General features: G+C 38.6%; 16 protein-coding genes and 1 long non-coding RNA gene across 32 annotated transcripts in view; 9 read left to right on the plus strand and 8 right to left on the minus strand.

Moving 5' to 3' along the window:
* The window catches only part of lrmda (leucine rich melanocyte differentiation associated), a 442410-nt gene extending 439732 nt beyond the window's left edge, over positions 1–2678 (minus strand). The window contains exons 1-2 of the mRNA XM_051651345.1: positions 2399–2678; positions 41–141 (exon numbers count right to left, since the gene is read on the minus strand). Of these exons, the coding sequence (XP_051507305.1) occupies positions 41–141; positions 2399–2440 (143 nt within the window). The 5' untranslated portion in view covers positions 2441–2678. The remainder of the gene's footprint in view (positions 1–40; positions 142–2398) is intronic.
* A 2796-nt stretch (positions 2679–5474) lies between these two features.
* znf503 (zinc finger protein 503) lies at positions 5475–9790 on the plus strand. The gene is made up of 2 exons (XM_051651320.1): positions 5475–7472; positions 7930–9790. Exons 1-2 carry the CDS (start codon positions 7218–7220, stop codon positions 9340–9342), a joined length of 1668 nt encoding a protein of 555 aa, XP_051507280.1. The 5' UTR covers positions 5475–7217; the 3' UTR covers positions 9343–9790.
* A 50850-nt stretch (positions 9791–60640) lies between these two features.
* Positions 60641–68866, plus strand: LOC127413857 (uncharacterized). The gene is made up of 3 exons (XR_007892705.1): positions 60641–60707; positions 65529–65565; positions 68821–68866. It is a non-coding gene; the product is annotated as an uncharacterized LOC127413857 (long non-coding RNA).
* A 51307-nt stretch (positions 68867–120173) lies between these two features.
* On the plus strand, positions 120174–124528 carry comtd1 (catechol-O-methyltransferase domain containing 1). Its single transcript, XM_051651344.1, has 7 exons — positions 120174–120316; positions 120598–120710; positions 122168–122273; positions 122367–122485; positions 123096–123150; positions 123264–123397; positions 123661–124528. The coding sequence occupies exons 1-7, from the start codon at positions 120280–120282 to the stop codon at positions 123811–123813; spliced, it is 717 nt and encodes a 238-aa protein (XP_051507304.1). The 5' UTR covers positions 120174–120279; the 3' UTR covers positions 123814–124528.
* Positions 124529–124696: 168 nt separating this feature from the next.
* ifit8 (interferon-induced protein with tetratricopeptide repeats 8) lies at positions 124697–127761 on the plus strand. Of its 2 annotated transcripts, XM_051651331.1 has the most exons (3): positions 124697–125241; positions 125512–125549; positions 125667–127761. In XM_051651331.1, the coding sequence occupies exon 3, from the start codon at positions 125670–125672 to the stop codon at positions 126969–126971; it is 1302 nt and encodes a 433-aa protein (XP_051507291.1). In that variant the 5' UTR covers positions 124697–125241; positions 125512–125549; positions 125667–125669; the 3' UTR covers positions 126972–127761. The 2 variants fall into 2 exon arrangements, with proteins under 2 accessions (XP_051507291.1, XP_051507292.1); XM_051651332.1 differs by lacking the exon at positions 125512–125549.
* Positions 127762–128147: 386 nt separating this feature from the next.
* Positions 128148–134201, plus strand: LOC127413834 (neurofilament light polypeptide). Its single transcript, XM_051651299.1, has 3 exons — positions 128148–129827; positions 130078–130202; positions 132124–134201. The coding sequence occupies exons 1-3, from the start codon at positions 128832–128834 to the stop codon at positions 133769–133771; spliced, it is 2769 nt and encodes a 922-aa protein (XP_051507259.1). The 5' UTR covers positions 128148–128831; the 3' UTR covers positions 133772–134201.
* A 5200-nt stretch (positions 134202–139401) lies between these two features.
* vdac2 (voltage-dependent anion channel 2) lies at positions 139402–150102 on the minus strand. The gene is made up of 9 exons (XM_051651343.1): positions 149954–150102; positions 148054–148126; positions 147901–147950; positions 144474–144626; positions 144330–144382; positions 142918–143145; positions 141031–141181; positions 140674–140731; positions 139402–140344 (listed from the first exon to the last, which is right to left on the minus strand). The coding sequence occupies exons 2-9, from the start codon at positions 148118–148120 to the stop codon at positions 140253–140255; spliced, it is 852 nt and encodes a 283-aa protein (XP_051507303.1). The 5' UTR covers positions 148121–148126; positions 149954–150102; the 3' UTR covers positions 139402–140252.
* A 12886-nt stretch (positions 150103–162988) lies between these two features.
* marchf8 (membrane-associated ring finger (C3HC4) 8) lies at positions 162989–309791 on the minus strand. Its single transcript, XM_051651318.1, has 9 exons — positions 309346–309791; positions 279453–279635; positions 200060–200110; positions 192242–192321; positions 189761–190591; positions 177950–178130; positions 173735–173870; positions 169627–169641; positions 162989–165819 (listed from the first exon to the last, which is right to left on the minus strand). The coding sequence occupies exons 2-9, from the start codon at positions 279546–279548 to the stop codon at positions 165515–165517; spliced, it is 1695 nt and encodes a 564-aa protein (XP_051507278.1). The 5' UTR covers positions 279549–279635; positions 309346–309791; the 3' UTR covers positions 162989–165514.
* A 2314-nt stretch (positions 309792–312105) lies between these two features.
* Positions 312106–334881, minus strand: LOC127413836 (AN1-type zinc finger protein 4-like). 3 transcript variants are annotated; one of them, XM_051651305.1, is made up of 11 exons: positions 334632–334766; positions 332685–332986; positions 326530–326605; positions 325549–325616; positions 322480–322669; positions 321283–321433; positions 319419–320363; positions 319239–319289; positions 317344–317389; positions 314628–314751; positions 312106–313118 (listed from the first exon to the last, which is right to left on the minus strand). In XM_051651305.1, exons 2-11 carry the CDS (start codon positions 332866–332868, stop codon positions 312983–312985), a joined length of 1971 nt encoding a protein of 656 aa, XP_051507265.1. In that variant the 5' UTR covers positions 332869–332986; positions 334632–334766; the 3' UTR covers positions 312106–312982. The 3 variants fall into 3 exon arrangements, with proteins under 3 accessions (XP_051507265.1, XP_051507264.1, XP_051507263.1); XM_051651304.1 differs by having other exon boundaries at positions 319239–320363; positions 334739–334881; XM_051651303.1 differs by having other exon boundaries at positions 319239–320363.
* Positions 334882–334980: 99 nt separating this feature from the next.
* Positions 334981–355560, minus strand: washc2c (WASH complex subunit 2C). 6 transcript variants are annotated; one of them, XR_007892703.1, is made up of 33 exons: positions 355370–355535; positions 354566–354730; positions 354267–354431; positions 353320–353388; positions 353037–353210; positions 352824–352917; positions 352655–352716; positions 352427–352480; positions 348405–348509; positions 348196–348280; positions 348007–348072; positions 347634–347755; positions 347458–347524; positions 346990–347040; positions 346703–346882; positions 346422–346591; positions 346235–346345; positions 346055–346153; positions 343323–343418; positions 343129–343230; positions 342732–342904; positions 342503–342617; positions 341014–341217; positions 340696–340902; positions 340482–340604; positions 339942–340043; positions 339711–339779; positions 339451–339507; positions 338740–338958; positions 337542–338153; positions 336235–336409; positions 335868–336078; positions 334981–335122 (listed from the first exon to the last, which is right to left on the minus strand). XR_007892703.1 is itself a non-coding variant. In XM_051651284.1 (32 exons), the coding sequence occupies exons 2-32, from the start codon at positions 354692–354694 to the stop codon at positions 335930–335932; spliced, it is 4206 nt and encodes a 1401-aa protein (XP_051507244.1). In that variant the 5' UTR covers positions 354695–354730; positions 355418–355560; the 3' UTR covers positions 335468–335929. The 6 variants fall into 6 exon arrangements, 5 of the variants coding, with proteins under 5 accessions (XP_051507244.1, XP_051507243.1, XP_051507245.1 ...); XM_051651284.1 differs by lacking the exon at positions 334981–335122 and having other exon boundaries at positions 335468–336078; positions 355418–355560; XM_051651283.1 differs by lacking the exon at positions 334981–335122 and having other exon boundaries at positions 335468–336078.
* Positions 355561–360380: 4820 nt separating this feature from the next.
* alox5a (arachidonate 5-lipoxygenase a) lies at positions 360381–382078 on the minus strand. The gene is made up of 14 exons (XM_051651306.1): positions 381848–382078; positions 380673–380871; positions 380499–380580; positions 378862–378984; positions 377604–377710; positions 377143–377315; positions 376301–376447; positions 375095–375298; positions 374865–374951; positions 373830–374008; positions 373557–373678; positions 372861–372961; positions 372586–372756; positions 360381–361234 (listed from the first exon to the last, which is right to left on the minus strand). Exons 1-14 carry the CDS (start codon positions 381995–381997, stop codon positions 361055–361057), a joined length of 2025 nt encoding a protein of 674 aa, XP_051507266.1. The 5' UTR covers positions 381998–382078; the 3' UTR covers positions 360381–361054.
* A 1236-nt stretch (positions 382079–383314) lies between these two features.
* On the minus strand, positions 383315–390849 carry slc25a16 (solute carrier family 25 member 16). Of its 5 annotated transcripts, XM_051651995.1 has the most exons (11): positions 390738–390849; positions 390533–390646; positions 388758–388897; positions 388399–388491; positions 388148–388281; positions 387363–387426; positions 387163–387284; positions 386366–386432; positions 386110–386272; positions 385361–385429; positions 383315–385132 (listed from the first exon to the last, which is right to left on the minus strand). In XM_051651995.1, the coding sequence occupies exons 3-11, from the start codon at positions 388852–388854 to the stop codon at positions 384976–384978; spliced, it is 966 nt and encodes a 321-aa protein (XP_051507955.1). In that variant the 5' UTR covers positions 388855–388897; positions 390533–390646; positions 390738–390849; the 3' UTR covers positions 383315–384975. The 5 variants fall into 5 exon arrangements, with proteins under 5 accessions (XP_051507955.1, XP_051507956.1, XP_051507958.1 ...); XM_051651996.1 differs by having other exon boundaries at positions 388758–390646; XM_051651998.1 differs by lacking the exon at positions 390533–390646 and having other exon boundaries at positions 390738–390848.
* A 451-nt stretch (positions 390850–391300) lies between these two features.
* On the plus strand, positions 391301–465913 carry tet1 (tet methylcytosine dioxygenase 1). Of its 3 annotated transcripts, none has more exons than XM_051651650.1 (12): positions 391301–391670; positions 395064–396614; positions 440897–440947; positions 450906–452979; positions 453382–453472; positions 456133–456226; positions 456707–456915; positions 457345–457495; positions 459274–459363; positions 459511–459648; positions 459839–460151; positions 461242–465913. In XM_051651650.1, the coding sequence occupies exons 2-12, from the start codon at positions 395211–395213 to the stop codon at positions 462297–462299; spliced, it is 5673 nt and encodes a 1890-aa protein (XP_051507610.1). In that variant the 5' UTR covers positions 391301–391670; positions 395064–395210; the 3' UTR covers positions 462300–465913. The 3 variants fall into 3 exon arrangements, with proteins under 3 accessions (XP_051507610.1, XP_051507611.1, XP_051507612.1); XM_051651651.1 differs by having other exon boundaries at positions 391301–391488; XM_051651652.1 differs by lacking the exons at positions 391301–391670; positions 395064–396614 and adding an exon at positions 440445–440759.
* Positions 465914–469286: 3373 nt separating this feature from the next.
* LOC127414189 (eukaryotic translation initiation factor 4E-like) lies at positions 469287–485906 on the plus strand. Its single transcript, XM_051652003.1, has 7 exons — positions 469287–469349; positions 470382–470473; positions 473975–474070; positions 474226–474289; positions 482752–482865; positions 483031–483170; positions 484466–485906. Exons 1-7 carry the CDS (start codon positions 469332–469334, stop codon positions 484578–484580), a joined length of 639 nt encoding a protein of 212 aa, XP_051507963.1. The 5' UTR covers positions 469287–469331; the 3' UTR covers positions 484581–485906.
* Positions 485907–487862: 1956 nt separating this feature from the next.
* LOC127414093 (transmembrane protein 150A-like) lies at positions 487863–495726 on the minus strand. The gene is made up of 7 exons (XM_051651833.1): positions 495415–495726; positions 494528–494575; positions 494355–494426; positions 494192–494259; positions 493803–493933; positions 493081–493258; positions 487863–489924 (listed from the first exon to the last, which is right to left on the minus strand). Exons 1-7 carry the CDS (start codon positions 495477–495479, stop codon positions 489740–489742), a joined length of 747 nt encoding a protein of 248 aa, XP_051507793.1. The 5' UTR covers positions 495480–495726; the 3' UTR covers positions 487863–489739.
* Positions 495727–504380: 8654 nt separating this feature from the next.
* On the plus strand, positions 504381–512806 carry zgc:110319 (uncharacterized protein LOC796111 homolog). The gene is made up of 8 exons (XM_051650957.1): positions 504381–504464; positions 505269–505363; positions 506397–506532; positions 506843–506909; positions 507005–507116; positions 507223–507286; positions 511794–511968; positions 512118–512806. Exons 1-8 carry the CDS (start codon positions 504397–504399, stop codon positions 512187–512189), a joined length of 789 nt encoding a protein of 262 aa, XP_051506917.1. The 5' UTR covers positions 504381–504396; the 3' UTR covers positions 512190–512806.
* Positions 512807–524641: 11835 nt separating this feature from the next.
* Positions 524642–564813, plus strand: LOC127413652 (cell division cycle and apoptosis regulator protein 1-like). Of its 2 annotated transcripts, none has more exons than XM_051650946.1 (26): positions 524642–524708; positions 528234–528391; positions 528619–528785; positions 530239–530385; positions 531448–531480; positions 531628–531824; positions 533097–533223; positions 533565–533678; positions 535704–535896; positions 535975–536116; positions 538351–538506; positions 538721–538946; positions 539146–539259; positions 543630–543796; positions 544549–544759; positions 545841–545921; positions 555346–555534; positions 555617–555808; positions 556205–556423; positions 556567–556705; positions 558090–558178; positions 558285–558431; positions 559431–559554; positions 559658–559843; positions 561713–561918; positions 562023–564813. In XM_051650946.1, exons 2-26 carry the CDS (start codon positions 528280–528282, stop codon positions 562071–562073), a joined length of 3729 nt encoding a protein of 1242 aa, XP_051506906.1. In that variant the 5' UTR covers positions 524642–524708; positions 528234–528279; the 3' UTR covers positions 562074–564813. The 2 variants fall into 2 exon arrangements, with proteins under 2 accessions (XP_051506906.1, XP_051506905.1); XM_051650945.1 differs by having other exon boundaries at positions 524654–524708; positions 528132–528391.
* The last annotated feature ends 5139 nt before the right edge of the window (positions 564814–569952 follow it).

A 569952-nucleotide genomic window follows, 5' to 3' on the forward strand; every position in this document is an offset into this window, starting at 1 on the left:
GTCTGTTAAGAGTTACACTCAGACACAAACAGTAACTTACCTTAAACAATTGAAGCTGAGATCTAATCTTCTTGCCAAATCTCCATATTTCCCTCCAAGAAAATCTGGAATATCTTCCCAATCATGCCCAATGCAGGAAACCTGCATCAAGGCATCAGACACACACAACATTTTCTACTGTCAAGTATGTCTGTCTAATATATATATATATATACACATACACACACACACACACACACACACAGTATATATAGTATAAATGTGTTGTACATACAGTTGAAGTCTGAAGTTTACATACACCTTAGCCAAATACATTTAAACTCAGTTTTTCACAATTCCTGACATTTAATCGTTGAAAACATTTCCTGTCTTAGGTCAGTTAGGATCACTACTTTATTTTAAGAATGTGAAATGTCAGAATAATAGTAGAGAGAATTATTTATTTCAGCTTTTATTTATTTCATCACATTCTCAGTGGGTCAGAAATGTACATACACTTTATTACTATTTGGTAGCATTAACTTTAAATTGTTTAACTTGGGTCAAACATTTTGGGTAGCCTACCACAAGCTTCTCACAATAAGTTGCTGGAATTTTGGCCCATTCCTCCAGACAGAACTGGTGTAACTGAGTCTGGGTTGCAGGCCTCCTTGCTCGCACACGCTTTTTCAGTTCTGCCCACAAATGTTCTATTGGATTGAGATCAGAGCTTTGTGATGGCCACTACAATACCTTGACTTTGTTGTCCTTAAGCCATTTTGCCACAAATTTGGAGGTATGCTTGGGGTCATTGTCCATTTGGAAGACTCATTTGTGACCAAGCTTTAACTTCCTGGCTGATGTCTTGAGATGTTGCTTCAAAATATCCACATCATTTTCCTTCCTCATGATGCCATCTATTCTGTGAAGTGCACCAGTCCCTCCTGCAGCAAAGCACCCCCACAACGTGATGATGCCACCCCCATGCTTCACGGTTGGGATGGTGTTCTTCAGCTTGCAAGCCTCACCCATTTTCCTCCAAACCTAACGATGGTCATTGTGGCCAAACGGTTCAATTTTTGTTTCATCAAACTAATATCTTTGTCCCCATGTGCATTTGCAAACTGTAGTCTGGCTTTTTTATGGTGGTTTTGGAGCAGTGGCTTCTTCCTCGCTGAGCAGCCTTTCAGGTCATGTCGATATAGGACTAGTTTTTACTGTGGATATAGATACTTGTCTACCTGTTTCCTCCAGCATCTTCACAAGGTCCTTTGCCGTTGTTCTGGGATTGATTTGCACTTTTCGCACTAAACTACGTTCATCTCTAGGAGACAGAATGTGTCTCCTTCCTGAGTGGTATGATGGCTGCGTGGTCCCATGGTGTTTATACTTGCGTACTATTGTTTGTACAGATAAACGTGGTACCTTCAGGCATTTGGAAATTGCTCCTAAGGATGAACCAGACTTGTGGAGGTCCATAATTTGTTTCTGAGGTCTTGGCTGATTTCTTTCGGTTTTCCCATGATGTCAAGCAAAGAAGCACTGAGTTTGAAGGTAGGCCTTAAAATACACCCACAGGTACACCTCCAATTCAGTACACCTCCTATCAAAAGCTAACTGGCTAATTGTCTAAATGCTTGACATCATTTTCTGGAATTTTCCAAGCTGCTTAAAGACACAGTTAACTTTGTGTATGTAAAATTCTGACCCACTGGAATTGTGATGTAGTCAATTAAAAGTGAAACAATATGTCTGTAAACAATTGTTGGGAAATGTACTCATGTCATGCACACAGCAAATGTCCTAAACGACTTGCCAAATCTATAGTTTGCTAATATGAAATCTGTGGAGTGGTTAAAAATTTCGTTTTAATGACTTCAACCTAAGTGTATGTAAACTTTTGACTTCAACTCTATACACACATATGCATCTGTACATAAAGCAGCATATATCTTTTGTGTGTGTGTGTGTGTGTGTGTGTGTGTGTATCTCTCTCTCTCTCTCTCTATATAGGCTAAATATTACTAGTTATTATTAACATTATTAAAATGGCCTGATTTGATGGGGAGACAACAGATACGGTATGTGCTTGCTTGTCATGAAGACGTTCACCTGCCCCATGAACATGTTATGAGACTAATACCTCATTGCAAGATAACATGTGAATTAAACCACTCTTATTACGTTAATCAGTAACTATTTAAGTAATTCATATTGGAAACAAAATGATGTTTTTTTTATTTTTGAGTTGTCTCGTGACACAGAAGACAGCATCAGTTTCAAAAACACGCTACCTCGCCATATGACTTTGCATTTGACTTGACAAATTCAAACAACCGTACACTTCGGGGCGTTTGGTTTCTACTGCATAAATCCACAATATAGGTCAAAGGAAAACTTGGTAGTTTATGTCACTTACCTGACTTCCATTCACTACAACCATTGACTCGTTGTATGCCATTGTAGCCAAATGACAGTTCGCAAAAAACAAAATCAAGCAATGAAGGGCGACAACCACAAATCCCCAGTATGTTCTGCTCCTGGGACTGAAATGTTTGCTTTGTTTTTTAAATGTACTTTTAAACTAGACTCCGTGTGAACTTAACGTTTCTAATTTACTTCTTCCGCATGCTCGTGTCAGCTGATCTTGGGACGGAAGCACGCGCCACTGTTGAACTGCTCAAAGCTGTTTCAGTTTGATATGTGCTGAAGCCTAGTTTTCCTGAAGATGTGTTGCATTGAAAATGGTGGTGATTGTCATTACTGTTTGCAATATGGACAGCTTTCTTAAAAAAAAAAAAAAAAAAAAAAACAACAACAACAACAACAATAAGCAACAGTTTTATTACTGGATTATGGAGAAACAGTATGGTGTTAAAATGGTAAACAACAACGTAGCCTATAAGAATTCATGAATCATATTTTGCCCAATTGTGGGCTCTGTCGCGTCATATAGCTTTGCATTCGTGTGTTAATATAATCGTTTAAGCTCAAACAACACGTTAAAGCTTTATGGATGTGGTGCTACAGAATGACTACATATAGCCTACAGAAAGAGACGCGCCAGCGTTTCTTAGAAGGCTCTATGACGTCATAGTGGATCCTCCCACAGGCGGAAGTTTTGGACGCGCAGACAGTGCACTGCGAGACAAGTGGAGGTTTCTTGTAGTGGTCGAGCGCAAATACAAGAACATAGTGTTACTAGTCCTGAAATATGCTTCTTAAGACGCCAGTGGAAAATCAAAATATATGGTCGTCATCTTTAGAAAATAAAAGGACTGTGCTTGTAAAATTATTTGTTTTTACCTGTCGCGTGACATTGGAGCGCGTGTGTGTAAATTCAGGTAAAGTGGTTTGTTGTGGTCTCTTGCTAAACGTAATGATAGAAACTGCTTTGTAATGCACGTTTAAGGGTTGTAAGAACTGTGTTTCTTTCTTTTGGTTGCGTTTTCTATGTTTAAAAAGAAAGAAAGCGGGCTACAGAAGGCGCTTCAGCACTGAACTAGCTACACCCGCACCAGACGCAGGATAACTTGTTTCCATTTTTAAAGCACTGAAGTTGCCTGAATTGTCGCATTATGATTGTATAAGTCTTTCCTAAACACCAGAAGAAAAGAAAAAAGATTGCATATATATATATATAGTCTTTTTAGGCACAGGTTTTGTGTTGCATGCATTTACTGGAATGCGTTACACATCTGTCTGCATCCTTTCAAGTTTATTTGTAACTTAATAGAGAAACAATCAGTGTGTAAGGCAAGTGTTATTGTTGATTTTGGTAAATCGAAATGTGCGTTCTTCAACTTTGACCACAGAAAATGTACTATCAGCACAAGAACAAGGGTTTCTGGCTGTTTAGGGGCGCTATATATTTTGTAACTGCATGGCTAAATGTAGGCTAGTCGAAGAGAGTCATTCATTAAGATATAAAATATATGAAAATACAAACTAAACGTCACATTTAAATGTTATGAATTATGACCCTCCAAATTGCATCCTCATTTAAGAGTAGCCTAATACCAAGTGTTTGGCTCAGAAGCTCATTCGTCATGCAGACAATAAAAAAAAAAAATTTGCCCGATGCTGGAAATTTAAGGTTACCCTTCCCTTCTCTGCCCTAATATAACTCACGCATTTTGTCACGCACTGACACATCTTTGCATACTGACGAGTGATTGTCTATAGCTTGGTTACAATGGCCGATATCGCAGGCAAGTTCAGCACTATAGTGTGTCTTTGAATATGTGTTGTAGCTGTTTTAGAAAATGAATAGGCCTAACACAGCACAGTCTTCCACGATTTGTAAAAACGTTTGAACCATTATGTAATGTTCATGTAATGTAAAAATCAAGAAAGAAAAACATGCTCTTTTTTTTTTTTAATTGAAGCCAAACTGCCTAAGTTCATCCGAGCACGAACTATTTGTTGTGGCTGAATAATACAACATTTCTACATTTGAGAACACGTTAACTTGTTAACCACAATTTGAAAAAGCCAAGAGCATCCAATTGGCTAATTATTGAAGACCGTGTGTGTGTGTGTGTGTGTGTGTGTGTGTGTGTGTGTGTGAGAGAGAGAGAGAGAGAGAGAGAGAGAGAGAGAGAGAGGTAAATAATTGCCTCCCGAGTTCAAATAGGCCACGTTTATATGACAATAAAATAGTTTACATTTAATTTTAAAAGTTAGGATGTATATAGATTGAGCGATTTCATTTATGGTTCCATGTTTGTTGCAATTTAAATTAAGTTTATTAAATAAAAACACGTTCAAGAATTTAATTGTGAAGTATAAGAGGCAACCGCAAAAAAAGCAAAAGCAGCTTTATTGTTTCTCATACGTCATGGTTATCTACTACTTCAATGTGTCTTAGATAGTCCTGCAAAATATTATTTAAAAAAAATACAAATCACGCTGATGACTGTCCACTCCAGGTTTTCTTTCTTTCTCCAAGATGACCTGTCAAGCGGATTACCGCAGAAAGAGATTAATGTTGGAGGCGGGTTGCAATAATAATCGTTTTGTTTGATGTGACAACTTTGATAGGCGTTGATTTACTTACAAACTGATAGGCTTTTAATTGAGCGCCTCCATCCAGTGAGGGATGAAAGGCGAAGCGCATTGAAAAGCTGCCCGATTGCCCCGGAGCCTCAATACTGATTAACCGTCTCAGTGGTGAATAGTTCAAGGCATTTTAAACTTCTTTTCTCAAAGGTCTGACAGACCATTTCTCTTTCTTTTATGTCTTTTCGTATTGTCAAAAAAAATGAATAATTTTATTGTGTGTAAATAAAGCTGAGTTGACGTGAATGGACAAAAACTGTCTGGACAGTTTTTTATTATTATTATTATTTTATCCTCTTGTCTCTTTAACACTTCGACTCCGAGTGAGTTAAAGTTGTGTTGGTGTATGCCTGAGGCAATGTGTAGTGATACTAGTGAGTGAGCAAAAAACATATAATGTCCGGGGGAAAAAAAACCTGAAACTGTATGTGGGGGGAAAAAATGAAAATTTAATTTCAAACAACTAAGATGTACACCCGTCTGAAACTTGACCTCAGCATTTTTAAGACGGCTCTTACCAGCTGCTTATCAAGTCACAACGATTTTCCTTCTGTTAAATTTATTACCTAAGGAAAATGTACGTTTGAAAATAATACATGAAATAAATAAAAACAATTATACAAATACATCATTTTAAAATATGACAACAGGTAATGTACTGCAACATATCACAGTTGCGTTGGTTAACTGCCCAAACATATAGGCCAACGCCTTTATTATATTGGCATATATAAACTTCTGAATAATACTTCAATATTTTGCTTATACAAATACAACGTCTTGAATATTTTAACTCTTAAGTTATAAGAGGTAAAATAATTGTATGGTTGATTCATATTTAAAAAAAAAACTTGAAGACTAGATTTAAAAAAAAAAAAAAAAAAAGGATTTCACTTTAGGCTATTCCTAAATGAAGGCTAAATGACCAGTGGTTCATTTTCTCTATTTCTCCATCAAGTCAAAATAAACACGGGAAAATGTTATTGTCTTGCCGCAGGTCTTAAACCAAAACCTTTCCAAACTGAATAAAACAAGGAGACTATGCCCCTGAAATTAAGTGACTCTTCTCCAGGATGCTTCTTTTGCCCTTTTCTCTGTCACTCCCGGCAAATAATCAGCTTCAAAAGCTGACGTGAAGTAAGAAAAAGGATTGACAGCGACTGACAAACAACTGATTGATTGCGGTGGAGCGGAATTGACAGTTGACGGAGGGGTGGGGATCGAAATAGAAGGGCTGTGTATATTATATTGAAAACATGTGACATTCACATCCCTCCATCACTGCATTGGTCTGCTCTTGTCAACGCTTGTCTGATTGGGGAATTCAAACACTACAAGTTGATCTTCTGTTTAGGGTTTGATGTTTCCACTCGCGTGTGGCAGCATATAAGAAGAAAAAACAAAAAAACAAACTTGGAAGCAAGAACCCAGATCAAATTTCACTCGAAACAATAGGTTAGGTCGATCCTAAAATATCCCCATATATAGAAACGTATAATAATAATAATAATAATAAAGCGGAATCTTGAAAATGTAAACGTTTCCATTCTGATTGTTCATGGTTTTCTTCGTCCTTAGGAAATTTGAGGCTTGATATAAAGGAGTAGCAATGACACAAAGAAGAAATATATTAGAAAGACCTTTTTCTCCATAAGTTAGCATACATCTGATAAAAGGTGATAAATCCAAGGCGATCTGCTCAAGAAACTGAATAACGACCGGTTTAAATGTACTTTTTCACAGAGGCTGCGGCGTGCACGACAACCTACGTATTGAGCAAAATCTCCTCCCCCAAATGTCAAAACAGAGGCGCTTGCAGGAGGAGGAACGTCACATCCCCTTGACCCTCCAATCACCTCGGGGTCCCATTTGATTGGAAGGCGGCAAGGGCTTTAATCTCGGACTAATTCAGCTGCTTTTGAAGTGAACATTTCTACCAGTTCTTGGTTTGGGAGAACAAGCGCGCGGACCTACGGGAAGAGACAGAGCGCGCGCTATGCCTGTGGTTTCAGACGCGGCTCCGGATCTGCGATAACCTCGCGCTCGGCTCCAGCCCTCATAACTGAACGGATTATACTATTTATCTTTATTTGTGCTATTTAAAAGAAGATTACTAAACAATTATTATTTATGAATCTGATAAATGAAATACCAACAAAATACACGAGAATTGGGTCATGATCACATCGCCCTCTGCTTCAAGAAATAGTGGTGATACTGATCTAGTGTGGGAACGCAGCAGCAGCTCTCGGAATAACAACTCCGCGGTCGTCAGCAAGCCTTTTCTTCATTCCGTCCCTCCGTCGGACCCTTTACGGCAAGCGAACCGACTTCCCATAAAGATTTTGAAAATGCTTACTGCACGCGCAGGGCACATTTTACACCCTGAATACCTTCAGCCCCTACCATCCACCCCGGTTAGTCCAATTGAGGTAAGTTGGAAATGTCTTGCTTTTTAACCTATTGATATATATTATTATTATTATTATTATTATTATTATTATTATTATTATTATTATTATTATTATTATATTATTTTTCGGAGAAATTACGGGACATTACAGGAATCTTGGATTGGAAGATACATTTAATGAAATCTTATTACAGAGTATTCTAATTTGTCCAAGATCCATTTTTGACTCAATAAACAGAAATATATAGCCTATGATTGGAAATGTGTTCTTGGCATAGCATATCTACCATTTCAGCCCGTTTTATGCGCGATGCGCAGATGGTGGAATCGCGTGTTATTTAAAAACGTCCAATTAGAAACCATTAATCGTTTACTGAAATGTGTTTATTTGTTAGGTATTTTGGAAAATATGTGCTCATTGTTGCGCTTGCATACATTTGAGGAATCTAAGTCTCTTTTTTTATCTGACTTCGCAGCTCGATGCCAAGAAAAGTCCACTGGCTCTTCTTGCGCAAACATGCTCTCAGATCGGTAAACCGGACCCTCCACCCTCCTCCAAACTCTCCTCGGTGACATCAAACGGATCTAACGAAAAAGAGTCCAAATCTGGTCCTTTAAAGCTGAGTGACATCGGCGTGGAAGACAAATCCAGCTTCAAGCCCTACTCCAAACCCTCGGATAAGAAGGACTCGTCATCTGGGATGTCGAACGGAGAGAAGTCTGGTTTCCGTGTGCCTAGCGCCACCTGCCAGCCGTTCACTCCCAGAACAGGCAGCCCGAATTCCAGCACTTCTGCTTCCCCGATGCCGTCAGATGGGAAGGGAGAGAGGGATGAAAAGAAAGAGTCTGATTGTAATAAAAATTGCAACGCAGATGGATCTGCCCCTACCAGCGTCAGTCACAGCAGGATAAGCGTGAGCTGTGCGGGAATTAACGTGGAGGTCAACCAGCACCAGGAGACCACATCTGGATCAAAACCCACGACGTCGGAGTCATCGTCTGTAACCTCTTCTTCCTCAGCCTCCGTCCTGGGGTCAGGACTTGTAGCCCCCGTTTCTCCATACAAACCTGGCCAGACAGTTTTTCCTTTACCTCCAGCTGGCATGACGTACCCTGGAAGTTTAGCTGGGGCCTACGCCGGCTATCCCCAACACTTTCTGTCCCACGGTGGAAGTCTGGTTAACGCACAGCTCGCCAGCTCATTAGGCTGCAGTAAAGCTGGATCAAGCCCCTTAGCCGGGGCATCTCCTCCATCCATAATGTCCGCTAGCCTTTGTAGAGACCCATACTGCTTGAGTTACCACTGTGCCAGCCACTTGGCCAGTGCAGCCGGGGCTTCCTGCACACACGACTCGGCAGCTCTGAAGTCCGGATATCCTCTCATGTACCCGACACACCCTTTGCACGGTGTTCACTCCTCGCCGCCATCTTTTGGTGGACACCCTTTGTATCCCTACGGCTTCATGCTGCCCAACGACCCTCTTCCACATGTCTGTAACTGGGTGTCAGCTAATGGACCTTGTGACAAGCGTTTCTCATCCTCCGAAGAACTTCTTAACCACCTGCGGACGCACACAGCTTTCACCGGGACCGAGAAGTTGATATCGGGTTATCCAAGTTCATCGTCATTAGCGAGTGCTGCCGCTGCAGCCATGGCGTGCCATATGCACATGCCACCCTCAGGAGCCCCTGGGAGCCCCGGGACACTGGCACTTAGGAGCCCGCATCACGCGTTAGGACTAAGCAGCCGCTATCACCCGTATTCGAAGAGCCCGTTGCCTACTCCCGGCGCGCCGGTTCCGGTACCCGCAGCCACCGGTCCTTATTATTCTCCCTATGCACTGTACGGTCAAAGACTCACCACAGCATCAGCGCTTGGATACCAGTAAAAAATGGTCTTTCTTCAAATTTTTAGATTATAAAGATTCAAATATAAAGACTTTTATATCATCGCGCCACTTGAAGGACTGGATCCGTGGACTCAGTGTATTTATTTATGTCAGCTTAAAGCGGGCAATAATACAAATGAAAATATTTGAGCAACTCAAAAGTGCATTACATTTGAAAAAACTCTGTAGATAACGAGAACACACATGTTAGAATACTAATAAAATAGGGGTCTTCAGTTGGATGTTGATTTGGAATTGCTATGATTGTATTGTTCCATATTATTTAATGTCTCATTGAAAAGAAAATAATTTACATGCATGTTTGTTTCTTAAATCGCAAATTGTCCACATGATTTGAAAATGCCGTTATTTTTCAGGTGTACACCACGGAGAGAGAATTGGTATTTTTTGTATGTATTCTGAAAAATAAGAAACAATTCTGTTCCATATTTCTGTCTTCAGTATTTATTTATTTATTTTATTTTTACTAAAACACCACCAAGGTAAATATATATATATATATATATATATATATATATATATAAAGTTTAATTGATAGTTTAATTTACTTGATTGTTTCATTTGAATTCAAATCAAGTTATTGCCACAAAATCAAAATCATCATCAGTTTTATAATTCTATTAAATTATTGAAATACAAAAAGCAATCACTTAAATTACAAATTTCGTCGGTGTCTGAGAGATTTTTATTACTTTTTTTTTTTTTTTTTTTTTTTTAATGATTGGCCCAGCAGGTTGAAAGTTTGGTATAATGATCCTCATCAATGACGCAAAACACGTTAAAAATGATTTTTATTGCTTGTTCATTGAACTTTATAAATAAAATGAATAGTTTAATTTTATGCAACAGCGTTAAATGAATTAAGTGGAGAAATATATATATATATATATATATATATATATATATATATATATATATATATATATATATATATATATATAATTTATTTTTTATTTTTTTATTTTTTTATTTATTTTGTAAGATAAATGTTCTCAGCACAACTTTGGCGTAAATGACACCACCGGTATTCTCTTTCTTATTCTAAAACAAATTAATTTGACCATACTGCTGTCAGTCCATCATCTCACTATCTCTATATTAGAATACAAATAGCTCTGTTGAATTCTGAACGTGCATCGCTTGTGGTTGTGTTGAACAAGGTTGAATATTGTAATGCTAGGCTCGTTTATAGCAAGTTAAAAATAACTGCAACCGTCAATGGCTTATTGTGGGCAATGACATATGTCCGAGACAAGGTGAAGTAGGCGAAATTACGACTGCTTTCTTAGGAAAATGAGGAAAAATTTCAATTTTCTATGAATGACCATGGCATTTTTTAGCTTTTTTAATTTGTGCCATTGCACATGCAGCAATGTAAAAGCATTTGCTACAGATTACCTGTTTGGAGGTTCAATTGTGTTTAATGTGAATCAGCAAGAAATGCAATTTCCAATATTTCTGCATCTATTGCATTATCAGCTTTCCGGGTTAACCACGGACACTTAAATAGCCCAAGACTTTAATTAATATTTTATTACAGTGAGCCATTACAAACATTGTCATTATAAGTTCAGATTTGTGAATTATATATTTATATAATGATGTAGCCTAATTATTAATGAGACACTACAGTAAAAAAAAAAAAAAAAAAAAAACAACAACAACGCAGGCCTATCTATCTATCTATCTATCTATCTATCTGTCTGTCTGTCTGTCTGTCTGTCTGTCTGTGCGTGTGCTCACCAAATAATTTCCCAAACAAAAAACGCACTTAAACTGTAATGTTTATATTAAAAATATATATTTCTAACCACGATTAGGCTACAATTAGCTAGTAACCTAAAAATAAAAAAATAAAAATAAATACATAAATAAAACCTAGATCTTATATCGAATGTTTTTGCTTTCCAAAAATGTAGAATGCTCTATAAAATATTTCCAATAAATAAACAATGCAGTCCACGTGTGAAGCAGTAAAACGCCTAATTATTTATGATACGCATAAAAATGTTTTATAAAATGCTAAAGAAAACGAATATGAAGTGATTTGCTCACGAGAGGAATTTCAACAACAATAATAATAATAATAATAATAATAATTGGAGGCTATTTCCTCCTTCACCAATACGGACGCCTCCTTAATATGACTAAATAAAAACCATATTCTTTTTGTCTAACTGGTAAACTTTGTAATAATAATTTGGAAATTTGGCAAACTACGCACTCAACGAATGAGGCAATAAACTTGCTTTGTGACTTAACTAACTTAATTAATTAATTAATTTCATAGGCCTTCACATAATTTAATTGCAAGTATAACTGCAATATCAAGCAGGCTACAAATCGTCTCGCAATATTTTCGGTGTAACTTTTACATGAATTGTTAACTGTTGATGAACTAGACAGCGCGAAACAAACTGTCCATCATAAAGTCGGCAAAGCTTCTAGAGTTTTTACAGTTGGAACAGTTTTTCAGGTCAGATGAGAACTGTTTGGCCTGTTTATTAATTGTTTTTAAAAATTGATGTAGGCGTATTTAATTATTTCTTTTTGGAACGATTAACCCCGAATAGGCATGTCAAAAAATATCATATAAATAAATGAACTGCATGAGTTTTATGAACTAACGCACAAACTATTGTCACGAGATTAATTAATGACTGTATTTACAATCCTAAAGCAGATCATTAAAGATGGAAAACTTCACCCGCCCAAAAATGTCATACAAGCGGAGGGACTACACTATGTTCTTGAGGCCCACACAAGCTTTAAACTGATGTAATGACAGTGAAAGAGAGTAATTTCCATTTTTACCCACATCATGGTGGCTGTGAGGAGGCCCCCGATGGAAAGCCATTCATCATGTGCCCCTCCTCCCGGGCCTGTCACCAGAGCAGCTAGTAGGCACATGTGTGCATACATTAGCCTTCTTACACTGCTGTTCTCTGTAGCTAAGGAGTATAAAGAGGAACAGAACTCCACTGCCTGGTATAAAGCATGACTTACGCCACTGATCAGCCCTGCAATGAGCATGTTTAGGGTGATGAAGTGAATACCTTCCACAGTGGTTTTGTGTAAGGTGCCAGGCAACCATAATCTGGAAAAAAGTTGGATTGGAATGTCAGATTAACCTGTGACAACAAGGGCTTGTTATATGAGATGAATCCACAGCCTCATTTGTGGAGGAAAATCATTTCATAGATCAGCATTATGCTATATGATTTTTTAGAAAACAGAGCAGTGCATTAAATAATTATCATTGAAACAGTGCTTAATGTTTTCATGTGTACAGTGCATGGCCACACCCCAAGTTTCATGCCAGAGGTGCTAAAAACTAATTGCATTGGTATAGAGATGCATGGCTGATTTATGGGCCACGCCAAGGAGGCTGCGCCAAGGTATCCTGACACACAAGGCCTTGCTGCTCTGAATCTACCCTTTTACTGGAACTGCTATAAACCCTCTCACTATTGAGAGCCGGACTTCAGCAGACACCTGGATTGCCACCACTGATTTGAACTTCACTCTCTCATTAAATAGCACAAAATTACTACTGACACCAATGTAATTACTAGGCGTGTGATAAAATAAACAGACATGCTGTAGTCTGACATGCCAATTCTATCCTTAGAGCAACAGCTGTGTAAATATGTGAGTGCCATGCAAAAGCTAAACTTCAAGTCATAAGTCAGAGACAATTATCTCCCTCTCTCACGAGAGTGGCTTGATTTATGGGATTAGGATAATGACACGAAAACCTTTTTAGCTGCAATACAGAGAACTATCATTAGAATCTCTCATATGAGTTTAATTCATGTTCTACCAGTCTTGCAATCAGACTTCTCACTTTTAAATCAAGTTTTTGACCATTTAAAGAACACCAGCAAAAGTACAACTTTTTTATTGCTCCCATAAACTTCTTCACCAAAAGGTGTTTTGCTACGACCCATAGCAGCTATCTTAAGCAGTGATTTTATGTTGACACAGGATGTGGAAATGACCACAGCTTTTGTGATTGCAGTAATGAAGCCATAAACCAAATAGCATGAAATGAAGCAGGAGCTCAGTGATTTAATCAGCTCATAAACAGATCCACTGCATCAAGCAAATGACGTTATTACCCATCTGAAGTAAATCTTGCTAATCTCCAGAGATAAAATCAACATCATCAATTGTCGCATGTCATATTCATCAATGCTAAATCGTCCCCTTTTGACAGATTAATCCAGTCCACGGCTCCCAGAGAGAGTGGTAATGGAGACCCAGGCAAACAATTCACTCATTGAACACGGCAGGCTCCTAGTACGTTCAGCGTTTACACGCACATTCTCTCCCTCATTGATTTACAAATTCAAAGTGCTCATCAAGGTGAGATAGGCCCGAAGAAAAATGGCTTCCGTGACAGTTTGTCATTCAAAGAGCCTGCTATGTGAGGCACCTTCTTGTGCTTTAAGTGCCTAATTGAGGTCATTTACGGCAACTCTTGGGGCTCTGCTATCATATCTCAATGCCTGTTTCATTTGCACATTTTGGGGTTTTGACAAAGAATATTTTATGGAAATGAGACCATTCTCTGAGAGTACTTAATGGCTCTTTTCATAAAGAGCCCAGTGATGGCTCTGATGTCTGTCTATGTTAATAAGAGATTTTTAAGTTGGGCTTTGGCAAGTGAGACCTTGTGCTTGCATTTGAAATGATCTGTGTCTCCATGTTTTTAGTGTGGTTGACCAAACTTCTACAAGGTCACACTGCTTATTTGAGGCCAAGCATATTCTACAAATGTCAGGTTTAATCTTTTAATAATGTTGTCTGTGATTAAATGTTGGGTGATTATATTTCAAAGCATTGGCACTTTGATATTTTTGGTTGATATTTGGTAATATGACAAAAATAAAAATGTTCAAAATAAATGTTACAACTTGGAATTAAAATATCTGCATACTAGGTATACTACACCATGCTATTTCTCACAACAGTTTGGGAGACTGGAGTTGTTTGGGACACTTTTCATTCTTTTCATGAATATTTTACATGAACATCTCTGGTGGAACAAACGTAAAGAGACCTTAACTAGGTGCAAATGAAAGCTGAGTTAACCCTAAGTTCTGCATTTGTGCCAATCAACCCCATTACTAGTTTTCAGAGAAAAGCAAAACACAGAAAAACATACAGTTTATTTTAAACCAGGACAACAAAACTAAATGCACATTTGTCTTATATTATTAATATGAGTAATGATTATGCAATTAATATAATTATAGAAATATGACTATGATTAACACATACATGTAATTAATTTATGGACTAATGGTTTAATACATTTTTTAATTAATATGAAAACTAATTTATATAAATATATTCATACTGTATATCATATTAACTTGTATAAATATATAAATCTTATATTATCTTGCATAAATGTAAAACTTTTCAAATCACATAATTGATAGTAATTAATTGTATCAGTGGCTTGACTTGATATGTGTAATAATAATATGTGTTTGTGTGTGTGTGTGTGTGTGTGTGGGGAGGCATTAAGTTAAATGGTGTTTGTGAGGGTTATGAATTGTTATCTATTCTTTTTCTTTGTAGTCAATGTGCTAGCCTGTTCAAAAACAAAATGTGCCAACCAACCCCAAAATCATTGTGCCAACCAACCCCACTCACACACATCAACCCCACTCACACACATTAACCAGCTAACATGGCTTATCACAGGCAAATCCTATATCAAAATACAACTAACTAAAATCACTATTAAAAGAATAGTTAACCCAAAAATGAAAATTCTCTCATCATTTACTCATCCTCATGCCAAATATATATGAGTTTCTTTCTTCTGCAAAACACATATATGTTAAATATCTCAGCTCTGTAGGTCTACACAATGCACGTGAATGGTGGCCAGAACTTTGAAGCTCCAAAAAGCACATAAAAACAGCATAAAATTAATCCATATGACTCCAGTGGTTAAATCCATATCTTCTGAAGCGATATGATAGGTGTGGGTGAGAAACAGATCAATATTTAAGTCCTTTTTTTTACTATAAATCTCCACCTTTGACCATCCCCGACCAGCAGGTGGTGATATGAATGAAGAATGTGAATAGCAACAAAACAAAAGAAGAATGTGAAAGTGAAGACTTTATAGTAAAAAAGAACATAAATATTGATCTGTTTCTCACCCACACCTATTGTATCACTTCAAAAGATATGGATTTTTTTTTTAACAAATCGTTGTTTCCAGAAGCTCCTCTGATGTGAACTGTAGAGGCACTAGAGAGGCAGCTCAAACAGGAATGTAACAACACACAGTATCTGTTCTTTGCACTCATGCACGTTGTCATTCTTGAGAACACTTTTTTTAAGCACATTTCTGATTATAATAAAATTGCATGCCATGCTCTCTGTGGGGTTGTTAAAACATGTGCAAAGCGATGAAAGTTCATTTTCTTGAGCAGACACTGAATAATATTAGCAAGCACATTTCCATTCAGGATGGATGCCATGACAGACCTAATGATGGACTGTCAACAGGCCTCAATGGTGATGCTAATATCAGAGTTATGAGGAATGATCATTCTGATCCTCTTAGATATATGTGGAATTGAAATTTGAATGTGTAAGATTAAAGTGATTTCTGACAACTTTATCTAGTAAGCTGATTTCAGTTATTAAAGTATAACAAACAACAGTGTTTCTCTGGCAGTTTAGTTTCAGAATCTTGAACTTACTCAAGTTACACAGCTGTTGGATTCTAACATTTTGTGTAATCAAGGGAAACAGCCACTGCAATATTTGTAAGCTTATACATATCATAGATCTGGTGATAATGCCCTTACAGATCACACATTGCACAGAAATATTTGAGGATGCTGGCCATGATGATCATTGCACAGCTGAACTAATGGATCTGATCAAGAGACAAATGGGTCCAGACATGCAACAACACAGCCTCAGGAAATATGGTCCTTCACATCACTTTTATTGCTTTAATGCATTTCAGTGTTAACTGGGAAGTAGGAGCTCAAATTTACTCTTAGTCCTTCTTTGCTCTTGCCCTACAGACAAAGACGCAACTTTGAAGAAAATAACACATGGGCCACATTGGTGTTTTGCATGAAAATAAAGCAATTACCTGTTTGAAGAAGCATTGTATGATTAGAGGAAGACTAAGATGTGTTATTACTTATCTCATCTCTTGTAATATAATTGGAGAGCTCTGTGTGTGTGTGACTGCAGGGAAATGTTAATGCATTCTTTCCACAACACAATGAAAAGCAGTTACAATGCTTCCTGGGGGCACTGCATTATGCCTATTCAGAAAGGAGTATATTAAAGTACGACTTGTGTTTTGTAGGGAATAAGAAAGTGACACATGATACATAACTGCACTTCAAGGAACATGACTGGTAATTCATCAAAAGCCAAAGGTCTATCAATCATCAGCGTCCTGACAATGAAATCACGGTTTATGGTGGCTTTACCAAACTTAAAAGCGATCTGTTCTTAGCTAGACAAAACAGGACAATTCGCAGACGTTAATGTGTTCAACAACCATACAGAGTGAATTAGCATTGCATATTTTATAATTACTGAATAAATGAGTGGGTATTAAGAAATTGTCTAGCAATGGGATATTTCTACCCCAGCATGCTCCACTGACTATCTTCTTCTGATGGTTTATTACTCTCTGCTGTCTGGGGGCAAACACCTGTCTCCTCTTAAAGCAGTCTGCTTCTGACAGGCTGTGTGGAGCTTCTTCCTTTCGGCTCGGACACATCTGGTGGGAGATCACAACTCCAGCAGTGTCTCCATACACACATCCATCAGCCCACAGCCATACACTCACACACATAGGGATATGCTAAAAGGTCATACGCTCAACTTTCCATGGCAGAGAATTATTAAAACATGACAGACAAGTCATTGATTTCTGCAGTGAATATTATACAAATCTTCAAGATTAACATGAAAAAAGCAAAAAATTGTAATTTCAAGAAACAAATTAGTGTCCCTTTTTTATATAATTAGAGGCACAAATCCAATGTTTTTTGTTGTGAGTCACATATTTTGTTTAAATATATTAATATAAACTATAAATGTATATTAAATTAATATAATATTAAATTAATTAAATAAAATTAAAGGAACCATTTGATGACATTTGATGTGTTCAAAACAAGCTACAACCTTCTCAACTGTATCAAATAATTAAAAACATACAACAATGACATACCTATTTACATAATCTGTTGAATTTATATTTAATTAATTGTAGTAGCAAAACAATATATAGTATTAATTACTAACAAATGTAATTACCAAGATACAGAATATTGCTACATAGCTTGGTAATATATTATATATATCATATATTAATTTTAATATTAAGCTGCATTTTGAAACAGGTTAAGCACCTCCTCACTTACCATTTGATTAATAAAAAAGTTTTTTATTTTTATTTTTATTTTTTTTTGAATTACGTGCCCTGTTTTGTGCCACGTTTGTGGAAAGTGCCAAATGGACATTTAATAAGCCAAAAAGCAGTTATATAATCATGCAGGAAATCTGAAAACTGCACACAATGGTGCCTTTAATCACTAAATATGGCAGCTTTTTATGCTATCATTGGAGCACTTGAAAAATTACCTGAAGGGAGTACATGATATCTGGCCTCCATACATCATCCACATGTCTCCCTCACAGGGGGAGGCGCTGGAGCCTCCACCTGCTATGGTATCCTTGACCCTGATCACCCCTTGTACTTCAGCATGGCCAAGTGCTGGAACTCAGAGGATGTCTGTGTACCATGACCTCCCACAGATAACCGCCGCCTCTCTGAAGACTACAGCCACAATTCATAGCCACTCAATGCAGTCATCTGCAGCTGCATGCCATATGGAGCTGGGTCTGGAAGCTGCTATTGCTTGCTCAAGTGGGCTTATGTGGGCATATAAAACCTACAAGTAGTGAAAAGAATGTATTACAGAGGTATGTGTCTTTTGTGATTTATATTTTAATTTGAATGGATTTTATACTAGAATTGATGTTTACTGACTTTAAAGGAATGTTCCGGGTTCAATACAAGTTAAGCTCAGTCGACAGCATTTGTGGCATAATAAACACAGAAATTTATTTCGACTTGTCCGTCCTTTTCTTAAAAAAAAAAAAGCAAAAATCTGGGTTACAGTGAGACACTTACTGTACAATGGAAGTAAATGGGCCCAATCCATAAACATAAAAATACTTATGGTTTTAAAAGTACAGCCACAAAACGTAAACAATATGTGTGTTAACATGATTTTATTATGATAAAATCGCTTACTAACCTTTGCTATGTAAAGTTACATCCAATTTTACAACTTTGTTGCCATGATAACGTAACCATAAAAAACAAAATTATTAGCTTCACATTTCTGCCTTTAAACCCTCCAAAAATGTCCCTATTTACTTACATTATAAGTGCCTCACTATAACTTCAATTTCTTTGCTTTTTTTTAAGAAAAGGAGGGATGAGTCGAAATAATTTTTTGTGGTGTTCAACATTATGCCACAAATGCTGACAATTGAGCTCAACTTGTATTGAACTAGAAATATTCCTTTAAACTGAGAATTAAAGTAATAGTTCACCCCAAAATTAAGATTCTCTCATGATTTACTCACCCTCCTGGCATCCTAGATGTGTATGACTTTCTTCCTTCTGCACAGCACAAATTCTGTAGGTCCACACAATGCAAGTGAATGGGTGCCAAAATTTTGAAACTCCAAAACCCACATAAAGGGAGCATAAAAGTAATCCATCCAAAGACTCCAGAGGTTAAATCCATGTGTTCAGACATTATATGGTATGAAGGTGTGGGTTAGAGGTCTGCAACCTGACCCGGGCCCGACAGAACCCGAGAACCTGACGGGTTTCAGACCGGGTTTGGGTCAGTTTTTCAAGTAGGACTTCGGGTAGGGTTCAGGTTCGGGTTTGTAATTAATGAAAAAATAAACAGGCTTACTGAACTTGTTTCACGATTTAGGGGATGTTCACACCGAATGTGTTTTTGCATGCATCTGTTCTGTTTTCCCATTGTTTAACACATGCTGGACGAATATCTTTGACCTCGCTTTTTCTTCAGCGTCTCGCGCAGGACCGGCACTGTTTAAACACCATGTCAAGTTAAGAAGAACTTCACATTTTCAAAAATGCATGTTGAAACACCTGCGCTCTGTTTCATTCTTTGTGCTGTGTCTAGACTGTTTTCAGCGCAGATGTCACAAAGATTCAACAATCTGAACAAGTTCAGGCTGCATAGAGGGGACTGTTGCATTGTTTCAATTATTCCTGATTGTTCTGCACCAAGTGAAGTTTCAGCAAATAAACGGTAAGGCAATGTTTTTTCCCCTTCTGCTCTAGTGTACTGAGGGGCTGCTGTGCCTTGTTAAAACTGTGTATGTTTACTGTTTCAATATTGTTACGAATGTTGCCTATATGCTTACATAAAATACAGCCTATTGCAACAGTACTTGCTAGGAGAAGAAATTAGATAGTAAGCGGGTTCCGGTCGGGGTCTGGCTTAAAATCTGATGGCATTGTTTGGGCCATGTAGGGTCAGGTAACCACAAGGTCTCGGGTACGGGTCGGGTTCGGGTTTCATTTTAAGGCCCGTGCAGACCTCTAATGTGGGTGAGAAACAGATATTTAAGTAATTTTTTTGTCATAAATTCTCCTCCTTGACCTTTAGGGGGTGATATGCAAGAAGGATGTGAATCACCAAAAACAGAAGGAGAATGAGAAAGTGAAAGTAAAGTGGAAATTGACTGAGCAGGGAGGAGAATTTATAGTAAAAAGGGACTGAAATATCTATCTGTTTCTCACCCACACCTATCAAATCACTTCAGAATATATGGATCATCTGGAGTACTTTTATTTTGCCCATATGTGTATTTTGGAGCTTCAAAATTTTGGCACCCATTCATTTGCAGTGTATGGACCTACAGAGCTGAAATATTCTTCGATTGTGTTCAGCAGAAGAAAGGAAGTCATACACATTTGGGATGGCATGATGGTGAGTAAATAATGAGAGAATTAACCCTTTAAAGGAATAGTTAACCCCAAATTCTGTCATGCTTTACTTACGTCACGTTGATTCAGACATGTATATCTTCCTTTATTTTCTATGTAACACCAAAGGAGATGTTTGATAAATGATGACAGAATTTTAATTTTTATGTGAACTATCCCTTTACCTGTAGGAAATATGGATAATCTACACATAATCCTGAGCATGTGAGGGCATAATAGCTGCTCCTATAGGCACAGTCAGATTTCTTTTAGGCCTTTCCAAGGCACATAAGTATACCAGAGAGTTCCATCAATCTAATAAAGTAGGAAAAGAAGAAACATATATTTGTTAATTCAAATCTCATGAATCATTTTAATCTAGTTACACAGTCATGCGCTTTTTTCCCCAATTTTAAACCACGTCAATCTTACATCATCTGTCTAGAGTTATTATTTTGCATTTGCAGTGGTACAGATTTGAAAAATGTCCAAAGACAAATTCCTATTTTGACAAGCATCACATTTCCCCTATGGGTGGGTGGAAGAGATTGATGGGCTGTCACTCAAATGGAGCAGATGATGACAGGTTGTCGTGTTGAGGCGTTGACATGGTACGGGAATAAATCAGAGCAAATTATAAATGTAATATTTAAACACTTTCAATAAGAGAGAATAATATTCACGTAGTGTAATATTTGGTTCTGCCGCTTATAATTTAATATTTAATTTAATGCAAATTTAATGAGGCCTCTCCTGTGTTAATGTCACATATACTCTGGCTGTGCTTTAGTCTTCATCCACTTTGAGCAGAACAGATTTTTTCTTGAAAGTGCACATGACACCCTTTCAAGTTTCATTCCTACAAAGCCAAAATGTACAATGACATTTGCACCTTGTAATTAGGTCCAAGGCACAATGAAGCATGCCAATAACCTTTAGCAGAAAAGGCTTCCATTGAGAGTTGCGTGTAGCACTCCAAGGAAGATCATTCATAATTAGTCTTGATGAATTATTTGTGACAGAACAGTAAAATACAGCGAGGTTTTAGCTGGCCTCTGGCTTTTAGCATGTAATGCACTCAATGTTAACAGTGTGCACGCTTGCCCTGTATACATGTTTCGCTAAATATAAGTGATGGATGGGACAAGCTCTCTAATTTGCTACATTCCACTAAATAATTTACTAGTATGTGCTTTTCCAGAACCATGAATGTTTTCTGTTGAGTGCATTGGGTGTTAAAGTGTCCTGGAGGCAGGGCCAGGGTGAGGAGGTGGACTTCAGCCATGATTAATAATCTGCCCCGCACCTCGTAAACACAGTATGTATCACTAATTACAAAGACGCAAATCCAGACCTGCGTGCAAACTTTTCGTGCCGTGATCCAAAAGTAATAAGGTACGTCTGATGTGGCGTACAAACAGGCGCATAAAAATATATTTTTAAATATTTGATGCATGATTTACCTTCAGCGTTCACAAGGGAGCAGTATGATAAAATATTAATGGGGTTGTTTTCTGTGAATGTTTGTTTTTGTCAGTCAGTTCAAAGAAAAATACAGTCACTCCCAGTAGGACTCCACTCTTTGGTTGGTAAATAAAGCCATATAATATTCTGATGTCGTTAATACTATGTTTCGTTGGCATTGCCAATCAAAAGCCATTGTTGAATATCTTATGACACTTCTTCTGGGCAAATATTTAACCTCACTGGTATAGGGCTTGTGAAATGAGGAATTGCTTGTGGTAACATGCAAAGTGCATCACCAGATGATCATAAACACATTAGTCACCCCAAAGGCACACCTGCTAGACTGCTTTGGAGATTGGCCTGCTGTTGTTGTTGTTTTTTTTTCATCATGTTTGTCATAAGCAGTTTCTAAGTTGTCATTAGTTTCTAAGGTCAGTAAGACATACTTAAGATCAGGGACTAAAAATGGTTCAAGGAACGAAAACCGAATACGTTAGCAGAACGTAACCGAAAACCAGAACAAAGTGATTTTCAATTGTTCTGGAGTGAAAACGTAATTTTTTAATGCTGGTAACCGGTTATAATCGGTTAATTTCGTTCCGATCATTTTTTCATGGAACTAAACACCAAAGGGTTTATAACAGAACATTTTTGTAACTACACCACGTCATGCTGCCCGAAAAAAATTATACATGTGCTTTGATCCTGCATCACACATTTATTTGCCTAACTGCCCGTTGTGGATGTCGCATTCTGTGAATGAAGACCTTTTTAACAACTATGTACAAATACCACATATACATGCATAGCTAATCCAGATACAAGCAAAACATTATTAAAGATAAAAGTATATTTCTCAGTTGTTTCTCAAGTCTTCACTGAATTATTGTCTGATATGATGCAATAATACTGATTTAAGCAGCTCTGTAATACAAATTATACTTAACTATTAATTAACTGTATGCTTGTTATGATTTCTCTGCTGATAATTCCACCACACCAGAATTCATTTAATTGCTTTTTTTCCCGCTTATTTTGGTGAGGCAGTTGGCTTTTTTTGGGCTTGTTTTTCCAGACCAGGTTGCTTGTTTCTCTTGTGAGATCTGGCAACACTGCAATTTGTATTTCACCCAAGTGAGTAAGTAAATCTTTATTCATTTAGCACATATTTTAAAGTACTTTACAGAAGGCGTATGTACATAAATGTTCGCATACATGCAAATATATAGAAGGAAGAAAATAAAATGGACAGAGTGAGAGAAATAAAAGAAAAGAATATATAAAGTTGTAAAACTCAGTAAGGAGAGAAGAGAAACAATGTGCCAGAGGAAAACCCCCAAACAAGTGTAATTTAAAATACTTTTTACAGTAAAATTCAACTTTTTCCCATTCAACTTCACATAGCTCATCCACGAGAGAGTTCCACAGCTTGGGACAATAGTGACTAAAATATGACTAATACTTACTAGACATACTAAATATATGTCTATGTCTAGATAAATAATGAATAGATAGAGCAAATAATAAAAATGTGTACATTTCAAAGGTAGTGCACTGCATGTCATTTTGCTCCTCTAGTGTTGCTCAAACTGTGTCCAGGTAAGTATATAATTCTGAATGGCCACCACAGTGTTAAATCATGAATACACTAATTGTGTTGTATTTTCTACTAACACTAAAGAAGATTCATAACTAGAGTAGCGCTTACACTAAAACAGAACACTACTACTCAGAATGCAGATGGCACAATGAAAAAAAAAATTAAAAATAAATAAATATATATATATATACACACACACACACACACACACACACACTGGGGGCCTAAAGTTTGGAATAACGTTCAGATTTTGCTGTTGGAAGGAAATTGGTACTTTAATTCACCAAAGTGGCATTCAACTGATCACAAAGTATAGTCAGGACATTACTGATGTAAAAAACAGCACCAACACTATTTGAAAAAAGTCATTTTTGATCAAATCTAGACAGGCCCCATTTCCATCACTCCAACACCTTATCCTTGAGTAATCATGCTAAATTGCTAATTTGGTACAAGAAAATCACTTGCCATTATATCAAACACAGTTGAAAGCTATTTGGTTCGTTAAATGAAGCTTAACATTGTCTTTGTGTTTGTTTTTGAGTTGCCACAGTATACAATAGACTGGCATGTCTTAAGGTCAATATTAGGTCAAAAATGGCAAAACAAAAAGAAAAAAAAAGAAACAGCTTTCTCTAGAAACTCATCAGCCAATCATTGTTGTCAAGGCTATACAATGCTTGAAATTGCCAAAAAACTGACGATTTCATACAAAGGTGTACACTACAGTCTTCAAAGACAAAGGAAAACTGGCCCTAACAAGGACAGAAAAAGATGTGGGAGGCAAGAGGATAAGAGTATAAGTACATCAGAGTCTCTAGTTTGAGAAATAGACCCCTCACATGTCCTCAGTTGACAGCTTCATTGAATTCTACCCGCTCAACACCAGTTTCATGTACAACAGTAAAGAGAAGTCTCAGTGGTGCAGGCCTTATGGGAAGAATTGCAAAGAAAAAGCCACTTTTGAAACAGAAAATCAAAAAGAAAAGGTTAGAGTGGGCAAAGAAACATTGGACAACAGATAATTGGAAAAGAGTGTTATGGATCTTAACCCCATTGAGCTTTTGTGGGATCAGCTAGACTGTAAGGTGTGTGAGAAGTGCCTGACAAGACAGCCACATCTATGGCAAGTGCTACAGGAAGTGTGGGGTGAAATGTCACCTGAGTATCTGGACAAACTGACAGCTAGAATGCCAAGGATCTGCAAAGCTGTCATTGCTGCACATGGAGGATTTTCTGATGAGAACTCTTTGAAGTAGTTTAAGAAGTTCTGAACATTTTTTCAAATTGTAATAGTAATTTTTCATGTTATTAATGTCCTGACTATACATTATGATCAGTTGAATGCCACTTGAATGCCACTTTAGTGAATAAAAGTACCAATTTCTTTCTATAAGAGCAAAATCTGTACATTATTCCAAACCTTTGGCCGGCAGTGTGTGTGTGTGATATATATATATATATATATATATATATATATATATATATATATATATATATATATATATATATATACTGTTTATACATTGCATTTTAGTGATCAGAATAAAATGTGCTATGTAAGTCTAAATGTCAAAAGCCTGTAATTCTACACTGCAAATGCTTCTGCAGATGCCTGCAGCAAAATATTTCTCTCAAGCACTGCAGGTTATCAGTCAACATTTTCAGAATGCTTTTAGCTTGTAAACAGTAACTTACACACTGAGCAGTGCCTTTTCGAAGAGATCATAACTGATGTTGTCAAGATATAAACACACACTTCTGGTCTGTTATATTTTGCATACAAAATTCACAGTCGATAACACTCCTTCAACATTCCTGCACACTCAACCAGCTACTATAATAACCAACATCGCTGTCCTTAAAAAATCATACTGCATGTTTACTAAATATAGCACCAGTGTTGAGGATGGATAGTGGTAGCCTCCCAAAGTTATGTTGAAGCTTACTTACATTGGCTCTTTGAAAGGGAATGGAGCAAATAAGGGAGTTTTTCTGGTATGAAAGTAGCATTTACAAGCAGTCCTGCTGGGAGAAGGCCTCAAACAGTGGAGTTGTTAAACAGCCCCATCCACAGAGCACTAGATGCTCAGCACACTAGACAACCAGCACATACTTATGAAAGCTACATTAGCTTATCTAACACAATGGATTCAATGTCCAGCAACGTACCTGTCTATATTTTAAAAATCCTTTGAAATTTGGTTGTTGATGGACGGATGGATGGATGGACAGACAGACAGATTTGTACAAAATTACTTTGAACTCAAGTTGAACTTTTTTTTTTTTTTTTTTTTAAGATTTGGAAATGAGCACCACATCATTGACCCTGCTGCTGTTGTGTAAACAAGTGAAACCACACTAGCATACATTTAGGCAAAGTTCAATTATATAATGAAGGTAGATTGTAACTCAAAGCTTGGACTGTGTTTTCAGGACAAAGATATATATATATACTTGTATACATTTATAACCTTTAAAACATGTGACAACTTACAATGCTGTATTATAGGCTACTATATTATATATAGTATATAATATATACTCACAACATAGAATCATAGGGCTGAACTTAGTCCTTTGTATTTAGGTGCTGGTATTACTCTGGCAGGCATAAAGCTGGTGTTTCTTCTACATATTCCATTGTACCTGTGATGTATAACATTGTCACTGCATGCTAGAATAACATTACCCATGAATTACAACTACATAGTCTCATTTAACAAGTTACCAGTGTTTTCTATTGTAGCACATTTAGTCAGATTTAATAACATGACTATCCTTGATGAAGTTATCAAAAGCTAATCTATACACTTGTTTATCACTGGGTCATGGCGCAACCAGGAATACTTGCATTACATCTAGTTTTTCTAACATTGTAGCCAAGGGGTGTAATACATGTTTAATGATATGCAAACTATGGCATTGATGCATGCCTTTCATGTGTCCCGCTAAACGTTTTGCGCTAACAACTACAGCAAAACATTAATAAACGCAGTATGTTGTTTGCAGAAATCTGTGCGTGCTGCTGAACTATAATATTTTCGGTAGGACTTATATCAGATAGAACCCTGCAAGAGAATATTGAGTCACAAGTTAGCTGAAACCCCAATTACATCTGTGGAATAGAGCTTTAATTTCCTAATTCCTGTAATATTTTAACTTATGTGCACATACTTTGGTCCTCACCATGGAATGATATTTGCACAACCATATGACCCAGACTTCTGACTCCCCAAAGTCCACAAATTTAAAACACTGTTGTTCACCAAAACAGTTCAAGAAAATCATTTTCATGATTTAATTGCTCTCGCTTTCAAAAAGAGGATTTACTGAGAATTGGATCACAGGTTATTGGACGTGCGATGACAGCAAAAGAAAAACCGAGTATATATTGTCTGCTTTTACAGCCAGATTTCTGAAATAATTGTTCTGGGACAAGATGGTAATTTAGCAGTTATAAACCTGTCCTCCATATAAATTACCTAATCAAGAGATCCCGCCGGTTATATAAACTGCGGCAGTCATTCGTCTTCAATGGCCTGTATGTGCATATAAACCCTCAACATCGTCATATACTTCAGTGGAAAGAGGACCTGCATCACTGTTTACAGAGTTCAGGGGAAATGGATGACTTCTTGCATGCTCAATCAACTGTGAAATGTGCATTTAATCATCCCGAGAAAGCCCCTTGGTTTGTTTGTGTTGCAGCTGGGATTTACATTTCCAAACATCCCTCATATTAATCATTACTTCATCACTTCCCTTGTGAGACAAGGTGAATAAACTCCTTAGTGTGCCAGGACTGAATATGTGCTTAATCACACCCAGAAAGGGGGGAAAAAAACTTTAATTCACTTCACTCAGAGACCACTAGACTTATTAAAGACATGGGTCACCCAGTCTGTATTCATTCACAATTTTTCTTAAAGGGATAGTTCAACCAAAATTAAAAATGTTGTCATACTTTAATAAACTTCATTTTATTCCATGACTTTCTTTCTTCTGTGGAACACCAAAGGAGATGTTAGGCAGATGTTAGGCAGAATGTTCAGTCTCAGTCACCACTCACTTTTCATCTATGGAAAAAAGATGCAGTGAAAGTGAATGATGACTTGTGCTAACAATCTGCCTATCCAAGTCATAAAAATAGTACAAAATGTTGAGAGAAATAAACAAATCAGCAAACAGTTAACAAAAAAAAAAAACAAAACAAAAAAACCGTTTTGACCCTTAAAGGTGCACTCAGTTACTTATTCGTTTGTGCCATTTTGGACTTACAGTGACACCTAGTGGTCTGGATGCAGCATCATTCAAAATCAATAGTTTCACTATTTAGAAATTCACTATTCACCATTAGCCATGATTCAGTTAATCCAAGAGTGAAAGTGTCCAATAACAGGGTGGTCATTAAGATAAAGCAAGTAGTATTTGGCTGGTAATGTGATCTCAACATGGCAGCTCCAATGAGGGGACCCTCTTCATGTAGATTTAAACAGCTTTTATAAGGTTAGTGATATGACTGGACTCTTTATCTCATGTGAGTGCTCATGATTTTATACCTATGTTTAAAATTTACAATTCATTTCTTTTGGAGTAACCATCTCACCCAAATTTGTATTAGTTAATATAAGACTATTACATCTCCTTTTGTGTTCCACAGAAGAAAGAAAGACACACAGGTTTGGAACAAAATGAGGGTGAGTAACTGATGACAGAATTTTCATTTTTGGTGAACTATCCCTTTAAGGCAGATGTTTTTTGTAAGATCTTTTCATTTCTAATGGAAATATTCTAATGCAGGGAGGTCCACACTCTCTCTCTGGGGCTTGTGTAACTTGGACGTTACTCTCAGCAGACAAATGATGAATGATGTTTGAGAGAAACGCATGAAATGGGAGGCAGTGCTGGCAGTTTGTGTGAGTATACAGTGAGTGTTTGCTTTTATAAGAGGTGTGTGTGGGGGCCACATTTCCGCAGTGAAACTCCTCGCTGTGTTAGAATAAGTCGAACCCTCATATTAAAATGACAAGATGAAATTGAGTGATCCTTTACTAAGTGACACCTGCCCCAGAACGCCCGACAAAGAGTTTGAAATTTCACACCACAATGAGATCTTGAGTGATTTGCTCAAGGCACACCTTCTTTACATATTCCTCTCCAGCTTATTATACTGATATGCTGAACATATTGCCATCAACAATGAATCCTTCATAAGGGCGCAAAGTATAACTTTATCACCACGAATGAAGAACATGTTACATTTGCCACTTTAAACAAGATTAATGGGTCACTCGAGTATTTACATTTTCATACATTTTTATGACTGCAGTATGAAGTGAGCTTGATATATCGGTAACAAGATAAATGATTGCCACAGAGCTTCGGCAGCTTTGACTTTAAACAATCTTTCATTTGATGTCACTTCTTTACCTTTTGTTGCTCTTTGAAGTGCTCCAACAGGCAAAAACACTTCACGCCAGAGGGGCCAGTTGGCACAGAGGCTTTTAACAATACTTGATACACACCTTAGTCCCGGAATGACATTACATTTCAGCTCTGATTGGCAATTACATTATTAGTGTACCCACAGGAGCAGGTATTTATTTTTTTTTTTTTTCATTTTGCCCTCTCGGTCACACACTAAATTGGCAAAAGTCTATATTTATACACAAGCATGAAAAGCAGCTGAAAGGTTCTTTTTGCAGTTGCCAAGCCTGTTCATACTTTTTTCTCTTACCCCCTTTTTTGACAATGAAACATACATTTTGGTCCCATGTCTCAGCTGAGAGGAAAAACAGAGGCAGTGGCAGGAAATATTGCTGTCATAGAATGATCAGGAATGGTAAATGGAGCTGTCGGAACATTCAGTATGACAGGCCTGGGAAGGCTTGCCTCTCTCTCTTAATAGATTTACAACTCGTTCAGTAGGTAACTGTGGAAAATGTTCTGTCAATAAATTTATCAGGTAGATGGACACTTTTACCTATCTTGAGCCAAGATTAAAAATGTGCATATCAGGACTTTCGGGAATGGACTGGTTTGGATGTCCACGCCTTAACAGATAACACTTATAAACAATGAGAGCATTGGACCTTTTGGTCAACTGTGGACTGTCACTTGGGTAAATGACGCATGTTCGTGGTTGATGACGAATTGAAGGTGCACACAGTCATTTTTTTTTCTCATTAAAGAGACAGATTACCCAAAATTCTGTCATCATTTACTCACCCTTATGTTGTTCCAAACCCATGTGACTTTTATTTCTTCTGTGGAACACACATAGTACATTTTTAAAATGTCTTCCTTGGGTTTATTCACCATATATTGCAATTGAATAGGGCTGTCAAACTCATAAAAGGACTCTAAAAATAACTGATGTATTGTATTCCAAGTCTTCTGAAGCCATACAGTCACTTTGTGTAATGAACACAATGAAAATGAAGTTGTTATTCACTCTCAAATTAAACCAAATCATTAATAAAGTGCTGAAATCAAAAATAGCTCAATGAGTCACATGACCAAACGTCACGGCCAGACGTTTTCGATGTAGTCACCATATTTGATTTCAGTGCTTTATTAATGATTTTATTTGATAGTGAATAATGAGTTAAATTTTAGTTTGTAGCACAATATGACCATATGACTTCAGAAGACTTGGAATATAGTGCACGAGTCGTATTTATTACTTTTTATTGTGGTTTTATGGCAATTTTTTGTCTTTTATCGAGCTTGACAGTCACTATTCAATTGCATTAAATTGCAAAGAAACTCTGTGAAAACGTGGAGTGACATTAGTGTGTGTAAATAATGAAATGAGTTTTCATTTTGGGTGAACTATACTTTAAAATAAGTTTGTCCCATAAGGAAATTAGTACTTTTGAAAAATATATTCAAAATCATATACACTCACATGAGATGAGAATTCTGAATAGTGGAGGGGTGACAAACATACCAACTCACCGCAACTCTCTCTTTGATTTCCTGTCACGTGCAGCTCACCAAAATAAAAACAGGAGTACCACGTGTGCATAAATAATTGTAAAAGAGTTAGAAAGGGTATGTCCATATGCAGCTTTCAGTGAGTAAAGAAATTACGTTCAATAAAAACAGGCTGCTGTGGCTTCGCTTTCTGATTTCATTAGTCATTTTAGTGTGGAAAAACGCTTGGTGACAGAATCACTACGGATTACAAGCAGCGTTTGTGATAATATGCAGCAGAGTACGATGAAAAAGTTCAGATCAGCTTGACGTCTCGTCAGTTCTTCAGTAAAAGAAGAAGCTCATTGGTCACTTGAAGAGAACACAAGGGCCCGTCTCAGCGTCATGTTGGATATTGTTTTCCCATTGCTGGAACCATTAACTTAGCAGAGAATCCCGACGGTCAAGGGACTAATGATCTCCTGCTGGCAGATGCTAAAGCGTGTTTCGTTTCCCTCCGCCTGGCCGATGATTATACAAATTAAGCTCACATCTGTACATCAACTGAAAAATCGGCAAGTGTGGCACCGGCTTAAGCCCCCCTATTATTGGACACTTTTACTCACGGAATAATGTAATCATGGCTGACTGTGAATAGTGCATTTATACAATGGTATCAGTAACCAAAAACGTTTTGTTTGATACTGCATGCATACCACTAGGTATCAGTCACGTCCAGCATGGCTGCCACACTGATCATCACATCACATTGGTCACAAAATGTATCTGTGTACCTTTACAGTTATGCCCAGGATTATATTTGCTCCTCATCCCCTTCCCTAAATAAATACAACATAAGTATAGTAGGAAAATTTGGGCACAAGAGAAGGAAAGGTAGAGGAATGACTTGAGATCTGGCAGAATCGCTGCGCAGTATCACCGAGCTCTGGCTGCCTGCGTGAGGTGACATTTCACATTGAGCGCCATGCAGACAAATGTGCCCAAATGTGTGCGGGTGTGTGCATGTGTGTAAGCTTTGTTTAAGGGGTGAAGTCATCTTTTGTTGAGCAAGGTTTAGGGAAAGACCAACAGGGAGCTGAACAGTGGGCCCTTGTCTGTCAGCTCCATGACAAGGCCTTTCATTTCCAGCCTAATGGCCAAGAAAGCCAACACCAGGCCGTGCTCAAACCCTTCATGGAAAACAAAACTTTTGTTTCCAAATGTCTTGGACCGAGCTGACTGCTCCACGCTAGTATGATTAATGACTCGCAGCCGCATTGTGTGGAAGCTGCTAATTAACTGCAGACTGATTAAAGACATGTAAACTTTGCTGATAACCTGCATTTTCTCCCACTTTCTCAGTATCCCCCCACCCTCTCGCTCTCTCTTTCTCTTGCACAAACTTGGCATGTGGAAGCGCTTACTGCCAAAATTGTAAGAAACAGACCAAAGTTGAGTATGATGAATGGCGTCTCCAAAAGGCGTATACAGACTCTAATTTAGATCTATTTAGTGTATGACATATTGGCACGGCGCTCCTGCTTTCACTCTCCTCATGTTCTTGGTTTACAAGCTACATTTCACCACTGTTGTTTTAAATATATACATGCCATATTCATGAAGAGTCTTGCATATTGGCAATCGCAGCTCTTAAGATTATTTCTTTTTGAATTGTTCTTTTAGTTGCAGACATTAACATTTTATACATTTGTACAAGCCAGTAGCAGTCAGCCACAGAGCCTCAGAAATCCTCTATCACTCAAAGACTAAAAATGTGTCCAATGTGAGCAGAAGGCAGATTCAGACAGTGCCAGGACAGTATGTTTCTAAATATAAATGTTATCATGCACTGCTAGTTAGTGCCAAGGCATGACCAAGCCACATTCATCAGGTCCAAATGTCTAAAAGACTCGCTGGAATCCAGATTCCTGTCTGAGAGCCCCAGGAAGAGGCTATTTTGCTAACTCAAACTGATGGAGCAGAGACTAATATACTGCCAGCATCAATCCAGCCATGCCATGCTTTTGACCACAAGTGCTAGTGCTGAATATGTAATTCAGTCCCTTGGGATGTCTTCAGCGTAATAAGTTGTTGTCATATCCTTGATCTATACAGTGTAAATAATTTGATCAAGTATTGCCAAACACCACGTCAATGTCCCAGAGGTAAAACAGTCAATGTTTATTGCAGCTATTCCAGCATGGATTGGTCTTAACCCTAATGTTCCAATTTAATAGGTTGAGAAACATATTTAAAAAATATATTCAGGTTCAATATAAGTAAAGCTCAATTGATACCATTTTTGGCATAATGTTTATTACCACAAAAATGTATTTGGCTTGTCCCTCTTTTTCTTACAAAAAAAAATAAAAATAAATAATCTGGGTTTCAGTGAGGCACTTACAAAAAAATGTAATGGGGCCAATCTGTAAATGTTAAAATACTCACTGTTTCAAAAGTATAGCCACAAGACATAAACAATATGCATGTAAACATGATTTTAGTGTAATAAAATCGCATACTAACCATTTCTGTATAAAGTTATAGCCAATTTTACAACTTCTTAGCCATGGTGACGTAACGCTGAAAACCCTAAAACAACCATAAAAACTTTAACTTTATGTTGTAAATTCAAACAACAGAAGAATTAATGTAAGTGCTTATATAAAATTATAAGTTTCACATTTCTGCCTTTAAACCCCCCAAAATAGTCTCCATTCACTTCCACTGTAATTTACATTTTTGCTTTTTTTTTTAAAGGAGGGACAAGTTGAAATTGTTTTTGTTGCCACAAATACTGTAGGTTGAGCTTAACTTGTATTGAACCCAAAATATTCCTTTAACATTGAAATCAGGTTGATTCTTCAAAACTTGTCCTAATTTTATGAGAACTGATTGTAAACAACATATAAAGTTTTCCATAAAAAAAGGTAAATTACTTATGTTTGGGGTTAAGTGGGGACCACAGATACCCACTTAACAGGGGACGTTCCAACAACATTGGCTAAAGTTCTGTGAAGGTTAAGAACAAACATTCTTAAAATAATGTTTATGAAACATCCTTATGGTGTAAATAGCATATATATATATATATATATATATATATATATATATATATATATATATATAGTACACACACACACACATTCTATTTTTCACAAAAAAACATTTGTCTTAAAACGGTTATTTTATATATGCTGTTTTTAGTGTATCAGTAGGAAATATCAGTTTTAGATTTCAACATTCCCTTTGCAAATAGAATTGAATAGAAGAAGAACAAGGATTCCTACAACAGATAGTGTGGCCCACAGAGCCCGGATCTCAAAATCATCGGGTCAGTCTGGGATTAAATGAAGAGACAGAAGCAATTGAGACATATAGAAATAGATAGAAGAACTGTGGCAAATTCTCCAAGAAGCTTGGAACATATCTGCCAGAAAAACTGTCCAGGTGTGCCTAGAAGAATTGGTGCTGTTTTTTTATGTTTACTGGACTTTGTATAGGCTATTAAGTTAACACTTGATAAATGAAAGCTATTCATGGCATTATTTTTGAAGATATCCTCACTATGCAATGCATTTCAGCAGTGCCTAAAATGTTTGCACAATACTGTGTGTTTATATATTCTCTGATTGGTGTCAGTGTAAAATGGATTACTAAATTACCAATGGATTACTAAAATGGATTCCCATTTCTGTACAGTAAGTGTGGGCCCACTTTGTGTTCAAACATAAAGCCTAAATTATTCTGCCTACTGGGGTTTGATAAGGTCAGAGGAACTTATTAAAATACTTTGAAAGGATAATTAGAGGTTATTTGCAAAATAACTATTATTATTTTTACAAAAACATCATTGAGGTATCCCAAACCTATAAGCAGTAAAGTCAGTCTCAACATGAATGGTATGAGAAAAACAGCAAATTAGCATGACTAATTCTTGAACATTCTTGTAATAAATATTCCAATAGAACATGTGAGATTCTAGGACAGTTCTAATTGAATAAAGCATTGAAAAGTAACAATAATCTGAAGCATTTCTCTTACTATTTTTACTATGTGTGTGGGTGTGGTAAGTGTGCCTTGGGAATTTAATCACCTAACCTAATTTAGGCTAAGTGAAGAATGGCTGAAGAAATTCATTTGCGAGAATTTCCAAATCAAAGACACAAAGCCACACTGATAGCAAGCGAGGGAAAGGTGTAGTGTGACATGAGCTCTAACCACTCCCCGAGGGTACGTCAGTATTGATGGTCACATGATCAGCCTGGGATGGCACCTTCTTTCATCCCGTTTTATCACCCCTCCTTGCTGCTTCTATAATTAGGTTAGTTAACATACTGCTGTGTATGCAGTCATGTTGACTGGGAACTTAATCAAGTTACTATTGAATTCTGCTCTCCTAAAGCCCATGGTGACAGTTTTAGTTGCAGAGTTATAGCAGTGACCTCTAGATGGAAATTAGCTGCAGACACAAGTTTGTTCTTTTCTCCACTCCTGTGTGAAAATATTTAGCAAACTGTAGACAATTGTGAGAAATAGAAGGAAATTCCACGTACATATAAAACATTAAATATGCAGCAAGGGCACACAATGGTATGGCATGGGTAGTGTCGACTGGCAGTCCATTAGGCATGATAGACATTTCACTTACCTAAGTCAAATACAACAGTCTAGTATTCATTAATAGAAGGAGGGAGCCTCTGAATCAAACCTAGCATCTGGTTAAAACGACAGAATAATCTACAACTCATGATTAGGTCTAAGGAGTGGAATTTCACTTTAATCTTTCTCAGGGCTGGAAATTTCCATCTGCACTGTACAGCACATCATTTTTCTTCAAGACAAATGCGCTGTTTTTCATGTTCCAAAATTAGATCAGAAGAGAACGATTTATCATGTCATGGCCTGGGAAAGGAAACAAAGATCTGATTTTTCCTTGTCTTTCCCTCCTGACTCTGGCCCGTGGTATGCGCTCCATCTTTGCTTGCCTGCGCCATTGTGTTATGATTTTTCTCGTTGCCGCGACATCAAAGATAAGATATGTAGTGTGGCCGATTAATATGAAATTACAATGTGACTTCAATTAGCTGAGCTGCCTCATTCCTCTCTCCTTTGTGCCCCATGGCACCTAGCAGCAGATGGTGGCCTGTTTGTTTGTGACACCATAACCAAAACTAAACTTGGGGAAGCAAGCCACTGGGGCTGCAAATTAGTGCGACCACACAACTGTCAGGTGCTGGCCTCCATTGACAGTTGTAGCCCATTACAGGGACATTGATGTTTTCACGGTGTGACAAAAAGGAACCCTTTTTTTCTGTACCAGAAGAGCTGTCTGTCAGCTGGCTCTCAAGTCATAACAAATCACTAGCTCTCAGCTGAGGCTGAACACTCACCACGTCAGGGGAAGATAAATGACCTGCAGGCCTTTGAAGTGCTTTGGCAGTTCAGATGGGTCCACGGGGCTGACAGAGAAATATACACAACAGCGCAACCAATAATGAGAACATTAAACATTCCTGCCTCCTGACAGGCTGACAGAAAAGCCCAACCTGACATCAATCATCTACAGAGGCATAACCTTGACAATTAGTCTCTTCTCTGATACTAGGCCTAACCCTATGCACTGCCATAGCCTCACCTGGTATGATCTCGCCCATCTTTGGTCCAAGGACAAGATGTGGTGTGGTCTCCATTTTGTCTCCTTTTTTTTCTCCACCAAGTCAAGAGAGTAAAAACATAAGGGAAGTGATGTTTGGCTGGGCATACATACGCCTGTACAAAACTTGAAGCTGCATGGAATTCTCAATCATTTACATAACTTTGACATGTAGATAAGAAACATGGTCCTGTTAAACATACTTAACGGAATATTCCGGGTTCAATACAAGTTAAGCTCAATCGACAGAATTTGTGTCATAATATCGATTACCACAAAAATGTATTTTGACTTGTGTGATATTCCTGTTTTACCCACTCTGTATGGGACTCGAACCGGCATCTCCGGCATGGGAGGCGGGTGCGCTAACAAGAAAGCTAAAGCCTCTAGTGTCAGTTAACCCTTAATCCCTAAAACGACTGTAAAATTTACAATTTAAACAACTTTACAGCTCAAATAATGCATGAGTTTTAACAGAACAAGTCATTTATGCGCTTTTATAAAATCATAACCTTCACATTTCTACCTTTAAACCCTCCAAAAATTGTTAGTCCCTCTATCACCTCGATTTTTGCTTTTTTTTAAAGGAAAGGAGGGACAAGGCGAAAACAAATTTTTGCACTAATCAACATTATGCCACAAATGCTGTCAACTGAGCTTAATTTGTAGTGAACCTGGAACATTCCTTTAACATGTATTCTAGCATTACTGTGGCAGTAGCAAACCTCTGTACTCAAGGGGTCGATAGAGTAACCTTCAAATGTCTTGAGCATTAAACCGGATGTGTTATTATTAATTTAGCTAGCTATAAATATACTCAGGGTTGGGGAGTAACGGAATACATGTAACAGGATTAAGTTTTAAAATACAAAATATAAGTAACTGTATTCCACTACAGTTACAGTTTAAATCATTGGTAATTAGAATACAGTTACATTCAAAAAGTATTTTGATTACTGAAGAGATTACTTTGCATTTTATTGTCATTTGTTTCATTTAAAGTTTAGTCCTTTCAGATGGAAAACATTTATACATATAAATGATGCAATCCAAAGTGCATTTGAACAGCGGTGAAACACTTTCTTATGATGTGTTACATTCATATGAGCAGACAGAGAAGTAAGTTTGAAGTAAGTTTGGAGCAGAAGAAATAGAAATAAACCTTCTGTAAATTGTCAGCTTTACGCTAAGCTAAAATGCAGTTTCTAACCATTTTACATGCACATGTTACCAGACACGATCATATTTTTTTTATCAAGAAAATTCACGTTGGATCATAATTTCTTTTTTCTAGTAAGACCTTTGATATTAGGGCAAAAATCTTATTCTTGATAATACCTTTTTTATTGTTTTCATGTAAAAATATCTAAAAATCCTTAAAACAATATCAGTTTGATTTATATTGTTTTAGAAACAACACTGCAAAAGATATTTAGGTTTTTCAGAGAATGTATTTTTAACATGTTGTTTTACTGTACTGGCAAGTGGCTGCAAACAGATGAGTTGATGGAACAGTTTAATAAAACCCTGAAGAATATGATTTGTAAGATCGTACATGAGGATGCTAGAAATTGGGATTAGTGGCTCGAGTTTTTATAGTCAAAACAAGTGAAAAAATCTACCAGTGCTGAAGAAGTAATCCAAAGTATTTAGAATACGTTACTGACCTTGAGTAATCTAATGAAATACATTACAAATTACATTTTACAGCATGTATTCTGTAATCTGTAGTGGAATACATTTCAAAAGTAACACCTCCCAACCCTGAATATACTTAAGATCTGAGTTGTTCAGCAAGATTATCTTAAAACTGTTACTCCATCATGACAGTAGCTTGAAAGAGAAAACTGGCTATAGAAGAAGAGGAGTTAAGCTAATCTCCGCGATAGTGCCCCTTGTGACACCTTTGAAAATGATAATGCGTATTTGCATTGTGTTATGAATTGCGCTCTGACGCATTTTAGAATGCCAAAACAACGCATGAGATCAAGGCAAGGTAGCTAGAAGCATCTACGTTCACTAACTTGTGTTGAGTAAGTTTTATGTAGCCTAAAATATTAAGGAAAAAAAAGAAAAAGACCATTGTAACATTTTTGCAAAATGATATTATGTGGCTCCTTACACACATCGCGACAGTTCTGATGTGAAATGTCCACTGTGTTACACTAAAACACTGAGTTGTAAATCAACAAAACCTACCTCTCTACCCTAAACCTTAAACCTAAATCTAACCAATAGTGTTATAAAAAGCAAATGTGAGATGAAGAATATAGTTGGTTACGTATTGAAATGTTAAAACGTACCGTCTTAAAAGTCATGCACTATAATAAAAGTGTTTTCATGTCATAAGATAGCATTGTGAGAGGAACAGGGTGAAAACGTAAATGTTTATGAACTGATAGTCTCCTCTTTTACTTGTGATTTGTCTGATAGGGAATACAAGTAATTGTTTTTGTAGCGCCTCTAGTGTTCATTTCTCTAGGCAACTGCCATGATGCAGACAACAAGCCACGTAAAAATTCTAAAGGCCAAAGTATAATACAAAGTATTGCTGATCAGCACGGTCTGCGGCCACGCTGCTTGCACGCGGCCCAGAATTTCTCAACACAAAGACAAGTCCTCATCCGTGTGCAACATTGGCGCATGCGCCTGTTATTAGCTGTTCAAAGGATAATAAAGCAGTTGTAGTGCGCATGTGTCGAACGCGTTCGTATTCACTCGCGGTCAAATGGGTACACTTTGAAAGGCAATGTGGTCGACCAAGAGTGATCCGATCCAGAACGCAGAATCATTACGTGATGTTTAGGGGCGGGGTTATCGGAGATGGCTCATACCATAATAAAAGACCGGCATGGGAAAATAAATAATTTATATAATGGCATGAGAGTCTCCACAAGCGATTACACAGAAAACACACGGGAAAACAGAATCTCATTACAGAGTATTTCACAGACATAACTACATAAGTAAACAAAGCAGAATATACAGCTCTGCTCATGGATATCTGCTTTACTTTCTGCTACGTGCCTCAAACCAAACGTTGAATATCTTTAAAAGAGTTGATGTGACTAACCTGGCAAACTTGGGCAAATTCTGTAATTATTTAGTCCTCAAAAGTACTCATTGTATCGACACGTAACCTTGTGAACTCGACTCGTGCTTCCACCCGGCCCAGCGCAAACTAAGCTCTCGGAAATCCTGTAGAAGTCAGCCAATCAGATTTGGTCTGACTGGACTGAGAAAGCATTTCCAATATTGTGTGCTATAAGTGTCAGACGTTAGTACACAGATTGTGGGCATGCCGTCTGATGCTGAGACTAACCCGGGTCTAAAGCCTAACCCCATGCACGGCTGCACACCTAGTATGATCTTGCTTATCTTTGATCCTAAGTTTTTTTCTACACCACGTCAAGATCAACAAAAACATAAGGGTGTAAAAACATAAAAGGGACATAAAAAAACATAAGTGTGGTGATGTGGGTGTCTGGCTGTGCATGCATTCTACAGTATAAAGCTTTAAGCTGCATGGGATTGTCATCATAGCCTTGAGTGTAATTAAAAAATCTGATCTCCATAAGCTGTACATTTATCCTTATCCACCCCTCAAGCAATAAGGAATGAGACAAATATAAAGTCATTAGCCTGAGAAAATATGTGGATGTTTGAGCTCCAAAAATCATTGCAGTACCCTGCATACATTATAGATCTCAGATTATGGGCATTAATGATGCCCTTCAGGCATTTTGGAACCATGAAAATATTTCCATTTGAGACACCCCTCACACTTCTGTTCTAGTGACTCAAGGAGAGGGAGAGAGGGAGCAGCCCATGCTGCAAAACATAATTTGTCAAGGGCCCTAATAACGCCGGTTAACAAGACTACATGAATTCCAGTCTCAGCCCAATAGCTCATCTTAATCTGCCATTAAATCACATGTTTTCAATCAGAAGGGAGGTTCAGGAACATGCAGTCACTCTTTATGGAGATTATGCTAGCATAACATGTCAAAAGCCCTAAAAACAGCTTTAATGCATGTTATAATCACAGCCACGATGCATCTACACTTAGAAAAGGAGAGAAGGAAAAAAAACATGAATATTAAGTTTCTGGAAGTTTTGCTCAATGGAAAGTGCACTGCTAAATTTAACAAGTTCTTGCCATAAATCATGGAAAGTAATAAAATGAACCATAGTTTTAATCAGCTTACCTACTCAATGTGCAAAACTCAGAAGCCCATATTGTAAAAATATGTTGTTTTTTTTTCCAGGTCAGTTAATTACTGTATTAATGCCAGAGGCTGACAGCAGAAAGGCTTCCCTTGTAAGTAAACTGTCCAATGAAAATGGATTTTGACTTGACCTCAACTGCTTCCTTCCAAAAACGTCCAAAATGTCATTGCCTCCTATCACATTTATAACCAATCATTACCAGAGGTAAGATTTAAAGTCAATTAGCTTTCAGTATCACATTAGTGTATCATCAAACCTGCTTGTGATGTGGTTAATGCAACAAGTGAAGAGAGACTTTCACCAATTATGCCAAAATAACGATGAAATAAAAATGATTGGAGGATCTTTAAACACATAAAATACTGAATGGCAGGATCACATATAAATTGGACTCAGTGAAGGAGCGGAGAATTGGTTAGATGAAATGGGGCCCTCCATTCATTTATAAATGGTTGCACTGATCATAGTCTGTAGATGACACTGCATGATTTGTTCTGTTAATTTACTTTATTAACAAGTGTTGGGTTGGTAAATGGAAAGATTATAACACATTGTTAATCATCAAGACAATTTAAGATATCATGGAGAGATCATCTGTGTACCAGAGCATAATTATCAGCAAAAACATATGATAATAAAACATGAAAATCCAGTGCAATCTTTTATTGGTTTGATTTTTCAATAACGATTTACATATGAGCCTCCTCTGAAAAATTTTGTATGGACAGACCGCCACTTACAGTTACATTTACGCATTTGGCAGATGCTTTTATCCAAGGAACTTATGATGCATTTAAGTGTGTGTGTTCCCTGGCAATCGAACCCATGCCTAAGTAACATATTGCTTGATAAGCTACATTAATATAAATTCCTTTGGAAAAAGCTAGCCTAAAACATTTTAAATGTTGTATTTAAAAAGTGTGTAATTTCTGAACCAATTTTGTAATAAAATGAAATTGATAAAAGAATCAAGGTTTTCAAACAGATCCCAGAAAACTCCCCCTGTCTTCCACTGGTTATACAAACAGGTAGTCCCACCCTAAACTCATATCACTGGTCGAGCCAACAGAGAAAAGTTTTGATATCACCACAGTATTACACCTTTAGGTTTAATCAACCAACAAATGGCTTACTTATAATTAGGGATGGGCAATACAAATTATTTTCTTTTCGATGTGTTACCAAGTATCTAGGCCAATATCAATACCAATAGCAAAGTTCTTTCTGAGATTTTTTTTTATTTATTTTTTTTATTATTAGATTTTATTACCATTTTATATTATATTTTATTCTTATATTTGTAAGTCTAAACTGCAAATTATTAAACAGAACATTATCAATGTTTTAACAACTTATAATTTGCAGTAAAAAAGGTACTATAAGGTTACAATACTATAAATAAACTATATTACTATATTACTATAAATAAACCCCAAATGTCACACAAACCCATTAATACTTTTTGCATTTAGCTTCGTCATTTATAGTGTGAATTAACTGCAGATGATGCTTCTTTATTTTTCTGTCATTATCTCAGGCAAACACTACTCTTTTCATATATTTTTAATTAAGTTAATTTAATTTAACGTTTTTTCAACTTTTAAGTTCATGATTGGCATTAATTTTCATGAAAAATAGATAATAAAATCTCTAGTTTAATCAATCAACCCTCTCGACACAACATCAGTATCGGAAGTCATCTCTGCATATTAAAGGGATAGTTCACCCAAAAATGAAAATTCTATCATCATTTACTCACCCTTATGCCATCCCAGATGTGTGTGACTTTCTTTCATCTGCTGAACACAAATTAAGATTTTTAGAAAAATATTTCAGCTCTGTAGGTCCATACAATGCAAGTGAATGGGTGCCAAAATTTTGAAGCTCCAAAATCCACATAAGGGCAACAAAAGTACTCCAGATGACTCCAGTGTTTAAATGCATGTCTTCTGACGTGATATGATAGGAGTGGGTGAGAAACAGATCAATATTTAATTTTTTTTTTTTTTCCTATAAATTCTCCTCCCAGCTCAGTCAATCTCCACTTTACTTTCTTCTTGTGTTTTTGGTGATTCACATTCTTCATGCATATCACCCCCTACTGGGCAGGGAGGAGAATTTATGGTAGAAAATTACTTAAATATTGATCTGTTTCTCACCCACACCTATTATATCATGTCTGAACACATGGATTTAAGACATTGAGTCATACTGATTATGCTGGGATATGAGAAAGAATATTCATTTAAAAACTGTTCCACACATCATCCTTATAAATGCCCCAACTGCAGGGCCATAGCAAGGTCATATGGGCCCCATGACTATATATTGCTCTAGGCCCCTTTCCTATTAAAAAATACAGTTTAGAATTTGTTGTGGGGCCCCTTGGATCTTTGGGCCCCTAGAATCGTTACTACCTTTCACCCCACTAGCTACGGCCCTGCCCAACAGCAAACAGTTATTCCAACTATTCTTTGGAAATGACAACTCAGTGGACAGGGTTGGGTAATAACGGAATACATGTAATGGGATTACGTATTTAAAATACAAAATATAAGTAACTGTATTCCACTACAGTTTAAATCATTGGTAATTAGAATACAGTTACATTCAAAAAATATTTTGATTAATGAAGAGATTACTTTGCATTTTATTGTCATTTGTTTCATTTAATATTTAGTCCTTTCAGATGGAAAACATTTATACATATAAATGATGCGATCCAAAGTGCATTTGAACAGCGGTGAAACACTTTCTTATGATGTGTTACATTCATACGAGCAGACAGAGAAGTATGTTTGAAGTAAGTTTGGAGCAGAAGAAATAGAAATAAACCTTGTGCAAATTGTCAGCTTAACGCTAAACTAAAATGCAGTTTCTAACCATTTTACATGCACATTACCACACGATCATATCTTTTTATCAAGAAAATTCACGTTGGATCATAATTTCTTTTTTTCTAGTAAGACCTTTGATATTAGGGCAAAAATCTTATTCTTGATAATACCTTTTTTATTGTTTTCCTGTAAAAATCTCTAAAAAATCCTTAAAACAAGATGAATTTGATTTATCTTGTTTTAGAAACAACACTGCAAAAGATATTTAGGTTTTTCAGAGAATGTATTTTTAACATGTTTTTATAGCCAAAACAAGTGAAAAAATCTACCAGTGCTGAAGAAGTAATCCAAAGTATTTAGAATACGTTACTGACCTTGAGTAATCTAATGAAATACGTTACAAATTATATTTTACAACATGTATTCTGTAATCTGTAGTGGAATACATTTCAAAAGTAACCCTCCCAACCCTGTCAGTGGACAGCATTCCGGTTGCTTCATGCTTGTCTCTCTCTCTTGTTCTGGCACTAAGCAACACACGCGTAAATCAGCGGAGATACGCTGACCCCCGCTACGTGTCTCCTCTCAAGTTTCTGGCACTTGTGCAGAACGCTTTGCAGTATGCTTCGTTACAGCATGAAAAATTAGTTATGTGGAATGAAGACATTTCACCTTTGACTAGCACATTTGCAAAAAGGTATGTCAAGGATGTGAGGCGAGGGCTGTGGGCAACCTTTCAAGAGAGTATTTTTTACTTGCTTATTGGAGGAGCAATAAATATCAGGGCGACAGGACCTTCTCACTGTTACAAAGCCTACCTGCAACTGTGCTGGATAATTAGCAGCCTTGAAGATGATATATGACTTTCATTACCCTTTGGGACTGGGGAGACTAAATGAGGAAAGAGCTAATTGCCGTGCAAAGCAGTTTGGCATGAAGGAAAAAAAACGCAGGGCCAGGCTCCAGCCCAAAAAGGGCCCTGTTGTCGCTCTGATCCCCGACTTGCTTTTTCGCCTGCAGGAGTTCACTTGCTGTCCATAAATCATAGGCTGCTTACAGCTCAAACAGCCCTGAGTCATCAACATGCAATAAGCTGAGTGACAGACTCCATCTCCACTACATTAGGCCCCCACTTCAAACATAGTTGTTGCTCTCTCCCTCTCACTTCCATACTCATTCAAACCTCCCCCTTTCTTTCTCTCTTTATCTCAAACCCCATTTTGTATCCACTCTCATTCTCTTTCACTCTATCCCTTTATTTCTCTGTCCCCGGCTCCCTCCTCTTCTCTCCTCGTCTCTCTTTATCCTGCACTTAACTGTAAATAAAACCCAGGCAGGACAGGCTTGATTACAATGTAAAATAAAATCTGTTGATCACGTGACAGATAAAACTGCCAAGATGGAGAGCGACGGGGAAAAAATATTATTAAAAAAAAGGAGAGAAAAATGGAGCAGAGGTAAGAGGTATGAAAAGTGCTTCCAGGGCTTTCTTTGTCATGAGTGCCAATAGTAGTGGCTAATGCTTTAAATGGTAAGGTTAAGTATGCTGGCATCCAGAGCAGGGACAAAGCGCTACTCTCCCGCTGACATGTCAATTCAATTTAAGCAGCTCTGTGCTTGTCAGGGTGAAGGGGGGAGGGCTTGTAACCCCCTACACCGTGGGCCTTTCTTCAAGCCCAGTATCCTAGGTGAAAAATTCCTGATAGGATTTCAACAAAACATCTTGACATTGTACTTCCTCCCCTAAGCTTACCAGCTTCATAGTCCACTTCAATACAAGCAGTTACTTATCCATGAGTACAGCAAGTCGACTGTGGCTGTGCTTTTGTGATAGGGGAATGACTTGTTGCTGCCATATTTTGCTGCCGAGCCTGGCATTAACAGTCTATAGGTGGAGTATGATCAAAACAAATTGACTTTCTCCGGGCACGCTCACAAAAGCAGGCTCTCCTCACCACCAAATTATTCAACTCTCCGAGGGCAATACAAGGGGTCTTTGTGACAATGATAAAACTGCTTCCCTTCTCTGGATTTTCACTCTTGCTTCACTGTCTCTTCTCTCATCTCAGTTCCATTTCCAAGAGTGTCTCTCTGGGGTATGACAGTATTAACAAGCATTGCTCGAAAACTCACATTCCCAGCAGAGGCTGCGCAATGTGGAGATGCAGGTGTTTCTGGACAGCTTTAGAACATCTCTTGTGACTCCTGGAAAGCAGGGCTGTGTGGGTACGAGGGGCCTGTGGAACGCTTTAATATAGAAGAACTGCAGCAGGCCTGTGGAAGATCTGTCATGTTTAGCCCTGGGTAATACAAGACAGCGAGCATGTTTGGAATGAAGCAAAAGTTGAGGCTGAAAGTCTGAATTTATGAAATAGGATTAAACAAACCTAGAAGAATGGAACAGTTTGTCCATAGGAGTCATATTATCCAGATGTCATCTAATCAGTCAGATAAAATAATGCTTTTTTTGGACTTCATCAGATAATGGGTCTCGATTCATTAAGAGAGGGTCAAAAAACGATCTTGTAGCCATAAAGGTTCGGATCCAGCACATCATTGAGCAACTCTGTCATCCATTAATATAATTTAGTTCTATCCAAGCAAGAATCCAATGCCCATTGATATCACTTTGCATGCAGCATGCAGCATGCTCCTCTGAAAAAGATCTGACATATTACAAACGAAGCAAATGTTTTCTTTTGAAATGTGTCACTGTATGAACTCCAGCTCAAGTTCCATTTGTGGAGTTTTTGTTTGCTCATTTACTTTTGCTATTTGTGATGAGGAAACAGGAAGTGCGGTGGTTCTTAGTCCATGCTTGCACACTCAGCCAGTCCCCTCTGGAATAATAATCAGACTCCATTTTCTCTGCTCACTACCTATCACAGGCTCTGGTGCCTGTATTTACAGTAGGGCCGCTGTCAGCAGGTAGCCTCTTCTGTTTTGCACCAGAATCCACTACAGTGCCTGCATAAGGCTTAATGAACCAATTAAAGCTTTATTCATACTTAATTGAGAAAGAGAAGCACAATGCTTGCACAGTGTTAACATCTGACCTCAACAGCATTTTTGTGGTAAGTGTGTACCAAAATCTAGGGGTAGATTTAGGTAGAGATTATAGGGACATGTTCCTATCAACCTTTAGAAAATCGGAAATGTCCCGACCAACATTTGGGCAATTTTACAACACAGAAATTATTGTCCTGCCTCTTCTGAAGCAGCACATAAACAGTGTGCAAAAAGCCCAGCCAGCATTAAAATGATGGACAAGATGAAAATGAGTTTAAAAGAATAATTTGTTCAAATGAATAGAAAACTTTTATGTAAATATCATATTATATGTTACATATGGAAGGCCAAACAGGAAATGATTAAATAGTTAAATCATTATTTAAAATAAGATTTACAACATTTATATCCATCCTACCTATATATCTGGACTCATAATTATATATTAAGACTTATAAAAATATATTTATAATTCTAACTTTCAGTATTTATTTTAATGAATTACAGTCTACATAAAAAATTGTCAATTTGTCAGTTTTCTTAAGAAATTATTTTTTAATAAAATACAAAAACTGGCTTAAGTCTTTTTACAGAGAATAATAAAACTATACCCAAACCCACTCCAGAGCAATATAATCAGATTACATCATCTCATTGCAAATAAATAAATAAATAAATAAATACTTTTTGAATTTTTTTGTCTAATGTTCTGGTAAAAATATCTAAACATTCAAGAAAAAAAAAAAAAAAAGAAAAAAATCATTACTTGAGAAGCAGAATGACAAATGACAAATTTCTTGTTTTCAGAGCCATTCTTTTTTTTTTTTTTTTTTTTTTTATGACCCCATTGGCAAATAGGTTTTCTTGTTATAAGCATAAACATAATAAAATCTTATTTTAAGAATGTTTAGATGTTTTTATTGCAAAGGAAGATAATAATACACAGTAAGAAAATAATTTTTTGCAGTGCATTTATTTCAAGTACTTTGTGTAATGTGTTTTTCCATTGCATACAAACTAAATGAACTCACATATAACAGCATCGGCTTAAACAACTAAAAGAAAAGATAAATCAAAGAGTGTAGCCGAGCTGAACAGACCCCAGTGTTGCTACATCTCCCTCAAGGTGAGAATTGTTTTTGTTCTCACAATTCACGCAACATCTTTTGTCTTTCAGCTTTGAGGCCAAACATTAACTGAGCTGTGTCTCACGGTGTGCAACTGAGGGAGAGAACGAAAAGTGTGTGCGTTGTTCACAGGAGTCTAAGATTTGCTGCAGAAGTGTATAAAAACCCATCTGGCTCCCTTTAGACAGAAAACCTGGATAGGGTACTTCTCCTTGATACTTCCTGCCATTGATCAGAGGAAACAGGAAGTGCGGTGGTTCTTAGTCCACACTTGCACACTTAGCCAGTCCCCTCTGGAATAATAATGAGACTCCATTTTCTCTGCTCACTACCTATCACTCTGATTAATCCCAGTAGATCGGGCTCTGGTGCCTGTATTTACAGTGGGGCAGCTGCTGCGCTGGAGTCAGCAGGTAGCCTCTTCTGTTTTGCACCACAATCCACTACAGTGCCTGCATGAGGCTTAACAAACCAATAAAAGCTTTATTCATGCTTAATTGAGAAAGAGAAGCACAATGCTTGCACAGAGAGTAAACGTCTGACCTCAGCAGCATTTTTGTGGTATTTGTGTACCGAAATCTAGAGGTAGATTTAGGTAGGGATGATGGGGACATGTCCCTATCAACTTTTAGAAAATTGGAAATGTCTTGACCAACATTTGGGCAATTTTATCAGGCAGAAATTATTGTCCTACCTCCTACCTCTTCTGAAGCAGCGTATAAATGGTTTTGTCACATGGCACTTGTTGTTTTCTCAGTGCTGTTCAGGATGCATCAATCACAGTCGTTTATAAGATTTTTTTAAATCATTTTCTGGGCTCCTGATCACCCTGTCATGGTTTATTTTTCGACTACAACTGGCTGACTGTACATTATCCCTTATATATATATATATATATATATATATATATATACAGGTGCATCTCAATAAATTAGAATGTCGTGGAAAAGTTCATTTATTTCAGTAATTCAATTCAAATTGTGAAACTCGTGTATTAAATAAATTCAGTGCACACAGACTGAAGTAGTTTAAGTCTTTGGTTCTTTTAATTGTGATGATTTTGGCTCACATTTAACAAAAACCCACCAATTCACTATCTCAAAAAATTAGAATACATCATAAGACCAATAAAAAAAACATTTTTAGTGAATTGTTGGCCTTCTGGAAAGTATGTTCATTTACTGTGTATGTACTCAATACTTGGTAGGGGCTCCTTTTGCTTTAATTACTGCCTCAATTCGGCGTGGCATGGAGGTGATCAGTTTGTGGCACTGCTGAGGTGGTATGGAAGCCCAGGTTTCTTTAACAGTGGCCTTCAGCTCATCTGCATTTTTTGGTCTCTTGTTTCTCATTTTCCTCTTGACAATACCCCATAGATTCTCTATGGGGTTCAGGTCTGGTGAGTTTGCTGGCCAGTCAAGCACACCAACACCATGGTCATTTAACCAACTTTTGGTGCTTTTGGCAGTGTGGGCAAGTGCCAAATCCTGCTGGAAAATGAAATCAGCATCTTTAAAAAGCTGGTCAGCAGAAGGAAGCATGAAGTGCTCCAAAATTTCTTGGTAAACGGGTGCAGTGACTTTGGTTTTCAAAAAACACAATGGACCAACATCAGCAGATGACATTGCACCCCAAATCATCACAGACTGTGGAAACTTAACACTGGACTTCAAGCAACTTGGGCTATGAGCTTCTCCACCCTTCCTCCAGACTCTAGGACCTTGGTTTCCAAATGAAATACAAAACCTGCTCTCATCTGAAAAGAGGACTTTGGACCACTGGGCAACAGTCCAGTTCTTCTCCTTAGCCCAGGTAAGACGCCTCTGACGTTGTCTGTGGTTCAGGAGTGGCTTAACAAGAGGAATACGACAACTGTAGCCAAATTCCTTGACACGTCTGTGTGTGGTGGCTCTTGATGCCTTGACCCCAGCCTCAGTCCATTCCTTGTGAAGTTAACCCAAATTCTTGAATCGATTTTGCTTGACAATCCTCATAAGGCTGCGGTTCTCTCGGTTGGTTGTGCATCTTTTTCTTCCACACTTTTTCCTTCCACTCAACTTTCTGTTAACATGCTTGGATACAGCACTCTGTGAACAGCCAGCTTCTTTGGCAATGAATGTTTGTGGCTTACCCTCCTTGTGAAGGGTGTCAGTGATTGTTTTCTGGACAACTGTCAGATCAGCAGTCTTCCCCATGATTGTGTAGCCTAGTGAACCAAACTGAGAGACCATTTTGAAGGCTCAGGAAACTTTTGCAGGTGTTTTGAGTTGATTAGCTGATTGGCATGTCACCATATTCTAATTTTTTGAGATAGTGAATTGGTGGGTTTTTGTTAAATGTGAGCCACAATCATCACAATTAAAAGAACCAAAGACTTAAACTACTTCAGTCTGTGTGCATTGAATTTATTTAATACACGAGTTTCACAATTTGAGTTGAATTACTGAAATAAATGAACTTTTCCACGACATTCTAATTTATTGAGATGCACCTGTATGTCATCGTCCCTCTGAGGGCTGTCCTTCAGCCAGGCTCAGGACACGAGTGGGCAGGAGACAGAAGAGGCGCATAGTTAGTAAGCCTCATTTGGGCAGCGGGGTGGAATGAGGCACACCTGATGTATGAACAGCCTCGTCACTGCTGCCATATAAACGTAGAGCATGCCTCTTCTAAGGGAGCTGGCTTCTATTCTCCATGTGTGCACACACTGGCATCCTCGCAGGCCCAGGAGCAGAGCGGGGAGTGTTCGGCTGAGTTAAATGCGTCGGCAGACCCGCTCCTTGGGTTTTATTTTTTAATAAATGCCGCTCCAAGGCTTGACGCCACACCCACTGTATCTGTCTTTTGCTCACCCCGCTACAATATATATACAGTGTGTATATATATATATATATATATATATATATATATATATATATATATATATATATATATATATACAGTATATCATATATTATATGATATATATGGAACTAAATTATTGAGAGGTGTATCATACACAGAAATACAAACAAGTAAGATCATAAACATACTTTACACAAGCGAACACCGATGCGAGTGCTAGGCCAACACATTGCCAACGTGTGGTTTTGTTGAACATCCTTAACATGCATTTTGTTGTTGTGGCAGTAACAAACCTCAGCACTCAAGGGGATGATAGAGTTACCTTCTAAAGTTAATTGGATGTGTTATTATTCAGGTAAGTTGTTATAAACTTTACATTGACTTTACTTACTTGCTTAGCAACATTCTCTGAAAGACAGTTTACGTAGTAGAAGACCAAAAAGTAGATGTCCATAAGAGCGCCCCATGCAACAACGCTGAGAACACAATGAGTATTTGCATTGTGTTATGAATTGCGGTCTAACACATTTCACAAAAAAACAACACACGAAATCAAGTTTGAATCGCTTGAAGCATCTGCGTGTACTGTACATACTTGCTTAGAGCATGTTTCGGGCTTAAGGGGTTAGAGAGGGAAAAAACACATCAACAACAACAAAAAACAGTACTCCCTGTATATCAAAACTTTGTTGAACATATTATTCTCTGTTTGCAAAAATCTATGCTCGCTGTTGAAATAAAAGTGGTTGAGTTCAAAATGAAAGCTGACAGGCCACAATAAATCATGCTAAATCACAAATCAATAACAAATACCAGCTAAATTATGACTAATGGCATTGCAGTCATAAAGTAACACTGACACAACTCAGCAGGCCATTAATTTCATGGCAATGCAAAATAAACAGACACATTTCTTTTATGGCCCTAATAAATTTCCCTGGAAAACTCAAAGAACAGTCCATCTGCTTCCTATAATTTTTAATTTCCCTGTCTGTCCCATTCTTATTAGGTATTCCACTGAGATATTTGTTCATTTACCTCCTCCCATCTGCATTCAATTACTGTATTCCCAAACAAGCTTCCTATTTGTTTCTCTGCAGAACTGAGTAAAACACCCCCACCTGTATCTTAAGCAAACTTTATGCTTGTTTTATTATCTGTGAGGGGCCATGACTCATTTTGGCTCAACTGCATGCCGATGCTATAGTTGGACCGAAATCTGATTTTGATGTTTTTTGGCTTGGGTAGAAAACACCTGCACCTATTCTCTGGACTAATCTACTGGTAAATGGCTGAGCACATGTTCTGAGATCAGCGGGGACTCCAGCCCCGTCTTTATGACCCATTCCCCTGTTTGCTCATGGCTTCTGAACTCAGATCAGAGGACAATGGTGTGTTTGCTGTATTTTCTTTGTAAATCATATTTTCAACAAAAGGAGCCCCGCAGGGGCCATCTATCCCCCTTACAACACACTATTTTCTCGAAACAGACTGGATGAAGCAGTGCTAGTGGGGATAATTGCATTCCTTGGGCAATATTTATATGTTCAACCTAAGGTCCATACAGCCAGGCAATTTTGTTCTTTCAATAAAGCTTAAATGATTAGAATCACAGATTGCAATAACAGTTATATGACAGAATTGCATTACTAAAAAGGCCACTTAGAGGCATTATGTTGCAATGGAAATGCATTCACTCAAGCCTCAGTGAGAGAGAGAGAGAGCAATGCCCAAACTCACGCATGGCACTCTCGCATTCACGCGGCGTATTTCTTCCCACACTTGTGCAATCTCTACTCCTCGCCCTCAGGTCACCCAGGATCAAAATGACCCTGCTAGACATTTAATGATGGTTTAAAAAACATGATCTGACAACTGCTGCTCAGGAGAAATTGTCCTCTTTCCAACTGTGTGCATGCGAAGGGATGCTTTCCTGAAAGACAAAGACGTTGCCTTCAAGAGAGCTGCCATAACCGAGTACAAATCAATCACGTTCACACATGACAGTTCAAGTTGTTCTTATGTGTCACAGAACTGATAAGCGCAGAATCAGAATGTCATTTTAAGCAAGGGGACAATAATTTACACATGTTCCCATGCCAACTATTAATAACTGACTGCTTTTTGCAGAGCCAGGCAGCTAGTCATGCACTTCTTTTAAGGAGACAGAACATATTGTCATTGGTGTTTTCATAAATCCTGCCAAAAGGAATGTGGCATTAAACAGGGGAGAAAACAGAGCCCTGTGAGCTATTTATAGTGCTAACATATGACTGTAATTTCCTTTGCTTGATATGGGAAACAGCACTCTCGCTGCCTCACCTGAGTATTGCAGTAGCTAAACACATGATGGCAGCCATATTGAAATGAGCAAAGGGAAACAGAGCCCAGTGCTGAGTGAATTGCAGCTCTTAAAACTTTAAACACAATACCATGTTAAGTCACCCTCTATAAAGCTCATTAGAAGTGTCACCACCACATCTGATTTTTCAATTAATGTCACATTGACTTTTTATAAGTGGAAATATTGCACAAGTAGAAATGAATCAGGTCAGAGACAAGTCGCCTGCCAAACTGATGAAAGAGAGCAGCGAAGACGGGGATCACTTCTTGGGAGAATTTACAGTTTCCAAATACAGGGATATGGGAGAGGGCCAGAGCACAACTCGGCCTGACAGCTTGATTGACCTCTGTAACCAGAGACAGATCAGTCTGGTTTGTTTTCAAGCAGTAAATAAACTCCCTCAATCTTTCAGAGTGTGACACAGTGAGAGGCATGAAATATGATGCTCAATATTTCAAAAAAATATTCCAATAATAGCAGAAAAATATGGTTTTGCAATTATTAGCTGAAGAATAAGATGCTTTGACAAAGAAAAACAGAACAAGAGACATGATGCTGAAAAAAAACATTTTTACAAAATGTGTTTAACATGGCTCATTCTATGTATCACGGCAGGTTGTTGGTACAACCCCAATCCAAAAAACTTGGATTGGGGTTGTACCCCAGTATGAAAAATGGGGTACAACCCTATGAAAAATGCTAATAAAAACAAAAGGAGTGATTTGTAAATTATATTCTCCCTTTGCTATATTGACTATGCATTATATGATGTTTTACCTTGTGAATTTAATTGTTTTTTTATGTACTGTAATTTCAAATCAGTTGATTGGAACACACTGCCAAAAAGTTGAGACGGGTCAATTTAAGATTAATAACAATTTGACGAGTTGAAATAACAAGGCGATGTGAAACAGGAGATGTTAAACAGGTGAGGCAATCGTGTCATAGTATAAAAGGAACCTCCAAAAACAGCCTAGTTCTTCAAGAGCAAGGATCATTTGAGACTTGTCAATTTGCCAACAGATGCTTCAGCAAATAATCCAGCACTTTGAGAACAATGTTCCCCAAAGACAAATTGGAAGGATTTTGGGCATTTCACCCTCTACAGTGCACAATATAGTTAAAATATTCAAGGAATCTGGTAAAATTTCTGTGCGTAAAGGGCAAGACGAAAACCACTTCTGAATGCGTGTGATCTCTGATCCCTCAGACGTCACTGTCTTAAAAAGCATCATTCCTCTGTAATGGATATCATGAACATGGGCTTGGGATAACTTTAGTAAACCTTTGTTAGTCAACACCACTCACTGCTGCATCCACAGATGTAAGTTTAAACTTTACTATGCAAAGCAGAAGCCCTGCATAAACACTGTCCAGAAACACTGCCAACTTCTCTGGGCTCGGTCTCATCTTAGATGGAAAGTAGAACAGTGGAACTGTGTTTTTTGGTCCGAAGAGCCCATATTTCAAAAAGTTTTTGAAAAACACCGCCGTCGTGTTCTCCGTGTGTAACGAGTAAAATGCCCTCCTCCTCGTCACACCGTGCCAAAGAGGAAAAGGACCATCCATGCTGTTATTAGCATCAGGTCCAAATGCCAGTGTCTGTATGGGCCAGGGGTGTGTCAGTGCCCACGGCATGGGTAACTCGCACATCTGTGAGAACACCATGAATGCAGACAGATATGTACAAATTTTGGAGCAATATATACTGCCATCCAACACCGTCTTTTCCAGAGACGTTCCTGCATTTTTTCAGCAGGACAACTTCAAACCACATACTGCCGGATTTCAAGTGCATGGCTGTGTAAGCAGAGAGTGTGGGTGCTAGATTGGCCTGCCTGCAGTCCTGACCATCTCCAGTTGAAAATGTGTGGCGCATTATGAAGCACACCATACGGCATTGAAAACCCTGTACAATTGTGCAGCTAAAGACCTACATAATGGATGAATGGGGGAAAATTCCACTTTCTAAACTTAACAAACGTGTGTCTTCAGTGCCCAAATGCTTAATAAGTGTTATTAGAAGAAATGGTGATGTTTCACAGTGGAAAACACTTGATTGTCCCAACTTTTTTGGAGCATGTTGCAATCATCTGATTTGAAATTACTGTACATGTAAAAAAAAATAAAAAAATAAAAAATGAAATTCACAGATTAAAACATCATATAATGTAGTTTTAGTGCTTTCAATATAGCAAAGCGTGAATATAATTTACAAATCACTCGTTTTTGTTTTTATTAGCATTTTTCATACTGTCCCAACTTTTTCAGGATTGGGGTTGTGGATATACACTAGAGACGCAACAACAACGAGTTTTATTCCCTTTCACACAAATCATAAATAAATAAGCTGATTATTAGTTCATAAACACATATTTTTCACTATGTTCCTCACACAATACTGTCTTATGACATCAAAAAACTTTTACTATAGTGTATGAATTGAAAGGCGATTGTTGAATTAGCTCAGCTGATAGAGCATTGCACTAACAATGCGGAAGACTCGGGTACAAGTCCTGAAGAGGATGTGAGTTCACACATGAGCCAGAGGTGTCACAGAAGTACGACAAAATCATGTGGTTGCTTCTGCAGTTGTGTTTGTCACCTCACATTTGCTTTCATGACGCTACTGGTTTGGTTTAGGTGTAGGGTTTAGGGTTGAGGTTTCGGATTTGTTTATTCAAAAACTCCACAGAGCATTAACATTAAAAAACCTTATCTGCTTTTCATATAACACTTGCTTTTATGACACGATTGGTTAGGTTTAGGTTTAAGGTTTAGGCTAGGGAGGTAGGTTTTGTTCAAGTAAAACTTGATTAAAAAAAAACTGACACAAAAAAAAAGTGACTTTCACTTTCACATTTAGCCTCCTGGTTGGGGCTGGTCAAAGGTGGAGATTGATAGTAAAAAAAGGACTTAAATATTGATCTGTTTCTCACAGACACCTATCATATTACTTCAGAAGACATGGATTTAACAACTGGAGTTGCATGGATTACTTTTATGCTGCCTTTATGTACTTTTTAGAGCTTCAAAGGTCTGGTCACCATTCGCTTGCATTTTGAGGACCAACAGAGCTGAGATATTCTTCTAAAAATTTTAATTTCTGTTCTGCAGAAGAAATAAAGTCATAAACATCTGGGATGGCATTAGGCTGGGTAAATGATGAGAGAATTTTCATTTTTGGGCGAACTATTCCTTTAAGACCAGCAAACCATCTTAGTCTGGTTTAATTGGCTTATTTTGAGCTTGTTTTTCCAAACCAGGTTGCTTGTTTCTCTTGCGAGATCTGACAACACTGCAACTGGTGTTTCACCCACCCCTTACCATGGAGTACTGTCATTTTAAAAAGAACGTTATTAACCATTCTTTCATTTTGTTCTAACCGGTAACCATTTGGAAAGGAGCTTTTGAATTGGAACGAAAAAAAATACAGTTTTTATTCAGAATGAACCGAAATAAAAAACATTTAGTTTTTAGTCCCTGGTTGACATTAACATTAATCAAGATTAATAACTGTTATTTCATGTTAACTAATGTTAATGAATAAAACCTTATTGTAAAGTGTTACCGATTTTTTTTTCAGGTGGGCAGAAACAGCAGGAGAGGGCACGATTGCTTGTTTGAGCCATGGTTCTCACATTTCGTCTCATCGCTCTTGCTGTGTGCAGAATGGAGACAGATCTATTGTGATTGCAGTATCACCACTCACTAATAATTAATCAGTCTCGCAGTGGAGTGACACCCAATCCCCCTTTGGACCTCAGATCTGTCTGCTGCTGTTGAGAACTTGTTTGGCATGAGAACATGAAGGCCCACTACTATATTTGCATTTTCTGGAGCTCTTCACCTCAACATGCCAAACAAACACCCAGTCTGTGGTAGGAAAGACAAATACATAAGTTGTAATGTTGACTGTTCAAGCAGCAAATTATGTGTCTGTAAAAGTGAGTCGTGCACCTGCATGAATTTTCGACTTTTACTGGCTCACCGTGTTTGGTGTTCTGTTTAACATTTATTCAAAATAAATGTGGGTGGTTTATTGAGGAAGACAAGCTTTCATCAAGTGACCTGATGATCTAAGGGGAAAATAAGCAACCCTGTTGGGGGGCATAAGCCTAGTGACACACTGTATAAGCTACTTCGATATTTCTTAGTTTGTGGTCTAACCATCTCCTCAAAATACATTAGGCAATGAACTTGGTGAGGAGGCATGCCTTGGGCAGAGCTTGTCAACATCAGTGATCATCAAATATTTACTGTAGTAATTGATAGCTTGAGGACCATGAAGGAGTAATGCCTCTCAATTTTGCCTCCTTTGTTCTCTCTCCAATAAACTCCAAGAAAACCATGTCCATTCTTTTCTGTTCCAGCCAAACTTTAAACCAATAGGAACACCTTTAGCCTCGGCAGGGGTGCTAATCCAAGGCTCTGGCATTCCTCTCTGCTTCACAGGACACTCTCAGTGGTGTGGATGCTGTACTGTCAGAGGTACTTCATAATGGACTGAGCTCACATGTGGTCCATTCGTTTATCACAATCACTTTCAGCTCATTAAGAGTACTCTGAGTATGGGGCAAAGTGTTTTCCTGTTTGGGATAAGTCTATAAAGAGGCAACAGGGTCTGGATGAGATATAAAATGCTGAACTTGCTGGCAGTTTTTACAGAGTCCATTCTTTGGGCAGCCTCGCAGCTCAGTGGAAATAACACTGCTTTTGCTTGCAAAAAAAAGTTATAAATAAAGAAGATTTTTAATAACTTTCAATCTTGAAAAAACTTAAAACCCAACACAAAAAAAGTATCTTTAATGTTTAAGTTACTCTAAGGCAAAGAGTGAAATAAAAATAATGATTTCAATATTTCTTGTGTGAAAATTATTTCTTTCCATTTTTACAAAAAATAACGAAAATCATCTCTATTACGACCAACAATTTTTCAAGTTTTATCAAAGGTTATTTAGCCTACTTGTTTACCAAGGAGACAACATGAGCATTTTTGAGATGAAACATGTTAAGTGTGAAGAAAAAAGAAAAATCAAAGTAAACCACTTGTGAACAATATTTTTTATTGTGCATCATTTATAAATAAAGGTGGAATTTTGTCAAATGATGCGAAAAGGGTGAAAATATTATTTAATTGTGTGTATTTAAGATACTTTAAATCCTAGTTCTAAAATTAGCCTTAGCAATACAATCTTTTTATAAATGTTTTAATGTAATTTCCACTATAGAATGAAAGAGAATTGGAAATGTGGAGGAAATTAAATGAGGAAATGTTATGTTCATGACATTTATCACAAAAAAAGACAGATTTCACCTGTGATGCATGTACAATATCCACTGTTGGACATTGTTAGTAGACAATTGCAGTGTACAATAACTCACTTTAACCTCCTGAGACCCCCGTGTGACTGCTGTGTGCATTTTCTATTTCCCTTTTTGATTTGTAACTAGTAGCACCTAATAAACAAGCAAAAAAATAAAACATTCTAGAGCAAATTGTTATTTTCTAAAACTTGATGTCCACATTTTGTGGACAGGGGGACTAAAATGTGAAATTTTAAGTAGTACCAAGCTATAGAAAGTCAGTTTCTTTCCCCGTCAAATAGTTTGTGTCCAGGAGTGTTGGTTATTCATGTTTTTGAGATGTTACAGACATTACAGCTGATTTTCTATAAAGCTGAATAAATAATTCTGATCAAAAGTAATGGCCAGTATCATCAAATCACTGCCAACCATGTTAAAATAAAATTATACATTATAAATTCTGAATCTGTATACTGATTACCATTGTCCCATGTCTGCCAAACATGTTGAGTGGTCCAAACATCATCTGCAGCCTGAAACTGAACTTTTGGTTGGATTTTAGGAGTGAATGCACTTAGCTTCATAGAAAGCTATAGTATGTCCCCTTGCTCCCTTGCTCCCTATTTAGTGAATGACTTAACCTCCAGTGTGCTGTCTGTCTGCACTGGTCTCAGAACAGATAGAAATGCACCTTATTTTCATGCTAATTCCATATAAACCCAATGAAAGCAACATTTTTCAGCTTTTGCATGAATACAATTACAGTATTCTCAATGTAAAAATGCACAGTAAATATATAGGAATGCATTTACAGATATTAATGAATAGAACCATACTGTACAGTAAAAACAAAATAAAATATAGCAAAATGTATATTTAAATGAAGCGAAATGACCCACAGATGTGTTATAGTTGAAAATTGTTCAAATAACTAATGTTTTTTCAACTTTTGAGGGAAAATGGTCCCATTTTCCACATATGTGGACTTTGTGTTTATCAGCACGCTGGTGCGCAAAAAACGAATGGATTTTTAAAAGCGGCATATCAAACGAAAATCGAGACGCAACTCTTTACAACCAAACAGGTTTCTATCAAAAAACTGAAAGAGGTTTTTTACCAGAGGCACTTATATTGGTGCTGCGCCCGTAGTAACGCTTCCTGGAAATCAGCACCATGTTGTTGTGTCACATGATGCGGTGCACCAGAATTGTAACCCTTAAATGACAGAGTCTTGTGAACAGTATTCAGTCAATTTTAATTCATTTAAATTATGCGTTGCATATAACAAAGCCAAAATACAACGTCCACACATGTGGATGCGGGGTCGCACGAGGCTAATGTCTAATAAAGAACCCAAAAGTGTCATTAAAGTAGTCTATGCATCATAAACATGCAAGAACCAATAAAGTTTGCGATTATCATTAAATTATCTCATTTTGCAGAAGACAGAAAGTCATACAGGTTTGGAATGACATGAGGGTGAGTAAATGATCACAGAATTTTCATTTTTTGGTGAACTATCCTATTGAGGAAATGTTTTTCTGAAAACTCTTAAGGGCCAAAAAAGCTCATAGTTGAAGAATAGTAGACTTGTTTTCAAAATATGATACTTTGATAAATCAGTTAATCGTCACAATTCAGACCATGTATTGCTGCTGTATCTTGCCATTAAAACTGTATAAGGGTTCATTTGTAGAACATGCACGATATATTGCTTGGGTCTATTTATTGGCTCTCTAAATTTTCCTCTGAATTCTCATCCCTGACAAGTGTTTCTGTAAGGTGAGATGCTTTGAGTGAAACCCAATACATTTGTCAAGGGGGAAAATAAATGACAGGCCCTTATCCAGACAGTATGGATGTAAACAGAGCCATAAAATGCTAACATCTTCTTTTAAATTTATGTTTTCATTTATTGGGGTTTATTTTTTGCACCTCCAAAGGTTAAACACACTAATCTCTTATCTAAAGTATCAGTCAAAATAGCAATCGGTAAGCACCAGTTGACGTGAGAATTGAAAGAGCCCCGTGCATGTCTCTCGCTGGATCCGGTTGCCCATCTGCATGACTTGGACTGCCAATATGACAGCTCCACCTGCCCAGAGCGGATGGCCAGCTGGTCGAGAGTATGATTTACAGCCAGCGTAAACTTACTCAGCAGGATCTCCAACACATTTGTGCATTCACTCACACATAGAAGTGTTACATGATGCTAAAATCAGGGTGCACCGAGACCGAGGGACAGCAATAAATGTTTAGGGCCGTACTTATCACTTTTCAAAGGACAGTTCCTTGTCCATGTAAAAGATTCTGGAAATACTAGAGCAGATTTACGTAGTACTCAGGAGATTACACCTAACCTGAGTATCTGATCTATACTGCGATGTCAGTACTTTGCCTCTATATAAAAAAAGCAAATGACATGATAAACCCATCTGTACAACCTGATACCAGGCTGCTGTGGTTAATGCATGTTTTTTTTTTTTATGCTCACTTTGATTTTCATTTTTCAAGGTAAGGTTATTAATCTTTTGACAGGATGTAAAACCCTGCTTCTGGTAGGTTTTAAAGAGACTGTACCCTCTATTCCGTTTACAGGTACAAAGTCTTTGCTTTAAATATTAACAAAGCCACAAACCACACAAGATGAGTCAAGTATGAGGTCAGTTTTGTGATGAGATTGCTCTTATAAGGCTTTCTCTCTCTCTCTCTCTCTCTCTCTCTCTCTCTCTCTCTCTCTCTCTCTCTCTCTCCCTCTCACACACACACACACACACACACACTGTATGCAACACAATTGTGTTACTCATGCAGGAGTGAAATGCCTAGGTTAAGCTGTTGGCCTGACTTATGGTACCAATAAAGTTTTCTGATTTAGGGTGCACTAATGAAACAGCTCTGCGTCCTGTTGTGGGAGGGACAGTGTGTCACTGTGAAGGCTGTTTGGAGGTCAGTGAGCTTTTGCAAACCTTTTACTCTGACATACTCAAAGTGTTATCTGTTGGCAGAATAGGAGAGCCCAGGCTGGTTGTCAAATGGGGAAGTTGTCACAAGGTCTATATCTCAGTAACTACGAGGTCCAATTACACAAATGTGTGTTTTCTCTAGCAGTGGTTTTGTCGTTTTCAAACCCCTAGTTCAATTCAGTTAAATTATTTGAATCTTTATGAATTTCAAGCAATCCTCCAAACCAAAATTCAAACAGCACAATATTTTTGCTATAGTTGAGTAAACCAGTCAACACAATAAACCCACACTAGCATACATGTAGGTAAGGGTCCAGAAAATATTGAATGTAAGTTTAAAGCTGCACTAAAATTCCATTATTGAGCGAGTACCAATATTTATATTTTGAGCTATTAGGATGGATTTGGTGCAAAATCGCAGGCTTAAAGGAACAGTTCACCCAAAAATTATAATTCTCTCATCATTTATGCACTCTCATGCCATTCCAGATGCATATGACTTTCTTCCATAGAACAGAAACAAAGGTATTTAATGACAACACAAGTGAATTTTGAGCAAATTTTCAGTCTCCAAAAAGCACATAAACATTATCCATAAGACTCTAGTGGTTTAATCCGTGTGTTCTGTAGCGATCCAATCAACGGATGAGAAACAAACCAAAATATAACTCCTTTCTCAAAGTACATCTTGCCATTGCAGTCTCTAGGCACGATCATGACTGCAAGCTTGATTATACTTCCTAGTGCTTGACGCATGCACAGAGTGCTAGATGGCGCTATATGAAGTGTAATCGAGCTTGAAACCATGATCACTAATGAGACTGCTGATGTCAAGATTTATAGTAAAAAAATAAAAATAAATAATATATATTTTGGTCAGTTCTTCCCCAATATTGATTGGATTGCTTCAGAAGTCATGGATTTAACCACTGGAGTCTTATGGATTACCTTTATGCTACATTTATGTGCTTTTTGGAGACTGAAATTTGGTCACCCCTCACTTGCATTGTATGGACAATGAGACTCCATATCTCCATTAAAATATCTTCATTTGTGTTCTGCAGAAGAAAGAAAGTCATACAGATTTGAAACAACGTAAGCAGATAATGACTTCATCCCTTTAACTTTTAGCTATGTTCTCAGAAAACAACGGTTTCTTTACTTTTAATTCTGAAAAGCCTATAATGGGCTGTTTTTGCAACAACATACCAAATATAGTGAGAAAACATGCCCTGCTACAAAAGTTCAATGTGTGTTCAATGAACTGTATCTTTTTTTTCTTGGACAATAACGGTGGATCTGTTCAATAGCTTTTCTGTAGCCAAGACAAATATGCACTGGAGTAAAAAGTGTAACAACTAGCCCCTGTCTCTACTATTTAGTTCCCTTGTACTTCTGGCCAAGTTCTGAGGACTTGTCTTAGTCTTGCTACTAAGCATTTGTGCCTCTGTAAGTTAGCCAGACTGACGATATATACAGTAAATACTGTGTATCATCAGGCAGATTCTGTCCTGAGGTGTCGTGACTAGAAATTAGAAAATAAAACCAGCAGAGTGCTGTGCTGGCCTAGAAGAGCTGATGCATCAGAGACCTTCCATCTTCCTCAACACTTTTATTTTCCCCATTATGTCCCTGTTAATGAGTCGCTGAGAACACCAAAGCCAATATATTGGGGTAACGCATTCAAATAGCCGATATAATGAAATGGGGTTTATCGGGATGGGTGTCTGTTAATGCGTGGGCTCTTGATGCACTGTTGGGTTGGGGAAAGGTCTAGTTCTGGCATCGTTGTGGATTTTGGGTGATAAAATGAGGGCTGTGTACTCTCTAGGTACTTTTTCACGGGCTTTGTTAACTTTTAGATTGGAGTATATATGTAATGATTCCTTTTTAAAAAAAACACAGTAGACCTGACTTTAATTAACTCTAATATGCATTTATATTATTATTTTATATAAGTGCCAGGTTTCCTGCACACATCCATTACCAAAGCAAACTAAAGCTCTTTTAGTATATTTATTACCACACAAACTGGGTTTAAATGAATAAACTTAATGATGTAGGCTCCAAAAATGTGTTGTCCTTTATTTTCTGCGCAGAGAATCAATGTTATGCATTAGCAGTATAAATTAAGTAATACTTTACCTAGGCATGTTGCTGCCTTTGATACATTCTCTTAGTAAGATATATTCTCCTGGCTGAGCGCTCCCAAGGGCTCTTGGGGAAAGAATTATATAGTTCATTCTAATGAAAGAGCTTGTGGCTGGCAATGGCTTAAAAGATGCATTTGCACTGTGGAAAATGTATTGGGAAGATCTTGCCAAAACAGGATCATTCACCAGATACAGTAACTGTACAGTTATGTCATTGTCCTTTTGCATGAATATTTGTGTGTATATATATGAAAAAAGGTACTCAGAAAATGAGGAAAACCCCTTGGGATTATGAGAAAAGGTCAAAAAGTGTCTCGAGTACCAATTTACTCTCCTTTCAGTAATCATTAGTCTGTAATCTATAATCTGTAAACTATAATCTGAGTACGCACATTTACAAATGGAATGGAATCTGATTACAAGTACTTGATTTTTGTAATATGATTACATATTACTACCCAACATTGTCAGCACAATTGCAAGTGTGATTTTGCTTATAAATAACAGATCTATTGTATAAACATGAAGTTATTGTGTAATTTAGGTTTCAGGCTAAATTTGACCAGTTAGTTTTCTCTGCTAACGAAAATAATTCCAACACACAGACTGACAGCTGCAACGCCGCAAATACAGACAAGCACAGTAATATAAACAGTGATAAATCCCAGTGCTATTACACAAAATAACAGCACTCTTTTGGAAAGGCCCTTGTCCAATCAAATTACAAAATGTAAAATGTGGTCACTTGTAGTTGTTACATTAAGGGCATTTTGTGGTATTTTTATTTTCATTCTAGAGAACCAAAACTAACTGTTTTTTAAGTCAAGCATTCATAATTGATGAAAGAATGTAACAGCATTGAGCACAGTCCCAGTACAAAGTTTTTATCCATTACAACTGGACTGTTGGATATGGAACCAAACAATAACATGACCTTCACTTATAATCTGATGTACTATGCATTGCTTGGTACAAACATCCTCTGTCTTGTTCGGATTTACATTTTCTGAGAATCTCCTTCGGAGCAGATAGGGTGGAGAAAATTGCCTCATTCAGTTTGTGCATGCTTATAGTGATTGGTGGTCTCATCTGCTGAATCATTGCATTAGTATCTGCTTTCCAGATCTCCTGTGGCCCTACCTACACTCTCAGGCCAAAGAGCGCTCACTCGTAGCGAAGATAAACTGAGATTACCCCTCTCTGCCATTCCAAAAGTGCCATCTATCACCGGGGCCTCCATGTGACTTCAATTACATTAACAAGCTTAATGTTAGTGTTAAAACACAGTTAAGAACATGCCAGGGGCCATGGGTGAGGTAGAGCTCTGCCTATGACTAATGGATGACCTGTCACAAAAACACAAAGGAAAATTCCTTTCAGTCAGCTAGATATTTGTGAAGAGTTAAAATAACTTTTTCGCCTCTGTCTTAAGGTATAACCTCCGTAATCACTAATTGTGTGTTTTCTCTTGTGAACTTTAAGTTCGTCCCGACAGGTTATTTCAGCTCGTTATCGGGAAAGCATTTATCCACTTGGAATTATTACTCCACAAGGCCCTCCCACAGCAACATAAACACTAGTGAATCTTTGAGAGTTATGGTGAAGCCTTTCCTCATTAGATGGGCAATCAACTGGGGGAGAGCAAAGCCCAATTCCTGCCTTTATTGAGTGTAAAGAAGAGCCAGACTGACATTTACATCTTCTGGTTCTTCATGACTGGCTGGCTGGGAAATCACCCCATAGATCTCCCTTTTGAGGAGGGGTGCTGGAGCAAAAGACCAGATCCAATTTACTGCCTTGACTTATGAAACCTGCCTCATATTCACATCTCTGATAAAGAGGAGATAAGAATAATAAATTCAATTTTGATATTCGACCAAACGAAGTGAAATTAATCTTCTCTGCAAAAAATAAATAAATGAATAAATGAAATTGGAGTTTGGTAAAACCTGAGGTCCCAAGGGTCACCGGACTAGAACAAGTTGCAGATAACAAGTGAATCGGTAACACTTTAAAATAAGGTTTTTCCAAAAATCAACAACAGTATCATTATATCAATAATTGCTTGAAAAATACATTGTTCATTCTTAATTCATACTACCTAATGCATTTACTAGAGTTAACAAATACAACCTTATTGTAAAGTGTTACCAGTTAATCATCCCCAGGAGAACGTTCATTCATATGTTGCTGTTTATCCATAAGCCAAGTTTTATTGTTTATCCTGTGTAAACATTTGAGCAAGATTCATGGCAACTTTAAAGAGACATAATAAGGCGAGGAGACAGGCCACTCATATATAGATGAATGGGAGAAATCATAACGCTAAAAATGGCAGCTGTAGTCCCGCCTACATTTGTTCATGTGAGAACTTGCATTGTATAACACTAAAAACTCACATGAAGACGCGAGCCACTGTGAACAAGCTTCTCCCAAGCACTCATGAACGTGCAACGGGCATTACGATTTTCACTGAAAAATTTTGCGTTGTTTCTCACCAAAACTTATGCCTTCAGAGTACTTGTCATATGAAGCACAAGTCACATGGACAACTTTTATGATGCTTTTGGATGCTTTTTAATCTTTGAAGTGAGTACCTTTGTTATACATAGACCGGGATATGTAACACTTTTCCTTTTTATGTTCTGCAGATGTCAAGAAGTCATACAGCTTTAAAAAGACATGAAGGTGAGTAAATTATGACAGATTTCAATTTTTGGGTGAACTATTCCTTTTAAAAAGCCAATCGCCTGTTTGTTTTCTATTGACTGTGCATGTGCAGCTAGACCAACTTGAATTTTTTTTTTTTTTTTTTTTTGTGCATCATTTGAGCTAACAAAACACAATTCATGATACCATAGTCATAGATACCAAGTAAGGGTGCCAACACAATGGGGTGTCAATAAAAACACATAATACTGAAATCCTAAATGGATATAATCCTAAAGGGATATTATTTATGTATTATTTATGGGATTTTATTAATGTAGACACCAATGACTTCCAGTGACTTAATGGAATCTATCAGTAATTTTCAATGACTCCTCATATCTTCCATAACAATCAGCCAACCACTACAATTAACAAATAAAGGACTTAAAGGGTTAGTTCACCCAAAAATGTATATTCTCTCATTATTTACTCACCCTCCTGGCATCCCAGATGTGTATTACTTTCTTTCTTCTGCAGAACAGAAATTAAGATTTTTAGAAGAATATTTCAGCTCTTTAGGTCTTCACAATGGAAGTGAACGGGTGCCAAAATTTTGAAGCTCCAAAATTCACATAAAGGGAGCAAGTAATTCATATGACTCCAGTGATTAAATCCATATCTTCAAACGCAATATGATAGGTTTGGGTGAGAAACAGATCAATATATAAATCATTTTTTGTCATAAATTCTCCCCCCTGCCCAGTAGGGGGCGATATGCACAATGAATGTGAATCACCAAAAACAGAAGAAGAATGTGAAATTGAAACTGAAGTGAAGATTGACTGAGCAAGGAGGAGAATTTATAGTAAATAAAGACTGAAATATTGGTCTGTTTCTCACCCACATCTACAGTATCATATCGCTTCTGAAGATATTGATTTAACCACCAGGGTAGTCTGGAATAGTTTTATGTTGCCCTTATGTGGATTCTGGAGCTTAAAAATGTTGGCACCCATTCAGTTGCATTGTATGGACCTACAGATCTGAGATATTCTTCTAAAAATCTTCATTTGTGTTCTTCAGGTGAAAGAAAGTCATACACATCTTGGATGACATAAGGGTGAGTAAATGATGAGAGAATTTTCATTTTTGGGTGAACTAACCCTTTAAGTCCATTATTTGTTAATTGTAGTGGTTGGCTGATTGTTGTGGAAGAAATGAGGAGTCATTGAAAATTATTGACAGATTCCATTAAGTAACTGGAAGTCATTGGTGTCTACATTAATAAAAAACAAAAAAGAAATACAGTAATACAAATAAGGGCATGCATCCAGCATACATGAAACCAATAATACAAGTAAACAATTCTAATAAAATTCTAAATTAACTTTGTGCTCTATGGTTAAACATAATTTAGGAACAAGATGATAAAGAGACTGGGAAAAAAGGTCTTTAAAGGTCTTTAAAAGGTCACATTTTTTGAGACGTTAACAAATATGGACAGGCTCCAAATCACTGAAAACAATGAAAGCACTCATTTTGTTTATTGTTAAGGTGAAAGTGGTTATTTCTTTTGTTTTATTGAGCCATTTCGTTCTTCCGGTTTCAAAACAAAAGTTGAAGCAACGTCACAAAAATGAGGTAAATGCGTAAAGTCTGAGTTATGATTGGTAGGACAACACATATTTACGTCACTAGATTCTGAGCATTTTCCCACATTATTCATGTGAAGGAATGCTTACATCCAATCACAGTGCTGCCACATGCATGCATCTTCTCGCTGTACATCTGAACAGGATAACACGACGGCTTGTTCAAAAACAGAAGACAGTGATGAAAACCAAAAACTCGAAGTCATGTCAACTCTTTTTTTGATCTACTTTACATCAAGTTAAGGGATTTATGCCTACATGGTTTACCGGTGTTATGTCATCATGATAGTGGAGTTGAAATACAGGATAACTTTACACGGAGAAGGTTAGTAAGCAATTTTATCACACTAGAGCCATGTTAAAATGTATTATGCTTAAGTATTGTGGCTATACTTTTGAAAATGCAAGTTTACTGCATGCAACTTTTTTCTTTAGATTATTTTCTGTGGCAATCAACATTGTGCTTCAAATACTGTCAATACAGTTTTATTTGTATTAAACCCGAAACACTTCTTGTAATAAATATCTATGAATTAATTTAAATATCTCAAAGCAGTGCTGGTTTTGATGGTAATGTCTGCTCTGACTGCTGTTCTCACTTTCTGAAAAGTGTGAACAAAACATCTGAATCTTTTTGCAGATTTGCAAACGGTTCTATATCGTCTACACTCTTCACACTTTTGTCCCATGATTAATATACAGTCCCAAACTATTTTGTTTTAATCTACACTCATAATGTGAGGTTAAGCAGCCATCTCTGTTGTGTTTTTTTTGTTTTTTTTTTTTTTTGGAGATGGCTCTTGACCTCCTTCCTGTTTCCCTTTTCCCACCCACAATACCCACCCACATATTTACATATTTTCCCGGCCATTTCGAGAGTCATTTCTCAGTTATAGGTGTGAAAAATTGGGGCTCAACTAGGTCTTCTTGTCGTCTTGTCGTAAATCTTTTAACGACACAAATTTTAAGAGGAAAAGCCCCTGCAAGGACAAGAACTGACCAGCAGCACACAGAGCACTGCAAATGGAACTCTTAAAGGCGCACTCAGTAACTTTTTTGTTTGTGTTATCTTGGACTTAAACTCACACCTAGCGGTGTGGATACAGCATCATTTAAAACCAATAGTTTTTAGTTACCGATGCCATTGTAGAAATTCACTATTTACAGTCAGCCATGATTAATTCAATCCATGAGTGAAAGTGTCCAATAGCAGTGCGGTTACTGAGATTAAGTGAATAGTATTCAGCTGGTCATGTGATTCTAATATGACAGCCCCCATGAGGGGATTCTCTCCATGTACTGTAGAATAAAACAGCTTTTATAAGGTTACTGCTGTGACTGGAGTATTCATCTAATGTGATAGGTCATGATTTTATACAAGTTTCAAATTAAAATTAATTTCCTTAAGTAAAACTTTTTAATGAGGAAAAAATTCTGAGCGCACCTTTAAATTGTCCACAAAGGCAACTACTACAATTGGTAACACCTGGAGCTCCAGTAGGAGGAGCTAAAAGCAATGGGGATTGTGGTGATGTGGGCGTGGCCGTGCAACGTCTGTGGAGAGCGAGGCAGGGAGAGGAAGAGTGGTAAGGATTGACACCTGTGGGAAATTATCTCTAACAGCTGTTTTGCATTGCAGTGAAAACTGGAGAAGGATAAAAGGGCAATCCAGACCGCCAGAGAGGGGAGAAAGAGCTACGCTTGAAACGCCTCTGTGTGTGTGTGTGTGTGTGTGTGTGTGTGTGTGTGTGTGTGTGTGTGTGTGTGTGTGTGTGCACGCGCGTGTGCGCGTTTAAGTGTAAGTGCTGAAAAGCCACGTTGATTATTGTAAATAAACGAATTAATTGAGAAGAGAATACGCCGAGTCCCGCTTCCTCGTTCCTACAAATCCAGTGACTTGTTACAGGGATATTCTACAGAGTATGTAAATTAATGATAATCTTAACCAACAGTTTCCAACATTTTGTCCTTTTCTTATTCAAGCGGAAATAGCTGTAACTAGCACCCCAGAGATTTTTCCAATATGGCCGGCAAGTTAAGTGACATGCCATAAAGGGACTTGAACTTGCATGAACAACATTCTATGTCAGTGGGGTCTCTGAACTTTTCAGTGAGCTATTCTGAAATATTTTGCTGACTCTGCCAAGGCTTTAGCAAGATGCACTGCAGCCTGGACAATGTATGGACTCACTATACCAGGCCACTATGCATGGCATACATCAACAGATTAGCTCTTTTCATTCAACAGCATTTACACTTTATTCTTTGAGATGGAAGGTGGCATCCCAGTGCCTAACAATGTCACAGAGGAACTCTTCCCTTTAAAGTGTGTGCCCTAAATTGGCTTTGCAGCCATCATCCAATTAGGGCTGAAATATGGTAAGTGCCACAGCTATTATTGTGTACCAAAAGGGGTACAGAGAGACTGAAAGGCTGAAGTCAAGGAGTAGTTTTCAGCTGTATGGTTTGTTGATTTGTGCTTACACAGCAGAAAAAGTGCGCAATGATGAGGGATAGCACGGCACAGCCGCAGGATCATAAATAAATACTCTTAGGTGGATCTGTCTCTTGGGGACATATACTACACCTCTCGCAAATACAACAGAAAAGATCAGTGTCTCGCAGACAGAGTGGGCACAGGAAAATCAATGCATGGCTCAACAAAACCTATTCTTTAGCCCAACCACAGAACAAGGCCACAATGAACTATGAGGAATATTTGGCTGGATATAGCCTACCATAAGAAGAGTTAATAAACAAGATGCATGGCCTTTTTCAATGGGTTTGCCAGAAAAAATCAATGTTTTCAAAGCTACACTAAAACTGGCACTATGACAATGGGGTCCAACTGAGAGATCTTCAAGAAGCAAAAACATGATGGTGAATGATGTACATCTACACACTAGATAAAGCTCTGACAGAGCATTTGCCATATAGGAATGCATACAATTCGATTTGAGGGCATAGAAAGAGCCATGATAGTTTGAAATCACGTGGGAATACAGCATTTCAAACTTAATACAGTTAATTTCCAAAAGTACAATGGACCCGCATCTCCGATATTTTTATTGGTCAATGAATGCCTACATCAGATTGTGTTGCACATTAAAAAGTTGAACTCTTCTCAACGTTTGGTCGCATGACAGAGTGTTACTTTCGAAAACCCTTGCGTTTTCCCTCTCTGCACCATCCCCATTGAAACCATGGATTCTCATTTTTTTCTGGTTTTCTGATGTAAATGCTAGTGTGTAGGTGACTTGATTCCTTATTCCTATCCACATGAAGAATTTTGAACAGTCTGATCAGTCAATAAAGCTTTCATGAAGTAGTAAGGCTGTCCTCTGTGCATCAAAACCAAAAAGATGAATAGCAATCTGAAACAACCAATCAAAGTCAGGATCATCTGGATGAGGTGACTGCAGAAGGCAATGTCTGATTTATATCAAACGTTCACCAAATGGCATGGTAACTGCAGCCTCTGATAGCAGCTAAGGCTTCTAGTTTGATATAAGCTTTCAAACCTGTCAACTCGAAGATGTAGCACAGCTCAACTGACAGCAGGATTGATTTTCACGGCTCTTAAATGCAGCCTATGCAAGGAGAACCAAGGACACTCCCTTTTCTCAGGTAATGACAATCGTCTTTAAGAAATAATGGCCTTGATGACGCTTTTGAAAAGTTTCCAGGTTGCCTCCAATAATTAATTCTTGGTCGATGACAAGATGATAGATTCCATCCCTCTGAAATGACGCTGTTGCCACAATTTAATTGACGAGGAATGAATCCAGGAGGTTACAGAGGAGCAGGCTAAATTTCATGTGATCAGCAAGGTTTCAAACAATCATTGGCAAACTGATGTCTGCCACATATCTATAAGTCATTGTGTTTTATAGGCCATTAGGGATCTCTGGAGAAAGGCTGCATGGGGAGTATGGCTTTTTGTTGAAATTAAAATGTCAAAGAGAAAGAAATAGAACAAAACAGGGAATCTGTAATTAATTACATGGCCATAAAAACTCAATAATCAGGAGGCAGTTCCACTCTCTAGCACAGCAGTTTCTGATCACAGCAAACTGAAATAAAATACATTCATCTCCCTAAATTAGATTTTTAATCTGGAAAGCAATACACAGTGATACAGTACGGTTCTTCCCATGCAGACTGCAGGAGTTGTCTGAAAAAATGAACTGGACTAGTTCAATGTAGAAGATATTAACGACTATTGCACCTGAAGTTGTTGCCAAAAATCTGCTGCAATCACTGAAAATTGGTGAGCTTTACACATGAGATGAGCTCACAGCTCTCTAGAGCTTAAAGAAAATTTCAGCAAAGAAAAAGGCACATATATTATAGAATTTGAATGGTGACTTCCTCTAGGATGTACAGGGAATGATAGTGTATATCCTAAAGTGTGCTGTGCTGAGCGTGTTCAGCAAAAAGACGTTCTTCTAATTGCTTTTAATGATTTTCCAAATATATGCACACAGAGGATATCTATTGGACTCCTATAAGTATCGTTAATGTGAAAGAAGACACGGTGTTATGTGGCTTTCATTGACTTCTGTTCTGACTTTAGCAACACTCACTCTCTATGTGTCAAAGCAGAGGAGGTATGAGAACAGGTTCATCAGTATAGAAAAGCAAGGCCTGTATTGACTGAGCAAGATTTCTTGTTAGCAAAGGGCCACCTATTAAAAGCAACATGCAGATATAGTACAGAACACCTAAATATATTCCAACATTTGTTAATATATTCTTAGTATATTTATAGTATTATATATAGTATTATTGTTCAGAAGCGTGACAGTGGTTTAGCTGTTTTCAAAAGAGAGTAGATTTTCCAGTAACAAGCAATTGCTAAAATTCCAACGAATAGCAGTGTAACATCACAAAATACTAAGGGGCGAATTTACTAAACAGTTGCAGCACATTTGCTTGTGGGATTTCAGTGCAAAAACCTGCGTCTTATTCACAAACCACACAGAAACGTCATGGTTACTTGTGTAACCTCCGTTCCCTGATGGAGGGAACGAGACGTTGTGTCAATGTAATGACACTAGGGGTCACACTTGGGAGCCCGAGACACCTCTGGTCTTTGATAAAAGGCCAATGAAAATTGGCGAGTGGTATTTGCATGCCACTCCCCCGGACATACGGGTATAAAAGGAGCTGGTATGCAACCACTCATTCAGGTTTTATGCTGAGGAGCCGATATAAGGTCCGGCCATTTCAGCAGGTAGTTCAGCGTTGTGGCAGGAGGGACACAAAGTCTTGTTCCCTCCATCAGGGAATGGAGGTTACACAAGTAAACATGACGTTCCCTATCTGTCACTCACTCAACATTGTATCGATGTAGTGACACCAGGGGTTCCTATACGAAACGCCACAATTGGCTGAACTGTGTTACGTGAACTGGCGGTGTGTGGTGGGCAGACTACTGTGTGCCTCATAGCCAGCACACCAGGTCGACACGTAACCTCCCCCAACATAGTTATGAGTGTCGAACAGCCCTTTGGGGATAAGTCGGCTACCCAAGAGATAGAGACAGGCTTAACCCAGTCGTGGCCTCTTTTCCCCTTCTCTTTTTCCACCTCCTAAAAAAGAAGGGGGATTATCCGACTGGGCCGCCAGGTCTAGTCGGGGGGTGTCCCTCCCAAGGGGAAGACACCGCGGAGCCCACACCTCACCCAAAGAGAGGGGGGGTATTTAAGTGGAAGAATACATCACATGGTCTTTCCAACCACGTGGAGAGTCTTCAAGGTAGATCCTACCCAACGGGGGAGGAGTTACTACAAACATGGAGACTGGGGCAGAGGGGCTCTACCCAAGGAAGACGCAGTTTGCCAACAGGGAAACGAATTAGCAGAAGATATATATCGCATGGGGTTAGCCTTATAGGGAACCGCGACATGTGCAGCACCTACCCCAGAACAGGGCTCTTAGTTAGCATGTGTACTGGGCTGGCAGTGAGTCTCTCCAAAAATTCGACTGCCACAGGGCTCGGAGGAAGTCAACCAGGGAACATAGTTTGTGAACACTACTGGGAATTAATGGTGCACGTCTTCAGCTCAGAGGAGGTGAAAGGCGCTATGTGCAAGCGATACACCCGGCCAGCTATCCTTGGCTTATCCACTTGTATTGCGTGCCACTACCTGGGATGAAACCGGTTCCACCCAGAGGTTGTAGAACCTTGCAAAGGTGTTGGGTGTTGCCCAGCCTGCTGCTCTGCAAATGTCTGTTAGAGAGGCACTCCTGGCCAGGGCCCAGGAAGCCGCTACACCCCTGGTAGAATGGGCTCATAGCCCTACCAGGGGCGGCAAGTCCTGGGCGTGATATGCCATAGTTATGGCGTCAATGAACCAGTGGGCGATCCTCTGCTTGGAGACAGTGCTTCCTTTCCGCTGTGCACCAAAGTAGACAAAGAGCTGCTCAGAGATCCTAAAGCTCTGCGTGAGATCCAAATAGATGCGTAAAGCGTGCACCGGACACAGCAACAACAGGGCTGGGTCTGCCTCCTCCTAGGGCAGCGCTTGCAGGTTCACCACCTGGTCCCTAAAAGGGGTGGTGGGAACCTTGGGCACATATCATGTGAGAGCAACCCGGACCGAACTCCAGGCACGTTTCCCTGACAAAGAACGCTTGCAGGTCTCCTACCCTCTTGATGGAAGTGAGCGCAGTCAGGAGGGCAGTCTTCAAGGAGAGTGCCTTAAGCTCAGCTGACTGCAAAGGCTCAAAGGGGGCTCTCTGTAGACCCTGAAGAACTACAGAGAGGTCCCATGAGGGAACGAGGCATGGTCTGGAGGGATTCAGCCTCCTGGCGCCTCTTAGGAACCTGATGATCAGGTCGTGCTTCCCTAAGGACTTACCGTCAACTGCGTCGTGGTGTGCTGCTATGGCGGCAACGTACACCTTCAAGGTGGAAGGGGACAGCCTCCCTTCCAACCTCTCCTGCAGGAAGGAAAGCACTGATCGGACTGCGCATCTCTGGGGGTCTTCCCGTCGGGAAGAACACCACTTAGCGAACAGATGCCACTTAAAGGCATACAGGCGCCTCGTAGAGGGGGCCCTAGCCTGAGTGATTGTGTCTACCACCGCAGGTGCCAGAGGGTGCCCCGTCCCTGAGAAAGAAGGTCCTTCCTCAGGGGAATTAGCCAGGGGGGCTGTCGCGAGGAGCGTGAGGTCCGAGAACCATGTCTGGGTGGGCCAGTAGGGTGCTACCAGGACGACCTGCTCCTCGTCCTCCCTGACCTTTCACAGGGTCTGTGCAAGTAGGCTCATTGGGGGAAACGCATTTGCGCAGGCCAGGGGGCCAGCCGTGTGCCAGCGTGTCTATGCCGTGGGGAGCCTCGGTGAGGGCGTACCAGAGCGGGCAGTGGGAGGATTCTTGGGAGGCAAACAGGTCCACCTGTGCCTGTCTGAATGGACTCCAAATCAGCTGGACCACCTGAGGGTGGAGTCTCCACTCTCCCATGAGGGTAACCTGCCATGACAGCCTGTCCACTGTAGTGTTGAGGTTGCCCGGGATGTGAGTGGCTCACAGCGACTTGAAGTGCTGCTGACTCCAGAGGAGGAGACGGCGGGCGAGTTGTGACATACAACAAGAGCACAGACTGCCTTGGCGGTTGACATATGCTACCATTGCCAATTTGTCTGTCCGAACTAACACGTGCTTGCCCTGGATCAACGGCCGAAACCTCCGCAGGTCAAACAGTATTGCCAACAACTCGAGGCAGTTGATGTGCCAATGCAGTCGCGGGCTCGTCCACAGGCCGGCAGCTGCGTGCCCATTGCATAACAGTGCCCCAGCCCGTTTTGGAGGCATCTGTCGTGACCACGACGCGCCTGGAGACAAGTTCTAGAGGAACACCTGCCCGTAGAAACGAGAGGTCGTCCAAGGGCTGAAAAGATGGTGACAGACCAGCGTGATGACCACGTGATGTGTCCCGTGGCACCATGCCCATCTCAGGACTCGAGTCTGAAGCCAGTGCTGAAGCGATCTCATATGCATCAACCCGAGTGGGGTGGCTACCGCCGAGGATGCCATATGCCCCAGAAGCCTCTGAAAAAGTTTCAGTGGAACCGCTGTTTTCTGTTTGAACGCCTTCAAACAGGCCAGCACCGACTGGGTGCACTCATTCATGAGGTCCAGCTCCAAACCGAGAAAAGAGATGCTCTGAACCGGGAGGAGCTTGCTCTTTTCCCAGTTGACCCGAAGCCCTAGTCGGCTGAGGTGTGAGAGCACCAAGTCAGCATCTTGAACGGGAGTCTGTGTAAGGCCCGGTTCAGTACTCGCAGGTCCAAGATTGGCCGCAACCCACCGCCTTTTTCTGGTATGATGAAGTAGGGGCTGTAAAACCCCTTCTTCATCTCGGCTGGAGGAACAGGTTCTATCGCGCCCATCTGTAGGAGGGTAGCGATCTCCGCACATAAGGTAGCAGCATTTTCGTTCATGGTGAAGTGAATATCGCTGAACCTGGGTGGGCGCCTGGCAAACTGAATCACGTAGCCGAGACGGACAGTCCGGATCAGCCATCACGACGGATTGGAAAGCGCAAGCCATGCATCCAAGTTCCACACAACGGGGACCAAGGGGACAACGTCGTCAGATGTACCGGCAGATGGGGCCTTGCGGCGGGGCGGAGCTCGAGGTGCCACACCACATCGTGGCCGTGCTGAGTCTAGGGACATCGAAGCACTTACCTGGATCCTTGTGACCACCCCCGGAACAGCTTGGGACGGGGGAGGAAGAGGCCTGTCCTCGTAACCTGTGGAGACTGCCACATCGGGGGCGGCTGTGTGCCACAGCTGGGTGCTCAGGGGCGGAAAGACCACCGCTGGAGCGCCAATCCTGCAAGGCAAAACCCGTGGACAGTAGTCGTGATGACGACCGTGCACACTGGGCATGTGACCCAGGGAGGGAGGAAGGAAACCGCTCTTTTGCTGAACTGTTGGGTACCGCAGCCATTTGGGCATGCGGCGAAATCAAACAAAAAGGCAACAAAAGATTTTCCACCTGGCCCTCCACCGGGGGATGGAGTGGTCTTCTTACCAGCTCCAGGTGAGTGGGTTCCTTCGTCCTTGGGTCGCCTGTCTCAGGGGCGCTTTGACGACCTCTGTGGGTTCTTAGGCGCCGACTGTGAGACGGGTGGCGTCTGCTTCCTGCGGTGGGCTCCACGCGGGCTGGTGCAGTCACCACAGGGGGACGCCCTTGGCGACGAGCAGACAGGGTGCGGGACCTTGAGCCGCGCCGGGGCAGGATGTGCCAGATAGCCTCCGTCTGCTGCTTCACCGCCGAGAACTGCTGGGTAAAATCCTCAACGGTGTCTCCGAATAGGTCAGCCTGGGAAATGGGGGCAGCAAGAAACCGTGTCTTGTCGGCCTCACCCATCTCGACCAGGTTGAGGCAAAGGTGGCGCTCCTGGACCACTAATGTGGCCATCGTCCGCCCGAGAGACCGCGCCGTGACCTTCATCTTTTTTATCAAAGACCAGAGGTGTCTCAGGCTCCCAAGAGTGACCCCTAGTGTCACTACATTGACACAACGTCGAGTGAGTGACAGATAGGGAACTAGTTTAAACAGGTACAATCAACACTGATATAGCGTTAGATCTTGAGTATTTAAATTAAGGCATTGTCATTCCTTCCTGTGCAAACACGCCTCCTTTCTAAGTAAATTAGGCTCATTGACTGAATATAAGAAAATGGTTTGCACACTTACTTTCTGCTCTTGTATTTTGTAAGAAATAAACGTGGTAATTATAGATTGCACATTATTTACAAAACTCTGTGCTATTTGCCCAACTTAATTAACATTGCACTGTTACCGCCTGAGGAAAGCAGGCAGTAAAGTGAATTGTTTTGAAAAGAGATGTTTGTGTACATTTTCAATTGATCATGGCAGCAGCAATTAATCAGATAATGTACACTTTTGGAATTGATGATTGAAGTGTCTATATCACAGTAGTGGAGTGATGCTTTATAGTCCCAGAAGAGATTGGCAGACTGCGGTGTTCTGCTGCGTCCTCCACTCTACAGCGCTCAGAACCTGCCAGCAAGATCAGAATTAATTTTTTTTGTATTTAGCTACTCAGAAGAACTGTAGCTTTTATTGTAGCTAGCTTTTCAAAAGTGTTCCTTAACTGTAGTTTAATTACTTTAAAATATGAGTAGCTTGTAACTTGACAATATTCATGCTCAAAGAAGTTTCCTCAACACTGGCACAGTGTTTGGATTCAGAGGGTCTTTCCAAACCCCAGCCTTTATTATAACTGATAACAGTCAGTCAATTTGGCCTTTAAAACCAGAGTATGTCATGTTCACTCTATGGGGAATCCTTTATTCCATCCTCAGCTCTACAGCTTTGGTTCTGGTTTGGGCTAATGCTTTTAAAGTGAAGAGAGTGGCCTCCTGAGAGAGCAGAATACTCTGAGTTCTTTAGGAGGAGTGCTGGAAAGATTCAGTTCAGTACAAGGTCCTCTACGTACCCCACCATAAATATCCTGGGTGTAATACATCAAAAAATATCCGTCAGTAACGGGGGGTTGGTGGTGATAAAAAATGTGTGCCATCATCAAATGGAGAACCTACGCCATGAATTATGTTCTGTAATCTGCAAAAATTATTGCTGGCTAACCGCCCCTAATGAATCCAGCCAACGGATGGATTACAGTACCAGTGAAAGCATCCATTTTATCCGGTAGTGAAGCATGGCAATACCGATGTTACATAGTGAAAACAGGGAGGACTGCACACCTTTGCAATTGAGGTATTTGACGCATAATGTGTCCACTGACCTTTTTTCATTATCAAAAAATTTTATGGAAAGTGAGTATGACATGTTCTGTCACTGGTGCTGCAGGTATGAACGTTTTTTTATTTTATTTATTTTTTTGGTAAAGAGTCATATTTTTCCATTCCATTTTAATTTTACTTAATACATTTTATTGTGGGAGAGATTTAGTGATTTGGTTACAATTAATATTGTATTTTTGTTCAACTGAAATAATTGCATGTTTTATTTTTTTCACAAATTACTTTGAGATAAAATTAAAAAATAAATAAAAGTGTAATTGGTGAGCCCCCTGTTGAATACCCCTGTTATAGAAAAATTGGCAAAACACAGTTTGAAATAGTTTCAGATGGAGCATAGCATATTAAGCTGCAGGACATGTCAAGTACCCATTCAATGAACTCCTGATGAAAAGTGTGCATTAAGACAAAAATATGTCTGTGCTGATGTTAAGATGATGTTGTGTGGTGAAGGTGCTGATGTACAGTATGTGGCAATGAGAGGATGTTATTGATCAGCTAGATAACTGTAATAAATGGCAATCTTTCAATTAACATGTGAATCCTTCACTAATAAACAAAGACTACAGCCTCACACGTAACAATTGTGCATCAAATGACATATATATGAATTAACAACATTTCTCATAATGCTGCTGCTTCAGCTAAATTGAATATAGTATTTCATACTATTTATTGCCAGGGAGTAACAAAATTAGATATCGGATTTTACTATTTATTTTAAGTCCGTTCAACAGACACAGCTGATATTTGCCACTTCCAGTGTCAATGCAAATGTATTTCTGGTAAATATGCATGGAAATGTGCATTACTGAGCCCTGAATATATTGCGAAATTTCGAAGAATAATAGCTCTGTTTCGAAACCTGGTAAGCTGCCTCGCTGCCTACATAGGCAGCTCCCTTCTAAGGCAGCATCCTAACCGTCATGGAATCTTACAAGTGACCGATTTAGAATGCTTTACATTGGCAGCAATCTGCACAGGAGACAGGATTTGCAGTTGATTTCAATGGAGTCTGACATTAGCATGTTGCTAAGCTAACGGCATGACACTCTAATATTCATATAAATATATAACAAACACATATTGGGTAAAGTAATCCATTGTAATTAATATAAACTATTTTATTGATACATTTCAGTACTGAATGAAATATATATATATACCTTTTGGAACAGCCTTTGTGATCGGGAGCACATCTATGATGCTTTAAAATGCTGCCTCTGTAGGCATCTTGCATTTTGGAACAGAGCAAATGTGTTTTATTCTATTTTTTCTATACACTTGTCTTTTCTATTAAATAAAAAAAGAAAAATAAGTCCTAGCATTGTATCAAGCAATCTAACTCAATGTCCATTTGTTAGTGATGTCAACAAATCCAGGCCAGGCTAATGCACAGAGCGCTAACAGCTCTAAACTATCTTTCCTCATGCTGGACAGAGAAGCCCTTTAATTTGAGGAATGCGGCAGCGCTATATTTCACCCATTCCTGGTGTTTTGCATTATCTTGGTAAACATCCCAGGTACTAATCTGATATATTGTGAAGCAGCCTGTGCTCTATCCAGCTCACAGCGTGATCGATGAATTACTGGAAGATGAAATAGCGACTGAGATTTATGGCCTGCCAGCACATAGAATATGTATGATTATCTGCTGCACCCTGAAAGCTACTTCTTTTGAGTGATAAGCAGAGGGAGAGTGATCTGCCAAATGACTTCATCTCCCCGGTGGGAAAGGAAGAGCAGGGGCTGCAAACCGAGCTCGTTTGTATCGCGACTGTAGTCTTCAGCAGTTAGCAGTGGTGGCGGCGCTCTGTCCTGCAGATTGTTTATAGAGTTATGAATCTCATCTCCCACAGCCACACCAGCATTTTTCCTCTCCGAACAGCCATCATTGCAACTCCCTCTCTTGATGGCATTGCTAATTATGCAGAAACAAACTGTCGTCATTTCACTCTGGTGGATTGCAGTTCCACTCTTTATTTGTCTGAAATATTTTACTTCTGATTTGGTTATAATACCCATCGGTATTTCAAAGCATTTAAAATGTTTCCGCTCCTAATTGATCGATGGTGCGTCATTGTAAATCCCAAAACCTAGCCGAGTTTATTGATTTTATCCTACAGGAGCGCTTGTACCTCTCAGCATATGTCACCTTGCGCACTCATAGGCTTTACAGTGAGGGCATTATCATATGCACACTCTGCCCATTGTTAACTGCATCAGTGATTTAATGTGAGGCAGCATGACTTGCACGGCACCCAGGAGAGAACTTGATTTGGTGTGTGGCCCAATTTATATATTTACATGCTGGCCATAAATAACCTAAATACACCTCAGCGGATTGCTGAGAGTAATTGTTTATCCACTTCCTAGCGGACGTGCTTGACAATATTCTTGATGAACAACCAGCAGCCTTGTTTTAAAGGATTGCTTTGGCTGTAGTGGCTGTAGGATGGGGTGATGTGAGGCTCTGCTCGCATCACATGGGAATGCAAAAATAAAATGTTGCTGTGGTCTCTCATTTACTGCTATAGAAGCTGACCTTACTATAGTTTATTTCCACATTCCAAGACCAGAAATGTGAAAACTATCCATAGGCATTCAATTATGGCTTCTATCAACTTGAATGGGCAAGTTTTGACATCAAAACATTTAACTGACATGCACACAAAAAAATGTGTACATTGAAAAAAAAAAACACAGATAAAGGTGTAAACATGCATCGTGAAATTGGGATAATAGGCAAAAATGTAGGTGTGTTGGTGTTTTTTTCCTTAAAACATTTATATGACCATCCCCCACAAAAGAATATGATTCAAGGTGTTTACTTGATCTTACATTGAAATTGCCAGCTTCTTAAGCATTATCAGTGTAAGAAAGTGCATGTAAACACGCTAAATAAGGCAATTTTCTCTTTTTTTAATTGAAAGGCAGGAGCCCTATTCCTTCAGCTGTCATGCTGAGCATTTTGATTTCCACCATTCATTTTTCTACGCGTGGTCTGTCTCCCCCACTCTGGTGAAGCCTTGCAGTTTTCTATTACCAAGCAAGCAAAAAACACACTATTCACATGACATTGGCGGTTCTCCATAGGATATGCTATGTTAACTGTAGAAACAATAGTTTATTCTTATTAAATCTAATTAAAGATTACGCATGCTGTGAGCAAATGTGATATGTGTATCCTTATGGCACAGTAATACTAACCTGTTTGCACTAGTCAGACTGACTAAGGCACAAATCACAGTGGAAGTGGAGTGACAGGTAGCAGACGTTAGCCTCATTTCCTGTGCGTGGTGAGCACACGGTCATCTTGCTTTGCCAGACCAGGCTGCTTTTCACACTAGCTATGAATTATTAGGAGTTGATGGGAGTGACCAGGTGTCTGGAAAAGCAGGCCTCATGAACTATCGTCTCAATGATTAACATATACAATACTTTAAAATATACAATCACTAAACACATTATTAGGAACACTATGGTCCAAACAAAGTGCCCAGCGTGGTCTTCTACTGTTGTAGCCCATCTGCCTCAAGGTTTGATGTGTTGTCAGTACTTGAAGTGGGGCAGTACACAGTGGTATACAGTACCTGCACTTCTATAATTTACCGAGTACCGGCAGTTTTTCTTGCATACCACCACTTCTCAGAGTCTCCTGGTGTGATGTAATGTCTTTATTTAATGTAAGTCAGTGATTTGATGCGGTCCGCCAATCACTTTTATCTGACCTTCCACACAATTTTGATAAAATCACGGTAAACATCTGAACGCTCTCTGAGCAAAACTCAGTGGTGAGTTTAAGAAACACTCAACATGTGCAACAGCATTGGTGCTCCTCAAGCTATCCGTGGTCCCGTTCCAGAGGAGCGCACGTGTTTAAGCTTGTCTGGACATAGTTCAGTTACACTCTTCTCCAAAACAGGAACCAGCAAATTTTGGGTGAGCACATTTTGTCACATCTTATTCACTCAAATGTATTTATGCAAACTGCTTAGCTGCTGGGTGCAGTCAAAACTACAGACTTTAAAAAAAGCTGTTACAGAAGTGATGTCAGCTCATATGCATAACATTTTTTCACAAGAGAAAAAACGATGATGAAAACCGAACCTTCAAAGAAAATACATAGGAAAATGTATTTTTATTCTCCATTCTTTTCTGTAGTGCTCGTAAAAAGATTATGTGAATTGTCATTGAACTTGCCTATGCATATATCCTGACAGTGTTTTGTTCTACTTCGTTCTCAATCCCGAACATCATTAAATCAGTTTGTTCACTGTTTCTAATTATTATTATCTGCACAAGTATCTGGCTTCTGTGTGCAAATTAATGTGTGCAGGATAAGGAAGGCACATTTTGCCCTCATTTAATGGAAGGATAATAAAAATGTTAAAAAGGAAAAACAGACATAATGCTCTTTTTCTGTTTTAGGCTACATTTATTTTGTGTAAAAAGACAGTTCTACATTAGATTGCCATTGTTTTCTTGTGTGTGTTGATATTGACAAAGATTTTAGCTGATCTAAATATTCTTTCTCAGTTTTCATAAGCAATAACCCTACTTTGTATGTTTTTATGTTTTGTATGTTAAGTAAATCTAATCCAAATCTATTTGTTAGTTGAGGATGTAAGGTCATATTTGTTCTTCAGCCAGATCTTGAGAAGGAATTTATGGCCAGACCTTGAAAATGTTATTTAAATACCTCTTTTATCATAATTAAATACTATTTTAATGTAAATAAACACATAATTAACCATTTTGTTTTTACATGTTAGTTAAAATAAAAGTGTTAGGTAAGATAAATGGGGCAGCACGGTGGCTAAGTGGTTAGCACTGTCGCCTCATTGCAAGAAGGTCCTGGATTTGAGTCCCAGCTCAACTGGGCCTTTCTGTGTGGAGTTTGCATGTTCTCCCTGTGTTCACGTGGGTTTACTCAGGGTGCTCCGGTTTCCCCCACAAGTCCAAAAACACGCAGGTTAAGTGAATTGGAGACTTTAAATTGCCCCATAGGTGTGATTGAAAGTCCCCCAGCCACTGGGGGTTGCGTCAGGAAGGGCATCCAGCATAAAACCTGTGCCAAGTCCAATATGAGGATCACGGATGGTCTGCTGTGACGACCCCTAACAGGAGCAGCCAAAAGAAGGAAAGATAAATATGGATAAAAAAGTTTGACCACAGTTCAGTTCATAAATCCCCAAGATTATTTACTTATTTTTAAATAAACATATTGTGGCGAGCAGGGTGTGGCCAAGTGGCGTCTGGGCAGAGCGAGGCCTGGAAGATAACACAGTGGCAGACAGGGAGAAAGAGACACATGGAGCTGTTTATGTTATGTGTGACACTGAAAAGTGTTTACAATTAAATTTCACTGGAGTGTTCATCCGGTCCCTGCTTCCTCCTTTAAGAAAGTTAAAGAAACTGCCACATTGGTGCCGAAACCTGGGATCTGGAGGTAGGATGCACTGTCATGGAGTTGGCAGTGTGTTCGGAGGCTGGTGAGCCCGTCTTTCTCTCCTCTCGCTCCCCTCTCTCCACTCTCTCTTTCTCACTCTCCTCCAGACGTGGGTAGAGTAGCCAAAAACTGTACTCAAGTAAAAGTACAATTACTTCAAAAAAATAATTACTCAAGTAGAAGTAAAAGTACTAACATAAATAATTGAGTAAGAGTAAGAAAGTATCCAATTAAGAGTACTCAAGTAGTGAGTAACTCGTTACTTTCACAAATGGCATAATAGACGTTTACTCCCCTATATCCCATTACATATTACATATTGCACATTGAACATGTACTACAGAATTATTATTATTATTAATGGAAATTCTGTCATCATTCACCATCATGTTGTTCCAAACCCGTATGACTTTCTTCCATGCAACATAATAAGGAGATATTAGACAGAATGTTTGCCTGAGTCACTATTTACTTTCAGTGAATGTGTTTTTTTTCTCCATATTTTGAAAGTGAATGGTGACTCTAACATTCTGTCTAACATCTTTTGTGTTCCACAGAATACAAAGCATCACACTGGTTTGGAACAACATGAGGGTAGATAAATTATGACAGAATATTAAATTATGGCTGAGCTATCACTTTAAAGGGATTGTTCACCCAAAAATGAAAATTCTCTCATCATTTATTCACCCTCATGCCATCCCAGATGTGTATGACTTCCTTTCTTCTGTAGAACACAAATTAAGATTTTTAGAAGAATATTTTGTCTCTGTAGGCCAAAATGTTGATGCTCCAAAAAGCACATAAAAGCAGCATAAAAGTAATCCATAAGATTCCAGTGGTTAAATCAATGTCTTTAGAAGTGATATGACAGGTGTGAGTGAGAAACAGATTAATATTTGTCATTGTTTTTTTATTATTTGTCAAGCAGGGGGCGATATGCAGAGAAGAATGTGAATCACCAAAAACACAAGAAGAAGAATGTGAATGTGGTCTGTTTCTCTATTTCTCATCCACACCTATCACATCGCTTCTGAAGATATTGATTTAACCACTGGAGTCTTATGGATTACTTTTATGCTGATTTACATTTGTTTGTTTAGCTTTAAAATGTTGCCACCCATTCACTTGCATTGTATGGACCTTTAGAGCTGAGAAATTCGCCCCCTATCCACTTTCGAGTGTCCACTATTTTGTAGGAGTGTCTGAATTCTGAGTGAGCCACTCATTCATTACTTTTGTTCACTCATTCTTACCCACAATGCACTCTAATTTCAAGTGTACATTTGATGTACACTTAACAATGGTTAATTTCCCACAATCCACCATGGGGAAGACGTACGAGCTGGGAGTTTACTGCTTCCTTCACTCCTGCAATGTTTTATTTCATGCTGAATGTAGTAAATTACTTTTTGACAAATCATTACTTGATTAAAATAACATAATAACATATAGAGAGACAAAACATACAGAAACATTTTAAAATTTACTCTTTATTTGATCAAATGTGCTTACTCTTTATATTAACATACAGTATATATTAAAAATGACAAACAGAATGAAGGTTTATTGTATTAATATATTATTTAATAAGAACAAGTAAGGCCCAAGTATTTTAAAATTTCATATGTGACGTTGTTTCTGCGACAGCCCCAGAGCTCCGACACTCACGTCCGAATTCACTTATTTCGTTCACTTACTACCGAGACATAGTGCACTAACTGCCATTCACTGTATAGGAAATAGTGAATGAGTGAACGATTGCAGACACAGCCATTCTCTTTGCCATACGATCGCCTCGCGCCCGCACATCTCTCACGCGCGCGCTCCGCGCACCTCGCTGTGCACGCGCAGAAATGCTGTCTGTTCGCGCTCCAGTTGTCGATCACGCGAATGGCAGTGATTTACACTTAACTTGGACATGGATTTATACAGTTAATCAGCCCGAAGTAGCTGCGATAGTTTCCAGTACCCGCGCGAGGGCGCGGGGTAAATGTATTAATACTGCTTATGACATGCGGGACGCGGGACAAAGCGCACTGATATATTGCTGCACTGATTTAAAAATGTACACTTAAAAACTGATGTCATAAGAGCCCAGTTACAGAATCACCCTGAAAATTACCATCTCATTACACAGAAAATCCAGGGTTAGGATTAGAACCACAATTTACCTCAGCGTGCTGCCTTAAATTGGAGCTGTGATTTTAATCTTGAAATATCCGCTTGACTTGGTGTTAAATGAAGGCACTGCATGACGAAACTATTCTTTTTTCACTGTGTGGAGCGAAGAAAGTGTTTCACTTTGAAGAGTTTGATGCTGCAGCAGTGATTGAGTGACATTCTGTGACACCGGCTGTGTCTCGTTTGGAAGGCTGCATGCTAGGTAGGTCGCGTCCTTAGAAGGCTGCAGTATACCGAGTGTGCTCCTTTAAACAAATCTCGTTTAAACGAGACGGCCTTCATACGACAAGCGGAAACGGAACGTAACATGGTTGCTATGACAGCACGCCACTCTTTAATAAGTGCGAGCGCTTTGAGTGAGAAGGGAACAAAGTCCTTTTAGAAGGGAATGTATGAGGTACATTTTAGGAGAGTTGTAATGATGTAAAGAGAAAAGAAAATAGATTTTAAAGGTGTACTTTTAGTCTAATACTTTATTTTAATTATATATTAATATAATAATACATATTATATACTCTGCACCCATCTACTGAGGTACTTAAACTTGGGAATTAACATTCCTTGCGTTTGAACATCATATTTACGGGCAAATTGGCATATTGTTTTTTGACATTTCAGTTGAAGCAAAAATTGTGGGTTGTGAGTGCCCACGAAGGATACACCCCATTTATCCTCCAAATTCCCATGAAAGTTCGCATTCGAAGGCTGCATTCGAAGTGTCCTACTCGCTTTTCTGAAATGAGACAACCTCGATGATGTATCCAGCCGATAAATGCGACCTCCGGAGGATGCATCCTTCCAAACGAGACACAGCCATAGTGATGGGTCGTTCATGAAGGATTCGTTCATTTTGAACAAATCTTTTATGTGACTCAGAAGAATGAGTAGTCTCAGAGAGTGATTCATTCATTTTGTGTTGGCCGTGCATGTGCATTGCGCAACCTCAGTTCGTTTGTTACGTGAAAACCACATAGGCGCTGTACAGGAAACAGAAATGATTAGTTCACCTCTCGAGTCATCTGGTCCGAGTCATTCATTCTTTTGTCACGTAACAGCCGTATACGCTATGCAGTGACAAAAGAACGAACAACTCAGACAAGAAGATTCAATCCAGAGTTGAACTAATCATTCTGTTTCTCATAATTTGTCCTTGGCTTCATTATCAATTTTTCCTTATTGGGACTATAATCAAAGTTTGCGTAAGCAGACGTGTTGGGGGGGATTTGGCTATTGAAAATGTAACATTTTAATTTAATTCTGCTCAAATGAACGAAATGAACTAAATTACTTGAATAAAGATTCGTTCATTTTGCTGAAGGAGACTCAAAGATTCAAGTCAGTAAAATGATCCGATCCTCCCATAAGAAGACACCGTGACACCGGCTCAGCGTGCGCAGCTGTGTGAACTTCTGCTCTCGTAAAAGTTCCATTCAAAAATCTCTCAATAAATTACACATTCATTAAAATTAAACCCAGTAATGTTACAACAGTAACACCACCCACTGTAAAGAAGTAAAAGTAAAAAAAAATTCATTAGAAATGTTCTTGAGTGAGAGTACAAAGTACCCACTTTTAAACCTACTCTAAAAGTAAATTTTTTCCCAAAAAGTTACTCAAGTAAATGTAACGGAGTAAATGTAGTGCGTTACTACCCACCTCTGCTCTCCTCCCTCTCTCTCTCCCCTCATCCTGTTCCTACTCCCAGGCACACACAGGTCAAACCCAGAGGCCATCCTGCATCCAACACTCCCTCCCTAGAAATGGGGGAGGAAGCAAGTCGCAGGCCGGTTGACTCCCCGGCCTGAGATTGGCGATGGGGGTATGTGGCGAGCAGGGCGTGGCCAAGCGGCATCTGGGCAGATAAGTGGTGAAAGAATTCCATCTGTGTGCCACACCAGTCTCGTGTTCCAGTGAGGAGCGGCGGGATTATTTAAGGAGAGGAGACAGCAGCAGATGGGGAGAGAGAGACAAACAGATCTGTGTGCGTGTGTGTTATGGGTGAAACTGAAAAGTGTATAGTGTTTGTACAATTAACGTTTGTTGGAGTGTTCACCCGTTCCCCGCTTCCTCCTTTAAAAAAGTTAAAGAACCTGCCACAAATATGCCGTGAACAAAAATAGCCTCAGAGTATATTTAACAAGGAGAGTACCTGCACTTTTTTTCTTCCACTTCAAGTACTGCGTGTTGTGCATTCTGAGATGCTATCCAGCTCACTACAATTGAACAGAGCAGTTATCTGAGTTACCGCAACCTTTCTGTCAGCACGAATCAATCTGGCCATTCTCCGTTGACCTCTGTCATCAACAAGCCTTTTACTGCAGAACTGCAGCTCACTGGATGTTTTTTTGTTTTTGGTACCATTCTGTGTAAATTCTAGAGATCAACAGTTAAGAAATACTCAAACTAGCCCGTCTGACACCAAAAATCATGCCACGGTAAAAATCACTGAGATCACATTTTTTTCCCCATTCTGATGGTTGATGTGAACATTAACTGAAGCTCCTGACCCGTATCTGCATGATTTTATGCATTGCACTGCTGACACATGATTAGCTGATTAGATAATTGCATGAGAAAGTAGGTGTACAGGTGTTCCTAATTAAGTGCATGGTGAGTGTGTATATATATATATATATATATATATATATATATATATATCTACAGCATCGGCGTCGCCAGGTCATTTTTCCGGGGCTTCAGCCCGAATGTTTTGACTGTAGCCCCGAATGTCATTTTAAATGTAGGCTATGCAATAATATTGCTAAATTTTGTTTGAAGTTCATGTGAGGTGACCCCCCATAATGTCAATTTGTCACAATAACTCCAGTGAATATTTATCAGGGTTTATTTTTGAAAGTAATTTACAGGCAAATATTTTAAAGTTTTAGCTACAAAAAGCTATTGCACATTTCCACTGTTATTGCCCAAGAACACAAGTGGGGCATGTTGTCACATGATATGGGATAAGTTGTCACAATGGGAACCTGCCATTAAATAGTTTATTATAGACTGTTATAAAGAGTAAAATAATTATGAAATGCAAACAATACATGAAACAGTAAAAATAATCTAACATACAAAAATATCAAACCATTGATCTGATCAGCAGAAATCGCAATTAATTATTATTTTTAAATTTTTAACACAGGTTAGAGTCTAACAAAAAAAAATCCCTTTATATGAACTGATAAAAGTATTTTCTATTCTATTCTATTCTAAAACCTCAATTGCTCCAGCTAAAATGTGACAACTTTCGTACACATTTAAAATCTGCCTTCATTAAATAGTTGATTTTTGCCTTATGTATCCCAGTGTAATTCTGTTGTGTTCACTCAAGCTGCTTTGTGACAACTTCCCTGTTTGACAACTTGCCCCGCTCTCCCCTATATGACATTGAGAGTTTAGTAGCAGTCTGCAGTATTTGCCCAAAGTGGGACAAACAGTGCCAACAGGTTAAACATGGCATTGAGTTGGATGTTTCTGTGCCTCTCATTCCACCTCTCCTACCACTGATGTATTGCAGCTGCCTTACAGGAAGAGCTCCAGTAAAATGTCTGTACATGCCAAAATACGTTTTACAAGCAGTATCCTAATCAGCTAGCAGCCAGTGGCCCATAAATCCTGCCTGTGTCAGCTGAGCGCAGTCACCAGCGGGACTGAGGTAATGAATATGCAGCAGAGCCTATATCCCTGGCCAGTCCAGAGAGAGGCAGCACTGTCAGGGGTGTTGGAAAGCACAGGGAGGGACCATGTGACTGACTGCAGTCAGTATAAAGGATATGATGCAGTAATTTAGACCACAATTTTAATCCAACAAAGTGGATACATGCGTGTGTTTGCATATACCGCACACTATGCGGTACACATTTAATGGTAAATGTGTACACACCCTCCACAAGTATGTTGATACAGCCAGAGTCTCATTCAGTGCAGCTCCATAAAAAAATAAAATAAATAGGTGAATCTATCAGGTCCTCAAAATAAATAAATAAATAAATACATTTATAAAAATTACACACATTTTCCTCCATAACTCTAATTACAATAATGTGTCCAGACATTTAGTTTACCAAAAAATGAAAATTCTCTCATCATTTACTCACTCTCATGTCATCCCAGATGTGTTTGGCTTTCTTTCTTCTGCAGAACACAAATGAAGATTTTTAGAAGAATATTTCAGCTCTGTTGGTCCATATAATGCAAGTGAATGGTGATCACTTTGTAGCTCCAAATATCACACAAAAGAAACATAGAAGTAATCCATAAGACTCCAGTGGTTAAATCCATATCTTCTGAAGCAATATAAAAGGTGTGGGTGAGAAACAGATCAATAGTTAAGTCCTTTCTTTTACTCTAAATCTCCACTTTCACTTTCACATCTGAAAGTCACATGTGGTGCCGGTTTAGTTTAATTTTAGTTTAGTTTAATTTTAGTTTAGTTTTTAGTTGAATGTAAAAGTGGAGATTTAGTGTAAAAAAGGACTTAAATATTGTTCTGTTTCTCACCCACATCTTTATATCGCTTCTGAAAACATGGATTTAACCACTGGAGTCATATGGATTACTTTTATGTTTCCTTTATGTGATTTTTGGAGCTACAAAGGTCTGATCACAATTCACTTGCACTGTATGGACCTACAGAGCTGAAATATTCTTCTAAAAATCCTTGTTTTGTTTTTTAGTTTGTGTTCTGCAGAAGAAAGAAAGTCATACACACCTGGGATGGCATGAGGGTGAATAAACGGACGGGGCTACGGAAGTGATAATGTAAAGCAGGCGTTGATCTGTTGTTGTGGAGGCAGTGAAATGCAAATGTCTACCATGTGACATCACAATGTGGAGAAAGTAGCGTAGTTTCAACAAATGCTCTTTTTTAGCAGTGAGGAGGAATTTTTGAGTTCTTCTATGTTAAAAGATCAAGGACAATTTGATTCCTCATGTCATGACCCCTTTAAAGCTAAATATAATTTCTCCATTTTTTGTTTTGGGGTGAAATATGAACAGGACATGTTGTTGATAGCTTTTTGTGAGGTTCATCGATAAGATGATTTTTGAAGAAATACTTTTAGTATTTGTCTGTCCCGTATAAAGATGAAAATTTGGTGCACTAACCTCCAGCTTAGTTTGGTGACAGCAGAGCATGTTTGTGACATTGTTCATCTGCAGACAACATGGCTAATAGCACAGAGCCCTGAGCAGATCCAACAGCCGAGAGCAGAAGGCCAGAAGGGTATCAATCGATAAAGGAAATTATGCTTTGAAGTGAGTGCCCTTGAATCCCAAAATGACTTGGGTCCTTAGATAACATCTCAAAATTAGATAAAGGTGCCTTAAGGGGGGAAACGGGAAGACTGTGGTAATCTGTGGCAAATAGGGCTTTTTTTCTTTTGGAAATTTGTTTTGAACAGTTTAAAGTGGAGCGATATCTTGATGTGGGTTTTAATGAAATAATTCACTCTCTGTCTTTTTCAGGACATCCACACATGTGGTAGCTGCAGTTATTCCCATACAGCCTGTGCAAAGTGAGCAAATGGGTTAGGTATGTTCACAACCCAACTTCTCCGACTCACTTAAACACAAACAGTCTCTGTCCACTGGGTTTAACAGCCCCACAAATACATTCTTACTTTGTGTGATCACCAGCTTTAAACCAACAAACTACTGCAAGTTACTCTCACTAGTTCATAGAGTGGTAGCCTAGATTGTTTTTAGTAACAACACAATTCCAGTATGGCCAAAAATATTGAATGCTGCCTGTGGCATGCTGTGTATTAACAAAAGTAGATAATTGATAGATTTTTCTCTAAAAATAGATGGTTATTGCAGTCTTTATTTTATTTAACTATTATATAAAAAAGACTGCTGGAAGATCTGCATAGTAAGATGTTCATCTGTAAATTTGTTTCATGACATTAATGCACAGGTTGTGCACTCAATGCCAATATTCGGTACACTAGAAGGCAAGGAATTTTTATGCTGTTCAAATATTGACCATCAGATGGCAGCATTGAGGTCTCTGTCTCTTAGAGAACTTTCATTGTGACGCATGTGTTTTTAGATTTAAATGTTATAAGGGCAGGATATAAAAACTTAATACCTCATGCAATTTTGCTTCCCAAGTAAATGTTTCTTGTTTCAATGATATTTAGATATTTTTACCGGAAAACAATGATACATTAACTGTGCAAGGTGAAGGCAGGTTCAGTTACTGACGCACACTCCTTATGTTCTTCTGCCAAAGCCCTTAGAACAAGGTCAATATATCTTTTGTGCGCATAGCGTGTGTATGAGAGGGAGTGGATTACTGTTTTCCTCCAGAAGATAAGCTTCTGTCTGGACTCACACATGTGCTTCTCTCTGACAGTCGCAGGCTATGAGCAGGGCCGTGGCTTAGTGCTGGAGGCCCTTATTTACAGGACATTTGTTGCACTTGACATTTATCATTGCTTCAGGGCCGTGAACTTCATTCAAACAGCATTGAAGCATTCAATATGCAGGGCTTTGGGCCTCATCCTACTGGGGCATTATCACAAGTCTTTTCACGCTGAGATAAATCACTTCCACTGCGCCCACAGACAAAAGCACAGACGTTGGGGGTGGGAGCCACATCCTCGGGATAAGGGCAGACAGTCAAGGCTTCATCTTCTTTCTACCCTTGACTAATTGTTGTGTGCATTGATACAAATATCACTAACCATTACAGAGAGTTCTTTGTTATTGCGTTGATGCCGGAGGTACTTACACCGATCAACAGGACTGTTTCTAATGGGTGGGTAGCCAAATATGCCTCCTCTGTAATCAGATAACGTGAAGAAATATTACTGAAGTCAAATAAAATGAATGTTCCATAAAAATACAAGATAGATGATTTAAAGTTATTATTTATTACAAATTATTGCCCTTGTCGAACTACATTGTGTCTTTGTGAGCTTGATGGAATATTACGGGTTCAGTACAAGCTCAATCGACAGCATTTGTGGCATAATGTTGATTACTATGTCAATGTTGATTTTTCTTTAAAAACAAAAATCGAGGTTACAATGAGGCACTCAAAATGGAAGTGAATAAGGCACATTTCTGGAGGGTTTGATGGCAGAAATTTGAAGCTTATCATTTGATAAAAGCACTTACATTAATTCTTTTGTTAAAACTTGTGTATTATTTGAGCTGTTCCTTTGTTTGAATCATCGTTTACTGGGATTACAGGGTTTACAGTGTTATGTTATTATTCCAACAAAGTTGTAAGATTGGAAGCAATTTTATCACATTGAAATCATGCTAACATGCATATTATTTATGTCTTGTGGCTATTCTTTGAAACAGTGAGTATTTTAACATTAATATGTTGGCCCCATTAATTGTAAGTGCCTTATTGTTACCAATAAGCTGTTCCATATTGGGTTGGACTCCTTTCACCCTCAAACTACTTATATTTTTTTATATATCAAAATATTTCGAAATAAACGTATAAACTATATTGTTTATGTACTTATAATCAACAACATAAAATCAATTGTTTTATATATTTCCATTGTTTTATCAATTTCAGCATTCGCAGTGCTTTATGGGATTGTATTTCGTGTCCTTTTATAAAAAAAACAACAAAAAAAACTGGTAGGTTAGGTTCATGGCTTAGGAATATTTTATGAAGGATTTTATGAAAAGTCTATGGAAGAAATGAACGAGGAAAATACTACCAGAACCCAGACAGCTAAAAAAGTGTGTGTGCGGGGGGGCACTGTTGCGCTCTATTTGCTTTGAGCACACAGCCCATTTCCTGCTGTAGTCAGCCTCCAATTAGAAGCAAACTGCCACAATTCCATATGTGAATTATGATTATTGATTGGTGATCATCAACACGGAAGCTGTTTCCAATCTTCTTCTTCTGGCAATAAAATAACATCCAGCTGTATATTTCTTCCATTAACAGTGCAGAATGAATGTCAATTCAAGATACAGTTAAAAAAAAAAAAAAGAAAGAAAGAAAGAAAAAAAAAATGCTTTTTGGTTTATGCTTTTCCAGAGCAGATCACTATAATCCAAAACAGTTAAAAGGGAATGCAGGGACAGTGTATGATTAGAAACAACATCCAGGGTAGGAACAACCACACACACAGACACACACATACACATATAATGATGAACTAAGCTGATTACTAAATTAGCATGTCAGATGGAATGACATCCATTCTCTTTCCTAACCAATAAATCACTGATAGTGACTGACAGTAATTTGAAGACTGTACTAACAACTGCTTCAGAGAGCTAGAAGTCTTGAGATGACTTCAGCACTTACTGCATTTGATTCCATGCCTCAAAATCTGTGTGCGCGTATGCATACGTGCACATATATCAGTGAGTCTCCGCAGCCTTGGAGCGGGTGGTCTGGCTAGCTCTGTAGCCTGTGTCTAGACTCATCATGTAGATGTTGTGGATCTCTGCTGCTATTTTTGGAGCAGTGTGATGACAGCGTCAACTGTAATACTCTTCCGACTTCACAGTGAAAGGTCAGAGAAAATTAAAGGCTACATGACTGTGTAAGAAACCCCCTGTCTATAGACATTAGCCTCTAAGCCAGAGCCACTCAACCTGATGAAAGCTGCGCTGCACACAGAGGTCATTATTGCTTCAGCTCCAACACTTCATTAATTTAGCAGTCTCTACCAGGAAAGAGAAGAGAAGTTGCATTTTGGTCCCCAAAGTATGACGGTGTCATGCAAGATTTAAAGACTTTTTAAACTATGCCATATGTGTTGGGTTGCTACATGTTTTAATAAATGTGCAATTATTACCTTACTAAGAGTAATTGAAATTGCTAAGAGCAAATAAGATCTGTTCAGTCCATCTTCTATGCTTTTCCACTGAACAGGACTGTCTTTCAGCGTATTTTGTTAAAAGGTATCACTCCATAACATCTCTCTCACCGCGAGGTGGATGCTCTGTCAGGTGATAAGGCCAACAGGTCACTCAGCTTTTTATTTTCTTGACACCGCAGTTACCGTGTTCACCAGCCAAACAGAAAGATTACAAATTCCTCGATTAATTTGTTTGTCTCGGTTTTACATAAAGTATCAGAAAGAATGAAGACCGCTCACAATGTGTTCTGAGCAACTTCAAAGTAATCACACAGCACCCACAGCAGAAAATTCTATTAAAAAAGCAGTTCTTTAACAGTTCAGAAATTAGTAAGAACTTACATTTAAGAACTAAGTTAGTAAACAGAAAAAAGGGAGTTCTGTCTATCAAAGTGGGATAAGTGATTTGCTTACAATCGCTCTGAACTTTTCCATTTAATTTTTCATATTCCAATCCTAAATAAATAGACATCAGTATAATGAATAATGATCAACTTGACCCTGATTCATTCATCTTATCTGTTCTGTTGAAACTATAATTCAAAAATGTATGAATCATTTACCATGGTAACCATAGTTTCTGCCAAAATGTTATTTACTGCAATTAATATACAGGTGCATCTCAATAAATTAGAATGTCATGGAAAAGTTCATTTATTTCAGTAATTCAACTCAAATTGTGAAACTCGTGTATTAAATAAATTCAATGCACACAGACTGAAGTAGTTTAAGTCTTTGGTTCTTTTAATTGTGATGATTTTGGCTCACATTTAACAAAAACCCACCAATTCACTATCTCAAAAAATTAGAATATGGTGACATGCCAATCAGCTAATCAACTCAAAACACCTGCAAAGGTTTCCTGAGCCTTCAAAATGATCTCTCAGTTTGGTTCACTAGGCTACACAATCATGGGGAAGACTGCTGATCTGACAGTTGTCCAGAAGACAATCATTGACACCCTTCACAAGGAGGGTAAGCCACAAACATTCATTGCCAATTGGCTGTTCACAGAGTGCTGTATCCAAGCATGTTAACAGAAAGTTGAGTGGAAGGAAAAAGTGTGGAAGAAAAAGATGCACAACCAACCGAGAGAACCGCAGCCTTATGAGGATTGTCAAGCAAAATCGATTCAAGAATTTGGGTGAACTTCACAAGGAATGGACTGAGGCTGGGGTCAAGGCATCAAGAGCCACCACACACAGACGTGTCAAGGAATTTGGCTACAGTTGTTGTATTCCTCTTGTTAAGCCACTCCTGAACCACAGACAACGTCAGAGGCGTCTTACCTGGGCTAAGGAGAAGAACTGGACTGTTGCCCCGTGGTCCAAAGTCCTCTTTTCCGATGAGAGCAAGTTATGTATTTCATTTGGAAACCAAGGTCCTAGAGTCTGGAGGAAGGGTGGAGAAGCTCATAGCCCAAGTTGCTTGAAGTCCAGTGTTAAGTTTCCACAGTCTGTGATGATTTGGGGTGCAATGTCATCTGCTGGTGTTGGTCCATTGTGTTTTTTGAAAACCAAAGTCACTGCACCCGTTTACCAAGACATTTTGGAGCACTTCATGCTTCCTTCTGCTGACCAGCTTTTTAAAGATGCTGATTTCATTTTCCAGCAGGATTTGGCACCTGCCCACACTGCCAAAAGCACCAAAAGTTGGTTAAATGACCATGGTGTTGGTGTGCTTGACTGGCCAGCAAACTAACCAGACCTGAACCCCATAGAGAATCTATGGGGTATTGTCAAGAGGAAAATGAGAAACAAGAGACCAAAAAATGCAGATGAGCTGAAGGCCACTGTCAAAGAAACCTGGGCTTCCATACCACCTCAGCAGTGCCACAAACTGATCACCTCCATGCCACGCCAAATTGAGGCAGTAATTAAAGCAAAAGGAGCCCCTACCAAGTATTGAGTACATATACAGTAAATGAACATACTTTCCAGAAGACCAACAATTCACTAAAAATGTTTTTTTTATTGGTCTTATGATGTATTCTAATTTTTTGAGATAGTGAATTGGTGGGTTTTTGTTAAATGTGAGCCAAAATCATCACAATTAAAAGAACCAAAGACTTAAACTACTTCAGTCTGTGTGCATTGAATTTATTTAATACACAAGTTTCACAATTTGAGTTGAATTACTGAAATAAATGAACTTTTCCACGACATTCTAATTTATTGAGATGCACCTGTACTGCGTAAAAAGCTTTTAGAATCTTTCTATCTTTTCCTGACTAATATGTTGCCACCAGTTTTATGTATTGTTTTTTATAAATATATATTTATTTTATTTTATTAACCATAACTGCAGTACTACGATATTGTGGCAGAAACTATGGCTGCCATGGTACAAGTTTGTAGGGGTTGCAAAATATGATGCTTTCCATTTCAAACTGGATGTAAATGATTTTATCAGTTTCAACATCGATTTTTTTTCCCTTTATTTCTACAATTTGAGAATGTGTTTGTGTGCATTTTATTTGGTATGAATATTGCAAAGAAAAACCTATTTGACTCAACAAAATAATAAAAAACGATCTTACCTCGGTCTGCTATATGTTGTCATATTATTACTGAAGCTATAGCCGATTAGCCTGCTAGCATAACATGCTGCTAGCTGATTAGCCTTCTAGCTAACATGCTGCTAGCTGATTAGCCTTCAAGCTAACATGCTGTTAGATAATTAGCCTGCTACCATAACATGCCACTAAACTATTACACTACTAGCTTAGTACATAGCTAACAAATTAGCCTGCTAACCTAGCATTTACCCTATGCAAGTTTCTACACTACCAGACTATTTTGGTTCTGTAGATTCTAGATATCACAATACATACAGGATATTGTGATAATGCAGCCTTAGTTGGAGTCAGAAATATTGTAATTACGAGTTCCGAGCACATGAAATGACCAAGGGAAGTTTACCAGTGGGGAAACTCAGAATACTAGATGATACCTGAGTTGCTAAGTTGTGACATTGGAAGGGACATGTCCACATGAAAGGTAATGGAAAGCAATGATTCTGCCAAATTAATTCAATTTTAGTGCTTTATTTAAATAATGTAAATTTGTTAGGCTATATATGACAGATCGTGTAGTCAACTCATTTAAAGCTAATGTTGATTACCCCTTTGCTGTTTGTTTTATGCAAATTAATTAATAATTTGTTAGATACCATTTATTATTAACCATATAGGTGGTGTAAATATGATGCAGCTGTATCCACTTATGCTTACTCAACAAATAAAAGAGCTTTTGCGCCATTCATTGTGTATTTGCTTTTGTATCGTTCATTGTGTATTTCTTTGGCTTCTTCTGTAGTTTGTTTCCAACTTAAATGCATGACATGTCATAATAACGAATACCCAACTGCTTGGATGACTCCGTATGTTTTTGATCCGGCATTACAAACAGCTCACCTCTTTGGGTCCAAGGGGACAGGATTCTGCGGAAGGAAAGAATCTTGCATGACACCGGGCTTGTCATATTAATGTGATTTAAACACACCCTGGGTGAATTAATTAATTACAAAGCTGGCTTGGAATCAAAGGTAAATATGATTTAATTATATTCCAGGCCTCTTTGTTAAGAAGCCAACTGTCTAGTATTAAGTGGGAGTTGAGTGCTTGAGCTGCCTGGGGCCGCAAGTGATCTTAGTCCTGCTTACTTGAGCAGCAGAAACAGGAATTAGCAGGTACACGGAGACAGTTGGATAGCAGTTTCTCCCTGGTGAACATACTCTTGTGAGTGGCACATCACTGACAGTTCCAAATGCCAGACAACAGAGCTCTGTTTCTCTTTATTCTGTAGCCAGGAAAACACACGGACACCCTGTTGCCTGAAGACAATGAGCTCAACATGACAGTAGATGCAATAAACTAGCAGTGTGGGAGACGTGAAGTTAAAGTGACGTGTGATTTACAGTTACATGTACATGAACACTACTGATCACTGCGTTTGTCAGCACACTAATTCTGACTGAGGTCAGCATTGTGACAGCTATCATCAATATTTCAATGACTGCCCGGGCTTCCGTTTCCGACATCACTCTTCAATGTCTATTTATTTCAATGCTCCTCGTATTGATAATGGGGTTGTTTATGAAATGCAGGGCCTGCGGTATACTTCATCATTCTGTGCTTATTGGGACATGCCATCCATGCTGAATCTATAAGGGTCTTTAAAGATGGAAAATATGCCCCTATATTCTATGAAATCTCTATTTGCTGATCAAATTAATTTGGCTAAAGTCTCTATCACTATGTAAGGTCCAAAAATAAGGAACGAAAATACACTAGGGACAGTGGCGTGGGTTTCATTTAAAGGATTAGTTCACTCAAAATGAAAAATTCCTTATAATTTACTCACCCTCATGCTATCCCAGATGTGTATGACTTTATTTCTTCAGCAGAACACAAAGAATTTTATAAGAATATTTCAGCTCTGTAGGTCCATACAATGGAAGTGGATGGTGATCAGCACTTTAAAGCTCCAAAAAGCACAGACAGTCATAGTAAAAGTAATCCATATGACTCGAGTGTTAAATGAATGTCTTCTGAAGCGATACAGTCGCTTTGGGTGGGAAAAAAGATAAATATTTCAATCCATTTCACTATAATTGTTTACTGCCAAAACGCTTGCGTCACGCGAGAGTCTGCTTGTACTCTGTCCTCTTATGAACGCGCTTTGGAGAACGACCAGAAGTAAACAATCATAGGGAAAAAGGACTTAAATATCAATCTGTTTCTCACACAAAATGATTGTATCACTTTAAAATAAATTCATTTAACCACTAGAGTCGTATGGATTACTTTTACTACGACTGTCTGAGCTTTTTGGAGCTTTATATATACTGATCACCGTCCACTTGTATGGACCTATAAAGCTGAGATATTCTTCTAAAAATCTTAATTTGTGTTTTGCTGAAGAAAGAAAGTCATACGGCACATCTGGGATGTCATGAGGGTGAGTATATTATGAGAGAATTTTCATTTTTGGGTGAATTATTCCAGTAAACTTTGGGGGGCTCGTAAATGTTTATAGCCTTACACTTGATATTTTACTTTAAAGATGGATGGATGGATGGATGGATAGATAGATAGTGAACTCTAAATCTTGTGGACAATAGCTGTATGCATCTTTAAAATACCTGGAAATAGGACATACGGTAAAGCATTGAGCAAAACAGATCAGCAAATAAACTACTTGTTGTAGTAAATACAATTTTAATCATCTAAAATGAAGGGTAATTTAAAGCACATTTGCAAATGGCAAAATTGGGTGCTTTGTCATTTGGCCTCATTAAAATCGAAGCAGGCCCTCTCCACTCTGTAAACCTGAATTAAACCCAGCACTCAATAATTATAAAATACTGGATCCTTCTGGAGGTGAAAAATCAATAGACTAAGGACAAAGAACCTATGGCCATCACTTAATTCTCTTATCACACTGATTTAGTAGAGGAGGAGGATGTTAAAACTCTAAATCTTTATCTATGACTTAGAAGGTGCTTTATGGCAATTCTAACAGCAGTACTGAGACAGAATGTCTATACCTTCTGCAGGACACACAATTTATAGCTTTATTACCCTTTGTCTTAAAGAGCACAGAGACATTGCACGGCGGAAAGAGATAGCAGCTGGGATTGAAGGAGGGGAAAAAGAATTGGATGCCATCATGGCAAGAGACATATCTAGCCTCTATTTCGGGCCTCCCTTGTCCCCTCAAACCCCTAAACCTCACCCCATCCCATACCAAATGTAATGAGGAAGATTGAGGATTCTGATTTATCTGTGCAACGATCATATTTACCTTAGTGTACATACACAGAGCCAGAGGTCATGGAGAGGACTTCCACAGGAGGAGGCTGAAGCTCCTTTCTCTGTTGTATTTTTTTAACACTTGAGAGTCATGAGTTCCTGGAGCGAGCAGATGCTTCCTCATATTTTCTGGTTCTACTGACAACTGGTGTATTGTTTGGCTTGATAAGGGTACAGTGTTCCTGGTAATGGGAATTAGGGAGAGGCATAAGTCAGCAAGACGTGAGGTGCGACTGAATCAATAGATAATAGGAGATTCTCATGAATGTTAAAGGAGCCATTATTATTGGGGCCATTAAAAAGCTTAACCTGTTTGTCTTCCCAAAGCATGGCTGGTTCGACTTGGCGGGCAGCAAAATACTTTTTAATGTTATTGACAGGTGAGCCTATTTTGTGTCAAGTGTGAAGCCAAGCAGGAGTGACTGAACTGTCAGCTAAACACACAAGCATTCAAAAACTCATCTAACAGACGGTTTGGATATAATTAAGGATCTGTGGGAGTACGAAAGAGATGAATGTATTTCTCTCAGCCATTTGAGACAATGGGAGAGATGCACGTGCGTTTATATGTTGGAGCGCCGGTAATTGTCACGGGCAGTGCACGCGCGTGATATCCAGACGTCGTAACACTATCGGGGGTGTTGATCTATCTCTCTTGGGCCCCCCTCAATGGCTGGGCCCCTGAAAGCCCCTTTTAAACCCCTTATGGGTGGCCCTGAGCTGCATAAAGATTCTTTTAAAATTCTGCTTATATATTCCACTGAAAAATAGCAGCATATGGTTTAGGAAACAAGATGAAAGAGTAAAAAGAACAGAAGTCAAGTCAAGAAAGCCTGGGTCAACTTTTTGTAATGCACAATCGATTTAGGCAGAATGTTAGCCTCAGTCCCCACTCACCAGTTGCAAATTCTCAGGGCCAGCAAGCCTTCTCTATATAAAAATAAATAAATATTTTTCATCCTTTCATTCTCAATCATCTTTTTGCCTATGTATTTTAATTGCTTTCCACTCTTAATTAATCTACAAACAAATAGATAAAAATGAAAAGTTCATCCAGTCAGAATTTATTCCTTGATGCTTACAAGCAAAGTGTGACAGCTGTTTCACATATCACATGCCCAAAGCAGAGTGTGATTCTGAGCTCCACCCCGTCAGGCCTTCAGAATTTCCACAGAATCCCTCAACAGTGCAAGTGAATGAGCAATTAAAGTCAGACTGTCAGATTCATCAGCCAATCAGATTGATTTATTTGTTCTTGGTGGGTGTGATCTTTAGGATATGTCCCAGTCGAGGCCTTCTAGCTGGCCTTGAGTGACGCAATCACGTTTTAAGTGATGTATGTAATTTTAAAGCGAAGAGCGCGAGATCTGTCTGACGAGACGGCTGTCATCACTGCCGCTATCACCGTCGAGAAAGAGATCCTTATGGATTTACAAACCGGAGATGTTCTGCATGATCGTGTGATTGCTTAATTTATTAAACAGGAAAGGAGGACTGATTTTCACTTCAAGTAAATTGGAAAGTGCTTTTTGTATTGTATTTATTTTGTATTGTTATTTCTAAGTGTAAATTAGGCTGCTTGAGCATTCAGTGTCGGATCAAGTTTTGAAAAGTAGTACTGTGTTACATTCAACTTGGAAAGTCAGATTTTACAACTTCCAACTAGGAAAAGTGCAATGGAATGCATCTTTAAGTCAGGATTACAACTTGTAGGCTCGTGCAGAAATTCTCAACTCCGATTTCGCCGAGATGCAGGGGCATGATGTCACACAAACATGTTGACACTCAGGGAGATATACAAAGTAAGTGATAAACGTTCACTTTATTAAGTATTATCGATAGATGAGGTCGTTTCCACATTACATGATATTAAAGCTTGTTTAACAAACGCCTTCAGAAACATTATACATTATAATCTCTTTTGATAATCGTACACCTGAAGCACAAATGCTAGCACTGCAGCATTGTTTATGAGTTGGGTTGCTAGGAGACATCTCTAATGAGAGTCAAACACCTGCTAAGCTAACGGGAGCGTTGCAGTTCCGAATATCAGGGAATGGAATGCATTTATTGTTGGAATATCCCACATTCAACTTGAATGGAATGCAGCATAACCATGTACCCTGACGAAACGAAATTTATTGCAAGCAACATTTAAATCGCAAATATTATTAGATCGATTTTTCCAGGTATTATAGACCTCCTTGGTAGATTCATATGAAAAATTATGATTTTTGATGTTCATTTCACAAAACAGTCATGCTGCAGTTAAAATTAGGCTTGCTTGAGCATTAAGTGTCGTTTCAAGTTCTGGCTTTCGTGCGTGGACGTGTTTTTAAAATGTCAGTTGGTATTACTAGTTGACTGCCATGTAACGTATGACAGGCATACGCCGTCTTATTCATTGTGAAACTGTGTTTTCTTAATGGCATGAATCGCACTGAAGGCCTAGATTTAAAATACACGGCCCGCGTCTGCCATTCACTTTCATTGCATCTTCTTTCCGTACAATGAAAGAGCATGGTGACTAAGGCTAACATTCTGCCTTACATCTTCTTTTGTGTTCATGTAAAACATGACAGATTTTTTATTTTTAAGTGAACTTTCCCTTTAAGATTCACTGTACTGGAGTCCTGTAGTTTGAGAGGGTTCAGAAAAGTTTGCAAATGTCAAGCTAGTCCATACAGTGTGTGTAAATACAGTCTTGCACCCTTGAAATGATTGTCGCAGAGGCAAGTCATCAGTCATCAAGTCAGAGGCGAGTTCTTTACAAAATATGTGGCATTGTCTTACAGTTCTACAACTTAACTGCTCACTTCTGCAATGTCATAAAACAATGTGACTTCTCATGGCATGTTTCACATCTCAAAGCACTGAACTTGAGTGTTCTTAAAGGCACATGAAAAGAAATGCTTTTAAAAATCCAGAATGAGTTTAAATGAAGTTAAAAAATTAAGTACCAAAATGAAATTATAAAGACACAAATACAAAACTGTTCATATAAAAATATAAAATAATGCATTCAGGTTCCATGGTCATGACAACGGCAACCAAGACCTGACAGTAATGTTAATTTGAACCAGTGTAATCCAATGCTACTTGACTTAAGGAGGTTAACATTAGTGCATAATAGTGCTTTTTGAATTCCTTTCTGACATCCAACTCCATATGTTTGTGAAGCTCAGACTGTATAAAAAACTGTTTGTTTGGACGGACAGCGTAAAGGACAGCTTAGTTACACTGTGTTCCCTTCACTGCTGGAATATATTAGCTGCCATCTTCAGGGTGTTTGAAATAATTACTTACTAGGGCCATCTGACACTTTCAATGAATTAAATCAGCCCCTTAAGTTTTAAAGGCAAATGCATATTGCGGCTATCACTAATGTCTGCCCTGTCCCAGGAAAGAGATAATGTGTTAATGCAGCTTGGTAATCAGACACAGCAGTGCAGCACAGCTCACAGAGCAATGTGCTAATAAAGAAAACTACACAAATGAATTAAAGAATTAGCAGCGACACGTGTATCTTCACAATTAATAACTTCCACTCCATCAAGTGGTAATCTAATTATGAATTATGTATGTGTCTGCCATGAATCATTTATACACTTTATTAGCTAAATTGGAAAATAGAATCTGGGTTCATCATAATGATTTAAATTAATGTTTGCTCAATTCTGCAGAGTCAAATATCAAGAGGAGTTACTTGCCTAACACAAACTGATTTTGAGCCATGTTACTTATGCTGATAAAACAAATCTAATCATGATTCAATAATTAACAAATTATGTCTTGAGAGACTTTGTTTTTCCAGCAGTGACTCTGGGCAATAAAGCAGATTTCTCCAACAGATGCACTAATAAACCGTTGCATGCATCTACAGTAAAATACTTACAACTATCTAAGTTAGATTTTCTGTGTATATTACAGATGATTACATACAGTATTTGTACCAGTGGCGTGTGGTGGCCTTTTGAAATGAGAAGGCAGAGTGCCATCTCAGCGTTTGTTTTTTACAAGTCCAATATAAATTCCTATTTCAGTTCTAGTTGACATTTAAATAGCTTTCAGGTTAAACCCATACAAATCTGAAATCACAACATATGATATGAAAATGTAGGCCTGCATAAAAATATAATATAAAAAGTCACATATTTTGCTTATAAATGCAACAACATAATAACAAAATACTAAAAATGGCTGTTGTTCTATATGTCACATATATTTTCCTTAAATCAGTTTATTATCATCAATTTTTAATAGGCTATATACATATATGAAAAAGAAAAATTAATATTATATATGTTAATTGCCATATATCAGATTTCTGTTCGGGAAGGCATATGAAATACCTTTTAACTTACACTGTAAATAAGCATGAAATACTTATTTTTGTAAGTTGATATTAACACTATTTATTAAATTAAATAAAATCAAAGACTCATTAAGTGTATGCATTGTTTTATAATTATTATTTTTTCACTGCCTCAAAAACATTACCTACAAGAATACAACAACAAGCATATTTCATGTATATTTCATCTGTTCACCTATTATTTTTATAATCATCTTATTTTTGGATCAACCATCATCTACTCCTTGGTTCGTGATGGCACGTATCTGTACCTAAAAGCATGTCACTCACATACCATATTAGATTTCAAGTCATTTTAAGTTCATTTTGATTTGGATGTGACAAAACTGTGGTTGTCTGTGTCAGTTAGTTGTTTTCTGTGCAAACAGTTTCTGCACTTCCATCAGTTCGTCCCATTCATAGAGATCAGCAGAGACATGCTATGAGGAGGAGAGCATGAGAGGCGGGCACTATCCCATTGACTGATTGACAGCGTATTGAACGAATTACAGCTAATTGGAGCCAATGTCTCCCCTCACGTGACTTTTCGCATATATTCAGCAGTTACTTCTTACAACATCACTTTCTTTAATCCTTTAAGTTATCTTTAGAAGAAAAATAAAACAATTTATTACATAATTTATTCTTTCGCAGCTCTCGAGACTACTCTATTTTCGACAGCTTGCATACTGTGATACTTTTCACGCTATTTGCTGCACTTAAAACCAGACAGGCCAAATGTTAGATGGGAGATTAGCTTGATGACTCCACAGTAATCAAGTGAAAGTGTCAACTCAGAGGGTAGGAAGGCACAAGGCTAGGAATAGGACTTTAATATCCCAAACGCACACACATACACACAGCTCATCTTTCAAAGAGGAGGCCTGACAATTTCTACTTCATGAGGATTCATGGAGCCACCCTTTTCTCATTAGCTATATTAAGAGACCATCTAAAGGAGAAAGGTGATATTTCCCTTGTGTCCCCATCGCCTTTCAGCATCCTGCCGTCAGTCTGTGTTGGACTTTGTACAGTGAGAGATGTTAGTCTGGCTGAAATATAGAGCACTCAGTTGAGTTGGAGAACCGTTGCAGTCTTTAAAGGCCTGCAAACAGTGAGACATGCGCTGAAAGAAGCAGACAGGAGGTGCTAAATCTGAGGCTTCAGCTGCCTGCAATAACTCTTGGATGATAGGTGCATGTGGTTCTCAGATGACTAACACACTGTGCGTAAATCGATACATCGACTCAATGAGTAATTTGAAAATTTGGTACTAATTGTTTGATGGTTTAAATTCAGCCTTTGGCAGCTTGATGAAAGATATTAGTAGCCCTGTATACCTTTGCATAAATGTCTTTATATGAGAGGCCATATTACAAATAAATTTAGCCTTGTCTTAATTCCTGTGGGAATGTTAGCGTTTTCAACTTTGCGGATGTGGTGATGAGTAAAGAGAAGTGTTTTTTCCCCCCAAGTCTAATACCGCCTTCAAGTGGAGTCGGAAATATTGTAATTACGAGTTACTAACACATGAATGACCAAACAAAGTCATTTTACCTGTGTGTAACTCTTTATGATACCCGAGTAGCTGAGTTGCGGGCGCGTTGACATGAAAGAACGTGATTTTGCAAATTGGTTTTAATTTCAGTGCTTTATTTCAGTAATATTAAATTAATATATATGAGAAATCTTATAGTCAACTAATGTAAAGCTAATATGTCACCCTTCACGGTTTGGTTTATGCAAATAAATTTATGATTTGTTAAATAACCTGCATTAACATCATATAGATTGTGTAAGAGTGATGCAGATGTATTCAGTTACAGTATGCTAGTTCATTGTGCATTTGTTGTTTGGCTTCTTCCGTATTTTGTTTCCAACATGAATGCGTGACATGTAATAATGAATGCCCGACTCGGATGCAGGAGATTCCAAGGTGCACTTGAAGACACTTAAAGTCAAATCCCATATTAATGTGGTCCTTTGCCTCAGCAAACAGGCCTCATGCTATACACACAACACTTGTCTTAGCTTTAATTAATTTGTGAGTGATGTGGTGGGGGGCTGGTATCCGAGAGGGTGCAGTGTTGTGAGGGTTTGGAGAAGATGTCAACTGGAAGTAGATGATGAAACCTCACAACAATCAGAGAAATTCAGAGTTCCGCATTACAATATAACCAGGCCTGGGCCAGGTTACATCTTCCTAATTCTAAGCCTTCTCCCCATGGCAACACTCCCCAAAGATGGAGAATAATGACATGCCTTCATGTATTTGAATAATTCTATGTATAATGCACAAGTGTAAAATGATGCATAGCTGCAATCTCTGGTATAAATTGCCTTGAAGATTAGCGAGTCTAGAAGATCAACAGAGTGAACAAAGGTAATGTTATTGGTGTGCGCCGTCTGCAAATGGCCAACACCTTCAATTGTTGAGACATACACAGTGAATGCAAGTTATACACGATATTTATTAGTTATATAATAAGATTAACTATCTCTATCCACCAGGTACATATGTGAACATTTGGCCTGTAAAAAATAAAATATAAAAAATTACAAATGGTTAGCCTTCTTTTTTATCAGTATTTTCTGATTTCTTTTTGTTCTACAGAAAAGAAAAGAAAACAGCTAGAAACCATTACAGATCCAATAAGCTAGTTTTAGAAATTGTTCTTTTATCATCCACCATGTTATTATTAATTTTTATATTTATTATTATTTATTTTTTGTGATAATTCATGCAGAGTGAAAAAAACATTTGCAATATGTGCAATTGCCTTTTGTAATGTGACAGAGGAAGAGACAAGACATCTATGTGAGTGTGGTCAAAGTCTCTTTAAGGCAAGTCAGCTCATTTGGCAGCCATCTTGGCAACACCTCAGCAGCTACAGTATTTCCCAATCACTTTCTCCTAAAGCTAATTGATTTTTATCGACAGCTTATAAACATTTACTGATAGATCGTCACCTACTGTGAGCTTTGAGGTTGTTAATCGATGATATGCTTCTGTTGAAGCCATAAGTTTGTGTTATTTTTAACTTAATAAAAAAAAAATTGTGTTTAATAGTGACATTCCTGGTGAAGAACAACACTATCTATAATCCTGAAAGGCAAGATTCACTAATAAGAGAATCACCGCAAACAGCCATCCTCTCCCATGAAACATTGTGGATGACATATTCGAGTTGGTTTCCCCACACTCTCAAACTACTTTTATATTTGGATATACTGTATATAAATATTTTGCAATAAACCTAAACATATTGCTTCTATATATATAATCAGCTATATTAAATCAGTAGTTTTATATTTTAACATCATTTTTTATTTGATTACATCTTTCACAGTGTTTCATGGGATTGTAGCTTGTTCCCTAATAAAATACGTTAAGTACAGTACGTAGTGTACACAGTCTTGAACCTTGGTCTGTTTGTCCGATGTTACATTTTTTTTTTTTTTATTTCTTTGCTTTCAAATAAAAGTTTGTAATTTTGTTTTTCACCTCAGCGCTGGTTGATTTGGTTTATGGCTTAGAACTCTTTTATGAAGTACTTTATGAAATCCTTATGAAAACAAATGAATCGAGAAATACTTCTGAAACCCGTATTGCTAAAAATGTGGCTGTGCACTATTGGGCTCTATTGGCAAGTACAGCTACCTGCTTAAAAAGAAAAAGAACAAAATCTCTAAAACTTTTTGTCAAGATTGTTTCAATAACATTGGCTATATTTAAGAAATAGTTCACCCAAAAATACAAATTCTCTGATCATTTACTCACCCTCATGCCATCCCAAATGTTTATGAATTTCTCTCTTCTGCAGAACACAAATTATGATTTGTAGAAGAATATTTAAACTCTGTAGGTCCATAAAATGCAAGTGAATGGGTGCCAAAAGTTTGATGCTCCAAAAAGCACATAAAGGCAGCATGAAAGTAATCCATATGACTTAAGTGGTTAAATCCATGACTTAACAAGCGATATGATAAGTGTGGGTGAGAAACAGATTAATATTTAAGTCCTTTTTTGCTATAACTTTTCCTCCCTGCCCAGTAGTTGGCAATATGCATGAAGAATGTGAATCACCAAAAACACAAGAAGAAGAATTAGAAAGTGAAAGTTAAAGTGGAGCAGAATTTATAGTAAAAAAGGACTTAAATATTGATCTCTTTCTCACCCTCACCTATCACATCGCTTCTGAAGACATTTATTTAACCACTGGAGTCTTATGGATTATGTGATTTTTGGAGCTTCAGAATTTTGGCACCTATTCACTTGCATTGTATGGACCAAAAGAGCTGAAATATTCTTCTAAAAATCTTTATTTGAGTTCAGCAGAAGAAAGAAAGTCATACACATCTGGGATGGCATGAGAGTAAATGATGAGAGAAATTTTTATTTTTGGGTGAACTATTTCTTTAAATCAGCTATAAAATCAATGTTACAGTGTTATCATAAGTTCTGATTCTTTAGCTCACATAAATGGGCATGGATATTCTAGAGTAAAAAAAAAAAAAAAAAAAAAAACAGACAATGCCATCACAAAGGCGATTGATTCTTTTACCTTAACTGCCACAGCTGCCATATTGAGTGTTGCAAAGTTAGCAACAGGGCTAATGCTATGAAAATATTTAAAGGCACAACCCAGTTAAATCTCAAGAGCTCTGCTGTGGCGTGAGCTAACCTGCATCAACAAACACTGGAAATATAGCCAAAAAAAGCTTTTCTGCACATTATGTGTTTGTGCAACCTGTATAATAGAAAACATTTGCTTTGGAGTGTGCTTCTGAGCTGACAGCGCTATGATGTATTTGTTCTCTCTCTGGGCCTGTCATTTTAACATATGGCACTGAGATACCAATTGACAGTCCTCACTCAAACCCCAAGTTAAAAACAATCACTGTCATCCCAACAGTACACATGGCACATCCATCATTTCATAGCATCAGAAATGATTTAGATTGTCTCCATCACATTCTACATTTTTAGGAAAGAGTGGAAACAAAGAAAACTGGACATCATTTATTTAGATCATCAACACCATGCTTAAAGTTGGCCTACCTTAAAATAACACACACTGACACTTATGTACCATCAATAAGGCTGTGAACAATTATGATTTCTTGCTCCATCGTGAATAAAAGCTTGTCAGGTAGTGACAGCCTCACCTTGCCCCTCGTCCAGGGATGTCTCTTCCTTCTGCAGGGTTGAGAGAAGCAGAAATGGGAGCCACCACAAATTCAGACAGGAAGGCTGTCTTGCAGAAGCTGTCAGACAATGCCTTCTGATGCCATCGTCTCATCAGCAGGGCTGTCAGTCTCGCAGACTCTACTGAGCTCTGAGGAGAACCAACATGGGAATGTTGGTTCTCCTCAGAGCATATGGAGCAGGAAACAACAGACTGGCTCTCTAGAACCCTGAAAAGTGCTCAGGATTTGGATGGATGGTATTGATCCAGCTGTCTACTAACACAGTTTCTCTCCATTGCTCCACTTACTGTTTTGGACAACAAGGCAGTGCTAAAAGTCACACATGCACGTTTACACTTACACACACACACACACACACACACACACATTTATGTTTGGAATGGGTTACTAGCTTACTACTTACAGAATAGTGCCCAGTACACACTGTATGCTGCCTACTGTTTTTATGTTTTGATTTGTTTTGTTTTTTGCAAGTATAACATTAAACATTCCACAATAAATGTTTCAGACAGTAGCATGCTACACTGTTGTCATATTGCCTCATCACATTGCAAGTTAAATTCAGCAAGTGGTGTCCAGGTAGCATCTTGAAAATTAAAGGCTAGGCTAGGATATGCTTCGTTTTTCCACGTGCCATTACGTCTTACACATGGCCGAGACATCTAGCCTTACAAAGTATACTCTATTGACACATTCGATGCATATGCACTACGACTGCTTTGTGATACTCATAAGTACAGTCAACTCCAGGCTCTTGTGCAGACGACATGCACAGATGCATACAGGTGTTTGAGGTTATAAAACTGTGCTGCACGCAGACTGTGCCAAGATGTAGTGACATGCAGAAAACCGAAGCATACTTTAGCTTTAACACAATTATTTTGCAATTATACTCCCGATTTTGCATGAAAATATAATATCGTAGTCCGATTAAATGATGAGTCAAGAACAAGATGTTAAACATTGTGGCTGATAAGAACTCTGGTTTATTCATCAGACTACAAAGAGAGGGTTAAGACAAGTGCATTGCCTTGTGCAACATGGTCTCATAGAATTATACTACTATACCTACATTTTGCAAAATGATTTTTTACATGGCTTGTTGTATGTCTTGTGCCATTTTCCTGGCAAAATAAACACTAGAGGTGCTATGACAACAATGACTTTTATTTACTTTCACATAAATCACGAGTGAAATGGCAGATTATCTGTTCATAAACACTTCTCACTCTGTTCCTCACTCAGTTGCTGTCTTATGACATCAAAACACTTTTACATTTTAACATTTGCATTACATATTCAACTACATTTACAACCTTATTCAAGCAAGATTAAGTTGTGCAGTAACTTGACAAATAGAGCATTGCACTTGCTAATCGAAGGGACGGGGTATAAGTCCTGAAGAGCACGCAAGTTGATATGTGAGTCAAAAGCATCATAGAAGCACCACAAAATGACATGGTCGCTTCAGCAATTGCATTTTTCATCTCACATTTGCTTTTATTAAATTATCGGTTAGGTTTAGGTTGAAGGGTAGGGAGGTATGTTTTGTTGTTGATTTAAAACTCCATAAAGCATTAACCTTCAAAACCTCATCTGTTTGGGAGAACATTCAACTCGCTTTTAATGCCATACACAGGACGTTTCACCTCGAAACTGCCGCGATACATGTAATGAACCACGTACTGTAATTTTGCAGAAATGTCGGCACAGTTACATCTTTTTCATTCGATCAAGCTGGCATTGTGAGGTACCGTAATCCACACCATAAGTATAGTGCTGATTTTGGAAAATATAGTCCGAGTATTCTATGCGTATCGAATATTTGTATACTGAACACAGTGTGCATACTATGCAGGGGCAGACTGGGAAGAGAAATTGGCCCTGGATTTTACATGGAAACTGGCCCAAAACATTTTGAGCGTGGGGGGTGGGGTGGTTGGTGGGGGTGTCACTGTCCTTTTCTGCATATCGCAGCGCCGTTTTGCGGCCCTCTTCAGCCTGTCGCGGCCCGTTTGCACAACACGGCGGCCCGTTTCAGCTTATCGCAGCCCATTCGGCCCTGTTTCGACCCTGATACTATGTATACTACTGCAATGGTAAGAGTAATATATTTATATGCTATTTCAAACATAGCCCAACACTCATAGTGTGCATGTCATTTTAATAAGCGTATCATTTATTTTTTGTCTATTTTCATCTAGTAGACTTTTGGCTGTGGGTATGCATCCACCCTTCAGCAATCCCTATGCTAAGTACTTGAGAATCTGTCGTGTTTCTTTTTGTTCAGAGGCGGAGTGCTCCAAGTGCCAAGAACTTGTTTGTGCTGTGCTTGCCCTTGCTTGTCTATCAAGGAAACATATGGCCCCCCATATGTGGGGATATCAGAGGGGCCTATCAGAGCGATCATCTTCCTTTTGGAGTCTGCAGCTGGCTAAGGATCCTGCGTCAGAGAGAAGTGTGCCATCCTCTCTTTTGCCTGAACTATTAAATCTGTCGTGCACAAAACCAAATCATTTTTGCCTCTTGCATGCACACAATGCACGCAACTCAATTTGCAACTTTCATTTGATAACAACTCTCTCAGCGAAAGATTCACTTGTCCAGAGAACACTTTAAAGAGTGTTTTACAGAGTACGAACCATAAAACACAATAAAGGGAACATTGGTTCAAACAAATCTGAATTGTAATAACCTCAGGGTAAGATATGCAACTGCAGATAGAGTACTTGCCATAATGCATTGCATCAAGCCATTAGGGGCTTCAGTGTGATAGTAATATAGTCTTATAAACATACTACAAGAATCATGCAGCTAGTTTTATTTCCTTTCTCGGGGTTCCTAAGTGCTTAGGTAATATATTGCTTTCATAAGTGCATGCAAGCTTTTCTTTTGAAAATATGTCTCGATCCTTTGGGCAGCGTGATTAAGAATAAAATACTGGGTGCATTACTTCCAAATAAATTTAAGTAATGACATAAGCAAAAAGGTTTAGCGGTGGAATTTTTTTCGATGAGTTGTGGAGCGAGCTCTGACAGAAGGGATGAGCGGCAGAGGCATCCATTACTAGTACACCGTCCCCCTGGCACGCTAGCTAATGTATTACCTTTGGATTACTCTAATATCTGTCTGATGTATGTTTGCTGAGCAAAGCAGCAGCCCATGGGTAGGCCCTGAATGACACAACAGCTGCAGAAAGCCCGGCTCTTGGAGGAACCTCACAACCACCAGCCTCCCCCTTCCTGTCACTAAAGCCAGAGAAAAGTGCGAGGCGGGTGTAGTGGGCCAGAGGCGGCGGGTCCTTTGGAGCTCCTGGGACTCACTACAGCCTACAGGCCGAGGAGCCGAGGAGCCGATCAGTCAGCCAGCCATTCATCAGCTCAAATGAAGGCAGTAAAGTTGACTAGTGAGAATGCGGCTCAGCCTGGGGTTGGCAGACTGTTCCTCAGAGGAGAACTGCTGTGACACTAACCCTGTACAGACGCTCATAAACACATACTGTATTTGCCCCCCTCTGACATACGCAGACAAATATTTATTCTTCTTGATTCTTTCAAGAAGCATAAAAGAAAAATCACACCTCTCTCTTTCTTCCCAGAAAGCCAAAATAATCAATGCTCACCCAAGTGGGCTTGGCTGTGCTGACACGCAGGAATGCGAGCATGAATTGCTCCAGAGCTCGACTAAAGATAATAAGCGAGGAACGGTCCTGTTTTACAGCCATCAAGACTCATCCTATTTGACATGCATCCTGGTGTTTACAAAGTACCAGTAAAACCTCTAGCTATACACTTAACAGGGTGCAGTGCAAAACACAAGTTCTGAGACCAAATCCAGCCCCGCTTTTATGCGTGTCCCATTTCTTATTCACAGCGCTATTCTCAGTGTTAACACCTGTCAGCTGACTGACTTCGTGTTTCCCGTGGCTTATGAAAAAATCATGGCTATGTAGTTCAGAGTCAACAGTCCCATCAATATAAATTCACCATGGTCTTCATGGAACATTAAGCAGAATACTATTTCCTTACAAAGGGCCTCTGCCTCTCTGCTGCTGATATGAACAGCAAAATAGGTTTTATGGGGGGGGGGTTGGTTCCTTTGAAGAACATTTTCACTCATGTGCTCTAAATAGGCTATAAAGCATTTATTTCAAGCAATTCCTTTCACAAGTCCCCTATTATGTGTGTGTTACAAATGTAATGTATTACTCCAGTCATAAATCATAACCTTTACGACACAAGTCACTAAACACACTTCCCATGGTTTTCATTTATTTTCTTGAGTTAATATTTTCATACAACTAGGGGAAGAGAAAATCCTTTGAGATTAGTCCAACTTAACAGCACACAAAGTTAACATCATGATGGATATCATAATGAATAATAGATATAAAAAACAGACAATATCCTCCAGCCATTTCAAGCTGGTAATCAAGTTGATAAAATTGCGGCCTGCGCACAAGCACGATTGTGACATGACAAAGACCTGCAGTCATGCTCGCACAGAGTTTTTTGCGAGTCGTCAGACGTACTTAACCATAGAGACATGTTGGCATTCCCGCTCTGTTAGAGATAACTCAACAAGGCTGTTCATTGCTCCGCACTGAGAACAACCAAGGAATAGGAGGAGACAACGCTCCCATGAGTTTGACATGTCTTACACATCCGTTGTTATACACACGACCGGCTAACGTTTTTGTTTTACATAAGGCCGACTGGCTTTTGGGGTTTCCTCTGAAAGGAACTGAAAGTCAATTATCTACACCATTCCTCTCTGACATCATCGTGCTAATACAAGCTGTTCTTGACCTTATGCTCGTGTGTCTGGGGCTAATGAAAGTAAGGCGTCGCTTCATGATTGGATTAACTTCAGATGTGGCGAGTGTCTGGGAATATTACAGTGGAGGCTCTGTGATCTGCCCTCTTCTCCTCGTCTTCTTCTCCGTCATCTTTCTCCCCTGAACCCTTATCTCTCGCCCGGGGCACTTAAAGCCCACATTACACACACATACACTAGACCTGAAGAGAGATCTCTCTGGCACTCCCTCAGTAAGCTTCAACATGCACAGGCTTTATAATCGACTCAATTAAAAAGGTCCAATTGCCACCGCAAATTGATCCAAGTTATAACATTATCATTAGCACTTCAAGTATGGCAATTACAGGACATTCACAGGCAGAAGCAAGAATAATGGGGAAGCAAAATGAAGTGACTTTGTACAAAAGGACATCCATTTCAGACGCACTGGGTGGTGTAAATAGCCCTGGTGTCAGCAGTATATGGAGAAAAAGGAATTGAAGCTTCCCATCACATACATTAGCTGCTTTCTGCAAGGACAAGTCCTCCAAGACAGATGGGTGGAAGACTATTTTCTTTCAATGACTCAGATGCTTGTATGTGGATATTTTGCTAGTTATTTTATAATCAACCCTTCACAACCCCATCACATTTCCACCTTATTGGGCATTGTAAATCTAGCAAACTTTTTTAAATGCAAAATTTGTACATTATTTAGTGTACATTTATAACATTATACTTTGTATTGTATTACCCTGGAATTAGTTTTACAAATCTAATTACCACAGTTGTGACAAGGTTTCTAATACAACTTCTGAGGAAGTGACAGTAAATTTTTACTGCCATAATCCATCACAAACTTTCCTCTTTTGGGAAGTTTTAATGGTGGTTTTCTTTTGTAAACAAATATATATATATATATATATATTTGCTGTGATCTCCCATTCAACCCTATAGAAGTTTACCCTGCTATTGTTTACTTCTGCACTCCAAACCCGGATATGTGAGAAGGGTCCATTATTTTGAATACAACTTTTATGAAATTATATAAATTGAAACTACATGGAACATTTTTACTTTTAAAAATGTATTTGACACACTGGACCATTTAAAATGAACTAATGAAGGCAAAGCGTTATCAAAAATTTTGAGAACCTTAAACAAAATTACAGCAGCTGAAATATAAACTTTCCCTCATTCATTCAGACACATTTTTACCTACAATTACAAGGATTTTTTTTAGGTTACAAACTGGTAATTACAATATTATGCTATAAATGTGGTTTATGAGGACATTTCTAGTGTCCCCATAATTCAAATCGCTTAAAAAACATACTAACCGATGTTTTTTTGAAAATGTGAAATGCAGAAAGTTTTTTGTGAGGTTTAGGGTTAGGGGATAGAATCTATAGTTCATACTGTATAAAAATCATTATGTCTATGGAGAGTCCTCATAAGGATAGCCACACCAACATATGTGTGTGTGGGGGCGGGGGGGGGGGGGATTTGGGTGGTTTACCAGGACATTTTTTTAGGTTACAAACTGGTAATTACAAGGGTATTATGTTATAAATGTGGTTTATGAAACATTTCTAGTGTCCCCATAATTTAAATCACTTAAAAAACATACTAAATGATGTTTTATTGAAAATGTAAAAATGCAGAAAGTTTTTTGTGAGGATTAGGTTTATGGGTAGGGTTAGGGTTAGGGGATAGAATCTATAGTTCATATAGTATAAAAATCATTATGGAGAGTCCTCATAAGAATAGCTGCACCGACGTGTGTGTGTGTGTGTGTGTGTGTGTGTGTGTGTGTGCGCTGCACATACAGCACTATAGAGGCCTGACTTGCACAGGCAGGGAGATGTCAGCAGCGAGTGATATATGACAGAGCTCCAGCAGCCTTGCACTGCCACATAGAAGACCCGACAGGCTGGAAAGATGAGCCGTCCTCAAATGCGAAGGTTCTCTCACTAATTGTTTCTGAAAAAATGACATCTGTCTTTTTTTGCACCTTGCTTCAGGTGTCAGTGCCTTTCACATTAGAGGGCTTGCGATGGTGCGATTGCCCTGAAGCAGTTTGTTTGATGTTTTGAGGACTGTCATTGCCATATGTAACTCCATAGAAATTGAAATCTATTTATTTACATGCAAGGTTAATAAAAATAAGATGCCTAAGTGATTTGAAAGTCAAACAAATGCACCTGCCACTCATGTCTAATTTTATGCAGACCAGGTTTGGTACATTGTCACAATGGGATAAAGACACAAAGGCAGGCTTATATAAAATAAATGTACCAGCTTATCTCTGAGATACTGTACATAAGGCTTCATAAAGCTACCTGATACATTTTTAGTGGAATTTATTTGTACTATAGCTTTATTTTATTTTTTTCTAGAGAAATTTTTGTAAACAGAAACATGATTAAAAAAACAAAACAATTAAGAGCAGATATAAGACTTAAAAGATTAATTTTCTGTTGTTGTAATGTTAAATAATGTCAAATAACTAATTCTTCTCATTAAAATAAAATAAAAATTACATTTTTAATAATGCAACAGAGCAGGAAGTTTTTCCTTATTCATGTTTTATGCTTTCGTGTGCTTTCTGTTAGTAGCAAGGTACTGGAACTCTGTCTTGGTGATCACTATATTTCAGTGATCTTTCTACAGTGTCTTTTCAGGCAGACAATTGCAAACTGCAGTCTCAATGTGTCATTAAGTGGACAATGCTGCCACTTGCTGCAAGATAGCAAGAACAGCATTCTCTGCTTCTAAAAAGAATGCCCATGTTTATATTGCATGGATATGGCTTTGGATATAATATTATTACATATGATATGACATCAGTTTTATAATTAAAGATTTACTGTAGTTTTTAAATACATAAACACTATTTACTGCTACAACTTGTGATTCAGATCCATTTATTTTTGCAGTATATGCTCCAAGAGACTGAAATGTAGAGCTTTTCTCATGCTGCTGTGCAGAGATAAATAATAAAAAAATACTTGAAATGTGTATTTTTGTCCATATCAGGCACCCTTAAATGCAAATAAGAAAAAGCTGAAACTACTCCTGTGTTTTAGATTGATATTTTTTAAAAGTACAACAACTGTATTTATTTGTCACATTTGTTCACAACAAAGGCACAGCCTCCTGAATTATTTTGTTTCATATTAACAGTTTCATGTGTATTTTCCTGTCTTGTTTTGGTAGTGGGGACTAATTTTTTTCTTGTATTCCTAACCCGAGCCCTCTGAGTGGGTTTGGGAGCATATATCAAGGTGATGCACTGACAGCCAAAGGAAGAGCAAATACAGTCAGGGCTGGGACGAGGAAGAGAGGCACTTTCCAAAGACGGCAAGACGCATCCTTTCAGTCCTTAAACAGACACCTAAAGCAGCCGAGGGACCGGGCCCTGTCTGGTGAAAGTGTTGAAGAACAGTGGGTACTTGGCACAAGTAGCAGAAACAATTAGCATCACATAAGCTTCCCGGAGCAATGGGGGAGAAAGGATGTGAGAACATGGCATCTTATTTTCAGTGAGCGGACTTGAAACGCACACTTTATTTACAGGCATCTCTCCATGTCATTACGTGCCACAGCATAGCAAGATTCAAAGACGGCAGTCGTTATGCCCCACATTTCACTGCTGATGACTTATGTGTGGGCAGGGAGATTTGTTTGCATCCGTGCATACCTAATTATCGAATCGACAGAGGAAGTGCGCCTCCTCTGAGAGTGCCCCACCACCCAGTCACTGAATAGCATTGTGCACTGGTTTTCTCATTGTGAAACACACAAACACACATACAAACATATTTGAAATGCCAGTAACGAGATGAAGTCAACAAACTTACCATATGACACACTTACACTTTATTTGAGACTGATACCCGGAACTTCACTACTGTGTGTGGGAGGCAAAGTTCCACGGGCATGTTCATGCAAATTACTACAAAGACTGATCATTAAAATGCATTTCATTAAGTCTGGCAAAGTCATGAACGCAATAATGAAATGAATGAGTCTCTAAACTACATAGGCTAAAACAAAGCAGAGACAGATTCTCTGGAGGCCTATTTCTGTAAACATTTTGTCATCCACTTGAGAGTAGTATAATATACAGGTTTTAAACTTTTTGATGCCAAGGATTCCCTTGTGATGGACCCCCATTACTAAAATATAAAGGCATATATTTGAATGTACAAAAACCCTTTTATACAGTGTGAGAAAATAATTAAAGTATTAAATTAAATGTGAATCAAATTGAATTAAGTAACTGGCTTTTAGTGTCATTGTACTAAAGCTAAAAGAAATAATTAAAATATTGTATGGATTGATTATCTGTTTGAGAGGGCTGTCAATAACAGTGTCAAAGTAATAAGTTACTGTAATCGAATTACTTTTAAGTATAATAAAATTAGTGAACATTTTAAAATTACATTCTTAGACACTGTCTTTAAGTTAATTTGAAGTACATTTGGGTTACACTTGGTTTATATTTAAAAAATACTATTATTTACGTGAAATACATATAAAAATGAATTATTTTCATATGTACAGCTGTTTGCATTTTTTGACAGTTGTGTGGTGTGCACACGCTAACAGGTCATTGTAAGGGAGACAGTTTTGGTGCTGAGTGTATGACTTGTGTGCAACAATAAACAAAGAGTGAATATATAAGTTATCAAAGTTTTTTCACAGCGTTCACTTCACCCATGCCTTAGTAAATATGTGTCATTGAGTAATGTGCATGTGGTGCATGTATTTGGATGCCTATGTTGACACAGTATTGTCAACATAAGCTGTTACACAGTTGTCGATTGATTGCTTATCATTTGTTGTGTGGTTAAGCAAAGCCCAATCCCGGGATATCCACACTCATGAAATACTCTTTTGTTTTGAAAATTCATAATAATCAATATCATTATATTTATTTATTTATTTATTTGTCATTTTAATATAATCTTTCTCTCATAAATCCATATACATTTTTACCTAAACTTTGAATCTTGGTTTAAAAAAAAAAAAAAAAAGGTTATGAATGTATTTAATTTAGCCTACATAAGTCACATGCAAGAGCCACATAGATGCCTTAAAAGATATAGAGTCATTTTGCATAAGTATAAAGAATTTTTTGCTGTAATTTTTCCATTCAAAAAATATATCTGTGGCAGTAAATGGAATATAAAAAAAAGTGGGAAGAGCCCTTTTTAAGTCAGCCATGCATTCTGCAACTGAAAATATGTAATTGAAATGAATTTAAACAGCCTGAAAGCTTTTTGAATTGTCACAAAATCACAGCTCTTGCAAATGACATGTAATTCTCTGCTCTCCCTTGAAAACATTTTTCCATCATTCTCTTCAGATCTATAAAACGCTCTCTATTCAGTGAATTATCATGATATTCCTGGCACCCATTAAATAAAAATACTTTAAAACTTTGCTGCAATCAATAACTTGCACACAGCAGGACCTTTTTATCTTAGGAGGCCAAACAAACAAACCATGGACTTTCTCTCTCAAATAGTTGAAATAAAAGCCTCACTTGGACACATCACAATTTAATTTGTCTCTATTGTTTCTGTTGAATAATTCTGGCTCCTGAGAATAAGATGCTGTACATAGTTACTGTCTTGCTGACATTAACAGGTAGGTTTTTGACTGCTTCGATTATGACAGATATGTTCAGATGGGTAAATCTTGTGTGAAAGTAATTTCATTTATAAAATACAAATGTATGTGCATTGAAATACATTGCTTTACAAAGGCAGTGTTACTTGTCATTTTGGAGTGTTTCCTGTTTTGACCTGTTGCTAACACTGCTCCTTCTTGATTTAAGTAGGTTGTTTGGTTAGAAGTTGTAACCAAACATCGACTTAAAAATACACAATGTGCAATTGGAAATGCAATGGTTAATTTAATTTGTGTAGGAATATGCAGGTCTGCCCTTATTAGCAAGAGTCACAAAGGAGATGATCCTCTACTACAGTATGTAGTGAATAACTCTCTGAGGGAGCACCTAGTGCTAACCAAACTACGTCTGGTATGTATAAACACTACACATGTGCCACCTTTACATTATAATTAGCTTATTTTATTATTATTGTGAGAGTGAATACAGTATATTAACATGATTAATACTCCAGTGGGGTCCAAAAGTCTAAAAGCACTAGTGGAAAATGTTATAATTTACAGCCTGTTCTATTTTGCAGTCTTTTCTAATGTAATGCTTATTACATCACAAATTAAATTATCAGAATAATTGAAATTTTTAAGGAATTTCAGCATTTTTTTAGTATTTGGTATGTCCCCCTTTTGCTTTAAAGACTTGAGCTTGCATGGACTCCACAAATTTGTGCAAAACCTAATGATCCATGTTTTACAGCATGGTTTGAGAATGTTCTACAGAGCATCTTTTGTGTTTCAATGGAAGCAAGGAAATCAGACCTTTTGTACAAAGATGTTAACATGTTCAGTCTCACCCTCTTTTTTTTTTACACTGAATTAATATCAAATAATGTTGAATCGAAAAGGAATAGTTCACCCAAAAAAAGAAAATTCTCTCATCATTTACTCACCTTCATACCATCCCAGATTAATTTCTTTCTTCTGCTGAACTCAAATGAAGATTTTTAGAACAAGGTTCAATTGTAGGTTCCATTGTAGGTCCATACAATGCAAGTGAATGGTGACCAGTATTTGCAGCTCCAAAAATCACACAATGGCAGCATAAAAGTAATCCATACGACTCCAGTGGTTATATCCATGTCTTCAAAAGCTATATCATAGGAGTGGGTGAGAAACAGATCAATATTTAAGTTTTTTTTTTTTTTTACTATAAATGTCCACTTTCATCTTCACATTCTTCTTCTTTTGTTTTTTGGCAATGCACATTCTTCGTGTATATTGCCACCTACTGGGCAGGGAGGAACATTTATAGGGAAAAAATTGATTTAAATATTGATTTGTTTCTGAAAACATGGATTTAACCACTGGAGTCGCATGGATTAATTTTATGCTGACTTTATGTACTTTTTGGAGCTTCAAACTTTTGGTCACCAAACCATTCACTTCACATTGTTTGAACCTACAGACCTGAGATATTCTTCTAAAAATATTTGTTTGTGTTCAGCAGAAGAAATATAGTCACACATCTGGGATGACATGAGGGTGAGTAAATGGTGAGAGAATTTTCATTTTTAGTGAACTATTCTTTTAAACATATATATATATATATATATATATATATATATGCCTGTTTTTATTACCTGCTTTAAATGAGAAAAAAAAAAATGAGATATTCAATTTGGTCTTTGGCTTTTGGACCCGATTGCACATTTTACTATATTTTTGGGATGTTCTTTATGGACTTATATGTAGACTCACACTTCAACACTAGAGGTCAGCATATTCTCAAGCCTGATAAATAAGTAATAAAGAGAAGGGGGAAAATACTACACCTTTGGCCTTTGCTTTTCTCACCTGTATATTTCTCTTAAGAAAACTATGGAGGATTCCAAAAACTTAATGATGGTGGCACCTGAGCAAGCTCAGTTTATGGCTAATCTAGTGAAGCTGATACAAGCCAATAAAACTATTGAAATAGGTGAGTGGAAGCAGTACAATACATGAAATTATGTGTTCACATTTCACTGCTTTCTTAAAAAATACACATTTTGCTTGGGTTCATCTACTTTAGGTATGTACACAGGATACAATGCCTTAAATATGGCTCTGGTAATACCTGAGCATGGGCGTGTGGTGGCCTGTGAAATCAATGAGGAATATGTCAAAATAGCCAAGCCATTTTTTACAGAGGTATGCCAAAACAAAACATATTGCACCACATTTGTAACATTATTCTGTACATATGTCATTTATATTCATTTATATTTAATGAAGCTTAGTAGCTGCTGAGTTTTAATTCACAACTGAAAGAAGTTAGTTAGAGCATGTCACTGCCTCTCAGACAACTGTGTCTGTGAAGTTGCTCCTCCACAAATACACCTACATATGTCTCCGTTTTTACATTGATTACTGCCTGCCATTGTGAGAACATCAGTCATCAGTATAAAACCCAGTTGCCCAGTAGTGAGGGAAGAGAGATGCAGAAATGTCCATCAGACTCTGCAATGTGCTGATAGAGACAGATGTGGATGTCCATTTGGGTGCTGATATCGGCACAATTAGTAAATCCAAACTGCACAGTACTTTGTCATCAATTTTCTTTCTTTTTATTTTTTTTATTTTATTTTTATTTATTTATTTATTTATTTTTTCTAGTTCTGTAGCAACTATGGGCAAATAAATAAATAAATAAATAGCACCATATCAATATGCAGACTTAACATGTCTGAGAAATGCATGGTAAACACAGCAAGATTTGTTGTACATGACGGATGTACTGTGCAAAATCCTTTCATTTTAGGCCGGAGTGGAGGATAAAATTGATATCCGCATTAAACCTGCAGTTGAAACCTTGGGTAAAGATTAATTTTTATTGTTATCCATCACTTTTAATTAGTTAATATTTTTTATTTATAATCCATCACTTTAAGAAGAGCTAAAGAAATAAAACTTTGCTCTGTCTTCACAGATGAACTCTTAAATGCTGGTGAGGCTGAAACCTATGACTTTGTGTTCATTGATGCTGACAAAAAGAATTATGATACATACTTTGAAAAGTCTCTTCAGCTTGTTCGAAAGGGTGGCATAGTATCAATCGATAATGTAAGTATGATGTACACCCTTTTTAGTTTGCTTAGTTTGAGACAAGTCTGCTTGTAAATACATACTCAATGGATGTACAGTATATATATTACAACTACTACTATAGCTGTACATTTTCATTATGTACTTTTTTCATTAAGAATAAAATATAGCCTATGTGCTGGAAAAAAAAACTACATAATATTGTGATGAATAAAGCAAAAATATAAATAGGCCTGCCTTTCCTCATTTGCAGTCTGTAAGCTGGTTTCTCTGTTCTTTAGGTCCTCTGGGGTGGACGGGTCATTAACCCTGCAGAGGATGACCTGTCCTCACAGACCATTGACAAACTGAACAAAAAGTTACATAAAGATAACCGGATTGATCTCAGTATGCTCACTGTTGGAGATGGCCTGACCCTGGCTATCAAAAGATAATCTAGATCAGAAATGCCCAAACCAGGGCCCGTAGGCCAAAGTTGGCCTGTGATGACCATTGATTTGGCCCGCCTTGCCATATAGGACAATAATCAATCAAGCAAAAATCTGGGTTACAGTAAGGCACTTACAGTGGAAGTGAATGGGGCCGATTTATGAACGTTAAAACACTCACTTTTTCAAAAGTATAGTGACAAGACATAAACAATATGTGTGTTAACATGATTTTAGTGTGATAAAATCACTTACTAACCTTTTCTGTGCAAAATTATAGTCAATTTTACAACTTCGTTGTCATGACGATGTAATGTCAACAAACCCTAAAACCCTACAATGACTGTTAAAACAACTATTTAAACAACTTTACAGCTCAAATAATACATACAGTTTTAACAGAAGAATGAATGCAAGTGCTTTGATAAAATTATAAACTTTACATTCCTGCTTTTAAATCCTCCAAAAATTGGCCCCCACTTTTTTTGTAAGTGCCTCACTGTAACCTCAATTTTTGCTTTGCAAAGATTGCAGAGTAATGTTTTTTATATTATGAAATCATAAGGGAGGGGAACCAGGGCAACTTTTACAGAGGTTTGGCCACCTCTGATCTAGGTAATAGCCTACAGTAAAAGGTCTAAAGGAAAACAGATTTTTACATACTGAAAACGGACGTTTATCCTTTGCTCTGAATTAAAGTTGACTAAACTTTTCAACTGTATTGTCTGGTGTTAATAAAAACTTGAAAAATGAAATATGGCTTTTTAAAACCAAATATAGAGAATTCAATCCATCTCTACAGTAAAAGTAGACAATAGATACGGGCTTATTTCATAAGACTGAAACAAATAATCAGTATATCAAGTAGCTCTATATTTTGGCGTTGTAATTGCATTGCTAACTCGCAAATATTTTGTTAGCTGCTAACATGGCGTAGTTAATAAAAGCAGTGAAGCGTTATAAACTTTAGCCGCTAGATGACGACATTACACTTCCGTATAATGTGATGTCCTTTTCTAAGAATATTTACTTTATTCGACTATATTCAATGTTTATTTATTTGTCGATAATTGTTTTTCTCTACTCTCTTAAATCGCTTTTATTGATATTGAAAGTCCAGTTACAACGTAATTGTGCACTCCACACTTTGTATATGAGACTTGAATGGCTCATGGCCTTTTACAGCTTCATTTGGAATTAGTTTACCGGCATACACAAAGTGAAGCAGTATTGCTTTTTAATGTGATGTTGATTGACGTTGTACCTGTAGCCTACAGTTTCGTTTATCTTTATGTGGTGCAACAAGAGGAAAGTGAAACTTAAGATATTATCCAAATAAGGGAGGTGGAGTAACCGTACAAAATCCCGTTCTGTAAACATGTCAAGCCAGACAACATTTCGATTTCCACCAAAAGAGCTTGTGGTTAATAGAAGGTAAGACTTTTTATTAGTTTTAGAATGATCAAAATGCTTTATAAAAATTATACCAAAATAAAATATGCTGCTTTAAGCAATAGTAATACAAGTCATTTTACCACTAGTTTACAAAATAAATACTGTAATTAGCTTTATGGTAATAATGTAAATAAATGCCTTTGATCAAGAGGGATTTTGTTGTTGTTGTTGTTGTTGTTTAAAGGAAAATATGGCTTACATGCTTAATGGAAATTATATTTCAGTAAACATTTAATCGTGTGCCTGTAGGTCCTACTGTAAAACTGGTCAGATATACAGTAAGCAGAGTAAGCATCCAAAATAAACTAAATTCAATAAAACTGTGAAAGCAAATCGGCTGGAGTGTGTAAACATGTTTAAAAATAACTTAAAACTTCTTTCTGTTTTGTGCCTGAAACGATAAGGAAATGTCAGAGGAGGATCTTAAAAAATTGTCCTGCCACTTCACGTGGGACTTGCAAAAGGAGGATGCTGATCTTAATTTCCTTGAAGTGAAATTCTGTGAAAGGCTGACAATTAAATGCGAGTATGGAGAAAATTTGAAACATAGAGATTTAAATTTTTTTGCCTTCATCAAACATTTACAAGGGTTTAATGACAAGGCACTTAAGAATCTGGAACTAGCAAAAGAGGAACATCCAGGAAATGAACAGCATTTAATTGTGACATATGGAAACTTAGCCTGGGTGCACAGTCTCATGGGCAATGTGCTAGAAGCCAAAACCTGCACAGAGAAAGTGAATCAAATTCTCAAAGCTTTTCCCGCTCCATCTCCAACAGAGCTTCACAGAGAAGTTCAGAGCGAAAAAGCCTGGTCACTTCTTAAGTTTTCTAGAAAATCATACATCAGGGCCAAGGAGACTTTCCATGAAGCCCTGCAGAAAGAGCCAGATGACAAGGAATGGAACACAGGCTATGCCTTTTCTCTGTTCTGTCTGGAGGGACTGGAGATTGGCCAGTACAAGCGTCTTCGTTTCGAAGAGTCTGCTGCTGTAGTCCAGTTGAAGAAAGCTCTGATATTGGACCCAGACGATGCAATGATCCATGTATATCTGGGGCTCAAGTGCTACAAGAACCAAAGGAATGCTGAGGCATGGGAGTACATGACGAAAGCACTTACAATGGCTCCAGATAACCTCAGTGTTGTTTTGCGTGTTGCAAAATTCATGAAGAAAGAGCAGAGCTATGACAGGGCCCTGGAAGTGCTGCTGAGAATGCTAGAGAAAGCACCAGAGTCATCACGTTTACATCATGAGATTGCCAACAATTACCGCTGGAAAGCCATGCAGTTGGAAGACATCCACAATCCAGTGTTGCTGAGACTTTGCATTCAGCATTTAGAGAAGGGTGCCAGTTTAAATCCAGGGTTCATTTACCCACAGTTGGAGCTAGCTCTGAGGTATGCAGACATCAAACAATATGCTAAAGCAGAACAGAAGTTCCGTGAGCTTTTTGCTCTTGACCTAAAGCCAAATGATCTTCAAGCCTGGCATCGCAAGTATGGAGATTTCCAACTCTACAAGTTGGGCTCAGAGGCAGCTGCGGTTGAGCATTACAAACAAGGCATGATGCTGGGTCGAGTGTCCACTGAATGGATCAACTGCAGAAACAGACTGAAAAAAGTCCTATGGCATGACAGAAGAGACGCATACCAGATCCGGATGTACTTGGATTCCTTTAGCAGAGAGAATAATGGAGACACTGATTAAGAGACAACATTTCCTTCACCTTTCCTTGCTATGCAAGATGGTTTACTTTGAAATCTGAAGTTCCACTAATTATAATATCTATCCTCTCATGTAACAAAAATGCAACAATAATTGCACCTGAGCTGTCAGAGTTAAAGTAGTTCACTGAAGAAAAAAAAAAATAATCATACATTATTTTATATTTAGTTGAGTCATTATTAACACCTTTGTTCCAACCTGTATGCTTTCTTCCTCCTGTGGAACACAAAAAGAGATGTTAGACAGAATGTTAGACTCAGTCACCATTCACTTTCAATGTGTCCTTTTATTATCATGTAATGAAAGTGAATGGTGATAACATTCTGTCTAGCACCGGCAAAAGAAAGTGATATGGGTTTGCATTTGGAACAATATAGAGTACAGTAAATTATGACAAAGTTGTATTTTTTGGTGAACCGTCCCTTTAAATATATGAACGTTTTTGTATAATCAGATTTGTTTTAACAGCTACATAACCAATATTTTAAAAGCTTTATTAATGAATATGTTAAAATGCACATTAAATGACAAGTGGAAATTTAGTTTGAATATGTCTATTGTCAAATTAAAACAGGTGGGGCTTGTGTTGACATTGGCTGGTCATGTGGAAGCTGCACTGTTGGATTTAATCCAGCACTTCTCATGAGCTCACTGGCCACTCAGCTTGACTGAAAGTAAAAGTTGACTTTTGTATGTGTACATAATAGCATGAAGCATATTGTTCCGCCAATAAAATATGTGCAAATCTGACAGGAAGAACACTGTAATGGCGTAAAATCAATAACACCAACATAATTGTATTTATTTATTGATTTTTTTAAATCACATATGAGCTAAGGAAAACGTTTGCTTCTTCATTTAAGTGTGGCGTCTTCTCAAAGCCCTGATGTAAAATTTTGTTGAGGGTGCAGGAATGAGTAATATGAGTTGGGTTTTTTTTTTTTTTTTTTGTAAATTGCACATTACATAAAAATGAACAGTGAGCATTTCATTACAGAAATGCAAGAAAAGATAAAAAAGGCATAGATAGACAGACAGACAGACAGATAGATAGATAGATAGATAGATAGATAGATAGATGACATACAGACAGACAGATAGATAGATGTGTGTGTATATATATATATATATATATATATATACACACATCCTTCGATGGCAATTTTAACTCACAGGTTATTAAAGGAGAAAAATAAGAGCCTCCCAAAAGCTGGGACTCTTATTTCATTATTATGTGCACAAAGAACAGTTGGCACTGCTTTGGAGAAATACAGGAAAAGGGGAAATATATAATGTGTATTACATTAAAAAATAAATAAGTTATTCAAAATAATTAAAATAACAAATAATCAAAATTAACAGCATAATGGTATTCGTGCCATTATGAATGAGTTTAAGAGATTCAGGTAAAGAATCAAGAATTGTTTTTTTTAAATGTTATTTTTATTTTTATTTTTTTGCAGTGTAAATATTTACACTGCAAAACATTGGCTACAAAAATACAACATATTCAGCAGCATGGTTATTACTTGAAAAATTAACTCAGTTTATAAAAGGAGAAGACAAATGAGGTCTCGCATCATCCCAAACAGTGCGAGTCCGGAATCAGCGGATAAAGTGGAGTTCGGATGACGTCACAGTGGTTCCCTGGAGGTTCGCGGAAGAGTGAGTGCGCATGATGCTGAGCTGAACAGCTGATTCTGTGCATTTAAACAGCACGGACAGCTCCGTTCCGCAAACCTAGCATCTACTGCAGTATATAAAGGGCACAAGTCTTTTCCTAAACGCTGCAACAACAAAAAAACAAACAACAACAACAACAAAAAACGCATCAGCCTCGCGATGAAGCGACTTCTTCATTCACCTGCCAGGGCACGAGAAGAGTACCGGTATCAAACGGCACGTCCTTCATCACAACTGATCTCAAGGACTGCCGTTAGCCTGGGGTCCAAAACTGTACTGAGAGGTAATGAAACCCTTGAATTCGGTGCTAGAGCAGTCGATAGCTTAGATTTTTCACATAAACTCGCAGGTGGGATGCCTCTGAGGAAAGTGAGTGAGAAAGAATTACTGCAGGGACTCAATGACCGCTTCGCGGGTTTCATCGAGAAGGTGCGTCAACTGGAAAACCAAAACAGAACGCTCGAGAGAGAAATCGAGGCCAATAGATTCAAAGCCAATTCCTCTACCTCTCTGTCCAAAGAGTATGAATCAGAACTCAACGATCTGAGGCAGCAAGTTCACGAGATTGCACTTCAAAAGCATCAGATTGAGATCAATCGCCAGAATCTGGAGGACGAGTTCAACACTTTGAGAGAGAAGTGTGAGAGAGAAGCCTGTGGTCGAGTCGATGCTGAGGACAACATTTCAGTGCTGAAGAAATGCATCATCGATGCAAACTTAGCCAAGCAAGAGATGGACAGAAAAGCAAAAGCTCTGGAAGATGAAATCAGCTTCCTGAAGAAAAACCACAAGAGCGAGGTGGCAGAAATGATAGTCCAAATCCAGGAAGGTCATGTGACTGCAGAAATGAGTGATTTTAGTAGAAGCGATATTACTGCAGCTCTGAGAGACATCAGGATGCAATTTGAAGGTCACACCAACCCTGACATCCGATACGCTGAGGAGCGCTTTCGCACACAGCTCGCCAAACTGACCAAAGCTGCTGAGGTCAACAGAGAGGTCGTCATTGCAACTAAAGCAGAGATTAATGCACACAGGAGACAGCTTCAGTCCAAGAACATTGAGCTGGATTCTGTGAAAGGTGTGAGAGAGGCACTGGAGAGGCAGCTCTATGACCTCGAGCAACGACACAATGCTGAAATCCATCATTACCAGGTGAGCAACCGTGCACCTTCAAAAATATCATATCAGCAAAGCAGCTTTGAAATTCGACATACAACGAAACAAAAGAAAGGAACAATTCATCATTTTTGTGAACAGTTTTGTAATAATTTTGCTCTTTTACACACTGCTAATTCAAGAATTTATATCATGCATTCCCTAATATTCAGGACCAGTTCGTGGTACAGTATGTTTTCTTTTTTTAATGGATTTCCATGCTTACAGTATTTTATCTTTGGTACAGGACACAATCAGAGAGCTGGAATTCGAGCTGAAAAATGCCAAATGTGACATGAGCAGCCATCTCAGGGAGTACCAGGATCTTCTCAATGTAAAAATGGCCCTGGATGCTGAAATTTATTCTTACAGGTACTTGTTTGATTGAGTATACAATTGTAATGGACCGATAAATTTGTAAATTTTGAGATTATCATCACTGGGAGACAATTGTGGCCAACTGGCCAATTATCATAAATGCATGTTCACTTCTGTCCTTGTGATCAGTTCCAAAATCTACTGTCAGCCTTGTCGATGCATAATACATATTTTCTGTTTTCAGATATTTTGGGGTGAATTTGAAATATTGTGTAAAATAATAACATTTTATTGTTTTAATTCAGGACTTTTGTCTTTAATTAGGAATAGGCATTATCGAGTAATTTTGAAGTTGAGGAAACGAGTACTCAATTACTTGGAAATTAAAATGCACGTTAAAAATAACACACATGACACGTGTGAATCGTATATTTTGTTTTATTCACAAATGTTACTCAAAATAAGATAACAAACCATGCTTTTCTTTTGGGGAAAATTTAAATAAACAATATGCATTAACAAAAATGTTTAAAAATAACAGTAAAAAAACATTTTCACTCACCCAGAGCTTACATAGAAACCAATACTGAGCGCATTAGGGTAATGCACATATATAAACTCTTTATATGTGTCTATATGAAGGCTATCACATTTTTATCTTTTCGCATGTTATTATTCAGAAAAACAAGTGGTAAAAGTTGGCTTTTTTCCATCGACGACACATCCACAGCGCTTTCCACTTGGCTCAATTGTTACTGTGAGATTTGGTAAGAGATTAATTATAGTTCAGCACTGCTCACAGCAAGCAAATGCGTAAAGGAAAATTAATTTGCGATGTTCGAGTAATGTTTTAAATACTCAAGTACCTGGTGCTGAGCGAGTACTCGATTACTCGTGCACATCCCTATCTTAAATCTTATTTGTTATCATATATTCAGTTTATATCAGCATTATACTGGCCATCCTGCTGTCTAGATATCGGCATCAGCCATTAAAAACCCCCACCAGTGTTGGGTGTAATCTGATTACAAAGTGATTAGTTACTGTACAATAGTGTAACACATTACATTTTAAATTCTTTGAAAGATAGGTTACTTCCAATTTATTGTTAAAAGTTAAGAACTTTTAAGTACATTTGGTCATATTTCTCCTGTTCGCGCACATCTCCTCTCTTGACCTAGGAGAACTCGACTGGTCAAAGTGCGTTGATGATTGGTTAAAACGAATCATGGGTGTGATTTGGACATGGGTTTTTTATTTACAATTGCGCATGCCAGTTGAGGAGTTGTCACCTGGGTTACTATCATTAAAAATTGATAACTCTGAAGCCTGTCTCTCAGATTTTGTGCATAAGTACACTTTTTTATATGATTCACAACACAAACTCAACAAAGACAGCGTGGCTATGACAAATGTGTGGAAAGAGATTGCGGTTTAATGAAGTCAGATGCATTATTGGCATTGCTTCCATGACTAGAACATTTCATTAAACACTGTGACGTCACTTTCAACAAACAAATTTTAAAAAGACGCTGTGCTTTGTATAAATGCCGGCTTTGCACACATAGAGTGCTTTACTTCGTCCAGGAGAAAAAAAAGTTTGACTTCTTCCATAGTATAAATTAGGGAGAAGTCATTGTAAGGGAGAAACGCGTGGTGCTAAGTGTATGACTTGTGTGTGACAATTAACAAAGAAGAAAATACACATTATTTTTCATTTTGTTGATTGGAAAAACAAACTGTTCTGTGAAAGTGTTTTAGAAAGTAACTTAAAAGTAACATAATTAGTAATCCAATTACTTTTCAATGAAGCTAATAGTAATTTGTGGTGGATTACTTTTTTTGCTAAAGTTACCAATTCTATTATTATACAGTATTTTGTGTAAACAGTTTGACCGGTGAGCATAATACATTTGGAAGTTTTATTCTGGATTATATCTGAATTATTTTGTTGTTCTTCCATTTTATTCTATAGAAAACTTTTGGAGGGGGAAGAGTCAAGGTACTCTACAATCTCGGATGCACATATTTCAGTACCACATATTTACAGACAGTCACCCATCTATACTCTCCCTTGTGTCAAAAGGCAGGGGGGAGCAACTCGGAAAGCAGAGCCTCAGTACAAATTTGTTGAAGAGATCATTACAGAGACAACCAGAGAAGATGTGGAGATATCAGACACTGGGTCTGACAAGAGCAGGGAGGGGAGAGAAGGTGACAAACCAGACGAGGAGAGCAGTGAGAAAGATACACAAGGTGACATCACACAGGAGGATACTGAAGAACCGGCCATGGAGAACAGCAATGGAGATAGCCGTGAAACAGAGGCAGAGGAAAATGAAGACAATCCGACTGAAGGTGTCGGTGAAAGAGAGGAAGAGCCAGCTGAAAACACTGAGGTAAACAAAGATGCAGACACTGACTCTGAACCAACTCAAGACACAATTCCAGCAAAAACACTTGATGAAACAGATAAAGATGAGCAAATAGACACAAAGAGCATAGAGCTCAAAGACCAGCAGGATGGTTTAAAAGGAAAAGTACAAGATGCACCTGATGAGGAACATGTGAAGTACGATAAACCAGCTATAGAGGTAGATAAAGATGTCCCAAAATCAAAACTGTTAGAAAAGCAAGTAATGCCAGAGAAATCAGCTGAAACTGGTCCAAAAGACAAACCACCTCAGGAGCCACACGGCGGTCCTGAAATGACAATTCGAGAAAACACTAAGCCCAGTGAACAGGCCAATGAGGTATCTTCTCAAAAAAATGCAAAAACAGCAGAAAAAGAGAAAGAAACAGCGGCAGTGAAATCTGTAGAGGTGGATACTCCCACACCGGAACCACAGCCAGCACCTGAAAATGCTGAGATTGGAAAAAAGACTACTTCAGGAGAGGATACAAAGGAGGAATCAAAGAAGAGTAGAGATGAAAGTTCACCTAAAAAGGATATTTTGGACAATGTGAAGGTAGAAGCTCAAAAATCTGAGCAAGGGGATACCAACAATTTAACAGAGGCTGAAAAACATGTGGAGAAAAAGCAAGAGTCTCCAACAAAAAAAGAGGAAAAAGAACAAAAAACTGAGGAATCCGTGAAAAAGGAAGAAAGCAAAGCTGTTGGATTGGTAGACAGTGTGAAAACAGAAAAAGTAGAAAGTGCCAAGCCTAAAGAACCAGAAAAAACACAAGACCTTTCACAGGCTGCAGGAGAAAAATCTAAACCTGAAGAGTCAAAGAAACAGGAAGACACCACAAAAGATAGCAGTGTAGACAGTGTGAAAACCAGCAGAGGAGAAACAAAAGTCTCAGAAAAGACGGTTGATGAAACACAGAGTAATGAAGCCCCTAAATCCAAGGAAACCAAATCTGATGCAAAGCCAGAGCAAAAGGATCATAAAGAGAGCAAAGTGGAGATGTCTGAAAAAGCAGAAGGGGAAAGTGTAACAACCAAAGGCCCTCAAACTGACAGTGGAACCACCAAAGATGTAAAAAGTGAAGAAACTGTCTCAAAAGTTGACAGAGAATCAGACAGTGGCTTACATGAAGTGAAGGCTGTAAAATCTAAAACATCATCCAAAACAGAGGCAAAAGCACCAGAGACAGAGCAGGTTAAAAGGGAGTAGCAAGGAGGACTACATGAAAAGATGCAGATGAAAGAAAGTAAAGCCTTTAGTGTGGTGTAGAATCCTCAATAAAAGCCAGCAGAAAAAGATAAAGAGCAGAAAATATATTGGTAAAAAAATAAATAAATAAAAAAAAGCCCAGTGAGAAAATGCTTAAAAGAAAAGAGAATGAAAAATGTCAAAAATAAGCAACCTTCATGAATGTATTAAAAATTACTCACAACTGCATGACTATATATCTCAGTTGAGCACGAATTTTGGAAATTGCCCATTTAAGTCTGAATGTTTCTGATGCATGTGTACACTGTCATATACAGTAGGTGTACATAATGAATGTGTGAATATTGAGGAATGTACAAGAACAGATTTTTGTTTTATTATTATTTTGCTATATCCCTTGCTCTGATCAGCCATTTATTTAATATGTATTGAAACAATGCAGTTTACTGAATAAACATTATTTCAGCATATCAATCTGTTTCATAGTATATTAATTGAGCTTTTGCTAAACAGTTTTCGGTAACACTTTATAATAAGGTTGCATTCGTTAACTTAAGGTAATGCATTAGTTATCATGAACAAACAATGAACATTATAAGGTTGTGCTCAAAAGTTTGCATACCCTGGCAGAAATTGTGAAATTTTGGCATTGATTTTGAAAATATGACTGATCATGCAAATAAACTGTCTTTTATTTAAGGATAGTGATCATATGAAGCCATTTATTATCACATAGTTGTTTGGCTTCTTTTTAAATCATAATGGTAACAGAAATCACCCAAATGGCCCTGATTAAAAGTTTGCACAACCTTGAATGTTTGGCCTTGTTACAGACACACAAGGTGACACACACAGGTTTAAATGGCAATTAAAGGTTAATTTCCCACACCTGTGGCTTTTTAAATTGCAATTAGTGTCTGTGTATAAATAGTCAATGAGTTTGTTAGCTCTCATGTGGATGCACTGAGCAGGCTAGATACTGAGCCATGGGGAGCAGAAAAGAACTGCCAAAAGACCTGCGTAACAAGGTAATGGAAATTTATAAAGATGGAAAAGGATATAAAAAGATATCCAAAGCCTTGAAAATGCCAGTCAGTACTGTTCAATCACTTATTAAGAAGTGGAAAATTCGGGGATCTCTTGATACCAAGCCAAGGTCAGGTAGACCAAGAAAGATTTCAGCCACAACTGCCAGAAGAATTGTTCGGGATACAAAGAAAAACCCACAGGTAACCTCAGGAGAAATACAGGCTGCTCTGAAAAAAGACAGTGTGGTTGTTTCAAGGAGCACAATTGTTGATTGTTAGTTAATGTTGGTTCATAATGCATTAACAAATGTGAACAAATAAAACTTGATTTTAAATATTTATTAGTTGCAATTAACATTAAGCAAGATAACTAAATGCTGTAAAAGTATTGTTTTCAGTTGCCTACGCATCTGAGATCGTCAACCCATGCTTGTCACATGGCTTGTTGAGCGCGTTGCCACGGAGACATAGCACGTGTGGAGGCTTCACGCCATCCACCGCGGCAACCACACTCAACTCACCACGTGCCCCACCGAGAATGAACCACATTATGGTGATCATGAGGAGGTTACCCCATGTGACTCTACCCTCCCTAGCAACCGGGCCAATTTGGTTGCTTAGGAGACCTGGCTGGAGTCACTCAGCATGCCCTGAGATTCGAACTAGCAAACTCCAGGGGTGGTAGCCAGCATCTTTACCACTGAGCTACCCAGGCCCCCTCTTAAAACTAATTTCATATTAGCAAACTATAGTTTTGGCAAGTCATTTAGGACATCTAATTTGTGCATGACACAAGTAATTTTTCAAAAAAAATTTACAGACATTGTTTCACTTTTAATTTACTACATCACAATTCCAGTGGGCCAGAAGTTTACAGACACTAAGTTAACTGTGCCTTTAAGCAGCTTGGAAAACTCCAGAAAATTATGTCAAGCCTTTAGACAATTAGCTTCTGATAGGAGGTGTACTGAACTGGAGGTGTACCTGTGGATGTATTTTAAGGCCTACCTTCAAACTCAGTGCCTCTTTGCTTGACATCATGGAAAAATCAAAAGAAATCAGCCAAGACTTCAAAAAAAAATTGTGGACGTCCACAACTCTGGTTCATCCTTGGGAGCAATTTCCAAATGCCTGAAGGTACCACGTTCATCTGTACAAACAATAGTACGCAAGTATAAACACAATGGGACCACGCAGCCATCATACCGCTCAGGAAGGAGATGCATTCTGTCTCATAGAGATGAACGTAATTTGGTGTGAAAAGTGCAAATCAATATCAGAACAACAGCAAAGGACCTTGTGAAGATGCTGGAGGAAACAGGTAGACAAGTATCTATATCCACAGTAAAACGAGTCCTATATCGACATAACGAGTCCTGAAAGGCTGCTCAGCAAGGAAGAAGCCACTGCTCTAAAACTGCCATAAAAAAAGCCAGACTACAGTCTGCAAGTCCACATGGGGACAAAGATCGTACTTTTTGGAGAAATGTCCTCTGGTCTGATGAAACAAAAATTGAACTGTTTGGCCATAATGACCATTGTTATGTTTGGAGGAAAAAGGTTGAGGCTTGCAAGCCGAAGAACACCATCCCAGTCGTGAAGCATGGGAGTGGCAGCATCATGTTGTGGGGGTACTTTGCTGCAGGAGGGACTGGTGCACTTCACAAAATAGGTGGCATCATGAGGAAGGAAAATTATGTGGATATTTTGAAGCAACATCTCAAGACATCAGCCAGGAAGTTAAAGATCGGTTGCAAATGGGTCTTCCAAATGGACAATGACCACAAGCATCCCTCCACAGTTGTGGCAAAATAGCTTAAGGACAACAAAGACAAGGAATTGGAGTGGCCATCACAAAGCCCTGACCTCAATCTAAACTGAAAAAGTGTGTGCGAGCATGGAGGCCTACAATCCTGACTCAGTTATACCAGTTCGGTCTGGAGGAATGGGCCAAAATTCCAGCAATTTATTGTGAGAAGTTTGTGGTTGGCTACCCAAAACATTTGGATCCATGTACAAACAATTTAAAGGCAATGCTACCAAATACTAACAAAGTGTATGTAAAATTCTGACGCACTGGATATGTGATGAAAGAAATAAAAGCTTAAATAAATAATTCTCTCAACTATTATTCTGACATTTCACATTCTTAAAATAGTGATCCTCACTGACCTAAGACAGGAAATGTTTTCAACGATTAAATGTCAGAAATTGTGAAAAACTGAGTTTAAATGTATTTGGCTAAGGTGTATGTAAACTTCTGACTTTAACTGTATATATATATATATATATATACATATACACATACACACACACACACACACACAGTTGTGCTCAAAAGTTTGCATACCCTTGGAGAATTGGTAATAGATGTACCATTTTTAAAGAAAACATGAGTGAGCAGGCAAAACACATTTCTTTTAATTTTTATGGGATTCATATTCAACTGTAGGTTATAACAGAATGGCACAATCATAAAACAAAACATGGCAACAATGAAAAAAATGAAATGAACCCTGTTCAAAAGTCTGCATACCCTTATGTTTTAAATACTGTGTATTGCCCCCTTTAGCATCAATGACAGCGTGCAGTCTTTTGTAATAGTTGTCTACGAGGCCCCAAATTCTTGCAGGTGGCATAGCTGCTCATTCGTCTTGGCAAAATGCCTCCAGGTCATGCAAAGTCTTTGGTCGTCTTGCATGAACCGCATGTTTGAGATCTCCCCAGAGTGGCTCGATGATATTAAGGTCAGGAGACTGTGATGGCCACTCCAGAACCTTCACCTTTTTCTGCTGTAACCACTGGAGGGTCAACTTGGCCTTGTGCTTAGGGTCATTGTCATGCTGGAATGTCCAAGAGCGTCCCATGCGCAGCTTTCATGCAGAAGAATGCAAATTGTCTGCCAGTATTTTCTGATAACATGCTGCATTCGTCTTGCTATCAATTTTCACAAGATTCCCCGTGCCTTTAGAGCTCACACACCCCCAAAACACCAGTGAGCCACCACCATGCTTCACAGTGGGGATGGTATTCTTTTCACTATAAGCCTGGTTGACCCCTCTCCAAACATAGCGCTTATGGTTGTGACCATAAAGCTCTATTTTGGTCTCGTCACTCCAAATTACAGTGTGCCAGAAGCTGTGAGGTGTGTCAAGGTGTTGTTGGGCATATTGTAACCGGGCCATTTTGTGGCTTTGGCGCAGTAAAGGTTTCTTTCTGGCAACTCGACCATGCAACTCATTTTTGTTCAAGTATCGTCATATTGTGCTCCTTGAAACAACCAAACTGTCTTTTTCCAGAGCAGCCTCTATTTCTCCTGAGGTTACCTGTGGGTTTTTCCTTTGTATCCTGAACAATTCTTCTGGCAGTTAATCTTTCTTGGTCTACCTGACCTTGGCATCAAGAGATCCCCAAATTTTCCACTTCTTAATAAGTGATTGAACAGTACTGACTGGCATTTTCAAGGCTTTGGATATCTTTTTATATAGTTTTCCATCTTTATAAAGTTCCATTACCTTGTTACGCAGGTCTTTTGACAGTTCTTTTCTGCTCCCCATGGCTCAGTATCTAGCCTGCTCAGTGCATCCACATGAGAGCTAACAAACTCGTTGACTATTTATACACAGACACTAATTGAAATTTAAAAAGCCACAGGTGTGGGAAATTAACCTTTAATTGCCATTTAAACCTGTGTGTGTCACCTTGTGTGTCTGTAACAAGGCCAAACATTCAAGGGTATGTAAACTTTTGATCAGGGCCATTTGGGTGATTTCTGTTATCATTATGATTTAAAAAGGAGCCAAACAACTATGTGATAATAAATGGCTTCATATGATCACTATCCTTAAATAAATATGCATGATCAGTCATATTTTCAAAATCAATGCCAAAATTTCACAATTTCTGCCAGGGTATGCAAACTTTTGAGCACAACTGTGATATATATATATATATATATATATATATATATATATATATATATAAAAATCACACACACAGTGTATGTATATACTGTATATGTATGTTTGTGTACAGACACATATTATAAACATACATATACAGTATATACATACACTGTGTGTGTGTGATTTTATATATATATATATATATATATATATATTTAACAAGATGGAGGTTTAATGAGGAATAAGGTTTATTATTATTCACAAGATATTATTGCTGATGTGGTATGTTTCCATATAGTCCTATAGTTCCACATAGTATATACTGTATATTCCCTAATTTCTATTTAACCTAATCAAAGTACTACCAATATAAATTGCAGTGAGGATAAAATATGGATGAATATGATGAATGATAAAAGATTTAGATACAGTAAATCCCCACGAGGTTTCAGTGATTGTTTTAATTTCACCTCCAGAAGCTGCCGTTTTACTCTAGAACCAAGGTTTTTTAACCGTAGAATCCTCAGGCGCCAAAAAACAAAAATCAGCATGGATTTTTGCAGATAACTAATAGTTCCAAAAAGCAACTATCGGCACAGATTAATCGGTAAAACCTATATATCAGTCTACCTCTAGTTTTGGGTATGAGAAACCATTTGCTTTGCAGATTACACTTATATCAAGAAGTGTCTCATACTTGAGTTCAAATAGTTTATTGAAAAGTTCAAACATACACATAAGGACCTCTGAGGTTTTAAGTCAGGGTCATACCGCAACTCTGGGAGCAAAATGTATCGAACTCAAACCACACCCACACGACCAACTCATTCTGCTTTTTCTGCATGATCCAGCTAATCGTCTGTGCTGCAAATAAAAACAAAATGCCAGCCATGCCAGCTCACTTGCCTTTTTTATGGCAGACCTTCTCCCCATTAGGCTACCCAAAAACTGCTCAGTTCAAGGGCAGACTTCATGTACAACAATTACTCCTGGAGACTTTATGGCTGACAAAAGAAAATGAAACTGCTTAAGCTCATCCTTGTGTGCATGGAAAGAAACAATGGTATAACAGTATTTAAATAATAGCAGGTATAACCTTTAATATGGAGTTTTAAGTAGTTGCTTGAGTTGCATTCAGACGACTAAGGAATATCAGATACAATACAAATGATGAAATCAGAGACATAGTTTTGTCACAAACCCACCCCAAATCCACCACCATATTACTAAGTAGGGAACACAACAGGAAGCCACAGATGCCCTCTGTCCCAGAGAGTTTTTCCATTACTGTAGCAGTGCTGGAGACAGATGAAGAAAATAAATTTGTAGCTGACCCAATGTGAATGTCTATGAGACAACAACTACAATCAAAAAGGGCATTATGACCAGGAGGGGACAAAAATAAACACCATAAAAACGATTGTTTTGATGTAGCCTTGGAACGCATCCCAACCCATCCTGAATTCCCCTGCTGGTTGCTGTTGGAGTTAGATTTAAGGTCAGATTTCTCTGATATTCCCTTGTCTCTGATGTTAAGCAGGAGCAGGTTTAGGCCTCCAGCTCCAGGCCCAAACCCAGCTTGTGGCCACCAGAATTGATGCTCTTTCCATCAACCAGGGCTGACAGGGTCAACTTAATACCTGTAAAAAAACCAACAACAAAAGTTTAATCACTAAAGAGTTGTAAAAAGCCTTTAAGAAGCTTCTACCCACATAAATCCAAACACAATAGAAGTCTGCATAAAAACCATTTTAAAACAACTTATTTTATCAGTCTCCAAAGCTTTAAGTCATTTTGTGGGTGGACAGAAGGTATTTCTGGATACTAAAAACAAAATCCTGCCTTTCACTTACAAATGCTCATATGTTGGTGCATTTTAGCTAATCACCTGCACTGCAACATATACTTTATGCAATGATGAGGATGATAATAAGCAAGGGTATACATGAAAAACAAATCATCACTATACCTGGTCGCAGAGTCTGAGTATAACCAACACCAACAAGGCTGGTATTGTTCACTTTAGCCTGTTAAAAACAAGAGAGATAATTTTAGAAAATTGTGACACAGCATCTACTGTAAAATTCAGGTCATTCATGTGTTATTTTTAACCTGACTGGCTAAATACAGTAACAAAGTTACAACTTCTAAAAAAAAAAAAAAAAAAAAAAAAAAATAATAATTTGTACTTTTATGGAAAAACAATTAGTGAATTGTTTTATGGGTTAAGGCACAGAAACATACAGGTCTCCCCTTCAGAGACCATATTGTCTTTTGTGATTTACCGCGCTCTATAAAAGCAGTATGAGAGGGTTGGTTTACTCACACTGACGGAGGCATCCTTGTCCAGCTGGTATTTGGCGGCAATGCCGAAGCGTGTGCTGTTGTTGCCTGCTGTCCAGGCCAGATTCACTGCTGTCTCCAGCTTATCACTCACTTTCTGGTAGATGGAGCCACCAAACTCTGAGCCATCATTACTGCAGGGACAGCAGTAGCAAGTGAATTAATCATTCAAAAAAAGACCATTAACAAACCCTGTCCTTACAGCGCTTTAAAAAATAACCCACTTGCACATTAAAAGGTATTGCAAGCGATTTCAGCCGTTTTGCGAAACACCCACTCCAAAACCCCCTCTGGTCATGTCAGCCAAGCCGATGTCAGCAAACCCGAACCATTTTGATTCACAGGCACAAAGTATTTCTTATTGTATAATTTTTTGATTGGCTAAAAAGGTGTGGGCCGGCCCCCGACTCTTTTTCGCTCTTTAAAGGAATAATTTACCCAAAAATGAAGACGTTCTCATCATTTACTCACCCTCATGCCATCGCAGAATGTGTATGACTTTCTTTCTTTTACAGAACACAAATGACGATTTTTAGAAGTATATTTCTGCTCTGTTAGTCTATTCTATGCAAGTAAATGGTGGCTTTGAAGCTTTGAATCTGCAAAAAGCACATAAAGGCAGCATAAAAGTAATCCATAAGACTTCAGTGGTTAAATCTATATCTTCAGAAGTAATATGACAGGTGTGAGATAAATTTAAACAGATAAATATTTAAGTCCTTTTTTATCATCAATCTCCACCTTTGACCAGCCCCAACCAGTAGGTGGTGATATGCACGAAGAATGCGAATCGCCAAAAAACAAAAGAATATGAAAGTGAAAGTGGAGATTTATAGTGAAATAGGATTTAAATATTGATCTGTTTTGATCTGTTTCTCACCCACACACATCATATCGCTTCAGAAGACATGGATTTAACCACTGGAGTCATATGGATTACTTTTATGCTGCTTTTGTGTGCTTTTTGGAGATTCAAAGTTCTGGTCACCATTCATTTGCACTGCATGGACCTACAGAGCTGAAATATTCTTCTAAAAATCTTCATATGTATTTTGCACAAGAAAGTTATTCATAAACATCTGGGATGCCATGAGGGTGAGTAAATGATGAGAATTTTTGGCTGAACTATCCCTTTAATGAGCCTAGGGCTGTCACAGAAATCAGTGCAGTTTCTCAGTTCACTTATTTCAGTGACACTTGTCAGGTAGTAAGGACATTTTTTGCATAGAAATAAAAAAAAATTTTAAAAAATGTAAAAAAAAAAAATCATGTGTGTTCTGGGCGATTGGGCGGTCATCGATGTGGAGGATGGCCATATAGGGAACTGGGTTCTGACATGTGTGATGATCGCCAGGCAGGTTATTTTGAGGGGTTGGAGGTCAGCTGGTGCGCCCTCATATCCGGAGTGGTACAAGGAGGTGGGGAGGGTGGCAGCTTATGAGGAGGTGTCATCTGGAAGACGGGGTGGCTTGGATAAGTTTGTTCGGAAATGGGGCAGGTATTTGGAGTTTTTGGAGGGCTCTCGGGTGGGGTGTGGAGAGAGTAGTGTATTATAGTTTGTATGATTATTATGTGCGTGTATGTATGTGTGTATATATATGTATATGAATTTATGTTTGTATATGTATGTATATTGACCACAATGTATATTGTTTTTTTTGGGGGGGGGGGGGGTTGTGGGGTTTAAATATTGATTATATATATATATATATATATATATATGTTTACAAATCATTGTAAAAAAATTTAAATAAAAAAAAAATCCTGAAGACAAATTTTCCACTATTGTCAACACAACCCTACACTTGAATAAACCTTCAGGTACCAATCTCATGCATTTTGACTGATGTTATGATGCTTCAGGACTTACACGTTTGTGTGCAGCTGGAAGTCGCCAGTTTTGTAGCCGACAGCAAAGTTGTTCTGGGTCATCTTGGACTTTGCAGTGTCAAAGGACATCTGGTAGCCAGCGAGCCATCCCTCATAGCCGACCACCGCAACTCCGTGGATGGTTGGGCCAGCAAAGTCAAAGTCAACATCGCAGCCCAGGTTAACAAACTCACGTTTGTAAGCAGTCTTGACTTTTCCACTCTTTTTTCTGTTCATAACAGGGGAAAAAAAATCAATGTGATTTGATTTGTTTCAAAGTCAAACAAGGGAGGTATTTTGCACATAAGTGCATAAAACACTAAATTACATTTCGACTAGCAATTGACTAACATTCCAATGTGCAGAAATTTAAACTGTTTAGATTGCTAGAATAATTGCTCCATTAAAACAAGTGATATTATTTTGACAAATAATTCTGAAATCATCATGCAGTCCTCTTGGAAAGTATCTTTGGGAAATACCTGTTATTTTTCGCATCAAGACTGTTTTAGGAAAACGTCAGTCCATAAGAAACACATAACCTAATATATTCTTTTTGCGAAATATTTTATAAATAATAGGATGGGTTTTTAACAAAAAAAAAAAAAAAAAACACCTAACTGTTTAAACTGTAGCCCTTCAGACAAAACATTTATCCAATAACTTGCTTCCAAAATGACAAAAAAAAATTATGATCTGAATTTAAGACACAAACACACATGACAAAGTCTAAGAAGCAGATTCCATAGTGGATGACAAATTCTTTCACTGCATCTTAAACCGTAAGCCAAAGCTTTCTTTTAAATTAGCGATAAAATAGTAAAAGAACAATCTATTCTTAAAGACAGTCCATCTTTAAATAGACAGTTTCCATTGTTCACAGAAATACAATAGAACAGTATAAGTAGTCTAACCTCCCTTTGCAGCAGTTCTGGTGAAATATGATGGCCGAATAAACCTACACTGCTCCTGCTAAGAGACAGATACTGCTCTTCACCCCTCTGCTACATGATCAAACGCCCCTGTCATGAGCCACATGAACCTATACATTGGTGAATGCCATGTCGGCGTGACTGTCATCTGAGAGCAAAGACTATGACGCTTAGCCAAAGTGACACCAGACATGTGTTACTCTCCTGACTGATTCACACATCTCAGAACATGGGGACTACGTCATCAAGCTGTAACCTTGAGATATGCATTAATGTACGACAATACAACTGCAACTCTGTCCAAACACATGACATTTGTTTTGCTATTTAGAATCAGCCATGAGAGGCAACATTAAAACTTTCTGAACTCAACTTCGCAATGAGATAAATCTGTTTCAATTCAAATTTGAATCTTTTCTGACACCAAAGCTTGACTTAATCTGCAAAAATAATGAGCAAATGGACAACAAAAATAAATTACCCTGTGTTTGGTGAGAAGGTTGTGTCAAAGGTCAGCTTTAGTCCCTTTGCAATCTGAGAAAGTGTGACAAACAGCATTATTATTAATGATTAAAGAACCACACCTTGGCTCATCATCACTCAAAAATTTTAAGAGCATTCAGACCTGGTCTTCAATGGTGATCTCCGTGCCCAGGGTGTTGTCAGTATTCCACTTCTCTGTAAAAGTCAGACCATACTCAGACCTCTTGTATTTGGTTTCCAGGCTGCCCACCACTTTGCTGGTGTCAGTGTTGGAGGAACCAGTGGTCTTAAATTCCTATGGAACGACGGAAGAAATTTTTCAGATCATAGCAACATAATCCTGGATTAAATGATGAAATCAATTATCATATACAGTTGTGCTCTAAAGTTTACATACCCTTGGAGAATTGGTAATATATGTACCATTTTTAAAGAAAACATGAGTGAGCAGGCAAAACACATTTCTTTTATTTCTTATGGGATTCATATTCAACTGTAGGTTATAACAGAATGGCACAATCATAAAACAAAACATGGCAACAAAGAAAAAAATGAAATGACCCCTGTTCAAAAGTCTGCATACCCTTAGTTCTTAATACTGTGTATTGCCTCCTTTAGCATCAATGACAGCGTTCAGTCTTTTGTAATAGTTGTCTATGAGGCCCCAAATTCTTGTAGGTGGTATAGCTGCCCATTCGTCTTGGCAAAATGCCTCCAGGTCATGCAAATACTTTGGTTGTCTTGCATGAACTGCATGTTTGAGACCTCCCCAGAGTGGCTCGATGATATTAAGGTCAGGAGACTGTGATGGCCACTCCAGAACCTTCACCTTTTTCTGCTGTAACCACTGGAGGGTCAACTTGGCCTTGTGCTTAGGGTCATTGTCATGCTGGAATGTCCAAGAGCATCCCATGCACAGCTTTCGTGCAGAAGAATGCAAATTTTCTGCCAGTACTTTGATAACATGCTGCATTCATCTTGCCATCAATTTTCACAAGATTCCCCGTGCCTTTAGAGCTCACACACCCCCAAAACATCTGTGAGCCACCACCATGCTTCACAGTGGGGATGGTGTTCTTTTCACTATAGGCCTTGTTGATCCCTCATAGTGCTTAAGGTTGTGTAAACTTTTGATCAGGGCCATTTGGGTGATTTCTGTTATCATTATGATTTAAAAAGGAGCCAAACAACTATGTGATGATAAATGGCTTCATATGATCACTGTCCTTAAATAAAATTCAATGCCAAAATTTCACAATTTCTGCCAGGGGTATGCAAACATTTGAGCACAACTGTATATAAATTGATCTTACTCTAATATCTTTTGTTGACAGTGTTCAAACTTATATTCCAGTTAGGGACATCTTATCTATAACAGAGCTTTCCTTGCATGATGAACAATAGTTCCTAAGCATTTTATATTGCTCTACAGCTGTTATGAAACCTGTTATGTTATTTTTTTAAGGTCGACCAACAGTGGATTTTGCAGATTAATATTTGCCGATAACCAGTTAATCCGGCGATAGTTTTTTAAATCAATTCATAGAATGTTTAAAAAAAAAAAAAAAATCATCTTAGTCTTTCCTTACTATGACGGTCACAGACATAAATGCTACGGGCGTCCAAAATGAATAAATTCCCAGATGCAGTTAATTGTAGGGCTGCACAATTAAATGTATTTTAATCGCGATCACGATTTCTGCCTCTCACTGTTAATTAAGCATAACCGTGTGCAATATTAGTGAGCTAGCAAATAGAAATGATCGGCCAGGTAAAGTTGCAAATTGTTGCTCATTTTTATTAAAGGCTGTGTCTGGATAATAGACCAAACCACAAGCTCTTTCGTAGTATAGCTTCACCTCAACTGACCAATCACGTTCTCTTCAGAAGTTCGCCACTGACCAATCACTGTTTCACTTTCAAGCACACGCTGAAATACAGAACCGCAGATGTTTACGAGTATCGTGTGCACCGCACTGATCTGTAATACTAACTACATATTCTCGGAACACACGAGGATAATGATACAGTGTTATAGCGTTCTCAAAGCGGTTCTGTGCTCGATACACATGAAATGAATTCAATCTCGTTCTTTGATTATGTGCGTTATACAGAACAGCTGTGCTCCGAGTTCGGTTCGTGCATGTCGATAACATGCGCTGACAGCGATATACATAAGAGCTCCAGATTTACTTCAGTTGCACATTTGCGTAATTCCACATGTGTTTGGCCGTTACAAGTGTTTAAACAAATCTAAAGTAACCCATGGCACTGGGATTGTGTGAAGCGAGGAAGAGATAAGCGCATTTCACCATGTATGGAAGGAGCACAAAGCTGTCACTGGTAACACACAGACACAAAACACTGTCTTCCTTCAAAATAAAGGCTTGATCAAATAACTAGGCTTCCTACAAAATAAAGGCTTAAGACTGTATAGCAATTTTGCGTGCTCAATTATCACAGAAATCCATATTACTGTAGGATATGTGAATATAATAATGTTAAATAATTTAAAGAATGGATCTTAAGAGGATGCAAGTGTAAACATCTTACAGAGTAGGTTATTAGCAGTAAAGAATGGGCAAAACATGACTTAATTTTGGTCAAAGTGGATAATTTACTAGTTTGTAGTTCTAACAACTTGTTCAACATGAGAGCTACTGTTTAATGTAATTTTGTTTTTTCTTTTATAATTCATACAAGCAGTGGTAACAGTTTTCTTTTTCTTTTTTTTTAATTGTGCTGCCCTGTAATAAAAAAAAAACATTTCTTTTCAAATGACAACAATTGTGATTAAGATTGAGCAAAATAATCGTAATTATAATTTTCACCATTATCGTGCAGCCCTAGTTTATTGTTTAACTAAAATCCCACTAATAACCAGAAAAAATGCTGTACAAGTATACTTTACAATAAGGTTCCATTTGTTAACACTGGTTAACCATATTAATTAACACGAAACTAACAATGAACAATACTTTTACAGCATTTTTTTACATTTTGGTTAATGTTAATTTCAACACATAATAATTTTTTTTTATCAAAAGTTGAATTTGTTAACATTAATACACTATGAACAAACAACGAACAATTGCATTTTTATTAACTAACATTAACAAAGATTAACAGATGCTGTTAAAAATATTTAGTTCATTGTTCATGATACCTTATGCATTAACAAATGTTAACAAATGGAACCGTATTGTAAAGTTGATCTTAAAGAACACTTGATTATCTAATCAAAATAACAAAATATGCATTGATATTAATTGATATTTATATTGATATAAAGATCAAAATAATCTGACCCCTCATAGGGATTTGCTGTATCTAAATCTGTCATTGACAATATTCATCCATCTTTTTATTTCACTTCTAGAGGCTTCTGTTATACTGTAGAATCAAGCCAATCTAACTGTAGCTGATAACAGATAGTTCCAAAAAAACAAGTATCTGCACCAATATAGCAGTCTACCTCTAGACTAAACAGAGGATACACAGGAATTTACAAAACAGAAAAGCAGAGGTCATGCATGGTGTATTAAATATAACAAAAAGAGAAGTCTTACCACTCCACTGGCTGATTTTGTCTTGACATCAAGCTTCACCATACCAAAGCCTTTCAGAAAATAAACCAAGGGAAAATGATTACAACCAGGACTTCAAGCACAGATAATGGCCATTTCTCATATTCTGTAGTCTTGGATGATTAGATACGTTACCATATCCTTTGTTGAAGATGTCTTTGGCAGATTTGCCAAGATCAGCGTATGCTGGGGGAATGGCCATTTTTCTCTAAAAAAAGAAAGTTTATAGGAATAATTTAGTGGGTCATTTGTACTTTGGGGACCCAAAAATACCAATGTAGTTCTGCAGATTACAACAGAACTAGCTCAACATTTACAGTTACTGTAGATCTGAGCCATTTGATACAAATCAGTGGTACGTTTTTGGGTGGTTTACTGTATCTCTAGCTTTCCACAGATAATCTTAGTGAAGACAGTGTTGTACCAGTTTGATAAATGACCCAACCTGAATGCAGCTGCTCTGCTCTGACAGGGCGAGCTAATCTAAACTGAGAGCAGGCCACACCTAACTGAGTCACTGAATCAGGAAGTGATCACACAATCTACAAGAAAGGAACATGCATGCAAGTCAGCTTCAACAGGAATTATGTGAATACAACTGATGTGGCCTTATGGGGGTGTGGAGGTAAGGGGTGGAGTCAAGACACATTCTTAAAAGAGATAGTACACCCAAAAATGAAAATTCAGTTATCATTTGCTCACCTTCATGTTAAAATCTAAACCCATATGACTTTCATTTTTCCATGGAACACAAAAGGAGATAGAATGAATGTCTCACTCACAAATCATTTTCTACGTATGGGGAAAAAGATGCAATGAAAGTGAATGATGACTGAGACAGTGTTATTTTGCTTAAAGAATAGTTCACTCAAAAATTAAAATTCTCATCATTTACTCACCCTCATGTCATACCAGATGTGTATGACTTTCTTTCCTCTTAAGAACACAAAACAAAGACTTTTAGAAGAATATTTCAGCTCTGTTGGTCCTTACAATGCAACTGAATGGTGACCAGAGCTTTGAAGCTCAAAAAAGCACACAAAGGCAGCACAAAAGTAATCCATAAGACTCAATTAGAGCGCCTCAGAAGACGTGGATTGAACCACTGGAGTCGTTTGGATTACTTTTATGCTGCGTTTATGTGCTTTTTGGAGCTTCAAAGTTTTGGTCACAATTCACTTTTTGGACCTAACAGAGCTGAAATATTCTTCTAAAAATCTTTGTGTTCTGCAGAGAAAAGATACATCTGGGATGGCATGAGGGCGAGTAAATGATGAAAGAATTTTAAGCCGAATTATCACTATGACCTTTACAATTATGTCAACACACATGTAACAGGAATGTCTGTTTTCCATGCCTTTATTTCAGGAAATACGTAATCACAACAGTTACTGAAATATCACGGAAATCTTCTTTGAAAGCATAATCAAATTTTGATCATTTTGTAATGAAATCCTTTAAAGAATCAATATGGAAATCACCTCAAAAGTGAGAAGTATGGAAACATATTTCAAAGGACAAAATAAGGGCAAGGTTAAAATGGGAAGGCATATCTGCAATTACGCAGCCACAGGAAAACCGCATGGATGATGGTGGCACTACGCAAGACTTGAAGTGAAACTAGACAAAGACACAGCACGTACTATGAGCACTCGTGCACTGATATGGGTAAATAGATTAAATAGGAGTCTGATGCAGGACAGTAGGCTCTAGTACTGCGAGGTTGCACTCATGTCAGGCTGATCCCCACACTGTACACGAGCTCTCCGTGATACACTGATCTGTCAATTAAAGCTGCACCACAGATTAGACCACAAACCTGCTGTGCCTGGTTGTGTTGTCTTCGTGACACGCTACCAGTGGCAGATGATCTGTCTGCTCAGTCTTTCTGACTGTGACATGAGAACAGGCCGAGCTGTGGGTGATTCAGCTAACACAAGCTAATGTACTAGCCTGAAGTGGAAAGCACTAGAATTTTCGGTTCCAAACATCAACATACCGCAATAAATGATCCCTTTCACGTTGACTGACTTACCTGTTAAAAAGCTTGGCGTGAGTCTATTAAAGTAAGCCCGGTGAGCGTGTTCCCAACGCTGATGCAATGTGATGGGACTGGCCGGTTGGAGGGCGAACTGAAGGAGACTGTAATGTAACGCCAACCGTGTCGACAGCCTCCTGCTCAAGGACCCCAGAATGTCCCAATAGCGCCTGACGATAAAATGTAAAAGAAAAAAACACAGGCTATCTCTCGTTTGAAAAAAAAAAATAAAAAAAATGAAACGAGACAGCCTCGATGACGTATGCGGCCGACAAATGCGACCTCCGGAGGACGCAGCCTTCCAAACGAGACACAGCTACGGTCATGTCTGGAAGGTAAACGTCTGGCTGGGTAAGTCTCGCGAGAGTCGCCTGGGACGTTCATGCACAGTTTATTGTGTTTATTTGGAGTCCCACAGAAACCCAACACATACCCCTACCTCTAAATCTAACGCTAACCTTAACCAAAGACTATTTAGCCCGAGATGGACCACTGGTTAAACTAAATGGAAGAAACTGGAACGCCAAAAAAGGAAGTCCCGCCTTACAGGTAAAAGAGCTAATCACATTTTAGGTAAAGACATCACCTGTCAGTCAGTTCGAGAACGCGCATGCCACCTTCAGTGTGGAAACAAGCATTAATAGTACCCATTCTTAAACCAGGGAAAGACCCATCAGACCCTTCTAGCTACAGACCTGTTGCATTAACTTCCCATTTATGTAAAATCACGGAACGAATGGTCACAGAGAGATTAACATATCTCTTAGAAGTAAAGCTCTTTTGTCTCCCTATCAAAGTGGGTTCCGTAAGGGTTGGAATACAATGGACTCTGTATTGTGCTTAGAATCAGACATCAGGAAAGCACACACTCACAAGGAAGTAGAGATAGCTGTCTTCTTTGATGTGGAAAAAGCATATGACATGCTCTGGAAAGAAGGGTTACTTATTAAGTTAAAGTCATTAAGAATTGGCGGTAGAACATATAATTGGGTTCTGGACTTTTTGTTTGACAGGAAAATACAAGTGAGAGTAGGTGAAGAGTATTCCAAAGTATATACGGTGGAGAATGGAACTCCACAAGGTAGTGTATGTAGTCCGTTATTATTCAACATAATGATTAATTACATTTTCTCTCAGGTTGAACAAAGCATAGGAAAATCTTTGTATGCAGATGATGGGGCTTTGTGGTTTAGAGGCCGCAATATATCTTATGTCCATAAGAAAATACAAGCTGCAGTAGTTGAAGTGGAAAAATGGACAAATAAATGGGGATTCAAATTATCTGCAGCAAAAACTCAGGTAATTTGTTTCTCAAGGCGGCATAAAATCAAACCCATCTCCTTCAAATTGTATGAGCAACCTCTTGAGCAAGTAAAAGCTGTTAAGTTTCTTGGGGTTTGGTTTGATGAAAAGCTCACATGGAAAATTAATCTGGATAAGGTTGAGAATAAATGTAAAAAGGTCATCAACATACTTCGTTGTTTGTCAGGACAGGAATGGGGAGCAAGTAGCATCTCTGCAAAATATATGCTGGGCACTCCTGAGATCTGTCTTTGATTATGGATGTGTAGCTTACATGTCAGCTGCAAAGTCAAAAATCAAGAAACTAGATGTGTTACAAGCTCAGGCCCTGAGAATCTGTAGTAGATCATTCAAAACATCTCCAATATCAGCGATGCAGGTGGAAATGGGAGAAATGCCTTTAAGGATCAGAAGAGTGAAGTTAATGCTGGCATACTGGGTTAATCTCCAGGGACAATATGATACACATCCTGTTAAAAGTGTTTTAAAAGACTGCTGGGAACATAACGAGACACATTTTACAAGTTTTGGGTGGATAGATGATGCGAAGGCAGGAAACCTAGGGTTACACCAATTACAGTACAGCCACACAGTCTCAGTTTCTTCCATTCCTCCCTGGTTATTCCCCTTGCCAATTGTTGATCTCAATATACAGCAGGAATTGAAGGACAAATCTAAACAACTTCCAGTATGGTATATAGTCCAGAATTATTTTGAGAAGCATTTTTCAGTGTTTTTATTCACAGATGGCTCCAAAGATCCTGATACAGGGTGTGCAGGTGCAGCAGTATACATCCCAATGAGTGAGTCTTATATTAAGAAAAGGGTAACTGACCATTTGTCAGTATATGCCACAGAGCTATTGGCAATATTATTGGCCCTGCAGTGGATAGAGAAGGAAATATATAACACCGTCATTGCATCTGATAGCTACTCAGCACTTGCAAGCATAAGATCTGCATTGAGCAAAAAATTCTACTCAACTGTCAAAACATTACATCACGTGTTTGTTTACTCCAGTATGCTAGATTAATTTCCACTTGTAAAATAAACTCGATGGATCCCATTCATTTAGTTAGCCGTATGGCAAGAAAAGTTGAAGATGATTTAACTTCGTACTGACATAGCTCCTATTGGTACTGTAGTCACACCAACATCTTTGGATGAGCTATGCTAGCTCTTGTGATCTAACCTTAGCTGTTCTAAAAATGCTACAATAGTCTGGAGGTAGGACAGTGCTCATTGAACAAGTGGACATGTAGCGTTACAATGACATCTTTTAGGTGAGTAACTGCGCCACCACGAGGACCTACTAAGTAGTGGGAATTGGGCATTCCAAATTGGGAGAAAAGGGGATAAAATATATATATATATATATGTACTACTTAGCATCTGTCTGTCTCTTATTGATCTGAATATATTAAATATAATTTCCTATTTATTTAAGCATATAGCACAGGCCTTCATCACATGGTTATATATTTTGCCATACACCGTTCGTGCCATTGAAGAGATCGTAAGTCTATCCCTCACAGCCTTGTTTCCATTCCCATTAAAAATTAAAGATGTTGCTAGCGTGAATAAGGCCTATGCTGCTCTCTTGCTCTGTTTTGGTCTCAAAATTATCTTTGGAGGGTGGGGTTTGGAACGAGGGGGCATGGCTAATTCAACAGCTCAGTCATATGAAAGCTTCAGAACTAAAATCTCTTACAGCACCTTTAATTCTACCCATAAACCTAACCTTTTAGTAAAAGCAAATGCAACTCTCGTGAGTCTTCCCAGCCAGATAGTTACCGACACAACTGCACCTGCAGTATCTGTATTTCCACAAACATGCATGCACGCTTTTAGACATACGCTGACAACATACAATATATCCCATGACTCTATATGTACTAAAAGGAATTCTTTTATTTTTATAGAAAATAAAAACACATCAAAAAGTAAATTTGTATCAATGTAAATGCTTTTTCCTGCACTTGCATTTGCTTGAGAATAATTCTACAAATTTAATCAAATGTAGAACATTTTTTAACATATCACTTTACCTTGTTTTTTATAATTAGCCTATTGACAGTGGCCTAAACTACAAGAAAATAATGCCTTAATTACTATCAACAATATCTGTTGTAGGCTTTTATTTAAACCTACAGAATAACACTAATGGACTCTATGCACGGAACGTAGCCTACGTATTTCCGGTCAAATCTCAGGTGGTAGCAAACTACTCTTCTTAATAAAAGAAAGCGATTTTTTATTTATTTTTATTTTTTTACAACAAATGTGATTTTATTTAGTAAAAGTATAAAAATGATATCAGTAATGAACTCCAATAGTGTAAATACATTCGATTTAAGCTTGCAGAACGGCCGAGCACTGCTGTCCCGTTGTGTAAGGCTTCCTCAGTGTGCAAAGTATTTACATCCAGCGATTGTACAGTGATTTACAAGTAAGAAATACAACAACACATGCGATTAATGTCAAAGAGAGTACAAACAATCACCAGAAGATGATGTTAGGGACAGTCCGTTGCTCATCTGAGGTTTTAGCACCATCTGCAGTGCGACAAAACATCACTGAGTACTACACACAGTACTGATTTTATTGTAAATTATTACATTTCCCCTTAGTCAATGCATGAGATTACACACGAGTAAAGCATTACTGAGAAAGAAAAAACAACTCACAGTTGAGGATTTTTATTCATATAATCTGTAATATCACACCACAATATTCATAAATAAAAGTATTGACACAATAGCACAGTTGGTAAACCTTTACAATAAGGGTATTTGTTAACATAAGTTAAAAACATTAGGTAACATGAATTAACAATGAACAATAATTTTACAGAATGTATTAATCTTAGTTAATGCTAATTTCAAAATACTAACAGATTTTAAAAATCAAAAGTTGCATATGTTAACATTATTGAATGCACTATGAACTAACAATGAACAATTCTATTTTTATTAACTAATATTGACAAAGATGAATAAATACAATAAAAAATATAGTGTTAATTGTTTGATCATGTACACTCATGCATATTAACGAATGGAAAGTGTTAACACAATTTAATCAATATTTATTGTATCAAATTATTGCGTCATAAAGAGAGAGAGAGAGAGAGAATAAAAAGTTCACTTCTCATAAACATTTTGTCCATCATCAGTGCTCTCTTCAGTTCGACAGACCTCTGCACACGCACATTACAAATCTCAGTAAATTTTACTGAAAGTGAAAATTATATTATACTGCATAAAAAGATTACAATAAACTAATATTGACCACTGTTAGACAAATTGTATGGTTAAAGTAAGAGTCACTATGTTAAGAAATATATGATCGTTCACTCCAGCGTTTCCTGTGAAGCTAGAGTATTATAAATGGTCATATTATCCACTTTTTTCACAGGCAGCGAAATTACCCATTATGCTTAGCGTGTTCTTCCAATACTGATGCTACAGACTTATTAACTTATTCCCATTACCAAGCACTATAATTTACAACTAACAGCAGTCAAAAACGGAAGAACAGTCTGTGTTTACTTAACGTAAATCACTTTCTCACTAATGTCTGCGTATGGACATTATAGGTTTCGACGGCAATTCCGAACAGATGAATGGTGAAGTTACTGGACTCTAGCGCTCTGTGCTCGCGCGCGCGTGTGTGTGAAAGAGAGACACACAGACATACAGCACGCAGAGAGCGAGAGAAAGAATCCACGAATATGATGAGCTAGATTTCATGCGTTTCTTGTTGTGCACTTCAATATGAAAACAGCAAAATCCCGGACATTTAGGGAATCTAGAAGTCCGACCGGATGCTTTATTAAGGTTCGAAAAAGAGGACATGTCAGTGAAAAGGGGGTGTATGATCCATCATAGGTTCCATTTAAAAAAATATTCCGATTTATGGCATTATTTCTGCATTAACAAGTGCCGCCTTCTCACGCATTCTGCCGACAACAACTCTGTCTCTACCTCATTCACATACACTCACAGCGTGACACATGATATATGAACCTCGTAAAGATGATTAATAAAAATTAAAAAAAAACAACAACAAGGAGCTTGGTTTAAATATTTCTCATCTTTGTTATCTTCCAAAATGACGGACATCATTTGGAATTATCTGTAAAAAAATTAATTTTTTTTAAAGGCAAGTGACAGAGAATTAGTTTAATGCAACCTCTGCTTATTGCATCTGGCCTGACTCGAAATGTTTCAGCATTGGCAGCTTTTGTGGGGGTTTATTGTTGTGATTCATTTTACAGTAGTTTTTAAGCCACCTGTAGTTGTTATAACACCCTATAACAGGGCATATTCATCCAGAGCCTCCGCTGTTCGCAATCACCAGTAACGTTAGTCTAGCTAACTAAACCGGAAGTGCGGAGCATCCGAGAGGAAGTCTCTCGCTGTAATGGCGCCGCCCATGGAGAAGTCAGGAAAAAGGTGGATATTAACTTATAATATCACAGAGGGCTATACTTTATCTAGCAACATAATTCAAAACAATTACATGTGTAATACAGTCACAAACAGGGACCTTGCTGAGCCAGTGCTGGTCTATGGCATGTGAATATTCACCCTCATTGTGATCGAAATAACTTAACATACATGTTGTTATATCTCCTTCTTATTTTTACTGGATGGAGCAACAGCTCCATGTCTCAATGTGTGTTGGATATTGTCCAATGTCATCCGCAGAAACTCTTGTAAATAACGCCTGTGAAAAATAATTTACCCCCGTTGTCTCGTCATCGTTGAAAGAAATAGTTTCCGGCGCTGCGCCGGATGTAAGTGAGCCCCCTGAGGCAAAACGCGGAAGTGCATGCGCGTTCTCGAGCTGACAGAGAGGCAGTGTCTGTATCTAAAAGGTGATTGGCTCTTTTAAGCCAGGCATACACAGCGTGAGTTCTGACACTCAGGAGGTCGTGAGCCCCTGCACACGAGTCAGTTTATCTGATAATCGTACAGATGCAGTGGTACACGACACGACTTAATGGTCCTGGTGAATTCCGAAGCAATCGCACAAGATTTTGAGCTTTTTATCATTATAAGACATAAAACCAGTAGCTTGAGGACCAGTAGCTTGCTATATATACATATATATATATGTATATATATATGCATATATATATATATATATATATACACACACTGTATATGGATAATTATTACAAATGCTGTCCAACATTTGACAGATTTCATAACTGCATTCATAAATCATAACGACAGTGTTGCTGCCAGTACTGCATGATAATAAAGCGCACAGAATGAACGAGATTAAAAAGTGTGCAAAATTTGCGCAACGTTTCTGATGGTTGTACTTGGATTTAATCTAAGCGCAAATATGACGTTTAGTGCAGAATTCTGAGTTATTTTAGTGGAGTAGGCTACCTCAGAATATATATATGAACTATGGTCATATAGTATGGATTAATCCCTTCACGAACCCAGTTGGAAAGGAAGTTTATTTATAATGAAGCGCCTGTAACTTTGGGAACCCAATGGTCCGAATGCAGGCAGTTGTGTAAAGTGACAGGGAGCCCGTACTTAAAAAGAGGGGCATATATTTGGCCAATAAAATAGCAAGCGCTCTAGACAGAGAGGACTTGTGTTAGAGAGATGTTATGTCTGGGTTGTAAAACCTTGCGAATGTCTTTGAGAAGGCCATCCTGCTGCAAAACATATGTCTTGTAAGGACACACTGTTTGTCCATGCTCATGAAGAGGCCACGCCTCTAGTTGAGTGTACTTTAACACCAATTGGGCAATTCGCACCCTGCAACTTGTAAGCCAGTGTGACCGTATCAACCATCCAGTGAGAAAGTCTTTGCTTGGAGATGGACATTCCTTTCTTTCATCCTCCATAGCAGACAAAGAGATGGTCAGACAGTCTGAACTAGCGTGTGTGCTCAACGTATGTGTGTAGCGCTTGCAAGGGCATAACAAATGCAAGGACTGTTCCTCATCCGAATTAAATGGAGGAGGGAAAATGTCATGAAGGTGAACCACCTGCTTGCCTGACCCGCTCCAAACAGGATTCGAACTGGTGTCTCCGGCATGGGAGGTGGGCGTGCTAACGAGGAGGCTAAAGGCTACAGCCCTCTGAAGGGTGTGGTTATAATCTTAGGTGCATAGCCTTTTCTGGGTTTGACAGTGGTTTTGAAAGACCCAGACCAAACTCCAGACATGAACTGTCAACTGACAGTGCTTGCAAATCACCAACTTATATTACTGAGACCAAAGCCAGCAGTAATGCAGTCTTAAGAGAAAGCACATGCAATTCAACATAGTCCAGAGGCTCGAAGGAATGCCCCACAGGCATTCTTAGGAGCAAGTTAGGTCGCAAGTCGGGGGGTTCCCGTCAGTGCGAGGCTTGCGCTGAGGCAGCTGCCTTTATTTGGGCCACGGCTTGCGTGGTTTTACCAGCGGCTCGGCAGCGACATATGGCGGCGCTGAGGCAGCTGGTGTGGGGTTTTTAGCCGGGCGCTGGCCTGAGAAAGAGCGAGCCGGTTGTGATGAAGTACTGCTCCATTCGGCGTAAAATGTCACATAGCCTGAGTGTTGCTGAGTCATGACATAGCGCTCAGCAAATCTATTCACAGAGCCTCCGAAAAAGCCGGCTGAAAACACCGGAGCATCAAATAGATAGGCTTTTCCTGCGTCACACATTTCCATGAGGGTCAGCCAGATGTGACGATCCAAAAACACCAGGTTGCTCATTGACTTGCCAGTGACCTGTGTAGTGAATTTCATGGCTTGTAGCGCTAAGTCTGAAGCGGTGCGGAGCTCTTTGAAAGTCTCTGGATTGTAGCCTTGCTCATCCATTTCTCGTCCATTTGTTTGAGGAGCTTAGCTAGGAAAAGAGCACCATCATCGCGTGTAGTGCTGATCCAGTTTGACCCGCCGCTGAGTATGCTTTTCCAGCCAGTGCGGATGTTAGTGGACACGGCTTAAAAAGATGAATGGGGCGAGTTCCACGCCCTGCTACTTGCCGGGCAGAGATGTGCCACTACCGCATCTCCTTGTCAGTGGTGCGTGCACACTCCTCGCTCTCGCTGGTGGAAGGGGCGGCAGTGTCATCCACTGACCACTCGCCAGATGCAGCGAGAGACATATGATCATCCCCAGCATCAGAACCGCCGAACGTGACGAGGGCGCGTCGCTCTTATAAAGGGATGAAGCTCGTTACGCACATACTGTATCAGCATAGATGCAGCACATGGAGATTGAGGGGCTAGCGGGGCATGTGCCGGCACGTGGTCCACCTCAAATTCATCCTGCTAGACCTCGCGGCCCCATTGTGCCTCCTTGTGTGATCCCTCGGGAGTCACATAAGAGGTGGGTGGGCGCATGAGGCTGAATCGTCCCTCAAAACGAGGGCAATTCGCGAGCGAAGTGTCTTGAGACTCATGCCCTCACAGTGAGAGGGCAGTCTGTCTCTATGAGAGCTGTCTCTGCGTGAGCGCAGCCCAGACAGCTCTCATGCTGATCTGACGGCGGGATGTGTCCCTCGCATAAGAAAACGCTTATGGAACAACATCTTTAAAAAAAACGCGAACACGTAAGCGGCTCTTTTAGTTATATATATATATATATATATATATATATATATATATATATATATATATATATATATATATATATACATACATATACACAATAACACAATAGCTTATAAGGATACAAAACTCATGCTGAAGCACTGCAGGAAACTGGAAGCTGAAGCGGCCCATTCACCAGCGAAGCGTCAAGGCGGAGTAAATGTACACCGGAACACTGCAGGGGAGCGGAGAGTCTTCTCGTTGCCATGAAGATCCCGCCTGTTGACTCGTGTATGTCGACGGCGAAGTAGTAATGGGCTTCTAGACGAGAGGTGAATCGCTGTCATAAAAGTGTTTGCGTGCCCGCTTTTATACCGGACATCTTCATGCCTAAAAGGGCCGGGGCTTAAACACCATAGCCAATCCTGGTGTTATTGAAAAAAGGTTTCAACTAGGTCGTGTAGAAGGACACTCTCCATGCGTCAGCTTCCTGATGCAATGTCAAGTGTACTGAATCGTAAGGGAATCTTGTTTTAGCGCTGCAGTTGCTTGACAGGTGGAACTTTCAGACAAGAAGTCCTTGGTTTCACAAGACTCGTGCTTTGGGAGTTTCAAAATATCCCTCACATATCCACTATCATGTATATACAATTATAATATGGATGCTATATACCGGACAGTATCATTCCCCCCCCCCCCCCCCCCCCTTTTTCCATCAGAGTGATAAAGATTGTTTTCTAGCGCAACCTGTATGGCAAATTATTTGTTTGAAGAGCAGAGAACAGCATGGCTTTCTGTAGAATCCTTCCCAGTTATGTGGTCTTGAATAAAATGGGAAAAAACACAGTTTTAACACAACCATTTTCTCCAAATGTGTAAAAACTTCATGAACACTCAGTTTTCATTGATCATGTGAGTTGCAATACCTTCTACTGATTGGTCAACCTCACACACCTAACCAATACAAGCTGACAGCGCCCTAATTTTTTAGACAGTTTTAAAAATTAATGGGAGGTCGTGAGCTGCTCATAAGCCGCTCAGCTCCGCTTGGCTCCACTCGTAATTCCTCTCATATGACGCGAGCCGTGACCACAAGAGCACTAACGATTTCCATGCGATCTCTCCCAGCTGGAAAAAAATAGGTCTGGAGCTTGCGCGACAGCCGAAAATCGCACCGTGTACGCCCGCCTTTACCTGTAAGGCAGGACTTCCTTTTCTCCAGCTGTTGGCCGTAGGGCGTTCCAATTTCTCTCATTCATTTGAATACCAATGCTTCGTCTCGGGCTAAATAGTCTCTGTATGAAGTTATTTTGATGGTTTAAATTTAGAATTTAACAGTTAAGTGTTAAAAGTTAAAATTTAATTCTGAAAATGATACATCTATTTAAAATAGGAAACAAGGTCTGAGATTTGCCATTTACTCTGTAAAGTGTCCAATTTAGCCATAATTATCGGGTGACTCAATGCATAGGCCTCTTGGAGTCGCTATAGCATCTCTAAGGTTTTCCATGTCAGAAAAGGGTTGCACAGCTAATTTCAGCAAGTTTGTTGCAATTGTGTTCCATTTTTAATGTTGTGATATAGGCTACACATATTCCTCTTGCTTAAATTACTCATTTCTGTCATTTTGATGATAATCATTTTAATCAATCATTTAGGAATGGAAAGAGTATGGCACAGCAGTAAATCTGCCTAGAGCAGGCCATCATGGAAAAATAGGAGTTTTGTGAGACAGGCCACCAAGAGACCAATGAAAACCCTAAAGGAGGATTTATTTTTTATTTTTTTGAACATGCCAAATTAAGCCCTTGTGGTTTAGTGTTGTAAAACAAAAAAGCATGAAAACTTGCAAGGACGAGTACTTTTTATAACCACTGTAATTTTCAAATGACTAAAAATATTATAACATTCATTAAAGATTAATTCATTCACAGAATTAAGCATCTACTGTTATTTCCATCTTGTGTATTTTTCCTTCAAGTTACCATAAGACATTTTTGTGCAATTTGTTTTTTATAAGTATATTATTCATTTATTGTCATTTTTCAGAATCAGCTTTATTGCCAAGTATGCTTACACATACAAGGAATTTGTCTAAATTCTTGATGATAACATGCTTATAAAACTTCATAAGAATGCAGAAACGTGTTCAGATTTTATTTGAATTAATTTTAGGATGTGTTGGGAGAATAAAAAAAATAATGGCAATAATTCACACTTTAGTATCATGAGTTAACGTGGCAATTCGATATATCTATAAAAGAAAAGTAGAACCTTTATGAACATTTTATAGTTTTAACTTAAAATAACCTTAATTGTTACATTACCACACTTTATTATGCAGTGCTTACAAATCATGCTACCCAAAATCCATTACTTTGAGTCATGTCCAACCTGAAATGCTGCAAGGCAAATCTTAATATGATGGCATAATGTGATGACATCTAGAGAATTGTGTGCTTATTACTTTGTTGGAACAGTTTGGGGAGGGTCCTCTTCTGTTCCAGCATGACCCTGCGCACAACAAAAAAACAAAAAAACAAAACAAAAAAAAAAACTGGTGTGGAAGAACTTGACTGACCATCACAGACCTGAACTCCATTAAACTCCAGACTGCAAACCAGGCCCACATTGTCAACATCAGTGGAAGGCCTTTTGTTATAGTAGCAGAGCAAGTTATGCCTGGTTTTGAAATGAAACATTCAACTGTATAAATGTGGAGTGTGGTGTTGGGTGTCCATATATTTTTGTTCATATATGTATACAGTTTATGGAAGCAGCTTGACCCCTGTGGTTTTCCATAAGGGTTATTAATATTTTCCTTATGAACACAGTATCCAATATCCTTCATTAAATCAGCAATAACTGTGTAGTAAAAGGTTCTAATTTTCACATGCACATTTTTTCTGGTGCTAAATTTGACCCTGAAATACCACACATATCTGTTAAGATTACAGCTTTAAGGAGTAAATATGGATTGAAAATAAATCATGGCAGTTTCAAAATTATGCATTTATCAGCCAATGTGATGAGCCGATTCCATTGGTTAATTTTCCATCCTGGAAAAATCCAGAGATCTCACTTCAGAAAAACAAATTAATAAGTCAATGACAAGTAAACTCTACAGTTCATCCAAAAGTGAAAATTCTTTACTTGCTCTCATGTTGTTTCAAACTTCTGTCTTTGTTTCTTTGTTCTGTGAAACACAAAAGGAGATGTTAGGAAAAATGTTAGTCTCAGTCACCATCCACTTTCATTGTGCGGAAAATTGATGCATTGAAAGTGAATGGTGATGAGTCTAATATTCTGCCGTCTCCTTTAATGTTCTAGGAAGGAAAGAATGTCATACTGATTTAGAAGAACAAGAGGGTGAGTAAATGATTGAGTCAAGTTGAACCCAAGTAGACATTGGCTACTTTAAGATATCTTTTATTGCTCCACTCAGTCTCCCTTAAAAACACAGCACAAATGTAGCCACTCATATCTCAGCAAAGAAATTAAAATCATATGCATAAAGGCTGTAATACTGATCAACATACATCAAATTACAAAATTTTACATGTAAATTACAGCCTTTTCAGTTTCACAAAACCATGATTTATCCAATGAGAAAGCCACATTGTGAAAAGTTTAACTCCATAGATGTTACCCATTTTGAAAAGCAACACACTCTCAAGGCGAAATCGTCAGGATCCGTATGACTTTTCTAAATTTGGCTAATTCGTATGATATCGTGCGACTGCACTCGTTTTAATTCCTACGACTTTCACTACAGCCAATGACGTTGCTGGACATCGTTTCCATCTAATACTAATCTAGAAACAATTACTTGCTTCTGTCAAACACAACAGCTTCCTATCATATTTACACACTCTACTGATTGGTTAAGTTTAGGTAAGGACATAATATTAATAAGTATGTCCTTAATGCCTCGTGCACAGAACTCGCGCTTACTTCCACGTTAGACATCTGGGAATTTGCACGTGAAGTTGTACGTGTTTATGTGAACAACATCGTGCAAAACCATACGAAATAGCCAACTCTTAAATTATGTACGAATTTTCATGAGAAAAACCAAAACCAAAAAAACAGTTCTTTCAACATACACAGGCTGTTTTCAGAGCATTAATCACCCATTATTACAGTAATTAAAATTAAACACAAGGCTGGTAAAAATAATTTCTAAATGTACTTTATTTGGTTTTTTTATGCAAATGTGGAAAAAGATTAAGATCTTTAAAGAAACTATTTACTACTACAGAAAAATCACAGGATGAAGAAACAAACAACTGGGAGATGCAAGAAACAGTCATGTTATCCATGTTCAAGCCAATTCAGTAGTAATGCACTGCAGTTTTGTATACTGAACCATTTTATTAGGAGCCATGAGACAAAACAATACTATTACTGCACTTTAAAACATCCAAATCAATATGATGCAGTAACACCTAAAAAGATATTTTGGAAAATGCCAGCTTTGGAGAAGAATATGATGTAGAGATTTTCCAAATCATCCTCTATAAACAAAATAAGGTATCACAATTCAAACCAAATTGTGTAACTGTTAAGGTTTTCTCCACCACTATATGGTAAAAGGAGCCAGCTCCCATTGTTTTACAAATATGCAATCAAAGAAAACAGAAAAACTGGGTAAATGTATACAGTACACTGATTCTTATTCACTGCCTTACAACAGAATAAAATGTGACATCACCAAGCTTAGGGAATTTAAAATTAGTTGGTAAGGATTTATAAGTTGCCTATCAAACCACTTTCCCCCATGCAGAACCCCTTAATGACAGTACTTTTGTTCTACTCATATTTTCACGTCTCCAACACAATGAATTAATTTGGATGTTATGAAAGCTGACTGGGTTACATTAATGCTGGATTATTGGAAAAATGCATTCAATAAAAAAAATAAAAAAAAATAAATAAAAAAAAATGCTTGGTTGAACTCAGATTTACCTAAATAAAAAGTCATAAATTATCGGATTAAAAAAAAGAAATAAAAAAAATGCCATTTATGCCATTAACAAACTGAACACTGAACATATTTTATTGGTCAAACAGCACAAGGCCAATCAGAAAGGAGTTTTAAAATAATTCTCAGTGTGCATTGTCTGTGCAGTAGCTCTAGATGGCAGAAGAATTCTGTACCTTTTGAAAATTTCAGCTCACGAAAAATGTGAAATGAAAAAAATTCATCATACATAATTAAAAAGAAGCATAAATTGTGTCAATTATCATTGCCAGGGATATGTTAAGCACAGTTGCTTGTCAAGGTCACTAAAAAGGATCAATATGTTAAAATGAAGACCAAAACTAACATGGCTATTTTCCAACATTTAAAGCCATTGAAAAAAAAAGAAAAAAAAAAAAAGAAAATAAAAATACCCAATAAATTCAACCTGAAATGACACCCAGTGGAAATTTGCTGTGCTTGTTTAAGAAAAACCCAAGCAAACAACTGAACGTGTAAATATAGTGCTGCCAATTAATTTGTCATATTTTGAACATCATATGAACAATAAGTACATTATCCATTTCTGTTACTCAAGTTGTGATTTAAAAATCAACACATTTTATGCAGGAGCATCAGAAGGGGCAGATGACAAAATAAAAATAAAAAATGTCTCTAATAATTAATTTGTGGCAGAGGTCACAGCAAATTTGGAAAAAAAGGAAAAAGATTTAGGACAGAACATAATATGTTTAGAAAACACAACTTGCAAGTTTCCCACCAAAGGTCAGGTAAAATTCATAATTAAGCAAACCAATGAAGTTACATATAAAGTATCTTTCACACACAGAAACCATGACTGATTCATTACAAAGGTTTCATGATGCTACACTTTAATTTCATGACTGGTAGAAACTGAATTTCTTTACATTCTCAAAACCTTCAACATACTTCAGGCCTGATTTACTAAAGCAAATCTTAAGCAAATGCAAAAATCAGCAGCATAGACAGTGACTAGTCACCACATGGTATTGTTTTTGCACATGGTAACAATTGTAGCATTGCACAGATAACTTTAGTAAATCTAGCCCTTGATAGGATCAATCTATTAATTAGCCTTAATATTATTCAGGTTATTTAATAATCAACTGATTAAAAAAAACGCTATGGTACTTTTTATTTCACACTGACTAAATTCAGTAGATACTTTTTTTTCTGTAAAGTGGAATGATTACATAAGACATAAATGTTCCCTCATCGCTCCTTCAAATTCCTTTTTTGTTCCAAACAAAGGGATCTGTGGAGATATAAATGCAGCTATATAAAACGTGAGCTCTTGAAGTTCAAGTCTGTTTTAATGTCTTCTCCACATATAAAGGAATTGAATAATATTAAAACAGGGCTCTTTAGAACAGGGAAATAAAAAGTGCTTATGCTGTATGCGACACCATTAGAACCGGCGCAGACACTTCAGTACGCACACAGCTTGAATGGTGGATTTTAAATCTTGTACAACAGCAGTACAATGGCAGTAGTTGGAATGCTCCAAGATCTAGCGCACACGTAATTCATTATGGTTAGCCAACAACTTACAAGAATCAGACAAACGAACAAACAAACAGAAAATAACATCTAAACAACAAAATGAGTTCGATCTCAGTCCTTGTGCCCAGTGGTGTGTGGCTTCCCCATATGTCCTGGAGCGTGCCATGCGCCAGCTGGTCATGTGGGCCATATGATCACACGTGCAGTATCTCCATACAGTAGTCCTCTGTCTCTGTGTACTGGGAAGAGTTTGTGTCCGACTGCGCCGGCCCAAGTGCCTCTTTGTTCTCCAAGTTCGGCTCCAGAAGAGAGGGCTTATCAAAAACAGTATTTTTACAGGTCTCTGGGCGATTCTGCACATATATTACTCTGTTGTAAGCCTTGAGTCTCCTCCATAACTGGATGTAGACCTTGCATTGCACATACATGAACACCAGTCCACCAGTGAAGCCTATGGCCACCACCACCAGCTTGGTCCAAAAAGGCCATTCCAATATCCCTGTATAGTAAAAGAAAGGGCAAAAATAAATGTTACACCACTGTAAGTATAGCCATTTAAACTAATTTTCATACACCACTGCCTTTTGTAATATGAATATTTTACATCATAAACAGTACACATAAAACTGTTTACACACCTTTACTCCAGGATCAAACATATGCTTTTGCTAAAGCAAAGTCAGGCTGTAGCAACAGCATGTAAATTGCCTTATCATTGCAATTTTACATCATTGGCATATAAAGTGATTCTGGACTACAACATAATATCTAAAATATGTCAAGCACAACAACGAGCAAACACAGGAGAAGTTATAGCACTGGGATGCAAATACAGGCTGCTGGATAAGAGTCCTGATATCTCCATCCACTTTTCAGGTAGGATGGGTAAATATAAAGCACAACCTAATGGGGCAGCGATAGACATGGGGCTATGCTCTGGAACGTAAAAACAGCTTTTTCACCCTTGACCATTTTACCCAAAACATTACAATGACTACTCATTACTTGGCTGAGAAATTAACATAGCCAAATGACAGCCAATTTCGGAGTGAGACATGATAACACCAGCAACAGGAATTCCAAAGGAAATTCCAGTGAATTTTACAGGCACAGAGCATAATTTCTGTGCACATCTTTCACTGTAAATACAATCAGCCAACCTTTGAGTTGTTTACAGTCTCTTGTCTGTCTAGTAGAGCATTTCGAAATGTCAAAAAAGATCAAGTGTGAAGCCATGTGCGAAGTCTCTGAATGCTATGGTCTGCTCAAGCACAGGGCCTAGATCATAGAATACTGTACTGCTTTCGGACGCTCCGTATGTCAAGCCAGGATGCAGCTTTAGTCCACCTGACATATTTAGCAGAGGACAGAGAATGAGGTTAGTGCTACATAAGGATGTACCTGAATATCCAATATTGCTGGGACCAAATGTACATACAAGTCTCAGAATCTGGCATTGAGAAACCTGCAATGATCGGCCAATAATCTGAATAAGTTTACTCTCAATGTCTATGGTGGTTACGGCCCTGGTGCTGCAGATATGGGATGGTCCTTTATGATTTCTGTATACCAAGGTGGTTACTATGGTGGCTGTGAAGTGTAAAACAAAGCAACAAATCTAAAAACACAATGGCAAATCCACAGACAAAATAACAATTCAGGAACAAGAGCATATCAGAAAACACAACAGCGAATCTGGAAACAAAACAACAAGTTAGAAAACACAACAGCAATTCAGAAAACACAACAGCAATTCAGTTGAAACAGAAAGGGTAGGTTCCATAGCTTCTCACCTGTTTGGCTGTGTGAATGAGACCTAGTCCTTTTGTCAGGATTGGTTCACTGATTATATTAAAATCCATGCCAAAAAAAAAAAAAAAAAAAAAAAAAAAAATCACTGACTGAAAAACTCAATAATTTGGAGTGTTTTCTCTCGGGAAAACAGTAACAGGAAACTTTATAACACAGAAAGTAAAAACAGCGATCGAGAAAAGTTAGTTTTAGGTATGATGTTCATCTATGGTCTCATGGTTCGTCTAGTGCGTAAGGGACCGTCTTAAAGTCCATAAACTGTGCTAAAACATTGGTGGCGTTCAAGCGTTCATTCAACTTGCTTGTTCCAAGTAAAAAAAAAAACACTGTTACAAATAAAAATATTATAAAGGTTCTGATTGATATAAGATATAATTTTTACAATACAAAGTTTGTAGCTGGCTGCCAGTGGTGTAAATGACTAACTTACATTGTTTTTTTGTTTTTAAATAATTCAATGCTGTATATGTATAATTCCACATCCTGGGAAAATCTCACCTAGAGTAAGTCAGGATCATCCACAACATTAAAACCACCTACCTAATATTGTGTAGGCCCCCCTCGTGCTGCCAAAACAGCGCCAACTATTCTTCTCACCACAGATGTACAGAGCAGTTATCTGAGTTACCGTAGACTTTGTCAGTTCGAACCAGTCTGGCCATTCTCCGTTGAACTCTCTCATCAACAAGGCGTTTCCATCCACAGAACTGCCACTGACTGGATATTTTTTGTTTTTGGCACCATTCGGAGTAAATTCTAGAGACTGTTGTGTGTGAAAATCCCAGGAGATCAGCAGTTACAGAAATACTCAAACCAGCCCATCTGACACAAACAATCATGCCACGGTCTAAATCACTGAGATCAAATTTTTTCCCCATTCTGATGGTTGAAATGAACATTAACTGAAGCTCCTGAACAATATCTGCATGATTTTATGCACTGCACGATTTTATGCACTATACTGCTGCCACACGATTGGCTGATTTGATAATTGCATGGATGATTGTTGGTGCCAGATGGGCTGGTTTGAGAAATGTCTTGTTGATGAGAGAGGTCATCAGAGAATGGCCAGACTGGTTCGAACTGACAAAGTCTACGGTAACTCAGACAACCTCTCTGTACAATTGTGATGAGAAGAATATCATCTCGGAATGCTATTCAGAAATGCGGGTTGATGTTGTTTTGGTGGAACAAGGGGGACCTACACAATACTAGGCAGGTGGTTTTAATGTTGTGGCTGATCGTTGTAATAGCAGCCTTCTACAACCTTTACAATATGAAAATAATATCTTGGTAAAATTTCAGCATTTATTTCTAAAATAATTAAACACTGTACTCATAACTGGACATGCTGGCTTCAAATGTAGAAAGTGAGCCATCACGCCGGCAGTCTACTGCAACCCTTAGAATGTGAAAATGCTTTTTTAATAACAGTGTTTGTTATGTTCATATATGCAAGTCAATTGAATGAACGCTTGGATTTTTAGACACCATAGTGTCTGATGAACATCGTACCTAAAACTATCTTTTCCCACTCGCTGTTTTTACTCTCTGTGTTATAAAGTGTCCCATTACTGTTTTACTGTGTGACAAACCACTCACAATTCTCAGTAACTGAGCATTTGGAATGAATTTTCAGATTTTCCTGAGGAAAGGACTATGTATTCTCCACACAGCCAATCAGGTGAGAAGCTATGGAACCTCCCCTTTCTGTTTCGACTGAATTGCTGTTGTGTTTTCTGATTTGTTGTTGTGTTTTCTAACTTGTTTTGTTTCTGGATTTGGTGTTGTGTTTTCTGATTTGCAGTTGTGTTTTATGATTTGTTGTTGTGTTTCTGAATTGTTATTTTGTCTTTGGATTTGCCATTGTGTTTTTAGATTTGTTTTGCACTTCACGGCCACCGTAGGTTACAGGTGATTTTGCCTTTTCAAAATCAATGTCTTTACAATCTGCCCTGAATACATACAAAGTACAGGCCTGTTTGGACCATCTCATTCATTATATTGATAATTACACATTCGCCTGAACTCAATCAAAAGAGTAGTTTGCCATGTTTTTATCGAATTCCAAACAGGCACAAGACCATATCACAGTCCATTAAAATGGAACAGTCTGTTCTTTGTTCCATGCATTATCCGCGCAGTCACATGTACAATCTTGTTCTCTTTAATCTTTTTGTGCTTGAATATATCCAGAAACAGATTAAAGTGGTCAGACTGTGATAAGTGGCCATCAAGCCTGAAATTGCCTTAGTCTGGCATATTTACAACTGACAGTGTGGGGCAACCACACACATTGCATTTGGAACATGTTTGGGCTTTGAAGGCATTATTGCCTTTATTCAGGCTGTGACTGGCTTTAATGCTAGTGATCGTTGATGTAGAGTTTGGGAGAGAGAGGAGAACAGACAGACAGAGGTCTGGACCCTCAAAGAAACAACTACAGTTGGAAGAAAGAGTTAGAGGAAAGAATGGTAAATGTAAAAGTGTTTACCTGGTATTCTCCCGGCTGCATGGTTAAAAAGAGTTTGTTACTACAGTGCTATTGGCAAAAGGTGAAGCCACTGACAGGGGTTAGGGGTGTGAGGGATGGGAATATCTTAAAGGAACATTCCGAACTCAGCACAAACTAAGTACCACTGAAAATAATTTACTTTAGTACATCATTATTTTAAAAGCCAAAATTGCAGTTACAGAAACATTTATAATAGAAGTTAGAGCCAGCATTCCAGAGGGCTTGAAAGTCTTAATGTGAAGCTCTTATATTTGTTATAGCACTTAGGCTACAGTAGGGTACAATGGGGCTTAAAAGGCACACCTAATATATATATATATATATATATATATATATATATATATATATATATATATATATATATATATATATATATATATATCTATATATAGATATATCTATATATATATAATATATAGATATATCTATATATATATAATATATCGATATATCTATATATATATATATCGATATATCTATATATATATATATCTATATATATATCTATATATATATATATATATATATATATATATATATCTATCTATCGATATATATATATATATATATATATATATATATATATATATATATATATATATATATATATATATATATATATATATATATCCACCTTTAAAAAAAACAAATTTTTACAGAACCTTCTGTCATTATTTTCACACAAATTATGTTGCTCCATCAATATTCTCTCTCTCTCTTTATATATATATATATATAGATAGATAGATAGATATTAGAGAGAGAGAGAGAGTATTGATGGAGCAACATAATTTGTGTGAAAATAATGACAGAAGGTTCTGTAAAAATTTTTTTTTTTTTTTAAAGGTGGCGAGGAGTAAACAGGGTTTTACACTTGTGGTAAAAGGCCCCCAAGAGGTTTATAGTGATATTGTGTAGATACAGGGGCAAGAGTAATAGGGCAAAATTTGTCAACTAATGCAAATATTTTTTTGACAGCAAGATGCTTTTTTTGAGGAACAAATTATGATTTCAAGATCTCATTTAAAATAACCACTTCAGAAAAAGGTGCATCATTTCGTGTTAATTTCAATCACGTTTGACATTTCATAATCTCAAACATTATATAAACAAATTAATATCTATTGTTATTGGATCAGTCAATGTTAGCCCACTTTGAACATTTTGCATAACAAATCCATTCCCCCTATTGAAGAAAAACAATGTATTAAATGGGGGTCCTTTAGCATTTTTTTTTTTTTTTACCCCAAATGCTATACATTCACTTTTTGGACAGTTATTGAAAAACTTTTCTTTAATCACCTTGAACAAAACTGAAAATGCTAAGTATTTTCTCTCAAAATACATGTGATAATTTCAGGGATTTTCATTAGCTACATAAATTTGCAACAATTTGTTAAATATTAGATCAAATTACCTCTAAATCACTTTAGGCATGACACGCAATGAGGATGAGGAAATTTTTTTAGGAAAGTGCTGTGAGTGTTTTAGATGAAATTGAGTGTTTTGGGAGAAAATAAAAACAAATGTGCCTTATTATTCCAGGGGACCTTTAGCCCCGCTGTACCCCACATGAACAGTTCATTAAAACCCTGTCCAAAATTTCAGCTGAAAAACAGTTCAAGCATCCTCTTTGAGGCAGGAGTTCTTTTCTAGGTGGAAGAATTCCTGGTTATGAGTAACTGACGTAATTCCTGTGGGTAGAGTCTGCTCCATGAAAACAATGTTTTATAGATTACATCACATTCCTTTCTGGTATTATTGTTTTTTGCAAAAGTTATCGGCTGACCAGCTTTATGTGGTCATGACAACAAAGTTAAAAGATTGGATGATGGTGTGTTCACATCATTCAGAATTGTAAAATGCATTCATGTATTCGCAGAACTTGGAATTACAAGTTGTAAACTCGGAAATCTATAAAAGCGCCGACTTGACAGTGGTGAAGTAATGTCAAAAGAAAACAATTACATGGAGACCTCAGTTAAAGGTAGTGAACACACATTTCTGTTTGATATGCCATTTTATTAGGCCAACATTACCTGGAGCATTTTCTTTGTTCTTAAACATTTTTCAACAACATATGGAGTTGAAATAATGTATTGGGATTATTTTGCTGTTATCAACAACAAAGCTGTTGCCATGGAACTTCAGAGGCCCCAGGATGGCTCAGAGTAGAATCTTATAATTCCAATAGTTATGCTGCGTTCATGTTGTGTCAGAATTAGTCTCATGCAAACATTTACAACATTTTTGAAAATGTTTTAAACTTTGTATTTTACTACTTGGCCCCTACGTAGTTCCATTGTAAGTGCATACTTGTAACCTTAATTTTTGCTTTAAAACAAACAAACAAAAAAAACTATAACTAAATTATTTTCTGTAGTAATCAAAATTATGCCATAGATGCTGAGGATAGTGCTTAATTTGTACTGAACCCGAAACAAAAGAAAGCTACTGGAACCTCTGACTCTTTTGCCAGGCAAAATGTATCCTGAACACACATTGCAGCATGATATGACAAGAGATGAGGAAGACACAGCTAAGAAAGGTGGAAACATTCTCAACAGAACTACAGGTATTGAGTATATGTGTGCATGCACTGTGATTTGGTAGGTCTCTGACTCCGCTTAAGCCTTCACCATGCAAGATGAAAAAAGGCAATGGATGTAACTATGGTAACAGCGATCAAAGACCTCCCTACAGTTCTTGGGACAATGAAGCATGTGTGAATGGGCTCTTAATGGTAGGAGCAAATCAGTAAAGTGCTACTGTCAGAGACCCATCAGCATAAAGGTCGCGGTCAGCGATATTACTTAATAATTAATAATTAATAATAATTCCTTACATTAATATAGCTCTTTTCTAGGCACTCAAAGCACTTCACTTAGTATTGGGGAAATCTCCTCAACCACCACCAGTGTGCAGCATCCACCTGGATGATGCGACGGCAGCCATAGTGCGCCAGAACGCCCACCACACACCAGCCACTAGTGGAGAGGAGAGTAGAGTGATGTAGCCAATTCAGGGATGGAGATTATTAGGGGGCCATGATAGATAGGGCCAATGGGGGGAATTTGGCCAGGACACCGGGATTACACCCCTACTCTTTACGAGAAGTGCCCTAAGATTTTTAAATGACCACAGAGAGTCAGGACCTCACTTTAACGTCTCATACTTCAAAAGGACATGATCACTGATCTTGGGGTGCATATAAAGGGACGGTGTGTTTTAGTGGAGAACACACACTCACACTCCAGAACAAATCTGCTATAAAATCAAATCCATTGCCCTCTTTGATATTCTCTATGGAGGTCCCTGTTCCTTACAGCTCGCTGTAATAGTATCTATTAGATGGAGCTTGAGAGATGAACTGGGAGTAAATCACCTCTACCATGAGTGTACCAATGGTGCCATTCAAAATTCTGAGTTGATATTGAAAATCTGGGTTTCAAAATCGAATTTAAAACTGGAAAAAAATCTTTTTTTAGAATTGTGAAAATTTAAATCAAAGAAATAGGACCTGAAATTTGTTAGAAATATTTAAGATTCTGAACTATTTCTAGGTCACTAATCAAATAATGAATTTTGTTACATTGTACAAAAGCTCGTAACATGCTTTTTGGAACATTCTCAAATCATGCTGGAATAACATGGATCATCAGGTTTTGTACAAACTTTTGAAGTCCATGCCAGCTCGAGTGCATGCCGTCATTAAAGCAAAAGGAGCTTATACTAAATACAAAGTAATGATAATGTAATTTGGTATGAGGGAATAATTTTTTTTAAAATATGGAAATTATATTGGAAAAACAAAAAAAGACTTTTGAACGGCACTATATAACTGAAAAAAAAAAAAGGATAAATCATCTTGGTAGATAGGGGGCATGATGAAGAAATCACGATGTGCTTCGCTGACTAAGCCAGATGTTGGATGCAATCGTTCCAACAACAGAACAATCCAGTGGAAACATAAGGAGTGTTTTACGGTAAATGGTGGGGATGAGGCTGTAGGAATGTGGGCAGATGAAGAAGTGGGAGAGGGAAGATAGTGCTGGAATGGCTGAGGAGAGGGGTGGGTGGAGCTAACCTTGTTTGATCTCATCAGCTGTGCGGTCAATGAGGACGTAGAGCGACCACACAACACAGGTGATGGCGATGACGTGGAATGTGACAGAGCACATGATCTTTCTCCTCTCACTGGCTGTCATCTGAAGCTTCTCCCACTACACAAAAAGACAATAACACTTTAAAACAAAAAATATTTCCAACACATTTGATATTTTAAAAAAATAACTTTGATGACTTCAATTAATATAGCACTCTTTAGAGTCCAGTACAAACAAAATTGGTGACCTGGCCTTTCAGCCTAATAAATATTTCATGTGACTTATTGAGAGTGATCTCCAGGCTCTCTCTTTAGACATTCAGTGCAAGATGTCCCAGTGAACCCATTTTTCAACAAAAAAAACAAAGGAGGCAGGACTTTTATCCATCGGGAACTGTTGAATAGTGTCAAGTGGCTGTTATTCTTGAATTAGATAATATTATTTAATGAGTTAAATTTATATATTTATTAACAACCAGAATATATTATTCTTCTGCCAAATATTGTAATTCACAAGCCTACCTGCATGCAATTTATGGTTGCAAAACAACACAGCAAATTTGCACATTAATAGAGCGCACTCCCATGAAGCATTACAATTTACTCAATCAGAAATGACAGTACATTACAAAACTATTGACTATAGGTCATTGATTTAAGTAGGAAATACACTATTTGAATTTTACTGCAAAATATTAAAACATACAAATATATACAGGTTGATTGATAGTGTAGGGAGACATCATTTGCAATGATTCATGGGAGTAGATGGTCACTAGAGATTGACTGATATATCGGTTTAATTAATTGCCGCTGATAGTTGCTTTTTGGAACTATTGGTTACCGGCAAAAATCAACACGATCGTTTTTTGTTGTTGTTTTACATACCAGGATGTAGTCATGTGGTAGGCGGGGAGGGGTTGAAAAGTAAAAGGTCACAACGTCAGCCAAAAAGTTGTTTTCAGAGGTTGATCTGAGATGTTATTGCATTTTGATTAAAAAAAAATTGCGAACAAACATTTTTTATCTGCAATAATGTGCACTGATTAATAGTACACAACAAGACCAGGAGTGTGCATTACATAAATATGGTCAATTTTGTTTTTGTGTTAACTTTAAATTAGGGCTGTCAATCGATTACAATTCTTAATCGGATTAGTTTCATGATGTGCCGATTAATCTAATTAGTTGCATATATAAATATTTGCTGAGAAAGCCCCTCAAATAAAAATAATTTTATATATAATGATTAAATAATTATAAATGGCTATATTTTAATAATTATAAAAAGAATATATTTTATACAATAATAATTAAAATAATTAAAATGCACTGCATTATTGTGGCAGTCAAGTAAAGTATTGATAAGACAATACAAAAAGTGACTTTAGAAAGCAATATATTATTTATTTCCATATTATTGAACATAAGCCAATCATTGGCCTACAGTCCACAGAAACCCATTTTGCAATTGTCAGTCTTTTGAGATATATAATTTCACGTGTCAGGCGGACGCTTTTGGAGCGTCTCACTTTTCTTGCGTTGCGTCATAAAGAAAAACAAGTCTCGTGATCCCTGCAATTGGAATTGCGCTTCGTCCATCTTTGTTGTGCTGTCGCAAGTGTCAAGCAAGCCTGAGTAGTGCTGTCAACAGGGCTGAGAAACTACATTCTAATTTTTCACTGAAATATTTCCAATATTGTAATTGTATTCTAATTTAAAGACATTATTCCATGTAGGGGTAAAAATCTTCGAGACATCTGATTTTTAAATTGTCGTTGTCTCCTACGTACACAAAAGATTTAGCCAGTTTATATTCTCAAATCAAATGTAAAAAAAGAAAAGTTTCAGTTCTATGTTAACTTAGTGTTGCACGCAGTACCTATACCAGTGCCATAGTACTACCACAGACTCTAGCTTTATCATACCAGCAGTACCAGAGTGTTTTTCATTAAATACAGTTGAATGTACGTACCTAATGCTTATGCAGCGAGACGATGATAAGAGAGCAAGACAGTCACCACACAACCGACAAAGACCTCCATCTCAGAGGGGCCATTCACTCCTAAGGCGTCTGTCTTTTTCTACGTAATCATGCGCTAGACGGACGACTTTGACTGTTACGCCTTGTCTCGCTGTTTTTCAGCATCTCATGAAGAAACTATGCATTTTTTCAGACACTGTGTCAATTTAAAAGGAAATTCAGCATTTAAAACACATCGTGAGACACCTGTGTTCTGTTCTATTCGCTGCACTGCGTCTGTTTTAGTCCAAGAATGCAAGTCATTGTCAGTGCTTGGCACATATCCAATATTCGAATGCTCATTTTCGCATTTGAATGTGCATTTATTTTACATTCGACGTTGAATTTTTATTTGACAGCCCTAAGCCTGAGTGTGGTTTGTTCTCTGTACAGCTGAGCGTTGCCTATACAGCTGGAGTTTCGCTTACTGCCCCCTGCTGTACGGTTCGGGGACATGATTAATTGCGTACAATTCTTTAGCATGTTATTTTAATTAACATTTTAATTAATTTTAATTAACAGCCCTATTTTTAATGTAGTACATTTTAATTAATAAGCAGGCAAATAAAAATATGATAAAAGTTTGAGCTTGTCAGTTACTAGGGTAAATAGACTAAGACTTAGAGCTTTATGACCTTGTTTTTCTACACATTTATAAAAGTTGTTAAAGCCTAAAGCTCAAATAATTATCTTATAAAACTTGGCAGCTTGTTGGTAAAGAGCTTTTTTTTTATATAGGAACAGAAAAAACTCTGACAATAGGCATGAGAGACATCGAGTCTCACAAAGTTCAAACAGAGATCAACTGGAATGTTTAACATTTTGGATTTCTGTAGACATGACACCTCAGCTATTTTAGTTTTGAAAAATGTACCACTAGGTGACCCAATAATAGGTTCTGAGAAAAGATGACAACACTGAATCTGACAGACAAACCCACTGTGAATTAAATGGAATGCTAGGAAAATAATAATAAAATAAAAATAAACATGATACAAATCTCAGTTTATATGAGATTTGTATTCATATCAACACAACATAAGTGCCAGTTTACAAAGGTATTCATAACCTATTCAACAGAAATATGTGACAAAAAACAAATCAAGACAAAATAAAACCAACCCAGAAGAGTGTAACTGTTCATTTTCTGCTATGATTAAATAAACAGATGCCTGTCAATTGTCATACTGACCATAATGTGGTAGATTTTTATCTCGTTTCATATCGAGTAACTTGCAGAAAACTGGGAATAATGCTCTCTAAAAGCAGTCTGCTCATCTCCATGGTGACATAAAGGCTGTCCTAGAGATGTCCTATTTTAAGCTCCATTGGAGATGCACAGCATCAGAAATTTAATTAAAAGAGGAAGCAGTGGACTGAAGTGCCTGGACTTTCATCGTGTTCACATAACTCAAAAAAAAATTGATTAGAACAATTAATTATAAAAACTATTTGTTAGCTGCATGGACAAACTTGTTTTAATCATCACAAAAATCAGGCTACTTCATCTACACTAATCAACTACTGCATTTTTTTTTAAACTGTGGGTGATTTATGGTTACCAAATGCAGCAATTTTGAGCATTAATACAGCACAACAGTGACCACCTACTTACTGTACTGTATATGTGGAAATGAACAACTTATCCCATGAAACATTGCAATTTACAGAAACATTACTACAATACAAAACTATTCACTATAGGTCACTGATTGTAAGTATGAAATACCATACTGTACATTTTAAGTTTACAGAGAACATTTTTAGAGCTACTGTTATTTGAAAGTGTATGTACATCATTCACAATGATTTCTGGGAGTAGACTTCTCTGATTGGTCAATCTCTCCTCAGGATTATGGGTAGTGTAGTTCTTCATTGGGAATTTGGCACTTACTCTATATGGATTTAATTGCTACTGTTGCTTAACCTCAGAGCTCATGGTAAGGTAACTGATTTACAGTAACAGGTTTGTGTTTATCAGCTATTTTACATTGGCTTACTACGTCACAATGTAGAGATTGAAGTATTTTGTTTGACAAAACTTTGCGGAGGGCTTTTTATAGTGTGTTTGTTCCTTGGTTAAGAGTTTGAATAGTGCACATGTCATCATGAGCAGGCAGATGTGGTTATTTCTGGGTCTGTGAGTGTGTATGCATGCATGTAAGTAATATTACCTTGCGGAGTGGCTTGAGCTTGGTCTCCATGATGAAGTCATATTTGCAGAGCTCGCAGCATCGTGTGTCTGAGCTCTTGATCCACTGCTGCAGGCAGGACTGATGGACAAACCGCAAACTCCCAGTGCAGTGACAGGGTGTGATCAGTGGACTCTCATCATCCCCCTCACAGTGACAAATCCTACCATTTATTTACAGAGAGAGAGAGGGATAGATACTCTGTCATCCTCCTAAAACCACTGCAAAGCAATATTAGCCCACACATTTTTTTTTACGGTTATACTCAGGGTCCAAATTTAACACTTGCCATGTGCCAAATGCAAGTAAAAATGGACTTTGTCTATTAAGATGTTATAACGGTAGTTACTCGCCTGTTGACAATTTCATTAGGAACTGAAACAATACATGGTTTAAATCAAATTGTAAAAATGATCCTTGCTGATGTAAATGAGGCAAGTGAGCATTTAGGAACTCCACGTGTGGAATATTACTTGCTCGGTAAAACAAATATTAGTAACAAATCACAATGGCTTCATGTTTTTGAGACAGGTTCCCTTTCCCAGAGGTGGAGACTAGATTGTACTCTATGATGCTGCAAGTGACAATGACCTGCGCTGTTTGTTACTAACATGCATGAAAAAAAAAAAGTGTTATATAATCCCAATGTCACAGAGAATCTTTTTGTTTTTTTTCATGAAATTATGCAAAATAAATTTTATTGTCAGTAAGGAATATTTATGGCCGCTAAAGATTCTATATTCACTTAGGCGTGTCAAAAGGTTAATTTTGAAACCTGGTTATCCTACTGTACTCTCAATAGAAGCATTCAACCACCAAACTTTAAAAAACACCAGCTGGTGGAGAGGGAAAAGCTGTTTGTTACAGTTAGGAGGAAGGGGAGATGGGTTTGTGGAGGGTGCCCAGAGAAAGATAAGAGACACAGAGGAAAAAAGAGGGAGACAAAAAGAGAGGTGAAAATCCAAGGAACCAGTGGCATCAAAAGAAAAACATTCACATTTTTTCCCACATTTTTTAAAAGTGTGATAATGTTCTTGTCATTTACTCACCCTCATGCCATCCCAGAAGTGTATGACTTTCTTCTGCTGAACACAAATGAAGATTTTTAGAAGAATATTTCAGCTCTGTAGGTCCATACCTTGCAAGTGAATGGGCGCCAAACTTTTGAAGCTCTAAAATCCACATAAGGGCAAAATAAAAGTACTCCAAATAACTCTGGTGGTTAAATCCTTATCTTCTGAAGCGATACAATAGGTGCTGGTGAGAAACATCAATATTCAAGTCATTTTATTACTATAAACTGTTCTCCCTGCTCAGTCAATTTACACTTTACTTTCACTTTCTCATTCTCCTTCTGTTTTTGGTGATTCACATCCTTCATGCATAATACCCCATACTGGGCAGGGAGGAGAGTTTATGACAAAATATTGATCTGTTTCTCACCCACACCTATCATATTGTCTGAACACATGGATTTAACCACTGGAGTAATATGGATTACTTTTATGATCCCTTTATGTGGATTTTGGGGTCCCAAAATTTTGGCACCCATTCACTTGCATTGTGATGTCCTACAGAGCTGAAATATTATTCTAAATATCTTAATTTGTGTTCTGCAGAAGAAAGCAAGTCATGAGGGTGAGTAAATCATGAGAGAATTTTCATTTTGGGTGAACTATCCCTTTAAGGCAGGGGTCTTCAAACTTTTCCAGGCCAAGGACCCCATTAGTTGAAATAGAGATGGAGGGTTGTTATAATACATATATATAAACTGCAAGTCATATACTTATATTATTTTATTATTATATTTGTCTTTAATACATCTAATTTTTTTCACAAATTTTAGTTTGAGATTAATCAATAATTGATTTAATATACAATAATTTTGAGACCTGTATCCTGCTACGGACCACCAAAGGGTCAAAGGCCAACTGTTGAAGACCTCTGCATTGAGATGAATAGTACTTTGGATAATTATGTTTAAAATGATGTAAACTCACATGAGATGAAGAGATATATATATATATATATGTTATATATACAGCCTAGAAATAGCTGTTTTATTTGACATAATGTGGGTCGCTTCCTCATGGTGGACACCATTTTTAAATAACTTGACCAGTCAAACCGACTTTATCATCTCGGTAACCCTACAATTATCAGACACTATCTTTAGCGGAATAATTTAATAATTACTGAAAAATACAGCAACAATTAGGGTATTTCTGGCTATTTTTTAATGGGTATTTTCAGGTGACTGTATAAAGTCCAACACCACTGTTGTATCGGCATTACTCTGCATTGCTCTGATGTGCGCACATACACACACACTCGCATTTATGCATGTTAAGTCAATTTCTGACTCAGACCATGCTTAAGTTTAGAGGTCATAGAGCATAGAGAACAAACAACTGCAGACAAATATCAACATTCATATTATGAAGATGTCAGCGGCATTCTGCTGCTTCTCAAAGAGAATCGGAGATCAGTTCACAGCACACTAGAGCACCTCAGAGGACTGCTAGAAAATGTGCTGCAACTGGAGTTTGTTAAATACACAGAAAATGTGACTTAAATCTGCAGTGTGTAATTTCTGCACCACAAGCGGCACTAAACAGAATTGTAAAAGTAATGACTGTTTCAAACAGATTTCCCTAACACTCCCTGTCTTCCACTTTTCTGACAAATAGGTACCTCACCTCAAACTCACTCTTTTTGTCAATTCATATGTCAGTCAGACTGTATTTTCCTGTCTATGTGGGTGGTGCTTGCCCAGAATAAGCTGTAATGTGGACCAGACTTTATGCTGCAAGTCTGGCTTTGTGAGACTCTCTAAACCCTAACCTTGATGTTTATTGTTAGTGACAGAGCCACAATGTAAAATATAGCTGCAAGCAGCGATGACGGACCCAAGCACCATGGGTCCATTTCCACTCGGTGGCTATCGGAAAACAATGCATGAGGGACACAGCAACAAATCAACATTAATGTAAACTTGGACCCTAATCATACAATGAGTAATAGATATATACCACCATTCCAGTTTGACTACAACTTCACAAAATTTTCCAACAGCAGTTTCAAAACAATTTAAGCAATTTGGGTAAATGTAAGAGAACTTTTTCAAAGTCAGTTGTAAATGCCACACTTCCTGCTGCCAGTTGGTGGCACTATGACCGTAACCCACAATAGCCACATCCATGTGATTAGCCCTCAATAAAAAAAACATACAACTCAATTTTAATCTAAATCACACAATGCATGCAGAAGATATGAGAAATTTCCTGTTTTCCTATTTTTGCCATTAATTTAGTGAATCGCCATGGCAACACCGTTGGATATTTAAAAACCTGTTCGCAATTTATCATCTTTGATATCTTGGCATAATGTTGTCTAAATGTGGTGACAGTCTCATGAATCACCATTCAGAGAATCTATCTATCAGTTTTTATTTTTAAATTTTTTGCTATAATTTAATATAATTATTTATTGAAAATATGTAGATCTAAAGATTATATTGTAATGAAGTTATTTACCATTTTTATTTATCCATAAACCAGCTTTAAATTAAATTAACAAATGTAATTCATGGCTTTAGGTGTTAAGGTAGTCTAAGTTGATTTTAATATGAGCACAGAAGTCATTTAGGCTTGTAATTTCATTGCAATTCTGTTGTTGCATTTTTTTCTCTGTGCACTGTCAAAATAAATGAAGTACATTAACTTTGAGTCTGCATTCGTTATTCATATGCACAACTGTTTAAATAGCCTCTAAATTAATGTCCTCATTTGCCCTATATTAGGTTAGAATACTGCATGTTCACCCACAGAATAATTATTCAAAGCATAAATTACCAAATGGTTACTAACTAACAACTATTTGTCATGGTTCCGGCATTTGTGCTGGCTCATACTGTTGTTTGCTTTTCTCTCTCCCTCGTGTCTCACAGGTGGAGCCGGCACGCGATCAGTGTTTCCATGGGAACGGTGATTGATCTCGGGGAGATGCTGATCACAGCAATGATTTACTCGCCCGTTACCATCTGCTTCACTCCGATTGCACGCCCTACTTATTCCTTGTGTGTCACCTCGTTATTTGCCCGTTTATTGTTCACTGTGCTCTCATGTGTAGTTGGAGCATGCTCATGTATCTGTTGGTTGCCCCTCTGTAGAGGTGCGGTTACCTTCCTGCTTGCCGTTCTGTGCCCAGTTCATGTGGAGGAGGATTCCTCGGTCTCTGCCTGCATCTCGGGGACTATATCATCTGGGCTTTGATTCGCAACACACCAGCTCCAACGGGCTCTCTTCAGATTGTTCCTGACTTCCACAAAGCACACACTTATCATATGAACACACCCTTCACTAGCCCATTGCGGCTCGCTGGATTTCAGCCTTCTGCAGCCGGCGCCAGGTGCGCCTTATCTTGACATTGAGAAGTTTGTTAATAAAACTATGGAACCGTCACTCTGCTTTCGTGTCCTTTGTCCCCCCTGTGACACTACTGAACCACGACCTTGCCACAACATCGTCATGATGGACTGGCACCACTCCAAAGTTACATTGTGGCAACGAATACAGAAATGTCACTTTTCAGGTTGTCACAACATAATCAGTTACATTGCCACAACTAAAGTTTGGTCATCAAATTACGGTGTAGTTAGGAAATGGCCACGTAATTTGGCTAGCTGGCATTACAAAATGGCTGAAATTGCTGCTGATTTTCTCAAATTTTGCTATGCAATTTGCTGCATTTTTTGGGGTTGTTCTGCAGTGAAAACTCAAACCATCATTATATACCTATGTAATTGTATTAATTAAATTTTAAATGCAATTACATGTAAATATTTTAGTGCATAATAACTGAATATGCAGTTAGCAACCCAAAAAAAAGCATACATTTAAGTGAAAGCTGTGGATTCTGAAATACCCTTAATTATTTTTGTATTATAATTTTCTGCCTCAGAGAATGCAATAAAACTTGTCTAGGCCTTCAGTGCGATTCATGCCATTAAGAAAACACAGTTTCACAATGAATAAGACGGCGTATGCCATCATACATTACGTGGCAGTCAACTAATAATACCAACTGACATTTTAAAAACACGTCCACACACGAAAGCCAGAACCAAGGAGGTCCAATACCAAGAAAAAGCTCTCTAATAATATTTGCGATTTAAATTTTGCTTGCAATAAATTGTTTCGTCAGGGTACACGGTTACTTTTCAAAACTTGATCCGACACTGGATGCTCAAGCAGCCTAATTTACACTTAGAAAATTCCTGATGTTTCTATAACAATGCAAAAAGCACTTACCAATTTACTTGAAGTGAAAATGTGCAGTAACAAATAATAAAGAATAGGCAAGTGTGATCAAACTTTTCTACAGAGTTCTAGTCTTACACTGAGGGGCCGTTCACATTGAGCGTGTTTGCGTCCATCTGCGCTGTTTTATAAATTATTTCAATGTAAACGTGCGCTAGATAGACATCTTTGACGGCTTGTTTGTGTTTCTAGACGCCATGTAAAGTTAAAAAGAACGTAAACTGTTAAACGTCTCGAGTTGAGACAGATACGTTTTGCTCTTTGTGGCACTGCATATAATTTTAGTGCAAAAACAAACGCATTCAAGGATGTGAACAGCATGCAACATGATTTCAAACACTGCGCTGAAATTTCAAATAAATATTTTGAATATTAGCTAATACATAGGACTATGCAATTACACAAACACCATCAACACAAGTCGCGCCAGCTTCTTGCAGAATTAAAACTAATAAACGTATTCAGAGCTGAATACTGTGGCTGTTCACTTGTGAAAAAACGTGGAATAATTTCACGGCTCCCAAAAGCTATCTTGTTAAATACAAAGAAAGGAATCTGTTATGATGTTTCTTTTAACAGCACAAATCAGCACAAACGAATGACACCGGTTCAGAATGATTTGGAGTGATGTCACTGCTCCCGAAATGTTTCATGCTATTTCTAAGGAAGATAAATAAATAGTTACAGTGTTTCTTTTAACGACACAAATCAGCACAAATGAACGACTCACCGGTTCGGAGCGATTTGGACCACATGGGGTGGAGAGTGACATCATTGCTCCTGAATACAAGTTGTTGTTTCTTAGATACGGATGTTGTTATTTTGCTAGCCATCTTAAACGGATCTTTAACTTTATCTGCCGTTCTTTTGATAAACATAGTTAACTGGAAAGCGTAGTTACACATACTTAGACATACATAACAGACTGCGCATGTGCGAGAAGTTGACGAAAGAGGGATCCCTGGACTGAGAGTTGGAAATCATTCAACAATGGAGCTTTGCTGCCCTCTATTGGACATTTCTTGTAATTGCCACTCAGCACTGTGTTAGACATGTGGCATGACTTTCTAGTATTTTAGTATTTTTTTAGTATTTTATTTCAGTTGATATTTTTATTATATTTTTTAAATATAAAAAATAATATGTTTCTTAACAATAAACTTAAATTCAAGCATGCCAAATACCTCAAAACATGTGAATATACACAAAAAGGAATGATGACATTTATTGCATTGCCATGGCAACAATATTTAAGATATCAAGAATTGCACGTCTTGACATTATTCTAAATTTTTTTGAAGCAATTCAGGTTCATAATAGGGATATTTCAAAGTCTGTTAAAAGTGACACACTTCCTTCAGCCAGTTGGTGGCGCTACAACCGTGACCCACAATAGCCACATCAATGTGATCAGCCTGCAAGGACAAACATTTGGCTTAATTTTTATGTAAATCTCACCATGCACACAGAAGATATGAGACATTTCCTTCTTCCAATTTTTTGACATTATTTTATCGCTTCGCCATGGCACCACCATTCGATATATCAAAAATCCTTTCGCAATTTAGCATCATCAATGTCTTGGCATGATGTTGCCCACATTTGGTACCTGTAACATGAAATCTCTCTGAGGAGTATATCAAATTCCAGAGCATGCATTTTTCAAACAATCCAAAATGGCCAACTTCCTATTGGGCAGAGCTTATGACTGTCAGCACGAAAGTTGTCCGGCTTGATGAGATCTATATGTGTACAAAGTTTGGTGACCGTAGCTCAAAAGGGATGTGCTACAGAGCCCCCCGAATATGCCCATATTCTAGGTGGTGCTACGGAGCCCCCCCTTCATTCCGCCCCCCGCAACTTTGCCAAGCCCTAAGGGCCAATGACTCTGATGTGTGTGCAAACTTTCAAGAGTTTTCACGTATGTTATGTACCCCAAAAGTACCAAAAACCTTGAAAAGCGGAATAATAATAAGAATCTTTAGAAGAACAATAGGTCCTCGCACTTTCAGTGCTTGGGCCCTAATAAATGGCATTATGGCAACAGTACATGGCTCAGCCATTGTAATGGCTCTAACAATCATGCCTTCTGGCTCCATGATGCGGGCCCTCAAAATGTTAACTAGCTGCCGGGGCATAAGCACGAGGGAAGACTGCTTCCGTGTCAACGTTGAGAGGCTTTTCTGACTGAATGACCAGGATAATGACTATTTTCAGACACGTCTGATCCAGTCATGGCTCTTTAAGATTAGCAAATAGCACAGACAGAGAGGAGGAGCCGGTCACGTCTCCATCAGCTGATGGGCAGCCTATCTGAGCACAGTGTGTAATAACTTCACTGTGAGCTGAAGGGGCTTTAATGTACTCCTTTTGTTTATGATCACTTGCATATTACCTGACTGCAAAGTTCTGATTCAGTTTCCCCTCTCCCTCTCACTCTGCTTATTACAATCAAAATAGATTATGTCCATCACATACAGCTAGATTTAATTACATTATAATAGAAAGACTCAATCCAATTACCATATTTAATAAATTCTATCCGGTCTTTTCAGGAGGTTTGGCCCATGGCACATTCTGTGACCTGCTGTTCAAGAAGAGTGAAGTGATTTCATTAGACGAACATTTTACTATCTATAGCACACTCTGTATTAACTGTATTAAGGTATATACAGTAGCAGTTAAGATGACACTGTGAAATAAGGGTGACTTCAGTCCAAAACTGCAGAATAGTCATATATGGAAGCTTGACATTAATTTTGCAGTTATATGCATCCAATGACATTACACTTATTGCTTGTTCAATATACACCGATCAGCCACAACATTTAAACCACCTGCCTAATATTGTGTAGGTCCCACTCGTGCTGCCAAAACAGCACCAACCCGCATCTCAAAATAGCATTCTGAGATTATATTCTTCTCACCACAATTGTACAGAGTGGTTATCTGAGTTACCGTAGACTTTGTCAGTTCAAACCAGTCTGGCCATTCTCTGTTGACCTCATCAACAAGGCATTTCCGTCTGCAGAACTGCCGCTCACTGGTTGTTTTTGGCACCATTCAGAGTAAATTCTGGAATTTTTACACACAACAGTCTCTAGGAGATCAGCAGTTACAGAAATACTCAAACCAGCCCATCTGACACAAACAATCATGCAACGGTCAAAATCACTGAGGTCACATTTTTTCCCCATTCTGATGGTTGATGTGAACATTAACTGAAGCTCCTGACTTGTATCTGCATAATTTTATGCACTGCTGCCACACGATTGGCTGATTAGATAATCGCATGGATGATTGTTGGTGCCAGATGGGCTGGTTTGAGTATTTCTTTAACTGCTGGAGATTTTTTTTTTTTTTTTTTTTTTTTTTTTACACACAACAGTCTCTAGAATTTACTCAGAATGGTGCCAAAAACAAAAAACATCCAGTGAGCAGCAGTTCTGTGGACGGAAATGCCTTGTTTATGAGAGAGGTCAGCAGAGAATGGCCAGACTGGTTCGAACTGACAAAGTCTACGGTAACTCCGATAACTGCTCTGTACAATTGTGGCGAGAAGAATATAATCTCAGAATGCTATTCTGAGATGCGGGTTGGCACTTTTTTGGCGGCATGAGGGGGACCTACACAATACTAGTTGTGGCTGATCGGTGTACATGTTCTTTAATGGATCAATAATCTTTTTTTTTCCCTCTATAGAGTTTTGAGTGGCTATAACCAGATCTAGACAATCTGCAAAATATTTAATTAAAAACAAATAACACACAAGGGGTGGAGGATGAGTAGTGAATTAGCGTGTTCCAATTCTGTGGAAATCTGGCTATAAGGCTCTTTAAAAATGTAAACGCTATTGATGTTACATTACAGGTTATTCACATATTGGCTTCTTTGGGCCTCATTCACTAAGCGTGCATACCCACATATTTTGTGTGAAATCTGCACAAGAACGTTTTCACAAAGAAATCATGATTCATCAATCAAGTTTGCACTATATTGTATTCTAAATTTACGAAAAAAACAACTGAAACCACTCGTATGCAATAATCACATTCTCCATCTGCTTCGCTGACATCTTTCTCTACACATACAACTATACAGGTGCAGTGGTGCTGAATTCCCTTATATGGAGATGGTTTGGCCGTGGCTTATGCAAATGACTAACTTTGTGCATACAGTCCTTCATTAAAAATAGTGTGGATTCATTAACTTTAGAACGAGGGTAAGAACAAATTCATGTGCATACGCACCTGTGTGAATCGGGCAGAAATGTTTCGTGAAAACCTTTCCTGTGCGTAAAAGTATGCAATATGCTATCATTTTGTCTATGGAGGCTGTACGTTTTGAGTTCTAATTGGAAACCTTATATTTAAGAGTGTATGTTGATAATGTTCTCCTCAAAATGTAATTATAGGTATAAGACCAAAGAATGAAAACTAAATGCGATATGACCGGACAGAAACATAAATATATAGTTCCTGGAGCATTTTATTCCATTTATAGATGCCAAATAGTCCAATGGTTTTGTTCGTAAAAGATGCTTGCACACCCCGATGCAGCCATCACTTACGTGCTCTTTGTCCTAGGCAAGAATGCGTCCTTGGCATAGGTCACAGCTCAAGACACCTGAACATGCTTTTTGGCTGATGTCCAAGCCTGGCTATTCCTGTTTTAACGCTGTTTTAAACCAATAAGCTGTACTCACTGATCTGTAAATGTCAGCTATTTTAAAAGCACATGTGTTTTCAAAGCACCATGCAAGGGTGCTAATTCATGTGGGAAGAAACCTCACCTCACCCTTAAAGAGGATGTAAACAATTCATAATAATGACGATGTCTGGTGAAGCTCAGTAAGTGAATTCAGCTTAGAGATAAACAGCTTCTTGAGGTAGCTGCTTTCAAAACAAAAGATACTCTTTGTATATAAGCCATAATAACTGGGGACTTCATAGTGAACGTTACATTTATAAAGCGCTTTTCTGACACTACACTCAAAGCACTTCACATAGTGAACAGGGGACTCTCCTCAACCACCAAAAGTGTGCAGCATCCATCTGGATGATGCGATGGCAGCCATAGTGCGCCAGTATGCTCACCACACACAAGCTATTAGTGAAGGAGTGATTCAGCCAATTGAAGGATGGGGATTATTAGGAGGCCATGATTGATAAGGGTCAATGGGGGGAATTTGGCCAGGACACTGGGGTTACACCCCTACTTTTTACGAGAAGTGCCATGGGAATTTTAATGACCACAGAGAGTCAGGACCTCGGTTTCTCATCTGAAGGACGGTGCCTATTTTACAGTACAGTGTCCCCATCACTATACTGGGGCATCAGGACCCACACAAACGGCCCTGCTGGCCTCACTAACACCTCTTCCAACAGCAACAATAGTTTTCTCCAGGGGGTCTCCCATCCAGGTACTGACCAGGCTCAACCCAGCTTAGCTTTAGAGCGAGAACCAGTCTAAAGTTACAGGGTGGAAATTGACTTGAAAATTACTTCCGGAAATGTAAGATGTCAGAAAGGATTTAATTTGTGACAACCAAATAGTTATCATATATGTACTTGGACTTCAAAAGTAGTTTTTCTTCCCGAGTAACTAGGTTTGCTGTTGGCGAGCTTCAGCTCTAACTCAATTACATACCTCATAAGTTGCACTAATTGTTTCCTGGGGCATCTGAGTGACTCTGCAGGTGAATATCGATAATATTGCAGCTATTTCGCCTGGTCTCCAAACTCAGAGCTAGAGAGCCACAACCAAAACTGTAGTCAGATCTCAAGTCTCAATTCTGTCACACTAAACAAGACTGAAGCCCACCAATCAAAGAGATACCAAACATAGGGTGTTCAGTATCTTCTTCTGTTCTCTCATTCTCCATCTTCATCACATTGAGGAAATCTGTAAGGACTTTTTATGACAGTGCCTGTACATACATGGAAAAATCTCTGTTAGCATTCCCATTCATTTCAAAGGCAGTTGCTCAGCTGGTGCACACCTCCCCGGAAGTATGCAACTTAAATCCTGCCATATTTGCACACTGGCACTTTTTTATGAGTTGCAAAAAATAACTGTGTCCTAACAATGTGAATTGGCTGATGGTACCACAAGAATGTGTACAGTCCCAAACCCTTTTCAAGCAACTACCCTACTGGTGTGACATGAAAGGCAGCAGAGAGGGAAAAATAAGTCCATTTCAAGAACCCTCCAAAAATAGTCACTAGCAAAACATCTACTTAATGATATATATCTTGATAACTCCACCAATATATGAAGTATTATTCTTCATCGCTATTAGCAGAGGACTGGAAACTATCACACTGCTAATCTGGAACACAGCACACAAGCTCTAAGAGGAAGGAGAAACAGGGACTTATTGGAAATTAATATCCAGATGAAGGATGAATCATTCTAGAGGTGGAGCCCATAGGTAAGAGGAGCTGGGTGGGAGTGAGTAAGCCCCACCAACCTGCAGCAGTCCCCAGACAGGGAGTAGGGTGAGAGCGGCCCATTTTTCTCAGACACTGGAGAGGAGCATTGTTCCAGGTCGCTGTCTTCCTCGAGGGAGCAAAGTGGGGCCCTCAACCCATCTGCTTTTAGCTTCCACCTGGATGAGTCCTCCTTGAACACCTCATCATCTCCCATCTCTTCTAGACAACAGGACTCGCTGACCTCCAGCAGGGCACTAGGGGACTTTGCGATGTGCAACCTTGAGGCGTAGCTTCCCATCTCAGACACCTGCAAGCTTCCTGTGGTAGAGGAGTGGGCGAATGGGAAGATGAGACATAGGAAGTTGGAGCTTCTCTGGAGGTCTGATTGAGGAGGACCAGGGGGAGCCAAGCAGTGCTCAGGCCCTGGAGTGGAGATGTACTTGTAGTTGTTGAAGAAGGATGGAGGTTGAGATGGAAAGGGTGGAGGTAAGTTGGATTTTCCATTAAGGCCTTTGCTGTGGCCATCCTGCATATGTTGGTCTTTCTCTGCGCCCAGCTCCCCGTCTGAGCAAGTGCGGTCTATGAAGTGAAGACCACTACACAGGCTATCCATCTTTTGCCCCACATCATTCAGAGACTTGGAGAACTTGAGACTGCCTCCCTCTGGTTTCAGGTTGACTGATGGTTTGAGTACAGAGAGCCATTCAGTGCCAAACAAGGTCCTATTTTTGGGCTTGGTGGGAGAGTCCAGGCAGAGTGTCGTCATGGTGACACTTTGTGATGCTGAGCTTTTACCATTAGAGTTCAACAGCACTACAGTAGCCTGTAAGGGCTTCTGTGAGCCCACGTCCTGAGTGAGGTCATTATAACTGCATACCAGAGAAGAGGAGAGGGGTGGGACAGAAAGAGAGGTGCAGAAACAGAGATGGGAAGAGAGAAAACGGACATAAAGAGACATGCAACATGCATTAGAGCAGTAATTCCCAACCAAGGGTACTTGAGGGTCCAAGGGGGTACTTGGAAAATTTTGGTTTTGCTTTGTTAGTCCTACAGTATAAAAGAAATTACAACTTGAGAAAATATTAAGGCTTTTGATGGATGAAAGTAAGTAATCATGATTGTCACTTTTTTCAGTTTCAGGATAAACAAAATAATGGACACGTGAATCGTACATAAACCACTGTTATTAAAACTGCTGTGTTAAATGTGACAATTTACACAAGAATGGAATTACAAAGTGTTTCCAAAAAAAATAAAAATAAATACATTTCTGGTTTGCTGTTGATGAAGGGATACAAAACTGAATTTACTCACCCTCATGTCATTCTGATCTTTTTTTGTTTTTTTTGCAGAACACAAAATAATTAATTTTTTATGAATATTCCGGTCCGACTTTTCAGTGCAATTACTGTTGACTCACTTTAAAGCTTAAAACAATGGCCCAAGTAGGGGGGGGGCCTGGGTAGCTCAGTGGTAAAAGACGCTGGCTACCACCCCTGGAGTTCGCTAGTTCGAATCCCAGGGCATGCTGAGTGACTCCAGCCAGGTCACCTAAGCAACCGAAATTGGCCCGGGAGGGTAGAGTCACATGGGGTAACCTCCTCGTGGTCACCATAATGTGGTTTGTTCTCGGTGGGGCACGTGGTGAGTTGAGCGTGGATGCCGCAGTGGATGGCGTGAAGCCTTCACACACGCTATGTCTCTGTGGCAACATGCTCAACAAGCCACGTGATAAGATGTGCGGGTAGGCGGTCAGGCGGTCAGACGCGGAGGCAGCTGGAATTCATCCCCTGCCACCTGGATTGAGGCGAATCACTACGCGACCATGAGGACTTAAAAGCGCATTGGGAATTGGGTGAAAAAGGGGAAAAATCCAGACAAACAAAAAAACAAAAAATGGCCCAAGTATAACACAAAATAGTACATGTGAATTGTGCGTCATATTCCAAGTCTTCTGAAAGCATACAATGGCATAAAGTTTTGGTGAGATACATCACGAAATTTGAGTCATTTTTCAGTGAAGATCTTGACATCTGTTGTCAGTTCACAACAGAACATTCATTCAGATTTCTCCTTTTGTGTTCCACATGAGAAATTTAGTCATGCGGTTTTGGAACAACATAAGGGTGAGTAAATGATGACAGAATTAAACAAATTTTGTTGAACTATCCCCCCTTTCAGCTTCACTAATGGGATTATAGGGGGTATACAAGAACAAGACAAAGGTTGGGAAACACTGTATTAGAGAAAAAAAATGGAGACAGATTATAAAAAGAAAGGTGGGAGAAACCAGAGGAATATTAAAAAAAAATTGCAGAATAAAAATGGATGGCAGTGCTGGACCCACTGATGTTCAGTTTTAAAGAGACTAACAACCATGTCACTTAAGAGTTACAGTTTTCCACATTTTTTCTAGGTCTTTTCTTACTCTCCTCTTGTACCTGTCATAGAGATGGCTCACTTGACATGACCCTACTGCATGAGTACGTGAGCTCTGTTTCAGAGCAGGGCAAACCTACCTGCATATATCCTGGTTAGAGGGCGTCACTGAAGTCCTGGGGAAGCTACAGGGAGCATTTACAGAGGTCGGACTTCCTGCCTATACAAAAAAAGAAAAAGAAAAAAAAGAGAGGATGGTATTAAAATGGAAACATTACACATTAAAGGTGCTTTTCATTGTTAATACTTTCTCCTGTTCCAGTTTAATGTGCAGAGATAACTTTGGCCATTCATAGGTTGATTTCTCTGAAATCAAGCACTGCGGATCGGTCATTGCTGTTTGAGCAGCCCCAACAAACAGTAGCAACATTGGCTAAACCAGTGGCGTGAGTTTGGGGCAGGATAATCCGTTTGCCCAAACAACAGAAAACGGGGGGAGTGTTTAGAAAATCTGTATGGAAACAGTGATAATTATCTTATTTTTTTATTCCGTTTGGTGCTGCTAGTGGTGCACAAATGACACACATCATCTTTAAGGCCGAAACATACCCTACGCAAGTACATGAACATTCCAAAATGCATCAGACCGCAATTCATAACACTGACATTGCATTCTCAACGTTGCTGCACGGAGCGGTATAGCGGACATTGGTGTGAACCATTATACTTCTACGGTGAGTTTTCTCTTTCAAGCCTACTACTGTCATGGTGAAGCAACAGTTTAAACAATGTTGCTGAGCAAGTCAAGTCAAAATATATTTTTTTAACTCACCTGAAAAAAATAACATTCAGTTTAATGGCATAGGCTTTTGAAGGTACTCTACCGCCCCCTTGATTATTAAGGTTAGTTATCGCTACAGTAACGCAAGAACGCATGTTCAACCGGACCAATTGGCAAGCGCTTGCATTTGTGTATATGTACTTGCATAAAATGTGTTTCTGGTCTTAAGTTTGAATATTTTGTCTGAAAGACAAGCATAGACCATCTGTCAAAAGTTATACCTTTCACTGAAACTCATTGCCAGAAAAAAACTAATCTTACCTTGAATTTCTAATCAAGGGATCAGGGATTGTATTCACATTGTTTGATTCCATCATTTATGTCCCAGACTAATTACCTATCGATTCTATCTGTAACGAACAGAGAATTTATGGCCCGGAGCCTGACAGGGATCAATACAGGATGAAGTGTCCGGAACTGCCCTCCACAAAAACACACGCTTACAGGCTGACACGCAAACTCACACAAATTCACATCTTAAATGCATTATGCACTCATATACAGTGGGATCCAAAGTTCTAAAACCACCAGTGAAAATACTTCTATTTTGCATTATCATTTAATACATTTTTAAAAATTTGAATTATATTCTCAGCATATCAAATTTAAATGAATTTAAAAATGTCTTAGTATTTGGTATGTCTCACTTCTGCTTTAATGAGAGCATGCACTAGAGCTGGCAAGGACACAAGTTTGTGCAAAACCTAATGATCAATGTTATTCCAGCATGATTTGTGAATGTTCCAAAAAGCATACTGAATGCTTTAATGGAAACAAGGAAATCTGATATTTTGTACAAAGGGGTTAACATGGTCAGTATCATAATCTTATTTCATTAGTGACCTAGAAATAGAGCAAAATGTTAAATATTTCTTAATTCATTCATTTTACATGTTTAACATTTTTCAAACATAAAACTTTATTTCCAGGATTAAATTAGATTTTGAATCCCAAATTTTCAATGCGGTCTCAGACTTTTGGACCCCACTGTATATACACGCTGCATTCTGCTTGTGAAGACTACTTGGAAACTGATGATGTGGTAGGCACATTTTAGTACATTAAATGTGTTTAATGTGTGTAGCATTGCTGAGTTGTGAGTGATGACTGTGTGAATGTGATTAATGCCGAGTCACTCCAAAGTCATCCCAGTGAGTGAGATAAGGTGTCTTTTCAACCCTGACAGTGTGCACGTTTGTGAGGACTCCCTCTGAGTTGCGATACTGTTCACACACTCACAAAATCATGTGTGAATAAACAAACATCAAACCCCTGTCAGAACCACATACTAACCACTCAAAAATTGGACGGTGATAAATCTGACACGTCAACACACGATTAAAAATTCTAGAATTGGAGAACAGCCATGCGGTGATGGAATTTACATGTAAATACACTTCAAAGTGTAAATTCAATCCATCTGTCAGTAAACTTATGCACGTTTACAAAAACTGCTTGTTTGTGGATGACAGTGGCTTGTCTCTCAGGTGCACTTGGAATTATTCAGAGATAATGGAAAATCATTTGTTCTCACTTATGAAACTGCCACTGCCATTAGCAGACAACAACAACAACAACAACAACAAAAAACAAGGCCTATCACTGAAAGTGGCTTGTGAAGGTAGGCAGTACTGTATTTAAAGTCCTCCTGTTATATCTTCACAATTTTCTGTAATTACTTCAGAGCTCAAATCACTCCATCCTTAACAGATTCCATACAAATTTGATTTGAAGATACTTTCAAACTACTACCTTAGTTGTACCATCTCTTTTTGTTCTCTATAAAATGGAGGTATACACTACATGGACAAAAGTACATGCAAATCCCCTCGATTTGACGATTTGGCTATTTTAGCTACACACATTAATAACAGGTGCATAGGATCGAGCATACAGCCATCCAAAATCCTTAGACAAACATTTTTAGTATTTCAATGGAGTATTTTAGGACAATGCCCATGTGCACAAAAGCAAGTTCCATAAAGAAATGATTTATTGAGAGAACAACTTGACTGGCCTGCGCAAAGTCCAGAAATGAATCCCACTGAACACTTTTGGGATGAATTGGAACTAAAACTGTGATCCAGGCTCCATCACAGACATCAGTGTCTGACCTTACTGATGCTCATGTCTAAATGGGGGCCAACTTCCAACATCTAGTGCAAAGCCTTCCCAAAAAAGTAGAAGCCAGTGTAGCAGCAAAGGGAGGGCCAACTTCCTATTAATGTCAATGGTATTGAAAATAAAGCACATCTGGGTGTGTGGCGTTTGGGTTGTCCAGTCCACATACTTTTGGCCATGTAACATACCTTTTACAAAATTTAGGGTTAGAGTTACATTTTGAAGGTACGTCACAATGATAGCGATTAAATTGTTAGAGGTCATCAAACTGCTGGATATAATAGGTGTGCGTGAGAAACTGATCAAAATTTAAGTATTTTTTTACTCTAAATCTCCACTTTCACTTTTACATCTGAAAATCACATGTGGTGTGCCTTTTAAGTTTCACTTTCAGATGTGAAAGTGAAACTTAACAGGCACACCACATGTGATTTTCAGATGTAAAAGTTAAAGTGGAGATTTAGAGTAAAAAATGGACTTAAATATTGATCTATTTCTCACCCAGACCTATCATATCGCTTCCGAAGAATTTAAACACTGGAGTCATATGGATTACTTTTATGTTTCCTTTATATGATTTTTGGAGCTACAAAAGGTCTGATCACCATTCACCTGCACTTTATGGACCTACAGAGCTGAGAAATTTTTCTAAAAATCTTCATTTGTGTTCTGCAGAAAGAACATTGACATACACATCTGGGATGGCATGAGGGTGAGTAAATGATGAGAGAATTTTCATTTTTGGGTGAACCATCCTTTAAGGGGTTTAAGCCATTTTGTGTCATGCCTAAGAACATCCCTTGCCCTTGGTAAAATCACCGTAATGCATGGCCAATCTTAATTCAAATCTATTTTCATCTAGTTTTTGTTTCATAACAGTTTGCATATCCTGTAGAGTAGCTCAATCTGTCTCTGAGTTTATATACAACAGATGTATTGTGACTCAGTTAAGTATTATGGCTACAATCACTCCAGAATAGGATTAGAAAAGAGCATCAGTCACAACATTTTAGGATCTATCTGGGATCTAGAGCATAACAACTGTCACAAAGTGCTGTAAAAAAAAAAAAAAAAAAAGCTGCTTGACTCTCCAAAATAAACAATTTTCATCTCTTTTCCCTTTTTGCACACTTTTTCATGCATCAAGATGGAAAATATTATGTCTTTATAATGAACCAGAGACACAAACTTACAAGTAAATCTTTGTCAATTACGATGCAAGACTTTAGACTTCAATACAACTTCAGAAAACAGAGAAAAACAGAAAGAACACGAGTGAGAACAAGGAAGAGCGAGTAATCTCTTGCCTCCAGATCTGCTCAACAAGCCTCCATAACCTCTTCCATGCTCTCTCTCTCTCTCTGCAAAGCTATTGTAAAGTTTTTGTGTGCGCTGTTGGCATATGGAGGCTGAATTGCTTCTAGTAATGAGTGTTGTTCTGGGTGGCTGTCCTCTCTCCATGGCTCCAATCATCATACACAGTGCACAATGACCTTGCATCTCTAAAACTTGCCTTAGTCCCAGACATGAGTATGAGTGCACAAAGGGCCAAAAAAACTGAGATGAGCACAAGAGCACATTGTCGAGTCTCAAAAATAACACTGGACCACAGAAAGAAAGTCAATCCATTTTTATGTTCTTCTGGCCCTGAGAAAGTCCATGTAGAGACATAAGATCTCACTAAACAGCTCACTTAAACATACTGAACAGCATCAACAGCTAGCCTCTTCTGGCAGGTGCTGTTACAACATTATCCATTAGAAAATAGCCGTATATTCTGACCAAAGTTTTGCAAGCAAAATATTTACACATTATATACACAATAATTTTACTGTATTATAGTAGATGCTTCACCAGTGACTGATTTTGTTTTTTATTTTTAGGGCTGTTAAAAGTGTGAAATAGACTTTATGTGCTACCTTACCAACAGCCACTGAAGGAATGAAAGAGAATGCTGTGGCTTTCTCCAGGTATATTAGACCTCTATGGCCATTACCTACAAACTAATATGCACGTCCTTTTAGTTAGTTTGTTAAAAGGCACGTCAGGCAAAACAAAGTGGACTACTTCAAACAAGTCATTATATAATATGGTACTGTTGTACAGATTGCAAATTGGAGAGATTACAACAGTGATTTAACACATTATGGTAACTCAGGCAATAAAGGCTAGTTCAGGGCCTGTTAATGCATATAAGGAAATAAATAAGTACACACTCTAGTCTTTCCCCTAATAGCTTTATTGCATAACTGATAGATAACCCAAGTGGTGATGCAGTTCGTAAGAACCTCTGTTTCATAATGAGGTGGATTTAGGCAGCATGTGCTCTTTGGAATGACTCTTAAAAGCAATCAAAAGGAAATTAGGAAAAAGTTGTGTACAGAAACAGAATGATGAGCTGCACTAAATACAAAACCATTACAATAAGCAAGCTTTTGTTTTCTAAGCTGTTCAACCCTAACCAATTTGGGCAAACCATTAAAACTCTGCAGGTAATTGTTTGTACATTATCATCCACATAATTTGAGGCATATGTCTACAGAATGATTATGGAAATGAACACAGATGCTGCAGTGAGAATGGTCTGTCAGTCACTCACATGTGATAGTTGATGTGATGAGGCAGAGGAGTTCACAACAGATGTTCCCTAATGAATCAAAGGCTTTCCACCCTCACCAAGACTAAACAAAATTTAAGAATTTTAATTCCTACTTCCTTAAATTCACATTTAAATTACAATTCTGCATCTAGTTTAATACCTTAATTCAAATTCAAGAATTAAATTACAATTTAAAAGTAACTATCAATTCAATTTTGAATGGTTCAACACAAACATGCAAGCCCTTCCTGAAACACAGGTGAATAAAGAAGCCAAACTCTGAGTAAATTCAAAACAAAGGCTTAAAGAGATGGGAAAGAACCAAACAAGAGGATTTTGAGTAATAAAAGCAGGGACATGGACCACTTGAATGTGTTGTTTTGTTTGACTGCTTAATGCAGTTGGCAAAGGCAGAGTTGACAGGAATACCCCATGGACCACTATTAGGACCCTTTGTGTTTCACTGCAGTCAATGCCTCATCACGCTGAATGTGTGCATGTAGGACACTGAATAGATAACAACTGTAATGGGAACTCTCATATTATTTATTCTGGCATAGAAGAATTTGTTCTGGAATGATGAGACGTCGCTTTCCACTGGGGCTGAACGCGGATCACTCTGATGCTGCTCGCTGTATGTAAACAGTCAACTGAATGTGCTACAATGGGCTATGAATATAAATGAAGTCCAACTTTTCACTCAACTTGTCAAAGCACAGCAGCACTAAATGTTGACAACAATAAAGCTATGGGAATTGCTAGCAGTTCTCTTTTAATAATAACAGTGCTTTCTCATTACAATTTACAGTACACTACACATTACAGAAGTAAACCACTTTTGATGACATGCAGTTTGCAACTTTGCATGCTTCTGGTCATTTGCATTGTGGTCTGATGCATTTCTTATTGCAACGTGTCTCAGAATAAATTGCTTTTGGAGAGCAGCTCATTCTTTGCTTATCTTGATATGAATCCATAGCAAGTGCCAGTGAGTGAATGTGAAATTTTGATGGTATATCCAAAGGGGCAAATTTTAAAAACACAATGAAACTGGAGTCTTCTCCTGCTGAGTCATTACCTAGCTACAGTAGCAAACAGATGCCGTTAACACTCATGGTGGTAGTGACGTCAATGATGCAAACGTACCGTGGTCAGGACCCAAATAACACAATGACAAGAGAGACCTACGGGTGGCAGAAGGGCGACGGTGGAATTGAATTCTAGTCTGGACCAATCAATCAAAGTGTTAAAACCACTTAAAAATGCTTTTGAATGCTCTAGATAACCCAAAATTCTCAGTAACTGGATGGCTAAATTAGTGGAGTGTTTCACAGAGCAGGTGACCCTGGCATCTATTAGTGCATGTAAAGGGTTTATCTGTTAAGAGGCTCAATGTTACGCAGAAGTGCAGTAAATCTCCACTAAGAGGAAGAGATCCAGGTTAGAACGAAAGTGCCTGACAGACATGATCCCAGCATGAACTCACCTGCTACTATATTGTTCCACGAGTCCATGTCTTTAAAAAGTGAAATCAATGTGAATGCAGTGTAGGGTTTACTTTAATAGGGTGATAAAAAAAAAAAAAAAATGAGCAGGCCGAAACATTCTACGCAAGGACGATCTCACATTTACTAGTCGTTGCACTACGGAATATGTTCAAATGTAATTTATAATGCAGACCTAGTACATTTTGCATTCCAAGTGTTACTGAAAGGTGTGCTACAATAGGCGTTAGTGAACAAAACAGTCTTTAATATCCAATTTTCTGTAGCGCCAGCGCGTACAGCTCAAAATGGAACGCGGCACCAGTTTATTGTCGTCGAGATGGATGTGCCACAACGGACGCTAACAGTGTAGAGAGCAACATTGATTATAAAGGGGTTCTATTGCTTTTGATGCGTCACGACGCATCGGTCACGTCCAATGTAGACAGGGTGTTAGGGTTAGGTTAGTGTGGCCACGCCACAGTATGTTCAACAGGACTGTGCGTTTGCGTTGGCCAGGCAGTCATGTCAGCATTTGAGTACTTGTGTAAAGATGTTTTTGGCCTAAGGAATTTGGTTTTTATTAAAATGTTAGACAAATATACAGGTGTTCCTTTTACAAGCACAAAGCTTCACTGAACTGAGAAGTAAATAACAACAGTGAAAGTGTCTAGAAATGCATAAAATTATTATCTTAATTTTCTTCTCGCTTTTAGTCCAGACAAAATATGTCATGACCATCAATTTCCTTTGCATGGCAAAGTAAATAAATACAGTTTACTGTATATTGTTTAAAATTTCTTGCATGGAAATGGAATAAAAGATGAAAATGAAAGGTAGTTGCAGACCCCTAGAAAGCCAAGCCTTTCTCTCTCTGTCAGTCTCAGTAGAAAAGGAAACAAGATTTTCATACCTTTGAAATATTGCTGGACCTGCTTGCAGAATGACCAAGTGGTTTCTCATTCTGTGAAGAGAGAGGAAAGGGTAGAAAAAGTTAGAGAACAGTGCTTACAATTAAATTCAAAAGAAACAGAGAACAAGAGAGGGAAAAACTACTTTCAAGTACAAAGTCACCTGAAACTGACAGCTAAAAGTGTTTTAAAAACACTGCAACCCTCAATTGTGATTATCAGTGCACTCTAGAATCGTATGCACTCTGAAAGATGAAATACACCCACACAGAAAGAAATAATAAATTGTAAGCGATTTAACACGACTGCTTTAATTGAATGGTCTTTAAGATCGATACTTCTCAGCTGGTTAATTCCACCCTCAAGCATTGAGGAGAGATGTCTTTTTTCCTGCTGTAATATTATTTATAGGTCAGCTGTGACTGCAGTGTAAGAGGGTTGGTGTATTACCAGCATGTTCTACTTTGTGACACAGATCACAATTGCAATTTAAGCATGAATGCAAATCAAATGAAAGTGTGCAAGTACAGAGAAGAGTTAGTGGATAATTCAATTAATCTGGAGATATTTGACCATTTTGAGATTATCAACAGTGCCAAATAACCGGGTTTGCTTGTCCGATTAACAGAGGTTGTAGTTCCCCCTTGTGTCAGTTCCAAAATTTACCAACAGCCTTGACAATGGATAATAAAGTATGTCTGTTTTCAAAGTTGTTTAGTGAATGTTGAGTAAATATTGCCTTCAAAAATATGTCTTCATTTCAGCTATTTTTGCCCTCGCTTAATTGTATTTATTACATATCTATCAGCCCTTGTAATACCCATCCTGGTCAATCACAAGTATGTAGTAGGCATCTATATTTCTATTAACTCCCTTCTTCAATAGCTGAATTTCTGTGGCTAGACTCAAATCATTTGCAGCTGCTTTTAGTACAGATGAACTCAGGGCAAGCACACTATCCTTTGCAAATATGTTTTAACATCCCTGAAACACTTCGAAATGCATCTTTTCCCTGTCCATGTTAACAGCACTTAATGGCAACCTTTATTCAAGTATTATCTTTTTGTCACTGTTTGCCATCTTTGGCATATTTACAGTTCCAGGAATTCACTTAAAAATAGATTGCAAGTTTATTGGCATTTCATCTAGAAAAGGGGTTCAGTGAAACAGACTCTCTGAATGAAAATCCACATAAAAGGATCAATATCATATTCTTACTAGAGGTCGACTGGTATATATCGGATTTACTGATTAATCGAGCCGATAGTTGCATTTTTTAATTATTGGCTATCGGAAAAAAAATAAACTCAGTTTCTGATAGTTATTTTTGCTTTCATTTCTTCACAGCTGGCACTGGAGGCCTGTACAGTCTAAACTCCTTGTTTCTACAGTATAACAGCACCCTCTAGAGGTTAAATAAAAAACAATCACTGACCCCGCATGGAGTTTGTTGTGCAACGTGACTAGACTATTTATAGAGATGGATGCTTCAAGCAGGGGTTTAAAAGCCTAGGTATGTATACAATACACATTATTATTATTATTGTCATGGTACGATAAATCAGTCATTTAAGACAACCAATTGTGGTTTGATAATTAATGTTTATAACTAATCACTGCACCGGAGAATTGCTTTGCAGACATGGTCTGTTAGAGTCAAGGATGGAAACTGCTTACATTTCCTCTTAATAAACCGTTTTGAATAAAAAAAAAGTCACTTATGAATTTGTGCCGATCCATTGAGTTTTTTTCCCTGGGACTGAGGGGCGTTCAATTGATTCCAGTGAGATTATAAACATGAGCGCTCCGAAAAGGTTGTTTCAAAGTGAATTTATAAGTTAATTATCGGTAGCAAATCCATCATTAATTCCAACCTTTTATGAATATGCTGCCTGAGTTTTTGTTTTCGCTCATCCGTTCGTTTGCTTCAGAAGTTCAAGCGTGAGCACGATTCATTGTGTGAATGCACATGCACAGGAACAGTTTTACAATTTTCGTTTTATATTTTTTTGACTATAAAGTTACCCAAACTTTTCTCCCTTCTGACTAAATGAACTTCAGTCCAAACTTCCTAATTTTATGACGTAGTTATGTACAAAAAAAAACTTAAGAGCATGGTAAAATTTGTCAGAAATACATTTTGATGAGGGCACATTGTTATATAATACAATGTGTTCATGTGTTCATTCTATTCTAAAATTACCTTTAAAAAGATTTGAGTTGTACCCTTTTTCTCTCTCCCTTTCCTGTACATCATTTATAGATTTAATATGACAATAAAATATAATAAATATTGTCAGAAGCGATTAAGCATAAAGTCGCTATTTGGCTTTGTAAGGCAATGTTAAATGTTACTGCTGAACAAACACATTTGACCGGTAATATTTTAATTAATATTTTCATTAATTTCATATGGCTTTGAAGAAGGTACCAGTGTGGGAGAAATTTCTTAAAGTATCACCATGGAAAGTAATACTTAAAGTTCAGCACTATTTTACATTGAGTGGAAAGTTTTTATTCATATTGGAAATTTTATTATTTTGATTATTTTATCATATTATTTTACTATCGTCCAATGGGGGCCTGGGTAGCTCAGCGAGTACTGATGCTGACTACCACCCCTAGAGTCGTGAGTTCGAATCCCAGGGTGTGCTGAGTGACTCCAGTCAGGTCTCCTAAGCAACCAAGTTGGTCTGGTTGCTAGGGAGGGTAGAGTCACATGGGGTTACCTCCTCGTGGTTGTTATAATGTGGTTCTCGCACTTGGTGGGGTGCGTGAGGAGTTGTGCATGGATGCCGCAGAGAACAGCGTGAGCCTCCATACGCGCTACGTCTCCACAGTAACGTGCTCAACAAGCCACGTGATAAGATGCGCAGATTGACGGTCTCAGACATGGAGGCAACTGAGATTCTTCCTCCGCCACCCGGATTGAGGCGAGTCACTACGCCACTACGAGGACTTGGAGCGCATTGGGAATTGGGCATTCCAAACTGGGGAGAAAAGGAGTGAAAAAATAAACTATATCGTCTGATTGGTCTGTTTTCCCCACCTTAATTATCGGTATCGGCATTACCCACTATCGGTTGACCTCTTATTCTTACATAGCAGATCTTTTATATAAAGCCTCATTCTATTCCTCTTTCCTCCAAAAAAGGCTGTGTCTTAAGTGGTCTCCTAGGGCCATAAAGAAAAAGTAGCCTATATCTTTGCGCAAAAAAAAAAAAAAAAAAAAAAGGAGGTCTGCCAACCATGTCTTGCATGTCCCGAGTCAGTCTCTTTGTCCTCAAACTGATGGAGACAGAAACAAAAGTGGTTAAATCCATGTCTTCTGAAGTGATATGATAGGTGTGGGTGAGAAACAGAACAATATTTAAGTCCTTTTTTTACAATAAATCTCAGCCTCAACCACTAGGTGGCTGAATGTGAAAGTGAAGGTTTACAGTAAAAAGTTACTTTATATAAAAAGACTAAACATTTATCTGTTTCATATAACTTCAGAAGATATGGATTTAACCACTGGAGTCATGGATGTATTTTTGGACCTTCTAAGTTTTGGTCACCATTTACTTGCATTGTATGGACCTACAGAGCTGAAATATTCTTCTAAAAATCTTTGTGTTCTGCTGAAGAAAAAAAGTCATACACATGTGGGATGGCATGAGGGTGAGTAAATTATGAGAGAATTTTAATATTTGGGTGAACTATCCCCATATCTGTTTTACATTGAGAAAAATGAGAATTACAAAAAAAATGAAATGTCAAAAAAAAAAAACAATTTTTACCAATTATGATTAGGTTTTTATAATTAGATTATCATTTAGATGAGATTATTACTCATAACAGTTATTTGTACTGTATTACTGTACATTGATTCTATTAAAACCAGCGTAAATTAAAAAGCAATACAAACAAAAATATGATTATGAATAACTTCTTAAATAACATTCACATTTTAAAGAGAACCGTCATGAAAATGATCACATTGCAAAAAATCTGAATAGCCCTAAAATAGTATTATCTTATGCACAATAAGAAGCTCTGCTGAAGTCTTTCATCATTAAGGAACACAAAAAACAACACTGAACCTTCAAAACAACAACAACAACCAGTGTTGAACAAAAGAAAAACCAGAGTAAAACCATCACTAGTCTAGTATTTCCAGCACTGTATAAATGGTGGGGCAGAAACGGCACTAATATCAGTGCTTGGCAGAGAAAAGCTCTGTAACAAAGAGCCCTTTGGCAGCATGTGTTATGGTTAGCAAGTGGGTGAGTGTACTGTGAGAGCTCAATGTTTCTCCTCTGAACTCAACTGTAATGGTGAGGGGCCCAATGTGTGTGAGAGCATGTGCAGCACCAGAAGGACATACTCTTTATCTTTAATCATTCCTCTGCTTTTTATCCATGTCTCTAGATCTCAGCTGTTACCATGGAGATGCAGCGGAAGGGGACCGAGTGTATCCCTGCTGGTTATGGTCTTTCTGTTATAAAGGAAAATTTCAGCCACGCAAGACATCAAAACAATTCATCTATAGTTGCTGGGTTTCCATCCAAAATGTTTCAAATTTTTTTTAAGCACATTTCAAAAAATTCGACTTGTTGTGCATTTCCATCCACTACATAATGCGTGTTATCAAGAGGGAGCCGCCTCGTCAAGATGGAGCAGCTGAATGACCTCTCCCTGCGCTGGGGACAGTTTTATTTGCAAGATAGGAGTATCTCATTTTATTAAATGCATCCACGAGACACTGCAGAATAAGTATAATACCTGATATAATAGGGCTGAAATAGTTGCGATGCCCACACACCGCCAGTTTCCGCATACCTGGGAGAGCCTGATCTCAAAACTGTTCCGGTGGATTGTGAGGACCCACTTTGACGACCAGCTGTGGGTTAAACACTTCCGAATGACAAGCGCTACGTTCAAAGAATTGTGTGCCAAAGTTAGACCTTTCGATGGGCCAACAGTGGCAGACTGGCCATTGGGAGAACTGGGACTTTTCCTGGTGGGCCGCGTTATGCAGAACGCGCCACAAAACGGCGCCGAGATATGCGGAAGGGGGCAGCGACATGCAGAAAAGGACCACAACCCCCCCCCAACTTTTGGGCCAGTTTGTGCCGGAAACGTAGGCAGCTGACTTGCTGCCTAATCAGTTAAATGGCTTAACTGACAGCTGTTTTGAATGAATGGAACTATTTAAGAACAGTTTGGAAAGCACCTTATTTTCATCGTACCTCCGAATACAGCCTCCTGAGGCAGCATTTTCCTGGTTTCGGACACAGCCTTGAAGTTGCGCTCATGCGTTCGTGCGGATCCAGCGCGAGCCTCAATCTCCTGACAGTTTAAACAGCCTGGATCACCTGCTTGGATTGTTACAGAGTGATGCCATGATTTGTGAATCAGAGGAACTTTTGATCCCGATCCTGAAGTTTTGATTCTGGCTGATAGAATATGCACTTCAGGGGAAGATAAAAGATGAGCGTTCAACAGGAAGAAAACGCTGGATTTTCGTGAGGTTTGTGAATTGCATCCATTTAAACGAGATATCTGCATATTTGCAAATGGTATATAATAGAAGTTTCATTGATATTTGCCTTTTTATCATTAGACAAGATAGTTAAAAGTTACAAGTTCAACTGTTGAGGAGAGAGAGGGAGAATGAAACAGGCGAGCACTTTAACATTATGAGCTCAAACGTGTCTGCCGATGCTCTGATATGCAGACCGTTTAAATGACACTGTGTTGCACACTGTTATTGTAGTAACACAATGGTGCATAACAAAACAAACCGTGACTGGTCATTTACATGTCTCAGTCACTTCACATGCAAGCAGGCGCTTTTCGGCACCCTAAAAAAAAAAAAAAAGCGCCAATGCCAATAATTAAAAGAGTCATAATATCGGCCGATTTATCAGCCGACCACTAATGGAAACCCACCTCTCTTTCCATACATATATACACAAGGTGATGATCATCTTGCTGTTTCTTTACCAGTTCAAAATGAGGCATGCTGAATAAAGCTATATTGAATATTTACAATATAATCCTAATGGTTTTCTGATGATATAAAATTAAGCAACACCTTGAATCAGAATGATTTTAATTTGGCTTTAAATAGAGTTACCTAAAAACTCCTTGTCTCATGACTCATGAATATGAAAACTGAGTAGAATAAATTCATTTTCATTTTTGAATAAACTCCAATTGAATTTATTTGGAATAGAAGATGCGCATCAAACAAGTCATGTGACTGAAAAATGTGTTCATAACTGGACTAACCAGTTTGGTCTGGTCATTCTGAAGGAACAATTTCCTGAAAATCCAAAGATTTTGCAGAGCAAATAAGTAAAATACAAACTTGAACTTTTTTTTGAACACATGGGATGGAAAAGCGGCTTTATTCACACATTGTTTTTGTGATGTTATGGTTATTTGCATAAATTACATTTTCAACTTGGATGGAAACGTAGCTAATGGCTGTTTGGATGAAATTTCAGTTCATCCAAACAAAAGAAAAAAAAAAGAAATATAATAATTTGAGAACAAATACATAGAGATATTTTTTAGCCTTCTCATGATATTCAATACATATCAAGATATACTAAATCATCAGACTAATCTGACTCATGAGAATGCAGACATGACATGGCAGGTCAAAGTTCCTCAGAGAGGGAGACTGTGAACTTCTCTCACGTTGCAGACCTTGATTTCAGCCTCATGTTTGTCTCTTATCTCTGACTGTGACACAAGTGCAGTCAAACCCCTCTGTAGGTAAACCGCCTCTGCCTAAATGTCTCTTAAAACATGCCCAGCCTCACTCTGCTGACCTGTTATTTTCACAAATTTAACTGTCGTTCACAATATGCAGCAGGTCTTTGAAAATTAAAGCATCTTAAACGAAATGGCATGCACCCCAAACCAGAAAATCAAATCTACATAAAGGTGCCCTTCAGAAAAAATTATATTTTGAGGGTATAGGAACTGATGTGTCAAACAACAGTAATTAACTCATAAACCCATTTCACTGTACATATACCTTTAAAGGAACAGTATGACAAATTAAAAGATCACCCGAAATGGTTTGACGTCAATGACGTTCTGGTCATGAGACAAGCAAAAAATGTGATGTCACTGACATCAAACTAAAAGCAACAAAAGCAAGATTTTAGGTGAATAACGACTTGCATTTAGTTACAGATGGCTTCAGAAGACTTGGAATATAGTGCGCAAGTCATGTGGACATCTTTTATTGTGTTTTACAGTTGCCATTGTGGAGCTTGACAGGACCCATCCCCATTTATTGACAACCTTGTACTACTACCTATTTTTGCAATGCTGTTTGATAACGCTTGTGGCGCAGAAATCACGCAATTACTGTAGGTATAATCTCAAACTTTGAAAGAGGAAGAACTCTGTAGACAAGTAAATCTACCAATCATTAGAATGAAAATAAGATAATAAAACAGGATAACACTTATAGGAGACATGTGCAACTAAATAATAGGCTACGTATTCCTAAAAGATCCAAATTAATTTACTGTGTGAGTGCATGGATATATACAGTAGATACCCACAGATATGGCTGAATGCTTACTAACAAGTACTTCAGGTGTGTTGTGGCTGTTTTCGGCAACAGCAGAAATGAAGTGTTGTGGATCTGCATGCTTCATCAAGTGTGTGGGCAGATCCAGAATAATGAGCCAAGCTCTTAGGTTGCCATGAGTGCACGGAAAATGCAATGAGACGACAAATGCATGGCTGGTGCTTGAATGTAGTATGACAGGGATGATTAAATTAGAAAACAGCACAGTGACATTTAAAGTAGGTGAGCAGTACATTCATATCACTCAACATGCTCAAATTATCAGTGGCAGTGGGCTGTAGGGAGGAGAGTGAAGTTTCTAAATCAATGATTCCTCTTCCTGATCTCAAACTACATTCTACTGGGATTTACTGGTAATTTCCTGCCCCATTTAATGTGTCATATGATCCAAAGAAACCCAAGGAACTGCTGCTGTCTTATCACCCTGACAGTCGAGGTGTGCTTAATTCTCGGACATTTAGTCTTTTACCTGGGAATGCAGGACATTTCTTCCACCTGATGTGATCTGACAAAAGCTTTACAAAATTGGCTGAAGGTGTCAAGTGCTTCCTGGAATATTCTCTCTGCCACATAGGAGAAATCACTGCTCATAGTCTTGCGTTGCCAGACCTTGGACTATCAACAAAAGGTCTGGTCAACTTCGTAGTTAAATCTGGCCAAGAACTGCACACTAAGAAGGGAAGAGACCATCTGACCAACATGTAAAATGACCATCCACAGTTAGCTTTTTACATGATGTTGATACGAGATACTTCCATGTATATTTGGTCAATGATTAGTGATAGAACATTCTGTCAATTAATTTGTTTCCATTTCTTTGGCAACGCACTGAGTAGACCGACCCACTGTGAACTCTCGTTGGTGCAAAATCCAGCTTCTCATAACAGTACATTAAAACAACAAATACAGTCTTATTGACTACAGTTACATGGACACCATAAAGCTGCTTAAGGCTCGAAATCGGTGTATGCGTTTACATGAGCTGTGTTATCGATTTACAGAATCTGTGTTACCATATACATGCGGCTCAGTCAGTAAGCAGCTTTCTCTAAAGCAACATAATTTCCCTGCGACGCTTGTGTAAATAAACACAACATCTGAGGAAGTCTTTGCTATTTTATTCTCTGTTGCTTCACTTCATTTACAGATATTCAAGAATTGTTGCTGCATTTATTTCCTTCACTTTCTATCGCGACCTGCAGCTGAATTGCAATGCAGTAGCGGGGTTTCCCTCTTACATAAAACTCTGGGATTCCCTCAATGTATGAGCACATATGCAAATGTGAGGGACAGTCGATATTTTACATTGGTGTGTATAAATCGGTACAGTTTATAGTGAATGTGATTGTACTCCCAGAAATTTTTAATTCTTTCCACTATGTTGACTTGAGCTCCATTACGTTCACGCACATGCGCACTCCTCAAAAACCTGTAACAACGCCACGTTATATTTATGTGACCACAATAAGCCATTTTCTTATGTGCAGGTGAAAGTGGTCATTATCGCATTCAGTGTGGATAGAGAGATTGATGACAGATGCTTGTCACAGGAAACTTATTGCATCTGGTTAGAATAAAGTGTTAGGTTTAGGTTAGGGTTAGGTGCAGAACTGTAATAAACACAAACATATCTTATAAATATGGCCACAAGCGTCAGTTACTGGGGGCCAACCACATATGGAAAAATGACAAAAATAATCAGATTTGACAGGAAAGATCCAGTGGAACACTAACCCCAACTCAAACCCTAACTGCCTTAATCACAGTAGCACAAATAGGATTTTCTTAAGTTATAATGCCCCCTAGCACCAAAAATGAATAACATTGTGCATGTGACCTCAGAATGTTCTCTTGTCCATGTGTTTTAAGTTTTGTTAAGTTTGAATTTTTCGCTCACAAGATACAGGCTAATTAGCAATTACAGGCCACACCCAAAAACGTTTTTGCTTCGATCTTCCAAACGACTTAATCAAAATTCTTTTGATAACTTTTTGTCAGGAGGGTCTGTAGATGTATACTAAATTTCGTGCAAATTGAGGACATGGCCTAGCATGAGTTTGAAAAAGTAGGTTTTTCAAAAAAATTTAAGTGGTTGAAAAGCCTATACGGTTCTGGAGTTATTAAAGAAAACATTTATATGCTTTTTAAAGAAAAACAATTTATAGACGGAAATGAAATCGGTGCTGTGCGTTTTGTAGGGCTTAACTCATGCAATCAGGAGAAAAATAATTTTTGATTCTACCCCTTACGGTTGCGGAGATATCAGCGAAAACTAAAAATCCTTATTAAAGCGCCACCTAGGATCGGATGGGGGTGTTTGTGTGTGCCTGAGTAGCAGTTGGGATTTGGGACCATCCTGCCAAGTTTGGGATCTCTACGACTTACGTTTTTTGCTGCCTAGACACTTTTAGGGCAGAAAAATAATAAGAAAAACTGGAAAATCAGTACAAATACAATAGGGTTCCAGCACCTTCAGTGCTTGGCCCCCTAAATAATCACATGCAACGTTTCACAGCAAGACAGTTACCATCTAAACATTTAAATGTACTACAATTTTTTTTTTTTATATTTATGTGCTAGTCATGTAACAACTACTGCTAGTTACTAATAAATGTCTTAATGTTTGAACAGTGTTGGGTAAGTTATTATATAGTAATCCACAACACATGAATAATTACTTTAACATTGTAGTCAGATTACTTTATGGGAAAAGTAATCACATTACTCATTTTTACTTCCAATTCACAAAGATTTGTTTTTCCCGTTCAACTAATTTAAAATAATGTCTGTATTTCCTCCTCATCTCTTCAGAAATACAAACTGACATACATGAACATAATTCATGTTTTAAATGTATTTAAAAATAATAGTTTTTAGAAATGTATATCCAAGTTCTGTACTTAAGTAATTACATTTTTGTAGTAACTGAAGGTCAGTAATTGTAATCGGATTACAAGAATTTAAATTATAATGTGTTACACTTTTTTTTCATAAATTTATTAGATTACAGTAATCAGATTACACCAAATACTGTTCTTGAATATCTTTCAAAGATTCAAAATGGCATGAACCTTGGAAACTTGCAAATCTAGAGATACGTTTTTTTAATCCCCAGACAGTCCATACGCAGTCTGTGTGCATACTGGCTGATACCAAGGCTACATTGATCATAACTGTCCTCAAAATATACCTGCTTTGGAAACTTTCTTAAAAGTATAAAACATGTCTAAGAAAAAAGATTTAAGGTGTGGAAAACACATCACTACATCATTTGCACTATTTTGCACTTTGTTCAGGCAAAGCTTTGTATAGTATATTCAGCCCAAACATTGGCCCAGGATCTGGTCTGTCTCAAAATAGAGAGAGGGCGAGTCCATGACTGCCTCACAGAGAAGATTGAATTATCCTACTGGGTGAGCAGAGGTTGTTATCAGCCCTGAGTGAGTGTAGACCTGTGACAGATCACCATCTGCACTGCCTCAGCTGGCTGTTTTCTCTCTCCATCTCTTAGATTCCATATCTCCATGTCTTATTGCCTGAGCAGACAGCTAAATGCAACAATGGCAGTCGGGAGGAACAGACATCAAATGAGATCATAGCTACAATCTCACCATCACTCTGTCTTTCTATTTTCATCCCTCTCTCCATCACCCTTTTTGTTGTTCTGTTTTTTTTTTTTTACTTTGCATGTGTGCACGCCCTTCAGCACTTCCTATCAGTTAATGTTTGACTGGATGTGAACATAATGACACAATAACTTTCAAAGAACTGGCTTCTCATGACAAAACGAGAATAAAAGAGAATATGTTCTTCAAAGCATTATGGTCAAAGGATGTGATTATTATTTAGTTGAGGGAATACAAAATGCGACAAGTATTAAACAAGCAAAATTTGGAACCAACAACTGCATCCCACATAACGATAATTTTGAATTTCTTAAAGCCTTGTCACGGAAAAGTGCATCTTCGCTTCTCGTTCAGAGCCAAAAAGAAGTTTGAAATAGCTGAGCAAAGACATACTGTTTGTGAACATTCAGACAACCGCCACACTGCTGGGGGAGGAACTTTCAGGCATTCAGAGGAGCACTTAAATATGAGGACGCTCAAGACTACACATAAAACATCAACTAATATGACATTAAAATGTGTTATCAACTACTTCATGCCTAATTTAGAGAATTCACATGAAATAAGTCACTTTTTAATCACTCGATGATATATATGCAGCAGATAATGTGTAAATTATGTCGTTTACATTCTGAATTCATGGAGCTAATGAGCTAACCCACCATCCATGGCCATAATATGCACCAATTACACTCTGTTATAGCAATTTATGATGACACTGATACCTCTGCACAGATGTGTTTAAAAGAGTGTTAATGTGTAGAATACAGACAAAAGAATGATGATAGGCATATCTTAATATGGGCAGATCTGTGAAGGCTTTCGGCTGCAGATGGCACGAGTGAATGGACACTTGAGTATATTTTATTCCTTTTGTAGACTAATTAAAAAAATATATACATATTTGCATGACATGTTCTTGGAAAATGTGTCCACGCGAACACTCACACAGATATAGGTACATTTGCACCAGCTCGTAAATAACTGCACGCCGGTGTGTTCATGTTGACTGATCTTAACTGACTGAACGGGACTGAACAGAATTAGCTGTCAGCCTCAAAGTAGGTGAAGCTCCAGGTCACACCTAACCATAACATGGACCAATGGAAGTAAGGTGTTTAGCAGCAAGTAATACGTTTTCCTGAAAGTTTGCCCAGGAAAGCTGTTATGAATCACTGAAACAAACTCAAAACACCTTATTTTTGGCCAGATTTTGTTCTAAAGGACAACACACCCATTCGTTCTTTGATTTCGTAGGAAATAAACCCCAAATCTCTGGGCCCATTTGAAACAAAAATCTTATGGTTTGATTGTACGGATATTAGCACTAAGGGTTTAAGTCTATGGGTTTTCTCACCCAATTCATTGTCCACTAGGCGGAAAAAACATTAATAAGCGTACTAAATTAACTGAAGCCTGATTACTAATATCATTCTCCAGTATCATATTCTCCATCTTTTTATTTTAAGAATGGTATTACATTTTGCCAATTAACGAGTAAGACGCTGAAAAAGTAACAGTTTAACAGGATAAATGTTTAGATTGTTGTTGTGACAGATGCTTGTGTCTGTCCAAGTCTGAAAGGGACAGAGTGCTGCTAATGACATAGCAGCAAATGCATTCAAGGTACCATACCAGTGTTTCTTTAGAGCAAAACTGCTTGGCATAAACAATCATCTGCACTGAGATTGTTGGCCCCTAATATTAAGAGCGATTGTATGAGTGAGTGTGTGGGCGTATACACAGAGAGAGAGAGAGAGAGAGAGAGAGAGAGAGAGAGAGAGAGAGAGAGAATGAAAATGAAAAGAACATAATGAAGACACTGAACGAGGCACCACCGCCACCCCCCCCGTCAACAACTTTGGGGGCGGCATGAAGCGGGTTTCGCCCAGGGCGCCCTACAAGCCAGAAGCGCTTCTTTGTCAAAATGCCCTTCTTGACACAACTTTAAATGTAAACGCAGCTGTTAATGTATTACGTGATGCAGACAGGACAAAAATCGTATGTCTTAAAATATCTGATTTATGCGATGTGTAAATGCAGCCTAATAGACCTGCTGCTGTCTGTTATAAGACTATTGTTAATATTAATCAAACAACAATACTGACAGCAAAAAGAGAAAAGCACTCCGTCCTTGGATGAATAAATTGAGTAGCTTTAAGCCCAATAAATTTTAATGACAGGTCTGCTTTTCAGACCAACTCTGACTGTATCAAATCTGTATTAATGTACATTTAATAATCACAGAGTAAAAGGTTTTATATTTAAGCAGTTTTATTTTGCATTAAAAAGGTTTTTATATTAAACATTTTTAATGTTTAATTGCTGCTGTTACTGCAAAACTTAAAGCATTGTTGACTCAGTTCTCTGTTTTATACTCTATACTAAGGCTGCTGTTAATGTAGGCAGTAGCCAGAAAGGCAGCATAGATTTGTCTTTTCTGGCAGTATGTTTTGAAGCAGTTAAGAGACGGAAGTCCTTCACAGTCTCTACAGACAATCTGAGTAGACCTTTGATGCGCTGGATACAATTATTTAATTACTGATTATGGAGTTACTCATCGAAATGGAAGCAGGGTTTGTTTATCTACCACAGAGCAATTTCACAAATAGCAGTACCGACATTCAAACAGGTCTTAACAAGAAAATTTTAGATCCTGTCATGTCACACGTTAACAAAGCATGCTGGGATCATCCACTTCAGTGTTGAATTTACTTCACATCAACAAGTGATTAGATTAGTGGTTCAGTGTATCATGACCTATTCATGTGTATAATTCAAACGAATCAAAAGCTTAAAAAAAAAAAAAAAATCACACACATTACACATTTCAGCACAAGTAGGATTAATTTACAGCCTGCGTGTAACTTTTTTTCTAATAAACCAGTAATACCTTTTGTGTTCCACAGAAAAAACAACTTGCGTTTCGAGCAACATGAGGGTGGCCACAGTAGATAAAGATCGAATTTTCTTCATTTTAAAGCAAATGATCTGCGGAAGGTGTGACTCAATTGGACTGGCCAAATTTAGACATGTGAATTTTTGCCACAGAGTTTTAGTAACTAGAAAACAGTCATGATTTCTCAGAGTAGGCAAGGGAGGCAGTGCCTCCTCAAACCCTTTGGGTGAGCAAAATAAACAACTGTACATAAATAAAACAAATAAGATATAACGAAATGTGAGCTCAATGTGTATAGCAGTCATATTTCTAAAGACATTGTCAAACAGTGACATCCAATGGATAAAGTTTCAGAGGGAGGCAGCCTCTCACGCCTCTCTTTAGCTCACTGCAATATTACTAACACACAAGTGTGGCGTGAATGTGGTTAGGGGGGGCCGCCGAATATAGGATAAAAGTCACGTGAGGGGAGACATTGGCACCAATTAGTGGTAATTCATTCAATACGCTGTCAATCAATCAATGCGATAGTGCCCGCCTCTCATGCTCTCGTCTTCACAGCTTGTCTCTCTAGATCGCTATGAATGGGATGAGCTGATGGAAGTGGAAAAACAATTTGCACAGAAAACAACTTACTGACACAGACAACTGCACTTTTGGTCACATCCAAATCAAAATGAAAGCCATTTCAATGTCAACTGGAACAGAAATAGGAATATATATTGGATTTAAATTGGACTTGACGAACAGTGAGATGGCACTTTGCCTCCTCATTTCAAAAGTCCACCACACGCCACTGCTAGAAAGCACCTGCATTTTCAAGTAATCTTGGTCGAGTACTCTAACCCCCCCCCAAAAAAACGAGTACCCGATTACTCGTAAATTAATACGCACGTTAAAAATAACACGTATGACACGTATGTGAATCTTATGTTGTTTTATTCACAAACATTGCCAAGAACGGTAATACTGATGGCATTAGGGTAACGACACACATCTTTAGCATTTTATATTTTATTATTCAGAAAACCAAGTGGTGAAAGGTGGCTTTTTATAAAATGTGCTCTGCCAGTGTTCAGAGATTTAACACACATACTGGTCTGTTTTCTTTACACTAATAAAAGCTGATCCTAGTCTGTTGGTTTTCATAACCCCAACAAGAACCAAAATACAAATTGTGTAGAATTCAATAAGAATCAAAATATTACAAGTATTGCCAAACTTTGCTTTCAAAAGCACAGACGCCAATATACAGTATCTTATTTTCTCATCCAACACCTCGACGACATCCACAGCGCAACCACCCCAAGAAAATGCGTAAAGGAAAATGAATTTGAGATATGCGAGTCATGTTTTAAATACTTGAGTAGCTTGTGCAGAACGAGTACTTGATTACTTGTGCACATCCCTAACAAAAACCATGCCACATAATTATCAAAGATATTCATAATCTGTTAGAATGAGCATGATGCTTCTGTCAGGGTTAAATTCCCAAATTCCCTCATCTGGCAGGAAATCCAAATGGAAACGTTTTCCTGTTTGAGCTCAAAAACTTTGCACAGAGATGGCTTAAATTTCAGTATCAAAGATGCTGAAAACAGACAGAGGGGAATTCATACTCTGGACAATGACAACAATTACTGCTCTTTTTTCAGCTGAGAGCTGCAGTTTATCCATCTGACCTGTCAAACAAATCCCAGCCCACTGAGACCCATGAACCGGAGATCACATGGTGTAATGTGAAAAGGACAGTTACAATCAGCTCAACTAACTAAAGGCCACGCCGGTGCACTACCTCTAATGAATCACAGGAAATGGTAATTTCTCAACCATTTAAAAATGTGTAAACAGGGTCTTAACTTAATGTCCAATCATCTCTTTCAATTAATCACATCTGACCATGTACTATAATGTGAAATGAAGAAGTAGACTTAAAATAAACCAAAGGTCGTAAGGGTCAGCTTAGCTGTGTCGAGAAAAGCTAAGAAAGAGGTGTTTATGTAGAGAAAGAATATGTTCTGCACTGTAGGTGTCAAGTGTGAAAGTTTAATCTCTGGCCATGTTCGGAAAAGCACACTATCACACTACTCTTGCCATTTCTGCAGCATGTATACCGTTTGAAGTATGCAAATTTGATGTATGCACAGAATACCTGGATGATCAGCTACAGAGTATTTTTGCCAAAATGTGCCATATGCTATACAACAGAGCACACTGCAAGGAATTCTTTACATCACAATGCAATGCTCTACACTTGACTTAATACTACCAATGCGATTAATAGACCATTATATCAGAAGTGTTTTTTTTATTTTTTTTATCAAATTTAATTTAAAACTGCAAAATAACCATTTTTTATTTAAGAGGTGATCACTAGACGCCCCTGCTGAAGTAAACAATTTGAATTGTTTATCATCGTGCTTAAGATGTACATTCACATACTATTTTTTCAAAAGAGTAAAGCAGTATGCTAGTATTCCTTTATAAAGATAACCACTATCTATACTCCATTAGACTGAGCAAGCAAAGAGAAAGTAAAGGTGAAAAAGCAGAAATGAGTATAATAAAAGTCCAAGAGTGATATAACACATTCAAACAAGGAGTGACCAGAAAATCTTCCAGCACTGCACCCATCAACGGTCACCATGTGTTGCACAACTCCACCACTGACATCCTGTCATTGTTCAAATCACAAAGTGAAACTAGGCTACATTCTTACGGGAAAACACGGTTTCGGTTTTCCAGCTCAGATTCAGTTTTTTTAAAGTTGGATTTAAAGCCAATCCTAATTAGTTCAGGCTAGTCAAACCTAATTAGTTTGTTGACACTGGGACCTTTGTGTTCCCTGGTGACATTCCGGACTGTTCCTTCTTGTCTACATGCAAATGAGGGGTCAAGTTAAAGCTGATAAACAATCTACTGTAGTTTTCTAAACTCCATGAAGCAGTACTTTATCTTTGACATAACTACACTAGAAACAGCAAGAAAGCTCATTGTCATTTGCCATAAGACACAGAATCAAGTTGCTGTTGATATTTATGATGACACTGTATGTGGAGTGTGTGCACATATGATTTTTATTGTTCTTGCTATGTCTCAGCTATACTTAATAATGTAATAAGTCGGCTGTGGTATATTGTGAATATAGTTATGACTAAAGGATGTTGTTGCACCCCTTTAGCCATGATTACAGTGACAATACAGCATGGCCTTATAGTACCTTATTTAGTAACTTATAGTTCATTATTGCTGTTATAAAATGTTTATTTCAACAGCACTATTGCAAGAGTGTAGTGATATCGCTTTTATAGAAAAGCTTAAAAAAAACAATCCTCTTGGAACGCTGCTTGTCCAATCAGATTTAAGGATCGGAACTAATTGTTGAAAAGTTTCCATTATATTGTGCAAGACAGGATTGATGTCCCCATAAATAAATACTATTTTCTATACACACTTATATTTTTCCATTAATTTCTCTGCATCATAATTTGTCATGTTTAATATTCCATTATCAGACTCAACAAGCCTGTATGATGCTGGAGGCTGGTGAGTGGTACAGAACTGAAACAGCATGACAGTAATAGGGATCATCTGTAACACAGTAAAAATCAGAAAGACCCTCCGGCCTTTCGGCCAAATCTCCCTCAAATCAGTCTGAGTCATCCCTAATAAGGGCCTGTCTATCTGCCTGCCATCTCTCTGCTCTGGAGCAAAGGAGAATGAATCTTTTTGTCTGACAGATCCCGAGACATGCATCCTGTGTTCGCTCGCAACTTTCTATCCCCAACAGGTTTTAAGATGGCGTGGGGCCACGTGATCACTAATCTCTATTTGCCACCTGCCCTCCTCTCCCCCTCCCCCCGTAAGGGGATTTCACACAAAGCCCCTGATTTGGTGCATCAGTCAATGATGCGATTTGCTCGTGCAAATTTATCAGATTAGTGCGCAACTTTCACAGACTATATGTCTCCATTGCTGCTGAGATTTCAGTATAGAGTTAATGGTGTAATGATGAACATCATGGTGTGCCGCTGTATCATCAGACAGCAACTAACTGCCCATCATTGAGCTTTAAATTACACATGATGGCTTTGAGAGACAGTAGAATAATTGTACTAGTGTATCGATCACTGCATACAAGCATAAAGCAGTTCTAGATGACTGTGATCACAAGATCGTAAATAATGGTGCCATAACCAAACACCAATCTGTATCTGAAACTAGGTCTTTCCAACCCCTTCTGGATCATTGCGTTTCAATGTTTGTTAGCAAACCTACTAACAGTGAGTTCTTATTTATTTATTTATTTTTATTAAGGAGAAGTATTTGCCTCGTGGGATTTATTTTCCGTGGGCAATTTTTACCTTTATGAGGGCATTTTCTTTCTATCCATATAAAACCACACAGTACATTTATGTCAAATACTTGAATCAATTCAATGAATAAAATTCTCAAAGTAAATAATTATGGTTGTTACCTATAAAATTAAACCAACATCAAGTACAAATGTAGCTGTAAATAATGCATTGATACGATGTCATAACACAATCCTCTGCTAGAATACATTTTAAATAACTGGCCTGTACTAATCGTAAGGATATGATTAGTCTGCTTAGAGATAGCAGAACAGATATAACATATCTCACAACTAAACGCATAACTAGATAGGCTTAGAATAAAATATATTTACATATAGCAAATATTAGAAAACAGATAAAAGAAAGTCAGAAGAATACACCACAGTGCACACATTTCTTTGCTCACACATTTTAAATATCTTGGGAATGTTTCCCCTTTGCCCTGATTCATTTCTGACTTTTCCTCCTACACTGCAAAAAAAAGGTTTTTAAATGTATTTATTTTTCCCCCAGTAAAATCTCTAAATATTCTTAAAACAAAATTGCATGCTATATTAAGACTTAATGCTTAAATTAAAAAAAATAATAGTAAAAAAAATGTTTATAGTCAATTGGCTATGAAAAATAAACAATTCAAAGGGAAAAGATTATTTTTACTACACCATTGGCAAATAGTTCTTGTTTTAGGCATAAACTGTACAAAATTTTGTTCGATTTCTCTTAAAACAAAGTCAATATCCTATGTAATTTTGCTTTTCAAAAAAATTTATCCTATTTTAAGAATTTCTAGGTATTTTTACAGGAAAACACGGAGTAAGAAAATTATTTTTTGCAGTGTATCTCCGAAAAACAGTGTACATGCATACAACTCTGAGTTTATAAACCATGAAATTGAAAATAAAAGATGTGGTCTATATTTGTTTGTACTGTGCTGTTTTGCTGTTCACATGTGGTCAGTGTAAAATAGAAGCGAGAAACAGGATAAAATTAATTTCACAGAACTGTTGCCTTGCTAGCAACACAAGCACCCTGACATGAGCACACACAGAGCCAGTGGAAAATGCAAAAAAGGGAGGTCATTCAGGAAACATTAGGAATAGAAAGCACATAAATACACAAACGTCGGCATTGTTGACTGAAGGAAAAAAAAAAGCCTCCTGCTCACAGCTGATGTTGAACTGCCGCACTAGTGCACACGAGCTGCCTCATCTCCATAACACAACAACAGGCCTCACAACAGCAACCATGGAGACAGCAATTTCACAGCTCCCCCTCACATGAGCGCACACACACAACTCCAGACAACATCAGACATAAAAAAAAAATAAAAAAAATGAAACAACAACAGCAAAGCATTTTTACCTGAATCTTCATTTTCCAACAGGAATGCATTGGTGAATGCTTTAGGAGGAGGAAGCCTCCTCCGTTAAACACACACACTCAGACAAAGACTCACTGGAGAGGTGTACATGTCCCCTGTGTAAATTCTGAAGGACAGGTGCTGCTGATAAACACGGAAGTAGCGCAGGAGCTCGGCAAACTGGCAAGATGCAACAGAAATAGATTCTGTCCTAAATCCACATTCCTTCTACGCACACGCAAATGGATGCTGGCACATACACGTATACACACTCACGGAGCAGTTCAGACAATACTAGTCCAGGCTTGCTCTCAGCCGGCAAGCCCAGCAACCAGCCACTTCCACCAGCTGATTCCAATCAGCAGGGACAACCCACTATTTTGTGCATTATTTATGAGGGGGCGGAACTGAGTGTGCTCTTTGCATGTCAGTGGATATTTTTCAAATCCCCACCCCCATTCTCCAAACATTAGAGTCCCTCCCCCTAGAAACTGTAATTTGTGCCTGTGCTGGGTTATATGAAAAGCACCCAGGCCATGTTTGGAATGGAATACTTGCTTAATATTTACTCTATCCTGCCAACTGTTCTTAGAAATTATAGTGCATTTCACTGTACAAAAGACAGTAGGCAGTATTCCATTATAATTGTTTCAAACAGTAGTATGTTACTGTTGTCACATGACCTCATTATATTATGTGGGAGGTGTGTACGGTTATCATCTCTGAGTTAAAATGCTTATTTAAACAATATCATGCTTATATAGATATCAAAAAGTCTTTGTGTGATATTGTGTGTTTTCAAATGTTCATATGTTCTTTCCTAGTTAAAAACCCTCTTAAATTAGAATAATTTTAGGAAAAATATTACCTCCAAAGTGAATTTTCAGTATCATTGTGTTAGTATTGCTCTTAAGTAAACAAGCGAACATAAACACACTGGCATACATTTAGGCACATCTCAGAAATAAAATGCTTATTTTTGGTTCCTTTTTGAGTAATATTATTATTATTATTATTATTATTATTATTATTATTATTTTGGCATCACATTATAAGAAACATTATTTCCCATATTGTGGTGTGCTCTGTTGTGTACTCTACATTTTGGCAAATATGGTAGTGTCAGGTATACACTAAATTTACATGCATAAATTTGGTATATTTATACAAAATATCCTGTACACGCATATGGTGCACACTATACTTATGTATACTACAGGAATAGTAAGAATAGTATGGTAGTATGTTCATCCGAATATCCGTCATCCCTGTTGTCCTTGCTCTTCCTTCAATAGATACACTGACTTTGTTGATTCTAATGTAGTTACAGACTGCACGATTCCGGAGAGCGATACCGATGCTCACCCATTCCTCTAGTATATAGAAACATACTGATTAGAAGTCATACAGCACCGTGCCAGAGAGCAAGACAGTGGAAAAAAAGTCAAAGAGAGACTGTAAAAGAGAAAGAGACCCTGGGGAGAGAGGTTAGGGTCATGAGGGCGCTGCATCAGGGAGTGCACTGCTAAATCTGAATCATAAGAAAAATTATAATGCCTGAAACCCAGGGCATTCAAGACTTACAATCGCATTAATTCAACTACTAAAGCATAAAACAAGTTTGTCACGTTGCATCCTCAAACTAAGTCATCATATATAACTTTTAGGCTGTGAAAAATGTTTCCCTTTCAGAGATGTAGATGAGGAAATACATGACTGAAATAAGGAAATTGTGGTCACAGCTTCCTGGGTCTCATAATGACAAAGCACTTTCCAGTAAAGCAGTTATAAAATATGAACAGAAAAGTACTGTACTCTGAAAATAATTCACAAATCATGTGGCTTTGGAAAATCAGGATGAGAATGCGGGTATAAGGGACGTTGGATCTCGTGCATTCACATGAGGACTACTATTTAAGAGCATGTCAAGCCATTAAGCTGATAATGAACTAAATGCGGCCTGTACCTTTCACTTTCATTAGCCTGCCCTGCTAAATGGCTCACGCTTTAAAAATCTCTGCCTCGTTTTTTATTGATTCATATATTAAACAAAGAACAGCAAAACATATACAAACAGAATCAATACTTAACCCCCACTTTTACCTTGCCCCATTTCCCCACAAACAAGTCCAAATTCCCCAGTCTTCTACAGTAGCTGACCCTTCCTCAAAAGCCGCTACACTCCCCATCTCCGAGCACCACTCCTGAAATGGGGGGCACTCCAGCCGACTTCCATTCCCTTAAACTATTTGTCTGGCGATCATGACTCTGGTTAGGACTCAACTCTTTGTGTGCCTATTCTCCACATCGATGACCGCCCCTTCTCCCAAAACACCGAGTCTGGGGCAAAATGAAATTTGAGTGCCCAATACATCACACATAAAACTCTGAACCTTCAACCAAAAGTTTTGGAACTTAACTGACCACCAAAAGACATGGGTTGTGTCTCCATCTTCCGAAAGACATCGCCAGCAGGTGGGTGTGTCTTTAAGACCAAGCCTATACAATCTAGAGGGGGTCCAATAGAGTCGATGTAAAATCTTGAACTGCATAAGGTGCACCCTTGCATCTCTAGATGCATACTTTATGTTTTTTTTAAAATCCTAGCCCACACTCCCTCCTCCAATACTAAGTTTAAATCTTTCTCCCATAATCTTTTGATAGAAGTTAAAGCTCCGTCCCCCAGACCCTAAATTAGCAGGGAGTAATACACTGATGCCTCATCACCTTTTCCAAAAGCAGTAATCACCTCTCCCAGAGTGTCTGCCACTTTGGGGGGTGTATGCTACTCCCAAAAATAGTACAGAGCAGGTGGCACAGCTGTAAATACCTAAAAAACTGAGATCTGGGAATCCCAAAATGTTGAACCAAATTTTCAAAGGATCTCAACACTCCACTCTCATATAGGTAACTGAGTGTAGTAACCCCCCTCACAATCCACTCTGACAAGTAGAAAGGGGACTTATTAATACATAATTTTGGGTTCAGCCATATGCTCGAGGCAACATTTAAATAAATGTCCGAATTAAACACTCTGAGTGCAAATGCGAGATAACGGGGTGTAACTTAACTTCACCGATTAGTTTGATTGAAAGGCTTTGCAATGGCGAATAGGGGCAAGAACTGCCTGTTCAATACAAAACCAGTGAGGGGCTCTCTCAGGTGGAAGCGACCAATGAGCCAAATGTCTGAGACCGAATGCACAATAATAAAACAAGATCTTGGGTAGGCCTAGCCCAACTTTGTCAATCGGCCAATGCAGTTTACTGAAATGTAATCTGGGACGTTTACCATTCCAAATGAAGGACTTCGCTATACTATTCAAATTGCTTGAAATAAGAGAAGGGGACATGTATAGGGAGAGACTGTAGCAGGTAGTTGAATTTTGGAATGCAACTCATTTTAATAACATTAACCTTCCCAATCATAGGCTATGTTCAGACTGCAGGCAAATCAGATTTTTTCAGGCAGACTGTCCGCACTATTAAATGCAAGTGATCAAATAAGATTTGCGCGGTCAGACATAACCAACCTATCTCCATGGGATGCTTTGGTAATGATGTAGGCGTACCCACGTGACGATGCTTTCAAAACAGATGCAGGAAAAATGGAGGTGCATCATCTCGCTCTCCAAATAAGCACCCTGTCCAGTTGCGGTGCAGAACTCCTCCGTCGCACAAGAAAAACTCAGCGACGGAAGAGACTGGTAAATATTGTGATGTTCCATGTTGCAGTCACGGCCGGCTTATGAATACTTCCAGCATTTCCATCACCGATTTTTTACATCATCCTTGTGTGTCATGTTAAGAGTGACGCAAAAGACCATTTGAAATCCGATTTGAGCAGCCAGAGCATCCGGACTAAGACGCATCTGAAAAAATCAGATTTAAATCGCATTTGAAACCACCTCTCGATGTGGTTTGAATCAGATTCGGAAAAATCAGATTTCATGTGTTTTTTTTGCTGTTCAGACTATCAAATCTCATCTGGATACAATCTGGATATGCAAAAATATCCTTTTAGTGGCAGTCTGAACATAGCCATAGATAAATGTAATGAAGCCCACCTGCCCATATCGCTCGAAAACCTTTTTATTAAAGGGTCAAAATTAACTAACTAAAATCACACAAATTTGCTGGGAATAAAATAACCAGATACTTAATGCCCTGTTTAGGCCACTGGTGCCCAGCTGAAAAGCCGTTACCGACAGTACGCTGTCAGAGCCAAAGCTTCGGATTTAGACCAATTAACTCTGTATTCCCAGAACTTAGAAAAGGAATTATTAATTCTGTGGAGGCAAGGCATAAATCTAGTAGGGTCGGAGACGAATAATAAAATATCATCTGCGTAAAGCAAAAGCTTATGCGCCCGACCTCCCGCCACCACCCCTGGAAAATCATCTTCCTTTCTTATCGCAGCTGCTAATGGTTCCAGGGCAAGACAGAACAATAATGGTGAAAGAGGTCAACCCTGCCGGGTGCCCCTATCCTGAGTAAAATAATCTGAAATTAATCAATTTGTTTGTTGGTGTCTATAAAGTAACTTAATCCATCCAATAAAAGTATTTTTGAACCCGTATATTTCCAAAATCTTAAAAAGATAATCCCATTCAACCATATCAAATGCCTTTTTTGACGTCAAGTGAGAGGGCAACGACCGGAGTCTGATCATTCGCCACTGACCACATAATATTGATGAAACGCCTAATGTTATCAGAAGAGCTGCGGTCCCGAATAAACCCCACCTGATCTATATGTATAAGAGATGTCATAACTTTACTTAATCGTTTAGCCAAAATTTCTGACAATATTTTTACGTCTAGCTAGATCAGGGAAATTGGACGGTAACTCTTACATTCGCTTGGATCTTTATCCTTTTTAAGAATCAGACTGATCCGGGCTTGTGTCGTGGATGGCGGAGGCTTTCCATTCTTTAATGATTCCCTGTAAACTTCTAGCAAAAGTGGAAGTTCTGTAGCATAAGATCTAAAAAATTCAGTGGCAAAGCCATCTGGCCCCGGAGTCTTGCCTGTAGGCAAGGCCTTAATAACCGTGTCAAGCTCCTCCAAGGTTATCTCAGAATCAAGAGAATTTTTTTGCTCAGCCATCAGTTTAGGGAGTTCTAATGGTTCCACAAAGTTTCTAATATCTTCATCAGTAGATGAAGACATGGAACTATAGAGATCAAGATAGAATTCTTTAAAAGCATTATTAATATCAATGGCAGAGGTAAACATTTCACCACCAGCAGATTTCACTGAGGGAATGGTCGAAAAAGACTCTCTCTGCTTTATATATCTAGCCAGAAATGTTCCTGCCTTGTCCCCCGACTCAAAGTATGACTGTCTTGCCCTGAATAGCCAAAACTCCACCTTCTGCAACAAAATAGTGTTATATCTGTATTTCAATCAGGTAAATTCTCTGAGGCCATTAGATGACATTCGGCGCTTCAGCTCTGCCTCGGCACTTTTAATATTCCCTTCCAACTCCACGAGTTCTCGTGCTTTGGATTTTTTTATGAATGAGGCATACTGTATGATCCGACCCCTAAAAACCGCCATAAGTGCCTCCCAAGCCACGCCCACAGAGGATACTGAGGACCAGTTGGTCTCCATATAAACACTGATTTCGGCCTTTAACATTTGTTGAAATTCAGGATTTTGCAAAAGGGATACATTAAAGCGGCAACTATATGATTTATTTTTCTCCGTATGTGGCATCACCTCTAAACTCACCAGGGCGTGATCTGAGACTAAAATGTTTCCAATTGAGCAATCAATAACAGATGAAATTTATATTTTAGATATAAAAAATCAGGAATAAATCTTATGGACGGATGAAAAAAATTTATAGTCCCTACCAGATGAGTTCAAAAGTCTCCAAATATCTGTAAGACCAAGATTTTTACATCCTGTGAAGCATCAATGTTGCTCTAGGTTGCTTACACACTTTTGCTTCACTATGATCACGGACTGATTCCATCAAAATATTAAAGTCTCCTCCCAATATTATATCATGAGGGGTGCCAGCGGCTTGCAACATCCCTTCAAGATCTACAAAAAAGCCCTGATCATCAGTGTTAGGTGCGTAAATATCAAATCAAATCAAATCACATTTATTGTCACACAGCCATATACACAAGTTCAATGGTGTGTGAAATTCTTGGGTGCAGTTCCGATCAATATAGCAGTCGTGACAGTGATGAGACATATACCAATTTACAATAAACATCAGATTTACAACACAATTTAAAGTCTAATATACACATAATTACACACAACACAAAATACAAATAATAACATACACTGTACAGTATACAATATGCACAATATAGATACACATTATTCAATAAAAATAAAAAAGTATATATAGTAGTATATATAGAATGTACAGTAGGTTGTATTGTACTGTATTGACATTCAGGCTGTCGGTTGATAGTAAGTTGTTAAGAGGAAATATATATAATAATAATATAATTTATGACAGTCCGGTGTGAGATATAAGAGTAATAAAGTGCAGTGCTGATGTATTTTGATCGTGGGAGATCAAGAGTTCAAAAGTCTGATTGCTTGGGGGAAGAAGCTATCATGGAGTCGGCTGGTGCGGGTCCTGATGCTGCGATATCACCTATTAGCCAAAATCAATCTTTACCCCTGAATTTCTGCTAAAACAATAATGACTCTTCCTAATTTATCTTTCATCAGTTTGAGACATTTGAATTGTAGATGCTTATTTATCAATGTAATGACTCCCCTGCTCTTAATTGAGCCTGCACTAAAGAAAAGCTTCCTGTAGGGAAAGATGTGTTTCTTGAAGAAACACTTTATCATATTTCTTATGCTTAAGAAGAGAAATAACCTTCCTTCTTTTTATGGGGTGCCCCAACCCATTCACATTCCACGTGGAGAGAGACAATCCGCTCATATTAACATTTGACCTTTTGACATATTAGAAAAAATAGATTGTGTGTCAAAAATACAATTATAAAGACTACATTCCAACAGAAAAAAAAAAAAAACAGAAAAAAGAAAAGTGTGCACATTAACCCCGCACGTGACAGCGCCAACTGGCATCCATCCCTCTAAACTCAAACAGTCCATGTACACCTACGAGAGCCCCCGTGACAACTTTGCCATCGGATTACTCAAGTCCGGTGCTTCTATACAAATTTTGTGAGACAGAATTACACAACAGAAAATAATCTATAAAACAAACTCCAGCCAATGGTGGAATAAACACAAAGAACGTGTAGAATCATCCACAAAATGTCCCGAAGGAGTGTTAGTCCACAAAACAAACTCCAGCCACTAGGCGGAACCAGCACAAAAAGAAACAAAAAAAGCGCTCAGTTTCCTCGGACGGTCAAGTGAATGTTTAGTGAGCCGGTCTACTCGGCTGCATCGAGATGATCACACAATGACTTACTCATTCCATTGACTTTATGAAGGACATCGCTTGCCGTGGACATGTAAATATGTTGCAGCCATCCTTAGTATCTATTTTCAATTTGGCCGGGAACATCAGTGCAAAAGCGACCTTCTGTTGATGTAAGAGTTACTTGCATTCCTTGAATCGATCACATTTCTCTCTTGTCGAATTCACAAAGTCTGTGAACAAGAAAATGCTGTGGTTCTTCCAAGAAAGCCTTCCTTGACTCCTTGCCTCGCGTAACACGAGATCTTTATCGGATGATCTCAGAAATTTGGCCAGAATTGATCAGGGCCTGTCTCCCTCTGCGGATCTCCAAGCCGAAACTCTGTGAGCTCACTCGATTTCCAGCTTATAGCCTGTTATGTTGAGCAGACTCAGGAAGAGCCCGTCTAGGAATTTTACCATATCTCGGCCTTCTTCGTCCTCAGGAATTCCAACAACACGGACGTTGTTTCGCCAGTTACGATTCTCAAGGTCTTCCAACTTTTCCCAGATGCGCTCCAAGTCTGCCTTGGTTGCTAGTGAGTTAGTAGCTAATCCCCTCTCCGATGACTCCAGATAATCGATCCATTTCTCAACATCTGTCACTCTTGTAACCACCTCAGTGAATTTTGTCTCCATGGCAGTGATCGATCAACGTATTACAGCAAGATCCTCCACGTTAGCAACGACCTTCGTCAGCACTGCCGACACATTCATCAATTTACGCCAAATTTCCTTCACTTCACCGTCCAAATTGACTCCTGGGCTTTCGGCCTGCTGCTCAGGGGCTTCAGCTTGAGCACGTAAGTGTCTTTTAATGTCTCTAGAGCCTGAGGATTTAGAATTCTTTGAAATATTGTCTTCCTAGAACAGTTAAGAATCAGGGTGTATCGAATCTCAACGGTTTATGACACAAAAAGTATTAAAACTAGCAAAGTGCGCAGAGCTCTCCATTCACATGTCCGAACTTCGCATGGCACCACGCGACTCCCCTGTATGGAAGTATAGTAATGACAAATGTCTTTGGAAAAAAAAGCATGTTAATTGCACTATTGGAAATGTAAACGCGTTGCATTAACAGTGCTTGCATTTTTGGAGGATGCAATTTCATATGGTTGTACATTTAATCTATGAATACTTCAATTGAAAACATTTCACACAATTTCTTCATTTAAAATTCAATAACAAATATTCACCTTGCAAAGTTCATTTCCAAATATTCAGTTTTCTTTTTTTATTTAATCTATTATTTGATAGGAACATTCGGTCCATACTATTTCGCAGCCTTTTAGCAGCAAGTGAAGATTGTGCATCTGCACTCGACTGCTTTTTCTGCAATGCCAGGATATATAAGATTGAATTTCCCACTGAATTTGAACTACTAAAATTTTTAAGGCAAATTTGTAAACCGAAATATAATTAACAAAATATTACCTGTAGAATAATAAAGCTGAAAAAAAAAAACTTTGGAAGGAGAAATATTTATTAGTGCATTTTTAATGATAAAATTGTGTTCGAAATGTTTTAGATTGAAATATTTAGAGCTTAAATCTACAACCATTTGAAATTTCATCCCCCCATGCATTTTTTCCCCCATTAGAGCAATTCAACTTGCTTTTTTGTTTCAAATACATTTGTCATTAATATACTTCCACACGCTTGCCTCTATTTAAGCTTCCTTTATGGACTTTGGTCTGTCAACATGGTAAAGATTACTTATTAAATTGTCTGAATGAAATGTTGTCTGTGTGTGCAGTGAGGATGGAAAATCCTGCTCATAAACTGTGGCGAGGTTTGGACAGCTATTGAGAATTTTTCAATGATTGAAGAATCTTCACATAGCTCTTTTCTATACAACAACAGTTTATTTTACTACACCTGTCAAGCTCCAAACAGGACAAAAACACCTTGAATGTCCATATGACCTGTGCACTATAATTCAGGTATTCTGAATCCAAATGATAACTTTCTGCGAGGAACAGACGGACACCGTGTCATAACCAGTCACGATTCAATAAGATTCCAGCAATAAGCAATCTGTCAGTCCATACTAAATGTGAAACTGCTCCGTGAAGTGACAATTACAACCAATCAAAACCTATTTTATGGTTATTATACTGTTATGAGAAGCTGTATTTCGAACCAGTGTGAGTTCATTGGGTGGGGCAACCTGTGTGACGCAGCAGAAATAGAAATCAAGTGATCAATGGAATGTCCTATCACTTGTTGCGACTGGTTTGGACAGAAACTCTGATTAACATGGAAGAGATACCTTTTATCGCGTTGCTCTATTGCATCACGTCTGGGTAGCTCCCAAATATCATTATCCATTCCAAATATTCAAACTTGCATTCTGCGTTCAGTCATAACGCACAAGGGAACCAATGACTTTTGATGTCAATGGCATCTAACCAGGCTCGATGCATCGGCACACTATTTGTGAATCTCAAGGTGGAACGTGAATGAGATTTCAGAGCTTCGGTGAAGGTAAATATGGAAAAGAGCTTCATAAAGATTCTTCAAACTTTCTCCTTTTGTGTTCCATTGGGCAGCATACAGGTTTAGAATGACATGAGGTTGAGTAAATAATGACTGAATTAGAATTTTTGGGTGGACTAACCCTTTAGGGGCTTTTCAGACTGAACATGTTATACACTAAATTAAAAAAAAAAAAGCTAGATGCAGCGCAACGAATACAACAGAATGCAGAACAGAATGAAAAAAGAGAGAGACACAGTGCAATATTCAAAGATGTCCATGTAGCGCATGTTTATAAAGAAAAACTATTGAAAAACAGAGCAGACAAGTGCAAAAACAAATTTGGAGTGAACGGCCCCTTACAGAGTTTTGTGATGAAAAAATCTCCACAGCTCCTTAGCTAAGCTCTCAGCTATCTCCTTGAACAAATGAAAGAGATGGTGCTAAAAGCTTCAAGACAAGTCATCGAGTGTTGAAAAATAAAGGGCGGTTGCAAAGAGAGACAGCGAAAGAGGGTACGAATAAAATGAGGCGTTGAGCGAGAATCGGGGGGGGGGGGGCGGGGTAGGTGAGGAGACAGTGAGACACTTTGAGCTAAATGTAGTGAAGACGATATCAGATAATTCCTGGGGCATGAAATTGCGATGTAATAGTCCTTTCAGTTTATATTCAAAAAGAAAGACAAACCTTCTCACAGGAGCTAGGGGTTGACAATCCACACAGAAACCTCACTAAGAGCTCTCTGTGTGGGGGATGGAGGATGAGGCAGTTTACACCATGAACATCAGATTTCAACAGTCATAATAGCACATACTCATTTAACTTTCATGAAAAGTAATGCAACGTGGACTTTCTACATCAGCAACCATGAAAACTGTTTTGATCTATCAACTCTCATTTACATTTACTTTTAGCAGAGTGCTTGAATCATATGAGGGAGAGTGTGGTTTTAAATATTTTATATATAACTCACAAAGGTCTGAGAGAGTGCATACATTTTAGAAAACTAATTACACTTCAATAAATGAGGTATTGAAACTTTAAAGTGACCTCTTGCAGAAATACAAGCTCTGCTTTTGGAATGCTATTTTTGCAGGGCAGGAAAGAGCTAAAAGCACATCTGAAGCGGGTCACCCACTTACCCTGTGATGACTGCTTCACCGAGAGCCGAGGTTATATGTCAGTGCCAGTCAATCAATTCCCATGAATCCATTTTCTCATCAAAAGCAACAACATCAGAGAGATTACCAAAAAATAAAAATAAAAATAAAAATAAAATTACACGAACAACACAATATACTATATATCATTAATAATCTCTGAGCATCAGTGCATGAACTTATTATAATAACAATACATGAACTTATTATTATATATATATATAAATATAAATATATATATATATATATATATATATATATATATATATATATATATATATATACACACACATACTACGGGTCAAAAGTTTTGAAACATTCTTTATTATAATTTTTTTCTTCACATTTTAGAATAATATTAAAGTCATCAAAACTATGGAATAACATAAATGGAATTATGGGAATTATGTTTTGACTAAACAAAATCCAAAATAAATCAAAACTGTGTTATATTTTAGCATCTTCAAAGTAGTCACCCTTTACCTAGAATTTGCAGACATGTACTCTTGACATTTTCTCAACCAACTTCTTGAGGTATCACCCTGGGATGCTTTTTAAACAGTATTGAAGGAGTTTCCATCTATGTTGGGCACTTATTGGCTGCTTTTCTTTATTATTTGGTCCAAGTCATCAATTTCAAAAACTGTTTATTTAAAATTAAATTTTAGTTTTATAATGAAATAAATTAATATGATGGCACAATTATATTTTTGTCTACAAAACTAATTTCAAACATTTAAGCATACGCCTTCAGATCAAAAGATTTTTAAGATCATGAGAAACATTTCAGTCAAGTGTTTCAAAACTTTTGACCGGTAGTATATATATATATATATATATACAAACATACTGGCGGCCAAAAGTTTGGAATAATATACAGATTTTGCTCTTATGGAAAGAAATTGGTACTTTTATTCACCAAAGTGGCATTCAATTGATCACAATTTATAGTCAGGACATTAATAACGGGAAAAATTACTATTTAAATGTAAAAAAAATTTTTTTCAGAACTTCTTAAACTACTTCAAAGGACTCTCATCAAAAAAATGCTCCACATGCAGTAATGACAGTTTTGCAGATCCTTGGCATTCTAGCTGTCAGTTTGTCCAGATACTCAGGTGACATTTCACCCCACACTTCCTGTAGCACTTGCCATAGATGTGGCTGTATTGTCGGGCACTTCTCACACACCTTACAGTCTAGCTGATCCCACAAAATCTCAATGGGGTTAAGATCCATAACACTCTTTTCCAATTATCTGTTGTCCAATGTCTGTGTTTCTTTGCCCACTCTAACCTTTTCTTTTAGTTTTTCTGTTTCAAAAGTGGCTTTTTCTTTGCAATTCTTCCCATAAGGCCTGCACCCCTGAGTCTTCTGTTTACTGTTGTACATGAAACTGGTGTTGAGCGGGTAGAATTCAATGAAGCTGTCAGCTGAGGACATGTGAGGTGTCTATTTCTCAAACTAGAGACTCTGATGTACTTATCTTCTTGTTTAGTTGTACATCTGGCCTTCCACATCTCTTTCTGTCCTTGTTAGAGCCAGTTTTCCTTTGTCTTTGAAGACCTTTGTATGAAATCTTCAGTTTTTTGTCAGTTTCAAGCATTGTATAGCCTTCATTCCTCAAAACAATGATTGACTGATGAGTTTCTAGAGAAAGCTGTTTCTTTTTTTGCCATTTTTGTCCTAATATTGACCTTAAGACATGCCAGTCTATTGTATACTGTGGCAACTCAAAAACAAACACAAAGACAATGTTAAGCTTCATTTAACGAACCAAATAGCTTTCAGCTGTGTTTGATATAATGGCAAGTGATTTTCTAGTACCAAATTAGCAATTTAGCATGATTACTCAAGGATAAGGTGTTGGAGTAATGGCTGCTGGAAATGGGGCCTGTCTAGATTTGATCAAAAATGACTTTTTCAAATAGTGATGGTGCCGTATTTTACATCAGTAATGTCCTGACTATACTTTGTGATCAGTTGAATGCCACTTTGGTGAATTAAAGTACCAATTTCCTTTCGAAACAGTAAAATCTGTACATTATTCCAAACTTTTGGCTGCCAGTGTGTGTATGTATATATATATATATATATATATATATATATATATATATATATATATATATATATATATACATATATAGATATAGATATATATTGTTGTTAGGGCATTATATGTGTATTATAGTGATATTGATGTGATAAGAAGTGATGGCTTTTCCAAACTGACTAAACCGAGAAGAGATTCCAATAGAGATTCTTATACAGGTAGATGCAAAATTTATATTAACACTGACATTTAAAATTGAGTTAATGTCTTCTCTTTGCCTGTTCAAATCTTTACCAAAAATAATAAAAAACAAGTACACAATAAAGATATTACAGACATTTTTATAACACTCAATTTACTATTATGCACATACATACTCTGTATTTTATGTCACTTAACTAGACCATAACCATAAAGGCACTTCCTATTCTCTGTTTTTGTGTATGTTTTTTGAATGTCTTACTTCTGCTCTAGCTTCTGTTCTACTCCATCTACTCTTGGAACTTGGCAGTGCAATACTGTAGATATTACTGGCTCTTGTCAATTGCATTTGATGTTCCTCTTCTGTACGTTCAGCCTGCTAAATGAATAAATGTAAATGTAATGTAAATGTTCATGCTTAGAGTATCACGTTATTAGCTTAGCAACATGCTAACGCCAAACTCTATTGAAATCAACTGTCGAGTCACTCGTGCACTTTGCGTGTGGAGCGCTATTTGTATGGCATTGCTACCAATTTAGAGCGCTCCAAATTGGTCACTTATGAGGTTCCATTTCAGTTTCAGATTTTGCCTTACAGTCGGAGGTAACTTCTTAAAGGCAGTAGACAGCTAGGTGGCTCACTAGGTTTTAGAACACAGCCTATATTGTTCGGAGTGACAAATTATTTGGAAACCCTTGAAGTGAAGTGATCTTTGCTGACTCACAAAGATCAAGAATAGATAACACCTCTGAAGTATGCCTCCTGATTTTGAGTAAGGACACAGACTGGCCTATCTGCATGAAACATATCTCATTGTAAAGTGTAATCAGTAAGGGCCTTTTACAGACCTGCCTGCAAGTCTAACCTTGGCAGTCTCTATGTGTAATTAAGGGAGATTAGATACTATTAAATGGTCTACTCCAGTGAGATGAGCATAAACAACGTTTAAAATGTAGTTCCATCTCTATTCCCAAGATAGGCTGTATTTATCCCAGAGCATTTATTGAGGAGAGAAATGGCTTTAAGAGAGCAAGTCCTGCTGATGGGAAGGGCTTGTAGGCTGGGTTCACAGACTGAAGACTATGATCTCTGAGAGCTGTCAGCCCAGCATAATGGGAGTGTTCAGGAAACTGCAGGGCTGAGACTGCATTCTGAGCTCAGGATGGAATTCCCCTCATGTCCCTGTGGCCATCATTCAATACAGATGTTGATTCCTGCAGTAAAGGGCATTTTATACAGTTTGCGATAGGCAGTAAGCTTTGTTTGCGCTCTTGCAGTCCCTTTGTATACAGGCATTTTCCATATGTACTGTACGAGAGGTGGTGCTGAGGTGCTTGCACAAGCGCAACGATATCTGTACGAAGCGATTACTGTAAATGCTGCATTTTATGTTACATAATTGCTAAACAAACAAAATTAGATAAAATGGCTTTTATTTCGCCATAAAATGTGTTATTACTCCATAAAATAGGTTAACCATGAATTAACACAGCCTAAGTAAATGTGATTTGTGGGCAGACACTTGCTGTGTCCCAAATCACTCGCCCATTCGCTCATTCAGTATTCACTTTATAGTGTATGCCACATTGTGCACTATATAGGGAACAGTGAGCCATGTCAGACTATTCTCAAGGGAACTAGTCTTTTGATTGGCTATACAAAGAATCTGACTGCGACCCACAGTCACTTTTTTGTGCTGTTTATAGAGAGCACTGTCAGAAATAGCTGTGATATTTCAAGAAAACTATTGCAGTGGTATCTGACAGGTATGAGACAGTTACTGCCATTTCATTAAATAATCGCTGGCCACATACTGCAACAGTATGTGAAAGCTCTTTGTAATCAGACTTTCAGCATTACATGGGTCATTCTACTGAGAATTGGCCCACTGGTTGGCAGATTATGCTCAGCTGGTAAACCCACACAGACGTCTCCACTGGCTCTGTCTGAATACAGTCAATCCAGACAGCGGGCAGAATGAAGGACATTCTCTGATACCAGCTGAGGGGTCAAGGGTCAGGTGTGTTTCTGGCTATGGTTATTTATGCAGTCCATTACTGTACAGAGACTGAATCTCTCCTGAATGTCATTTGCATGTCTCTGTTTTTGTTAATGGGTTAGTTCACAAAAAAATGAAAATTCTGTCATCATGTACTCACCCTCATGTCGATCCAAACCCATATGACTTTTAAAGTGGATGGGGACCAGGGGCCTTTAACTGAAAATCTTGCCTTGACATTCTTGGTCTCCATTCACTCTCAAGTTATGAAAAAGAGCAGTTTGGACATTCACCTTTAAATAACTCCTGTTGTGTTCCACCCACCCAGTGTCCACCCACAAGTATTTCCCCAGTTATGGCTTGAGTCCTCCTTTACTGTAAGGCTATGGGATTTTGTTGCTCTAGGTTGTTGTTAAGACATTACTAGGGTGCTCTGGGTAGTTGTGGCTATAAAGACGTTCCTGGCATTCTCTGTGGTTGTTAAGGCTGATTATGGTTGGTTTGCATTTATGGTTCTGTGTTGGTGTGTCTGCTTCATTCTGTGAGTACACAGCCAAAATGCTAACTATATGTTTCATAAATAAACAAAAGCAAAGCATGCAATGTAATTTCTGGATTCAAAAGTATTTATAAAATTATTGTAGCATCAAAAATGAGTTCAAAGTATATAAACGTTGAAATTTAGAAAATAAATGAAGAAATTACTGTATGCTTGCTCTTGAGTCGCTTAAATAATAATACTTTAATATTTTGGCATACTTTTGACATATCGTGCTGAAAAAGAAATTGTCAAATTAATTAATAACTACTCGCCTAAATAACACAAAATTTATGTCGTTTTAAAGGCTTTACAATTAATATAGGCAATATAATAACCAACTCTTACAAACTGCTTTTGTAATTTGCTGACAAATAAAAAGTGTTCCAATCCCATAATGAATTAAGATGATTTACTGCATACTGTCAATCATACGGTTAAATCATTGTGCCGATCAGAAAGTTTGCGAGTAGATTACAAAACATATTATTTCACTCACATATAAAAATTAATATCAAGTAAAAGCCAGGAGATAAAACCTTTTAGCATTTATAAGAGAGAATAATATTATTCAATTTTATTTAAAAACATACAGTATTTTAAGTGTACCCTTATTGTAGCGACATTTTGGGGGCAAAACAACACCAAAGCATTAAATTCTGGTGACTTTGAGAGAAGCATTTTTATTATCATTATTTTATTGAGTATGTATAGCATTTATGTAACTATTGGCTGAAGCATTTCTAAAAGACGCTATTTAGACTATTGTCAGAAATTAACTTTTCTATTAAAGGGCAGCATTTGCCCCCTGGAGTTGTTTTTAGTGGCTTTTTCACAATTATGAGGGAACTGTTATGGCATACCATTTCTAACCATACAAAATATGACAATTTGACGTCATTGTGTTACATCAAATACTTAAAATTATTAATAAGCGGTTACCTATAAATTTAAATGAACATCAAATAATTTCTTGTGATACGTACAGTATATACTAGGTCTAGAATAGAAAATGAAATATACCCTATGTTACAAATAAGAAATAGAAATCATAAGTGGCACCATTTTGTTTTTTTTGTTTTTTCTCTCCCACATTTTCAATTTTGGGGTAATTTTTGTCACCTTCAGTGGCATTTTTACCCTGACCCCTTGTTAATTTCTGACCCTGGTTCAGACTAAATATGTTCTTGCACTAAAAAAGAAAGATGCAGTACAATGAAAGGCAGAACGCAGGTGTCTCGAGATGTGTTTTTAACAGCTGAAGATATTTTACGCCGTATAAAACACAGCAAATAGACATTCATCTAGCGAATGTTTATATGAAAAACTATTGAAACGAGAGCAGAGGAAGCTTTATGAGAACGCTTGAGCGAGGATGCACAGGTGGATTCTATGGGGAAATCTTTTGTGCTGAAGCACCTGACGCACGCATAAATACTCCTCCCCCTTCACATCTGACACAGTAGTTATAATTTATGTTTCACCGCTGTTTTAACAAACTGTAATTGTCACATACTTCGACAGTGCATCTTGTTAATTATTTTTAGGATTTATTCTTTCTTAATATATCAGTTAATGAAATTTGAAAAACATAACGGCTACCGCTCCGAGGAAATGCAGCTGCGCAAAGGCGACACTCTGAAATGACGCTTGAATGTGCAGGACATTTAATTTTACAAATATATTTCACTTGGATTTCTCCGTCCTCATTTCCTTTCCTTGCATCTCTTCCTCATAAGAGGGAGCTGACAAGACGCGAAGGAAATGTTGCAAGGAAATGGACATTTTTTGGAATGAGAAGCAACAGACGAGAGAGTCGCTGCACTGTTTCTTTGCCGGTTCAACGCTATATACAGTATGTGATTGATATTAATGTTTCTTTTTTTGTTTATGATCAGCAACTGACAGTAAAGAACATGAGAGATATTCAAATAGACATCAAAAAGCAAGTTTGTGCATTACTAATAGCCAAACATTGTGGCTATTTCACAATATTTTAAATTTAAATATTAACGAATTCTGTGGAGTATATAAAGCGAAAAATACAGTTAGAAAAATCAGTTTTGTTCCATACACTAACACCAACACTAAGGATATCTTAACCCTGGTTTGGAATGTTTGGAATGTTTGCCCTTCAGAGAAATGCGCCGCGTCTGTTAAACTCAGAGGCGGTGGTGTGTATGCGTCCAGTCCAGATATCCTTGTTATCATCCAGGGAGGCGGTCTCTGGTTTAAGTGGACCAATCACAGCTGTTGCTGTCTGATGCAGAAGTATAAATCGGCCTGTAGTTCATTACTAATGCTCACTGGGTGGTTGTTAGGGTGTTACTAAGGCAGTTTGGGTGGTTGTTAGGATGTTACTAGGGTGCTCTGGGTGGTTGTTAGGACAATACTTGGGTGGTTTGGGTAGTTGTTTGGACATTACTAAGACACTCTGGGTGGTTTTTAAGGACATAACTAGGGTGCTCTGGAAGGTGGTAGAATGTTTCTAGGGTGTTTTGGGTGGTTGCTGACCCACCCTAGTGTCCACCCACAAGTATTGTCCCAAGATATGGCTTGGGTCCTCCTTTACTGTAAGGATATGGGATTTTGTTGCCCGTTTAATGGTCTACCAGTCAAAACCTGCAAGTCTGATCACTTCCAAAAGTAATAGACCACCTCTCCTCGACAAGACTCACATGTTGAGATACAGTATCATTAAAGTCCCTAGCACAAACAGTGCAAGAAAACCGCAGTTTAAGGACGCAGTTTAATACTCTGGGCTAGGGGTTTGTTCAAACCTTATGAATAAGCCATTGTTTTAGTGATGCCTGCCTTAGCAAAAAAAGAAAAATAGGTGCTTAATTAACAAGGCCCTAAATAAACACTGACTTGATATTTACTTCTATATTTCCACCTTAAGAAATAGAATGACAACTGATAAAAAAAGGAATCAGTCATGGTCATGTTTTGAACCCTGAAGCCATGACTAAGTGTCAGAATGCCCTGTACATGCTGTTCTTTTGATGCATTATGATGTTGTGTCTGAAGTGCTGTAAGAAACTTGTTTTCACGGCTAACATTGCAACAGGAAGTGAAATAGCATACAGTTGTGTTTGATGAACAATCTCATCTGTTTGCCTAAAACAGACTAAATAAATGTGCAACAGCATTAGCAGAGACTAGAAAGACTGAGGTTGTCAGGATGAAAATGAAGCCATCTGCATCCACAGGGGAGAACCCATATCATAACGAACTTTGGAGCTCACTAGCTAATGTCTCTTTGCTGTACTGATTTTGAACTGAAGATAAAATAGAAAGAAATAAAAAATAGCAAAAGAAACAGGACAGACCGATACCTGGTAACTTTGCTAAAATGACAAAGCTAGAAAACTGGATGGGAAGCCGTGTGTGCTTCAGTGTAGCCTGCAGCCTGTTTAGGATCCAGATTGGGCCATTCATTTAGATCAGTCATGGGGCTCACAAGGGAGAATCAGCCACAAACTGCTTTGATTACATGCAACCGAATTCTGAAATTACTGTTCCTGGTTCAAGACCACACAAATGAAAAGGGCTCGAAAGAGTTTTGAACAATGTGCCTATAGAGCGGAAACAACAAAACTCACTTCCCATCTGCCTTGGAGCTATTTACTGTAAAAATAAAATCAGTGACTTTCAGTTCCCATATCATACTCTGCTGTTATTTATGATAAGAAACACAATAAAGAATGTAATGCATGTGAAACATCGAATATGATTCACTTTCAGCGTCATCATCCTATACAAGAGGTTTCTTTTGCTAATGACATTTTTATTTACAGCTTTTTCACTTACTGACAAAGACAGAAAGCATTATTAGTGCTGTTGCAACAAACTGTTTTTATTGCCAATACCAGATTGCTTCTGCTATGATTTTTCTAATTGACACACCTCCACTCGGTAAGTCAGGTCTTAAAGAAAATCCAGAGTTTCCCACTGGAAATGAAAACATTGTGATAGCGTTCATCTCGTAAAAACAATCATTCTGACATGACTTAACAGCAGCATTAGGGCCGTGACCCTTGATGGAGCGGATGATCTGTGTTATACTGAAGAATGGAGCTGCATCACACCTCCAGCAGATGTCTGGTCTGCACACTGCCGAGGAACACCAAGATCCCACACGCTCCACACATGCCCTGCTAGAGCTGCTGCTGCCTCCATCTGTTTGTGGATTTACAGGCATTTTCAGGCATTCATGCCATCACCACAGGTAATTTCTACCAGTGGGTGAATTCCCATCTCTTCCTGTTCCAGGAAAGAAGCCTAAAGCCATAGGATTTCAGAGAGTTTACTCATCTATCTCTAAGGATACATGTCCAAACAAATAAAACCTGCAAATTAGTAAACAACGCACAACATGGTTGTAGTGATCAAACTGCTCTTTAATAAGGGAACTCATTACAGAAAGAGACACCATCCCTCTTTCATTTTTACACACTGGTGCAAGACTTCAAATAGTCGGCAAACATAGAAAAGGAAAATTATTGAAAAAGTTCAGACGTGCTATAAGCTACTAGTGATTCGAACAATGAGGTTAACTAAGTAACTAAAATACAATTCATGGAAATATATCAAAAATGTTAATCTAGCTGAGCTGGTTTGGATAGAAGTGTCTTCCAGATGCGTAAATGTAACAGTAAATTCGGTCTCTTGTGTAGTCAAAGAGCTGGTCAGTGTTGAAAACTGAGAGAAAGTAAAAATAAATAAAAAATAAATGTAATAGGATTTAGCACACCTCCTCATACATGTAGAGAATCTTAACATTCTTTTCCAATACCCACAAATGAGTTGAGATTAGGGCTGGGCGATATAACGATATATATCGTGGCAATGATATAAAGTGTCAGTTTATAGAGATTTTGCTATATCGTGTCTATCAGGAATGTAAATATTCATGTGTGAAGTGTGGGTTTATCTATCAATGGGCAGGGCTTAAGATGAAAAGATGACTAGTGTGCTTTGACCTGACGAAGACCCAATTTGGGTCGAAATGCTGTCAATAAACTGGAACATTGTGCCAGCATCTCTACTTATTCCAGGGCTTCACTTGAGACTGAGAGAATTTAAGAAACATGCACAGGGTTTAAAAAAGATTCAGTGGCCGCCCAAGCAAATACAGTCACATTCATCTTCCATATGACGTTTCATAAGCACTTAAAATGCTTCTCATATCACGTGCGCATCAGTGTTTCATGTGATCTCTGGAGCACACAACTGCGTGCGAGTCCAGCATGCTTCATGATATTTACAGGAGTGCACAGAGCGGGATCACGTGCGCTACTTCATTTTTAACCCTGGAAAACCCTGAAAAACATCACCAAAGAACGCCATGACTCCCAAACATGTCAAGAAAATGAAGAGGAGCTTGTTATTAAAACAGATGCGACATCTGTGGTGTAGGGTCACAGAAGCCAACACAGAGCAGAAAAATATAATATGCAAACTGTGTCGCACGACGGTAATCACTCATAATACAAGCAATTTGTTTACCTCAAAATGAAGCAAGCAAAAGAAGATACGCTTCGCCTTAATTCGGCTGTCATTTTTTTGCAAGAACTGTTAATATTAATTTGATATTTATTTTCAGCAAGAAGTGTTTACATAATTTTGGATATTTTCTACAAGAAGTGTTCATTGCATTATCAAGTTTCTTGAGGAAAGTTTATAATAATATTGGTCAACAACATATCAGACTGAAATGTGGAACAATGTGAAACCAAGCTGTTGTTTTTTATTATTTTTTTTTTTTTTGTAAAGCTCCACATCGGAAAATTATAGAAGAGGAACTATTTAATAGTATTTAATTCACTGACAGAATTACCCAAAAATAGACATTACAATATGGTTCTTTAATATAAAAAAATTACTATATTGTGATATATATCGTTATCATGATATAAAATTACTTATATTGTGATATAAGATTTTGGTCATATCGCCCACCCCTAGTTGAGATGATGCCCCTTCAGGTGTGTCTCAATGTATTTTAGTATCGTGATGTCATGTGATATCTTGGATATCTAATTTATCCACAATAAGTCCCATGATGCTTTGCGGACAATGTGGGCGGAACTTCCAGTTACACGTAAACAATCGTTATGTTATGTACTAATGCAGCATTAAAAATGACAAAAACTTGGGAACAAATTAAAACAGAATTACAGCGAGGCGATATTGTCCTTCCCCGCCAATCTGTTATTGATTTTAGGTGGGAGTATGATGGCCAAATATCACAAATAGAAGTATTTTAATTACTTTGTTGAGTCTTTTGCGGGAGATGACAGTGTAATAGGCTTCATCTGGCTTTATAATTATTAGTTTACATGCATAATCTCCGTATCTTAATGCTAGCCTAATCATACATCAAATATTTTGGTGCTGACAGAACGACTGATCCTGTTGATAGGACAGATTGAATTTATTGTTCTTGTGTAGGAAATCTGAATGCATTAGTGGTTAAAAGTTGAGTTTTTTAAAAGTTAATTCAAAGTTAATTCAAAGTTTAGTTTTGCTTGAATTTTCAAAGACATCTTACAACATTTAAAAAGCAAGAATCTAACCACATGACACTCTACCCGCTACACACAAAACGCCAACCAACCTCACTACCGCTAGCCAACCGGGAATTCCGCCAACCTATAACGAAATACAGTGGACTTGCTGAAAATATTGTGGATATAATGGAAGAAGCTTCCATTATATTTCTCCTGTACAAACATTTATACCGATTGCAGTGTCATTTTAAAATGATTTTGCAGAAGTTGACATCACAGAAGTAATGGTAATATTGCAGGTCTTTATCTCCATGGATCACCGCTTTTTGCGCTCTATGGCTTCTTTGCCTTTATCAACCTTGTCAAGCCCTTTCTACTCTAAGAGACAAGTTACCTGATCTGATTAAATAAACACCAAAATCTTTCCCCGTGCATTTGCCATTGTCATTGTTGTCTTTGTGAAGTTTGTGTTGAGCATCTTACTGTATACATTTTTATTTTATTTAAACAACCAGAGGGACATGCTTCAAAGTTATATATAATAATATTTATTTATTTATTTTTTTATCTACGAATCCCAGTTGCCTCCGTGACTGAGACTGTCATTCCGTGCATCTTATCACGTGGCTTGTTGAGTGCATTACCGGAGACGTAGCGCGCGTGAAGGCTTCACGCTATTCTCCGCAGCATCCACGCACAACTCACCACGCACCCCACCGAGAGCGAGAACCACACATTATAGCGACCACGAGGAGGGTACCCCATGTGACTCTACCCTCCCTAGCAACCAGGCCAATTTGGTTGCTTAGGAGACCTGATTGGAGTCACTCAGCACGCCCTGGATTCGAACTCGCAACTCCAGAGGTGGTAGTCAGTGTCAAAATTCGCTGAGCCACCCAGGCCCCTGTTATCAATTTTTAACATTACAGTAACCGAGCTAGCGACAATCTCCTTAACTGGAATACGCAATTGTAAATAAAAACATTACTTCCGAACCACTCTCACAATAGTTTTAACCAATCATCAATGCTCTTCGACTGCATTTTCCTAGCTTCAAGAATTTCAGGGATGTGTGTGAACAGACAAAATATTACCAAATGAACACCTTGAAGAACAAAAATATCAGAGCATTTCGTCATAATTCTGAAGTAAACTAAAAGAAGCCTGTTCAACCAGTAAGTATAAATTAGCCTTTAGTCTGCTATTTTGTATGTTGTTCTTAGCCTATGCACTGTATATTATAACTCACATTCTGTTATAATAACCATTCATTTAATGTCTTCTCAGCTGTCCTTGTAATTAGGAATTGTGAAATCATTATGTAAGTCTATGTCTATATCTTTGTCTGTTTCAAATTAGTCTACCTATCCAATAGAAAATGGAGAGAGACATCTAGACTTGGGCAGGTCCTCATGTCATTCACTTCACCCAGACTCACAGCTCCATAATTTAACAGAGTGGTAATGAAAATGTCATCTCTCCCCCACAGTAGTCCACTCTCATTTACTATTTTTCAAATATATCATCTCCAGCACAGCACATGCATTTGCATTCAAGACATGCATTTTAAAGTCTAATGCTGAGAAATACATGCATTGCCATTCTGACTGTTGAAATCCCAAACTTTATAATTGCATTCTCAGAAAAAAAAAAAAAAAAATAGCTTATGTGCTTCTTAGCACACCGTAACCTCCCTCAGGAATGAAATTTCTTCAAAGAATGATAAGCTTGACAAGTAACTTCCCAGGAGATGAATGAACAAATGGCACATTTTCTAAAGCCAATATTTCTTTATGGCGCAAACCCGGGCGTGTTTTTATCTAGCGATCTTGGCAGGGATGTCAGATGTGGGTCTGGTGCTTGACATATGACTGAGGAATGTGTGATGCAGTAATAGTTTGCATAACTCAAGCAGCTGTCTTCACCCTTCATCTCCAACTGAAGCTGACCTCAGCACTGTGCAGGTGTGTCCCACCTAACAGATGCTTGAATTTATAGACTCTAACACAGAGGTTCTCAACGGGGGCGGTACCGCCCCCCAGGGGGCATTCAAAGGATACTTGGGGGCGCAGAGAGCAAATTAGTAGAGATGGGAGCCTTAGGTTACAAATGGGGGGGCCTTTATCAGTCATAATAATAAAATCTATTGTCAGGTTCCTCTTTGCATTAAAACATTTATATAGACATGGAGTATATCAGTTGGTTCTCAGTAATACAGGTTGATACTCATTTGTACCGTGGTTCATCTGATTTTGACGTCTAGCGACGCATCTAAAGTATCTGGTTTAGCTCTTAACCTCGCAGCTTTGTGAGAAGCAAGGTGCGAGAAGCCGAAACCATTTGAATTCGGCACAGAATTCTACATCACCACCCTTGAATTTACTATAGTAACACTAACTGTACTTCAGGCAGAAATAGATTGATAATAAATATTATCATATCACTACTTCAGCTCTATTAAATTTGTCATAGGCTACATTAGGGGAGTGAGGGAATATAATTAATTTTTTTACAACTTATATATATTAATATTTTGTATTTATTGTTTTTACATGTGTTTAGAGTAGGTCTACTGTTTATAATTTAAAAAAATGCCATAGTTTGTTTTATAGAAATCATGTTACATCTAACCATGGTAGTGAAGAGGATCCATGCTTCCATGTGTTTACTATGGTCTTGTTACAAATACCATTGTTAAAACTATAAAAAAAATAAATAATAATGAATGAATAAATTAACAATTTTAAAAAGGCAAATGTAAAATATATGAACAATATCACTTTTATTAGTTTCTGTCTTCGCATTTTCATTTTACAGGCCCCAGATATAGCCCTCCATCTGTTTGAATTCAAGAAACGTAAGGTTTGGTCTCACGATCATGATGCGTAAGCCTGCTGAATTTATTAACAATACTTTTAAATTATGCAGTGCATCGAAGTTGCATCGAGCAAATTAAGCAAATAACAAAAATATTGAGTTTTGTTTTACGTTTTTTGTTTTTATGTCAAATGAAAAGAAACCATACTTATACTTTGAAAGAAAATGCTAAATGACTGCAGATGGATATTACAGTGGACCCAAATAGTATAGACTCTATAGATTCAAATGTATGAATGTCATTGCATTAGATAACAAAATATCATACCAAGTGGCATTTATTGTAGAAGGAGATAGCACAAGAACACCTTTCAATGCAAAACATTTCACACAAAAATACGTTAGTTAAATTTGTCTTACAAAGTGTATGAATTTCATAGCATTATAAATATCAAACTAAGTGGCATCTGCAAACAAATGATGCTAGAACTTTTCTCAGGACTAAGTTAATTCCCCTCAAGTTCACACAGGTGTCCTTGGCAGAGTACCCAGAGGTGTGGTTCATCACACTAACTATGGACATGATACACTCACAGACTAGAAACTGTCTGAATACTTTCTGTCTCAATTTTGAACTGTATACGTGTTATTTTATCATTTAAAACCCAACAAACTTCTTTTCTGTCAAACAAACAGCTTGAAAGGTGTGCTTGGGCCAGGGTTATTTATAGTTATTTCGTTTTTATTTCTATATTTTATTCAATTTATCATTTCAATTTAGTATAGTTTTTGTAACTTTTCACACAAGTGTTGTGTCAGTGTTTTCTAGTTTCATTTAAGTTAGTTTTTATTTTAGTTTTAGACTTTTATGGCTGCCAAAGCTAATTTACTGGTATCATGTAAAATGTCTAACGTCATTAAATTTCTCAGGGCAGTCTTGTGTTACCTCTATCTAGTGGCAGTTTCGTGTTTAATTAAAATTTTTATCATATAGGATGAAGATGGGTAAAATGGGACATTTAAGCTTGACCCCTACTGTATTCTTATGCATTTCCTTTAATGGTTAAAAATCATTATTAAACTAATCTTTCAGGAGTAAACAATGAACTTTTTAAGGTTTGGCAGAGCTCATTTCATGACCACCGTTGGGAAAAGCAATGGTAAAGAAAGTGACAGAAATTTGAGGCAAATCTGCCCATACTGTGTATAAAAAATGAAAACTAAAATTAATTCAAGGTCACTTTTATCTGAGTTAGTTTTGGAGTTATGAAAAAGTATTTTAGTTTAGTCTCAGTTTTTTCCAATATTTTCAATGTTTTCATTTAGTTTTTTCGTTTTCGATTACAGTAATTCCACAGGTTTGGGCTATATTTATTTACGATAAATGCCACTTTGATATTTTCTTATCTAGTGTGTGATAAGAAAATTTTATCTGGTGTGGATTTTTTGGGGCCACTTTTCATTAATATTTATTCAAGATCCAATAAGAGTACAATAAGACCACAGATTCCCCAAAAATCACCACTGATTTAGCGCCCCCTGCTGGCCCTCATCCCTAAACTGCCACCCTGTTCCCTCTTCTGTAGTTCCCTCTCAGCAAAAGTCTTTATTTAAAAGGATTTTGACTCAATTACTTCTAAAGTCATTTTAAATCGGAATTTGTTTCAGTTGCCTTATTGGTCTGAATTGAAACAAATTAGACATTAGGAAAAAATAAGTGTGCGACATGCTTAGCCTGTAGATATTGGCTTTGGCATGGGCCTGTGTCTGATTACCACTTCAAAGATGCCCTAAGGGAACATGGTTTACTTGTTTTAATGAGACAGAACTCAAGAGATGATTTTCTCTTGTAAAACAGTAACCAATGCAAACTTTTAACTCACTTAACATTAGCCATAAAAGCTCTCTCGCTTTAGCCCTGGATGAGTGTGTGACTTCACGGAACAACACAGATTGTTCTCCGCCACAGCAGGAGGTTCTCTTGGGCCCCCACAGACCGTCCATTCCAACTAACACACGTGTGTACGTGTCTGTGTATGTGTGTGTGTGTGTTTGTGTGTGCAGTCTACACACCCTCGCTTTCAATGACAGATTGATGCATCACAGTCATTATGACACAGCTCTCCAGGCCTGTCTGGTTTGTGCTGTTGTCTCTGCAACACGTGATTCATGTCATGCAGAAATGCAGTGTCTAAAGCTTATTTGGTTAGGATTATTTTCCGCTGAAAATGTTAGGGGAATTTGAGTTTCACAGATGTACTTTGTGATTTCTTTGAGTACTCTGTACTTTGAGTCAAACAAGTGTTGTTCTAACATTTCCACAGTAAATGAAGGAAATGACCTACTGTTTTCTGACTCGCGTGTCCAGTCACAGACTGGAATGTATGTGATTGTGGGATATTTCCTCATTTTATATTTTTTTATCCTCAAATACCAGAAATAAAGCTTGTTTTCTCATTGCACTGCCTGGTGCATGTTGATTTTAGACCATTTTGCCAACTTTCTTAAGACACAATTGTTTATGATTCTGAGTACTGCTGGCAACCCATCCAATATAAAAAGAAACTTCAATCAATAAGGACAATCCCAGACTGATCAGAACAGTCACTGTAGTAGCAGCCTCTGGTAAGATCCTTGTAAAGGATAGTTTAAGGTGTAAAATCTACAGAGATCCCAATCCTGTCCGAATCAGTACATCCAATCACAAATGTCCTATTTTAAAACTAAGTTGTGTAATTTTTTCTCTGTTAAATTCTTCCTCTTTCGCCATCTTAATATGCTGAGTCAAATATTAGCAAGCCATTTATAGGTTGATTTCACCTAAAAGTGAAACACATATCAAAGCAAAAATAATAATAATAATAATTTTGAGCAGCCTGACAGAGCAACGCTAGCTCGACCAATGGTGTGAATTTGGACTATATGTTTTCTATCTGTACTGTACAGCTAATAAAAAAGGCTTCAAACCACTTCAAGTAAAACTCCTTCTGAACCTAAGGTAAGCTGTTTACTGGCATACAAAAAGAGGCCTTCAGATATTGGTATCAAATGTATAAAAGGGTTATTTCACACAAAAATGAAAATTCTCTTATCATTTACTCACCTTCATGCCATCCCATATGTGTGTGACTTTTTTCTTTGCAGAACACAAACAAAAGTTTTTAGAAGAATATCACAGTTCTGTTGGTCTATTCAATGCAAGTGAATGGTGACCAGAACTTTGAAGCTCCAAAAAGCACATAAAGGCAGCATAAAAGTAATCCATACAACTCCAGTGGTTAAATCCGTAAATTGCAATAGTAAGAAACAAATGAATTGTAATATTTGAATGCTTTGCATAAGTTTAATTCATGTGTTGTAAATCTGTAACTTCGTAATAACATATTAACATCAAAGGTAAATTTGATTGATATTCACTTATAGGTCATCTTCCCTTTTGTTGCACTCAAATTTTTTGCATGTCTTTCTCACTCAGAAAAGTTTTGCAAGCGTGATGGGGAAGGCGGGATTACTTTCTTCTTGTAACCAATCAAATTAGGTTTTCGTTGAAGTTTCTAAGAAGCAGGTAGACCCGCCTTACCACTCATGCTTGCAAAATTATTTTGAGTGAGAAAGTTGTGCCAAAAGTGTGAGTGCAACAAAGGGAAAATGGACCAATGTGTATCGGATTATTTCTGGGAAATATTTTTGCCAAAAACACAAGTAATTTACACTTTTGCAATAGTTTATTTTTACACATACAGACTGATTCTGCGCAGTCAGTTTGTTTTGCTGTTCATGACACCCTTTCTTCGATTGCGTATCAATGATTGCATGTTTGCAATATTTTTGGCCATGTTTAGCCGCAAAAACAGTGCCAAAAGTGTAAGTGCAAAGTGTAAGTGTAAGTCTGAAGAATACAGATCAAATTTACTTTGTGTTAATATGAAATTACAGATTCACAACACATGAATAACACTTATGCAAAGCACTAAAATATTGCAAATAATTTTTTTCTTATGCTTGCAACTTGATTTACAAATTTACAAAACATTCTGCGCGCATGCAAATTTCTCTACACTTGCAAATAGATTTCGCTTTCACAAATTTTACTCTGTGCATGCAGATCATTTAGGCACTTTTTTATTTTTATAAAAATGGCTACAAAATTCCATAGACTGACACTGAAGGAGGGACTCAAGCAATATCTATAGATCGGTACCAGAATATCACAGAGAATTGATGATGTCCTCTTTTGAGTCTAGGGCCATTAAGCAACCACCTACTACTCGGAACACACAGCAGCTGATAAGTGACACCGTGGCAACCACCGAAAACACCCTCACAACAGAGTGGCAAGTTTTGCACTGGCAAGAACCACCAGAGATTATTTAGCAGAGATGGGCCATTTCTATTTAAATGAATGGGAGAAATTGGAACGCTCAACCAAGGAGCTCCAGCACCCAACGTTCAATGGATGTATGTAGAAAGGAAGTCCCGCCTTACAGTTAAAAGAGCCAATCACCTTTTAGATACAGACATAATCTGTCAATCAACTCTAGAACGCGCATGTGCATTAGCTATACAAGCCAGAAAAATGTTGTAATATGAGGTAAAGAATCAAAATGTATGATACCAGTGTTGTCAGATTTTATTGCTGATTTAAAATATGTTCTTTGATCGTAATCTTGACCGACCATTTTTTAGATTTTGGTGTCCCCCATTCAAGTAGATAGGAGCTGCACTGGCATGACTGGAAATAGCCTCCCGAGAGCGTTCCAAAGACGGCAGACAGTGGACTGACTTGCTAGAAAAACTTTGGAACTACTCACATTCTCTTTAGAAATGCAGTTTCGGGGGGCCTGGGTAGCTCAGCAAGTATTGATGCTGACTACCACCCCTGGAGTCGCAAGTTCAAATCCAGGGCATGCTGAGTGACTCCAGCCAGGTCTCCTAAGCAACCAAATTGGCCCGGTTGCTAGGCAGGGTAGAGTCACATGGGGTAACCTCCTCATGGTCGTGACTAGTGGTTCTCGCTCTCAGGGGCGTGTGGTAAGTTGTGCGTGGATCGCGGAGAATAGCATGAGCCTCCACATGCTGGGAGTCTCCACGGTGTCATGCACAACGAGCCACATGATAAGATGCACGGATTGACTGTCTCAGAAGCGAAGGCAACTGAGACTTGTCCCCTGCCACCTGGATTGAGGTGAGCAACCGCGCCACCACGAGGACCTAGTAAGTAGTGGGAATTGGGCATTCCGAATTGGGAGAAAAGGGGATAAACATTTTTTTTTAAATCATCTGCTTTTAGCTACTTGCTAATCTGCAAGGAAAAAGTTGTTTTTTTATTCTGGTGAAACCAAAATAAATGTATGTGGTCTTTCAGGACATTTTCTGAAAGATAAATCTCCACAATCTGGCTCGGCTTACCCTGTTTACATGACAGTTTCCTGTGAAAATAAAGCTAACATTTCCCGTTATAAGCACAAAGTACACCGTTACTGCAAAAACTACAGAGAACACTGACTAAATGTTTCATTCAGTGACTAAAGTGATAGTTCACCCAAAAATGAAAATTCATAATTTACTCACCCTCATGCCATCTCAGACCATTTCAGACCATTTTGCCAACTTTCTGAAGACACTACATGTTTATGTGTAAAGGATAGTTTAAGGTGTAAAACCTACATAAATCCCAATCCTGTCCGAATCAGTACATCCAATCACAGAGGAGATAATAACGCTGCCTTTAAGATCAAAAATAATAATAAATAAATAAATAAATGTATTCGATCAATCAAACAAACAAGATCAAAGGGAATTGGTTACCATGGCAATTCGTTCCTCTATTGCAATGCATAATTTTTGCACCTAAATTGATTCGTTCCCATTTCTACAATGACATTTTAAACATTCCCTTGGCTTGCCAGGCCTGGCAGCAGATTTGTCCCTTACTGCCTTTATGTGACTGAGAGTTGACTGTAACATTCTGATTGCTGTCATTTCTCATGTGGAGACCTTGGGCCATGTGCACCAATGTGTAAAGACAGCCTGGTCTACTCAATTTATCAGAGCCACAAGCTACAACAAGCCCTTCATGTCTAGCAGGTTAATTTTATGGGAGGAAATGCAGCAAAGATTCAAACTCTCTGAAAGGAGCAGTATTGACTGCAGGGTGAAATTCACAAAGTATGTAAAATGAAAAAATAAATCTATGAAAATAAATCACTAAAAAAATTATAAGCAAAAACTATGACCACCAACAAAAGACAAACCTTAAAACCAAAGATACTGTAAAGCATTTTGTATTCATTTCTTTACAAAACACAGTATTCTGTGGGTTGCTCATGATACACTGTTTGATTTACAGGCAGAAGAATGTTGAAAAAAATGTTTCCGTTATGGTTAATGGACAAACATGGCAGTCTGAGTCCTTTGGTTTCTATTTAGTTTTTTTAAAGATGTTCTTGGTCTTATTGTAAAGAGTACATCTCATTGGTGCAAGCTATTCCGATTAAAAAAAGAGTCTTCCTCCACCTTTCCTTTTTGGCTGATGTCACAAATCCCTCTAACCCCTCCTTCCAATCACCTGACCTGTTTTGGCAACCCCTACTTTTCACTGATCAATTCCTTATAGATAAAATCAAGAACCGCCCTAATTTTTTCTTAAAAGTTTTACACATAAATATGCCAGATTAAGGAAATGAAATGGGTTGTGAATGAATTTCATGGTGGATTTAAGGGAGTAAAAATTTTTTTTACTCAATCTGACCATGGCAAATTGTTACCCCGGCAACCAGTCAGTGTAGCTCATATGTCTGAAGCAGTAAATGTCTGTCAACCTTCTGTCTTTTCATTTTTCTCTTTATTTCTCTCTTACTGTGTCATCCACACTTTTCCACACCTTGCTCTGCCAACTCTCTCTCTCTCTCTCTCTCGCTCTCTCTCTTCTTGACAACAGGTCAGACAGAATGTCAGCCTCCTGAAACAAACAGCAGTTTGAAATACATTTTTTTAATCATCCGTCCAGATCCAGACACACTAACATTCGGGATTGCATGGACTTGGACAATGTACACTACAGTATTATTGTATGACAGATGAGAATATTCAACATGAGGGAGACATTGCAAAAGATAAACTTCATTTTCAATAAAGTACTGTGACTGTACCATTAGATGGTAATACCATGGTACTTTTATAAATACCATGGTATTGCGCTTTTGTTTGAAAACGCATTCATTTCACTACGTTACGTCTTTCATCCACACTAAAACAGCATTTTCCTCCACCGAAAACTGAGCGTTTCCAAAAAAATACTTGATGCGCATCAAAAGTCATGTGACTGAATTACTTGTTCATAACTGGACCAACCAGCAGACCAAGCATCGCATCTGAAATGTTGCTCTTGTCATCCAGAAATAACATTGTCTAGAAATACAAAACCTGCACAGAGTTTGCAGAGCAAATATGTCTAATACAAACTTGAACTGTGCCAAAGAGCGGGTTTATTGACACTTTTGAAAAATAAATTATAGATCCACACAGCAAAGTCATAAGCATGGAGGAATGCACACATATAGTGCTCTCAGAACTGTGTGACACGCTGTCGCTCCCAGACATGAGACAAGTTCTTTACAGTGTTTTGTCTGCATGCTCTAAACGGTGAGTATTTTATTAATAAAAGAGTCACAGTGGCTGCAATTTCTCCAGAAGTGATGATATTGTTCTTTTGAACACACGGGATGAAGCACGGCTTTATTCACATATTGTTTTGCAATATTATGTTTTTTTGCATAAATTAAATTCGCAACTTGGATGGAAACATAGCTAGTGATGACGTTATAATAATATTTGTTTCTGGATTTACGATTGGTCTTCTTTCTTATATGTTTGCATAATAAATTGTGATTGTTCTTGTCTTCCTTGTACATATTAAACTTTATATTGAGCTTCACACTGCACCAGTGGCGATTGCTTTGAGGCTACACGGGAAGCATGGCTTCCCCTAAAATGTATGTACAAATAATCTATATAAATTACATACCACTCTTTATGAATTTTAATGCTTTAGCGAATAAAAGTGTCAAATATCATACATCACTTTCTCCATAGCCATCCTTTATGGGTTGGACGGGTGGGACATGTCCCTACCACTTTGCCAATTTTGTCCCCATCACTTTTTGAAATACACTTTCATCAGGTCAAGTGTCTAATATAACATAAACATCTCCCGTTCTTGAGCAGGAGTTTCCATTTCATTCGTGTGTTATAACAAGTGGTGATCTAATACTGTAGTTTGTTATAAATGAGGGCTCGTTGCGTTAAGTGTTCTCATGCACCCAGATGCGCACTGTCCTCGCTCCACGGTTGAGAAGCTCGCACTCATTTCCAGTTAAATCGTAAAGCCAAATGCAAAAAGAAGTGTCCCCGGCATAGGCAGAGCATGTATAAGTTTCCCCTGGACACGGGGCACGGGCAGGGGTGCCCCAATGTGCGTGATGCAGTGCCCTAATGGGCGCCCTTCCAATGGAAAACTTGTGATGCAGTGCCCTCTAGGGAGCCCCTATGTGTAAGGAAATGTGGTAAAGAGCCCTCCGAGTTGGCCATATGTGCAAAGAAATGTGATGAAGTGCTCTCTGGGTGCCCTTCCAGTAAAGAAAACGTGATGAAGTGCCCTCTAGGTGCCCTTCCAGTGGAGGAAATGTGATGCAGTGCACCATGCTCATTGTCTGAACTCGGTCTTGTTAGAGAGTGCCAAATCAAGTCAACATTTTGTCATATTTTTCAATTTGGTTGAGATGCTATACACTTTCATAGCCTCATCTACAAAGCGCCATGCAGCATTTGTGAAAATGCAACAATCTATGTACCCTAGCCAGAGAGTCCATGAGCTGAAAAAGCTGTCCAACACACAGTGGGCTTGCAGAGAATATGCCCTGAGAATGCTGAGAGCTGGAGATCGCTATACCTTTCTTCACTGATACTGCCATTGCTTCTTCTGCACTCCAGAGAAAGGACCTTGATCTGTCAGTGTCATACATGGGAAGGGTGAAAGCAATGAGGAAAGATGAGGAATTCAAGGTCCTCTTTTCAAAAGCCAAAGAACAAACAGGGGCAGCTGGCATTGAGGTCCCTGATGAAATACCTGGACAAGCCAGACTCAGAAAGGTACCTCAGTAGTACAAGTACAGCTCCCAATCTTCTACAGAGGACCAACAAGCCCAGAGCTTGGAGGAGCACTAACGGGGTAAGGTGTTCTTTACTTTTATTGACATCCTCTCCAAGGAGCTACACCGGAGATTCAATGGGAAGGATGACAACCAAACTGGGGCAATCCTACTGGGTCTTCACTGCCTTACCATCCCAAGTCACTGGAAAGGCATGACAGATGACAGAGCTGTTAGAGATGTTTGCCAGTTTTATGAGGTGGATGAAGAAAATCTTGTCACTGAACACAAGGTGTTCTACTCATCCTATGCTCTTCCAACCAGCAATGTGCAAGATATGCTAAGGTGCCTTAAATCCAATGATGTGGACACAGTTTTCCCTACCCTGACTAAGCTCTTCAAAATATATGCCACATTGCCTGTGACAACCGCTTCAGTACAGCGGCCATTCTCTAAGCTGAAGCTGATCAAGACCCAGCTCAGAAACAGATGTGGGGAAGGCAGGCTCTCAGATCTTCTGCTGCTATCCATTGAGAGGGACATCCCAGTTGACCCAAACAAGGTCATTGATATTTACAAACACATGGCCAAAAGAAGAATTCTACTCTGATTCCACCACCCTGACTATCTCCCTACCCTGAGTAAGCTCCTCAATATACAGCTCATTCTCAGTGGCATCACTAAAATCTGAGTCACATAATAAAACAATTTTAATCTTAACCAGGGTTTGGAAATGTTTCACCATAAATGCATCACAAATTTCTGCATGCTGGTGCCCCTTTTTATTTTTTTTCACCCCTGCCCCACAGACAGCCTGAGTCCGCCACTGAATTCATCAGACACGTTCCTTGAACTTGTGAAGAAAACTCTCTCTCCACTAGATTTTTTTCTAAACTACATTCTACAATTTCAAGTCATGGCTTCATGACAAAATTCTTGTCAGTGTGGGACTGCTTATGTAGCGTACCGTATATGCAGGTCCAAGCGGTTCCATTTAAATGTCATTCCTACTGTGATAAGAAAGACTTTGTTTTATTTATATTTTTAGCTTATTACTTATGATTCAAGTTTGCAGTCATGCCGATTAAATAAATCAGGAATATGCTTAATCTAGCGTTTGTTAAAATAATGTCATGAGTACTGGAATCTGTGCAAATAACAATAAACAATAATAAATCTTTGATTATTAAATTAAAAAGTTATATTAGGGCTGATTAAAACCCTGAACTCCTTGTACTGGAGGAGGAAACTTTATCAAAAGACCAATCAGTCTTTCTGGCTAATACTTACTGATAACACTGACTGACAGTGTTAAATTCACCATTCAAGTTATCAAATTAGTTATGCAAAATATTTATTGGAGTGCATGAATTGGTCATCAAGAATGACTATTTATCAAAACAGTAAAATGATTATTTGCTATTATCTGCATATAACCTAATTAATATTCATGATTTTCACCACTTCGTAACAAACTGTTCCCACCACTTTTTAAAACAAAGTGACGCCCATAACAATCTCGCCGTTCATTGAAGTAACGCAATATGCTTTTTTTCTAAATGAATGTGTCCATGGCAGTCTGTGGATGGATGACCCAGCAGTCTGTATAGTGCTATAGAAGCCATGCTTCAAAGGGAGTCTATGGCAGATACCTGTACCATTAAAAAAAGATTGCACCTTGAGATACCAAAACATTGCAGATACCAAAAACAATAGTCTGTGCTTCCCCACTTCATGTAAGCACCTGTCTGTCACTACCTGTGCAGTGCACAGTATCGATATGTGTTGTTTCTTGTGTACAGCCAACTGAAAACAAGACACGTGTTGAGTGTCATGACATGATGCAGCATTTAATTTGCCCTGAACAAAAGTCTACAACCTAAACTTCCTTAAAACATTAACACTACTCTTTTGTTACCTTGCATGCACTCCTGTTTCCTTCTGGAAATGCAGATCTAGTATTTAAATGGCAGATTTGTAATTGTAATATGACTGATATGTTAAACAACATATAAATATGAAACAAAGATATTCCCTTCTAGCCTTGGCCCTGCCACATACCTGTGATCTGACTATCTTGAAAGTGCCCTGAGGCACATACTGAGAAAAGCACAGCCTGCCATCCATAATTTTCCTACACTCTAAAAAGCCAGTTTTCTCTAAACCTACATTACGTCCAGTGTGCAAAATAGCAACTATTGTTGAGCATGTAACCTATAGAAATTTTAGAGACAATGTAAGAATATGGCATCCTGATTTCACAAGAGTTTTCATGTAAGAGAAAATAGTCTGATTGGTTAACAGAATAAAATATTTCCTGGAAAAACAGGCAGCGCACATAAACTACTTACAGTCATGTCTAATATGTTGTAATGTTGATGAATAGGCAGCTATCTTTTTCAGAGAGTAAGGCCAATCTTAATGGAGAAAATGGACAAGTAGTCATTATCTTAACATCTTTTTATGAATGCGAGAGAAGACCAATACCTCAAAGTTCTTGATCAAAATAAGTTTGGCAGTGAGGTTAGATAACCTTTCAGTTGGAGGGCTATCTGTATCAGCGGAACACTGTTGACATGGCAACATTTACATATGTGAGGCTCTTAAAGCAACCCTAATCTTCTCAATAAGATAGAATAATCATAGTTATATGCTAGGAAAATGATGGGGCTCCAAGGCACACTCTCTTACAAGACCAGTGTTTGAACATGACAGAGAAGCTGGGGGCGTCTAAAAGCATCTCCATCTTCCCGTCTTGCCAGAGCCCCTGTAAAAAACGCTCAGGAACACTGCAATTGATTTCAGAGTGAGTGAATCAGCTGGGTCGTGGGAGTCTAAAAAACAGCAATCAACGTGTCAACGTTAATTAGATGGCATACAGAGATGCCCGTGAAACCCATGCATGCTAAACTAGGAAGAGAAAAAAGCATGTTTTAGAAAAAAAAAAATAATAAAAATTCAAATATACACTATATTGCCAAAAGTATTCGCTCATCTGCCTTTAGACGCATATGAACTTAAGTGACATCCCATTCTTAATCCATAGAGTTTAATATGACGTCGGCCCACCCTTTGCAGCTATAACAGCTTCAACTCTTCTGGGAAGGCTTTCCACAAGGTTTAGGAGTGTGTTTATGGGAATTTTTGACCATTCTTCCAGAAGCGCATTTGTGAGGTCAGACACTGATGTTGGACGAGAAGGCCTGGCTCGCAGTCTTCGCTCTAATTCATCCCAAAGGTGCTCTATCGGGTTGAGGTCAAGACTCTGTGCAGGCCAGTCAAGTTCTTCCACACCAAACTCGCTCATCCATGTCTTTATGGACCTTGCTTTGAGCACTGGTGCGCAGTCATGTTGGAACAGGAAGGGGCCATCCCCAAACTGTTCCCACAAAGTTGGGAGCATGGAATTGTCCAAAATCTCTTGGTATGCTGAAGCATTCAGAGTTCCTTTCACTGGAACTAAGGGGCCAAGCCCAGCTCCTGAAAAACAACCCCACACCATAATCCCCCCTCCACCAAACTTCACAGTTGGCACAATGCAGTCAGATAAGTACCGTTCTCCTGGCAACCGCCAAACCCAGACTCGTCCATCAGATTGCCAGATGGAGAAGCGTGATTCGTCACTCCAGAGAACACGTCTCCACTGCTCTAGAGTCCAGTGGTGGTGTGCTTTACACCACTGCATCCGACGCTTTGCATTGCACTTGGTGATGTATGGCTTGGATGCAGCTGCTCGGCCATGGAAACCCATTCCATGAAGCTCTCTACGCACTGTTCTTGAGCTAATCTGAAGGCCACATGAACTTTGGAGGTCTGTAGCGATTGACTCTGCAGAAAGTTGGCGACCTCTGCGCACTATGCGCCTCAGCATCCGCTGACCCCGCTCTGTCATTTTACGTGGCCTACCACTTCGTGGCTGAGTTGCTGTCATTCCCAATCGCTTCCACTTTGTTATAATACCACTGACAGTTGACTGTGGAATATTTAGTAGCGAGGAAATTTCATGACTGGACTTGTTGCACAGGTGGCATCCTATCACAGTACTACACTAGAATTCACTGAGCTCCTGAGAGCGGTCCATTCTTTCACAAATGTTTGTAGAAGCAGTCTGCATGCCTAGGTGCTTCATTTTATACACCTGTGGCCATGGAAGTGATTGGAACACCTGAATTCAATTATTTGGATGGGTGAGCGAATACTTTTGGCAATATAGTGTATCAACAAGTACCAGTGTGTGTCATGTTGTCCAATAAAAATATCAAAATATGCTTACACCAAATTACATTTATTTCAGAAGCACAATTGGGTGATTCTCACGAAACCTGCAAGAAAATGTCCTGGTCCTATTTTACTCCAAAACCAAAAGAAATATATAATAAATTATATTTTGCATATAGAAAATGGGCTATAGACCTTTTTCACGCTAGCGCCATCTGCACCCATTTTTAATGGGAATGACAACAAGGCTGTGAGGGATAGACTTACAGTCTCTTCAATGGGCTTTACTGCAGTTTAAAGTGTTTTTGGATTGTTCCGCAGACAAAACGTTGATAAAATATCTGTCCAAGAACATACAGTACACAAAGAACTCCAGACAACATGAGTTGTGGAAAATCAGATGTGATCTAGGAGCTTTATATAGCTTTATACCGATCGTGCCATTGAAGAGATGGTAAGTCTATCCCTCACAGCCTCATTGTCATTACCATTAAAAATTAAAGATGGCACTAGCATGAATAAGGTCTATTAAGATTTTTTGCATTGTGACATAATTTTCATGACAGTTTTGCCCATTTTACCCCTAAATTCTCATTACCGCAATGCAAAAAAAAGATGTTCATTATGATACTCATTAACACAACTTGAAATAATGATATATTATTTAAATATAATACTATTTATACATCATAGTAGTACTCCCTTGTTAATGCCTTTTATTTTTGCTGATTTTCAAAAAAGAAAAAAAAAAAAAAAACAATGTACAACAACAACATCTTTTATATCTTATATAGAGAATAAGTTGTCATTTACCCCATTGGCAAATTACTTTTTTCTCTTATTTAAGCATAAATCTAACAACATTTAGCAAGGTTTGTGCTTAAAACAAGAAAACGACCATTTGGGGTAAGAAGAATTAAAACAGTCAAGTCTTTTTTATCTTACTCAGTTTCGCTTATCTCGTTTTAAAGATGCTTACTGTAGATACTTTTACTGAAAACCAAGACTAAGAGAATTCTTTTTTGCAGGGAATGTTTTAAGAGCTAGAGCTGGAGAATTGCCTGAGCTCCCGCATGCGATTTCTCCCAAGAGACAGAGAAAAAGAACTGGCTGCCTTATCACAACATCCTCACATCAGCTGGGCCAGAACTGATACAGCAATGCAGGTCCCAGCTCCACATCTCACTGGACACGAGTTAAAGTAGGAGACAGAGGAAATTATGGCTTGGGTTTAATAGGGAGTAACAACATCCCAGCCAACCTCTTTAACTGCTGCAACACCACTAAATTTAGGGTTAAAAAAAAAGTCTGAATAAGATACAGAGGAGCTGGAGAAGAGAGGGTTGGTGTGTGTGAGAGAGACACACCATGCAACATTGCAGCAACTCACCTACAGAGTGATGGACAACTCAGACTAGTCATCCTGGCAACAATATGGCCATTTTCACATGGATCTTGAGGAAGCCGGGGGAAAATATAAAGTGCATAATGCACATGTGGCTTATTTCAGAACATCCTGATATCTGACTGCCTCAGTGAAGCTCATCAACACTAGACTAAACGAATGGTTTAAAGTGAATGGTGGGTCTTTTTACAGGTTATTCTCAAATATCTGAACAGTGATAAAAAATGATATTTACATTTATGCATTTGCCAGACATTTTTATCCAAAGAAACTACCGGTGCATTCAAGGTACAGTACATTTGATCAGTTTTTTGTGTGTTCCCATGATGTAAGCATTGCAAGCTCTGTCAGTTGAGCTTGAACAACTTGATCCTTTGCACCATCCCACAAATTAGGACAAAATTCACACTTTCTAAGTTGCAAGACTTTAATCAAATCATCAAATAATGAGTGAAAAGCAAAAGTATTGCACAGCTTCTGTAATAACCCTTTTATAAGTAATTCAGTTGTGTTAATTCAGTGCCAAGGTGCTTGGAGGAAACTATTCTCCGCTCAAATTTAATTCTGTTTTTTAACACCAGAAATCTCTAGTGGATGCACTGGAAACTCCAGGGAATCTTCTAGGCTGTGTAAATCAATAAAAGTTTTTTTTTTACAATGATTCCAAAAGAATTAAAAACACTGCCCTTGAATTTTGCCAGATGTCCCAAAGCATGAGAAAATTACCTATCAAAAATGATGACAAAACCCAAGGCATCTAATGTTGGCTACATGTTTTGAGACATTAATCTAATTGTGTACTGTAGCTCACATCTACTGTAGTTCCTCAAAGACCAGCTGAATCTTCTAATAAACACACAGGCTATTATCTAAATCACTGAATTATAATTACCATACCTGTTTTCATCATGCCTTAGTATTATCCAAATCCAAATACTATTTAAGTTAAAGATGAAGTCATTTCTGTGCCTCTAGCAGCACCAGACAGAATTGCAATTTCTTGCATAGATAACACTGGCTTCGTCCGAAAGCGGAAAGTTGCTGCCATCAGAGACTATACATAGATAGGAAAGCATCAAGGCATGTCCAAATCCAATATTTGCATCGCATCCTGTCTAGTGAGAAACCTTCAGCTGGTCATTTTTTGAAGGTAGCATAGACCCAGCTCTCGCTGGCTTTGATATTGGTTTAAAGAATACTGTAGACATGGTATTTGATGGAACGGGGGAAAACAGAAATTAGTTTATAAATATCACAGTATTTTTGTTATGTAATATTGTTATCGTTAACTTATTACTCCATTTATAGAAAGAAATAAGCACTGTAGTTTCTAAATATTTGCTTGTATAAAGCTCACTTGAAATAGTTTTAGATCATTAGACATGATGTTATGGTTGCTTGGAAGGTTGTCTGAAATGGTGTGCTTACAAGGTGCCTTCAAATGCAACTCGTTGCCTGACAAGTCATTGACTGACTGGGCAGTGAGCTATCAAGGCAGTGTTTGAAACTTTTGCAATTCTGTTTAATGCCATTAGTGGTGAAAAAATTATACATTTTACCTTCAAGACAACATTCTGTCGACACTAACTCCATCTGTGGTCATCAAGGCTCTACGTGTGATGTGTCTGAAGGTTTTCGCCGGAGGCCATGCTGAGAGTGGTGTAATTTTCATTAGGATTTTACCTAATCGAGGCGCGAGTTCATCCATCAGATCAGTGGCTTTGAATGCTTTTTAACCACGTGCAGAGTGCAGCTCTCGTCCCCATGAGCAGCTGGTAGAAAATAACGGCTGAATCTGATGACAAAGAGTTCATATCACCGTCTCCGTGAGAACAAAACCCCACATGAAACACACGAAACACGCGTGTACAATGCAGCGTGTCTCTCACTGTACATGACGTAACTAACAACTAGTTGTCCAGTATAAGGATGGGCTATACCACTTATTTTCTTTCCGATCAAAAACCAATAAATTCAAGTCCAATATCGTCGATACCGATACAAATATCGATACTTCTTTTAAATTGATTTTTTCTTTCTTGGGATAAAATGTGTAATTTAAAATATTATTTTTAGTCATAATTCTGCATTTTTTTTTTTTTTTAACATTTGTGAGCCTAAACAAAATTATCAGACTTCTGTTTTGTTTACCCTTACAAAAATTAACCATGGTTTCACTACAGTAACTATAGTTTAACCATGGGATTTAGTTAAACCATAGTTACCACACAATTAACCAGTAGTTAACCATTAACTGCTACACCATTACACTAGTAAAACCATGGTTAACTATTTTATTTAATTACTTATTAACAACAATTAAACACAAACTCATAAGTGACACCTTCAGATATGTTGTTATTTTAGTGTGAATTTACTCCAGAAGCTGTTTCTCTGATTTTCTGTCATTACCTCTACAAGGCACTGATCCCTCTTGTTTGAACGAGCCTTGTGACGGTGCAAGCGCTTGTTTGCTTGTGTCTTTCAGTATGCATGTTAAGATGAGCGGAAGAAGAAATAGTTCCCATCCTGCACAAGTATTTGCTAATATAGCCTAATCCTTTTTAATGCACTTTGAAGCTTATGATTATTGTTCATGTTCACAGTAACCAAATAATAATATCCATAGTTAAAATATTTTTTTAGAATCTATATTTTTGTGTGAGGATCGATATTTTTATACAACCTCAGTATCGGAAGTATCGATACTTTAGGATCGATCTGCCCATCCCTAGTCCAGTAAGGTTCTGTTCATACAGCACAGGTTTGCCGAGAATGCGGTCGTGAGTCCTGAAAATTTGCAGGTGTCTTTTCGGTTATAGAAGGCGGTTGTTACTCTCATAAATAAACTAACTGTGTGTGAACATAACTGTATTAAGCACTCAAAACAGGACTGACAACCATATTCTGCTGCTGTGTGAACATGGCCTTATATCCTAAAGTGCAACACACTGTCAGTATACTAAATTCCCCCAAGACAGGTTGTCTCTAACTTCATCCTCTTTAAAGCTCTGCCACTTAAAAATGTAAGAGCTACAAAAACAAAAACAAAAACAATTTTGATTAAACTAATTAACAAGACATTTGGTAGTTATCCTAGGCATCCTGGCCCATGCCTCTATAAAACCTTTGGCTTAAAGTAATATTCCGAGTTCAATACAAGTTAAGCTGAATCAACAGCATTTGTGGCATAATACTGATTGCCACGAAAAAATAATTTCTACTTGTCGCTCCTTTTCTTAAAAAGAAAAAACAAAAATTGAGGTTACAGTGAGGGACTTACAATGGAAGTGAAAGGGGCCCATTTTGGAGGGTTTAAAGGCAGAAATGTGAAGCTTATAATTTTATAAAAGAAATTAAATGAATTCTTCTGTTAAAACTAATTTTTATAGCCATTTTAGGGTTTTAGGGTTTGTTGATTTTACATTGTCGTGGCAACAAAGTTGAAAAATTGGATATAACTTTACACAGAAAAGATTAGTACGTGATTTTATCACACTACAATCATATTAACGTCCTGGTTACATCCCTGATCGTTGTGTCGATGTAGTGACACTAGGGGTCACTCTTGGGAGCCCGAAACACCTCTGGTCTTTGATAAAAGGCCAATGAAAACTGGCGAGTGGTATTTGCATACCACTCCCCTGAACATACGGGTATAAAAGGAGCTGGTATGCAACCACTCGTTCAGGTTTTGTGCTGAGGAGCCGAGACAAGGTCCCGGCCATTTCAGCGGGTAGTCCAGCGTTGTGGCAGGAGGGACACAATGTCTCGTTCCCTCCATCAGGGAACGGAGGTTATGCAAGTAACCAGGACGTTCCCTATCTGTCACTCACTCGACATTGTGTCGATGTAGTGACACTAGGGTTCCCTATACGAAACACCATAACTGGCTGAACTGTGTTACATGAACTGGCGGTGTGTGACGGGCAGACCACTGTGTGCCTCGTAGCCAGCGCACCAGGCCGACGCGTAACCTCCCCCAACGCTGTTATGAGTGTCGAACAGCCCTTCAGGGACAAGTCATCTGCCCAAAAGATAGAGACAGGCTAGCCCAGTCGTGGCCTCTTATCCTTTTTTTTCCTCTCCCCAAAAAAAAAAGAGTTAACCGACTGGGGCCACCAGGTCTACGTCGGGGGGGAAGACACCGCGGAGGGGGGGGGGGGTATTTTGAGTGGAAATACGTCACATGGTCTTGCTGAACTTTGTCAGAAGTATGTCATGGAGAAGTCCCATGGTAGGTCCTACCATATGGCGGAGGAGTTTCTACAAACATGGTGACTGGGACAGAGGGGCCTCTGCCCAAGGAAGACGCAGTTTACCAATAGGGAAACGAATTAGCGGAAGATATACGTCGCATGGGGTTACCTATGGGGAGCACATGCGGAGCACCTACCCCAGTACAGGGCTTAGTTAGCACATGTACTGAGCCGGCAGCGAGTTTCTCCGCAAACTCGTCTGCCACAGGGCTCGGAGGAAATCATCCAGGGAACACAGTTTGTGAACACTACTGGGAGTCAACAGCGCACGTCTTCAGCTCAGGGGAGGTGAAAGGCGCTATGCGCAAGCCATACACCCGGCCAGCTTTCCCGGACTTACCTGCTTGTGCCTGCCACTACACGGGATGAAACCTCGCGAAGGTGTTGGATGTTACCCAGCCCACTGCTCTGCAAATTTCTGTTAGAGAGGCGCCACTGGTCAAGGCCCAGGAGGCCGCCACTCTCCTGGTAGAATGGGCTCGTAGTACTTCCGGGGGCAGCACGTCCTGGGCGTGATATGCCATTGTTATGGCATTAATTAGCCAGTGGGCAATCCTCTGCTTGGAGACAGCACTTCCTTTCTGCTGTCCACCAAAGCAGACAAAGAGCTGCTCAGTGACTCTAAAGCTCTGCATGTGATCCAAATAGATGTGTAAAGCGCACACCGGACACAGCAACGTCAGGGCTGGATCTGCCTCCTCTTGGGGCAGTGCTTGCAGGTTCACCACCTGATCCCTAAAAGGGGTCGTGGGAACCTTGGGCACATAGCCCGGTCAGGGTCTCAGGAGCACGTGAGAGTAGCCCAGACCAAACTCCAGGCACATTTCACTGACAGAAAACGCTTGCAGGTCTCCTACCCTCTTGATGGAAGTGAGCGCAGTCAGGAGGGCAGTCTTCAAAGAGAGTGTCTTAAGCTCATCTGACTGCAGGGGCTCAAAAGGGGCTCCCTGTAGACCCTGAAGAACTACAGAGAGGTCCCATGAGGAAATGAACGGGCAGTGGGATGATTCTTGGGAAGCGAACAGGTCTACCTGTGCCTGCCCGAATTGACTCCAAATCATCTGGACCACCTGAGGGTGGAGTCTCCACTCTCCCCTGAGGGTAACCTGTTGTGACAGCACGTCCGCTGCAGTGTTGAGGTCGCCTGGGATGTGAGTGGCCCGCAGTGACTTGAGGTGCTGCTGACTGCAGAGGAGGAGATGGTGGGCACGTTGTGACATACAACGGGAGCGTAAACCGCCTTGACAGTTGATGTATGCCACCGTTGCCGTGTTGTCTGTCCGAACTAACACATACTTGCCCTGGATCAACGGCCGAAACCTCCGCAGGGTGAGCAGAATTGCCATCAACTCGAGGCAGTTGATGTGCCAACGCAGCCGCGGGCCCATCCAGGAGCCGGCGGCTGCCTGCCCATTGCATACAGCGCCCCAGCCTGTTTTGGAGGCATCTGTCGTAACCACGACACACCTGGAGACCTGCTCTAGGGGAACACCTGCCCATAGAAATGTGAGGTTGGTCCAAGGACTGAAGAGGCGGTGACAGACCGGCGTGATGGCCACGCGATGTGTCCCGCGGCGCCATGCCCATCTCGGGACTCGAGTCTGGAGCCAGTGCTGAAGCAGTCTCATATGCATTAACCGGAGTGGAGTGGCCACCGCTGAGGATGCCATATGCCCCAGGAGCCTCTGAAACAGTTTCAGTGGAACCGCTGTCTTCTGTCTGAATGCCTTCAAACAGGTCAGCACTGACTGTGTGTGCTCGTTCATGAGGCGCAACTCCAAGCCAAGAAAAGAGATGCTCTGAACCGGGAGGAGCTTGCTCTTTCCCCAGTTGACCTGAAGCCCTAGTCGGCAGAGGTGCAAGAGCACCAGGTCCGTGTGAACACAACATATCCCAAAAGTGAACTAGGATTAGCCAATCGTTGAGATAGTTGAGGATGCGAATGCCAACTTCCCTTAATGGGGCAAGGGCTGCCTCTGCGACCTTCGTGAAGATGCAGGGGACAAGGACAGGCCAAAAGGGAGGACCTTGTACTGGAATGCAAACCGCAGGAAGGGTCTGTGTTGAGGTAGAATCGAGACATGGAAGTGCGCATCCTTCAGGTCTACTGCCATGAACCAATCTTGATGCCGAATGCTCGCTAGAATGCGTTTTTGCGTCAGCATCATTAACGGGAGTCTGTAGAAGGCCCGGTTCAGTACTCGCAGGTCCAAGATTGCCCGCAACCCACCACCTTTCTTCAGTACAATGAAGTAGGGGCTATAAAACCCCTTCTTCATCTCGGCTGGAGGGACAGGCTCTATCGCACCCTTCCGTAGGAGGGGTACCACCCCCGGAACAGCCTGGGACGGGAGAGGAAGAGGCCTGTCCTCGTGACCCATGGAGACTGTCACATCGGGGGCGGATTTGTGTCACAGCTGGGCGCGCAGGGGCGGGGAGACTGCCGCTGGAGCAGCAAACCTGCCAAAATAGGTGCACCGCGAGCGCCTTATGCACCGGGGGGAATCGCCGAATAGCCCTTGGTCACCCCACCATCGAGGGTAGTGAGGGCGGGGGAGCTGAAAGATCAGGACCGGGCAGTAAAAGGTGCCTCCCACGACCTTGTCAGCTCCTTGTGCACTGGGGAACTGGGGGGGCGTGGCTGTGAGCGGTGCCCGGGAAATCATGTCCGTCATCTCCGCATCAGCCTGTGACTGTGCAACCGCACCCGAGGGGAGAAGCCCAGCTGAGGCTTCCACGTTCGACTGGATGAGACTGCTCTCCGATGCTGCGCTCGAGAACTCATCACCTTCGCGGGCTCCGAATAAGAGGTCGAACTTGCCGTGAGACGAGCCGGTGGAAGCCCGATCAGGGCAGACGAGCGTGCTGGGGAATGGGAGGTCCGTGGAGGGATACCTGGCGTAGGTGGTCCCATTGGGGCCCCCAAATCGCCCCCAGTGCTAGCCGCACTGGCCTCATACCCATGGCTAGAAGGACCGGGGCGGGGAGCCGCTGGGGTGGCTTGCTTTCTTACAAAGGCAAGCCGCGACCGCATCGTTGCCATGGACATGTTCTCGCAATGAGTACATGACCCATCCACGAACGCCGTCTCCGTGTGGGCAGCGCCCAGACACGAAAGACAGCGATCGTGACCGTCAGAAGGCGAGAGATAACGAGTGCAACCAGGAATAACACACAAACGGAAAGGCATCTTTAAAAAGATGCGTCTTTAAAAAGATGTTCCATGTGTGCCGCACTTTTAGAGAAATATACTCTTTTTTTAGACTATATGAAATGCGTATATATATATACAGTATATACCAGGTATATACTGTATATATATTTACAAGAAGTCTTTACAAAGTCTTCTTTGTTATAACAGGCCAGTCAGTTGTTCATGTAGGGCAGAAACCTCCAACTAAAATGACATTAGGAAGTTATTTTATGTAAATTGTAGCTATTTCAGTCAAGCATATGAAACTTATGCAAATGAAACTTCCAGACTTGACGGTTTACTCCAAAGCAGCAGTAAAAACCACACTGTGCTGATATCACAGCAAATGTCAAACACTGACACAAAAAAGTTGCTCTGGCAATCACACTGCACCTTGGTCTCTCTCTAGGAGATTAGTGTTGACGAAGCTTAAAAGTGTCCTACAAAGATAGTACTGGCATTAAAATCCTGTCGTTCCTCAGTAAACATTTCCCCTCAAGCCTCCTAGGGGCTCCATGTTATTTTACAGAACTGCGAGGCTCTAATCATTATTAGCATAATATTACCATTCAAACCCCCCAAAGCAAAGCATTCCAGAGAACACAGATTTGGATTTGGCCGTGTTATTGTTTGGCCAGTTTCCCTGCCCTCGGGGTTACCAAAAACATTTTTTTTTTTTTTTTAAATATAGAGACTCACAAAACAAGCAAATTTTAATTTTTCACAGATAAATACAGTTGTTTGTATTTATGCCAAAGTAGCAGTTTAATTTCTATATCTGTTCATGTGTGTCAGTTTTCACAAGGCTCATTCTCTCTGTTTTATACAACAGAATATCGCTGCACAGCAATTTAATAATTTAAGTTGTATGGACTAGATGTGGGGACATTTTTTTATTTCAAATTATCCCAATATTTTACCACATGATACTATATCAATATCGTAATGCAAAGAATTTATACTTTTGGTTACATTCTTCACATAAATATTTTTGGAAAAAAGTGATTGAGCACCACTTAAGCAAGTTTTGTAAGAAGACAAAAAATACTGCAGCATTAGGTAAATGCACACTCAAGTTTTATTTATTTATTTATTTATTTATTTTCTAGCCTTTACATATTCAGAACAAAGTAATAGCAGGAGACTTGCACTTGGATATGGCAAGTGCATTGACGTGTGGTGTACGTGTGTGGGCGACCCAAGTTCGAGTCTGGCTTGGACTTTTTCCCAATCCCCACTCCCCTCTGCTCCCTATTAATGTAAGTGGCAAAAAACAAACAAAAAAAAAACACTAAAATAGATCAAACACTCCAAGATATTAAAATAATCAAATTAGGCACAGTAACTTAAAATCACTTTAGGCCCATATTGAATCTGCATCCACTGAACTCTACAGAGAGCTCCACATATTAATGCAGAATTTAAACACCTGTCTTTCACAAAGTTGTACAAAAGTCTTTCTAGCAAGTCAGTCCACTGTCGGCCATCTTTGGAACGCTCTCGGGAGGCTATTTCCAGTCATGCCAGTGCAGCTGCTATCTACTTGAATGGGGAAAGACCGAAATTTCAAAAACGGTCGGTCAAGATTATGATCAAAGTACATATTTCAAATCAGCAATAAAATTGTATAATACTGGAATCATAAATTGTGCTACTTTACCTCAAATTACACTAAAACACGCAATTTTCCCATCTTGTTTAGCTAATGTGCATGCGCATTAGCAAGTTGATTGACAGGCGATGTCTGTTTCTAAAAGGTGATTATCTTTTTTACCTGTAAGGCGGGACTTCCTTTCTACATCCGCTGACTGTTGGGCACTCCGAGCTCCTTGGTTGGGCGTTCCAATTTCTCCCATTAATTTAAACAGAAGTGGCCCATCTCTGCAAAATAGTCTCTGGTTGTACACATTGTCGGCCCCATAAGTGTTCATTCATTAAATATTTTGGCTAATCTGATGATGTTTTCGGCTACTGCTTACAGTCCCCCTTTAACACATTTTACCATGTTTAAATCCATTCTGCAGAATTCCACAAATTTTATCTCAAGATCAGTGCAAAAAATCTGCAGATTTTGTCTGAGTCTATTAATGCTGTATGAATGTTTTATAGCCTCATGATAAGTGAGAGAGAGATAAGATTTTAGAAGTCACTGTCATAGACATAGATTTCATTTAAATGATCAACTTTACACCGATATGAAAGTCAACAGATTGTACCAGAGAAAAAGAAAAGAAAAAAAAATTAACAGCCTGCCTCAATGTACCTTACATTTCTGACACTTGTTCAGTTCAGAACATTCAATGGCAACGTATTCGAAATGGCAGCTGGTGCTGAATCTAAAGCAGAGGGACTGAGGGCTCCTTTTCACAGAGACACAGAGGAGGAGTTGTCTGCAACAGGCAGATGGGCTGTGCTTTCTTTGCCTAATGGCGATCCGCCCCCTTCACTGATCTGAATGCTGAGAGGTAAACTACTCTGTGGCTGGTGCCAAAACCTCAGTCTGTATAAAACACAGCCCTTGGGGTTAAGAGGTACAATTTGCCTCTCTAAACTCTACGAAATTCAGCCTGAACTCAATTCTAGGTAATCACCAAAGAAAGGAGGAAGGACAACAATCATTTATATTAGGCATCAAAAGATGGACAAAAATCTGTTAACTATAATTTCTCTATTCTCTAAATACACACAGTGGGGTTAAATTAAAGGAAAATGCCCTAAAAGCTGACAGAAAACAGACTTTGTGTTTAAACAGCTCATTCTAAATACTACAGCATATTCCACTGATGGAGCTTTGAAAGATTGTCGTCATTATGGTCCAGCAGGGTTTGATTATCATATTTCGATGACTAATATACATGGTCCATCACTCTCCTTAATGCGTTTGAGTCTTATGACCAAAAATTAGACCAATCTGGCTATCAATTAACATAAATCAAAAGAGCCCCACTAAACTAAACTTTAGTGAGTGTCATCATTGATATAGGGTGAATCTCACGAAGCCTGTCAAGAATATGTCTGGCCTGGTTCCTGTCCTCTCTCTCCTGACACGTTCTTCTCTGCCTCAACTGTCCTCAAAATACAGTATAACACAATATCAAAAGAAAGAATTATGCTATTTTGCTATTCTTAATTATGCTTTTTCTAACAACATTAGAATTTTATTCATGACAATTAAGCTCTTCCCTGTCAATTATTACTGTAATGTGAAAAAAAATCTCTATTCATAAAAAACAATAATGACAATTAAAATTGTAACATATTTATACATAATGTTAGTAGAATTTGTTGTAATGCCTTTAATTCATGCTGAATTTAATTTAAAAAAAAACATAATTGTGTCTAGATTTTTGGAAAGTTGTGGAAACGTAATAGTCGATTTTTTATTTTGCTGTTGGAGCAAATGGGAAAGCAAAAATAGTATTTGCTGCAGTTTCCCATTCACCGAAATGTAATTTTTTTAATTTATTATTATTATTATTATTATTTTATTATATTTATTTATCACACATTATACATTTGCACATATACAGTGAAATTCTTTTTTTCACATATCCCAGCTAAGCTGGGGTCAGAGTGCAAGGTCAGCCATGATACGGTGCCCCTGGAGCAGATAGGGGCAAGGGTCTTGCTCAAGGGCCCAACAGTGGCATCTTGGTGGTGCTGGGGAAGTAAACTATTTACCCTGCAATAGTTTACTTCTGCGTTTCAAAAGCTGAAAAGCTGAAAATGTCTATAATGTCTGTAACGAGAATTACAAAACTGTAAAGAACTAAAAAATACATTATAATTATTTTATTCTTATTTAATTTCATTAATTTTAATTAATGTTCTTTGTGATATTCACTCCTCTGCAGCACCTCTAGTCAACAGCTCCATTGTTAGTGGGTAAAAAAATTCACTTGTCACTACCAATCAGCCAAAAGCTTTTGAGGGCCCTGTCATGAATCAAGGGAGGTAGCAAACAATATTTCAACAAATCAAATTGACAGAAGGCCAAGGCCAGGCCAGAGACACTGCCAGATCAGATGGACTCTGTAAACAAAACACCAAACAAACCACCATACCACATATTTGAATATATATATATATATATATATATATATATATACAGGTGCATCTCAATAAATTAGAATGTCGTGGAAAAGTTCATTTATTTCAGTAATTCAACTCAAATTGTGAAACTCGTGTATTAAATAAATTCAATGCACACAGACTGAAGTAGTTTAAGTCTTTGGTTCTTTTAATTGTGATGATTTTGGCTCACATTTAACAAAAACCCACCAATTCACTATCTCAAAAAATTAGAATACATCATAAGACCAATAAAAAAAAACATTTTTAGTGAATTGTTGGCCTTCTGGAAAGTATGTTCATTTACTGTATATGTACTCAATACTTGGTAGGGGCTCCTTTTGCTTTAATTACTGCCTCAATTTGGCGTGGCATGGAGGTGATCAGTTTGTGGCACTGCTGAGGTGGTATGGAAGCCCAGGTTTCTTTGACAGTGGCCTTCAGCTCATCTGCATTTTTTGGTCTCTTGTTTCTCATTTTCCTTTTGACAATACCCCATAGATTCTCTATGGGGTTCAGGTCTGGTGAGTTTACTGGCCAGTCAAGCACACCAACACCATGGTCATTTAACCAACTTTTGGTGCTTTTGGCAGTGTGGGCAGGTGCCAAATCCTGCTGGAAAATGAAATCAGCATCTTTAAAAAGCTGGTCAGCAGAAGGAAGCATGAAGTGCTCCAAAATTTATTGGTAAATGGGTGCAGTGACTTTGGTTTTCAAAAAACACAATGGACCAACACCAGCAGATGACATTGCACCCCAAATCATCACAGACTGTGGAAACTTAACACTGGACTTCAAGCAACTTGGGCTATGAGCTTCTCCACCCTTCCTCCAGACTCTAGGACCTTGGTTTCCAAATGAAATACAAAACTTGCTCTCATCTGAAAAGAGGACTTTGGACCACTGGGCAACAGTCCAGTTCTTCTCCTTAGCCCAGGTAAGACGCCTCTGACGCTGTCTGTGGTTCAGGAGTGGCTTAACAAGAGGAATACGACAACTGTAGCCAAATTCCTTGACATGTCTGTGTGTGGTGGCTCTTGATGCCTTGACCCCAGCCTCAGTCCATTCCTTGTGAAGTTCACCCAAATTCTTGAATCGATTTTGCTTGACAATCATAAGGCTGCGGTTCTCTCGGTTGGTTGTGCATCTTTTTCTTCCACACTTTTTCCTTCCACTCAACTTTCTGTTAACATGCTTGGATACAGCACTCTGTGAACAGCCAGCTTCTTTGGCAATGAATGTTTGTGGCTTACCCTCCTTGTGAAGGGTGTCAGTGATTGTCTTCTGGACAACTGTCAGATCAGCAGTCTTCCCCATGATTGTGTAGCCTAGTGAACCAAACTGAGAGATCATTTTGAAGGCTCAGGAAACCTTTGCAGGTGTTTTGAGTTGATTAGCTGATTGGCATGTCACCATATTCTAATTTTTTGAGATAGTGAATTGGTGGGTTTTTGTTAAATGTGAGCAAAAAGCATCACAATTAAAAGAACCAAAGACTTAAACTACTTCAGTCTGTGTGCATTGAATTTATTTAATACACGTGTTTCACAATTTGAGTTGAATTACTGAAATAAATGAACTTTTCCACGATATTCTAATTTATTGAGATGCACCTGTATATACACACACACTACCGGTCAAAAGTTTTGAAACACTTACTCATTCTTTATTATAATTTTTTTTACATTTAGAATAATAGTAAAGTCATCAAAACTATGGAATAACATAAATGGAACTATGGGAATTATGTTGTGACTAAACAAAATCCAAATTAAATCAAAACTGTGTTATATTTTAGCATCTTCAAAGTAGTCACCCTTTACCTAGAATTTGCAGACATGTACTCTTGACATTTTCTCAACCAACTTCTTGAGGTATCACCCTGGGATGCTTTTTAAACACTATTGAAGGAGTTCCCATCTATGTTGGGCACTTATTGTCTGCTTTTCTTTATTATTTGGTCCAAGTCATCAATTTCAAAAACTTTTTTTTTTTAATTAAATTTTAGTTTTGTAATGAAATAAATTAATATGTTGGCACAATTATATTTTTGTCTACAAAACTAATTTCAAACATTTAAGCATACGCCTTCAGATCAAAAGATTTTTAAGATCATGAGAAACATTTCAGTCGTGTTTCAAAACTTTTGTAGTGACATCAGTAGTGTATGTGTATATATATATATATATATATATATATATATATATATATATATATATATATATATATATATATATATATATATATAAATGGATATACTGTATAAATACACCAATCACTGAATACACCAAATTCTGAGATTCTATTCTTCTCACCACAATTGTACACAGCGGTTATCAGAACTGCCGCTCACTGGATGTTTTTTTTTTTATTTTGGCACCATTGGAGTCAATTCTAGAGACTGTTGTGTGTGAAAATCCCAGGAGATCAGCAGTTACAGAAATACTGAAACAAGCCCATCTGGCACCAACAATCAAGCCACAGTCCAAATCACTGAGATCACATTTTTTCCCCATTCCAGATGGGCTGGTTTGAGCATTTCAGTAACTGCTGATCTCCTGGGATTTTCACACACAACAGTCTCTAGAATTTACTCAGAATGGTGCCAAAAACAAAAAAACATCCAGTGAGCAGCAGTTCTGTGGACGGAAATGCCTTGTTGATGAGAAAGGTCAACTGAGAATGGCCAGACTGGTTTTAATTGACAAAGTCTACGGTAACTCAGATAACCGCTCTGTACAATTGTGGTGAGAAGAATATCATCTCAGAATGCTATTCAGAGATGCGGGTTGGCACTGTTTTGGCGGCACGAGGGACCTACACAATATCAAGCAGATGGTTTTAATATTGTGGCTGATCGGTGTGTATATATATATATATATATATACACACACACACACACACACACTAACACACACACACACACACACACACACACACTACCGGTCAAAAGTTTTGAAACACTTACTCATTCTTTATTATAATTTTTTTTACATTTAGAATAATAGTAAAGTCATCAAAACTATGGAATAACATAAATGGAGCTATGGGAATTATGTTGTGACTAAACAAAATCCAAAATAAATCAAAACTGTGTTATATTTTAGCATCTTCAAGTAGTCACCCTTTGTCTAGAATTTGCAGACATGTACTCTTGACATTTTCTCAACCAACTTCTTGAGGTATCACCCTGGGATGCTTTTTAAACAGTATTGAAGGAGTTCCCATCTATGTTGGGCACTTATTGGCTGCTTTTCTTTATTATTTGGTCCAAGTCATCAATTTCAAAAACTGTTTATTTAAAATTTAATTTTAGTTTTATAATGAAATAAATTAATATGATGGCACAATTATATTTTTGTCTACAAAACTAACTTCAAACCTTTAAGCATACGCCTTCAGATCAAAAGATTTTTAAGATCATGAGAAACATTTCAGTCGTGTTTCAAAACTTTTGACCGGTAGAGTAAATATATACAGTTGCAATCAAAATTATTCAACCCCCCTGACCAGCAATACATTCTGTTGATGTGAATTAAAACACATCAACTAAAACCTCAGTAAACAAAGTAAGTTTTTAATACACATGAGTGATTTTGAGAATAAAGAGTTCAGTTTAACCAAATTTAAAAAAATAACTCATTCTCTCCACAAATTTCATGTCAAAAATATTCAACCCCCAAAGTCAATCATTTGTGGAGTATCCTTTGTCCTTAATAACAGCAAATAAATGTTACAGGTAAGTGTTCTCAGGCTTCGGACACCTCTCTATTAGAATTTTTACACATTTCTCATGAGCAAAAGCTTCCAGCTCATTGACATTCTTTGGTTTCTGTGCTGCCACTGCTTCCTTGAAATCCCAACAAAGGTTTGCAATGGGATTTTAATGATGGACTGAAAGGGCCATTTACGGACATTCCACGACCTATCCCTGAACCAGATTTTGGACAACTTGGATGTATGCTTGGTGTTATTGTCTTGCTGGAAAGTCCAGTGATCACCGAGCTTCAATTTACACACTGAAGGCATCACATTTTTCATGCCAAAATGGCCTGATACCTGAAAGAATCCATGGTGTCAGTCACATAGTCAGGATAGTCATTTCCTGCAGCCGCAAAACAGGACTGACCCACCTCCATGCTTGACTGTGGAGATGGTGTCGTTATTGTCATCACCTTGTCATCTTACTCCAGACGTACTGCTGACCCATGGGTCTAAAACTCATTTTCAGTTTAGTGTCATACGTCTATAAAACCTTCTTCCAGGACTTCATAGGTCTTTCCTAATTACTTCTTGAATATTCAGTCAACTGGAGTCAACATTTCCCTTGGTGAAGTTTTGCTTTCTTCCACACCCCAAGAAGGTTGCTGTTGTACCATATTTAAAAAATGTATGAATGGTGCTGCCAACATTGTCTATTGGAAATTGAAGTGCCTTGGAAATGTACTTTTAGCCATGACCTTTCTTGTGTAATGAAATAATCTCCTCTTTTAGCTTTTGAGACAGCTTATTTTTAATTGCATTTTTTGCATAGAAATACATTTTTGCTTACAACGCTAAACTTACATTTTAAAACTTAAATAAGTGCCATTACAGATTGATGACTTAATTTTGTTTTAAAACGATTACTCGTGTAGCCTTACATATTTAAGAAACAGCTACATGCATTAGGGGTTGAATAATTATTAAGGAGTGGTGGTGGCATAGTGGACTAAAGCACTGAACTGGTAATCAGAAGGTTGTTGGTTCAAACCCCACAGCCACCACCATTGTGTACTTGAGCAAGGCACTTAACTCCAGGTTGCTCCAGGGGGATTGTCCATGTAAGTTGCTTTGGATAAAAGCATCTGCCAAATGCATAAATGTAAATTATGACATGGCTGTATTTTTTAAAGGTCCTGCTATTTAGAAATATTAGGTTATTCACACTATGACTTTGAATGTGTCACTCAACTGATATAGATGTAAAGTTGAAAAATTCTGGGTCATCAGAAAAGCTTACCTTTGTAAATCCTTACTGTCTTGGGGGGGTTGAATATTTTCGAATGCAACTGTATATGCCAAATCTTTTTCAGACTAAAAATCAGCTGCCATAAAGAAACACTAGAAATAAAAATGTAAAGAGTCTCTGCTGAAGAGTGCTTCTTAAAAAGTTGTCTGATGGCGATGACATGCCAGCATTTAGGAATTAACTGCCTTCCTACTTGAGTCACTTGAGGCCATTTAGGCAAAGAAAAAGAAAAAAGAAAAAAATATCAGCCTGTCTCCTGTTTCCTGCTTGGCTGTGACAAACAAACAGCTGATGAGCCTCCAGCCTCAGGCCCACCAATGAACAACTCTCATTAGTATCACTGTCCAATCACACTCCTCAAATAGAGTGCTGCTCTAGTAGAGGATGAAAGAGCACAACTAAAAGGTTGTTGGCACAGTTGCACAAGATGAAAACAGATGATTGTAAATATATTTTATGTCAACGGCAATTAGGAAATGTACTGTATTTATGAAACAGACATCCACAAAACTGGGCAACATCTGCCCTCACACTGACTTAGACAGGCTTATCTCTTGTACTGCTGAGATGAAGATCCTCATCTATGACATGACATCACACAGTAGTTTAATGCCATCAGGCTCCCACTGCCACTAAGCTTTGTCATATCCAGATGATCAAGTTTTCATAGGTGAATATTTTTCTTTAAAGGGTTGTCATTTTTCAAATCAAATCAAATTTTCCAACATTTGAAGGGGACACACTTTGGTTGCAACACCCCTGCTTAATTTCAGAACACAAAACATCCACAACAATCCAAAAAGAGAATTTATTGATGCTACAAAAACAACTCATTCTGAATTTATTTATTTTTTCTGACATAAGAAACTCAAATTCCCAAACTTTATCAAGTATGACAGACATCAGAAGAATATAATTCCAAAGGATGCCAACATTAGGAAAGAGTGGCTTAACAATAATTTCAGTCTGAAGCACAGCAGCAGAAAACTGGTCAGAAAGAGGGTGGAAAAGGAACATGGAAATATTAAATTACCACTGTTTTGGCACAAAAATGTGGACCAAAGGTAAAAAAAAAAAAAATTATATGACCCCTTTGACAGAGAAACACAGGCACAGTGATTGCGATCACCCTTTGTTTTATAGCTCTACACAAACATAACATTTCACACAGTCATTCCTGTCAACGTCACTTATTGGAAACCAGCTCCCCACGTGTACCCACTCGTGTATGTGTGGCTTCCTTTACTTCACCTACTTTCTGTGTCAGTAGTTTTCAAAATTCAGCATCAAATGTAATATAAACAGCAGTTTAGATCTTAGAGCTCTCAATATGCCATCAACGTGCACAAACAACAGAGAAACAAACAGGTGTTTAGAGCACAATCAGAGCAATGTCTGCATGTGGGAGGATCAGGATTTGCCTTTATTATGGGGACCAAATGTATAAAGATGATAAAACCTGATTGTGGCGAGCAGGGCGGGGCCGAGCGGTGTCTGGGCAGAGCGAGAAGATAAGTGGTGAATGAGTTACACCTGTGTGCAACACCAGTCTCACGTTCCAATGAGGGGCGGCGGGAGTATTTAAGGAGAGGAGACAGTGGCATATGGGGAGAGAGAGATGAATGAAGCTGTGTGTGTGTGTGTGTGTGTGTGTGTGTGTGTGTGTGTGTGTGTGTGTTCAGCAGTTCCTCCGGCTCCTGGCGGACAGCAGTGACTCCTCCATCCCCTGGCAGACAGCAACGGCTCCTCCTTTTCCTGGCAGATGGCAGCAGTTCCTCCGCTTCCCAGCGGACGGCAGCGGCGAGGACTCCATGACAGTGCATCCTTCCTCCTTCCCGGGTTTCGGCACCAGTGTAACGATTCAAGGAATGCATGAGAAAAGAGGAAGCTGGGACCAGCTTGACAAACACGTAGACATTTATTTCTTAAACATAACATAAAACAATTCTCCAGGCTGTGACCTACTTCCCCCCTCCTCCATTTCTAGGGAGGGAGCGTTGGTGCGTCAGGATGGGCTCTGACCTGCACGTGCCTGGTAGTGGGAACAGGACGAGGTGGGGGTGGAGAGAGATTAAAGAGGGAGAGAAAAAAGCAGAGAGAGGAGAGAGAGAGAGAGAGAGAGAGAGATGGGCTCGCAGGCCCTGAACACGCTGTCGACTGGTCCTCAGCCACTACTCCACCCCCTGGTGGACGACAGCCACTCCTACGTCCCCTGGAGGAATGCAGCGGTTCATCCACCTCCCGGCGGATGGCAGCGAGTCATCTGTCCCCTGGTGGACGGCAACGGCTCATCCCTCTCCTGACGGATGACAGCGGCTCCTCCGCTTCCCGGTGGAGGGCAGCGGTGAGAACTCCACGACAGCGCATCCTTCCTCCATCCCTGGTTTCGGCACCACTGTAATGGATTCGCATGATGGGCAAGGAGGAAGCTGGAACCGACTTATGAAACTCGTAGACATTTATTTTACAACTTAAAAGACAATACCAAACGCACTGTTTTCCCGCAGTCACGTTGCAAACACACAGCTTCATGCGTCACTCTCTCTTGTCTGCCGCTGCCTCCTCACCTTAAATACTCCCACCGCCCCTCACTGGAATGCGAGACCAGTGTGGTACACAGGTGGAACTCATTCACCACTTATCTTCCCGGCCTCACTCTGCCCAGACGCCGCTTGGCCCCGCCCTGCTCGCCACACTGATATCCAACCAAAGGCCACAACCAAAACAGCTTAACAAACACACTAAATATTGTCTTAATGAAAATGTAAAACTGCAGAAAAGTTTATGCGAGGGTTAAGTTTAGGAGTAGGGTGGGGATGGAGAATAACATTAGTTCAGTATAAAAACAGTAGAAGTCAATGGAAAGTCCCCACAAATTTGTGTGAGCATGTGTGTGTGAAAGAGCTCCATTCCTTTTCATGCTGAGTTATGAGAGGGCAAATAAAATGTTCAGAACTGTGAAAACAGGATACAGCCTAACAGTCACAATGAGGATGGAGGTGTAACACGGGTCACAGATAATATTGCCGCCTGTGATTGTTTTGAGTGTCTATCAGGTAACAGACCAACCTGTTTGTCCTTCTCCTTTGGCTTCCCGCTGCTGTACACCCGGGAGGAAGTGACATCACGAGGGATGACAGAGATTTGGTGCAATGGCATGTTCATCACCGCAGTTCAGTGGAGCTCACACTCTCTGAAGCTGAAGCTTGTCCAACAGCACCAACATGATGGGGGGGAACCACTAATCCAAACCTGATGGAGAGAGACAGAGAGATGGGTAGATGATCACACAGGTGATCCACCCATCCAGGTCATGAGGTGGCACAGGTAGAAATGTTGTTGAATAAATCTACCTATTCCTAAAGTATCCCTGATGAATTAGAACATCTTTTGTTTGTCCTGGAACAACACTGTTAAAACAAGCTTAGTCCTAACTTGGACTGAGCAGTATGATTGTCTATGGATAAATAAAGTGAAGCTCATTTTTGTATAGTCTGGATCTATTAATTTATTCACAAAATACATAAAAAATTGTAATAAGGCACATAATTTCGTTTTGCAAAAATTTTGCCACGATCATGTAATGTTCAAGAGATCAGGCTTCCCAAACCCCAACTCTAAAATAATAGATTGATAAAAATGTTGTTCAAGCCCTAACTCTAACCATAAAATCTTACTTTTTGACAGGAATTCTCTGTTAAACAAGGATGTTGATCAGGAAAAAGTCTCACAGTACTTGTCGAAATCAATGTAAACATTCACAAATACAGTACATACATCCTATTGTTTACTAATTGAACCACAAAAACATCAACAATGAAAGGAAATGAGAAGCAGCAGTTAAAAGCTGAATCATCAATTACAAACTATTTCCCGTATTTTCCATAATGAAACACATTCATTGAGGGAGAACAAAGAGCACATATAGTGCTGAGAAATCACATTTAAAATCATAATTTATAAGTCCACTTATAAATAGACTGTTCAACTTCTACCACCATCTGTTGCTACCATGACAGCAATTAAATGTCTCTGCCTTTTGTGACCATGCCAACAACAAAGCCTTAACGCACGGGTAAAACTTTGCCACTAGAATTACCACATTGGTCACCCTGCCATCAGACCAAATCCACCAGTTTGGCACTGTAGAATGCGGGAAGAAAATGCAAACCTGATACTCAAAGACTTACTGCTGTGCACTGTCTGCTAGTGCAAATGGCTTGACACTCAAAGCTGCAGTATGACAGACTGTTGGGTGCTTAACACTGCAGTGAGCTGTTATAGCATTCAAGATCTCCTTGGATTTCTCTGGATCTGAGCTGCACCTACAGTGGAATCAAAGACTGAGACCGCAGTGCAAATCTGGGATTTTTCTAAGTATTATTTAAACATGGAAATAACCAGGTTTTAGTATAATGAAAAATTAAAAACAAAAGAAAAGTCATGGCGTAAAATGAACAAGAAAAATGTAGGATTCTAAACTACATTGTAAAAAGTGGTAACCTGCAATTGTTACCTTAAGGAACTATTTCTTCCTGATCTAACAATTTAAATGAGCTTTGCTGGTGTAACCTAATGTGGGATAGTTCACCAAAAAATAAAAATTCTCTCATCATTTACTCACCCTCATGGCATCCCATATTTGTATGACTTTCTTTCTTCAGCAGAACACGAAGAGTTTTAGAAGAATATCTCAACTCTGTAGGTCCACACAATGCAAGTGAATGGTGGTCAAAACTTTTGAATCTCCAAAAAGCACATAAAGGCAGAATAAATGTATCCATTTGACTCCAGTGGTTAAATCAATATCTTCAGAAGCGGTATAATAAGTGTGGGTGAGAAACAGATCAATATTTTTGTCCTTTTTTACTACAAATTATTCTCCCTGCTCAGTCAATCTCCACTTTAACTTTCACTTTCATGTTGTTCTTGTGTTTTTGGTGATTCACATTCTTCATGCATACACCCCCTACTAGGCAGGGAGAAGAATTTCTAGCAAAAAATGACTTAAATATTGATCTGTTTCTCACCCACACCTATCATATTGCTTCTGAAGATTTGGATTAAAACACTGGAGTCGTATAGATTACTTTTATGATGCCTTTATGTAACTTTTGGAGTGTAAAAATGTTGGCACCCATTCACTTGCATTGTGAGGACCAACAGAACTGAAATATTCTTCTAAAAATCATTTGTGTTCTGCAGAAGAAAGAAAGTCATCTACATCTGGGATGGCATGAGGGTGATTAAATGATGAGAGAATTTTCATTTTTGGTGAACTATCTCTATGCTTTCTGGAACATTCTCAAATCATGCTGGATAATATGGATCATCAGGTTTTGCACAAACTTGTGGAGTCCATGCCACCTTGAGTGCATTTTGTCATTAAAGCAAAAGGGGGGCATATTAAATACTACAAAATAGCTGAATTATTATAATTAAATTATCAAATCGTTGTGCTGATTATCTTAATGGTTATTAAAAGTTTTATTAAATTAGAGAAATGCAAATTAGAAACAATTTCACCAGTGGTCTCAGACTTTTGGATGCCCTAGTATGCACATAACAGGCTGAACTCATTTACACATTATATTGAATTATCATCAGTGAATGGATATTATGATCTAATCACATTACATTGTGATAATGGTCAACACATAGGGAGGAGCGAATGAAATCCTCCCTTTTGGCATCCAGAGTGCCAATAATTCATAAGTAGCTCACAGAACAGCTGGTTAGTTTAAATTGATCCTGAACTCACAGCAGGGCCAAGCTATCTGAGCAGAATGCACTCCACATGACTGATCAACAACCCATGCTAATCATACCGCATTAAAGCAGAGGCCATGTGACTGCAATCACTCATGTGCCATCAGATCAATAGTCAGAGAATAATTCGGCGGTTTAAAACAAGTATGCACCAAATATGGACTGCTGCCAAGCCCACAAGACAAAAAGACGTGTGAAAAGCTAATGAATCATTTGGTATTCATTATACCATACTTTGGTATTGTTTAAAGCTATACATGGAGATTTGATGTCATAATCAGCTTTAGGGAAATGCTGCGAAGTGTCAATGGAGAGGACAAAGAAAAGAGCTCACTGCAAAAAAAAACATGAATAAATAAAAATTCTTTATATTTTTGTCTTGTGTTTCCAAAAATCCATATATCCTTAAAATTAGATGCATGTACTTCACAAGCAAAATGTCATAATATCAAGTCATTAAGGGATGATATCGTAAAAAATCTAGAAAGAAAAGTTTATACTTGTTTTTCCTTGTTTTTTTAGCATAAAACTAATAATATTTCTACACTTCTCTGAGAACAAGTCTAAATAAATTCTGTCATTTTGCTTGTCAAGTAAATGTAGCTTTTTGTAAGGAGGTTAAGATATTTTACTGGAAAACAAGTACTGAGAAAGAATATTCAAGAGTATTTAATCTCATGGCTTTCGTTATACTGAATCATTGTTTGGTTAAGAATAGCAGAGTGGCCCATTAATCACGACACTAAGGTTTTCATGAAATCTGCTGTCATAATAATAACAACAATAACAGTCTTAAAGCCTTGAAGGAGTGATGCCAAATACATGAGAGCTCTGACATTTTTAAATGATCAGTGCAAAGTGAAAATGTCTATTTCATGCATGAACTGCACCAGAAACCCTTGCAAAGTAGATCAGAGAGGAAGAACTGAAATGGGAGTTTTCAGGCCCTGTCTGTTAACCTGTCTTGTTTTTTTGTTTTGTTTTTTGCTTCAAATGTAAATAGTTCTGGTAGGATCTGGTTGGTTTGATTCATGGCTTAGAGGCATTATTTGATAGCGCCACAGAGTTACACTTTTCATTGATTTACTTATACTTGACTCTGTATTTTAAAGTGGGATACAATAAAAGAGTTTTAAAATGGAAAGAATTAACAATAACAACGTCCTGCATGTTTTTGCTGTGGACATGAATGACACTTCAAACTGTACAACTTGCTGGGGAGAGGTGTGCCATTACTATTCTAAGTAATCTAACATACAATTTTTACCTGATGGACAGTAAAATTGTAACACCTACACTGACAGAGGGAACCAAGCAATATGTAGGAACAAGAATACAGAATCAGTATATCATGTGACTTCAGTCAGTAAGCATCAACCCAAAACGCCTTAGCAACCATCCATAACACTCAGCATAGCACTCTAGCAGAACACTTAAGTTATTTTCAGAAAATGTACACATTTATTTTTGATGATTAGCATTGGGACATCAAACAGAGAAATGTGGCTCTGCTAGGTGGTAATGACTCAAAGACAGTCCCGGTTCTACAGGGGTGCTTGATGGTGCTAAGCACCCTCAAACGAAACTTGGAGCACCCTCAATTGCAGACCAGGGCAAACTAATGCCCATGGGTCGATTTATCATTAATGTTTTTATTAGATCTTTCATTTATCTGGCTTTTGGACCTTTCGTGCATGCACAAGTTTTTAATATGCTCAGGGTTGCCAGATAATAGATGCATCACCCCCAATCAGAGATTTATACTTAAACAAATTTGAAATATTTCGCTTTATGTCATACTTAATTTATGCAATCTGGCAACCATACATGCGAGTGCACGTGCTTTCTCTCCACAAAAAACAAACAAACAACAACTTAGCGCTCAGAGGGCACGGAGGGGACACGCAAGTAAAACCAAGTGAGAGAGGAATATATTTATTCTTTGTGTTATTTGTGAAATGCTGAAGTCACTCACACCTGTATGTGAATGTTACTCTGGCAGTAATCATTTAATCGGTGTCATGCAGCCTGTTTTATTCAGCTGTGTGCTGAATGGGGTGCCAAACATTGACAAGACCCACATCATGACCCATGAGCGTGTAAACAGGTTGATAATGTTCTGAGAATAAAACAAGTAAACGGGTCCACTTTGCGGCCAACATTAAAATAAGCTTTTAGAATCTCTTTCCCGAATATTTTATTATACTTTTGAACCAGACTCCTGATATAGAGTGTTAAACTGAATACTAAATTACCACTGCATTGAAGTATGGTAAAATAATCAATGATTTTTTTCAGCCTTTATTCAGTTTTACTAACACATGATAGAAAGTATAGCAGCAAAACTTCAAGCAATCACAGAATGGTCCCATCAGTATACACTTCAGAAAATTGTGCATTATTCGTTGAGTGCATGTCTGGGCTTAAAAGATAAAACTATGCAGAACTTTTTATCTTCTCTGTTCCATGTTCTACTTAACGGCTGATGTGGCCCCAGTGACAAAATAATTGCACACCCCTGCTCAATTGAATATGAAAGACTAATACTGTAAATTGGCAAGCAGATATTCTTGAATACCAGCAAACACACAAAAATCTCTGCAGTTTGTCAATGCACAAAATGCTGCATCAAAACTTATAAACGTGTATGATTTTGCAAATCAGCATGTCCTAATCTGCAGGCGCAGAATTTTGCTGTCATTTTCAGCGACAGATTATGGGGGGGAAAAAACCCCAGAAGTAATAAATGTTTTGTACATTAAAAAAATTAACTTTTCTTTACGTTAAGTAGCAATTAAACATGATTTAATCTATTAAAAAATGTGTAATTATGATACATCTCCACTTTATACAGAGCACCCCCACTATTTTCAGAAGCACCCTCAGTGATTTTGATCTGGCCTGCTCAAAGAGCATAACAAATTTCTTCCTTTTTATCTTTCTGGACTTTCAGAGCAAAACTGATAAATTGCTGAAGATAAATAGTGTAGTTAAATACAGTTTAGTAGTTTCTCTTTTCACATACAAACAAAGTAAAAAATATCTTGCTGAGTTGTAAAGCCCACTCAGAAAGAGGTACAGAGTACTGTAAATATGCTAGAGGATTTAACTCCTCTCAAATCAGTTTCACTCCAGCCCACATATCCAACCTCCATAGTGAAAACATACCAGCACAAAAGTACAATCTTGTGTCATGAAAGGTGGCCTTAAAGGAAAAGCAAAAGATCCATATACTGTACACAACAGCAGAGTTCCGGAAGTAAAAATCCAATTCATTTTGCACTTCCAAAAAAAAAAAAAGAAAAAGATTTTTAAAGATAAAGTATAAACCTACCGGCCTACCACAAGCTCAGAAATTGTTAAGTGATGACATATACTTTAATAGAAGTCACAAGTCAGTGTGATTTAAACTTTTTTTTAAATGGTGTGTGATGGCCAAATTCCCAGTAAAGAACTACACTATCCATAATCCTGAAGAGAGATCCACCAATCAGAAAAGTGGCTGTTACCATGGAAATTTAAACACCATTAAAAAAAATCTCAGGGCACCCACCGCACCACTATCATGAAGCATTGCAAATACCGTAATCGAATCTCCCTACACTCTCAAGCAAATTATATATTTGTACAGTGTATGTTAGAATATTTTTCAATCAACTTAAAATCAATGACTATAAGTCAGTAGTTTTATATTGTACCTTAATTTTTAGTTAGAATACGACATTCGCAATGCTTCATGGGATTATAGTTCATGCACTCATAAAAGACCTTAAGCACACAATACGTTACCTTGGTCATTTTTCCAATTTTCAGATACTTTTTACTTCAAATCGGCTGAAAACGTTTATCGGCTAATGTTGTGATGTTGTAATATTTTAATATTTACATTGGAGATGGTTGGTTTGTTCATGGCTTAGTATTCTTTATTAAAATAATTTTTTTGAATCCCTATGGACAAAATGTATTTGAAAAACACTTTTCCATACTAAAAATACAGAATCAAAGCTACTGAAAAAGTGGGTGGTCACTGTTGTGCTTTATTGGACCGCATCAAAACCGCCACAAAAATCTAACTTTAACAGAGTCCATAGTCTCTGCCTAATAGTGAACAGTCTTCCTTCAGACATGCACCCATCCTTCACTTCCCCCGGTACAATGAGGGACCATGCCCCTGGTTGGTGTTTACCCCTATTTAGGTTTTTAGTGGTGTTTCTATTGAATAAGAAGTCTACTGATCCATACAATCACTGATGACACTTTATCTGTCTTCATACAACAGACTGTAAAACAATAATAATAATAATAATATTAACAGTTAATCTTGGAAGAATAAATATATGACAGAAACCGTGAGTCACTGTGTGCACTGAACTGATCAAGCTGGGAAATTTTCCTACTTCCAGAAAGGACAATTCATCAATGTGCAGCTGACACTGGAAATGACATAAGATCGATAATGTAATGGATATATCCAAGAGGCTGCTCTGAGCCTGTGTTTGTCCTCGCTGGATAATCCTTCTGCTGCTCTTTGGTGTGAGCATGCTCTGTGAGATAGTGTTGAGTTCCAAGACTCTAACCCAGATTTATTTAACCATGCAGATGTAAAGGTGACATAGTTAGATGATCCCTAAGGACTGCCAGACTGAAAACAGAAAACAGGCAATTCTCTGCAGTATGCACTCTTTCACTGTGTTTCCACTAATAAAATTGTAAAGGTAAATCTCTTCATTCTGTTTCCAGCGGAATGTGAAAACAAGATTTATTCCTGCTGTTGTTTTTGGAACAGTTGCACTTCTGATCGAATCATTCACAATCACACTGTTGCTCTGTTTCAAAACCTAGTGAGCTGCCTTGCTGTCTGTTGCCTACTTTACAATACAAATATATAGTCTTCTAAGGAAACGTCCACACTAATATGTTTTTGTTTGAAGAGGCATTGAAGACGCCTCTCATCCGCATTAGAACGGAGTTATCCTCCACCGAAAAGGGAAGCTTTCTAAAACGCTCTCCATAACCACATACTTTGGAAACCAATGATGTTAGGGAATTAAAATCTGAGTTTTCGAAATGGATTAATGTGGCACTAATTAACTGAAATGGACCTCATAAGTGACTGATTTGAAACTGTTTTTTGGAACAGTTGGTTTTAACCAACTGGATAACTTCAGGTATTGTCGTATGTGACTGAATGGATGATAGATAATTATTCAGAGCTTAATAAGTGGCTTACTGGCTTAAACCCCATCAGTGTGCTATGTTGTATGACCTCAAGATCAGAGAGGGACACAAACTCCGTTATTGCAGGAACATCCTCACAAACTGTTTTTTTTATTTTTATTTTTTCACCCAATTTGTAATGCCCAATTCCCAGTGTGCTTTAAGTCCTCGTGGTCGCGTAGTGATTCGCCTCAATCCGGGTGACGGAGGATGAATCCCAGTTGCCTCCGCGTCTGAGACCATCAACCCGCGCATCTTATCACATGGCCTGTTGAGCACGTTGCCACGGAGACATACACGCGTGGAGGCTACACACCATCCACCGTGGCATCCGCGCTCAACTCACCACACGTCCCACCGAGAACGAACCATATTATAGCGACCACAAGGAGGTTACCCCTGTGACTCTACCCTCCCTAGCAACCGGGCCAATTTGTTTGCTTAGGAGACCTGGCTGGAGTCACTCAGCACACCCTGGGATTCGAACTAGAGAACTAGCAAACTCCAGGGGTGGTAGCCAGTGTCTTTTACCACTGAGCTACCCAGGCCCCACCCTCACAGACTGTTAAGAGATTAAAGTGGGATAAACCGGACTTGATGTGTACTGATGAAAGCCGGCTGAGATGCACACACACTCTCTGCCACATTTGTGCGTAAATACATTGTCCTCTTGAATCACTGTAATTTATGAGGCGAAGTGCTACGACAACTGCCATCTCCTTCCTGTTTCCCCTAATGCTGCCTAAATGAGACACCCACATGACACTTGTGTGTTTTTGTTTTTCATCTTTAAATACATGCAAATCAGCTTGTAAAAGTTTATTATAGTCATAAAGGTCATCTCTGTTATGTGTCTGCAGTGGTAACTAATGCCCGACCAATATATATCGGTCCACCGATATTATCGGCCGATATTAGCCTTTCACCGATATATCGGTATCGGCGTATATTTTACCGATATACGCAGATATGAAAACTTTTTTTCAGAATATATAATGCAGAAAACAATGCTTTAGAATTGGTGTCATTATGTAGTTTGTCCAGCAGAGTGCACTCCGACTCTATTGTTTACAGAGCTGAACTGACGGTGGCTCTGCAGACAGGGTGTCGTTTAGCGGTGCGGAGTTGAGCGGTCTCTTCTCGGTAAGCTGCTAAATAGTTTGTGAAATACATAATGGAAAGTTATTAAACAATGACCCCATCATTTTCCTTTTTCAATATAACTAATATAACATTAACCCTGTCCCTGACAACCATGTCACTCATGTCTGTTTGCTGTTAGCCAGCTATAGTTTGTCAGTGCAGTCAGTAATGTTGCAGACTGAAAGGTAAACATCAGAGCATCTTTTTGCAGCTCAGCAGACAACGGTGCGGTGGTGGATTGTGTCTGTTGAGTGTTGATTTCACACTACGTTGTTACCTAGTTGGTGAGACGCAATGTTGGAAAGTAAATAAAGTCCATCTTTTACTCTCCGTGACAACGAGCTTATAGCTAACTAGCTAATCACGCAGCTACTTTCATTGCTTGTCAGCTGAGTGAAAGTTAATGTGTAAACATGTATTCACCAATCTGTTTTGTTCAGGATTCACAGTTTGGTACCCCCTTCAACCGAACAATTCCAGTCACTGCATTTATAAAATGTAATATTTAAAAGTCTGGTTTTCCACTGTTGAAAGTTTCCCCTGAACTTGTATAGCAGAATACGGTGTAACACTGCTGCCACTGTTTTTCTCTTCTCGTTTTACAACCTGACAATTATTGACTGCAGTATTAAAATAGTCAGCATCTGACTGATACTAAACAGTACTGATGTTTATTTAGCTATTTATTTTATTTTTATTTATTCTTTATTTTAATGGTCGGCATTTGACTGATACTAAACAGTACTGATGTTTATTTAGCTATTTGTCTTATTTTTATTTATTCTTTATTTTAATGGTCAGCATTTGACTGATACTAAACAGTACTGATGTTTATTTAGCTATTTATTTTATTTTTATTTATTCTTTATTTTAATGGTCGGCATTTGACTGATACTAAACAGTACTGATGTTTATTTAGCTATTTGTTTTATTTTTATTTATTCTTTATTTTAATGGTCAGCAACTGACTGATACTGAACATACAGTACTGATGATTTTTAAGCTATTTATTGTATTTTTATTTATTCTTTATTTTCTCAGTGTTCATTTCTAGAATTTGTTGACAATGTATAATAATAATGTCAAATATTCTTTGATAAAAATATTTGTTTAAGAAAGCAGCCTTCTGAGTACCTTTGCATAGTCATATCAGTGCAAAATTGGTGAACATAGAAAAGGTCTATTTTCATTCCAGCTCAAAAATTAATTATATAGGCCACCATATCGGTAATTGGTGAATTTTCCCCCTCTAAAATCGGTATCGGTATCAGTCTCAAAAATCCCATATCGGTCGGGCTCTGACGCATGTTCGACTACGGCTGGGTGGTTTTGAATTCGTGTTTTGACACAATTTTCTTTTTTTTTTTTTTTGAGAAATCGAGATTTTGTATAAAAACATTGCAAACGCTATATTTATTTACGTTGTAAAAACACCAAAGGCTGAATAAGGAAGAGAAAATAATTCATAGCGCTTGTCTTAATGCTGCTCCCGATCTGATCAACTGCATGTGTGTGGCGTGCTCCAAATGAATGTGACACAACATTTACATTTACATTTATTCATCTGGCAGACGCTTTTATCCAAAGCGACTTACAAAAGATGAAAACATAAGCGAAACATCTTAGGAGACAGTGGTATGAAAAGTGCTGTATTACAAAGTATCATTAGCATCATAATAGTATACAAAACAGAATAAAGTGCAACAGAAATTATTATTATAATTTTGTTTTTTAATGACTGGTTAAGTGCTCATGGAAAAGATGTGTTTTTAGTCGTTTTTATGAAGACAGAGAGTGAGTCAGCTTCACGGATGGAGTTGGGAAGGTCGTTCCACCAACGTGGTATGATGAAGCCGAACAACACAGAGATTGATATAAAAGACAGCGGTAATATTCCCAGTACAATTGTACAGTGTGATTGTAGCTTAGCTTCGTCTATCATGCAGGTGTACACCGGCTCAAGACCATAACTGGCCTCGGCATGTGCATGTCTCCTTTCTTTTCTTTTTACACATAAATAAGCGTTACTTACGTGACAGTTATGGGCGCATCATATCATATGGATAGGCTATATACTGGAGAATCAAACATCCGCCACTCCTTTTACCATGATGATTCAGATAGAACACTAATTATTGCTTTGTTCTGTGATGTGTTTCAAGTGTACTGCATCTACAGCCAACATTTGGCAAGCGATCATTTTGAAAAACTTTGCGAGCTGAATTGTAATGATAAATCATTTCATGCTGCATTGCTGCTTAGAGGGCACATCTCTATCTGCAGGGGTTTATAAATATACATCACACAAATGGTTTGATATACAATGAGTACTTTCTAGATGAACTTGATAATTTATAGATATTCATGTCTAGATAACTTTCTAGATAGAAATGGTTTAGATAAAATGAATACCTACACTGGCTAATAAGTATTTTGCAGTTTTCTTATTTTACTCTATTATTTCTGAACATCTGGGTCTATTAGATTCCCAGAATCTAACAGAACAGAACCACTCTGTTGACAACTAGGCATTTGGCGTGCTTGTACATTTTTCTTGCACACCTTTGTTTCCTAATGAAAAGAACTTGGATTTCTCTAATCATGTTGGAGTGTATTTCAAAACTGAAAAAAATCGAATCGTGAATCATCCATAAGTTTGATACAAATTGAGATTTTATTTTTTTGCCATATCGCCCAGCCCTACGTGCGACACATCCGGAAGAGCAGCGCTGTTTACAACTGTGTAGGAGGAACGCTGTACAGAAGCCTCTTTGGTTTTGGTTTAGATCTGTTATTATTTGTTTCTTTACTCACAATGTTGCGTTTGTGTGCTTATCCTGGATGTCTTAACCGAGAAAAGAATGTGAGATTACGTACGTAACCATGGCAACGCAAATACATCACACGAGACCGTGTGAACTCCGCCCTCTCCTGAACATGCATACTGCTGCTGACCAGAAGCAATGATTTATGGTTAACAAATCCTTAAATATTTATCTTTTTCACACCAAATGCGATTTAACCGCTGGAGTCGTATCGATGATGTTTATGCTGACTGTCTTTTCTTTCTGGAGCTTCAAAAGTCTGATCACCATCCACTTGCATTTTAAGGACCTGCTGAGCTAAGATATTTTTCTATTATTTTTTTTTCTTCAATTGTGTTCTGGTGAAGAAAGAAAGTCATACACACCTGGGATATCATGAGGGTGAGTAAATAATGAGAACATTTTCAATTTTGGGTGAACTAACCCTTTAAAAAACACTCCTGGTCTTATTGTGCTTGTCTTCATAACTTGATAACAAAATGTTTTAACTTGCTCTGCCTCTGAAACTAATTTCCTTTGCTGACATATCCTAGATTGAATAGTATGGTTCTGGAAGTAAAAACCACATTCTTTTTCTCCATAGAGGAATAGCTTATTAAAGATAACTAGACAGACCTCCCATGAGCTCCAAGGTTGTTATAGGTGGTATTTGCTTCTGTTGAAGTCACCAGTCTGCATTATTTACTCTTTTATTTTTTTAAAGTTGCAGAGGAGAGGAGGGCAACGGTCAGTCAACAATTTCACTAAATAATAAATTAGATTTCGGTTTGTTTCTCACCAAACCTTTTTGTCTGTTTTCATAACAATCATGAGTCTCATGGAATCATTTATTAGACTTCTGAATTATACTTTCGCATCCTTTTGAAGCTTGAAGAGGTGGTCACCATAAACTGCCATTGTATGACATCACTGAGCACAAAATTTTTTTCACAATTTCTCCCTTTGTGTTAAGAAAAAGAAAAAAAGTCAAATGGGGTGTCTTTTTTGGGTGAAGTAACTCTTTAAGAGTGGAGACAGGAAACAGAATGGGGAAAAATGGAACAAAAAGGGGGAATCGAACCTGGGTCGTCTGTAAAAACAAACAAAACACTACATCATATTTACAGATAATGACATTGAAGCGACACCTGGGAATGCAGTTTGTCTTTAATTTGAGTGTTTCCACTAGGCTTCTTAAGTGCAAATAGCTGCGCTGTGTGGCAGATGCTATTTACACCTAGTGCAAAAAGTCACTCCATATATATTAGTATGCATCTGAACATTTCGCAATATACATTAAATATATTGATTCTATAATTATAATCAACAACTTTAAATCAATACTTTTACATTTTTCTACTCTTTTATTTGATTGTTGCTCATTCCCAAAATACGTAAAGTACACAGTCTTGTACCTTTGTCTTTTAGTCTGATTTTCAAATAATTTGTTGCTTCAAATCAAAGTTTGTAATGTTGTGATTCACCTCGAAGCTGGTTGGTTTGGTTCATGGCTTAAAATTCTTTATTGAAGGGTTTTATGAAATCCCTATGGAAAAACTGAATGGGAGAAATACTTCTGGAACCAAGATGGCTGAAAAAGTGGGCGGGCACTGTTTCGCTCTATTGGCTAATGCTATTTATTTTCTAAAATGAACCTTCAGTCTCTTCAAAAGCCTCCTCAAAAGTGAATGCCGGTGCGTTTTAGGAGGAACGTAGTCCTTTCCAAATGACAACAAACTTGCATTCAGGTCTAAACGCCAACTTTTCACGATCCAATCAGTTGCTGATGTATAAAATCAAGTACCACCGTATTTTTCATTTGCTGACTATTCTGTTTCACTCAGAATTACAAAACATCACGGAACTCAAATGGGTTGCCAATTTCATTTAATGCTGACTTTAAACAGTTTCTCTCTCACACACTCAGACACACACACTGCAGGCTCAAACAGGAGGAGCCTTTTAAAAAAGATTTTCTGTATTAGTTTCTGAAGCACTGTCTCCATACACATATGATCATCATCCACTCAAGCCACACACTTGGAGGAAATTGAATGGCAGCTGATTATACAGTTTGCAAGAGTAGCAAGATAAATAATTTTGAAAACTCAGGGAGGAAGATAAAACTGCAGACTGCACCAAATCCATAAATAATCTCTAACAGCACAAAGAAAGTGAAATTGTAAAACACAGCACATGTCAGGGGGTTTAGCCAATTACATGGTTTTGCTGCTTCTAATTAAAAAAAATTAAATGGTACTTAGATTTGAGTAAATGCATCACCATCTACCAAAAAGTTAATGAAATTAAATTATTTAAATAAAGGATCTGGAATTAAGAATGTTTTCTGTAATTATGTTTAGTTATTCAATGTTTGTCAGAATTAGTGCAGTTTTGGAAAAAAGTGAGAACAGAAAAACCACAATCTGATGCCAATGATAAATGACAATGAAATTTCGATTTCAAAAGGATGAGAATTTCCTTCTTTTTAAAAAAAAAAAAAAAAAAAAGAAAATAAAAAAAAGGCTAGAATTAAATACATTTATTCTTTAAAAGTGCATCATACAAATACAGTTATGGTGCTGCTGAATCAATTCTGTGATCCACACTCTGTGATCCACACTAAGAGTAATAATAACTAAAGAATAATGTAAAAAAATAATCAAAGAAAATCACAGCATGCACTGCAGACAGTAAAAGGCTTAACAGTCACATTAACACCATAAGTATATAAGTTTGTCTCAACAACTAATACACATTAACAGTTCCAAATGAGGCATCAGCACTTTCATTAAAAGCTTGTATTAGCTTCCAGGACAGGGGGAGAGGGCACTTGTCATGTGGTGCTTATTTTGGTCTAGTCAGTGCTACAGTAGCCTACTTCTTGCATAACAGAATCTAAAAACTGTAACCTGTCATTGATTGCAGAAATAATTAGCATGTGAGAGTTAATTTCCCATCTTCTAGAGAATAAGAGCATTTCTCAATATGTCATCGAAGCATATTTAAAGAGAGAAAAGCATCATATTACAATCAAAAGTTCAAACTGGCATTAATTCATACTCAAACTCATCTAAAAATAGAAATGAACTTTTTTTCCACATATGCCAATGACATGTGAAAAGAGAAAATTCACTGGCCAAAAATATTTCCTTCCGGCCATGAAACTCTAATTTTAATTATTAACAAAATGTTCTTTAGTAGATTGTTGTATGTCTTTGATTTGAACTGCACACATCACATACACAGCAGCAAGGTTTAAACTAGTTTATTTACAATTTGATTTAAACAGATTTGCAATTCGATGTAATGTTCCTAATAAAGTTACCCACACATCTGGCAACTAACTAAACTAAGTTTTATTTATTTGCCCATTTTTACTTGCCAATGGCTTTCGCATTCGACACTTGGCAAATGTACTTTTTTTTAAAAATATTTTTATTGAATTTAGTGTAGACAAACAATGTGCTGGCAAATCAGATACAAGAATGTGTCTACATTACAATATTAGAAATACCCCCTCCTCTCCCCGCCCCTCCCACAAACTCTAGTATACCCTTCCATTGGTCGTCAGAGATAAAAAAAAAATCCTAAATTGCGCTCCCAAGAGCCTTTGAGAGATACCATGGGATCTACATTTAAGGAGCTGATTAGATTACAGATTATAGAAACTATAAATTGTTTATGGGTAACATTTAAATGTAAGAAAAAGGTCAATTTGGGATTCAGGAGGATGGTTTGGAAGGTGGGGAAATTGATTCTTTACAAAATGCCTGATTTGAAAATACAGAAAAAAAAGTGTCTGTAGACAAGGTTGAAAACGACATGAAAACTCCATCTGTGTACAAATCGTTAATGCAGGTAAGGCCATTAGTCAACCACAGGTGGAAAGCTGGATCAGATATCGATGGAGAGAACAGGTGATTTTTTAAAATAGGGGCAAGAAGCTCTGTGTAGGCTATAATGTTTATGAAATTGAAGCCAAATTCTAATTATGCTAGTAACAACTGGGATATTTTACATTTTATTAACCACCAAAGGGAGCTGAGAGCAAATTACAGAATACAATGAACTTTGTGAAGAAGAAATCTCTGTACGAACCCAGGGCAGACAACTATTGGGTTGAATACCATTATTCCAATAAAGAAGTTTGTTAAAGTTACAAGCCCAATAGTAAATTGGGAAGTGCAAGGCCCCCTTCTGACTTAGGAATTTGAAGAACTGATCTTTTCAGATGCACTGGTTAGTTGCCCCATAGAAATGAATGTTTAAGCCCATCAAAGGAGGTAAAGAAGGATTTATTAATATAGATTGGGATGTGTGGAAACAGATACATAAGTTTTGGCAGAATTATAATTTTAAATCATATTAACACGGCCCATAAGGGATAGGGTAAGGGAGGCCCACCTAGACATATCCGATTTACATTTCTCTACTAATGGCTGAAAATTTTTGACAAACAGGTATTTATAGGAATCAGTAAAGAAAACCCCCAAATATTTAAATCCTTCAGATGCTGTTTTAAAGGGAAATAGGGTTGGGGGATGTCCCTCGCCTTGGAGTTAACCAAAAACAGCTCACTTTTTTGTACATTTATTTTATACCCTGATAGTTGACTAAATTTATCAAGAATGTCCAAAACTATGGGTAAGGATGAAACTGGGTTAGAAATAAAGAGACAGTTTATGAACTAAGTCGTAACACGAGATGCCCTCAAATCTGTCATGACTACAGAGCCAGATGCCTAAATTAAAAAAATAGGGGAAAGGGGACATCCCTGATGCATTCCACATTGTAAACCAAAATAGGGAGAATGCATGCCATTGATATGTACTGATGCTACCAGGGAGGAATACAGAATTCGAATCCAGGAAATAAAATTAAGATTGAAGCCAAATTTTTCCAAAATAAAAAACAAATAGCCTCATTTCACCCTGTTGAAGACTTTTTCGGCATCGAGGGATACAATCATTTCAGGTAAGTCAGATGGAGGGGAATAGAGGATATTGAGTAGCCTTCTGGTATTAAAGAAAAATGGTCTCCCTAATGTAAAGCCAGTCTGATCTGGTGAAATAATAGATGGGATTACCTTTTGAAGACGGAGGGAAAGGACTTTGGCAAGGATTTTGAAATCGACATTTAAAAGGGATAATGGCCTATAATTGCCACAGATAATTGGATCTTTTTTCTTTTTTTTTCTTTTTTCTTTTTATTATCCCCTTTTCTCCCAATTTGGTATGCCCAATTCCCACTACTTAGTAGGTCCTTGTGGGGGCATGGTTACTCACCTCAATCTGGGTGGCGGAGGACAAGTCTCTGTTGCCTCCACTTCTGAGAACGTCAATCTACGCATCTTATCACGTGGCTCATTGTGCATGACACCGCGGAGACTCACAGCATGTGGAGACAATGCACAACTTATCACGCGCCCCATTGAGAGTGAGAACCACTAATCACGACCACGAGGAGGTTACCCCATGTGACTCTACCCTCCCTAGCAACCGGTCCAGCACACGAATCAGCACACCTTGGATTCGAACTCGCGACTCCAGGGGTGGTAGTCAGCATCAATACTTGCTGAGCTACCCAGGCCCCTGATAATAGGATCTTTGTACTTTTTAAGAAGCAAAGAAATAGATGATTCAGATAAAAGAGTCATTGTATAACCTTACCAGAGCAGAAACTAACAGGGAAGAGAACGCTTTATAAAATCGACTGTAAAAACCATGTGGGCCCGGAGATTTTCCATTTTGCATGAACATAATTGCCTCTTGTATCTCTAAAGCAGAGATAGGACCCCCTATATCTTTGGCAGTTGTTTCATACATTTTGGGATAACTAAGTGTATCCAAGGAGTTGGGACTCGTTGGGATGGATGAGGAACATTCCGAAGTAGAGTTTAGCATAGTAATCCGAAAAAAAAAAAAATTTAATTTCCACCGGATCAGTAACCATTTTGCCCGATAATGACTTATGTCTGGGAATTAGTCTGGAAGCACTATGAGCTAAAGTATCCCTTTTTTTAACCCCCTGCTTGAAAAAACACTGTTTACATTGTCTAAGCTGTTTTTCAATTATACGCGTCATAAATAAATCATGCTCTGTGTAAATTATGTCATTTGGTGTAGGGGGGGGGTTGGTATACATCTAATCAAGTTTAAACAGTTCATCCTCTATTTCAGTCAGCCTGGACCTTTCGAATTTTCTGTGTATGAAATAACCTCTCCATAAATATAAGCTTTCAGGGCCTCCCACAAGGTACCATTAATAACGTTACGAGTTTCGTTAAGTTCAAAATAAAACCTAATTTGTAAGGCCATAAAAGCCTTAGATTTATTGACAGATAAGATGAGTGAGCTAAATCTCCAAAGTTTAGGTATGGGAAAGGGGAGACTGATATCGGCTGATGTAGGGGCATGGTCTGAAATAGATATAGTATGATAGCTACAGGAGCTGGTGCAGTGCAGCAACTTATTGTCCAGCAAAAAGAAATCAATTCTTGAAAAGGAGTGGTATACAGGCGAAAAAAAAGAGAAAGCTTTCCCATGGGGATTTTTAAATCTCCATGTCCATGGGTCTGATAGACCCAGATGGGACGAATAATTTAGCACTACCTTAGCTGATTTAGATAAGATGTTCTGCTTAGAAGAAGATCTAACAAGATTAAAATCTTGCATCAAATTAAAATCATTATATAATGATTATCTACATTTGGAAGATTTGAGAAACATTTGACAAAAAAAGTCATCATTGTCCCAATTAGGGGCGTATACAGAAGCCAGGATTACAGGTACAGTTGTGCTCAAAAGATTGCATGCCCTGGCAGAAATTTTGAAATTTTGGCATTGATTTTGAAAATATGACTGATCATGTAAAAAAAACTGTCTTTTATTTAAGGATAGTGATCATATGAAGCCATTTATTATCACATAGTTGTTTGGCTACTTTTTAAACCAAATGGACTTGATCAAAAGTTTACATACCCTTGAATGTTTGGCCTTGTTAGACACACAAGGTGACACACACAGGTTTAAATGGCAATTAAAGGTTAACTTCCCACACCCATGGCTTTTTAAATTGCAATTAGTGTCTGTGTATAAATAGTCAATGAGTTTGTTAGCTCTCACGTGGATGCATTGAGCAGGTTAGATACTGAGTCAGTACTGTTCAAACACTTGTTAAGAAGTGGAAAATTCAGGGATCTCTTGATATCAAGCCAAGGTCAGGTAGACCAAGAAAGATTTCAGCCACAACTGCCAGAAGAATTGTTCTGGATACAAAGAAAAACCCACAGGTAACCTCAGGAGAAATACAGGCTGCTCTGGAAAAAGACAGTGTGGTTGTTTCAAGGAGCACAATATGACGATACTTGAACAAAAATTAGCTGCATGGTCGAGTTGCCAGAAAGAAGCCAATGCCACAAAAAAGCCCGGTTACAATATTCCCAACAACACCTTAACATGCCTCACAGCTTCTGGCACACTGTAATTTGGAGTGACGAGACCAAAATAGAGCTTTATGGTCACAACCATAAGCGCTATGTTTGGAGAGGGGTCAACAAGTATTGTGCTCCTTGAAACAACCACACTGTCTTTTTCCAGAGCAGCCTGTATTTCTCCTGAGGTTACCTGTGGGTTTTTATTTGTATCCTGAACAATTCTTCTGGCAGTTGTGGCTGAAATCTTTCTTGGTCTACCTGACCTTGGCTTGGTATCAAGAGATCCCTAAATTTTCCACTTCTTAATAAGTGATTGAACAGTACTGACTGGCATTTTCAAGGCTTTGGATATATTTTTATATCCTTTTCCATCTTTATAAAGTTCCATTACCTTGTTACGCAGGTCTTTTGACAGTTCTTTTCTGCTCCCCATGGCTCAGTATCTAGCCTGCTCAGTGCATCCACGTGAGAGCTAACAAACTCGTCGACTATTTATACACAGACACTAATTGCAATTTAAAAAGCCACAGGTGTGGGACATTAACCTTTAATTGCCATTTAAACCTGTGTGTGTCACCTTGTGTGTCTGTAACAAGGCCAAACATTCAAGGGTATGTAAACTTTTGATCAGGGCCATTTGGGTGATTTCTGTTATCACTATGATTTAAAAAGGAGCCAAACAACTATGTGATAATAAATGGCTTCATATGATCACTATCCTTAAATAAATATGCATGATCAGTCATATTTTCAAAATCAATGTCAAAATTTCACAATTTCTGCCAGGGTATGCAAACTTTTGAGCACAATTGTATGTTCTGGAGTCTGCCCAAGACTATAACATAACGCCCATTCGGACCTAAAATACTATCTGTTGGTTCAAAAATAATGTTTTTCTGCAGATAATGATAGCTGTACCACGGGCTCTTTCAGAAAATGTAGAATGAAATACTGTAGATGAGTCATGGCACATTAAGATATTGAGTACATGTGAACCAAACACCAGAACATCTTAGCACTACAGGTGTAGGTTGCATATACACATGCATGTATAGATTCAAAAGTAGTAAGGATATAAACAAAAGATATACAATCACTTGGTTATAGGCACCAGTTTAAAACATAGAACAATCGGCCCTGATATGTATTCCAAATCACACATAACTGGCTGATAGTATTCAAATGTACAACGTAAACATTGACTATAACGTAACGTAGAAAGTTCCTCCGCTCAATATTAAACAGTAACTTCTTAGTACTGAGTCTGTGACGCTGGTCCTGTGAGTTGGCATTAGATTCAAGCAACGCGATCTTCTGAAAATGGTCAGAGACTGTGGCTTGCATCTTATCTATTTTAGACTCAAGCTATGAGAGAGACACCCGCAATTCGGCCAAAAGAGCTTGTCGATGCTGCTCTAAGAGACTGGCTATATTAGCCATGTTTAGGTTGCTGGACGGATCCTCTGACAGATATGCCATGACGGGTGGTTCTTTTTTGCTGTTTGCTGTCGATGTACGAAGTGAATCTGTCAAGAATATTTTGGTCCACTTAAGCCAAATAAACTTATAAAAAAAGAGGCCTGAAAAGGATAAATAATGAAAAGTTCTGGAAGCGAGATAAAAGCACACCTACTCCATCTCTACCGAAAGTCAGAATGTACTTTTTGGATCCTGGGAAAATCATTTATCAAGAAAAATATTAATGAACAAATTTAATTTTATTTAAAATACTGTTTGTGTAACATAATCACTGAACCCTCAACTCAAGCTATGACTATAGCTCACTTGAAAGTGACCTGTTAGGAAAGTACAATGTTTTTGTTTTCTACCCCACAGTAAATTGCATGGACAATGTAGACACTGTGAGGAGACTTTAGCTGGTGTGAATTCTGGTCCTTTAAGTCTTACCTTGTACAAATGGAAAAACTAAGGAGAAACCAAGCATACATGCAAAGAGAATCTGAATCCAAATGACCAAAGCTTGGGGTTTCAAAGAGGCAGAAAAGCATGAAAAAATAAAATGTGACAGTTGAACCCACTCTAAACTGACATATAGAACCTTATAGACACATACTACTTGTTGGTGTTGTTGCTGTACATACTAATCAGGCCTGCTCTATCATCATGAGTACATAAGTGATGGTGACTGAACAGCAATGCAATTCATCATTTCATAAGTGTTTTTCTTCGAGTGGCCCAAAAGAGCTGAACACTCCATCGCTATTAAAACTCATTTTCTGTCCCCGAATGTTCTAGTAATTCAGAACTGAAATGCAAAAGCAAATAATCTGTTACGGAAAGTCTGGCCTAACTCGTACAAAACAGAGACATTTGGGAGACATGAATCATGATGTCCGAAACATTGCTATAAACACTAATTTACTATGCTACTTCTATGGCTTTATGATAAAGTAAAGCAGGAATATTAGTAGTTGCTCAAAGCACTGAAATCCAATGAACATGAATGAGAAACAAGTGAGTAAAAGATTTTTTTAAACAAAATCAGTTTTAAACAGTAATGCACTATGTAGTATTGCTATAATTTTGCATTGTGAACCAGATATCAATATAATACTGTATCGCCTAGGGGCATAGTGTGGTATGGACCGGGCCAGTGGGGCCAGTGCCCAGGGGCCCTTGACTACCGGTGGGGGGAGGGGGGGGGGGGGCTGGGCTGCAAGGTTTGGCAGCCCATCAACTTTGAAAATAAATGTTTATATACGTTTGAATATGTGCATGGCCCCCACAGCTGTCAGCTTATACAAGGACCCCTCAACAGGGCCCTGTGACTATGAGGGCCCCCAGCCCGCTTATGGGACCCTTTTGCCTTACTGTTCCTAATTTAAAATAATTTGAGCCACTCTTTAAAAATCTGAAAATTTTTGACTATTATTTCATACTTTACAGGGTTACATAGGGTTAAGCTTTATGCTTTGTATGAAAAATGCTGTCAAACAAAAACATTTATTGTACTATTCATTGCTATAACTGCATTTCTCCTCAATATTACAAAAAACTAACTGGGCTTAAGTGGTTGGGAAAAAGAAGATATTGATATTTTATTTTGTGTGGTACTAAAGTACTGACCTAGAAATGTAAAGTTTGTCGAGACAAACTATAATGTTGGTTTGGCAAGACCTTGTCTGAAAGTTTAAGTAGTTTTAAATGTTTGAAGTTAGAAATTTGTACAGGTCTTACAGTAAGAGAAGAAAGAAAGAAAGAAAGAAAGAAAGAAAGAGCATCTCTAAGTAGATTAAAGGGCTTGTGTGTAAGTTTTGGCCACTGAAGTTTGAAATCATGAACATTCAAAAGCAGACTCTAAGATCATTTAAAAATTCTGTTAATATAATCTACTCTAAGGGGTAAATCTAAGGGCTTACATGATGCCTTCACAAGACTTTTCGATGGGAGGATAATAATGGTAGCCAAGCTGTAGGGTCATTGCAAACAGAAAGAAAATTGGCCCTGTGGCCCTTGCTAGTCAAAATCCGCCCCTGCCTAGGGTTGTAACGGTTTATCGTGGCACGATACATCATGATTAAATGTGATGATACGCATTGTGGACATGGGACGGTATTTAATTTTTTTATATATTATTTTAGCATCTGTCATATCCAATACGGCCAACATCCTAAGCCTACATAATGTGCTCTAAAACACAGTGAGCTCTAAAATACGATTGCACACTAGCAGTCACAGGTGTTGTACGGTGAGTTCGGCTGAAACTGCAAAAACAGAAACTGAAACCAGGAGTGGGAGGAGACGTGCCTTTTCAGAGCAAGAGATCGAATGTCCGTTTGAAGCGCAAGAGTGATCTGCTCTGACAGCGTGAGAAAAAATTTACAGAGGTTTAATGATAGTACGATATTAGTCTACTATACAGGTGCATCTCAATAAATTAGAATGTCGTGGAAAAGTTCATTTATTTCAGTAATTCAACTCAAATTGTGAAACTCGTGTATTAAATAAATTCAATGCACACAGACTGAAGTAGTTTAAGTCTTTGGTTCTTTTAATTGTGATGATTTTGGCTCACATTTAACAAAAACCCACCAATTCACTATCTCAAAAAATTAGAATATGGTGACATGCCAATCAGCTAATCAACCCAAAACACCTGCAAAGGTTTCCTGAGCCTTCAAAATGGTCTCTCAGTTTGGTTCACTAGGCTACACAATCATGGGGAAGACTGCTGATTTGACAGTTGTCCAGAAGACAATCACTGACACCCTTCACAAGGAGGGTAAGCCACAAACATTCATTGCCAAAGAAGCTGGCTGTTCACAGAGTGCTGTATCCAAGCACGTAAACAGAAAGTTGAGTGGAAGGAAAAAGTGTGGAAGAAAAAGATGCACAACCAACCGAGAGAACCGCAGCCTTACGATTGTCAAGCAAAATCGATTCAAGAATTTGGGTGAACTTCACAAGGAAGGGACTGAGGCTGGGGTCAAGGCATCAAGAGCCACCACACACAGACATGTCAAGGAATTTGGCTACAGTTGTCGTATTCCTCTTGTTAAGCCACTCCTGAACCACAGAAAACGTCAGAGGCATCTTACCTGGGCTAAGGAGAAGAAGAACTGGACTGTTGCCCAGTGTTCCAAAGTCCTCTTTTCAGATGAGAGCAAGTTTTGTATTTCATTTGGACACCAAGGTCCTAGAGTCTGGAGGAAGGGTGGAGAAGCTCATAGCCCAAGTTGCTTGAAGTCCAGTGTTAAGTTTCCACAGTCTGTGATGATTTGGGGTGCAATGTCATCTGCTGGTGTTGGTCCATTGTGTTTTTTGAAAACCAAAGTCACTGCACCCGTTTACCAATAAATTTTGGAGCACTTCATGCTTCCTTCTGCTGACCAGCTTTTTAAAGATGCTGATTTAATTTTCCAGCAGGATTTGGCACCTGCCCACACTGCCAAAAGCACCAAAAGTTGGTTAAATGACCATGGTGTTGGTGTGCTTGACTGGCCAGCAAACTCACCAGACCTGAACCCCATAGAGAATCTATGGGGTATTGTCAAGAGGAAAATGAGAAACAAGAGTCCAAAAAATGCAGATGAGCTGAAGGCCACTGTCAAAGAAACCTGGGCTTCCATACCACCTCAGCAGTGCCACAAACTGATCACCTCCATGCCACGCCGAATTGAGGCAGTAATTAAAGCAATAGGAACCCCTACCAAGTATTGAGTACATATACAGTAAATGAACATACTTTCCAGAAGGCCAACAATTCACTAAAAATGTTTTTTTTATTGGTCTTATGATGTATTCTAATTTTTTGAGATAGTGAATTGGTGGGTTTTTGTTAAATGTGAGCCAAAATCATCACAATTAAAAGAACCAAAGACTTAAACTACTTCAGTCTGTGAACTGAATTTATTTAATACACGAGTTTCACAATTTGAGTTGAATTACTGAAATAAATGAACTTTTCCACGACATTCTAATTTATTGAGATGCACCTGTAGATAATGCTGAATACTATATACTGTATAATAATGCTATTGGGCAATATAAGCAGAATTATTAATATTTCCATTTGGTGTCACCATGGCCCTGTTCTGGGCTGAATTTTAGTCCCATTACATCTCTAAAGAATAATTGAGCAATTTTAAGAACAGTACTTTGAGCTAAATTTTAAAGGAAAGGAACTGTTTTGCATATTTCTTTAAAGTGATAATAAAAAAGCTTTCAGTCTTAACTTTTCTTGACTCCGGCTTAGTTTAAAGAATCGTGAACCGAATCATGAGTTCAGTATTTTGAACCGAACCAAATCGTGAGATCAGTGAATCGTTACACCCCTAGCCAGGTTCCTGCTGATTCCCATCCCTAGTTTCTATGTGTGCTGTTTACTTCTTCCACTACTTAGATAACCCTCTGATGTTTCCATTTAAGTCATGCAAATTTTCACAAGCTTGCAATGGTGACAAGAGAAACCCCTTACTTTGTGGTAACATTTTGTACTTGCATGACTGGTCTTTAGCATGGAATGCTGGTTTCCCACCATGCTTTTTAACTATCTTGACCAGTCAGACTTCCTCAGTTAACCAGCTTCACCATGAACAAATCATGCTAGTCGATCTTAAGTTTAGGGTTAAAAAGTTGCTGTTGAAAAACATGGCTATTTTGGTTTGCTGGCACAAACCTGCAAAAACCAGCCTGGACCATCATTTATGATGGTCTTAGCTATTCCTTCCAGCAGGATAAAGAGAGTGTCCTAATAACATTCATGATGATCATTTATTAATTCAGTTAATCTTATATGTGTGTCTGCCATAATCCAGCAAGCTAGATTTCACCAGATGAAGGCTTGACAGCTTTGTCAACCTCAATCAATACATTGCTTCGAATTTGCTTGTATTATTCATAAGTTATTACCACAAGCAACAGATAGTCCAGTGTTAATTTCAGTTGCCATATGTTCTACACTGATGTCTAGATCATCCCACTTTATACATTCAATTATACAACTCTCTATTGTCATTTGCTAAAAGCACTTTTGATCATATTTAACTCAAAAGCTGCATTCTGGCTAATTACTGTAAATGCTGAAGAAACTGCATTTGACTGTTATTGAAAGCTGAAGTGTGTACTTTTATGGAAGTGAAAATATTTTCTCCTATGCCAGTTTAATGTGCCAAGACAACTAAAACTAAGCCATTCACAGTTTGATTGTCCTTAAAAGTGTGAATAGGGTAAATCAAAACATAGTTCTGTTCGTTTGGACATCCCAACTAGCCCAACACAGCATTGGCTAACCCAATGGCAAGAGTTTGGGGCAGGACAATCTATTTATCCAACCAATGAAAGACAAAACCAGTGTTTGGGAAAACTGTTTAAAAACAGTCATTATTTTTGCAGTTCAATTTGTTGACAATAGTGGCGCAGAAATTCCACTGTATTTTTGTTCTTCTTTTTATAGCTATGGTATTATGTGGTTCACCAGGATGCCTAAAACTTTGATTCATCCCTTCTGCCTCTGGAAATAGGAGGACTTGCTTTCTTTTGTTGCTGAGTTTTGTTGATTGTAAAAGAGCCTGGTTTTTGAGTTAGCCACAGTAATATTAAAGAAAAAGAATTCATTATGGAATTTGAAAGAGTGAAACATTCAGTGACTATAACACTTCATACCCCTAGAGAATTACAAAAATATGATTGAATCTCTAAATGAATGGTCACTCTGTCAGTTCAGTTTGATAAAAGCATATACATTTGTCACATTTCAGATGATGTCTCTGCATAGGAGGCGTAACAGTTCAGCGTAAGGACTATATATTATTTTAGATGTAGACTCTCTGTGAGTTTCTTCAGGTGAACTCAGAATGGTGGCACCTTTACAGCCTCATCTTCACAACCACACACACTTTGACATGTCTCTATATTTTCTGTGCTATGAAAACTATACAAAGTGTGAGAATGGCATGTTCAGATAAAAATTAATGAGTTACTTCTTTAAGTTAATGGCTTATATGATGGTGAGACGTCACAAAAGGCAGATATCAACAGTCTCTATCTGTTTCTCAAATTGTTGTTGGCAACACACATTTCTCAAGGTGATGCACACATTTGTCACTAATATGAGATACTACATGTTTACCAAGAGCCTTGAAGATTTACAAGTGGGAATTTTAAGTACACTGACCCCCTGCCTGGTTAAAACCCTGGCCCTAGACAAATCATCAGGCTGGAAAGACTTTTCCAGTTTTAGTTTTATAGCCACCTTCCGTCAATCCCTACTCTCTGGTCAAACACGGTAAAATAAAGGTTTTGTTTTTAATCTTTAATTGCCATCACCACTCTATTAAGGGCAAAGCGAATACAAATGTTGCCTACAGAGCTTTACAAACATTATCAGTTGTCTTGAGAAGTTAAAAAAATGGGGTTCCAATGAAAACATGGTTCCAGTTTAAATCCACCTCTCCCTCTGGGTAACATCCTATCAGAATGTATGAAGCGGAGGAGGAAATGTCAGAGACGGTGAAAACAGCCAGCGGATGGTGGCACAAAGCGCCAAAGTAAATAACAGAGCCTGCGAGCATGTGTCCAGATAAGTCAAACAAGGTAAACGTTCTCCCATCTTTAAATAACACACTATTGATTGGTGGCTTGTTGTATCAATGCCCCAAACTGAGACCAAATGTTAATGTTACCACATTTAAACTTTTCTTAGCGGATAAAATAGACCAGTGTGCTCTTTAGAATTACAGTAGGCACAGCAGATCCATAAGCAGTTTATTGTGGATACATGGTTCTCGGCCATCTTAAAAATATATGTAAAATGACCGCTTACATTTGCGTGTTGAAAATATGTTACTTCTTGTGTCAATACAGAGCATTGCCTAAAATGTCAGCAACTTGTGGATTAATAATTATTTATTGATATTTCATCTTTAAATTTTTTATATTTGGGTTTTCTAACAGAAAAGGTGAAAGCAAGTGTCTTCTTAGCTAATATTCAAGTGGAAGTAGCTTCGTCAAGTGCAAAAAGCATTTTTGGTGAATCTGTGAAATCTGCTCCAAGAATACATAGACTGTTTTAAAAGCATGCTCACAAACACACTGTCAAAGTGGCCCAGGTTCAAAGTACTTGAATTCACCCCTATTACATGTTTTTCAATCTAGCTTTAACATAAAAAATGTTTAAATACTTTTCATTCTTAGGTCTAACTAATTTCAAAGAATGTAAATAAAGAGCCGTTTCTGTGTTTTCTGTTGAGAACCCATCCATTTCCACAACGTAAAACTGCAAGTGGACCTAAGCGCTTCTGATAAAAAACAATTTAATCGTTTTGTTTCTTTTAACACTGTAGCGTTAATGACCTATAATATTGTGTTGGCTGCAAATGCAAATGTGTAACTTTGCGGTATGGTAAGTATTTGATTGTTTTCTGAAATGCAGTGTTTTAAGAACAGTTTAATTCTGTTGAAGGGATATGTCACCAAAAATGCAAATGTTGTCATCATTTACTCACCCTCATGTTGTACCAAACTTGTATGACTTTCTTTCTAGAGTGGAACACAAAATTCGATGTTATGAAACCATTCACACAGTCACCATTCACTTTCATTGCATCTTTTTTAATGCAATGAAAGTGGATGGTGATTGAGGCTAATATTCTGCTAAACTTCTCCTTTTGTGATCCTAGAAAGAGAGAAAGTCTTATTGGTCTGGAACAACTTGAGGGAGAATAAGTGACAGTATGTTGTTGTTGGGTGAACTACTCCTAAAATGCTGAATTGTGGAGTAGTGTTGGTGTTGTCAGTGTTGGTTGTCAGCTTTTGTTTGCTTCAATAATGCCATTGTGTGGTGTCAACCCGAGGCCACTGTGCACAAACTGTCCACGGTGGGGCGCCAAAAGCGAGTTATGAATAAAGTTGTTTTCAGCGGTCCAGGCTGTAATTCACTGAAGAGGAATTCATATTTTACATGCTCTACCCCCAACCCAAACACGAAACGTAAACCAAACCATAAGTGGCGTAAAAATGCAATGTTAGAGGGAAAAATGCAACCTCCGAATCGTGTTTGTTATGATTATGCGACCGCAATTACATCCTGATTTCAACGGGGGATCCGAACCCGGCTCCCATGCTGCTGACACAACACGCTTCCGGTCCGACACAAGGGACGATAAGCATACTGGAGCCAATGAGTGAGTCAACGAGTGAGTCTGCATTATGTGGCCGATCCTCGGGTACCAGCACTCTCGGAAACAACATGCCGACTTCACGCGTGATCATGTTGCCCAAGCAGGCATATACCCAACTTTCATGATTTGACGTATTTCCAAATGTAAAAAAGTCAACAACAAAAAAAGACAATGTTTTATTAACAAGATTTTTTTTTACTAGATCAGTCACAGTATCATGCCTAGTGCGAGTTATTTAGAGGGTTATCAAAGATTTACAATACTGGCAAATCAGCAGACATGTTACCCTGTAACAGAAACAAGGACAGTGACACTGCATGACTAGCTATTTTTCACACTGCATCTTTTGCTGTTTGTGATGTTGGTCTTTTGTACGCTACTTGTAGGATGGTGCCACACGAAATTTCGTTGTACAGATTATAATGACAATAAACATGAATCATTAAACTTGAAAGAATCTTGAATTAATCTTGAATCTAGCTAGAGTCCTGGGTAGCTCTAGAGTCCTGGGTAGCTCTAGAGTCCTGGGTAGCAGCTGTGCATAAGGTCTCACTAAAGTTGAGACATAAAGTTCACACTGAGGGCTTAGTAACTACTAATTAGTTTGTACCTAAGTCAGTGCTTAATCTGGTTGCACTACCTTTTCTTAAGGCAAGACTTAACGAGTAGGTAGTAAGCTCTCCGTAAAGTAATGCGTAGTCCTACATACTCTCACAGCTAAATCGTAAGGATTCATACGACTTTTCTAAATTTAGCTAATTCGTATGATATTGTACGTCACACTGTCACACACACACACACAACAGCTTCCTATCATGTTTACACAGGGTGCATTATAATGCAGACAATTATCTGCGTTTCAAATATAAAGTAGAAAAGTGTTACACAGTAACAGCTAAATACACTCAGAGACAAGGCTAGTGTAAACAAGCAAATAATAATGCGCTTACCGCATGCAGATCTTTAAAAACTGAAGTGAAATTCCAGCCCATCATCACCACAGCATAGTTGGCAGTCAAATATCCTTCAAATATTACAGAATAGGAGTAGCCTATAAACGCTTGAAAGCGCCTGGCACCACACACTCACAGATCCTATCTGAAACCCACGAATGCATCAGACAGTAATGCTTGCATAAAGCAAAACAAAATGCTCCAAGTACGCACTTATGTTGCGCTGCAATCCATACTTGAGCCGGTGCGAACTACTGTGCATCCAACAGACCTACATTATGCACCTACTCAATCCAAACACACCTGTCACTGGAGTCTGAGGTTATCTCGCAGTCTTTTCTTTGACTGGGAATTCAGCTCGCCGTGTAGTCGTGCACTAACTGCTGCACTTTATTCACGCGGTGATGACGCGATATGAACGATGACAGCTGCATACTATCATATTGTATTTTTCTTACCTCATTTCCAGGATAGTTACATTTCGAGGCAAAATCAGCACAGTTTTTCTGCAGAGACTGAGCTCGTGCTGCAGGCACAATGCGGTTCATACAATAAACCAAGTCTATAGAAATTCAAGCATTAATTACACGTTCCTTTTACACCCCTCATATTGTCATTTCCCCAATGCGAATAAATGGTCAATATGATGATATTCTCAGGTGGCCAAAAAAAAAAAATGTTCAAAAAAATAATTTCAATTGAATAAACAAATCACATCTGTAGCATACTCCCTTGGTCTGAATAATGCAACCGACACATTTAAAAATATATCTCCTAACATTACTCACATGCACACCCAGATAACGAGACAACTGTGTTATTCAGTCTGCGAATTAAATGACGATCGTGTGTTTTCTTCCTTTGACATTTTAGTAAGTAACCTGACAGGGGCGAAGTGGTTAACATCCCAGATACGTTTTCGCAATCAGCTCAAATATTGACTCACCTCGTCTTTCCCCGAGTGCAAAAGGCGATGTTTTTGTTTTTATTTCATAGTCCCCATCTGATAGCATGCGTCATGTTCACTGACTTCCGCGTTCGAGGTGGATAAACGGGCTGATAAAATAAAATAAATCGGAGAGGGCATGCGCGTCTGATCATGCACTATACTCCTATAACACTGTTTTATAGTAGCGCGTGCCAAAGCAACGTTATAACGAATGATACGGGCAACTATTCGCATAGTGTGGTATTTATCAGTCTAGTTTAGAATGAATTTCAGAAATAAAAAGGAACTTTTTTTATGTGCTGTAGTGGTGTGCGTGATGATGATGATGGTTGATCCCTTTGTTTTTCTTCTATGTCAGTGTCTGAAGATCATGTCTCCATATTTCATTTGTTACAATTACTGTGGTGCATTGTAGGGAGTGAGTTCCCAGGCATTTCTGAACAGGACCCACAGATGCCTCTCCTTTATCTTAAAACCACTACAGACCCCTTATAATGCATAGATGAGTTTGCTATTCAGATTAAGTGTGTGCAGTGCATTGCTCATGATAGATGAGGGACCAGCTAAAGCCTGTGTGTGGTTCCTTGGAAAATCTACACCTTTTCAAAATACTTTTGTGCTTTTTCAAAACATGCTATGGTTCATTATTATGCACTACTTGTGGTTTGTGATTTGCACCTGTTGTGAATAAACCAGTACATCAGATTTGACCAGTAAAATGACTCTTAAAAGAACAATTACATGCAGTCCATCCATGTATGTTTTTATGCATGCATGTGTCATCTAATGTGCTAGGCTTAACCTGTAAAACAAGTTCCTCTTGATAATCGTGAATTAAAAGATGGGTTTGTTTCCCTAAATAGCACTGGACTAAGCTAAACACTACAAATTAAGTTCATTTATAGGGGACATCTGTAATCTTTCATGGTGTGAATTTGTACTGTTATTAAAATGAAGGAAATACAACAAATTCAGTTTTGATGTTGCACGGGAACAAAACCTCTGATGCTTTCAAAGTGTTTCAAAAATAGAGCAGAAAGCTGCACTTCTTACTTTCAGTTTCACTCAGTAGTTGTTGATTAGAAAATATACCACTTTGAAAAGGAGCCCAGTTCAATGTATTGTGAATCTCAGCATGGCTGAGCCTGTGCAGTCAATTTGGCATCTTCCTTTTTTGGGAATGGTTGTGTCCTTTAATTTGGTATATTATCATTCAGTTATAACACTGCATGAACCACCCTTACTCCATCTGTTGGCTGTACATCCAATATTTAGTCAGGTACAACGGGGGAAAGGCAACCCTTAAGGAAATTTTTTTTTTCTCTTGGTGTAAAAGGCCCCAGGGGGGTTGTAGTGATATAATGTAGATATACGGGCAATAGTTATAGTGCAACATTTGCCAATTTATGCAATTATGTTCGAGGCGGAAATATGCTTTTTTGAAAAACAAATAAAGATAGTGCTTATTCAAAATAACCACTTCAGAAAAGGGTGCACCATTTCCTGTTCATATCAAACACATCTGACACTTCATCCTCAAGTATTCTATAAACAAATTAATCTGCATTGTGATTGGATCAGTCAATGTGAGGCCACTATAAACATTCTTCATAACAAATCTATTTGCCTTTTACCACTGGGGGCCTTTAGCTCCATTGTACCCTACTCTAAGCAGAGGTTATTTCAGAAAGTTTAGACTATTTACATTTCTCTAGTAAAATATAAAAACATAATGACACAATATATTTCAGAGGCAGTTTTGCCTCTGAAATAAAACACACAATAGACAATTATTAATAAAAACAATCAAAGGAAACACAAGGATATTTTATTAGGTTCATCACCTGACCATTTCAGAAAAAGCGTAAATAATAACTGCTGCCTTTTCTGAGCAACTTTCAAATACTAAGGTACAAAAAGGAACGTTCGTCATGTCAACCAGTCGAGTGTTTACGTATTATCATGCCAAGCCTTTTTAAGACTGGTTATGAATACAACATGGTCATACTGCATAGAGTAGTGTGTACGGCTCGGCTGATATAGCCTATATCCTTTATACTAGCACCCAAAGTAACCCATGGATAAACAGACTTTTTATAACACAAATGTACAGTGCTTGGCGTTTACCATGATAAGAAGTGCTTGGTAGAGTGTTGCTGGACATAATTAACTCGGAGAACAGTAGTAATGGCTAAGAAATATAAGAACATTCTAACAGGAAACTTAACATGTCATTTCAAAAGACAAACGGCACATAGCTCAACCCCCCCTCATACCAAACCCAATCTCCAGAAGAGATATTCAGCATTACTAAAGTGCATCTCTGCAAGACTTGTCATGAATAGTGATCATCAGTTCTATCTTAAGAAACATAACATACAGAAAACGTATGTAAATAGATATGCTTGGAGCGGTGTATTTTGCGTCTTTAAAAGTTTGTTGCATGGAAGAAATATTTTTAGAAACTACCTATTTACATGCAGTGTTTAGTACTTTTTTGCATTAATAATAAGGTATGTTTTCAGCGGGAACGGCTACTGAGTCAGCACTGTTTTTCCTCTCGTGTACAGTTCTAACTATATTTTTAAGCAAACATGGTAATAAAAGCACATATTGGTGAAAGTTTTTCTCTCTTTTAATGGTTGATCAATAACATGTATCTCTCCTTTAATGAGGGCAGTGCCTTCATATTTTGGGCAGCTTTGGTACACTTATGATGGGGTTGGTTTCCTGTAGGAATCGCCGGCCTGCGCTTTTGTAGTCATAAGTGCAGTCGTGGGTCTCTGCATAGCGGTGCATGGAACAGAAGATGTTGCCACACCTAAAACAAAGAAATAAACATATCTTTATTAGCAGCACAAAATTATGCATCAGTTTTCTCAGTCACTGTTAAGTTTGTATCGTAATAATTTCAATGAAACCCTCATCAGTCCATCACTGATGGGGGACGTGTTCTTCTATAATAATACAGTATGTACTTATCTATCTGTCTGTCTATCTATACAGATATATATATATATATACAGATAGATAGATAGATAGATATACAGATAGACAGACAGATAGATAGATATTAGTGCTGTCAGCGTTAATGCATGCAATTAATTTAAAATATTTAACGCATTAATTTTTCTTAATGGTCAATAAGGCATGTACCAATTTGACATTAGATTCTGACATTTTATTCAGCTCTGTGAGAGTGTTAAACACTGTTAGAGGGCGGAACCCTTGTGGTGTGTTTAGTGGGGACAATACACTCATATACACACTACAAACAAACACACAACAGTGAGTCAGTGCCAATGAACAAGTGCTGTAGAAAGCACCTCTTATAAAACTAATGCTGAAGGGACTTCACTGAAGTCCTTCACGCATCTTTTCTAAGTCAGCATTTTACTACATAAGCATGTCAATTCTTACAAGACCGCTGTGCAGCTTGTTTTTCTCCCTGGTGATGCTCCGCTTAAATTTCATCTAATCTCAACTTTGTACCCACTGCCGCCAAGCTTTTGAAGTGTCAGCTAATGATCACCGGACAGTTCGGATGAATTAGCTTTATATTGAAAGTGCCATCGCTAAAAGCAGAACAAGATGCGCTTTTCATATGGAGTTCAATGCGGCGCTTGATGCCCTGACACAAATCATGTGCACTACATATCTAAAGCGAAAACACAGCCTGCCGACTGATTAAAATTAAATGAGGTTTAATGCGCATTGCAATGAATACTAGTTCTTTCAATCAGCCAACATCCCAATTAGACTTTGGTAAATGTTTATTTACTTGAATTGGAATTATTTTAGTGAATTTCGGTCTTTATACTGTGGAGTTTGGAAAATGTTAATAAAACATTTTTGTTGCATACTGTATTGTTTTGTTCTATTGTGTTGTTCTTTTCAAAGAACAAATAAATGCATTATGACAGGAAATAAGTATATATAGAGTCCAATTTTTCTACTTTTAAAATCTGAGATTAATCGTGATTAACTATGAAAAATTATGAGATTAAACGCAATTAAAAAAATGTAATCTACTGATATATATATATATATATATATATATATATACATACACACACACACACACACACACACAGTATATAGGCAGTCACAGATGGTGTTATGATCACTGCTAGCACATGCCCTATACAGTAAGAGAACTATTCAAAACTATCACCTCCTTACAAAAATAGCTCTGTCCTGTCACTTGCACAAGTGCACACAGCAAATTAAGTACATACTTCCCTTTCAGATTACAGGCATACAATAACTTCCCTTATTGTAAAGTAATAAACTCATATTGAAGGAGACAACACCCATGACAGTACTGTACCTGCATTCATAGCTGGTGGCTAACCCAGTCTTTTTCCCACACTGGAAGCAGTGCTTTGAACTCTTCTTCTTTGTTCCAGTGGGAACCTTCATAGGGGGTAAGTGATGTGTTGGAGTGCCTAAACCTACATTTACACATACAAAGACAAAAGGAATAAAAATACAAATAAATAAATAAATAAAAACAGAAGTGATTCAAAGAAAAAAAATAATAATAATGTGTGTAGTCTACTCTATTAGCAAACCTTCCCATCTTAATTTCAAATAGTGTATTAACAGTGTTCTTTTAAATGATATTAATGACTGTTAGAATATGCCATAAAATGTGCCTTTAAATTTACTCATTGGCTGCGTTCCAAACGGGATAAATCAGCCTCCGAAGGGAACTTCAAAAGGAGAACAATCGTGATAGGTATTCTGCAAGATTGCTTCAAACTGAATCTTCAATAAAAATGGCTTAAAAAGTGAGTTCCAAATGACTGTTATTTTGGAGCACCACATCTCCCAGCCCTCCACTGCTCTCACAATGGATGGTCAAGGCATTGAAGGGAACAGGGCTTAAGGATGATCACTTTTAAATGGAACGTACCCATTATCTTTATGACAAAAAATGTGTGATGTAATAGAAGGCAGAAGCACTCTGCCAAGCACCGGGGCATGAGATTGGATTGCCAGTCATGTACTTACAGTGTTATCTATTTTGTTATTTGCTATCACCATTGTATTTTCAAGGCACTGACAATCTAAAAGGTGTCAAAACATTCAGCCGCTCTGAAAGACTGGCAGTAAAATGTCAGGAAACATTTCCCAAATGTATAAGCAACACCAACTGTTGCAGAACCATCATCCAGGCCCTTATGTGGCACACAGTGTCTCAAAGCATCAGTGGGTCAAAATAGTGTGCAATTTCACATACTGTATATGTTCAGTCAGCAGTTCTTCACTGTCTTATGGTGAAAATTTAAAAGGTGATGTACGTAATGTTTTTCGATGTTAAATAATTCCCTCCTATCCCAGCTGATATGCAGAGAAAACTAGAAATAAGCCATTTGTAGGATTTCTCAAAAAGTGTGAATATCACTGCAACACCAGTGATGCAGAAATTACACACTTCACTTTAAAAGCTCGAATGTTTGAGTGTGTTATTGTCACACTCCATTAATTTATGTAAAAAAAATATCTTCTTCTACATGTAAACTTCACATATAAAAGATTCTTCAATCTCAAAATAGTAAAATATCTATTAACAGATACATTCTGAGCCATGCAACTAGCAATAATGTCATTTTTGGTAAAAGCTTGTGTGTCGGGGCCTGGGTATCTCAGCAAGTATTGACGCTGACTACCACCCCTGGAGTCGCAAGTTCGAATCCAGGGCGTGCTGAGTGACTCCAGCCAGGTCTCCTAAGCAATCAAATTGGCCCGGTTGCTGGGGAGGGTAGAGTCACATGGGGTAACCTCCTCGTGGTTGCGATTAGTGGTTCTCGCTCTCAATGGGGTGCGTGGTAAGTTGTGCTTGGATCGCGGAGAGTAGCATGAGCCTCCACATGCGGAGTCTCCACGGTGTCATGCACAACGAGCCACATGATAAGAAGTGCGGATTGACTGTCTCAGAAGCGGAGGCAGCTGAGACTTGTCCTCCGCCACCCGGATTGAGGTGAGTAATCGCGCCACCACGAGGACCTACTAAGTAGTGGGAATTGGGCATTCCAAATTGGGAGAAAAGGGGATAAAAAAAAAGCCTGTGTGTCACCCAATACATTAGTGACATTTAGAAAACTAAAATGATTGCAGCTAGAACCACTGAGCTCAGTAACAACCCTGTTAGCCTCAATGCAGAAGGTGTTAATGTGTCAGATCCAGAGGCGTAAAAACCATATATGCAAGGTTTGCAATGCATAGGGGCACCATGTAAAGGGGGGGGGGGGGGTGCCAGCGGCTCACTAAAGGTGGTGCAATCGGCCTCGACCCCTCCAGTATCAACCCCCCCCGCTTGTAATCGGCCTCCTCAAACCCTCCCCCCCCACTCAACGCTTATAATGGATGACACTCCCCCCACCCCTCGCTTGACAGATACATGGGGCACAAAATTTAGTTTTGCATACCTGCTTGGAAATGTGTAGTTGCGCCCCTGGTCAGATCATTTAGGATAATTTTGAATTCAGGTAGGGCATTTATAGGCTTGAACTAGGCTGGATGATGGGAAAGGTACAATGTGTGAAGGGGCCGTTCACACTGAACATGTTTTTGCATCTGTCTGCATTGTTTTCTAATTGCTTTTCTATATAAAAATGCGCTAGAAGGGACATCCTTGGCCGATGTGTTTTTTCAGCTCCTAGCGCAGGAGTGCCACACTTCTTTAAGACAGCATGTCAAGTTTTTAAAATCACGTCTCAAGACACCTAAATTCTGTTCTATTTGTTGCATATGCAAGTAGTTTTTTTTTTTTTTTTTAGAAATGCAAGAACGTGTTCAGTCTAAATGGCCCCTAAAACGTGCAGCATGGGAATAAAGCAGTAGTCTGTGGAAGAGGTTTGTAAAAAAAAAAAAAGTTGTAAAAAAAGTGAGACAAACGGCGATAATCGCCACAGATGACATTACTGTTAGCAATCACTTTTAAAAAGCTGCTCCGTGATATAGAGCTGTGCTATGAGATGGTGTTCTGCATGGTTCATTTCACACGAACAGCACACTGTTTATTATGTCAACCCACTCACCTAATATCTTTATTGAATTGGAGTGTCCGGCTGATGAGCTTGACGGCTGCAACAACAAGATTTCGCTTGATAAAGAATTCACAAAATTGCCACAGTGCTATTCATTAGCTAAAATGCCGAAACTAATGACTTGCACTTGTTATCTGTCTTGTATACTGTATAACAAGCACTAGGGCTGTCACAATTAAGAAATTTAGCTTCTGATTAATTGTCAAACAAATCATTGCAATTATGATGATTAATTGTCTTAAAAATTCCCATACTTCTTAAAGGTGTATGTCTGCTTTATACACCTTAAGTCATTTATTCATATTTAACTTGGAATCAAATAATAAAATATTATATTATAACAGTACAATATTTCTGTCCTAAAATCTTCACAAATTATTTGAAGCCTCACCAATTAAAGGGATAGTTCACCCAAAAATGAAAATTCTCTCATCATTTACTCACCCTCACACCATCTCAGATGTGCATGACTTTCTTTCTTCTGCAGAACACAAACAAAGATTTATAGAAGAATATCTCTGTAGGTCCATTTAGTGCAAGTGAATAGTGATCAGACCTTTGTAGCTCCAAAAATCACACAAAAGAAACATAAAAGTAATCCATATGACTCAATATATAATAGGTGTGGGTGAGAAACAGAACAATATTTACGTGCTTTTTTACTCTAAATCTCCACTTTTACTTTCACCACATGTGACTTTCAGATGTAAAAGTGATGTAGAGATTTAGAGTAAAAAAGCACTTTTATTTTTTTTTTTTATTTAATTTTTATCTGTTTCTCACCCACACCTATTATATCACTTCAGAAGACATGGATTTAACCACTGGAGTCATATGGATTACCTCTATATTTTCTTTGTGATTTTTGGAGCTGATCACGTCTGATCACCATTCACTTGCATTGTATGGACCTACAGAGCTGAGATATTCTTAAAATCTTTGTTTGTGTTCTGCTGAAGAAAGAAGGTCATACAAATCTGGGATTGTGTAACACTTCTCAGTGGAAGGAGGCGGCGAGAAGCAGATTTCCTGGTTCAGGTAAGCGTTTTATTCTCCCCACTGCAGCAAATACACTCTTTCAGGGCTTTTACACTGTTCAATAACTCACTCTAAAAATACACAAACTCACAACTTTGCAATAATAAACTCTTGGCTTCACAATTGGGCCTCTGGTGCCCAGGCTCTCTCCCTCATCTACCTGCAGTGTGGCTCTACTTATGCCGCTCTCCCTGTGCTCACTGAAATTAGAGACAGGTGTTAGATATAATTTAACTCAGGTGTAAGCACCCTTACTGCTTTCTCTCTGATGAGAGTAAATGATGAGAGAATTTTCTTTTCTGGGTTAACTATCCCTTTAACCCACAAAACCTTATTTGGCATGAAAGTAGACCTTGGAAATTTGAAAATATGTTTCTTTATTCAATCATCTCCACAGAAATAGAATAAGCGGGCATCTTCTTCTCTGTATCACTGCGTGTCGTTAACATGTATGACCCCACAATGACCAAGAACATCTGCCATTATGAAAATCCACGCTTACATTTTGGCAGGAGGTTGGTACGAACGTCTGCAAACGGCAGGAGCATCAGAGCGATTCAGAAGTGGTTCATCTTCGGGGAGATAAGTGTTCATGCAAGTTCATGGCATTTTTATATTCGCTTAAAATTCCCTTGTTTGGAGAATTTGAAGTGCACAATAATCACAGTTCTCAAATAATCACGATTCGATGATTTTTTAACATTTGTGACAGACATTTGCACAACAGCATTCACGTTTTGTTATAAAAAAATGTTTTCCTTGTAGCCCACTGAGATCAAATGAACATCAGGGTTTTTGATGCTTAATAAAAGGGGAGATCTATAAAAGCAACAGTAGAGGCAACTCACCGTGTATGCGGCTGTGCTCTGTAGGGGGGAGATCCTCCGCAGCAGGTCTTCCTGCAACAGATGGATGTTGGTCGGTAGGGGGGTGGCTGTACCACATAACTTGCCCAGTGCAAAAGGCCCTGCCAGGGCCTCCTGACTACCGGTTCCTGCCAGCGAAGCCAGGAATTCTGCATTGCTCACCGAGGCCAGTGGCTCCTTGGAAGCTTTATTGGCCATCTTGGTAATGTCCCGGGCCTCGCTTTTGGAAATCACCTCTGAGCACTTGTCATGTGAATCAGCTTTGAACCCTCGTACAGATGTGGTCTGTGAGAGGGAGCTAACAGGATGAGGAGGGCTGCTGCTGGTTCTGAGGAGGGCATGGGCTGGACTAGGCTGCAAGGAGGAACCCGGGAACTCAAAGTGCTGTGGTATGTGAGGAGGTGTCAGGGGGTCAGGTGGGAGGTGCAGGGAGCTCACTGCATGTTCATCAGGTTGGGACTCTAGCCTGTCTTTGCCTATTGCCCATGTGCCGATGGAGCTTGAGTTGATGGCTTGGGCCAGAAGAGGAGCTTCTGTCTTGGGTTCTGCCACAGCCCCTATAGAGTTCATACTTCTTTCATGCTGATCAGCTAAGTCTAGACTCAAGGGCTCTGGATAACTGAACGGAACAGGTTTGGGAGGCTCTTTAACGGTTGAGTTCTCTGCTACAGGTAGTCTGTCTCTTTGAAGAGCTACCTCATCTTGAACTACCGGGTTTGATAGAACAGATACAGGTGGGTACACATAGTCCCTCATAACTTTAGGCCCTCGCATGTCCAGTCTGGACACTTTGGGAGGGAGTCTGATCTTCCGGGGCATTGGACTGTCCCATGGTTCCTGAACCATATATATGCTGGAAGCCACAGAGGAAGGATTAGCTTGGCTTGAGGAAGTAGGTCTTGAGAGAGAAGTGAATGGTAGGCGGGAGGAGCCAGCAGCAGGGGAGGAGGCTGCAGGTTGCAGCTGATCACCGATTGGAGGTAGATGTGTTGAAGAGGTGTGGCCAATCTGAGGAAGGACCCGGAACATTCGGTGGTGTCGGGCAGAGCCACTGCAGGGCCGTGGACCCACTGGAGGTCTGACTTTTAATTTAGCAGTCTTTTTGGGCTGACAAACACACAAGAAAACAATCATAACACAATTTTATGAAAATAACAAACATAAATGGAAACAAATCTGACAAGTATAAATCTGTGATTAGGGGTGGGCGTTATGACCAAAACCTAACATCACGGTATAAGTGATGTTATATTTCGATAGAATTATTTTTGCTGGAAATTCAACAAAAATGGTTTAGATTTTAATAGCTATGTAGTAATTACTTTTTTTGGACCATTCAATGAATTAAACTATTTTACAAGTAAATGGTACATCTCATTCGATTATTATATTTTCTCTTTTTTTTTTTTTTTGTAATTTGATGGACACACAGCAAAATATACAATTACTCACATCACATGAAGGATTCATAACTTGTCTTGACTTGTATGTTACAGTCCGGCTCTGCCTTACTCCATGTTTTGCTTTTAGGTGTAAAAAAAGTAAAGCAATCATGCCCACTAACAGCTGCGCAAATATGTATACCACAGTATAAACGGTATAGTAAAACCACCCTATTTGGGATGATGTTGACTTCAGTAATGCATACACTCAAACTTAACAGCTATGGACAGACTTGGATAACAGTAATACAAATATTTTCTTTCAAGTATCTGTGACAAAGAAATGGATCCCTACAACTCTGCATATTTGAGTGTGAATAATTAACTACATGTGCCAATCTGCTGAGATTGTAGTTACAACTGCACCAGTTAATCAGACACGGCATGGGATGGCCGACACCTGAAGCCAGCTGGAGAACTGCGTTCACTTCCATACTGCTCTACCTACAAATCTAATCAGATGTGTTTGATAGTAAGGAGCTTCATGCCTTGAGGATAAGATGTCAATTCGGTTTGAACTGTTCCACACACTTTCTGCAAGAAAAGATAAAAAGAGCATGTGTCTACTCCGCCTGATGTTGTACCTTTTTGTTAAGGTTCATATTCTCCATCTTGGCCTTGAGCAGCTTCATCTTGTTCATTGTGATGGAGTTCTCCAGCATCTGCTGTTGTAAAGATGCAGTCTCTGACTCCTCCTCCTCTTCTTCTGTGTACACATTGTGCACAGAGCCACCGCTGAAACAAGCACATGCAAGCACAAACTCTTCCATTATCTGTGTTTTATAGTGCTGTTCTGAATAAATGTAACTTCGGGCATTTAAACGTAATATGTAACAAGTAGTGTTTTTTTTAAGTCTCTAAGCTGTGCCAAAAACTCAAATGTTCAATACCAGTTTGGTCTAACTGATTATCAGGATGGCAAGCTGTTAATGAAGTAACAACAGCTGATTACAACACTACAGTTCCCTCTACCCCTGACAATCAAGAAAGATCAGAGACAAAAAAGGAAGCTCTTATCGGTTTCATTTTCGATAGAAAATATTTTGTAAATGGCCAACAGGAATAGCTTTCCTATGAAAGAGCTTTATAGTACTGTATAAAACAGTCTAAATGATATTTTAAAAAAACAGTTCACAAAAAATTTCAAATCTGTCATTATTGACACCCTTTCAGTAGCTGACTGTAAACCTTATTTTTTTGCTGGGCACAAAATGTGAATATCATTCACAGGAAATCTTCACTTCGGTTATAAATGTCATTGGTTCTCTTGTAGTATGTTGTGACCAAACATCATTGACCTTAAGCCTGACACGTATATTTGATGTTTTGATATTTGCTATGGTGCCACATTTGATTTGAGAGCTACAGTGCAGGGCAAGATTTTCTTTGAATAAGGACTTAAATACTGGTCGGTTTGTCACACAAATTTATCATACGAATTCAGAAGTGAAATGTGAAATGTAGCATTAAAGTCAAATAGGGCTACTTGTATGATGCGTTCATAGTTTATTGTCCTTTTTAGGACCTTGACCTTCATGGTCACTATGAATTGACATAGTATGAAACATATGGGGTAGGAATTACAAGTGAGTAAATAATGATGGAATAATGACCTCTCCCTTTTAGTATGCCAGTGCAGTATGTGTATCTATCAGTGTAAATGCATGCAAGGTATGAAAAGTTCCATAGTTCTGCAACATCTGCTTTCATCTAAAAAGTGAAGCAGAGCTCTGTGTGAATTGTTCCTCTTTTCATGTGCAATTTCTCTGCTTTGTACTAACCTCAATGATTCAGATACAGGTGTGAGCGTTCCATCTCCTCGGTCCACCACTCGGAAGAAATTGAGCTGATCTCCCTCTCGGTACACCAGGAAAGTGACCTGTTTATTAGGCAGAGACTTTTCCCACATCTCCTCTCTCCCTGTGTCGAGGCAGTCAGAGATCTCCCTCACAGAGTCATCGGTCACTGTCACTGCAGGTAACCAGAGGAAACAGGATGCAGGTCATACTAATCAATATCACACTGTTAACTAACAGAGTGCCTACACCCTTCCTGGAACAGTAATGAGCAATGTTTTTTCCTGGACCTCACATTTCAAAACTATTGCACAATGGAAGTGGTATTAGGGAGGCCAGCAGGGGGTGCTCACCCTGCGGTCTGTGTGGGTCCTAATGCCCCAGTGTAATGACGGGGACACTATACTGTAAAAAAGCACCGTCTTTAAGATGAGACGTTAAACCGAGGTCCTGACTCTCTGTGGTCATTAAAAATCCCAGGGCACTTCTTGTAAAGTGTAGGGATACAACCCCGGTGTCCTGGCCAAATTACCCCCATTAGCCTTTCTCATTCATGGCCTCCTAATAATCTCCAGCCTTGAATTGGCTACATCACTCTACTCTCCTCACCACCAATAGCTAGTGTGTGGTGGGCGTTCTGGCGCACTATAGCTGCCGTCGCATCATCCAGGTGGATGCTGCACACCGGTGGTGGTTGAGGAGATTCCCCCTATACTATGTAAAGCACTTTGAGTGCCTAAAAAAGTGCTATATAAATGTAAGGAATTATTATTATTATTAATGGCACATCCATCACATCCACATGACGACACTTATTAAGCACATGCTCAGTAGAATTCTCTCACCTGAGAAAAATAAGTGTTATTGTTTCACTTTGTGAGAAATGTTGAACAAAACACTGATTTTGAGATCCAGTATTTTTCTTCTGCTGTCAAAAATTTGATGCCATATATCTACTTGATCATTAGGTTGTTGGTTAAAAGTTAACAAGAATGACAGATACTCACACTGTCACTAGTAGCTACCATACAAGATTGATCATTGCAGTGAAATCCGGGCTTATTGTAATACTGGTTATGAAATAAAAAAAAATAATAATAAATAAATAAAAATAAAAAATAAAAATCGCATGACTGAATTGAAAGATCCGAGTCTTTAAAATATGTGATGAACAAGACCTAATTAAAATGACTATTTGAAGACTGTTCTTGACTCATTTGACAATCAACATAATTTAGTAGAAAAGATTTTGCTCATTTCAAATAATAATGTGGAAGTAGGACTATGGAACAATTGCGATATGGGGTGAGGTAGCATGTAGAAGAGGAAAGGGGTGGGGAGGAACTATTTCCGCTGACCCACTCGGTCCATATCCGGGAGTTTCTGGAGAGGGATTGAGTGGGGGAGCGAAACCAGGCCAAGCTAGGCAATGGAGGGGCAGCTCAAGCAGTTTCGCAGCTCGCATCTCACATCGCTCTCCTACTTAATCTGTTGGAGGATTGGTTTAATAATGAAGGATGGTAGGCAGAGACTGATAGCTTGTGTTTTTCTAACAAAGACACCTTGTACATAGGGTAGGCCTCTGCTTTAAACACATTATTCCTGACATACACTGGCAGCCAAAAGTGTGGAATAATGTACAGATTTTGCTCTTATGGAAAGAAATTGGTACTTTTATTCACCAAAGTAGCATTCAACTGATCACAATATATAGTTAGGACATTAATAATGTGAAAAATTACAATTACAATTTGAAAAAAATATTCAGAACTTCTTAAACTACTTAACAGGGTTCTCATCAAAAAATCCTCCATGTGTAGCAATGACAGCTTTGCAGATCCTTGGCATTTTAGCTGTCAGATTGTCCAGATACTCAGGTGACATTTCACCCCACGCTTCCTGTAGCACTTGCCATAGATGTGGCTGTATTGTCGGGCACTTCTCACACACCTTACAGTCTAGCTGATCCCACAAAAGCTCAATGGGGTTAAGATCCATAACACTCTTTTCCAATTATCTGTTGTCCAATGTCTGTGTTTCTTTGCCCACTCTAACCTTTTCTTTTTGTTTTTCTGTTTCAAAAGTAGCTTTTTCTTTGCAATTCTTCCCATAAGGCCTGTACCCCTGAATCTTCTCTTTGACATGAAACTGGTGTTGAGCGGGTAGAATTCAATGAAGCTGTCAGCCGAGTACATGTGAGGCGTCTATTTCTCAAACTAGAGACTCTGATGTACTTATCCTCTTGTTTAGTTGTACATCTGGCCTTCCACATCTCTTTCTGTCCTTGTTAGATCCAGTTGTCCTTTGTCTTTGAAGACTGTAGTGTACACCTTTGTATGAAATCTTCAGTTTTTTGGCAATTTCAAGCATTGTATATCCTTCATTCCTCAAAACAATGATTGATTGACGAGTTTCTAGAGAAAGCTGTTTCTTTTTTTGCCATTTTTGACCTAATATTGACCTTATGACATGCCAGTCTATTGCATACTGTGGCAACTCAAAAACAAACACAAAGACAATGTTAAGCTTCATTTAACAAACCAAATAGCTTTCAACTGTGTTTGATATAATGGCAAGTGTTTTTCTAGTACCAAATTAGCAAATTATCATGATTACTGAAGGATAAGGTGTTGCAGTGATGGCTGCTGGAAATGGGGCCTTTGATCAAAACTCACACCATTGGTTGAGTCAATGTTTCGGGCTGGATACATTGACTCATAGCACCACAGAGACACAATATTTACAGTTTTTGAGAAAATAACCAACAAATTTCTTGCTTACAGTTGTCTCTGCAGACTAAGCTGGGATAGGAGAAAGTATTTTAACACCAAAAAAATTACACACTTCAGTTTTAAATTCAATATCATGATTCATTATTATTCAATGCTGTCATTTTTTTTTTAATGGTACTACTGCTGTTTCCACATATATATATTTCTTAGATCGCAATATAGAGAGTCGATTTATAGTAGTCAAATGAAAGTTTAAAATTGCCCCCAGTCTCCCCTCCTGCAATAGCATTAGTTGTGTTTAGAGTCAGTGGTGAAAACGCACCTCGTCTGGTGTTTACAGGCCCTCCCCTCATGGCGAGGACCAGCTTGAGAGTGCAGCCCTCAGTGATGCTGAAAACACAACCACAGGAAAACTCAAAGCAGGCAGCAGCATCACAAACTTAAAACCACTTAAGTTTGTAATTCTGCCTTCTATAAGAGTTCCCAACAACTCAATTTCCCACACTTCTTCACTGAAGCACAATAAACACCACCAAATATCCTTCCAGAAAGCCTCCATGTGGAACATTAACTGACAAGAATTTATGACAAATCCACCTTCTGTGACCTCCAGACTGAGCCAGTCTGCTTGAGAGAAGTGGCTGCTTTTAAAGGGATCGTTCACATAAAAATTTAAATTCTGTCATTATTATTAAAATAAGAAAAGTATCAGGATCCAAAAAAGCACAAACTTAGTCCATATGACTCATGTGCTATATTTCCCTATGCCATAGCTCTTAAGCAGCTTGGACATTCTTCAAAATCTCTCTTTTTACACAGAAGAAAGTCAAACAAATTTGGGGAATGAAAATCATACATAAGGGTGAGTAAATTATTATGTGATTTTCATTTCTGGGGTGAATGATCATTTTAGGATTAACTCTTTTAGAGCCATAGACCTTATTCACAATAGCACCACATTTGATTTTTGTTGTGAATTAAAACAAGGCTGTGAGGGATAGACTTACAGTCTCTGCAGTGGCATGTACTGTATAAAGTTTCTAGATCACATCTAATTTTCCACAACTATATATGTTTATTTTTTTATTTTGTTCCATCGTTTCTTCAGCAGAATGATTGAAAACACTTTAAACAACAGCAGTACAAAAGATGGCACTACTGTGAATAAGATTCATTCAGAGCTTAGTGCCTGTGTCACGTTTAGTGGAAGTTGAGCTTGTTTAAAGTAAAGTCAACTGAGCTTACTTTACTTTTTTTAATAAAAAAATATTTAAAAAAAAAAAACTGTCTGGAAACAACTTACCTGTAATCATGCAAGCAGTACTCATCTTCAAGTTCCATACCATTCCAAATCAAATGTTGCTGTGAGACAGGAATGCCTGTAACCAACACAATGCAATCAGACTATAATAAACAATCAACCACATAGACCAGGGCAAGACAAACCAATTACAATATCTTTAAAGTACTTAAAGAAGCTCAAACAAAATAGCAACTGCAGAAGTACTGGAACATGAGGTGTACATCTGATTGCAGTTAATGGCTCCCCAAATGGAATATTTCTGAACTGTAATCATTGGAGGAAAACAGAAAGAGCAAAGAAAATAACCCCCAGCCTTTGGCATCTTATAAGAAGTAAAAATCAATGCTCAGTGACATTCATAATTTCACACCTTTGAAACCTTACAAAAGTTTTTGATTATCTTCCAGAGGCACAGATTTCAAAGATGACCAACAATAAAGATGGGTCATGACTTTGAAGTATTTCATATTGTTTACTTTACATTGCTCATATGGAGCTCTTCATTAGGTATCACGGTGGAGAATAAAAATTACGCAATATATTAAATCCATGTCCACAACAGGTTAGAAATCCATACAATGTAAATAAAGAGATCACAAAGAATCAATTCTGTGACAATGCATAGATATTCAGAACTGATGTACTACAGTATTATGGAAGCCGTGGAGTGCCAATTAAAAAAGAAAGAAGAAATAAATGATCAATCTATTAATTTTAAAATAAAAACATAAACCAATTGATAAATGGACAAATAAACAGACATTTAAATTTGTTTAAATGTTTAAAAATGTTGTATATTTAACAGTTTAACTGTGCATTAATAATATGTTTCAAATGCAATTAAATGTAACAATAAAATAGCACATTAACAAGTCATTTTTAAATGCAGCTTTTAAATTGCATTTAAAAAAAAAACATTTAGCAATGGCTTTTCTTTGTTGTTTTTCCATTGGCCAATTGCTTTGGGAGCAAAGCAATGAACTCAACCTGGTCTCATAGTGAAAACGTGACTCTATATACACTACCGGTCAAAAGTTTTGAAACACTTACTCATTCTTTATTAAAAAAAAAATTCTTCACATTTTAGAATAATATTAAAGTCATCAAAACTATGGAATAACAAAATGGAACTATGGGAATTATGTTGGGACTAAACAAAATCCAAAATAAATCAAAACTGTGTTATATTTTAGCATCTTCAAAGTAGTCACCCTTTGTCTAGAATTTGCAGACATGTACTCTTGACATTTTCTCAACCAACTTCTTGAGGTATCACCATGGGATGCTTTTTAAACAATATTGAAGGAGTTCCCAGCTATGTTAGGCACTTATTGGCTGCTTTAGTATTTGGTCCAAGTCATCCATTTCAAAAACGTTTTTTTAAAAAAAAAAATTTATTACATTTTAGTTTTATAATGAAATAAATTAATATGGTGGGACAATTATACAAAATTCTACAAAACTAACTTCAAACATTTTAGCATATGCCTTCAGATCAAAAGATTTTTAAGATCATGAGAAACATTTCAGTAAAGTGTTTCAAAACTTTTGACCGGTAGTGTAAATTTGAGCAAATCTTGTTAAGCGTGTCTCCATGTACAATTCCCTGCAGTTTCCAGGACAAATGATTACTAGAGGCGCTACAACAACTGTGTGTTTTATTCACTTTCACTCAAATCATGACTTTAATGGCTGATTAGGACTTTATAAATACTTATTTTTATCTTTATTACTCAGACCCTGCTGTTTTATGATACTGACACACTTTTACACAAACACCTCTTTTGAAAAACAATACATTTTAATGCTTTTATTACAGACTCACCTACATATATACACTTATTCCAATTCAGACAGCTTGTGTGGTAGCTCACCTGATAGGGCGTTGGACTTAGAGTCAGAGCCATGAACTCAAGCTGACACTTGACATTACAGAGTCATAGAAGCAGCACAAAATGAGGTGATTGCTTCAGATAATGTGCTTTTTTTATTTTGCTTCTTCATTTTAAAACACTAATGGTTAGATTTAGGCATTGATAAGGTAGGGATGTATTTTTTATTGTCTCATTTATATTTTAAAACACTATTGGTTAGGTTGAGGCAAAAGTTTTAAGTTAGGGAGGTATGTTTTAAAAAAAATTATCTAAACTTCACCTTAAAACCACGTCTGAATATGACACCATTTTACTTACCATTTTACCCAGCTGGACATTTCACTGGAAATCTGCAGCCAAACCTGATGTACAGCACGTACATTTTTAATTGCAAAACGTTGTCCACCAGGCTGAATTAACTTTTGACACAGTTTTATGACACACCCCCTCTCCCACATACCACTCATAGGAGATGTAAAACGGCCTGTCACTGAACGGTTATTGTTAGAGGTATGATGAGCAGATTATGTGCTCTATGAAGCCTGCGCAAAAGAAACGGGTGCAAAGCGTATCAGAAGTAAATGGTCACTTGTCACCATTGCTTAAATGCCGAGCACGGACCTCTTCGAGTGTGCACAATGGAAGGGAGCCATTAACCGCAATGCAGTCACAGAATGAGCCCCCCAACCTGTGACTCTGATATAAAGCACACGGCCACCATTTGCTTCCCTCTCCACTGGCTGCAGTGGTGACAAGTGACCATTAACTTCTGATACGCTTTGCGTCCGTTTCTTTTGTGTGGGCTGCATAGAGCACGTAAACTGCTCATACCTCTAACAATAACCGTCCAATGACATCGCCATCTTACATCTCCTACAAGTGGCACATGGGAGAGGGGTGTGTCTTAAAAAAAGAAAGTTCATTGGTTGCTCCCGTGAGTCAACTGGCATTTTTAAACTTGATTGTCAAATATTAAACAGTAATGAAATAAACATCTACATGTGTTTATCTGTTCATTTATAAATTGGTTTATTTATCCACATTTTAATTTTCAAATGAATATACTAATAATTTATTTCTTCATTATTTTTTAATCTCCTGGGCTTCCATACAGTATCAAACAGCCAGCAGCATAGCAACCATGACTCAGATCTGCCCCCCTGTGTACACCAAATAAACAAACAACGTCACCTCCAAGATTTAGTTTGCCTATATCACAATGGTCAAGAGAAATAATGACACAGGAAACCCCCTTAACAATGTTTGAATTTTCTGATATATCATTATACAACCTTTTAAAAGTTTATTCTGGTGACTCCAGAATTCTGTTGGTCATTTCTTGAGCTTATCTGCACTGGTCTCCAAATTTAGGAATATGAATGCAAATGTTGCACCTGGACATAAAGCCAAGTTTACACTAAAAAATTTCAAATGCTTGCGCTGGCTGGCTGGCCTTTATCGGGTGTAACGAGAAATAAGACACCAGTAGGCACCCATGCAACACAAAACTGGTATCCATTCCTAGAGGGGTAGTTTTCTAGACAGGATCAGTGAGGAGGGTGACATAACAGTGTGGTGGTCAGATGGTTAGTGTGTGTGTGATGACGTGTATTGCGATGGGTGGAGGCATGTCTTGCCCATTGTTCAGAGACATGCCTAGTCATGCCTTTCAAACCGTAGCCTTTTAAAGCCTTTTAAACAAGTGTGCATCAACCAATATATCCTTTATATCTTACATGGACATTTGCATACACACTTCATAAAGTTTTTTGTTTTGTTTGTTTCAGCTAAAAAACGAATTGTCATTTCATTAAATATATATAATTCAAACAAAAAACGCTAGACCTTTTCACAGAACTAAATTTTCTGAGCCATTTTTGGAACTAAGGTGATTAAAGTCTAAAAGTGATATTTAGTGGAGGTTTGAAGTCAGTTCGAAGCAATCTGATTCCCAGACGGATGACTCTTAAGGCCCAGACACACCAAACCAATATCAAAGAACTATCGGCGACAAAAGCCGACTGGTGTCGCCTCACGTCGCCTGTGTCTGGGCCAAAAAGTTGCTCGAACACACCGCAAAGCCTACACCCAACCGCCAACTAGCACGTATGTTCTGCACGTGACAGGAAATAACTCCATACCAGCAGGTGGCAGTAGTCTGTATTCATCATTCAAAAGGGGAAACCGGAAGTGCTAGGACTGCAGATATACAAACCGTAAACAAAGCAGCGCTTGCTTACCATTTTCACACCAATCTCGCTCACCACAGGCGGATTCGTAATATAGCTTCATCAAATATGTCTGATAAGTTGCAAATGGCACTGGTGTTGTCAGCCTTTCGTCGGAACACACCGCAAAAACTAGGCCGACAGACGCTCAACGATGGCCCGACATTGGCCAATGGCCGACAGTCGGCTTGGTGTGTCACGGCCTTTATGAGTAGGTTCATTTGATTCTAAACTGGAAACACATATAAAGTAGCTACCTTCCAAATTAATTACTATTATCAGCCGTATCTTTTTAATGGATAACTTACTGAACCACAAGTCATTCATTTCTTCATGTCCAACTCAAAGTTTCTTTCTTCTGCAGAACACAAATTAAGATTTTTAGAAGAATATTTCAGCTCTGTAGGTCCATGTAAGTGAATGGGTGCCAAAATTTTGAAGCTCCACAAATCACACAAAGGCATCATAAAAAGTAATCCATATGACTCCAGTGGTTAAATCCATATTTTCTGAAGCAATATGAAAGATGTGGGTGAGAAACAGATCAATATTTAAGTCAATGTTTTATAGAAATTCTTCTTCCTGTCCAGTAGGGGGCAATATGCAAGAAGAATGTGAATCACCAAAAACACAAGAAGAAGAATGTGAAAGTGAAAGATAAAGTGAAGGCCTGACTGAGCGGGTAGGAGAATGTATAGTAAAATTGGACTTAAATATTGATCTGTTTCTCAACCACACCTATCAAATCGCCTCTGGAGACATTTATTTAACCACTGGAGTCTTATGGATTACTTAGTCTTTTATGCTGACTTGTGTGATTTTTGGAGCTTCAAAATTTTGGCACCCATTCACTTGCATTGTATGGACCAACAGAGCTGAATTATTCTTCTAAAAATCTTAATTTGTGTTTTGCTTCAGAAAGAAAGTCATAAACATCTGGGATGGCATGAGGTTGAGTAAATGATGAGAGAATTTTTGGGTGAACTATCCCTTTAAGTATCCAAATACATTTTGGGGCAACTGTATGCTCATATTTGCACTGTACTGTATGTAATACATAACATTTCCATCTCATAATGCTTTCCACAACCAGTCTGTACAAAGCCATAAAAAGGGGCAACGTAAGAAGCCATGCCAGATTTCTAGACAGCATGCATTGAAAGGTGGCAGAAATTTCAGCCCCAGAAAGCACATTAGGAAATCTAAGAATCTAAGAAACTAGGCCATTCCTCACCTGTAATCCACAGGGCATAATGGCAAATAAACTCCCTTTATTAAAGCAAACCCCTGCCTGAGAGAACCAGACATGGTGAATCTGGAGAAACCGGTGCTGTCTAACACATCAGAGCTAATGATCCTCAGAGGAACACAGTCTGCGCTCAAGGCACCATTGAGACTGGCATGTTTAAAGACCTGTATGCTGTAATGAACAGCAGTCTGGACTGACAATTTCCACTCTGGGTTTTGAACTAATGTTTAGTCTATCTTTTTCATTTCACACTTATCAGTGAAATGTTTTGTGTTCATCAGACACAAATGAAGCACGCAGCTCACTCAAGTCGTTTTGCTCAAGTGCAGTCCTGAGAGACAAGCAACATTAATCTCCTCTAAATGTGAGATAGCTGTGCCCCCAAACGTATAAAAGCCTGTTTATTGAAAGAATAACATTTCTCGTTCTAACAAAGCTGTTTGCAACAATTCAACCAATCCACGTGATTCAGGGAACACTTTTTAGAGAGGGACATTTTATTGTGTCAAATGAGAAGGAATGATTATTAAAATAGCTCTATCTACAAACTGGCAATATACAATCAACACAAAATTTCTTATTAGAATGCCTCTATAGGCGCTTTTCTACCATCAGGCCGAACGGTTTTGTACCGATTCTGTCTCGTTGCCATAGTTGCTGATTCTTTGGACTGGGTAAGTGACCAATTGTGAGTTGCCCCATCACTATAGCCGTCCCACCAGAACGGTTCACTGTCCTGAGCTTTACCATCACTATTCTATGTTGTTGTGTACAGCAATGCAGCAGTCAAAAGAGGACACCTACCCTCCAGTCTCTGAATCTTAGCCTTGACTGAGATGACCTGTTCAAAGGTTGAGACACGCAGCTGGAAGCAGGTGCCAGTCAGGGTCTCTATGAAAAGCTCCATGGTCTCGCTGAAGGGCAGCTTGTAGTGCACCACGCCTACATTGTTATCATTGAAAAATGGTGGGTTCCTCTTGTCAGTCATTTCTGCAATGGGAGGCCAGGGCTCAGGAAAAGACAATGAACCCTGCCCAAGGTGGATGAATGAGAGTTGTGTTCCCACCTCTGTCACCGACAGAACACATCATTCATGGAGCTTGAGGCTGTGGGGAAGTGGAAAAACATAGAGCCTTATACGTCAAAATTCTCGTATTTATCACCAATTAATTGTCTTTTCCATTACCTTTTCAGTCCATTATGATTATTGGAATAGGATTATTTAGAAATAATGGGAACACTTTATAATAAGGTTCCATTCATTAAAAATGGTTGATGCATTAGGTTTCACAAACAAATGAAGAACTACTTATATATATGTTTTTTCACCATTTATTAATCTTTGTTAATATTAGAAAATAAAAATACAACTGTTCATTGTTAGTTTATAGTGCATTAACTAATGTTACCAAATACAACTTTTGATTTTAAAAAATGTATTAGTATATGTAGAAATTAACATTAACCAAGACTAATAAATGCATCAAAAGTATTGTTCATTGTTAGTTCATGTTAAATAATGTTGTTAACTAATGATAACAATAGAGCCTTATTGTAAAGTGTTACAGAATTTTAAAGAGATTGCTGGTGATTCAAACTATTACACTTATTAGATTTTATTATACTATTACAAAGGTCTCTATTAAGACCCTCAATAGACAGACTGGATTTACATAAGCACTCACACAAGAGCAACGCATTAAATACTTTAAAACAAAGCTAAACTAGAAAAAAAAAAAAAAAAAAAAAAACTATTCTGTACAGCAGTATATATGATTTTTTTTTTTTTCAAATATTTGTTGATATTTTAACAATTTCCATGACTTTTCCAGGCCTGAAAATTACAATTAAAAGTGCCCTGATCATCTAAATTCTTCAAAACACTTCCTAATTTAGTCCACTCTTAGCTTTATTAATGTGAAAAAACATGTAAGAGTTCAGCATATCTATAAAAACAGCTAAGTGGCTAGTTATTGAAAACGTTGACGCTCCAAAAAGCACGTAAAAGGCAACATAAAGTAATCCATATGACTCCAGTGGTTAAATCAATGTCTTTAGAAGTGATATTATAGGTGTGGGTGAGAAACAGATCAATACTTAAGTCCTTTTTTTCTCTAAATCTCCACTTTCACTTTCACATTCTTCATGCATATCGCCACCTAAAAATGGGGCTGGTCAAAGGTGGGGATTTATAGTAAAAAGGGACTTAAATATTGATCTGTTTCTCACCCACACTTATATCTCTTGTTAAGACATGGATTTAACAACTTAAGTCGTATGGATTACTTTCATGCTGCCTTTATGTGCTTTCTGGAGCTTCAAAGTTCAGGTCACCATTCTCTTGCATTGTGAGGACTAACAGAGCTGAGATATTCTTCTAAAAATCTTCGTGTTCTGCTGAAGAAGGAAAGTCATACACATCTGGGATGGCATAAAGGTGAGTAAATGATGAGAGAATTTTCTTTTCTGGGTTAACTATTATTTATATGAGATTATATACACTCTATACCAACTAAACCATCACATAGTTTTGCAGCAGTTTTATTTAAATACATTATTTACTGAATATGGCTCAAATAAACTGAAAATGTACTGTGAATTAAATACTTGTTGCCGATTACGTTGAACACAGATCTGTGTTATGTTGAATGAAAAAGGATGTTGTGCTATCAGGATCATAATCTGTATACAGAACTAGCCTAAACAGGTCAAATATCACTGTAAATCTAAACATTACGCTTTTTCACTTACTGTAATCTGCAGTCGGTCAATAAAGGAAGTATCCAAAGATCCAACCGACCAGCTTTGTCCTTTCTGTTTTTAAACAATACTCTGAGTACACCCATTTGTCATCTTACCTTGACAGCATCAAGAGATCTGTAGGGAGGGACACCTGGATCAACACAAGTGCTGGCTGATGTCCCAGCAACAGTACACCCCAAAAAACAAGCTAGCTCCCTTAAAAGGCAAAAGCGATGGTCTCTGGACTGTAACTTGTCAGAACAATCAATAAAAGGTGTTTTAGTTCTGTTTAATTGGCTAGTTGCTTTAGCACAAGTCAACGCCAACCCAACGAACTGTTCACGGATACCGTTGATTCCCAGCTTGTCGAGTCTTCCTTCACCTTCGACGTTTATGAGGTATAACGCCAAAACGTCTCCTTATTTTTTCGAGCCACGAACAACTGCTTTTGTTCCCATGTAAACCGGCTCAGAGGGGCTATTAACACAGAATACGAATATCTGAAAAGGAAGAAAGAGTCAACCTATTATGTTGTCTGTGATTGACAGTGAGGAAAACGAATAGGATTTGTTTCTGCTGAAAAAAAAGAGACGCTCTCATCCAATGGTGACACAGAGTGGGCGGGATCATCCTCGCGTCTCCCGGATGTTTCACCCTGGTCACCCTGGCAGCGTCAAACAAATGACTCCGCCCACAAGTGATTTCATCGGTTCTAAACACAATAGCTGTAGATGTGGATTTTAAATCTATGATTTAAAGATCATTTAAAGACTTCACATAAAAGCAAGTGACACCTGCTGTGCCTTATTGTTCCGTGAATGTGTCTGAATTCCAGTACTCAACAGTACGTTTCATAAAATATATTTTCTTTAGTTTCAAAAGTCATTTCACATGCAACACAAGAAAAACTTCAACAGATCAAGTTATAAAAACATCAAGAACAAAAGACAGAGCACTTGTGTTGATGCATGGGCTTGAGTTATGGCACAATGATGAAAATGAATCTTTACAGCTGACAATATCAGAGAAATGTCTCCAGTCTCAAACAAATCATCCGTTATACCTTACCAGACACATTTAAAGTGCTAATGAAAGACACATAAAACCCTTGCAGATGACAATGCCAGTTCATGACAGCTACATCATTTACCAATCATTTGATTTTCTAGAAGCCATTAGACTCATGATCTTTTACTCAGTTTTCTTGTAAAAGTTATCTATTAGGATTTGTTAGAGTATGTCTACCTTCATTTAGTCCATCAACATTGCTGCTACACAGTTATCCAAATAACATCAATGAAGCAGACTTAGTTTTCTCCAAACACATTCAGGGGATCATCGAAAATACTGTGGCCTGTGTCCGCTGTTGAACTGGGATCCTGGGCATTCTGGTTCTTCTTTGACTTGAGGGACGGCTTTACCGATGGTTTTGTACTCCCAGCCGAGAAGATATCATCTGTGAGGTGAGACCACAGAGCAGATACCAGTAAGCATTTTTGGAGTGTGTGTCAGTGTTTTGAAGAGTTGTAGACGTTTCACTTTAAAACAAAATATTAACTAATGTGAGCATCTTAGTAAAAGAAAGGCACAGTGTTTTGCAGAGACAACTAACCCATGTCATCGTCAAATATAGATTTCGTCTCCACTTTCTTCTTTGCTTTCTTCTCCTTTGGCTTTGTTGTGCCAGTCAAGTCAGCAAAAATGTCAGCATCATCATCAAACAAACTTGCATCCAAAGACACGTCCTTAGATTTCTTCTGAGCTTTGGGAGGTTCATGAACTTCATCCTGTAGGAATATTTTTAGGACAAAATCTTATAATTTTATCCAAGTTACTGAATTCTGTTGAAAGAAAATGGAAAAATGTGCCTATGTGTAATTATTTGATTTTGCAAACCCACCAAAAGTGGGTAAAAATCGGCAGTGGCGGGACACTCCGTCACTCTTACTAGTCACTTTAGCGGGTGACGTTTTCAGGGTTTTTCCTGCATTGAAAACTGTATGTCGGGCAACTCGGTTCACTTGTGATTTAACTGCATTTATCTTGTGTTCAGTGCTTTATAAGCACTAAATATGCCTCTCATAACTTACACGCAAATCTGTGTGGGGTGAATAAAGCACGGTTTTGCACGAATCCCTGCAGCGCACATGAGTGTGCTCCAAAGATAAGATCACCAGAGCTCTGGGACAGCAGAGGGCAAATCTATAATCCTTTTTTTGTTACAACTGTGAAAGGTTTCTTTAGGCTATAATTTTTTTCATAACTAATACCATAGATTTGTTAAGAAATGACTATCAGCATTAGCCTAACCACAGCAATGAGGAGCCATCCATGGTCTTACCTGTGGTAATGGACTAATCAGTACAAATGCCACTGTTAAACAAGGGTAAACTGTCATACAAGTACAATTTAGAATGAAGGGGTTTAAATTTACAAGAAATATGGACAAATTATTGACAACGTTTTCCTCCTGTTCTAACTGACCATGCTTGCCTGCCCTTCAGATATTATAAAGGTGACTTAAATCATTAAGTTTGTGTCGTGCTAAACGAATATCATTCTCGTTCAAATAAAATGTCCAAACAAATGCATTCTGTTACAGTCTCCAGTTGCCTTTATAATTTTTTGTGGGGCAGGGGATTTGGGCATGTGAAAATGCTGAGTGGATACTGACCTTAGAACACTACTAGCCACAGTGGCCGGTGAGCCATTAAGTTAACTTCAAACCCTGCTCATAATGTAGATTTATGCATAAACATTCTTGTCTCACTCGCTCATTTCTTTTAAAGAAACTTCATCAAAACAGATGGGCAATGTAACACCGTCTTTAAAAAAATATTGCACACGTCATAGTTAGTGCCTACTGACAAGATTGTTTTGTATTAAAGTAAACTGAAGACTGATTGATCCAGTACATACCTGGAAAATGTCTGGTTTTGTCGAGCTGACTTCTGTTTTGGAGTTTTTACTTTCTGTACTGTTTCTCTTTCCTGCTCCAAAAATATCATCATCATCTTCATCATCTAGGAAGGACACAGGCTGCTTTGCTTTCTGGACCGGCTTCTGTTTCACTTTAGCAAAAAGATCATTGCCGTGGCTGTCAAAAATAGATGGGGCCAGGTCTTTCTTCTGGGTTTTGCCTGCCTCTGTCTTGGAGGCTTTCTTATGGCCTTCCTCAGAGCGCTTTGTTTTGTGTTTTGTTGAGGGAAGAGGCTTTATGGCAGATGCAGAGGCAAAGAGATCATCAGAATCAAACAGGTCATCTTCAGCATCAAGAAACCTCTTCGGCTTGAATGCTACATCTGTGCTCTTGGCTGCAGCAGGGGTTGTGACAGGTATAGTGAGTGCTGAGGGCCGCACTGAAACAGGATTAAAAGTAGGTAGTGAAGCAGCCATATCTGGTTCAACAGCTTGTGTAGAGGAGCTCTGGTCTAGACCCTCCTCCCCAACTGCTTCCACAGACTGTTGTGCAGCCAGGTGTCTTGCTGCCCTTGTTTGGGGTCGCCGTCGTCCTGCGCCCTTTGCTCGACCCTACAGATGGAAAAGCAGGTTCTCAATTTGCCACTGAATAGACTTTGTAACCTCAAGGTGAAATACTAAAACTCTCAAAGCTCCAAATAACAAAACAAAAAACAAAGAAAAAACTAAAACAAAAGCAAACGCAAACACAAACCAAAAAATAAACTCTCGAAGCATCAAATAACAAAACTAAAACAAAAAGCAAAGCAAAACAAAAAACAAAACAAAACAAAGAAATGGAAACAAAACAAAACAAAACCAGTTCTGGTAACTACAGCATTACATAGTTTAAGTAAAAACATCTGCCCCTGGCTAATATCAATGATGGGATATTTTCAAAACATTCTTGCCTGACAGCTTTACCCTAAGTGAAATTGTATAATTTCAAGTTTATCTAGGATGCCTAAAGTTTGTTTTCTCTCCAGAACTCTGTCAAAATTATGTAAAATAGAGTTTCATGGCCATTAAGAAATAATTATGGCCAGTAAATTCTCTCAACTTACTCGCCATTGTCGTGTGTAGCAAAAAAGTTTAATGCAATGGCAAATAACCTACATTTATAACACCTCCAAAACACACATACTATAGTCCGACCTACCTTGTTAGCATTCTGTAGAGTGTTCACTTGAGCTGAAGATTCAAAGCTCACCCCTCCCTCACTTGAGGTCTGACGATTAGGGAAGGTATCAGTAGCTGGCAGTAGCCTGGCAGCTGCGGGGAATGAAGAGGGTGCCAGACCAGGGATTACACTGACAGCTCCTAGAATCTGTGGAACCGCGCCTGGCAGAAGGCTGGCAGGGTTGACAGCTAAACTAGCCTAAAAGAAACAGATAGGTCTTTATATCTGTGGCACAATCTAAATCAATACAGACAGTGCCCTTTACTCAAAAGCCAAGACCAGAGTGGAACTGTTCTGCTTGCTGCTAATTTCAAAAGCACAGCCGCAACACAATGCCAAACGTAGACTGCTGCATAAGTGTTTTCCTGTCATTAAAGATAGAGCAGTTACTATTTACAGCATTAGGCACAAAAGGCAATGAAGGTTAAAGCAAAGCTACAGAAAATGTAATGTGAAAATGTTAATAGGCACAGATATATGGTGTGCAGACCAACAGATATTTTAAAAGATTAAAGCATTCGTGTCTCTACTCAAGTAAAGGCAAGATCGTCGTGCTTTTCACCTTAGATAAAAATGTAAGGATCATGCCAGCAAAAGAAGCGGAAAAAATAACAATATTAAAGAAGCGGAGCATTAAAAGTATAGATATTTTATGTATTTAAAAAAAAAAAAAAAAAAAAAAAAAGTTACTTGAAGTTCTCCAATCCTGGAAGATGTTTTTTTAGATTTTAGAGGACTTGAAGGCTCCTGTGTAATTAAATAATGTCAATTACATTAACATCAACTGATAAAAAACAGTAATCACTTTTATAGACTGTGGGAAAATATGTTTTATAAGTGGTAAATAAAATAAAGTACCTAAAAAAAATCCATATAATGCATTTCCATTTCCACACATGGAATGTTTTATTGAATAAAAACAAATGAAGCAAAATCTTTTGTGAATATACCTTGCTTGACGTCAGTGTTGATTTGTCAGTGTCATCTGTTTTCAGTTTGCTGGGCTTCTCTGGTACTTTCTGTATGTTGAATAATGTTGTAGAAATATTCATTTGAAATGAAATATGAAATATTACTTTTAACAGAACTTACAAAACCCAAAAGCAAAACTTTCTTGGCTCAACAGCAAAGGGTAATATGCTTTACTGCAAGTTATGTGTACATTTGGGAACAAATAGTACCGGAGGAGCTTTAGGCTTTGCTGAACTGAAGAGATCATCATCATCATCATACTCCCCAAACAGTGTGGAGGCCCCAGGCTTTACTGAGCTCTGGGATGGCACCTGTAAAATTAAAAAAACTTCTCATCAATAGGTAAATACTGTCACCATAATGTGGAAAAGCCAGGGTTCAAAATTAATTTGACTGTTGGCCAATAACTTTACTATTAGCAACTTAATACATAACACATGGTTTAAATTGTGATGCAAGTGGATAGTTTGAGCCTAGCCCATGTAAGTGGCATGGTCAATTCAAATCCAAGACATGCAAACTGTCGCCTAAAGAATAAACATAAAAAACAAAACAACTTTTTCCATCAGTGGAAAATGTCAGTTTTTCAACCAGTTCTGTTTGTCATAAATATGCATGGATAAAAAAAGACAAATAATCTAATTGTAATCAGGAAAAAAAAACAAAAAAAACATTTTAATGGCTGTTAAGAATTATTCATGGCCAGTGTGGCAAGTTCATTTTGGACTCTGATTATAGTGTAGACTTACGGCTGGTTTAGGAGATGTGGCGAAGAGGTCTACATCCGGATCGTTGTCTCTCTGTTGCGTGTGACTGAAAAGGAGCTCTTCATCTTGAAACACACCTGTGCTCTTAATGCGGGGCACATGATCCTGAGGGCACAACTAAAATCAAACCTCTTCCAAAAAAAGCATACTTATAAACGTACAAACCTCACAGCATGGACTATCTAAAACAGCTAACCTTAAGTGTATTTTTTTCTGCTGGTTTGGATATTTCAGGGGCAGGAAATATATCATCAGGGCTCTCATCTTCATCATCATCATCATCATCATCATCATCAAAAAGACTCAGTGCTGTTTTCTTGGCCTTCGCCCCCTTTCTCTCCATGGGAGGTGGACCCTCCTTCTGCAGGTCTTCACCATCAGCAATCTCCTCTGGGCTCTTAGTCTGTTTAAAAAAAAATAACTCCAGTTCTGTAACCCTTTAAGCATGTATTAGGTGTCAAACCCCAATTAGGACTCATTTTCTATTTGATTATTTTGTAAACAGCTCAATCACTTTGTTTGTATCTTGCTTGTCTCCAAATATGTCGATGCCACCAAAAAGACTAACTGCCCCTGTCGGCTTCTTCTTTATCTCAGTGCTGTCATCAGAGGACAGAATGGATTCCACAGACTTCTTCACCTCTGCTATCTTTTCTGTTGCTGCAGTGGTCAAGTTGCCCTCATGCTCAGGGTCAAACAGAGAGGGAGCACCAGAAGCCTGGATCATAGAGACACATACAAGTAATAAACTAACAACAGTCTGTTATTCTCAACTACTAACAACTGACACTGCAAATTAAATCTGTCCTACATTAATACTGTATATTGTACGCACAAAAAGTATCTGTCAGATAATTAATAATGAATCTTTGGAAACATATAGTTCATCAATAACATTCAAGCCACAGTTAAAATGCATGAAATGCCATTGCATTAGGTCACAAAAAATATCAAACCAAGTGTTATCTGAAACAAAAGATGCCAGACCTATTCTCAGGACTTCACTTTTCTGAGGCATTTTTGCAAACATTTTAAAACCTTAAAGAGTAATCATGTGTGTAGTATTTTGCTTGAAAAGTGTGCTTGTGCTATCTTTCTTTAAAATAAATGCCAATTGGTTTGATATTCTGGCATATAATGCAATTAAATCTGTATATTTTTAAGTGTGGCTTTAGTGTCCAAATGCTTTTTGGGGTCACTGAATGTCATCACAAAACACTCATTGGAGCCATGGAGCCATCTATTCTTAAAGGGATAGTTCACCCAAAAATTCTTTTATTTACTCACCCTCACGCCATCCCAGACGTGTATGAATTTCTTTCTTCTGCTGAACAAAAACAAATATTTTTAGAAGAATATTTCAGCTCTGTAGGTCCATACAATGCAAGTGAATGGTGACCAGAAATTTAATGTTTCCAAAATGCACATAAAGGAAGCATAAAAGTAATCCATATAACTCAAGTGGTTAAATCTTTATCTTCAGAAGTGATATGATAGGTGTGGGTGAGAAACAGATCAATATTTAAGTCATTTTTAATATAAAATCTTTTCCCTGCTCAGTAGGTGGTGATATGCATGAAGAATGTGAATCGACAAAAACAAAAGAAGAATGTGAAAGTGGAGATTGATGATAAAAAAAAAAAAAAGGACTTAAATATTGATGTGTTTCTCACCTACACTTCTCATGTCGCTTCTGAGGACATTGATTTAACCACTGGAGTCTTGTAGATTACTCTCATTATGGATTACTTAGTCTTTTATGCTGACTTGTGTGATTTTTGGAGCTTAAAAATTTTGGTCACCATTCACTTGCATTGTATGGACCTACAGAGCTGAAATATTCTTCTAAAAATCTTAATTTGTGTTCAGAAGAAAAAAGAAAGTCATACACATCTGGGATGAGTAAATTATAAGAGAATTTTCATTTCTGGGTGAACTATTACTTTCATACGATTGATACCAATATCTGAAGTCTTCTTTTTGTACACCAGTGAACATCTTACCTTAGGTTCAGATGGAGTTTTATTTGCAGGTGGTTTGAAGCCAAAAAGTGGTTCTTTGTCCTCATTATTATCTTCATCCTCAAACAAAAGAGATGCCCTCTGAGATGTCTTCTTACTGCAAGGACAAAAAAATGACACTTGTGCAAGGAATTTTGCCTCACAACACAATGATTTATTGTTTAACTCACTAGTTGAGTTTGTCCACTGATCACAGATGCACTGCTCAAACCTTGACTCCTTTGTGGCTGCAAACAGATCATCATCGTCATTCTCATCAAACAGGCTGTCTTTTTGTGGTCCTTTGACACTGGGTAGACTGGAGGGGGCACTAGCACTAGGCTTCATTCCGCCAGGCTTCAACTCTGGTCTTTCTTTATTGGGCTTAGAGCTCATCCACTGATCCTGATACAGACAAAGCAAATATTATTTTCTTGCATAATTTGATGTCATGTGATATCAGCATGCTTTATTAAAAAGTACAGCCAACAAAACTAAACCAGACTGAATAAACAAAAATAAAAAAATGACATTACAATTACATTTTGTATGCATTTTGAACTGCATTTTTGCTATTTTAAATATTACTAGACTGAACTAAACCATATTCTTAGTGGTGAAAAACATACCTCATCATCACTAAAGAGTCCACTTGATACAGGTTTCTTGGGTTGTAGGGATGGTTTTTTGACCTGAACCGAATTGGGCTTTGGTGCCGATGTAAAGAGGTCCTAAAAGATCACAACAGACTGGTTACTTGTGAAAAAACATTTCTTGATTTCTTTGCAATCTATCTCCTTAAATTAAGCATGTTTAACCTCACCTCCTCCTCTTCATCATCAAATATTGAGAGCGGAGCTTTAATGGGTTTGTTTTGAGTTGCAGGCTTTGATTTAATTTTAGTCTCACTTGGGAATATCTTTAAGAAAACAAGAACCAAACCAGCAAATACATCACTGACAAATAAGGAATCAGACTGTAATTAGGGCTGGGAAATTATCTACATATTTTAACACTTTTTGCCAATATCTGCCAGTAGTTATAGTTGAAGTCAGAAGTTTACATACACTTAGGTTGAAGTCATTAAAACTCTTTTTTTTTAACCACTCCACAGATTTAATATTAGCAAACTATAGTTTTGGCAAGTCATTTAGGACATCTACTTTGTGCATGACACGAGTAATTTTTCCAACAATTGTTTACAGACAGATTGTTTCACTTTTAATTGATTATATCACAATTCCAGTGGGTCAGAAGTTTACATACACTAAGTTAACTGTGCCTTTAAGCAGCTTGGAAAATTCCAAAAAATGACATCAAGCCTTTAGACAATTAGACAATTAGCCAATTAGCCTCTGATAGGAGGTGAACCTGTGGATGTATTTTAAGGCCTACCTTCAAATTCAGTGCCTCTTCGCTTGACATCATGGGAAAATCAAAAGAAATTAGCCAAGACCTCAGAAAAAAAATTGTGGACCTCCACAAGTCTGGTTCATCCTTGGGAGCAATTTCCAAATGCCTGAAGGTACCACGTTAATCTTTATAAACAATAGTGCACAAGTATAAACACCATGGGACTACGCAGCCATCATACCGCTCAGGAAGGAGATGCATTCTGTCTCCTAGAGATTAATGTAGTTTGGTGCGAAAAGTACAAATCAATCCCAGAACAACAGCAGAGGACCTTGTGAAGATGCTGGAGGAAACAGGTAGACAAGTATCTATATCCACAGTAAAACGAGTCCTATATCGACAAAACCTTAAAGGCTGCTCAGCAAAGAAGAAGCCACTGCTCCAAAACCACCATAAAAAAGTCAGACTACAGTTTGCAAGTGCACATGGGGACAAAGATCTTACTTTTTGGAGAAATGTCCTCGGGTCTAATAAAATAAAAATTTAACTGTTTGGTCATAATGACCATTGTTATGTTTGGAGGAAAAAGGGTGAGGCTTGCAAGAACACCATACCAACCTTGAAGCATGGGGGTGGCAGCATCATGTTGTGGTGGTGCTTTGCTGCAGGAGGGACTGGTGCACTTCACAAAATAGATGGCATCATGAGGAAAGAAAATTATGTGGACATATTGAAGCAACATCTCAAGACATCAGCCAGGAAGTTAAATCTCGGTCGCAAATGGGTCTTCCAAATGGAAAATGACCACAAGCATACCTCCAAAGTTTTGGCAAAATGGCTTAAGGACAACAAAGTCAAGGTACTGGAGTGGCCATCACAAAGCCCTGACCTCAATCCAATAGAAAATTTGTGGGCAGAACTGAAAAAGCGTGTGTGAGCAAGGAGGCCTACAAACCTGACTCAGTTATACCAGTTCTGTCTGGAGGAATGGGACAAAATTCCAGCAACTTATTGTGAGAAACTTGTGGAAGGCTACCCAAAACGTTTGACCCAATTTAAACAATTTAAAGGCAATGCTACCAAATACTAACAAAGTGTATGTAAACTTCTGACCCACTGGGAATGTGATGAAAGAAATAAAAGCTTAAATAAATAATTCTCTCTACTATTATTCTGACATTTCACATTCTTAAAATAAAGTAGTGATCCTTACTGACCAAATACAGGGAATGTTTTCTTCTATTAAATGTCAGGAATTGTGAAAAAATGAGTTTAAATGTATTTGGCTAAGGTTTATGTAAACTATATATATATATATATATATATACACACAAAAATAATCAAAGCATGTTTTCCACACTATTTTTAAATTTATAAACAGAAAGAAGAATGATATTTAAACGTGCACTCAGTAATTTTATGAATTTGCCATCTTGGACTTCCATGGACACTTAGTGGTGTGGATATAGCATAATTTAAATCAATAGTTTTCAGTTACCAGTGCCATTGTAGAAAATTTATATTCACAGTCAGTCATGATTAATTTAATCCATAAGTGAAAGTGTCCAATAACAGGGGGGTTACAGAGATTAAGCAAGTAGTATTCAGCTGGTCATGTGATCCTAACATGGCATCCCCCTTGAGGGAACCCTTTCCATGTAGAATAAAACAGCTTTTATAAGGTTACTGATATGACTGGAGTCTTCATTTCATGATGTGAGTGTCCATGATTTTATACAAATGTTTCAAAATTACAATGAATTTCTTAAGGTGTAAAATTTTTTGATGAGGAAAAAATTACTGAGTGCACCTTTAATAAATAACAGTTTTAAGGACCAATGTAACACTACATAGTAAAAAAACAGCAATATTTACCTAGAAATATTTCTACTAAACAGTTAAATTTATGTAAAATGCTATGCAGACTTCAGATAGTATTTTTAAGTGATGACGCAAACAAATCGTTGAATCACCAATCAAACTTACCAACTTTAACGGCGTTTTTGTTACTAAAGTTACATACATGCAAGTCGTAAAAAGAAAGAATTGTGAAAGTCATTTATCGCCAACAAACTCATCACATGAATATTGTGACTATTCAGTGTAACCCAGCCCTAATTGTAATACATAAGAAAACAATTGTTATTGCAAATTTCGAAAAAGAGAGTAGGCTCTGTATGTTAAATATAAAAAGTGCTATACTTGTGAGTCTTCATCATCTGAGAACAGGCCCTTGCTTGTTGATTTCTCTGATGCTCTCAGGGGAGGTGAAGATTTGACTGCTTCAGGTGGAGGTACACTCTAAAATAAACAGAGGCAAAAACAATAATTCATCATCATCAGAGCAGACAGTAACACAGCGAGAGTAAGAGAGTTTTATACCTCTTCAGATTTTGCAGACTCCTCACTAGTTGAAGGCTGCCGTTTCTTCAATCCCTCCACCAGTATATTTTTAGTTCCAGGCCCAAACATTGAGATGGCTCCAGCAGGTAGCTGCAAGCAAACTCAATCAGTATGTAATAAACAACAACAAACATATAAACTATAATAATGATTTTCACACACAGACCTTTTTCTCAGGAGGGCGGGTCTCCTCTTCCCCCTCAATTCTTTTGTCATGCTGGGGAGGAGCTGTGCTGAATTTCTCACTGAACATAGCTCCATCTTCATCATAATCCTCCTCCTTATCCCCCCCAAACAGGTCTACTCTTTTCTTTGGCCTTTGTTTCTCTTGTGCAACTGAACACGAAGATATACATTTGCAATTTCTCAAAATGACTGCTATGAAGACCCAATGTAAAAATAATAATAATAATAATTTAAGTTTTAAGGCAAATGCAAGAGATTTACCACGTGTGGATTTTTTAAGAGTCTTCCCGCTGAAAAAGTCAACATCATTATTTTCATCAAAGAGCCCAACACCAACCGAAGCATGTTTTGGAGCTCCCTGCACTTTGGGCCTCGCTGGACTATTACCGTCTTTGCTTTCTAATGAATCTGAATCATTTGGTGAGCTAAACAGGTTGCTTTCTGTGAGGACATGAAAATACTTCACTCTTTAGAAACTAGAGCAAACTTTTATGCAAAAAGAGTGTACTAGTAAATGCAAATGTAGCGGTATTAGTGGTAATACTTACCAGGAAAGATGGAGACAGTGCCAGTTGGTATTTTCTTTGTTTTAAGGGGCTCTACAAAAACAAGCAAAATACTAAGATGACTATTATGAAAATTAGGTATACATCTACCAATAGTCTAATTCAGGATATACAAAGAGACAGATAGGAAAGGGATAATGTACAGTCAGCCAGTTATTATTGCAAAATAAACCACAACAGGGTGAGCCTGAAGGAGTAGCATGCTTATTCAGTTTCTACTTAATAAATGAATAAATAGACATGAAACATTGATTGAAGTTGACCTTTTTTGTGATATGATAGAGACCGCAAAGTGATACGAGAGAAACGAAAGTAGTTAAGCAACAGTTTAGCAGTTATTCTAAAGAAAATATTTGACCGCAGAATGCCGATTTAGACCATCCCACATCCGACTTCCGCACAGCGTAGTCCTTTCAAGTGTTGAGGGGAGTTACAGTTTAAAAGTCATACCTGTTTGGTTTACAGTCTGTTCCTTCTTAGGTGGTTCATTTTTAGGTGCATCAGAAAACAGATCTCCCTGAGGAGGAAATAATATGACTTTCATCAGAGATTTAATCCTTTCTCTAGATGTAATTTCCAGTTACTGTATGATTACTAAGATTGACATAAATATAGATCCAACCAACCTCATCGTCATCATCAAACAGGCCTTTGCCTCCACTAAAGAGTCCACCCTTCCCTCCAAATGGGGAATATTCCTCATCTTCCATGTTTGGTGGTTTGAACATCTTATCCTTATCATCTTCCACTGTAATAACATAAACAAAATTTTGTAAATTTTGAATGCTCATGAAATTATTTATCAATAAAGTGGGGTTATAACAGGTTTAATTATAACCATACCATGTAATTTTTTTTATGAAACTATGGTACAATCATGGCAGAAGTTTGTTGGAAACAAAAACTGAAATAACAGTAGTTGTTTTGAAGAAAACAGTACTGCATCCCGTCACTTTGTAAATGTAAATATATATTAGGTGAAAATATAGTTGCTCAAACCCTGAGGCTTTGGCTGTTTCTTTGCTTTACTCTTCTTCTGTGAGATGGATGGACCTGATGACAATGCTTGAGATAAAAGACAAGTGCATGCACACAAACAAACTTGAGACAGAAAACAAACTGAAAGGAAAGATGGAAATGTATTAAATAATGAAATGCTAAAATCTAAATGTTCTTTAATTGACCTACATGTGCGATCAACTTCTGGTTTGCTTGCAGTTTCTCCCTTGATTCTGGCTGCTAGTTCATCGGCAAAAGATGACAGGCCAGTGTCCTGGAAAACATGTAATGCAGGGAATGAAATGTAAAGTTTTAGCACATTTTACTAACAGCACATCTAATAAACATCTCAGAATTCCAAGTATGTCTGAGGGGCTCAGAAAAAGCAAGCTATTAACCTTTCTGATTTCATCTTCCTCATTATCAGACCCTCCAAATATGTCTGAATCTTCATCATCTTCATTCTCTTCATCAGCATCATCGTAACTGACAACAGATGGCTTCTATGGGATGGAAAGAAAGTTTGAAAAGAATTTTAGCAATCTATGTACAGTATGGGGTGCAATAAAGCTTGTTATAAGAATTGCTGAATTTGGTCTGATTTACCAAAACAAGTCTTAAAAAATAGTGCAGTAATCTAAGTTTTTAAAGCTACATGTCTGAGTTAATAAATGGGCCTATCAAAAGATATATATATACACATATATATATATTATATATATATATATATATATACATACACTGGTGGCCAAAAGTGTGGAATAAATGTACAGATTTTGCACTTATGGAAAGAAATTGGTACTTTTATTCACCAAAGTGGCATTCAGTTGATCACAGTGTATAGTCAGGACATTAATAATGTGAAAAATTACTATTACAATTTGAATTTGTTTTTCAGAACTTCTTAAACTACTTCAAAGAGTTCTCATCAAAAAATCCTCCACATGCAGCAATGACAGCTTTGCAGATCCATTTCACACTTTTCCAATTATCTGTTGTCCAATGTTTGTGTTTCTTTGCCCCCTCTAACCTTTTCTTTTTGTTTTTCTGTTTCAAAAGTGGCTTTTTCTTTGCAATTCTTCCCATAAGGCCTGCACCCCTGAGTCTTCTCTTTACTGTTGTACATGAAACTGGTGTTGAGCGGGTAGAATTCAATGAAGCTGTCAGCCGAGTACATGTGAGGCGTCTATTTCTCAAACTAGAGACTCTGATGTACTTATCCTCTTGTTTAGTTGTACATCTGGCTTTCCACATCTCTTTCTGTCCTTGTTAGAGCCAGTTGTCCTTTGTTTTTGAAGACTGTAGTGTACACCTTTGTAAGAAATCTTTCAAATTTTTAATTTCAAGCATTGTATAGCCTTCACTGTATGTATATATATATATATACACACACACACACACACACACCAGTGCTATTCTGAGATTCGGGTTGGTGCTGTTTTGGCAGCAAGAGGGGGACCTACAGAGTATTAGGCAGATGGTTTTAATGTTGTGGCTGATCGGTGTATATATATATAGTATATATAAGGCATGTAATGATATTCTATAAGATAAAATTTCACTATAAGATACAATGCATAGCCTCAAGATACAATACAATACAAGCACCCACAAATGTTTCGCTCAAACTTATTCAAGGATTCGAAATAAATGTCTTTTAAATCGTAAATACCATAAATAAGTCTGACATTGGCAAAAAGCAGAGCTCTATAATAAAGAAACTTAAACAGCACTGCATTTATTTTGTTTGATTGTTATGAGGAAAAATTTATATGAACTCAAAAGAACCATGGACAGATCCCACGGCAGAATCAGCAGTTTTGAGATGGGATGTAACCTCTGCGCACCTTTCATGAACTTGCACACCAGAGGGTGTTGACAAACTGTTCCCGAGTCAAACCCAACATGGCATGCCGATATCGCTGCAAGATATACCTTAACCACAGAGAATGCTCTAACCTTATCCAAAAGGTGTTGCAGAAAGGCGAACAGGCGCCCCCTTTTCTGTTTATGTATGCAACTGTTGTCGTGTTTTCCAAACTGACTAACACCTGGTGGCCTTGAAGGAACTGTACAAAGTGCTTCAATGCTAGAAACACTGGAAATAACTCCAGAAAGTTTATGTGCGCATTTTGTAGTGACTCAGGCCAAACCCCATTCATTATTCTGCCTTCGCACACCACGCCCCAACCTGTGAGTGACGTGTCTGTCGTCACCACTTTCCTCAAAGAGACCGCCCCCAAAGGGGTTCCTTTGTGGAGGTGCTGTGTCCCCCTTTTTGAGGTGCTGTGAAGCTTGCGCGAGCAGGCTGAAACGGGCGTGCAATGAGGCATGTCTCAAATGCTTCTCCCTCTTTTTTCCGGAGATCGCACTGCTGCCTCATGGCCATGACTGACGCCACAAATAAAGCTTTAGGCTCCACCGGGGCATCGAGAAAGTCAAGTGTCTCTTTTTCAGAGAGATCCGACAGTCCCAGCCATAATACCATCTCTCCCATCACCGAGAGGCCCATGCTGCAGCCGCAGCTCTGAACTGCCCCTCGGGGGGTCCGCAAGTTCAAATCCGCTATAACGCAGATTTCCTCATATCTTCCAGCAGTTTGGCTTGGTATGCCATCAGTAGCGATGTGGCATTCAGAGCCCTCACTGAAAAACAGATGCAGTAAAGCGATCAATTTTCCCTGGCAGAGAAGCGCCTGCAGAGGAGAAAGCCGCCTGGCGTGTCAGATGTTGGTGGCGTGCCATCTACAATTCCACCGAAGGGGGGGCACCGACATGCCCAGTTCTTCCCTCTTCCCTCAGTTTCACTTTGCATGTAAATTTTACTGCCATTATTACCAGTGTATCCAAAGCACGCAAGTGTTGTTCTCAAAGCTTTTTACATTTCAAAGTCAAAAGCAGAGAATTATAAGTCTCATGTAATCACAGAGTAACAGGTAAAGGACGGGCAAGGGGGAGGCGGGAATCGGCTGAACAGTAAACATAACGTTAATGATGAAACACAACATAAAACATAAACGAACACACATGCAACGCGGCCACGTGGGTCCCTCTCTCTCTCTTATGAGGTGTTTCCGGCTGCCCCTTATCTCGCTCTCCCGCTGATCAGCTGATTCAGCACTGCCCGTGTTCCATCAAGGCCCGGCCACACCCTCCTCTTTGTCACACTCCTCCCCAGCCCTTCCAGCTGTTCTGTCAGCCGTGGGGAGAGGGAAAGGGAGAGCGAGAGAGAGAGAGAGGAGAGAGAGAGAGAGAGAGAGAGAGAAGAACTTGTTCGCCGGCTCCGGACGTGCTGTCGCCCAGTCCTCCTCTACTCTCTGGCGGACGCCAGCTCACTCCTCCCCTAGCGGACAGCATTAAGTCCTCCAGCCCCCTGGTGGATGGAACCCCTCCTCCCCTTCTCGGCAGATGGCCGTGGTTCCTCCAGCTCTCGGCAGCCGGCAGCGACCCCTCCGTCCACAGGCAGACAGCCGTGGCTGCTCCCCTGGCGGGTGGCAGCAGCGAGGACTCCGTGACAGCGCATCCCTCCTCCCTCCAGGGTTTTGGCACCACTGTAACAGGTAAAGGACAGGCAAGGAGGAGGCGGGAACCGGCTGAACAGTCAACATAAAGTTTTAATGCAAACCTCAACATAAAACAAACATAAACCATAAGACAAACAGACACACACAACACGGCCACGTGCGTCTCTCTCTCTCTCGAACCAGCATCTCCGGCTACCCCTTATCTCGCTCTCCCGCCTATCAGCTGATTCAGTGCCGGCCGTGCTCCATCACGGCCACGCCCTCCTCCTCGTCACACACAGGTTTCTTACATTGTCAGTTTTTTTAATAAGCAGTTGTTTGATAGTTTTGAGCGTCTTGTTGTGCATGTCATGCTCAGTGTCGGCTGGGAGAGATGGCTGTTATAACTTGCAGCTGTTTCTGCCTCGCAAACCCACCGATTTGCGCGGTGAAGTCGGCGTAAACAAAACGACATACTTGATATACTGTAGCACCGGGACATGACACCGTTGTTTGGCAAATTCGACTAGGAGTACCGCTACAGTACAATCTACTAGATGTTTGCCATCGATCTTCTCGCCTATGTACTGCAAGTGCTTTTCCCAGCTCTCAGTGTTGTGCTGCTTGGGTTTAATTACACTATAATGTGTTTGTTTATGTATCGTACTATACATATGGTATTGAATCGTAAACCTTGTATCGTATGATATATATATCAATATATGATATGACATTTTTTAACAACCCTAATATAAATGTTAAACGTTAAATCTAAATCGTAAATATTAATCTCCCATCATGCAAAATTACATCTGGATAAATATATCAATTAAATCCTGTGCCATTATCTCTAAATACATAAATCTTTTTTTCACTTACATATGAACCATCAGGCTACCAAAGGTTTTAATGTCTTACTTTCTTAAAGTCACCATGTACTTCCTCATCCTGGTCAAAATCTTCATCTGAGTGCTTTAGGATTAAAATTCAAAGGAAGGTTTATCCATAAAGTAATAACATTGGAAACAAGAAAAACAGTTCTCAGAATTAAAATCAGAATTTTTATATTAAAGATCAATCTGCAAACATTCTTTATAACATAAATATACAGTATAAGTACATTTGCATGTATATATCATCTCTCACCTCATTAGCTTCACCATCCTCACTCTCAATGACACTGTCTCGGTCACTATCAATAGAAATTTCTATAAAACAAAGAACACAGGAGTTAAAAGCAACCTGAAACAACCAAGCAACCAAGAAAAAAAAATGTTAAATTATGAATAAGAAAAGGAAAGGACTGATATGTTACCATCACTGGATAGATCCCCCAGGCCAACATCATCCTGATCCATAAACGCTTGAGACCCGATCAAGCACGGCAAAGGTCTGTCCACATACAGGTCCTATCCACAAAAATACAGAACCGACAGATCTCAGCAGAGCCATTGAGTAAGTGTAATAACTATGCAATAACTGTCTAATAATCAAATAAGTGCTCATGGTTACTAGGGAAACACTTAACCTTTGCTTCCAAAATTGGCTCTACTTTCTCCAGTGCCTCCTCATCCTCAGAGTCGGAGTTTCCGGCTTTAATGTCCAGTTGTTCAAAAGCACATTCCAGGACCTTCAAACCATAGTTGACTGCCTCCTGGACTTTGGGTATAAGTTCAGCCTCCTTCTGTTCCCTCGTCTTCTCCTTTACATGAGTATAAAACCATCACCAGACAAGCTTTTGTAAAAATGAACAAGCTCTACATGAAATTGAAGCAATGATCCACAGCAGAAATAACCATCAAAAACAGTACCTGTTCAGGCTGTTTCTCTATGGTCTCGGGCTTCGGAGCAGGCTCTTCAACCTCTTCATCATAAACCCTCTAAAGAAAAAGAAAAAGAAAAACATCAGATAATGTAATAAGATTTGTAATTTTTTGGTCAATAAGCACATTTCACAGGCTTCTCAATAGGAGGTGTAAATGCTCACTAAAGAGGTCAGAATTTAGCCACTTTGAGTCTCAAGGGAGAAGCATTTATCACAACAGCCCATACACAGAAAATGTATAAATATCTTAAGCTAATTACAATAAATTGATATCTTAAGATAGTACCTTATCTGAACTCAAGACCTAGGCCTAAACCAAAACAGGGTGAGAATTTAACTGTGTCACAGCATGGAAATGCCCTTGAGAGTGACAAAAATGCTCGATATTTGAAAATGTGGGGACAAAAAATGCCTTTGTAAAGCATTCCTGTTTTGTATCTGTTATACAAAACTGTATATATGTCATATTATTCTGTTTTAGGCCTATCAGTGTATTCAATATAAATAGAATAAATGCAAAGCTATGTTCTAAAACATATATTCAGAATTTAACAACTGAATCCCATAACTGACCAATCAAAATCAAGCATTCCTCAGAGCCGTATAATATATTATAATAAATAACAATATAATCACATAATATAATAATATTATTGCATAATATAGTTTTTTTGTAGTTAGTTAATTAATGCAATCTAAGCTTAAATGTGCGCTGCGTTTTTATATGGTTAGAAAAAAATGCCCCAAAAACTTTTCCAGAGGCCAAATATTGCCCCTTAATCATTTCTGACACTTCACAGCAGCCATGATAAAATTTGATCTGAAAGAAACACAACAGACTAAAAACTATGGCTGTCAAAACCAGGTTTGCACTATAACACACATTAAAAAATTTAATCATCTCAAAACTATACAATACAAAACTGGACGTACATTTTCAATGAACTGTGTGTTGGAGAGCATGAGAAAGTCATTAAACACAGTGTGTAGGCAGCTGTCTGTGGCTTTAGTGTCCCGAATAAGACCATCCAATTGCTTCTCAATCTCATGTGTCTTGGACAACATCCTTTGAGAGAAGTCTTGCAGGAAAAGGAATAACTGCAGAGATACAAAATATCTTGAACAATTCAATTATTACATTAACAAATACATCACTCTGACATTTGTACAACTCGGGAGCAAGTGCATACAACATGAATATGAAATACGAACGCATTTTCATGACTCCATACCCCTGAATCTGCTGCCAGTGACCAGTTTGTGCTGGATTTCTGCATCTCTTCGAGTGTCCAGGGTCTCTCCCATACCTGCTCAGCTTCCCCATTATGATGACTGGGGCCATTCTCCATAAAACTAGACATGCTGGTTTTATATGTAGAGCAAGATCGCAGATTTACCTGAATATTTTACAGATGGAAATGACAAGGCTTATACGCATATCAGCCATCATTCACTATTTTTTCCATACTGTGAAAGTGAATGGCTAACATTCTGCCTAATTTCCTTCATGTTCATTGGAAGAAAGAAAGACATTTGGGTTTGGAACAACATGAGGGTGAGCAAATGATGACAGAATTTTAGTTTGGGTGAACTATCCCTTTAATATAACTCATCTGTAACTCATAATAAATCCAGCATAACTCATGTCAAGTCAAACTTTATTTACAGCATAGAGCGCATTTAAAAACAAGAGGAATTGAACCAAAGCGCTGTGTGTTTAAATTGCTAATAAACGGTTAATAAAAGAAATACAGTTTACAGGCAGGACAAGTTTATCTGAAAGATGGTAAACAAAATATAAACTTAAATCCTTAGGTAGCTATGAGCCAATGAACAATCTGTATGTGAAGAGGCCATCTTCAAATCCTAAACGACATGTCTTTGATTCTGAGGAACATACTACTGAACACACATTTTATCCTCAGGTTGTTTTTGCTGATTTATGCAATTACATGTGATTGCTCTACCTGCTGTCATGCAAGGCTAGCTGCTGTGCTAGCAGTCTCTGCTTTAATTTCATTTAAGTCTTGTTTTACCTTGTAATATGTAATGTGGTCAATTTTCCCCTCTAGTTATTTCTTCACCTCAAAATGTCACTAGTCCCTTAGTGAGGGAAGTCAAGAGTGGCTTATCGTTGCATTCGTCCTGTCATCAGTTCAGTGTTTTGAGAGGTCGACCATGTTCCGTCTGCAGAGAATCAGCTGATTCCAGTCACCTGACTGAGACGCTCTCTGATCTCAGAACAGTTCAATGAATGACGTTCAACCTTGCGTTTGCGTGTTTAAAACATATCTCATTTTTATCTATGCTTTGAAATGCCATTCCAAAAAGTGTTCTTCTTTTAATGCAAAACTCCTTTGTAAACTCCCTGGAAGGCTCGTGCGAACTCCCATCCCTTCTCTTTAATGGTAATGTCCTTAAGACCTTAAGTTCTTCCTAGCAAACTTATTCGTTCGCTCAGATGACAAGCCAACTGTACAAAGATTGCGAACCCATCCTATTCGTTTTCCAGTGGCTCCTAAAGCAAATGAAGCTCACTTTAAAATACTGTACATACTTAAGAATTCGATTTAATCTTGAACACAACATTTGTAGTTTTTGTCAAGTTGATGTAGAGACAACCGATCATTCTTTTTTTGTATGCATTCAATTACTTTCTGGGAAAGTGTGTTCAGTTGGCTGTAAACAAAGGTGCAATCGCTGCCTACATTTTCTAGAAATTACGTTGTATTCTGAGTGTTGTTGGAGCATTAATAAAGGAATATTTCGGGTTTAATACAAGTTGAGCTCAGTCGACAACATTTGTGGCGTAATATTGATTACCAGAAAAATTCATTTCGATTCGGCCGGCCTTTTCTTAAAAGTTAGACACAATGGAAGTGAATTGGGACAATTTTTGGAGGGTCTAAACAGAAATATGAAGCTTATAATTTTATAAAAGCACTTGCAGTAAATATTCTGTTAACTTGTGTATTATTTGAGCTGTAAAATTGTTTAAATTGTCATTTTAGGGTTTGTTGACATTATATCATCATGGCAAAGAAGTTGTATAATTGGCTATAACTTAACACAGAAAAGGTTAGTAAGCAATTTTATTAACTAAAATCATATTGGGGGGCCTAGGTAGCTCATTGAGTATTGATGCTGGCTACCACCCCTGGAGTTGCGAGTTCGAATCCAGGGCGTGCTGAGTGAATCCAGCCGTGTCTCCTAAGCAACCAAATTGGCCCGGTTGCTAGGGAGGGTAGAGTCACATGGGGTAATCTCCTTGTGGTCGCTATAACGTGGTTCTCACTCTCAGTGGGGCACGTGGTGAGTTGTGCGTGGATGCCGAGGAGAATAGCGTGAAGCCTCCGCACGCGCTATGTCTCCGCGGTAACACGCTCAACAAGCCACGTGATAAGATGCGCGGACTGACAGTCTCAGACGCGGAGGCAACTGAGATTCGTCCTCTGCCACCTGGATTGAGGCGAGTCACTACGCCACCACGAGGACTTAGAGCACATTGGGAATTGGGCATTACAAATTGGGGAGAAAATTTTTTTTAAATAAAAAATCCGCTTCACGGATCACTGTGCGATCTAAGTAAGCTAATAAAATAATTTCAACTCAAATCGCCAGTAAGTTTCTTGTGCATTTATTTACTGTAATTATTGACAAGTAGTCTTGTAATACACTGGAAATGAGCAACCAGGCAGTCATTTACAAAATGAACACTGATAGAACTCTGAAACAAACAGGACATGGATTTCAGCTGTTCATCGATAGATTTTTCTCACATAATTGCAAAATTTCAGCACCAATCAGTCTTTATGTCCATTTAGCCTATTCATTTATTTGGTCAGTAGCTGTGTAATATGCAGGATAATGTACAGTCAGTTGGTTTTTATCACAAAATAAACCCCTTCAGGGTGATACAAGACCTGACATAACATGTAGGAGAAAAGTACATATGTGAAGTTGTTTCTGCATTATTAAAGGGTTAAGTCTGAATCTATATAATCTTTTAGTAAGCATTCAAATATCTGTTCAATTCTATAAATAAAACATAAAAGGAACAGATGTACTCTCCTTTGTGCTTTGAGTCTCTGGCTCTTTCATAGAAGAATTGCAATGTTGAGGAGATGATGTAAGATATTTGCGGTTCCCATTAGCATGCATGTAGTTCCTCTTTACAGCTTTCATAAGTTCAACATTTCCAAAGGTCTTCAGAACATTTGAAATGTTTAAAAAAAAAAAAAGATGTTTCTTTCATGAGTATCTTTTGTGGGTAATAGATATCAACCCTTTCTTAAATTCTGAGGCCTGGTGAAGCAGGATGTGTTACTGTATTCATGAATGTGTTTGCACAGAATGTATATACAAACAAGCTCCTGCCTTCTATGTTAAATATGCATAATAGGGAAACCCATAATTTCTGCCATAGTGTACTAAGCACTAAGGCTTTGATTTGTGAGGTAAAATTTGAGGAATGTGAATAAAATAAAAATGTGAATATTTATTCTCTTCCTAGCAAACACACTGAACTAAATTAATTGCATCAATATGGAAGTGGGAAACCACAATGTACCATCCTGTAACCAGTGGCAGTATGGCACAACAGAGGAGAAAAACAGCTGCACATTTTCTCCCTGACTCTCGATGCACTTCTGCTTTATTTGTGACTGTCTCTCAATATCCGATATAGCCACATATGGAGGAAAGGAAATTATATAGTTGGGGCTTTAATGTATCCCTTTTGCAAAATCCTGAATTCCAGCAAATGTTAAAGGCTGAAATCAATGTTTATATGGAGACCAATTGGTCCTCAGTATCCTCTGTGGGCGTGGCTTGGGAGACACTTAAGGCGGTTCTTAGGGGTCAGATCATACAGTATGCCTCATTCACCAAAAAAATCCATAGCACAGGAACTCCTGGAGTTGGAAGGGAATGTTAAAAGTGCCGAGACAGAGCTGAAGCGCCGAATGTCGTCTGACGGCCTCAGAGAACTGACCCGATTGAAATATAGATATAATACTATTTTATCGTGAAAGGTCGAGTTTTGGCTACTCAGGGCAAGACAGTCATACATACGAGTTGGGGGACAAGGCAGAAAAACTTCTGGCTAGATATATAAAACAGAGAGAGTCTTTTTCTACCATTCCCTCAGTGAATCTTCTGGTGGTGAAATATTTACCCAATAATATTGGGTATTTTTCACCCAATTTGGAATGCCCAGTTCCCAATGCGCTTTTAAGTCCTCGTGGTCGCGTGGTGATTCGCCTCAATCCGGGTGGCGGAGGACAAATCCCAGCTGCCTCCGCATCTGAGACATCTGAGATGCGCATCTTATCACGTGGCTTGTTGAGCGCATTGCCATGGAGACATAGCACGTGTGGAGGCTTCACGCCATCCACTGCGGCATCCATACTCAACTCACCACGCGCCCCACCAAGAACGAACCACATTATAGCAACCACGAGGAGGTTACCCCATGTGACTCTATCCTCCCTAGCAACCGGGCCAATTCGGTTGCTTAGGAGACCTGGCTGAAGTCACTCAGCACGCCCTTGGATTCGAACTAGCGAACTCCACGGGTGGTAGTCAGCGTCTTTTACCACTGAGCTACCCAGGCTCCCATTAATAATGCTTTTAAAGAATTCTATTTTGATCTCTATAGTTCCACGTCTTCGTCTACTGATGAAGACATTAGAAACTTTGTGGAACCATTAGAACTCCCTAAACTGACGACTGAGCAAAAAAATTATCTTGATTCTGAGATAACCTTGGAGGAGCTTGGCGAGGTAATTAAGGCCTTGCCTACAGGCAAGGCTCCGGGGCCAGATGGCTTTGCCGCTGAATTTCTTTAGATCTTGTGCTACAGAACTGTTTTTGGTGATCTATATGAGAGTGGAGTGTTGAGATCCTTTGAAAATTTGGTTCAACATTTTGGGATTCCCAGATCTCAGTTCTTTAGGTATTTACAGCTGTGCCACCTGCTCTGTACTATTTTTGTGAGTACCATACACCCCCTTAAAGCAGTAGATACTTTGGGAGTGGTGATTACTGCTTTTGGAAAAGGTCATGAGGCATCAGTGTATTACTCCCTGCTAATTCAGAGTCTGGGAGAAAGATTTAAACTTGGTACTGGAGGAGGGAGTGTGGGCTAGGATTCTAAAAAATGTCAAGTCTGCATCTAGAGATGCAAGGGTGAGCCTTATGCAATTCAAAATTTTACAAAGTTATAAAGTCCCATTACCTTGCTACGCAGGTCTTTTGACAGTTCTTTTCTGCTCCCCATGGCTCAGTATCTAGCCTGCCCAGTGTATCCACGTGAGAGCTAACAAACTCATTGACTATTTATACACAGACACTAATTGCAATTTAAAAAGCCACAGGTGTGGGAAATTAACCTTTAATTGCCATTTAAACCTGTGTGTATCTGTAACAAGGCCAAACATTCAAGGGTATGTAAACTTTTGATCAGGGATATTTGGGTGATTTCTGTTACCATTATGATTTAAAAAGGAGCCAAACAACTATGTGATAATAAATGGCATCATATGATCACTATACTTAAATAAAATACTTTTTTGAAAGTTTTTTGCATGATCAGTCATATTTTCAAAATCAATGCCAAAATTTCACAATTTCTGCCAGGGTATGCACACTTTTGAGCACAACTGTATATATATATATATATATATATATATATATATATATATATATATATATATATATTCTTTTTTGTGTGTGTGTGTGTGTTTGTGTGTCTATAATCATGTGTGACCACGGGTATGTTATTGAAGGTCAGGGTGGGGTTGGGGATTGGGAGGGGTAATAGTGGGGGTTAAATGTTGATTCTGTGTGTATTTGTGTTGCTTTTCTTTGTTATTTATATGAATCAATAAAAAATGTTAATCAGAAGGAAAAAGAAATGTGTTAGAAGAACCTCTTGAAATATAGAAACTGGATCACATGAATGCAAAGGTAATTGTAATTGTTGAATTATAATTTATAATAGTACAGGAGACAGGACATCAATAAAGACAAACTCAAAAAGTTCCCCTATTCAGCTTTGTGATAAAAAATAAAAAAAATGTAATCTTAGTTTATTTGACATTTGGGTAAAATAAACAAGGAAAAAATACACTCATTAATATAATATAAGCAGGCATAAAATTATTTTGGGGTACAACACAAATCAAAACCTTATAATTACATATTTTCTGTATGATTTCCTGATTATTACTTACAAATTAAATGTAAATACACAAAATTATGAAAATCCTCTAACTCAGGCAACTTGATATATGAAATTGCTAACTTTTCCTTTTTTTATCAGGCTGCTTAAAAGTGAAGAGGTGTAATTTCTGCATCATTAGCGTTTTGCATAGCGAATTGCAAAATAATGACTTTGGTCAGGTTTCATGGAGACTCCTCCCTTCTTACATTGGTCTGACAAACAGGTAGTCTCACCCCAAACTCATACCATTGGTTGAGCCAGTGTTGCTATGACTGACTGGTTGAGACACAAAAACAAACACAGCAACATTTTGATTGCACCACATCATACAGTTTTTACATCACAAACTTTTCAGCGAAGTCAACCTACAAATGGCTTACTATCTAGTTGTCTTTGCATATTAAGCTGGCATACGAGAAAGTATTTTGACAAAGACAAAATACACACATCAACTTTAACCCATAAAATACTCTTCTGTTCACCTGTTACTGTAAAATCAGACAGCCACACTGTTTGGGATTTTGTCAGGAGACAGATAATAGTATGGCAGCTTTTTTCCTTCATTTCGGGTCTTGATGACCATGGTCACTTCTGCAAGTTTCTTGCGGAATTTCACCATGGCTTCCTTCACAGGTTTATCGATGAAGTGCTCATCAGGATACATGCCTAAGAACAACTGCAGAAATCATATCTTCAATGTGATTATCCTTCAGTCTACCATGTCTTACATATAGTACTGCAACTTTGTTATTTACCTTTATGTTGATATGCATTTGTTGCTTTAAAACTGTATGAGAACAGTACAGTATATGGAGTAAAATTCAGTGAGTTTAGAGCAAGGGTTTCACAACTTTTTAATGTCAAGGAACCCCAAATATTAAAATAACCTTGTGAGGGACCCCCTTCTTAAATATATAAAGGTTGCTAAATATTTTGGTGTAAAGACCATTGAAAAAGTAAGAACAATTTATATATTTAGCTTTTATATTGTTATTGTATTAAAACCAAAATATGTTTTTTAAATTATCTGTAGGGATGCACCGAGGTATCAGCCAATTATTGACCATATAAAAACTATTGGTGGGGGCCTGGGTAGCTCAGCGAGTATTGACGCTGACTACCACCACTGAGTGACTCCAGCCAGGTCTCCTAAACAACCAAATTGGCCCGGTTGCTAGGGAGGGTAGTGTCACATGGGGTAACCTCCTCGTGGTCACTATAATGTGTGGTTCTCGCTCTCGGTGGGGCGCTTGGCGAGTTGTGCATGGATGCCGCGGAGAATAATGTGAAGCCTCCACATGCGTTACATCTCCACGGTAACGCGCTCAACAAGCCATGTGATAAGATGCGCGGATTGACGGTCTCAGACGCGGAGGCAACTGAGATTCGTTCGCCGCCACCCGGATTGAGGCGAGTCACTACGCCACCATGAGGAAGCATTGGCAATTGGGCATTCCAAATTGGGGAAAAAAGGGGAGAAAATATATATATATATTTTTAAAAACCATTGGCAATGGAGGGTCACGTGACGCCATGCAGGGAGCAGACGTGTGAGCAACGAGCTCTGCGCACTTTGCTAAATTTTTAATTATTTTTATGTGATAACCTGGTGAAATTCGATATAGTCAGTTACACATTTGCTCTTTGAGGTCAAATATGGCAAAGAAGTCAAAATCCTCAGGCTCTGGAGACATTAAAAGACACTTACGTGTTCAGGATGAAAGCCCAGACACGCCTACAGACCGGGGACTCGATTTGGATGGCGCAGCGAGAGAGGAGATCCAGCGTCAGTTGTCCAACATGTTGGTGATGTTGACGAAGATTCTTGCTGACTTGGAGGATCTCGCTGTAATACGTCAATCGATCATGGCGATGGAAATAAAATTCTCCGAGTTAGGTACAAGAGTGACTGATGTTGAAAAACTAATCGATTTTCTGGAATCTTCAGAGAGGGAATTAACCGCTAATCCACCCACGACCAAAGTTGATCTGGAACATCTCCTTGAAAAGCTTGAAGATCTTGAAAATAGAAGCCGCAGGAATAACGTTCGAATTGTTGGAATTCCTGAGCTTGAGGGGGGCAGAGATATGGTGAAATTCCTAGACGAGTTTTTCCCGAGTCTGCTCGACATAACAGGCCACAAGCTGGAAATTGAGCGAGCTCACAGAGTCCCGTCTCACAGATCTGCTGAGGGAGACAGGCCCAGATCAATTCTGGCCAGATTTCTGAGATCATCCGATAAAGATCTTGTGTTGCGCCAGGCGAGGAGCAAAGGGAAGCTTTCTTGGCAGAACCGTAATATTTTCTTGTTCCCGGACTTTGCGAGTTCGACAAGAGAGAAATGCGATCGGTTCAAGGAATGTAAGAAACTCTGTTTCCTGCCAAACTGAGAATAGAAACGAAGGTCAGTCGCAAAGTATTCACATGTCCAAATCTGGCAGTGTCTTTTATAGAATCAATGACTGAGTAAACCATTGGATGTTTCTCATGTGAGTGGGCCTGACTCGCTGTACTAACTCTTGAGGATGCTGGGCGACATTTTAGATTTTTTGCGTTGGCTCCGCCGAGCGGCTGGAGCTTGTTTTGTGAATAACACTTTTCTTTAAAGAAACTTTTGCATTGATAAAAGATTACTTTTGCATTGAAGTTCCCGGACAGATTGAGAGTGGACACTACGGATGACCGCAAAATATCTACATGCTGCTCACACAAAGGATGTTTTTTATGAAGCCAACGGATTATGTAAGTCATGGTATATACTTTTATGCAGCCTCTGAGCGAATTGACTCAACCATCTGGGGAACCAGGATGTCGGTGTTGTTTCTTTTTGTATTGGTTCCGCCTAGCGGCTGGAGCTTGTTCTATTGAATAACACTCCTTGGAACAGCTGTGGATTAATCTGTTCATTCTTCATGCTTATTCCTCCTGCTGGCTGTAGTTTGTTTTGTTGAGTTTTTTTTATTTTTTTTTATGGGACATTGGAATGATTACGTCATCCGCTGAACTCATAACAGCTGACTCACTGAACATTCATATGTCTGTCCGAGGAATATTATCAGTTTTATATCAGCTGGATTTTGTCTTGTGGAAGATCATACCTTTAAAACAGTTCTGTGAATGAATCTACACGTTCTTAGTGTTCATTCTTCCTATTGACTGGGTTTATTTTACAAAGTATTTTCTGTTATGTAATTTTGCCTCACAAATTTGTGAGGCAAAATTGAGCAATCTGATGGCAAAGTTGTCGTGGGGACTCGTGGGTGTTCATGGACCTTTTGAGTTTAGAGGGATTGTCGCCGGTTTGCGTTGTCGTGTGCAGGGTTAATGCGCACGTTTTTCTTTTTTCTGTTTGTTTTGTTCGGGGGTTGATTGTTTCACTATTGGGGAATGTGGTCTATATAATTTTGTTTTTGACACACAATTTATTTTTTCTTCTATATCAAAATGTCAAATGTTAATATGAGTGTACTATCTCTCTCCACATGGAATGTAAATGGGTTGGGGCACCCCATAAAAAGAAGGAAGGTTATTACTTTTCTTAAACATAAGAAATATGATATAGTGTTTCTTCAAGAAACACATCTCTCCCCGCAGGAAGCTGAAAAATTTGGGAAGATATGGGGTGGACATGTTTTCTTTAGTGTTGGCTCAAGTAAGAGCAAGGGAGTCATTATATTGGTAAATAAACATCTACAATTCAAATGTCTCAAACAGAGCAAAGATAAATTAGGAAGAGTAATTATTGTTTTAGCTGAAATTCAAGGGCAAAGGTTGATTTTGGCTAATATTTACACACCTAACGCTGATGATCATGGCTTTTTTATAGATCTTGAAGGGATGTTGCAAACCGTTGGCACCCCTCATGATATAATATTGGGAGGAGACTTTAATCTTTTGATGGACTCAGTTCTTGATCATAGTGAAGCAAAAGTGTGCAAATCCCCTAGAGCAACATTGATGCTTCACAGGATGTGTAAAAATCTTGGTCTTACAGACATTTGGAGACTTTTGAACCCATCTGGTAGGGACTATACATTTTTTTCATCAGTCCACAAGATTTATTCTAGAATAGATTTTTTTTAATATCCAAATCCCTTATTTCATCTGTTGTTGATTGCTCAATTGGAAATATCTTAGTCTCAGATCACGCCCTGGTGAGTTTAGAGGTGATGCCACATACAGAGAAAAATAAATCTTATAGTTGGCACCTTAATGTGTCCCTTGTGCAAAATCCTGATTTCCAACAAATGTTAAAGACTGAAATCAGTGTTTATATGGAGACCAACTGGTCCTCGGTATCCTCTGTGGGCGTGGCTTGGGAGGCACTTAAGGCGGTTCTTAGGGGTCGGATCATACAGTATGCCTCATTCATCAAAAAATCCAAATCACAAGAACTCGTGGAGTTGGAAGGAAATATTAAAAGTGCAGAGGCAGAGCTGAAGCGCCGTATGTCATCTGATGGCCTCAGAGAATTGACTCGTTTGAAATACATATATAATACTATTCTGTCACAGAAAGTGGAGTTTTGGTTATTCAGGGTAAGACAGTTATACTTTGAGTCAGGTGATAAAGCAGGAAAACTTTTGGCTAGATATATAAAGCAGAGAGAGTCTTTTTCTATCATTCCCTCAGTGAAATCTACTTGTGGTGAAATATTTACCTTGGCTATTGATATTAATAATGCTTTTAAAGAGTTCTATCTTGATCTCTATAGGTCCACGTCTTCGTCTACTGATGAAGATATTAGGAACTTTGTGGAACCATTAGATCTCCCTAAACTGACGAATGAGCAAAAAAACTCTCTTGATTCTGAGATAACCTTGGAGGAGCTTGATGAGGTAATTAAGTCCCTGCCTACAGGCAAGGCTCCAGGGCCTGACGGCTTTGCCGCTGAGTTTTTCAAATCTTATGCTACAGAACTGGCGCCACTTTTGTTAGAAGTTTATACTGATTCAATAAAGAATGGAAAGCTTCCGCCAACCATGACACAAGCCCGGATCAGTCTGATTCTAAAAAAGGATACAGATCCAAGCGAGTGTCAAAGTTACCACCCAATTTCGCTGATCCAGTTAGATGTAAAAATTTTGTCCAAAATTCTGGCTAATCGATTAAGTAAAGTTATGACATCTCTTATACATATAGATCAGGTGGGGTTTATCCGAGGCCGTAGTTCTTCTGATAATATTAGGCGTTTCATCAATATCATGTGGTCAGTAGCAAATGAACAATCTCCGGTTGCTGCCATCTCTCTTGACGCCGAAAAGGCGTTTGATATGGTAGAATGGGATTATCTTTTCAAGATTTTGGATATGTATGGGTTCGGGAATACATTTATTGGTTGGATTAAGTTACTTTATAGACACCCTGTAGCAGCGGTACAAACAAATGGGTTAATTTCAGATTATTTTACTCTGGATAGGGGCACCCGGCAGGGTTGCCCTCTTTCCCCATTACTGTTCTGTCTTGCCCTGGAACCATTAGCAGCCGTGATAAGAAAGGAGGATGATTTTCCAGGGGTGACGGCGGGAGGTGTAGCGCATAAGCTTCTGCTTTACGCAGATGATATTTTATTATTCGTCTCCGACCCCACTAGATCCATGCCTTGCCTCCACAAAATTATTAACTTCTTTTCCAAATTCTCAGGATACAGAGTCAATTGGTCTAAATCCAAAGCTTTGGCTTTGACAGCGTACTGTCCAGTAACGGCTTTCCAGCCGGGCGCCTTCATGTGGCCCAAACAGGGAATTAAGTATTTGGGAATTTTATTCCCAGCAAATTTGTCTGATTTAGTCAGAGTTAATTTTGATCCCTTAATAAAAAGGTTTTCGAATGATGTGGACAGTTGGGCTTCATTACATTTATCGATGATTGGGAAGGTTAATGTTATTATAATGAATTGCATTCCAAAATTTAACTATCTGCTACAATCTCTCCCTGTAGATGTCCCTCTCTCTTATTTTAAGCAATTTGATAGCATAGTGAAGTCCTTCATTTGGAATGGTAAGCATCCCAGGTTAAATTTCAGTAAATTACGTAGGCCGATTGACAAAGGTGGGTTAGGCCTACCCAAGATTTTATTTTATTATTATGCATTCAGTCTTAGACATTTGGTTCATTGGTCGCTTCCACCTGAAAGAGCTCCTCCCTGGTTTTGTATTGAAAAGGAAGTTCTTGCCCCTATCTCGCCACTGCAAAGCCTTTCGATTAAACTAGCTGGAGAGGTTAAGTCGCACCCCGTTATTTTGCATTTATACTCGATATGGACAAAAGTGTCCAGAGTGTTTAAGTCTGATATTTATTTAAATGTTGCCTCGAGCATATGGCAGAACCCTAAACTATGCATTAATAAGTCCCCTTTCTGTTGGTCAGATTGGATTGTGAGGGGGGTTAATGCACTTGGTGACCTATATGAGGGTGGAGTATTGAGATGTTTTGAAAATATGGTTCAACATTTTGGGATTCCCAGATCTCAGTTTTATAAGTATTTACAGCTGTGCCACCTACTCTGCTCTGTTTTTGGGAGTAGCATACACCCCCCTAGAGCGGCAGATACTCTGGAAGTGGTGATTGCTGCTTTTGGGAAGGGTCATGAGGCATCAGTGTATTACTCCTTGTTAATTCAGTGTCTGGGGGACCGAGCTTTAAATTCTCTTAAAAGATTATGGGAGAAAGATTTAAACTTGGTATTGGAGGAGGGAGTGTGGGCAAGGATTCTAAAAAACATAAAGTCTGCATCTAGAGATGCAAGGGTTCGCCTTATGCAATTTAAGATTTTACATAGATTTTATTGGACCCCCTCTAGATTGTATAGGCTTGGTCTTAAGGACACACCCATCTGCTGGCGATGCCATACTGAAGATGGAGACACCATCCATGTTTTTTGGGGGTGCCTTAAGATCCAAGAATTTTGGCTGAAGGTGCAAAGTTTTGTGTGTGATGTGTTGGGCACTCAGGTCTTGTTCTGCCCCAGACTCTGTATTTTGGGTGATAGGGAGGTCATGGATTTGGTAGATAAGCACATGAAGGACTGGGTTTTGACCAGTGTGATGATTGGTAGACAGGTTATTTTGAGGAGTTGGAAGTCGGATGGAGCACCCTCGTTCCCGGAGTGGTGCGCGGAGATGGGGAGGGTGGCTGCCTTCGAGGAGGAGTCGACTATTAGGATGGGGGTTAGGGAAACTTAAAATAAGAAATGGGGCAATTATTTAGCATTTTTGAGGGAATCTCGAGGTGGGGCGGTGGAGGGAGTAATTTAAAGTTTTTTTATTTTTTTTATTTTTTTTATTATTATTATACTTGATTATTGTATGTTATTTTATGTTGTTGTTTTAGTTTTCTGTGTGTGTGTCTATATTCTATTGACCACAGGGGTGTTCATGGGGGGTCAGGGTGGTTTGAGAGTTTGGTAGGGGGAGGGGATATAGTGGGGGTTTAATGTTAAAAGTTTTTGATTCATTATATAGATGTTGTTGTATTTCTTGTGTTAATTTATGAATCAATAAAAAATGTTAATAACAAAAAGAATCTTTTGCATTGACGGAAGATCGCTTCTGCACTGAAGTTCCCTGCCAGATTGAGATTAGACACTATGGATGACCGCAAAATGTTTACATGCCCACACAAAGGATGTCTTTTTTACAGTTGGCAGTCTGAGTAAGTCATGGTGTATTCTTTTCATGTGCCCTCTGAGTGAACTTGTCTCTTGATCACCCGAGGAACCGGAATTCCTGTTTTGCTGCTGTTTATGATGGTTCTGCCTAACAGCTGGAGTTTGCTTTGTGGAGTAACACTGCTTTGGAACAGTTTTGTGGATGAACCTGCATGTTCTTTGTTCTTATGCCTCCTGTTGGCTGGGGTTTGATTTGAGTTTTTTTGCGGGACATTGGAATGATTATGTCATCTGCTGCATTCATAAGCAACTGGTTCACCGTTCATCTGTTTGACTGTTCAAGGACACTGAACGGTTTATAGTGGCTGGAATTTGGTCCGTGGAAGAACACATCTTTGAGACAGTTCTGTGAATGAATCTATACGTTACGTGTGTTTATGATGCCTATTGGCAGAGGTTTGTTTACAAAGTATTTTCTGTTATTTAATTTTGTGAAGGCAAAATTTGTGAGGCAAAATTGAGCAATCTGATAGCAAAGTTGTCGCGGGGGCTCTTGCAGGCATGCATGGACCTTTGAGTTTGGAGGGATTGACGCCGGTTGGCGCTCTCATGCGCGGAGTTAATGCGCACGTTTTCTTTTCTTTTTTTTTTTGGTTCCGGGGGGAGTTCGGGGTTTGAACGTTGCACTAATGGGGATTGTGGTCTCTATAATCTTGTTTTTGACACACTTTTTTTTTTCTTTCTATTATATCAAGATGTCAATCGTTAATATGAATGGATTATCCCTCTCCACATGGAATGTGAATGGGTTGGGGCACCCCATAAAAAGAAGAAATGCTGTTACTTTTCTTAAGCGTAAGAAATATGATATAGTGTTTCTTCAAGAAACACATCTTTCCCCACAAGAAGCTAAAAAATTTGGGAAGATATGGGGTGGACATTATTTTTTTAGTGCTGACTCAAGTAAGAGCAGGGGAGTTATTATATTGATATATAAACATCTACAATTTAAAAATCTCAAACAGATTAAGGATAAATTAGGAAGAATCATTATTGTTTTAGTTGACATTCAGGGACAAAGGCTGATTTTGGCTACTATTTATGCACCTAATCCTGATGACCAGGGCTTTTTTATAGATCTTGAAGGGATGTTGCAAACTGCTGGCACCCCTTATGATATAATATTGGGAGGAGACTTTAATCTTTTGATGGACTCAGTCCTTGATCATAGTGAAGTGAAAGTGTGTAAGCCCCCTAGAGCAACAGTGACACTTCACAGGATGTTTAAAAATCTTGGTCTTGCAGATATCTGTTGACTTTTGAACCCATCTGGTAGGGACTATAAATAAAATAAAATCTATTTTAGATCTTGTGCAACAGAATTGGCTCCACTTTTGCTAGAAGTTTATACTGAATCATTAAAGAATGGAAAGCTTCCGCCAACCATGACACAAGCCCGGATCAGTCTGATTCTTAAAAAGATGCAAGCGAGTGTAAAAGTTACCGTCCAATTTCCCTGAACCAGTTAGATGTAAAAATTTTGTCTAAAATTCTGGCTTATCGATTGAGTAAAGTTATGACATCTCTTATACATATAGATCAGGTGGGGTTTATTCGGGGCCGCAGCTCTTCTGATAACATTAGGCGTCTCATCAATATCATGTGGTCAGTAGCGAATGAACAGTCTCTGGTCGCTGCCATCTCACTTGATGCCTAAAAGGCATTTGATATGGTAGAATGGGATTATCTTTTTACGGTTTTGGAAATATACGGGTTCGGGAGTATGTTTATTGGATGGAATAAGTTACTTTATAGACACTCAGTAGCAGCGGTACAAACAAATGGACTAATTTCAGATTATTTTACTCTGGATAGGGGCACTCGGCAGGGTTGCCCTCTTTCCCCATTATTGTCCTGTCTTGCCCTGGAGCCATTAGCAGCCGCGATAAGAAAGGAAGATGATTTTCCAGGGGTGGTGGCGGGAGGTGCGGCGCATAAGCTTCTGCTTTACGCAGATGATATTTTATTATTTGTCTCTGACCCCATTAGATCTGTGCCTTGCCTCCACAGAATTATTAATTCCTTTTCTAAGTTTTCAGGATATAGAGTTAATTGGTCTAAATCCGAAGCTTTGGCTCTGACAGCGTACTACCCAGTAATGGCTTTCCAGCTGGGTGCTTTCCAGTGGCCCAAACAAAGCATTAAGTATTTAGGTATTTTATTTCCAGCAAATTTGTGTGATTTAGTTAGAGTTAATTTTGACCCCTTAATAAAACGGTTTTCGGGTTTTTTTATATATTGATTTTGTATATGTGTGTTCTGCTATTTATATTTATATGGTTGAATCAATAAAAAATGTTAATCACCAAAAAAAAATAAAATAGAAAAAGAGATTATGGGAGAAAGATTTGAATTTGGTGTTGGAGGATGGGGTGTGGGCTGGGATTTTAAAAAACATCAAGTCTGCATCTAGAGATGCAAGGGTGCATCTTATGCGATTTTATTGGACCCCCTCTAGAATGTATAGGCTTGGTCTTAAAGACACACCCACCTGCTGGATATGTCAATCGGTAGACGGGGACACATCCCATGTTTTTTGGGGATGTGTTAGGATACAAGAGTTTTGGTTGAAAGTACAGAGGTTTGTATGTGAAGTGGTCAACACACGGGTTTCATTTTGCCCCAGATTATGTGTTTTGGGGGATGGAGGGGTCCTGCAGGTGGGTGATAAATACGTTGAGAGTTGAGTCCTGACAGGTGTGATGATTGGCAGGCGGTTAATTCTCAAGGGAAGGAAGTCGCCTGATGCGCCCTCGTTTCGTGAGTGGTGCGTTGAGCTGGGTAGGGTGGTGCCGTTTGAGGAGATGGTGTACAGAAGGCTGGATAACATGGATATTTTCCATTAGGAATTGGGGTGGTTATCTGGCCTTTTTGGAGGGTTCTCGGGGAGGGTAAGTGGAGAGGGATTAGAGCTTTATTTATTTATTTTATTTCTATGTCTAAATATTTCCTGTTTTATTGTCTATTTGTGTGTCTTTGTCAGTTGACTTCGGATCACTAGAGTGCTTGTTTGTGTCGGGTGAGGGATTATTGCTCGTGGAGGGAAAAAAATTTTTTTGATTTCATGTGGTTTGAGGTTGTATTTTCTATTATGTCTGTGTGATTTGCTGCATGAATCAATAAAAATGTGTTTTTAGAAAAACAAATTTTGTTCTGGTATTTGTGCTTTTTTTTTTTTTTTTGCAGTAGTAACTATTTTAAAACTTTGTTCATATTGAATCAAATGCTAAAACACTACAGGAACAATAGAGGTATTTTAACATATTGTCAGTGTCAATATGTTTTGTAATAAATTAGCACACGTCATCACTTGTAAAAAAACAAAAAACAAACAAAAAAAATGTTGCCAATAATCATCGATCTAAACTGCCAATTTCAACCATAATTATTTTATATCGCAATTTTCACATGCTTGCGACCATGCATGAAAATGCAGATATGAAAAAAACGATGGTTTATTTATAATTAATTACGTAAATGTATTGTGTTTTATTATGTTTATAATAATTTTCTCCATGTAATTTAAAGAAATACTTAACAGAATAAATGAAATACGAAGTAAAGCATGTAGAATATAATGATGCATAATATGAATTTGTAATAATCGATCATAATAGAACTAAGTTCTACTGTTTAGAACTTCAAAAACAGAAGTGCAAAAATCTTTTAGAAGTACAAAATAATCTTTTTCCCCCACATAAATCGTCATGTTATATTTTTTGTATCTTTTTATGTTTTTATGTTGTATTTAGCCTATCTTTCATTGTGGCTCTCTTAAAATGTTGGCCTGTCATGTGTTCAACAGATCCAATCCATGATCAATGGAAGTTATTTATTGCTAGAACAATAAAATAGCTTCTGTACATCTTTGTACATTTTTAAAGTATAGGAAAATTCCTAAGCAAATCAGTGATCTGACATCACAAATTAAGGCACGTAAGTGGCAAAATATCAGTATCTGCCTATATTTTTGGTTAAAATCGGTATCTTATCGGCCAAAGATTTTCACATCATTGCATCCCTAATTATCTGGAAAATATTTAACCTTTTTTGTAGTGCATTGACAGTATATTTTTTCTACCCAATAATTGAGTTATTTTAAATAAATAAACCTGAAGAGAAACATTTTGATTAAACAGAAATGGTAATAATGTCAAATTCGATAAATAAATTTATTTATTTATTTATTTATTTTTGCTTTTTTTTTACATTTATAAAGACATTTTCTTCCTCTGAAATTTTCCACGGATCACCTAGCACCTTTCACGGCACCCTGGGGGTCCCCAGACCCAGTTTGAAAGCCCATGGTTTATAGAGTTTGTTTGTAATAGTGACGAGCTAATCAAACACATCAGACCTCATTTTCCTGAAACTGACTGAGGGCCCACACTGCTCCAAGATGCCAGCAGGATCGTCCCCGATCAGGCAGACTGTCCACTATGTACTTCAGATCTATCTCACCCTTCTTTGTAGGTGGAGGCTTCCGCATGGTTGGGGGGGAATTGGGAATCCATGAACACCAGTCAAACTGGAATAATGGGTTGTAAGATGATATTAGAGTTGTGTTAATATAATACAATTCCAAGCAACAAATTTAGGATAGTGCCTAGAAAAGCATGAGTGTAATCTCACCTGACCAAAGTTTACTGCAGCATGTTGTGCAGAAGCAGTGAAGATAATGATAGTTAGATACTCCACTAGCTGCTCTTTTGTTTGCAATGTCTTGGGAAACTCTGCAGACAATGACATGACATCAGATCACTAAAGTTCTCTAAAATCAGAAGTCAGACTCAGACATTTTCACATCCGTTGACACGACGCGCCGCAACAGCTTGAGGCTGTCTACACTGGACGCGTCGACACAAATGTTTTAAACCGTTTAATTTGTGTAGAAGCGCCAGCGCGTGCAGTGCAAAATGGAACGCGACACCCGTTTATTGGCGGATGTTTCCACTGTAGACAGCATCATTGATTATAATGGGGTTCTATTGTTTTTGACGTAACGAAACGCTCGCATCCAGTTTAGACAGGGTGTAAAGATCAACATTTTAAAAACTTGTTTTCAAATGTGTTTCAACAGATGCTGATCTTAATGTGAAAGTTCATCTAAAAAGGGAAATTCTGCAAAGATTTGATGTTCAGTTCAAGCTGCTGAAGAGTGGGGTGAGACAAGAATTGGAGAGTTTCTGATGTTATAGTCTTATTCTGTCACCAATGTGATACTGTAGGTACTGTGCCATTCAGCAGATCATTTAATCCTAGGCAGCTCCAAGGAGTTCATAAAGTATAAAAACATACTCATATCAAAATCATTTTGGAAAAACTTACCACAATAGTCAAAATCTTGCATTCCGAAGCTACAAACATCTTTAACAAATGCCTGGACCTCTTCATCCTCTTGAATAGTCTCATCCTTGTCATAATAGACGTCCACTACATCTGACACAAAACTATGAGGAATTCAAATCAATATAAAATTATTAAGCCAAGTAAAATGGGCATTTGTCATTGAGCATAATTTTTTAACCCTTTAGAAGGGCTGTGTTTTATTTTTAAATGGAATGTTGATTTGTTTCATTCATCAGTTGTAATATACTGTACTTTTTCACAGCCTCCCAGACTCTGTTGCCATCATCTCTGTAAAAGTAGTATGGTAGCTCCTCCTGACTGTCCATGCCTCGATCTTTGATGGCCTCTGGGAAACAAAGGGACTTGTAGGTGAAGGTCTTCATGGCCTTCTGGACCAGCTCTACATGGCCACCTCCACCTGTACCATTAGCCTGTGGTACACAGATAAACACACCCCATGCACATACAATAAACACTGCTGTAATGGAGCAATGGTAGTCTGTTATAACTCCCTGAGATTTTACTGGATCTTCCATGCATGTTTTGTACTCTCAATTTTGTTTGAGTCAAGGAAGAATGCATTGATTGTAATAAACATTTAACAACATGTAACAAGCAATTTAAAGGAATATTCTGGGTTCAATATAAGTTAAGCTCAATTTACTGCATTTGTAGCATTATGTTGATTACCACAAAAATGTATTTCAACTTGTCCCTCCTTTGCTTTAAAAAAAAAAAGGTTTCAAAAATCGAGGTTACAATGAGGCATTTACAGTGGAAGTGAACACAGACAATTTGTAGAGGGATTAAAGTCAGAAGTGTGAAGCTTATAATTTTATAAAACATATATTAATTCTTCTGTTAAAACTCATGTTATTTGAGCTGTAAATCATAATTTTTACAGTTGTTATAGGGTTTATGGCATTACATCGCCATGGCAACAAAGCTGTAAAATGTAATAACTTTACACAGAAAAGGTTAGTAAGCAATATTATCATGCTAAAATCATGTTAACACACATATTGTTTACTTCTTGTGGCTTTAGTTTTGAAACAGTGAGGATTTTAACATTTACGGATTGGCCCCCATTCACTTCCATTGTAAGTGCCTCACTGTTTTTTATATATTCCCTTGGTAGTATATGCAAAATGCCTCAAAATCAAACCCACAAACATGCAAAGGTATATCAAAACAACATTTTTACAAACACATGATAGAGAGTTAAATATCTGTAAAACATTAGACAGAAGTTAGTCTATGGGGGAACTGAACGAGAGATAAACTTACCTTGTCAAAGAGTCCACACTCACAGATGAGCTGCTCACGGGCCTTGGTGTTAATGGCAATGGTGAAACGGATGTGAGGTAAAAGCAACTGGAAGAGCAAAGGTTGCTCCTTAGAATGTTCACTCAACCACATATATTCGTACTATTTTTTTAGGAGGACTTGTAGTGAACATTATGGACATTATCATTAACATTATGGTATCATTTTTAAAGAGAGAACAGAGACAGTACCTTAAAAACAGGATGAACTGCAGGCAGTTGTCTGAACATGGCAATGCCAAAGACCTCAGATATCAGATGTGTCTTAAGAAGATGTGTGACTGTCTGGTGCATGTGGAAGTCTGCAGATCTCACCCAAATCTTGGCCAGCAACCAGTCATGCTGTTCATCACTTGGGAGGAAGATAGGGTTTTCCTCCCCTGGTGTTTGACCCAGCTATGTCAATGAAAAAGAGGTCATTTTCAACATTAATAATGGCTTGTTTGTATAGTTAAGGCATAACGAGCCTGTGGACTTTCGTTTAATCAACAGTTGATTAAAGTTAAAATGCATATGAATGTATAGAGGAAAGTGTATATCTTCTACAGGATATGTTAGAAGTCCCGTGACTTTTCACGTTTTTGCCTTCATTACACTGTAGAAAGTGGTAATCTGGAATTGTCACCTGAAGGATTTCTACCTGATCTAACCTCTAAAATCAAAATAAAAAAATGCAATGTTAATTTTTTATTATTATTATTATTGAATAGAAACAGTTAATTTAGATTTTACTACATGAAGCAAATTTTTTAAGTTAACATTTGAGTCATGTTAAATGGTCCTGTGGGGGCACAATTTAATTTTAAGAAGTAAAAATATTCCATGTAGTCTGACAGATAAAAGTTGCATGTATAATAATTGTAAAAAAAAGTTTTTTTTTTAACAACTTTGTATTTACATTAAAGAATTCACATTTTATACAATATACTTATTGTGTATCTTAAAAGTACCAGTGTATCTGTAAATACACTGTTTACCCTTCTCCTAAACCTTAACCCTACCCATGTCTTAACCCCAGTAGCAGCAAATGTGTATCTTGTGAGTTTTGCAGAATAACACATATGTACAATGAGACAGAATGCACATATTAAGTGCTTTGTATCAAGTACAATGTAAACATTAAATTCATAGGTACATTGTATTAAATGTAAGTATATTGTTGTTAAAGACACCCAATATAAAAATGCTGTTTAAAATATTTTTAATGGAGTATAGCATGTCACGTCACAGTTCATGTCTACTTCCCGAAAGGATTTCATTTTAACTTAACTTTTATAAGTGATCATATAAAAAGAAATACTCTAATCACACTCTGTTCTGTGAAAATTATGTCCCATACTGTAGCATAACTATAAAAGATTCCTGCACATGTGGCTGTTTTCTGTTGAGAACAGATACCTGAATGGCGATTGGCATGATTTTGTTCTGAATGTTCTTGTACAGCAGACAGATGGGTGCAGCCAAGTACTGAAGTGTGCACGGGTCTGTAGCATTTGCTGTTACCCCATCTAATATCTCAAAGTCAGCAATAAAGATGTTTCCTGCCTGAAAAGCAGAGACATTTAATTTCATTATACATTTGGTAGACAGGAAGAGCAACAGTAAGACCTATCTGTGACGGGGAGGAGGGCGTGGCCAGGCCGTGAGGGTGCACGGCCAGCATTGATTCAATTAATTAGCGGGAGAGAAAGAAACATACGCGGCCGCGTTGTGTATGTGTGTGTGTGTTTTATGTTCAGTTACGTCAATAAAGTTATGTTGACTGTCCTGCCGGTTCCCACCTCCTCCTTGCCCATCCTGAACCCGTTACACTGTCATTAAATTTGTATTAAATTGATAATAAAATCTCACACTGGACTGTCATAAATTATATTCTCTCTAGCAAGTAACTATCAACCGACAGCCTGAATGTCAATACAGTACAATACAACCTACTGTATATTTTATATATACTATTTTTATTGTATAATGTGTATTCTATATTGTGTGTATTGTATACTGTACATTGTATATTATTATTTGTATATTGTGTTGTGTGTAATTATGTGTATATTAGATATGTAAATTGTATTGTGTAAATCTGATGTTTATTGTAAATTGGTACTGTCTCATCACTGTCACGACTACTATGTTACTTGGAACTGCACCCAAGAATTTCACCCACTATTGCACTTGTGTATATGGTTGAGAGACAATAAAGGTATTTGATTTGATTTGGATAATAAATTAACTTTGCATACCTTGAGCTCTTCCTCCAGAGTAAGACCTCTCTCCAGACTGTCCTCCACACATTTGTGTGTGACTGGAAACTTGTCTGGTATCTCTGTGCATTTCCTGATTATGACAGGATTGCAGCCATTCAAAAACTGGTACCCAAACATGAAGTCTTCCTTCCAGTGTTGCATCACATACTCTGAATGAAATATGAAGAAATCAATTCATATGGAGCCATGAAAAAACATTTTAACACAGAAAATGTTTTCTTAACATTTCATGTAATAACTTTCATGCCAATTCATATATTTTACATTCTAAATTGTGCAGTGCTTGAAGATCTGTCTAAATACATCAGGTACATTTGTACTCCTATGTATCAAATGACAGTGTTACTATTGTGCAGGATATTGTGCAATTCTTCATTTGATCTACACAGAAACAGTGTCAAAATATGATAATTGCATGTTCGGGAATAAGTGCAAACCTGATATTGTGTTCTTAATTCTCACAAATATTCGCTCAAAATCTGCAAAGTCACCCCACGAGGACTGGAACATGTGCATAAACTGGTTTACACACAGGTTCTCTATCCTGTGGAATTGAACACAGGATAGAGAAACATAACATTATAGATACTATATAGACAACATACTATTTGTGTGTGTGTGTGTGTGTGTGTGTGTGTGTGTGTGTGTGGGCAGGTTTAAGTGGTTTACGAGGACTTTTTTTAGGTTACAAACTGGTAATTACAAGGGTATTATGCTATAAATATGGTTTATGAGGACATTTCTAGTGTCCCCATAATTTAAATCATTCAAAAAACATAATAAACTATGTTTTTTTGGAAATGTAAAAACGCAGAACGTTTTTTGTGAGGGTTAGGTTTAGGGGTAGGGTTAAGGGTTAGAATCTATAGTTCGTACAGTATAAAAATCATTTTGTCTATGGAGAGTCCTCATAAGGATAGCTGCACCAACATGTGTGTGTGTGTGTGTGTGTGTTCTTGGTTTTTTAAATGAAAGTGAATAGAAATCAATGACAGTTTTGGTGACTTGACAGTTACCTGTAATATTTTCATGACTTTCAAAAGGCCTAACCTATGTTAGAGCTTTAATGGGAGCCATGGACTCAAACACACTCTTGGCCAACTGCAGTTAAGGATTCTGAATACATATTGATATTCTTTTGATGTTCAATTATTGATATTCAATATTATTTTGAAAAATTGTTTTAGGTAAAGAAACAAATCTGCCATTAATAATTTTGGGTCACTTTCTAGAGCAAATAATGTAACTTATCAGGCTTTTCACTACAGCACCAACATAAGCTTGCCCCTAGGCCCAAAACATACATTTTTTTTTCTTTTTTTTTACAAAGTGACAAAACTGTGTCTGTATGTGCGTGTGATAAACATGTACATGCTTGTAAGAAAAACACTTCTCAAAACTATTTGTCAACAACACTGTCTACTGACCTCTGTAATTTCCTTATTTTAACAGTCAAAATCTATCTTCAGCACAGACTGAGTTAGTCAAGTTCTGTGCAAATTTCGAATACCACGAGAACAATGTCTGTTTGTATTCAGGAGGTACATGCAAACACAGAGTTCTAAGAGTTACATTCAAATATGCATAAACACAAAAAGGCTGTCCCTTTCTAGAAAAACAAACTGACCACTGTATCATAAAGATAACAGTCAGTAGGCTATTCAACAATGAGACTACCTGATGATTTTTACTTACGCTTTGCTGTAGTTGAGCACAAAGTCCACTCCTTTCTCGCTATCAAACTGAATGTCCCGTGGCAGCTCACTATGGGCTTTGGCATCTATGCTCATTGGGAAGCCAGGGTGCCATTCCTTCCATCTTCAACATGAAGCAGAATTCCATGTATAAAATTCAGTCTTAATTACATCCAAACCAAATCATTTATAATCAACATTAAAGCATAAACAACAGGCTCCACCACTGGATTTCCTTTAAAACAGACACATGTGGTCAGACACAACGCAATGGTATCACTGGCAAAGTTTCCACTTCAGTCCCATGAAAAGGAGATTTACCGAGACTTCATCACCATCAGCCTGGTGTCATAGAATCATGTTACAATATCTACATTTTTGCAAAATTACTTTTATTGTACGTACCGTGGCCGTTTTGTGGTGAAATTAACATTACAGGTGCTACAACAACAATTCATTTTATTCACTTTCACAAAAATTAAGAGTAAAACAGCAGATTATCAGCTCATAAACACTTACTTTTCACTCTTTTCCTCACACAATGCTATCTGATGATGTCTTAACACTTTTCCTACAGCACATTACTTTTAAGGTGATTCTTTTTAATGTTTGTTGGCCTATTACATAACCAACTACATTCACAAGCAAACTTAAACTCAATCAAGTTGCGCGGTAGCCAAATTAGACAAGTCCAGAAGAGCACGCAAGTCAACACGCGAGCCAACAATGTTATAGATGCACCACAGAATGACTTAGTTACTTCAGCGATTGCATTTGTCATCTCACATTGCTTTTATGACACTATCAGTTAGGTTTAGTTTTAAGGTTTAGGGTATGGAGGTCGGTTTTGGTGATTTAAAACTTGACAGAGCATTAACCTTAAAAATCTCATCTGTTGGGAGAAAAATGTACTCGCTTTTAGCACCACACAGTGGACATTTCACCTGATGCCTGTAATGAATCATGTGTAACTGGTCTTGCTTGACCCATTCCACCGGGATTCGGACCAGCGTCAGCCGGCATGGGAGACAGGTGCGCTAACAAGGAGGCTAAAGGCTACAGCCTTTAGTGTCAGATGCTAGTGCGCCTCTTGAGGCCAGGGGAGTAAGGTTTACACATACCGCACAGCTATCACGAACCGGCTGGCTCCTGTTACACATGTAAAGTCGCTTTGCAAATATATCGCCCCCCCACCCCAGTGTTGTTGATGATGATTCATCTTGCTGTCAGGGGTGTATAAAAATGTTTGTCCAATCAAATGCTCTCTAGAATGAGAATACCCATCCCCGATACCACCTGCCTCCAACTAGCTGCCCCAACTTCCTCTTTCAACAGGAAATACCTCAACACAGGAAAGACAACTGCTCTCCTCAAGAGATTTCATTGGGTCTTTAGAGAAATGCAGATCTCTGTCCCCATAATTAGTGTTCTCTTAAAGTTGTTTTGCTTCACAAACATGTGTTAAATGGGACTTAATCAGTCATTAAATTATAACTGTACATTCTGAGGAGAACTCATTATGTATTACTCCATACTGCTACTGAATGATGAAATTCTAGACCACATTGCATTTGTGGGGAAACCCCTTTTCCTGGAGACCAAGTCTGGTAAACCTCTTTCTAAAAGTTGCACCAAAACCTGTATGTCTTTTGTCTCTGTTCAAGCTCTTTGCGTCTGTGCTGTTTCGCCAGCCCGGTCTTGTCATGCTGAGGCAATCGAGCTAAAAGACAGCAAACAATGAAACCTTAGTATTTTATGGTAAATTTTGAGACTTTATTGTAGGCTGAATGCACACAGCCCATCAGAACTTACCCCGGCCATCTCTGAGGATCACCTCCTTGTCATCGACTAGCCAGCAAAAGCAAGGGAACTCGATGTGGTCTCCATAGGGCGTCTTCACTGTAATGTATTTGCAGTACCAGTCATCGTGCATCCAGTATTTCTTCTTTTCAATTTTTATCAGTTGAATTTCACCCAGGTCCTCTCCCACATTGATGTCATATGAGTCCACCTTGAATAATACCTTATGTTAGAGGTTATATGAAGGCAAAGCCTCAAAAACCACATGCATTTTAACAAACAGTCTTCTATGTCTGATCATTGATCTTATCTTTCTCTTTTCCTTTATTGGAGATAAAGCAGCAATTCTTGGATAGTTGATGCATAACATGATCATTAACTTTTTTTTATTAACATAAAGATTTTATGTAAAATATTTAGGTAAAACTGACATTGTACATGAAAAAGGGAAGTGTATAGCTGTAAATGATCAAAGGTTTTTGCCTTTCCAAACATTTTAGCCTTCACTAGTTCATTTTAAATAGTCCTGCTTATGAAAATTAGTTTTTATAAGTACAAATATTCCATGTAGTCTTCCAATTAATATGTTGATAAAAACTGCATGAATAATAATTATAAAATAATTATTAAAATGCTGTTCAAGATGCTTTTTGAATGAGCTTATCAGATCACACTGCAGGACTTGTCAACTTCCCAAAAGTATGTCACATAAACTACTCCCATAGAGAAAAGACTATTGAAAGTCAAAGATATTACAAGTTTGATTTAAATGATAAAAGACATTGATTATAAGCATATTACATTCCATATCGAGATATAATGGATGCATGCTGCCTTTGAACTGTAACAGTAATTGGCTGTACAATGACTGTATTGATGTTACAACATTTTGTTGATCTTTGATTAACTCAGAACACACTTTGCATGCTAATACTGAATTCAATCTTTGGTTCAAGTTAATCAATGGCCATAAAGAAAGCATACCAGAACATAAAAAAAGAGAAAAAAGGGAATTTACAAAGGCAAATGGTTGTAATCATTTTCTGACAGATTTCTACAGTTTTCATTGAAGAATATCAAACCATTAAAAATGAACTCAAAAGTCTAAGGTGCTGATTAGTTATACAGTATACTGTATAATCCATTGCATGCATGGTTACATTCACTATCCACTATCAGGATCTTACCGCTCCTCTTTCGAAGTCATTATAGAGAGGTTTATCCAAAAGGGTTCTCTCACTGCATCCATCAGATCCCACCAGGGTCAAGTAAATGTAGTCATCTGTTCCAGCAAACCACTGAGTACCTGTGGCAACAGTCACCGTGTAGCTGGGCATTTTAGTGCAGCTGGAAAACAGCTCGGCAAGCAAACTCCCTAAATTGACTTTTCAAGAGTCACACGGAGTCTGCATTTCTGCAGTTCCTCTTCTCTCCCTCCCTCTTCCTCTCTCTCTCTCTATATCTCTGTAACTGACTCACAGTCATGTAAAAACACAAGCCACAAACTTCACACATACAGTGCTACACGAAAATTCATAGGCATGATATTGATCACCCATAAGATACATTACTAAAAGCAAGACTTTAAAGTTTATTTGAACCCCTTCACAAGGAATGTAAAAATATTATGGCCATAAATTAGGAATCAGTTTTTAAGAAGCCCTGCATATCAGATGTTGCAGCTATCATTTTCATGAGGGCTTGAAAATAAGTGTTTTATTTAGAGTAAGCAGCTGCTTGACACTTATTAGCAGTTTGTGAGGCTTTGTGGTATCAGCCCTGTGGTGCCCATCTCTCATTTTGATGAAAAAGACTTCTAAAATTGCATGAAATAGTACTGCAAATGTCTTTCTCTGCAAGATTAGCTTCTTCCCTTTTTTTTTTTTTTTTAAACAAAAAATTATACCAAAACATTTTCAGGCCTTAAAGGGATAGTTAACCCCAAAATGAAAATTCTGCCATTCTGAAGTTCTGCCATTCAAAATGAAAATTCTACCTCATGTTGTTCCAAACCTGTATGACTTTCTTTCTTCCATGGACCCTAAAGGAGATGTTAAGCAGAACGATAGCCTCAGTCACCATTCACTTTCATTGTATGGAGAGAAGGAATTAAAAAAAAGATGCAGTGAAAGTGCATGGTGAGTGATGATATCATTCTGCCTATAATCTCCACTGAAGACAGAGTCATTTTGGTTTTGGAGTAAATTATGACATAATTTTCATTTTAGGGTGAAATTTCACTTTACAAAGGGGACCTACTTTATGTTGCAAACATGCAATTTCTGTCTTCAATATGTAGCTCAGAGTAATGTGGAAAGTACTATAATGGTCCCATGATCATTATATAATTCAAAATACAAAAATGCTACTGCCCAATAAATAATGACCACATCTCTACTTTTCTTACTAACATCGATGAGTATGACATATACTGTACACTATAACCAGTTTTGTTTAGAACAGATTTTCCAGTCAAATAAGGCATGTTATTGAACAACAGTGCCTTACAAACTCAAAAGGAAATAAATGCAAATAAATTGCTAGGTGGGAGGTATCATATGCATTTCTAGGCAAGAACGATGATGAGATGTTTGGGAAATCCCACGGGATGAAAAATGGTGTGAGTGGAATGGACTATACCAGTGTTCAAGGAATTGGTTTAACATTTAAATGTCTTTTATGGTCATGTAAACATACATACAAATATACAATCACCTGTACAAAACAGGCATTCTCATTGTTCATTAGTTCAAAGCCTATCAACCATTTGAATTGGACAAAAAAATTTAACTTTATAACACATTGTCAGAACGCAAATAAATACTAGTAAAAATGTCTTTAAAAATTAAAGATCGCGAAGCAGCAACATTAACTTTTTCTGTAGTTCTCCAGAATCAGCAAAGAAAAATGAAGACAAACAACATATTTTGTGCAAATGAACCTGAAATGTGATAAATCGTGACTGTCAATACTCATTAACTTTAAGGTTGCATTTTGTCAGTCATTTACAACTGCATTTATAGTCTGCATAGTCACTTATAAAACAATATCCTCCAATATCTGTTGACTGTACTTAAAGATAAACATAGCCTAAGCGTTTACATATTCACAAATATATGTTCCCTTTCATCCTTTGGAAACAAATGGGTACATGGACATGTTGGACGTTGCTGCATAAGTCCAATTTAAAAGTGGCCAGATGACACTTTTACAGAATTTCACAGCAACACTGCCACCACAAGAAAACTAATAGATGAGAACAGACCTGTCAAGAATATGTCTGGGTTGGTACAGTAAATTTGATGTTACTCCAATAAAAGATTCAGAACTGAGGCAAGACAGAATAATTTACAGTAGTTTGACAACACTGAAAAAGATTATCATCTTTATCACACCTAAGGCTAACTAAAGAAAAGCTAACCCATCTTTAAGTGAATTCCTGCGCACATGAAAAGACATAATCATTTTTTTATTCAAGGGAGTTCATTTTTTTCCCATCACAAATCAATGGATATTTAACATACACAAATCGCCTGTGATATGCTCATCACTACACATTTAAACTTGTTTGTGATGTTGCTCTCTTTCAAAATGGAGATTGTGTATATCATGGATTAATCTGTACTGTAAGGCATTGACCAGACATTAATCCTGAGCCATAGTAACATCGGCATGCAAATATTACTTAATACTGCATAGGCTTCATATACACTCTTTCATTCATTATATTATCGAATTGAGCACAAAATAAACTTAGCGCTATCAGTAAATTAATTTCAGCCAGTAAGACTTGAGGTGAAGTGACTCTGATTTGATGAAATATATGCTATATATAAATCAAGATTAGCAAAGAAATATTATATCCCATCTTCAAAAAATGACGTATTCATCAGTCATACTGTAGCTAACAGCATTCATATACATCTATTGAAACACCGCCCACTTAGTTCAAATCTATAGTGCATTATTTGTTTTGCTTACATCATGACTGATATACAGTAAGTTAGAGACAGGAGGATAAGTTGAGGCATATTGTTCAGTGTGATTTTCCCTACTAGCTAGATGGTTTGATTGATTGGGTTTACTTGGGTTTCATTACCAGTGTCATAACCATTGATGGTTGTTAGGGGGTTTATAGAAAAATATGTTTTGTCCTCTGTATCCATAGTGACCATTGCTGGAGAGTGCAAAGCCGCAGGTTTACCATCAATGTGTGGGTGTTTCTGAGACCCACGACTGGAATGGCAGCCACTGCTGCTGTGACGTTGGCAGGGGTCATATCAACTTGTTTCTTTAAGGCCCAGTTGCTGTTGTTTTAGTTTAGATGAAGAATTTGCTTCATGAATTCATATGTGGTAAAGGCAACTGCTTGTGAAGGTATACAGCGGATGTAGTTGAGGGACAGGCCACGATACAGTCCATTCTTAATGCCGTACTGGGTGTACACATACTTCAGAGTTTTTGTGAGGCTCCTGATCAACAAAATAAAGCAAAGACATGTTAGTAATCACAGGAATAACTTTGTGGACATTACAAGGCATGGAGGATGTGAAGAAGATAATATGAAAGCTAGATAGTGTGCAATTAACAAGCTGGGATGTTTACAATATCTCTGTTATAAGTTACTAAACACTTTCTTTGTAGCTAGATGTTGTTTATCTTTCACACCCGAGGACTTATAATCATTTAAATATACTCACAAGCATTTGTCAGAATCAGGAAGTGATGCACCTAACTGCATTCTCCTCCGGGCAACATCTAGTGGATATCTATGCCACATAGTATAACAGACATTACTGAAAGGCTAGAATGTCGGCAGATGTACAATAACTGAAATGTACAGTACATATATGGCACTAGAAAGTTTTATTTTGATTTTAAACGATATCAAGATTAGTGATAGTCCGAAATATTGATCAGGGCACTTAGCCAGCCAATAATTAGCCATTCTGAAATGATCTATGTCAGCCAATAACACTTTCTGCTTGATGGATTGATAGATTTGGTAGTTCCCACTTATGTCAGTTCCAGATCTAATAACAGCCTTGCTAATAGAAAATATTTATTTTCTTTTTACATTATTTAGTGATTTTTGAGTAAAAAGTGTCAAATGTAAATTTTTTGTACAATTCTATGTCTGATTTTTATTTTTTTCCCTTTTTCACAAATACAATTTGTTTGGTCAATAGTGTCAATTCTCCACCACTAGCAGCACCAAAAAGAATTTCAAACTTTTGAAGTGGCCCGACCAGGTTATCGGTTTGTCCAACCAATGAAATATGAGGGGTCATTATTTTTGCAATTCTGTTTGATGCCACAAAAACGAAGAAAAAAACAACTTTAAAAAAAAAAGGAAAAGTTTGTAAAAAAAAAAAAAAAAAAAAAACAACTTTAAAAAATACAGAACCTAAAAAACAAAGAGATAAATAAACCTGAGATTTAAACATACGATATAGTTTGAGCAATTGCTCCAGCAACTCCGCCACACAAAAGATTGACTTGAGTCTTCAGCACTAGAACATTAGGGTTGTCAAGAGATGGTTTGCCTAAGTGCTCTGGAAAGTGAGTGAGTCCCAGAGTCTTCAATGTACCAAACGTGAAAAAAGAAAATCCTGGAAAACAGTGAGAAATTAGCTGAAGAATTCCCATAAGTGTTTTCCAGTTGTGCACACTGTATATTTCTTGTGAGATGAACTGAAAATCACCTGCATATGGAGCCATGCCAATTATTGTGGGGGTCAGACCACGGTAGAACCCAGAGATTCCTCCTTCCTTTAAAGTTAAAACACCATTTTAAAGGATAGTTCACACAAAAATGAAAATTCTCTCATCATTTACTCACTCTCTTGCCATCCCAGATGTGTGACTTACTTTCTTCTGCAGAACACAAAGATTTTTAGAAGAATATCTAACTCTAGCTCTGTTGGTCCTTACAATGCAAGTGAATGGTGACCAGAACTCAGAAGGTCCAAAAAGCACATAAAGGCAGCATAAAAGTAATCCATAACACACCAGCGGCTAAATCCATATTTTCTGAAGCGATATAAAAGGTGTGGGTGAGAAACATATAAATATTTAAGACCTTTTTTTACTGTAAATCTACACTTTCACTTCCAAATTCAGCCACCTACTGGTTGGGGCTGGTCAAAGGTGGAGATTTATAGTAAAAAAGGGTTTAAATATCTGTTTCTCACCCACACCTATCGTTCATATCCCATTCTGAAGACATTGATTAAACCATTGGAGTCTTATGGATTACCTTTATTCTGCCTTTACGTGCTTTTTGGAGCTTCTGAGTTCTGGTCATCATTAACTTGCATTGTGAGGACCAACAAAGCTGAAATATTCTTCTAAAAATCTTCATTTGTGTTCAGCAGAATAAAGAAAGTCACACACATCTGGGATGGCATGAGGGTGAATAAATGATGAGAGAATTTAAATTATTGGGTGAACTATCCCTTTAAGGGAAGCATAGAACAGTTGTAAATTAAACCCCTCATACCTTAAGGTAAATGGTTTGAAAGGCGTTTCGTATGCCAGTGTATCGATGCTCTCCTGTAACTTGAAATGCCAAGCGAGCTCGGATCACATCGAGTGGATAAGTGCAAACAACTGCAGTCATTCCTACAGAAGGAATAAACAGCAGATGCATCATGAAGTACTACAGAGCATGTGAAAGAGTCACTGAAAGGAATGACAAACCTGCCATAGATCCTGCCATAAGCCGATGAATGTGACCAGATATTCCAAGTCGTGTGCTAAGGAACTGAAAGAAAAGAAACAGCTTACAGCAAGCATGACATGATGTAATCAGACAGTACAGTTGGCATTAGGACAAAGCTTTGTACTGTAAGCTTTAGTGTAGGGAAAGCTACTTTGAAACTGTAGCATGCCAAGCTACAAGCCATTCAAAATTTAAAAGTAACTGAACTATTGTCAAGCAACTAACAAAAGTTACTGAGTACATTTCAGCTATTTAAGGGGACGGTATTATTTCACATATATTATTATTGAAATCAGAGAATTGAAGTCTATATTATTAATCATCAGGAATATCACTTATCAAAAATTGCACTAAATTTCCACTAACTTTAACTAATAAAACATCCTCATTTATGTAAACAACAACAGTGATTTTGATTAAAATGTTGCACAGGGACTTCTGCACATAGACTAGTTGAAATGAACCATCGGAGCAAACCAATTCACTAAAATGATTCAGACATCCCAATGTTTCACATGGTAGAGTGACAGAAGAAATACGTCTAATAACTGCCTAAGCATGCTCGGCTGTAAGGTTACACAAGCAAGACAAAAAAGCTACACTTGCTCGTTACCTATCTGAATAAATCTATTTTGAAAACAGCTGAACTTTTGTCACGATACTGAAAATATAAAGTAAGTAGCCTTACTACTTTTAATTAGCCACTACCAACACAGGTTGGCATTAGTTGACGATGATGATGACTAAAAGAAAAGAAAAAAACCTTTTTGTATTTATCAAAAGCCATAAACTGAATGGCTCCATATGGGAAAATTCTGATCATCATAGCCCCATTTCCTTTGTATAGTCCAAGGAAACCTTCCTTTTTTGGCACAGCCTTAAGTGTTGCCAACACTCCTAGAAATAACAGAAGAGAGGAGATAACATCCCATATTCAGGTGTTTATTTAACAGCTCCAAAACTGTTTTCTAATGCATAGTTACATACATACAAATTGAAATACTTTTTATTTACCAAGGTGTTTGTAATGAGGATTTTGAGCTTGTAGTAAAATTTTCACTCTATCCAGAGGTGCTATGGTGGACTTGGCACAGCATCCTGCAACACCTTTGTGAACAAAAATATGACAGTGGATTATAGTACAATGCTCCTAGAGTCCCATAACATGACAATATAAAGTCATGTAAACTTCATAAATCATGCAAATGCTGTTTTGTAATTTTTTTTTTAAATAGAAAATAATAATAATAAACTTGACATTTCTTCTAATACCCAATGCATTCTAAACAAGAGTGGCTGGCTGAATGATTGCACTTAAATACTCATTTTCAAAAATTATCAACAACATTTTGAGGTATGTATTGAAACTTCACCTCCTGCTGCGAAAGAGCGGAAAAAGTAGTAGTAGTCCTCCTGAACAGGAGCTGGGATCTGAGTCCGACCTCTTGAGGACACGGCCTCTGTTGTCATGATGTGTTATATCACTCCAATGTATTCATGTCTTTAGCACACACTGGAAAATGGTAAACAAACATATGCATAATTATTCCTATGTGTCAACATATCTGTGCTACAGGCTGTACTATGCACTCAGGAAAGTCATATCAGTCAGAAACTGTTGGACAGGGTTGTAGATATATTACTTTATGGATAACACTTTAAAATAAGGTTCAATTTGTTAACATTAGTTAACAACATTACATCAGTATTAACTAAGATTAGTATTGATCATTGTTAGTTCATGTTAATTTCAACATACACTAATACATTTTTAAAATCAAAAGTTGTATTTGTTAACATTAGTAAATGCACTATGCACAAACTAATAATGAACGATTGTATTTTTATAAACTAACATTAACAAAGATTAATAAAAGCTGTAAAAAATATATAGTTTATTGTTTGTTCATGATACCTATTGCATTAACTAATGTTTATGAATGGAACCTTATTATAAAGTATTACCACTTTATGAGTCTCTGGCTTGAGGAAATGCTAAAAGACACATCCTTCTAAACCAGGGAGACAAACCATATCACTAGCACACTAGCAGTTCTAGCTTCTCAATATGTGCAAATGTAATAGCTACTGTATTAATACTTCTATAAAGACAACACAAATTTATAAATAAATACACAATTTATACCAGGTTCTAAATGCCCTTACAATTAAGTACTGTGGCAGAACTAGAGGTCGACCGATAATGGATTTTACCAATATCGATAACCAAGGTGGTGGAAAAGGCCAATAACCGATTAATCGGCCGATAGTTTGTTTTTTTAATCGATTTATAGAATGATGAAACATTTCTTTGTCTTTCCTTACTATGACAGGCACAGACATTTAGGCTATAAGAGTCCAAAATGAATAAAATCCCTAAAGAAGTTAGTGTGCAACCAAAGTCCCAATAATAACCAGAAAAATTAAGATTTGGTGCATAACTGGACTTCTAACTATAAACAAGCCGAAATACACCGGGGATTTGCTCTTTATGTTAGTAATTACCAAATGAAGCTTTTTAAAGCCTATAGATTCACCAGATGAAGAGTTTTGAATATACAGTATGTGTGTGTATATATCACAAGATGAGGTTTGTTGATGAGGAATAATAATAATAATAATAAAAAACTATCTGCAACTATCGATAGAGATTTTTGCCGATAACCGATAGTTCCAAAAAGCAACTATCGGCACTGATTAATCAGTAAAACCGATATATCGGCCTACCTCTAGGCAGAACCACACTGTGATAGGATCAGATGGTAATACTGTGGTACTTTGATAATTATGTTCATGTACCATGGTATTTACGCGTTATACCAAACAACATCATGGTACTTGTCCAAAGAAACATGGTATTACCGTGTGGTACATGTTCAAAAAGCAATGGTAGTCACATGTTACTTTTTTGTTGGTGTGCTGGTTAACTAATTTTCGCATATTGAGGTAAATGCTCTACCGCAACGTTCACTAGCGCAGCATTTATAACTCACAGTGTCCAAATACACAACAAAACAATCTCTGCGATTTGTTACCTTGGTAACCGTCACTATCATGTGAATTTGCCAGTTATATTTCACAGTTCACGCAATTTACACTTTTCTCCTCTCGCCGTACACAAAGACCAACATTTTGCAGTAGTACTGACCTGAATGCTTGAAGACAGATAAAAATAAATAAAACCGAAGGTCAGCGGGTTGCACAGCTGTCAATCGACCGCTGAAGCTGTCAGCTCTTCCCGTTATAAACACTGCGTGAAAACCTTTACGATAAAACCCATCCGTTCAGCATTAGAGCAACACTTCTTTAATTCTTTACAACTTAAACAATGTACTTGCATAAAAAATACTTACGTCAAATCAAGGCATAGTAACCTTACACTCATTTTTCACGTGTTTATCAGCAGTTTCTCCCATTGAGGGGTGTCCTTCGCCGATTCATTTCCTGTCGCAGAATTAACACGTAATACGCACCGTACAGCATAATTTTGTGTACTAGTGGTGATACTACTACTACTACTACTACTACTAATAATTATTATTATTAATATTGTTATTATTATTATTGTTACTATTATTATTGTTGTTACTATTCTTCTTCTTCTTATTATTATTATTATATGTCGGCTGAACATTAATCTATCAGATTTTATTATGATGAAATATTGTCTGCATATAAAACATTAGTAATATTGTGTATTGTGAGTTTTACATTAAATGCATAGAAAATTTAAGTACAACAACAACAACAAATAATAATAATAATAATAATAATAATAATAATATATCTTTATAGCTTACTATTTGAAAAGCATTGCTTGCTAAACCTCCGGAGTGGAGTCATAGTGAAACTGATGTCATCTCAAATCGTGGTACACACGTTTAGACATCAGCCATATAGAACATGTTAGATCAAAGCATGGTGAATTATTTGCCTCATAAGTATTGATATGACAGACTTGCTGCTGGCTGCACAAATTGTGTTGAGAACAGAATCCAGTCCGGGTTTTCCCGCCACCTCACGGACGTCCATGAAATAGCCTGAAGTCGACTGGAGAGTGTTGGTCGTGTCTGGCAGAGGACTGCGGTGAATGGATTGACATATGTAGGATTTGCCTTTTTTTCGATGCTTTACGCTCTGTGGCAGCATGTCAGTGATACAGTTGAAAGTTTCATCGTGAAGTCAGCAGACCGAGCTGCTTTTCACGCGTGCCAAGATAGGCTCGATCGAAGAGAAAATGCTGAACGATCAGTCGTGTCTTACAGGCGGGGAATAGTACTTCTCCGGTATGTAAAGTATTTCAACTCCCTTCAGTGTTCGCTAAAATACAGCAAACCACAGATTATACCCCTCCTTTTTGGTTATTTGATTCGTATCTCATTTCATAGCTTGAACAGGGGTTTATAGAACTGTTGTAAGAGATAAGCATGTGAGAAAACGTCAAGCGATTAGTCGGCTACAGCGGCTGTATTTGAAATCCTACTGAGTTCCCTCACTAGACAGCAGTTTTGGCTATCATGGGCGCGTGACTCGGAACGCCTGAGATGCTCAGAAACTCTGCTCGCACCCATGATGACGCAAACAAATGCTGCACGGACCTACAGTACGAAGCCTAAAATGCTGTCTACGTAGGGGGCTCGCTAAATTTTGAGAACAGACTATGTGGAAACTTGTGTGAGGTTTCTAGATCCATTTGTCAGCGCAAACTCACTTGACACTTGACACACATATTGTTTCACATTAATGTGAGACTCCTTCATTAAGCTAGATAAAAACACAATTGAAACAAACTGTTGAAAAAAATATAAACAGGTGTGACAACAGGTTATACTATTCCCAGTGTTGGGAGGGTTACTTTTGAAATGTATTCCACTACAGATTACAGAATACATGCTGTAAAATGTAATTTGTAACGTATTCCGTTAGATTACTCAAGGTCAGTAACGTATTCTAAATACTTTGGATTACTTCTTCAGCACTGGTAGATTTTTTCACTTGTTTTTACTATAAAAACTCTGCCAGTACAGTAAGACAAAATACACATGTTAAAAATACATTCTCTGAAAAAACTAAATATCTTATGCAGTGTTGTTTCTAAAACAAGATAAATCTAACTGATCTTATTTTAAGGATTTGTAGATATTTTTACAGGAAAACAATACAAACATTATTATCAAGAATATGATTTTTGCCCTAATATCAAAGGTTTTACTAGAAAAAAGAAATTATGATCCAACGTGAATTTTCTTGATAAAAAGATATGATCGTGTCTGGTAATGTGCACGTAAAATGGCTAGAAATAGTATTTTAGTTTAGCGTTAAGCTGACAATTTACACAAGGTTTATTTCTATTTCTTGTGCTCCAAACTTACTTCAAACTTACTTCTCTGTCTGCTCGTATGAATGTAACACATCATAAGAAAGTGTTTCACCGCTGTTCAAATGCACTTTGGATTGCATCATATATATGTATAAATGTTTTCCATCTGAAAGGACTAAATATTAAATGAAACAAATGACAATAAAATGCAAAGTAATCTCTTCAGTAATCAAAATACTTTTTGAATGTAACTGTATTCTAATTACCAATGATTTAAACTGTAACTGTAGTGGAATACAGTTACTTATATTTTGTATTTTAAAACTTAATCCTGTTACATGTATTCTGTTAATCCCCAACACTGACTATTCCTTAGAATAACTACCATGCTAGGTCTCAAAGGCTCTTCATGTAAAGTCTATGCCTTTACAAACAAACCATTGTTTTGCCATGTTACATTTCTTAAAACAGGGTAATACTGTGGGACTTATTTTGTAGGTGATGATGAATCAGGATTTGTTGTACAGTTTTGTCATCTTGAAGGAATAGTTTACCCAAAAATAATAGTTCTCTTATCATTTACTCGCCCTTATGTCATCTCAAACTCCTATGACTTTCTTTCCTCTGCAGAACACAAACACAGAAGAATATCTCAGCACTGTTGGTCCATAAAGTGAATTGTGACAAAAACTTTGAAGCTCCAAAAAGCACATAAAGGCAGCATAAAAATAATGTCATATAGATTACTTTTATGCTGCCTTTATGTGCTTTATGGACCTTCAAAAATTTTGGCCACCATTCAGTTGCATTGAATGATTAAACAGACATCATATCTCCACCAATAAATCTTTGTTTGTGTTCTGCGGAAGATAGAAAGTCATATGAGTTTGAGACGACATAAGGGCGAGTAAATGATGAGAGAATTATAATTTTTGGGTAGACTATTCCTTTAAAAGCTATGCAGTTACATTGTAGCTGATACACTGCCTGGCCAAAAAAAATAAAAAATAGTCGCTGTTTGGATTTAAATAAGCTGATACTTAAGAGCCTATGATTGGATCATTATTGCAGTGATTACTATGTTTCAGCTGGCAACAATACTTTTAACCCTAACTGATGCAATGTGTAGCTTCTCATTTCTTAAACAGCCATGTCTGAAGACGTATCCCGTGGTCGTGGAAAAGATGTTTCTGTTTCAGGAGGGGCAAATTATTGGCCTGCAGCCATCAAGCAAAGAAAACAACTAAGGAGATTGCTGAAATCACTTGAATTGGGTTAAAAACTGTCCAATGCATTATTAAAACTTGGATAGGTATGGATAAGGATAGTGGTGAACCATCAGCTTTGCGGAAGAAATGTGGTCAGAAAAAGAATGATCGTGATCAGAGATCACTAAAACTCTTGGTGAAGTCAAATCGTAAAAAATCAACTGCAGAATTCACGGCTATGTTTAATAGTGAAAGTAAGAGCATTTCCACAAGCACAATGTGATGAGAATTTACAGGATTGGGACTAAACAGCTGTGTGGCCAATAGAAAGCCACTTGTTAATGAGGCTTGGCAACATTATGCGGCAATAAAATGAAGTCAGATGACTACCTGAATATACTGAATGACAGGTTATCTCATCAATGGATTTTTTCTTCCCTGATGGCACGGGCATATTCCAGGATGACAATGCCAAGATTCATCGTGCTAAAATTGTGAAAGAGTGGTTCAGGGAGCATGAGGAATCATTTTCACACATGAATTGGCCACCACAGAGTCCACCACCTTAACCCCATTAAGAAGTCTTTGGGATGTGATGGAGAAGACTTTATGGAGTGGTCAGAATCTCCCGTCATCAGTACAAGATCTTGGCCAAAAATGAATGCAACTCTGGATGGAAATAAATGTTGTGACATTGCATAAGGTTGCCGAAACAATGCCACGATGAATGCGCGCCGTAATCAAAGCTAAAAACTGTCCAACTAAATATTAGTGTATGCAACTTTTTTTTTTGTGGCCAGGCAGTGTATGTTTTTGAGCTAAATGCATTGTAAATAAAGGTTACAGTATATTTCTTGTAGAAGCAACATTTTCACTGTATCCTCTTTATTTATATACAGAAATTATGACTGCACTAAGAAACCTTTTACAGAGTTTGGACTCTTGTAAGGACAAAACTTTGCACCTGCACGCATGGTCATGAAAGTAAATGACACTTAAGAGACATATTTATCTGTTACATGGCCTGTTTACTGTATGGTTCATGTGACTCTCTACTAGATTAAATTTGAATTTAATGAATGCAGTCAGATGCTACATAATTCAAAGAATTTGGGAATGAATAATATAATAATAGATTGTCTTTTCCACAGGTAACCAATTATCCATATGTGATCTTGAAACAGGCAACAGTACATGAAAGATTTGACAAGTACTATTGTCCAGAGTCATCAGTATTCTGTTTCCCATGCCGGCTGTCCCATACCCTACCTCCCACCTCCTCCTCACTCAGCCCAGCTATGCCTCGCACTCCCAAATCAGCCAAAAAATCTTCACATACATCCAGAAAGCAAAATGTCAGGGGTGTGAAACCTTACATGACTACAAGACAAACAGCAAACTCACTCAAAGCTAACTGCTCTGCCACACTCAGGAGGCAAGACCAGATCAGGAAGTCCACAGACAAGAGACGGGCAGCCAAGGATGCCCAGAGGAGTCCTGCCAGCAAGCCTGGCGCGAGGAGTGTCAAGACTGCCCCCGTTGTTAAAGTATCCAGACATACGCGTGCTTCTTTGAAGCAAAATGGCTTGTTGTCAAAACGTAATGGCCAAGGGAGGTCACCTCGAAATAGTCGCTTGTGTCAGAACGTACTACGAGAAGTTGAGTCTCGCAGGAGGGCGGTTACGAGGAGAAAGGGAGGTCAGCAGATCAGGGAACAGGATACTGATACAAAAAGGCCCGAACTTCATGATCTTAACAGTGATGGGCAAAAAAAGATCACTGTTATTCCTACTGGAGAGGGACTGACCATTAACATAAGCTCTGAGGAAACTGCGGAGGATCACAGAGAGACTGTTGTTCTCAACACTGACAAGGCAGAGGAGGAGAAGGTAAAGGCAAACACAGAAACTGTACAAAACTGTACTGATACAGAGGTTGCCCTTGTTGAGCAGTGTGACACTTCAGAGCTCAAACCCGTCAATAACGTGAACTTTGCCTACAACACTGATACCTCAGGCCCAACAGTTCCCTCCCCTACACAGTCAGATAAGTATGTTTCAGGTCAGAATGAGCAGGACAACGAAATTGACTTTTCTGACAGTTCTTGTGAAACCACTCCAGAAACCTCTGCAGAAGCAGGTGAGACTGTGACGTCCCCAATTTGTCAATCCCTTAAAGAATCACCAGCACTTGAAAACATCACAGATTCTCCCCAGGTAGGAAAAACAGAGTTGCAAAGCACTGAAGACGGCGATACCAAAGATGAAATTGACGATGCTGAAATGTTAATGAAGAAAGAGGGAGCGCTTTCTCTCCTTTCTCTGAGTGCAACCATTTACAACAGCACTCTTTATGATACAGACCGTGAGCCTCAGGCAACAACATCTTTTAACGGCATGCTTTCCAATAGCACAGAGAGCACCCAGTCCTCTTTTGACTGCGAGTCAGAGTTGGTTCTAGTGCACAGAACATCAGGAAGCCCTTCTCCCGAGGATGAGGATATTCAGCTGAGTTTACTAAGAGTTCAAGAGAGGAGAGAGAGAAAGAAGAGAAGTCATTGCGGCTTTTGTGTGCCCTGTCTGCGCAAGATCAACTGTGGGGAATGCAGAAGTTGCCTGAACCGAAAAACGGGCCATCAGATCTGTAAGCTCAGGAAATGTGTCGAGCTGAGGAAAAAGCCTCTAATGATCTTTACGGGAGAGGTAAGGCACCTGACGCTTCCTCTTTCTGATGTGCCTCTCTTACACAAAAATGAAAACTCAGTCATTATTTACTCAGCCTCATGTCATTCCAAACCCATATGCTTTTGTTTTTTCAGTGTAACACAAAATACATTTTTGAAGAATCATTATACAGTTCTCAGTGTCAACATTTCCTTTTCTGAAGCCATACTATAGCTTCATTTGAGGAACATACTTAAATGGATTCACTAAAAAAGTTCACCTCTGCCAAAATGGCATTGATTTTGCCGTTTTTAGTAAACAAAAGTGACATGCCATTTTTTTAAATTCTGGATGCGAACACAGGCTAGACGTGAGTTTTAGGTAAAGTTGGGAACCAAGAACCAGTTCTAATTCAGAAAAATATAAATCTAAAAAAGACCTGACCATACTATTTGCATGACTTTTGGTTACGTTTACATTTGTTGAACGTTTGTTTTTCTGCCAATGCGAATGGGACACCATTAGTGGTTGTCCAATATGTTTTTTTGTTTTTTTTTCTCCTCAATTTGTAATGCCCAATTTCCCCAATACGCTCGAAGTCCTCATGGTGGCGTAGTGACTTGCCTCATTCCGGGTGGCGGAGGACGAATCTCAGTTGCCCCCGCATCTGAGACCGTCAACCCGCGCATCTTATCGCTTGGTTTGTTGAGTGCGTTACCGCGGAGACATAGCGCATGTGGAAGCTTCACGCTATCCTCTGCGGCATCCACGCACAACTCGCCACACGCCCCACCGAGAGTGAGAACCACATTATAGCGACCACGAGGAGGTTACCCCATGTGACTCTACCCTCCCTAGCAACAGGGCCAATTTGGTTGCTTAGGAGACCTGGCTGGAGTCACTCAGCACGCCCTGGATTCGAACTCGTGACTCCAGGCGTGGTAGTCAGCGTCAATACTCGCTGAGCTAACCAGGTCCCCCAATATGGGTTTTTTAAAGGCCGATGCTATTCAGAGAGCAGGGGGGGCCGATAGAATGTCGACATATCGCACAATTTAATATAGTAACACAAAATAAAATATAAAAAATGAACTTTTATTCAGCACTTTCACATAAAACTTTAACTTTGTAAAAATAAAAGTAAATAATAAAAAAATGTGTGTTATAAAATGGTAGATAGACTTTTCTCCTGGTTTTTGTTTAGTCATACCATTTTAGTAATTTGTTTGCACTTGAAATAATTAATGTATTAGGAAGAAGGAAATAACAATGCACACAGTATTCCAGCAACCACGGACAGCATAACTATTTGTACATACAGTGCACAGTGAATATGCCTCCTAATTCACCTACTTGTACTAAGCCCTTAAAATTTGCACTCTTTTTGTGATGGAAATGTGTCTACTCTTTAGTGTGTAGTAAAAAAATCGTGCAAGAATTTGGACTTTCACTTCAGAATCACGTCTTGAAACCAAAGACCCCTTAGCCGCGTTGTGGCGTGTATCCTGTCACCGTACTTCGACCTATCAATCATCCTTATTATGACAAACATGTTTCTCATTTAATTTTATACAATCATTCATTCATTATTTGTCATTGTATTTAATTTTACGACAAGCCACAATGCTTAGTACCTTACTGGAGAAAAAACAGCACACCGTTGAAAATCTGTCGCGTGGTGTTTCGTGTGGAGAGCTGCTGATGTTTTGATATAATGATGCATGTAGTAAAGTGTAGTTAATGCAAACCAAACGTATCTCTTTTCCTATCGTTATCTGTATTCAATGAGAATGTGTTGCAGATGAAATATAACACATAACAGTTATATTTAAACTTAAAGATGTGATCTTATGATTCATCATCAACTAAAGTAAAAATCTAGGATTTTCTACTTTGATGTTATACCAAGTCGGGAAGACAGAAAACTTGAATCATATTGTGCTGGATCACTTTATTTATTTTTCTTTGACAGCGTCACATACTGTTTACATCATTATAACAGTACCCTGAAAGAGAATCTGAACTCTGCTATATTTCAGTGATACAATAAAAGACAAAAATAAAATGAGAACAGACAGTTGTTAATTTTTTTCATTTTCTGTTTGTGATATTCCCATTTTTAATTGATATGTTGCTGATACTTTTCCTTAAAGATTATTTTTGAGAAAGAAGCTCTTAAAGGAATAGTTCACCCAAAAATGAAAATTCTCTAATCATTTACTCACCCTCATGATATCAGATGTGTATGACTTTCTTTCTTTTGCTGAACACAAATGAGGATTTTTAGAAGAATATTTCAGCTCTGTAGGTCCATACAATGAAAGTGAATGGTGATCAGCACTTTAAAGCTCCAAAAAGCACAGACAATCGTAGTAAAAGTAATCTATACGACTCCAGTGGTTAAATGAATGTCTTCTAAAGTGATCTGATTGCTTTGGGTGAGAAACAGATCAATATTTAAGTCTTTTTCACTATAATTTACTGCCTTTCGCTCTCCAATGCACAATTCCCCCATTGGAGGATCCAGTTCATGCTGCCTCTCGCGTGATGTAAGCGCGCTGGCATGTTCATGCGAAAACTGACGTGATACAAGCGATAGTGCAGCTCGATTTGTTTACAAGAGAACGCTGTTCACAAGCTTCATTGGTTTTGCTTTCATTTGGACATGCCAATGCGGGAGACAGTGTAAACTGATTCCCCTCATGGATGCGCATTGGAGAGCGACAGGAAGTAAATGGTTATAGTGAAAAGGACTGAAATATTGATCTGTTTCTCACTCAAAGCAATCAGATCACTTTAGAAGACATTCATTTAACCACTGGAGTCGTATGGATTAATTTTTACTACGATTGTCTGTGCTTTTTGGAGCTTTAAAGTGTTGATCACCATTCACTTTCATTGTATGGTCCCACAGATCTGAGATATTCTTTTCGTTTGTGTTCTACTGAAGAAAGAAAGTCATACACATCTGGGATGGCATGAGGGTGAGTAAATAATGAGAGAATTTTCATTTTTGGGTGAACTATTCCTTTAAGAACACACAAGAACATCTACAATAAGCAGTACAAATACAGTAGGTGGACATAAAAGAATGATTGATGGTAAGATGAGGATTATTAATCAAACCTTTTCTGATCAATGTTAATGGAGCTGCTTGAACATTCGCGATTTAATGAGCCGGTCAGTGACTTTGTCCTAGACAGTTGTTTCTCTTCACAGCGGTCAACCAAATTTGCGTAATGTTTAATGTTGTTTTATGTTGTAAACACAAGATGAAGCGATGATGTGCCGTCGTTTTACCACCGTGTTTGTAATTTTTCACATATGATAATTGTAGTTCTGAAGCAAACAGTCAAACTCTTCTTCCATCAAACAAGAGATTGTGGGCAATTTTAGCCAAAAAAGTGTTCAGGGAAATCTACCGGATATAGTAGACCATATAGGCAACTTTGTGACACTCATTTCCATATACCATGATTTAGGACACCCAAAGTCTAATCTTGGATGTTGTTTAGGGCAGATATGGTCCATATTGGGATGCAGAGATTTACTTGTAGTGCTTTACTTACAGATTTGCTTAGGTACTTAAGATTCAATTTAGTTCTGCTCTCATGCGTTGGTGCGGATCCAGTGATAGCAGTAATCTACTGACCGCTTTCAGTTTACACCGCCCAGATTGCCTGCTTCAAGTGTCATGGACTGACCGTCTTGCAACATTTGTGAGTCAGAGGAACAGAGTTTAGACCCAGGCTGATAGAATATGTGCTTCAGAGGAAGATACAGTATATGAGCGCTCCACAGGAGGACAAAACTGGGTTTGCGCAAGTTTTGTGGATTTCGTAATCTATTTAAAAGAAAAATCTGGATATCTGTAGATGGTATATGATAGAAGTTATATTGATATTTGCCTTTTTATCATTAGACAAAATAGTTAAGTTACAGCTGATTGTTGAGGAGAGAGAATGAAATGGAGCACTTTAAACTTCATATGCTCCTGCACGTCTGTCACGCCTCTGATACGCAAGACAGTTCAAATGAGACATTGTTGCATGCCGGTCTATTATACACAATGGCACATAACAAAACAAACTGTGATTGGTCATTTACATGTCTCAAACGGCTCTTTCACCTGCAAGTATGTGATTCTCAGCGCCCTCGCGGCTTGAGAAACGAAATTGCCAAATGGGAACATTTATCGTCTGATGCCGATAATTAAAAAATATTGAATGATTTATTAGCCTCAGTGATATATCAGTCGATAACTATTAGAATACTCTGACTGTTTCCTGCTGAGATATTCAGCGGCAACGCTGCCTCTGCTGAATCTATATTGCAATTACAGCGCAACCAGTGAAGTGCAGTTCCCGAATGAATTACTCTCATGAGTTGTTTCTTTTGAATATATAGCTCAAAACCAGCTCTTTATTTCTATGCATGAAACACACAGCATGACCAGTGTGGTCCATTTCCTGAAATAATGACTCTTATGAGCTGGTTCTTTTGAATCTCCTTAGTTCAGATGATAGCACTTGAGTCATATAGACTACTTTTATAGTGCTTTTTGTCAAATGTTTATTTTATTTTAATTTGATTTATTGTCATTTTTGGAGCTTGACAGACCCTGGTCACTATGAACTGTTGTTGTATGCCAAGATCTGTGTAATGATTCTTAAAAAATTTACATTTTTGTGTTACACACACACACAAACACAAAATATTCCCAAGTTTGGAACGACATGCTGAAGAGTAAAGAAGGGCAGAATTTTAATTGAAATTCTATTAATTGAAGGAAAGTCTTAAAGCAACAATGTTCAGTACAACCTTGACCTTACAATATTAAGGTCAATGCTTTCAAATGTACACATTGACCAATTAAAGACAGTTGATGACAATAGGCTGGAGAGGTTTTGATGTGAGAAAATAAACTCGTTAAAACAGATTTGGACCTTTTATAGGTTTCTCATTCACACTTTTACTTTCCAGTCAGCACTGTCTTCTGAAAGCATTGACTCCAGCGAATATAAAAGCAACACAAGAAATGGATGGATGAGCACTGTTATCAAAGAAAGCCCTGTCACATGATGCACTGTGAGCTTTGCACGTGGCCTGCTTGTCTATTTGTGTGCATGTTTGTATGCGAGAGAATTAGAATGAATGGCACTCTACGGATGTTAGTTTTCTGTGTTGCAGCGTGTATTACCCTTACAGCATGTGTTTGACAGAGGCAGACATGCATTTCAAATATTCCATCACCAAATTGTTTTGTTGTGGAACTCATTTTCCTTCTCATTTATGCCATTTACAGTTGTGCTCAAAAGTTTGCATACCCTGGCAGAAATGGTGAAATTTTGGCATTGATTTTGAAAACATGACTGATCATGCAAAAAAAAAAACTGTCTTTTATTTAAGGATAGTGATCATATGAAGCCATTTATTATCACATAGTTGTTTGCCTCCTTTTTAAATCATAATGATAACAGAAATCACCCAAATGGCCCTGATCAAAAGTTTACATACCCTTGAATGTTTGGCCTTGTTAGACACACAAGGTGACACACACAGGTTTAAATGGCAGTTAAAGGTTAATTTCACACACCTGTGGCTTTTTAAATTGCAATTAGTGTCTGTGTATAAATAGTCAATGAGTTTGTTAGCTCTCACGTGGATGCATTGAGCAGGTTAGATACTGAGTCAGTACTGTTTAATCACTTATTATGAAGTGGAAAATTCGGGGATCTCTTGATACCAAGCCAAGGTCAGGTAGACCAAGAAAGATTTCAGCCACAACTGCCAGAAGAATTGTTCGGGATACAAAGAAAAACCCACAGGTAACCTCAGGAGAAATACAGGCTGCTCTGGAAAAAGACAGTGTGGTTGTTTCAAGGAGCACAATACTTGTTGACCCCTCTCCAAACATAGCGCTTATGGTTGTGACCATAAAGCTCTATTTTGGTCTCGTCACTCCAAATTACAGTGTGCCAGAAGCTGTGAGGTTTGTTGTCGGGCATATTGTAACCGGGCTTTTTTGTGGCATTGGTTTCTTTCTGGCAACTCGACCATGCAGCTCATTTTTGTTCAAGTATCGTCGTATTGTGCTCCTTGAAACAACCACACTGTCTTTTTCCAGAGCAGCCTGTATTTCTCCTGAGGTTACCTGTGGGTTTTTCTTTGTATCCCAAACAATTCTTCTGGCAGTTGTGGCTGAAATCTTTCTTGGTCTACCTGACCTTGGATGGTATCAAGAGATTCCTGAATTTTCCACTTCTTAATAAGTGATTGAACAGTACTGACTGGTATTTTCAAGGCTTTGGATATCTTTTTATATCCTTTTCCATTTTTATAAAGTTCCATTACCTTGTTACGCAGGTCTTTTGACAGTTCTTTTCTGCTCCCCATTGCTCAGTATCTAGCCTGCTCAGTGCATCCACGTGAGAGCTAACAAACTCATTGACTATTTATACACAGACACTAATTGAAATTTAAAAAGCCACAGGTGTGAGAAATTAACCTTTAATTGCCATTTAAACCTGTGTGTGTCACCTTGTGTGTCTAACAAGGCCAAACATTCAAGGGTATGTAAACTTTTGATCAGGGCCATTTGGGTGATTTCTGTTATCATTATGATTTAAAAAGGAGCCAAACAACTATGTGATAATAAATGGCTTCATATGATTGCTATCTTTAAATAAAAGACAGTTTTGTTGCATGATCAGTCATATTTTCAAAATCAACGCCAAAATTTCACAATTTCTGCCAGGGCATGCAAACTTTTGAGCACAACTGTATGTCTTATTTGTGCAGTAGTTGTGTTTGATTCAGGCATCTAAAATTGTTGTCACTTCAGTGATTAAGGCATTTTTGAGTCTAGCAGTTTGTTTAGCCATTGTTGAAAACAAGGTTGTTGTTTCTGAGCAAGCACTGATTATCCAACTTTATGTAGCGATATTCAGGCCCTGTCATGTAGTACCTGACAAATTTTCCAACAAGGATCTGTGAAAATGCATAACCAGCCTTGTTAGGCATTAGTGAAAATCAGTCATATCATGTCTAATAGGGATGGGCATTTTTGTCATTTTTGCCTACCCTACACATTCTTGAGAGATAAATAATCTAAGTACTAAAGGGGTAACCACATCTGTGCTATTTTAAATTATTGGTCAGTGTACAAATGCGTCAGATGCATATGTGTTCCATGGACTACTTTTATGACACTTTTGGGTGCTTTTGTAAGTTTTAAAGTGAGTCACTAGCAACTGCTATTGTATTGCAGAGATGCAGGGGTATCTTCATTAAAGCATCTCCTTTTGTGTTCCACATGAGAAATAAAGTCATACAGGTTTGTATTGACATAAGGATGAGTAAATTATGACAGAAGTGAGCTGATTTTATGGCCTCTGTTAGTAGTAGTGGTCTGTTGGAGACAGGAATAATGATAAGATTACACTAGATTGAGGTCTGTACACATATCACTCATTTCCCTAATATTTATGGCAGTGTTCAGCTGAGGTCACATTTGTCAGTGTTCGTAGGTCAACTGTCTTAGGGTGTCATGAGCGTGGATGGGTGGGTTGCAAATTCATGGGAGTGGTTGGTTGGGGAATTGCTTTCTGTTTCACTTGGGATTGTCTCTATCTTCCGGGGTTTGAGGGGAAAACCTTCTATAATTAAAACTAGATAACGAGGGTTGTTGTCTGTGCAGCCATCTGCCCATAATGGGCATCACATGATATGTAAAGTGGAAATGTGTTAGTGCAAGAGGAAGTGTGGACACTTCACTCAATATTTACTTCAGTGATGTAACTCACCCCCTCAAGTGGGACTATTCTGTGTATGAAAAACAATATTTTTTTTCCATAAGGACTTGTAAAATGGAACCTGCAGCTGTCAGCTACTGTAAATTGCTTCTTTACATAGTGTGTTATTAGAGGTCGACCGATAGTGGATTTTACTGATACGATAACTAAGTTGGGCAGTACCTGCCGATAACCGATTAATCAACCGATAGTTTTTAAAATTTATACTGAATGAAAAAATGACACTCAAAGTAAAATAGTCCTGAACTTCATTACAAAAATAAACAGTACTGACTGAATCATAAAAATGTATTGTACTTCTTTTAATGAAATAAATATATAAATATTAATAAATATATATGAACTAATATTTGAATTTTAAAGTCCGCTGATTTTTAAATTGACGTTGTTTCCTTAGTCCACAAGAGGGTGCAATAAACACAAACCATTCAGCATCGTTATGTTATTTCATAGAACATTCCTATCCTGGCTGTCAAAAAAGAGCATTTCATTTTCAACTAATGTGCATAAAATAAAAAGTTTTAGTCGGTCCATATTAATGTTAAGTCAAAAGAAAAACGAGGGGGGAAAAGCTTCAATAGACAGTTCACACAGTGTTACACTTGCACTGATTCCTACTACTCCAGACTCAAGCTTCATAATAACAGCGAAATACCACATTGTTTTTTATTCAGTGCAGTTGTATGTAGAGTAGCAAAATTCACAGATAGCAGTGGTATTCTGCTGAACTCAGTGGTGAAGCGGCTCAGACTATGAGCCCAGTTCAGGGGCTGTTCAAACAGACGGAACACAACAGAATGGAACCGAACGCGAGAATCTCGAGACACACATTTCCAAGTTGAACATCTTTCCTGACAAAGCATTTAAACAACTCATTGCTTAATCTGAGAAATGCTTATAAAAGAGCAAGACGCAACAGCCAAAGACCTCCACCAACTGTACGGGGCTGTTCACACTGAATGCTTTTGCAACCATCCATTTATTTTTCTATGTAAATGCGCGCTAGACAAATGTCTTTGTTTCCCTTTGTGTTTGTTTATTCAGCATCTCGTGCAGGAGCGCTGTTTATTAGATGATGTGTCTAATTAAAAAGAACTTTAAAAGCATATTGGGACACCTGCTTTCTGTTAAACTGTATTTGTTGCACTGTGTCTAGCCTTTTTAGTGCAAGAATGTGATTGATCTGAAGTCATCGTATTACAGTGAGGGGAAAAATTTGAATTGAAATCAGATGCGTTTCTGATTTGTTTATACGTTTCTCTGCTGCATGAAGATATTAATTTGCTTTCTCACATCACTAGCTTTAAATATGCAACTTAGCTGGCTAACGAATGCATAAACGTGACCAGCTGGATATAAACTAATGCAAATAGATGGTAATAGATGGTAACAATCATGACATTTAAACATTTGGGTAGGACTTGTGTGTATTTTTGTCGCATTGTTCTAACCGCTTGAGGTTAGCTTTAATGTTAGCGTCCTCTTAGCCTTGTCGGCAAACATGCTGCTGTTCTCTAATAATGCAGCATCTAGTCAACAAATTAATTACTTTATAATGATAGGACAACATGTTGATGTTTTATATCCGTATCTGAAGTATTCCGCTCCATGCAGAGTGTAGTCTTGCGTGTCAAAACAATCACCACAAGGTGAAGTGAAGTGTTTTTATTTCGCCTCTAGAGGCCGCTCTCATACTGTATATCGACGGTGGACCCTTCCCAGCTGCTCCAGCACCGGACGCAACGGGGAAAAACTATCGGTGTGGATTTTTGCCGATAACCGATAGTTCCAGAAATCTGTTATTGGTGCAGATTAATTGACAAAACCGATATATCGGTCAACCTCTATGCGTTATGATTATAAATGTCTCTAATGTGTAATGGATCATGTAATATTTCTGTTTTCTTTTTCTAAAGTCAGTCACAGTTCTTTGATTTCCAAAGAGATTTCAGAATTGTTAGTTTTAAGGCTTGTTCTGTCCTGTATTGTTACATTTATGTTATGTACAATCAGGTCTGTTTGGTTGTATATAGCTGGAAATGGCTTTCCTGACCAGATAATCAGGATCAGCCTGTGTCCACGCCTACAATATATCAGGCCAAAAATGAAAATTCTCTCATCATTTATTCACCCTCATGCCATCCCAGATGTGTATGACTTTATTTCTTCTGCTGAACACAAACTAATATTTTTAGAAGAATATTTCAGCTCTATAAGTCCATACAATGAAATTGAATGGGTGCCAAAACTTTGAAGCTCGAAAATGTACATAAACACAGCATAAAAGTAATCCATACGACTCAAGTGGTTAAACCCATATCTTCTGAAGCAATATGATAGGTGTGGGTGTGAAACAGATCAATAATTAAGTCTTTTTTATTTTCACTTCTGATTTGCAATCTTTGTGCATATCACCACCTACTGGACAGGGAGGAGAGTTTATTGTAAAAACTGACTTAAATATTGATCTGTTTCTCACCCACACCTATCATATCGCTTCTGAAGATATGGATTTAACCACTGGAGTCATATGGATTACTTTTATGCTGACTTTATGTGCTTTTTTGAGTTTAAAAATGTGGCACCCATTCACTTGCATTGTATAGACTCACAGAGCTGAGATATTCTTCTAAAAATCTTTGTATTCTGCTGAAGAAAGAAAGTTGTACACATCTGGGTTTGCATGAGGGTGAGAGAATTGTAATTTTTGAGTGAACTATATTTTTAACTAATACATAGCACTGGTGCAGCCAGACTGTATTGGATGGTGTTGATAGTGGGTAAAGGTTATGCTTCGATGTCTTCCGATCTTGTTGTTAACAAAAAGCTAACCCATCATTACAATAATTCTCCTTAATAGACTTGAAAGCTATGAACATGTTGGACATTTTGCCATCCAGCAGTATGAGAGATTGGTCACTCTTACATAATACGCTTTGCGCATGTTTTTGGTGTGTCTTCAAATCGTGTTATTGAACAACCTGACCCCTGGGCTAGAAGGGATCACATACCACGTCTCGCAGCCTATGCCGCAACATGTCTCCATCACTGAAGAATAGTCATCTGCAAGAGATGTGCGTTTTGTTTACTTTTTCAGACTGGAGTTTTCTGAAAGGGCTGTGGTATGCCATGTTTGTGATCAAGATTGCATCTCAGTGTTCAAAATTCTCCAGGCCTTTGTGTTCATGTTTGTTCTGTGACAAGATGTATTCAAATAACAGACAAATTCTGCACAGCTGCCAGCCAGATGGGACACTCTTAACTACACAGAAGCCCCACTGGCTATCTCTACAAAAAGTTTCACCTATGATCATACATATTTTTTTTTTTACTGTGCCTCAGAGATGGATCTACTGCTGTTTGCTTGTGAATGGCGCAGTGGGCTGCTTGGCTTGGCACAGCTGGGGAAGAGGCAGGGTGTGAAATACACAATAACCTTCGGGGGGTCTGACCGTAATTTTTAATATTAAGTTGTATTATTGTATGTAGAAATTGACAAATGCCATGATTACATTTTTTTTTTTTTTTTTTTTTTTAAATGTTCATATTTCATGTTAATTAAATGTGTAATGTTAATGTATACTGATGACACAACTAATTGTAATGAGTTTCTGATACATTTTATAAAAATGAATCAAACAATACTTCCATGGATAGACTACCTAAATGTAAATATTATCATGCACTTTCTCAAGTACTCGTAAACTAACTTTTCTTCACTAAATAGTAAAAAGCTTCCCTGTTTGTTCTCTTTCTCTGACTCTTGTTGTCTTCAATGGTGACTTGGAATCGCAGTACAAAAGGAAGGATTTATTTATTTGTTGCAAATATCACTCCCATGTTGCTATAATTCGCTATCATTATAGGGCTTAATTGAACTTTTTCTTAGTTCAAACAGTAAATTTTTGAGTGGGGTTGTTTCTTACAACGCTACCATCAGGATATTTAGAACAGAAAAATAAGTTGATTTTATTTATTCATTATTCTTTTTTTTTTTTCAGGCACGAACTGCAGTCCTGCTTTTGCACATCATCATTAGAGTTTAATGTGATCTCATGTTACGTTAAATGAGATCAAACGACTATTCGACAACAAATTTTTGTTGTCAATTTTTTATTGTCGATAACGTAGACTCATCGTTTCATCCCTAATAAATATCATAAAAGTTGTCCATGCAACTCGTGCATCATATTCCATATCTTCTGATGGCATACGATTAGTGGTCGACTGAAAGTTTTTTTAATGGCCGATGCCAATGCCGATATCCAGAGAGCAGGATGGCCGATACAATGCCGATATATCACACAATTTAATATAGTAAATAAAATTGCTAAAAAATGAATAAACTCTTACCTAGCACTGTATTTACTCAATTTCACACAAAACTTTAAGTTTGTAAAAAATTATCTTTAAAAAATTTAATTTATTTCTGCATGAAGAAATTGTTAATGTATTAGAAAGAAGGAAATAACAATACACACAGTAGTCCAGCAACTATCAATGGCATATGTGCATTGGCAATCACATTTTCTCACAAAAGACCAAATAAAATCAATTGTACTTACAATACACTGTGAATATGACATTTATTTATAGCGCTCGTGAAGCGCATTTACTTTGAAGTTGCACTCACGCTCATGCGGATTCAGTGCAAGCAGCAATCTCCTGACAGTTTAAATGGCCTGGATCACCTGCTTGGATTGTTATGGGCTGACTGTCATGATTAGTGAATTATTAGAGGAACTTTTGATCCTTATCCAGAAGTTTTGATTCTGGCTGATAGAATACGCACTTCAGAGGAAGATATTAGATGAGTGCTCGACAAGAAAACGCTGGATTTTCGTGAGATTTGTGAATTACATCTGTTTAAATGAGATATCCACATATTTGCAGATGGTATATGATATAAATTGTATTGATATTTGCCTTTTTATCATTAGAAAAGAAAGTTAAAAGTTACAGGGACCTGCTGAAGCGAGGCTGATAGAATATGTGCTGTAGAGGTAAATAAATGAGCGCTCCACTGGACGGTGGATTTGCTCAAGTTTTGTGAGGTTTGTTTATTACATCTGTTTAAATGAGATATATGCATATTTGTAGTCCGTATATTATATTTTTATTGATATTTGCCTATTTATCATTAGACAAGACAAGAGAGGGAGAATGAAACTGGTGAGCACTTTAATGTGCCGTGTCTGATATGTGGACCGTTTTAAATGAGACTGTGTTGCACACCGGTCTATTATTGTAGAAACACGATGGCACACAACAAGAAAACGAACCACGATGGCCATTTACATGTCTCAGTCACTTCACATGCAAGCAGGCGATGCCCGGCGCCCTTAAGAAACAAATCCGCCTCGGCGATACATCAGTCGACCACTACGTACAATATGTTTTGGTGAGAAACAGTCTGTAATTTAAGTCATTTTGTAGTGAAAAACGTAACGTTCATTGCACATTTATTAGTGCTATGAGAGAAGCTAGTATACAGTGGCTTGCGTGTTCACACAAGAACTTGCATTGTTTAGCACTTAAAGTTGTGAACATGGGAATGAACAACTTTTAGGATACTTTTGGCTCCTATTCTGCGCTTTAAAGTGGGGCACTATCCGCTGACATTGTATTGAAAAGACGGCCAGCAATATTTATTAAAACATCTACTTTTGTGTGATGTAAGGGTGAGTTAATTATTCATTTTTGGGTAAACCATTCCTATAAAGGCAAACATAATAATTTTACTTGAATTGGTAAACACTGTACCTAGTCCAGAGATTCTCAGAAAACCATGACAACTTTCTCTTCTCCAGGAAGTGTTTATTTGGATTGAGTATACTTAGCAAGATGGTGACCTCAAGTTCTCCATTTGTCAAAGCTAAGACCCACAACCTATGTTGCATATTGCTAGTTTTGTTCACAGTGGCTTTGTTCCAAAAAAGAAAAGTGAGCTGCCTTGCTGTCTGCTGCCAACTAAGGCGGCTGTCTTGTAAAGGTGCTGTGGCGTGGCCGGGCTGTGAGGCTGCACGGCTGGCGCTGAATCAGCTGACCAGCGGGAAAGCGAGATAAAGGGGAGCCGGAGACGTCAGTTAGAGAGAGAGAGATGCACGCGGCCGTGTTGTGTGTGTCCTTATGTTTTATTTTGGTTTAAGTTTATGTTTACCATTAAACTTTATGTTGACTGTTCAGTCGGTTCCCGCCTCCTTGCCCATCCTTTCTGTTAAAGTGGTGCCAAAACCCGGGAGGGAGGAGGGATGCGCTGTCGTGGAGTCCTCTCCGGTGCCATCCGCCAGGGGAGCAGCCGCGGCCGTCTGCCTGGGGACGGAGGGGTCGCTGCCGGCCGCCGAGAGCCGGAGGAACCGCTGCCGTCCGCCGAAGAAGGGGAGGAGTGGTTCCGTCTGCCAGGGGCCGGAGGACTCAATGCCGTCCGCCAGGGGAGGAGCGAGCTGCCGTCCGGCAGAGGGCAGAAGAGCCCGTCCGACAGCCCGTCCGGGAGCCGGCGAGCAAGTTCTTTCTCTCTCTCTCTCTCTCTCTCTCTCTCTCTCTCTCTCTCTGTGTCTCTGCTCACCCTTTCCCTCTCCCCACACACCCACCCCCCATCTCCCCCAGGTTCCCGGGAGGCGGGGTGGACCACCGGCTGACAGAACGGCCGGAAGGGCTGCGTCTCCCCTCCAGAGTTTGGGGGTCGGAGGAGTTAGTCAGACCGGTGGTGCCTTGGCCTGAATCGGGCTGGGGAGGAGTGTGACGAGGTGGAGGGCATGGCCGGGCCGTGAGGCTGCACAGCTGGCGCTGAATCAGCTGATCAGCGGGAGAGCGAGATAAAGGGGAGCCGGAGACGCCAGTTCGAGAGAGAGAGAAAGACGCACACGGTCAAGTTATGTGTGTGTCCTTATGTTTTATGTTGGTTTAAGTTTATGTTTACCATTAAATTTATGTTGACTGTTCAGCCGGTTCCCGCCTCCTCCTTGCCCGTCCTTTATCTATTACAGGTGCATTCACACTGACAGTGATTTGCAGCATCATAGCAACCCGAAGTCATTCATTTTCACTTGCCAGTTTCCGGCGGCATTAGAAACTGGAACAGTTTGCGATGCGAAAATGTTGAGCCGAGCTCAGTTTTATGCAAATTGGCATAACCATTGGGAGTCCAGCCAGTGGTCCAGCGCCTGATAAAGTTGGATACATGGGTCGAGTTGTATGTTAGTGACCAACTATACAGAGGATCAGCGAGGATCTGTGATTAAATCGCTTTCAGTGTGAACGCCCCTTTAGACAGCATCGTTACTGAAATGGAACATTAGTTATAACTGAGTTATTTAGATACACTTCATAGGCAACAACTCATACAAATAGATCAACACAAATCAGTCAATGCTCCCTCTCGTCATCGTTGCCCTGCTTTTGAGGGCTGTCCTTCAGCCAGGCTCACAAAGGGAGTGGGCAGGAGAGAGGAGGGGCACAATTTAATAAACCTCATTTGGGCAGCGGATGTTGAGGCACACCTGAGGTTAATAGATCCTCATCACCGCTGCCATTAAAACATAGAGCTTGCCTATCTCATTGTGTGCACACTGGCATCCTCCCAGGTCCAGGAGCAGAACGGGGAGTGTACCGGCCAAATTAAATGCGACGCTGGGGTTGACAGAATGCATCGTGGGCCAGGATGCTATTCCCTTCTTTTGTTTTTGCCCCTGGGAAAACAGGCCGCCACAGAAGCCACCGCCCCTTACACCCCGGAACCTAGGAGGGAGCACAAATGAATAAATGTAAATGTATGTGATTTTTGGAGCTTCAAAATGTTGACAACCATTCACTTGCATTGTATGGACCCAGAGAGCTGAGAAATTCTTCTAAAAATCTTCATTTGAGTTCAGCAGATAAAATAAAGTCTTACACATCTGGGATGGCCTGAGGGTGAGTAAATGATGCGAGAATTTTTATTTCTGGGTGAACTATTCCTTTAATTCCCTCTTTTGGACTTTTTTTGTTGTATCATTTAAAATAAACACCTCTCCGGGGCCTGACGCCACACCAGCTGTGTCACAAATAGTGCTCCTTATGTGAAGCGCACAGGAGATTCAACTCGCAGCTGATTTCAATAGAGTTTGGTGTTTGCTCGCGTAATGATGCGGTACTCCAATATGTATAAAAAGAAACAGCACACACAAATATTGGGTTAAATAGCGCTCTTTAGATTCGATTGAACTTTTTTTAATTAATGCTTTTTTGTATTGATTGTATTATTGGTATATTAAAAATGTATCTTGTAATTGATGGATTTATTTTTCCCAATGCATTCTGAGATTATCTCTATGCAAATCTGCACTAGAAGCTGGCCATAAGCATAATGATATAAAAATTCTACCTTTTATAGGCAGCTCACTAGATTTAGAACAAATCCTGTCACTCAGTCTACACTGAATGAAAGACTATCTTAACCTCGTGCAACCCAGCATCCTTCTGCGCAGACATTGTGTTTTGTGAGGTCAAGTCATTCACTAAATAGGGAGCAACGGAGCATCCTATAACTTTCCTATGCAGCTAAGTGCATTCACTTCTAAAATCTGACCAAAAGTTCAGTTTCAGGCTGCAGATGATGTTTGGACCACTCACCATGTTTGGCAGACATGGGACAATGATAATAAGTACAAAGATTCATTATATCTTTGTTATAATGTATAGTTATATTTTAACATGGTTGGCAGTGATTGGATGATGCTGGCCATTACTTTGAATCAGAATTAACTATGCTAATTTCTGATTGGTGAAATGCTTCAGCACTGGCTATAACTTGTTTGTTTGACAGTACAAAGAGCGAACATTGCCAAAGTAGAAAAAACATTGTAAAATAAAAGTCAAATTAAGTAAAATAATTTTTATTTGTATAGTTTTTTTTTATTTGTGCTTTCCCCAATACACATTGTTCCAAAGCAGCTTTACAGAAAATCAGCTGTAATTTCTGTAATGTCTCAAACATGAATAACCAAGACTCCTGGAAACATAAACAATTTAAAAAATAAATTGGACTTTCTATATCCTGGTTTTATTTAAAATGTAAAAACTTAGTCCCATTGTCCCCATATGAGGACATATATATATATTATTATTATTATTATTATTATTTTATTTTATTTTATTTTTTGCATATTTATTAGGGACTACTTGTTACAAATCAAAAAGGAAAATGAACACAGCAGTCACACTCGTGTCTCAGGAGGTTAATGCCCCCTGTATTTGTTCTGTTGGCATAACATGACAGCCCACAAACAAAGAGATAAGTAACCTTGCCAATGGACATGTTTTAACGTCTATACTGCCCATGATGCAATGCTTTTATCACCATAAATTCCATTGTGCAGTATATTGTAGGTAGTTTTCCACCCAGTATGGATAAGAACATATGAGAGTCGATATTCTCACACTGAGGCTTCATAATATTGTCAATAGGATGTAAAGCAACATATAAACTAATATTTGTTATGCATGTACTAAACTTGAGGATGAACTGCTTTCATATTCAGTTTGCAGTATGTTTCTTCCAAATAAAGAGTCAGTGGAAGCTGTTTTACATCTTTACTCCCCTCCAATCCATTCTCTTATAAATTAGATAATGCTTAGAAACAATTCTGCATTTGTCTAATGTGATGATCCAAGGAAATCTTGGCAGTGTGCAGAGCAAAGCTAATGAGCATGTCAGCAAATGCAAACCGAACCACATGCTGGAGCTTAGGTGTGACATCCCAAATTACCATACGCACAATTTAACTTGGCACGAATCAAACACAACAAAAGCACAGCAGATCGAGGAAAACCCATGTACAGCTCTCAGTGGACAGTGTGCTTTGCCAAAATGCTGTATATCCAAACTATCCATTATCATCAGCTTTGGTCATGCTGCACTTTAAGTTAACTGAAGGTATACAGAAGATCTCCTGAGGTCATGGTGCACTGCCCAGGAAAAGGTCTATTAAAGACCATAGCAAATATGGTTTAAGTAGTTTTTAGAGAGTATTCTAGTATTCTAAGTGCATTTTTGATGATGTAGTAATGCACACATTGTAAGAATTCAGATTTTATGCTTTTAAGAGCCCTCCAAACAAAGCGAGCACTTTTTGTGATTTATTTGTTGCTTGGAAAAATGCCCTTGCCAGATACTATTTGAATAACTAGAACTGAGCTGATATGGTTACCATGGTATCAGCCTGTATCACCTTGACATCTAATGCCATCTGAGCATCTGCCCTTTTGGCCTAGATGTTTTCATTGAGCAGTTGGTCCACTTTGTGTTATGAATGTTTGTTCTGTCGAGAATAGAGTTGAACTTGTCCTTTTCTTCATTTACCTCCAAATTCCCAAGCATAGCAGTACCTAGATACACCTCTGATAACGTTTTTTGTTTTAACAGCCCTTTGAAAAAAGAATTATTTTAACAGCCCTTATTGTAAGACTATTGTTGAGGGTGGCTAGTCACAATCTTGACAGTTTGGGTAGCACATTGTTTTTGGCAGAGCACTTGAGTAAAGCCTCTGTCTCTGACATCTTGTGTTACCCATCACTGAATAACAAAACAAACCAATGACAAATAGACTACCACAATGATCAGTGAACCATGCATATGCTGCTTCCATTTCATTTGTTTTCCTGGATTCATTCATGGATCAAAAATGACCCCGTATTCAATTAGATGCTTATTCCTCACCACCTTTTTTTAAAAACTGAATTTTAATCGAAACAACATTGTTTTTTTCAAACAATCTTCAAATACCCCCTTGTCTTCCATTATTTGACTAAACAGGTTGTCCTGCCCCAACCTCACACCATTGGTTGAGCCAGTGTTGCCATGTCTGGTCCAGTTGGGCTGCTCAAATTAACCACAATTCCATATGGTGCCACTAATGGTGCAATAATGACACACCACCTTAAACTCTGGTGGTTTTTTGGGCTGCTGCCCACAATTTTTCACACTCAAATTAAAAAGCTCACCATTCACTTATATTGTCTTGTTTTTTTAGAGAACCCCCAAATAAAATAAAAAAAGACTAATAAATTATACATTATTCATAAATAATATTGTATGTGTTTAGAATCTTATGATAAACCGAAATGTTTTTTGGGGAAAAAAAATAAATAAATTGTTGTCCTAAATTTGTAGACATGTAATTCTGATTCTGTTCACTCAACCTCACTTTGAAAAATCTCATTCCACTATATGGCAGGAAGCTCTAGAAAAAAATATTTTTCTCTGTCACATTCCATCACAATATACAGATCTGAAATGTAGGTGGCGCTCTAATGCATTTTAGCCCTCAAATATGTGCTCATCCATAGACATTCAGTCTAATTGTCAGTTCAAGCACCAAGCTTGTTGTTTTATTGAATATCTTAGCCTCTGATTGGACTGGATGATATAAAACATTTTATCATCAATAGTCAAAAACATATTTTTCTGATTATTTGTTTAGATGCTTTTCCTTCTGGATGGCATATTTTGTTCTGGACATCTAAGATATAACATTGGATTATTCAGCCAAGCAAGCTCACAGACAAGTACATTTTTAAGAAAACTTCCTAAGGTAAAAGCAGATATACATTTTTGGCTATTTGGGGCTTACAGCAGCAGTTATTGGAGCATAAACGAGACATTTGTGTTTGATGACTTACAGAAATCATATTTCACTTTGTGATTCTTTTGAAAATCTTTCAAACTGTGGTACTAGGGCAACAAAAATAAATGTACAGTCACATTCTTGAGAATAAGGAATGTTTTTGCGAAATAGCGCACCCCTTTGGACCAACAGCGGGCCCATAGAGTTTAAGAGGTTTAATGGTATAATTTTGTTAAATCTCCAGTGTAAAGTATGTTAGATGTTCCTAGAGCCTGTAGGCAGGGACTGTAGGATCATTGGCAGCACCCAGCATGAGTGTTTGTGAGGACAGCTGGTAGGAGGCAGAAGTGAAAGAAAGTGAGCGAATGAATCGTGAAATGTCAGCACGAGTGAATGCCTCTGCATTAGCCTTCTCTCTGACCAGTGTAATATGATCTCTGATTCTCTTCAACACCTCCTAATGCTGTTATCACACCCACATACAACAGCAATCCAAGCCTAGAAAACCATCTGATACTCTGAGCAAACTCTGTGCATATTTTAATGCTTTGTGACAAATTTTTTTTTTCATTTTTTATTTCATTTGGACCAAAGGTATCTGACTACGCACCATGTCTAAAAAATAAGTATTATTGAAAGTTTTGAAAGTATGTGCTTTCGTTAACAGAAGTAGAAGAGTTCTTTTTTGTATTATAGGGGAATACATCAGTTTAACTGCAAACTTAATCAATGGATTTATGGTATGGTTCACCTAGGGTTGGGTAATATGTCCAAAATCTTATATCACGATATCACTAATTTTATATCATGATAACAACATATATCACGATATCGTTACATTTAAAAAAAAAAAAAAAGAAAAAAGAAATGATACAAATTGGTTTATATATTAATGTGACAGGTCTCAGGTCAGTCTCAAGGAAAATGAGGAAGCGGGAACCAGCTCACACTCTTTAGCTTCATTTATTAAAGCTCGCTTTCCAGTGCACACACTAACAGAAAACACTCCGTCGCTCAATAATCAAAAGTAATTCTTCTCTTTAATGGGTACAGCGTCGTGTCGGGGCTAAAGCTCCTCAATCCCCCACTACGGCTCTGGCTACTCCTTTATCTCCCTCCAGCTCTCACTGTAACACAAAACAGCTGTCAGAGATAATTTCCCACAGGTGATAATCCTTACCGCTCTCGTATTCCGAACTCCCTCTCCATTCACAAACCGGTGCTGGACCACGTCCCCACCACCACAATTAAATAACCATATTGTAATGCCTATTTTTGAAAAATCCAGTCATTTAAATAAATACTTTATAAATGAAAACTACTTCCTCTTATAAAATGTTCTCCTTTTTGGTAGTAATCAAAAAGTGGTAATCAACCTTACCACAGTGCTAAATTTTACATTTCAGTCTGATGTTGATGACTAGTATTATTATTATAAAACTTTTCTCAAGAAACTTGCCATCTTCTGAAAGCAATGCAACAAAGGAAATAATGAGTAAAAGAATATCCTTCCTATCCTTAAAAACACTTCATTAGGCTCTCAATGATTTAAGTCATCTTTGTAGACAATATTTGAATATCTGAAAGCAAAGCTGGTTTGTTTTCTAATATCTAACATCATTCGAACTGAATTTTATTAAGGGTGATGATGTGTAGTTTAAAAAAATCCGCATGACAGATGACACATAATTGTTGGCGCATGACACATTGTTTTTCCTCATCAGTGTTGGTTAGGATTTCGGGCTCTCTTGCCATTTGAGATGTTTGACTTCCTCCAGCGCTTTAAGGTAAAAAACTCGAAACTTAGTAGAATTCAAATGGGTTACGCAAGTTTTGATGTTTGTGCCGCGATACAGAAAAACCAGACTGAGTTGCTAGCCATCACACGCTCTGCGTTCTCCAAGCCTGCTGGACTAGCGCACACTTTCATGCTTCAGAGACAGCGCGTGCGACAATCACGTGAAACAGCAGCGTGTGTGAGATGAGAAGCATATTTAGAATGCATGATGAATGTCATTGAATTTGCTTCAGCGGCCCGAAATTTCGCTTGGGTGGCGGCTGAAAAAGTGTCAGTACCTGAAAAACCCTGTTTCTTCAGTTCTCTCATTCTCACTTGAAACCGCCAGTGTGGACCACGTATACGTGTTACGTGTACCGAGTACGTGTTAAGTGAATAGAATGAGGTGCGCGTTTCTTGCCACGCGGTGGCGGTTTCGCATTACCGCGATACAGAGGATAATCCAAAATGTTTACTGGTTGCCAAATTTCTACCGATTTATCATGTCTACCGGTATATCGCCCACCCCTAGGTTCATCCAAAAAGAATAATTCTCTCATCATTTTCTCACCCTCATGCTGTCTTAAACTCGTATGACTTTTTTCTGCGGACAAAACAAAAACAAAGCTATTTTGAAGGATGAATAAGGTGTTTTTGTCCACACAATGCAAGCCAGTGGGGCCCAAATCTTTAAACTCCAAAAAGGAATAAGTGAATAAGGGCTTAAATTTTGGTCTGTTTCTCGCTCAAAGCGATCGTTCCACTTCAGATGACATGGATTAAACTACTCTAGTCAAATGGATAACTTGTATGCTGCCTTTATGTCCTTTTCTTAGCTTTTGTAGTTTTGGACCCCATTGACTTACGTTGTATTCAAAATTTTTTGTGTTTGTGTTCCACAGAAGGAACAAAGTCAAACGTTTTTGAGATGGCATGAGAGAATAAGAGAATTACCATTTTTGGGTGAACTATTCCTTTAATTTGACATGAATAAAAGCAAGGCTGTCAGGGATAGATGTCAAGTTCATTCAATGGGTTGGACTGTTGTATGGTCATAGGTTGCAGCTAATTTTCAAAACTCATGTTTTTCGGACATTTTTGTCCACTTTCTGTTTTGGAAGGGAGTATCTTCAATGTTTCGATGGCTGAAAAATTTACATCAAGGTACACAACAATACAACCCATTAAAAAGATGGTAATTCTATCCCTCTCAGCCTTGTTTCTATTTATCAAATAATATATATTTTCTACCTTGACTAAGGTTCATTGCCTCTCAAAATTATTATGAATCTGTTTGATGTTTCTTTATTACCTGACTTAAGTTTACAGCTTAGACCAAACATGGAGTAACAAGTAACCCTGAGATTAATATATCTCAGTATTAAAATTGGGAAATAATAAAGTGTTTTACCATACCACATTAGTTGCCATGGAAGAGTGCAGTAGTGCTGGAAAATTTCTCCAAAGTCCTCGCAGCTTTACAGTTGAATGGTGATTTAAATTTAAACGTCAGCCCTCCGAGCAAACGAATGGATTGAAACTTTCAGCTTCTTTTGAGGATTCCCAGGTGTTCTAACTCTGTTCTTTTCACTCAAACTAATCCTTCCCTTAGATCTGGACAGGTTTTGGTGTGTGTTCTATGAATAATCGTAGTTTAAAATAAAGTCATGACACAAACAATGATGGTGATGATGGTAAGGCTACTGCCCCTTTTATTATATTTTTGATTACAGGCCAAGTTCATCAGTAGAATTGTGCTTACTGCACTTTTTCGCCTGTACCTCTGTCTTTTCCCTGTTATGTGAGTGTAGAGTAAACCACCAGTTAGTCTTCCTGTGTTCACACACACTTCCCTCCTGACTGAAGAAATCTTGAATTAAACTATTCACTCTATTCACAAGTTTTGCACAATACGCAAAACTCTTTCTATAAGTGATTGCGTACAGTACGTAGGATATATAGTGGCCACTGTTTGGACACTTAAAGGGATAGTTCACCCAAAAATGAAAATTCTCTCATAATTTACTCACCTTCATGTCATCCCAGATGTGGATGACTTCTTTTTTCTACAGAACACAAATGAAAATTTTTAGAAGAATATCTCAGTTCTGTAGGTCCTCACAATTCAAGTGAATGGTGGCCAAAACTTTGAAGTTTAAAAAAGCATATAAAGGCAGCATAAAAGTAATCCATATGACTCCAGTTGTTAAATCTATATCTTCAGAAGTAATATGATAGGCATGGGTGAGAAACAGATCAATATTTAAGTCATTTTTTGCTATAAATCTAAATTTTTGACCAGCCACGATGAATAAGTGGCGATATGGACGAACAACAAAAAACAAAAGAAGAAGAAAGTAAAAGTGGAGACTTATTTTAAAAACAGACATAAATTTTGATCTGTTTCTCACCCACACCTATCATATCGCTTCTGAAGACATGGATTAAACCACTGGAGTCATATGAATTACTTTTGTGCTGCCTTTATGTACTTTTTGGAGCTTCAAAGTTCTGGCCACCATTCATTGTATGGACCTACAGAGCTGAAATATTTTTCTAAAAATCTTTGTTTGTGTTCTGCAGAAGAAAGTCATACACATCTGGGATGGCATGAGGGTGAGTAAATTTCATTTCACAGAATTTTCATTTTTGGGTGAACTACCTCTTTAAAGATAAATTAATTTTATTGCATTAGATAAAAGCATCAAACCAAGTGGTATCTGCAAATAAATGATGCAAGACCTTTTCAAAGAACTAACTTCACTTTTCTGAGACATGTTTGCAGTGACTTTTAACAAACTTGTCCCAAAATGATTTTTAGTGGATGTGTGAAGTAATTTCTCCTAAAGTTGTCCTTGCAGATTAACCTCAGGTAGATCATCACATTAATGGACACATTTCTGGTTTGACAACCAGAAAGTGTCACAATACATTTTGTCTTTATTTTAAACAATATATCCATTGTTTTATAGTTTATCAAAACATAAACTTCTTTTTGTGAAATGTTTTGCTCTGTCTTGCTAACGTCTTTCTTTAAAATAAATATAGCTGTTTAATGTAATGACATCTAGGGGCTTGTGGTGGAACGACCCACCCCTCCCTCTTGTCATTGTCGCCTCGCCTCTGAGGGCCATACTTCAGCCAGGCTCACGACGGGAGTGGGCAGGAGACAGAAGAGGTGCATAGTTAGTAAGCCTCGTTTGGGCAGCGGGGTGGAACTAGGCACACCTGATGTGTGTTTGGCCTGCCAAATAAATGTAGAGCGTGCCTCTTCTCGGGAAGCCGACTTCTATTCTCTATGTGTGCACACACTGGCATTCTGGCAGGCCAAGAAAAGTGCGGGGAGGGTTCGGCCAGGATAGATACGTCGTCGGACCCATTTTTCGGACCCCTGGCTGAAGTTAGATGTGTTGCCAGGGGAGAACAGCATGCATCATGGCCCACGGGCTAGAGGCTGGGCCGCCTTACCCTCACACCTGTCGCGGGGCTGGGAAGACAGGCCGCTAACCACCATGGCGTGCCATGGATCAAGGAGGTCGGACCCCGCTCATGCCTGGGCCATTCCACGGACACTTCCCCGCCCTTCACATAGCCCTGTTTCACTGCGAGAATGCCAGAATCGCCTTTATTTTGATCACCATTCCCCCTGGACACTATTTTCCCTATTTATGAACATTTTATGCTTACAGTGCATCTGGAAAGTATTCACAGCGCTTCACTTTTTCCACATTTTGTTATGTTACAGCCTTATTCCAAAATGGATTCAATTCATTATTTTCCAAAAAATTCTACAAACAATACCCCATAATGACAACGTGAAAGAAGTTTGTTTGAAATCTTTGCAAATTTATTAAAAATAAAAAACGGAAAAAAAGAATCACATGTACATAAGTATTCACAGCCTTTGCTCAGTACTTTGTTGAAGCACCTTTGGCACCAATTACAGCCTCAAGTCTTTTTGAGTATGATGCTACAAGCATGGCACACCTATTTTTGGGCAGTTTCTCCCATTCTTCTTTGCAGGACCTCTCAAGCTCCATCAGGTTGGATGGGGAGCATCGGTGTACAGCCATTTTCAGATCTCTCCAGAGATGTTCAATCGGGTTCAAGTCTGGTCTCTGGCTGGGCCACTCAGGGACATTCACAGAGTTGTCCTGGAGCCACTCCTTTGTTATCTTGGCTGTGTGCTTAGGGTCCTGTTGGAAGATGAACCTTTGCCCCAGTCTGAGGTCCAGAGCGCTCTGGAGCAGGTTTTCATCAAGGATGTCTCTGTACATTGCTGCATTCATCTTTTCCTCGATCATCACTAGTCTCCCAGTTCCTGCCGCTGAAAAACATCCCCACAGCATGATGCTGCCACCACCATGCTTCACTGTAGGGATGGTATTGGCCAGGTGATGAGCAGTGCCTGGTTTCCTCCAGGCATGACGCTTGCCATTCAGGCCAAAGAGTTCAATCTTTGTTTCTCATGGTCTGAGAGTCCTTCAGGTGCCTTTTGGCAAACTCCAGGTGGGCTGTCATGTGCCTTTTACTGAGGAGTGGCTTCCATCTGGCCACTCTACCATACAGGCCTGATTGGTAGAGTGCTGCAGAGATGGTTGTTCTTCTGGAAGGTTCTCCTCTCTCCACAGAGAAACACTGGAGCTCTGTCAGAGTGACCATCGGGTTCTTGGTCACCTCCCTGACTAAGGCCCTTCTCCCCTGATCGTTAACTTTGGCCAGGCGGCCAGCTCTAGGAAGAGTCCTAGTGGTTCCAAACTTCTTCCATTTATGGATGATGGAGGCCACTGTGCTCATTGGGACCTTCAGTGCTGCAGAAATTTTTCTGTACCCTTCCCCAGATCTGTGCCTCGATACAATCCTGTCTCAGAGGTCTACAGACAATTCCTTGGACTTCATGGCTTGGTTTGTGCTCTGACATGCACTGTTAACTGTGGGACCTTATATAGACAGGTGTGTGCCTTTCCAAATCATGTCCAATCAACTGAATTTACCACAGGTGGACTCCAATCAAGTTGTAGAAACATCTCAAGGATGATCAGTGGAAACAGGATGCACCTGAGCTCAATTTTGAGTGTCATGGCAAAGGCTGTGAATACTTATGTACATGTGATTTTTTTTTTTTTTTTTCGTTTTTTATTTTTAATAAATTTGCAAATATTTCAAACAAACTTCTTTCACGTTGTCATTATGGGGTATTGTTTGTAGAATTTTGAGGAAAATAATGAATTTAATCCATTTTGGAATAAGGCTGTAACATAACAAAATGTGGAAAAAGTGAAGCGCTGTGAATACTTTCTGGATGCACTGTATTATTATTTCTAATAAATGCCTCTCCGAGGCTTGACGCCACACCCACTGCCTGTCTCTTGCTCACCCCGCCACAGGGCATTTGAATGAAGGTTGTATCCTCTCCATTAATACATAGTTTATTGCTTCTTGGTGACTTTTAGAGGGGATACTTGTCTTGCCTCTTCAGCCTCATTTTTCCTGCTGTTTGGGGGTTAAATTAATGTAATGCGTGTTAGGGACATGTCCAAGCATGGAGTTATGCTTTCCTGAAAGAGACAAACTTTCCACTATTTCTACATCCATGAACCCAGTTACAATAATAAATGGTCAGAGTGATGCATGGACACAGAGTTCTCCTAAATGCACCTCACACATTAATTTGTTGCTGGTGTTTTTTCAGTATAGCCATTGGTCACCAGTTGATATCTTGACACATTACCGTGGTGCAGTAGCTCTGTTTGCCAGCACTTTAAGAGGAGAGTGATTTATGCCTGGGCTGCTCCTGATGAACGAAGGCTGGGCAGCTTTTTAAAGCTCACCATATGAACATGTTTCAGAAATTGGCAATCAATTGCACATGAGGAAAGACCAAGAAGGGAGGAGTTTTGGGAGGTGTTGGAAAAGCTTAACAGTGTCTATAGCTTTATATTTCTGTAAACAGAAGATTAAGAATATACAATATAAGACTCAGACACAGTTGTGACAGTAGATGTTTTGTACTCAGGCAAACAAAATGAATTGTGATGGTACAGGACTTGGAGTATGGAGGGCCAAATTATTGCAAAATTCAATAATTAAATAAATATTTAAATACACTAGTTTCCATTTTTATTTTAAAACTTGTTTTGGGATTGTTTTCATTTAAGCAAGAGCATTAGCAAAACATCAATCAAAGAAGGTGGATGTAATCAGCACTCCTTTGAGATTTTCTCATTGGCTTAATATGTCAGCAGTCCAAAGTAATTGAGAATGTGTGTCCACACAGCAAAGTCAATGTTACTGACATTTCCAGCATTTTCTTTCTATATTATTAATACATTATACACTCACTGAGCACTTTTTTAGGAACAATGTACTAATACTGAATAGGGCCCTGTAACAGGGTATTAAAATGTGAGGAGGAGGGGGAACCAGACGAACCATCAAAGTAATATTTAATGAAAACTTAAAAAGTGTGTGGCTCTCTCTCTCCCGAACTGCTGCATCCGGCTCGTCTTTATCCCTCTCCTCGGCTGATTAGCCCGATTGGGGGCCGGGCATGCGCACTCACAGTCCGGCCCCACCCTCCTCGTCACACTGCTCCCTCCTTTGCCTCATGACATCCCTCCCCCCTTTGCCCTTCTGGCTGCGCCTTTCCCACCTTCCTCGAGACCTGGAAGGTAGACAAGGGGAGGGAAAAGGGGAGAGGGAAAGAGCGAGGTGGAAAGACAGAGAGAGAGAGAGAGAAAAAAATTGCTCGCCGGTTCCCAGCCACGCCATTGTCCGGACCTCGACCACTCCTCCACCCTCTGCCAGATGACGACGACTGCCGCTCCTCCCCGGGCGGACAGCAGTGAGTCCTCCGACCCCTGACAGATGGAATGCCCCTCCGCGTTCTGGCTGCCGGTAGCTAGTCCGTCCGCCCCTGGCAGTGGCTCCACCGCTCCAGGTGGCCGGCAGCGAGTGCCTCCTTCCCTTGCGGATGGCGGCCGTTCCTCCGTGTCCAAGCGGCCAGCAGCGACTCCTCCGTCCCCCGGCGGCTGCTCCTTTGGGAGGACGGCAGTGGCGAGGTCTCCACAACAGCGCATCCCTCCGTTAAAGGTCGGGCAAGGAGGAAGTGGGAACCGGACGAACCATCAAAGTAATATTTAATGAAAACTTAAACAAAAAGACAAAAACATAAACACACACACGGCAGCTGCGTGTGGATCTCTCTCTCCCGAATTGCTTCATTCGGCTCGTCTTTATCCCTCTCCTCGGCTGATTAGCCCGATTGGGGGCCAGGCATGCGCACTCACATTCCGGCTCCACCCTCCTCCTCGTCACAGGCCCCTTTTACTCTCAACAGCCTTAATTCTTTGTGGCATGGATTCCACAAGATGTTGGAAACATTCCTTTGAGATTCTGGTCCATGTTGACATGATTGCATCACGCAGTTTCTGCAGATTTGTCAGCTGCACATTCATGCTGCGAATCTCCCGTTCAACCACATCCTAAAGGTGTTCTATTGGATTCAGTTCTGGTGATTGGGAAGGTCACTGAAGTACAGTGAACTCATTTGAGATGACTTGCTTTGTGGCATGGTGCATTATCATGCTCAAAGTAGCCATTAGACGATGGGTAAATTGTGGCCATGAAGGGATGCACATGTTCAGCACTTAAATAGTACTTAAATAGGCTGTGGCATTCAAGCTATGAATAATTGGTATTAATGTGCTCAAAGTGTGCTAAGACAACATTCCCCACACCATTACACCAGCACCACCAACCTGGACTGTTGACACAAGGCAGGTTGGGTCCATGGATTCATGCTGTTGGCGCCAAATTCTGTTCCTACTATCTGTGTGCCTCAGCAGAAATTCAGCTAGAGATTCATCAGCTACGCTTTTCCAGTCATCAACTTTCCAGTTTTGGTGAGCCTGTGCCCACTGCAGCCTCAGCTTTCTGTTCTTTGCTGACAGAAGTGAAACCCGACATGGTCTTCTACTGTTGCAACCCATCCCCCTCAAGTTGTGCATTGTTGTGCATTCTGAGATGCTATTCTGTTCACTACCATCGTACAGAGGGGTTATCTGAGTTACCGTAGCCTTTCTGTCAGCTCGAACCAGTCTGGCCATTCTCCGTTGACCTCTCTCATCAACAAGGTGTTTCTGTCTGTGGAACTGCCACTCGCTGGATGTTATTTGTTCTTGGCACCATTCTGAGTAAACTCTAGAGGATGTTGTGTGTGAAAATCCCAGGAGATCAGCAGTTACAGAAATACTCAAACCAGCCCGTCTGGCACAAACAATCATGCCACTGTCGAAATCACTCAGATCACATTTTTTCGCCATTCTGATGGTTGATGTGAACATTAACTGAAGCTCCTGACCCATATCTGCATGATTGTATGCATTGCACTGCTGCCACACGATTGGCTGATTAGATAACCGCATGAATAAGTAGGTGTTCAGGTGTTCCTAATAAAGGTGTTCCTCTGAAATAAAGTTCAGATTTAATTTACTGTTGGCTAACTTGTTAGGTTAGACTTATCCAACTTTTCTCCAAAAAGTGAAACATGTTATTACCATCACACAATAAAAAATCCACACCATTAAACATTGTTTTCAAAAAGCTTTTAGAATATGTCCACCATCTGCCGTTGATCAAACAAACAGATAGTCCCACCCCCAATTCAAGCTGTTGGTTGAGTCAGCGTTGTTGTGTCAGGCTGGACAGGCTGCTTAAACAGAGGAATTTTATAGCACCACAGAGACACAGTATTTACAGATTTTGAGAAAACTTACCTACAAATTACTTAAAGTTGTCTCTGCATATTAATATGGTACAGACGAAAGTATTTTAACAGAAAAAGTTACACACTTCATCTTTAACACAGATGAAACATAGTTTAAAGAAGTTTCATTTGTCAAGCTTTCAAGCTGTCAAAAGTGCCCTTGATTGAAGAATAACCCTGATATTGGTCAAACAAAGATTACTGGCTTTACATTTAATGTGCTCTGTCACCCTTCCAACATGTACTGTAAAGCTCGCTTTCAGCAGTTTTCAGAATATTAACCAGATTCAGGCTCTTTATACATTCTCAAAGAGAATACAAGTACATTGTCCTTCGATGCAAGCATGAAGAAAACTGTCTTGAGGCAGCTGACTCACTGCACGACTTAAACCAATTTCCATCAGCCACCTCACTTGTTTTCACACAAAGCACTGCAGCAATACTCCACCATCAGAGCACACAGCAGGCAGGTTTATTATGGCTGCTTCAGACACATGCTCGCAGAGAGACGTTCAGTCTATTATGCACGTTACACTTTGGAGGGAAGTTTTATCACGGGTAGGGATTAGTTGATATGTCTTAGTTTAGACCAATTGAGGATTTTACAGTTTCACATTCAACTAGGGATATTATTAGAAAAGGAATTGATGGGAAAATCTCTCCGCACATTTTTGATGAAGTACAACACGTTAAGCTTAGTAGATTCATTAAAGATGAAGTAATTTCTGCGCTACTAGCGTCATCAAACGGAATGCAAGAATATTCACTGTTTTCAAACAGATTCAAGAAAACTCCCCATGTCTTACATTGGTTGTAAATAGATAGTCCCGCCCCAAATTCACACCATTGGTTGAGCCAGTATTGCGGGCTGGATGGGTTGCTCAGACAAACGGAGCAATATTTTAATAGCACACAGTGTTACACTTTTAGGTGAAATCAACCAACAAATGGCTTATTTATATTTGACTCTGCCTTTTAAGATGGGATATGAGAGAATTTTAACGTTGTAACAATTACACACATCAGCTTTAATGTATTAAATGGCAAAAGCTATAAGCCACCTTTAAAGAAACTAAGTAATCTAGAAAGACCAGTTTAAAATTCAACGGCTATGAAGTCAAAAAAGAAACCTGTCTCAACACCTTCAGTTACAAACACAAAGTCATTTTATATTGACTCATGAAACAGGATGCAGTCTTTCCAGTTAAACAATACTGTAAATGTCTGCAGAACTCAATTTAAGCAAGTTGTGCAAGGCATAATGACTTTCGCATTTATTTTCATATTCTAACACTTGCTCCTGTTTGTACTTGTATGTAGTACAATATATTGAGGTGTGATATTAAGATGACATGTTTTCAGTCTTCACACAAATATGAACACATTGTCACGGAGCACTGTAAAGGCATCTATAAATGGTTAAATCAGCCTGGTCCCATAGTGAAAACGTGACTCTATATACATTTTTGCGAAACCTGTTATTCTTGTCTCCAGGTACAATTCGCTGCAGTTTCCAGGTGAAATGAACACTAGAGGCGCTACAACAACTGTGTGTTTATTCACTTTCACACAAATCACAAGTACAATGGCTGATTATGACGTAACACTTATTTTTCTCTCAATTACTCACATACTGCTATATTCTGAGATCGACACACTTTTACTTTAATGCATCACTTGAAAAACAATACATTTTAACACCCACCTACATTTACACACTTACAACAAGTTTACACAGTAGCTCACCTGATAGAGTGTTGGACTTTGAACTCATGGACCATGGTTCAAGCCTGGCCAAGAACACAAGCTCACACATGAGACAAAGTGTCACAGAAGCAACACAAAATGACATGTTTGCCTTAGAAAATGTGCTTTTCATGTCGCTTTTGAATTTTGAACACTATTGGTTAGGTTTAGGCTAAAGTTTTAGGTTAGGAAGGTATGTTTTAATCATTAAAACAATCTCAAATTCACCTTAAAATCTAGTCTGATTACATCATCATTTCAATTGCTTTTGGCACCCCCTGCTGGGCACTTCGCTGGGAAACTGCAGCCAAACGTGTAATACATCACAAATTTTAAAATGGTGCCATGCTCTCGTAAATTTCATGAGATCAGGCTGGGTTAAATATATGCAAGAAAGACAAGACCAATCACAATTTAGCATGCAAAAAGATGCAAGAAAAAAGGCCAATCAGTAAATGCAAATATTATGACATTATTGCTGTCAGTTAGTGTTTGGGAGTAGTTTACTAAAAGTAGCGATGCTACTAAGATAACTAAATTTTTCAGTAGCATGACAGTAGCTTAACTTTTAAAGTGTACTGTAGCTTTCCCACGAACAGCTACATTTTCCAACGAGTAGCGCTGTTGTCACAAAACATAACATTAAGTGCATCCCAAATCGTACACTTCTGCACTATTCTTGACATTTTGTAGTGTACATATAGTGTGAGTGGTATGTTCACACTGAAAGTGCAACAATAAGAAGTAATCTACAAGTATCCAGATAAGGTGCTTCTTTGACCAAAAAAAGAGTGTAAAATGTTAGAAACTTCATGCACTCAATAGAGCGCAACAGTCGGGTTCCATAAGTAAAAATCCCATTCATTTTTTCCATAGACTAATTGATTTTTAACAATAACTTATAAACCTTTAAAGACAGATCTACTGTGAGCTCTGAGGTTGTTAATCCATGTTATTACACGGCTCTCTGGTATACTCGATTCTGATTGGTCAATGGCACCATCCAGTGGTTAGATATTGCTCTGTAACTACCTCACATCCAGGGATTTAGACGTTTCAGGCCGCTCATCCGGGTTCTGTGAGCCATCTCTCCTGCTTCTCGGCTCACTGTGCGATCTCTACAAGTAAGCTAGTAAAATAATTTTAACTCAAATCAATGTTTCATGTGCATTTATGTATTTATTTTGCAAGTAGTCTTGTAATAGGTTGAATATTGAGTAGTCAGACGGTATTTTTTTACAAAATAAACACCAACAGAATTCCGACACAAACCGGAGGTTGATTTCAGCTGTTCAGTAGTTTATTTCTTCTCACATAATTACATAATTTCAGCGCAAATCAATGTTTTATGTCCATTTATTTGGCAAGTAGTCTTGTAATAGACAGTCATTTTCACAAAATAACCACTAACAGAACTTCGACACAAACCATAGGTTGATTTCAGCTGTTCAGAGATTTCTTTCTTCTCAAATGACATAATTTCAACGCAAATCAATATTTTATGTCCATGTATTTATTTGTTTGGTAAGTAGCCATGTAATAAGCAGGATAATGTACAGTCAGTCGGTTGTTATCGCAAAATAAACCCCTTCAGGGTGATACAAGACAATTACCCTGTCGGATTTATTGTGCAACAACAACTGACTGACTGTACATTATCCCTTACGTAAATGCTTCTGTTGAAGCCATCCGTCTGCGTTATTTCAACTTCATTGTTCAAAAACTGTGTTTAATAGTGGAATTCCTGGTGAACAGCTACAGTACCCATGGTACAGCAGTGAAAGATCCACCAATCAGAGAACCACGGCCAAGAAAGCCCACAAAATGACGCACTCTGAAAGACGCAAATGAGTCGGTCTCCCGGCAGTGATTTGTTTATATCAGAATATTTCACAATAAACATAAACAATATTGTTTCTATACTTATATCATCAACCTAAAATTAATAGTGTTATATATTTCCATAGTTTTATATTCGATCATGTCATTTGCAATGCTTCATGGGATTGTAGTTTGTGCCCTCGTGAAAGATGGTATGTACACATACTTGTACCTTTGACTTTTTGTCGGATTTTCAAATACTTTTTTGCCTTAAAATAAAGTCTGTAATGTTGCGATTTACCTCGGAGCTGGTTGATTTGGTTCATGCTTTACAACTCTTTAATGGAGGGCTTTTTGAAAAGTCTATGGAAGAAATGAATAGGAAAAATACTTCCGGAACCCAGACGCTGAATAAGTGGCTGGGGCACTGTTGCGCTCTATTGCGGCTTGCATTATGTAGCAGAAGGATTGGGGTTACATGGTCGTGATGCTAGCCTGACAAAACAATTGTAGTTAATGGTTAATTTAGCAACTAACAAAACTTCTGTGAAGACAGCGTCTTACAAATGTGAATTGAATGCTTTATCATCACCCCATGCTGTGTGAATATGTACATTATTTGACATATAAGTGTTGAACTGAGTTTGACTAATGTCCTAAAGCTAGTGGCAACAGATCTCATGCATTTCAAAAACGTCACTTCCATCAGCTGAAAAACAGTGTTCAATTTAGGACAATACTACACTGACAGTGTTGTATAAAGTATCCATTTGTCATACTTGAGTAAAAGTAAAGATACCTTCATGGAAATTGACTCGAGTAAAAGTAGCTCATGAGAAAACGACTTAAGTAAAAGTATTAAAGTAACTGATATTAAATTTACTTAAGTATCAAAAATACAAGCAAATTGCATAAATTATGGAACAGTTAATTAAACCCATGGCAACTTATTTGATTGGTGGTGCTCATCATTTACTCGCCCTCATGCCATCCCAGATGTGTATGACTTTCTTTCATCTGCAGAACGCAAACAAAGATTTAGAAGAATATTTCAGCTCTATAAGTTAATTCAATGCAAGTGAATGATGGCCAGACATTTCAAGCTACAAAAAGCACATTAAGGGAGCATAAAGTTATCCATACTACTACAGTGGTTAAATCCATGTCTTCTGAAGTGATTCAGTTGGTTTTGGGTGAAAACAAACCAAACTGTAACTAATTTTCACTGTATATCTTGCCTTTGCAATCTCTAGGCACGATCATGATTTCAAGCTTGATATCACTTTCTAGTGTTTGATGCATGCGCAGAGCCCTAGGTGGCGCTATAGGAAGTGTAATCGAACTTGAAATCCTAATCGCCAAGAAGACTGCTAATGTCAAAATTTATAGTCGAAAAAGGAGTTATATTTTGGTCTATTCTCACCCAAAAACCAATTTGATCCGTTCAGAAGACATTGATGAAACCACTGGAGTCTTATGTTGCATGTATGTGCTTTTTGGAGCTTTAAAGGTCTGGCCACCATTCACTTACATTGAATTGACTTACATAACAGCAATATTCTTCTGAAAATCCTTTTTTGTGTGTGTGTGTGTGTGTGTGTGTGTGTGTTCTGCAGAAAAAAAAACAAACTCATATACATCTTGGATCGAATGAGGGTGAGAAAATTATGAGAGAATTTTCATTTTTAAACAAATCATCCCTTTAATGGCGCATTGAAGTCACATCAGAATGATCATATTTATGGGATTATGGAGCCAATAAGCAGCCATCCAGAACACCCTGGCAACTGCATAGCAATGTACTGAAACACAGTTAAAACAACTTAACAGCATAGCAACAACCTGACAACCACCTAGAACACCCTGTCAAGTGCAAAGCTATGTGCAAAAAACACAGAAAACAACTTAGCAACAGCATAGTAACAACCTGGCAACCACATACTGTAGCAATGCGCCAAAACACACAGCAGAGATCACCTTAACAACTGCATCGCATGCCCTAGCAACCATCCAGAAAACCCTAGTTACCACATACTGTAGCATAAATGTGCTACAAAGCAAATATAACACTTTACCAACCACCAAAAAACTAGTTTTGCTTCGGCAAAGACCATTCACATCTTCATAAAATATAAAAATAAATATTGTTGGAGATTTTCATGAGTGCTGGTAATTATTCTTACACATCATATCTTGTTTAAATGTAAAATGTAAACTTATATGATTGACTTTTACATGAACAGGTCTCCTGGAAATGCAGAAGACTGATCGCACACAACTTCAGTATTTCACAGCTTTCATAATGTTTAAGCCTAAACTTATAAATTTAATTAGTCGAAAAAAAAATTAACTCACATGAGTAAGTGACATCCCATTCTTAATCCATAGGGTTTAATATGATGTCAGCCCACCCTTTGCAGCTATAACAGCTTCAACTGTTCTGGGAATATTTTCCACAAGGTTTAGGAGTGTGTTTATGGGAATTTTTGACCATTCTTCCAGAAGCGCATTTGTGAGGTCAGACACTGATGTTGGACGAGAAGGCCTGGCTCGCAGTCTTCGCTCTAATTCATCCCAAAGGTGCTCTATCGGGTTGAGGTCAGGACTCTGTGCAGGCCAGTCAAGTTCTTCCACACCAAACTCGCTCATCCATGTCTTTATGGACCTTGCTTTGTGCACTGGTGCGCAGTCATGTTGGAACAGGAAGGGGCCATCCCCAAACTGTTCCCACAAAGTTGGGAGCATGGAATTGTCCAAAATATCTTGGTATGCTGAAGCATTCAGAGTTCCTTTCACTGGAACTAAGGGGCCAAGCCCAGCTCCTGAAAAACAACCCCACACCATAATCCCCCTCCACCAAACTTCACAGTTGGCACAATGCAGTCAGACAAGTACCGTTCTCCTGGCAACCACCAAACCCAGACTCGTCCATCAGATTGCCAGATGGAGAAGCGTGATTCGTCACTCCAGAGAACGCGTCTCCACTGCTCTAGAGTCCAGTGGCGGCATGCTTTACACCACTGAATCCGACGCTTTGCATTGCACTTGGTGATGTATGGCTTGGATGCAGCTGCTCGGCCATGGAAACCCATTCCATGAAGCTCTCTACGCACTGTTCTTGAGCTAATCTGAAGGCCACATGAACTTTGGAGGTCTGTAGCGATTGACTCTGCAGAAAGTTGGCGACCTCTGCGCACTATGCACCTCAGCATCCGCTGACCCCGCTCTGTCATTTTACGTGGCCTACCACTTCGTGGCTGAGTTGCTGTCATTCCCAATTGCTTCCACTTTGTTATAATACCACTGACAGTTGACTGTGGAATATTTAGTAGCGAGGAAATTTCATGACTGGACTCGTTGCACAGGTGGCATCCTATCACAGTACCACACTGGAATTCACTGAGCTCCTGAGAGCGGCCCATTCTTTCACAAATGTTTGTAGAAGCAGTCTGCATGCCTAGGTGCTTCATTTTATACACCTGTGGCCATGGAAGTGATTGGAACACCTGAATTCAATTATTTGGATGGGTGAGCGAATACTTTTGGCAATATAGTGTATATATATCTATAAAATAATAAACAAATACAAATATTCACACACATTTAAAACTACACTTCTTTCTCCACTGCACCTCCCCGAGAGCCCTCCAAGAAGGTCAAATAGCTGCCCCATTTTTTTTATTGAATGAAACTAAATTGCCTAGCCTTCTACATGACATTTCCTCGAATGCCGCCACCCTCCCCATCTCTGTGCACCACTCTTGAAATGAGGGTGCTCCAGCCGACTTCCATCCCCTAAGCACAATCTGTCTGCCAATCATAACACTGGCTAGGACCCAAATTTTTTTATATGTATCCCCTATCTTAATGACCGCCTCAACACCTAAAATACAGAGTCTGGGGCAAAATGAAATTTGAGTGCCCAATACATCACACATAAAACTCTGAACCCTCAACCAAAATTCTTGGATCTTAACACACCACCAAAAAACATGGATTGTATCTCCATCTTCATATTGGGGTGGGTGTGTCTTTCAGACAAAACCTTTACAATCTAGAGGGGGTCCAATAGAATCGATGTAAAATCTTAAATTGCATAAGTCGCACCCTTACATCTCTAGATGTAGACTTGATGTTTTTTAGAATCCTAGCCCACACTCCCTCCTCCAATACCAAGTTTAGATCTTTCTCTCATTATCTCTTGAGAGAAGCCAAAGGTCTGTCCCCCAGACTCTGAATTAGCAGGGAGTAATACACTGATGCCTCGTGACCTTTTCCAAAAGCAGTAATCACCACTCCAAGAGTATCTGCCGCTTTAGGGGGGTGTATACTACTCCCAAAAATAGTACAGAGCAGGTGGCACATCTGTAAATACCTAAAGAACTGAGACCTGGGAATCCCAAAATGTTGAACCATATTTTCAAAGGATCTCAACACTCCACTCTCATATAGGTCACCGAGTGTATTAACCTCCCTCTCAATCCACTCTGTCCAGCATATAGGGGACTTATTAATACATAATTTTGGGTTCAGCCATATGCTCAAGGCTACATTTAAATAATTGTCCAAATTAAACACTCTGGACACTTTTGTCCATACCGAGTGCAAATGCGAGATAACGGGGTGTAACTTCTCCGGTTTGATAGAAAGGCATTGCAATGGCGAAATAGGGGCAAGAACTTCCTGTTCAACACAAAACCAGAGAGGGCTCTCTCAGGTGGAAGTGACCAATGAGCCAAATGTCTGAGACCGAATGCATAATAATAAAACAAAATATTGGGTAAGTTCAGGGGAAACTTTCAACGGTGGAAAACCGGACTTTTAGATATTACATTTTATAAATGCAATGACTGGAATTGTTCGGTTGAAGGGGATACCAAACTGTAAATCCTGAACAAAACAGTTTGGTGAATACATGTTTACTCATAAGCTTCCACTCAATTGACAACAATAAAAGTAGCTACGTGGTTAGCTAGTTAGCTATAAGCTCGTTGTCACAGATAGTAAAAGACAGATGTTGTTTATTTTACTTTCCAGCATTGTGTTCCACCAACTAGGTAACAACACAGCATGAAATCAACACTCAACAGACACAATCCACCACTGCACCGTTGTCTGTTGAGTTGCAAAAAGTTGCTCTGATGTTTACCTTTCAATCTGCTACATTACTAACTGCACTGACAAACTATAGCAAAGATAAACATGAGTGACATGATTGTCAGGGACAGGGTTAACATTATATTAGTAATATTGAAAAGGGAAAATGATGGGGTCATTGTTTATTAATTTTCCAGTATGTAATTCACAAACTAGTTAGCAGCTTACTGTGAAGAAACACAGCTCAACTCCGCCCTGTCTGCAGAGCCACCGTCAGCTTAGAGTCAGCTCTGTAAACAATGGAATCCGAGTGTGCTCTGCTGGACAAACTACGCTATGACACCAATTCTAAAGCATTGTTTTCTGCATTATATGTTCTGGAAAAAAGTTTTTATATCGGCACATATCGGTAAACATATATGCCGATACCGATATATCGGTGAAAGGCTAATATCGGCCAACCAATATATCGGTCGGGTACTAGAAATAACCTTCCTTCTATTTATGGGATTCACATTCCACGTGGAGAGAGACAATCCACTCATATTAACATTTGACATTTTGACATGTAAGAATATAGATTGTGTGTCAAAAACAGGATTATAAAGACCACATTCCAACATTAGTGCAACAGTCAAACTCCAAACATTCCCCAGAACCAATCAAACAGAAAAAAGTAAAACGTGTGCATTAACCCTGCGCACGACAGCACCAACTGGCGTCCATCCCTCCAAACTGAAACAGTCCATGCACGCCTACGAGAACCTCCACGACAACTTTGCCATCGGATTGCTCAAGTCCGGTGATGCTATAAAAATTTTGTGAGACAGAATTACATAGCAAAAGATAGTCTATAAAACAAACCCCAGCCAATAGGCAGAATAAACACAAAGAGCGTGTAGCTTCATCCACAAAACTGTCCTAAAGGTGTACTATTCTACAAAATAAACTCCAGCCGCTAGGCGGAACCAGCACAAAATGAGAGTGCAGATTCTTCAGACAGTCAAACGAATGTTCAGTGAGCCGGTCCATTCGGCTGCAACATGAGTATAAGCAAATGACTTACATTGGCTTTATGAAGGACATCGCTTGCTGTGGGCATGTGAATGTTTTACGGCCATCCTTAGCATCTATTCTCAATTTGGCCGGAAATATCAGTGCAAAAGTGGCCTTCCGTTAATGTTAAAGTTTCTTGTATTCCTTGAATCGATCATGTTTCTCTCTTGTCGAGTTCGCAAAGTCTGGGAACAAGAAAATGCTGTGGTTCTTCCAAGAAAGCCTTCCTTTACTCCTCGCCTTATGTAACACAAGATCTTTATCGGATAATCTCAGAAATTTGGCCAGAATTGATCGGGGCCTGTCTCCCTCAGCTGATCGTTGAGCTGGAGCCCTGTGAGCTCACTCGATTTCCAGCTTATAGCCTGCTATGTCGAGCAAACTTGGAAAGAGCTCGTCCTGGAATTCCACCATATTCTGTCCCTCCACTCTCTCTGGGACTCTCACAATACGGACGTTATTCTGCCGGCTACGGTTTTCCATGTCCACCAACTTCTCCCAGACACGCTCAAAATCCACCTTGGTCACTAGCGGATTAGCAGATAATTCCCTCTCCGATGACTCCAGATAATCGATCCGTTTCTCAACATACCCCACTCTTGTGACGACATCAGTAAATTGCGCCTCCAATAACCTTCGTCAGCATTGCCGACGTGTTCAACATTTCTCGCCGCATTTCCCGCAACTTTCCAACCAAATCGACTCCCTGGTCTGCGGCCTTCTCAGGGGTATCAGCTTGAGCATGCAAGTGTTTTTTAATGTCTCCAGAGCCCGAGGATTTTTAATTCTTTGACATATTGTCCTCCTAGAACAGTTATGGAACAGAGTGTATCGAATCTTATCAGTTTATGTCATTAAAAGGTATTAAAACTATCAAAGTGCTCAGAGATCGCCATTCACATGTCCAAATTTTGCATGATGTCGTGTGACTCTCAATCTTAAATCTCTTTAAAAGTGTTACTCTTGCAAAAAACCAACACCTAAGGCTTAAATGATATATGAAAAAAAGTTTGAATAGAGTCTGTATGTTAAGCAGAACGTGCAGAAGTCTAATACTTAAGAGTTACGGGTTTAGAACAAATTCTTACCAGACTATTTAAGCAGTGGCGATTACTCAGGGCCAGCAAAGCCTCGTCTGCTGGCGTAACATGCCTAATAAATACATATTTTTTCATCCTTTCATTCTCATTGAGAATCGCTTTTCGTCTCCTAATTCATCTACAAACAAATAGCAAAAAACCAAAAGTTTATCCAATCAGAATTTATTCCTCTATGCTTACAAGCAAAGTGTGACAACTGTTTCACAAATCACATGCCCGAAGCAGCACGTGAGTCTGAGCTCCACCCCGTCAGGCCTTCAGAATTTCCACAGAATCTCTCAACAGTGCAGTGAATAGACATCTAAAGTCAGATTGTCAGATTCATCAGCCAATCAGATTGATTTATTTGTTCTTGGTGGGTGTGGTCTTTAGGATATGTCCCAGTCCAGGCCTTCTAGCTGGCCTTGAGTGACGCAATCATGCTTTAATTGATGTATGAAATTTGAAAGCGAAGAGCGCGAGATCTTGCTGACGAGTCGGCTGTCATCACTAAAATTGAGATGTTAAAAACCAGAGATGTTCTGCATGATCGTGCGATTGATGAATTAAACAGGAAGGGAGGACAGATTTTCACTTTAAGCAAATTGGTAAGTGCTTTTTGCATTGTTATAGCTTCTGGAGTTTTCTAAGTGTAAATTAGGCTGCTTGAGCATTCAGTGTCGGATCAAGTTTTAAAAAGTAACCGTGTACCCTGACGAAACAAAATGTATTGCAAGCAAAATTTAAATCGCAAATATTATTAGAGAGCTTTTTCTTGGTATTAGCCCTCCTTAGTTCTGGCTTTTGTGCGTGGACATGTTTTTAAAATGTCAATTGCTATTATTAGTTGACTGCCACATAATGTATGATACGGTGTCTTATTCATTGTGAAACTGTGTTTTCTTAATGGCATGAATTGCACTGAAGGCCTAGACTTAAAATACACGGGCCGCGGCTGTATTTAAGGAAAATTGAAGGTGCGTTCAGTATTTTTTTCTCATTAAAATGTTGTAGTAAATAGTCATTTTAAAACAAATGTATAAAATGATGACGTCTCACATAAGTTGATGACTCCAATCACATCAGTACCTTATAAAAGCTGTTTTGTCCTACAAGGAGAGGGTCCCCTAATGGGGACCGCCATGTTAGGATCACATGACCAGCTGAATACTACTTGCTTAATCTCAATAACCACTCAGTTATTGAATACTTTTTATTAATGGCTGACTGTGATGCTGCATCCCCTCCCCTAGGTGTCAGTCCAAGACAACATAAACACAAAAATTATTGAGTGCACCTTTAATACAGTGCTGGTTTGCAGGCACTGTAAAAATGTGTAATATTGAAGTATATACGTACATTTAGTTTATATATCAAAAGAGGTAAGACATATTGAAATAACTTATTTGGTGTTTTTGCCATATGCAGTGATCACAGTATGTCGGTAAAAAAACAGTTGCATTTGCATTAGCCGGTGCCTTTGAATTCAGTAGTTGAGCTAATGCTAAAAGTAGCTGTTGCTTTCCCTTGTCCTTATCTGACCTCCTCTGACATATGTTGCTCAGGCAGACTGCCCTAAACGTTAGATTGTGTGACAGCTGCAGTGCAGCGACAAAGGGTCTGCGGCTGCGCTGTCACATCCACTCTAAACACACGTCTCCACGGAGAGACAGAGAGAGAGAGAGCACGACTGTGTGCCCTGAAGTGTCTGACATCCTCCTAGAAAAAGGGAGAGTGTGACGCACAATGTCGTGATGTCAGTTTTAAAAACAGCTGTGAGGCAGCACGCTTCGTCATACTCTCATCATATATTGATGCTTTTTTTCATATTGCATTACATCATTGATGGGTTAGGCACATTTGTGGATTTTATTTTTATTGCAAGAATAGAGGTGATTGCTTTGTCAGCAGTGTTCCCACGGTTATGGAAAACGTGGAAATAACAGGGAAATTTTTTTTGTGTTTTCTTGGCCTGTTATAGTCATGGAAATCAATTAAATCTTTAGAAGTCATAGTGAATCTTTTTTTGTCTTCCTATAAATTCACAGCTCTAAAATATTTATACTGCTAGAAATTGCTCTTTATAAGTGCAGTCTTTATCAAATGTTTTATTATTTTTATTTTTTATCTTTATCCATCACGAATGACTGGAAAAGTGTGAGAATACTGTGTAAATGATTCTCACAAATCCTGACAACGAAATGTCCTGCTCATATTTAACCCCAATAATAATAATAAAAAAATAATAATAATTTCATTTTGCATGAAGTCAATAAAGCATACTGTACATTTTGGACCATTATTTTTTTTTGCATTGTTTTATTATTTTCAGGACACTTAAGCACATTTTACCCTCCAATTCTCACTACCATAACATGTCAGGACGTTCTACTTTTACTATTACCATTGATTCTCATCACCGTAACAGGCTATTTTTGTTTATTATGTTACAGTAAAAACTATGCTGTTGCACAATGTTTTTTTAAATTAAAATCAGTGAAAATAAAAGGCTGTACCAAGGTGTACTAATATAATGTATAAATACTTTACAATTGAAATAATACGTTTTTTTTTTTTTTTTTTTTTGCGGTAATGAGAACATCATAATGGCCATTTTTTTAAATCATTGCGGTAATGAGAACTGGGGGTAAAATGTGCATAACTGTCACAAAAATAATATCACAATATATTTTTTTAAATCAGCGGTCCAAGAAATTGGCTTTATTTTCCATATGCAAAATGTTATTTCTTATTTTTACTTCTTATCCCATAGAATCACATAAATGTTATAGGTTATGTAAATCCTTTTTTTTTTTTTTTTAAGACAGAGATTTCACCTTTACTGCAGTTCTGCATTTGTCATAGGGATATCTTTGCAGACACCAGTTAAATAAAATATAAATGCCTGCTATATCCAGAACCAAAAAGTGCACCTGCCTGGGTAGAGTGCACTTATATATTCTGTGTATCTCAACATTCTGAGTTTGCTTGCAAAGGTTGTTTTCTTGTTTGAACTACTGCTGCACAAGCTCCCTCCTCAATTGGCTTTGGACTCCAGTCCGGTGCCGTGAGTGTCCAGACCACAGCTTAACTCTCTCCCTCATGCTCTTGTAGAGTAAGAAACCACATAGGAGATCCTTTGTTTAGGAGGGTCTGGTCATGGCTGATACATTTACAAGCCGCTGGAGTCCCTATGCGATTGGCTGACAGGGTGCTGTCTGTGTCTGCGAGAGGCATGTGTCGGGTGTCTGCGGCAACAGCCATCCAAAGCTTCTCTCCTCTGCACTGATCATGCAAACCTGGGCTGCTCGCTCTGCATCTGCCACTAAAGCCACTTATTCTTCTGAAGCTGAGGGAGGCAAGATGGCCACCTTTTAGGATTATGTTGCCTAAAATTGAGGGTCTGCCTCTGAGGAATGATAAGGTACAACCCTAGACTGGGCTTTTAATGGCTATCGTCTCAGTCAGGCTATAAATAGAGTGTTATGACTGTATGTGTGTTCTTGTTGTCTTTGCTGCATTGATCATTTATCTTGACTAATGTTTTGGTTCTTCTTTCAGGTAGGGTGCAAGGATATTTCCAAACCACTGAAAAAAAAGCGAGTTTCAAAGGTAAAAGACTTCTATGTTTTTTGTACCAAAGTTTTAGGCATAGTAGAGCAGCATTTAAGTCTTTTCTGTATTTTGATTGTTTCTTTAAAGTAACATTTTGTGCTGTGTAGTTCTTTTGATGCAGTTATTGAGTGTCTTAAATCAGTGTTTAATAGACTTTAGGCTGGCTGAGGGGCAGTGGTGTGAATTCACCTGCGCTGCGCTGATTAACTTCTCTCTGTGAAGTTTAGAATCAGGAAAGCGGCAGAGTATGAATGAAGAAAACTCATAACTTCAGAGAAATACACGCGCACACACACACACCAGGAAGGAAGCATGCTTTTTCAGAATTCGGGTAACAGCAAAGGCTTAACGCTGTGAAACTGCACGCAAAGCAGTTTGAGCAAACTACTGACTTTGATGTGTTTAGAGGGGATTCACCAGACTGTCTTGGCAGTAACCGAGCAACTCGACATACTGTAAAGTTGCACGTATGAGAGAAGTGTTATTTTTTTCGGAGCGATTGTTAAAGGAATGTTCTGGGTTCAAAACAAATTAAGCTCACAGATTTTCACAAAAAAATATTTAGACTCGTCCCTTGTTTATACAGTATATATATAAAAAAAAGCAAAAATTCTGATTATAGTAAGTCATTTACAATGGACGCCAATGGGGCAAGGCCATAAATATTAAAGTACTGACAGTTTCAAAAGTATAACCACAAGACGTTAACATTATACGTGTTAACATGATTTTAGTGTGATAAAATCAGGCATTTACCAGCATATCAGTGATTAACAAATTACAGGGTTTACCAGCGTAACATCATCATGAAAACTGTGTTGTAATATTGGATATAACTTTACACAGATGAGATTAGTATGTGATTTTATCACACTAAAATCATGTTAACATGCATTTTGTTATGTCTTTTGGCTATAAAGTGTATTTTATTGTTTATGGATTGACCCCCATTCACTTCCATTATAAATGCTTTACAGTAAACAAATGTTTTGCTTATAGAAAAAAAAAAAAAAGACTTACATTTGTTTTGTTTTTTTGTTTTTTTTGGTAATCAAAGTTATTCCACAAATTTTGTCGATTGAGCTTAACTTGTATTAAACCCGGAATATTCCCTTAACTTTTCAGTACCTGGGTAGTTGGCACAAAACATCAATGTCTTGATCAAAATCAATATATCAGTGTATATTTTATGTGCTGTAACTGGTCACCATTTCTATTAAATTGTTAAGTCTCAATTGTTACAATTTAAAAAGTACAGTATACATATTCCATGTAGTCTCACAATTAATACGAGCTCATAAATATATTAACAAAATGCTGTTTAAAATAGCTACCCACAAACTACCCACCTCCTAAATAATGAACACATGTCAAACAATGCTTTTTTTGCACCTTGCATGTGATAATTCTTTACCATGTGTCATTCTGTCATAGAATGAAGCTGTATTTTGTTACATTGAATGAGAGTATGGTGTTTAAGCTTTGCGGTGAGATACACGGGGAGTCAGATCTCTCCTCCTCTCCCCTTTTGCTCTAACTTTCCTTGAAAACGCTTCCTAAGGGAGGCACGCTGTTGCTAGGGGTGTGTGTATGTCTTGGGGAGCTGTTACTACAGTGAAAAGAAGGCAAAGTCAAGTGTGACTTTCTTTGGAGTTTTCAAGGCTTCAGACACAACATGTCAGAAACAAAGACGCAGAGGCACTGCTGGGAGTGACTAACGTTTGACGCTCTAAGAATGCGCAAGTCGTCCTTCCTAACGTCGAGTGATGTTTTCAATAAAAAAACACATTGAGCTTTCCATGTTTCAGGACATACTTCGAAGATGATTGTAATGTACAGTTGTCTTTGATCCATGTGAATATACATAAAGTATGCAGCAGATTTGTTTACTTTCTTAATATACTTTCTCCTTTTGTTTATGAACATAAAAGCTTTTGTTACTCTGATTCTGTAATTTGAGGAGTTGGACGTTAGTACATACAGTATAATCAACTTATGTTTTAAATATGTTTTCATTTCTGGTCATTTCTCTCACAACTCTTAAAAAGTTTTGTCAGGTAATCGAAAAAAAAATGAACTTTGCATCTGAATAAAACTGACTGAACTTGATTAGACCAATTAAAAGATCATTTTAAGGTAGATATATCTCCTTAAAGGCATAATTCACCCCAAAATTAAAATCTTGTCAGCATTCTCATTCTCACCCTCATGTTGTACCAAACCTGTATCCATGTCTTTCTTCTGTGGAACACAAAAAGTGAGATTAGGCAAAATATTAGCGTCAGTCACCATTAAAGGAATGTGTAGCAAGGTTCAAATGGGAAAGGAGGCGGCAGGAACCGGCTGAACAATCAAAGTAATATTTTAATAGGAACTTAAATAAAAAGACACAAAAACATAAACGCACACATGGCAGCTGCATGTGGCTCTCTCTCTCTCTCTCGAACTGCCGCGTTCCACTGCACTTATACCTCTCTTCGGCTGATTAGCCCAATTGGGGGCCGGGTGTGCGTAGTCACGGCCCGGCCCGCCCTCCTCCTCGTCACACTCCTCCCTCCTTTGCCTCAGGCTGGGGAAACCCTGGCAGGCTTTTTCCCACCTCTCTAAGGCAGGGTAGGGGGACGAGGGGAGGGAAAAACAAAACAAAAACAAAAAAAGAGGAGAGGGAAAGAGCGAGGCGGAGCAGTGAGCGAGAGAGAGGAGAGAGAAAAAAAACGTGCTTGGTGGTTCCCAGACACGTTGTCGCCTGGTCCTCGATCACTCCTCCACCCTCTGGCAGACGACAGCCACTCCTCTCCAGGCAGACCGGAGCCAGTCCTCCGACCCCTGGCAGATTGAATGCCCCTCCATGTTTTGGTGGCCGGTAGGGAACTCCTCCGCCCCTGGCAGCGGCTCCACAGCTCCAGGCGGCCGGCAGCAACTCCTCCGTCCCCCGGCGGATGGCCATGGCTGCTACTTTGGGTGGATGACAGTGGCGAGGACCCCACGACAGCGCATACCTTCTCCTTCCCGGGTTTCGGCACCAATGGTAGCAAGGCTCTAATGGGAAAGGAGGAGGCGGGAACTGGCTGAACAATCAAAGTAATATTTTAATAGGAACTTAAAAAGACACAAAACATAAACGCACCCATGCTAGCTGCATGTGGCTCTCTCTCTCTCTCGAAATGCCACATTCCGCTGCACTTATCCCTCTCCTCAGCTGATTAGCCCATTTGGGGGCAGGGTGTGCGTAGTCACGGCCCGGCCCCACCCTCCTCCTCATCACAGAATTGTTCACCCAAAAATAGAAATTCTCTTATCATTTACTCACCCTCATGCCATCTCAGATATGTCTGACTTTTTCATATGCTGAACACAAATGAAGATTTTTAGAAGAATTTCTCAGCTCTGTTGGTCCTGCAAGTGAATGGTGATAAGACATTTGTAGCTCCAAAAATCACATAAAGGAAACATACAAGAGAGCCATATGACATCAATATTTAAATCCATATTTTCTAAAGCCATATTATAGGTGTGGGTGAGAAACAGATAAATATTTAAGTCCTTTTTCTTTTACTTTCACTTTCTCCTTGTTTTTTTGGTGATTCACATTCGTCGTGCATATCGCCCCCCTACTGGGCAGAGAGGACAATTTAGGACAATAAAGACTTAAATATTGATCTGTTTCTCACCCATTCCTATCATATTGTGTCTGAACACATGGATTTAACCACTGGAGTCATATGAATTACTTTTATGCTCCCTTTATGTGGATTTTGGAGCTTCAACATTTTGGCACCCATTCACTTGCTGTGTATGGACCCACAGAGCTGAAATATTCTTCTAAAAATCTTTGTTTGTGTTCTGCAGAAGAAAGTCATACATCTGGGATATCATGAGGGTGAGTAAATCATGTGAGAATTTTCATTTTTGGGTGAACTATCCCTTTAACTTTCAGTTTTTACATTTGAGCGTTAATTAGTATTTTAATTAGCTCCAGTTCTTTTGACGTTCTGCTTCAAAAGAAAGCATATTATAAAGTCTATAACTTTGTGTTATAAGCAGTTTACTCCTTTAATCCCCTGGCCATTAAACATCCATCTACAAATGTCTGGTTATAATTTCAAGCATTCACTAGAAAATGACAATGTAAACTCAAAAGAGACCTTATGTGTATCAGTGCTGTCTTCCCTGGAGAACACCAGCATTAGATTAACAACTGGAGCATTGCAGGTTCACCCAGAATTTGCACAAACAAACTACCTCTGAGTACAAACCTTCATGTCTTTTGCAATGTCTTTTTCATTGTGTTTTCACAGCATTGCCCATGTTCCATTAAACCTATTTCATACTTATAAGATCAGAATTAATGAATGAAAATAACCAGGCGTGAAGCATTGCTGATAGCAACAGTAGTTTATCCTTCTGCACTGCAGGAAGAAAGTAAATCAAACCTCTACACTGGCTGCCCATTTATTCCCCATCCGGTACTTTGTCATCTAATGCTGACTGCTTTTCTTGTTTTACTTTTGGATGGGAACATCAGAGGAGCCGATAACCATTCCCTTTGTTTTACTCTCAGTAATAACAGTTGCAGCAGCTGCCAAATGATTGCCTCACTCTTGTTTCGATCTTTCTGTTGCATTAGCGCTCTCTTGGCATAAGTGTTAATGATAAATGAAGTTTTCCTAAATCCTACATTGTTGGTGCTGCTGAATGTATGTACACACTCCACTGATAGACAAATTTATCTAGCTTATAAATACTAATAACATAAAAACCACAAGATACTCGCAAAGTAACTGCCAGACTTCAAGGACTTAATCTTCTTATGCACAGTGCTTTATACGAGTAGTAAAATAGTTTTTATGAGCGGCACTTAGGTTAAGCTTAGAAATAAGCATTATATGAAGCCAGGCACTCTATGAAAGTGTTCACACAGTTTTGTTTTTTCATTGCCTCTAGACTGAAGTTTACAGCTAAGGTGCTGCCATGATTATTGTAATTGCTACTGGACTGTTTTCTGGTTCCGATCTCCATAAGAAGCAATGAAATGAGCATTCCAGATAGAGAACCACAAACATTTTAAATGTTAATTGAAGTAAAAATGAGTCCAGGGTAGGCTTAACTTGTGCAGTTGTTGGCTGTCATAACAACTCAATGTAGTTAATGATATCAACGTAACTAACCTCCGTCCATAGCTTACATCATCCACCCACTCCTTAAACTTTGACGAGTGAGGCACAGGGAAAAAAACGGTAATCGTGACTGATAAAGTATCGGCACTATGGAGACACATGCTTTTTGGCAGGTTTTACAAATTTAATACGCTAGACATCACATTATGTGCTAAGAACATACGCCAATGTGAGTGAAAACACTGGAGATCTGAAAACAAAAACAGTCCTCTGTTATCAGTCATGGAACATTTCCGCATTCAGGAAAAAGGTGGATAAAAGGATTCTGTCAACTGATAAATGAATTAAGGGTAATAAAATTTCACCCCAAAATGAAAATGCTGTCATCATTTTCTCGCCCTCATGCTGTTCCAATCCCATATGGCTTTCTCTCTTTTGTTAGGCAGAATGTTAACCTCAGTCACCATTCGCTTTCATTAAATAGAAAAAAGATGTAGTGATTGAGGCTAGCATTCTGCTAACGTCCCCTTTGGACTTCTAGAGAAGAAAGAAAGTAATTTTTGGGTGAACCATCACTTTAATTAAAATATATATATATGTATTCAATGCTTTCTGCTATGTAATTTTATGAAAAATGTTAGTCATATTGTAAAGACAAAAACCATAAATACAGAATTATGAACACTTTAATAGTACGTCTGTTTAAACACATTTTTATTCTGAGATTCAAATAGCATTTTACATTTTTGGGATTGCAATATGGCAAATTAAAGGAATAATTCACCCAAAAAGGATAATTCTGCCATCCCAAACCCATGACTTCTTTCTTCTGTAGAACACTAAAAAACACATTTTAAAGAATGTTGCAATAGCTAATTCCATACAATAGCAGTTTACGGTGACTCACTTCAAAATTAAAAAAGCACCTGTTGTAACACGTCAATGTCAATAACATTAAACCTCACTGGCTCTTTTGCCATGACATCATGATGCCAGAGATTCTTTTATACTGAAATATCAACCTCCAAGGCTTTACCATAGGAGAGAGAGCATAACGGTCAACTTGGATCACCTGAGTCTTCTTATACAATCATATAATTGCCCTGACATCAATGAACAATGTTCAGAGTGTTACAACAGTAAATCGCATTTTGCAGAGACCATACAAATGAATGGGTTGAACCGTAAACTGACATCTACTTCTTGCAAAATTGTCTGTAACTTCTCTTATAAAACAGCAATTTTATCACAGTAATCTCCACACAAAGTTCAGTGTAATACATGCGGCCAATTCATTAGGTGATTAGCTGTTTCCTTATAAAAGCAGGTTATTCAGCATACTGAAGCATCTCCTCCATAGACATCTATAAAAAAAGAACGGCCTCTGGTCTCCTCGTAATTGTACCGCTGTGCTATGCTATATTTCAAGTAAAAATACTTAAATTTCGCACATTTTGCCTAGCTGGCCGTAAATACAGTGAAATGCACATTAAATCCTGAATACCCAAACTAAAACTCGCAGTTATAACTTAATGCATTGGGTGGAGAATGGCGTCGTCTGCTTCCAGGCGCAGCAAAGTTTGGAATTACTTTGATCAAAATGATCAACATATCATGTGCAAGCTTTGTCAGGTGAAACTGAGCTATCATAATAGCACCACCACAGTGAGAAATCATATCAAGTTTAAACATCTAACTTGACCAATCGAATGAGGAAAGACGGCTGTCCATCACTGTGTTCACCACTGCGGGTAGGTGCAGATGTACCCCGAGCAAGAAGACTACTAACCTGATGATTGCGAGAGATATGTTTCCTTTAAGTTTTGTCGAGGGAGATGGGTTTAAGCAAGTCATACAGTTTCTTGAGCCAGACTACGACATTCCCCCATGGAAAACCATAACTGCGAGAATAGAGCTTCAATATAAATGCATGGTTTCCAATCTCAAAACTACTTTAAGCTTTATGGGCGGTACACTTCGTGGCCATTACATCTGAAAGTTGGACAGCATTAACTGGAGTCCTATGTCATTATAACGTGTCATTTTATCGGTGATGGGAAGGTGAACAGTTATGAAAGAGCTTCAACAAACTTGGTCGCTTAGTGAACTGTTATTTGTGTGTCCCTGCAACGTCTGTGCCGGTGTTCTGACAATCTGTGCTACCTGCTCAGGATGTGCTACCAGCAGTAAAAACAGTGAAATGTAAAGTTAAAACATGGGTAGCACATGTCGGGAGGCACGGGAGAACCTATCGGTATGTACTACAACAGCAAGAAATGTGTTAAAATCCTAGGTAGCACTTCTTATGTGTAAGCAGATAATACCTATGAGGATGCTACCAATATAGCTACAGTGGCATGCAAAAGTTTGGGCACCCCCGATCAAAATTTATGTTGCTGTGAATAGCTAAGTGAGCAAAAGATGGCCTGATTTCCAAAAGGCTTAAAGATGACACATTTTTTAAATATTTTAAGCAATTTTACTTTTTTACATTCATCTTTTACAGTTTCAAAATAACAAAACAGGAAAAGGGCCCAAAGCAAAAGTTTGGGCACCCTGTATGGTCAGTACTTAGTAACACCTCCTGGCAAGTATCACAGCTTGTAAAAGCTTTTTGTAGCCAGCTAAGTGTCTTTCAATTTTTGTTTGGAGGATTTTCGCCCAGTCTTCCTTCTAGTTATGTGAGATTCTTTGGCCGTCTTGTGTGCACTGCTCTTTTGAGGTCTATCCACAGATTTTCGATAATGTTTAGGTCGGGGGACTGTGAGGACCATGGCAAAACCTTCAGCTTGCGCCTCTTGAGGTAATCCATTGTGGATTTTGAGGTGTGTTTAGGATCATTATCCTGTTGTAGAAGCAATCCTCTTTTCATCTTCAGCTTTTTTACAGATGGTGTGATGTTTGCTTCCAGAATTTTCTGGTACTTAATTTAATCCATTCTTTCCTCTACCAGTGAAATGTTCCCCTGTGCCACTGGCATCAACACAAGGCCAAAGCATGATCGATCCAGCCCCGTGCTTAACAGTTGGAGAGGTGTTCTTTTCATGAAATTCTGCACCCTTTTTTCTCCAAACATACCTTTGCTCATTGCGGCCAAAAAGTTATATTTTAACTTCATCAGTCTACCGGACTTGTTTCCAAAATGCATCAAGCTTGTTTAGATGTTCATTTGCAAACTTCTGATGCTGAAATTTGTGGTGAGGATGTAGGAAAGGTTTTCTTCTCATGTCTCTTCCATGAAGGTCATATTTGTGCAGTAGAACAGTGCACCACTACTCCTGAGTCTGCTAAATCTTCCTTAAGGTCTTTTGCAGTAAAACAGGGGTTTTGATTTGCCTTTCTAGCAATCCTATGAGGAGTTCTCTCTGAAAGTTTTCTTAGTCTTCCAGACCTCAACTTGAACTCCACCATTACTGTTAACTGCCATTTCTTAATTACATTATGAACTGCGGAAACGGCTACCTGAAAACACTTTGCTATCTTCTTATAGCCTTCTCCTACTTTATGGGCATCAATTATTTTAATTTTCAGAGTGCTAGGCAGCTGCTTAGAGGAGCCCCTGGCTGCTGATTGTTGGGACAAGATTTGAGGAGTCAGAGAATGTATAAAGCTTTGAAATTTGCATCACTTGGCCTTTCCAAACGATGATTGTGAACAAGCTATAGCCCTAACAAGCTAATTAAGGTCTGAGACCTTGGTAAAAGTTATCAGAGAGCTCAAATCTCTTGGGGTGCCCAAACTTTTGCATGGTGCTCCTTTCCCTTTTTTCACTCTAAAATTTTACAAAATAAAAATATTGCTTAAAATGTTGAAAAGAATGTTTCATCTTTAACTTTATGCCTTTTGGAGATCAGTTCATCTTCTGCTCACTTAATTATTCACAGCAACAGAAATTTTGACCAGGGATGCCCAAACTTTTGCATGCCACTGTATCAAATAGTGTGATATGGTGTGAGGCTGTACTGAGCCCTAACCCTACCCCAAACCCTAACCCTAAAACTATGCGAATATAATGTTGATAGCACATCCTGATAGGTAGCATATATTTTCAGGACACCGGCAGAGCGAGTTTTCTCTTCAGCCAGCCTTATTGTTAACAGACTAAGGAGCTGACTTTCACCCGAGCATGTGGATATGCTTGTTTTTCTCAACAGGAACATGACATGTGAAACAATATAAACTTGATAACCATTATATGCCGAGTGTTTATATATGTTCTTTACATTATTGCGCCAGTCTACTTTATTAGCGGTTTCTTTTTCTCTGCTTTGGGTGAGCTTAAATGCTTTTGTTCTATATTTTTTGTTTACACAAATTGCTTATTTAAAATGTTTCAACTTAAAAAAAACAGGATATAATATAAGCTTGTTTAGGTTATAAATATAAGCTTGTTTTGAAATGGTGACGCTACCATAATAATTAAAAAAATAATAATTTCACAATGTCTCTTTCTCACTAATAAACTTAATTTAAATAAACAAATAATTGAGTATTTGTTTTTTATGAGCTCAAATATTCGAATACAAAATTATTGAAAATTCCCAGCCCTAGTAAAGAGAAATGCAAGAAACATTGTTTGATGTTCTTGATGTGTCGCCATATTTTATGTGATCTTGGTTGAACTATTTTCGTAAGACTTGGACTAAAAATTACTTTTGTTTTTGTTTTTTATATACTGCATAAACACCCCCACAAAAAAGTACTTGCAATGTCCCTGATGTAACTCTGATCAACTATGACACCAGCTTTCATACGTTATGATGACCAATAGCAGTGTGCACTGATTCATACCACAACTAGAACATACTGAACCATGTCTATATTTTTCCACTGCCTAGGTTGAGTCAGAGTTAAATTCAGTAAATGGCACAGACTCGGAGCAGATGGAGGAGACCAGTGTGTCACCAGAGGAAGAAGAGCATTACATATCCCAAACACACAATGTCCCTGATTTTCTCACGCCTCTCCAGCATGGCCTGGCAACAGCACCTCCTGGAAAGCAGCCCTGGACCACTGATAGCAAATTTGTCCTTCTCATCTCTCAAACTACTCTAAATGGTGCTGAACACATCAACCCAAACACTGAGAAACATGCTGAACTGTCCTGTAGAACTACAACCATGACTCATGAACTTGAGGCACCTCAAGAAAAGACAGTTCCGTTGAAGAAAATCAAACTGGAGGAGCAACCGGTGGAGATAGATAACCAGCACTCAATGCACTTAGAGTCTAACGGGTGCTATGAGGATCCTTTATCCACTCTAGCAGCTGTAGTCTGCTTCTGTAGTACAGATAGGAAAGGTATTTTTGGGCCTCAGGCCTCAGATATCTGTTCTTTAAAATCTGAGCCGAAAGAAGAGCCTGATCAGTGTCAGTCAATTCAAGGAAAACCAGCAAAACCTCCTCAGCAAGATAACATTGCACTATCTTTACCCAGTGTCCAGTCTCTGGTCCAGCATAGGAATATTAGTGTTGATCAGGCTATAGCTATTGAGGCCTTGACCCAACTGGCAGCTACTCAACAAACGGTGCCCTTCAGAACAGAAGACCAGGACACTCAGCAAGAAAACCCAACGTCTACATACTCTGCTTCAAGCAACCACAAACCTCCTCTGGAGGCTAAATCAGTTTCAGATATTTTCTCTAACAAGGTCTCAGTAATTAGTTCATCCATGCACCAGACATCTGTCATCCGCAGCCCTTTGAATAGGCAGGCAAACTTCACCCAAAATCAGCGCTGTGCACCTACCCCCAGAAAGCTTTCCTTGAAGGATCTTCTGGTAGCTAGTTCAGAATGTGAAAAGCTATCGGACACTGCAGAGAACCAAAGATATGGCCAAGCAATTTGTAAAGCTGACAGGTTAGAAGGCACTTTTAAGAAAGTAAAACATGGTGATGGGACTCCTATCTCAAGAAAGAGGGATGAGGAGGAAGTTGCTGCTCAATTGGTGCAACTTGCATTCATGATCCAATCAAGACAATCGAAGCAAGTCTCAGAAAACAGTCCGCTGAAAGGAATGCCAGCTCAGACCATGAAATACAATAATATTTTGGGGCAGCACTCGAGAAAACAAAGGAAACCTAGAACGGCACCTTCAAAACCCAGAATATCTAAGAAGAAAGCTGGTGAAGTTGAGGACAACCATTGTAGGATTCCACTGGCCAAGAGGACACCCAACAGAAAGACCCCGCTCAAGGCCACAATCCAGAAAACCATTTCGCAACATAAGATGAGGTTTCAGCACAAAAGGAGTCCATATCTTCCACAAGCTCAGATAGACCTGAAAAAATACATAGCAGAAGCTCATCATGAGAACAGGCAGCTCTTATATTACAGCAACTCTCTGAAGAAAGAGCATTTAGACTTTGAAACAATCACAGGCTCTGGGAAACAGAATGGCTTTCACTTTAAACACGAGCATAGTGACAACACTGTATCACTGCCAAATGGACTCTTCCACAATCATACAAATGACCATCTTGGTGCTTGCCAGTGGAGGAAGCATGAATGTGAACAACACATGATTTCTCAGGCATCGAAAACCTATGATGTGCTAAACCATGGTGCTAAACAACAACCTCAGCACACCATGCCCAGTGTACTTTGCAAAGACTTGCCACAAAGCCCAGGGGTGAACCATAAAACAAACAATTTCAACTATAATCAACACTTGCACACAAATCTAAATGGACATTACAAAGTGGAGAAGTCTGGTGGCGTCACGGTGCTGTCCACATCCACTGTACATTTGGAAAATGGTGACTTGCCATACACTGGAGAACAGACTCCCCCCAAGCACACTCTAAACAGCTTTTTGGAGTCTCCAATGAGGTTCTTGGACACACCAACCAAGAACCTGCTCAACACCCCCTCCAAACAATCCACTGAACTGCCCTCCTGTGACTGTGTGGGTAAGTCACAATAACCATTTCATTATTTTAATCTGTAGACTGAAAGAAAAAGAAAAAAAAATTACTAGTAAACTTGCTGGAAAATAAAGTTTAAGCTGGTAGCTTTTTGAAACATAGCTGGTGTCTAGATGGTCCAAAATGGTCATTTGCTAGTTTACCAGCAATCATGTTCCAAAACCCAACTTTACCACCTTAAGCTGGTATGACCAGTTTGTAGCTAGTTTGTTGCTGGTCCATGCTGGTCTACCAGGCATGGACCAGCTAATGACCAGTTTACACTACCTAAAAACCAGCTACCGTGTTCTAAACACAGCTACCATCTTAAGTTGGGTCTACCCATCTGAAGTTTTATTTTTATCTTTTTAACTTTTTTTTATTGACCATTAATAATTTTTACCACAGAACAAATTATTGAGAAGGAGGAGGGTCCGTACTACACTCACCTTGGAACTGGCCCGAATGTAGCAGCAGTGAGAGAGATGATAGAGAACAGGTATTTTTTTCAGTATTAAAATACTTGCTCTTATCCCAGCTTTAAAGGTTAGTTGATCCAAAAATGAAAATCCTGTCATCGTTTACTCACTCTCAAATTTTTCCAAGCCTGTATGACTTTATTTCCTCTGTGCAACACAAGAGGAAATGTTAGGGAGAATGTCATCCTTAGACATCTCTTTTCCATACGATGAAAGTGAATGGTGTCTGAGGCTAACCTTCTGCCTACCATCTCCTTTTGTGTTCCACAGGAGAAAGTAATTTGGGTTTGGAACAACAACAGGTGGGTATATAATGTAAGATTTGTAATTTTGGTGTAAACTACCCTTTAATATGCAGAGAAAACTATACGTTTTAGGATCCCTTAGTAATGATAATTTCCCCACATGTTCCTGGATCAACATCCTTGTTGGTCCTGGAACAACATTCCTATCAATCAGTAAGAGTTTAGCGCTAGGTTTGAAGGTAATATAATGTTACACCGTTCTTATCAACCTGTCATAACACTCAGATTTTATATGTAGGTTATGTTTAGGGTTATGGTTATGGTTAAGTGTAGGGGTTAATGTTAGGACTGTGTTGTTCCAGGACTAACAAAAGATCCTGGAAGATGTCTTAATCTGCAGAATCACGGTTGACCATTGACATTGGAAAACTGTTGTGCAAAATTATTTGCCATTCACACTGAAATCTGCATGTAGATTCAGACTTAACTACAAAGTAGCAACCACAGATGTATTTCAGTAGAAACACACTTTCATGCTCTCTAGAAGTTGCAACAGGAAGCCCATGACTGGGTTCAAGGGGCCCATATAGTAATTTTCACCACAGAGGTTCAGAGGTTATTGCTAAACAGCTATAGTTAAGAACCCTCACCTTCTGGAAACATCTCAAATCTAGCACACACAACACCCTCCAATAGAAAGCACTACAAACAGAAGAGATAAATCTCAAAAAGAGCCCTCTTAGCCAGCTGGTCATTAAACTTTTTAAGCTTGACACTAACTAGTCCGATACAAACACTACCGAAGATCCAAAAATAAATGTAAACTATACCGTTAAATTAACCAAAAGCACCTATCTAGAACACTGGGAAAATGAAACCAAAACACAAAGTACACTAAAATACTATAGATCTTTAAATAGAGAATATAAATTGGCAGAATATCTCAGTACCGTCAGAGATACCAAACAAAGACAAATCTTAACTAAATACAAGTTTAGTGACCACAGTCTAGCCATTGAAAAAGGCAGACAAAAAATATTGGAAACCGAAAGAGGAAAATTTTGCAAACTCTGTAGAACATGTGAGGTCGAAACAGAAATGCACTTTCTCCTACACTACGAAAAATATAAAAACATCAGAGACAAATACAAACCACAATTCTTAAAATTGCTTTCAGACTTCCTCACATTGACAGATGAGGAAAAAATAAAAAATCATCCTAGGAGAGGGATATACGGCATCCGTAGCAGCCAGCTATGTAGCAGCGTGCCATTGCCTGAGGGACCATGTGTAGCACAATTATTGTGCTACCAACAGGCACCGCCGGTGATGAGCATGTGTGTCACTTTATGTACAGTATATAACATTGTGGTTACTTTAAACCTAATTTAATTTAATTGTATTGTTTTTTTGCACTTGTATTGCCTTTTATTGCATTTATTTGTTTTCTTTATTGTATATTTCTATTCTTTAAATGCTTTGGCAATATTGTAAAATGTTAACAATCATGCCAAAAGGGAGGGGCCTGGGTAGCTCAGTAAGTATTGACACTGACTACCACCCCTGGAGTTGCGAGTTCGAATCCAGGGCGTGCTGAGTGACTCCAGCCAGGTCTCCTAAGCAACCAAATTGGCCCGGTTGCTAGGGAGGGTAGAGTCACATGGGGTAACCTCTTTGTGGTCGTGATTAGTGGTTCTTGCTCTCAATGGGGCACATGGTAAATTGTCCATGGATCGTGGAGAGTAGCATGAGCCTCCACATGCGGCGTCTCCGCGGTGTCATGCACAACGAGCCACGTGATAAGAAGTGCGGATTGACTGTCTCAGAAGTGGAGGCAACTGAGACTTGTCCTCCGCCGCCTGGATTGAGTTGAGTAACCGCGCCACCACGAGGACCTGCTAAGTAGTGAGAATTGGGCATTCCAGATTGGGAGAAAAGGGGATAAAAATAAAAATAAAAACTTTAAAAAAAACAATCATGCCAAAAAAGCTTTCTTGACTTGACTATAGTTAAGGCCGGCTCATGTTGTGGTGATGATGTTTCCCATCAGCCCTGCATTCATACTGAAAAGCGTAAAACTTATTAGCTAGTACTATAAAGAACCGGCTCATTTTTATGACATAAAGGATCTGCAGTGGTCCTTATAGTTGCCCCAAAAATGAAATTTCTGTCATTTACTCACCCTGATGTTGTTCCAAAACTGTATGACTTTCTTTCATGGAACACAAACAGAGATATTAGGCAGAATGTTAGGCTCACATCTACGTTACGTCTCCTTTTGTGTTCCACAGAAGAAATAAAGTAAAACGTGTTTGGAACAACATAAGGGTGAGTACATGATGACAGAATTTTCATTTTTGGGTTAACTAACCCTTTAACTTTACCCCTCACAAAGTAAGCAATTACTTTTGCTCACTGCACTATTTTCATCACAGGTATGGTGAGAAAGGCAACGCAGTCCGTGTGGAGGTTGTGGTGTATACTGGCAAAGAGGGGCGGAGCTCGCAGGGTTGCCCAATCGCCAAGTGGGTCAGTGACCAGTATGACATACATTGTAGTCTATGGCCTTGTTTATATCTGGTATTAAGATCCATCTTGGATTATCTGATCACAAGTGGTTAGTTGACTGAGGCGAGACACATCACTGCTTAAACCTGTTTGTAACATGCATCTTAAATTAGTCTACTGCACCGGAAAAAAATTCAACATTTTACCTAAAAAAAATTTGCTGAGTTAACTGGTTTTATTTAAATCACTAATTGAACCTGAATAAATTAGGTTACACCAACAAAACTAATCTGAAGGGTTAAATCAAGTAGAAATAGCTCCTTAAGGTAACAATTTCAGGTTACCACTTTTTACAGTATACCTTCAGAATGTTGATAAATCAGATCAAAAAACATTTAGGATGAGGCTGTCTACTTGAGTTCGGATCACACGAGGCCAGGTGTAAACGGGTCTATGAAGAGGTTGCAGCACATACACTGTGTGCTTGTGTCAAATTTCCAGATCATACGTCGTGGAAGTGAGGAAGAGAAGTTGTTGTGTCTTGTGCGGCAGCGTGCTGGTCACTGCTGTCCAAACGCAGTGGTCGTCATTCTAATCCTGGCCTGGGAGGGGATCCCACGCGGTGTGGCCGACAGGCTGTACCAGGAGCTCACACAGACTCTCTGCAAACATGGCTCACCCACTAGCCGCCGCTGTGCCCTCAATGAAGAGTGAGTCACCAATAACAAACGGACAGAGTGTGTGGGAATGATTCATGCATACACTCCCTCACACTTATATAAAAAAACATTCTGGAGGTTGTTTTTGATGGTGTTAGTGAGGCATGAGCCCCTGAAGTTCTTAAAACACCCTATGAAATCACAATTGGGAGTTTTTGTGTATTTCAGACCATGTCTGTTAGATTTGAGGCCATCTAGATATGCTAGTGTACTCCTAAAAGTTGAGAAAATTAACTATACAGCATAATTTTGTAACTGTAAATTCATGAAAGTCAGACATTTGTGAAATAACATAATTATCCTTTTTTCTGCAATAACATCACAAGTACTTAAGCATTAGCTTTCAGTTTCAAATTCTGTTTTACTATAGCCAAGATGCCACTTCATCATCATCTGTATCTTCTTCATCTCTCTTGTTAGTCGTACCTGTGCATGTCAGGGTCTGGATCCAGAGACCTGCGGTGCCTCCTTCTCTTTTGGTTGCTCCTGGAGTATGTACTTCAATGGCTGCAAGTTTGCACGTAGCAAAACGCCCAGGAAGTTCAGGCTACAGGGAGACTACCCTGAGGAGGTCAGCTTTTACTGGACTTAAGGCATCTTTACACAGCCGAGATAAGGCTGCTCTATGCCTGCTTAAAATTCAATGTAAAGACACAATGCAACATAAAAGCCAGACTAAATTATGCCTGCAATGACCCACCTCAGCCGCTAGTATCTAATGCAGTTCTGATGCTACTTCTGTGTGAATGAAATGCAGCATCAGAGCTGTATTTTATTGTATTTTTTTCTCCCAATTTGGAATGCTCAGTTCCCACTGCTCAGTAGGTCCTCACGGTGGCGCGGTTACTCACCTCAATCTGGGTGGCGGAGGACAAGTTTCAGTTGCCTCCGCTTCTGAGACAGTCAATCCGCGCATCTTATCACATGGCTCGTTGTGCATAATTTTATATTTAAAACATGAATCAAATTTTTTTTATGCAATTATATTTGCTGTGTTAATGCATTTACAGTGCATCCGGAAGGTATTCACAGCACTTCACTTTTTCCACATTTTGTTACAAGCACCCTCAAGCACCCCCGTAGAACCAGGCATGCATGAGAGTGTGTGTACCTGTATTACGCCGTTAACTTCAATCATTTTAGCCTGTTGCCCTCTAGTGGCTATAATTAAAACAGACTAAGTTAGTAAGACATCACTAACATGAATTGTTTGCCCAAAAAAATACAATTATGGTGTTTTTTAAATTCAGCCTTAAATCATTCCTAATATGTATGGTGTTATTTTATCTGTGGAACACAAAAGGACAAATTTCATTAAAAATCTTTCATTCTAAATTCTGTAAAGAAACCTTTTTATGCAGCTCTTTTCCATACAATGACAGTTCAATGTGACAAGGACAAAAAAAAAATACAAAAATTAAAAACCCCACCATAAAAGCACTATAAAGTAGTCCATATGACTTTATGGACAAATCATATTCTTAATTAGTATTTTTTTTTGTTTTTCCAGTAAAAATATCTAAATATTCTTAAAACAAGATATATTTACTTGACAAGCAAAATGGTATTAAAAGATATTACATCTTGTTCAGAGAAATCTGACCAAATGTAGTGAGGATTATGATTAAAAAAGACAAAAACAAAAATCTGCCAATGGGGTAAGAAAATAAACTTGTTTATTTTTGTAAAGGGGTTCAAAGGGAAAGGAGGAGGCGAGAACCGGCTTGAAGGTGCAACTCATAATTTAATAGTGAAGCAAAAGCCAAATAACAACCAAACATGCAGGACAGCTGCCTAAAGCTCTATCTCTCTCTCTCTCTCTCGAACTGTCGTCTCCGGTCACCTTTATCCCTCGCTTGCCTCATCAGGGTGATTGGGGTCCTGGCGTGCATCATTCCAGCCTGGCCCCATCCTCCTCCACGTTACAATTTTCTTACCCCACTGGCAAATCGTTTTTTTCTTGTTTTAAGCATAAACCTCACTAAATTTTGTTGGATTTCTCTGAAAACAAGGCAAAATATCTTATCCAATTTTGCTTGTCAAGTAAATGTATCTTGTTTTAAGAATGTTTAGATATTTTTACTGGAAAACAAAACAAAAATACTAATAAAAAAAGAAAAGAAATTTGCAGTGTGATAATATTTCCTTGCGGCAAAGCTCAGAAATCTCATTAGTGTCTGTATCAGGAAAAAAAAGGTAAACACATTGCACCGAATTTGATGTCATTGACAGCATTGTTTCTCATGTGTTATAACTGACTGCATCAGTTTGAGTATTTTTTTATTTATAGTCACTGAAATTAACCTTAAAACTATGCAGTAATGCTGTATATTTGTTATTTGGGGTTAGGAGGAGAAGTTGGAGAGAAATCTGCAGAATCTGGCCACAGATTTGGCACCTGTGTACAGGAAACTGGCTCCTGAGGCCTTTCAGAACCAGGTGGGAATCACATATTCAAAATGAAACACAAAGTTAAAGCAGCTTTTAAGGTTTGCTAATTTCATCATCCAGCATGTTGTTTCCATAGCGTGCATGATGTGTTGCACTGTGTGTACACTTGTAATTGAAATATTGTCATGATGTCAGGTTGAGCAGGAGCAGCAGGGGCAGGACTGTCGGCTGGGCAGGAGGGAAGGTCGACCATTCTCTGGTGTGACTGCATGTGTGGACTTCTGTGCTCATGCTCACAAAGACACACATAACATGACCAATGGAAGTACTGTGGTGAGGCTCACCTCCAGGATCGCAATTTCAAATCTTTTGTCATTCAAGGTTTTTTTTCTGTATTTAGACAGTCCGTTGGGATTTCAATACATTAGAAAGTTCCTTGCAGAAAAGACCAGCGTTGCTGGGCACCAGCATATATTCATAATAATAATAATAATATAAAGTTGACTCTTTCTGTGAACTGCAGGTATGCACTTTAACCAAGGAGGATAACCGTGCAGTGCGAAACATTCCGGAGGACGAGCAACTGCACGTCCTGCCTCTTTATAAGATCTCTGACACGGATGAGTTCGGCCATGTTGAGGGCCAGTGGGCTAAGATGAAGACAGGGGCTCTGCAGGTCCTCTCTGCTTTCCCAAGAGAAGTGAGAGTGCTGGCTGAGCCAGTAAAGTCAGCCCGCAAGAGGAGGATGGAGGCTAAAAGAGCCCATGCTGAGAAACTTAACGGCCTGGATAGTAAGCAGGTCACTCCTGTAAAAGTAAAGAATGAGTCTCTTAAAGGTACACCTACTACAGCCTTCATTGTTTATTTTAATCCTTAAAGTTTGAAAAACTTTGTTCTAGAGCTCTTATTACTTTTTTTATTATTATTATTAATGGTGCTTGCTTTAGGCATCAGTATTACTATTACTGTTCCTCTTACCTTTGTTTGGGGATTTTCTAAAATCCCTTACTCAATTTTCTTGTTCCATACAGATTTCAGCATCTAACTTGTCCCGCACCATTTGTGTTATGGACATGAGTGATGTCTTAAATCGTGCTGCTAATTGTGGAGAGGTGTGCTAGGGCTTTTAAAAGAGATTGGGTGTACGATGTTCGCCCGACGGGTGAAAAAATGGGCGAAAAGTCCCATAGACTCAACATTGAAAGGGGATCAGTGGGATTATATCTCTGGATCAGAATGCCATAGAGACTTGTTGGTGGGCTAATTTGACTTGGGCTAGCAAACAGTCATTCAGTAACACCCTAGCAACTGCCGAGCCATGCCCTAGCAACCATAAGCCATCATCACACACCCATATCTCAGCACCATATCATTGTAGAGACATGGGGGTGGGTTCTTTTGACTCTGGGAAGTGTACTGAGGCCATTGGTAGCCCCTGTGATACCAGATATATTTCCACACTAAAACATCATAGATATATGGGGTTCTGCTCTTGATTTGGGGAAGTGTACTATGGTCCTAGCAATATCTCTGCACTAGTACATCATAAAGAAGTGGGGGTGGACTCGTTTGACTTGGGGAAGTGTACTAAGGCCCTTTGTTGGCCATGAGGCTCTTCCAGCCATATCTTTGCACCCCTAAATCAAAGACATGGGGGTAGGCTCTTTTGATTTGGGGCAGTGTACTGAGGCCATTTGTGAACCCATCCTGGCCCTTTAGGGCCCCTGGTAGCCCCTAGGGCCCCCAGCCATATCTCAGCACCAGAAAATTGTAGAGACATGGAGTTGGGCTCTTTTGACTTGGGGAAGTGAACTGAAATCTTTGGTGCGACATTGTGGCAGCAAGTTTTGCCACAGCAAGCACCACTCAAATGTTCCTCAAAAATTTTACAGATCTAGTTATTATTATTATTTTCTATTTTGACAGGTTTCAAACACACCTCTGTTGAACATTCACCATGTAAAGAAAAGGAAACTCAGAATCTCTGTTCAAGAATGCAGTTGCCTGGGGTTCAAGACATAGGACGACAGTTCTCAGACTTCCATTCTTCTAGCCCATACAAGCCGAGTAACACATGTGCCAGACCTCCTGTGGCCTCCAACTTTGGCACGGCCGCACATTCTACTTCACCTCACCCAGACTTCCCTCAATCCCAGCATGTTTTCTCTGGAGGAACCACCCACAACAATGGTTCTCATTCTTTTAAACCTAGCCCAGGACTGGATGCCTTTCGGCAGATCTCTGCAGAGATCTCTGAGCAGAAACCATTCGGGAACCAGCCATGTTTGATTGACCCCATGAAATCAAACTTCCATAACCGCTCTGATTACTCTCCCTCTTTCAAATCCGAGCCTGAGGAGATGCGGTGCTTCCAGGGTGAGGCGGCTCCCACTCTGCTCTCCTCGCCAGTGGCTGAGGGTCTTCACAGTCGGTTGAACTGCCACCCTAGAGGTCAACTAGGCCTTGTGGACCACAACAACCCACCCATTACTCCAGAGGTGTTTAAAGCAGAGGAGGTATGGTCAGACAGCGAGCACAATTTCCTTGACAGCGATATTGGTGGGGTTGCGGTGGCTCCCTCTCACGGCTCTATCCTAATCGAATGTGCCCGACGGGAGCTACACGCAACCACTCCTATCCTACGACCCAACCGCACGCATCCCACTCGCATTTCCTTGGTCTTCTACCAACACAAGAGCCTGAATGCACCTGGTCATGGCCTGCAACAGTGGGAGGCCAAGATGGCTATAAAGGCCAGGGAGAAAGAAGAGGAGGCGGAGCGTCTGGAAGCTTTGGATGCCATGGATAAAAGGTTGAGGGCAATGGGTTCCAGTACAGAGAGTGAAGATGAGACTTATCAAGATGAGAGACACAAGCTTCAGGTCCCTACCCGTCAATCGCTAACAGTTACATGTAATGGTGTCATCATGTCAGCCCCCTACGCCCTCACACATGTTACTGGGCCTTATAACCGCTGGACGTGATATTTTCCGTGCTTTTCAAGCTAATGCCTTACCTCAGTTAGTTCTGTTTCTGTCTCACCTGTTTTTATGTGCCCTCTTTCAGTTGTGATCTTCATGTCAGCTTTTACATTGGACTACCATTGGTTTTTAACTGTGAGTTCTTGTGTGTGTGTGTGTGTGTTTGTACATGTCTGTGTTTTTTTATTGTAAAGAGATGGTGCTCAGAACAGATATTATAAAACTGGTTTTATACATATAGATTGAATTAGTGCATAGAAGATGTGATTATTTATTCTGATCATTTTTAAAACTATTTTGTAATTTAATTTCTGGTCCAAGCCTGTTTACTGCAATAGGATTATGTCATCCTTTAAATGACGTGTGTAGTAAACACTCCGAATTGACATTGTCAAATGTGAGTTCTATTTTCTTGGGTGCTCTCTTGTAGTTGCTCTTTAATGGTGCCATTGTAGCAGTAAGGTTAAATGACAATTGGTCATTATAACAACTTTACATTTTACATTAGATTGTTGGTCACATATTTAAATTACAGGTATTGACCTTATTCACACTAGCACAATCTTTGATTTTTAACTGTAATGAAAACGAGGCTGATAGGGATAGACTTACCATCTCTTTAATTGCACACACGGTATGAAGCTGTATAAAGTTCCTTGATGCCATCTGATTTTTCACAACTCATGTTGTGTGGAGTTTTTTGTATACTGAATGTTCTTGAAAATATATTTTTCACCGTTTTGTCCGCAGAACGATCCAAAAACACTTTAAACTGCAGTACAACCCAGTGAATCCTGTCTATCCCTCACAGCCTCGTTGTCATTCCCATCAAAAATAAAAATGGCGCTGCTGTGAAAAAGGTCAATAGCTTTTGGTTTCGTCTCTTCACTTTTCTGGGTAAATTGTATTGGTAATGAAGGTAAAAAAAAATTGTAATGTGAAACATAGTTTCCAGTAATTAGCATCTTTTAAAAAGCACTTTGTATCTTCAAAAAAAAAACTTGATCTTTGAAGTTTCCAATATACACATTTGTTTTTTATTGATTATCAAGTATCTACAATCAAAATTGTTTGGTGTATCTTTCTGCAATTCAATCATGATTATGAACTTTGCATATTTAAGCAATAATCATGGAGGGTTTTATGCTGCAGTTTGACAACGTGTCAAAATCAAAACCATTTAATTACCTTCATTTATGTAAATGATCATGTTATTTGTTCCCAGTTTCTGAGGTTTGAAACATGACTTGAAAACAACTTAATCATTTTATGCATAATGACACATTTTTTATCATTCAAGCGTGTTAAAATATGTGAAAACGAATTTTCTGTATGTTTTGTTTTTTTTTACTGGTGCTTTTAAAGAAATCCCATGAAACCTCCTGAGATGTCATTTCATATATTTGTATTGCTAAATGGAGCATTTTTATTTTAAATAAATCCCTTTTTTTGGTGAGGGGAGCCATGGAGTAAATCAATATCTGTACATTTTGATATAAACAAAAGTTTGTTAAATTTTTATTTGGGTGCAGTGCATGGAAAGGTCAACTTTAAAACCATGACAACTTTGTAATTGCGTGTGTATCTAGAGGCCTAGTCAAGATATTGGCTCAAGTAAAAGCAAAAAGGTTTACATTACTTTTACATGAGGTTTATAGTGAACACAAGGCTGAAAAGTCTTTTTTTAATTGTTCTTCTTCAAGGTGCTAAAGAGTGTACGTCAGTGTTCAAAACCATTGTACAACTAAAATGCTGTTATATTTAAGCACTTGAAAAAAATATCTTTTCATGTTAATTCTGAGAAATTTTACACATCATCTCTGAAAACATGTTTTGACTATTAACTCGCACTCTAGTTGCAAATATAGGAAAACTCTACAGTAACTCAATGTGAACCTATGTTTTGAGGAACTTGAAGTCACAAAGTGGCATGGGTATATTCACGCTACTGTCTCATCAATTAAATCTATTTTTTGCTGAACAATGCAACTGTTGTTTTTGTGTAAAACCATCATGTATAACGAAAATAAGACTATTGTAACCATGGGTTTTTTATGAAACTGCAGTGGTGCTCATACATAGTACCAGACAAGTCACATTTAGGTGCGGCACTAGTTTGGATCTTTAATTTTTGGGGGTGTTTAATATTTACCTTACTTAAAGCTGAAGTGTGTATATTTTTCAGTGTTTAAATACTTTCTCCTTTTCCACCTTAATAGGCAGAGACAACCATAAATAAGCCATTTGTAGGTTGGTTCCCCCAAAAAGAGTAAACACTGTGGCACTATCAAAACATTGCTCTGTTCGTTTTAGAATCTGTTGCTGTCTGCTTTTTTTTTTTTTTTTTGGACCAATGGCAGACAGGGGAACTTATGCAATTCCGTTTGGTGACTCTAGTGGTGCAGAAATTTTACACTTCAGCTTTAAACATCATAAGCATGCTTTATTGTGTTTTGTCCTTCTTGACCTTGTGTGACACAAATACTATGACCCTCACAGTCACCGCATATTAATTCATTATGATTAAAACGTCAGGACTGTCTTTTGGACTCAATAAAATTGAATGGCCTAAGGGAAATACCAATGCAATTTGTTTTAAAGCTCAATGATTTTATTTATTTTTCTAAGCTATAGTTTTCTTTGAATTATGCTTTGGTTTGTCTCCATGTCCCTGTTCAAACCCTGTATTATTTGTGTGAATTCAATTTATAACTACGCAACTACTGATACATCTAGCATTTTATACGTTTGGCTCACATAATCTCATTTCAGTAATCAAAAAGAGTGTACATGGCCCTCACAGCAACATTTGGTAAAAGAAAACAAAATCTGAAGTAAATATTGTTACATTCCTTTTCAAACCAATACAGTATTCACCTGGCTATCCACATTATAAATCTATTGCATGTTTCTCATCCTTTGTTGTAGTTTTTTCCTCCCTCTTTTCTCAGGTAGTCTGTGCCCTCATGTAACTTTGGACATAAGCTTTTAGGATTCTCACATTGTCTTCCAATCAAATTCTCAAAAATGTTAATTTACTTTTGTTTATATTTTGTGAAATGGTCAAGTGGTTCCCCTTATGTCATCTTCAATGAATTAACTTGTTTGGCAGTTATGTTCTATATACTGTGAATGTCTATACTGATGGGTTAAGGGGGAAGTGTGTAAAAAAAAAAAAAAGAAATTAGAAAAATCTCCTTTCCCAACTTTTATTGCAGAGGCAACTTTTAAGGCAACCATTCGGTTCCGGCAAAATATATAAACAGTGAGGCACTATTAAAATATTGCTCTGTTGTTTGTTTGAGTATCCCAACTGGCCCAGTATAGCAGCAATGACAAAACCAGTGAGTTTGGGGTGGGACTTTGTTTTTTGTTTTTTTTTGTGGTTTAGAAATTACACACTTCACCTTTAAGTCTGAATGTAAGCCATTGTGGGCAACATTATATGTTGTGATCTATAATGTCAAATTGTACACCTACTTGTAAAATCAAACAAGAACATATTATGACTTGAAGATTTCATTCTATATGACATGGAATGTTTTGTCAAGAAAGAAAACACCAGCTTTTGAGATTTTTCTTTAAATAAAACAAATAAAATGCACAGTTGTAAGCTACTAATGGAGTCCTGAGATTACATGCTTTGGTATTTGCATATTTTCTGAATGGTTTTTAATTTCTATTCTTATACTTAATGCATAACTCTAGATACTTAATACCTGAAAACTTGAAAAGATAAAACACATGGCCAAAGCCTGGATTTCACACACACAAAAAAACTTGTTTTACCCATTCTGTCTCTTAAAGCATACTTTATGGAAGGGGTCATGTTTGTAACAATTAGTACAAGCACTTGAGCTATACGGTGTGTGCTTACATCACGTAAACATATAACTCATGCGCTTATCAATTTGGTCATGATTTAGGCTCATCCCTTCTCTTTATGTAAGCAGATTTGCACACTAACAACACATTGCAATCAATGCATAGTTGCTTCTACACAGGGCATAGCAATACATAAAGTATGAGCATTTATTATAAATATTTTGCATTTATTTGGCAGACACTTTAAACAGTTTACATTAAGTGCCAGCTGTTTTTTTCTCACTTTCATAGAAGTGAATTTGAGTTTGGAATATGTGTAACAGATGTCATAAATGAGCAGATGTTTAAAAATGAGTCTGTATAGAGGAAAGATAAAGGAAGTATAAAGGAAAGAAAGCAGCCTTCTAAACGGAAGATTAAATTGTGTGGTTACTGAAGTACAGGTTCAGCAGGAGAGAAGACTCCACAGGCCTATAGAGTGAAACAGCAAACTCAAGAACGTGAGGGGCCCTGTGCCACTGATGTTTGGAACACTTTCTGTACAAGCACTAAAGAAATTATATTGACAATGTGTGAGATATAATATGAAAGATCAGTAAACCAGTAAAGCACAAGACAGACAGACAGATAAAGGCTTCTCTGGTGGAAAAAAAAGTGCATGTTTTTTTTCTGGTCAGTATTTGTGCAGTATAGCAACTGTACCATACTATATAACTACAGTATACACAGTCAAACTTACCATGGAGCTGCCCTGTCATTGGACATGTACCATAGTAAATAGTACCTAGGAATGCAATGTAAATACCATGCTACATGACTATGGTAATGATTCCAAGGTATTAACCTTCTCAGTGGCGGGCCGTGCATTTAAAGTATAGGCCTTCAGTGTGATTCATGCCATTAAGAAAACACAGTTTCACAATGAATAAGACACTCAAACATTATGTTGCAGCTAACTAATAACAACAACTGACATTTTAAAAACACGTCCACGCACAAAAGCCAGAACTTGAAACGACACTTAATGCTCAAGCAAATCTAATTTTAACTGCAGCATGACTGTTTTGTGAAATGTCTCCAAAACAGACATTCAAAATCATAATTTTTCATATGAATCTATCAAGGAGGTCTATAATACATGGAAAAATCTATCTAATAATATTTGCGATTTAAATGTTGCTTACAATAAATTTTGTTTCGTCAGGGTACACGGTTATGCTGCGTTACATTCAAGTTGGATGAGGGATATTCCTACTTGATATCTCCGACCATAAATGCATTCTGTTCCCCGATATTCGGAACTGCAACGCTCCCATTAGCTTAGCAGGGGTTTGACTCTCATTAGAGATGTCTCCTAGCAACCCAACTGATAAACAATGAGATGTTTTTTATCAAAAGAGATTATAATGTTTTATACACCTGTTTCTGAAGGTGGTCATGTGGAGTGTGGACATGTTTGTATGACATCATGCCCCTGCATCTCGGCGAAATCTGAGTTGAGGCTACATTCTGCGCGAGTCTACGAGTTGTAATTCTGACTTAAAGATGCATCCATTGCACTTTTCCTAGTAGGAAGTTGTAAAATCCGACTTTCCAAGTTGAATGGAACGCAGCACTACTTTTTAAAACTTGATTTACACTTAGAAAACTCCTGATGTTGCTATAACAATACAAAAAGCACTTTCCAATTTACTTGAAGTGAAAATCAGTCCTCCTTTCCTGTTTAATAAATTAAGCAATCACACGATCATGCAGAACATCTCCGGTTTTTAAATCCATAAGGATCTCTTTCTCAACGGCGATAGCGGCAGTGATGACAACCGTCTCGTCAAACAGATCTCGCGCTCTTCGCTTTAAAATTACATACATCACTTAAAACGTGATTGCGTCACTCAAGGCCAGCTAGAAGGCCTCGACTAGGACATATCCTAAAGATCACACCCACCAAGAACAAATAAATCAATCTGATTGGCTAATGAATCTGACAGTCTGACTTTAATTGCTCATTCACTTGCACTGTTGAGGGATTCTGTGGAAATTCTGAAGGCCTGACGGGGTGGAGCTCAGACTCACGTGCTGCTTCGGATATGTGAAACAGCTGTCACACTTTGCTTGAAAGCATCGAGGAATAAATTCTGACTGGATAAACTTTTCATTTTTCTCTATTTGTTTGTAGATTAATTAAGAGTGGAAAGCGATTAAAAATACATAGGCAAAAAGGTGATTGAGAATGAAAGGATGAAAAATATTTATTTATTTGGCATGTTAGGCCAACAGAGAAGGCTTTTGCTATAATATTTAGTACAAAGTATTATAAACAAATCATCATTTGAATATGTTCTTGAATATTGATGATAAAATGACACCAAGATCACACTTGTAGTCCATTCAGAAGCCGAGATATTCCACAAAACATGGGGGAAAGGCCGGGGCTTCCCAAAAAGACTGGATGTCTATGGGCGGAGTCACAAACCACGTTGGGGCGCCCCCTGCTGTTCAGATCTGTACGTTGAAATAGAAAGTGGTAGAATAAAATTATTTTTTCTAGTGTTTGCTGCCATCTAGTGGAATGATCTAAGACTAAAAGTAGGGAGATCGAGCAAACAGAGCATTTATTACAAGTTTTTGAAGCTTCTTTAACAAGATTTTTGAAGCTGCGTTGGGGCTTCCCCTGCCTGAACTGTATATTGAAATAGAAGGTGATGGAGAAAAAAAAAAAAAATTTCTAGTGTTAGCTGACACCAAGACGATCGATTTAAAACCAAAAGTAAAGAGAGAGCAAACAGAGCCTGTATTATAAGCTTTTGAAATTGAACATCAATTTGACCCTTAAGGACAAAGTAGGGACTATTTTGAAGCTTTGTGTACAAATACGTGAAATTAAAAAAAAGAAGACATTGCCAGGGTTCAGATCACCTCTGTGGAGGATGTCATGAAGTTTCAGGCCGAAAACTTAAAGTTAAGTTGATGTAAATCAATGTTAAAAATTCAAAAGGGTCAGACTGACCCATAAGTCCAAGGAAGGGTTAACTGAGACCATCAATGTACCATGGCACCGCCACAGTATTTTTATGTGCTCTTCAAAACAGCGCTTGTGTTTCCCGCGTCCAGTCATTTGAGCGCGCGTGAGCCCCGCCTGCTGCCGTAGTTTGTGAGCGCGTGCGTGACGCTGCAGCGTCGAACGGTCAGAAGAATTCTAATACAGGCAAGATGGCGACTTCGGAGCCGGTAAGGGAGAGCGGGCTTCTTTCAATTAGGGCTTCCCAGCGATCAGAAATGATAAAGCAGTGTCTGGTGTATAGTCTGCGGGACATGTTCGGACAGTGAGCTTGTAGTTTTTAAAAGCTGCAAGTGTTGGAAGTTGCTCCGTATGGCGTTCAGTCGGGTTTCGGGGTGGCACTGCTGCTGCTGGGTGACTTGAGAGACAGGGAGGGTCCGGGGCAACGAAAATCCTCATTCTTCACACTCTTTAATGGATCGTCGTATTGATCACGTAACGCTCTTGTGGCGGATTGTGTTCGGTTCTCTGTCTGCACGAAGTGATGAAATCAAATCTCCAGACATCTGGACACGTGTGTTCATGGCTAACTGTGTTACTAGCAGCTCCCGCGCGCGTGCTTAACCGTGGCTGCCTAATAATTTAATAACTCCATTTTTATAGTTGCACATGAAGTTTCAATGTGCATGGTTGCATTGTCAAGTTTGACTCCCCAAATAGCAACAAAGTCATTTATCGTTGTAATAAGTCAATGTGTGAATTGAGAGGCTTATACCTTGCAGACAGTAGAGGGTGTATGACTCCAAATTGATCTAGAAATTAATCTTACAGACTCTGTAGTGTGTGTGATCTGTGCTACACTGCATTAAACATAGGATTTGATCAGACTGATTGTGTCGTAAGACACCTAAAGGTCCCATCAGTGTAATGTGGCAGCATGGGCTGAAACTGGGATTTGAACCAAGGCAATAAAGTTACAATTATTGAGCCTTTAGATTGCAAAAGCAACATCTGTTTTCATTTAGTATGCTTGCCAGTTACCTCTAAGAAACTCCAAAAGTCCACTTTCCAAGACCCCTCTTAGCAAAGAAGACAAGTTTACAGGTGCATTTGCACAGAATGTGCTATGGGTCAGTTTAAGGTTATGTGTCTGAAGGGATTGTGACTTATTGATTGGGATGATGTTAGAATATTTTCTTACGTAAGCAATGAATTGCCCTGAACTTCCTTTAATGAAAGCTCTGTGTTTTGCATTTATGTAGCGAGGAACTGAAAATGAAGAAGCCCGTGCTGAAAGTCCTACCGCTGCTGTAACAATTCCTGAACAGTACATCAAACACCCTTTGCAAAACAGGTAAAAATGTATATGTATATACACGTCACTTTTGTGTGTACTTCTGTCTTGAACTCTGTTCCACATGTGTAACTTTAGCTGGAAGATTTGATTACAGCTAACGTAATACATTTAATTAGGGATTACTCGATAAGTGGACTTGCTTCCCTGGTGACCTTATCTAAAATTAAAGGGACAGTTCACTCAAAACTGAAAATATTCTCATCATTTACTCACCCTCATGATATCCCAGGTGTGTATGACTTTTTTTCTTCAGCAGAACACATTTGAAGATGAATAGAAAAATATCTCTGCTCAGTAGGTCCTTAAAATGCAAGTGGATGGTGATCAGACCTTTGAAGCCCCAAAAATGTTAAAGGGATAGTTCACCCAAAAATGAAAACTCATTTTTTTTTAAATCCTGAAAATGAATGAATATTTGGTAGTTATGATCAGGACTGATGTTGGTTTTTTTAAAAAGTGGAAAATTATATATTTATATATATATATATATATATATATCCTCTAAGATACTGATTGTGTTTTTTTTTTTGTTTTTTTGTTTTTTTTTAAATCTGACACTGCACAAAAAATAACAATGCATCAAAATCAATGTTGTTGCTAATCATTGACATATCCCAGACTGTGATATCCCCCCACAAAATGTTACCCCTTACCTGGAAAATAATTAATTGTGTGTTTTTTTTTTTTTTTTTTTTTTTTTCATAAAAATCAACAGTGGCATTTTATGAACAAACTGGCATTTAAAGTGTTAAAATCCTGAAAATGAATGAATATTTGGTAGTTAAGATCAGGACTGAATTTGGTTAAAAAAAATTATTAATTGAAAGTGGAAAATAATATTCATATATAATATTTGTATGGCAGTTTTTTGATGCACAAGGGTTAAAATGCTGGTCTTGCATGACATGGTGTAGGAAAAAAAGTTTCATTTAACTTGTGGTTGTCATTCTGTCATATGAGTGATGTAGTGGCAGTCAGCCAGCAGGAAGTGCTGAGCTCACATGTTGAGCGGTCTCATTCCAGCCCTTTCTGCCTTTTCACTGCCCATATCTGCACCAGCGAGGACCTTCATTCATTGTAAAAGCTGTCCTTGCCCACTCAGACTGCCAAAAGATAGAGTATGATATTCATATTTGAACTTACAATGGTGTGAAAAAGTGTTTGCCCCCTTCCTGATTTCTTATTTTTTTGCATGTTTGTCACACTTAAATGTTTCAGATCATCAAACAAGTTTAAATATTAATCAAAGATAACACAAGTAAACACAAAATGCAGTTTTTAAATGAAGGTTGTTATTATTAAGGGAAAACAAAATCCAAACCTACATGGCCCTGTGTGAAAAAGTGTTTGCCCCACCTGTTAAAACATAACTTAACTGTGGTTTATCACACCTGAGTTCAATTTCTCTAGCCACACCCAGGCCTGATTACTGCCACACCTGTTCTCAATCAAGAAATCACTTAAATAGGACCTGCCTGACAAAGTGAAGTAGACCAAAAGATCTTCAAAAGCTAGACATCATGCCGAGATCCAAAGAAATTCAGGAACAAATGAGAAAGAAAGTAATTGAGATCTATCAGTCTGGAAAAGGTTATAAAGCCATTTCTAATGTTTTGGGACTCCAGAGAACCACAGTGAGAGCCATTATCCACAAATGTCGAAAACATGGAACAGTGGTGAACCTTCCCAGGAGTGGCCGGCCGACCAAAATTACCCCAAGAGCGCAGCGACGACTCATCCAAGAGGTCACAAAAGACCCCACAACAACATCCAAAGAACCGCAGGCCTCACTTGCCTCAGTTAAGGTCAGTGTTCATGACTCCACCATAAGAAAGAGACTGGGCAAAAATGGCCTGCATGGCAGAGTTCCAAGACGAAAACCACTGCTGAGCAAAAAGAACATTAAGGCTCATCTCATTTTTGCCAGAAAACATCTTGATGATCCCCGAGACTTTTGGGAAAATACTCTGTGGACTGACGAGACAAAAGTTGAACTTTTTGGAAGGTGTGTGTCCCATTACATCTGGCGTAAAAGTAACACCGCATTTCAGAAAAAGAACATCATACCAGCAGTAAAATATGGTGGTGGTAGTGTGATGGTCTGGGGCTGTTTTGCTGCTTCAGGACCTGGAAGACTTGCTGTGATAAATGGAACCATGAATTCTGCTGACTACCAAAAAATCCTGAAGGAGAATGTCCGGCCATCAGTTCGTGACCTCAAGCTGAAGCGAACTTGGGTTCTGCAGCAGGACAATGATCCACAACACACCAGCAAGTCCACCTCTGAATGGCTGAAGAAGTTTGGAAAGTTGGAACTTTGGAGTGGCCTAGTCAATGTCCTGACCTGAATCTTATTGAGATGCTGTGGCATGACCTTAAAAAGGCAGTTCATGCTCGAAAACCCTCCAATGTGGCTGAATTACAACAATTCTGCAAAGATGAGTGGGCCAAAATTCCTCCACAGCGCTGTAAAAGACTCATTGCAAGTTATCGCAAACGCTTGATTGCAGTTGTTGCTGCTAAGGGTGGCCCAACCAGTTATTAGGTTTAGGGGGCAAACACTTTTTCACACAGGGCCATGTAGGTTTAGATTTTGTTTTCCCTTAATAATAACAACCTTCATTTAAAAACTGCATTTTGTGTTTACTTGTGTTATCTTTGACTAATATTTAAACTTGTTTGATGATCTGAATCATTTAAGTGTGACAAACATGCAAAAAAATAAAAAATCAGGAAGGGGCAAACACTTTTTCACACCACTGTATATTGCTGGATGATATAACTGTAGATACATAAGCAGTTGTATTAGTTAAGTTTCATTCTCCTCTTCCTAGTCATTTATAGCTAACCAAAAGTTTAAAGTTTGTCACAGGTCAGGACTAGTGTAGACCTTGATAACCTTTTAGTATGAGTCACAGGGTGACTTTTAATCTACCCCGTATGCTCTCTCTGGTGCTTTATAACAATAATATGACTGTTAACAATGGCAGTTATTTTTTTTGTGGAACCGCTTTGTTTCTCTCTCCTTGTGTATCATATTATTGTTTAGAATTAAACTTTGTCAAGAGTGTAAAATTCACTCTTGTGCTGTAAAGTGTATTAGCATAGAATATTTATAGGAAGATTGACCCTGTTTGAATGAAGGAGCCCTTTAAATAAGGACATTTGAAGTGACAATATGACTATTATTTGAAATAAAACTGTAATAGAGCTTCATAGAGCTAAACTGGTAGAACATGGCACTAGCAAAGCCAAGCATTATGGGTTCAATTCCCAAGGAACAACACATACTGATAAAATGTATACGTTGATTGGATTCACTGTCTCTTTGGATAACGTATATGCAAAATGGATAAATGTAACCAAAGCCTTTCTTTGGTAAAAGTACAATATGTCTCGGCTCTCACCTAGATACAGCTCTTTGAAAGGTTCTGCATGAATAATATATGAGTGACAGGAGGAGACCCGTGCTCACTGTCCTGATTTTCTTCCTTGCAGATGGGCTCTGTGGTATTTCAAAAATGACAAGAGCAAAAGTTGGACAGAAAATCTACGTCTCATCTCCAAGTTTGACACAGTGGAAGATTTCTGGGCGTAAGCGCTTTCCTTATTTATAAAGGGACAATATTCTTAATAGAGTTAAGAAACTTGCCCTTGGTGGATTTTGGCATCAGCTGTTTGGTAGACAGTAATAATTATTTGGTAAGTCACAGTGGGATTTACTTGCCTCCATTTGTTTTGTTTCTCAGATTATACAATCACATACAGCAGCCCAGTAAACTTGGATTTGGTTGTGACTACTGCTTATTTAAGGTAAGATCATGATGCTTCTAGGGCCAGGCAAAAATGTGTGCCTGATTTTCAACAATGAGCCTGTTTAAATGCACACCATTATGCTGATTACTCCCAAAAATCAGACAAAGCAAGAAAAGCGTGCTTGCATGACATTTGAAATAATCACATCATTCTCTTTTTTTGATGTTGAACCATAAAGAGGTATGCGCACAACACATGCGTACATTGAATAAGCCAATTAGAATGCCAGCAAAGGTGTTTATATGCAACGCATAAGCGGGGTAATGGGCAAAAATCAACCCACATCAATACACATTGAGCACGTTTACATGCACGTTCTTACACCGATTATGCTCAATATGCTGACATGCATGTTGATGTAAACACATTAAACTGCTTTATCTTTGTAAGGTCATAAAGGGCTCAAGAATAAACCGATTGACAGAGGTAGATTTATTTAGCCTATTACGCCGATTTTGTGTTGCACGTAAACACCTTTTACCAGCATTCTTACCGGCTTATCCAATAAAATCAGGTGTTGTGCGCATGCCTCTTTACAGTTTGACATCAAAAGCAGAGAATAACTCCATTGTTTCAGATGTCATGTAAATGCGGATTTCTTGCTGTCCGATTTAAAAAAAAAAAAAAAAAAAAATGTATAAGCTGATTTTTGGAAGTTATCAGCGTATTGGTTTGCAGGTAAACAGACTTAACTGTTGGCACTAACTGGGTTTCCATCGAAATTTAAGCGCATTTAAAAAAATTCGACTAAAACAAATAGGAATCGTTGTGTGTTTTTATCCAACATGTCATGCACATCTCTTGAGGGAGCCGCCTTGTCATGCTAGAGAAGCTGAATGACTTTGCTTTGGAGAGCAAAGCATAAAAGTATAAAAATCTTTGGAGAGTTTTATTTGCAGGACTGGAGTAAATCCACAATATTAATAAGCTTTTGAGTATTTTTCGATATTTAGCCTCAACATCTAGGCGATCAGGTACGTGTCGCTAAAAACACAGTTCGGCTTTCACAGACTGTATGAAGTTGCTAACGTTAGCTGCCTTGCTAACGATTAGGCTGCGTCGGTCACCGCAGCCCAGGTCCAGACCCTGGATTGATTCCATCCGTACCGCAAAACTTCATGATGCCGGTTGCGCCCTCTCATTGTCTCTAGTGAGCAGCGCAACAAAACAACAGTGCTGTGTACACCAGCTCTGATCTTTCTGCACTGTATTCTTGAATATTTTTCTCTAGCACCAAACACGCTTCATTTATGCCCTGTCCCGCTCCGCACGTGTTGCCTCTTTTCCCCGCATGTGAGTAAACATGAGACACCGCATAAGTTAACGTTCCAAAGCGCCTTTAGACCATAACGTTTTTCCTTCTAAATTTAGATTTATTAATCAGTATGTTACGAGCCTTTAATAATAAACAAATAGGTTTGTTATAATTTTGTGAAAATTAATCGGATGTCATCATCTCTGGCATGGATGACAAGGAATAAAATTACTAGTTGGAAGCCTAGTCTTTCTCTCTTTAATGAAAATATACAAATGGTCCATTCAGACTTTTACATTTTGTACATTTTCTGTCAGGGGATACCCCTGAACCCCCACACAGTGTAATTCACAAGGGCTTCTATGCCCCAATAATTGGGTATCTGAATGTAAAGAAATATTAAAATATATAATCTGAATGTAAAAATATTCAACAAATACTGGACTGCTGTCATTAAGTTTCAAAATGAACAGATGATCTTTTAACATTCATATACAACTGCACTCGATTGATGAACTCTATCAAATATTTTAATATTTTGGTAGAAGATCCCTCTGACCCCACTGCTTTATCTGTCTCTGGGCCCCCAATGCAGTTTTGTAGAGACTATTTTGACTGTTTAGGATTAAAAATATTTTCTTCTTTTCTTCTGCCAACCTGGAAATTAAAAAAAAAAAAAAAAAAAAAAATTGCAAATGTGAATGTTTATAGTGGTAAATATAGATATCGAACGATATGAAAAAGAATGTCATGATAATATTTTTGACCATGTCGCCCAGCACTATTGTAACTTGTTTTATTAAATGCTGCCAGGAGATGCCGTAGAATAAATGTGAAATCTGATATAAAGAGGGCTGAATTGGGAGGATTGTGAGGACCCGCTTTAACAACCAGCTGTGGGTTAAACACTTCCAAATGTCAAGAGCTATTTTTGAAGAATTGTGTGCCACGGTCAGACCTTTTGTTGGGCCAGTCATATCAAGCTATCACACACTCGTAACACATGCACGAATGGTCAAAACACCTCATCGTTTTGCAAATAAACTTTCCATTACCTAACTGCGCTTGAATTAAATTCCAGTCATGATTTCTTATCTGCAATTTCCAAAAGTGCATAAAAATAGTTGGATGGAACCCCAGCTACTGAAATCTTGTAATTAACAATTTTTATTGATTTGTGTATTAAAAAAAAAAACTGAATTAAAAAATAAATATATATATATATATATATATATATACACACACACACACACACACACACACACAGTACTGTGCAAAGGTTTTAGGCACTGGTGAAAACTTTTACATAGTAAGGATGTCTTCTTTCAAAAACAAATCATCAAACAAACAGAAAAGACAGACTTCCACAATTATTACCACAGTTTTGTCTCTCTCAACATGGTCCTCACTGAGAGCCTTTCAGAAGGAACAAATACCATTTCTTACCATACACATCCAATCTGCCAAGCTGCTTATATGACATCTTTTCAAATGCCACCACCCTGCTCAGTTTGGTGAACCACTCTTGACTTCCATCCTTTAAGAATTATCTATCTTCCAATCATTACACTAGTTTGGACCCAGCTTTTTGTGTATTTGTCACCTACTTTAATAACCGCCCCATCACCCAATATACATAGTCTGGGGCAGAATGAAATCTGAGTATCTAAAACCTCACAGATAAGATTCTGGAGTCTTACCCAGAATTCTTGAATCTTAGCGCAAAAACACAGCATGGGCCACATCTGCATCCTCCAAACCAAGCCCAAACAATCCAGAGGGAGTCCAGTAGAAATGATGCAAAATCTTAAACTGAATAAGACGTACCCTTGCATCCCTAGAGATAGTTTTCAAAGATAGTTCAAATTTCTTTCCCATAACCTCTCAAGAGCTGTTAAGGCCTCATCACCAAGACTGTATCAATGAGAAATAATACACCGATGCTTCATGCACCTTTCCAAAGTCAGTTAGCACCATACAGAGGGTGTCTGCAGCTTAAGGGGGTTGTGTAATACCCCCCAAAATAGTACAAATTAGATGGTGCAACTGTAAATACCTGAAAAATTGAGACCTAGAAATCCCAAATTGTTGTGTTATGTTTTCAAATTATCTCAAAGCTCCGTTTTCATAAAGTATAACCAAGTGTAGCAACACCACTCTTGATCTATTCTTTCCAGCAAAAGGGGGACTTGTTAATACACAATTTGGGGTTCAGCCATATGCTTGAAGAAACATTTAGGTAAGTATTCAAATTGAACATACGGGAAATCTTTATCCATACTGAATGTAAATGTGAAATAATGGGGTGCATTTTTAATTCTTTAGGCAGTTTGATAGAAAGACTTTGCAATGGTGGGATTGGGGCAAGGATCGCTTGTTCAGTGTAGTACCAGGGAGGGGCTCTCTCAGGTGGAATAGACCAATGGGCCAAGTGTCTTAAGTTTAAAAGCATAGTAATAAAACAACATTTTGGGGAGGCCTAAACCTCCTTTGTCAATTGGTCTATGTAACTTAATGAAATGTAACCGAGTTTACCATTCCAAATAAAAGACTTAGATATACAATCAAATTGTTTAAAATGAGAAAGAGGAACTTCTAGAGGAAGAGACTAGTAGATAATTGAATCTGGGGATTCAATTAATTTTTATAACATTGACCTTCCCAGCCATAGACTAATGTAGTGAAGCCCACCTATCAACATCACACAAGAAGTTTTTAATAAATGGGTCAAAATTAACTAACTAAATCTGTCAAATTTGTTGGAAATAAAATACCTAATTACCTAATGTCTTGCTTGGAGCATTGGAAAGCCGTGGCAGGGCAATATGCTGTCAGAGAAAGAGCTTCCAATTTAGACCAATTCACCCTGTATCCTGAAAATTTGGAGAAACAAATTATAATTTTATGGAGGCTAGGCATAGATCTTCTAGGGTCGGAGACAAATAATACATCATCTGTGTAGAAGTAGAAGTTTATGCACCACACCTTCTGCTACAATGCCAGGAAAATCATCCTCTTTTCTCATTGCGGCTGCTAATGGTTCCAGGGCAAAACAGAACAATAAAGGGTAGAGAGGACAGCCTTGCTGGATTCCCCTGCCAAAAGAAAAAAAATCGGAAGTTAATCCATTAGTTTGCACTGCCGTTAATGGTTGTTTAGAAAGTAACTTAATCCACCCAATAAAAGTGTTCCCAAACCTGTAAATTTCCAAAATCTTAAAATGATAGTCCCATTCCACCCTATCGAACGCCGACTGATTTATCGTACCATGACAATAATAATAATAATGTGTATTGTATACATACCTAGGCTTTTGTCGATGTTATAAACCCCTGCTTGAAGCAGCCATATCTATAAATAGCCTAGTCACGTTGTAAAACATACTCCATGCGGAGTCAGTGATTGTTTTTTATTTAACCTCTAGAGGGTGCTGTTAGACTGTAGAACCCTCCAGCGCCGGCCACGGAGAAATGAAACAAAAAAGAACTATCGGAGTAGATTTTTGCCGATAGGTGGTAAAATGCAACTATCGGCCCCGATTAATCAGTAAATCCGATATATCGGTCGACCTCTACATCTAACTGGATCAGGGAAATTGGACGATAAATTTTACAATCATTTAGGTCTTTATCTTTTTTAAGAATAAGACTGATCAGGGATTGCATCATGGTTGGTGGTAGTTCACCTTTCTTTAATGACTCTGTGTAAACTTCTAACATAAGTGGAGCCAGTTCTGTGACATAAGATTTAAAAAAAATTCTGCGGCAAAACCATCTGGCCCCGTTGCCATACCTGTTGGCAAGGCTTTAATTACCTCAACAAGCTCAAGTAATATCTGAGTCAAAGTCTTTTTGATCATTCGTCAGTTTAAGAAGTTCTAATGGCTCTACGAAGTTGCTAATATCCTTATCGGAAGACATAGACGTGGAACTATAAAGATTAAAATAGAATTCTTTAAAGCCTTTATTAATATCTGTGGCAGAAGTAAATATATTGCAGGAATGGTGAAAAAAAAAAAAATACTTTTCATAATTTGATCATTTATACTTTCTCTTAATAACACGCTGGCTCCTGACTATCAAACCGACAGCCCGAATGTCAATACAACACTATACAACACCTTACTGCATATTTATTCCCAACTGATTTCATGTGTAAATGGGGGGGGGGAGATACTGTGTATTTTTTATTGTATAAATTGTATTTTATAGTGTGTATATTATTAGGTGTATGTTGTATATTGTGTTGTGTAAATTAGATGTTTATTGTAGATTGAAATATGTCTCTGACTGCTATGTTGCTTGGAACTGCACCCAAGACTTTCACCCATTGTTGTATTTGTGTATATGGTTGAGTGACAATAAAGTGATTTGATTGACGTTTCCCTGCTTTGTCCCAAGTATTTCTGTCTTGCCCTGAATAACCAAAACTCTACCTTCTGTGACAAAATATTATTGTACCTATATTTTAGCTGAATCAACTCTCTAAGACCATTGGATGACATTTGGTGCTTTAGCTCTTAATACTCTTTTCCAATTCTATGAATTTCTGTGCTTTGATCTTTTTAATGAATGAGGCATATTGTATGAACCGCCCCCTAAGCACTGCCTTAAGTGCCTCCCATGCCACGCCCACTGAGGACACTGAAAACCAATTGGTTTCTACATAAACAATGACTTCTGTCTTTAACATTTGTTGAAATGCTGGGTCCTGTAGAAGGGAAGTATTAAAACGGCATCTAGATGATTTTATTTTCTCTATATGCGGCAACATCTCTAAACACAGCAAAGCATGATCTGAAACTAAAATATTCCCAATTGAGCAGACAGTGGCAGATGGAATAAGTGACTTTTTTATATATATTAAAAAAAATCACTTCTAGAGTAAATCTTTGAACTGAAAAAAGGTATAGTCTCTCCCTGATGGATTCAGGAGTCTCCAAATGTCTGTAAGACCAAGATTTTTACACATCCTCTGTAGTGTCAACGTTTCTCTAAAGGGTCTACACACCTTTGCATCACTCTGACCAAGGACTGGATCCATTAAAAGATTGAAGTCTCCACCCAAAACCATATCATGAAGGATCCCAGCTGCTTGTAACTTTCCCTCAAGATCTATAAAACAGTTCTTATCAGCATTGGGTGCATAAATATTAGCCAAATTAAGATTTTGCCCCTGTATTTCAGCCAAAACAATGACTAAATTATATTTGATCTGTTTGAGACATTTAAATTATAAATGCTTATTTATAAATGTGATGTCTCCCCTACTCTTACTCAAACCAGCACTACAAAACACATGCCCTCCCCATGCTCTGCCAAGTTTTTCAGCTTCCTGTGGAGAAAGGTGTGTTTCTTGAAGGAACACTATATCAAATGTTTTACTTATAAGGAAAGTTAAAACCTTCCTTCTTTTTATAAGATGTCCCAGTCCATTAACATTCCACCTGGAGAGAAACGTTTTATCTATATTAAAGTGTGACATTGACATGCAAATAAAAATTGTGTCCCCAAGGCTAAATTATAAAGACCACTATCCAACACTGATGTAACCATAAAATCCTTAATAACCCACAGAAGAAAATAAAAATGTACTTCAACCTCATACGTAACAGTCCCAACTGGTGTCCATCATGCTGAAATCTGACGGTCCATGCACGCTCACGAGATTTTCTCCCCTTAACGTAAACTGCGCCATTAAACTGTAATTGTGTTTAATAAAATAGGCCCCAGAAAAACAATAGCCCCATTCACAAATGCAACCAGGTAAATTACAGGAAAATCATTGGGTTGCCTTTACTGGTAAATGTACCACATGTGCTGTTCAGTCATACCATCAATATGGAAATTTATAGGTAATGATACAACTTCTTATTAGGGGAAATTGCCAGAGCAAAATTGACCAGTATTTTCAAAAAGGTCGTGTTCACACAAGACCTCTTACCTGAAAAATTCGGTAAATTTTCTTGAAAAGGCTGTATGTGTGAAAGGGGGGCTAAAAACTTCGAACCAACAAAGTGAATGAATGAGCTCAACAGAGGGAGGGGGGAAGAAAAAAAAAAAAGGTGAGAGTCAGGCAGGAGCCAGTGGGCAGACAACAGAACAACAAACCCTCTCAGGCTGCATCAGTAAAATGCACAATGTGTAGTCTGTATTGTTGATTGAGTGCAGGCAAAGTTACCCACTGACACCATTGATTTAATGAAGGCCATAGCTTGTCGTGGGCATGTAAAAGTCGTGTGTCCATCCTTGGGGTCAATTCTGAGCTTAGCAGGAAAAAGCAGTGCGAAGCTTACTTTCTGTTGGTGCAGTAATTTTTTTTTTTATGCTCTTTGAATCCGTCCCGCTTCGTTTGAGTGGCTCTAGCAAAGACCGGAAAACCATGATGTTGTGGTCCTCCCAACACAACTTGCCTTTATTCCTCGCTGCTCATAGAACAAAATCTCTGTCAGCCGACCGCAAGAATCTTGCCAGGATATATCGGGGTCTGTCACCTGCTTTGGGAAGCTGACCGAGAGCTTTGTGCATGCGCTCAATCTCGAGCCGGCGGCCTGCTGTGTAGATCAAATTCGGAATAAGCCCCTCCAAAAACCTCACCATATCTTGACCTTCCTTTCCCTCTGGGATTCCAATTAAACCAACATTATTATGCCTCCTATTTTCAATTTTTCCACACTTGTTCCAAATCGACCTTGGAAGCAGGCGGGTTAGCTTGTAGCTCTCTTTCAGCCGACTCCAGAAACTCATCCCGTTTTTAAACATCATCCATTCTTGTGATCAGTGTAGAAAGTTTCACCTCCATAGATGTGATCACTCAATGTATTTCTGCGAGGCCCTCCATGTCGGTCGAGATTTTCATTAGTGCTGCATAGATGTTCGTGATATCCCGACCTACGTCATAAAGCTCGCTGCTGTCACTATCCACTGGACCTCTGCCATCTTGATCCTGCGAGGCATCTAACATGTGAGAACGTAAGTGCTTCTTAATGTCCCCACAGGCCAACGATTTCAAATTTTTTGACATCCTGCCCTCCAATCACAGTTTAACAAGCAAAACTATTACAGTTCTCACCGGTTAATATTGTTTAAAGGGATAATTGTAGCAAAGTTTAAACGGAGCTCGCCTCTAAGTGATCAACCCTCGCATAGCGTCACGTGACTCCCCCGGCTACTGATATCCATTTTAATGTTTTTTTATTTCTCAGGATGGTATCAAACCCATGTGGGAGGATGACAGGAATAAACTGGGAGGAAGGTGGTTAATGACCCTCGGCAAACAGCAACGACACAATGACCTTGACCGCTACTGGATGGAGACTGTACGTTGTTTTTTTTTTATTTGTCTTCAATCTTTTTTCTTTCTTTTTGCTTATGGTTTAGTGGAAAGTTTGATGTGAGCTTGGCACTTCCTGTTGGACACTAGATCAAAGTTTCTGTATTGATTGGTATTTATTATACAAATTTGTTTGCCGTGTGTTTTGCAGCTGTTGTGTTTAATCGGCGAATCCTTTGATGAGGCCAGTGAAGATGTGTGTGGAGCTGTGGTCAATGTCAGACCAAAGGGCGATAAAATATCCATCTGGACGGGCAACTGCCAAAACAAGGATGCTATCATGACAATAGGGTATGTTGTCTTGCTTATAAGATGCTTGTTGTTCTTAAACTGCATGATCACGAATTTGGCCGTACAGTCTCCCCATTCAGGCATTTATATTTGATCACTCTCCATTAAAAATATCTCACCAGAGGTCCAAATTTATGTTGCTTTGCATCTTGGTTTTAGGCTTTTGGAAAGTTTCTTGCACTGTTGTAGTGGTATTTACAATTACAAATCAGCATGAAACAGTTCGCAGTTTGAGGTATTTGCAGGTGAAACTGGATATTAAATGAGAATGCTGAACGGGATATGATTTTCTCCATCGGGAATTAATTGGTTAAATTCTTACATTTTGATTAAAGATAATAGATTACAAAGACAAATATCTATTTATTTATTGAGGCAATGTGCACCAGTGAATCATGCACAATAAGAATGTGCTAATTAATAATAGTCAGTTTTGATTTCATGTTGACTTTTATGGGATATTTCACCCAAAAATGAAAATGTATAATTGTTTATTCACCCTCATGCCATCCCAGATGTGTTTGACTTTCTTCTGCTGAACACAAAGATTTCTAGAAGAATATTTCAGCTCTGTAGGTCCATACAATGCAATTGAACGGTGATAAGACATTTGTAGCTCCAAAAATCACATAAAGGAAACATAAAAGTAATCCATACAACTTCTAAATCCATATCTTCTGTAGTGATATGATAGATGTGAGTGAGAAACAGATCAAAGTTTTAGTTCTTTTTTTTTACTCTAAATTTCCACATTCACTTTCAGATGTGAAGGTGAAAATAATAGGCACCACATGTGACTTGCAGATGTAAAAGTGAAAGTGGAGATTTAGAGTAAAAATTGACTTACATTTTGATCTGTTTCTCACTCACACCTGTCATATCACTACAGAAGATATGGATTTAAACACTGGAGTCGTATGGATTACTTTTATGTTTCCTTTATGTGATTTTTGGAGCTACACATGCCTGATCACCATTCAGTTGCATTGTATGGACCTACAGAGCTGAGATATTCTTCTAGAAATCATTGTTTGTGTTCTGCAGAAGAAAGAAAGTCATACACATCTGGGATGGCATGAGGGTGAGTAAATCATGAGAGAATTTTCATTTTTGGGTGAACTATCCCTTAACTAACAACAGAGATGACCGGTACCATCAATTCTGACTTCCTAAAGTGTGTTTTGAGCTGATGTTTTGAATAAATTACATAGAAATCTAGTGAATAGCTGTACTGACTCTAGCACCAGTACGATACAGTCATTATAACAATGATATCTGTTGTTCTTCCCATTTAGGCAACAATACAAAGAGCGTTTGAACATCCCCATCAAAATCCTTATTGGATACCAGTCACATGACGACACCTCTAGCAAAAGTGGCTCTACAACAAAGAATATGTACTCAGTTTGAAGAAGACTAATTTCAGCTTATTGTAGGTTTATAAAATTACAAATTTGCATCACATTAATACTGTTGAGTTGTCAACTACTGTAGTGTCCTTCCTTTTTAAAAAATGGAAAGAAAAAAAAAAACATTAATTATGTACCTTTAGTGCTCTCCAGCCTAAAATGATCAGCACTGTTATCGTGTGGATCAGGGAACGTCAAATTGTTTAGACCTGAGAGAGGACTGCATCAGTTAAAGCTATACAAGTTGAGCTAGATGTTACTGATATAATTTTAGAATCGGAAAGATTAAAGGACTAATCAAGAGTCAAGACTTGCCTATCTTAAGAGGTTCTAAGGCTTAGATGAGAAGAGATGCTATTCTTTGCTTTAACCTTTCTTTCTCTCATGCGTCATGTTATGACAAGTGTTGCTCACCATCAGACGAACAAAAACAAATCAACAACTTAAATGTTAAGGGTTTAAGTTTTAACACACTTTGGTTGGAGGTGTTTGGCATGAGAAGTGATTGCAGAGGCACCTGCAGACTGTTTATCTTAAAGGTTTGTAAAGGATTACCTTTGGTTGCGCTCGCTCCAGGTGTGGAATTTGGACGAGTGGTCATTTATTGTTTCAGCTATGCTGAAATTGTGGAATCTTGCTTGTTGACCTATCTTGAACAGCTGTGTTTCTCTCCTCCCGCTTCATCTATTTATGATATATGCATAGCAGTTGAACGACACAGTGAGAGGAAGGCCGTGAAATTCAAGCTTCTATTTTCTTTTTTTTCTTTTTTCTTTTCACTCAGTTATGTTTTTAGATTCTTAGCAATGTGGACTACTGCTTCAACTTTTGTTTGTTTTTGCGTGAATATATATATATATATATATATATTTTTTACAGTGTATTTAGTGAATGCTTGGACATCCATGCTTTTTAGGTTTGCTACCACCTTTTTCCTCATATTGACACTGTAGACATTTTCTAGTTTGCCCCACTCTTTGGATCAGTGATTCACTGTGAATTTATTTTGCTCATAATGTATCTTTATTATCTGTAATTCCAGGATGTATATTACCATCTTTCAAAGTAAAGGTTATGTGCTTTGCATTAACATTTGAATGTTTTTGCCCATTTTTTTAATCCTCGACTCTTACACCAGAGTTCATTATTAAAAGAGGTCATGAATAGGCCCACAAGACTTTTCAGGCACAGATTCACAGAACTCTACAGAAAGCTTCATAGATTTCTGTAGAATCGGAATGCAAGTCATTCATAAATTGCTTGTTTATTAAATATTTGGCTAATGTGATGTGTTTTCTGTTTCCAATAAATATATAATGTATTCTCAGTTCCGTTTAACACATTTTATCAGGTTTAAAGGTGACTTCAGCATTTTTTCAAAAAGTTAAAAACTTTGACTTGTAAAGAAATTAGTTGTAATTTAAAAAAAAAATGTATGAAATCATGACCACTTACATGAGATGAAGACTCTAGTTGAATCAGTAACTTTATACAAGCTGTTTTATTCTACATGTTAGGATCACATTACCAGCTGAATACTACTCTCTTAAAGGGATAGTGCACCCAAAAATGAAAATTCTCTCATCATTTACTCACCCTCATGCCATCCCAGATGTGTATGACTTTCTTCTGCAGAACACAAATTAATAATTTTAGAAGAATATTTCAGCTCTGTAGGTCCATACAATGCAAGTGAATGGGTGCCAAAATTTTGATGCTCCAAAAAGCACATAAAGGCATCATAAAAGTAATCCATAAGACTCCAGTGTTTTAATTCATATTTTCAGAAGTGATATGATAGGTGTGGGTGAGAAACAGATCAAAATGTAAGTCATTTTTTGCTTGAAATTCTTGTTCCTGCCCAGTAGGGGTGCTATGCAAGAAGAATGTGAATGACCAAAAACACAAGAAAGAGAAAGTGATCTGTTTCTCACCCACACTTATCACATCACGTCTAAAGATATTGATTTAACCACTGGAGTCTTATGGATTACTTTTATGCTGACTTGTGTGATTTTTGGAGCTTCAGAATTTTGGCACCCATTCACTTGCATTGTATGCACCAACAGAGCTGAGAAATTATTCTAAAAATCTTCATTTGAGTTCAGCAGATGAAAGAAATTCATACACATCTGGGATGGCATGAAGGTGAGTAAATGAGAGAATTTTCATTTTGGGCTGAACTATCCCTTTATTCTCAGTAACCACACTGTTCTTAAACAGTTTCACTCAGGAATTCATCCTAGCTGAGTGTAAATAGTTAATTTCTACAAAGGCATCAGTAACTGAAAACTATTGAATGATGCTGCATCCAGGCCCTTAGGTGTCAGTATAAGTCCAAGACAACATATTCAAAAATATGTCAAAAGTTTTAAACGTATTGTGTTGTGAATTTAGTTTCTGTCATCAGCACAAAGAAATGTCCCAATATCTCACTGACACTTGACGTGGCACCGCTGTTGATAAATTAATTCAACAATTCAATATTCCACAGGTTCAAAGTCCTATGATGTCTAAATGTTTTTGTCTTGCACTGTACGCAAGCAGTCCTGCAGTAGGTGTAAATAACCTTTTCCAAACAAAGTCACTCCCCCTCCCTGACTTTCTGAGCATACAGTTTAAAAGGTTGAACTAGCTGTCCTATCCCTGGTATTAAAAAAAAAAGTATATGTGCTAAACCAGATTATTTGGTTGTAAGCTCAATTTCGTGTCAACAAGCAATGCCAAAAAAGACACTACATTTTCAGAGTGCCAGGATTGTAGTTTGACATCCGCGCACCATTAGACAAGAGTTAAGAGTAGCCATTTTTAGCTACATCCTGAGAATTATCCCATTAAACTTGACCTATCACAGAAAAAATAACACAGAAAACAATGATAGAGAACTGGAACTTCACCCACCAGAGAGAATTACTATGTACAAAAGCTGTTTCCTTAGTTAGACATAATGGGTGTGGCTGAAAATAGGTGTTTCAAGAGTGCCAGTACTTTCATTGCATCTTGTGTCTCTTAAGTCCACCACACTTGACCCTTTTGTACCCATACTATGTTGTGAAACCACTAACATACCAATAAGTCATTCTATTAGGCATTTGAAGGCAGAATGTACATTCTCTTCAGATGTTACAACATAAAGCCACACTGGATTTACTAAAACAGGACTGGATTTCAGTATGGTCGAATTGATTCATGTTCTGTTGATGCATTAACCTGAAAGTTATAGATGATTTTAAAGAACTGATTTTTTTTTTTCTTAATTTATTTTTAACCAAGTAGATATAACTCCAACCAAAGTCTGCTTGTAGACTGCAATCGTTTCTGTAAGTGCATCTCAATGTACACTCTCAGTCATACCAACAATTATACAAATGAATAGTACCTATACATACTATTGATATTAAATGGTCATACAGAAGCAAAGTATAGTGATGTGAAAAAGTATTTGCATTTCTTCTGTTTTTGTGTATACATCGATCAGCCACAACATTAAAACCACCTGCCTAATATTGTGTAGGTCCCCCTCGTGCCGCCAAAACAGCGCTAACCCGCATCTCAGAATAACATTCTGAGATGATATTCTTCTCACCACAATTGTACAGAGCGGTTATCTGAGTTACCGTAGACTTTGTCAGTTTAAACCAGTCTGGCCATTCTCTGTTGACCTCTCTCATCAACAAGGCATTTCCGTCCACAGAACTGCCCCTCACTGGATATTTTTTGTTTTTGGCACCATTCGGAGTAAATTCTAGAGACTGTTGTGCATGAAAATCCCAGGAGATCAGCAGTTACAGAAATACTCAAACCAGCCCATCTGGCACCAACAATCATCCATGCGATTATCTAATCAGCCAATCGTGTGGCAGCAGTGCATAAAACCATGCAGATGCAGGTCAGGAGCTTCAATTAATGTTCACATCAACCATCAGAATGGGGAAAAAAATGTAATCTCATTGATTTAGACCGTGGCATGATTGTTGGTGCCAGATGGGCTGGTTTGAGTTATCGGAAGCGTTTGGTTGCAGTTGTTGCTGCTAAAGTTGGCACAACCAGCTATTCAGTTTACATGGTAATCACATGGTTGATATAGGTGTTGGATAACACATTTTTTTCTTAAAATGTATTTTGTGTTTACTTGGGTTGCCTTTGTTTTATGTTATCTCATTTGAAGATATAAAACAATTTAGTATGAAAAATACACAAAAATAGAAGAAATAATGAAATACTTTTTCAGAGCTTTGTTCAAGTCAATATTTTAAAGTGATACTGTTTTGCATTTATTCTCATAGAAGTCTCGGTCCAAAGTTTTTTTTTTTGTTTTGTTTTTTTTTTCTTCTCTGTCAAAACAATAGATCAGGAAAATGTCATTATTAATTGGCAACTCCTTAAATATTTAACTATATCAAACATTAAGCTTGACAAATCTTATCCAGAAACTTAAGGTAAATTGGGCCACATTTTGACCATGATTTCAATGTCATAACAGTGGCCCATGTACCTGAATTCACCCTAAATTGAGAGTCTAGATACAAATAAATTTAAATTCTGACACAAAAAGTGATGTTGAGAAATAACTGAAGATAAATCTATAACTATGAATAAGGTAGTTATCTGTTTCGATAAGGACTTTATGAAACCCTCATCACTGACAAATACACATTTCCTGCCAGCCACTGATTCAACATTACTAAGGATTTTGTGATTAGATTAAAAGTGTGAGGCAAACACTGTATGATTCTTTAAGCAGCATGTGCTGACCAAATATCCGTTAACACATGCAGTCTAGATATGAGCCTTGAACTATGGTCATAGATTGCATTGGTAAGATCTATAAAATTCCATAAATATATCTTGCCATGTAAAAAGGTTATGAAGAAATGAGGAAAGATCTTTAAAGTGCACGTCAGCAAAGTCTCCGTTGCCCCCTTCCCAAAAAATGAGAGTAAACTGCTCCAAAGTAAATCTGGTGTTTGCAATAGCATATGGAGTTGGGTGCTTTCTATTGCAACTTTAAAAAAAATAAAATGTGCAACCCCTTTCTAGGGGAAAGTTTTTCTGTTCTTTAAGTCTCTTGATTAGGCCTATTTGTGTTTATAACTTATTTTAATGAAATTCTGTTTATGAATCCATAACGGTACAAAATAGTCCAGCTGTGGCTGTAAATCATGACAGAATCGGAAGTTTCTCTTCTTTCTTTGCTAAAAGCAATGACAGCATTGAGGATGAGAAGAAGTAGAACTCCAGGGCAAAGCTGAGTTCATAGAGCTCCAGATTCATACTGAGAATCCATTCAAACACAGCAGAGATGTGTCTGTAGTAAGAATCCTTTTGAATAAAGAAGATGCAGTCTGATAAAAGAAGCAGTCATGGAAAAAAAGTTTTTTGTGAATTTAAACAATTTTAAAATCAATATTTAATAATGTTCTATTTGGTAAGACCTTTTCTCCCAATGGAATTCCCAATTCCCACTACTTAGTAGGTCCTTGTGGTGGTGCGGTTACTCACCTCAATCTGGGTGGTGGAGGACAAGACTCAGTTGCCTCCGCTTCTGAGACCGTCAATCCACTCATCTTATCACGTGGCTCGCTGTGCATGACACCGCGGAGACTCACAGCATGTGGAGGCTCATGCTCCTCTCTGCGATCCACGCACAACTTACCACGCACCCCATTGAGAGCGAGAACCACTAATCGTGATCATGAGGAGGTTACCCCATGTGACTCTACCCTACCTAGCAACTGGGCCAATTTGGTTGCTTAGGAGACCTGGCTGGAGTCACTCAGCACACCTTGGATTTGAACTCGTGACTCCAGGGGTGGTATTCAGCATCAATACTCACTGAGCTACCCAGGCCCCTATTTGGTAAGACTTTAAACAATTACATCTGTATAATTAAATGGCATCTATGACTACAACAGTCTTTACTTTTCACTATTGTATTTCATTCTGGCTTCAAACAGATAGTCCCGCCCCACACTCGTGCAATACATCGCAACATTGTCTGCCCTGTTTTTCAGATGTCTTGGTTCTGGCAGTATTTTTCCCATTAATTTTTTCCATAGTGATTTCATAAAATCATTCACAAAAAAGTTCTAAGCCATGAACCAAACCAACCAGCTTCTAAGTGAATTACAACATTACAAATTTTGATTTGAAGCAAGAAAGTATTTGAAAATCAGACAAAAAGGCAAAGGAAAAGACGGTGTGCTTAACGTCTTTTGTGAGGAAAAGAACTACATTCCCATGAAGCATTGCAAATGACTTAATATAAGGCTGTTGATTTCAAAGTTGTCAATTGCACTGGCCCCAGTGCAAAGAACCTGTAGGGCCCCTTTTCTTTTTTGGGGGGTCCCCCTCTGTCGTTTTCGCCTTTGTTTTTCATCACCTGTTGGACCTGTGGTCGTTTTTATGGTTCCCCTTTGGTCGGCCGTCGCTGGCCCCCTCTCACCCCAGGCCCTAGGGTGGCTGCCCACCCTGTCCTCCCTATAGTTACGCCACTGTTTGATTGTAAGTATAGAAACAATACATTTTAATATATTAATACTAATATAAACTCAGCAAAAAAGAAATGTCCTTTTTTCAGGACACTGTAATTTAAACATAATTTTGTAAAAATTCAAATAAGTTGATAAATCTTTATTGTAAAAGGTTTAAACAATGTTTTCCATGCTTATTCAATGAACCATAAACAATTAATGAACATACACCTGTGGAACGGTCGTTAAGACACTAACAGGCAATTAAGGTCACAGTTATAAAAACTTAGGACACTAAAGAGACCTTTCTACTGACTCTGAAAAACACCAAAAGAAAGATGCCCAGGGTCCCTGCTCATCTGCATGAACGTGCCTTAGGCATGCTGCATGGAGGCATGAGGACTGCAGATGTGGCCAGGGCAATAAATTACAATGTCCGTACTGTGAGACACCTAAGACAGCGCTAAAGGGAGACAGGAAGGACAGCTGATCGTCCTCGCAGTGGCAGACCACGTGTAACAACACCTGCACAGGATCGGTACATCCGAATATCACACCTGCAGGACAGATACAGGATGGCAACAATAACTGCCCGAGTTACACCAGGAACGCACAATCGCTCCATCAGTGCTCAGACTGTCTGCAATAGGCTGAGAAAGGCTGGACTGAGGGCTTGTAGGCCTGTTATAAGGCAGGTCCTTACCAGACATCACCGGCAACAACGTTGCCTATGGGCACAAACCCACCTTCACTGGACCAGACAGGACTGGCAAAAAGTGCTCTTCACTGACGAGTCGCAGTTTTGTCTCACCAGGGGTGATGGTCGGACTCACGTTTATCGTTAAAGGAATGAGCGATACACCGAGGCCTGTACTCTGGAGCGGGATCAATTTTGAGGTGGAGGGTCCGTCACAGTCTGGGGCGGTGTGTCACAGCATCATCGGACTGAGCTTGTTGTCATTGCAGGCAATCTCAACACTGTGCATTACAGGGAAGACATCATCCTCCCTCATGTGGTACCTTTCCTGCTGGCTCATCCTTACATGACCCTCCAGCGTGATTTCCTGCAAGACAGGAATGTTAGTGTTCTGCCATGGCCAGTGAAGAGCACATCTGGGACCTGTTGGATCAGAGGGTGAGGGCTAGGGCCATTCCCCTCAGAAATGTCGTGGATCTTGCAAGTGCCTTGGTGGAAGAGTGGGGTAACTTCTCACAGCAAGAATTGGCAAATCTGGTGCAGTCCGTGAGGAGGTGATGCACTGCAGTACTTAATGCAGCTGGAAGCCACACCAGATTCTAACTGGGATACATTATTCCATTTCTGTTAGTCACATGTTTGTGAAACTTGTTCAGTTTATGTCTTAGTTGTTGAATCTTTTTATGTTCATACAAATATTTACACATGTTAAGTTTGCTGAAAATAAAAGCAGTTGAAAGTGAGAGGACATTTCTTTTTTTTCTTTTTTTTTTGCTGAGTTTATAAGTAGTTGAGGGAGTAGTGAGCGGTCACTGCTAACTGAGCTGTTTTAGCATGCTTTTTTCAGATTGTTCACGATTCTCTGATTGGTAGATCTTTTCATGAGTAATCTTGTTATTTACTAGAAATTCCACTTTTAAACGTTTTATATATACATATAATGTGTATACCCACTCTATACTGATATATATATATATATATATACACACAGTATATATATATATATATATTGTATATACCCACTGTATATATATGGTCGGGATGAAATGTTTTGAAAGCACCAGTGTTCACATTTTTCGGGGAATCAACCTTTTTTAGTTGTCTCTGCATATTAAGCTGGGATAAGAGAAAGCATTTTAAAATGACATGTTACACAAATTAGCTTTAAATAATGAAAGGACTTAACTGAACTTCCTTTTTACCTGTACTTAATTCTAGCTGTCTTCAGGGTTTCTTGTGCATATAGTAACATACTAAATAGTAATTCATCCACTAGCAAATAACCGTTATTGTGCATAATAATTCAAAACATTTTGAGCATATAAGGATACAAAGGATGGTGGCACAAATCTGGATTGTTGTGGAGAAGATGCGTAGGGGGTAAAGTAACCATTCACACCCAGTCAGCATACATTTGCTAGTGAGCGAAGTCAGGATGGTGATGTAGACACACACACATACAAAGCTTAGTGCAGCACCCAGGTAATGGAGCAACACCAGTTTAGCTGGCTGTGAGAAAAACACATGATCCCAAATCTTTTCAAATCTATTTAGTCATTTCATTGTAGAAACAATATGTGTCAGTTAATTATGTTTCTGACAAGTATGTACTACGTAAAAGTACATACTGTACAATTATAAGTTTGTGATATGGTGGTATAATAAAAAGTTAAATTAATTGAAATGTATTTAAAAGCTCACATTTCTATTTGAAGTTTGTAAATTGCCTAATATCATGTACATTCTTTATATTTACACATACAGTATGCTTTCAGAAAACATACCAAGCCTGTTTTGTGTGTGTGTGTGTGACCACACCTATCAACTTCACATGAAACATTATTTTGCCATACTTGTCTTGCAAAACACAGTGTTAAGTAGCTTGATTTTACTTTCTATTTGATCATTGTGAAGAAGGAAATGGGTTAGATTGTCTTGTCAATATTCCTGTCAGCTGGGAACACTGTTAAGCATATTTGTGGTTATTCTTTAGCACTTGAAACATTTGTTAGATATGAAGTGAAAGTAGTGAAGGATGTCCATGTGTTCTTACATTGCAGTTTCCAGCCATGAAAGCACCTGTGGACGCCACACAGCCTAAAACCAGTGCAATCTTACTGAGAAGAGAATGTATACTGCTCCTGTCCAGAATGTGTGCATGATGGAAAATGCAGAAAATCAGAACTGCAGGGACAAATAGAGGATAGATTACACAGATTTTCATAATGATATTACAATGAAAATTAATACATAGGCAGAATTTATAATTGTCTGCAAAATAAACGAAAATAATTTAAGCATAAGCCTTTAGATGAGAAAAGGTTTTGGAAATCATGAGAAACATAACTTTGAAACGTTTGACTGATAGTGTACGTTCTATGCAAGTGTTTGTCAGTACACGTATGTGAAACTGAATCTTAAAAAAATGGTAAATTTACGCACATAAAAATGAACCTGCATTGATTGTTGCTGTGAAAAGGGAGTTTTCTGGAAAGTTTGCTCCACTCATGCTGCAAAATAAAATGAAAATCTTAAAGCCCAACATTTCCTTTGGATTATAAAGTGAGTGAAACAGGTGCTTTAGAGGTTAATGTGTTAAACAAACCTTATGGTGGGCACATTATCCAGGGTGCAGCACATCCCTGTTTCATTTGTGTGACAAGAATTTCTGTATTCCCTTTTAACAGATGCAATAAAATCCCACAGTGTTTTAATGAAACATGAATAATAGAAACAATTAATCAGTAACATTAAAAAATGCTGGTTGGATCACTTTACCAGTTACTAAGTGAGCAGACATGGTTGAAACTTAATGCAAGCCCATATCTGTAAAGAAAGACATGAGAACCATTCACAAAATGAACAAAAGTCATTTTTAATTATTTCAGAGGCATTGCCTGCCATTTAAGGCTTAAGTCATGTCTGTATTCTAATAATGTTCTGCAAATACCAAAATCAGGACCAAAACAGTGAAAATAATGAGTGAGTAGCATAACAGTGTTTTTTGGGGGTTTCTGTATTCATTCTTTTCAGTCAACTTGCTCTAGTAGAGATGCATAAAGGTGGATAGTTGAATAAGTAACCTGGAATCGGTTTATAGTGCACGAGTCACAGAAAGTGCTGAATGTCCATGCATGTCTATTAAAATAGTTAGTCAACTGGAAAAACAATGGCCAGTTTGACTAAATCACTGGAAATAATATGAGGGTGAATCAGAAATGTGTGACTTAAATGATCACCAATTGTTTTTCTGAATAATAACACGTGAAATGATAAAAATGTTATAGCCTTTATGTAGACTCAGAGTTTATACATGTGCATTAGCCTAATGCTGTCAGAATTGGTTTCTAAACTCTTGGTCAGTGCAAATCTTTTTACTGTTATTTTTAAAACTTTTTTTTAAAACTTCATTTTTATCAATGCATATACACTTTTTTCACAATGTAATTTTGTAAATAATAAAGATGACTAATTTTTGGTAGACTTGACTAGTCTGGATAATTTTTCAGTGTGCGGACAGCAATCTCTAAAATGTATCAATACATATAGAAATTTCATATACACCTGAATAAATTCTATTCAGCATTATAGTTTACCTTGAGCAGCATAAAATGTGTAATATGCAAGTAAAATCAGAGGAATGGAAAAGAAGCTTATGAACTTACACTGTCCAGCACCCGACGAATGAGACAGCAGACAGAACAATGGGTAAAATAACCCAAAACCCCATGTTTGTTGAAGAGTACTGCTTCAAGATTAAAACTTTATGGTAACAAGCTCAGAAGTGATCCATCCACTGAGGTCTTGATATGTCAGCCCCACAAAAACATGTTCTTCTTAGTATGTTTTTTCTGAACTCCAGAACAGTCTCTCTCCTGGACAATTTGACCTTACTGGTTTACTCCTCTAACAGATGAGCTACATTCTTACTTTAAAACGCAAAGGTGGCTTTGAGACATGCTGGCCCATCCAACCACACCTTAATGGTAATCATCTTCTCTTTAGGAGTAGAAAATATTACAGCCACAAGGCAACTTGGGTTGGGTCAACTTGTCCCAGTGTTTACTTTCTGACTGACTTAGTCTTAGTTTCTGAGAGCATGTTTGTTTAGAGTGATGTTAGCAGAAGGCCTTCCCTTTAAGAATGTAAAATTACAGAATAATTCAGTATGTTGACTTACAGTGTATCCGGAAAGTATTCACAGCGCTTCACTTTTTCCACATTTTGTTATGTTACAGCCTTATTCCAAAATGGATTAAATTCATTATTTATGAAAAAAAAACAAAAAAAAAAAAACACACACACACACACATGTACATAAGTATTCACAGCCTTTGCTCAATACTTTGTTGAAGCACCTTTGGCACCAATTACAGCCTCAAGTCTTCTGGGCTCTGGCTGGGCCACTCAAGGACATTCACAGAGTTGTCCTGGAGCCACTCCTTTGTTATCTTGGCTGTGTGCTTAGGGTCGTTGTCCTGTTGGAAGATGAACCGTTGCCCCAGTCTGAGGTCCAGAGCGCTCTGGAGCAGGTTTTCATCAAGGATGTCTCTGTACATTGCTGCATTCATCTTTCCCTCGATCCTGACTAGTCTCCCAGTTCCTGCCACTGAAAAACATCCCCACAGCATGATGCTGCCACCACCATGCTTCACTGTAGGGATGGTATTGGCCAGGTGATGAGCGGTGCCTGGTTTCCTCCAGACATGACGCTTGCCTTTCAGGCCAAAGAGTTCAATCTTTGTTTCTCATGGTCTGAGAGTCCTTCAGGTGCCTTTTGGCAAACTCCAGGCGGGCTGTCATGTGCCTTTTACTGAGGAGTGGCTTCCGTCTGGCCACTCTACCATACAGGCCTGATTGGTAGAGTGCTGCAGAGATGGTTGTTCTTCTGGAAGGTTCTCCTCTCTCCACAGAGAAACGCTGGAGCTCTGTCAGAGTGACCATCGGGTTCTTGGTCACCTCCCTGACTAAGGCCCTTCTTCCCCGATCGCTCAGTTTGGCCAGGTGGCCAGCTCTAGGAAGAGTCCTGGTGGTTCCAAACTTCTTCCATTTACGGATGGTGGAGGCCACTGTGCTCGTTGGAACCTTCAATGCTGCAGAAATTTTTCTGTACCCTTCCCCAGATCTGTGCCTCGATACAATCCTGTCTCAGAGGTCTACAGACAATTCTTTGGACTTCACGGCTTGGTTTGTGCTCTGACATGCACTGTTAACTGTGGGACCTTATATAGACAGGTGTGTGCCTTTCCAAATCATGTCCAATCAACTGAATTTACCAATCAAGTTGTAGAAACATCTCAAGGATGATCAGTGGAAACAGGATGCACATGAGCTAAATTTTGAGTGTCATGGCAAAGGCTGTGAATACTTATGTACATGTGATATTTTTCGTTTTTTATTTTTAATAAATTTGCAAAGATTTCAAACAAACTTCTTTCACATTGTCATTATGGGGTATTGTTTGTAGAATTTTGAGGAAAATAATGAATTTAATCAATTTTGGAATGAGGCTGTAACATAACAAAATGTGGAAAAAGTGAAGCGCTGTGAATACTTTCCGGATGCACTGTATTGTGTGATCAGACATGTGTGATAATTAAACATTACAATTAAGCACTTAAATGGGGGGATGTGGGTTTTTAATTGAGTCACAGTATTAAAACCGAATATTTGCACAAATGACAAAAAAAATAAAAATAAAAAAAAATAAAGAAAGAAAAATCTGGGCTATCGTCAGAAGGGGACAACTGTTTTTATTTATTTTTTATTTCTATTTTATTTTCAAATTGTTCTTTTAATATAGTCTAGCTTTCATTTGTTTTTAATCTTTGTAGTTAAGTCTAGTTTTAGTTTTTTTTTTTTCTTTTGTTAGCTATAATTTGTATTCATTTTAATTGTCATAGGCTAGTTTAGGGTTGTCAAACTGATTTAGTTATAATTTTTGTACATTATATTTTTCTCTTCAAGTGCTATTCATCTTAAATTCCTAATCTTTTTAGTTTTAAATTTGAGCTTATTTCTATTTCTCTTGTCTTCTCTCTGGAGATTGTGGAAACTGCATTTCATTGCCTGTGATACTGCTACGTCCTGTATTGTCATGAATTTGATAAATATACTTAGACTTTGATAGCATTTAAATATGTTTTTATATATTTATATATATTTTTTCACAACTTCACAGCGCAATCATCTTTTGTTTCTACAAAACCAAGATTGTCCCACATTTTGGACCTCACAGTAAGGCCAGAGTAACAGAGTTAAAGGAGTATTCTGGGGTTAATACTCAAAAGTTAAGCTCAATTAACATTTTGTGGCATTATGTTGATTACCAGAAAAAAAAAAAAAAAAAAATATTTAGACTTCTCCTTTTTCTTTTACAATATTTTAGCCTATTATTATTATTATTATTATTAAGTTTTACACATTTCAATTTTGTAATAAAATTCCATTAAATTGTGTTGTGCAATTTTTAACAAAATTCAAATTAAATTTGATGGAATGTTGTAATGAAATTAAAATGCATTTAACTTAAAGGTGCAGTATGTAAGATTCAGAAACACTTGTTATTTATGACACCTGTGGCCGTTAAGTGAACTGCAGCCAGCTGCCTGTTGCTCGTGCTCGCGCACGTGCACACACTCCAGTGGGAGGCGAGCATCGGCCAAAACAATGACGTAACGTACAAAGACCTGTACCTGTCCACATCACTCGAAAACATTTTAATTAATGGGTAAAAATTAATTCTAACTAAATCAGACAAATTTGCTGGGAATAAAATACCCAAATACTTAATGCCCTGTTTGGGCCATTGAAAGGCGCCCAGCTGAAAGGCCGTTACTGGACAGTACGCAGTCAGAGCCAAAGCTTCGGATTTAGACCAATTGATTTTGTATCCAGAGAACTTGGAAAAGGAATTAATAATTCCTTGGAGGCAAGGCATAGATCTAGTGGGGTCAGAGACAAATAATAAAATATCATCTGCATAAAGCAAAAGCTTATGCGCCACCCCTGGAAAATCATCCTCCTTTCTTATAGAAAATATAAAATATAGCTGCTAATGGTTCCAGGGCAAGACAGAACAATAAAGGGTAAAGAGGGCAGCCCTGTCGAGTTCCCCTATCCAAAGTAAAATAATCTGAAATTAATCCATTTGTTTGTACCGCTCCTACAGGGTGTCTATAAAGTAACTTAATCCATCCAATAAAAGTATTTCCGAACCCATACATTTCCAAAACCTTAAAAATATAATCCCATTCTACCATATCAAATGCCTTTTCGGCGTCAAGTGAGATGGCAGCGACTGGAGACTGATCATTCGCCACTGACCACATAATATTGATGAGACACCTGATGTTATCAGAAGAGCTGCGGCCCCGAATAAACTCCACCTGATCTGTATGTATAAGAGATGTCATAACTTTACTTAATCGATTAGCCAGAATTTTTGACAATATTTTTACATCTAGTTGGATCAGGGAGATTGGATGGTAACTTTTACACTCGCTTGGATCTTTGTCCTTTTTAAGAATCAGACTGATCCGGGCTTGTGTCATGCTTGGAGGAAGCTTTCCATTCTTTAATGATTCAGTATAAACTTCTAACAAAAGTGGAGCCAGTTCTGTAGCATAGGATCTAAAAAATTCAGCGGCAAAACCATCTGTCCCCGGAGCCTTGCCTGTAGGTGGGGACTACTAGTTCCTCATCAATCTCCTCCAAGGTTATCTCAGAATCAAGAGAGTTTTTTTGCTCAATCGTCAGTTTAGGAGGTTCTAATGGTTCCACAAAGTTTCTAATATCTTCATCAGTAGACGAAGACATGGAACTATAAAGATCAATATAGAACTCTTTAAAGGCATTATTAATATCAATGGCTGAAGTAAAAATGTCACAACCAGCAGATTTCACTGAGGGAATGATAGAAAGAGACTCTCTCTGCTTTATATATCTAGCCAAAAGCTTCTCTGCTTTGTCACCCGACTCAAAGTATGACTGTCTTGCCCTGAATAACCAAAACTCCACTTTCCGCGACAAAATAGTATTATATCTGTATTTCAATTGGGTCAATTCTCTGAGGCCATCAGATGACATACGGCGCTTCAGCTCTGCCTCTGCACTTTTAATATTCTCTTCCAACTCTAGGAGTTCTCGTGCATTGGATTTTTTGATGAATGAGGCATACTGTATGATCTGACCCATAAGAATCGCCTTAAGTGCCTCCCAAGCCATGCCCACAGAGGATACTGAGGACCAGTTGGTCTCCATATAAACATTGATTTCAGTCTTTAACATTTGTTGGAAATCAGGATTTTGCAAAAGGGACACATTAAGTGTCTCTATGATTTCTTTTTCTCTATAGGTGGCATCACCTCTAAACTCACCAGGGCGTGATCTGAGACTAAGATGTTTCCAATTGAGCAATCAACAACAGATGAAATGAGGGACTTGGATATAAAAACAAAATCTATTCTAGAATAAATCTTATGGACTGATGAAAAAAATCTATAGTCCCTACCAGATGGGTTCAAAAGTCTCCAAATATCTGTAAGACCAAGATTTTTACACATCCTGTGAAGCATCAATGTTGCTCCAGGGGGCTTACACACTTTTGCTTCACTGTCATCAAGGACTGAGTCCATCAAAAGATTAAAGTCTCCTCCCAATATTATATCATGAGGGGTGCCAGCAGCTTGCAACATCCCTTCAAGATCTATAAAAAAGCCATGATCATCAGCATTATGTGCGTAAATATTAGCCAAAATCAACCTTTGCCCCTGAATTTCTCCTAAAACAATAATGACTCTTCCTAATCTATCATTAATCTGTTTGATAAATTTGAATTGTAGATGTTTATTTATCACTATAATGACTCCCCTACTCTTACTTGAGCCAGCACTAAAGAAAACATGTCCACCCCATATCTTCCCAAATTTTTCAGCTTCCTGCGGGGAAAGATGCGTTTCTTGAAGAAACACTATATTATATTTCTTACGCTTAAGAAAAGAAATAACCTTCCTTCTTTTTATGGGGTGCCCCAACCCATTCACATTCCATGTCGAGAGAGATAATCTACTCATATTAATATCTGAAATATTGATATAATAAAACAAATAAATTGTGTGTCAAAAACAAGATTATACAGACCACATTCCCCATTAATGCAACAATCAAACCCCGAACAAAACAAACAGAAAAAAGAAAAACGTGCGCATGAACCCTGCACACAACAGCGCCAACTGGCGTCTATCCCTCTAAACTCAAAAGGTCCATGTACGCATATGAGAGTCTCTGCGACAACTTTGCCATCGGATTGTTTAAGTCCGGTGCTTCTGCACAAATGTTGTGAGGCAAAATTACATAACAGAAAATAATTTGTAAAACAGACCCCAGCCAACAGGCAGAATAAAAACAAAGAACATGTAGATTAATTCACAGAACTGTCTCAAAGGTTTGTTCCTCCACAAAACAAATTCCAGCTGATATAAAGCCGTTCAGTTTCCTCGGACAGACAAACAATTGTTCAGTGAGCCGGCTGTTTATGAGTACGGCAGATGACGTAATCATTCTAATGTCCCTTAAAAATATTCCACAAAAACAAACTCCATCCGCTAGGCGGAACCAGCACAAAAAGAAACAAAACAGGCATCCTGGATCCTCGGATGATCAAGTGTGTATTGAGCGAGTCAAATTCACTCAGAGGCTGCGTAAAAAAAAATACATCATTACTTACTCAGTCCGTCAACTTTATAAAAGACGTCCTTTATGTGAGCATGTAGATATTTTGCGGTCATCCATAGTGTCCATTCTCAGTCTGGCTGGGAATTTCAGTGTAAAAACGATCTTCCGTCAATGCAAAAGTTTCTTGAAGGAAGTGTTATTCCACAAAACAAACTCCAACCGCTAGGCGGAGCCAATGCAAAAAGAAACAAAAAATGGCGCCCAGCTTCCTCAAACAATCGAGTGTATGTTCAGTGAGTCAAACCACTAATATAAGAAACATCAAATGGCTTACTCACTCCATTGTATTTATGAAGGAGATTGCCTCTTTTGGACATGTAAATATTTTGCGACCGTCTTTCGTTTCTATTCTCAATTTGGCCAGAAACATCAATGCAAAAGCGATCTTCCGTTGATGTAAAGGTTTCTTACATTCCTTGAACCGATCGCGTTTCTCTCTTGTCGAATTCGCAAAGTCCGGGAACAAGAAAATATTGTGATTCTTCAAAGAAAGCTTTCCTTTGCTCCTCGCCTGGTGCAACACAAGATCTTTATCGGATGATCTCAGAAATTTGGCCAGATCCATGAGCCGGGACTCTGTGAGTTTATGGCCTGTTATGTCGAGCACACTCGGGAAGAGCTCGTCCAAGAATTTCACCATATCTCTGCCCTTTTCATGCTCAGGAATTCCAACAATCCATATATTGTTCCTTCAGCTCATATTTTCAAGATATTCCAGTTTTTCCAAAATGTGTTCCAAGTCTGTTTTGGATGCAGGCAGATTAGCAGATAATCCCCTTTCCAATGACTCTAGATAATCGATCCGTTTCTCAACATCCGACACTCTTGTAACCAACTCAGAGAATTTTGTTTCCATCGCCGTAATCGATCGACGTATTACAGCGAGATCCTCCAAGTCAGGAACAACCTTTGTCAGCATCACCGAGATGTTGGACAGTTGACGCTGAATTTCATCTACCGACGTGCCGTCCAAATCGAGTCCCTGGCTCGCAGTCCCGTCAGAGGTTTCAGCTTGAGCACGTAAATGTCTTTTAATGTCTCCAGAATCTGAGGATTTTGACTTCATTGCCATGTTTACCTCAAAGAACAAATATGTAATTGGGTGTATCAAATCTCACTGGATTATAACATGAAAATAACTAAAAAACTAGCAAAGTGCGCAGAGCTTGTGATTCACATGTCTGCTTCTCGCATGGCGTCACGTGTTCCCCTCTACAGAAGACAATTGAATTGCAATTGAATTTAGTGTTTTTGTGAATTTAAAAATTAATCATACACATAGTTGGTCACTTCCACCTGAGAGAGCCCCTCCCTGGTTTTGTATTGAACAGGAAGTTCTTGCCCCTATTTCGCCATTGCAAAGCCTTTCTATCAAACTAATCGGTGAAGATAAATTACACTCCGTTATCTTGCATTTGCACTCGGTATGGACAAAATTGTCCAGAGTGTTTAATTCGGACATTTATTTAAATGTTGCCTCGAGCATATGGCTCAACCCAAAATTATTTATTGACAAGTCCCTTTTCTGCTGGTCAGAGTGGATTGTGAGGGAGGTTAATACACTCGGTGACCTATATGAGAGTGGAGTGTTGAGAACTTTTAAAAATTTGGTTAAACATTTTGGGATTCACAGATCTCAGTTTTATAGATATTTACAGCTGCGCCACCTGCTCTGTAATGTTTTTGGGAGAAGCATACACCCCCCTAAAGTGGCAGATACTCTGGGAGTGGTGATTACTGCTTTTGGAAAAGGTCATGAGGCATCAGTGTATTACTCCCTGCTAATTCAGAGTCTGGGGGACGGAGCTCTAACTTCTTCCAAGAGATTATGGGAGAAAGATTTAAACTTGGTATTGGAGGAGGGAGTGTGGGCTAGGATTCTAAAAAACATCCAGTCTACATCTAGAGATGCAAGGGTGCACCTTAGGCAATTCAAGATTTTACATCGATTCTATTGGACCCCCTCTAGATTGTGTAGGCTTGGTCTTAAAGACACACCCACCTGCTTGCGATGCAAATCGGAGGATGGAGACACAACCCATGTGTTTTGGGGGTGTGTTAAGATCCAAGGGTTTTGGTTGAGGGTTCAGAATTTTGTATGTGACGTCTTGGGCACTTGGGTTTCATTTTGCCCCAGACTCTGTATTTTGGAAGATGGGGCGGTCATCAATGTGGGGAAAACACTTGTGGAGGATTGGGTCCTAACCAGTGTTATGGTCCCAGACAGGTGAATTTGAGGGGTTGGAAGTCGGTTGGAGTGCCCGCATTTCAGGAGTGGTGCTCAGAGATGGGGAGGGTGGTGGCTTAAGGGTCATATAGAAGACAAGGGAATTTGGATTTGTTTATATATATATATATATATATATATATTAGTTGTTTGGTTTTTGTTTTCTTTTGTATGTGCTCATGTATGACCACAGGGGTGTTTTTTGAGGGTGGGGTTGGGTATGGGGAGGAGGATGGGTGGTAGTGGGTATTTAAAGTTGATTCTGTGTATTTATGTTTTGCTTTTCTGTGTTTTAATAATAATAATAAATAAAAAAATTATCATAAAATGATTAAGTATTCCTTATAGAATAATAATAGTAAATCTGACAGAAAATTTTATATATAAAAAAAATCAGTATGTTGATAATTATCAACATTAATAATTGTAAAATGGATTGACTGCTGTGACAGATAAATATTTTCAAACATATTTTTAATTTTAGAAACATAAAATCGCTTAAAAACTGCATGAAAGAAAGAAAGACAGAAAGAATGAAAAGTAAAATAAAGTTTTGCCACATATTCATAATAGGGCCTGTATATTTATAAACTATTGCACATATGTGCGAAATATCCACACAACTTTATTTTTGAACAGGAGAATTACTGCCCACTTTGGGGTCCTGAATTTCAAAACAATCGAAATGGCGGCGTCTGTAAGATGGAGTCTACTGCGCTTCATACTGTCACAGTCATCCGCACAGCAGTTGAGGTTGGAAAAGACATATTTCATCTTTCACAATACTTAAACATCAAGACGCGTATTGTTAGATCATTTTATGTAAACCGAGTATTGTCCTGTGTGTTAGACGTTAACATCTATGACACATGACGACCTGATCTAGTTGTCTGACTCATTCTTGGTTGTCTAAAAAGGCACACTGACCAAATATCTTACTCTCTAAACTTCTTGGAGAGATCGTGAGTCCAGCCAGCTTCATTAGCTGTGTAAACGCGTATTATTATATACAGGCGCTGAAACATAATAAATGAAAAGTATTTGTTTTTGCTTCCGGTTCGTTCATCCTCACTAGCTGGCAGAATTGCCCCAGAACTCAAGGCTCGAACCTGATACCTTTTAAAAAGGCGTTGATCTCTTTTTATTTAAAACTGATTTATAAGCCTGAGTGAATAAGGTGTGCGTTTTATATTACAAAGTATTTCAAAAAGCAGTTTTGTACCACTCTTGTTATTTCCTAAAAATTTTGACTAAATGACTGGTTACTTGGTATTAGGTACCACTGTCATCAAAAGATACATTTTAAATCACAAAAGACAAATTGACAAGGATTTTACATTATTTTTAACAGTAACTGTAGTATCTATGGTATTTTGGTGGAAACTCTGATTAATTGTTTTGCCGGTTTTAATAGTCAGAGGTGAAAATCTTCTCAGTGTCTTTATCTTGCATTTTGTTATTTTACTGGATATTCTTTTTTTTTTTTATCATTTATTTATTTTTTTAAAGTACAATGTATGAGATGATCATAATCAGCTAATGTATTTTCTCCCTTAGATTGCAAGTAAATAAGAGAAATCAGTGCCTTTCACTGTGGGCTGCCCAAAACCACAGAATACAGTCTCAACATTATGAAATTAAACCATTCTTAGGTGAGACGATGTCCTCTTTATTCCATGACAGATCAACCATGATTGGCTACAGTTTGTAATGCTGCTGATACATTAAAGGGATAGTTCACCCAAACATGAAAGTTTTCTCATTATTTATTCACCCTGATGATATCCCAGGTGTGTATGACTTTCTTTCTTCACCAGAACACAATTGCAGAAAAATATTTGAGCTCAGTAGGTCCTTAAAATGCAAGTGAATGGAGATTTCTCTATTGATGCTCCAAAAATCACAGACAGTCAGCATAAACATCATCCATACAACTACAGTGGTTAAATTAATGTCTTCTAAAGCAACACGATTGATTTTGGTGCGAAAAGATAAATATTTAAGTCCTTTTTTTTTTTTTTAACTCTAAATCATGCTTCCGGTCAGCAGTGGTATGCGTGTGTGATGTTTTCGCATTTGAAACACACGAGAACTGACACGTGTGTCACAGCCGGAAGAGCAGCGCTGTTTATACCTGTGTAGGAGGAACACTGTACAGAAGCTTCATTGGTTTTGGTTTAAATCTGTATTTATCTGTTACTTTACTCACAATGTTGCGTTTGTGTGCTTATCCTGGATGTCTCAACCGAGTGGAGAACGTGAGATAACATCTGTATCCATGGCAACGCGAATACATCACACGAGAGACTGCTTGGACTCCACCCTCTCGTGAAGTGTTGGATTATAGTTAAAAAGTACTTAAATATTTATCTTTTTTGCTCCAAAAGTGATCGTATTGCTTTAGAAGACATTAATTTAACAGCTGGTGTCATATGGATGATGTTTATGCTGACTGTCTGTGATTTTTGGAGCATCAAAAGAGAAATCTCCATTCACTTGCATTTTAAGGACCTGCTGAGGTCAGATATTTTTCTACAGTATTTTTCTTCAAATGTGTTCTGCTGAAGAAAGAAAGTCATACACACCTGGGGTATCATGAGTAAATAATCAGATAATTTTCATTTTTGAATGAACTATCCCTTTAATGTTTTTTCATGCTGTCTTTTCTGATTCTTTTTATTGCAGTGCGAACACTTTCAATTTTAACCCAAGACACACCAAATCCAAGAAGTTTAAAGTTCATTCCTGGTAAACCTGTATTAGGAACAGGGACTCGAGATTTCCCAACATCAGTCTCAGCAGAAAGTTCCCCTTTAGCAAGGTAAATGCTGTTTTAGCTTTTTCTCTGTCAAATTATATAATGCCCCTTGCGAGTAGTCATTTGAATTTATCATAATATCTGTCACTTTGAGGTATTCAGGTGTGCTTACATGGAAAGTCAAACGGTATGTTAATTCCAGTGCAGTATATTTAGTTAATATTTAGTTAGCAGATAATGTTACTCAGTCATTCTATCCTTGTTTTTGATCGCATCATATTACGTTTTACTTTGCAGTTTTTTTTTCTTGTTTGTATCAGTCTCTTGTAACCTCACTGTGTGTTATATAAATGTTTTGTAATATATCCAACAGGGATCTTTTCCAAATCGAAGGTGTAAAAAGTGTCTTTTATGGGCCAGATTTTATCACACTGACTAAGGTACCTTTCAGAGATTAGACACACTTTTGAATATTATTGTGAGGTTTAAGTGCTACTGTGAACTTAAACTGTGAATTAATTGTCATTTATTAAAGACGGACAATGATGTTGAATGGACAGACATTAAGCGGCATGCAATTGAGGTCATCACTCAATTCTTTAACAGTGGAGAGTCCATCACAACAGGAGCGACTCATGCTGAGAGTAGTGAGTGAAACTAAATAATATTGGTCTGAAATGCTGAAACTATGTAAAAATAAAGAATTTACACTTTTCAAAACTGGCATGATTTTAAGGAGACTTTATACCATAGGTGTCATGGAGGATGACGATGACATAGTTTCGATGATAAAGGAGCTTTTAGACACCCGGATCAGGTATATCTAAACTATTTATTGTGCATAAAGCTATTATTGGATAAAACTTAATACATGACTTTATCTAAGGAAACCTTTTGTCTTTGAGAACAAAGAATTTCAGTGACTACTTTTGCATTGTAGCTTTTAATAATTACCTTTCAAGTCGTTCACTTCGATGCTGCATCAACTGATGATGCTATGGGAAGGTTTGCCCAGGAATAATGATCTCTGAAGCCCTTTAAAATCACACCAATTTATTGGCAAATGGTGCTTAACACTCTGCCCACAATGTGCACATCACCTTTGCTTCGCCGTTGAAATCACCCCTCTTCTGACGTGCAGAGTATGATCACGTTTGGTGTTTACAGTGATGATAGAGATGCTTTATTGCTCACAGCATCTCAAGGAGAGGCCTGGTCTCACTCAGCCGATGAGTTTGCTGGTATTTCCAGTTAAACCTTGTGAAAATCTCTGACGCTGATCTGACTCAGGTTTTCTTTTAGGCAGTCGAGAAGCTCCAATTTGAGTGGCCCACTCAGAGTGAGCCCAAGCGTTCTCGCCTTGATGAAAGGTTCCTACTGAGTTGGCATGACTCCGTGTCCTACTGGTCGGTACTGTTTTTCCCTGAGCTGAATGACCAGCTAGTGAAAATGTGTCGTACGCCCTACTCTGTGAGAATGCTTGTTTCCAGTGCCACAGCCTTATTGACACTTGGCTGCACCGAGCAAAGGGGCTACACTGAGTTTTCCCTGGTAGAAGAGGCAGTAGTGACCCACTTATGCCTCTTATCTGCAGTTGGTTTGAAAACCAGGCCAGCACACCCGTCCAAATCTTGCAGGCTTCCACTGAGCTCGTGGGCAAGGCCTATGGAGTGGCAGGTCAGGCTGGTTTGCCCCTGCACACAATTTGTGGTCTTGCTGGCCTACCAGTCTGACCTGCTCAAGGATATGGACAAGAATGGCCCGGAAACCCCAAGCCCTCCAACTGCTATCGGCAGTTCGATGGGTAGCCGGTTGTTCATAGAGAGTCATCTCTGGCTGAATTTGACAAAGATATGCAATGAGGGCAAGGCTGTACTGCTCAACACCCCGGTGTCACAACAGGACCTCTTCGGTGATGCCATAAGTGCGGTTCCAAGCAGCTAACAAGCAGTCTCAAGTGTACAAACACATCTTGCCCTTCCTCAGGGCAGTGCCCCTATAAGCTCAGTGCCCCCTCTGCTCCACCTCTCAAGAAGATCGAGACCAAGCCAGCGGCTAGACCCCAGCAGCCTTGGCCTAAGCGTAAAATTGTGCTTCCTCACCCTTGTCCGAGAAAGACTCCTCCTGGGAAAGGCAAGCCTTCCTGATGGATTGAGTTCCATGCAGCAGGTACCAGAGCCGACAGAACTGTTCACTCCAGCTCTGAAGAAAGCCCGGACCTCTCCTCTGTGTCCCCGCAGAGTTTCCATTGCCCTCCCCACCCGTTGCCTGGATCAAGAAGATGTTCATGACACTGTGACTGTATGGTTGTTGGTTCTGTGCTAAAATCTGTCACAATCAAATAAGGCGTTCAATACAACGTGCACAAAAATGAGCTCATTTCCATTTCCCCATGTCAACCCAGTTACCCTGGATGACCGCTCCCCGAGGGTGAGCTGCATTAAGTACCTAGTGGACACAGGTGGGCCCTGTGTCCTCTGTCTCGTTATGCTGACGTGTGGCATAGTCTTCCGGGCATTTCCATTTGAGTACTGAACATGGTCAAGCATGGCTACATGCTTCAGTTCGTGAGTTGGCCACCTCGTTTCAACAGCATTTTGTCCTTCACTTTGTTGATATGGCACAACGATGTGTTGTAAAAGTCTCCTTGCCAAAGATGCGATAGAGACTGTGCCAGCGTGCAATCCTCGGGGTGGTTTCTACAGCCGTTAATTCCTCATCACCAAAAAAGGATGGCGGGCTGTGCCCTATACTGGACTTGAAGCTTGAACCGAACACTTGCGAAGTCTCTGTTCAAGATGGTTACTCAGACAGATTTTTTCCTCATGTCCATCCTCTGGACTGGTTTGTGTCGATGACCTGAAAGATTAGTATTTTCATGTGCACATAGCCCCTCACCACAGGCTGCATACCAGTTCAAAGTCCTGCCCTTCAGCTTGTTCTTAACTCCTTGCAGTTTCATGGAATGTGTCAATGCCATGCTCGCTTTGCAGTGACTGAGCGGCATTCGTGGTTTGCACTACCTCGCTGACTGGTTGCTTTTAGCACAGTCTGAGGAGCAGGCTTGCAAATACAGGAATCTGTTGCTTGCACTTTTGAAGTGTTTGGGCCTCAAAGTCAAATTGGTGAAGAGTGTGTTGGTGCTCAGACGTTAGGTTTCCTTCTTGAAAAGTAAACTCGGGTGACCATGTCAGCGCACGTTACTTACGATTGCGCTCAGTCTATTCTCCGATGCTTGAAGAGTTTCAAGCTAGGGAGAGCTTGTCCACTAAATCTGTTTCAGCATGCCTTGGGGTTGATGGCCTCCGTGACTGCCGTTAATTTGCTGGGCTTGTTACGTATGAGGCCTCTCCAATGTTTGGTCAACCCAAGAGTGCCTCATCATTCATGGTGACACGGTCGCTTGCGTCTTATGGTAACATGCTGCTGTTTAGCTGCGTTAGACATTTGGAAAACATCTGCTTTTTATCAGAAAATCCATTGCGTTTGGTTAAGTGACAAGATGCAGAAATGTCACAACAAATGCATCCAACACTGGTGAGCCCTGTTCGATGGCCGTCCAGCCTTCGGCACCTGGATAGGTGCACGAGCGACCTGGCACATAAATCGCCTGGAACTGCTGGCAGTCTTCCTAGCTCTCAAAGCTTTCTGGTCAGTCGTGCAGAGTTTATTTACTGATCCGGAGAGACAGCACTGTGGTCGTGACAAATATAAACTGCCACGGGGTAGTTCGGTTGCGTCCAATGTTGAACTTTTCTCCTCTGGTGTGAGAGACATGTATACACGTCAGAGACTCATGTCCCTGGACACCTGAACTGCGTCACAGATTTGCTCTCACATCAGGGTGTTATTAAGGGTGAATGGTGACTTCATTGTCAGAAAATTTTGAGGATTTTGGAGCCATTCAGGGAAGCTGAAGTGGACCTGTTTGCCTCCCTGGAGACCACACAATGTTGCCTCTGGTATTTCGAGTCATGAGTTCCATCCCATTCATTTGCTTCACCATGTGTTGTGCAGTGTCCCAGAAGACAGGGAATCCGTGTTTGGTTGCACCGGAGTATCCAACCACCCTTGGTTCCCAGAGCTGGTGGAGCTGTTGGATCCCCCCGTGGAGGATTCCACTGAGGAGGGATCTGGTCTTGCTAACACGCAGCATGATCTGGCAACCACAACCGGAGCTGTGGAAACTTCATATTTGTCCCCTGAACGGGGCTCGTCTGACAAAGATGGACTGTCAGCCAGTGCTTGACACCATATTACAGGCAAGGGCCCCCTTCACTAGATCGTTATATGCTGACTATATATCGCTGTATATATCACTGACTGGTGTTTCTCCTGTGGCGAGGACTCAGTGCATTGCTCTGTGCAGTCAATACTTCACTTGTTACAGTAGCATTTGGATGCAGAACTCACTCAGTCCACGCTCAAGGTATTTGTAGCTGCTATAGCAACTGGCCACAACCCCTTGAGTGGTTTGTCAGACAAGGCGCAGAAACAACACATGCACTGCCCTGTGAGGGCGCTGCGCATGTACGTTGACTGCATGTATCAATTTAGGCTTACAGATCAGCACTTTGTCTGCTTTGGTGGCCGTTCAAAAGGTTTGGCCATCTCCAAACAAAGACTTTCTCGCTTGCTTATAATTTGCAAGGTGTTCAATGTCCTATGCATGTTAAGGCTCACTCTACCAGGAGCATGGCCTCCTTCTGGGCATGGGCTGTTGGTGTGTCCTTGGAGGGCATCTGCTGGCTGGGATTCCCCAAATACCTTTGCCAGGTTTTACAGCCTGGATGATTCTTTCCTCTCTTCCCAGGTTCTTACTGCGAAGGAGGGTTGATTTCTCAATGTTCATTGCCTTGCTAGCTGTCTGAATCAATGAACCGACTTGAAAAGGGAACGGTATGGTTATGACTTTAACCCAGGTTCCCTAACACGATGGAACGAGATGTTGCTTAAGCTGACCACACTACTGATTTCTTGCTGTTCGAGAAATACGCTTGCATCCCTTCAGTCGAAAATCCTTATGAAATGGTGCCGTGCTCAGGTTTATATGCTCGCTGTGATGCGGGCCTCAGGGGAGGAGCATCAAGCGTCATCTGCAAATAAATTTGCATGATTTAAAAGGGCTTTAGAGATCTTCACTCCTGAGGGGAGCTGCCCTTAGTGTCAGCAACTGATGCATCATCTTGTTCCCTCCTTTCAAGGAACCAGGGTTATGGTGGTAACCATACTGTTTTCTATTCTCTCAACATATTGTAAATAACATTCTGAGTAAAAAGATTTGAAAGCAAAAAAACATTGTTGGTTTTTTTGCTTTCTTGAAGACCCACAGTACAGGAGGATGGTGGTGATATCATATTCAAAGGCTTTGAGGATGGTACCGTGAAGTTAAAGCTGGTTGGTTCCTGCACAGGCTGTCCAAGCTCCACAGTCACCCTAAAAAATGGCATCCAGAACATGCTGCAATTCTATATACCTGAGGTGGACAAGGTAGAACAGGTGAGAGATATAAATTTAGCCTCCTTATTTTCTTGCTTCGCCTCGGCTTGTTCAACCAACCAAACTGTTGAGATTACTATTGCTTTCAGAAGTTTTTTATCTTTTAACTGCAATGATCATGACTTTCAATGATTTGTCTGTTTAATAAGGTGGAGGATGAAGTTGATGAGATCAACACTAAAGTGTTTGCAGAACTGGAGCAGAAATTGCAAGACTCATAGCATGAGACCTCTCTAATGCTGTTGCCACATTTCAATGTGTTGTAAATGTGTTATAGTAGGATTCAAAAACTATGTAAGGAAGTTCCATATTTAAAGTTTAGAATCTAGAATGGAATGGAATATTTAACCAAGCGTAAAGTCTTCATAATTTGTTCTGTTTCTGCTATAATAGTGCTATATTGCAACTGCTAGTAAAAAAAAAAATAACCTGAGCTCTGCACTTTCCATGTTGCCTTCATGTATTCTGGGTGGCACTCTTAGATAAGCACTCACTATGTGTTACAAGATTCATGATACTTAACAGGTTATGTTACTTGTCTGCGAAAAAATGTGTGGACGGTTATACTTGTAATTACAATATTTATAGCACATTGCAATTTCACATACATATTTGACAAACACTGTAATTAAGTGACAATTCCTCTGCTGCAATGTTGTGATCCTGAAATATTATAAAACCTAAAATGACAATTTAAAGTAATGCAGATCTTCCACAGCTCTCATAATCTTTTAGAATGAGTTGTGAAAGTTTTGTTTGTGTTCATGTTCATCTACAGCTTCCCTCCTGCAGTTCTGTATGACCTATAATTAAATAAACAGTTAAGGAAAGAAAATGAGTAGTTGTCCTTGCAGATGTTTGCTTTTCACCACTTTTTTTCTATGTATATACACTGCTAGCCAAAAGTGTGGAATAATGTACAGATTTTGCTCTTATGGAAAGAAATTGGTACTTTTGATTCACCAAAGTGGCATTCAGCTGATCATAATGTATAGTCAGGACATTAATAACGTGATAATTTACTATTACGATTTGAAAAAAAATTCAAGAACTTAAACTACTTCAAAGAATTCTCATCAAAAATCCTCCACGTGCAGCAATGACAGCTTTACAGATCCTTGGCATTCTAGCTGTCAGTTTGTCCAGATACTCAGGTGACATTTCACCCCACACTTCCTGTAGCACTTGCCATAGATGTGGCTGTCTTGTTGGGCACTTCTCACACACCTTACAGTCTAGCTGATCCCACAAAAGCTCAATGGGGTTAAGATCCATAACACTCTTTTCCAAATATCTGTTGTCCAATGTCTGTGTTTCTTTGCCCACTCTAACCTTTTCTTTTTGTTTTTCTGTTTCAAAAGTGGCTTTTCTTTGCAATTCTTCCCATAAGGCCTGCACCCCTGAGTCTTCTCTTTACTGTTGTACATGAAACTGGTGTTGAGCGGGTAGAATTCAATGAAGCTGTCAGCTGAGGACATGTGAGGCGTCTATTTCTCAAACTAGAGACTCTGATGTACTTATCCTCTTGTTTAGTTGTACATCTGGCCTTCCACATCTCTTTCTGTCCTTGTTAGAGCCAGTTGTCCTTTGTCTTTGAAGACTGTAGTGTACACCTTTGTATGAAATCTTCAGTTTTAAAAAATTTTTTTTTTGGCAATTTCAAGCATTGTATAGCCTTCATTCCTCAAAACAATGATTGACTGATGAGTTTCTAGAGAAAGCTGTTTCTTTTTTCCCATTTTTGACCTAATATTGACCTTAAGACATGCCAGTCTATTGCATACTGTGGCAACTCAAAAACAAACACAAAGACAATGTTAAGCTTCATTTAACGAACCAAATAGCTTTCAACTGTGTTTGATATAATGGCAAGTGATTTTCTAGTACCAAATTAGCAATGTAGCATGATTACTCAAGGATAAGGTGTTGGAGCGATGGCTGCTGGAAATGGGGCCTGTCTAAATTTGATCAAAAATGACTTTTTCAAATAGTGATGGTGCTGTTTTTTACATCAGTAATGTCCTGACTATACTTTGTGATCAGTTGAATGCCACTTTGGTGAATTAAAGTACCAGTTTCCTTCCGGAAAATCTGTACATTATTTCAAACTTGAAGGTTTTTTATTCATTTATTTTACATTTAATTCAATTTGGAAGTGTTGTTAAGTATTGTAAATTATTCCCATTAGAAGATCAGAAGGAAATAAGCTTATAGCACATAGGTTAAAATTCCTCTCAAAAGAACACCCTATTCTTTTACACAAAAGGTCAACACATTGATAAATTATCATGTGTAATTCAAGAACATACAATTTTCCCAGTGTTGCACTTGTATGTGCCATATAAGCGGAAAATAAAATTTTGATTATTTGCATTTAATGTTATTGTACATTTTACTTAATTGGGATGTTGTTTGTCCAAATAAAAGAGACCGATCAGTGGAAAACCTTGAATGAATGGTACAAAATTGTTTGGAAAAGAGATTAAATTACTTGTTTTGGGAGATTAGGGACTTTTGGGAAATAATTCTTATGTTCTTTTGTTTTTTATTTCTTTATCAGATGAAAGACAATATGTATTTCTCTAGTGGCTATCAAGAAAGTTCTGCTTCTCACATCTGATTCTGTGAATTGTGTAGTTGTCCAAGTACTTCAGAGTGCAGTCTGGACGATGGGGCGTGGCATCACATTGGGGCGTGGTGACACGTATAGCTCTGCCCACATCTGATTTCATTGGTTTATACAGCAGAGCTTATTGGTGTATGGTGTTGAGAAGTATGAAGCTTTAAGCTAAGCGTACACAGTTTTAAGAGGACATACATAAATCATGACATCTGTGTATTACTGAATGATAATAAAGCTCAAAAAGTAAACAAAGAGAAAGCGCTAAAAACCGGCGCACAGTTTCTCTTAATTATAAGCAAATGTGACGTTCAGAAATTCTGAGTTGTTTTAGTGCAGTATCTGTAACTGACAAATCTGCAAATTGTAAACTCTTGTTTTATTATGCAGCGCTCTGCTGCTGTGGCACTACGAGCCCAATGTCTGAATGTGTTTGAGGTGGACAGCACAGAATTGTCACAGCTCCAGCTGACTATTTTTTATTCTGCAGCTAAAATACTTTCACTGGATTTTTTATGATTAAGGTGACAGATATGCATAGCAAACAAGTGTCATAAGGTTATTTAACATCAAAGCTTAATAATTAAATTTCAGCTGTTCAAAGAATCAACATACTGGCCCACATACATACAGTATTTTATTAAAAGGTAAATGAGGGACACATGGGATAAGTTTGCCATAACTTTTCATTAGCACTCATACTGCAATGCAAATTAACTTTATTATTTTATTTTATTTGGCTGAACTGCAAATGGGACTATTCTGCATCTCTGTAAGCGAGCGATGCGCTAACACTATCGCTCCTGTTTATAATCGACAAAGCTGTCAACGTAGCAAGCGCACAAGGTTGGAGTCTTTTGACGCCTTTCAAATCGTGGTGCTTCCTTATTTTACATCACCTTTGACAAAAATTGTAAAGCTAACAGAGCTACTCAGCTGCAGAGTTACACTTGTTACATCTCACATCTCCATCTCTCTAGATCTGACATATACAGGTATTTTCTCTGCCATCTGAATCAGTCAATTAAAAAAATGATGTAATAATATACAAAACAATATGTGGCATGGGGGGCGTGGTCATGTGTTGGTCTGATGGAGAGGGAGAGTGGTAAGGATTGTCACCTGGGTTATGATTACTCTGACACCTGTCTCTAATTATAGTGATGGCGGAGGGAGACCTAAAAAGGCACACCAGTGTGTCAGAGTGGGGAGAGAGCACCAGGGACGAACCGAGAGAGCACCGGCAAAACAAGAGCCCTGAATTTTTAGTTGGCTATAAGCCGTAACCATAAGAAAAATGGACCGACCTTGACTGTTTGCTGTCTCCTGACTCCTCCATTGCCCACAAACTTAGAACCTTTTTACAGTGGTGACAAAAGCCCGGCTTTGGAGGAGAACACCGTTATGGAGTCCTCACCACTGGGAGAAGTCTTCAAGACCCTCGCCAGCATCCAGCAGAGTCAACACCAGGCCCTCATGGACGTATGCCTGGAACAGGAACAGTGTTTCCAATTCCTTCTCCAGGCACAAGCAGAGGACCGGCAGGTGCTCTGGAGCCTGATTGCCAGAGAGGGGGCTGGCACTGCAACCTCCACAGCCCTAATGAAGATGGGGCCTGACGACGACCCGGAGGCCTTCCTGGACCTCTATGAAAAGACGGCAGAGGTATGGAAGTGGCCTCCCGACCAGTGGGCAGCCCGTCTATGGCCCTTACTCTCAGGAGAGGCGCAGCTTGCGGCACAACAACTTCCTGCCACCAGCCTCTTTAATTACCAACACCTGAGGAAGGCCATCCAGCAATGGGTCGGTCATAGCCCCGAACAGAGCCTTCAGCTCTTTAGGTCCTTGAGTTTCTGGAAGCACGACTGCCTGTTCGCTTTTGCCCAAAAGCTCCGGGATGCCTGCCGGAAATGGTTGCTGGTGGAGGGAACCCGCGGCGCCGTGGATGTCATCGACCTGGTGGTACTGGAGCAGTTCGTCGCCCAGCTTCCTCGAGGTATGTCCGAGTGGGTCCAGTGCCACCGCCCGGCGTCGCTGGAGGAGGCCGTCCAGCTGGCAGAGGACTACATGGTGGCATTTCCAGGAGAGAGCGATCCAGTTTTTTTCTTCTTCTCCCTCTTCTCTCTCTGTTCTCTCTCCAACCCCTGTGTCTCATGTTCCTTCCCCTTCCCCCCCACCCCGTCCCTCCCAGTTCCGACCAGTTCCGGCTCCCCGGAAGTGGGGAGGAGCCCTACCCAAACTCCATCCCCAGTCCAGGGGACCCCTCCCTTTGTCTGTCCCTCCTACTCCCCCGTCTCCCTCTGCTATTCCCCCCAGGTTAGCGAGACAGCCCCCACGAATGCGGAAGGAAGGCCTGGGCTGGTCTGCTGGAGCTGTGGGGAAGCTGGACATGGTAAGGATCATTGTCTGGTGATGGAGGTGGGGACACTGGTCCAGATCCCCAACGCTCCACAGGCCGCCCCCGATCGGGCAGGAGCGTATCAGATACCGGTAAGTATAAAAGGGGATACACGTCAAGCTTTGGTGGATTCGGGTTGTTCTCAAACCTCTATTCACCAACGCTTGGTGCAAGGCGGGGCATTGGATAGGAATAAACGAGTGAGGGATAGGTGTGTGCATGGTGACATTCACAAGTATCCAGTGGTTACCACTGAGATACGATTCAGGGGAAAAAGGCATAGAGTCGAGGCCGCGGTTAATTCCCACCTCACCCATCCACTAATTCTGGGAACCAATTGGCCTGGTTTTAAAAATTTATTTAGGGTAATGTGTGTGGATGGGCCCTGCACAATAGGGTCGCAGTGTGTGTCGTGCGATGCTATGGCTGGTGAGGCAGTGCCAGGGCCGTTGACGTCTGCTCCGCGTCATGATGTCGCAGACAAGGAAACTCCCATACTCAGGGGTTACCCTGAGGGGGATTTCCCTCTGGAGCAGTCACGTGATGAGTCCCTCAAGCACGCCTTTGACAAAGTGAAAGTATTTGATGGTCAACAGCTCCAGCCTGATGTTACGCTCACATACCCGTACTTTTCTTTTATTAAAGAGCGGTTGTATCGAGTGATGCAGGACATTCAGACCAAAGAGAATACAACGCAGCTATTAGTACCAAAGAGCCATCGGGAAACACTCTTCCAGGCAGCTCATTATAACCCAATGGCTGGCCTCTTAGAAAAGACTTTGAACTGCATAATGGCCCATTTCCTTTGGCCAGGCATTCACGGCGATGTACGCAAATGGTGTGCAGCGCACCGTGAATGTCAGTTGGTGAATCTACCGGCCACCCCAAAAGCGCCATTGCTCCCTCTGCCGTTGATCGAGGTCCCCTTTGAGAGAATTGGTATTGACCTCGTCAGACCATTAGAGCGGACTGCACGTGGCCTTCGTTTTGTATTTGTTCTGGTGGACTATGCAGCGTAATATCCGGAAGCAATGCCTCTACGCAACATCTCAGCACGTAGTGTTGCAGAGGCACTATTCAAAATTATCTCCCGAGTAGGGATTCCAAAGGAAATCCTCACTGATAAATGCACAACATTCATGTCACATACACTACGTGAACTGTATGAGTTATTAGGCATTAAATCGATTAGCACCAGCATTTATCACCTGCAAACCGACGGGCTGGTCGAACGATTTAATAAGACCTTGAAAAACATGATTCGTAAGTTCGTACACGAAGATGCAAAAAATTGGGATAAGTGCCTCAAACCCCTGTTGTTTGCATTATGAGAGGTCCCACAAGCCTCCGCAGGGTTTTCCCCATTTCAGCTACTGTATGGGCATTGGCCACGCGGCGTGCTTGACGTCATACGGGAAGCTTGGGAGGAAGGACCTTCGAATAGCAAAAAACAAATTCAATACTTTTCTTCACCGTAGAGCAAAACTCCACATTTTGGGGCAGGTAACATAGGAGAATTTGCTCCAAGCGCAAGAACGGCAATGCCGACTGTACAACAGGGGCACTTGGCTATGGGAATTCGCACAAGGAGATAAAATGCTTGTATTGCTGCCCACTTCAAGCTCTAAATCACTCGCCAAGTAGCAAGGACCCTTTGAGGTCACACGACAAGTTGGAGATCTCGATTATGAGGTTAGGAGAACAGATAGGGGAGGGGCACGGTCCAGTTCTGTGTTGACTACCGGAAAGTGAACAAGGTGTCCAAATTTGATGCTTATCCAATGCTGCGAATTAACAAGTTACTCGATCGCTGTGCGGGATAGACGTACAGTCTCTTCAATGAGCTGCACAGCAGTTTAAAGTGTTTTTGAAAAAATATATTTTCAAAAACTCAGTAGACAGAAAACTCCAGACAACAGGTAGTTGTGGAAAATCATATGATATCTAGGAGCTTTTTTACAGCTTCATAACGTGCATGCCATTGAAGAGATGGTAAGTCTATCCCTCACAGCCTCGTTTCCATTCCCATTAAAAATCAAACATGGCGCTACTGTGAATAAGGTCTATAGACCAATCCTCCTATTTACAAAAATGTCAGCATGTGCGCAGTAAGTGTTGGCAGAAAGCCCACTGACTGTTGTGTTAGATTTGACAGATTAGATGATTAAACGAAAGTATGACACAAAACTATCATAAATAAAAACATATTCTTAGTGATACAATTACTATAATGAAATGAGTTGATAACAAACATGTAATCATGTTCACTATAAATTTTTGCTGCAAAGTTGAGTTGAAATGATCTCCTCAGTCCAGTCAGCTCTGTTGGTGGCTTGATGCCACAGCAGTCAACGAGAGCCCTCAAAATCATTTTACAACAACGTATTCTGATATAAGTTTACTTTTTGCACATGGTTTTTGCCACCACTTCCGTGTTTGAATGAATGAACGTTACATTTATATAGCACTTTTCTGACACTACACTCAAAGTGCTTTACACAGTGAACAGGGGACTCTCCTCAACCACCACGAGTGTACAGCATCCACCTGGATGATGTGACGGCAACCATAGTGCACCAGTACACTTACCACACACCAGCTGTTGGTGGAGAGAAGAAAGTTATAGAGCCAGTTAGTGGCTGGGGATTATTAGGAGGCCATGATTCAAAAGGGCCAATGGGGAAAATTTAGCCAGGACACCAGGGTTACACCCCTACTTTTATGAGAAGTGCTTTAGGATTTCTAGTAACTACAGAGAGTCAGGACCTCAGTTTAATGTCTCATCCAAAGGACAGTGCCTTTTTACAGTATAGTGTCCCCATCACTATCCTGGGGCATTAGGACCCACACAGACCACAGGGTGAGCACCCCCTGCTGGCCTCCCTAATACTTCTATCCAGCAGCAACCTTAGTTTTCCCCAAGAGGTCTCCCATCCAGGCTCAACCCTGCTTAGCTTCAGTGGGCAACTGGTCTTGAGCTACAGGGTGATATGGCTGCAAACAGTTTTTGTTTGACATAAGCGGTGACCTTGCCAAAGCATTGGTCTAGTGCATCATGTCTTGCTGGAAAGCAAGTGACTAAAGAAAAGGGTCACAATATAGGCTACATGCATTCATAATGAATTTGTATAGAGTTTTAATGTTGTATTAACTTATTTAAAAAAAGAAAACACATAAATGCACAATAAAATAATAATAATAATAAATTATTGGGGGGGGGGGGGGGGGGTTGGGGGGTTGTTGCGAAAGTGGTCTTACATTTTTTTTTTTTTTTTTTAAACCTTAAAAAGTCTTTAAAAGTATTAAAAAGTATAAAATTTCATTCGAACCTGCTTCATTCGAACGGCTGTATAGCTGAAATGTATTGAAAACCATCTTACAATATGCCTCCTACTGCTTACGTTCAGTCTCCATTAAGACAGCATGGTGCTTCATATTTGCTGTGAATGACACTGAGATATGCTTAAGCTATTAGGCCGCATTCGATTCTCGAACATCGCGTTAATTTTTTTTATTATTATATATTAATTTACTTTACACCGACCAGTTTCTCTCAACTCGGGCAACGACAACGTCCTCATGTTCTTCCCCCTCCTAAATCGTTCCACTGCTTTAAATTTGAACTGCCCCTTGTATCGGAACTATTCGGTATTTAGGGGCGGGGCGACACATGTATGGAGTTATATATGTGCCACAATTCTGCGCGCGCAAAATTGTAATTTGAGTGTAAGATTTTATTTTGAGTACACAAAAACTTTCTGCGCGCGCAAGATGATATTTTGAGTGCATTAAAAGGTATTTTGTATGCACGTGAACTCAGTTTTGTAAAGCAATGTATCTTCTTGCAAGGATGAATTCATTTTCATTTCTGAAATTTACGAAACTCCACTGTTTTTTGCATGTGCAAGATCTCACTGGCTGTCTCCTACTACCCACTCTGCGTGCACTCGTAGCTTTGACCACTTGCTTGCTCAACAAGTTTACAGCATTATAATGTGCCAGACTTTCAGCCAATTAGAGATGAGGTGGTAAATTTTGATTGGCTGGCTAGACCACAGATAATACTGCTAATCAGAAGAGGAGAAGGGAATAGTTTGTTTCAAAGAAAGGAAATGTGTAACACACTATGACCACATGAAAGCAGTTCTTTTGTTTATTTAACTGTTTTCATTGAACCTTAATTAAATATATTTGTAATCTGTACACTGCAAATAGGATTACTAGCTAGATAGCTATCTGTCTAGCTCTCTTAGTTTGGTCTATATTAGTATTTGGTTCTCTTGGCTAGTATTTGGTTATCTAGGTTACCAAGTTACACTTACATAGCCAGGGTTGGGAGGGTTACTTTTGAAATGTATTCCACTACAGATTACAGAATACATGTTGTAAAATGTCATTTGTGACGTATTTCGTTAGATCAGTAATGTATCCTAAATACTTTGGATTACTTCTTCAGCACTGGTAGATTTTTTCACTTGTTTTGACTATAAAAACTCTGCCAGTACAGTAAGACAAAATACACATGTTAAAAATACATTCTCTGAAAAACCTAAATATCTTATGCAGTGTTGTTTCTAAAACAAGATAAATCAAATTGATCTTGTTTTAAGGATTTTTAGAGATTTTTACAAGAAACAAAATATTAAATGAAACAAATGACAATAAAATGACAAAGTAATCTCTTCAGTAATCAAAATACTTTTTGAATGTAACTGTATTCTAATTACCAATGATTTAAATTGTAACTGTAGTGGAATACAGTTACTTATATTTTGTATTTTAAATACGTAATCCCGTTACATGTATTCTGTTACTCCCCAACCCTGTACATAGGTACTAGCTTGGCCATGTTAGTTCCCACTTTTATCTGAAAATATATTAATATAATCTCTCCCATGTGTAAAACTACATTGTAAAATTTAATAGTGTAGTTTTGGGATAACTTAATTTGAGTTCTATCTATCCCAAAGGATATTCTGAGAGATCAGTTTGTTAAAATAAATGTGACCAGATTACAGTCTACCTTGGATCTGCAACAACTGAATCTTGTTATTTTTGTTATTACATGAAATATTATTTTCTTTAATAAACATGTTATTTTGTCCACCTTCTTTAATGTGTTCTCTCCTATTTTTTTGACAGCCTTGTATATTATAAATATTATGAATATTATAAGCTGTTTATGTTTGCATTTCAAAGCTGTGGGGTATCTTGAAATGTTCAGTATGCTGTTTATGCATTCTAGCAAAAATTATTAATGAGAAGAAATGGGAGAAAAGGAAAAGAGGCTAATTATGTCTCCTGTCATAGTTTGGGGTAAATTAAATGTACAGTATATTGAACATCAACTGTTTGAGAATGCAAAAAGTAAAAAAATATATATAATAAAATAAATAAAAAAATTATATATATATATACACAGGTGCTTGTCATATAATTAGAATATCATCAAAAAGTTGATTTATTTCACTAATTCCATTCAAAAAGTGAAACTTGTATATTATATTCATTACACACAGACTGATATATTTCAAATGTTTATTTCTTTTAATTTTGATGATTATAACTGACAACTAAGGTAAATCCCAAATTCAGTATCTCAGAAAATTAGAATATTACTTAAGACCAATACAAAGAAAGGATTTTTAGAAATCTTGGCCAACTGAAAAGTATGAACATGAAAAGTATGGCATGTACAGCACTCAATACTTAGTTGGGGCTCCTTTTGCCTGAATTACTGCAGCAATGCGGCGTGGCATGGAGTCGATCAGTCTGTGGCACTGCTCAGGTGTTATGAGAGCCCAGGTTGCTCTGATAGTGGCCTTCAGCTCTTCTGCATTGTTGGGTCTGGCATATCGCATCTTCCTCTTCACAATACCCCATAGATTTTCTATGGGGTTAAGGTCAGGCGAGTTTGCTGGCCAATTAAGAACAGGGATACCATGGTCCTTAAACCAGATACTGGTTGCTTTGGCACTGTGTGCAGGTGCCAAGTCCTGTTGGAAAATGAAATTCGCATCTCCATAAAGTTGGTCAGCAGCAGGAAGCATGAAGTGCTCTAAAACTTCCTGGTATACGGCTGCGTTGACCTTGGACCTCAGAAAACACAGTGGACCAACACCAGCAGATGACATGGCACCCCAAACCATCACTGACTGTGGAAACTTTACACTGGACCTCAAGCAACGTGGATTGTGTGCCTCTCCTCTCTTCCTCCAGACTCTGGGACCCTGATTTCCAAAGGAAATGCAAAATTTACTTTCATCAGAGAACATAACTTTGGACCACTCAGCAGCAGTCCAGTCCTTTTTGTCTTTAGCCCAGGCGAGACGCTTCTGACGCTGTCTGTTGTTCAAGAGTGGCTTGACACAAGGAATGCGACAGCTGAAACCCATGTCTTGCATACGTCTGTGCGTAGTAGTTCTCCCCCACATTTTTGAATGGGTTTTGTTTCACAATCCTCTCCAGGGTGCGGTTATCCCTATTGCTTGTACACTTTTTTCTACCACATCTTTTCCTTCCCTTCGCCTCTCTATTAATGTGCTTGGACACAGAGCTCTGTGAACAGCCAGCCTCTTTTGCAATGACCTTTTGTGTCTTGCCCTCCTTGTGCAACGTGTCAATGGTCGTCTTTTGGACAACTGTCAAGTCAGCAGTCTTCCCCATGATTGTGTAGCGTACAGAACTAGACTGAGGGACCATTTAAAGGCCTTTGCAGGTGTTTTGAGTTAATTAGCTGATTAGAGTGTGGCACCAGGTGTCTTCAATATTGAACATTTTCACAATATTCTAATTTTCTGAGATACTGAATTTGGGATTTTCCTTAGTTGTCAGTTATAATCATCAAAATTAAAAGAAATAAACATTTGAAATATATCAGTCTGTGTGTAATGAATGAATATAATATACAAGTTTCACTTTTTGAATGGAATTAGTGAAATAAATCAACTTTTAGATGATATTCTAATTATATGACCAGCACCTGTATATATATATATATATATATATATATATATATATATATATATATATATATATATATAGAAAGAACTCCTTAGCATTGCATGATCCCAGGCTAATATATTTTGAAAAACTTACATTACTGTAAATTAAGCCTTACAGTATTCCTGGTATGTCTATAATCCATGGGGTAAATATCGTTTGTACTGGTAACTGCATACAGTATATAAAGTGTGTACTGAACATGGAGCATTGTGCCTGTTGGCTCTTCTACAAAATTTACACTGAGATGTTCATGGTTGCTGTAGCTACCTCAACTGTCCAATCACAGAGCACTTGTTAGCAGCTTCTAATAGCCAGTCTTGATGTAGGAGGCGGGACTTATCGGAATACGGTTGGAAAATCAAACGATACGAGGAGAGCAAAAAATGTATTTATCTTTACAAGAAGATACATTGCTTTACAAAACTGAGTTTAAGCGAGTGAAAAATATCTTTTTGTGCACTCAAAATGTCATCTTGCTTCTACAGAATTCTTTTTTTGCGCTGAAAATATCATCTTGTGAGCTTAAAATATCATCTTGTGAGCTTAAAATATCATCTTGCGCGCACAGAATATTTTTGTGCTCTCGAAATACAATTTTGCGCGTGCAGAATTGTGGCACATATATAACTCCATACACATGTCGCTCCGCCCCATCGTCCAGACTGCAATTTGAGCTACTCATCCTGTCCGTACCGGTGAATGACAAGATAACAGAAGGTAAACAACGAGCTAGCCTGCATGCTCACATTTTGTGTTCAGTTTGATTATTTATGCTATTTCATGCGCTCGATTGGCTGTGTTATGCAGTATGCATCCATCTCTGAGGTGTAAATCAGACTAGTGAGTGCAAGAAGGAAAGAACACTAGACAGTGTGCTAATACGTGGGCCCGATTCAGATAGTACTGCTGCACAAACAAAACACTCAGTCAGTCAGCACAACTGTAGTGTACACGCCACCACTGCTGACTAAACACTGAGACTCGTGCTTCGTTTAATTTAATTCACGTCTTTGTGGTTACGTGGCCTGGTCACAGATAAATACAGGTTTGTTCGATCAGTGTTGTTGTTATGTGTCTGCGTTAGCTGGCTAGCTTGTTGCATTGAGAATGCGTTAGTGTGCTAAGCTAACTCGCTAGTGCAGGTCAATATATACCTGGTAAAAGTGATAATTTGTGTCTGCTATCACCGTGCCTTTCGAAACACCGGCCATGGGAATATTAATGGGTCTGATTCGTTGTTGATTTCGACTTTAGACGGAGTAGCAGTAGCAGGTTTAGGTTGTAAACAGTCGGCTAGCTTTGTGAAGATGACAGATGGCATTGGCTGTTTTAAATCCTAGTGAGCTGCCTACCCTAGACACCAGTTTGAGCACGTTCCGTGTTTGAACGCGCCTATGATAACCAAACATACTGTCTTGGTAGGGCAGCTTACTAGGTTTTGAGACACAGCCACTGTATGTTTGTAATGTTTTGAGCTGTCAGGATTGGGGGCCGTTCACGCTGTTTTTATTGTTTTTCTGTGTATACATGTGCTAGCTAGACAGGCGTGCGCCAGGTCTCGCGTTTTTTGTCTGCGTCTCGTGCTGGAGCGTCGCGTTTTTTAGACGTTGTGTCAAGTTAGTGGGTAACTTATTTTGTTTGTGTCTCCTTGGACTCAACACCACTTAGTGGTCTGGATGCAGCATCATTCAAAATAAATAGTTTTCAGTTACAGATGCCCTTATAGAAATTCACTATTTACAGTCAGTCATGATTAATTTAATCCATGAAAGTGTCCAATATCAGGGCGAATTCTGAAATTAAGCAAGTAGTGTTCAGCTGGTCATGTGATTGTAACATGGCTGCCCCCATGTGCGGACCCTCTTCGTGTAGAATAAAACGGCTTTCATAAGGTTACTGATATGACTAGAGTCTTCATTTTAATGTGTGTTCATGAATTTATATATATATATATGTTTAAAAAATGAAAATTCATTTCTTTAAGAGTAAAAAAATTTTAATGAGGGAAAAATGACTGAGTGCACCTTTAAAAAGAACTTGAAGTTGCGAGTTCGAATCTAGGGCGTGCTGAGTGACTCCAGCCAGGTCTCCTAAGCAACCAAATTGGCCCGGTTGCTAGGGAGGGTAGAGTCACATGGGGTAACCTCCTTGTGGTCGCTATAATGTGGGTCGCTTTCGATGGGGCATGTGGTTAGTTGTGCGTGGATGCTGCAGAGAATAGCGTGAAGCCTCCACACACGCTCTGTTTCTGCAGTAACGCGATCAACAAGCCACGTGATAAAATGCGCAGATTGACGGTCTCAGACGCGGAGGCAACTGAGATTTGTCCTCAGCCACCTGGAGGGTTGGGGAGTAACAGAATACATGTAACAGGATTACATATTTAAAATACAAAATATAAGTAACTGTATTCCACTACAGTTACAATTTAAATAATTGGTATTTAGAATACAGTTACATTCAAAAAGTATTTTGATCACTGAAGAGATTACTTTGCATTTTATTGTCATTTGTTTCATTTAATGTTTAGACTATTCAGTTGGAAAACATTTATCCATATAAACGATGCAATCTTAGGAGCTTTCGAACAGCAATGAAACACTTTCTTAAGATGTGTTACATTCATACAAGTTCATACTGTTGTGAGTGAAAAGGTGGATATGACATAATTGAGGAATTTTCCCTTGGGAGCTTGATAGAGGAGCTACATCACGTTTCTACAGCTTAACAAGAAAACAGTTAGAAACGCTTTGACAGATGAAACTTATATCCAATAAATACAAGATTACACACCTTGTCAATGTTTTTTATGAGGTTAGGGTATTTTTACAATAAATGCTAACCAATGTAGCCTTTAACATCGTATAGAAAGCTTCAACCAATATATCTATGAAGAAAATGCACCTTGGAGCATAACTTTTTTTCTCTAGTAAGACCTTTGATATTAGAGCAAAGATGTACTGCAAAAATCTTATTCTTAAAGGTGCAGTATGTAAGATTCAGGAACCCTTGTTATTAATGACAACGTTAAGTGAACTGCAGTCTGTTGCTCGTGATCGCGCACACACTCCATTGGGAGTCGAGCATCGGCCAAAACAATGACGTAATGTATAAAGAGACTGAACGTGGTCCACCGGCATCATGCTGACAGATGAGGTAGCATAATTAAAATTACACAGTTATGATTGTTTTTCTACAAACTTTGAGACTGTATATTATATTTGACTATCCAGTGCTGGAACAGGGCTAAAACAAAGTGTGGATATAGGTCTGACTATGCGAGACTGTAGTTTGAAGTAATCACTTTTCTTTGTGTGATACATTGGCTGCATTTATACGACAGCCTATGTCAGCGTTAGCTAGCTAGCCAGCTTTATCAATAGCTGTTAGCTAAATTTGGTGGATGATGACAGTAGCGGTTTGTAAAATAGACTGTACATTATAAATATGTTGACACAATTCAGTATTGATGTGATTCCATCACAACTGTCATTTTGATATATCGATGCGCTATTATTTTATAATAATAGATTGTATATATTTCCTGTATAACCAAGTTACATTGCACTAATGAATTGGTCTTTTTGCATTATCTTGAACATTGTCTAGCATTAATTTCATGTGTTATTGTAGTTTACCTTGCTGAATAATTACAGATGAACATTGTTTATGACAGTTACTGTGCAGGCAAGATCAAGTTAGCTCAAATGACACAGATCAATCCTTATGGCACTATATTTCACATGCTTTGCAGTTATGTAAGCTTACCTGTCCAATAAGAAGAACGCCAATTCAGGGTCGATTTTGATCCCCAATTCCGAACGAAGTTCCCTCCAGGAATCAAATGTTCACTCTAGTTTTTGCTCGCCCACGATCACGTTCCCGCTTAGCACTGAGGCAAGGCTCTCGGGAGCGCGCATAAACGTCACATCCTTTGGATTTTCCTGACAAAAGCAACCTGCACCCTTCGCTTGAAAATCAGTCTACAGGCTTTAATAGGCAACCTAGGAAGTCCGGGAAGAGCTCATTTTTTAAGTTGCATTACAAGCCGTTCACTCATTGGCAAAAAAAGGCGAATGTTACATGAAAATTGTTACATATTGCACCTTTAATGAGAATTTAAATATTGTTTTTTTATAGTCAAAACAAGTGAAAAATTTGCCAGTACTGAAGAAGTAATCCAACCCTCCCAACCCTGGCCAACCGGATTGAGGATTATCTCCTGGATTTTTGTTCTCACAGGAGATAATCTGCCGCCTGGTCCAGCAGAAAGCGTGAGGAGGTCTCCATGGCCCAGTTCGGGGGGCAGAAGAACCCTCCATGGGCAGCCCAGTTTGCCGCAACAGCAGTGTCGCAGCCTAGCCACTCAGGACAGTCTTTGGACTTGAATAGTTTACACTGTAAGTTACCATCAGGTTTTTCTTTTATTGGCACTTGCTTCACTTTGATTGGTTAATTACAAATAATCTAACTGAAAGTGTCAAACACACATGAATCAATATAGTATCCACTGTTTAAATGTTTTTGTGTGGTTTGCATTGACCGGTTTGAGTCTGTTTGAATATAGGCACATACTAAATGATTCGTTGCAAAAAACAGTTACAATATCATATGTGTTCCCCCATAGCTTTAGGGGTACAGCAGCCATCCCTCTTGGGTGCATCTCCTATGTACTCTCAGCAGTCAGCTTTAGCTGTAGCCTCCCTCAGCACACAGTCTGCCGCCAGCTACCAGCTCTCCCAGCAGACTGCAGCTCTGCAGCAGCAGGCCGCTGTAGCCGCTGCATTACAGCAGGTAAGGTCCTGGCCATGATCCAACCACTCTGCACTATATGAAGATGCAACAACCTAATGCTGTTGGATTATATGCACAATGAAATCTTGGGACATTACTCTCACTATTTCTGCAGTATTTCGTATTATACTGTGAACAGAATGGAATTTTTCCAGAATTCCTACTGAATGACCTACTGCAATTGCCAAAATGTGCAGTATACAACAGAACACACTGCACAGAATTTTGTATTATCTTTTTTTACTCATTATTTGATTTAGACTGCCAATTAAGAATTTTACTCAGAATTTAATTTTTAAAAAATGCAACAGTTGCAATGTGTACTGTACACTATTCAGTAAAAACTCATTAGTATTCCATTCTGAACATAGCCATTCACTTACAACATTCCAAGCAAACTGTGTCCTCTGTTAATTTCGAGTTGTTCCAGTTACAGGAGCTTTTTCAATGGAAGTGAATGTTAAACTACTCAGTTTCAAAAGTATAGCCACAAGATGTAAACATTGTCTTAACATGATTTTAGTGTGATAAAATCAGGGAAATTACAGCTTTTACTAGATAACACGGTTTACCAGCATTACGTGTCATGACAATGATGTTGTAATATTGGATATGACTTTAAACAGATAAGGTTAGTAAGTGATTTTATCAAAATAAAATCAAGTTGTACTATTGAAACTATTGGGTGTATTTTAATGTTTATCGACTGGCCCCATTCACTTCCATTGTAAGTGGCTTACTATAACTGTGACTTTTGCTTGTTTTGTTTTTTCAAATAATTAAGAGACAATTTGAAATAATTTTTTGTGGTAATCATCATAATGCCGCAAATGCTGTCAATTGAACTTGTATTCAGAGTTCATTTTTAGGTGTTTTTTTGTTGTTGTTTTTTTAGTCATAGTTTTTGTCTTCACGAAAATGTCCTTTAAATTTAATCAATATTTTGTTATGTCATAGTCATTTGTTTTAGTCAGTTTTAATCTGACTAAAATGGCATATCATTTTAGTCAACGAAAAGACCATTTTGTAAATCAATGTGCAAAATGTCAAAAACGTGTCAAACTGTAACAAACCAAACATTTAGAAAAATACATACATGATACCAACATGTATCAAACATATAACAGATACATACGAAATATAACTTGCTGTGAAAACCTGAGCTCCTGAAATAGTTACTATATTCTGAATTCAGAAAGCTTTAGAGACTGTTGTCGTATTTGCAAAGCAAGTTTATGAAGCTAAACCTAAATTAAACTAAAACCTAAACTGATGCGTACATCACAATGTTTAAATGTTGTTTTATTTTATTTTTCTTTATTCTGTATTGCATCTTTGGTTGAATTGTACTGATCTGCATTTCCAGCATGCTCTGTGTCTGAGTCTTGTAATGCGGGGCCTTCCCTCGGCCTGCAGTGAACAGTCTTGGGTCACTGATGTGTTTTTATCTTAGTCTCAGATCAATTCAGCCCTGCAGCAGTATCAGCAGCAGCAGCAGCAACAACAACAACAACAACAACAACAACAGCAGCAGCAACAACCTCAAGCCTCCCTGCCTCAGCCTCCACCCCAGCAGACCCTCTACAATGTCCCACATCAGGTACATAAACTCACTTTCACCCACACTTCCCCTTGCACATTTTCGTAGCTTTTTTCAACATGGTTGATGCCTTACATTGATCATATTAGTAAGATGCTTTCATCGTTTACTCATCCTCATGTTGTTCCAAACCCCAAGAAGATGTTAGGCAGCAAAAGTGAATGATGACTGAGGCCAACATTCTGCCTAACATCTCATTTTATGTTCCATGGTATAGAGAAAGGATTTGGAACAACAAGAGGGTGAGTGGATGATGATGGAATCTTCATTTCATGAGAATTAGTTAAAGGTGCGCTCAGTTTTATCCCCATTAAAAAAGTTTTACTCCTAAAGAAATGAATTTAATTTTAAAACATATAAAATCATGGTCACTCACATGAGATGAGGACTCTAGTCATATCAGTAACCTTATAAAAGCTGTTTTATTCTACATAGGGCAGGGGCGCCCTCATGGGGGCTGCCATTTTAGAATCACCTGACCAGCTGAATACTACTCTAATCTCAGTAACCATCTTGTTATTGGACACTTTCACTCATTGATTAAAGTAATCATGGCTAATTGTGAATAGTAATTTCTACAATGGCATCTGTAACTGAAATCTGTTGATTTTGAATGATGCTGCATCCACACCACTAGGTGTCACTGTAAGTCCAAGATGATGCAAAATGTTACTGAGTGCAACTTTAATGCACTGTATTGATGCATCATGACAGAGGGCCTAAAGGAACTGTAGTCAGCAGAATGGACACTCAAAAGAGGGCAAGTGCTGCAGTGCATGATATATTAATAACTCAAACAGTCAAGACCACTGTCTGTCTACATTATTTAACTCAACACTCAGGACTTTTGCAAACTCACCTTACTGGGCCTTGGTAGATGTTGTCTGTTCTAATTTGAACTCCAGTGCCATCCATGTATTGATTTTTCAATTCAGTCTGTAAGGCCATCATTTAATTGTGGTTTGGAAAGCTTATTGGTTCCACGGTAGAATTGGTTTTCTGCAACCCAATGTCTAATTTTTTACTTTTTGTTTGCTTTTTCTCTTTCTTCTTTTCTGACAGCTCCCACAACCTCAACAAGCCCTGCTTTCACAGGTATGCTGCATTTGTGCTGCATTTGCATCAAATTTGTATCTGTCTGAGAAAGCGTCTCATGTTTCCTAGTGGATAGATGTGCAAGAAGAAGCAAAAGAGCGTTTTACATTCCAGAAGTGCAGAATTCATTTTGTATGTTTTTTGCAGCCCCCTGTCGCCTTGCCCACAAGCTTGAGCCTGTCGAACCCCCAGCAGACGGCCCAGATAACTGTGTCCTACCCAACCCCCCGCTCCAGCCATCAGCAGCAGACCCAACCCCAAAAGCAACGCGTCTTCACTGGGGTCGTCAGCAAGCTACATGATACTTTTGGCTTTGTAGATGAGGATGTCTTTTTCCAGCTCAGGTTCGTCATAGAAAAATGTGCAGGTTTGGTCCGTTTTTGAAAGTTTGGAAACTGTCTGTCACATCTTATTAGAAGAAAATTGAGAGTTGATTCAACAGACTCAATTACCCTGTTTACACCTGGTATTAAGATGCATCTCTTATGATCCGATCTCATGTGGTCAGACGAGACACATCGTTGTTTGTGCCTGGTCGTTTAAATGCGTCTCCTGTGACCATTTGTGTTCGGATTTCGAGGGTAGGGTCTCTGATTTCATGACGACATACATCAATCACTGTGTTACTATGTTACTGTGTGACATTAAAGCTCAACAAAGTTATAAAAGACAAAGAAATTGTGAAAAAACTGCACGCTATTTCTCCTAGATGCATCTGAAATTAAGCACAAATGCAAAATTTCATTTTAGTGAATTACCTGTATTAAAAGAGCTTCAGATGTTTGTGCTTCTCATCTGTGTCCCTGAATGTTGATATCAGACACACTGATGAAGATCCATGAAGTTCTGTGCTTGTATATATATTTGCTTTTTAAAATTTTCAGATCAGACTGGTTATTTCCTTTTAAAGCCACTCATAACCAGGAAAGTTTAAGCCCTTGTTTTAGCGTAGTGGTTGATTGACAGGTGAGGGGTTGTGCTTCACTGCTGTTGGGGACGCATACAGGATGAATTACTGTTTACACCTCAAATGCGATGTGGTTACAAGCTTTTTTTTGTTTGTTTTTGTTTTTATAATTTTTTTCTCCCCAATTTGGAATGCCTAATGCACTCGAAGTCCTTGTGGTGATGTAGTGACTCGCCTCAATCCGGGTGGCGGAGGACGAATCTCAGTTGCCTCCGCGTCTGAGACCGTCAATCCGTGCATCTTATCCTTGTTGAGCGCATTACCGCGGAGAGGTAGCGTGTGTGGAGGCTTCACGCCATCCACCGCAGCATCCACGCACAACTCACTACGTGCCTCACCGAGAGCAAACCATATTATAGCGACCACAAGGAAGTTACCCCATGTGACTCTACATGACTTCTTGTTTGTTTTTTCTTGTATGTATTACAACTGTTGGGCAGATGAAATGTCCTGGAAAATTGTGCCTTGAAAAAAGTGGGATCTTGGATAGAATTTAAACACAAAGAAAATGACACACTTCACCTGTAATCAAAATGTAATCAAAAATGTGATCCGATCTGTTTGTACTTGTCTCTGGAAAAGCTTTTACAGGTGTTCAGCATGAATAGCTTTTCAATTGCATGTTTTTTTGTGTGTGATGTTTCTGTAGTGCGGTTAAGGGGAAAACTCCACAAGTCGGAGATCGTGTTCTGGTGGAGGCCATCTACAATCCCAACATGCCTTTCAAATGGAATGCCCAGCGCATCCAGACTTTACCTCAGCTGCCCAACCAAACGGTGAGCACATGGTCCAAATGGATCCACAACAAGCCTATCTTAAACAATCTGGCCCTGTTTACACCTGGTATTAACGTCCATCTGGGGTACATTAGCGTTTACACTACAAATTGTCACACCATTGTCACGTTTGTTTGTGACAACCTCTAAATGTGGTTTGATCGATCCAATCACAAAATGTTTTGGACCCCTTTTACACATGTATTCAGCACTGTGCACATCGAATTGGATCATCCAAGACGGATGTTCATACCAGGTGGAAATGAGGCCTCTGTTATCGTTCTGCTTCCACAAGTGTCATGACGCTGCTGTTGATTCCTGTGTTCTTAATCTCCATGTAGCACCAGCCGCCCCAGCCCTTACCTCAGGTTTCCCCACAGCTGTCCAGCTTTTACTCTGAAGCAGGAATGCAACGCTACTCTGACATGCACTCTGCGGTGGATTCAAGACTAAATGTAACCCATACCACTCGACCTCCTGCGCCCCAATTACCCATTCTCTTCTTCTGCATGATCTCCTCCTCCAAGCTCCTGTTTCACAAACAGGCTTTAGTCACAAGTGCTTCAGTTTCCTTATGTCCAAGACAAGTAGATGTTGCTGCTTTTTCACCCCTCTCTTTTTTTACAGTTCACAGCTTGTGTGTTGGATGCCTAATTTGTAATGACACATTTTCCTCACAATCCATAGATTGCATTTTTGGCTAATCGCACCTGCTGTGTGGTGCGCTTTAATGCACATTGTCTTGAAAGAATGGTGTAGTTGTATGTACATATTTGTGTAAGAAAACAGTGGGTTTTTAGGTGGTTTTCCTGCACATTTTTTTTGTAATACGTCATTAGAAACTAATACCAGTGAAATTTCATTCTCGATAACACAGCAAAAACAAATATGTGATTGAAGACACTTTATTTAAAAAAAGTTAAATACTAATATAAATCTTAATAAGTTAAATTAAAACAATGGCATGTTGCTTTCAAGTATTTCAAAATAAACCTTGCTTCAGTACCTTAAAGTCATTATGTACATAAGTAAATGGTCAGTAATAAAATTACAAGCAATAGCACAAAGATACAAATTAAGTAAACAGTCCTTGAAGTATTTTAGGTATCTAAACAGCAGTATTAAGTATTTTAAGTAAACACTCAGATGCATAAATAATCAAATGTAAAATAAAACTACTTAAATTATTTTATTATATTACAAAAAGCCTTACTCGAAGCATAGCACAAAGCATATTCACACGTGGATTTATTAGGCTATCACCACCTACAACAGTCTACAGTTATGGCAATTGAAAAGTCTAGTCATGTGACTGTTGTTCTAATGTACAAATTATAGGCATACCAAGAAAACACCCCAGCCAAGTAAATTAAAACACAACCAGAAAGCACCATCTTTCTACTCTTCCTGGATATTACCGTAATACTCATAATAGGCACACACCATTTTTGGTTGTGGCTTTTGACATCCCAACATCTGAACACAAATGTCACACTGTGCAAGTGCATGATGTTGTTGTGTGTTACTAACCAGTACTTTAACATAACCAAAATGCGCCTCCTTTTGAAACACCCCGGAATGCCTGCATTCTTGCATTTTTCTCTTGGAAAAAAAAAAGTGATTTTTGTGCTATTTTGAAGCAAGAATTGAAAACGTGTTCTGTCTTTTAACAGGGACCAAATAACAGCAGTGCTGCCATTTCCTCTGTCTCCAGCTATTTATAACTTTTTTTTTTTTACTGGGTTCAGTGCATCTTGATGAATCATTTAAGCACCTATTCCTCCCACTCTTTAAAACAGATTGCGTAAACTTTAGGTCTTGTAGGTGGATTAATGTTATTTATTAAAAGGGTTGTTTTATAGCTACTAGTGGAACACTATTTTAGTTGTATAACAATTATTACACAATTATACAATTATTGTACAACATCTGTTGTCTCATGTAGGGCTGGGTGATGTATATCAACAAAAATCTACAATATAAATATTCAATATTATTTTGTCAGCAGTATGAAATTAACCAATATCATGAGTATCACAATTATTTTAATGCAGTTTTTATATGGCCATTAAGTTTTGTAGAAAAATTTTCACTGATAAGACTATTATTAGTAGCATCTCTAATTCAAAGCTCTGTTGCAAGTTGCTGAAGATGCATTTAATTTCTCCTAAGAACAGGGCTATTTCACAACAATGGCTTTTTGACTGAAATAATGGTTCCTCTGATTGGGAAAAAATATATATTTTTAACACATGTCAGAGCAAATACCTCAAATAAAATCTGAGATATATATCAAATATTGTTAAAAGGTTGAGAAATATTGAGCTGTTTTTAGCTGTATCGTCCAGCCCTAGTCTCAAGCACAAGTTTATTGTACTGACATCAAGGTCATACTCTGTAAGAAAAATTAAGTAAACAGTCCTTGAAGATTCTACATGGTATCAAACCCATCTCTTCTGCTCTGTCTCTGTGTATTTCAGAGTCAGCCCCTGGGTCCGAACATGATGAAACCTGGTCTCTCCATGCTGCAGTCTCTTCCCCCTCACACTTCGTTCAGTGTCCCAGCCCAGGGGCCTCCTCCCTCTCTTTTGCAGGCCCAGCTCTCTGCTGCCTCTCTGGCCCCACTGCTGCAGAACCCACCTCAGCCACTGCTTCCCCAGCCATCCCCTAAAGGTACATTAACACCTGTAGGACTTTCACAGAGCCATCCATCTCCAAAATATATCTTATAGTTCTCTCTACTGTGTGTAGACTCTGTGTTCTCAGGAGGTTTACTGCAGCCCCCAGTGCGAATGATGCCTCAGCCACAACAAGTAAGGCGTGTGGACACCTCTCCCCGCTTCCCCAGTCGCAGTGAACGACCAGAGCTCATCCTGAGGAAGGATGACCGCAGGTCAGCTCACAAGCATAAGCCAGTGCCTTTCTCACTTTGTATTTTTAAGGAGTCATATCATGCAGAAATCTTTTTTTTGTTGTTGAGCTTTTCAGATAAGAGTTCATTGTACTATGATAACATACTGTGAAGAGGTAGTTGTAAATTTCAAAATGCAATCCAAAAAGACCATTTATTAAAACCAAGCTGGAAAACAGCTTGTTCTGAAATCCTCAGAAACATGAGACATTAACATTTGACCAACCTACATTTCGTCGCTGTCTGATGAAAAACACGTATCTCAAAAAAACAAATTTTTCAAGATCATGGAAAAACTCTTCCTCATAAACAGTCTTACAAGACACAGCCCCAATTCTGAAAAAGTTGGGACGGTATGAAAAATGCTAATAAAAACAATGAGTGATTTGTAAATTATATTCACCCTTTCCTATATTGAAAGCACTACAACTAAATATTATGTGATGTTTTACCTTGTGAATTTCATTTTCTTTTTTTTTTTTTTTCTTTTTTTAATGTACAGTAATTTCAGATCAGATGATTGCAACATGTCCAAACAAAGTTGGGACAGTCGAGTGTTTTCCACTGTGAAACATCACCATTTCTTCTAATAACACTTATTAAGCATTTAGGCACTGAAGACACACGTTTGTTAAGTTTAGAAAGTGGAATTTCCCCCCATTCATCCATTATGTAGGTTTTTAGCTGCACAATTGTACAGGGTCTTCATTGCCATATTTTGTGCTTCATAATGCACCACACATCCTCAGTTGGAGATGGTCAGGACTGCAGGCAGGCCAATCTAGCACCCACACTCTCTGCTTATTCAGCCAGTTGAAGTTGTCCTGCTGAAAATTCCAGGCAGCCCTGGAAAAGACTGTGCTGGATGGCAGTATATGTTGCTCCAAAATTTTTACATATCTGTCTGCATTAATGGTGTCCTCACAGATGTGCGAGTTACCCATGCCATGGGCACTGACACACCCCTGGCCCATAAAGACAGTGGCTTTTGGACCCAACGCTGATAACAGCTTGGATGGTCCTTTTCTCTTTGGCCCGGAGAACACGACGGCTGTGTTTTTCAAAAACTATTTAAAATGTGGACTCATTGGTCCAAAAAACAAGATTCCACTGTTCTACTTTCCATCTAAGATGAGACAGAGACCAGAGAAGTCGGCAGTGCTTTTGACAGTGTTGATGTAGGGCTTCTGCTTTGTATAATAAAGTCTTAACTTACATCTGTGGATGCAGCGGTGAGTGGTGTTCACTAACAAAGGTTTACTAAAGTTATCCCAAGTCCATGTTCATGATATCCATTACAGATGAATGATGTTTTTTAAGACAGTGATGTCTGAGGGATCAGAGATCACACGCATTCAGAAATGGTTTTCATCTTGTCCTTTATTTATTGAGATTTGACCAGATTCCTTGAATATTTTAACTATATTGTGCACTGTATAGGATGAAATGCCCAAAATCCTTCCAATTTGTCTTTGGGGAACATTGTTCTCAAAGTGCTGGATTATTTGCTGAAGCATCTGTTGGCAAATTGACAAGTCTCGAATGATCCTTTCTCTTGAAGGATTAGGCTGTTTTTGGAGGCTCCTTATACATTATACAGTATTATGACACCTCACCTGTTTAACATCTCCTGTTTCACATCGCCTTATTATTTCAAGTCGTCAAATTGTTATTCATCTTAAATTGCCCGTCTCAACTTTTTTGGAGAATGTTGCAGTCATCTGATTTAAAATTACTGTACATAAAAAAAATAAATAAAAAAAACATGAAATTCAAAAGGTGAAACGTCATATAATGTGTAGTTGTAGTGTTTTCAAATTAGCAAAGGGTGAATCTAATTTACAAATCACTACTTTTTGTTTTTATTAGCATTTTTCATACTGTCCCAAATTTTTTGGAATTGGGGTTGCACTTGTTAAACAGACAGCCCGATTAAACATCTTTTCATTGGTCATTTCGATGCACAATTCAAACAGTATGAAGAGGTTATTTGGCGCATTCCGTATGGAGATACGTGTTTTTCATTGGACAGTGACGATTTACGCGTCCACAACGGTGGAAAATAGTAATGAAAAAAATAAATGTAGACTGGGTTAGGCACAATAAGATATTAACATTGTAAGTGGAATTTAATTAGTAATAAATATAGTAATAAATATTATGGATCTTTTGATATGGCTATACAAGCTCAAATTTTATTTTGCCTGTTTGTCAAGTCGGGAGAGAGATAGAGAGCGGAGAAGATCAAGAGAACGTTCACCCACACGGAAACGTTCTAGAGACCGGTCTCCTCGAAGAGAACGTTCTCCAAGACGACCACGCAGAGTGGTACCACGATATACTGTGCAGTTCTCCAAATTCTCCCTCGATGGGTAGGTTTTATGTTTCAGAGCAAAAATGTTGACAATTATTTTAAGAACACCCCATACAAACAACATTTTGACATTTTATTTAGTTGGTTTTCTAAAATACACAATCATTACATTTAATAGAATTTTCTAAGTTGTTTAGATATGGTAAATATGGTATTGTCCAGTTTAACCTTTATAGTATATGCCTTTATGACTCAGTTTCTGTCCTCGGCAGTTATAATTGTGATGTGATGGAGCTGCGACGGAGGTATCAGAGCCTCTACATCCCAAGCGACTTTTTTGACGCTGTGTTTACCTGGGTGGATGCGTTCCCCCTAACACGACCTTTCACCTTTGGAAACTATTGTAACTTCCACATCATGCATAAAGAGGTGGACTCTCTGGTGAAGAATACAGCTGTGCTGGACCCACCTGATGCCAATCACACATACAGTGCAAAGGTATGACCACACAAACCCCCCTCAGTTAAAGTAATATTTTTTATTTGTTTATCTGCAAATACCATATCAGATTTACACTTTCTGCTAATTTTGAGTCAACAATGTGGTCTTTGACAAATCTTCAGTGTTTTTGACAGTGTGCCGTCATTTAAATGCTCATCTCCATGTATGAAAAATGTCGACTCATGTCCTGTTACAGGTGATGCTGCTAGCCAATCCTAGTCTAGATGAGCTGTACCATAAGTCCTGTGCTCTGGCAGAAGATCCAGCAGAGTTAAGAGACTCCTTCCAGCACCCTGCTCGCCTCATCAAGGTACAGCTCTCTGAATAACACAAATAAATGCAGCTAACTAAAAAAATTGTGCCAACTAATCCACTTATGTTACGCGTTAACTTATGTTATTTCATGAAAATTTGCTTTGCACTTGTTATACTGTAGTAGTTCACAAGAATGGACAAAATCAGAGTGTAATGGACTTTGCAAAAGCAACTATTATTATCAGCAAACAAATACGTTATATTACCCATTACAGGCCATAGACTGCAATAGTAACTGATATTTGATTTTGCCGATACCTATAACTGAGGTGGTGGAAAGGCCGATAAACGATAGATCAGCCGATAGTTTTTAATTACATTTAAATGTTAAAAATTACCCCGTTTACATGCACTTAAGAAAACAGTTTATTTCAGGGTTTTTGCAGAAAGCGGCATCCTGAAATGTCATGTAAACGAGAACACGAGTTTCCTTACACCACTTAAGGGATTAAGAGAAAGCGGTTTAACACACATAGGTTTCTCCCGGAGAACGCAACTTATCTGGCCAGATAAACACATAAGCGGCGTTTTCACGGGTTTTTTAAGAGTGCGCATGTGCGTGAACATACTGGGGTAACACACATCTTCGGATGGAGCCGAACAAAAAGTAAACAAAGCAGAAAGACTTCAGCATTTCTGGGAGTACAGGAGGGAAAACACATACACTAAACTATACTTATTTATAAACACCAGTGTAAATTATTGACTGTCCCTTACCTCCGTGTATATGCGCTCATACGTTGGGGGAATACCAGGGTTTTACGTAAGAGAGAAAACCCCACTATTGCTCTGGAATTCCGCTGCAGGTCGCAAGAGAAAGTTAAGCAAACAAATACAGCAACAACTGTGGAATATATGTAAATAAAGAGAAGCAACAGAGAGTAAAATATCAAAGTCTTTCTCAGATGCCTTGTTTGTTATTTACACAAACGTTGTGGGGATATTACGTTGCTATGGAGAATGCTGCTTTCTCACCAAGCCGCATGTATACACGAGTTAAGAGTACGACGCTTATACAGTACATGTAAACAGGAATGCAGCTTTCTCTCAATAAGCCATGTTCTCACAATACCCTGCTTTCTGGTGTCCATGTAAACGCACTCAATGTTTCTTAGTCTTTCCTTAATGGCAGGAACAGACAAAGAGACTACAACATTCCAAAATGAATAAAATCCCAGATGCAGTTTGTGCTACCAAAATCCCACTAATAACTAGAAAAAAACATAACCAGATGAAAATTTGATGCATAATCTGGGACGTTTAACTATAAACAACCCTGAAACACACCTGGGACTCTTATTTTAAAATGATGGAGAATTGGCTAAGTTACAATGCTCTATATTTAAGAATTTATTAAATTAAGCTTTTTATAGCCTATATATTTTACCAGATTTAGGTTTAATGAGGAATAAGGTTCATTATTCACAAGATGAGAAGTTGGAGACACGATGAATGTACTGAAAGGGCATGTTTCCATATACAGTTGATGTCAGAAGTTTACATACACTTAAGTTGAAGTCATTAAAACTAAAACTATTTTTTTATCTGCTCAACAAATTTCATATTAGCAAACTATAGTTTTAGCAAGTCATTTAGGACATCTACTTTGTGCATGACACAAGTAATTTTTCCAACAATTGTTTACAGACAGATTGTTTCACTTTTAATTGACTATATCACAATTCTAGTGGGTCAGAAGTTTACATACACTAAGTTAACTGTGCCTTTAAATAGCTTGGAAAATTCCAGAAAATGATGTCGTTTTCACTTTAGGCAATTAGTCAATAAGCTTCTGACAGGTTAATTGGAGTCAATCGGAGGTGTACCTGTTGATGTATTTTAAGGCCTACCTTCAAACTCAGTACCTCTTCGCTTGACATCATGGGAAAATCAAAAGAAATCAGCCAAGATCTCAGAAAAAACCTCCAAGTCTGGTTCATCCTTGGGAGCAATTTCCAAACACCTGAAGGTACCACGTTCATCTGTACAAACAATAGTACGCAAGTATAAACACCATGGGACCACGTAGCCATCATACCGCTCATGAAGGAGACGCATTCTGTCTCCTAGAGATGAACGTAGTTTGGCGCGAAAAGTGAAAATCAATCCCAGAACAACAGCAAAGGACCTTGTGAAGCTGCTAGAGGAAACAGGTAGACAAGTATCTATATCCACAGTAAAACGAGTCCTATATTGACATAACGAGTCCTGAAAGACTGCTTAGCAAGGAAGAAGCCACTGCTCCAAAACCGCCATAAAAAGCCAGACTACAGTTTGCGAGTGCACATGGGGACAAAGATCATACTTTTTGGAGAAATGTCCTCTGGTCTAATGAAACAAAAATTGAACTGTTTGGCCATAATGACCATTGTTATGTTTGGAGAAAAAAGGTTGAGGCTTGCAAGCCGAAGAACACCATCCCAACCGTGAAGCATGGGGGTGGCAGGATCATGTTGTGGGGGTGCTTTGCTGCAGGAGGGACTGGTGCACTTCACAAAATAGATGGCATCACGAGGAAGGAAAATTATGTGGATATTTTGAAGCAACATCTCAAGACATCAGCCAGGATGTTAAAGCTTGATCGCATATGGGTCTTCCAAATGGACAATGACCACAAGCATCCCTCCAAAGTTGTGGCAAAATGGCTTAAGGACAACAAAGTCAAGGTATTGGAGTGGCCATCACAAAGCCCTGACCTCAGTCCAATAGAAAATTTGTGGGCAGAACTGAAGAAGCGTGTGCGAGCAGGCAGGCCTACAAACCTGACTCGGTTTCACCAGTTCTGTCTGGAGAAATGAGCCAAAATTCCAGCAACTTATTGTGAGAAACTTGTGGAAGGCTACGCAAAACATTTGACCCAAGTTAAACAATTTAAAGGCAATGCTACCTAATGCTAACAAAGTGTATGTAAACTTGTGACCCACTGGGAATGTGATGAAAGAAATAAAAGCTGAAATAATTAATTATTTCTAATATTGTTCTGACATTTCACATTCTTAAAATAAAGTAGTGATCCTAACTGACCTAAGGCAGGGAATGTTTTCTACCATTAAATATGAGGAATTGTGAAAAACTGAGTTTAAATGTATTTGGCTGGGGTGTATGTAAACTTCTGACTTCAACTGTACCATCATTTTTCTTTGCATGCCCTCGCTTCAGTTTAAAACACTTGATTATAAAATCAAAATAACAAAATATGCATTGAAGTGTGGATAAATATTTGGAAGAATATGTCAGTGATGAAAGAATTAGATACAGCAAATACCCACGAGGTGTCAGTGATTTTGTTATTTATCTTGTAAAGATCGCTGTTATACTGTAGAACCAGGCCGTTCTAACACTGTTTACACCGTACGCAAGCAATGTTGCATCACGCCGCAGTGGCTTGAGGTTGTCTTCACTGGACGCATCGAAATTAATGTTCTAATTAAACCGTTTAATTATCTTGTTGGCAGGAGTAGCGCCAGCGCGTGCAGTGCAAAATGTTTACTGTCAACATGCCGGTTGTGTCTGATGTAGACAGGGTGAAACTGTACAATGATATGTGTGATATTATTCTGATATGCATTTTCAGCTGTGAGACAGACATATAGACAGGTGTGTGCCATTCCAAATCATGTGCAATCAGTTGAATTTGCCATAGGTGGACTCCAGTCAAAGTGTTGAAACATCTCAAAGATGATCCAGAGAAATGGGATGCACCTGAGATAAATTTCAAGTGTCATAGCAAAGGGTCTGAATACTTATGTCAGTGTGATATTTTTATTTTTATTTTTATTTTTTATTATACCAAAATGAGTTATCAAAAATCTGGTTTTTCTTTCATTATTGGGTTTGGAGTGTAGATTGATGTGGAAAAAATAAATAATTTAAAGCATTTTGGGATAAGGCCACAACATAAAATGTGGTCTGTGTAATTTATGAATGCACTGTACAATCTTTTAACAACCTCTTGAAAGGTGTACATGTTTATTAAGTAATGATCAATTTTGTGGATAGCATTTTACTTCCTAAACCCTGCTGTTGCATTCTGTTAAATTATCTGAACCATAATACCAATTTTCTTGTACACCTGAGCACTGAAAGATGTTTGTCCATTCCTGTATTTCATTTGGGGAGTTTCTAATCTTGGTTTTATGGGTATATTTTGAGTCAGTGGTGTTGTGGAGCTGACTGTGATGTCTCTATCCTATTCCATTGCTGAACGCTTTGCTGTGTGGAATATGATGTTTACTGATGTTTTCTCTCCCTGTGTCCACCACATTTACACATTGTGTGGCCGTGCCACCTTCAGAATATTCAGCATCTTTCTAGTGTAGAATATAATGTAACCCCTGTTTTCTCTGCAAACTCCTCTGTTTTCAGTTCCTGGTGGGGATGCGAGGCAAAGACGAGGCCATGGCCATCGGGGGTCACTGGTCTCCCTCTTTGGATGGGGCTGACCCTGAAAATGATGCCTCAGTCCTTATAAAGACAGCCATACGTTGTTGTAAGGCTCTGACTGCCATTGATCTGAGTTTATGTACGCAGTGGTAAGTACAGCCACTTTTCAGTTTGTGCTGATGCATCTCCTGTAATCTCCATGTGCGCATCTTTTAATATTAGGCCTTAGCATCGCAAAAGGCCCAACAGACAACATCCAAACGTCTGTGACCCGCTGCATGGTTTTAACACAGCAGTCCTGACATGTTTGATGCTTTTATGTTTTATTTCTTCATTTTGATTCTAATTTGATTTCTGTCTTTTGTTTTGCAATGTTTACGCTAAAGTGTGTGGCAGTCCTGCCTCTCTATCTATGTGGTGAATGCATTGATTCTTTTGCTCCGAGAGCAGAGCCGGAGGAGTCCCTGCCATCGTTACTTTATGTTCTCTATGACCTTTGCCTTGTGTTAAATATCTTACATATTTAACTTGCTTTTCACTGTGTCTCAATCTGTCCTTCTCTCACACCCGCAGGGGTTTGTAAGCTATCTTTCACAAGCGTTTCAGATTCACGAGTGCCAGGGGGAGGGGCCTGACGCAAAGGGGGAGGGCTTTTCATTTTGTATCGTTTCATTTATATTGTCTGTCGACCTCACTGATACGTGGCTGCCATTCATCCTGAGAAACTGCCGTGGAGTTTTGCAGACTGTATTTTTGCACACGTCTCATTCGGGAGGGAGGGTTGTGTAACCACAAACTGGGATCGGATCTTTCCGTATGTATGTGTTTGGGAGGAAGTGTGTGAACTTATGTGATGTCTCACAGAATGTTTCTTTCCAACGCGCCTCTTCCTTTGCGACAGGTATCGTTTTGCAGAGATATGCTATCACCGCCCTGAGGAGACTCACAAAGGGCGGACAGTCCCCGCACATGTGGAGACAGTGGTTTTATTTCTCCCGGATGTTTGGCATTGTCTTCCTACCCGCTCAGAGTGGGAGGGCCTGTCCCGTGGACTCAAGGAGCAGCTGGCAGAGAAAATCTTGGCTGAACGGAAGGAGGCTGATGGAGAACAGGCACTGAATGCTAATCCCTCTCTTCTCATTTCCGCTTCTCACAGGCACAGGAATAGACAAACAAAACACTAAAAAAAAAAGAAAAAAAAAAAGAACACAGACAAAGAAACAGACAAGTATCACAGGCATCATACAAAACCCAGTTTTACCATCCCATCCTGTCATCCCTATCTCATCCCTGATTCTCCACCCCATTTCCTCCTGCTCTCCCTCTCTCACGCAGTCACACACAGCGGAAGAGCTTAGGTCCTACTTTAATGACACCTGCATCAACTGGTAAACCAGCTTCCAGCCCTGGCAATAAAGCATAATTACTCATCTGATGGCCATAGTGCCCTAATTTAGACAGCAATGTAACCTTGACTCAATTACCTGCTTAATTGCAACAATTTAGCATCTAATTTCAAAATATTCAATTCAAGTCATCCAAGATGATCCAATGAGAATTGGGAAATTAATACTGGAATCTGGAGAGCCAGTTGTGTTTGATGTTTGTGTTTTTATTTCTGATTAATTCAATACCTGCCGAGCTCCAAATACTCTCTGAGCTTTGTCTCTTGTCTGTCTCTTTTATTTTGATTGACGTTATTCTCTGATTGGACTGTGTTTAGACTCTTGTGGATGTGATTTTTCCTGGGAGGGTGGTTTATCCCAGAACAGTTCTGACTAGGTGTTTACAAAGCAAGCTAAAAAGCAATAAACTTGCTAAATGTAGCTGTAGGGTTTTCCCACACACATGAGTTTGGAGACCAACAGTGTGTGCATCTGTCCCCATGTTCATCTCTTGAACCCACTGTCATTGATTATCTTTTTGTATTCCACAGAACTGGCTTTGATTGGCTGATGAGTGGGATATGGCTCTGTTTCTGAAAGCTAGAGAGCTTCCGTGTATCCTAGCAGTGGATATATATTTTTTACCCAATCAAGAGCTCATTAGGAGGAGACAATGAGAGACATTTGTGACCTTGCTTCTTGCACGGATCAACTTTTGTTGCAGAAGACTAATTTGGAGTTAGAGAGTGGCCTTTTAACATGTTGTTGTCCCTTTGTCTCTCCCTCTCTTTCACATCATGTGCAATAGGAGGAGGATAAAGATGAAGATGATTCAAAGGAAGTCACCACGCCGACTCACTGGACTAAGCTTGATCCGAAATCCATGAAGGTAAAATGCCCACAAACAGCTTATCTGCAACAGGACAAACTTTCTATTGTCTTGTCATCTCCTAGATTTATATTCCTTAAAAGACTGCATTAAATGGTTTGCTAAATGCAATATTTCCTGTGTTGGCATTTAAAAAACAACAACAGCTATATAATAAGTAGCCTTAAGTTTACATCACAGCATGACAAAACTGTGATTTGCTTCTTGGTATTGCTTGTCTGTATCGGGGATGGACATTATGATTCTACAGAGCATTTTATTGGACAAACATTTGTGTATGCCCCTGCGAACAATGTATTTTGGTCCATTTACCCAGAAGAGAAAGAGTACAATTTAAATGTGTGTAGATCTGTTAAACTCTCTTTCGTGAATATACATTTTTTGGGTATTATTTTTTGTTAGTGCTTGTGTAGAGTAAAACTTGTTCGTAACCTAGCGTGATAACATCAGTCTGTCCATTGAGAATCTTATTGGAGACACTGACCATGTTTACAGGCGCTTAAGAACTGTTTATTCCAGGGTTTTTGCAGAAAGCAGCGTTCTGAAATGTCATGTACATGAGAAAGTTGCTTTCCTTACACCGCTTAAGGGATTAAGAGAAAGCGGTCTAACACACCTGGGTTTCTCCCGGACTACATGGCTTATGTGGCCATGCAAACGCATAAGCGGCGTTCTTACAGTTTTTCGAGGAATACGCCATGTGCATGAACAGACCATATAACAAACATCACTGGGTGGAGCACGAAAGCAAGTCAATATAGTGAAAAGAATTCAACATTTCTGGGATGGGGGGTGGGGGGATGGGTGTGTGAATGGCAAGCTCTGTGCACTTTGCTAGTTTTAATACTTTTTTGCCATAAACCGATGAGATTTGATACACCCTGTTCCATAACTGTTCTATGAAGACAATATGTCAAAGAATTCAAAATCCTCGGGCTCTGGAGACATAAAAAGACACTTACGTGCTCAAGCTGAAGCCCCTGAGCAACAGCCCGAAAGCCCGGGACTCAGTTTGGCCGGTGCGGTGGAAAAGATTCAGCATCAGCTGTCGAACATGTTGGCAATGCTGACAAAGGTCATTGATGACTTGGAGAATCTTGCTGTAATATGTCAATCGATCACTGCCATGGAGACGAAATTTGGTTACAAGAGTGTCAGATGTTGAGAAACGGATCGATTATCTGGAGTAATTGGAGAGAGAATTAGCTGCTAATCTTCTAGCAACCAAGACGGACTTGGAGCGCATTTGAGAAAAGTTGGATGATATGGAGAATCGAAACCGGGGAAGCAACATTCAATTGTTGGAATTACTGAAGACGAAGAAGGCCGAGATATGGTGAAATTCCTGAGTCTGCTCGACATAACAGGCCATAAGCTGGCAATTGAGTGAGCTCACAGAGTTCTGGCTTGGAGATCTGCTGAGGGAGACAGGCCAAATGTCTGAGATCATCAGATAAAGATCTCGTGTTACTCGAGGAGTTAAGGAAGGCTTTCTTGGAAGAACCACAGCATTTTCTTGTTCCTAGACTTTGCAAATTTGACGGGAGAAACATGATTGATTCAAGGAATGCAAGAAACTCTTACATCAACGGAAGATTGCTTTTGCACTGATGTTTCTGGCCAAGTTGAGAATAGATGCTAAGGATGGCCGCAAAATATTTACATGCCCACAGCAAGCAATGTCCTTTATAAAGTCAATGGAATGAGTAAGTCATTGTGTGATGCTCTTGATACAGCCTAGTGGACCTGACTCACTGAACATTCACTTGACTGTCCAAGGAAACTGAACATCTTATGTGTTTCTTTTTGTGTTGGTTCTGCCTAGCGGCTGGAGTTTGTTTTGAGGAATAACACTCTTCGGGACAGTTTGTGGATGAATCGGCAAGTTATTTGTGCTTATGCCTCTTATTGGATGAAGTTTGTTTTGTGGAATATTTCTTGCAAACATTGGAGTGATTAGGGAATCTGTTCCACTCTTGTAACAGCCGAATGGGCCGGCTCACTGAACATTCGTTCGACTGCCCGAGGAAATTGTAAATTTTTGTATTTTTGTATTTTGTTTGTGCTGGTTCCGCTAGCGGCTGGAGCTTGTTTTGTGGAGGAACACGCCTTCGGGACAGTCATGTGGATGAATCTACAAATTTTTTGTGCTTATTCTGCCTATTGGCTGGAGTTTGTTTTATAGATCTGAAATTTGTATAGAAGCGCCGGACTTGAGCAATCCATTGTCAAAGTTGTCGCGGGGACTCTCGTAGGCATACATGGACTGTTTGAGTTTTTTTTTTTTTTTTTTTCTGGGGGATGTTCGGGGGTTGATTGTTACACCAATGTTGGAATGTGGTCTTTATAATTTTTATTTTTGACACACAATCTATTTTTTCTCACGTCAAAATATCAAATGTTAATATCAGCGGATTGTCTCTCTCCACGTGGAATATGAATGGGTTGAGGCACCCCATAAAAAGAAGGTTATTTTTTTCTTAAATGTAAGGCATTTGATATAGTGTTTCTTCAAGAAACGCATCTTTCAGGGGGCCTGGGTAGCTCAGTAGTAAAAGACGCTGACTACCACCCATGGAGTTCGCTAGTTCGAATCCCAGGGCGTGCTGAGTGACTCCAGCCAGGTCGCCTAAGCAACCAAATTGGCCCGGTTGCTAGGGAGGGTAGAGTCACACGGGGTAACCTCCTCGTGGTCACTATAATGTGGTTCTTTCTCAGTGGGGCACATGGTGAGTTGTGCATGGATGCTGCGGTGGATGGCGTGAAGCCTCCACATGTGCTATGTGTCCGTGGCAACACACTCAACAAGCCACGTGACAAGATGCGCAGGTTGACAGTCTCAGACGTGGAGGCAACTGAGATTCGTCCTCCGCCACCCGGATTGAGGCGAATCACTACGCGACCACGAGGACTTAAAAGTACATTGGGAGATGGGCATTCCAAATTGGGTGAAAAGAAAAAAAAAAGAAAAAAAAAGAAAAAGAAAAAAAGAAACGCATCTTTCCTCGCAGGAAGCTGAAAAATTTGGGAAGATATGGGGTGGGCATGTTTTCTTTAGTGCTGGCTCGAGTAAGAGCAAGGGAATCATTACACTAAGTAAACATCTACAATTCAAATGTCTCAAACAGATTAAAGATCAATTAGGAATCATTCCTAATTGGGATCAATAGGAATCAATATAACAATCATTATTGTTTTAGCAGAAATTCAGGGGCAAAGGTTGATTTTGGCTAATATTTACGCACCTAATGCTGATGATCAGGGCTTTTTTATAGATCTTGAAGGGATGTTGCAAGCTGTTGGCACCCCTCATGATATACAGGTGCATCTCAATAAATTAGAATGTCGTGGAAAAGTTCATTTATTTCAGTAATTCAACTCAAATTGTGAAACTCGTGTATTAAATAAATTCAATGCACACAGACTGAAGTAGTTTAAGTCTTTGGTTTTTTTAATTGTGATGATTTTGGCTCACATTTAACAAAAACCCACCAATTCACTATCTCAAAAAATTAGAATACATCATAAGACCAATAAAAAAAACATTTTTAGTGAATTGTTGGCCTTCTGGAAAGTATGTTCATTTACTGTATATGTGCTCAATACTTGGTAGGGGCTCCTTTTGCTTTAATTACTGCCTCAATTCGGCGTGGCATGGAGGTGATCAGTTTGTGGCACTGCTGAGGTGGTATGGAAGCCCAGGTTTCTTTGACAGTGGCCTTCAGCTCATCTGCATTTTTTGGTCTCTTGTTTCTCATTTTCCTCTTGACATTACCCCATAGATTCTCTATGGGGTTCAGGTCTGGTGAGTTTGCTGGCCAGTCAAACACACCAACACCATGGTCATTTAACCAACTTTTGGTGCTTTTGGCAGTGTGGGCAGGTGCCAAATCCTGCTGGAAAATGAAATCAGCATCTTTAAAAAGCTGGTCAGCAGAAGGAAGCATGAAGTGCTCCAAAATTTCTTGGCAAACGGGTGCAGTGACTTTGGTTTTCAAAAAACACTGGACCAACACCAGCAGATGACATTGCACCCCAAATCATCACAGACTGTGGAAACTTAACACTGGACTTCAAGCAACTTGGGCTATGAGCTTCTCCACCCTTCCTCCAGACTCTAGGACCTTGGTTTCCAAATGAAATACAAAACTTGCTCTCATCTGAAAAGAGGACTTTGGACCACTGGGCAACAGTCCAGTTCTTCTTCTCCTTAGCCCAGGTAAGACGCCTTTGACGTTGTCTGTGGTTCAGGAGTGGCTTAACAAGAGGAATACAACAACTGTAGCCAAATTCCTTGACACGTCTGTGTGTGGTGGCTCTTGATGCCTTGACCCCAGCCTCAGTCCATTCCTTGTGAAGTTCACCCAAATTCTTGAATCGATTTTGCTTGACAATCATAAGGCTGTGGTTCTCTCGGTTGGTTGTGCATCTTTTTCTTCCACACTTTTTCCTTCCACTCAACTTTCTGTTAACATGCTTGGATACAGCACTCTGTGAACAGCCAGCTTCTTTGGCAATGAATGTTTGTGGCTTACCCTCCTTGTGAAGGGTGTCAATGATTGTCTTCTGGACAACTGTCAGATCAGCAGTCTTCCCCATGATTGTGTGGCCTAGTGAACAAAACTGAGAGACCATTTTGTAGGCTCAGGAAACCTTTGCAGGTGTTTTGAGTTGATTAGCTGATTGGCATGTCACCATATTCTAATTTTTTGAGATAGTGAATTGGTGGGTTTTTGTTAAATGTGAGCCAAAGTCATCACAATTAAAAGAACCAAAGACTTAAACTACTTCACTCTGTGTACATTGAATTTATTTAATACACGAGTTTCACAATTTGAGTTGAATTACTGAAATAAATGAACTTTTCCATGAAATTCTAATTTATTGAGATGCACCTGTAGTATTGGGAGGAGACTTTAATCTTTTGATGAACTCAGTCCTTGATAATAGTGAAGCAAAAGTGTGTAAGCCCCCTAAAGCAACATTGACGCTTCACAGGATGTGTGTAAATCTTGGTCTTACAGATATTTGGAGACTGTTGAACCCATCTGGTAGGGACTATAAAACTGTAAAAGGACTATAAGACTATAAAAAAAAAAAATTTCATCAATCCATAAGATTTATTCTAGAATTGATGTATTTATTTTTTATATCCAAGTCCCTCATTTCATCTGTTGTTGATTGCTCAATTGGAAACATCTTAGTCTCAGATCACACCTTGGTGAGTTCGAGGTGTTGCCACATATGGAGAAAAATAAATCATTTAGTTGGCGCTATAATGTATCCCTTTTGCAAAATCCTGAATTCCAACAAATGTTAAAGGCTAAAATCAATGTTTATATGGAGACCAACTGGTCCTCAGTATCCTCTGTGGGTGTGGCTTGGGAGGCAATTTAGGCAGTTCTTAGGGGTCGAATCATACAGTATGCCTCATTCATCAAAAAATCCAAAGCACGAGAACTCATGGAGTTGGAAGGGAATATTAAAAGTGCTGAGGCAGATTTAAATGCCGAATGTCGTCTGATGGCCTCAGAGAATTGACCCAATTGAAATACAGATATAATACTATTTTGTCGCGGAAGGTGGAGTTTTGGCTATTCAGGGCAAGACGGTCATATTTTGAGTTGGGGGACAAAGCAGGAAACTTCTGCTGGCTAGATATATAAAACAGAGAGAGTCTTTTTCTACCATGAAATCTGCTGGTGGTGAAATTTTAACCTCGGCCATTAATATTAATAATGCTTTTAAAGGGGGGGCCTGGGTAGCTCAGTGGTAGCACCCCTGGAGTTCGGTAGTTTGCTAGTTCGAATCCCAGGGCGTGCTGAGTGACTCCAGCCAGGCCTCCTAAGCAACAAAATTGGCCCGGTTGCTAGGGAGGGTAGAGTCACATGGGTTAACCTCCTCGTGGTTGCTATAATGTGGTTTGTTCTCAGTGGGGCACGTGGTGAGTTGAGCGTGGATGCTGCGGTGGATGGCATGAAGGCTCCACACGCGCTATATCTCAGTGGCGATGTGCTCAACAAGTCATGTGATAAGATGCGCGGGTTGACGTCTCAGACGCGGAGGCAGCTGGGATTCGTCCTCCATCACCCGGATTGAGGCGAATCACTACGTGACCATGAGGACTTAAAAAGCACATTGGGAATTGGGCATTCCAAATTGGGAGAAAAAGGGGAGAAAAAAAATAATGCTTTAAAAAATTCTATCTTGATCTCTATAGCTCCACATCGTTGTCTACTGATGAGGATATTAGAAACTTTGTGGAACCATTAGAACTTCCTAAACTGACGGCTGAGCAAAAACATTATCTTGATTCTGAGATAACCTTGGAGGAGCTTGGTGAGGTAATAAAGGCCTTGCCTACAGACGAGGCTCCGGGGCCAGATGGCTTTGCCGCTGAATATTTTAGATCTTATGCTACGGAACTGGCTCCACTTTTGCTATAAGTTTATACGGAATCATTAAAGAATGGAAAGATTCTGCCAACAAGACACAAGATTCATGACACAAGCCTGGATCAGTCTGATTCTTAAAAAGGACAAAGATCCAAGCGAGTGTAAAAGTTACCATCCAATTTCCCTGATCCAGCTAGATGTTAAAATATTGTCAAAAATTCTGGCTAATTGATTAAGTTATGACATCTTTTATACATATAGATCAGGTGGGGTTTATCCAGGGCCGCAGCTCTTCTGATAACATTAGGCGTTCCATCAATATCATGTGGTCAGTGGCAAATGATCAGACTCCGGTCGCTGCCATCTCACTTGACGCCGAAAAGGCGTTTGATATGGTAGAATGGGATTATCTTTTTAAGATTTTGGAAATATACGGGTTCGGGAATACTTTTATTGGATGGATTAATTTACTTTATAGACACCTGGTAGCGGCAGTACAAACAAATGGATTAATTTCCGCGATAAGAAAGGAAGATGATTTTCCAGGGGTGGCGGCGGGAGGTATGGCACATAAGCTTTTGCTTTATGCAGATGATATTTTATTATTAGTCTCCGACCCCATTAGATCTATGCCTTGCCCTCACAGAATTATTAATTCCTTTTCTAAGTTATCAGGGTACAGAGTCAATTGGTCCGAAGCTTTGGCTCTAACAGCGTACTGCCCAGTAACAGCTTTTTAGCCGGGTGCCTTCCAGTGGCCCTAACAGGGCATTAAGTATTTGGGCATTTTATTCCCAGAAAATTTGTCTGATTTAGTTAGAGTTAATTTTGACCCCTTAATAAAAAGGTTTTTGAGCGATGTGGGCAGGTGGGCTTCATTACATTTATCTATGATTGGGAAGGGTAATGGTATTAAAATGAATTGTATTCCAAAATTTAACTACCTGCTACAATCTCTCCCTGTAGATGTACCCCTCTCTTATTTCAAGCAAGTTGATAGCATAACAAAGTCCTTCATTTGGAATGGTAAACGTCCCAGATTACATTTCAATAAATTACATAGGCCGATTGACAAAGGTGGGTTAGGCCTACCCAAGATTTTGTTTTATTATTATGCATTCGGTGTCAGATATTTGGTTCATTGGTCGCTTCCACCTGAGAGAGCCCCTCCCTGGTTTTGTATTGAACAGGAAGTTCTTGCCCCTATTTCGCCATTGCAAAGCCTTTCTGTCAAACTATTCGGAGAAGTTAAGTTACACCCCGTTATCTCGCATTTGCACTCGGTATGGACAAAAGTGTCCAGTGTGTTTAATTCGGACATTTATTTTAATGTTGCCTCAAGCATATGGCAGAATCCAAAATTATGTATTAATAAGTCCCCTTTCTGCTGGTCACAGTGGATTGTAAGGGAAGGGGGGTTACTACACTCGGTGACCTATATGAGAGTGGAGTGTTGAGATCTTTTGAAAATTTGGTTCAACATTTTGGGATTCCCAGATCTCAGTTTTATAGGTATTTACAGCTTTACTATTTTTGGGAGTAGCATACACCCCCCTTAAACGGCAGATAATCTGGGAATGGTGATTACTGCTTTTGGAAAAGGTCATGAGGCATCAGTGTATTACTCTCTGCTAATTCAGAGTCTGGGGGACGGAGCTTTAACTTCTATCAAGAGATTATGGGAGAAAGATTTAAACTTGGTATTGGATGAGGGAGTGTGGGCTAAGATTCTAAAAACGTCAAGTCTGCATCTAGAGATGCAAGGGTGCACCTTATGCAGTTCAAGATTTTACATAGATTTTATTGGACCCCCTCTAGATTGTATAGGCTTGGTCTTAAAGACCACCCACCTGCTGGCAATGGCAATCAGCGGATGGAGACACGGCCCATGTTTTTGGTGGTGTATTGAGATCCAGGAGTTTTGGTTGAGGGTTCAGAGTTTTTGTGTGACGTGTTGGGCACTCGGGTTTTATTTTGCCCCAGACTCTGTGTTTTGGGCGATGGGGCGGTCATTGATGTGGGGAATAGACACATAGAGAATTGGGTTCTGACCAGTGTGATGATCGCCAGGCAGATTATTTTGAGTGGTTGGAGGTCGGCTGTGTATATATATATATATTTGTTTGTGTGTGTGTTTGCTTTTTTTTTTTTTTTTTATATTTTGTATTTTGTGTATATACTCATATGTGACCACAGGGATGTTTGTTGGGGGGCAGGGCAGGGTTAGGGATTGTGAGGAGGAGGGGTGGTTGTGGGGTTTAAATGTTGATGTCATGTATATATGTTTTGCTTTTCTTTATTTAATGTAGGAATCAATAAAAAATGTTAATTACAAAACATTTCTGGGAGTACAGTGGGAAAGAAAGCACATACACTATAAACTATACCCATTTATACACGTCAATGTAAAATATCGACTACTGCCCCTCACGTTCGCTTATATACACTGGTACATTGAGGGGGAATTCTGGAGTTTATGTTAGGGGGAAACCCCACTATTGCAATGCAGTTCCATTGCAGGTCGCTATGGAAAATTAAGGAAACATACACAGCAAAAACTATCTGGAAATAAAGCAAAGCTACAGAGAATAAAATCTTCTGAAGCCTTCCTCTGATGTCAAGTTTGGGGAAATTACGTTGCTGTGGAGAAAGCTGCTTACTTACCGAGCCGCATGTATACAGGAGCAGAGAGAAAGCTGATTATTTCAGGTAAACGAGAATGCTGCTTTCCATCCTTGACCAGCTTTCTCGCAATAAACGGCTTTCTGGTGTCCTTGTAAACGAGCTCATTGGTACACTAGTAAAGTAGTTTCAAAGATAAGTTCCTGGCATGCAAATGGAAATCCACTCGAGCAATCTCTACAAATTATTTTAAAATAAATACTTTATCCTGTAATCATAACGACAGGAAAGATCATGGTCAAACAGTGTGGGAACCCTGACATTTCGAAGGACACCTGCATATAGATGGTCTTAAATCTATGGTGCCATAGAACTCCACTTACGATTTCAGTCTTATTTGCCCACAGGTGAATGACTTGCGGAAGGAGTTGGAGAGCCGTTCCCTGAGCTCTAAAGGGCTGAAGTCACAGCTGATTGCTCGCCTCACCAAACAGCTGAAGACAGAGGAGCAGGTGGAGGAGTCAAAGGAGCCAGAGAAGCCTGAACCTCCAAGCGTGGAGGATGTTGAGCCCTGCAGACCTGAGGATGACAGAGAGGTAAAGAGAGATCAGAGGATCCTGCACTTATGGAGGTTCTCTCAGATAAATCAGATCCAAACATGAAAATATTTCCTTCCAGGAGGAGGAGCGTAAGCGGCAGGATGAACAGGAGCGTCAGCGCAGGGAGAGAAGGTATGTTCTGCCGGATGAGCCCACCATTATCGTCCACCCCAACTGGGCTGCAAAGAATGGCAAATTTGACTGCAGCATTATGTCCTTGAGTGTGCTGCTGGACTACAGACTGGAGGATAATAAGGAGCACTCCTTTGAGGTGAGGAGCACTGCATGGAGACAAACCAACGTAGACCATGGAGAGCAATTTAAAGGCCAGTTTATAAAATGTCAATTTATGCATTTATGTGCAGTTATTCAGTACTGAGACAATTTCATCCAATTCAAAGTTCAATCAATGTTCGTACATGCTGTGTATTTTTTTTATTTTTTTTTTGACTCTGTTTGCATCAGCTGTTCAACAATTGATTACTTTTAAAAAAAACACTTTTAAAAATGCTGTTATATTCATTGCGCTACGTCTAGCTTTTTTAGTGCAAGAACACATTTGGTGTGAACAGCCCTTTAGGATGTAGCCATTAGACATCATAATGAACAAAGAACTAAACTTTAATGTATGGTCTCACTAGTGCTTGTTTATTGGCTTCTGTTTCAGGTGTCTTTGTTTGCTGAGCTGTTCAATGAGATGCTTCAACGAGACTTCGGCTTCAAGATCTACAAAGCACTGGCTGCTATTCCGAGCAAGGATGAGAGGAAAGAGAAAAAAGAGAAAGCTAAAAAAGAGGCTGAAAGGAGGGACATAAAGAAGGAGAAAGACGAAGAAAACGGAGAGCCTGTCACAAAGAGAATGAGAGAGGAGGATGAGAAGAGAAAGGTGAGTGCATTAATCAGATGTGCCTTAAAGGGCTTAGTGGTGTCAAGGTTGATCAATTTAATTTCATATTTAAGCTTGTTTTTGTTTTTTTGTTTTTAAACATGAGTATTCCATCAGCATGAATTTGAATGTTCTGAGTGTAGGATGAGGAGAAAGAGAGAGGTATTAAGAGAGAAGGATCCAAAGATGAAGATGATAATGAAGATGGAAGCAGCAACAACAACAACGCTGATGAATATGACCCCTTAGAGGCAGAAGATGCAGATGACTATGATGATGATGGTAGGCCTCAACATGTTTCAAAAGCAAATGCATCTGGCCTTAAAACAGAGGCTTCAGTTTATGTAACAGTATGTTTACATGCAGTTTAAAAGTTTGATTTCAGTTGGGCTAAAACAAAAATCTGTCATCTTAAAATGTCATGTAAACGCCGTAGTCCAACTGAAATCGTACCAGTCTGATTTTTGAAAAGTAGGACTAACAGACCTACAAAATGCGATTGTAGCTGGCTTCGGCCATCATGTATACATGTAAATTGAACCACAATTGGCCTCGGCATTGCGCATATGTTCCAAAAGACAGAGGTGATGGCCGACGTGTATTTAACCTGGTCAAATGCAACCCAAACAAGATAGAGGTATCATGGTGAACATTAGGAACATGCATTTTTGTATGACGAATGAGGAGACAGCATTCATGTTGTTGCCGCTGAATGAGCTGAACATTCTTAAAGGAATAGTTCACCCAAAAATGAAAATTCTCTCATCATTTACTCGCCCTCATGCCATCCCAGATGTGTATGACTTACTTTGTTCTGCTGAACACAAACAAAGATTTTTAGAAGAATATCTCAGCTCTGTAGGTCCAGACAGTGCAAGTGAATGGTGATCAGACCTTTGTAGCTTCAAAAATCACATAAACGAAACATAAAAGTATGACTCCAGTGTTTTAATCCATATCTTCAGAAGCGATACAATAGGTGTGGGTGAGAAACAGATCAATATTGAAGTCCTTTTTTACTCTAAATCTCCACTTTTTAACTTTCACTTTCAGATGTGAAAGTGAAACTAAACAGGAACCACATGTGACTGAGTGGAGATTTATAAGGAAAAAAAAAACATACATTTTTATCTGTTTCTCACCAACACCTATTATGTTGCTTCTGAAGATATGCATTCAACCACCACTGGAGTCATATGGATTATGTCTATATTTCTTAATGTGATTTTGGATCTACAAAGGTCTGATCACCATTCACTTGCATTGTAAGGACCAACAGAGCTGAAACAGTCTTCTTAAAATCTTTGTTTGTGTTCTGCAGAAGAAAGTCATTCATATCTGGGATGACATGAGGGTGAGTAAATGATGAGAGAATTTTCATTTTTGGGTGTACTATCCCTTTTAAACAAATGGATGGATGAAAAACAAAGAACAGCAGACTTTAAGTCACCAAGAAAGTGAAAAGTCAGCAAGAAAACATCTATCACTTCCATAGCTGACGTCCGTCCTTCAGATATTTAATTACACATTGTGTCATGTATACTTGGACAGACAGATGATGACTGTAGCTTGACAACACAAACCTGCCGTAACTCTATTATAACTGTGCATGTAAACGTACTGACTCTCAGAACTAAAGACAGAGGTGATCTGTTGTGCTCCTTAGATAAAGATGACGAAGACTCCAATGGGAGAGACAGAAGAGACGACCGCCGAGATGACCGAAAACCCAAAGAGAGATCTCCTAAAGATAAAGTGAGTCCTACAGGCATATCCTATTGAAGCATACAACTTTCCTCGTAGTAAGTGTAAGGAGTGGGATTGTTCACTTTATAGAATGTTTTTGTATGACTGTTTGTAGGATGAGAAGAAAAAGCAGATGGTGACATTTAACAGGGATCTGCTGATGGCCTTTGTGTACTTCGACCAGAGTCACTGTGGCTACTTGCTAGAGAAGGACTTGGAGGAGATCATGTACACTCTGGGCTTGCATCTCTCCAGAGCTCAGGTGCCGCTGCTGTGCAGTATTTAGTGTTGAGATGTTACAGATTCTAGATTTTTTTATCTAATATTTAATTTAGAACAAACGAAAAGGAGACTTTGAGGGACAAAGTGTACAGTCCATTGAATATTTTGTATGTTTTGTTACTTGGATGTTAATCGTTCAGCTGAAGAAACATTGAAAATAGTCTTCAGGCAAATTTTCATTGGGCAGAAAAGACGCATTTTAATGTTTTGACAGCCGGAATGGAAACCAAGTAAACAGAAGTAAAACGTAATTAAGTGGACTGTACTTTGTCCCTCAGCCTTTTTTTTAAATATGCCATCGGTTCTGACTAAAGTCTATTTAAGCAGGTTTAAATTGGAGTTAATCGGTAAAATGATAAACTCGCATAGTGCTCGCATAAAGTTCAGGTTTATCAGTAAAGGGAAGAAAATGTAGAAGCTCTTTCAACACCTCTGTTCATTTATTTTTATTATTAGCTTTAATTTAATTTACAGTATTGTAATATAGAATATATTGCTATGAACTATTGTAGAGGTAGACTGATATATCGGTTTACGGATTTATCGGTGCCAATAGTTGCTTTTTTCCCGATTGTTGCAAATCTTGTAAATAATTTACTTAACTATAGATATAGCATCGTAACAGAGCCAAGTCTCTGTCATTTCAAAATAAGAGTCCCCAGTGTGTTTCGTGCTTTTTTTATATATTTAAAAGTCCTGCGTTATGCACAACATGTTTTCTGGTTATTATTTGGATTTTAATTGAACAATAAACTGCATCTAGGATTTTTTTATTTGTAGCCTCTTATTTCTGCGCACTTCCTAATGTAGTAAGTCTAAGAAATGTGTTAACTCCTATAAATCCATTTTAAAGACTATCGGACGATTAATCGGTTTTCGGCCTTTTCCACTACCTTAGTTATCGATACCGGCACATTCCTGTATCAGTCGACCTCTAATCTGCCGATCACTAATATGCTTTTTGTGCTGACTTTTTCAGGTGAAGAAACTGTTGAACAAACCATTGGTTAAAGAGTCTTGCTACTATCGTAAGCTAACGGACCAGCCTAAAGATGAGCCCAGCCCTACACTGACGCCTGATGCTCAAATAGACAACCTATTAGGTACAGAAAGATACGATAGCTGGAACTGAGATGCTTATTTGTAACTCTAGAGCACATCTCCATCATCCTCTAGTAGACTGGAACTCGATGTCTTTGCCCACAGGTAACCAAACACTACTGCCCTGTCAGAAGAGCAAGCGTGAATCGGAGGAGAGAGGCGAGTCAGGTAGCCTGATCGTCTACAACGGATCCATGGTGGATGTGGGCAGCATGATGCAGAAGCTGGATAAGAGTGAGAAAACCAGAGAGGAGATTGAGCAGAAACTCATGCAGCAGGACATTAAACTGGGTAATGATTTGAAATTATATGTTGTGTGTATCTGAACAATTGTTAATGAGTTCAAAATACAAGTCGATCATATTTGCTTTCTTAAAGGGATTGTTCACCCAAATATGAAAATTCTCGCATTCACTCACCCTCATGCCATCCCAGATGTGTATGACTTTCTATTTCTGCAGAACACAGATTAAGATTTTTAGAAGATTTTTAGGTTCATACAATGTAAGTGAATGGTGACCAGACCTTTGATCAAATAAAGGAAACATAAAAGTAATCCACAAGACTCCAGTGTTTTAATCCATATTTTCAGAAGCGATACAAGTGTGGATGAGAAACAGATCAAAATGTAATTCCTTTTTTTTTTAAACTATAAATCTCCACTATCACTTTCAGATGTGAAAGTGAAACTAAACAGGCACCACATGTGACTTTCATACGTAAAAGTGAAAGTGGAGATTTAGAGTAAAAAAAGGACTTAAATTTTGATCTGTTTCTCGCCCACACCTGTTATATCGCTTCTGAAGATATGGATTAAAACACTGGAGTCTTAAGCCAAAGTATACGTTCTGAGCGTTCGCATACAGGACGTGTGATGCAATTCTCGTCATCAGCAGAGGATTCCAGCACTGAACGCACGCAGCCTGATTTTTCTAAACGCACGTCTTTGAACATGCAGAATGCGCATTCGCCTGGAAGTATGTGCACTAATTTGTGGGTCCAAAAGGTGGCAACATTCATATTTGAGCCATTGTTGTCACAAAGATGCACTAGAAGATGATGTAATCGCCGGTAAACAACAGGAGGCGAAGGTGAAAACGTCAACAGTGGATGTGTATTGGGGCCTGGGTTGCTCAGCGAGTATTGACGCTGACTTACACCCCTGGAGTAGCGAGTTCGAATCCAGGGTGTGCTGAGTGACTCCAGCCAGGTCTCCTAAGCAACCAAATTGGCCAGGTTGCTAGGGAGGGTAGATTTACATGGGGTAACCTCCTCGTGGTCGCTATAATGTGGTTCTCACTCTCGGTGGGGCGCGTGGTGAGTTGTGCAAGGATGCCGCAGAGAATAGCGTGAAGCCTCCACACGTGCTGCGTCTCCGCGGTAATGTGCTCAAGCCACGTGATAAGATGCGCGGATTGACGGTCTCAGACGCGGAGGCAACTGAGATTCGTCCTCCGCCACCTGGATTGAGTCACTACGCCACCACAAGGACTTAGAGCGCATTGGGAATTGGCATTCCAAATTGGGGAGAAAAGGGGAGAAAATCACAAAAAATAAATAAACAGTACATCAGGAGCGTGTGAGGAGGTCTGGAGATACCTGTAATTGTATAACTTGAGTCTGAAGGAATAAAAAGACATCTTTATAGGTCTAAACTCCTGAAGAGAAATAGTCCGGTGTCTCGTACAGTCATAGCACGCATGTGCCAACTGCCTGTGTATGCGCGTACTGTCAGATGGAGTAGTATACTTTGACAGGCTCGTGTTCCACTGTATGCAGATGCTGAGTGTTCCTGTCAAATTCGAAGTATACTTTGGGCTTTATGGATTACTTTTATGTTTCCTTTATGTGATTTTTGGAGCTACAAATGTCTGATCACCAGTCACTTGTATTGTATGGACCTACAGAGCTGAAATATTCTTCTAAAAATCTTCATTTGTGTTCTGCAGAAGAAAGAAAGTCATATGCATCTCTGGATGCCATGAGGGTGAGTAAATGTTGAGAGAATTTTCCTTTTTGGGTGAACTATACCTTTAATGCATGTTCCTGGCTTTATTGTGCATGATTCATCAGTGCACGTTAATTCTAATCATGGAAATGTTTTTGTTGCACTGAAGTAACATTATATTTGCTAATCTAACCTTCTTTTTTTTTTTGCAGAGGAAGATTCAAAGCATTCAGCAGAGCTAGAGGCAGCTAACCGCAGTCTTCAGCGTGAGTTGGAGGAGGTAAAGAACAGCTTAAGAGACACAGAGAAAAACCTAAAAGCATCAGACCAAAAGAAAGGCAGTTATGAACAACAGCTCCACAGCACAGTCTACAGTCTCAACACCATCATGAAGGAACTACAGAGCGTTTTATCAAAAGTATGAACCTACCATACTTAAAGTTTGTCTGTTTCATCACTACGATGAGGTCTGTCATCTCCTCTAATCTTTGTATTAAATTGTCTTTTCTCTACTTGATGCAGGTTGATCCCTCGGAAGACCAAAAAACTCAAGCTAATGGCTCTGATAAATGAACTCTCCAGCTCATCCACATCTAATCCTCCTTCATATACAGTTGAAGTCAGAAGTTTACACACACTTAGGTTGAAGTCATTAAAACTAATTTTTTTAACCACTCCACAGATTTAATATTAGCAAACTGTAGTTTTGGCAAATCGTTTAGGACATCTACTTTGTGCATGACACTAGTAATTTTTCTAACAATTGTTTACAGATAGATTGTTTCACTTTTAACTGACTATATCACAATTCCAGTGGGTCAGAAGTTTACATATACTAAGTTAACTGTGCCTTTAAGCAGCTTGGAAAATTCCAGAAAATGATGTCAAACCTTTAGACAATTAGCCAATTAGCTTTTGATAGGAGGTGTACTGAATTGGAGGTGTACCTCTGGATGTATTATAAAGCCTTTGCTTGACATCATGGGAAAATCAAAAGAAATCAGCCAAGGACCAATCAGGACCGCCACAATTTAGATTCGTCATTGGGAGTAATTTCCAAATGCCTGAAGGTACCACGTTCATTTGTACAAACAATAGTACACAAGTATAAACACCATGGGACCATGCAGCCATCAATACCGCTCAGGAAGGAGATGCATTCTGTCTGCTAGAGATGAATGTAGTTTGGTGGGAAAAGTGCGAATCAATCCCAGAACAACAGCAAAGGACCTTGTGAAGATGCTGGAGGAAACAGGTAGACAAGTATCTATATCCACAGTAAAACGAGTCCTATATCGACATAACATGAAAGGCTGCTCAGCAAGGAAGAAGCCACTGCTCCAAAACCACCATAAAAAAGCCAGACTACAGTTTGCAAGTGCACATGGGGACAAAGATCTTACTTTTTGGAGAAATGTCCTCTAGACTGATAAAACAAAAATTTAACTGTTTGGTCATAATGACCATCGATATGTTTGGAGGAAAATGGGTGAGGCTTGCAAGCCGAAGAACACCATACCAGCCGTGAAGCATGGGGGTGGCATCATCATGTTGTGGGGGTGCTTTGCTGCAGGAGGGACTGGTGCACTTCACAAAATAGATGGGATCATGACAAAGGAAATTTATGTGGATATATTGAAGCAAAATCTCAAGACATCAGCCAGGACGTTAAAGCTTGGTCGCACATGGGTCTTCCAAATGGAGAATGAACCCAAGCATACCTCCAAAGTTGTGGCAAAATGGCTTAAGTACAACAAAGTCAAGGTATTGTAGTGGCCATCACAAAGCACTGACCTCAATTCGATAGAAATTTTGGGGGCAGAACTGAAAAAGCGTGTGCGGGCAAGGAGGCCTACAAACCTGACTCAGTTACACCAGTTCTGACTGGAGGAATGGGCCAAAATTCCAGCAACTTATTGTGAGAAGCTTGTGGAAGGCTACCTAAAAACGTTTGACCCAAGTTAAACAACTTAAAGGCAATGCCACCAAATATTAACAAAGTGTATGTAAACTTCTGGCCCACTGGGAATGTGATGAAAGAAATAAAAGCTGAAATAAATAATTCTCTCTACTATTATTCTGACATTTCACATTCTTAAAATAAAGTAGTGATCCTAACTGACCTAGACAGGAAATGTTTTCTATGATTAAATGTCAGGAATTGTGAAAAAGTTTAAATGTATTTGGCTAAGGTGTATGTGAACTTCTGACTTCAACTGTATGTAAATAAACCCAAAACTAACTGAATTCTGAAGCTTATTTTATTTTGGTAATTAGTCATTTCTTCTTCTTTGTACAAAGTTTTAATGACAGCGGAGATAACCAATCTCCTCAATTATGTACTTAAAATTCTTTAAAAATTCTTAAAAAAAAAAAACTAAGGTAATTTGATCAGAATAATTGCTATATCAATAAACAATTAACATGCTCATGTTGAATAATTTGTTCATATGATGTAAAATTGTAATTCGATTACTGTTTTTTCATATTAACTTTTTGGTTTTGCCTTTTTGAAATTTGCTTGTAATTTTAAAGTTTTTTTTATATCAGCATATTTACTTGTTGAAATAATACAACTTGTGCCAGTATGTGTGAGTTATTAGCAGAGTTTATTTAGCAATAAAAGTGTTATGTTTAAATTGAATTGAGTTTAGAAAAATCAGTTAGGATTTTATTTATCTGCAAGGACCTGCTTTCTGATCCCTTTCATTATAACAGTGATAGATAAACAAGTTTTGTTCAGTATCTTTTAATTGTTTTGCTGATTGTGTCACGTCACCACTACGCATGCATCTAAATAAGTGCACGCATATCAGCTCGATTCCTAAATAATCATCTCGCAAATTTTTCTTGGTGCTTCCTGCTGTGATCCTTGTGGAATCCTGCCAGGGTAGCTTTGTATGTATGTGGCCATGTTCTTTGTCATTGCAAACAAAACCAGGGCAGTTGCCCTATTATTGATGCACAAGTTTGATCTGGCTGAAGTCAGATCCATTCTGAGGCTTGGGTACATCATAGAATATTTCCGAATGAGTATTTCAGAATAGTGTGACTCGAAAACTGTGAAGAGCATGTTTTCCTGGAATTGTTTTGAAGGTGGTGAATTCTTTAATTATTATTTTTTTTTTTATTATTAGCCCACTAAAGAGATGAATGATTACAGTGGGTGGTTTCTGCTTAGTGGAGTAGAGTCTAACTTAGTCAAATTGAGCCCAAAGCAGAGAAGTGTTTATTATTTTTCTATTCTGGATGTACTCCATGGTTGTCCTAGTAAAAAAAAAATAAAAGTGGATCATTTTAATTTTTAATTTTACTTTTTATCCATGTGTGTGAGAAGAGTTTTGATGACTTTACAATGCCAATTTTTTTTTTCAGTAGATGGCAACATTACATGCTAGATGTACAGTCTAAGGTTCCCTGTGCCAGTTTTCTGAATGCAAACTACATTATTTTTATGGACGCAAATTACAATTGCACAAAGTTTCCACAAAAAGGCTTTACACTTTTGAATAGTGTTTTTAACAAAAGTTTAAAATTATGTACTCAAAAGAAATGCCTCAAAATGATGCCTTTATGTGGATTTTGGAGCTTCAAAATATTGGCACCCATTCAACTGCATTGTATGGACCTACAGAGCTGAAATATTCTTCTAAAAATCTTAATTTGTGTTCTGCAGAAGAAAGTCATACACATCTGGGATGCCAGGAGGGTGAGTAAATGATGAGAGAATTTTCATTTTTGGGTGCACTGTCCCTTTAAGGTCTTTGTCAGTGAGAGTGAATAACAACTTAAATTACGGTTTGTGCATCATAAAAAGTGTATCATATGCCTTCAGAAACTTATATGACGCACAAGTCACACAGAGTACATTTATGACACTTTTGGTGCTTTATTAAGCGTTAAAGTAAATCCCTATGTATTGAATTCAGCATATGTGGCATTTATTAAATGATTTCCTTTTGTCTTCTATGGAAGAAAGTAATATGGCTTTGCAGCGACTAACTAGTAGGGTGAGTAAATAATGACAGAGCTTCCATCTTTGGGTGAACTGTTCCTTTAATAAACAAATTTCAGACAAACTTGCATCAAACATCATGAAAATTTTGATTGGCTGATGGTACAGTCACACAGTCCAAGTGACTGTCCTGCTGAGTTGAAAGGCAGCAGGCAGAAAAATAGTCCACCATATGCTTTTAAGATCCCTACAAATTTCGGCACATCTACTATAATATAATGAAATATTGGCAATTTATATTTTGCTTGCAAAACATTTTCATCCATCAGAATTTCTGGCTACTTTTGAATTGCTGTCAAAGATGCTTTTTATGGCCAGAAGGAGTAGTTATGGAAATAGGGCCATGCTAACCAGCCAATAGACCACTTGAGAAAGATGAAAAAGAGCCAGCAAAACATAGACATGTAATTACTTAGTGCACCTATAAGTGTAGTCTAAGACAATATGGTAGTTTTTATTTTTTTAAATGCCCTTAGACATTGTGAATTAGTCCAAAGAATGAAGCTGTCACTTTGGCATGTCTACCAACATCAAAATGAAAATTCCATCAACATTTACTCACCCTGATGTTGTTCCAAACTAATATGATTTTTCTTCCATAGAACACAATAGGGGAATTTTTAATGAATATCCTGGCAGCTCTTTTCCTTCTAATGAAAGTAAATGAGGACTGGGGCTGTCAAGCTTCAAAATGATAAAAACAACAAAACTGTCATAATAAAAATGGTCCAGACCACTTGTTGAATTTATTCAATGATTTCTTCAAGTAAAATAACATTGATTACCTTAAAAAGAAATATACTGTATATATTTTGACTTGTCCCTTTTCTTTAAAGAAAAAAAAAAAACAAAAAAAAAAAAAACAAGGTTACAATGAGCCACTTACAATGTACGTTATTAGAGTGAGGAGTCGAAATGAACATTATGCCACAACTGCCGTCGACTGAGCCAAACTTGTATTGAACCCAGAATATTATTTTAAGTCTTATGACAGCATTGTGTGAGGAACAGACCAAAGTCATTATGTGATTAGAACAACGTGGGGGTGAGATATATACATTTTTGGGTGAACTAATCCTTTAAATGTCATTTTTTTAATTTATTTTTTTCAAATACTCTGAGTATTACCACGAATCACACAAATAACACATTAGCTCTATGCATTGCACGTCAACATTGAAAAGACGCTTGTTTATGGCACAATGTCACTCTGTGAAATCAGAGCCAGTGCAGGTAGACCCACTCCTTTCCTGAGACAGAGGGCCTTTGTGCCCCCACCATCACTCTGCAGTCTCAGCAACACTTACACACCAGAGAGCCATGGGACAATTCCCCTCTCTTTGCTTCAGAAGGCTGAGTAACACTCTCACACTGGAAGCATGGAACAATCAGCTTTTTGAATTCAAGCTTGTGCTTTTTTCCTTGTCTTTTCTGGGTAGGGAGTTTGGTTGCATCTGTTATAGTAGCATTAATGGAAAGATAAGGTTACAACTCTCCACTGATCTAGTAAACAATTGGCATCTCTAAACAGGGAGGGTTACACACTACTTGCACTACAACATGACATGTGAATTGGAACACGTTCAGACACAGCTGCAGATAAAGTAAATCAGGGTTGCCAACCATCCAGCATTAGCTGGGATGTTCTGAATTTTGACAGAAATGAAGGATACCTATTGTCCCATAATTTTTCAGCGAGATGCTTGAGGTGGACCCCTGTCCTGTATTGAGGCACTCAAAATGCTCAAGTGTCCTGTATTCACATGGCAAAAAGCCCTATACATCAGCCATACTAACAACAACTGTGGAAAAAAATTTACAATTACAATTTTACTGCAAGGAGCAACTTTCTTACCCATACTGCCCCTCAAAGCCTAAACACAGTAACTACATCAACACTGAACCTAAGAAAATGGCTTCTAAGTTTTTTGATTGTCCAGCCAAATGTGTAATATAAAATCGCACACCATTTTCTCTGAATCTGAACATAGAGCTGAACCCTTCTGTCACGGGACAGATCATCATTTAAGAGACCAGATTTCAGTTATAACTCAGTTTAAAATGTTTATTTGTTTCATCTTTGCAAGGCAGAAAAGCACTTACACTTAAAAAGAGTAATCTTGATCACAGTTTTCTGCCATTTTATTTACTTCTGATCTAATCTGATGGCTCTTCATCTCCCGAGGCCTTATGCAATAGCAGTGTCCACTTGTGGCACACTTCAGAATCTCACTAGATTCCGTGTGCCATCCTGGTATTGTTCGCCTACTGTATCATACGTACTGAGTATTCAGACACCCAACACATTTGACGTACTGCTGTTTTCGTACTGTGTAGCACGGAAGGAAGTACAGTATGTATATTCGGATGCAGGGTTTTTCTTACATCCAGTGTTTTCAAATGCCTTTAATGTGTGTAATTATACAATCACAGAAGGTGTTGATCGTTCAATGTTTCACCCATTTTTCCTTTTCTTTTTGGACGGCTCCTTTAGTCTGCCAATCCTGGATGGCATATAGAGGTTAATGTTTCTCCTTTGTTTTCAGTCAGACCCATTATCCCCTCATCTCTGTCTCCTTTCTCAGTGTCTGTGCTGGCATTCACCTTCCCCTCCCCCTGTTTCGCACACAGTCTTTGTTTCACGAGACCCCACACCATGTCCAAACCCCTGTGCGCCTCCTCCTCTAACAGACACTGTCACTCCGTTTCATTGCCCAGGCTGCTCAAAAAGTATCACTGTCTTCAACAAGTCACTTGAGCAAAGGTGTAATTATCATGACAATGGTATGTGCTCTCCGGAGACTCTTCGTGATAGCTTTTCATAACTTCTCTGTTTTCATTTGCCTGACTTATTGAAATGGAACTGACTTGAAAAGCACGGCTCTGAGATTGTGGCCCCTCAGCAATTCCAAAGGAGGAGGTATATGACAAGTGTTTGGTGACATGTATTTAAGCAATATCATACAAGCAAGAGTGCTGTTGTACTGGATATCAGCATAGCTGTGATTATGCAGGTAATTACAGAATTAAGAGTGTCATATTACTTTTATACAACAGTTTTATAAACAAGAAGTTAATATCTGACTTAAATTTTAGACAAAATATGGATAGTTTTTCAAGTGTTAAAGAAATGCTCTGGATTAAGTTAAACTCTACAGTCTACAGGATTTGTGGCATAATGTTGTTTTCCACAAAAATTATTTCAACTCATTCTTCATTTATTAAAAACAAAACAAAACATGGTTACAGTAAGGCACTTACAGTGGAAGTGGGCCAGAAAGGGGTTAGTCCTTTAATATTAAAATACACATTGTTTTAGAAGTATTCATTAGATACAAGACAAAAAATGTACACGTTAACATGATTTTAGTTTGATCACACTAAATTCACTTCCATTGTAAGTGCCTCACTGTAACCACAATTTTTTTTTTTTTTTTTTTTTTAATAAAAGAGGGACATGTAATATATAATTATATATATAGTATTGTAACATGGTTAGAATGGGAAAGGAGGCGGCAGGAACCGGCTGAACCATCAAAATAATATTTAACGAAACAAAACACAAAAGCACACACTGCAGCTGCATGTGGCTCTCTCGAACTGCCGCATTCTGCTGCTCTTATCCCTCTCCTCAGCTGGTTAGCCCAATTGGGGGCTGGGCGTGCATAGTCACGGCTGAAGAAAGAAACTCAGATACATCTTGGATGGCCTGAGGGTGAGTAAATTATCAGTAAATTTTCATTTTTGGGTGAACTATTCCTTTAATGCCAAGCCTATACAGTTTAGAGGGAGTCCAATAAAAACGATGCAGAATCTTAAATTGAATGAGGCACTAAATTCAGCACTAAATTCAAGATCAAATCTCTCTCTCATAACCTCTTAAAAGATGTTAAAACCCCGTTCCCTAAACTCTGATTTAGCCAAGAATAAATACACTGAAGCCTCGTGACCTTTTCCAAAAGCAGCAAGCGCCATCTCCAAGGGTGTCTGCCGCTTTAGGGGGCTGCGTACTACACCCAAAGATGGTGCAAAGTAGATGGCGCAGCTGTAAGTATCTGAAGAGTCCCAAATCGCTGTATAATATTTTCAAAAGATCTCAATGCTCCATTTTCATACAGGTCACCTGAATAAACCGTAGTTAAAGAGAAGCGAGTCAATTCGCAAACGGCGCTAATGTCACATGCATTGCCGTCGGGAAAACAGATGGTGGGAGACATTATGCTGATACCTGCGCCAATCATTTTATCAATGTAGCATAGCAGTAGAACATGCCCGCAAAGCACAGATAGAGCTCGGAACTTTGTAACATGATTGCAGTGGCAAGACAGCTGCCATTTGAACACCTGCCTTGCACTGCGAGGTGCGTTAAGAAAGTTGCGAGGCGATGCTGTGTTCCACGACTGCTACCGGGTCATTGAATAATGTATAACGTGCCAG

Source organism: Myxocyprinus asiaticus, chromosome 23, assembly GCF_019703515.2.
Source record: "Myxocyprinus asiaticus isolate MX2 ecotype Aquarium Trade chromosome 23, UBuf_Myxa_2, whole genome shotgun sequence".
Classification (NCBI taxonomy): Eukaryota; Metazoa; Chordata; class Actinopteri; order Cypriniformes; family Catostomidae; genus Myxocyprinus; species Myxocyprinus asiaticus.

Bases quoted from the DNA above. Each gene is read 5' to 3' on its own strand.
- tet1 (XM_051651650.1), top strand. From the start codon at position 395,211: ATGCCTCGCACTCCCAAATCAGCCAAAAAATCTTCACATACATCCAGA. The intron at 396,615-440,896 runs GTAAGGCACCTG...TTCTTCTTTCAG, and splicing joins TAATGATCTTTACGGGAGAG to GTAGGGTGCAAGGATATTTC. The intron at 456,916-457,344 runs GTGAGTCACCAA...CTCTCTTGTTAG, and splicing joins CGCTGTGCCCTCAATGAAGA to TCGTACCTGTGCATGTCAGG.
- znf503 (XM_051651320.1), top strand. From the start codon at position 7,218: ATGATCACATCGCCCTCTGCTTCAAGAAATAGTGGTGATACTGATCTA. The intron at 7,473-7,929 runs GTAAGTTGGAAA...CTGACTTCGCAG, and splicing joins CCCCGGTTAGTCCAATTGAG to CTCGATGCCAAGAAAAGTCC.
- marchf8 (XM_051651318.1), bottom strand. From the start codon at position 279,548: ATGAACATGCCATTGCACCAAATCTCTGTCATCCCTCGTGATGTCACT. The intron at 192,322-200,059 runs GTATGAAAATCT...TTTTTTGTATAG, and splicing joins GGTCCAGCAATATTTCAAAG to GCAGGAAGTCCGACCTCTGT. The intron at 178,131-189,760 runs GTTGGTGGGGCT...AATAAATGGTAG, and splicing joins CTGTCTGGGGACTGCTGCAG to GATTTGTCACTGTGAGGGGG.
- ifit8 (XM_051651331.1), top strand. From the start codon at position 125,670: ATGTCAGAGGAGGATCTTAAAAAATTGTCCTGCCACTTCACGTGGGAC.
- LOC127414093 (XM_051651833.1), bottom strand. From the start codon at position 495,479: ATGGGGTTTTGGGTTATTTTACCCATTGTTCTGTCTGCTGTCTCATTC. The intron at 493,259-493,802 runs GTAAGAACACAT...TTTTTCTCACAG, and splicing joins TCATGGCTGGAAACTGCAAT to CCAGCTAAACTGGTGTTGCT. The intron at 489,925-493,080 runs GTATCCTTATAT...TTCTTTTATCAG, and splicing joins GATTTGTGCCACCATCCTTT to ACTGCATCTTCTTTATTCAA.
- comtd1 (XM_051651344.1), top strand. From the start codon at position 120,280: ATGCTGTACATAGTTACTGTCTTGCTGACATTAACAG. The intron at 120,317-120,597 runs GTAGGTTTTTGA...TAATTTGTGTAG, and splicing joins TGTCTTGCTGACATTAACAG to GAATATGCAGGTCTGCCCTT. The intron at 123,151-123,263 runs GTAAAGATTAAT...CTGTCTTCACAG, and splicing joins ACCTGCAGTTGAAACCTTGG to ATGAACTCTTAAATGCTGGT.
- LOC127413836 (XM_051651304.1), bottom strand. From the start codon at position 332,868: ATGACTGACAAGAGGAACCCACCATTTTTCAATGATAACAATGTAGGC. The intron at 320,364-321,282 runs GTACAACATCAG...TGTGTTTGTCAG, and splicing joins ATATGAACCTTAACAAAAAG to CCCAAAAAGACTGCTAAATT. The intron at 314,752-317,343 runs GTGAGTGGGTTG...GTGTAAATGTAG, and splicing joins CAATTCAATAAAGATATTAG to GTTTAGGCACTCCAACACAT.
- zgc:110319 (XM_051650957.1), top strand. From the start codon at position 504,397: ATGGCGGCGTCTGTAAGATGGAGTCTACTGCGCTTCATACTGTCACAG. The intron at 507,117-507,222 runs GTGAGTGAAACT...TTTATACCATAG, and splicing joins AGCGACTCATGCTGAGAGTA to GTGTCATGGAGGATGACGAT. The intron at 511,969-512,117 runs GTGAGAGATATA...CTGTTTAATAAG, and splicing joins AGGTGGACAAGGTAGAACAG to GTGGAGGATGAAGTTGATGA.
- alox5a (XM_051651306.1), bottom strand. From the start codon at position 381,997: ATGCCCAGCTACACGGTGACTGTTGCCACAGGTACTCAGTGGTTTGCT. The intron at 373,679-373,829 runs GTACAGTATATT...AATTCCTCATAG, and splicing joins GTCTGGGAGGCTGTGAAAAA to TTTTGTGTCAGATGTAGTGG. The intron at 372,962-373,556 runs GTAAGTTTTTCC...CATTGTCTGCAG, and splicing joins GCAAGATTTTGACTATTGTG to AGTTTCCCAAGACATTGCAA.
- LOC127413652 (XM_051650946.1), top strand. From the start codon at position 528,280: ATGGCCCAGTTCGGGGGGCAGAAGAACCCTCCATGGGCAGCCCAGTTT. The intron at 535,897-535,974 runs GTACATTAACAC...TACTGTGTGTAG, and splicing joins TCCCCAGCCATCCCCTAAAG to ACTCTGTGTTCTCAGGAGGT. The intron at 555,535-555,616 runs GTAAAGAGAGAT...ATTTCCTTCCAG, and splicing joins GACCTGAGGATGACAGAGAG to GAGGAGGAGCGTAAGCGGCA.
- LOC127413834 (XM_051651299.1), top strand. From the start codon at position 128,832: ATGAAGCGACTTCTTCATTCACCTGCCAGGGCACGAGAAGAGTACCGG. The intron at 129,828-130,077 runs GTGAGCAACCGT...TCTTTGGTACAG, and splicing joins CTGAAATCCATCATTACCAG to GACACAATCAGAGAGCTGGA. The intron at 130,203-132,123 runs GTACTTGTTTGA...TTTATTCTATAG, and splicing joins GCTGAAATTTATTCTTACAG to AAAACTTTTGGAGGGGGAAG.
- washc2c (XM_051651284.1), bottom strand. From the start codon at position 354,694: ATGTCTAGTTTTATGGAGAATGGCCCCAGTCATCATAATGGGGAAGCT. The intron at 339,508-339,710 runs GTATATTCACAA...TTAATTACACAG, and splicing joins CAACACTGACGTCAAGCAAG to GAGCCTTCAAGTCCTCTAAA. The intron at 338,154-338,739 runs GTAGGTCGGACT...TTCCATCTGTAG, and splicing joins CTCTACAGAATGCTAACAAG to GGTCGAGCAAAGGGCGCAGG.
- slc25a16 (XM_051651995.1), bottom strand. From the start codon at position 388,854: ATGACAACAGAGGCCGTGTCCTCAAGAGGTCGGACTCAGATCCCAGCT. The intron at 388,282-388,398 runs GTAAATAAAAAG...TGTTATTTCTAG, and splicing joins TCCTCATTACAAACACCTTG to GAGTGTTGGCAACACTTAAG. The intron at 387,285-387,362 runs GTTTGTCATTCC...TTCCTTCTGTAG, and splicing joins TATGGCAGGATCTATGGCAG to GAATGACTGCAGTTGTTTGC.
- vdac2 (XM_051651343.1), bottom strand. From the start codon at position 148,120: ATGGCCATTCCCCCAGCATACGCTGATCTTGGCAAATCTGCCAAAGAC. The intron at 147,951-148,053 runs GTAACGTATCTA...ATTTTCTGAAAG, and splicing joins CATCTTCAACAAAGGATATG to GCTTTGGTATGGTGAAGCTT. The intron at 141,182-142,917 runs GTAAGTCCTGAA...CTGTCCCTGCAG, and splicing joins TTCCAGCTGCACACAAACGT to TAATGATGGCTCAGAGTTTG.
- LOC127414189 (XM_051652003.1), top strand. The intron at 474,071-474,225 runs GTAAGCGCTTTC...TTTGTTTCTCAG, and splicing joins ACAGTGGAAGATTTCTGGGC to ATTATACAATCACATACAGC. The intron at 482,866-483,030 runs GTACGTTGTTTT...TGTGTTTTGCAG, and splicing joins ACCGCTACTGGATGGAGACT to CTGTTGTGTTTAATCGGCGA.